The sequence below is a fragment of the Canis lupus genome, chromosome 9 (genome assembly GCF_003254725.2).
Source record: "Canis lupus dingo isolate Sandy chromosome 9, ASM325472v2, whole genome shotgun sequence".
NCBI lineage: Eukaryota > Metazoa > Chordata > Mammalia > Carnivora > Canidae > Canis > Canis lupus.
Window position 1 is genome coordinate 38,075,863 of NC_064251.1, and position 408,445 is coordinate 38,484,307.

Sequence of the window (408,445 nt, forward strand, 5' to 3'; positions counted from 1 at the left end):
CGCTCCAGCTTGGGTCCGACCGAACCCCCTACGTCCCCGTCCTCCAGACCTGCGTGTGTGAAGGCCGCAGGCACCCCCAGGAGCCCGGCTCCGAGCTCCTTTCCAGGCTGGGCGCTACTCCCCAAGGCCCCGTTGGCGCCCGGTGAGCGCTCGGCCTGGCAGGAGGGCAGCGGCCGTGGTTGGCGGCGTGTCCTCCGCCTCCCCCTGCCCGGCTTCGTGGGCCTCTTGGGCCTCGTGGGCCTCGTGGGCAGGGGCGGCGGCGGCGGCTCCCACAGCAGTGAGCCCTCGCCCGGCTCGGCTTGGCTCGGGGCTTCTGCTCTCCCGCGGGGAGTCTGCAGGGCCCGGCCCCGGAGAAGCCTCTTCCAACCCCAGGTGTGTCCAGAACATCTAGACCAGTGCTGTCCGATAGAACTTTCTGGGACGATGGGGCTATCTGTGCTATTTGCACGCCCTAGTCACTAGCCGCGTGTGGCTCGCGCGCTCGCAGTGCGGCTAATGCTTCTGTACGGGAAAGCTCAGGCCTAGACGAGCGTCTCCCAACCGTTGGCCCGCCCGGCAGGTATGTGAGCAGAAGGGCCTGCCTGAGACTTCGGGCTGGCGGCGCTGCGACCTGGGCTACGAAGGACGGGTGGCTTCCTGCCTGGGTGCCCAGGGTGGCCGAGGGGCGCCCCTCCTCCTGAGGGGTCAGGCTCCAACAGACCCCCCGCCGCCTTCGACTTAGTCTCGGGTTTGACTCTTGTGCCCTTAACGGCGGGGCGCACCGCACTTGGTTTTAAGAGCTGAATGCAAGGCGACTACGGATCACTTTAAGTGTGATAACTCCGAGTTCACATTGTTTGAGGAGATAAGCAGGAAGGAGCAGGTGCTTTTGAATTTACTTATCAGCGCTTTAGCAGGCTCCTGGCCGGCCTCCCCCCGCCCGGGCACTGTGATGTTCTCGGAGGATCTGGGGAAGGAAGGCTTCCTGCGGCTCCAGCCACCGTGTCCTGTGCTGACCCCGCTGGTGAGGTCAGGCCTTTGTTCCTGGCGGGGGTAGGGGGGTGGGGGGGTGGCCGTGGCCCAGGTGTGTGTGGGTTGGTGGGAGGGGAGCTCCTGGCTGCCCCCTGGGGACCAGGCTGTGACCCTGACCAGCGCCTCAAGCCTTTGGAGCCCTGTGGAGGGGGTGCATTTTAAAGTCACATCCAGGGATCCCTGGGTGGCGCAGCGGTTTGGCGCCTGCCTTTGGCCCAGGGCGCGATCCTGGAGACCCGGGATCGAATCCCACGTCGGGCTCCCGGTGCATGGAGCCTGCTTCTCCCTCTGCCTGTGTCTCTGCCTCTCTCTCTCTCTGTGACTATCATAAATAAATAAAAATTTAAAAAAAATAAAAATAAAAAAAAAATAAAGTCACATCCTGCTCTTCCTGAAGGAGGGAAAGAGGGGCCAAAAGGCAGCCCTAGTTCTCCATTATATAATTAAATGGAGATTTTCCTTCCTGAAGGAGCAAAAAGAGGCCAAGGACAGCCTAATTGAAACCTCTGGATTGCTTCTCCTGGAGCGGCTCGCTCACCCCCTCTGGCTGGCAGGGCGCCCTGGCCAGCGGGTCCCGGTGCCCCCTGCCTGCCCCCACCAGGGGGGATGGTCTGTTTGGCCTGGGAGCCTCCCCTTGGTTTCCCGTTAGGAGAGGCCCCGGGGAGCCCACGCCGACGGAGCTGGCCCCTCCTGGTGGGTCTGCCGCTCCCGGTGTCAGTGGCACAGGGTCCCGCCGCGACACAGCTCGGGGCCGTCGCCAGTGCGCGCCTCTCTCCAGCCAGGCCGGCTCTTCCCAAGTCGTTCGTTTCCAGATCAGTGATGGTAAATAGTGATGTTTTATTAATTGCAGATATGGCTGCTAATTAGAACCCAGGCGTGTGCTCTCTCTACCTGTTTATACACTTGCTCCAGAGTGGAAGGACTTTCTCATTTCTCCTTCCCTACTCCCCCCCCCCACCACCCCCAGATGAGAATTTCAACTTTAAGACAAACAACTTCATTTACAAGTGTGTCTCTAATTAGCTGCAGAATTAGGAAAGCTGAGTTTTCCCCCATAGATCGGCTAAACCCTCGAGGGAGACTAGTGGAATAGAGAGAATCGCATTTCCAATTATTTTGTTGAATTGCTAATTTAGTTATTGTGCCTGGTGTAATTGTGATGGGTATTGGGTGTGCAATTCAATTTGTTTTAAATATTTGTGGGAAGGCTGATCAGTAATGGAGCTGACCTATTTTGTGGCCCAAATTGAGAAAAAAAAAAAGACTAAAACACAACAGCCACAAAGATATAGTTTGTTTCCATTTTTATTTTGATCTCTCTCATCCCTCTTAAGACCATTGATGCAACAAAAGGATTAAATTAAAAGATGACAGCACTTTGATCTTCTCCCTTTGAAAGCTTAACTGTCCTTGGTAGTTTAATATGCAGATATTTTAGGGTAGAGTTTTAGATGCTTTGCTGGAGTTGAGGACTTTCCGCCTCCCGTAGCCGCACGTCGCACGTGCGTGTGCCCAGCCGCGGTTTGGGTGTGTGACTTTTGAGTAGTGAGGAAAGTAGTAGAGGTGGTGCCTGCAGCAAACAGGGCAGAGCCGCCCCGGCTCCGGGCAGAAGCCCGCTGCGGAGCCGCGTGGTGAGGAAGCTGGGGCAGGATCCCCAGCCGGGCGGCACTTGCCCAGTGCTCCAGTCCAGGTGCAGCTCCTTGCTGGCCAGGCCGCATCCTGCTTCGTCAGGGTCCTCCCACCACTCAGCCAGCGCCTGACCCTGACCCGAGGGAGCGAGGCAGCCTCTGTGGCGTCATACTGCCCACGGGCCTGCCGAGTAAGTCACTGCGGTCCGGGCCTGGAGCAGGGCTGTGGCTTGTTGGCAAGAACACATAGGGCTCCGCGGGGACCCGAGGCCGCAAAAACCCTGCAGGACCCCCAAACCGTGCCCCGTTACTGTGAAATGTGTGGGCAAGTACCGGACATAGTTACGGTCAAGGTTGCTAGCCGGCGGCAAAGCTCACCCCTGGCGGCGGGCTTTCTTGGGCACAGGCTAGGGTTTGGTTGGCCTAGACCAGACGGTGGCATTCCAGAGTAGATTTTGAGGAATGGGTCATAGAAGCATCAGGTATAAGGACTTGGATCCTAAAAGGATCGTTTTGTGACTCAATTAACTTAGAAAAGTGCTAGGGCCAATTTCTGTGCTGAGCTGCCAAATAGAAGCTTAGACTTCAAGATTCGTCTGTGGGAGCTCACGGGGCCTGCAGAAGGTGCTCCAGACACAGGTGGTCTCGCTTCTCTGGTCACAAGATATGGAGGAGCTGGGTCCTGTGGGAGGACAGGCAGGAAGCCGGCACTCGGTCCCGCAATGCCATGACTACAGATGAACACAACCTGGGGTGTCTGGGAGGATCCATTGCTCCTCATCCCTGCTAATACTTGCTATTGTCTGTCTGAGGATTCTAGCCATTCTAGAAAGCAATGGACTCTTGTGGCTTTAATTTATATTTCCCTAATGACTGACTAATGATGTGGGACAGCTATCATGTGTTTATTAGCCACTCATAGATCTACCTTCCTTGGTGAAATGTCTATTCAAATCTTTTGCTCATTTTTATTGTTTTTTGAAGACACATATTTTATTTTATTTTTAAATTATTTATTTATTTATTCATAGAGACACACAGAGAGAGAGACAAAGACACAGGCAGAGGGAGAAGCAGGCTCCATGCAGGGAGCCTGACGTGGGACTCGATCCCCAGTCTCCGGGATCACGCCCTGGGCTGGAGGTGGTGCTAAACCCGCTGAGCCACCAGGGCTGCCCCTGAAGACATATATTTTAGAAAGAGAGTGTGGGAACAGGGGAGGGGGCGGGAAGGGGGGTAGAGGGACAAGCAGACTCCTGACGGCAAGGCTCAATCTCACAACCCTGAGATCATGACCTGAGCTGAAATCAAGAGTCAGGTGTTTAAGCAACTGAGCCACCCAGGTGCTCCTCTTTTGCTCATTTTTAATTGAGTTGCTTGTCTTATTGTAGTATAAGAATTCTTTATATATTCTAAATACAAATCCTTTATCAGATAAAAGACTTGCAAAATATTTTCTCCCAGAATCATTTTGCTAGTGTTTTTATTTCTTAATGCTGTCTTTTGAGTCACAAATGTTTTTAATTTTGATGGTGTAATTTATCAATTTTTTTCTCTTATGGGTTGTATTTTTGGGGTCATATCTATGAAATCTTTGCCCAACCCAAGGTCACAAAAATTTTCTCTGTTCTCTTTCAGAAGTTTTATATAGACATTTAGGTCTATAATCCACCCTGAGTTAGTTTTTGCCTATGGTGTGAGGGCCTAAAAATACAATTTTGTGAATGCATTTCCACTTGTCCCAGTACCATTGGTTGAACAAGACTATTTCTCCCCCATTGAATTGCCTTGATTCCTTTGTCAAAAATCATTGGACCACAAATGAGAGGATTTATTTCTAGACTCTTGATTTTGTTCCATTCTATTTGCCTGTTTTAATACAGGTGGAAGTTTTGAAAATGGATGGTTTAAGTCTGCCAAATCAAAATTGTTTTGGCTATTCTCGGTCCTTTACAATTCCATATAAATTTCAGTATAAATTTGTTAGTGTCTATAAAAATGCTTAATGGGATTTTGATAGGGATTACGTTGACTCCATAGATCAAGTTAGGGAGAATTGCGATCTTAATAACATTGAGTCTTCCAATCCGTGAACATGGAATGTCTCTTCATTTATTTATTTTCAATTTCTCTTAGCAGTGTTTTATAATTTTCAGTGTACAAATCCTGTACTTCTTTTGTTAAATTTCTTCATTAGTATTCTACCATTATTGATGCTATTGTCAATGCATATTTCTATAGTTTCATTTTTGGATCCCTTCTTGCTGGTATACAGAAAGACAGTTGGTTTGTGTGTGTGTGCGTGTGTGTGTGTATTGATCTTGTACCCTGTGACTTTACTGAATACGTTTATTCTAGTTTCTAAAAACCCATTCTTCACATAGGATCATACCGTCTGTGAATACATAATTTTAATTCTGGGACACTTGGGTGGCTCAGTGGTTGAGCATCTGCCTTTGGCTCAGGGCATGGTCCTGGGGTCCTAGGATCAAGTCCCGCGTTGGGCTTCCTGCAGGGAGCCCGCTTCTCCCTCTGCCTATGTCTCTGCCTCCCTCTTTCTGTGTCTCTCATGAATAAATGAAAAATCTTTTTTAAAAAGTTTTAATTCTTTCTTTTCAATCTACAAGCCTATAATATTTATTTATTTAGCAATTATTGCACTGGCTAGAACCTCCAGTATGATGCTCAATAGAATGGCGAGTCAACATTCTTGCTTTGTTTTTTATTTTAGGAGGGAAAAGTAGTCAATCTTTCACCATTAAGTATGATGTTAGTTTGGATTTTTTTTTATAGATGCCCTTTATCAGGTTGAGGAAATTCCTTTCTTTTCATAATTTGTTGAGAATTTTTATTTAGAATGGCTGTTGAATTTTAAAAATGTTTTTCTGCACCTATTGAGACGACCAGGTGGCTTTTGTTCTTTATTCTATTAGGGTATGTTCCATTAATTGATTTGGATGTTAAACTAACTTGGCACTCCTGGGACAAATCCCACTTGGCTATGATGTATAATTTTTTTTGTACTATGATGCTGGATTTGGTGTGCCAATATTTGCTAAGGATTTTTGCATCCATGTTCATGAGGGATATTGGTGCACAGTTTTCCTTTCTTGTGATGTCTTTGTTTGCTTTGGTGTCAGAATAATACTGGCTTCAGAGAATTAGAAAATGTTTTCTGTTTTCTGAAAGAGTTTGTGTAAGATTGTTATTTCTTCTTTTAGATATTTGATAATAGGGCAGCCCGGGTGGCTCAGCGGTTTAGTGCCGCCTTGGGTCCAGGGCCTGATCCTGGAGACCCGGGATCGAGTCCCACGTCAGGTTCCCTGCACGGAGCCTGCCCTGCCTCTCTCTCTCTCTGTTTCTCTCTCTCTCTGTGTGTCTCTCATGAATGAATAAATAAAATCTTTAAAAAAATTAGATATTTGATAATAAAATTCATCAGTGAAGCCTTCCAGGACTGGGCTTTTCCTTGTGGGAAGATTTTTATTTTTTATTTATTAACCTGATTTCTTCACTTGTTATAGGTCTATTAAGATTTTCTATTTCTTCTCCAGTCAGTTTTTGTAAATGATGTCTTTCTAGGCATTTATTAATTTTATTTAAGTTGTCTTGCTGGTATAAAGTTGTTTATAATATTCCTTTATAATTATTTTAATTTCAGAAAGGTTCCTAGCAAAACCTCTTTCATTCTTGATTTTGGAAATTTGTGTCTTCTCCTTGTTTGTCAATTTTGTTGATATTTTCAAATAACTGACTTTTGGTTTTATTAATTTTTATTTATTGCTTTTTAATTTTCTGTTTCATTAGTTACCAGTCTCATCTTTATTTTTTACTCCAATCTGCTTGCTTTGGGTTTAGTTTGTCCTTTATTCCCCTAGTTTTTTAGGATGAAAGTTTAAGTTATTGATTAAAACCTGTTACTATTGACTTACCTATTTTTTCTTTCATTTACTTCTGTCACTTTTTAAGATAAATAATCATGATTCTTTATTCAAATTTATAAGTATTTATTGTGGCCTCACAGTGTATATCTCCTGATTTCTCCTCTAAGTTCACTCTCCGTAATGTTCATTATGTCCAGGATGCTGGCCTCTAGGTGCTGCAACCCTCCTGGTTTGACCAGGACATTTCCATGGCTTAAAAATTTTTTTTAAATTTTAATTGGAGTAGAGTGGACATATATTAAATTAGTTTCAGGTGTACACACAGCGATTCAGTAATTATATACATTATTAAATGCTTACCATAATAAGTGTATTACAACATTATTGTCTATATTCCCTATGCTATTATGCTCTTTATCCTCACGACTTATTTTTTAAATGGAAGTTTGTACCTCTTAATCCTTATCACCCATTTTACCCACCCCTCCACCCACCCCCCCACTTCTGTCAAATTTTGCTTTACATATTCGCTTGCTGTTTTTTTTTTTAATTTTTTTAATTTATTATTTATGATAGTCACACACACAGAGAGAGAGAGAGAGAGAGAGAGAGGCAGAGACACAGGCAGAGGGAGAGGCAGGCTCCATGCACCGGGAGCCCTACGTGGGATTCGATCCCGGGTCTCCAGGATCGCGCCCTGGGCCAAAGGCAGGCGCCAAACCGCTGGCGCCACCCAGGGATCCCTTGGTTGCTGTTTTTAAGTGTGTATACATTAATAATTATTTATTTGGGGGGAAGAGAGAGAGAGTGGGGGAGAGGCAGAGGGAGAGGGAGAATCTCAAATAGACTCCCCTCTGAGTGCAGAGCTGGACATGAGGCTTGATCTCATGACCCTGAGATTACAATCTAAGCTGAAATTAAGAGTTGGATGCCTGAGTGAGCCACCCAGGTGCCTCAATTTATGTGTTTGAATCTAAAGTTTGTTTCTTATAGACCATACAGAATTGGATTTTGTTTTTTATCTAGTCTGGCAGTCTCTGCCTTTTGATGAGTTAGTCCTTCCAAATCCAAGTAATTAAAGGTAAGGATTTTGTCCGTTTGTTCCTTGTTTACTGCCTTCTTTTGTGTTAGGAAGCCATTTTAATTCCATTGTTATTGTTTTTACCATGTATTCTTTTTAAAAAATTATGGTAAAGTTACATAAAATTTATATCTTAACTATTTAAACTATTTTAAAATGTGCATTTCAGTAGTGTTAAGAATATCCTGGATTGCCTGGCTGCTCAGTCAGGAGTGCATGCAACTTTTGATCTTGGGGTCATGAGTTCAAGACCAACATTTGGCTAACTTAAAAAAAGAGGAATAGTCCCACTGTTGTGCAACAGATCACCAAAACTTTTTCATCAGCAAGGTTCATCCATGTTGTAGCATGCATCAAGATCCATGTAATAGGTTTTCTGTATAATACTCCATTGTATGTATGTATTGCATTTTGTTTATCCATTCATCAGTCAGTGGACATTTGGGTTGATTCCATATATTGACCAATGTGAATAATGCTGCTATGAATATAAATGTGCAATATCTCTTAAAGACTTTTAATTTTTAAAATCTTTTTTAAAAGATTTTATTTAGGGCAGCCCCTGTGGCCCAGCAGTTTAGCGCCGCCTTCAGCCCAGGGCGTTTATTCATGAGAGACACACAGAGAGAGAGAGAGAGGCTGAGACACAGGCAGAGGGAGAAGCAGGCTCCATGCAGGGAGCCTAATGTGGGACTAGATCTCAGGACCCTGGGATCTGGGATCATGACCTGAGCCGAAGGTAGACGCTCAACTACTGAGCCACCCAGGTGTCCCTCTTCAAGACTTTTATTTATTTATTTATTTAATTTATTTATAAATAAGATTTATTTATTTTATTTAAAGATTTTATTTATTTATGAAAGACACAGAGAGAGGCAGACACATAGGCAGAGAAAGAAGCAGCCTCCATGCAGGGAGCCCGATGTGGGACTCGATCCCAAGACTCTGGCATCATGCCCTGAGCCAAAGGCAGACGCTCAACTGGTGAGCCATTTAGGCATCCCTCTTCAAGACTTTTAATTCTTTTGAATATATACCTAGATTTGAAATTGTTGGATCATATGGTAATTCTATTTTTAATTTTTTTGAGGGACTGCCATACTGTTTTCCATAGTGGCTGCACCTTTTACAATTTCGCCAACAGTGTACAAGGATTCTAATTTCTCCACATCCTCACCAATATTGCTTTCTATTTTGTTTGTCTGTTTTTTGTTTTTAATTTTTTTTTAAATTTATTTATGATAGTCACACACAGACAGAGAGAGAGAGAGGTAGAGACACAGGCAGAGGGAGAAGCAGGCTCCATGCACCGGGAGCCCGATGTGGGGCTCGATCCCGGGTCTCCAGGATCGCGCCCTGGGCCAAAGGCAGGCACTAAACCGCTGCGCCACCCAGGGATCCCTGTTTTTTGTTTTGATAGAAGCTATCCTAATGATTGTGAGGTGATATCTCATTGTGGTTTGCTTTGTATTTCTCTAATCATTAGTGATGTTGAGCATCTTATTTTTTTTTTTTAGAGATTTTATTTATTTATTCATGAGACACACACACAGAGAGAGAGAGAGAGAGAGAGAGAGAGAGAGAGAGAGGGCAGACACAGGCAGAGGGAGAAGCAGGCTCCATGCAAGGAGCCCGATATGGGACTCAATCCTGGGACTCTAGGATCACGCCCTGGGCCAAAGGCAGGTGCTAAACCGCTAAGCCACCCAGGGATCTCCATTAGGGATTTTATTAAACGTGAGGTAAATGTATTTCAAAATTCTAAATAAGCTTTGTCCTAAGATTCTACATAAATGAATTCTATACCTATGGTCTACATTGTATTCATCAAATTCTGTTACATGCTAGGTCTATAAAATATATTCAATTCTTTGCATTTAAAACTTCATCAGAATAACTTTATATTTCTCTACTGGTCTTTATGAATACTTTAATATTCATTTCCATTGTGTAAATGAAAAGCCAGCTTATCATTTGGTTATATGCAAGATTCATAAAATTTTATTGCTGAAATAACATCATTTCTAAATTCCCTTCCTCAATGCACTGTTAGCTTCTGTTGAAGAACTGACATTCTCTCACAAGACTTTATTTTTTATGTAATCTCTACACCCAGTGTGAGCTTAAACTCACAACCCTGAGATGAAGAGTCACATGTTCCATCAGCTGAGCCAACCAGGTGCCCCTCATCTTTGTTTTAAGGATGGTTTTGCTGGATATAGGATTCTTGCTTGACAGTTCCTTTTTTTTTTTCTTCTACTACTTTGAATATATCAGCCCACTGCCTTCTGGCTTTCGTCGCTGTTGTCATTTGGCTTTTGTTTTGTTGTTCCTCTATATGTGATGAGTTTTAGATCCTTTCAAGATTTTCTCTTTATATTTCAATGGGTTGGCTATAATAGATCTACATATAGCTCTCTTTGTGTTTATTCTCCTTGGGAATTATTGAGCTTCTTGGATCTACAGATTGTTGTCCATCATATTTGGGAAATTTTTAGCCATTATATCTTCAAATGTTTTTTTCTGCCCCCTTTTCTCTCTTCTCTGCTTCTGGCATTCTCACCACACGTAAATTACCTGATGTCTCCTGGGTCTCTGAGGCTCTGTCTTTCACATTGGATGATTTCTATTGCCCTATCTTCAAATTTATTTATTTTTAAAGATTTTATTTATTTATTCATTAGAGACACACACACAGAGAAGTAGAGACACAGGCAGAGGGAGAAGCAGGCTCCATGGAGGCAGCCCAATCTGGGACTCGATCCTGGTATTCCAGGATCACTGTCCTGCGCCAAAGGTGGGTGCTAAACCGCTGAGCTACCCAGGCGACCCCTATCTTCAAATTTACAGAGTCTTCCTTCTGCCTTCTTGAATCTACTGTTTAGTCCCACTAGCTAATTCTCCTTTTGTTGCTGTAATTTTCAACTTTAGATTTTTAAAAATTGTGGTAAATATACGTAACATAAACTTTACCATTTTAACAGTTTTTAAGTGTACAGTTTAGTGGCATTAAGTATATTCACATTGTTATGCAACCAGCCCCGCTATCCATCTCCAGAATTTTTTGTTATCCCAAACTGAAACCCTGTACCCATAAAAGGATAACTCCCCATTTTCTCCTCCTTTCAGCCTCTGGTAAGCACTATTCTACTTTGTCTCTGTGAATTTGATAATTCTAGTTATTTTATATAAGTGGAATTATACAATATTTCATGTTTTGTGTTTGGAATAATGTGTCATTTAGCATAAATGTCTTCAAGGTTTTATTTCTATTATAGCATATATCAGAATTTTACTCAAAATTTACTTTAACAAAAAAAAAAACACCAAAATTTACTTTAACAATTTCTATAATAGCCAATTTAAAGTCTTTTTTCTGCTAGGTTCAACATCCGGACTTACACAGAAACAGTTTCTATTGTCTATTTTTTGTTTCTTCTGAACTGAAGATAGATTATGCTTTCCTATTTGAATGTCTCGTAGTTTTTTCTTGAAAATTATACATTTTTTATAATATAGCAACTACGGATTCTGATTTTTCTCCCCAAAGGCTTTTTTTTTTTTTTTGGCTTTAATAACTTGACTAAATCTGTGCATTCTGTTTCCTATGTGGTATGAAGATGCTGATGTCTCTGTTCAGTTTTTCTTTTTAAAAATTCTTATTTTGGGGGCACCTGAATGATTCAGTTGGTTAAGTGTCTGACTTTGGCTCAGGTCATGATCTCAGTGTCCTGGGATGGAGCCCCACAGTGCACCCCCTGCTCAGTGGGGAGTCTGCTTGTTCTCCCTCTATCACTCCCCCTGCTTGTTTTTGTCTCTTAAAGTCTGAAAAATTCTTGTTTTTATTTTTTTTAATATTTTGTTTATTTGTGAGAGACAGAGATGCAGAGGCATAGGCAGAGAGAGCCCACTGGGGCAATTGTTCCCAGGACCCCAGGATCATGTACTGAGCTGAAGGCAGATGCTCAACCATTGAGCCACCCAGGTGTTATTTTTTTAAATTTATTTTTAAGTAAGCTTTATATACCCCATGTGGGGCTCAAACTCATGACCCTGAGATCAAAAGTTACAAGCTCCTCTGACTGACTGAGCTGGTCAAGTGCCCTACTTGTTCTTACTTTTAACCCTAGCTTCATAGGTATTACTCTTGTGACTAATGGTCAACCAAAGGTTTGGGCAGATGTTGTACTCAAAGACCTTGTGCTGCTAAGGCTTCACCTTCTATTGATTGCGTGCGCACGCATGTGTGTATGTGTGTGCGTAAGCATATTAAAAATTTTGACAGATTTTTAGTCTGCTCTGGCTTTTCCTTTCTGATGGACCCTCTTGCATCTCTCCTACACCTGTGTGTAAGCTCACAGCCAATTAGCGATGTGTGGATAGAGTGGACCTTCTCTGGTCTTTCCTTCATGAAAAGCTTATAAGGCCTCCTATTGCTGTCTTATTTCTAATGTCTGTTAAATTTTTGTCTGGGCTGCTGGATTGTTGTTTCCCACTGAGATTAATGCTGTTACTGAAAATACCACTGGACACTGGATATGGAATATTTTCACCCAGACTTTAGCTTCATCCATGATCCTATATTAGAATCTTTCTAGAAGAGATCTTAGGAATTTTCACATTCAGCCTTTCCTTATGCACTCTAGGGAAACCAAGACTCCAGAAGCCCCTTGAGCTGCTCAAGGCCCCACTGTAAGCACAGCCAGACTTAGAGCTCAGCCTCTCTGTCTTAGTCCATTTAGGCTGCTATAACAAAATACCACAAACTGGTTAGCTTATAAACAAAATAAATCTATTTTATTTTTATTTTAAATATTTGAGAGAGCAAGAGCAAGCAGGGGCAGGAGCAGAGGAAGTGGGACAAGCAGACTCTCTGCTGATGTGGAGCCCAACTCTGGGCTCAATCCCACGAACCTGAAATCATGACCAAAATCAAGAGTTGGTCGCTCAACTGACTGAGCCACACAGGCACTCCAACAGAGATTTGTTTCTAACAGTTCTGGAGGCTGGAAGCCCAAGATTAGGGTTAGATGAAGGCTCTTTTCTAGATCATAGGCTTCTTGTTATATCCTCACACGGCAGAAGGCAGAATGGATCTCTCTGGATCCTCTTTTATATTCATGAGGACTCTGTTCTCATGACTTAAACACCTTCCAAAGGCCCCAGATACTAATACCATCACCTGTGGTGGGTTAGGATTTCAACATAAATTTGGGGGAGGATATAAACATTCATACCATAGCATTCTGTTTCTAGCTCCCCAAATTCACATCCTTATTACATTTAAAATACAGTCTTTCCATCCCAACAGCCCCAAAAGCTTCGACTCATTCCAGCATCAATTTAAAAGTCTAAAAATCAGTCTCATCTAAATAGCATCTAAGTCAGATATATGTGAGACTCAAGATATTCATCCTGAGGTAAATTCCGGTCCAGCTATGAACCTGTTAAATCAAACAATTTATGTACTTCCAAAATACAGGGTGGGAAGGCACAGGATAGACATTTCTATTCCAAAAGAAACGGGACGATGGGCCCCAAGCTAGTCCAAAACCCAACAAGGCAAACATTAAATCTTACGGCTGAGAATCCTCTTTAACTTGACGCTCTGCCACCTTCTAGATACATTTAATGGGGGTCTTGTCTTTTAGTCACACTGGACCCCCTGGGGTATGCCAGCCCCCATGGCTTTGCTGGACTGCAGTCCACATAGCAGCTCTCCTGGGCTGGAATAAAATGTTAGCAGCACTACCATGGAGTGTTTGGGGGGCCCACCCCCATGGCTCTGCTGGGCAAGGATCTGGCATCCACAGCTTTAGGTGGGTCTTCATATCTGGCCTATTAAAACCCAGGCAATGTGGTCTCTCCCCCACACCTGCCTCTTGAAACTGAAGAAGCTCTCATGATCTCTGAATTGCCTTTGGGGTGCCTTTTTTTTTTTTTTAAGTAGGCTCTATGCTCAGTGTAGGGCTTGAACTCATGACCCCTAGATCAAGAGTCACATGCTCTACCAACTGAGCCAGGCAGGTGCCCCAACCTTCTCCCTTGTCTTAAAGAAAAGAGCATATTAGAAGCTGATTAGTTTGAGATGCTGGGATGGCTCAGTTGTTGAACCAGGATGGCTCAGTGGTTGAGCGTCTGCCTTTGGCTCAGCATGTAATCCCAGGTCTGAGGATTGAGTCCCACATAGGGCTCCCCACGAGGAGCCTGCTTTTCCCTCTGCCTATGTCTCTGCCTCTCTGTGTTTCTCATGAATAAATAAGTCTTTAAAATAAATAAGTAAAATCTTAAAAAAAAAAAGCAGCTGAATAGTTCTATGATCATCTTGTAAAGTCTAACAAGTCCAACAACCTTCCTTCTTTCATTCTAATGTCCTTCCCCTGAAGTCCACATACTATGCTAATCTCCATATCAGAGGGTCACTTGGCTGTACCCTTGTGTTTTCTTCAAAACATGCTTCCACATTTTTTTTGCAATATGGATAGATGGAGAATTTTTCAAACTTTACATTTCTACTTCCCTTTTAACAATTCTGTCCTTAAGTCATCTCTCTTCTCCCATTTTACTATAAAATTCAGAAGTAGATAAGCTGCACCTTCAATACTTTGCTTAGAAACAGCTTCGAGGGGCAACCTGGGTGGCTCAGCGGTTTAGCACCACCTTCTGCCCAGAGCATGATCCTGGAGGCCCAGGATCTAGTCCCATGTTGGGTTCCCTGCATGGAGCCTGCTTTTCCCTCTGCCTGTGTCTCTCCCTCTCTCTCTCCTCTCTGTACATTCTCATGAATAAATAAATAAAATCTTAAAAAAAAACAAAACAGCTTCGACCAAATATCCAGTTCTACTGCTCACAAGTTCTACCTCCCACAAAGCACTGGAACATGAACACAATTCAGCCAAGTTCTTTTCCACTTTTTAACAAGGATCACCTTTTCTTTGAGTTTCCGATAACACGTTCCTCATTTCTGTTGGAAACCACATCAGAATGACCCTTTAGCATCCATATTTCTATCAACATTCAGTTTGCCATCACTTACGGGTTCTCTAAGAAGATGGAGGCTTCCTCTACAGCTCTCTTCCTCTTCTGAGCCCTCACCCAAATCACATTTCAAGATCTGTTCATGGCAATGTAGGCTTTTTCTTGCACAGATCTCCAAACTCTTCCAAAGTCACTTCGACATTTTTAGGTTTGTTACAGCTCCTCACTCCTGGTATTATTATTATTATTTTAAAAATTCAGCTTTATTGAGGCATAATTGACATCCAAAATTGTAAGATATTTAAAGTGTATATTGTGGTGATTTGCTACATAGGTACATTGTGAAAGGGTTCCCTTCATTTAGTTGATTAACACATCCATCACCTCACTATTTTGTGTGTGTTGAGAACCCAAGTTCTACCATCTTAACACATCTTAATTATACAATGTAGCATTATCACCTGTATTTACCATGTTGTACACTAGATCCTCAGATCTTATTCATCTTATAGCTGAACTTTTCCCTACTGCTCCCTACACCCCACTCCCCACCCCAAGCCACTGGCAGTCATTTTTTGTCTCTATTTGTATGAGTTTGAGGTTTTGTTTTAATTCCACATACAAGTGATACCATATGGTGTTTGTCTGTTTGGCTTATCTCACATAGTATAATGTCCTTAAAGTCCATCATATTGTCACAAATGGCAGGGTTCCCTTCTTTCTCAGGGCTGAATAATATTCCACTGTGTGTGTGTGTGTGTGTGTGTGTGTGTGTGTGTTTATCTGTGTCTCACATCTTCATTATCCATTCATCTGCTAATAGACACTTAGCTTGTTTTCCATATGGTGGCTATTGTCAATAATTCTGTGAGAAATGTGGGAGCACAGATATCAATATTCTGTTTTCATTTCCCTTTGACATATACCTAGAAGTGAGACTGCTGAATCACATGGTAGTTCTATTTAAAAATTTTTCAGGAACCTGCATAGTCTTTTCCATAGAGCCTGTACCAATTTACATTTACACCAACAGTATCAAAGTGTCCCTTTTTTCACGTTCTCTCCAACACTTATCTCTTATCTTTGATATTAGCCATTCTGACTGGTATGAGGTGATATCTTGTTGTGGTTTTGATTTGCATTTCCCTGATGATGAATGAGGAACACCTTTTCATGTACTTGTTGGCCATTTGTTGGTCATCTTTGGAAAAATACCTACTCAGTTCCTGTCTTTTTAAAATCAGATTATTTTGCTAGTGAGTTGCTATGAGTTCTTTATATATTTAGGATATTAACCCTTTATCAGATAAATGATTTGCAAATTTTCTCCCATAGGTTGCCTTTTCATTTATTCTGTTGATGGTTTTCTTTGCTGTGAAGTTTTTAAATTTGATGTAGTCCCACTTGCTTTTGTTGCCTTTGCTTTTGGTGTAAAATTAAAAAAATCATTGTCTAAGACTGATGTTAAGGGGTTTAGCCCCTATGTTTTCTTCTGGGAGTTTATGGCTTCAGGTTTTGCACTCATTTCTAAACTATTTTGAATTGATTTTTTTTTTTTTTGTATGGTATAAGAGAAGGGTCTGGTTTCATTCTTTTTTTTGCATGTGTGGCTGTCCAGTTTTCCCAACACCAATTATTGGAGAGGGCTATCGTTTCCCCCGTGTATATTCTGGGCTTCTTTGTTGTAAACTAATTGACCTTATATGCATGGGGTTATTTCTGAACTCTCTATTCTGTTCTATTGATCTATGTCTGTTTTTATGCCAGTACCAAAATGTTTTGATGACTATAGTTTTGTAATCAAGAGGTGTGATGCTTCTAGCTTTGTTCTTCTTTTTCAATATTACACTGGCTATCTGGGGTCTTTTGTGGTTCCATTCAAATTTTAGAATTATTTGTTCTAGTTCGTTGTAGAATGCCATTTTGGTAAAATATTTTGATAGGAATTGCACTGAATCTGTAGATTGCTTTGGGTAATAATTCTTCCAGTCCATAATCATGGAATGTCTTTCCATTTGTATCTTCTTCAATTTCTTTCATCAATGAGTTTTCAGTGTATAGATCTTTCATCTCCTTGGTAAAATTTATTCCTAGATAATTCTTTTGATTCACTCACAAATGGGATTTTCTTAATTTCTCTAGAAGTTTGTTAGTAGTATGTAGAAATGCAACTGATTTTTGTATATTGATTTTGTATCCTACAACTTTACTGAACTTATTATTCTAACAATTTTTTTGAGTCTTTAGGGTTTTCTATATCTGTCTCATATCATCTTGCAAATAAAGTTTTACTTCTTCCTTTCCAATTTAGATGCATTTTCTTTTTTGCCTCATTGCTCTGGCTAGGACTTCCAGTACTAAGTTGAATAGAAGTGGCAAGAAAGGGCACCTTATCTTTTTTCTGATCTTAGAAGAAAAGCTTTTAGGTTTACACTATTGAGTCTGGCGTTCGCGGTGGGCTTGTCATAGAAATCCTTTATTATGTTGAGGCACATTCCCTGTATATCCAGCTGCTTCCACATTTTTAGGTTTGTTATAGCAGCACCATCATGGTCCATTTTTTTTGTCTTAGTCCATTTGGACTGCCACAACAAGATGGAAGTCTGAGATTAGAATGCCAGCATGGTCAGGTGAGGGCTCTCTCCTGGGGTCTATGACTTCATGTTGTATCCTCACATGATGGAAAAGGGAAGGGATCTATCTGGATCCTCTTATAAGACACTAATCCTACTCATGAAGGCTTCATCCTTATGACTTCAGCACCACCCAAAGGTCCCATCTTCTAATATATCACTGGTGGAGGCTAGGATTTCAACACATCAATTTTGGGGGACATTCAGACCATAGCAGTCCTCAGTGACACTTTTGCATTGTGTCCATGTAACTCAGTGTCTGGAGACAATCCCTAGATCTCTGCTCCGTTAAGGGGGATAGTTCTCTGAATGCTTTTAAGAGGAAGATACTCTAGAGTGAGGACAGGTCCCATATCTTGTGAGCATGAGGAAGGGGCAGAGCATGGAGAACCCTAACATATATTGATAATTTGCTACTAATGTCCATCGCTTTGTGTTAACTAACTTACAGTAATTAAAACAAACAAAACAAACAAACACTCTTGAGTTGTTATTTATCCATATGCCACAGATTGAGGAGGCAGGAACTTTTCCAAAGAACAGGGATGAGGGACCAGATATTTGAACCCAGCTGGGCTTATTCCAAAGTCTGCTCTTTTCGGTGACTATAAAAATACCCACCTGTGTTAGCATGGACAAGAATGCTTGCTTAGCTTTTTCCTAGGTCAGGGCCTGGATGTCTTAATCCTTTCTGTCTCCTCTCACCCCCAATCCTTCCTGCTCACTCCAGACCAGTTATAGATCAGAATGTTTGCGGTTAGGCCCATTATTCAGCCATCTCTGAGTTCCAATTTACTTCCTCTCATTATGGTACCCAATGGGCCAAGCCCACTGGGTGGTTTCAGATCCTCAGAGCTGAGACACCACTATCATCTCCCACCCCATCCTGTCACCCTGCAACCTCAGAGAATCTTATTTTTGAAGACTTTGCCCCCTCAAACATTGCATTTATGAAGATATCCTGTTCCCATTATTTATTATCATGAACTGCCCACTGGAACTTCTGGCCAGCCATATTATCTGGGTTGGCAAAACTCATCAGAAAGACAATGGCATGGTGACCCTTAGCTGCCTGCCTGAGACACATGTGGGATTTCTGGAGTACTGAAAATAGCTGACAGTGGCTTATTCTTTCTATGCCTCCTGGAATGGCCTGGGCTCACTATCCTAGGTACCCTCCAGCTCACTGACATACACATGGAGCTGGGCTTGAAGCTAGACTTCTCGGCACCCAACATGGTGGTCTTTTCACTCAGGTTGCTTTCTAAACTTTTGCACCCAGTCTTCCCATATCCCCAAACCACCAAGAGTTTCCCACTCTCCAGAACAGATCTACTTTGTTGGCCTAGTACTTACAGGGATCCATGATCTGTCATAACCTGCCTGCATTTTTCAGATTATCATCGTCGATCCTCCCCCAAAGCACTGCTGTGTTTCTCTGTGATGTTCCTAGTGTCCCTGAGAACTTTGCAAGTGTTGGTGCCCGGACTTGAGACACCTTGCCTTCCTTTCCCATCTGGAAACCACTCTCTGCCAGAAGACTTTGGCCCTTAATTGTCTGTACCACTCATGCAGCCCTTACCACTTTCTGCCTCACTGTATGGGCTCAGCTTTTGGCCTTCCAGTGCTCAGCCAAGGAGCCAGCACTGAGTTAATCTCCCAGCTCAGTTCCTCTCTAGGCTTTCACCATGCCTGGCATGCTGAAGGAGCACAGGAAGGGTCCTCCCTGTGATGGTAATTAAGCACTTGTATTTATCACTGCATCCTTGTTTTTCAGTTGGGGAAATGTAGGTAGGCCTGGGAATCCCTGCTGTTCTAGCTTTTCTTATTATCCCAGTGGAGGTTTTAAATTTTCTTTTATTACAAAGGCCAATGAAAGAAATATCACTCCCCAACATAAGAAAGGACTGTATGTCTCAGAAAGTTCCTGGGGGTGGGGGGGTGGGGCAGGAGCAGAATATTTTTCCCATCCCAGGACCACCAACAGGTGTGGGCTGAGGGCAGGGGCTGCTTAAAATTTGCATCTTGGGGTCTGCTTCTCCTTTGCCTGCTTAGGGAGGAGGGAAAGCCTAAGGCCTCTCTGCCACCAGGACTCCCTACCCATGGAGTGTGGTAGCTGGCAGCAAAGAATAATTTTTCCCCTGGATCTGCCACCTTATCACTCTAAGAACATCTACCTTTGGGTGATTCAAATGGACATATATTTACAATATATCATATGTACATATAAAATATATTTAAAATAAAACATTTTAATTAGCAATAATTGCACCTCGGATAAACCTCATTGGATACGATACTGCCACTGCGCAAAGCTAAAATAAAACATTTAGAAAAAAACACTCTTTGCTAAACATCCCAGAAAGACAGAACCAACATACCAAGTTTAAATATCGTCAAAGGCTAGTGCTTCCCTTCCCTGCTGTCTTGTGGTTTCTACCTTTCTTTGCAAATGTTTAGGGACTGGTGTTTGTTCTTGCTTCAACCACAGGGATTTACAGAGAGAAACTGAGGCAGAGGGTTGCAGGCACACAAGCATGAGCTTCCTGCCCTTATTGCCTTTTTGTGCCCAAAATTAGCATTCAAAAATCTATTAAGCAGCTATATTATTGAGAATACACAACCTTTCCATAAAACTGGCCTGAGGTAAGCTCTGAAAATGGTTCACTATTCACTCGACCCAGAAAATCCCACAAACTCATGCAAACTAAGAGGTTCAAATCTTCACTTCCTATTAAGAACACCCCTGAAATTGCCCAGACCATCAAGGTTATGTGTATCTGAAAAGCATCCAAGTCTCTCAAAGATTACACTTTGCAGAAGCAATGCATGCATGCTGTTCTGTTACTATAATGTTCAGCTTTCAGCAGCGGGACAGGGGCTCACCCTACCATTGCTGAAAGCGCCCCTGCTCAAAGTGGAACACAAATGTGGCCGGGCATGGGTTGAAATGACAAACAGTGACTCTTCTACAAATGTGGAGGTTTATTTCAACAAAATGTGAAACGAATACATTTGACTGATGCTCCTTGCTCATCAGGGTATGTGTCCATCGAATTCTCAAAGAGACAAGTGAAGGCTGCTTTGTGAACGAAGTGAATATGGCAATCTCAGCTCAAGCAAGTCTTGGTCAATACATCATTTATACTCCTCCTAGCTCAGTAACCTTGCATATGTAATGGGCTGGGGGAATATTAGATTGCTCAATTTCTATGGCTCTTCCTGGCTTCTCTGTATGAAAACCCCGTCTGGGGGCAGACCTACACTGAGGTGCTCTGGGGATGGGGGTTGGGAGGCAGGGTGGTAGGTAGGCATGACAGACTTCCAGAGAGGAACCGTATTCACTTAATGTGTCATAGTTTGGTGAAGAGGGAAAAAGTAAAACAAGTGTGACCCACCCTGCCTCTGAAGAAATGCCAGGGTGAGCACAGGGGTTTGTGCCACCTACAGGTATGTGGAATTTTGCTAATTACAGAAAAGAATAATCTGGTCCAAGACTAATCCAATATTTACTTAAGCTGATACCAGCAGTAGTGGATGCTTCTCTCTGGACTGAACATTGTTCCCCACCTTTTCCTGCCCTCAGCTCCAAGCTCCAGCAGGCAGGCAGTGGAATCTCCAGCCACACAGTGCCCATTTGCATGAGCCAGTCCCAAAGAAGGGGGTAGAGCTTGTTCTTGTGCGTGTACTATAGCGTTAAGGCTCAAAACTGTAGCTTGTACAAAAGTATTCATACCACTCTACTAAAATGTCTTAGTGATTGATTTCTTCCTTGGTCATCAGAGACAAATGCAATTAGCTGCACTGTGAAAACCGGATGCTACACCAGCCCTGATCACCTGCCACTCCTGCTTGAGGAACACCAATGGGGGGAGTCCAGAAACTCTTTCCTTGAATAAACAGGTTGTTGAAAAGAAACTCTCTCCACCACTGGTGAGGAGGCCCCAGCCGCTGGCCGAGGAGGGACCAGTGAGCCTGGAAGACAACAGCACCACGATGGAGTTGTAGATAATCTTAAGGTCATGTGGATTCTGTGTTCCCCGGAAGCCTGCTCACATCGGGGAAGACCAGTTTCTGTGCTGAGAGGTCACACCAGGGTTCCTTTCAGCAGCTGTGGGGAGACCAGCTGTATCTGCTGCTTGTGGACATTCCAGGAAGAGACAAGACCTGGAGGGAAGAGGGATGTCCACTGCTAGGAGAGTTGCTCTGGAAATAGAGCTGAGTGACTCTGGAGGCACTAGTAACCTTTTAGAACTATCAAAGCTCCAGGCTTAATAGTAAGTAATAACTTTCCAAGTTCTAAAAAAGAGAGATTATCTGGCCCACTTTCCCTATGGCATGAGTTATTACTTCCCATCAGTGACACAAAGGGCCAGGCCCCCCACCCCCACTCCTCTTCTGCCCTAGCTTGGGCTACTGCACTGCCTATGTGGCTACCAGCAAGTGCAACAGCTGGTTGAGCAGTGATATGCAAGGTAGTGATAGTTCAACCATCTTTCCATTTGTTCTAAGAGAATCAAGCCCACAGTCAAGGCCCCTAAATCAACAATGTGACTTGGTCTATCTTCTTTCTTTGCTTCTTAAGTCACAGTTTTGCCCTCATCTTTGAGTTCTCATGTAGCTTGCAGATTTCATACTCCATGAAGAAACAAGTACCTTGGTGTGATTAAACCAGGAACTAGTCCTCTCTCGTACCTAGTGCATACCAGGCTGAACATGGAGGTAAAAAAGACAATGGACTTGAGGCTTTTTCCCTGCCCCAGCCCTCCTCTGCTGCCTCTGGCTGCAGGCTCATGGAGCCGGGGCTAAGGGAGGGCTTCTGACTGCCCGACAACACTTCACATTTCCCTGGGCTGGGACCAAGGAGCTGTCAGGACAGGAGCAGCAGCCCTGCTTTTATGTAGTGAGACCTCACGGTACAGGCTTGTACCCTTCATTGCCTTCGTGAGTCATTGCAGGAAAGGAGGGCTGTAGTCACAGACAAAATAATAAATACTGAACAGGATGGGTGTGACCAGTAGGGGCTTTGTGACCCTATATCCCATTATGTCATGCATAACTGAAAACGTTCGAGGGGGAAGCAAAATGCCATTTGGATGCCAGTGCTGGGTCTTCTGTGCCTTCTCATTAGAGTGGTTTCAGCTGTAAGAGGCAGCTCTAGCCCTTTTCTCCAGAGGCAGGGATGGGCAGGAAGCTCTTTCTACGTTGAAGGGGAGTCCATCGTGGAGAGGATCCGTACGACTTCTGCTCGCTGAGTGGGTGAGATATGCTGAGTCATATGGACGATGGAGTCCATGGCAACCTCGGGATTGGCCTGTACCAAGCTGGAGAGGAAGATTGGGGATGGTGAAGAAGAGAGAAGCAGAAGTGTCTAGATGGGGAGCGAGGAAGTTAAGAACTACCTGATAACATGCTAATAGAATCCACTGCAGATATATCAGGCACCACCTCACCTAATTTGTTTTCCTATATGAAAAAAGTCCCCAGCAGCAAGGCAGGTACAAAAAGGACCTGACACGTTTTTGCTACGTCAAAAGGTAAGGAATTACTTAAAAAACCCTAAAAAACCAAAAACCTGAACCAAAAAACCCCCCCAAACCAATAGGGACATGTCAGAGAGTGGAACCAGCACAAAGGTGCTTCCACTGGCTAAATCTGGGACATTTTGGGCATTAAAGTTAAGTGTAATAATGAATTGCAAATTATTTTAAAAAATATAAATTCATTATTGGCGTAGGCTAATGAACATGTACATGAATGGGGGGAGAGAGAAGACTGCTCACGGAGACTGGAGTGAGGACTGTGGAGGACAGAGAGTTGGGAAGTTCTCCTTTTTGCAACCTTGCCATAAAAACTGGATCAGACACGGGTCAGCCAGGAATGCCTGAAAATCCTGATGAGGAACAGGACATCTCCATGGCCTTAAAGTGTCTCCCCACAGATTGCCTATTAGGTGCAATGGGGAAAATCAGTAATCATACAGTGGAGAAATCGAGTAACATCTTGGCCAGGTTATTCTAACATCAGTAGGAGCAAAGGACAGGTCTCCAGATGTGGTACCCTGTGAAGGCTACTTCATGTATGTAATATTCCAGTGGAGAATGTAGCTGCCATGGAATCAGCTTTTCTCACAGTCTGAAGATCTGCACTTGTAGCTAATAGTTGGGCACAATGAACTAAGCCTTCATCTAGGGGAGATTACTAAGTGCCCTAGAGCCCAGCAACTGAGAAAGAATTGTGTTTCAGGGCTCTATTTTTACTGGAGGGTTCATTACAGCAGTCTCCAACAGAAAAAACCCACAAAGACTGTAAGGCATCATCTCACGATTTGTTCTTAAATCTTAGCTCCTTCCAAAGAAGTGAGCCCAATTTCTCCTACGCAAGTTCCCCAATGCGGGTCTCACCTGCGGATCTGCTTGAGGACATAGTCTCTGCTGATATATTTGATGTTTTCCTCGATTACTGAGCGAACACCATCTTCCTCGGTCAGCTGTTTCTCCAGCCACTCCACCAGGTCCTTGTTATTGTCCCAAACGTAGGCCTGTAAACAACAACTCCTGGTCAAACACCGGGGCTAGGCTGGACACTCTGTTCACTTTCTGGAAAATTCACTCCAACAGCTGGCTCAGTAAAAAAGAGTTGTTCAAGTTTTTCCACTATTGTTGGCATTGTAAAGAGGAAAGAGGCCTCAGGACAGGAGCTGTCCTCATTCTCTCTTTTCTTCTTTTGGTACAAGATGCATCTTTGAAGCATTCGCTTGGGCCCCTGGAGGCATCAGGGCTCACACCTGACTCAAGTCCTCTCATTCTAGGTTTTTACCTATTCCACTAAGGCTGAGAGAATGTAATCACCTGATGGACCTGAGAGAGTTAAAAGCCCAAATTGTTTAATCAAGTTCTGATTGTGGGGAGCCTGCCTGGTTCAGTCAGTAGAGTGACTCTTAATCTTGCAGTTTTGAGTTCGAGCCCCACGTGGGTATAGACTTTACTTAAAAAATAAAAATTAACATGTATTTAAAAAAAAATAAAAATGAAGGGGCGCCTGGGTGGCTCAGTCATTTGAGCATCCGACTCTTGATTTTGGCTCAGGTCATGATCTCAGGGTTGTGAGATCGAGCCCTGTGTCCAGTTCCATGCTCAGTACAGAGCCTGCTTGAGATTCTCTCTCCCTCTTCCTCTTCCCAACTTGTGCATATGCTCTCTCACTCTCTAAATACGTACATAAAATCTTTAAAAAAAAGGGAGGGGGGGATCCCTGGGTGGCTCAGCAGTTTAGCACCTGCCTCTGGCCCAGGGCGTCATCTTGGAGTCCCGGGATCAAGTCCCACATCAGGCTCCCTGCATGGAGCCTGCTTCTCCCTCTGCCTGTGTCTCTGCCTCTCTCTGTGTCTCTCATGAAAAATAAATAAAATCTCTTAAAAAATAAATAAATAAAAAAATGAAATGTGTTTTTTCTGAGGAAGTGAGACACAATTTTAAAAATGTAAGTCTCTAGCCCCCGCCAGGCTGGCAGATGAGTTGCCTGGTTGTGGAAGTCTCTTTCAATGAGGCCTGGGGGGACTGATGTGTGGGAAGTCTTGCTGCTAGGGGAGAGCCAACAGGTCAGAAATCGACCCCCCATTTTACCTTCTGAGAATATTCTAAAGGTGCAAGGCGTCTGTAACCCTGAAAGTCTCGACAAACCACCTTGTGCCTTTTTTTCGAGATCATTTAGCCGAGTATTTCCTAGGTAGTTGACTACATAATAATTCAGGAGTGTGTTAGAACCTAATAGCCTTCTCCTTGCTCTCTTCTCCTCTCATTTTCTTTACAAATCATTTAGGAATCGTTTTGTTAATGGTTTCCGGAAAACCAAGTACCACCATTAGGGCTCATTCATATTTATGTCATTTTGTTTGGGTAATTAAACACAAAGCTCGTCATTTAAAGGTGCGCTATCCTTCTCTGTTATCACTAACGAAGTCAAAGTCAGAATGACAATGAGTTTGGAGCTGTAATTTAATAGGTGGGTGCATTAGGGACTCTCAGAAGCTTTGAGGCTTGAGCTGTGGCTCAGGAATCCTGCATACCAGCAAGGCGTCAGTGCCACAATTTTAACTTCAGGACCCACAAGGCACAGAGGGAAGGTCTTCTTCACACCCTTCAAGGGCAGCACTCAGTCAGAAACTAAGCACTGTGTGGTTTTCTAACTTTCTATTTCATGCCTTCATAAAGAATGGTTTTTCACAGACTCTTGCTTCATCTCTAACTTAGCTGGTGAGTTAGCTATGACTGGTTATTTATTACATCACGTGACTGACTTCCACATTTCTAAAAGTTCTTAAGGAGTCCTTCACAGTTAAAGGATTAAGGAGCCCAGGATTAAGGGTCAGCAGTGTGCCCTTTCTAGTTCTTTCTCTGGCCCCCAACATGCCTGCTCTGTTTGGAATAATAGACACAAAGATCAGCTCTCCTGGCCAGGGTGGGATGGCCAAGCTGGCGTAGGCCCAAGCAAGACTTCCCACCTCTCAGTGCCTCGTCAATCTCTACTGACAAAGAGGAGGGATGGTGATGTTGCCCCTACAATGCAGTGGTCTTCACTCCAGCATCCTAGCACCAGTGTACCCTGCATATGGACTGGATATACTGGGATTCTTACCCGCTGCCACCTGAACTCAGACATTTCCATCTCTATCATTGGCAATTTAGACTTCTCTAAGGCTTGAGAACTTATGCACATGCCCCTACTTATGCAGATTTTGGGGGCTGGAAAAAATAAAACGGTGAATGCTTCTTGGGTTTCAGAATGGAAAAAAAAAAAAAAAAACAACACAACTAGATTTATCCAAGAATCACAAAGCCTTTAGTTTAGGAGAATATTTAATACTCTTATTAATCATTTTTAATCCGTTTGCTTTTAATTAAGAAACAGCATGATGCTTTCCTATCAACATATGCCAGGGAGCAGATTAATTGTGGCTTAAGATAACTCTCCTTGATTGGTGTAATGTATTAGCTAACGAGATGCCTGCTTCTAACGATGCTCAGACAGTATGCTGGAAAGCCAGCTACCCTCTAGAGGAAACTCTTCTGTCTTCCCCTCCCACAGCCATAGAATATGCTAGGTGTTTAAATTAAACATTAAAAAAGTTCCTAGATAGGATTAAAGCAACGCATTCCAAGTTTTGGAGTTGTTGCTCTAAAGTCTCCTCTTTGAAAACATGGGCCCCATGTATGGAAGATTTGCTGTTCGCTCAAAATATGACAACTGGATGACAACCACCAAACCTTAGTAAAGTTTTCATCACGGCAGAGTATACAAAGGCGAAGGGGTTGCAAATCCCAGTCAATAGCATTTGTAGCAAGAATAAACAAATGTAAGCATCCACAGTGCCACAGGTTTTTCCAAATGGGTCTGGGAGGGTTTGATGTACTGTTGTGGCCTAACTGCTTTTAACTAGGAAGAGCAAGGCTCCCTTGTATGGAGGGAGGGAGGCTACTCCTTGTTTGCCCTCCTAGAACAGAGATGGAGGACTCATCATTCCAGGCATCCAGAAAGATGGGCCAACCCTATTCATAGAAAGAAAGCCATTATCATTTCCTCCCTTAAAATTATGAAAATGTGGCTAATTATTCCTAGTGTTCCAAGTGTGGATTTTAGAAGCAAGTGTGAAATGCTGGGCTGCTCATTTCTTGACAGGCCTGGGCTCATAAGTCACCTGCCTCACACTCATGACAATCAGAACATTCTAATACCAATAAAGTATTAATAATTAAACATCACAACACTGGCCTTAAAATAAATGTTCAGCAGATACTTTATCTTTCTCTGCATCAGTGGATAAGTATCTCAGGCACTATGCAGTCTCGCTAATTGTATGTACTAATTAGTCTATCGCACAAAATCTAAATGACCTGTTTAGAAAGTTTCCTTTCTAAGTATTGGATAGCTGTTAAGTCCTCCTTATTCACTGTACAGGAGGACCAGAGAGTGACCAGGGCACAGTCTGATGGATGTGCGTCCTGATTTCCATGCCCTATAGATAGCCTACCTTGTGAGCTATCTGGAGACACCTCTAGCAATGTGATTTTTTCTGAAGCTTAGGAGTAAAACAGCAAACAGCCATGTGGGCTGGGGTGGCCTGTGGACCCCATCTCCTCACAGCTACTCCAGTCTCAGCCCCAGGCTGACCCAGGGCCAAAAAATATTTTCCAGGTTCTGCCTTCCCTGGCTGCAAATCAGAAGTTTGGTGCATGAGACTTGTCCAGGGGTAGTTTGAGGCCAGGCTCTGGGGACAGGGGAACTTGACCCTACGAGTGGCACTTTGTCCTCTGTCATCCTCACAAGGGCCTCCACTGATCAACCATCACATTTAGAAATCCAGAGTAAGAGTGACTGGGTAGTGAATGATCAGGATAATAAGAATGCGTTACGGCACCCTAGATTGTGGATAAGTTAGAGCAGGCCTAATGAAAAGACAGTACTGAGAAGCTACTGTGCTCATGGCTTCTGCTACGATCATGAAGTTACACATCTGTAGCTCTTAGTTTATGTTATTGTTTTACCCTCTGACACAGGTTGTGCTGAGAGAAAAGGAGCAAAAAAGGGCCTCTTTTGTGTGTCTATGGAGTGCCAAGCACTGTGCTCCATACCTTATTTCTCATGTCATTTGAAACTCATTGAACCCTGTAAAAGAAACATCATCTCTGTTTTACACAGGAAGGGGCAGAGGCTTAAATAAATATCATGTCCAACTCAGCAAGGTTGAGATGCCAAAAATTTATGAGATTCCAAAGACCACGTTCTGCTCACGGGTTCTAATCTCAGTTTCTACTACTGGAGCTTGGGGGGTTGGGGGAGGTGGGGGGTGGAGAGGATCAGTCTTTGAAAAACCACATACCTCAGACTATGGATCTAAGAATTGAGAGAGAGAACCTACCCGCACAACAGCCGCACACCATATTCCTATGACCCAATTTAAACCTAAGTTCTTGGTATTATTTTCAGGGAGCTGCAGTAATGCTTTTCTTCTCTTGCAGTGAAGCCCTGAACCATAAACCTTACTACTTCCTACAATAGGACTGTCCCAGTGGGTTCCAACAGAGTCCTGTGACTCCTGGGAACAGGTTCCTCTCTGGGAAACAAAAGAATTTGCCCTGCTAAGTTACATAACATCACAGTGTCTTCAAATTTTCTGCCCCCAAATCTCTTTCTTCAGGATTATGATTAAAAAAACAAATTCGCTGGGACAAAAGAACACACAGCATGGCTGATGCCTATCACTAAAGCCCTTTCCCTGCCAGTAGCCACCGTGAGGATCAGAGGGTCTCCTCCTGGTGCAAAGCCAAGGTCTGGACTTGGTCGGTGTCTACACTTGAGACACAGTGCACATTATCTATCACTGTTTGAAGAACCAAAAATGGGGGGCAGCCGACATTTTTAAGGTTTTAAGCCATTCCCAAACATGGAGCTGATTCTATGTCAGCCCTTCAGAGGCAGCACAGATGGCTTTTGCACAGTGCAACACTTTTCTCTCAAGGGCGCTACAGATTTTATCACCCACCCCACACTAAACTAGGTCCTACTGAGCCTACAGAATATGGAAGGAGGCTTCAAAACCACATCATAGCATCACTGCCCTTCCTTTGTCTCCTCAGCTGTCCTCCTGGACTAAAGAGCTCAAGAAAATGTGGTCTTTTGTAAACAGGAGGGAGGGGGTAGCCTTAGTTATTAGGTACAGTTGGGCCCAGTGCCTCAGGCAGCCTCCTGACTTCCTGGGGCTGCGGTTGTCTCCTGCACTTGATTTACAGCTGGACTCTGTGTACCTACATCTCTACGAGATGGCCAGGACCTGCTCTCTAGATGCACCATCCCCTGGATATAGGATGCTAAGGGACAACTGAAGGGCCCTCCCCCCACCACCTCACTTCATGCTTGGAAGGAAGCGATTCCTTCTCACCCCTGTGCTTACGGAGGCCGTGCACGTCCATTACTGACTAATGTGGTAGGCAGGGGGTGCAGGCCTCTCCTGGCCACACACACACACACACACACACACACACACACACACACTCCATTTACCTAGCCAGCAACTCTTAACTGGAGAACAACCTCTTATTTTACACTTGCGTGACTTTCAATGCCAACTTCCACTAGAAGCTGCCAGTAGCCACTGACAAAATTGTCTCACTCAATTATGATGCCACAGACTGACCTTAACCTGAACCAGATGTCGCATAAGGCTGCGCTCGCCCACTGCACATCTGAAATATTTATCTAAAGAAGCTTTTCAGTCGTAAAGAAATGGGTAGGCTTAACACATAAAGGTGAATCTTAGAAGCACCCAGATTCACTGGCTTTAACAATGATGGTGAATCCTCGGAGTTCCTTCCTGAGAACAGTCAGCAGAGACGTCAAGCAACACTTTGCAGGAAGAAGCTGAAGGGCCTGCGCTCCCTCAAGAGTATGCTAACCCAGTAGGCACCAAATATTCTGATCAAAATATCAGGAAAAGACACTTTCAGCATATACTACCAATATTCTGATAAAATGTATATATGATATATATGATTTACTTTTAACCCATGTAAGAACCACCAATAAGGGTCAATTATTTTTCTTAGTAAAAGTAAATAGAGAAATAAAAGTTCCAACTCTTTCTTCTCACCCTCTCATGGACTGTCTTGTGCAGCCCACAATTTCAGGACCAAGTGCTGGTATCTGGTCAACTTGGGCTCAGACCTATCCCTTCCCAGCCCTGGGGCAAGAGTAGCAGGGAGGCACTAGTCCAAGCCCTGTGTCCTCTCCATGAGATCAGCCCAAGAAGATGTGGGATTCATAGTTCCCCGCAGGCAGGGTACACATTTCTTTTCAGCTCAGATTTGAAATCAGAAGACCTTTAATTGAAGCCTTAGCATCTCTTGCCTACATAACCATCACCCCCAATTAGGCTTCTTGCTCCTGACCCCTGCAGTTCTATCCCCCACCCAGTCTTCTGAGCGATTTTCCGACAACACAAATCAGAACATGTCATTCTGCTGCTTTGAATACCTCAATGGCTTCCCACAGACATCAGTCCAAACCCTCAACACATATGCTATGGCCTGACATGATCCCAATCTCTGAGCCATCCTGAAATATCTCCAGTGCTTTGGATGAATGATACTGTTGCTATCAGGCCTTGAAACATGCCATTCCTTCTTTCTGGAACATTCCTCCTATCTTCTGGCCACCTTCACCCCCATCCCAATCTTTTCTTCTGGTTTATTCCTACTTTGTTTTCAGGTCTGCTGAGATACCATTGCTAGAAGTCCTTGACTCTCCTCCTCCTTCCCACAGAGTGGCTCAGGTGTCCTTCTCTATGCTCCATGATGTCCTGGGTTTGCTATGTTTAGTATCAGCCATACTGCTGTACGTGACCTCACAGCCAATCTATCTCCCCCTTGAGATGGTGGGCTCTGTGTGGATAGGAATAGCATCTGCCTCTTTCACTTTTGGGGCTTAATGCAGTATCTGGTATACAGTAAGTCTTCAAAAAGGTCTACTGAATGATAGAACGAGCAGCAAAAAAATGTCCTACGACCTCTTCTAACAAGCCATTGAGACGTGTTCCTGTGTGGGAAGGGGACAAGGCATAGGCCTGTATGCTTCCCTTCCACTTCTGCCTTTAGAGACCTGGGGATTCTTTTTTTTTTTTTTTTTTTTTTTTTTTAATTTTATTTATTTATGATAGTCACATAGAGAGAGAGAGAGAGAGAGAGAGAGGCAGAGACATAGGCAGAGGGAGAAGCAGGCTCCATGCACCGGGAGCCTGACGTGGGACTCGATCCGGGGTTTCCAGGATCGCGCCCTGGGCCAAAGGCAGGCGCCAAACTGCTGCGCCACCCAGGGATCCCAAGACCTGGGGATTCTTAGGTGGGGGTGAGGGGCAGAGTATGAAGGTTCTTCTGGGGGCATCCACCTACCTTCACAGTTCCTTCCACTTCTACAAACCAGCGCCGTAGCATGGCCTGGATCTGGCCATCGGTCAGCTCTGGGTTGGCATTGTGGATTTTCTTTTTGACCAGGTCCTCCAGCAGGAGACGCCTCAGCCGCCAATAGAAAAAGGTACGGGATGTTTTCCAATCCAGGATGTCCTACATATAGACAAGAATAGGCTCAGTCATCTCAGCCCGATCCCTGCTCAGAGCCCAGTGCAGAGAGAACTCCACGGCACAAAAACGTACTCTCTCACAAGCCCCTCAGAGACTGGCCGTGACTCTAGCACTTGCCACTGTCTCCCCATTTTGGAGCTGTGGCCCCCTGTCCAGAGCACCGGGCATAGCAATGGGCCTTGTGAATGTTAAGTCCATGTGTGGCTGCAGTGTTCTGTGGAGGAGTCTGTGTGGAATTGCTTTGGAGCAGAATGGCTCTAACAACTTGCATGCAGACTCTATGTGAACTGGCTGCTGATGGAACTTGACACTGGAGTAATCCACAGCCTGAGGACCACCTAGGCAGCTGTCCCCAGGGGAGGTGCACCAGACTCAGTTTCCCACCAGTAAAATGGAGAAAGCCTTCAGAGGGGTCCATGATAATATAAACCATAAACTGCTTTGGTGATAATGGATACACAAAAAAGGGATAAGTCTCTCCAAAAAAATTGAAAACAGTTTGATCTGCACATGCTGTTTTAATCCAACCTTAACAACTTCCTGCTCGTGAGCCTCTGTGCATGAGACATACACTTGCTTGCTCGCTTGCAGGTCTCTGACAAGTCAGGAGAAGTGGCAACCACTGTACTTACATTAATAACACCCTTCTCCTGCATCCGGCCTGGTGTGTCGTGCAAGTCAGCAAACTGCACGGCTACCTGATGGTAAATGGGAATTAGGAATTCCTCCCGCTCCTTCAACTTGTTCTCCAGCTCCTTCCGCTCAGCTGCGCTGAGCTCTGGGGTGCCTGCAATTAAATAAACCTGCCCGTCACACTCTGTGGTGACCAGGAATCTCTCTGCACAGAAGCAGCTACAATTATGAAAGCTCAAAAACACCACCCTCCGTGTCCTGGCTTTCCATTGTCTTCACCACCTCTTTGCTGAGTAACAAAACTCTGGAAGATGCCAGACTGGCCCTTATCTGGCCACGGGGAGCCCACATGTCCTCCTTTCCCCGTGGAGGTCACAGCGGTAATAGCAGCTATGGGAGTCCCTCTGCCCAAGTCTTTCTCTGAGTGGGAACAAACCACCACCCGGGGGCCTGTGTCTCTCATCGCCTCCCTGACAGCCAGGCCCCTTCCTGAGGGACACCATGCCTGTGCCTGGCTGACCAACATTAGAGCAGCTGAACTATTCTGCATGTGGGACATGGTAGGGGAGTGGACCCTAAGCCTCCAGGCCTGCACCAGCAGCCCCTTCTTCTCCCATGTCCACATAAATCACATGCCCAAGGACTCCTAGGGCTGCAAGCCGTTATACTCCACGGTGTCTAATCTCAGGTTTGAAAACTCTTAACCTGAAATTAGTAGAATACACTCTAATTAGAGCCAGATCTGTGTGTCTCATGCCACCTCAGCAGATTGGGTTAGCCAGCTTCCTAGTCTACACGTGGGCTGCTACTGCCAGAACCAACCCCTGACCAGGGTGACAAAGTGAAAGAAGAGGGGAAAAGAGAAAGGCAATCCACAAATCCCATTTGGATCACTGACCCTATAAGCACACAGCACCCTCACCCAACAGATTCCTGTAAGGAATCTGGAATTCCTTCTAACAGGGAAGACCCCCCCCCACACACACCCACCTTTCAATCAGTGCTGTCCCAGTAGAAGTGCTGCTATGTTGTGCTTTTCTTCCTAATTACTCTCAGAGTGGGACTTGTAATCAATACTGAAAATTTAGCTGCCTGCCTAGTAAAGAGGAGTGAGTCTAGCTGAAGGAGCAATAGGTGACAGCCCCTGGTGTTGGGGACAACCTGAAGTGCTTTGTCACCAAAGCTGACAAATAAATACATGACCACGGGTGATGGGTTGCAGAAGAGAAAGGTCTATTTCAAGCATGTCTGTCTGGGAACAGGCCTTGCTTTTTATGCCACTTATGAATCATATGCCATAAACAGCCTTGGGCTGCAGAGTGGGCTGTAAGTATTATAGATAAACACATGTTAATAGAACAGGGACGTAGCCATAGTACCCAGTTTCATTTTTATGGGGTTTTTTAGATGCCCACCCCCACCTCTTTTTTTTAAAGCCTATCACTACTTGAAAACTGTGAGGAAGAGAGCTGACAGCTTTCTCTTCTTGGGCTCTCACACAGAGGGCAATCACCGACCTATCACACTGGGGCCCAACACCTCAGCAGCCTTCTTTCCACACTAGACAGAGAGTAGGACTATGAAGGCCCATCCATTCTGGGGTGGATCTGCCCAAAGAATTGATGGGAGGAGAGCCAACCAGTTTCTTGTGAGATGAGACTGTCTCAATTGTAACCCCTGGACAGGAAAGCAAACATTTTTCCTTTTCTAGTAAAGAGGAACCAAGACTCCTTAGAGAAACAGTTGGCTCCAGGGCTGGGGCAAGGAATAAACAAGATGAGCCTGGAACATAGTGTCACAAAAAGCAAGAAAGCACTCAAGTGACTGAGACATATTAAAAGGCCACAGGAGCCAGCTTGAATATGCTCCCACTGGCCACATCTGGGACAGTCTGAGCATCAAACTGATCAAAAATAGGATGGTGATATTAATTACCAGAATATTTATGGAATGAAATAACCTGTGGTCCACTCTAATATAAATAATTAAATGGGGGAAGGGGGTAGGGAAAATTCTCTCTTCCAGTAGAATAATTAATAGACATAGAAGGAACAGTGGGATTAGAAAATCATCATTTTACCACCGTCACAGCAATTGATTCTGTCAAGAATTATCAATGGGTACTAAACTAGTAGGTGAGAGTTTGAGGAGGAACAGAATATTTATATTGTCTCAAAGTATCTCCTCACAATTATCAGCAAACAAAACCTTAAATAAGTAATCAAAATTACTGTCACCAAGAATAGGGCAAACTGACATGTGCCTGTTGATTCCTGATCATAAACAACACTTTAGCAATATCCTTGCCAAAAATGTGTTATCTGAATTTAACCATGGGGAAATATAAACCAAACCCAGATTGAGGACCATGCTACAAAAAGGGGCCTGTGGCACCTGGCTGGCTCAATTGGTGGACCATGTGACTCTTGAGTTTGAGCCCCATGCTGGGTGTGGAGAGTACTTAAAAAGCTTAGCCCCCTCCCTCACCAAAAAAGTGGCCTGTATTCTTCAAAAGAAAACCTCAAGATGATGATAGACTAAATAACTGAAAATAGACTGCAGTCTGTGGTCTAGGGTTAAGTTTCAGATCTGAACAACAACAAAAAAGTCTGTAAAGAACATTATTGGGACAATTGGTAAACTCTTGATATGAATCATGAATCAGATAGTAGTATTGTGTCAATGTTATAGTTCCTGATATAGATAAATGTCTTGGATTATATAAGAGAAAGTGTGTGTTCTTAGAAACACACACTAAATATTATGGATAAAGGAGCATAATGTCTATAAATTACTGTTGGATGGTTCACAAAATATGTGTGTGTTTAGAAAGTGGGTGAGCATGTGCATGTACATGAGCATACAGAAATGATAAAGCAAATGAGACAAGATGTTAGCAATGGGTAAATCTGAGAAAAAGGCGTCAGATGTCCTTTGTACTATTCTAGAAACTGTTCTGTGAAATCAAATCAAATAGAAAGTTAAAAAATAAGCCAAGCTAAAAAAAATGTTTTTCCTGGCTCCCTGAAGCCTAAAATCAGAAGTCAAAGTTAATATTTATGGGGTGCAGGGAGCTATTCTAAGTGCTTTCTATGAACTCAATCCTTACAACCTTGAAGTTGGTATTCTTACTATCCTCATCTTACAGATAAGCAAACTGAGGCACTGAGAATTTATGTAATTCATCAAGGTCATAAAACAAGGGAGGGGCAGAGCCAAATTTCAGGTACAGCAGCATGGCCTTCTAAGATTGGGGTACTCTATTATCTTGGTTCTTCTTGCTTACTTGGGGCAGAGGACAAATAAGTGCTTCAGTAGCAGAATCTCGTACATTTTAGAAAAGGCTAACTGACAATGGCAGGCTCCGGGCTGATAGAACTGAAGTTCCATCTTAGTCTCATTCCATAATGAGACAACCAGTCTCATTCCATAACCAAGACAATGTCTCCAATAATTCCTGCTCTGTAGGTCAGCCACGGTTTTCTAGGCATGACTAAGATTTTTATTTTTAAAACTTTGTCCTAATATTTTTGTGAACACAGATCATCATATTTACAATTACATTTAAAGTATCTGTTGAGATTATCTCCTGAATCAGGCATGTTTGTTCAATGGTTTCTTTTTATTTTTTTTTATTTTTTTATTTTTTATTTATGATAGGCACACAGTGAGAGAGAGAGAGAGAGGCAGAGACACAGGCAGAGGGAGAAGCAGGCTCCATGCACTGGGAGCCGACGTGGGATTCGATCCCGGGTCTCCAGGATCACGCCCTGGGCCAAAGGCAGGCGCTAAACTGCTGCGCCACCCAGAGATCCCCAATGGTTTCTTTATATCCCAAATCCCTAATACAGAGTGTGGCCCAGAGCATTACTCACTAAATATTCATCCTCCAACTTTCTTTACAGTCCACTCACCCCGCCTTTACATTGATTAGAACACAGTGTCACGTGGATTTGGTTGCACTGTTTCAGAATACCCAAAGTGAAGTTTTTTTTTTTTTTAAGTTTTATTTATTTATTCATAAGAGACACAGAGAGAGAGAGGCAGAGACACAGGCAGAGGGAGAAGCAGGGAGCCTGATGTGGGACTCGATCCCAAGACTCCAGGACCACACCCTGGGCTGAAGGCTAAACCGCTGAGCCACCTGGGCTGCCCTCAAAGTGAAGTTTTTATATGAGCCCACACATGGATCCATGGTTGCCAAGGTGAAACAAAAATGTTTACTTCACTCCGTGAGTGGGCAGTCATCTCTACACCATCCAAGCAAGCAGTAACTCTAGACTCATTCATTATAGGGATCTAAGAACTTGTCCTTTTGATACTGTTGAGGAGTGTTTAAAAGTTCATATAGGGTAGCCTGGTGGCTCAGGCATTTAGCACTGCCTTCAGCCCAGGGTGTGATCCTGGAGACTCGGGATCGAGTCCCACGTCAGGCTCCCTGCATGGAGCCTGCTTTTCCCTCTGCCTGTGTCTCTGCCTCTCTCTCTCTCTCTGTGTACGTCTCTCATAAATGAATAAAAAAAAACTTAAAAAAAAAGTTCATGTAGATGGCTTCTGGGACATGGGACCTGAAAGGCACTGAACCTATATCTCCACATCACTTGTCCGCCTTCCCTATTTTCCCTTCTTCAGTCTAAGGCTGCCCATGACTTATAAATTATGCACACTTCTCACTAAGGGCAGAGTTCTTGGTATCTTCCATGAGTCATTTGACTGTATGTTTTCTCCTTAAACAGTAAGTCTGAGCTTGAGAGAGCACATTGTTCACTTTTTTGTGTTGTAGAAATAGGCTGGGACTGTAAGTTCAGAGCCACATTCAGGCACAGCAATGTTCAGGCCGGAGACTGGTTGTACAATGGGACTACAGTCTTACATTACTCCTGTACTCGCCGGCAAGTATAGTCCTGAGCACCCTGAGCATCTGCTTTCCACTGCTGGAACTTGGCCACTCATGCTCCAATCCCAGGGTCCCTGAAACCAGCTGGGCAGGCTTCAGACTTAAGGGTAGCTTCTTGTGTTATTGTAAGATCAAGAACTAACACAATAGCAGGTAAAAATCACAGCCCTGCCAGGGACAGGGGATGGCAGGACCATGGATATGGATGAATAGGAAGTTCCAGACCTTTAGAACATCATTCCTCTGGGTAAACAACCAACACTGTGCTTGTATATAACTGTATGTGTTACACACATGTGCATACCTGTACCATATACAACACAAACCATTTACTGAGCACTTACTATGTGCCAGGAACTACACTTAATGCTTTCAGGATCGCAGAGCTTGTAAAATCACCATGCACAATTCAGACCTAGGTTTGGTCAGCTGTTAATACTACAGACCTTTGTGTGACTGAGAGCTTTCCGAGTTGCTTCACATATGTCATCTCTAATCCTTCTAACAACCCAACCTTACAGACAGGGCATCTATTTTACAAATGAGAAAACCAAGGTGCTGAAATGTAAAGTTACTTGCCCACTGGCATCCAGCTGTGAAGTAGCAAAGTCAGGATTTACACTTGGGTCTGGCTATCTCCAAAGCCTGTGTTCTTCCACACAAAATGGCACAAACAGTGGCCAAGCAGGTATCCTGGCAGTGGCCACAGCAGGTCGGTCGGCTGGAGAGTTTAGTTCATTGCGTTAGGAAAGCAGTGAAGAACAGAGCTCAGCACTGGGTGCAGAGGAGGACCTCTGGGCTTAGGAGTACAGCGTCCTGGAAACAGGGTCTTAGCTTTACCAAGTTGGAGAGGCAGAGAAAGCTGGCTCCTGGACTAACAGAGGTCTTTCCTACCCAATCAAGCTATTCTAGAGCTTTAAAAGAGTAACCAAAAAATAAACACCTGTAATGCTCTAGCCCTCCTGAGACTAGGAAGATCACAGAACCCAAAGGTTGCCTTGCTTGATTCCTTTCTTCATGCTTCTGATCACAGTTCAAAACCTACCTCTAAAAGTATCAAAGCAAGGAAAATACACAAGCAGAGGATGTGTGTATTTTAAAATGCACATGAGAAAGTCAAGGATTTGTGTGCTTTAAGTGAGGGGAGAAAAGGTTTGCTAAATTTTATTTTCGAAAAAAAAAAAAAAAAAGGCTGCTCTTAAGCTAGTTAGACCCTTGTGTAGCACACCGAGGGCCCCTCTCTCCTTGTAGAGCAAAGCAGCCAGCCCTGGTAATGATTTAGGGGAGATTAACAAATATGTCAATGTCTATTTTCTGCTTAATTTAAAAGCGGCGTCTATAAAGATTTTTGACTTCTGAACCCTGTTCTCCTGAAAGAAAGAAGGTAAGAATGAGGAGGGGGATAAAGAGTGATTATCCTATCATTGATCGTTTGTCAGGAGCATTTCTTATTCACTGGACTATTGTAAAAAGCTAAGCTCTCGATCAATCCTGTAAGCTCCCTGTACAATTAAATATCTTGGAATGGTTTTCTTTCTTTTCTAGCCAGATTGCAGGGCCTCAGGGTTTTTAGGAAAGCAAGTCGTTGTGTGTGTGTGTGTGTGTGAGTGTGTTTAAGAATATGCTACAGGGAGGAAAGTCATTCTTTCTAGAATTCTACTTTAGGAAAAGGCTGAAAAGGAGAAGAAAGGTAGATTACTCCTATCTTTTCCTTCCCAAAATAAAAAGTCCTTATGAGTTTCTAAAAATCCAACCTTATAGTTAAAAAAATATTTTAATGTAAAGAGCTAAATCCAGAAGAGGCAGTACTACCATTCTGATCAAGTAAGAAGAGGTAACGTTACTGTGATGCTGTTATAGGCTAGAATTGTTGAAGTACTTTCCATCTCCTCTAGTCCTTACGAACATCCTAAAAGATGGCTACCTCACAGATGAAGACACTGAGGCACAAAAAAAGTGAAGTAACTTACCTAAGGCCGCAAAGCTAGGAAACCATGGAGTTGGGGTTTGGGCTCAGATAGTCTGGTTTCAGAGCCCATATTCTTCTTAAATTCTTCTTCTTTTTATTTATAAAATTTCCCCCAGAAGGGTTGCATGGTTCCTGGAAGTACTGCCAATGAGTGCAGTGGATGGGGCAAGCTCCTATCCTATCCATCTCCTAATTCCCAAAATCCATTTAACATACTGTCCTCGGATAGAGGACATATCAGATATTAAACTGATAAGAACAGATGTATACTTGATCTTAGCCAAGAAGCTGAGAAGCAATACAGGGCCAATGCCCTTTAAATGAAACAAGTTAAATTGACCCACAAGTGTCCACAGGGCAGCAGTCTGTCAGGTGTTCCTAGGGCCAGGACATAATAAAAAGCCACATCTCTCCTCCATGGGGTCAAAACTAGAGAGAAGCTTCCAAGGAGAGAGCTGATTTCTGCAGCAGGAGGTGTTTTTTACCCAGCCATGACACTGAAGGAGGGCAGGAGGAGGGAAGCCTCACCCTATGGCCAAACAGATCACATCCTATGGTGTAGGATTTGGGGGGAGGGGGGGACCTTCAAAGCTTAGAATAAAAATCAGACTGGTAGGTTGAAAATTCTCTGCTTAGTCAAAGGTACTAGGTGACTTTGCAGAAATCTCTTTTCTGTGCTCAGTTTCTCGTTTATGTAACAACAATCCTAAGCTAGCAAAGAGGAAAAATGTTTTATAAAGGAATGTGATATTAAAGGGTTTTCTATTTTTTTAGTTATACTAAGGAGCCTATGTAAATTTAAACCCAATTTCAACTTTTATGGGCCCTTCTTCCTTCTCTTAAGAAAGCAATTTGCTTTGATTGGTTAAATACTTATGAAGCTAAGGAAAAGGACAAGACCACCCTCCTCACTCAGCTCCAGAAAAATCTCAGATATAAGAACACACAGCCGTACTTCAACCTTGAGACTGAAAAATCAGCATTAAAAAGACTGGAATCTTATTAAGATTCAGAAGTATAAACATAAGTAGCTGTTTAAAGATCTGTGTAATCACATTTTCGATGTTGAAAGAAATTTCTCTCTAAAGATAGTAAGATAGGGTGAAAAAAAACCCTTGCAAAATGATTTCTGTATCCATCACAGGTGTGCCTTTCTTTACACAAAAGCATTCTGGAAAAACTGTGTAAATCAGATCCTGTTTTAAATGCCTTAAGGGAGCTATTTAGAAGGAACCCTGCAGTGAATCCTTTGGTAAAGCAAATAATCCTTTTGTAATGGGAATAATTTCTCCCAATGTATCTAGTTTTTTTAAAATCCTATTTTCATATATCTGCTTTTCTTCAAAGGGGGCCACACCTCCCAGAGGTTTCCAAATAGGAATAAAAGAATCTGCTACTCTCCCCACAGCCCTGTGCCCCCACGCAAACGTCCACACGAGAGAGTCAGGAAGTTGCACACAATTCTCTTAATTCTCATGGCAGTTAGGTCTCAAAGTCTTTACTATTTTATTTTTCTTAGTTGCTCCCCTGAGTCTAGTGGGTAGAGGGATGGGGTCAGCTGGGACCAGGTGGGGAGCAGGATCTCTCAGACATATTCTGATGACAGCCCACAGGCGGCAGAAGTTTAGCCGCCTAAATGCCAAATGCCAGCCACGACTCTGTCTGACAGAACTGTGAATCACTGCTTTCTGGGATGAGGCAAGCCCAGGTGCTTTTATAAATACAATCAAATTAATGGAACAGACCAAAACAACCCCTTCTTCCCAGAAAATGCTGTCACTACTGCACCAAAGTGCATCAAACCAAAGAATTTCTGAATCCGTGTGATGAGGTGGGTTATAAGCTGCTGCTAATTCAGGCAAGAGACACCATTTCATAATCTCTCCTCAGAGTCCAGTGCTTGGATGGCCATAGTGCCAAGTGAGGACACTTCATGTGTATAAGAGGTGACAGAGCAAGAGGCCACTTCCCATGCATTAGTATCAGAACTTCTTTCCCTTTCGACTTCCCAGGTAAGGATGCAAGCTTTCTGACTCAAGCAACTCTAGCTCTTTTCAACTTACAAGATCCTGAAGATGGACACAAGTGTTGGAAAAGCAAACACAACTCAGATACTCTGATCACTTCTGCCAGAAAACCAGTTTAACCCCTGAATCTCCTTGACCCAAGAAAGTATCCTTTTCCTGTCATCTGGCTGCTAAAGAGAAGGCTTGGGAGGAAGGCATTCCCGAAGATGCTTACAGACCCATTTATCCTCATCTGAAGCCACAATACTCCCTCTGTACCTGGGATGCCCTGGACAGAGGGTGTGCTGGGTGGAAGGGCCAGGCCTGGGCTCGTTGCACTGCTCAGCCAGGGCTGCCTCTGCTGGTGTCAGACAATCATTCTCAGGATATGCTCCACGTGGGCACAACTGAGATGCTGCATGGCAGGCTGCCCAGTTGTCTGGGAATGGGGCCACGTTCAGAACATGTGTCTGGAGCAGGATAAAGTTTCACTAAGAGGCTCCTCTGCCTAAAGGCTATTTGTGTTAAGGGAGAGGGATGGAAGGGAACTTATGATTGTTTCACACTTGGACTGGACAGCTCTCTCTCTCTCTCTCTCAATTGATTTGTCATTTCCCTCTGAGCACAAGAGAAGGGTAAAGATCCAGGAGAAAAATCTCAGGGTCCGGCGTCAAGAAACCAGGCTAGGAAGGCCATCCTACCCCACAGCCACTCCCTGCTCCTGGCTCTCTGAGGAGGTAGAAGGATGTCAGGGATATATGAAGAGGCCATGGAGGGCTGGGGCTCTACTTCCAGAGGAGAAATTTAACTCCTAAGGCAACTAGCCTGGTAGGATGTTACCTGTCCTACACGCACACTACCAAGCTTTCCTGAGAATCCCAGCAGTGTAAGACTATGGTATTTGGGCTTATATCACATTTCTCTCTCTCTTTACCTCTATCAGGAATCAATGTATGTACTATTTTCATGCTTTATGATAATCACAGAACTAGTAATTCACCTTCTTCCAAAACTATATAAAATGACAAAAGCTGTTTCTTAAAAATAAGAACTCTGAGATGATGCTATCTGTTCAGAAATTAAATATTACTAAATATCCTAAGAGAATAAATAGTAATTATGTTTTTGAACACAGCCAGTCAGTTGTGCATTGGTTTGTCTAAGTGATGTGACAGCATGCTCCCTAGTGCAGAGGCCAATCTGGGAAAAGATTGGGAATATAAGATAACATCCGCTCCTACAGACTTTCTCTTAAATCGTATTTTTCTCAGTGGAATTGGCTTTAGATAACAAAGGGAAAGAATTCATGTTTAATTTTGATCAGGCTCAGTATTGAACTGAGGTAAAATCTGGGGAAATCCTGAAAGAAGTAGAACAGAGGGAACTACAATTCCATTCTGGTCTCTGATGTACACTATTTTGTGTCTTGGATGATTTAAGTCTTCTTGTGGCCTTAATCTCTCAATCTGGAAAATGAGGTCATTTTTACCCACTTTGTGAAAAAGCATTTTGGCAGTCTTTGGTTCTACGCAATGACTGAGAAAGGAACCAAAAGCCAAAGCAAATCCAAAAAGAGCTGAGTTCATAGCATGTCCTGTTACACCCCTGCTGGCCTGTGACCACACAAATACATCTGGTATGTATGATATCCCTGAAAAACCACAATTGCCGGAAGGACAAGACGGCTTCTTCTGTTTCTTTTGTATTTCTTTTCCTACATCGCTTGTTCCAAAAGTATGCCAGAGAGATACTAAATGTGGCTGGCTGCTTCTTCTAATGATTAATGTGGAAAGGAAATAACGCCAATCCACATGTTTGAACAAAATTTTGTAGATTCAAAGTGAATACAAATTCATCTGATCTTCATAGTGGCTCTGTGGGGGCATCATCCCCACTTTCTAGATGAAGAAGCTAATGTTTGGAGGAGTTAAACAATTTACCTGTACACAACCTAACTGAAAGTTGTACATGATTATTTTTATTCTAGATCCACTCTCATGTTCCTGACCTGCTCTGGGCCAGAGCCTGCTTCACATTTAGCAGACAAAGGATTCTTTCTCTAGTGCCATTTTGGTCAAGGTTAAATAAATATGGTTTTCTTCAATGCAGGAGAGGAAATGGATAATGAGATGATTTGTAACAAATGATTAAATGGCCATCACTTGAGAATCTCCTCCCTCTCTCCTTCCTGTATTTCAAAAGTTAAAAGGTGCTGGGTGAAGGTGGGAGCGATATCACTTTCCTTCAAGAGAAAGTAGCTTTGGCCCCACACCCCTCACCATCCAGTTGTTCTGCAAACAGTTGTCAGAGAGGATCCCTCTTTCTACCACCCAGTTACTCTGAAGGGATGATAACAGCCATTGGGGGGTTAAAAAGAGGCAGTGAACCCCCAGTTAATGAGTAGGAATTCAGCAGGCAGTGTAAGATAAATGGAGCTCTCTCTGCTTCTGCTAGAGTCAGCATGAACTGCGGCCCTGCGGCTTGTTTGTGGCAAATGGAGTGCGCGAAATATCAAAGGGCAGTGATCCAGAAGAAGACCGACTTTGACAAATTTTAAATTGGCCAGAAAGAAAACCAGCAAAAAAGAGGAAAAAAAAAAAAAAAAAAAGAAAGAAAAAATGAAAAAGAAAAAAAGAGAGAAAATTATGCAATTCACTGTATCCTGCAATTGCGGCACTGCTGCCTTTGTACAGAATTAGTGGTAAAAACAGCGACGGTTGCCTGATGCTGGGAACAATTATGAGCCATCTAAGTGAGATGCTTATCAGTGGCTGAAGCTTTTAGAGCTCTCTCTCTATACAGTTGTGAGTAACTTGCTCTTGAGCTGCAGTTACTTTAATTAAAGTGTATAGGGTTGGTCAAAAGTAATTATCCTGTTTGGAAAAGAAAGAGAAAAACACCATCTCAACAATTCTGGGTGGCAATAGATTTTAGAAACAGCTTTGCCAATTCTTGTTGTATGTGTGCACTTCCCATAAAAGGATCAGGCCGAGATGGGTTAGAGTTATTGGTGGTTGTTACCTAATGGCAAACAATGAGACGCATACAGGGTTTATTAGAACCCCAGTCACTATGTTTGGCAAGCCACCTGGCCCAGGGCTCCAAACTGCCAGGATGTGCAGTCCCCAGAGTGCAGGCACGCTCAGAAGTTTTTGTGTCTCTAAGATATGTTTTTTTTTTTTTAATTTACTCATGAGAGACAGAGAGAGAGAGAGAAAGAGGGAAAGAGAGAGGCAGAGACACAGGCAGAGGGAGAGGCAGGCTCCATGCAGGGAGCCCGACGTGGGCCTTGATCCTGGTCCCCAGAACCAGGCCCTGGGCCAAAGGCGGTGCTAAACCGCTGAGCCACCTGGGCTGCCCAGTTTTTGCATCTCTAGATGGTGAGCATATAAAGAATCCACAAATGGTACTTTATTATTAAGTTATGATTTGAAACATAAATGAACTAGCATCTCTTTTTTTTAATTTTTATTTATTTATGATAGACAGAAAGAGAGAGAGAGAGAGAGAGAGAGAGAGAGAGGCAGAGACACAGGCAGAGGGAGAAGCAGGCTCCATGCTGGGAACCCGACGTGGGACTCGATCCCGGGACCCCAGGATCGCACCCCGGGTCAAAGGCAGGCGCCAAACCGCTGAGCCACCCGGGGATCCCTTTTTTTTTTTTAAATTTTTATTTATTTATGATAGACATAGAGAGAGAGGCATCTCTTTTTATGGCTTCCATTCACTGAGTTTCACTACCTTTAAAGACAATCACTCTGTTCCTTTAGAAAACCAAACCAAACCAAACCAACAAATAAAAAGAACCTCAAGCAATTATCTTCACTTAACATAGCAAGGGGCTCAATGGGAGATATGGGCAGAAAAAAACAGTGTTTTAAAAGAATCTGAAACTCATTCAGTCTCTGGACTCAACACAGGGCTCCCATGTTTAAGTTCTATGTGTAAACGCCTTCCAAAAGCTCCAAAAACAAATAAGCAACAGAGTAGTGGCTGAAAGCATCATATGCAAATGTTCCCAGAGCTACTGCTGCCACGGCCTCTGTGTGGAAGCACACAGTGCACAATCTTTACTTCTGTTTCTCTAGCTCAGGATGGCCCCAGAACACCACCTGAGTAGGTCTCCTGCTTCTCTGTTCCTTGACACTCCCATATCTCTCAGAAACGAGGCAGGCTTGTCCAAAGAGAGACAGAAACAGGACATTTAAGCCTAGAATATTCTCTGCCTGGTTAGCCTGCCCCCCAACAGCAACTTCTAACTAATCATTCTTTACAAGGATATCCATGAGCCCAGAAAGATGGGCTATGTGAATTAGAAGAAAATGCCAGAAGAAAACTTGGGTGACTTTTGCCTTCTTTAGGTCCCACTTTCCCTCCTATTGTAGAAACTATTTCTTTCTACCAGGGCTCTTACCATAGAGAGGACAGTAAATAAAGATTATCATGAATTTGATCAAATGCTTCAGTGCCTCCTCCCCTGGCCTATGAATGCACTCATTACAAATCAGCTGAATGGCTCATTGATTTGCCAGGAGGACAAGCAGACATACCCAATCGCTCAGCCAAGCGAATGTAGACTGGGTCCACCCGACGCATGGTTTTCACCAGATCCTTTCTGCGGAATTTGATTTCTACTGTCCCTTCTGGCTCCAGAACTGATCCCCTGGATCAGAGAGAAACAAAAGAGAAATAAGAGGCACTTTAAAGGAAGGAGACAACAGAATAAGGCCAGTTACAATTTACAGACCAGGAAATAGCTTCATTATGATTCTGGCCACCCATGGCTCACAGAAGTAACCCCAGGAAGGGAAGCAGGCCTCAGAAAGTGTCTAAGTGGGGTGTGAGAAAAGAAGGGCAAAAAGTAATTAAAATAATTCTCATTACCACACCAGTCTACTTCCACCTCAAAAGAGGAATACAGATTCCACTATCTAGGGCCAATAAGGGTGTAATCATTTTTTTCCAGGAAGAAAAAAGATGATGTAGGCACTGGAGCAGGGGACAACCTCCAGCACTTAAGCTGTACAATGAGGAGTCAATGCTGATTGGTCCCACACATAGCTGTCAATCTGCTGGTAGGACTCTGACACACTAGGCCAGGCCAAGCAGGAGAGAAAACATGCTGCCTATTGCTATGGAGAGGTCTCAGGGTTTTTTCAAGTTTCTAGTACATACTAATGATGTTCTATTATCAGGAACTTTATCCTAGAAAACTTAAAAAACCACCTTTTACATTAAAAAAAAATTATAGCTTATACTTACTATATACATGGCTCTGTCCTAAGTATTTACATATAAAGCTTCATAGCAACCCTATACCCATTCTCCTTTCCCTATAAGGGAAGGAACTATGATTCCCCCATCTTACAGATGAGGAAACTAAGGTCCAGGGCATTAAGAGACTTGTCCAAGCCTAACAAGTGACAAAGGTGCATCTGAAACCAAATGGTCTTGTTCCATAGTCTGCAGAGGAATTGTCTGTGAACTAGTATCAGATTGAGGGCTAGATTTGGATTTAAAAATAGTAAGTCCCTCAGGATAGACTACTAGCCTAGTGATTTTGCACTAAAACTACTGGACTCTCTCCAAGTAGCTGCTGAAGTAGGAGTCTAACATTTTGGGGAGAGAGAAAAACAGATACTCTAATAAAATGATCTGAGGCAGGGACTGGCAGGGAAAATGTCAAGGAAATACAACGTGAAATTTACCTATTTTGGAAAGGGTTGAAAACAGATCATGAAAGGAAGCTGGATGTGGTCTGTTTTATTTAAGTATTTTCAAGGACCACCTCTTAACAAAAGCCTGGGACTTTCTCTTGCAGTTCTCTGGGTGCTATAAGCACTGTGTTCCCCAAACCTCCTAGAATGCTAGAGTGAGCAGCTTTGGTTTGGGTGCCGTGGTGCCCCTGAGTGATGAACAGCTGGCTCCACAGGGAGAGTACAATGGCTACAGGTTCCTCGTCAGTCAGTGGCAGAGCTGAGCCAGAACTCCAGACCAAGAATTTAGTCCTTTCACTCCAACTCGCCTTGAGCTCCCTCTGTCACATATCTAACAAAGAGACACTGAACAGGCCTCTGTACACAACAAACAGGAGAGAATCTCTCCAAGTCTCTCCTGGTGCCTGGAATAGGGGACTTCTTGGTAAAAGAATCTGGGGTGGGGGATCAGACTGGGAAAGCCTGACTCCTGACTGCTTTCCTTCTCATCCAGACTGACACTATTTAGAAAATTTCTTTTTCTGACCTTGGAGCCCTCTGGGAATAGACGGATGCCAATAAAGTTCTCTTGGTTATAATGTTCTCCAGGAGGAAACCAACAATAGCTAGAGGATCCCTAGAGACAGCAAAGGGAAATAAAGAAGGAATCCTACCTGCTTTCTCGGTCAGCGTACATCTCCATATGCCGGGGGTTGATGGTGGGGTCAATCACAACCCAGGAGCCACCCCGGAGCTCAGCCTGAGGAGGAATGTATACCAGCACAGGCTGGGAGCACTCCCGTAAGCTATCCACAATATAGGCACCAAACTTCAGCACTTGGTCATACATATCTGTGGAGAATGAGAAATTAGAAACCATGAAACAGAGCTTCCAAATATTGTTCGCATCATGGCTCACACATACACAGAAAGTAATACTGATATGGCAAACTGGGCCTCCATGAGGAGGCAGCTCATACCAGAGGTGACAGACCTGGGGGTTCAGCCACTCTGAGTCCAGTTTAGCTACCCTGAAGACGGAAAGGATGGGTATTTCTACCTGTATTCTATTCAAGACTCCAGAGGAACCTCAGAAGTACAACAGAAGTGCACTCTCTTTCACAAGACACAGTGTGCAAGCCCTATGGATTGCCTATCCATTTTACAGCCTTTCTGAATTGCTGGATTTGGGTTTCATCATATTAATTCATATTTGCTCTACAAATGCTCTACAAATACAAGTGTTTTTCATGTCAATATGTGTTCTCTCTCACTACATTAAGTTTTTTTTTTAATATTTTATTTATTCATGAGAGACACAGAGAGATAGAGGGGCAGAGACACAAGCAGAGGGGGAAGCAGGCTCGACGCAGGGAGCCCCATGTGGGACTTGATCCCAGGACTCCAGGATCATGCCCTGAGCTGAAGGCAGACGCTTAACCGCTGAGCCACCCAGGTGTCCCAACATTAAGTTTTCTGAAGGAAGAAACTATTCAAGCTCTTTTCAAGTCTTCTCATGATACTTAGAATATGATAAACTCTCAAAATGGGCAGCTAATGGAAATGGAGCCTTCAAAAACTATGTCTTTCCTCCTTGTAGCCCCAGCATCTTGTCCAGTGCCTCGAACATAGTTAGTGCTCAATAAACGTCTGCTGATGAGTGGATGAGAACATACACACTTTGGAAAGAACATCACAAGAAAGAAAAACAAATTAACAGTTGCATTTTTATCAGGGCATCCATGAGAGAAAAAACTTAAAATGCATATGTATTTATTGGAAATATCACACAGCCATATAAACAGAAGAGCTACCTCTTCATTTTGCTGAAGAGCACACTTTGTAATCCCCCCAAGGCCAGGAGCATGCTGAAGAAAAGGGACCCTGGTGCATAAATAAAGCCAATCCTTGGAAAGTAGGATCAGTTATTATTTATTTCCCAACAACTTATGGACTTCTTCCCATTTCCTAGCTTCCTGAAGTCTACACATGGGTAAAGTTTTAGGTTTATGATTCCAGATGTTTAATGAGCACTTCAGTGGAACCACAATGGATCCTTTCTAAACACCAAATAACAGGTTCAACTGAGTTCAAACTTTCCTATCAAAGCAATGATCTCAATTTGGAATAAATCAATTCTGGAAATCCAAGGCAAAGAAACATTTTTCAGAAAGTTAAGAGCAAACCCAAATAGAAATTGCTTTCATTGTAGTTACTGGCAAATTAAACTGCCACCTTCTCCAAAGTAAAAATGGCTCTCTCTATACACACCATCAGTGAGCACAGTTCACTGCAAAGTATATGCCTCTCTCCATTGCTGGACCTCACTGCTCTGTGACAACTTCAAAAACTCCAAAAATTCAGAAGTTGCTCCTGGAAAAACTCTCTATTCTATGAGGAATGTGTATGGTCACATATTCTGCATATATGATCAGAGCAAAGACATTTATTCCTTTGGGAGGAAAGCAAAGACAAAAAAAATTTACTGCTAATTACACAACTGCTGTATGAAGAGCAGGGAATAAAGGACTTTAAGCGCTTTACGCTAATTCTGTAGTTATGAAAATAATTGCTCAGTTCAAATTATTTTAACTAAATTAATTCTTTAGTGGATATTTCAACTAGTGCTACATAATAAAATAATTGTGTAATTAGCAGTACATTTTTCAGTGCTGCCAAGAGTACAGTTTCAGTCTCAGAACAAGTCATGAAAAGGAGTGGCCCTCAGTATCATCTGGAGAGAAGAAATGGAAGGTGGATTAAAGGAAAGAGCAAAACAACAGAGAATAGCACACAAAGTCATCCTATGTGAAAGAGTAAAAAAAATAAGTTAGAGGTAAATGAAGACAGTTTTCCAGATTCTTCCCTCACTTGTTTGTTATTTTATATCTATATCAAAATCTGTCTGTACCCCCTTTTTAGTAACAGACCCAGCCCCTAGGAAGAAAGGAAGGACCTTATTTAAGATGTATGCCCACTTATTTAAGTTTTAGAAACTCAAGTTTGTAGTATATGCAGTTTGTTTGCAATGAGGCTGAATGTTTGAGTAATTTTTTGCTTTTGTGAAATGAACTTTAAGCTCTCTCTTTCGTCACAGGCTACTTTACTGTGTACCAGGGAGCATGATCTCACATACACACACATATGAATCATTTAAATCATCAGAAAACCATGTTCTTACATCTAAGTTGTAGGGGAGTAAACTGAGGTTTAGTTAAATATGTGAATAAATGGCAGAGGTAAAATGTGAATCCAGATCTTCTGGGCTCTGAAGTCCACTTTCTGTGACATCGTTCTTACTGGGAGAAAAGAGCATGAAGCCGAAGAAACCTGCTTTCTAGCATCTGATACAATGGCTGAGTAAAATAAAAACCAGAAAAGAGACTGGAATAAATGACTGAATATTTGTAAATTTTGCCTGGGTATGTTCAGAAAAATCAGAAATTGCACTGATGACACACTACCAGCTATGTGAAGGACTTGGACCTGGCTGCCACGCAGTTATCTTCAGGCCCCATGACTGGGAGTAGCAAAGGGGTATCAGGCTTCATTAAAGCTGACAAGCTTGGGACTCACAACAATGCATCCATCTAACCTGGAACACCAACAGACCCACAATCCAACCATCAAAACACTGAAAAAGGCAACGAAAGCTATTAAAATATAAAGGGACACACACAAAAAAACTACATAAACAACATGCTCATGGCTGTATCACAGCAGCCCCAAACCACACATTCTGAAAGGCAGGTTGAAGCACTTGGCAACGGTCTGACAAAAATTTGTCTGAAATTCCTTCATATTTGAGACAGAACAAAAGCACGGCCAAGAGTAGCAGGGAAGAGTATATTCCCAAGGGTTTAAGGCTAGAAATCAGTCTAGGACTTTTTAAAGCTATGCATATGCTGACTGTCAATTCTCAGGCCATGAGAAAAGCAACCGAGAATGGAAAATACTGATAGGTTCTTCAGTGGAGAGGCGGGGGCCTGGCACTTTCTAAGCACTCTGAGCAAAGCACATCTACATATGCTTATACGGCCTTTCCAGCGTGTTCTCAGCATCCAGGCACCAACCCTGCCTAGGGCCTTCATTGTTACACAATATAGATAAACCGTGGCAGCCACATGTACCAAACAAGGGGGCAGAGTAGTAGAGTGCTTCCACAGTGCCCCATTCTCTTGAAACTGGGACAGATCTTACTGGCTTGGGCTGAGATTATCTGTTAGAGGCTGAAGGTAAACATCAGACATACACAAGCTGCATATACATAATGTCTCTCATCAGTTCATTATGGCTGGCTGACAATATTTCGACATCCAAGTACTCAGAGACTTTAATATAGACTTTCATTCCAGTTAAAGTTTTCAATAAATGTTTTTTTATTGTTATTTATAACCTGTCCCAGGAAAAAATAATAAGTATAACATGAAAAGCCAACTGAGAGTGACCCTGTAGCACCAGCAGTGAGGCAGCTTAATATCACTGGGATTTGCATCCTATCAAGCTATTCATGCTGAGGCTGGGACCCTGGTGCTAATTTCTAGTAAATTTCACGCTTGATGTCTCCCTGTTGTGGGTCATTGCCGGTTCGTCTAAATAAACTGCTTCCAAATGGCTCTTCCATCTAAATATTCAGCCAGTTTTTATAATTTAATTTTGCATTATGCTGAATAGCCTTCCGGCCAGATAGAACTCATTGGAAAAAAAGCACCAATACCATCTTGACATACTTTTATTTATTTATTTATTTATTTATATTTTTTACTGCTCGAATTAGACCTCCTAGGCTGACTAGTAAAGAGTTTTTTTTTTTTTTCTCTCCACTAATGTCAATTTTCAGCATAGCAAGAGCTGTCTCTAATCTTTTCCTACTCATTACACACAATTTTGGAGTCATTTTACCCACAGTGCAGTCGGCTCCTGGCTGTGTGTTTGTGTGCACTGAGGGATGGCATAATTGTTTATTTTCCCTCCCTGCATAATCCCCAGCCAGTATTGATACCAAAACTGCAAACATCTCCCCAAGGGATATGGAATGACTCTCAGCTTAGGTCCCTTTACATGAGATAATATGTAGAAAACATCCTGACCTGTATGTAAATATGAAAGGCGATGTTCTTCCCCCTCCGATGTTCACACTGATCTCTATCTTCCCCAAAGCTTATTTATCTTAAGTGATGTGTGAATGCAATGCAGCAGCACCAAAATTTAGAAGGCAGAACTGGCCCTGGTCTCTTTCAAGCCAGTAACTCATTTTTGACCAGGGGCAGGGAAGAAGGGGGATGAGGGAAATTATTGTTTAATGGGTACAGATTTTATGTCAGGGATGATGAAAAGGTTTGGGGTATATTTAGTGCTGATGGTTACATAACACTGTGACTATATTTAATGCCACTGAATTACACACTTACAGATGGTTAAAATGATAAATATTAGGTTATGTATATTTTGCTGCAATAAAAAAAATATATATATAACTCCTTTCTGAGCTCTTGAAGATTCTTGTCACAATAACCAAGGACAACTTCAAAGCAGAGGGCAGGCAGGTGGCTAATAACTTTCTTAGGAATCTATAGTCTATTCTAGGGATGTTCTAGTGGAGCTGCTTGGTCGTAGGCTCTATAAACTCAGGCAACTGAGCTACAGGAAGTCAGGCAGATCTGCGCTCCTCTCCCAGTTCTGTCATTTTTAAGCTAAATGATCTTGGGAAATTTACTTAACTGAAGTCTCAATTTATATAAAACGCCGATAAATAATATAGCCTACCCCTCAGAAGTGCTTGTTATGATGATTATGTAAGATAATGCATGTAAAGTGGTTAGCATGGTTTCTGGTGAAAGGAGCTCAACAAATCTTAATTGTTGTTGTTCTTATTGTTACATGGCTAGAAGCCAATCTGGGCCTGAGCCAGAACATACAGCAGAGTTGAAGCTTTTCCTACAAGTAGCAAATTTCTGAACTCTCAACTCCTCAGGACAAAAGAGCCAGGCTGACTTACTCCTAAGTAATGTCAGCAAGAGTGAATTCTCAATGGCCTCTGGGAAGAGGTAACTAAAGAGTACTGGCATTGCATTTTCTAAGTCTTAATGTAACTCTTACGGCCAAGAAATCTGGGATCAAGAGAGATTGGATGCTAAATAAACCTTATATATATGAATGAAAGGGCTTTCAGGCTCCTCCTCTGGAAAAAAACACTTCAGTACAGTATCTAATCTTTTGAACACCATAGTATTTTGTTCGTACTTTATACCTTATGGCTTTATCATTCTGTCCAAGACATTCTTCTTGACTCCTTGAGGCAATGTCTGTTTCTGACTCAGTTTTGTTTTCTTGGAAGTAGCTAGCAGAGTTCCTTGAACGTAGGAACTCAATAAAAGTGTGCAGGATTGACTCAACCTATACTTTGAACATCTCACAGCATTTCCACTGATTTATTCTCTTTGTCATAAAATAATTCACCTGAGAGTCTATAAAAGTATACAAACATTAATTTGCATGTATAGTCCAAGTCTCCCTCAAGAAAAGTGCAAAATATGGAGTTCTCCAGCAAATATGGGCAAAAGGAAACTTCACAACTTTAAAAAAAATAAAAGAAAAACCACTCTGGTCTTCTATATTTTGCCAGAGAAGCCTGGCTGTTCAGGGCTTTTCCTAGCCAGGTTAAGGGACAGTTGTTGGCACAAGGCTCTAATCTCTCTTTGCACATAGCTGATAATCTATAAAAGGGTAACTTTCTCAGCCTTTTCTTCCTTTAGATTGAGAGATGCTCATGCCCGAAGCCATTTGTGGGTTTATTCTTTCACATTTTATATGTCCCTATCACTCTCCTCCAGCATTGCCAACTCTCCTCCAGCATTGCCAACTCCTCTCCTCTAGCATTGCTAACTCCTTTCTCCTTCCATTCCCCTAACTCATTCTACTACTTCAGAATCCGGAGTTCTCCCCCACTGAATGAAACTGACGTTCACCAGCATACCCACCCTCCTGGTAAGTAGTCTCTGGCCTCAGCATGGCCATGAATCTCTCTGGCCATTGGAGAGAGAACCTTGCTGCTATAAGAGGTAGGACAAGTTTCCTTTGGCTCTCCTGGGTGGCTCCACATAGGGAGGATTCTCAGTAGATGGTGATACTAGCTGCCTACATCACTAAGTGATTCCCATAGCACAGAACAGAGCCTGTGTAATAATGGGTCTGATATGCTGAAGCCACAGGCCCAGGGCTATTGTTGGATATTAATAAAATTAATAATTTTATTACCACAAAGAACAGCTTCTGGTATAGAATTTGTTCGTTTTCTTCTGGTGAAGGCTAATTTCAGTATCTACCTTGGTTGTGACAGAGCGTTAGAGCACAGCATCAATAAAGAATATGCCCAGAACAGTATTACAGAGCCTAGCACAATCACATTTCCCCACGATCATCAGAACAGTCTATCATTCACCTGTGAAAGCTAAATCCACAAAAACAGCCCATCTAGATCACACTAGTAGACTGACCTGTAATTTTATACAGAATTTTAAAACACAGAATATTTTCCCACTCAAGCTGCAACTAAGAAGATATATTTCAGAGGAAATATAATCCCCAAGAAGCCTAGGGTTGATGGGCTGTCAGGACACCCATTGGCTCTGCCCAGTATAAACCCTCCCTCCCTGTGCTGTAAAGTTCCGGGGAATCAGTTATGCCCCTCCAGCCCAGAGCCCGGCCAATCACCTTTCATCCCACCAGAGAAGCCTCTCCAGTTGGCAAAGACCATCAGAGGCAGTCCTTCACGGTTGAAGTCCTTGATAGCCTGATAGGTCTTAAACGCAGAGTCTGGGAACCAAACCTGGCCAGCCTGCTGGATTATCTATTGGGGAAAGTCAAAAAGGAAGACACAATGAACAACAGAGTTTGAAGGGGAATTTCTGTAAGGTGAACAAGGTCTTATTTGTCTATTTTAAAAATTCAACCAAACCAAACAAACAAAAACTGTTGTTCATCAAGAGGATCATCTTTGAAGTAAAAAAGAAGAAAGGGCCCTGGATCTTTGACTCTGTTAAATACTCCTTAAAAAGATTTAAGTCCTGACTATATCACCACTCCTCAGTCAGAAGGGGGATATCTTAACTGCTTTAATTTTTAAAAAATTTTTATTTATTTATGATAGTCACAGAGAGAGAGAGAGAGAGGCAGAGACACAGGCAGAGGGAGAAGCAGGCTCCATGCACCTGGGAGCCCGATGTGGGATTCGATCCCGGGTCTCCAGGATCGCGCCCTGGGCCAAAGGCAGGCGCCAAACCGCTGTGCCACCCAGGGATCCCTCTTAACTGCTTTAGAAGCAGAATGCAGTCTTGGGAATCCTCATTCTAGGCTTCCTCAAGGCAACTTTAAGTCGCTCAACTACACTAGTCCTCAAAACAAGCCAACTGTAGTCTCCAGTCCTCTCATCTTTGTGCTTTGTACAAGCTTTCTCTGTACCATGGTTGGTCAATAGACATGTGACACGGCTGAGTACCCTCTTCTGGCCTCTCCCACACTCATTTTCTGAATCTTGTCAGGATGTGAAAATATAACCCACCCTTGAAAAAGAAAAGATGAGTGGTGGTGTTCACATTTGCCATTTGCAGCCTTCTTAAATCTAGTAATAGCTCATTCATGTGTGTGTTCAGAGAATCTGGGACAGCTGCCTTTCTGTAAGACCATCTCCCCAATGAATACAGACTGTTTTCTAACATCAACAAGACCAATGTAAAGGCCTATGTAATTTTTCAGGTAGAATTTAGCTTGTAGTCCATTTACAATCATCTTAAAAGTGAGCACATGACAGTCTGAAATTATTCAATGTTGCTGACTACCATTCCCTCCAAAATTGGTGGTTTGTAATGTTCCCAATGTATCTATAGGCTCTGCAGAAGGGAAACCCAGCTCCAAGCACAGGAGCTCAGGGTACTCGAGGTTTACCTACCTTGGCTTCAGAATCCAGGTTTGCAGGATCGGCTGGGATACTTAGTTCCACTGTTCGGGTTTCTACAGCAACTACTCCCACAGGTATTCCTCCTAGCCTGATAAAAAATGAGCCAAATAAGAACTCAATGTATGAAAACAGTATAGCTAGTTATTTCTTTTCTAGCCTCATATCAAAAGATTGAGGGGAGGGGTGCGAATTGGAAATTGCAAATACAGAGAACAGGGTTGGAAATCTGACTCTTATAGAGGTAGAATAGGAAACTCTGGAGTTGATAAATTTTTGTAAACACAGGGGGAGACTACCCTTAGAATCATTCCTGTTCTCCACCACATGATAAATGCAAACCAAGGGTTGTACTTGGGGAGCCTCAGTAGTTAGACTCAATAGTCTAGATGTGTGTGTGTGCGCACATTTGCATGCATGCACACACATTTCTCTGTGGATGCCAAATGAAATTTCTCAGCTTAATCTAGAGCATCTCTTTGGTGAAGACAGGAAGGTCTGAAGGGTAGGAGGTGCCTGAAATTACACTGGGCATGTGAATGGGGAATATGCAGCTGTGTTAAGGAGATGATGAAAAATATGTGCCAAGGATTCTGAGGTGGTTAAGCAAGCCCTTAACTTTCTCTTTCACTGGAAAATAGCAGTGGGTACAGGGATAACTTGCAGTAGTTACTCTTGGTGAAATAGGTGATCTATATGGAAAGCATGCATTTAATCTCCAATATATGTTAAGTTAAAAAACTCTTCAGGAGCTCAAAGCCTTTGTATCTGTGCTGCATAATACTCTCCCAACTTGGTCTTCAGAAAGATTTCCTTGTAAAAATCAGGAAGAAAGAGAGAGTGAGGGAAAGGAGGGTAGTGGCAGTGGCTGCAGGTACAGGGTGAGTCCTTACTCTGGAAAATGTAATTCAGTCTTCACTTTCTCAGTTGCATTCCTTGGGGCCAAGGCTGAGATGGGTTATAGTCTCTTGTTCCCCACAGCATCTCCATAACAAACTTTTCCATGAAGGATGGTCTTTGGTTGTTACACTGGCTACTGGAAATGGATTCTTGTCATCACAAGAGGCCTGACAGGGGCCTGAGTGGGGACCACCCACCCCCTTGTCACTTGCCTGCACTGAATCAGAATCAAAAGCCCTCTAGATAACCAGACAATGAGCAGGAGGTACACAGGAGGGTTTAGAAATATTTCTGTTCACAATGATTAACAATCCAACTGGAAACTTGTAATTGCAAAAGCCACCCTAAATCGGTAACTTATAACTTATATATTAGGGCCCATGTGACCTAATAAAGAACATCTTTATCCGAGTATTACAGTTATTTATTGAACTTGAAAACAGCTCAGAACAACTTCTGTTTTCTATTATACTTCATATAAATTTTATCAGGCTAGCACATGAAGATGCTACATCTTGTTTTATAGTGTGTCCCTGGACAAGGTGCCATGGAATAATAAAAGACAATTTACAGCCAATAGCACACATATTCCAAACATACATACCAAAGATGAGTTTTGGCAGCACTTACAGTAACAATCCCAGAAGAATACATTTATATTTATTTCTTGAAATGCCATTGCTTTTGAAAGAAGCTAGCTCCATTTGTGTTTTATATACTTGTGAGCGTGTGTATGTGTTTGGAGTAAGAAGCCCAGAACTCATCAGATGGAAAGAAAGGAAGAAGTAGAGTGAGTGTTGCAATAAACAATGGCAGAGCTAACTAAAGCCAAGCTTGACTGATTTTGCTCACAGAATAATCCCTTTTCTTCCAATCATAAGTGTAAAGCATTATTTTGTTTCCTGTGGGAGGATCTTAAAGACCTTAACAAAGGTTTCGCTTTCCTGGGCTTAAAATCTGTCATGTTTTTTACAGACAGGAAAACTGAAGCAGAGTTGGTAACAGACAAATTTTCAAAAAAGTTGGTCTGAGTATGATGTGAGGACCCTCAATAACAAACTGATAATCCTGGGTAGGAGGGCTCTCTCTCTCTAGTGCATCTCCCACATTCCCCTCCCCAGTAGGCACAAAGAATAGTTCTCACTGGGACCCAGAAGTCTGTGGTGAGGCAGAAGACCTGAGATGCAAGAGAAAACGGGAGCTAGCCCCTGTGAGTTTCAGTCTCAGCTGACTCCAGGCGTGACTCATATTCAGAGTCACAGTGGAAGATCCTGTCTGTTGGATTTGCCATCTGATGGCTCCTTGTCATTGGCAGCATGAGACGTGCTGACCTGCTGTACCGAGAGAACCACAAAGCCTAGAATTATTTTCAAAGCTAGAATCTAAATCTCAACCCAATGTGGCATGTTTGAGAATCTTGAGCAGGTGCCACTTTTCACCAAGATAAGGAAAACTGATTGCCCCCAAGAGGAAGGTGAGCTCCAGATGTGGGTCCCTAGGGCAGCATGTCTCTGCAGTGTGGAACAAGATTAAGATCAGCCTTGGCAGGTGCTCGTTATACAAAGCGCTACAGATTATTTCGTGCAGAGCTTGCTGTTGAGTGAAGCACTTCTTAGAGTGGGTATTAAAATTTAATAGAAACTTCAATTTCCTATTTGAAAAATATAGGTAGCCCTGCAAATCTATTCCAGTTTATTTTACTCATTCCTGTTTCAGGTAAACTTTTTTCTTTGCAATTCAAATCTGATGATAAGCCAATATCGTGCATTTGTTATACTTAAATAATCTTGATGCTAGGAAGGAACTTCTTCTAAGTTACATAGATCTTTTGGGTTACATGGCAAGGTAGATGAGTCTGATTCATTTGTCACCTACTTCAGAAAGAAGTCGGTCTTTGGAGAAGGGAAAAGTCACTGGTGGGATATGGCTATTGTATTCGGGCTTTTCAGCCCTCAAAGAGCTTTTCTTTCAGTATTGTATAAAGGAAATGTCAAAACCAGACTTCAGATTAAACGTATCGTTGGAGTGACACAGTAAATGACTACTGGGAACCAGGGCTCCAGTTATGCTGCCTTGGGCATGACTATAATCCAATACTCTTAGAAAGTTTAGACAGGGAGTATTATTGGTAAAAACCTCTACAGCCATGGCCCTTTCCTTTCTTGTTTTTAGTTGGAGGAAGAAGAGCTTCCAAGACAAAAGAGCTCTTACCTGGCTCTGCCAACCACCACAGTTTGTGCCCAGGGTTGCATGATCTCTGAGAAAGAGCCATAGTCAAAAAATCCACTCAGCCACTGACCTTTCTGAGCTATAGAAGGGAAAGGAAGAGAACAAAAAGAGAATAAAGACCATCAATACACTGAAAATGCACTGGAACTGGCAAATTTAAGGTTGGATTTGGGGGACTGTTTTGGGGAGTTTGTTGTTGTTTTTAACCGTATTATAATAGATGCACGCATTAGGAAACTGAATGCTCATATGCCTTCAGACATCATCTCCTATTTCATTTGCTAGTCTGCATAAAAAGAACCATTTATCAACAAAAGCATCATTTATTGTTAAACGATGGGGTTCAGCTAGCAGAGAGTTTGCATGCTTTTAAATAAATAACTTGGCTTTTTTCAAAACACTACAAACATTTGTCAAAAGGCAGCCAACTCATTAAAGTGTTTTCAAAATGTCTATTTCTATTTTAAAACTTAGCTTACAATTTTGTTTGATTCCACTGACTTTTTTTTAATGGAAAGCTGAAGACAGCCAATGATAAGTATTAATGATCAGATGAGGACCCAAATTTGGGGAAAAGAAAAGGGACTTGGCTTCTCTGCTAGAAAAGCAACAAGATACATCCACTTCACTTAGAGCTGAAGAAGTATAATCTTTCTACAAGAAAGGGCTATACCCATATACTCAACACATAGCAAAAATATAATGGTTAAGATGCACATACTTAATGTCATTAACCTCCCCTGCACACAGAATTTCCTTCACTGGCAAGACATGTAACTTTCGACATCTTAGGTTAAGAAAAAAACTTTTGTTCCACAGGTATCCGTGTTTGACCAAGGCCCCATAAAAGCTTCTGCAAATAACTGTTTCCTAGCTTGCCCCTCAGCTCGCAGTTTCTCAGTGATCCTTCTAATTTGAACATGGCCCTCCGCCCCCTAAAAACCCAAGTCCAAAACCAATTAAAAGTAGAGATCCGAGCAAGCTAACCTCTGCTGACTTAAAGAGGATGGAGAGTGTTTTATCAAGACTAAATTTGTAATTACTGTGTTCTACATTCCTTGCCTCTATGGCCCCAGTGTAAAATGTGATCATCCATTTCAAAATTATCTCTCTATCGTGAGCCCAAAGCCGATCGTTTAGATTCTGGTCTCGTGTTGGGCGTCAGTTTGAAGAATATCACAGCACTATCTCCTCTAATAAATGACTTTAACTTTTCACCTAGAAGATATCTGCTTTAACTTATCACAGGGAATCATCTGCTTTCTTTAACGCTTCCACTAAATTAAAATCTGAAGTCACTCGATTTGGGAGCGAGTGTTAGCTGCACATAGACAGCAGGATGAATTACTAGGGAGTCGATGAAAAAATATTACCCAAAAAACAGAAAACTTAGTTTATCACAAATTTCATTTTATTCTGTGGATCTCATTAATAATGGCCAGGATAATGCCCACCTACATACACACACATCTGTTCATCCCATGAAAGAGAGTTCAAATTTTGATGAAGGTTCTAAATCAAACTTCTAAGTGCTTCAGGATACTGAAATTTTAACTTCATACGCGAGGATCATTTTAGGATTCTTACTTCAATAACAATGGTTTGGAACAACAAAGTTCATCAAAATGTAAAGATTTTCTTCTTTAAATACTGCCTTGTATGTTGATCAGGGGCAAGGGGCTCATCGGTAGGCTAAGGCTGGTGTAGGTGAACTTCACCCTCCTACCCCCCAGAAAGCAGATTGTATTCAGTTTAGATGTAGGACTCAGAAATCAGCTAAGATGCACACACCGCTCCCCCACCCCACCCTCCCCTACATGATTCCCAGGAGAAGACTCATGGAGTCTTGTTCTGAATTCTCCCAGAAAAGTCCTAGATTTTAAGGCTGACAGGTATCTTAGGTTCACAGTTCTTATCAAAATCATGGCATACAAATGAGAGGTAGGGAGATTACTATGGTGATTTTTCTGGCTATGTAAGAAAAACTAGTTTTATTAAGAGCAACAAGAAAAGGCATTGAAGACAACAGGTAAAATTTTAAATTAAAATTCCTCTGGTGATTTTTCTATATTATCTATACTTGGTCTGCAGATTAAGCCCCAATTCCTAAGTAATAGCTGTGTGACCTTGCACAAATCACTTAACTTCTCTGAGCTTGTAAAGTGGTAATCTCTTTTTATCTCTGAGAAGTAGTAGCCCAAATAAGATAATGTATATGGAAGTGCTATGCAGTCCCACCTAGCTCAGAGTGGGTACCTATGAATGTTTAAGTCTTCCTTATGCAGACCTCTTTTTTCTTTCAACAAAATCACAGTAACTCTTAAATTTAATGAATTATCTTCTGCAGTCTATTCTTCTTTTAGATACAGCTTTCTCTGAAATAGTTGCAATAAACATGCAAAAAAGAACAAACACTTTCTCAACCTGAAAAAAAAAAACGGATTCAAAATGGAGCAGGGGAAAAAAAAATGGAGCAGGGGGATTTGGGGCTTCACAAAAGAACTACCTGATAAGTAAGGTTTGTTAAAACAGTCTAATGTACCGACAAGCAAAAATATACATTTACATTCATCTTACCTGGAGCCATCACTTTTTTTTTGTTTTGTTTTTGTTTAAAAGATAGATAAAATCAGCCATAAGACAGAGCGATATATTAGATAAGCATGGAGGGAGAGGGTGTGTTCTCATTGTATAATCTTTATAAAATTAACAGTTCTGGACAATCTCTATGTGAATAATGACTTTACAAAGTAATCTTATGTTAATAACTAGAGCAAGTACCAGTACTTTTGTCAATATCGTAAGAAAAGAAGGGTATATGGAGAGTAGATGCTCGGAAATAGCTTGCCAAGAAGAGTGTAGTAATGTTCTATGCTGAAGGGTCAAATAATTTTTCTAAAGCTGATCTGATTAGTCTCTGTTTACAGAGAGACTAGACAGTCAAAGGTTCTATGATTTTATTGCTTAGATTTACCCATTTTAAAGTCTTTGAGCCAATTAAGTAACAAGGGCTTTAAAAACAATTAACAGAAGAAATGTATTAGTGACTGCCCTGCTTGTGCCTCAGTGACTGACTTGTACACCTAATTTCATTTGGTTCTCATCTGTTCTTGAAGGAATTTCCACCTTGATCTTCAGAGAGCTGTTTTAAAAATTTGTCTCATTTCAAGAGCTACTTTAGTAGCTCTGTTTTGTCATATACTGTTGTGCAAGAATTGGTTAGTGATTTAATTTTTTTTAATTTTATTTATTTATGATAGGCACACAGTGAGAGAGAGAGAGAGAGACGCAGAGACATAGGCAGAGGGAGAAGCAGGCTCCATGCACCGGGAGCCCGACGTGGGATTCGATCCCGGGTCTCCAGGATCGCGCCCTGGGCCAAAGGCAGGCGCTCAACTGCTGTGCCACCCAGGGATCCCCTTGGTTAGTGATTAAAAGGAAGACTGACAGCCTGAGGGCCAGGGTACCAAAGGACCCTCAAATATATACCTACTTGGGTGAGGGCGGCCTGCTAGCATCCATCGAGGATCGTATGGGGCCTTCGTGGGAACAAACTCGATGATTCTATCTATAGGATCCTTGGAGTTCAGGAGAGGAACTAAACTGCGCACATTCTGAAAGGTATACGGGAAGAAAGCACAGCAATCAGAGAACAGCAGGACCAGAGTCCCAACTCAGCCACGATCATTACAAAGACAACAGGGACCAAATACAGAATCATATCCATCTGTCCCAGTCATCAGCTACAGGCATCACAACTATATGCCAAGCCCTGAGAACAGGTCTCAAGTCTCACGTAGGAGCCTGGCAAAAAGTGGTACATTCTGACTCCTGATTTCAGTGTACCCATGCTTTATGGGAAGCTTCCCAGGGGGTTAAGGGGAGTGGAAGAGGTGGATTGCTATTACAAAGGAGAAAACCCAGAGTGATCTGAGCCCAGATAAGCCATGAAGGCTTCTGTGTTTGGGAAAACATCAGAAAGGGGTCTAACAAATGATATCCAAAGGCATTTTTCAAGGCATTTTAAAGGTAGAAGCCTTTCCTGTAGATGGCTGTAGGAAAGAGAAACCACTACCTTTCAGTGGAATATTTCATAAAATAGTTTCTCCACCATAAAGAGGAGATCTCAAACACAGAGGCTGTGTGAGTTGTGGGAAGGCCAGGTTCTGTGGGCTGTGTCTGCTGGGTGGGAAAGGCTCACCTTAGGCATGTAGGATAGCCAGTGCAGGACAGTGAAAACCCCTTCAAAGTCATCACAAACAATGCTGTGGGTCACCCCATTGTTGTGCATGATCTGGATGCCCCCGAGCTGGTTATTGGAGGTGTATACTTCCCGCCCAAGGACCTAGAGAAACAAGCAAGAGAAGACATTCATCTGGATGGAAATAAAGGCAACATCTATTTTGTGATTCTCACTAAAATGGGTTCTTTTCTCCACAAGACACAGATTCCAGCCTCTGAGTTGTTCTGAAGGACTCTCTGGACCTCTGTCTTCAAAAGAAAGCTTAGAAAATCAAAGAGGCTTTTGAACAATCATAGATACCGTTACAATTTAAAAACCAGCAAGCAAAAAAAAAAAAAAAAAAAAAAAAAAAAAAAAATAAAAACCAGCAAGCCTCTCCCTCTCTCTCCTAGCTGCCACAGACAGGTGTTAGCATACTTCAACTCTGCTAGAACTATGGTGGGGGTGCGAGGGTGAGGTTGAGACCCGGAAGTACAGGCAACCCCAGCGTCTGCAGGCCAGCAGGGTTACTGCATAGATACACAAAGAGGTAACATGCCGGTCTTCTGACAATCTTTAATGACAAGTCTCACTTAAAGAAAAGCTGTGAGGTTTGGGTCCCTGAATTTTTTTAAAGGATTACTTTTCCCCTTACAATTGATTTTTAAAGCCCCACACACAAGCCCTAAGGCTGGCAAAATCCTGAAGCAACTCATGATACATACATGAACCCTTGAGCCTAAAGTCGTCTTTGTGTGCGGAGTGGAGGGCAGTGATTTATACCCAAGCCTGTCTCTCCTCTGTCCTTCTCTGCCAAGGTTCCAGAGAATACAGAGCACCTCTATCCCTGGTGTGTCCCTGGAGGAGTTTAACCCATGTGAGGTTGAAAAGCACCTGTGTTTGGAAACCACAGTTTCCTTTAAAGAAGAAGAAAAAATAGGAAGAAAGAATATTCGTGGGCTTGGAAATTGTAGGGTTTCTTTTTCCCTAGAAGACCGGTTAATAATTTCTTTCAGGGAGGGACATTTTCTGACCCAGCAATGGAAGCCAGGCAGCCTGATCACTGACTACTGCACACTGCTGAGTGTGTAGTAATTGCCCGTCATCTAGGGTAGCCCTGGAGAGCTCTAAACAGTTGTAGAGCACTTATTGTGTTTTACCTTTTCTTTTCCCTCTCCCCTCCTCCTCCAGAAAATAATCACAACACAAATTTTCTTCCTTAGTAACTTTTATTCATTTTCAGTCTCTGGGATGAATCTAATAAATAGAAAGCCAGCAAATTCTTCTTGCATGTTCCCATTTTGCTCCTTCTTGTTAGGAGCTCTCCATGCTGGGCCAGCCCCCCCACATCAGGTCCCTGCAAAGGATGAGGACATTGGTGACCAAAGTAATCACCTCCGTATGACCCAACTGGCCTCCATTCCACTTAACTTCAGCTGGAAGGGACGAAGAGACTCTTCTGAAAAGGATATGGAAAGAAAAACTGCTTCCCTTGGTAAGGAAGTCCAGAGAACCAGTCTTTGCAGACAGCCCTGAGCTGAGAGACATGCTGGCAACTCCTCTGAAGGAGCCCCAGGAAGAGGGGAGACTGTATGTGACCACTGGGCTCCCCCTCCTCCTCTCACAGTGTGTCTTTAATCTCAGCCCAGGCACTGTGGCTCCTTTCTCATTCTCCTGCTGTCTCTTTCCATTTGCCCTCTCTCTGACTGATACACTGATCTCTCGGTCACTCAGCTTTCTGCTCCACTGAGTCCATATTACTAATAACACCTCCGCCACGGCCAGTTTACCTCATGAAGGCAGGAGCACATCATTACAAAATAAACTCATAACTTTGACATTCTAGCAAATACATGCCGTTTGTTATCTTGATGGCTTTAGTCTTTCTAACAGGCAGAGGGCATTACATACCTGTTTCATTTATATCTTTAAATGTGTGCACACATGTAGAGTCACACATGCATCAGGAAACAAAACAGAACAAAAAACCAACCCAAAACAAATATCCAAAGCAGTCAGTTGATGGGGGACCCTGGTGGAAGCAAAAATCCTGTCACTCAGGGAGGCCATGCTCCGATCTGGCTCTGGTTTTATGGACGTCATAAACCCGATGGCCCACAACTGGTCCTTCTGGGACAGACCGCCTCTCTGCCAGAAGTCATTCAGTATGATCAGCAGTATTTTTAATTATTAAAATAAAATTGGAAAGGGGGAAATGAAATAAAAAGGAGACACTGCACTGACCCTGAATATCTGATATTCACAATCTATGTCAGGAGCCAAGAACTCTTGCTGCCTAGAAGAGAGCTGGCACCATTTCCTACTCAGAAAGACAGCTTTCTTTCCTATGAAACACTATTTCTAGTACTTGATAATGTCCACCTGCTTAGAACCTCACGCCCCTCCAAAATTAGTAGCGGACTGAAGAAGGACCAATCTTGGCAAAAGGGAACAAAGCAGACCAAGAACTGCTCAGCTGTCCACACACATCTTCCTGACACATCCTTGTCCCTCATTTCAAAAGGGAAGAGAGGGCAGCCCAGGTGGCTCAGCGGTTTAGCACTGCTTTCAGCCCAGGGTACGATCCTGGAGATCCGGGATCGAGTTCCACGTCGGGCCCCCTGCGTGGAACCTGCTTCTTCCTCTGCCTGTGTCTCTGCCTCTCTCTCTCAATCTCTGTCTCTCATGAATAAATAAATAATCTTTAAAAAAAAAAAGGGAAGGGAATCCAGGACTGGGACTACTCTCAGAGGCTCTGCCACTTGCCCATTCCACCCCATATTCCTATAAATTAATGGGAGACAAACTTGGAGCAAGAGTTTAATCACCTAGCATGTCATCCCTTTATAAGCAAAACTCAGCTTTTGACACTTTGGCATTGTTCTGAAAAGGCAGTATTTGTACACTGGATTCAGAAAGAAACCTAACCAGGGCTTACTGCAACCAAGGACACTATCAGACTAAAGAAATGTTTGTCATGTGAGAAAATTCATTTGCTTTGGGAATTAAAGGAAAAATTATAGGCTAGACTAACAGGGTATCCAAATGGCTGTGACTGGCCTTAGGGGGTGGGTGTGGGGAGGAAAGGACACACAGAAATAAAACCTGCTTCACTAATCACAAACAAATGCTAACAATCATAGCTACTTTACAATCGGTGAAGAGAGAGCAGTACCCTCCAGTTCATCTTCAATGACCGTATGTTTGGAGCATGCACCAGTAGAATGAGGGCGCACACAACAGCTCCTGATTTATAGGGGTCGTTGCTGACTCAAGTGGTTTTAATGATTTTAGAATACTTCACAACAAAAGCTGCAACCAAAGAAGCAGAATCTGAGCTAGGACGAAATCCATTCTGCCTAACTCTGAAATGATCATGCTGAAATGATCAGCATCTAGAAAGGCAAAGAAAAAAGCCCACCTAGACAGTACCACTGCTTTATTCTTTCGTGTTGCCCTACCAACTTTTCACAGAAAAATTTGGGGTAAACAACCTTCACTAACATAGTATTTTCATAAAGTAGGTGAGCTTTATTCATGTTTTTTCAACTCCAACATACGCATTTTGGTGCCAGTTGAGTTCCTAGCCATTTTCCATGTTCCCAAATTACTTTTCTCACATGGTCTACTGTGTGATGCAAACATTTAATTTAGCTTCCCAACAAGCATCAATAACCATATTTAAACACAGAGGCCATTCAAACAGAGGTAGCTCCTGAGGCCCCGCAGGCTTAGGTGGAAAAGCAGTACTATAAGATATTACGAACAGACACCACCTCAGGGTCCTCTGCTGAAGAGTGCCCACACCACAGAACTGAACAAGGGCTGTCTCTGCCAGGAAGGAGGATCTTCATCCACTTAATATAAACTTAAGCCTCATCCAGCACTTCATTCATTGCAGCTGGCAGACCAAAGCAGGAAGGGTACCACATAAAAGCCAGTGATTAGCAGACACACAATTGTTAAAGGCTCCACTGAAGATGCTACACAGCCTTTAGAAATTTTGAGATACATAAAGTACAAATGAATGTAGTCATACATACATGCTAAGGCCTCTGCTGCTGTTGTGGCTTATCTAGAGACACCGCAGACAGCTCAGGTTTACCGCAGCTGACAGGCAATGAAAACAGTCTAATATACCGCCTGCTCTCTCCCTTAAATCCCTTTTTGGAGATCAAGATAAACACGTTCTTCCTTTCCCCAGTGCTCCAGACGTTTGACTGAAGTGGCAGAGCATTGTGAGGTTTTGTGCAAATGAAATCACTATGTAATACCAAATGAGTATAGTATTTACTTGTCAGGATATTTGTCAGCATAGGCATTGAGATTTCTGAGTTTCATAGATGCAACTTAGCTCAATTTTTTAAAAAACTGCCTTTGTCCTGAGTATACACATTATGTCGGGGGTCTTTAGACTTATAGGCAAATATTTGCAATCATGTGCTGAAGATGTGAAAAATAATGATGCATATCGATGGAATAAAAAATGAAATCTACTGCTGCTTTCCCCCCCTTTAGCCAATCTTTCCCCCTAAACAATTCTTGAGTCAGGGTAATTTTCTATTTAAAGAAGCTGGAAGTATAAAATTCCTCTTGCGTCTAAGAATTTAGGCTACATGAACGGAGTCCCTCCTGCCATCCTCCCTCTCATTAGGATATTTCCATTCTCAAGAGGATTTGAAGAGAGGTTTTGTACATTTCCCAAGCAATCATCATTAGTGGACGTCGTTCATGATTCTAGATTAAAGTCACTCTGGATCTGTTAGGTTATTGATAAAGGTTTGGCTAAGGCAGAAAGAGACAGACATGAAAAAAAATTAAGTGAGGGAAGGAAAAAGGCAGTAAGATAGGGACAAAAGAAATGAAGAATGAGAGGGAGGAAAAGGGAGTGGGGGAGAAAAGAGGAAGGGAAAAAAAATGCAATAGCTCATCTACTCAGGCTGCTAACACCCTCCTCCCTGACCTGAGAGGACTACATTTTTAAAACCTGACAAGTAATTCAATCTCCAATTAACAATTTTAAGTGGTGCAGCACATATTACTGTGTAAATGTTTCTCCAGGAATATATCCAAGGGTGAATGGAATTAAATCTCTAGGGAGACAGAACTGGTGCCTATGCAACCAAGAATATTTGGAGGTTCCCAAAACATAGCCTCTTGATACACAGACTCAGGTTTACAACTTCCCCTCGCCTCTTCATTGCCACTTGTCACTGGCAAACTGGAATGCTGGTTGGTAGCTGGTAGTCTAGGATTAGGGGTAGAGAAAGGACACAGTGACCTACTGCTGACACAGGACGGGAAAGTTTCTGACCTGAGCCACACTTAGATTCAAGACCATCCACTGCAAGCCCCAAAACCTCTCTCCACACCACAGTATTAGAAAATGATCAGGTCTGTTGATGGGTAAATTGGGAGCACAGGGATTGGGCATCCAGCATTGGGAGAAGATACTTAACCAAGGAGAGACTCAGATACAAGGCACAAAAATACTGCAAGACATCTGCTTACTAAGGGGTGGGGCAAACAGAGGAATGAGTTAGATGGCAGACTGATGACAAGGATTTGAGGGTGGACCGGGCAAGGGACAGAAACGCATTTCTAATGCAATGGGGGTAGAGAAGAGCCACAGGACAGTTTACTTGTCAAATGTCTGAGAAAAGGCATAAGCTTCCAGAGTGAAAACTGCCAAAAAGGAATCACTTACCTCAGGGATCCGACAACTGCTCATTTAGCTACAGATTTGAATGTACTGACAATGAATTGCTTCCAAATATGGAAATTAAAAAAAAAATCTAGTTTACTGAGGTATAATTTACATATAGCAAATCATTCATTTTTAGGTTCAGAATTCTATGAATTGTGACAAATATATATAAGTCATAAAACCATCATCCAAATCACCCCGAAGGTTTCTCTCTAGGAGGGAGAATCAGGATGGTGGAGCAGGAAGATCCTGAGCTCACTTCCCATGAACAAACCAGAACCACAACTACATATAGAAAAACTATCTCTGAAAATGAACTAAAGACTAGCAGAAAATATTTTACACAACTCAGAACATGAAGAAAAAGCCACATCAAGATGGGTATGCAAGGCAAGATGTGGTCTAGTCAGGACCCATACCCCTGGCATGGTGACCCACGAGTGGGAGGATTATCATAACTGTAGAGGCTCTCCTTAAGGAATGAGGGGTCCAGACCCTACACTGGGCTCCCTAGCTCAGGCAACCTGCACCAGGAAGTAGAGCCCCCATAACACCTGGCTTTGATTTTTTTTTAAAGATTTTATTTATTTACTCATGAGAGACACACACAGAGAGAGAGAGAGAGAGGCAGAGACACAGGGAGAGGGAGAAGCAGGCTCCATGCAGGGAGCCTGATACGGGACTCAATCCCAGGACTTCAGAATCATGCCCTGGGCAGAAGGCAGGCACTTAACCGCTGAGCCACCCAGGGATCCCCAACATCTGGCTTTGAAAACAAGTAGGGCTGATGTCCAGAAGGGCAGCAGGAAAATGAGACTGTACTTAAAGGGTACATACAATTTTACTCCCTCCAAATCCCAGTACAAAAGCAGTAGTTTGAAAAGTATGGGGTTACACATGAAGGAGATTCACTGAGTAATTTTAGGACATGTGCTAGAGGGACAGAGATCTGTTGGAACATTCTCCAGGGAAGAAAGTGTCAGCAGGCATCATTTTCTCTACCTCCTACCCCTACCTAGTTGGCCTGGTGGTGTAAGAGACAGTTTTGACACTCTCCATCTCCTGTGCTAGCACTACTTACCACATTCCCAGTGTCCCCTTTAATCCCCACACCCAGGGGGTAGCCTCTGCCAACAACAGTGCTCCTCTCTTCCAATGCTCCTTGCCTTGAGGGGCCAGCTGCACACACTAACTGTGGCCCAGCCTCAACAGGAAGGTGCGTGTAGCCCATGCATCCATATATGAGGATACCCCAGAGGGGTACTTAGATTGAATGAACAGGTGGTTTTGTGCTACTGACCCCACAGGACACTCTCTCTATAAAGACATTTCTTTAAGACCAGGAAATAGAAGTCATCTACCTAATACACAAAAATAAACACAGAGAGTTAAGTAAAATGAGGAGAGAAGAGATTAAGTGAAACAAATGAAAGAATAAGACAAAAATCTGAGGAAAAGAATGAAATGAAAAGGAAATAAGCAATCTACTAATAAAGAGTGCAAAATAATGATCATAAAGAAGCTCACTAAACTCATGAAAAGAATGGAAGAACACAATAAGAACATTAAGAGAGAACATAAAAAAGAACAAATCAGAAGAATATAAAAACTGAAATGAAAAATACACCAGAGAGAATCAATAGCAGATTAGATAATGCAGAAGAATGGATCAGCAATGTGGAAGATAAGAGTAATGGAACCCATACAACGAGAACAGCAAAAAGAAAAAAAGAATGAAAAAATAAGGATAGTTAAAGGGACTTCTGGGACCATGTCAAGTATACCAACATTTGCATTATAGCAGTCACAGAAGGAGAGGAGAAAAGGAAAGGAACAGAAAACCTATTTGAAGAAATAATGGCTGAAAACTTCCCTAAGCTGGGGAAGGAAGCAGACATCCAAGTCCAGGAAACACAAACATTCCTAAATAAGATGAACCCAAAGAGACCCACACCAAGATATTTTATGATCACAGTGTCAATAAAGAGGGAATCTTAAGGAAAGCAAGAGAAAAACTTATTATGTACCAGGGAACCCTCATAAGACTATGAGCTGATTTTTTAGCATAAACTTTACAGGTCAGAAGTGAATGGCATGATATATTCAAAGTGCTGAAAGTCAAGACCTTAAAACTAAGAATAGTCCACCTAGCAAGGTTATCACTCAGAATAGGAGAGATAAGGGGTTTCTCAGACAAGCAAAAGCTAAAGGAGTTCATCATCACCAAGCAGGCCTTAATAAGAAATATTAAAGGGACTTCTTTAAATGAAAAAGAAACGGGCATAACTAGAAATAAGAAAATTATGAAAGAAAAAAATCTAACTGGTAAGGGTAAACATATAGTAAAGGTGGTGGATACATAGTATGAAGGTTAAAAGACAAAAGTAGTAAAAATCATCTAGATCTATAATAATTATCAAAAGATACACAAAATAGTAAGATGTAAAATATGACATGAATTGGGGAATCTCTGGGTGGCTCAGTGGTTTGGCGCCTGCCTTCGGCCCAGGGCGTGAGCGTGATCTGGAGTGATCCTGGAGTCCTGGGATTGAGTCCCGCATTGGGCTCCCTGCGTGGAGTCTGCTTCTCCCTCTCCCTGTGTCTCTGCCTCTCTCTCTCTCTCTCTCTCTCTCTCTGTGTCTCTCATGAATAGATAAATAAAATCTTAAAAATATATATGACACAAAAAATATAAAATGTAGGTAGTGCAGTAAAAATGTAACGCTTTTAGAACCTGCTTGAACTTAAGCAAACATCAACTTAAAATAGGCTCTTTATACACAGGATGTCATATATGAACCTCATAGTGACCACAAACCGAATACCTATTATAGACTTTCTTTTCTTTTTTTTTTTTAAGATTATTTATTTATTTATTCATGAGAGACACAGCGAGAGGCAGAGACACAGGCAGAGGGAGAAGCAGGCTCCATGCAGGGAGCCCGACGCGGGACTCAATCCCGGGACTCGATCATCAGGTCCTGGGTTGAAGGCAGGCGCTAAACCGCTGAGCCACCTGGGCTGCCCCCGAACGCCTATAATAGATACACAGAAAATAAAGAGGAAAGGATACAAATATAACACTAAAGAAAGTTACCAAATAACAAAGGAAGAGAGTAAGAGAAGAAAGTAACAGAGAAGAACTACAAAACATCCAGAAAACAATCCACAAAATGGCAGTAAGTACATATCTATCAATAATTACTTTAAACATAAATGGACTAAATGCTCCAATCAAAAGACATAGGCTGGATGAATGGATAAAGACAAGACTACCTATATGCTGCTTAAAAGAGACTCTCTTCAGGTCTAAAGATATACAGACTGAAAGTGAAGAGATGGAAAAAAGATATTACATGCAAATGGAAATAAAAGAAATCTGGGGTAGCAAGAAAAACTTTAAAACAAAGACTGTAACACGACACAAGGCATTATATAATGATAAAGAGATCAATCCAACAAGAGAATATAGTGGTATCAAATATCTACACACTCAACATCGGGGCACCTAAATACGTAAAATAAATAGTAACCAATATAAAGGGAGAAAATGACAGTAATATAATAATACAATAATAGCAGGGGACTTCAATACTCCACTTATATCAATGGGCAGATAACCCAGACAAAAAATCAACAAAGAAACAGTGGCTGTGGGCAGCCCCCGTGGCGCAGCAGTTTAGCACCGCCTTCAGCCCGGGGTGTGATCCTGGAGACCCCAGATCGAGTCCCACGTCAGGCTCCCTGCGTGGAGCCTGCTTCTCCCTCTGCCTGTGTCTCTGCCTCCCTCTCTCTCTCTCCCTCTGTGTCTCTATGAATAAATAAATAAAATCTTAAAAAAAAAAAAAAAAGAAACAGTGGCTTTGAATGACATATTACACCAGATGGACCTAATAGATGTGTGTGTATATGTGTGTGTATGTGTGTGTATGTATAAATAACATTCCATCCAAAAACAGAATACACATTCATTCAAATGCACATGGAACATCTTCCATGACAGATCATATGTTAGGCCACAAAACAAGTCTCAATAAATTTAAGAAGACTGAAATCACATCAGGTATCTTTTCTGACTACAATGGTACAAACTAGAAATCAATTACAAGAAAAACTGGAAAAAACACAAACATGTGGAAGATGAACATGCTCATTACTAAACAACCAATGGATCACTAAAGAAATCAAAGAGGAAATAAAAAAATACTTTGAGACAACTGAAAATAGAAATGAAAATCTAACATTCAAAAATCTACAAGACAGGGCAGCCTGGGTGGCTCAGTAGTTTAGCGCCGCCTTCAGCCCAGAGCATGATCCTGGAGACCCAGGATCGAGTCCCACGTCGGGCTCCCTGTATGGAGTCTGCTTCTCCCTCTGCCTGTGTTTCTGCCTCTCTCTCTCTGTGTATCTCATGAATAAATAAATAAAATCTTAAAAAAAAAAAATCTACAAGACATACAGCAAAAGTAGTTCTAAGGTGGGATGTTCATAGCAATACAGGCCTACTTCAGTAAACAACAACAACAAAAAATCACATAAACAACCTAATCTTAAACCTAATAGAACTAGAAAAAAGGCAAACAAAGTCCAAGGTTAGTGGAAAGAAGGAAATAGTAAAGATTAGAGTGGAAATAAAATGAAACAGACTAAAAAGACAATAGAAACGATCAATGAAACTAAGAGCTGATTCTTAGAAAAGATAAATAAAATTCATAAACCTTTAGCCAGACTCATCAAGAAAAGAAGGGAGAGGGCCCAAATAAAATCAGAAATGAAAGCGAAGTTACAACCAATACCATAGAAATATAAAGGATCATAACAGACTACTATGAACAATTATATGCTAAAAAATGGGACAGCCTAGACAAAAATGCATAAATTCCTAAAACATACAATCCTTCAAAACTGAATCAGGAAGAAATAGAAAATCTGAACAGACCAAATACTATTAATGAAATTGAATCAGTAAACAAAAAAACTCACAACAGAAGTCCAAGACCAGATGGTTTTACAGGTGAATTCTACTAAACATTTCAAAAAAGTTAATACCTATCCTCGAACTATTCCAAAAAAATTGAAAGGAATGCTTCTGAACTCATTCTATGAGGTCAGCATTACCCTGACAACGAAACCACAAAAACAAAACAAAAAAACAAGCCAATATCCCTGATGAACAAAAAATGCAAAAATCCTCAAGAAAAAGATTAGCAAACTGAATTCAACAATAAATTAAAAGGGTAATACACCATGATCATGTGGGATTTATTCCAATGATGCAGGGATGGTTTAATATCTGCAAATGAATCAATGGGATACTCCACATTAACAAGGAGAAGTATAAAAATCATATGATCATCCCAATAAATGCAGAAAAGCATTTAATAAAAGTCAATGTCTATTTATTTGAAAAACTCAACAAAATGGGTATAGAGAGAACATACTTCAACATAATAAAAGGCATAGACAAAACCACAGCTAACATCATAAAAGCTGAAAGTTTTTCTTCCAAGATCAGGAAGAAAATAAAGTTGCTCACTGTCACCACTTTTACTCAACATAGTATTGGAAGTCCTAGCCACAGCAATCAGACAAAAAAAAGAAAAGAAAAGAAAAGAAAAAAAGAAAAGAAAAGAAAAAAAAGAAAAGAAAAGAAAAGAAAAGAAAAGAAAAGAAAAGAAAAGAAAAGAAAAGAAAAGAAAAGAAAAGAAAAGAAAAGGGATCCAAACTAGGAAAGAAGTAAATACCTACTTACTGTCATAATTTGCAGATAACATGATACTATATATAGAAAACCCCAAGACTCCACCAAAAAACTATTAGAACAGGTGCCCTGGGTGACTCAGTTGGTTAAGTGATCCCAAAGTCCCAGGATCAAGCCCACATTGTGCTCCCTGCTCATTGAGCGGTGTGATTCTCCCTGTACGTCTGCCCTCCTCCAACTCCTTCTCGCGCTCTTGCTTTCTCTCTCTCAAATAAATAAATAAAATCTTCAAAAAAAAAAAAACCTATTAGAATAAATGAATTCAGTAAAGTTCCAGGATACAAAATTAATATACGTAAATCTGTTTTATTTCTATATACTAATAATGAACTAGCAGAAAAAGGAATTAAGAAAACACTCCCATTTATAATTGCAACAACAAAAAGAATAAAATGCCTAGAATTAAATTTAACCAAGGAGGTGAAAGACCTGTACTCTGAAAACTGTAAACACTGACAAAAGAAACTGGATACACAAATAAATAGGCAGATATCTCATACTCATAATAAATAACATTCCATCATGGATTGCAAGAATTAATATTGTTAAAATGTCCATATTACCTAAAGAAATCTAGAGTCAATGCAATACCCATCAAAGTACTCTATCAAAATGGGATTTTTTCACAGAACTAGAACACATAATCCTAAAATTTCTATGAAGCCACAAACACCCAAATAGTCAAAGCAATCTTGAGAAAGAAGATCAAAGCTAGGGGTATTATGCTCCCTGATTTCAAACTATATTACAAAGCTGTATGTAATCAAAAGGTTATGGTGTTGGCACAGAATTAGACACATAAATCAATGGAATAGAATACAGCATTCAGAAATAATCCATGCTTAATATGACCAATTAATTTTCAACAAAGGAGGCAAAAATGTACAATAAGGAAATGATAGTTTTAAAAAATAGTTTTGGAAAAAATGGAAAACTACATGCAAAAAAATAAAGCTAGACTATTTTCTTACACCACATACAAAAGTATACTCAAAGTGGCTTATAGACTTAAATGTAAGACTAGAAAGCATAGAACCCCTAGAAAAAAATACGGGCAGTAAGTTTTTTGACATCAGTCTTTTTTTTTTTTTAATTTTTATTTATTTATGATAGTCACAGAGAGAGAGAGAGAGGCGCAGAGACACAGGCAGAGGGAGAAGCAGGCTCCATGCACCGGGAGCCCGATGTGGGATTCGATCCCGGATCTCCAGGATCGCGCCCTGGGCCAAAGGCAGGCGCCAAACCGCTGCGCCACCCAGGGATCCCATGACATCAGTCTTAACAATATTTTTTTGAGTTGGTCTTCTCAGGCAAGGGCAATAAAAGCAAAAATAAACCAATTGGACTTCATCAAACTAAAAAGGTTTTGCAAAGTGAAGCAAACCATCAACGTGAAAAGGCAACCCAATAAATGGGAGACATTTGCAAATGATATATCCAATAAGGGGTTAATATCCAAAATATATAAAGAATGCACACAACTCAGTATCAAAGAAAATGAACCAAATTAAAAAAAAGACACAGGACCTGAATAGACAGTTCTCCAAAGATGACATACAGATGGCCAAGAGGCAAATGAAAAGATTCTTAACATTCTTAACATCACTAATCATCAGGGAAATGTAAACTAAATCCACAATAAGATATAACCTCACATCTGTCAGAATGGTTAGCATAAAAAAAAAAAAAAAAAAAACAACGAAAAAACACACCAAGAAATAACAAGTGTTGCACAAGGATGAGGAGAAAAGGGAACCTTCATGCACTGATAGTGGGAATGCAAAATGGGAGCAGCCACTGTGGAAAACAGTATGGAGGTTCCTCAAAAAATTAAAAATAGAATTAACATATGACCCAGCAATTCCATTTCTGGGTATTTAACAAACAAAATGAAAATACTAATTCAAAAAGATACATGCACTTTTATGTTCATTGCAGCATTATTTACAATAGCCACAGATGGAAGCAACCTACATTTCCACCAATAGATGAATAGATAGGGGCACCTGGTGGCTCAGTCAGTTAAGCATCTGCCTTCGGCTGAGGTCATGATCCGGGGGTCCTGGGAAAGAGCCCTGCATTGGGCTCCCCGCTCAGTAGGGAGCCTGCTTCTCCCTCTCCCTCTGTCCCTCTTTGGCACTCATGCTCACTCTCTGATAAATCAATTAAAAAATCTTAAAAAAAAAAAAAAGATGGATAATGAAGATGTGTGAGGGGTGTGTTTGTGTGTATGCATATAATGGAATATTCCTTAGCCATAAAAAAAATCTTGCCATTTGTGATAACAAGGACATGATGGAAGGACCTAGACGGTATGCTAACTAAAATAAATCAGAGAAAGACAAACACTGTATGGCTTTATTTATATGTAGAATCTAAAAAAACAAATGAACAAACAAAACAGACTCAGAAAACAGAATGATGGCTGCCAGAGGGAGTGTGTGTGGGGAGGGGTTGGACAAAATAGGGGAAGGAGATTAAAAGGTACAAACTTCTAGTTACAAAATAAGTCATGGGAACGGAAGGTACAATAGAGGGAATATAGTTAACAATACCCTAACAACTTTGTATAATACTGATGGTAGCTAGTTGTATGGTGATGATCACTCCATAATGTACCCAACTGTTGAAGTACTTACATTGTATACCTGAAGCCACCATAATATTGTATGCCAACTACACCTGAATTAAAAAAATAACAATTTTGCCTTTCTTAGGACATTATATAAATGGAGTCATATACTACATAGTGCTTGGGAGTCGTTTCTTTGTTAGTGCACCTGAGATTCATTTATGCCACTGTAGGTGTCATATATTCCTTTTCACTGCAGTGTAGTATTCCATTTTATGGAAGTATCACAATTTGTTCTTCTGTTTGCTTCTTGGTAGACTTTTGGGTAATTGGGTAGTTTCCAGCTTGGGGAAATTATGAATAAAACTGATATAGACATTTGTGGACACGTTTTTGTGTGGAAGTATATTTCATTTCTCCCAGGAATAGGATTACTAGGTTGTATGGTAAGTGTTTATTTTTTTAAAAAAGGTTTTTTTTAAATTGAAGTACAATTAACATACAATGTTATACTAGCTTCAAATATACAATATAGGGGTTCAGCAATTTTATATATAACTTAGTGCTCATCTAGATAAGTGTACTTTTAAATCTTCTTCACTTAATTTCACCCAACACCCCCCTCTATCTTCCTTTGGCAAACCACTATTTTGTTCTCGGTATTCAGAGTCTGGTTTTTGTTTTTCCTTTGCTCATTTGCTTTTTTAAAAATTCCACATGAGTGAAATCATGTGATATTTTTCTTTCTCTGACTGGCTTATTCACTTAGCATTATACCTTCTAGGTCCATCCATGTTGTAGCAAATGGCAAGATCTCATTCTTGTTTATGGCTGGAGTAAACTTTTTCAAAATGGCTGTACCATTTCACATTCCCACCAGTATATACAAGAGTTCCAGTTGTTCTGCATTCTCACCAATACTTAGTATTGTCAGATAAAAATTTTCCTTATTAAATTTTTATTTTAGTGGTGCCTAATTGTGGTTTTAAATTTGCATTAAGCATCCTTTCATGTGCTTGATTATCATCTTCATATCTTTTCTGCTGAAATGTCTATTCAAATTTCTTAAGAAAATTAAACCCATTTTTTAATTTTTAAAAAAGATTTATTTATTTGAAAGAGAGAAAGAGTGACTGTAGTGGAGGGAGGGGCAGAGGGAGAGAGAGATTCTCAAGCAGACTCCCCACTGAGCAGTGGAGCCCAACTGGGGCTCAACCCAGGACCCTGAGATCATGACCTGAGTCCAAATCAAGAATAGGATGCTTGACTGCCTGAGCCACCCAGATTCCCCAAATTAAACCCATTTTTTAAATGACTGTGTTGTTTTCCTATAATTGAATTGTGAGAATTCTTCAGATGTTTTCAAAAGATGGAAAAGTTTTTGGTGGTTTTCTGATGAGGATCTGAGGCATGAGGTTGGTGGAAAGGCAGAGGGTTGTGTGACTGCCTCAGCCCACCAGTGGTTAGGCAAAGAGTTCAGTGCTTGCTGGGGGCCTGGCTTCTTGTGGAGTAGCACCAACTGTTCATCTCGGCAGCCTTTTTGGTTGTGTTTTCTTTTCTTTTCTTTTTTTTTTTAAAGATTTACTTATTTATTTATTTATTTATTTATTTATTCATTCATTCATTCATTCATTCATTCATGATAGACAGAGAGAGAGAGAGAGAGAGAGAGGGGGGCAGAGACACAGGAGGAGGAAGAAGCAGGCTCCATGCTGGGAGCCCGACGTGGGACTTGATCCCGAGACTCCAGGATCGTGCCCTGGGCTAAAGGCAGGAGCTAAACCGCTAAGCCACCCAGGGATCCCCTTGGTTGTGTTTTCTTATTTACATCTGGTGGGCAGCGAGTTTATTTTTATCTTTAGAACACATGACAAGACTGTTACTGTCTTTCAAGTCTAAATTTGAAGCTCCATGAAAGCAGAAATCAGCCTTGTATACCCACAGCATAAGAATGGAACTTTACACATAACTGGCATGCAACAAATGCATGTGAACTGCCATAATTCTTAGTGCTCTGTAAAAACTCAGCTTTGATTTATATTTTTAGCAAGTTGAAATACTATAAGCAAAAAATCTTCCATATTAGTGTTATAATGTGTAGCAGCTTTCTCAAACAAAATGAGTGATTCAATTTTCCCATCCTTTTTAGTATTCCCCAGTGCAGACACTGGGTTTTTCTTTCAAAATTCTTTACCTGAGCCTGAATTAAGCTAGTAACTCTACCTAATATAAAGTCATATTATATTAGGGTTGCTCTACTGAGCTGCATAAACCTGCTTTATCTGTTGAGAAAAGGCATATTTTATCAATGGGTCAGATAGAAAATGAAGAAACTCAAAACTTGATTATATGTTCCAATGGTCTTCACTTCTCATATTCGCATCTTATGCTGTTAGTGAAATTTGGGTGGGTTCTTTTCCTTAATTACACTGATGTCTCAATTTCTTTTATGTGCACGTTATTTTGAAAGACTTCACTTCCAGACACTGACACGTTATTAAAATTAAGAACCAGAATCAGCCAGAAAAACTTGAAGCTTGGGCATGGTAATCTGTAGTTCAATCTAAACAGCTCTTAAAGCTTCTCCTTTCATAATTCAACACTCCTGTGTACATTAGCTGATTAGATGTGTGAAGATGGCCACTCTAAGAGGGGACATAGCTAGATTTAGATCCAGCATAGGGGACATCCCCTAGAATGATGAACAGCCAAGGAGCCAGTTTCTAAATAGCCTCGTTTCCTGCGTCTTTATCATATTCACAGAGCAGTCTGTGCACAGCCAGAGCCCAGGTCTGTCTTTCTGCTAGGAAAGACTGGAGTCCTTGCATTCCTAATCTACCAACGTGTGCAGTTCTTGCACTTTTAATTTATGAGTGTTTGGGGGGGAACTCTCTGACTTGGGAACATATTGGCTCGGTCTAATGCTTGGAGATTATTAAACTTGGAGCTATGCTCCACTATCAAGTCTACAGATCTTTTATTTAGAAGATATGGTGCTCTAAATGCACAAAGAGCTCCCTGTCACCTTCACATTAAAGCCCCTAGTGCCTGGTAAATGGAATTATATAGCTGTCATCTCCTTTCCCCAAAGTTTTAAGAGTACAATGGGCTCATTTTTTCACACTCCATCCCAGCTTCAGAACTAAGAGACCTACTTTGTATTGATTTAAGGTCTCAGAAATAAATAAACCTGCTTCACCGCTGTGATTCACAACAAATTCATGATACACTATTGCATGATATATTTCAAGCTCTTGCTCTGGCTCTCTTTTTCCTCTGGTGAGTGATGGGGGAGGTGGGAGGTAGTAGGGAGCTGCAAAGCTGACAGCCTGATGGTTATTGGAGATGGCTGCTGACTGCAAATCCAAGAACCGACACTGTTGGAAGAGTATGGCTTTTTTTTTTTTTTTTTAACTGGGGGGCAGGGGTGAGAAGCTAATTTACTTGGGTTTCAGGCTGGGGCTGGGGAGAAGAAAGGTTAAGGGGAGAAGGGTAAGTGGAATAGCAAAGCTTCCAGTGAACACTAATTTGCAAAGACAGAGCTATGAACATTTAGAGAGAGAGGAAGGAAGGAAGGAAGGAAGGAAGGAAGGAAGGAAGGAAGGAAGGAAGGAAGGAAGGAAGGAAGGAAGGAAGGAAGGATGGATAGGTGGATAAAGAAAATCCAGCATAAGAAGGTGTAACATGTGACTGGAAAATGAAGAAGCTGAACTGTTCTGCCTAAGGGATCATGCTCAGAGCCCTAAGAGGACACTTAGTTTGAGACCAGGGACAATATTTTGTTAGAGGCAAAAGTACAGAGACCCTGCATGCCATGTGAGATAGAGGCATTTCTTCACTCCAGTGCTCAGGAAGCAGCACAATCCTAGAGGCTGAAATAGACATTCCGGAAATAGGACAGAGAGGACATAGGTACACATATTCCAAGTGAGCCAGAGACTGCTCACTGAGATGAGAGGGAAATAAATTCTAGCACTTTAGATTAGTTGTGTGCCCTTACGAGTTTTAGAGTACCTCAGTCTATATCACCTTTACTGATTCCTGAAGTACGTACTACCTAACTTTGGCAATGAGTTTTAACTGTTATCTAAATACACAGCACCCAAGAAAACATCCTCCAACCGTGTATAGGGTCAACAAAGTTGGGGTGGGGGAAGCAGGAGATAATCAGGCCCTTAAAGCCTTGCATGATACTATGCAGCAGACCCCCCAACCTTCTACAGAATACATCCAAGTGGTGTAAATTTTAGCTATTTCTCTTGTAATTTCTACTTTTCATAGTTTCGGCTGGCAAGGATGGCATTTAGGAATCCAGTTTCCTTCCTATCTTTGGATAGCATTTCCATCTTTACTACTTTTGTTTTTTTTTTTTTTTACTACTTTTGTTCTTAAGACAAGGCCAGACTCTGAAAGCAAAGTACATGGGGAAGATTTTGGTTCCATTCAATTCCACATAGGTTACACCATAACACTGGGAGTTGCTTTGTTAATTATGAACACTTTAAAAGAGGAATTGGTCTGTGTGTGCAAAGGAACAGACTGTAGCTAAATGTAAGAAAAAACTTCATGTAAATGAAAGGGATCGGCTCATAAAGTACTGAGTTCCCTGTTAGTTGGATTTTTCAAGCATAACTGAATAAATATTTGGCAGTAGTGTTATAGGGGAAATTCAAACAATAGTTGGGTGGTTGGACTTTTGAGATCTTCTGCTCCCAATCATTATAATTCTATGGCCGCTTGCTGTCATCAATAGTAACACCATTACCACTGCCACTACCGCATGGCATTTACTTTTCTGTAATATGGATAAGAAATGTGATGAACAAATTTTTCAATAAGTATGCTTTACAACTCCCATTCCTAATCTTGTTGTGTAATAATTTTACATATCACTAATATGTAATTTCTCTAGTAGATAACACCCTAATATGTAGCAACTACTTTGGATCCTACCCACCCTCATTGCCAATCTATCCTCTCCCTGCTCCAGCCTAACATGGTTCCCTAGCTACAAATTAATATACATCTATACAGTATAACAGAGTACTAGAAATTAAAGTAAATTTAAGATTAAGAGATCTTCTGGTCTTCACCTTAAGGTGGGAAATGTATTTCATAAAGAGGAAACTGAGGCCCAAATAGATGAAGGCCCAAAGTTACTTATCTAGTAAATGGCAGGGAGGGGAATAATCAAAAGTTTTTGTTTGTTTTTTAAATCTCAAGGTTTTGTAACTTCAAGAAGTTTGAATAAATTTTAAGAGGCTGTCGAACATGGTTAATTCCTGAGTCTATATATAATGCCCCAGGCAGGGCCTCAAAGCTTTCACTTCAACTAGAAGTTCAGTATTGATACTTATTTGAAGTTCTCCCAAGTCACTAGTCTCTCAGCCACCATACCCACAACAGGGCTCTCATAGTCAAAGGCAATGTCTCTCATGGAGCTCTGAAGGGAAATTCGACCTGCAAGATCTCCAAACCAGAGAGCTGGGGATCAGGCTGAGGGCAGATCACAATGACTCACTAATTGGGAGTCAAACATACCTGGTACAGTTTTCTACCAAACCTAAGAAACATTAAACGAAATTCAAAACCACCCCAAAACGGGGTCAGGTTTGCCCACATTTTGTGTGTGTGTGTTGTAGAGGTATGGGGTAATAGGGCTCAAAAACCAAGGAGATGTGCCCATTGCAATCCTTTCTGAGAAAACTCATTCATAATGCTAAAGTGAGGCTTACTCAGAAAGGAAGCTCAAATACCCTCTTTAAAAGGAGAGTGATCCCATCTGGAGCTTCGGAGTACAGGGACTGTCTATTGTGAAAATAGGTAGTTAGGGACTTTTAAAAATGCAAATTGCTGGTCTGATCCTTAGAGTGATTATGGGCTATTGTATCAACAAGTCCTTGGGGACTCCTGTAGACAGATGACTGACACGTATACTACCCTATCAGGACTGAACATGGCGCCTCTGACGTTAATGGCTTTCCAAAGTGCAGTGATTGTTTTTAGATAACATCTATTGGGAAAGTCAATACGTGAATGTACTGCCGTGGCAAGGACTGACATCTAACATTTTCTTAAAGGAATTTTTGCCTTCGAAGGATCAGAAAATATAGAGAATGTTGTATGTGTATTTCCCTTCCAGGGCCTGGATTATGAGTTGCAATGAGAACAGGACCCTATGTTCATGTTGGGGAACACTACAACAATGTCAGTGATTTACCTATATTAACTCATTTAATCCTAACAAGACCTGGTAAATAGGTACTATTATTATCCTCATTTAACAGTTAATACAGCTGTGACCCAGAAAAGTTAAGAAAATTGCCCAAGATCACACAACTAGTAGATGGTAGAGCCAGGAATTAAACCCAGGTAGTTCGGCTCTAGCATATATGCTTTTCACCATTCCAGCTCTTTAAGTTTTGTGAAAGTTACAATGCTGACTCACAGTGAGAACGAAATAATCCCTCCCTTTTATAAAAAAAATTTCATTTATCATTGTTTTATGTAATCTCTACACCCAATGTTGGGCTTGAACTCATGACCCCAAGACCAACAGTCAAATGCTCTACTGACTGAGCCAGCCAGGCACCCCTCTCTCCTTCCTTTCTTGAGCCTCCATGACTCTCACATTGTGTCACAGAGTCATGGGTGAATATAGAGAATGAATAGTAGAGGTCCCTGGTCCTATAAGCTGGTGGGAGGAACTCTGATACTGTATATAACAAAGGGAGCAACAACTTCACATTTCATATTGTACAGATTCAGAAAAAGATGTTTGGAAACTGAGATTCAGGGAAGGACTTGTATCAAGTCTCAAAAGCAAGATTAGAATTAAGGGCCCTACAGGCCTAACATATATAGCCTTGGCCACACCATCATATAATCTCTTTTTCCCTGGCAGATTTGGTAGAAACAGGGGCCTGATCTCGGTAAAGGAGATGAGATTATGGGATTCTTTTTTTCCCCTTAAAGCAAAAGCTTTATTTTTTTTTCTTTTTAAAAATATTTTATTTTAATTAATTAATTAATTGATTAATTAGACACACAGAGGCAGAGACATGGGCAGAGAAAGAAGCAGACTCCACTCAGGGAGCCAGATGTGGGACTCGATCCTGGGGCTCCAGAATCACACCCTGGGCCAAAGGCAGGCACGCTCAACCGCTGAACCACCCAGGCATCCCAAAGCAGAAGCTTTAAAATGTCACATATCACCAGGTCTAGGGTATAGACTGAGAACTAGCAGCTCTAGTTTACATCAGTGTTCCCTTAGGTCCTTTGAGCCTACCCACCACCTTACAACATGTGAAGGATACTATGTAGAAACAGAGGAATGGTGGTGTAGTGAAAGTAAATCTGAAAATTCCTGGACATATTCAGTAGCACCCTGACTTAGTTGAGATCTGTACAAACTATCCCAGCCTCCTAAAAGGGCCCATTTTACCAGTTCCCCAAGCACACAGGTTGCTGTCTTTGCCAGGCTAGCATGACACCCATCAAGCAGGGTAGTTTGTCACATCCATCAAGTCTGCCTTACTACTCTACTCAGTGAGGTATTCTGAGCCATCTGCCATCAGGAGCCTATGGTTTGTAGAGCTAAGAACCTATGTTCTTCTACCTTGGATGACATGAAATAGCAGACCCTTGGAAGCTTCTCTTATTTATGTCATCATAGGTGACATTTGCACAAAAAGGAAAATGACCACTTCTCTTCTCAGGCCTTATGGACACTAAGACCATCTCAAAAGAAACTTGGGGACATGGAAATTCACATTCTCACGCTGATTTAATCTCTGTCAATGGAACCAAGTCACTTTACCTCAGCTTTAATCTTCCCATCTGTAAACTAGCCCTGATGCCACTAGCTCACCCCAGAGGGTAGCAAGGAGCTGCACCGATGTGCTTGATTTTAAGTTTCAAATAAAGTCCTCTAGATTGCTTCTATAATCACCATCCCACTGCCTTTAGCTCAAATGGCAAACGTGCTTCTGCAGCATTTAGGAAAACCAGATACTGTATTTCTCCTCAACTTGGTAATATTCTGAATGTTTTACAAATAACTACAGGCAACAGAGAGCAAGATAGACAAGAAAAGAAATTATACAAATACTGAGATAACAAGGGCAAAGGGATAAAAAAACAAATGCAGGAAGCACTTTCTGATTTTGGAACAAAAGACACAGTAAGCAAAGGACGGTGTCCATGAATAAAATGGTAAAAGTACAGTAGAACCACTGAAAGTAAAAAACAGGAAACCACCAGAATATTTATATTTTATTTGCAGGCTACTACTGTTGGCTACAAAAAGAAATCCTTTAAAAAGTAAAGAATGTTCAGAAGCAAAAGGTAGGAAGGTCTAAACTAATTAAAAACAGGTCAGCTAATGACAGGCAACATCACTGGTGCACTGAGACAGAGTAGGGCCATAAAAGCCTGACGCATACATGCAATGCATTAAGTTGAGAATGTGTGTCTCTCCAGCTTCATATCTATTAAAGGAACAAACAATTTACATGTTGCTGTATTATAGGAGTGTGATATGTGGTGTGTCAACCCTTTCTCCTCAAATTGAACCATGTTAAGTCAAATCAGTGATGGGGTTTGGGGGGGGAAGGGAGGGGAGGAGAAAAGCAGGGAGAAAGAAAGTTTCAAAAAAATCTCTGCCTCAGCAAAAGTTTTCATTAAAATTTTAGACAAATGATCCCTGTGTCCTTCTCCCTTGCTGCCTGGGGCTCCATGCTATTTCTATGCAAATAACAACCTCGTGGTTTATATCTTATTATTTCCACCGGAGCTGCAGCGACATGACCTGAGACGTGTAAGAGGTGGGGGGGTGGGGGGAGAGTTGGAGAGGAAAGAGAAAGAGAGAGGGAGAAAGGGAGAGAGAGATGGAGTGGATGTTCACTCAAGTGTGAAAAAATATTGTCAGGAGTGAGCGTCAAGAACAAAAAAAAAATTGCAGGGATAACGTGTTTATTTCAGTACCCCCACCCCCAACCCCCTCCTCCCCACCCTGCAAACCGGCACCTTTTAAAATTCATTGGGCATCAGGCGATCATGCACAATCCATCTGCTTTCACTTTATCATTTGCATTTCATGCCTCCTGGCTTTTGATGTGCTGATACTTTGATGCAGTCAGGAGACGCGCATTATCATTATTTCAATTTTCAAAAGGGTCAACGGGATCGGCACTTGCACACACAGATTTCTTTTTTCCTACAACCTCTGCACATCCCCTCCCTTCCTATTCTTCACCCCAATGTTTAACATAAAGGATGAAGACTCAAAAAGGTGGGGGTCAAATGTTTACAGTCTAAAAGCTTACATATACCACATACATTTCCACTTTGTACAGGTACACACATACTCGAGCAAAATGGTCAAGGCTTAAGGAGGCTCTACAGTGTTTTCAGACACACAAAGACTTCCTCACACATGGATACTCAGGGAAGCACAGAGAAAGAAAGAGAGGGATCTATCTAGAAGCAAGATACAGACACAAAGAGACAGACCAGGACTCACACAGGAAGAGACACACACTCAAAGTGACTTGCACACACCCATAAGAGACAGAGATTTCTACAGAAAGGCAAACAGATGTTGAAAGACACCAATATACACAAAGACAGAACATGCAAAAGGAATGAGTCGGAGGAAGTGATATAAACATGCAGCTTCCGTATATGTAATGTCTTTTTTCATACTGGATAGGCAAAGGGGCAGACAGGACATTCTGAATGAATTTGCATGAAATCAGGTGTCTTCCAAGAACATGTCTGTATACTTAAGAGGCACTGACATGAAGATAGTGAAGCAGGCTGAGCCAGATTAGGTAACCTCTATAACTTGATCACTCCCTTCAGCTACAAATGATCACGTCCGTTTGGAAATGAGCATTGTTCGGTAAGTTACAGCTGCAGCTTCCCTAGCCTTTTCCGCTCCAACTACACTTTTCCTTCAACGAACAGCCCTGTAGGCTAGGAAGAGGGGGAACATAATAAATCTGATCAGAACAATTCAACCAGATTTTCAGAAAAAAATCCCTAATGCTTTCTTTATGGCACAAATTAAATTCAACTAGGAAGTTTTTAGGCAAATGACAAAAACCAACCAAACAAAACTCCCTAGCAGCAGCAGCAGCATCTTTGCTTTTTGTATTTTTCTCTGTGTATAACATATTATTAGGGACAAAAAAAAAATGTGATGAAATAAATTTCAGAAATTAGCTCTTTGTCCAGGTATGGGTATATGGGAATACAGGCGTCTTCTTTAAATTCCACCCTTATAGATCATCGTATCTACGATTCTTTTCAACATTTGTGAGTATCTCGTCTTAAGAAGGTATCCAAAAGAGCAACTTAAAAAAAAAAAGAAAAAGACTCAGCAGTTTCCCCTACTGCAGTAGTCTCCTGCAATAGTGGCAGTTCACAACGTTGATTTCTAGGTTACTTTCCTTTTTTTTTTCCTAGCTTACTTTCCAAAAGGGGAGTGGGGTACCCAAGTTTGCCATTGTTAACATTGCTCTGCCTTTTCTTTTTTTTTTTTTTTAATCTTTTTTTTTTTTTCTTATTCATGATAGGCACACAGTGAGAGAGAGAGAGAGAGGCAGAGACACAGGCAGAGGGAGAAGCAGGCTCCATGCACCGGGAGCCCGACGTGGGATTCGATCCCGGATCTCCAGGATCGCACCCTGGGCCAAAGGCAGGCGCCAAACCGCTGCGCCACCCAGGGATCCCCTGCTCTGCCTTTTCTTGGAGGGAAGAGCAAACCCAGAGAAGGAGACAGACCCTATATGAATGTAGAGAGCAAACTGATCATATCAAAGGATTCTCCTCATTTCTGATATCTCCAAAAGCTAACTGGACCAATGGATGTATCAACTTTTAAAACATAAGATAATAGGATACTTAATTCCTATCCTTCCACTGGAAAGTCAAGGCTTGTTAAAGTTTGTGCAAGTCTAGCAAACCCAGTATCCAATACAATTCAGCATGCATATAACTCAAATCACCAAGTCATGTACGGGAGAAGAAAAGGAAACTAGAGCTGTAATGATGACCAACACTTTGTGCCAGATGCTAGGTATTTTCACTTATGTTTTCTCATTTGATCTCCACCATATCATTTAAGCATGTGAATTATTATATTCCCCTTTGACAGACAAAGAAAGCGGAGTAGCTGAGCGGTTACATGAGTTGCACAAGGTCTGCCAGCCAGTTCCAAATTATTACATATTCTTGGCTCTGGAGAGAAAATAATTTTCTTATGTCTGCAGAGAAGTCAGAACAACATTGTCTTGTATATCCAGGTATTCTTAGATAGTTTTCACTCTTACAAGCAGTGACCTCAGCAATCATTTTTTTTCCCCTTTGGAAAAGCCCCTATGAGCTTGGATTGAAAAGGCACAAGAATTTCTTTCTTTTCTTCTTTTTTCTCTTCTTTTCTTTTCTTTTCTTTTTTTTCTTTTCTTTTCTTTTCTTTTTTCTTTTCTTTTCTTTTCTTTCTTTCCTTCTTTCTTTCTTTGTTTCTTTCTTTTCTTTCACTTGTTCCTTTCTTCCTTCTTCCTTCCTCTCTCCCTCCCTCTTTCTTTCTTTAAAGATTTATTTATTTGAGAGAAAGGGGGGTAAGCATGGCGGGGAGGGGGAGAGGGAGACAGAATCCTCAAGCAGACTCCCCGCTGAGTGCAAAGCTCTATGCAGGGCCTGATCCTATGACCCTGAGATCATGACCTGAGCGGAAATTAAGAGTCAAACATCCAATAGACTGAGCCACCCAGATGTCTCACACAAGAATTTCTTTTGAAGGGATGACAAATTTGTCATACTCTTGCCCAGCAATCTATCCATCTACCTCTCTACTCAATATTTACCAATTACTTCCTCTATGTACAAGGGACCACTGTTAAGTGTCCTTTTTAAGGGGTGCATTCACAAATTTCTCAGAACATTAAAGCTTCATTTTGTCAACACGTTCAAGAATATGTTTCAGAGATAGCTCCGCATCTGGGAATAGATCTCTTCACTTACTCATGGATGCAAGAAAGGGAGGGAGGGCAGAAAAAAAGCATTCAATTCTTTTTCTAGCAAGATGCAGAATGTAAACTCTTTGGAGCAAGAGTTCTATATGGTTTGTTTGTGAACTTATCTGTAGGGCCTGGAGTAGTGCCTGGCACATAGTAGATACTCAAAATATTTGTTGACTATGATAAATGAATGAATAGAATAGGTAAGTAAGGCAGTGGGTAGGAAAGATGGAGGGAGAGGGAAATTGACAGACTGAGGGAAGCATGGCCTGAATGGCTTCTTCTCAATCAGGATCTTGAATTGAGAATTCAGTCATCTTCAAACAGCTTCACTCACTTCTCCCAGACCCTAAAAACTTACTTTGTTGAGGGCTCCAGCTCCAGTCAAAATTAAATGAGAATTTTCAACCTGGATGGTTCTCTGTCCCAGCCGGACAAGGTAAGCTCCAATCCCAATGGCCCGGCATGTAACCTTCAAAGACAATGAGAGAGAGACAGAGACAGAGAGAAAAGAGTAAATTCTACATGCCACATAGTTATGTCCCACCCAAGCTGTCAGAACTAAGGCAGAGATATACAGAATCCACATTAACAGAAAAAAGTACTACTTTTTATGAAGTTTGCTTGATTAATAACATTAAGCCCCACAATTCCCTGGTCAAAGAAAAGCAGGTACAGAATTCGCTGAATGATTAAAGTATTAAACACTTAAAGGTTCATAGGGTCTTTACATCTCAAACTTTTGCTTGTTTCACAGATGCTCGGCATCTATCTACACTACAGATAAGAATAAGGAAAGTAGGGGATCCCTGGGTGGCGCAGCGGTTTGGCGCCTGCCTTTGGCCCAGGGCGCGATCCTGGAGACCCGGGATCGAATCCCACGTCGGGCTCCTGGTGCATGGAGCCTGCTTCTCCCTCTGCCTGTGTCTCTGCCTCTCTCTCTCTCTCTGTGACTATCATAAATAAATAAATAAAATTAAAAAAAAAAAAAAAAAAAAGAATAAGGAAAGTAGTAAAAAAAATAAATTGAAGCTGTTACAACTCTGTTAGAATGTTTAGAGAAATAAAAAACTAAAGGCAAAAAGGTGCTAGATGTATCTGGGAAATTCAATTATTTACATTATCATGCACAGTTAAAGTCAAATTGTACATATATAATCTTTAAGTAATGTTCTTATTTGTGACTGAATAGCAGAGATGCGACAGACACAACTCCTAATCACAAAGTCAGTTCTTCAAAAATGTCATATTCTCTTAATATTTACCAGGCTGATGGTGATGATCTCATCATAGGCCAATGAGGATTCTCCAGCGATCATTCCAGAGCCTCGAAGGTTCTCTGCTCCAAGTCCCTCTTCCTTCCCAATAATATCAGTTATCTTGTACCTATTGGATACAGCCATGCCCAATTATAAAGGTTAAACACAAGAATAACAATCCATTAAAATAATAATCACCATTAAAAGGCTGCTAAAAGCCTCCTGAAAGCTTATTTAAAGCCAGGGCTCTATACTATTCTTATACTTTTCATTCATATATCTTTCCTCCTTAGCTTGGTGCCTATATTTTCTGGAAGCAATACAGTATAGCAGAAAGAGCAAAATCTAAAATTAAGTAGACAAGTTTAAATCCCTGCTCTGACACATGTAGCCATGCAACTCTGGAGATAATAGTAACTTTTATAAAATGGAGACAATGTCTACCTCTAAGGGTTGACATGAGAGTTAAAGTAACAAAGAGAGGGCTTGACACATAGCTGGTGCTCCGATTTTAGATGCCCTCTCTTACTTTCCAGAGCAAGTTTCTTAAAGGCAGGGTCATTGTAGATCTCTCTATAATCAGTAATAGCCATTAAATCAACAATTTTAGATAAATGTTACAAAGGAAAAGAAAAATTCAGAGGCAGAGTGAGAATGCTCAGCCCAATTTCTCAAGTCAAAAAATCCTTTCTCTTTCCAAGACAGGGATGAAGGACATAATCAAAACAGTGTACTCCCATTCCTGCTCTTTTGTAAATATCAAGTGCATACATGGAGGGGTCCTGGCTCTAGTCTTCTGGAAAGGTAGGTGGAATGTGTGTGGAAGTGAAATGCGGGCCAAGTTGTCCAGAAAGCATCCTGCAGATCCAGTGGGAGCCACTCATCTGTCTTCTTGGCAAGGGATTAAGAGTGATAGCTGATAATGGGAAGTGGGAGATGGGGAATGCAACTAGTAAAAGAAAGGAAAAATACAAAGTTGGAAGTAGAGATGGGCATATATTATTTACTGTTCTGTGTGTACCCAAAAAGCTTGGCGCTGGGCATAGTTTTATAAATTGAAATAATAAATAAATATCCCATAGTGGCTCTTAAACTACTTTTTGCCCTCATATTTCTCTGTTCCCTTCTTTCCTTACTTCTAACCTTCCACCAATTCCTTCCTTTTGCCCTTGGCCTTGGTCTCTGGCTTTGCATCTTTGCTTCCCAGATTCCCTGGCCTTTCTATTTTTAGCGTCTCCCAGGAATTCTCCAATTCTTCCTTTTACTCTGTATTTAGGCTCTAAATTCTAGAGTTATGTTGCAGGTAAAGCTAACCTCCCTTAAAGGGTTAATGAGCAACAATAGTAGGAGGGGGGTGTTAATGTATCCCTTCTGGAAGGCTCACAAGCCATATAGTCACAAACACTCATGAGTCCAGTCAGCCCTCCCTGCAAAGCAGATCTTTTCCCTCCTAAGGATTACATATTGCTTCACAGGTATTCATTACTTGGTAAGTGGCATCTTCTCTCTTTGTGTTACATGAAAAAGAATACAAATTTCTCATTTTCTGCTCTATGATCTGAGTCTTCTACCATTAAAACTATCATTCTTTAAAGTAGTACTAAATTTTAATGTTATTTGCAATAAAAATCTTTGTATACTGTAATACAATTAACAAAACACATTCATAAATAAATATAATTTTTGGCCCTCACAACAATCCAGTGTGATAGGTAATGTCCTCTCCATTATTACAGATAATAGTGGTCAGGATTTTTGACTGCTTACTATGTACTCAGTGCTATGCTAAGGGCTTTACATATATTAATTTTCCTGATATTCATCTTATAGACAAGGAAACTATAACCGAGAGAAGAAAAATGACTTGCTTTAACAAAAGCAGTATGCAGAATCAATGGCTTAACATTTCAGTAATAAAGAGTTAAAAAACATAATGGGGAAGGGAAATCTCATTCAGAATAGCAAGATAAGGTACAAAATATTTAGCAAAAAACATTTAAAAAATGGCAAAATCCCATTATACCCGCATTGTGCACCATAGTGTCTTGAGTGTCACAGTGAACTGCCAGGGGCACTGCAGGATATTTTAAATATTTGAGAGAAACACTATGATATGTAAAATCTGTTGGAGTCCATGTAAACTACTAGGTTTAGGTAGTTCATAATTAAACATTAAATAATGCTACATTCCTTTTGACAATGTCTTATATCTTTGCAAAGCTGGGTTTTCAGTTGCTGTAGAAAAAAACCAAGTTCTGCACAAAAGTCAATGCAGAACAAGAAACAAGGGTGGCTATATCCAAGCTGAATCTAAGTCTTGAGATCTTGTATAGATGCAGATGTCTCATTAGTAACTAATTGTAATTATTTAAAAATGAAAAAAGCCTTTCTATTTATATGTATTATACTTCCCAAATAATTATTGCTAGAATATAAATACCTATGAAGTTGTAGAAGTCTGACTATTTAATAAACAGAAATATTGGGTATATCTTTTAGCCCAAAGGTGCTGTGAAAACATTACTGAGACAGCAAGGGTGTTATGAACCACGGAAGACTGGGAACTTCTGGCATAAGCTATATGAGGAAAACTACAAAACTTTGAAAGATACACTTGGATAAATGGAAAAAAATATTACATGTTTTTTGTTGGGAAGAGTTAATATTATGAAGATATGAGCTCTTCCTAAATTAATTTATAAACTTAATGTAATTTGAATCAAAATCATTACAGAAAGTTTTGGCAATTAAAAAAAATGAGTCTAACATAAAAAGATAAAAGTAGCTAATAAAACATGAGGAAAAAAATTAAGAATGTGGGGAAATTTGCCCCATTAGAATAGTTAAAATAATGTGGCATTAGCTCAAGAACAGACAGCACAAAAAAACAATACAAAGCCTAGTAATGGAGTTGAAATTATTATAAAAGTGAGGAAAGTATGTATTATTTAATAAATGGTATTGGAATAGTTGATTAACATTCTAGAAAATACTTGCAGACAGACTATAAAAATGTTCAACCTTACTAGTACTCAAAAGTACCAGTTAAAATAATTGCTGTTTTTATCTTATTTTATTAATTGACAATCAATATTGGCAAGGGTAGAGAAAAATTAAAGGGGAAGAACATACTATCATATATTGCTGGTGGGAGTACAGATCTTGGTAGGACAATTTGAAACTATCAAAAATATATTTAAAATAGACATATTTTTGGCTAGTAATTCCACTTTTAGAAATTAGCCCAAAGGGAAGAGAGAGATATTTCTAGAAGTTTTTATAAGAAAACATTTTGGGGGGCAGCCCCGGTGGCACAGTGGTTTAGCGCCGCTTGCAGCCCAGGGCATGATCCTGGAGACCCCAGATTGAGTCCCACGTCGGGCTTCCTGCATGGAGCCTGCTTCTCCCTCTGCCTGTGTCTCTGCCTGTCTCTCTCTCTCTCTCTGAATGAATAAATAAATAAATCTTAAAAAAAAAAAAAATTAGGGCAGCCCCAGTGGCCCAGCAGTTTAACACCACCTTTAGCCCAGGGGTATGATCCTGGAGACCAAGGATCCAGTCCCACACATCAGGCTCCCTGCATGGAGCCTGCTTTTCCCTCTGCCTGTGACTCTGCTTCTCTCTCTCTGCGTTTATTTATGAATAAATAAATAAATAAATAAAATCTTTAAAACAAAAAAAAAACCCAAAACAAAACATCTAGACCAGGGATATAGCAGTAAATAGTGGGAATTGTCTGAATGTTCACAAAAGATACATTTATTATGATAAAATACTATGAAGCCATTAAATATCATATTCTCAAATGATATTTTAAGGATATACAAAAATCCCCCCAAAATAGTTTTTAGTGAAAAGAATAAATTACAGAAGAGTTTTCCTGTACATTCTGATTATGTAGAAAGAAGGTATACATATACAGAAAAAGCATGAATATAATATACACATCAATAATTGTAATCTCTCGGGGCACTGGGGTGGCTCAGTTGGTTAAGAGTCTGACTCTTGATTTTGGCTCAGGTTATGATCTCAGTGTTGTGAGATCGAGCCCCATTTGGGGCTCTGCACTCAGCAGGGAATCTGCTGGAGATTCTCTCTCTCCCTCTCCTTCTGCCCCTCCCTCTCTTCCTCTTGCACACTCTTTTTCTAAAACAATAAACAAATAAATCTGAAAAAATAGTTATCTCTTCACAGGATTGTAGCTGATTTTTATTTCTTCTTCATAATTATTTACATATTCCAACTTTTCTAAAGTGAATAAATATTATAAACATAATTTAAAAACCTCAATCAAAAAATAAGGTCTTACAGTTAATTAGTGTAGGGCTATAATACAAAACTTTAGATTTCCAGATTATGTAACAAGCAATCTTCATTGCTCTTCAAGGTCATTTCAGCAAGACAGTTGAGGGAGAAATGATCATATTCTCCTTTAATTCATGGCCAAATTATTCTGCTACTTACATACCTACCTGGATTCTCCTTCGTCCTCTACATGTTCACAATGGACAGAGTTGAGAGCACTGACTCTCTTATAATCCTGAGGGGTCAGATATAAATATTTGTATCCCTGTGAAGCACAAATAGTTTTTAACTCATTATTTGCCATCACCACATAGACAGAAGACACAGCAGGACATGCATAACACAGCTTGTTGTACAGCTAGCTTTAAATTGCCACATCACTTCTGAGAGTTACTGTCTCACAGAATACCAGCATAGACAATTCTTTGAAAGATGGAAGCGCTTATTTCTCCAGTCACTGACTGTCCTTGAAACAAGGTATCTTGTAGCTACAACTGCAAGTATATTCCATCTATTTCATTTTCATCGAGGTTAACGGGTCATTTTCTGATCTTTTGTGACACCTCTATTAAAGATATCAACACAAAATTTAAGAACTGTAGATTACTATTCTTTACTTTCTCAAATCCTTAGTACCATCACAATATAAATGGGGAAGAGATAATTGAGAAGATCATGAAACTGGCAATATTAAAATCAGAAGTCTATGCAGTGATAATCATCAGTGAACATTGAATTTATGCCTTTTGCTGTTTTCAATAAACAACTTGTATTTCCTATTTACATTTTAAAAACTATACATTTTTGTAATTATTTATTTTTACACATACATACACACACTCACAAAACAGGGTTATAGGTAGGATACATGTGTTTAACTAAAGTGAATTAGTCACACAGCCAAAAAAAAAAAAAAAAAAAAAAAAAAGTAAGCAGAGGAAGACGTTTTAAGTACTGGGAAAAATTATGCCAGTGCTTAACTCAATCGATTTGGCCCACAGTGAGCACAACATGGAAGAGATATGAATCTGCCACTGAGTTTGTGTGACTTATGACAAGAACCTTGTGGCACTGAGGGTCATTAGTATGTCAGTCACCACCTATCTACTGAGTGCCTCTATGTGCAAGATACTGTTTTAGGCACTGAAAAACCAGGAATGAACAAAATGGACAAAACTTCCTGGCCTTATGGAACTTATGTTCTTGTGAGAGTGACAGAAAAATATACAAATAAGTAAAACATACAATATTAATGAGAATGATGTTTATGGGGAAAAAAAAAGAATTGAGAAAGGAGACAGAGGATTGCAAAAGCTGAACTTGTAGAAAGAAAAGCCCAGGGAAGGCTCACTGAAAGTGGCATTTGAGTGAGGCCTTGAAGAACAGAGGAAACAAAACATGAGGACATTGGGGCAAGGCATTATAGGCAGAAGGAATTGTAGGTGCAGAAGTGTGGAGGCATGAGTGAGCCTCACGAAGTTCCAGAAAGAGTAAGCAGGCCAATGGAGCCAGCATGGAGTGAGACTGTCTGCAGCAAGAAATGAAGGCAGGGTAGTATTGGAAGGCCAAGCTATGTAGGGCCTTGGGTTAAAATTCATGAACATAAAACTGTCCATATTTTTTAAAGTAAGCTCTATTATACCTAATGTGGGGCTTGAACACACGACCCCGCGATCAAGAGTCGCATGCTCCACTGACTGAGCCAGCCAGATGCCTCAAAACTAGCCATTTTAAAATGGCAGCGGTTTAGTGCCGCCTGCAGCCCAGGGCGTGATCCTGGAGACCCTGGATCAGGTCCCACGTCAGGCTCTCTGCATGGTGCCTGCTTCTGTCTCTGCATCTCTATGAATAAATAAATAAAATCTTAAAAAAAAATAAATAAAACGAATGATTTAGTAGTTTTTAGTATATTCTGATGTGCAACCATCACCACTCTCTTATTCAAGGGCATTTCCATCACCTCAAAAAGAAACACAGTTACTAACAATTTCCATACACTTTTAATATGAATCCTATTGAAGTATCATTTACATGCAATAAAATCCATTCTTTTAAGTACCATAGTGTGGTGAGTTCTGATGAATGTAGATACTTGTGAAACTACCATCAAAATCAAAATATGGAATATTTCCATCATCCTTTGAAGCACTCTTACACTTAAAAGATGTCTCAGCGAAGGAAACTGAGAAGGGGCAGTTAGGAAGATAAAAAGGAGACTCTGAGGCCCTAGAAGCCAAGAGAAGAAGTATTTCAAGGATGAAGGAATGACCAACTGTATCAGATGCTGCTGAGACATCAAATAACTCAGATGAAGGCTGAAATTCACAACAGAATTTCACAGGATGGAACCCATGGTGACTCTGACAAAAGCAGGTACAATGTGCTGGTGAGGATGCAAACCTAACTGAAGTGGGTTCCAGAGGAATGGGAGGAGAGTATATGGATATAGCAAGAAGAGACAATGCTTCTAAGAAGCTTTGCTATCAGTAAGAGTAGTGATTGGAGGGCTAAGTATTTGTGAGCTAGCAGGGTAGATCTGGTAGAGGGAAAAAACGATTCAAGAAGGATAGGGTGAAGTATGTAAGAGGAGAGTGATTAGCCTTAGACTGGAGCAGAAACTGTTCATCCAAAGAACAGGGAGATGGCAGAGAATAAAGGCACAGATGTAGATATGTGGGAGCTTATGGATGTTTTCTTCTTGTTCCTTCCATTTCCTCAGTGAATTGGGATCAATGTCATCAGCTTAGAGGGAGGATGGGGCAAGAGGGTTTTAGAAGTTTAAGGAGAGAGGAGAAGATGTGAAATGGTCATTCAGGAGGTTCATAAATGAATTTAAAGTAAGACCACTCAATCACACTGGATATTTTTCTCTTACCAGTGTTCAGGTATACAGGTTCACATATGTGAGTAGATAGATGGAGAACACTGGATTTAAACAAGGTTTCTGTAAAGAGACAGAGTAAGCAGAATGAGAAGAGAAGCAAAAGAGTTGAAGGTGTAGGAAAGGTGGTAATTATAATATGATTATAATGATTAACCTATGATTGACCACAGAATATAAGCTGAAGTTATAAGGAAGGAGGGGACAGAAGAAAGGTGGTAGCACCAATAGTTGCAGGCTCTGGTGGGTTTAAAGGATTGTTGGACTTAGTGTACACTACGGAGAATGAGCTGTAAAGATAGGATGGAGGGGTGGCAAAGAAAAGGATTGCTGAAATTAAGATCATGGGGAAGAAGAGGCTGAGCTGGGGTAGAAGACAGAAGTCATGGATCTAAGAGGCTGGATTATGCAATGGATCATCTATGTAGATATAGAAGTCACCGGGAATTATAATAGAACTAGTTGTAACGGAGAGAGTGACCATGTGCCAGCAACTAAAACACACAAAGAATGAGAAGGACTGACCAAAGAGTTAGGAACCACTATAACAAGTGGTGGTGTGGTAGTCTGATGATATGAGATTCTAAGATGGGCATTTTCAGAGAGAAGGGGCAGGGGGGGATCTGGAAGTAGTAATGAGAGACAAAGAAGACACTCTCCAGGTTCAGTGGGACAAGGAAAAGAGAGAAGAGGGAGATCAGTCACTCTTTAAGAGGGCTACAGTGAAAGCCATGTCTTTAGAGGACAGGAAGATTTCAAATAAAGAACAATCAGAGAAGAAGCTGAGGATAGGAGGGCTTTTGCAAATGACTGACTAAGTCCTGGAAGCCATAGTGGAATAATTTAAAAAGAGAGATTTCTGGCTTAGCATGTCTCATGCTGAATGCATATCTATTTCCTCTAGTGTTCAAACCAAAAAACAGCAGTCTATTTCAAAGCTGGAAGGAAAAACCAGGTGAATATATTGAGAGACCATTTGTCTCCAATGTGATTACAGCTCACTGTAAGTGCTGACTTTTGAACTGAAACCTCTACCTCTCCCCCACCTCTTTGTATGTGTAAACACATACACGTACACACACACACACACACACACACACACACACAACCATATACTGTCTTGAAGTTTTATCTGCTTAGTCTGTACCTTGTAAGGATCCTCAGGATCTACCCAGGCTACATGAAACATATGACGAATTTCCTCTGCCAGTCCAATTCTTGCTCCACTGTTGGCTGCTACAAAGATGCGTGGGATACCCTCTGCCCTGGCAAGCTCAGAAGCTCTGAGAAACAGCAAATCCTCCTGGGGCCCAAAGGACCCAATTCGGTATGTGATGTCATTGCCAATAACAATGATATCTCGGCCTTCTGGGTATTCAGGACTTTTAAGGGTCATTTTCCACGCTACCATGCCAATCTGCAAAGGCATAGAGAAACAAATAGAAGCTTCTTACATGCAAAATTTTTTTCAGGTTCCTTGAAGGTATCAGGCTATATCATAAACACATCCTTCATATAAAGGTATGTACCGTTGAAGATCCAAGTTTCCTGTGGAAAACTAGAACATTCTAGCATACTTCTCTAAGTTATGGTGAGAACAGCTAGTTTACTATGTATTTCACAGTTATTTCAATTCCTTCTTTGGATCTACATAAAGAAGATGGAGAAACCAAAGTCTAAATGCACTTAAGAGACATGTGGAAGAATGTCATGGTGCAGGGAATTAAATTCAAAACTTCCTAACTTACTAGCCTATCTACTAAGACACTAGGTCCATCTTCTGTGAGATTTTTTCTGAGAAACTTCTTACACTTGTGAGGAGAACAGAAAGAGAATCACCTCTCAGGAACTATACACCACTTTTGTGATCCTGGGTCCTTTTACTGTTTTCTAGCATTTGACAGAAATAAGAGCAGCATTCATTACCAGCTTGCTTTAGGTATCTTCCATTTCTGCGAGGATTCACTAGAGCTCAACATTGCATCTTTGTGAGCATCTCCTGCCACTTTCCCCCAGCACCAGAAAACCAAAGTACACAAGGAACAATATATGTAAATCTCTACTACTCTCTCTGTTCAGTACCATCTGATCAGCCACACAAATAAATGATATTGACTTGAAAGGCAGGGGTGACATGTTTCTTCCCAAACCCTCCCAGCTCTCTCTTCTTTTAATCCCTTTCTATATGAGCATCTAGTCAATCCTTCTACTTGTTTATTTGCTAGTTCCATTTCTTTTCTATTCACTCACACCTCAGTTACAGCTGCAGTTTTTCATGCCTGCCTGTCTGTTTCCCTATATCCAGATAAGTAATGTTTTCCATTCTTTTTTTTTTTTTTTTTCCCATTTCTTTCTGTCTCCCCCTACACATTCCTACCCCCTCTCTACTTGCTCCCAAACACAAAGCCTACCAGATGAGCATTCCTGGTCCTGCCTAATGGAGCCCAGACACATCTGCAGCCTTGGTCCCTCATCCCCAGGCTGCTGCATATCACCTCATTGGGGAGCCGGCCATCAAGAAGGGCCATTAACAGATGTAAATAGCAGCATCCCTGGAAAGCCACATGCATCACCCAGACTCAACCGGGCCAGTGATCATAAGCTCTGAGTACACATTCCTCAATCCAATTGCACATCCACTGTAATCAGGCTGGTTGAAGCTTTCCACACAGCTATTTGTGATTCTCAGCATTAAGAAATATATATATATGAAACACCCACAGATAAATATAAGCTATTTAATATATCATATCATTGGCCAAATACAAATCAAAATAGATATAATATACAGAAAAAAATCCAATCACCTTCTGAGATAAGGTATTACTCTATCTGCTCATTAAAGATACAGAAAGGAAGGAGAAACAAATCATTCAAAATATAGCACAGAGAAACTGCAAATATCGAGATAACTTTGGTCATGGTTTTTAAGAAGCTGGCTAATATAATGCCTGTGTGGGAAGAAATATTTTACACCTGCCTTCTCATGTGGCCCTCTAACCTAACATCTCTTTTGTTTTTCAGGAAGGAAAAGCTATTTCCTCTAAATGCATTTGTAGTTAGGAAGATTGGGTTTTACACCAAATTTTATGATATATTAACCTTAGCCACCTAGGCTAGAAGTAGCTTAGAAACAAGCCTTGAAGAATCTACTTCAGCATTTGCATGCTAATGCAAACATTGTGTCTGTGTGGCACTGGGCAGGCAAATAATACTCTTATCTTTTGTTATTACCTGGGGACTCTAACTGTGTCACTTGGGCAGTCAGTTTAGCAATTGGCTAGGTCATTATGCTTGCAATATTGACTTCTAATTAGGTGTCAAGACAGGAGCACCAAGAACACACTACTCTTTATCAATGTCTTTCCAAAGTGTGTTCCTCATCGACCATCTCCCTCCTCCTTTAAAAAGTACCATTTCAGAATGGAGAGTGCTATCCCAGTCTTTGTATAGTGAGATTCCCTACAAGATGAGATTAAATTTTGAGTAAGCATAATGGATAAACATCCAAGAAAGCATCTATTGCTCAACTTATACCAAAATTTAGATTTTATTGCTAACTAAACAATAGGTCACATAATGGAGAAGATGGGATTTGGAGTCAAACTAACTTGGATCCATACCTAAGCTCTATCACTTACTACGTGACCTTGGAAAAATAACTTTAGTGAGCTTCAGTGTCCCCACATACAAAACTAACAACATCTATTGGTTTGATGAATCAACTATTTGATACTATTATATTAACTTTAATATACAACATTTGCCCCTTTCTCTCATCTCAATCTATTCAAATCCTACCCATTCCAAAAAGTTTCATTCAAATTCCATTTCCTCAGTAAAGCTTTGCCTAAAGTGACCTCTTTCTTCTCTGATCTCCTATGAAGACCTTCATGTAGAGAATTCATCTGATAATTAATCATTTATTGCCTAGGACTGTTTTTAGCTTGCCGGCCTGAGCCATTATATCATCTCCTCCAGTGCCTAGCAGGATCCCTCCACATAATATGGGAGTAATAAATATTTGCTGGTTCCATAGTCATTTCATTTTTTCAATGATTCTTGGAAAATAGTCAATACCAAGGGCTTAGAACCCTATGACTTATCTCTAGGGATCACAGAATAATAGTCCTAAACATCATTCAACTATTTCATTTTATTTTTAAAGATCTTATTTATTTGAGAGAGTGAGAGAGAGCACAAGCTCTGAGGGGCAGAGGGAGAGGGATAAGCAGATTCTTCGGAGAGCAGGGATCAGGGTCAGGACCTGAGCCAAAGGCAGACACTTAACCAACTGAGCTATATCCAAGTGCTCAACTATTTTATTTTTTAAAAAATAACAAGAATAAAAAACAAAAACAAAAACAAAAAAATAACAAAAAAATAACAAGAATAATAACTATCATTAATTGAAAATCTATCACATGCTGTACAATATTAAATATGAACAAATACTGATAGTAGTTAAGAGATTAGTCTGGGGAGTATCAGCCTACCTCGGTCCAAATCTCAGCTTTATTCTAACTGTATAATCTTGGACCAATTACTTAACTTCATATAGTCTCAGTTTTTCCAATTATAAAAAGTTTTCAAATTATTATTGACTTAGAAGCAGCTGTTATGGGATCCCTGGGTGGCGCAGCGGTTTAGCGCCTGCCTTTGGCCCAGGGCGCGATCCTGAAGATTCGGGATCGAATCCCACATCAGGCTCCCGGTGCATGGAGCCTGCTTCTCCCTCTGCCTGTGTCTCTGCCTCTCTCTCTCTCACTGTGTGCCTATCATAAGTAAATAAAAATTAAAAAAAAAAAAAAAGAAGCAGCTGTTATTATTGGCACGAAAAAACTAAGGTATAGAAGAATTAAGTAACTTGTCCTTATATAAGTTAATAGGTTTATTTTTTAAAATACGGTTCACATAATTTCCCTTATTAGAGACATTAAGGAAGCATATTCCAGACTAGTGCCACTTCAGTTAGTGGAAACAACATGGAAAGATGAACATCAATTATAACACAAACATAAATGTCATTGACATCTAAATGCAATGTGGTATTTTGGAAGGACATTTGTAGAAAAACTGGCAAAATCCAAAACAAAGTATGTATTTTACTTATTAGTATCATACCAATGTTAGTTCTAAGTTTTGATAATTATACCATAGTTATACAAGATGTCAACATTAGAAAAATCAAAGGGTTCATTTAGATATATTTCAACACACCTCTTTCGGTAGACAAGATTATTTGAGCAACAAGAATAATTTAAGAAGTTAACATTAGGTACATGGGAACTCTGTACTATCTTTGTAACTTTTCTGTAAATCTAAAATACTTTAAGATAAACAGTTAAAATATAAATGTCATGATAAAAACTTTTCCTCTTTTGGAGAGAAGTAAATTGGCTAATAAGGTCATCATTAGTGTTCTGTACAGCCTTATAAAATGACGGTTATGAAAACTATTAATAGCATATTAAAATACCTATGATGTAATACTAAGTTTGAGAAGTGGTATAACAAACTATAGAAGTGATCCCTGAAAATATAGTCTTGAAGTGGTATAACAAACTTGTCTATTTACCGTAATAACTATGAGAAGCAAAATAGTGTGGTTGTTAAGGACAGAGACTCAGAAGCCAGCTTGGAGAATGTGAATCTAATAGAATCTGACTCCGACAGAATAGAGATTCAGTCAGTTTTCTAGCCACGTAAGTAAGTTACTGACCTCTATGTGTCTCTCCTTCCTCATCAGTAAAATAGGTAATAACCTCTTCTATAAAGTTTGTTTTGAGGATTAAATCCATGGTGAGCCTTAGAATAGTACCTGGCATGTAATAAGTACACAGTAGGTGTTACAACACTGTATTTATAGGTGTGTTGTGTGTGTGAGAGAGACATAATTTAAAAAATAGGAATATGAGATATTTTTAGAATGATGAGATTTCTATTTTCTAAAATTTCCTTAATGTGTTTATAAAATTATCAACACAATATAAGCTTAAAAAGGAACTAAGAGGGAGCCCTGGGTGGCGCAGCGGTTTGGAGCCTGCCTTTGGCCCAGGGCGCGATCCTGGAGACCTGGGATCGAATCCCACGTCAGGCTCCCGGTGCATGGAGCCTGCTTCTCCCTCTGCCTGTGTCTCTGCCTCTCTCTCTCTCTCTCTGTGTGACTATTATAAATAAATTAAAAAAATTAAAAAAAAAAAAAGGAACTAAGAAAAGACTACAAATTGCTCTTCACTGAGTGACAAGTATGTGAAAGCTTATATTATTGTCTCTACTTAAGCATACATTTGAGCATTTCTATGCTTAAAAATTTTTTTTGGGCTGCCCGGATGCCTCAGTGGTTGAGCATCTGCCTTCGGCTCAGGGCGTCTCCCGGTCCAGGATCAAGCCCCGCACTGGGCTCCACACAGGCAGCCTGCTTCTCCCTCTGCCTATGTCTCTGCCTCTCTCTCTGTATCTCTCATGAATAAATGGATGGAATCTTTGGGGAAAAAAATTTTTTTAAGAGAAAAGTATCTCATGAACCTAAGGATTTCTCCTACTTTACAAAAGCTGAATCTACATTTTAGTCCTACTGCAACAGATCATATTTACATAAAGTTAGGAGAGAGAGAAACACATGAAAATTAAAAATCAAGACTCATCTTGAAGGGGGAAGAATATCAAGAACTGCCTTAGTTGGTTGGGGCTATCATTTCATTTTTAAAAAAGAAATGTTCTGCAATGATGTAGTAGAATGTAAACATATATATATATAGGTTTATACAATATTAATATCTCCACCTGAGAAGTAACTGCTTCAGTGTTTTTCTGGTCTGATGGTTAAATACATATTTATACTTTTAAAGTCAATATTTGTACAATAGACAAGAACAGTGCCTATCAGCTAAATACATATTTAGGACCATACCACATGTATTACAAACATGTACTAAAATCGAAAGCTTATATTTATACAGAGCCTTTCATCTTGAAGGGGGCTAAAGAGCTTTACAAACATATGTACATAAAAGGACGTTCCCACTGATAGGCAAGCAAGGTATCAATTCACCCACTTCCCTATTTCTTCCAGCAGCCCCAGATAGGAACACATGGTGTCAACAGATGCAGGTCTGTAACAGCTGCAAAGACATGTAACACAATAATCCACCTTGTGATGCACAGTCATTGGAAGAGGGCTTGCAACTTCAGAATAGCAACTGCTCTCTTCCCCTGCAGAAGTACCACGGCCATTTCCAGCTTTGTGTTTTTAAATTATTCTCTACCAAACTCAACTAATCACTTGACAAAATTGAATTTGATACTGGAAATGGTTTCTGAATGCAAAATACTTTCTGTCTGATGATGAGAAGTAGGTTGAAAAATGCTTTCCCCTGCCCTTGTTAGATTTGGGGAGGTGGGGAAGGGTCACAACATTCAGGAGAGATGGTTCAAAATATGCTATCTAAGAATAGCTTTGTCTCAGAGGATTGGGTCATTACTTCAGAAGACAGTCATATTTTCCCCCCATTTAATTAGGACACTGTAAATTTTTCAAATTACTTTATATAGATGGGTCTATCTATATTATACATACAATGGAGACGTTATATTGAAAATTCTGCAATCCTATAAAAGCATACACAAATTATGACAATGTGGTTAGGAATGTGACATTCCTGATTTCACCTAAGTCCAAATTGCCTAGTACATAAATAATAACCAAAGGAAATTCTGTCACTAAATCCCCTTGTTCCAGCTTCTCTCTACCTCCATTGCTTTGATGCAGTTGAAGCCTAGTGAAAATGACACTCCAGGACTGAGGGCAACAGCCTGAGAGGGTCTACCCGAGTGGCTGGCTTTACGGCCTAAGGAGGTTCAGAGTCAGGCTCTGTGGCCCTGGCACTGCACAAGCTTCTTTCCTGACCACTAACTTAGCAGGTGGTTCTGGCCACTTCCTGCCAATTTTGTTTTTGTTAATACAGCCATAAATTATTTAAAAATATGTAATTGCAGATGATTTTTGATAATAGGATGTTCTGATTAGCAGGTTTCTTAGGTTTATGGTTATCAACCTTAACTAATTAAAATGAAAAAAGGGAAGAGGATCAACAGAGTTAGTGTGAATAAGCAAAGGATGGGTAGAAATAAATATATGCCTTATGTAAGTTCTAAGGAAGAAAATATTTCTTTGGCCACAGTCTGATTCTGGAATAAACATACGCAAGTGAGGGAGGAGGGAAGGAGGAGGAGAAACCAAGCAGAAGAGAACAGTCTTATTTAACTGTTTTTATGTGGGTAAAATGATTTGTGCCACAGTATTTCCATAAGAAGTGGGACCATTATTTTCCTGTAGAAACACATTTGGTTTGAAAAGTATCACTGGACAGGATGTGAAAATCAAACCGAATGAATTATTCACAACCCCCGATCAGAGGTGATCATTATTTCTGATGCTCCAAACAGTGATTAGGATTCTGCCCTGAGATGTCATTTTCTCGCTGAGTAACACCACCGACACAGAAAGGCATTATCTATCTATCCATACATGTATTTTTTCTCCTGGGAGGACCTTGGTTTAATGTTACTATAACAGATACTAAAAACATGACAATATTAACATTTATACTGATAGTGCCCATAAATGCCATTAGCCTGACACAAAGTGTCAACACTAATCATGACCCAAAATTAACACCAAAATTGACATCAAAATTAATTGTACTATCAATGTGAAATGAATGTGCAACTGCACAGATACACACATGTGCACACACATGCACACTTTCCAAAGCTGCTGTTACTACAAAATAAAATACTAATATTAAGCTCAACCAATAAATTTGAAGGGAAAGCTAAGGGGCAAAACAGGACAGGATTATGTTTTTAAGAATGTAAGAAGCATCCATCAACTGTGGCAATGCTGTGGGAAGCAGTTAAAAAATATCTTTGCCATGGTTGCCTTTCTTATATCTCCTCACTTTGAGTTTGGCTGTAATATTTTTCTATATGTACTTAAATATAGGTTAGACTGTGGCTGCTATGGTAAAGCTTTATTTTCCATGCTAAAAGTTGAAATTTTCTGGCAAAGCCTCCCATAGCTATTGTTTTTCTACTGCTAATGCCAGGAAGAAGACCATCTTGCAAGGCCCTGGAGCAGCAATACAAAGAATTCTAGAGCATTAGAGCTGAAATGGACTTCAGCATTATCTGCATCATGAAGATAAGAAAATCAAGACTTAGTGAGAAGGAATCTGAACTTGAGTTCCTTTAGATACATAATAAAGTGTTACTTCCCCCCTTTTGTTTTTAAAGATTTATTTATTTGAGAGAGAGATAGACCAAGCGGGAGGGGCAGAGGCAGAGGAAAGAGAATCCCAAGCAGATTCTGTGCTGAACACAAGAGCTCGACGTGGGGCTCGATCACACGATCCTGAGATTGTAAACTGAGCTGAAACCAAGAGTCAGACACTTAACTGACTGTGCCATGCCGGCATCCCAACCTCTGTCTGCCTTTTGTATCTTTATGTAATAGAAGTCTTCACTTGTAGTTAGATATTATAAAAAAATAATTACAATATTAACTCATGTTAGACTCTCATGAAAAAAACACACTTGACAGAATAGAAAATACTATATAGGTGTTAAAATGTGCCTTTTTAAACCACAAGGCAATATGATATTTGAAATAATTTGTGCCATTCAGAAAAACCATGCTGAAAAAAATGTCAATGCCTTTCCATATTGTATTATCTGCTGGATATCATATTCCACTGCCTAGTGTTGTATGATCACATAAAAGAGCTGAAAACAATTTTCTTAACAGCTGAAAAACTCTCTTTTTCATGCTTGGATAATTCAAAAATGGCTGAACAAACTTACCTCAACCTTTCCAAAAAGCGATAAAAGGGTAAGAAACACAACATTTTTAGAGCAAAAAATTTTCATCCTAGAGGTAATTTCTTCAAAATGTTACTGAAGATTAGAAATAATAATTTTGAACAGGGAAATGATCTCTCCCCGCAATATTTATAAACGTGAAACCACAGTAATCTTATGCATACGCACACAATGCTTTTAGTAAACATGCCAATTTAAAAAAAAAAAAACATGCAACAGAGCACATACAAGCCAGTGGTATTTGAGAGATGGGGCACAGGAGTAACTGGATGATATGGAAATTAACCAAGTTGGCCTACTACAGTTCAAGAAACCTTGCCCATTAATCATACAAACGAATGTTGAACTCTGATGCTCCACGCTACACCTCATCCTCTAGTGTCATCTGTTGCTGTCCTGATGTTCATTATTGCCTTTAGTTGGAGCTGTAAAGTTTCTTGACACAGGGTACTATATCACATCTTTTTTCAGTAAAATCTTAAAACTTAAGGTGTATAAAAATGCTGGCAAGTACATTCTTTTGTTTAAAGGCTATCTGTAGGACTAACTTTTGAGGTGGACTAAGGAGCATTCCACAAGCTCTGGTTTAGTCAGCCAATGGATGCTTTAGGATTTTCAGTCCATCAAGCTCACTGGGCCTCTGTTTGCTAATAATGAAACGAATCCAATGAACTAATCCATCTGTTGAAAAATCTCCAGTACCAACAGTACCCACTCAGAAGGAATTCTGAGAAAAGTATATGCAAAGTAAATAGGTGACGGGGATTAAGGAGGACACTTGTAGCGAGCACTGAGTGATATAAGTGATGAACACTGAATTCTACACCTGAAAATATTACACTCTATATTAACTGGAATTTAAATAAAAATATGAAGAAAAAAAAAAAGCAAAGTATACGCATCCCAAAAGAACAGTGTTAGAAATTCATTAGAAGTAATTCCATGGCAGGAAGACCTATCTTTCAAAATTAGCCTCAAAATTTTTCTAACGAGGGGCTCAACTCTGGTTGTAAGGATCATTTTAGACAGACCTGTAACCAAACATGTGCACTTAGAGGATAAAATGGTAATTTTAGATAAAACTATCTTAACCACATATTTCATAACCTGTCTTTTTCTATACTTGAAATTCCTATCTTATAAAGCCTAAAAGGATTCAAGACTGGGGTTTTTTTGGGGGGAAGCCCTTGATGAAAAATAATACAAGCACAAATTATGAATGTTTATATGTAATCAGTGGTGTGTGATACTTTTCTGCTGAAGATCTCAAAGCACTTATAAACATTTCCCCATCTTCAGGGATAGATTGGTGGCAAGGACCATTAGTCTCTTTTTATAACTTGGACAATCAGTGCACAGACCATGGTCCTGTTTTTCAGATCTGCCTTCTTCAGATCTATTTCAAAGCTCACCTTTAGCATACTGCAATACAAATATGCCTCTTTTCCAACACATATCTAAAAGATTGACACAGACTCAATTTCTACACCCAGCATGAAAAGATAAACTGATTTCAAAATAATAAAACAAAAACACGGTAAAATACATCCAAATTAGCTTCACATTGATGGAGCTATTCTGAGGTTAAATTGAGTAAAACAATATACAAAAGTCTAATGTTAAACTAGAAAAATATCTGGGTTCCATATGCATGAGAAATGGACTCAAGCCCACAAACATATACACTCTTCTCCAGTCTGAGTTTCAAAGCATAATAGGTTCCTCTAGAATTTTCCAGGGTAACCCAAACAATTCCTTTGAGAGCCAGGAAAATGTCAACCAAGTGAATTCAGACAGAAGGTTATGGTGTTTTTTTTTCTAAAGTAAGAGGTCCTTTAGGTTAAGAGGTCCAGTCTAAGAACTGTCAAAATGATCTACTAATTAATTTCTTCCAATCTTTTAGGCTTCTATAAGCTTACCAACCTCCTTTTTCCTACTAACTCCTACAATTTTTTTTTTTTTTGGTGTTATACTCAAAATTTAAGATTTCAAAGAATTATAAAAACGTAAAAGTGAGGATCAGTGTCAAAATGATAAGATCTATTTAAGCTAGCCAGTAGATGCAGGGGTATTTGTCATATCACTCTCCATATTTTTCTGTAAGTTTGAAATATTTTATAGTAAGAAAATTACAGACACATACACCTTGGTGAAATTGAACATCAACACATTGCCAACAATTAACTATGGGCAAGGCTGAGCAGTTCTAGAACTGAATTCCTAATTCCCACCATCCCTACCTTTTCACCCCAGGTGCATAAAAAATACCAGTCATGATGGCAACCAGTCTTTAAATTTTAATCCACTCTTTTTTCCTCCTCAGTCATCCCTTTCCTAAAAAAATGTTTCCTGTAAAAATGTGTAGAGCAATGATATAGTAAGGTTCACCAGATCTCCACCTAGAGTTAAAAGTGCAACTGCATACTGGAGGAACACAAGGCAAAGCCTACCATGCCACCTGAAAAAAAGGGGTTAGGATACAACTGGATCTGCCTCACCAAACAGGGCAATTCCAGAAGCTTGTCTAAATGCCAAGGTGTTGAGAAGGAAAAACCATGACACCTAGTGCCCATCTGAAGAAATGAAGCCTTGCAGTGATTACAATTCTTAAGCGTGATAGTGTGTGTCAAGGTGATCATCACATTGCATTGAATTTGGAATATGCTTATCTCCCAGAAAAACTTGAAGGAAAAAAATGTAATACCACGTAAGAATTCCAGTCCTTCATATTGATCCTTTTTGGAATTATATACCCTATATCTAATAATTATAGCTGCTTCTAATCGGAGAAATCTCATTTCAGTTTCTCATTATGACGGGAGAGATGAGGGGAAGGATCTGTGTTGTTAAAAAGCCCACGTGCTGAAATAGTAAGGAAAATAGGGTCCTACTTTCCACACCAAAAGTGCTATAAAAATTGCCTATCATAGCTTTCATCACTGCCCAATTTAGAGATTTATGACCTAGTTCACAGAGCAGTTAAAGGAAATATAATAAAGAATGCGAATAACATTTCAGAACAACAATAAAAAAAAAAGTGATCTCAAGAAGGCTAGTGTTTTCTTTGTCCTACACCAGGAAAGTTAAGCTGTTCTCTGTCAAGTCCGTAACCACCCTTGGCTTGATCTTAGCCTGAGCCTTTTAATAACAGGATTTAGCGTGAAAAGCAGCTGCAGTGGATTGTGAACTGTTACTCAAGATGTTCCCACCTGCAATTACAGCTTCCACCAAATGATCAAAACAGGTTAGCAAACGGGCAGGAAAATGAAAACAATTCCTCCAAAATTGAGAAGCAGTAAAAGTAGAAGTGTTGGTTAGCTGCATTTCCTTTGTATACAGGCTCAACGGCACACATTCATCTAGCTATGTATTTACATACGGTGCCCATCACTGTAGCATCATAGCAGCTAGAATTGAAACAAGTTTAGTCTATGTTGCAATCACATTTTCCACAATTTTCATCTTTACTTGAAACTATTAAAAAAAAAAACCCTAGACAACTCATCTTTGGAGCAATTTGCAAGTAACATAGTTCACAGATTTGATCTACATCTCTTTTATTCCTACTCTAAATTCATACTAAATGCAATGCCATTCAAACCTGACAATGAGAAAAATGTGTTCTATACTTCCATCATGAATAAGGTGGCATTTCTTCAGTTACATCTTTCTTGATGGGGAAGGGACAACTTGGAAAACAGAGAGGAGAAAGTGGCTAACACCACATTAGAAAATCTCTCTCCTGCTTTTAACACGGGTACAATATTAAAAATGCAGGTCACATCTTGGCTGAAACAGCCAATATTCTTTCTCAAATGGCAAACAAGTTATCTAAAACTAAATGGAACTGAATTGTTCTAAGTCCTGGTCCCATCACCATTTTACCTATTTACTGTCCTGGAAAAAAAAAAAAAAAAACAGGGAAGAAAGCTTGGCCACTCATACAGCCGATGGTCTGATAAGTACAGGTTTTCTGCCTTTGATTATGGGGGAAAGCATCTCGATTCATGGGGAAACTCTACAGGAAGCTCTTGTTTTACCTTTAGTCCTTATATCCATGTGCTAACTTTTAAACCCTGAAACTATAATCCTTCAAGGTAATGCAGTATCACCCACAATGATGACCTAGTAGAGCCGTCACCTTTGGAGAACACCACATTATGATGATATAACGTCCATGTAGCATCAGTGCATTTACATTGAGCCTTGACTCTCAGAATATTAACAGGTCAATTTTTTACTCCTTTTTTTAATAAAACTATGTCTCAAGGCTCTGTTCAGATGCCCATTCTCTTTGGGACAGGACAGATTTGCTCCAAATCTCATCAGCATGAGCTCTTTTCTTTCCCTTCACATCACTCTTGGGGTAAATACGTAGAGTGCCAGGCTCATGACAAACTTGTCTCTTTGGCCAAAGAAAATTAAACTGCAACAGCTGAAAGTCAACTTGCTCTGATAAAACTAGGCTCAGCATGAGGAAATACATCCCACTGACACCTTGTCATCTCTTAGGCACAGCTGTCCCTCAGAGTTCTGACTGCTGAAACCCCATCTTTATATTGGTCAGTTTCTCAGTGGACATGCACCATTGTATGCTCAAGTTATTGGTAACGGAGTTTGATACTAATACCCCAACCTCATTCCTGTTGTGCAATGCCCTATAATCTAGCTACAGCCACAGACTGACTTTACCAGCTATCCCAGGCATTAGTCACTAACTGCTCACAAAAGAACATCAGTCTCACTCCTCCCGAGCTCCAAGATTCAGAAATAGCAAGCTAACAACTCAGCCTCAATCCTAGTCAATCATTTGAAGAAAAGGAAAATAGAACAAAGAAAATAGGCAACTGAGGGAAAAGAGTAGAACATTCAGAAGAAAGTGAAAACTGACAAAAAGCAAAAATAAATAAATAAATGCATACATACATACAATTAGATTTCTCGATTTCAAGATTATTAAAGTACTGGGCAAAAGGAAACATATGGTCCTTATACTGACTCTATTGCTCAAAATTGTAGTACTCTCCACGGCTGTTAAAGATATATCCCTTTTCTACCCAGGTCTGCTGGGTCTTAAAAGGGTTAAAAAAAACCTTTAATTTTTTTTTTTATTCTTTTGTGTGTGTGTGTGTGTGTATGTGTGTGTGTGTGGTCTTTGGGTACAGAGTCCCGTATAATAAGACTATTTGTATTCATACTGGCAGAGTAAACACTACATGTTCATGCCCAGGCAGCTCTGTGCTTGTAATTTCAGCAAGAACAGAGCTCTGTCCCTCTGGGATTTCACTATTCCCCCAGTCTCTGTTCGCTCAAACACAGAATGAGAGCAGAGAGAAAGCAGAAGAGAAAGATCATGGCAAGAGGTTTCACACAGCAATGCTGCTAGCTTTCACGTGGCCAAATATCTCAGTTTTTTGTTTTAATTACATTAGTTAAAACTGTTTTTCTCCATGTTCACAGGGGTGCCTTCCATTCCTAAGGACTACACTGTTGAATGAGTCAGAATTTAAGTCTAGCACAATGAAGCTTTTCTTTGCTATTGGGGGGCTCATTATGTAGATGCTACACAGCGGCACAAACCTATGCTTCAACTTGGTGTGTTAACAAGTATATATCTATTCTTGTCAAAATTCTATACATCTTTCCTCCTTCACCTCTTGCCTTTGCTATTTGTTGAGGCGTTAGAAGAACTCCTACAGTCTGACACTCCCCATCTGGTCCAATGCTTGCATCCATCTTAATACCAATTCATCTACTTTTGGCATCCACTGGTGTACTTACTGAAACAGCACACACCTTGTATACATAGTAACATTTTTTGAAAAGACATTGCACGAAATGAAAGATACCACATATTATCTCCAAAGGTCTACCCAGCCCATTTATGGAGAATACCTAGATAAAGATTACTCTTTCTAAAGAATGAGATTTATCTAGGGTTGAAATAAAAATCTTTTTATTATTTTTATTTTGTTTTTAACTGTACATTGAAAGCAGTTAAAATCAGGAAGAGAAGGACTCAGGGTATGGGGCAGAATATGACTTTATATCATTATGAGAGAGGATTCCAATACCAGAAAATGCATCCTTAGATTATCAGAAATGGGCTACTGCTACTTTCTTTTATGTTTAAATCCCTGGTTCTGATTGAGTCCCTTAAGAATATATTTTACCATGATAATAACAACACCAGATCAAATTACCTGAGCACAGAAAACATGCCAAAAAAGGTATACTGGTATGTAAATATCCAAATAAGATAAAAAAAAAGAAAGCAAAACAACATTTTAACTTTTTATATAGAAAAATCTCAAAATTTCAAGCATATACAAGAATAGAGAAAATGGTCTTTTCCAATAGATAAATCATTTAACTTTAAATAACAACCCATGGCGAATCTTGTTTTATCTATAGTCCCACACTCACCCCTCCATAACTCTGAAGCAAATCCTAGACACTGGATCATTTCACCTGTAACTATTTTAAAGAGATATGTCCAAAAGTAAAAATCATTCCTTTTTAGAAAGCAAAACTGTAATACCATTTCAAAAAGTAGAATGTCATTATCATACCAAAAAATTAATAGTTTCTTGATATCTAGTCCATGTTCTCTCCTTAAAGACCTCTACCAGCAAGACTACTATGCTGCCTATGTAGCATCTAAATTAATGCTTTTTAATGACCACTTCCATGGAAAGCTGCTACTAGTAGTCAGAGATAAGAGGGGGAAGGGGACTCAGCTACTTGCCTCATTTCCTCCTGGAAGCCTGTTCATGTGGACCAGCTGACCTTGATCATCCAACACGAGCTCCGTATATGTCAGCATGTCGGAAGGCAGGGGGGGTGATGGAAGAAATGCTTGAGTGGACATAGACTCCCAGAGTTTGATCAGAGACTAGCGGAGGAGAGAAGTTTGACTCATCAGTGACAATCAGAGAATTCAACATACACAAAAATAAATATTAAGTTTCAGTCCATCTGTTTTTGATCTTTCCAAGTGCTCTGCTGAACATCAAAAGCATCAGGCCAAATCCTACAGCTCTCATTCTCAGTTAAAATAGATTTGTAATTATTTTTCACATAATGTTTTTCACATGTCAAAAGCAGGCACTTTTCCAACAAAGTCACTACTGATTCTGAATCAGCCCTAGAGCATTAACAAACACAACACACCTAACAAACAGACCTGACCAGACCCCAGGAAAATTAAGATAAAATATTAAATAAGTAGATTAATCCTTCTTTAAAAAAAGGAAGAAAAATCGTAGAAGAATAGAAAAATAATCAAGAAAAATGATATGACACTCAACTAATACAAAGAAAATCCACAAAGGCAAGTATAGTTTCTACTAGAGGTTCAGGGGAAGCATCATCCTCTTTCTAATGCCTTTTCAGATCTATAGGTCCCCATTCAGGAATTAGCTCATGAGGGGTGTAGGACTATTTGTAAATATGCCAGATCAATTCTGCTCAAATTTGAGAAGACAGACAGACATGCCAATCCACTTAAAAACCACCATGATCTCCACTTCCAACTCCGTATGATCAAAACAAATGCCTCATGAAGTGGGAACTAGTTGTTTCTTTGCTTGTCTCAAGCAACATTTAAAGGTAATATGATGCATTCCAATCACAATGTTTTCATCTATTCTTTTTTGTTTGTTTGTTTATATCTATTCTTTAGGGAAAATTAAATAGAATGACATTTCTATTTATAGTTCTGGCATTGGGGAACAGAACCAATACTCGACTTGTAAGGTTAACAATGCTGGTAACACTAAATGAAGATAATTATGTTTTTAGAGACAGAACTTGTAAACAAATGACTACCTAAAGGAAATCTCTTGAATTTATAAATAATACAGGAATTACAGATGAACTATTTACCAAGGCCACATACATATATTATTTTATTAAAATTCAAATGTGGTAATAATGGTAGTACTGACTAGGAGACTTGGAAAAATCCTATATTCATAGATTTTTTTTGAAAGGACAAATTCAGTATTCTTTTGATACTTTATCTGTTGCATTTTCTGTTGCAGATGTACTTTTCTTACCTTCCACTGATGGAAGAAAAATCTGCAGCATAGAGATGATTCACCATACAGATCAAAGGAATTTATTTCATATAAAGAACGAGAATCATAATGTCGTATTTTTTCACACTAGTTTTTATTCAGCCATTATATATCTCCCACAAAAGAACTGATACTTTAAACCTGCGTCATGAACTAGAGTTCATCCATTGGTTGGTATTGATTGGTATTGATTCTATCCTAGTATTGGATTGATTGGTATTGATTCTATCCATAGTATTGGATTGATTGGTATTGATTCTATCCATAGTAACCTAGGCTATCAGCTCAAGACCTGGGTTATCTTGGAAAATAGGAAAAAAAGAACTAGAGTTTCAAATGTCTTTTTTAACAGCCAAAATTTGATTATAGGTTTAGGAGATACATAACTCCTCACACAGGTCATTATAAACTACCATCACAGGCATGCTGTCTCAGTTTACTTTCTAGTCAATAGAGGCTTCTATCCTCACCATTCCTCCTGTTAATTCATAAAGAACTACCCAATATTGGAGTTGGCAGTCCAAATCCCGAATGAGAGAGAAATGAGAGGAGTGTTAAGATATTTCCTGCCCTTTGCGAGTGCCCCCACTCCAGGCTAAATTGCCTCTGGAAATTCAGGAAAAACCCTGTCTCTTTGGAACATATCAGAGCCCTCCAGTTAGCCACCTTTACCTGCCGAAACATCTCTGGTATATCATATATGTATGTTGTCCCCAAGGATTGTGCCTGGAATCTCTTTGATTGAAGCAGGTCTTTGGTGACGTATGGAGTGTTGATTAACATTCCATGCAATGGTCCCTGTTTGTCTCCATATGCCTGAAACATGATCTGCAGGAGAAAGAGAAAGGTATGGGGAGTTAAGAGATAGAGAATAGGGACCCCTGGGTGGTTCAGTGGTTGAGCGTCTGCCTTTGGCTCAGGATGTGTTCCGGGATCAAGTCCCACATCGGGCTCCCTGCAGGAAGCCTGCTTCTCCTTCTGCCTATGTCTCTGCCTCTCTCTCTCTCTCTCTCTCTGTTTCTCATGAATAAATAAATAAAATCTTTTAAAAAGAGAGAAAGAGAATATAAAATCAGCTGCCTAGAGGGGCTTTTTTCATGAGTGCTATTTCTTGAAACATATTTTTGGTGGGTTGGGTAGCTAAGACATGCCTTTACACACTGGGTAGTGTTCTCACCTCTCTACAGATTAACGAACTCCAAAAAATGGTATGTGACCAATGACACACCACGGGCTGCTCTCACTTTTGGATTAGTCAAAATTAACAAGAAAGTACAGTATAAATTTCACATCTCAGAGACACACTAACAATGCTTGCCTTCTGAAGTGACTTGAATTCCATATTCTCGAAATGAAGTAGGTCAACTAACAAATCTGAGCAGTCCTCACATTTAAGTTGAGGAACAGCTATGCACTAAGGAGAATTCTGCTCTTTCGCCAACAACAGACAGCCAGGTCAAGGTTCTGCACTTCAGTCTAACTGATTAGAAGGTGCTCCATAAGTGTTATTAGCCACACAAAGGCTTCAAAGATTTTTGCCAGAAGTGGATTTCATCCTTCCATCTAGCTAATCAGTTCTTGTTAGCTCGTAAGACATAGCCCATAGTAAAATCAATGTGTTATTATATATATTTATATACTGTAGATACATATATTTATCTCCTCCAGTATGTTACAACTAGTAAATAGGTCCTAAAATACCTATACTGTCACATAATGAAATCACCACACCAGTTTTTAATCACTTTAACTCAAATATTTCTAGAAGAGTACCTCATACTCCATATAGAGAGTTTTATTTGCTTATGAATATTTATAAGGGACGCCATTACTTCAATTCAGTTAATATTTATTGAGTGCCCAGAGGCTGTATGACACTAAACTAGGCACCTTATGCATGAATACATAAAATATAGATTCCCAACACAGTGAATACAAATGTGGGAAATAAGGGTATGTGTGAATACCCACTTATCTATTCTGGTCTGAAATAGATAAGCTTAGGTCTACCACTAAGGATTAGATTTGTGAATCTGATATATAGGCCTAACAACAGAATTAAGTGCTTTTCCAAACCCTGGACACCATTTAGCTAAGTAAATCCTTAGCCCCCTACATCAGAGGAACAAGTATGTTCTGACTTTTGTCCCGTCAAATCCTATACTGGGCAAAAATTGTCTTGGGCTGCTTAAAACCCCACAGAATGGAGTTTCTAGTCCACATGATTAATGGTGAAAGTCACTGGGTAGGAGGTAGAATTAGCAATGTCTTAGGTAGAAATGGTAATGTTTTAAAAGATTCAAAGTGTTAAATGAGGTCTGGGTGTTAGAATGGGAAAACTGGACTCAGAGGAGATAAACTGAATCAAAACAAGAAAAAGCAGATTCTTGGGACTACATTTCTTGTCTATTAGGAAAGACAAGAGTTGTGGGTACAGAGTTTACAACTCACTTTTGCCATGGTGGAAGGCAGGCAGGCTGGTCATTAGTTAAGCAATGTAACTATGTGGACTAAGAAAGATTGGAGAAAGCCCTCTAGATAGTCTCACTGCTTCTGGGAATTTAAAATGGTATGACTGCTTTGGCAAACAGTTTAGAAGTTTCTTATAAAGTTAAACATACACTTACTATTACCCAGTAATTAATTTACCCAAGAGAAATGAAAACATATTTACATAAAAACTTGTAAATGAATGTTCATATGGTAGCTTTATTTATAATAACCCAAACTGGAAAATAAAACTTCAAATGTCCATCAATAGGTGAATGAATATAAAAATTTTGGTACATCCAGGGGCGCCTGGGTGGCTTAATAGGTTAAGTGTCTGACTCTTGGTTTTGGCTCAGGTCATGATCTCACAGTTGTGGGAATGACCCCCACAATGGGTTCTATGCTCAGTGTGGAGTCAGCTTCAGATTCTCTCTCCCTCTCAAATAAATAAAGTCTTTAAAAATTTTGTAAAATTTATTTTTTACAAATTCATGAAAACATGTATATATTTTATATATCATACACCTTTTACCAGGGGCCATCAAAAGGGCTTCTCTCAGAAAACAAACTTTGATCCTATATAGTCTGTTCCATTAGAACCTTGTACCTATTTTATGATAGCACAAATAATAATCATACTATAGAGAAACTAATTATCCATTGTCTTCCCCCCCTCGATGTAAATTTCTCAAGAATAGAGATTACTTTTTATCTTGGAATCCAAAGTCCCTGACACACTCTAGGTGGTCAATCATGTTACATCAACGAATAAATGAATGACTGATACACAGGGTTCTCCATTATTTTAAATTTACATAATGATTCACTAGAACAAAGACAGGGAAAAAATAAATTGGCAGTAAGCATCACGGAGACATTAAGAGCACCAGAGCAGAGTTGAAGGTCTGTTCCTTTTGCTGGTTCTCGCGGGCTCCTGGGTTTACATTCAGCAGTAGCTGCTGAACTCTCTCAACTGAAGAGCCTGAGGGAGACCTCTTCCTTCCAGGCTTCCTAAATATGCAGGACCCAAGGTAACAGGGTTTTTCCCTTAGGCAAAAGGTAACTCATTCATTCTTTCAGATCCTTATTGAGTGCTTATTTTGTGCCAGGCATAGTACTAAATCCTGACTGAAGGCATCTGAGCCTTTCATGCCCCTGTGTCAGCACTAGCCAGAATGAGAGAAATCTAAGAGCTTTCTAATAAATGAAAGGGGAAAAAAGTGTTATGAAGAACAAACATATTTATCAAAAACATTAAAATCTCAAGTGGCCATCTTATTTTTCACAAGAATAGACCTGCCTTGAAGCCATTGTAGAAGTTAATTAAAAATATCCCTGCCCATTGGAAAGCTTTGACTGAAAATGTCTTTAAGGTTGTCCTGAAAAACATCAAATGCAGCAAATATTATTATATACTCTTTCCCTTGCTCACCCCTTTGTACTCTTGTGCTCACTCACTCTCTCTGTTTTAACTGGTCACTTCTCATTGGATAGATTTCTCTGGCCATCTAACTGGGAATCAAAGCACAAAATGAAAGGTCACTCTGACAACTATCCAAACTCAGGTTTTTATAATTCATGTTTAAAATACACAAAAATGTCTTCTCTTGCCTCTGTTTCTGGATTTAAAAGGACATAGACAAAAACAAGAGACATATAATCTCTTTCTGGTACCCCATGCATAGAAGAAACTAAAACCTTTGAGTACACATACTGGAGCAAGGTCATCTTTTAACCAGAAGAAATGCACTTCCCAACTTGAGGCCAAAAACCTAAAATAATATCCTGGTTCTTAAGAATATGTGAGCCATAGCAAACGAACCTAAATCCAGTATCACAGCAAATGGCATAAATATTTAGAAATGAAGGTGGTAATACAGATTAAAAGGAATTCTCTGTTAGGATAGAATCAATCTACTGAATGACTCATCTTCCCTTTTCACATTCTTGATTTTTCTACCTGAAAAGGGGATTCAAGTTTACTACTTTGCTCTTTTATAGACATATAATACTCTGAGCTCTTTGAAGGAAAAATAATGTGTGTAAATGCAATAACATAGGGGTAAATATGACAGTCACTGCTTGACATAGCTAAACCTATCAAATTACACTGAAATTTTCCTTCTTTAAGATCAAAGTTGGTGATACTTCAAAATTCTCTTTTCTTTACTTGCCAATGAGTAGACTGTCTAGCTGAAAACAGGAAGGAGTACAGGTAAGACCAGATCAGATAGTTCAGGTAGTTCAAGAGCCCTCCAAAAAAGAACTCTAAATTGCAGAGTTACCTCTGGAGTCAGGTTCACTTGGCATCTCTCAGGGTTCATCAGCATGCCACAAAATATTGAGGGTTTCATAACATTCGCAATTAAGAACACAGACACATCTTACAAGGCAAATGAAGTTTTTCAAATTCATGTGACCATTTAAGCTGATCGAGGATAACTCAATGGGACTTGTGAGTTTGGGTCTTCCATAACAAGGACAAGTAGCTCATCTTTAGGACCAAATCAAAATGCTGAAGAGCCTGCTTGACTACTGTACCTGTGCTGTCCTGGAGTCAGTCACTTCCTTATACAAGCTGATGTCCAAGTAATAGCCAGACTCGTTTGTCAGGAAGAGGCGGATGGGAATTGCTTTTCCAGTTGGTGTCAGGCGAATGTTGATTTTCAGTTCTGCCTGGAGGACACGTAATTTCCACAGCCGACTTCCATAGCGCATTACCATGCTCCGCACAGATTCCTCAATCTGTCACAGACACATCACCAAGCACAAAACTTAAAACACCTTGTAACTAGAACCTGTTTCAGGTCTGCTCATCTTTGGGAAAGATGGAATGGAAAAAGGTGTTGGTTTCTGGAGATGTGCTACATGTATTCCTTATAAAAAGTAAGATAATTTCTCTCCCACCCTACTCTTGCTTAGGACAAGTCAGAGACAATTTCATGCCAGCATGGCATTGGAGTGGGATTCTCTGCCTCACAACACCCAAATCTATGCGACTCCCTATTCCTTTCCCAATTATATTCATATTCTATATCAAAGATCTGCAGTATCTAAAATTACAAGCCATGGGATTTAAGAGAAAGCCCCAAATAAGAATAAAATCTCTAGTTAAATAGCTATTAAGAAGCATTTATATGCATGGTAACTATGTTTCATTGCACTTACAGGACCTTAAATCATCATAGCAATTACCACCATGAGCTTTTTCCTATACAATTTTATTAAACTTTATAATATATGCCTCTTGGTAAATCGCACAAATTAAAGAGAGGCAATCTGTAGGTAGTGCTAGGATGTTCTCTCTAAACAGAGCTCTGAAGCTTGGTCATTGCCAAGTCCAACTGGGATTTAAGTACATGGGGTGGATGTTCCTTAGCTTCTCTCAGGCTTATACCAGGGCAGATTAGTGCTCCTAGTTTTTGGTTTAAGCAAGTTATTTTAACCAGATAGCCTTAGATGGGATTTCTCCTTATTCAGATTCTAAAGTGAAATTTTGTTTTCTCAGTATGGCAGTAGGCAGCTAGGACATAACTACTCAAAATTAATGTTTTTTTTTATAAGATGTAGAAATTATCTAATTCCTTAAAGCTTTCTTGTGAAATGATATTTTTAGTATCTTTAATGTTCCCATTTTTACAAAACCTTCCCAGAGTGTGGTCAAGATTAAAATCACTGGGATCCCTGGGTGGCGCAGCGGTTTGGCGCCTGCCTTTGGCCCAGGGTGCGATCCTGGAGACACGGGATCGAATCCCACATCAGGCTCACGGTGCATGGAGCCTGCTTCTCCCTCTGCCTGTCTCTGCCTCTCTCTCTCTCTCTCTCTCTCTGTGACTATCATAAATAAATAAAAATTAAAAAAAAAAGATTAAAATCACTGCTTTCCTAAAATAAATAAGTAAATATAAATAAATAAAAATTTAATGTTTTCTTAAATGAATTAGCTTTCTAAAATGCGTTCTCAACTTAGAAAATATCAAAAGTATCTACCACCCTTCTCTTATGGTTCTTCAGAAGTATGTGTGACCCTTGTAGTCTATTTTCATACCACAGAATCTTGGATTAGGATGGATTTCAAGGAGTTGACTTCTGTAGTCCCACACTTGCTTGTTAACTAAGAGGTATCTATCTATCTTTTTCTCAGAGGAATAAAAGTCAACAATCTCTACATACAGAAAACTGACAGCTCTCTAGACTGGAAAGACATAGTGGGGGTGTATGAGTATTTAGAATGGAAACAGACAGGCAGATATTAAACAAACTCAGAGAAATGATGTCAAATCTAAAAACATACACGGTTATATTGTGTCCTGGCCAGGTTTTCAGTCTTCCAGACTAATCAGTCCCAGGATGCTTAGGGGAAACTTTAATTAAACTAGATGATGAGACTTGATACTCAGTGAGTTGTCCTTGGTTTTCCTGACAGACTAAAGAAACCTAGCAGTAGTTTTGGAGTCTTGAAGAAAAAAAGTAGAAAATGATTTTTCAGGTCTTAGAAATTAAGTTCAAAAAAGCAAAAGTCCAAAGTCCATGCCTATAACTGATCTTGGGAAAGGGGAATACTGGTTCTCCTCAGGAAATTCCACAATAACATGGCAGAGAAGGGTTAGAGGGAGGGACACCTGGGTGGCTCAGTGGTTGAGCATCTGCCTTTGGCTCAGGGTATGATCCCAGAGTCTCAGGATCAAGTCCCACATCGGGCTCCCAGCATGGAACCTGTTTCTCCCTCTGCCTGTGTCTCTACCTTTCTCTCTGTCTCTCATGAAAAAATAAATATTAAAAAATAAAAAAGGTTAGAGGGAATACAAACAGAGTAGCCTGTCTTTATTATACCTGGGATAAAAGGTCAAGTATAGAAGCACCCTGTTTTCCTTCCTTCAATTATATGGAATGCATTTTTAGAATAAAGCCTCAGGATAGAAAACATACATAACACATGTGAAAATTCCTTATCAAACAAATACTCTCCCTGTGGAAAAATAATGAAGAGAAACAGGTTAGACACTTTGGGAAGGTGCATAGTCTCCTTAGCGACATTTAGAGCAAAGCAGCAGCAATTTTACACAAATGCCCAAGAAGAGCAAGTTTTTCCGGATGAGAACTTCTAGGGAATTATAAAAAACAGGACCACTATGATTACAAATATCATTGAGCAGGTACTGATGAAATAACAGAAAGAAATTTTATGTTTTTGTACCAACAAGATAATATCATACCGCCTTTGTTTTGATGTCTGCTCTCAATGGCTATATCATATTTCTGACACCCTCCTGGAAACTGTGTCTCACAAGCATTCTGTAAACTTCAAACATCAAGGGCTCAACTAGCTGGCTGAGAGTACCGGTCTCCAGGTCCAAGTAAGAATAAATAAATATGGATGAATCTCTTTGCTTCTGTGTGGTAATGCTGGAAGAGACACTAAAGAGGAAATACCTTTGATGGGTCCATGATGACCGTGGGCACAAAGTTGAGGAAGATGTGGTTACAGTCAGTGCGAACGTTTGTATTGTTAAAAGCAACTTCCAACTCATCCATGGCTTCTAGAAGCAGCCTCTCCCCTTCATTTTGTAGGTATTCAAAAGAAGCTTCCTATGTAAGAAGAAAATCATCATCAACATTAGTGTGTTTTAGAGGAGTCAGTGAAGAACTGGCTATTATAATAACTTTAATAGTAATATGTCAAGAATTGTAAGGCACCTGCTGATGTTAGCTTTCTCCCTTGGGTCAGCTCAATGACAATAGCTGGCAGGGGCAAGGGTCAAATAAAGACCTCCCAGCCTTCCTCCTGCCTCCTAGAGCAAGCCATTTCCTTCCAATAGGTGGAGATGATGGGCATCCCTGGAGCTATTATCTCCAACAGGATTACATTTCACATATGGCAAACAGAGCAATTTAGAAAGTAAATCTGTTTAGGAGTAAAAGTTATAGAAAGGGTATAGCTGTGGGATGCAGTAGATAACACACCAGGAAGTGCCTTGCTATACACAGAAACTACCCTACCTCTAGATGGGCTTATAAGGCCATCTCTAACTTTTCTCTTTGTCTTCTATTGTCACCTAACACTCCCTGTGATTTTTCTGTTAAGATGCTTTTCCTTTTCCCAAGTGAGTGCTTTCATGCTTCCACCACCAAGAAAAAAAAATTTTTTTAAAGCTCTTTACAATATGGAGTATTATTTATTTTTAGAAATTTTACTTATTTATTTATTTATTTGAAAGAAAAAGTGAGCAACTGAGAAAGAGAAGGAACAGAGAGAGAGGGAGAAGCAGACTCCCTGCTGAGCAGGGAGCCTGACTCAGGGCTCAATTCCAGGACTCTGGGATCATGACCTCAACTGAAGGCAGACGCTTAACTGACTGAGCCACCAGGTGCCCCTGGAATATTTATTTCAGTGAGAGAAAGGACTCTTGGACTTCTGTTGGTTACTAGAGAACAGAATGAATGAAAATAAGAGCACTGATTCAAAAAATGAAAACCTGATTTTGAGCAGTGTCTGTTTCTCTGTCCCTTCCCTCAGGGATAACTTCCCACCAAAGTATAGTACCCACCTTGGTGACCAGATCAGAATGTCTGATGATTGCACGAACAAAGAACCTGTAGTCTGTCACTTCTGTGCCCACCTCCACCTTGGCTGCCCCAAGATACAGATGCATTTTATGATTAGCACATGGAATGGCAGTAAGGTCAAAATTTCTCATCCGGTTCAGCTCTAACTGGAAAGCGAGGGCAGGTTCCAGGTGACGATAGATACGATCCTCCTCAAACTAAGCACAAAAGTAGAGAATGAGAAGTAGTTATAAAATTGTATTATGAACTTATATGTAAAAGAGATGCTTAAAAATAGAAATATAAGTGATGATGTGCAAATAATCAACAAAAATGAGCTACATACAAGGATAATGCTAGAGCTTACATAAGATTATGGACTAACATACCTATTTATTTCCCAAGCTTTCATCATTTATGTTTTTACAAGTGGAGATGCTCTCCATTAAAAACAAGCAAACAAAAACACCAATTCCCTCAGAACTCCCACTGCATTACTGTCTATACAATTCATTTTTGATAATTAACTACACACTGCTTCATATTAATATCTATTTCACATACCAGTGTTTTGGGTTTATCCAACTAAAATGTTTACAGGCAGGGCCTGGTTTTATACTCTTATTTCTGGCACAATTCAAATGACATAGTAAAATACTCAACATGTTAACATCATATAATTTTTTTTAAATAAAAATATTTCACTTTGGAATATTCTATATCTCCACAGATATAGAATTATTATCTTTTTTAAAGCTGTATTTACATTTATTGCATATTTTGCTGAAATAAAATTGTTTCTTTGGAGTACATGTTAATTGAGTGAATGAAGAGGGAAAGGCAAAGCTGGTAACAGGAAGTAACCAACATGGTCTGAAATTCTGTATTTTAAAATTGAAAAGCAAATGCACATCAACAAGACTTAGGTGTAAATATCTGTGGATGACAGGAATACTACTACTAAGTATAGTAGTTCTTTAATATCAGATCATTAGGGCCATCCTAAAGCATAGGGAGGATTGTAAAAGCCATTACAGCTAAACACATTTCCTGGTTTCTGAAACCAAATTCTTTCAGAAAGGAATCTTCTTTAGTTTCAAGACACATATAAGGCAAAAACAAACAAACAAACAAAAAAAACAAAAAAGGCACAAGTTTAGGTAGAGAAAGAAGAACTGAAAGAGGGTACCTGGCAAAGATAAGCTACTCTTGGGTTTTAAAGAAAAAAATGAAGATTTAAAAAAAAAAAAAAAGAGTGGGACACAATCAGTACTTACCTTATCCCTTGCTCGGAAGGTGAAAAATTTAGGAAATTCTCTCTGTATTAAAGAACGGGGAAATGTGTCAGTCTTTCATAGATATGGCTCTTTGGGGATAAACATATAGTGAGTATAGAAACAGTCACACATGTAGAAGGCAGTTCCTAGAAAACATGCTCCTTACCTAAGCTTAGCTTAGGGAATATGAATGATCCTCGGGGTTAACTACCACTTTGACTCCACTTCCAAATTTGAAATCACCACACTATTTAACCCTAACTTCAACAGCACCCTCTCCTAGGGAGAAAAATTAGTATTTTTTCATCTCTCAAGTGAAAAAAAAAAAAAAAAAAAACAACTTCCTAGGTGTTGCTTTTGGCTCAACCTGGCAAACAAAACCAATACACCCTTATGCTGCAGCATTGCAACAGTAGTTACTGGACTGATTTCCCAAGTTTCTCCTTAAGAAACTCTTAAAATGTAAACTAGCCAGATAGCACAGGATCCCCAATCCATGTTTTTTCCACATTCACTCTCAAGTCAATAATTCCAAGAGTTTAAACAATAACATTTCAAGACAAAGTGTAAGATGTTACTTTGGTCACCACCACTCTATGTATAGGGAGAGAATGGGATGGAACTAGTGAACTTGAAGTCATTAGGTCTTACTGCTCTTTTGCAGGGCATTATAAAACAAAGCAACCAATTTCCTAGAACCTTATTAATTAACAAAGATGAATTCAATTAGCAGAGTCCATTAGTTTCTGAAATTTAACTTATTAACACCAAATACCTCTGTTTCTCGGATGGGAGGCTCCACTGGCAGTGTTGGAATCAAGTCATTACTATTTGCCTCTATAGGAGGTTTCATTAGGTATCTTCTTCATTATGAGTGCAATATAATCAAACACTTATTGGTACAAGGCAGAGAGACCAGGACTAGCTAGCTGCCTAAATATCCTTCAATGAGCTTTAGGAAGCATGAAGGAAACATAAACTGAAAGCCTTCTAGGTGGCAGATTCTCTCATGTGCTGTCCCATCAAATGCTCTGAACAACTTCATAGAAACATATGATGACCCATTTTACAGCTGAGGATATCCTGGGCATATCTGGGGCCAAGTGATACGCCCAGGATAATAGAACCAGAACGTGAACGTGAGTCTTTCTGATGCCAGAGCCCACACCTTTTCATTTCTACCACTCTCTGTCAAATGTAGGGCACTACCTTTCTACTCTTATCATAACCCAAATTCCCTATTTAGATGGCTTCTCTTTGATGAGGTAAAAAAACAGAAATTAAGGCTTTAAAGGAAAAAAAAACAAATAAAGCAAAATTCATGCTGAAAACTTGTTCTTGAATTTCCTGAGAACTTCTTGAATACTTTCCACAGGTATTTACACTTCATTCCTTAACTAAAGCTTACACAGTTAATAAATCTTTTTACATTTCCTTGGCATTTTAACTGTAAAACTGCATTTAACAGGCTTCTTGGAGCTTGTTTAGCAAGCCCAGGAAATCCCCTGTCTAGCTTGGGTCTTTAAAAGCCCTCTGAAAGTGGGTTTTATACAGCACTGATCTTTTACTGATGATGTTTTGTTCTAAATAATTCCCCTGAATCATAGTGAAGAACTTGAGGATGACTTCAAGGTTAAGCAGGAAGATGTTCAGCGAGTTGTCAGTTAGATTTCATGCTCATGGCTTTATATAGCCTAGTTTTGGTTTATTCTTGAGAGGTATGGCTTTCAGAGCATTAGCTAAAAAAGCAACACAGGTCAAAAAGGAAAGGTAATAAAATCCTTCCATGAAATTTTCTGAAAGAAGTGTCAAAGAAAGTGATAAAGTCTTTTAAGCAAACAGCTTATTCTGCCAGAACTATTAATTAAAATATTTATGCAGTATACCATTTATTCAAGTGTGAAAATACACAAAATCAAAACCATGTTTTTTCTTCAAAAACATTACAATAATAACCAAAAAAAAATGCTGTCTTTACCACTCAGCCAATTAAGAAAATTTGTAGTAACTGAAAGACATGGGAAGCAAACAATCTGAATGGAATTAGCTTTGACAAATAATGAAAGAGACTGACTAATTCTTGGCAGAGATGGGCAAAGATGACCAAAATCAAATGACTGCTTTCATTAAGTTTAAGGAAAAGTCTTATGATATAAGCAAACTTTTTTTTTTTTAAGTTTTGAGCAAATTTTTTTGTTCCATGGTGAGGTCCTCCTGAATGTGAAGCATTCAGAACAAGAGATGACCAGAAGTTCTGTAGGATGAGAAAACCAGGATTACTGAGCGATTCTTGGAAAGCTATATAAGTTCTGAAGACTTTTGTAGCAAGTCACCTCTTTCTGTGCTTAAAACAATCACAGAAACACAGGACATACAGAGAAGAAACACAGAAGTCTGGTCCTACAGTTGTAGGAAACTCCTTCACCCTACCTCATCCTGAGACTTGCAATTTTTCCACTAACAGCGTTCATGCTTATTCTATCACTAATGTAATTGCTTTCCAGGCATTCTACCAGTGTTATGGGCAAATATCATAATTGAATGTACACAAAGAAAAACCCTCTTAGTGTTCTGGTACCAAAAACCAAAAGAATGCAACATTTCTCAGGAAGAAATTATACCCCTGCTGTGTTCTAATCAGCCAACCATCATCAAGACAATCAAAATAATTTGCCTAAATTAGCCAATCAAGACACCCTGCAAATCAGAGAATGTGAAAACCTGCAACAGAAAACATCATAGCTGATTATGATACTAATAATCGTGTTAAAAACCTAATGAGATGAAGAAATTGGAAACTTGCTGGTGCAATTCTCTTTTACCTCAACATGCTGAGAACTAATTATATAGACTGTAATTAAAACAAAACCCAAACCAAACCTTTTGAAAAACTAAGAGTTGATCCACTAGCAAACAAAACTACCAATTTTTTCCAGCTTTACTGAGATATAACTGACATACCAATTTTATTTAAAGAAATGAACTACTAACCATGATAACTATTTTTGATAGTGGGTTCTTCCTTCAAGCGCAAATAATCCAAAACATTTTAAAGTGGGAATCGCTCCTATAAAACTGGTAAAACAACAACTATCTCCCAGGTGATTTATAGCAAAAATTTTAAGATCTCATAAAATCTTACAAGCAAGAAGCAAAAGGAAACTTAGATGCAAAACTGATTTTAGAATCCTGTCACCGTGCTTGGACCTAATGCTTTTGTTTAGGTTGCAAAGGATCAGAAGAAATCCTGAAAATTCGCATTTTAGTATCTTTAACAAAACTTCACTGAAAAAAACATGGAAAGCTTCAAAAAGCATGATACTTACATCCCAATCAAACAGCATCTTCTGCTGTACTTTCTGGAATTCTAGATCTGAAATGTGAGTAATACTTACAAAGAGACTTAAGTACTACATAAGACTGGAGAGCTTATTCAGATGCAGAAACTCGAAAAACTTGTTCTTTTGCTTTCAAAGCTTCAATTTTTTTTTCATATGAAGGAGATATTTACAAGGATGGGTTTGTTTCTCCTCAAACTTTGTTTAAATATCAATGTTAAGCAGTTATTCAAGTCCTGTCTGGGGCACCTGATTTAATTAGATGGCCATGGAAACAGCCTAGAGACCAAGCCTCCTTACTCCTGGTGAATACCACCAGCCAGTGCAAAAGAACAGGCTCCGTATTTTAAGAGAGTCTCTTAAGAGACTAAGGCAGCAGCAGACATTCCAGTGCTCAGCTCTCTGGGGACTGTGGTAATTAGAGACGAGGAAGTTTTAGAAATGCTTACAGCCTTCACTGGCATCTGAATAAGCACCTAACAATACAGACACTCTCTAGGAATCTTTCTTGTCTGGACCTCATGTGCCTGGTTTTGGTTTGGAAGCAGCCAGAGGACCATGAACAGCACAGCAGCCTCATTCCATACCAGCCAATGTTGTTCTTGAACAGACTTGGTAACCTTCCTCCTCTCCTTGCCCCCTCATATGCTCAGTCTCTCCTCTATTCAATAATATAGGGATTTCACCGTGTAGAACAGGGCAGGCTGCATACATCACAGTGGATTACCAAGAAGCCAGAGAGATCAAGGGATTCATCTCTAACACTCCCAGAAAGCTTCCTCTTTTTCACACTACACTAACTATGGGGCAAGCACACATCAGATGACATGACAGAGGCTAAGCATCCTTCATGAATGGCAAGCTACCACCAGCAGAGGAACTCACAGCAGTACCATGTGAGTGAGCCCTGGATTTGTACAACTCCTGCCAAGGCTTGCTGGCTATTGTAGATCCTGAATGGAGCTCAGTAATAGTTGCCCTTACCCCCTACATAACCAATAATCATTTCTAAGGAGCCTAACATAAAAACACCCCAACTCCTCTGCCATTCAATTCTTTGGAAAAACTCCAGTCCACACCTAAACCTTAAATGTTCTCTCTGTCCTAAAGCAACCTATCCTACATTAATGACAGATCACTTGGTAATTTAACTGATTTCCCATTCGATGCCATTATAAATAGGAACCGGACAATGATTCTGGGGAAGCTCAGCTGCTGGGCTCATTTCCTAGCAGATTTTGCCTATGCATGTCCCTATTTAACCTATTGGATAGCAAAGAAAAAGAAAAAAAGAATGCTTTAAGGCTATAGATACATGCTAGGACATGACATATATTCGAAAGTAAGAATGTATGAAAGAAAAATAACACCCATGAGATTTAACTGCTTTGGCTCTTTAAAAGTTTTAGTGAAAAAAAAAGTTTTAGTGAAGGGTTTTAATTTATCACAGAATACTTATTATAGGAAACCAGTTACTCTGCTATAGACATGAAGACTCAATCTGAACTATTAGGGAAAAGGAAAATAATTTTATAATTTCACTATTATTTCCCAGAATATTACTCCACAGTTAGTGAGAAATGAAATATCACATTAAGACTTAAGAACCTAGCCCAATACTCTTCCCAGACCCAGGTCTGGGCTCAGGCATATCTACCTTAGTTCTGATCAGCATTTACCAGCCATACTATTTATTCATGGGCTCCCATATTCTATTCCAAGTATCAACTTCATATTCTAAGCTCCTGATTTTTCCTCCTAAAGCTCCAGGGTTCTCTTTAAGCTCCTTATACTTCACTGCTTCCAGATTCCTATCTAAAGTTATTGACTGAAGGAGAAAAAATGAGTGGGAAATATCAGAAAGGGAGACAGAACATGAAAGACTCCTAACTCTGGGAAACAAACTAGGGGTGGTGGAAGGGGAGGTGAGGTGGAAGGGGGGTGGGGGAGACTGTGTGACGGGCACTGCAGTGGGCACTTGACGGGATGAGCACTGGGTATTATTCTCTATGTTGGCAAATTGAACACCAATAAAAAATAAATTTATAAAAAAATTTTTAAAAAAATAAATAAAAATAAAGTTATTGATTGATGTATATCTGCACTCCGCTAGATTTCCTGACATCAATAACACAGGGGAGTTGTGTAGTCCACATTTCCTAAAACATTTCAGAAAACCTTAGCTCTTTAGTTTGCAGGGTAGTCTGTCTTGTTTCTCTATAGACTAGACCAACAAGGTCAACTGTGAGAAGGAAAACAAAATGTGAAACAAAGAGGGATAAAAGCAATCACACATAGGTCCTTGAATTTAGAAAGTCCTTTCCAAAATCCCAAATGCCACCTTCATTATTGCGAATGAGCAGTATTTGAAAACTAACTTAATTATCTTAATTGTTAAAGCAAAGCAAAACAAAACAAAATTCTTATCAGGAAAATTAAGACTTCCAAACTAATATCTTCTGGAATCTTACTTACATTAAGATCAATTTTTAAAGAAATATGTTGATTATAATCAGTCATTTTAGAAAATGATATCCTGGGACACCTGAGTGGCTTAGTTGGTTAAGCGTCTGCCTTTGGCTCAGGTCATGATTTTCAGGTCCTGGAATTGAGCCCCCAATGGGGCTTTCTGCTCAGTGGGAGTCTGCTTTTCTCTCTCCCTCTGTGCTTTCTCTCACATAAATAAATAAAATCTTAAAAAAGAAAAAGAAAATGACAGATTGCAAACTGGATTTTTGACCTTATGGCTACCCTCCTAGTAGGTATGATCATGAATATACCATAGTTTAGATGTCAGGCTATTAACTTAGTTCTCTTTTCATAAATATTAACAGTTAATTCACTTAAATGGGAGAACAACCAACTTAAAGCTTAATTTTAATCTCATAAATATTAACAGTTAGTTCACTTAAATGGGAGAACAAGCAACTTAAAGCTTAATTTTACTTATTTCCTGTTCCTAGAATTAACATAAAACAGAAACATCAACTTGGGTTCTGTTAAAATATTTTAATAATAAATGATTTTTCAGAATTGAGAATTCTCCATAATAGAATTTGAATCCAACTTTGGTAGAAGCCAAGACCCCAAAGTACAATCTGGCAGTTTTCTGTGTGTGCTTTTTTTTTTTTTTTTTAAAGAATTACTTATTTGGGGCGGGGGAGAGAGTGTGCAAGCACAGAGGGGAGGGACAGAGGGAGACAGAAACCCAGACAGACTCTGTGCTGAATGCGGAGCTTGACAGGGGCCTCGATCATCTCATGACTCTGAGATCATCACCTGTGCCCAAACCAAGTCGGATACTCAATCAACTACACCACCCAGGTGACCATCAACCAGCAGTTCTTAATTACTGAGTCCCTATATTCACTATGTACACAGAAGAAATTACTAGTTAGTTCCTGCTTCATCCTTAGTCATTTGGATAAATGCATTCATAACTACTTCTCAGAGTGATACTGAGATTTCATTACAGGGTTAAAGAATACCACCACCACCTTGAACACTTATAAAAGTGGATTCTAACACTTTCTAAAAGAAGAAGAAACAATTATCAATTCAGCCTTTTCAAATAACTCACATATATTCTATATATTTAAATAATCAGTGGCAAACAGATAAAACAATAAGTAATTTTTCATTGTGATTCCTTTTACTTACATGAAATCTCTGATCCACCTCATAGTTGACCTGTTTCCTGAAATCCTTTTAAATGAAGGACAAAAAAGAAGGAAAAACAGAAGCTGGCAATCAGTAATAAAATTTAAAACGAATTAAGTAAAAGGCAATCAATTAAATTAATGGGCTTTTTTCTTGATTAAATTTATAGAAAAAGTTCTTCATCTGCACAGATTCTATAAGAATATGATTATAATTTCATATTTTATTTTTTAAAGTTCTAGGAGCAATGTAAGACACAATGGAGAGGTATCATTCACATGCCAGTACCTTTTGTGCAACCAGGAAAGTAAGGCGCCGTATCCCATGCTCAACCAGGGTAGCTTTCTATGAATAAACATGTAAAACAGAAGATAGGTGAGATCTCCATTCATCCTAAATTTTGCCCCATTTGGTCTTCCTAAAGCTCTGACTAAGGCAAGCACCCATTCTAGATATCTACATCTTGCTTGAGTACCTTCAACTTGCAAATAAGACTCAACCTGGCTCCGATGGAATAGGTTTCATAGATTGATCTGGACAAAACTGAAGGAGAACTTTGTGGAGAAGGATCACATAAGGTCACCTAAATTCTCTCAAGGTGGACACAACTTCTGCTTATATATATATATAAAAAAAAATCACAATGGCTGGCCTGTATACAACTGTGAAATACAATACTGATATAGAAGCTAAATGTCATCAGATAGAGGGAAAAGAAGAAATTTCCATAAAACCAAAAATTCAAGTCCTACACTGTTATTTACAGATATTACCTATCATCGGATACTGCATTCCTAGAATTCAACATAGTAAGTCCTGATCTTTTTTTCAGTTCTTCTAAAACATTCCCCACCCCTCCAATTTACTTGAAAGCATTTTTAAAAAAGATTCTCTTTAAAAATTGGTAAAAGCAATGTTTAACAGGCTTTTAAACTTAGTGGTTATTTACATCTCCACTTGGTACAGGCAAGCAGTATATCACAAGTCAACAGAAACCATCAGTTTCAAGACAGACCCTGACAGGAGTCTTGGGCCTTCGGATCTAAGCCTTCCTCTATACTATACTGCTCACTTATCTCGGAAGTAGAGACAAAGAAGCAGGTTAATAAATTAAGTAAGAGACATGCTTTTAAACGTTCCTAACAAAGAGTAATAGCAAAGGCTACGTAGCAACAAACAGAAAGGCAATTCCACCATTTGAATTGCCTGAGAGAATATACGAACACAGATAGAAAAAAATATGTATGCTTTCACAACCTACATTCACTTTAGTTTGATCACATTCCTTGTTATAACTTGAACCAAGAGCTAGGTTCATAAGTCAATTCTTAAGTTTCATGATACTATACATTTTTTAAATCCAAATTAGCTTCTCCCTACAAACAAGAACATTCCCCAGCCATTTTCCTCCTACTTCTCCATTTCTACTATGGCCCTGCTTAGCAATAAAATTAACAGCATAAACAAAAGATAACTGGAAAAATTAATTTTCGAGTAATAAATCCCTAGGCCAAACATGAATAAATTTTGGCTTAATAACATTTAAAAATGATCTGTACTGAATCATAACCATTAGTGTAAATAACCAAGTATTGATACTCAATAAGAAAAAACTATTTTAAAAGAACAGAGTGGAGTGGGGGTTGCGGTGGTTATCAGTCTTTCAGCATGCCAAGAAACAGAAATGTTTTTTTCCCCCAACACTGACAAAGAATTCCACTACAGGCAAGTCCTTCAAAGACAAGCATCAATAGCTGTGTTCTGGCAAGGGAAGAAAATAACTTTAATAATGCCATGATTTAAAATCAAAATTGTTATTGCTTTTAAAATTCCACAAGTGGCTGACAATAACAGCAGAGCAACAGGATTCTGATTACATTGTAATAATGCGGGTCTCACAGCAAGTCCACAGCTATTACCCAGCGATTAGGCGTCAGCACCTGGAGAAACTCCATTTACACTGACTGCTTCAATCTCCTCCACAAGTCATTTACAAATATATGATCCTAATTTCTATGAGAGAAAAAAAGACATGCTGGGACTAGAAGATTATTTGGACAATTTGGATCAACCTATTTGATAGTTTAATGTGTGCTTAAAAAAAAAAACTTTTTCTAAACTGCTAGAAGCATGATCACGAAATGAAAAACAAAACTAGTTTTGACTTTAAGTTTTTTTTTAATTGCTTTTCCTTCCTTTTCATGTTTTGTTTTGTCTTGTTTTCAAAACAAGGAGGTGAAAATGCCAAATATTCCTAGATAAGCACAGTACCTGATGCAGTTAATGGCTTCTCTAGGCTTAGAATGTCAGCACAGTGTACCCTTAGCCTTCCAAAAAGTCACAGGCAAAGATGCTGGATTTCTCTGTGCCTCAGTTTATAAGTTCAGTAAAGAAAAAGGCAATTTCCTATTGCCAGTTAATGTTACAAATACATGTAGTGAAAATAAAGAAACTGCTTCTTTAAATCTATGTGTGATGATATAGAAGACTTGGATCTGAAGGTAATAAAAAGGCTAAAGTTGAGGTCAGAAAAATCAAATATAGACAATTAGCGCCTCAAAACTTGAGAAGAAATGGTCATAGATTATTTCATCAAGCAGCAAGTCAGCAGCCACACACAACACTAGGTCTCTTCCAACTGAGGTTACCTTGGTCGCTGGTCTCAGGTTAATTTTAGGCGGTCACTAGTTCAAGGCAAGAAGAAAGGTAAATTTCTCTTTTAAAGAAAAATTCTCAGACATGTTCCATACCTTCACTTCTTTGGAAGTACCTTTTCCTCATGTTGGCCACTATGATCTCACAGTCAGTTTATGTGATGTGAGAGTATAATAGATTAAATGTGAAGACTCACGTAAAGCACAAAGTGACCATCTTTTCCTGAAAACCTACCATTAGCATAATGTGAATGCTTATCGCACTAATTATTTATACTGTGAAATAAAATTTTTGGGATCCCTGGGTGGCGCAGCGGTTTAGCGCCTGCCTTTGGCTCAGGGCGCGATCCTGGACACCCAGGATCGAATCCCACGTTGGGCTCCCGGTGCATGGAGCCTGCTTCTCCCTCTGCCTATGCTCTCTGCCTCTCTCTCTCTCTCTCTCTCTCTCTGACTATCATAAATAAATAAAAATTAAAAAAAAATAAAAAATTTAAAAACATCTACTGCGTGCTTTCTTCATAACAAGCACTATGAGCTAGGTGTTTTCCACTCAAAGAAAACACTTGGGTCCTGTCATTAAGGGCAGCTGAAAAGAGGTGCTTTGGCTTCTATCATGTCACGATAAAATAGAACTGCAGATTATTATTTGAGCATGCCTACCCATTCCTTCCAACTATACTATAAGCATCTTCAGGGCCAAGAATGCGGCCCCAATTATTTACTAAAGCACCTAGGTTTATGCCCCCTAGGGCTGGCATTACAAGCCTTAAATTCCAGTTTTTGTTATATCATCTACTATGGGTGAGCAAGGGGCCTTAATCTAGCTGAACTTGAACTTTTCCCCATGTGTACAACAGAGTAATTCCTGATTAATCCAGTCCCATGGGATTGTGATAAGTATAAATGAATTTACATAGGAGTTCTTTATAAATAGTGTTATCACTGCTAAAAATGTATGCTGACCAATCAAAAATGCAAGGAAGAAAAATACATTTTACTGAGGTCTACTCAAAGAAGTCCTCATGAAAGAGATAAAATTTGAGAGAGCTCTTAAAACAAGCAGGAGGAAAGAGGAAGGAAGAAGGGAGGAAGGAAAAGAGAGAGAGAGAGAGAGAAATTGGATAGAAGTTAGGATGAGTGAGTATGTAGAAAACCTTCCAGGTAAGTCCACAGAAGAGATGAAATAAACAAAGGAAAATGAGACAAAGACTTAGGAGCAGCAAAGGCTGGACTGTGAGCCTTTGTTAATGGGATAATATTAGGGAATCCCTGGGTGGCTCAGCAGTTTAGCGCCTGCCTTCAGCCCAGGGTATGATCCTGGAGATCCGGGACTGAGTCCCGCATTGGGCTCTCGGCATGGAGCCTGCTTCTCCCTCTGCCTCTCTCTCTCTCTCTGTCTCTCATGAATAAATAAATAAAATCTTTTTTTTAAAAAAGGGATAATATTAAATATCAAGTTACAGACATATCTTGAAGCTGAGAGAACCATTGCTGAGCAGAATAATTTGGTGAGGGGGCATTTTGGACATTTAACTTTGTGGAGGTGAGCAGAACAAAACCTGGGGGTTGAGGGGAGAGCAAGGGGAATATAGGTGGATCACAAGTAAACCTGTTGCTGTGCCTCGCATGAGAAGCAAGAGTTTACACTAGAAAGACTGCAGTCCAGAATTAAAAACTAAGAAAAAGAAATAGACACTGCAAAGAAAAACCTCACAGACACTGGTGACTGACCAAATAGAAATAAACAAGTATAGATTGTAGGAAGAGAGGCAGATTAATGGAACTGCCAGGAAAGGAAGAAGTCAATGGTTGCTGAATGACCAAGGGTAAAGGGTTTGGTTATTTGTTTTGGGGGAGAGATTTGGTTATTTGTGAGGGGAGTCATATAGAAGTGAAGGAAAAAGATGGAAATTTAGGTTTAAACTATGACATTTGATGTCAACACAAGATATCCAAAGAACACAAAAATGGAAAGGAGGATGGAAGTATAAATGATATTTTCAAGGGAGTGGGGCACCAGGGGAAGGACATAGAAGGAAACTTGGGGGAATCTGGGTCTAGACATGTGGAGTAAAGTCACCAAAAGCTAATACTCAGCAGGTGAATGGAAGTTCAAGACAGAACTCTGGGAAAGATTTAGGAACACAACTTACTTTCCTTAAAACATTTTGAGTATTTGAGGTCTATATTTCCTGATATAAGACATTCATTATGTACAGGCACAATTACATAAAGCACATAGCCATTATCGGCCTTATAAGCAGCAACTAATGAAAAGGTGGATAGGCTATACTACCTGTTTCCACCCAACAGAGGACTTACATTTTGTTGGGTAAACTCTCTGAACATAGCTGCCAGTCTGTCATCCTCAATATCACAGTCAGTCTTGATAGCCACATTCAGAATGTGAATTGGTTCATCCCTGGGGACCTGTAACTCAAGAACATATGACAAACAAATTTAGGAGGCTGGCTAATACAGAGGCAGAGAGAAGTTACAGTACTTGGTAGAATACCTGAAAAAGAGATACACCCCACAGGATATTCTGGTTCACCACTAGTATATTTACACTAAATTGAAACCACTGCCCAGCATCCATAAGAGATTAAATTAAGTAAAACACCTAACTTTTCACAGATAAGGCAGTAAAGGCATTAGCTAGAGGTGGCTTCAAATCTTTACTTGACATGAACTACAAGACCACTGTATCCTCAAGTATTTCACCAATAAAATGGGAATGAAAACATTTGCCACATTTCCTCACGGAATGGGAAGCAAAATGAGTGAAAGAAGCCACCTGAACATATCCCCACATAATATATTTCCTAACCATTTACCATACGATGGAATATCAAACCATGGGAAATAACCTCATAGGGAAAAAACAGAATCATCTGTTACTGAGAAATGAAAAGAAGGTATTTAATAGAAGAAAAGTTTTAGCTCCCTGCATAGAGCCTGCTTCTCCCTCTGCCTGTGTGTCTCTGCCTCTCTGTCTATCGTGAATAAATAAAATCTTTTAAAAAAAAAGAAAAGAAAAGAAAAAGAAAAGTTTTAAACAAAAGGCCTATTTTTTCCCGCTATCTAAAGTTCACAATTCCCTGAATATTATAATAGCATTCTGCAAATGTACAAGCCATCACTAAGAATTACAGCAACCACAGCTCAAGTCTTTAAAACAACATTCAGGGTCATCTGGGTGGCTCAGTTGGTTAAGCATCTGCCTTTATATCAGGTCGCAACCCCAGGGTCATTGGGTTCCCTGCTCAGCAGAACGCTTGCTTCTCCCTCTCCTTCTACTGCTTCCCCTGCTTGTGCTCTCTGCTCTCTCTATATCAAATAAATAGAATCTTAAAAAACAAACAAACACAACATTCAGAGACTCAGAGGCAGCTGCAATGGGTGTAGCTGAGCCCATTTGGTATTCTCACTATGGATTCCAAGATTAATACAGTTTTTTTAGGTTAGAATTTATATTCCATCTGCTCCCAAAAATATTTTGATGAGGCTTATAAAACTAAATAATATAAAGTAGGATAAAAAGATGAGTTTTTCTCTATAATGTTCCAAAGTCAGAGAGAGAGCATACACTACAAATCCTGTGTCTAAATAACAAAGCAGTTTCTCAAAGGAGACACTATACCTTGTCTTCATCGTATAGAGATGTGTGACCTGCCTCAGGGAATGTAGGGCTTTGCGGTGGAGAATCACAGAAGCAGCCCATCACTTCATCAAAGATCCTGAAAAATACCAGAGAAACACCCACCATGAAAATCCAAGTGGCAGAAAACCTGAGTGGCAGGAAACTAACGCTGCCATTGCCAGCCCAGTCCCAATGGACTTCTTGCCAGCCCAAGAAGAATCTATCCTGCTGTGTTCAATAGTCAACTGAAGAGAATCACCAGTGGCTAGAGGTGACATGCAAAATTTCACCAAGTGGCAGAAATTAGGAGGATGGATTGTTTAAACTTTAATAAACCATATATATTTTTTCTTTGTAAAAAAGAATGATCTACAGTTTTGTTTTTTTTTTTTTTCGTATGTAAGCTATGAGCACTGATGTCATCATCAGTCTTAAAGTAACAGAAAGAGCCTGGGACTAGAGCAGTGACAGACCAATGTAATTACCCCTCCCCCTAGGGTAACACATCAGTATACATCAAGAGATAGATGCTGAATGCATTTAATCAAAAGATGTATTGTCTCTGGTGGGGCTCACTCTGGTGTTGTGTTTAATTTCTCCTGACATTTCACTCATCACAGAGCAGACGCTTCTTCTGTTAGCTCCTAAGGAAAAGATGTTTTTTGTTTGTTTCTTTTTTCTGGCCAGGCTCCTATAACAAGTAGAGGCTCCTAGAGTCTGAATCAGAGGTAGGAAAGAAAGAACATATACTTCTCCAAGGACATATACAGCAAAGGCTGGATCTCCTTAGCTGGCTCATGGCTATCCGGGGGCCTTTACTCATTTGGCAGAAATCAGAGACCCCAAAACAGAGATGCCTGTGACTCCCCTCACACAGACACAGTTCCACAGTATCTTACCTGACAAAATCTTCGAAAGTCCGAAAAGAGACCATTCCGCCCATCCGTTGACATGGTGGAGTGAATGAGTTGTCCAAAAGCACATCGCTGACACTAGCTACATGAGTCATGCCATAGTGGTTGAGGTTGGAGGAGAAGGACATTCTAAATTGTAATTCAATCAAGTGCATTAGACAAGGAAGGTAGGAACAGGACTAGGAGAGTAACAATAGAGGAAAGAAACAGGAGAAAACTCTGAAGTAGGGTCAGGTTGCAGAGCAGATTTGGTTTTTTTACCCAGCATGGATAAAACTGTCTTGATGGATTTATATTAACCCTTTCATCTGAATTTGCCCCACACCAACTATTTTTAGCACCCCCAAATTTCTCCAAATAAAATCTAAGGATAGTCAAGAACTATGTGGCTGTTTAAATACATGTCTAATGAATGGATAGCACATAGGGGTTAAAAACCATCCTGCTCTTCACCTTCCCTAAAACATTCCCTCTTATAAAAGGAAGGAAGCAAGTCAAATGGGTTGTAACTAAGCAACACTTAATCTATTATAATTCCTAGAGAAAAATGCCTTAAGTATTCACAGATATATGTGTGTACAACAACTAAGTTATTTGGAATGGCTTAGTAAGTCATCATAGAAAACCTTATTTATCATACAGAAACAAGTCACAGTCTAGAAAAGGAACTTTATTGAGGTATTTATTCCTTCCTTGACAGGGCAGTTATAAGGAATATAGCTCCTCCCTTTTTGCAAAAGAGACATTTTTCAACTCAAAATTGCAAAATTTCCTTTTTTATATTTAAATACTTCTATATCAAAGGAAACATATCTTCACTGAACGCTCTTAATAAATCCCAGCAAGATGCAAAAGGGCAGAGCATGGGTCTCAAAGTATGTGTAAGCATGACAAACAGGTGCTAAATGGAGATGCTCGAAGAGAACTGAGATATAAGGAGTCTGTACATTCCTTGATGCACCTCAGCAGTATGTACTACTAAGCCATACTGGGAAGTATTTCCAAATGCCCAGTCCATCAGGACAGCCTGTTAGGAAGGACCAAGTAAAGGACACCTTCAGGACTTGCCTGACAGGTTACCAGCATACTGATCTGAAGCAAGTTCAGAGCAAAGCAGTGGCACCTGAACTTTGGGGGAGCTGCTCAAAATCTCCCTGAAGTGCACCACCTGCAGTGCTGCAAGGGGGAAGAGAGGCAGCAATGCAGATCTCTGACCTGGGTACAGACTGCACTCTATTCAAAGTGTAATTATAAAAGGCAATGGAATTTTTTAGGGGATGGGAGTGCTGCTCACACAGACTATAGAGACTGGCACTCCAAATTTTTATTCCTCTGGCAAATGAGGACTATGAAAAAGGCACTTCATCTTCTGACAGTAGTAGAGAATAGAAAGGAAGAGTGGGAGAGGAAACCATTGATACCATGAATGAAACAAACAAATGAAACACACATCAAGCAAGTCTTACACATGGTGCTCACTAGAAACTGGGATTCAGAGTTATATGAACTCAGAAATGCTATCATCCTCTTTTCTAGGATCACCAAATATATGTATTAAAGGAGCAAGTTTGTGAGGCATTATATCTTTTCTACCTGCCTGACATTAGACAGGAAAGATACAAGGGTTCCAGACTTAAAGGGAACTCCCTCTGAATATGCTATTTGTGGCAGGCATAGGGTTAAGTATTTTTTTCACTCAACTGAACCCCAGGGAAAGGGCCACTATTCAGTTTCCCCCTCTCCTATGCTCAAGAGCCAGGAGGTAGCTGCCCTGGCAGGCAGGAATGAATCAAGCCCACTCTCTAAGGGTAGACACAAAGACCAAACCAAAGCACTTCCTTCTTCTCTCCCCATCCAAATTGGACTCTAAAAGCTACAATAGGTTTTGATTCCTTAATATTGAAAGGGGGAGGAACAAAATAAACCTAAGCCCATAAATATTTCAGTGTATAATTGATCATCTACAAAGAGCTTGCCACCAACATTACTACTTTGGCATTTTGTAGATTCAATTCCAATCAGAACGGCTATCCTCTCAAACTTGCATTGTGTTGCCTTGCTTGGCTCAGAAGCAGAAGGAACTCAAAATACCAAAATATCACGTGTTATATTGGCCTGGAAACTTCTTCACAGGGCTACACACATCAAAACTTAGATATAATTTTCTAATGTTAATCTTATGAGTCTGAAATAAAATTTGACTTTCACATCTTTGTAACGCTTTAGAGAAGTAGCTAACAAACTGATAAAACATGAGATCAGCTATTCCTGTGTTTGCATTCTTCTAAAAGGAGAAGCAAACTTGAGAAACTAAAAATTGAAAACAATTGTGAATAATTTGCCAGGGTAGGAGTAACCTTAAAGGCTTCAGCCCTCCACCCCACCCCCACCAGAAGCCCCAAACTAGACAGAGAATGTAGTGAAAGAAGATGTTTACAGCAAAGGTGAACATCAGGCGGACAACTTCCCTAATGTATACAGCTAGATGAGGGGAGCTTCTCCATGCTGAGGCTTTTCAAGTGTTGCTTTTTGAAAAGCTGAAGAAAAGCTGAAGACATGTTTTTCAAAGAAAGAATAATTTAGTATGTCCAAAGGGGAGCTCAGGACTCCCTAGCAAAAGACAGCATATTACTTTTCAAAGGTAGTGTTATTTTTTCCCCGATTTCACTATTCTAAGATACAAAAAAGGTGCTTTTAATTGGAAAAGAAACTAAACATACGGTACCTGTTTAGCGTGGGGATGTTCCCTCTGTAATTAAACAACCACAGTTAGTTACTGGTAGGTTAGTGAAAGCCATAATAAAAGAATTGTCAGAGCAGATACAGACTGGTCATGAGGTGCTCCAGTCTGGCAGCTCTGGCATTCAGCAGACATAATTAAGTGCTCATTACCCTTCAACCCCCAGGGTGCCTCCAAAGAGGCAACCTCCTGACCTACCTCACCACAGCAACTGTTGACAGAAAGGGCTGAAATGTATTTACCATGGATTTTAAAAAAATACTTCTATTACAAAAAATAATGCAGAATAGTGATAAAACACAGGCTCATGAAAATTAATTTAAGTTATATGGATATGTTGTATTATCTTAAGCTTCAACATGAAATGTCATTCTTGACAAGATTCTTACAGAATTTTCTTTCTTGTTCCTATTTTACTGAAAATTTAGTAAGGAATTCCAGAGAAGTTGATTCCATAGCCCCTCCTACCTTAACTGCTTTTCTAGGATATGAGGTGAACTCACAGTCTCAAAAGTAGCCCAGAATCTAGATTCCTAGCTATCTCTTCTAAGCTTTTTAACCAGGCTCTTCCTCCCACAGACCAGGGAGATAGTGAGAGATGGTGGTGGTGTTGGAAACGAGGGTACTCCACACTATGGGAGCTTAAAAAAAACAAACCAAAAACACACCTGAAAATAATGTAGGAATGTAATGATAAATGATTCTACAACTAGAGTGACTGTTAAAATAAGCAATTTATACATTTTAAATTAAATGATCTTAGAGTCATAATGACTTTTTAAGGTTGTTGTAAACTCAAAAACTCTAGGTCTCTCATAACTAAAATCATACCTAAATTTGGCTAGTCTTAGGATTTCCTGACCAAAAATGTGCCAAAATCATGAAAGAAAGATTAGGCAAGAATGGAAACTGCAAGGCAAGTCTCCTGCATTCTCTTTGGTCTTTGCCACCAATGCTTTTTTTCCCCTCCTTAATTTGGCGTAAGTCATTTTCTCAACTGAAAAAAAAAATTCTTATTTTCAATGTTAAAAGGGCAAAGTTATACTTACCACTCACAATTTAGGAGCAATCTAAGGGCATTGATTGGTTGATATCTTAACCTTCTAACACTCTTTTATCAGCATTTAATCATTGTTGGGGTTTTCTGGCACACACAGGACTTAATGGGCAGAACATAGTGGGTGGTGCTGATGATATGTGGGAAGGAGGAGAGAGGGAGGAAAATGATGCACTTTTCATGGCAGTGAAAGGAGCAGAATAGACTGAGCTGGCCATATAAATAAAAAGCTGTGACATATCACTGCACACAAACTGTATACCTTGTGTGATTTGTGAGTAGCAATGCTCTTTGCATCAAACCTGTATCACAGAGCAAATTCATAAGGCAGCAAGAACAACCTGAGTGCAAAAACCTGCACTTTTGCTGTTTGGATTCTTTGAGCCTCTCATTCAGGGAAATGGGTTTCATTTTATAAGAGCTCCTTAGCTATAATGCACGGTGGCCATCCTCAACAAACAAAAGGTATGCACAGGTTCTAGGGCAGAAGCAGTTGTAACTAAGCAGAAAACTAACAGGAAACGCTAATGAGACTATAGGAAAGTCTTCTTTTGAGATATCAAGGATTCTAAAGAAAGAAGACAACTAAAAAAAAAAAAAAAAAAAAAAAAAAAAAAAAAAAGAAAGAAGACAACTGCACAGTCTACCATGAACCTCAGTTCAGAGAGAAGAATCCTACAATCACAGCAGTCTCAGGCTCCAACCATTCACAGGTTTCTGGAATTTGGAAACCAGTATAATCTCTCAAACTGCTAACCAGTTTTTTAAACTAGTAAAGTGGTACCACTGTTCTGTAGCTGCACTATAATCCTTCGGGAGTCTTCACAGGATGAGGGCCAAGTTTGCAGCAGAAAGGGCCTGGATTGAGAAGAATGTCCCCAACAAAAAGCTGGCCCTTCCTCATTAGCAATTGTCAAACCTCTCCTAGGGAGCCCCCTGCTGCTGTATTATAGGAACCTGCACCATCTACACAGAACGGGGTAAGAAGAGTAACTCCCAACATCTCCAGTGTTCAACAGAATGGCCCCAAATCATTCATAGAAGATTTAAGTTTAGATGCGGCTTATCCTCTTGGGCAGAATAAGAATCTGTGTGGCTGCACAGGAGATGAGCAGGGAAAGAAGGATCAACTCTATCACCAGGTAAATACTTAACAATGTCCATAATGATCATTTGTATATTCTGTTGCCCTACACAGGGTTGATCAATTTAAGAATATGACCAGTGTGGGATACTGCACACTACTGTGACACACTAGAGGCCTAGATCCATGGTCTGCACAAAGATGAACAACCAAGGAAGAGATTGTAAGGAGCCATATATGCCATTTATAGAGCTTTTAATAAAATACAATCTACTACATTTCACTACATACTCATCATGCAAAAATAGTCAAACTCTCCATCTCTGAAAAGGCAGTCAACTGCATTTTTGAATACATAAGTGGGATATAAATTCACTTTTCGGTAGACATTTGTCATTAAAACTACTGGAAGCACTTATCATAATGAATCTTTATTCACGGGGTTTTGATAAATACTGGAATCATTTTCCTCCCAGCACATTTGCTCCATTTTGCAGATATGATAACTGAGAAAATAAAGGGAATAAAATTTTCCAAGGATGCTGCTCAACACAGTGTCATAAGCCAGATTCTAGACTTAGCATTTTCTCATCTCTGTTCCTGAGGCTAGCATTCCACATCAATATAGACTAAATTTAAAGAAGGACAAGAGAAATCCTTTGAACTCTGAGGTTCTTGGCATTAAGTCACCTCTGATTTTATTGATCTGCCTGCACAGAATGGCTGGAGAGCCTGCTTCAATATGAATGCAAAGTCAGAGTTGCTGCCTGCTAGCTGAACCCTCTTTATTTAAGGAACACTGACTTCTCTGGCAGTCACAAGTTCTCTCAGCCTTTTACCATCCCTTCCAGCTGAATTTCATTTTGCTCGATTCTAGCTGGCCCTACATAAATCTTTTATCATAAAAACGCTCCCGATTCTTTCGCCTTCTAACTTAAAAAAAAAAAAAAAGACCCTATATGAAAATGATGGGGATGCATGCAAACAAGCAGTGGTTACATCAAGCTGTGACTGAAAGGCAGTATAGGGCAAATCTTTTGAAATAAGACAGCAAAGCAGAATCAGAAGAGGTCGGCTGAATAACCTACTAGCAGTCGCTAACAGCACTGCCGTAAGAGAAAGAGCAATTTGGCTGGCTGTGACCAGTGGTGGTCTCCTTGTGTGACTATATTTCTGCAGGAGAATCCAAATCAAGAGCTGTAAAATACATGTGAACCATGTATTTCTATTGGCATCTCCCCCACCACCTCCTTGCAGTTCAGATGCCCTGATTCCACTATAGAGCTTTCATTTACAATAAAATGATCATTGCTTCATTCATTTGCTGCTCCTTCAAAGCCCCTTCTTTGCTCTGCTGGAAGGTTTTGCTCTTTTTGAAACAAGTATGCCAACAGAGCTACAGCATATTACTGTTGCCTGCTGTATAATTAGCTACAAACCCACAGCACAAAACTACAGGGATTTACAGGTGCCCTGGATTCTGCTTTTCCTTTCCCCTGGAATCAGCTAGTCTTCTTTGACAAGAAGGGACCTTGGGCTACCCTAATGATATATTGAGAGTTTTAAACCCGGCTCTCCAATCTTACAAGTCTAGAGTGCCAAAATAACACAGCAGAGACTAGAAGCTGAGCCATGGATACAGGAAAGCACTTTGGTAAGCACTTAAACCTGCTGAGAATCTTCTCTTCTGCCAGATGCTTGCATCTGATCAACAGACTACCCTGAATGAAGGAAGCAAGCACTGTAGGATTTTATTTATTTATAACTCTTTATGGCCTGCTAACTACAGCCAAATGCTCCCACTGCTAAAAAATGCTACAAGTTGGATGACTTTTGAGTATCTCAGTAGTATCCAAAGAAGGCTCTAATCTCTGGGTATCAGATTATCAGAATTCTCGGGATCCCTGGGTGGCGCAGCGGTTTGGCACCTGCCTTTGGCCCAGGGCGCGATCCTGGAGACCCGGGATCGAATCCCACGTCAGGCTCCTGGTGCATGGAGCCTGCTTCTTCCTCTGCCTATGTCTCTGCCTCTCTCTCTCTCTCTCTCTGTGACTATCATAAATAAATAAAAACAAACAAACAAACAAAAAAAGAATTCTCAAGAATGGCTGCAGGATGCTCATTAGTCACATGGAGGTTTTCTGATTTCTCAACTTCCTCAAAACCTTCTTCATAAGAAGGTCCAGAGGCCACTTACTGGCAGCTAAACATTGAAGGTGCCAAGCAGCCTAAACGCAGTCATGACCAAAATATGTGCTATCAGGGGAGAACACAGCCAACCTCTTCTGGATGTGAGACATGTGCAACAGAAAGTGCCTGAATCAAAACATTTTAACACAGAAGGCCAAGGTCACATGGAGCTAACAGCAGGGAAGATGTAACACAACTTGACTTAACTGAAGCATGGATTTCCATCTAAGAAATAGGTGGAAATAAACACCAATAGGTCCTCACCCATTATATATGTATAGAAACATACAACAAAGTGTACTTCTACCTCCTGCATCAATTGTGATGCTTCTAATTTGAATCACAGATTAAAAAATTAAAAAAACTATGTTCACTAATGTGTATTACTTATGAAAATCATTTGCAGTTTTAAATTTCACACTCCCAGATTACTCTAAGATACATAGTCACAGAGTTCATGGGATAATACTTTACATTCTATGAATATAGCTATATTTAAAAGATCAGATACATAAACTGACTAAAGAACTTACTTGCTTTCAGATTATTCTGAGTTACTTAATGTGCCCAAAGCAGAGTGATATCCTACATGTCAAATGATTCCATGAGTTGTCAAAATAAAGGCATTCAGAACAAAGCTTTAGTGTAACAAGATTTTCCATTACCAACACCAAAGAGTGATCAACTATAGTTTGGAATGAGAAAAAAGACAAACACACATACCCCTAGGGCTCTAAACCCTGAGCCTCACTGGCTGAAAGAAGAGAAAAAGGAATGCTAAATGATAGAGTCTGGGCTCAAGGATCAATCCATGCAAAATACTGGTTGAATTCACTAAAGACCTGGGCTGATGGAATCTTAGACAAGAGAAGTAAATCCTGAAAGTCTGAATAATAAGAAAATGTTCTTTCAGTGCATACCAGCTGTTCTAACTAGTCCTACACTAAGAAAATGACTTAAAAAACTAAAACTCACTCGCTACTTGAAAAACAATTGCTAACTGATTACAAGGCACCTTTAAAAAAAAACAAAACATATAAGGGGCACCTGGCTGACTCAGTGAAGCATGCAACTTTTTTTTTAACTTTATTTATTCATGAGGAACACAGAGAGAGAGGCAGAGACACAGGCAGAGGGAGAAACAGGCTCCCTGAGGGAAGCCCGATGTGGCACTCTATCCCAGGACCCTGTGATCATGACCTAAGCCAAAGGCAGATGCTCAACTACTGAGCCACCCGGGGTACCCTGAGCATGCAATTCTCAATTTCAGGGTCATGAGTTCGAGCCCCATGTTAGGTGTAGAGATTACTTAAAATCTTTAAACAACAAAAAAATCCTCTCCTGTCAAAATTCTCATGCAATAGGAAATAGTCTTTAAACCTCAGAAGAAACACAAACACACACATACATGCAACACATATATAGGTTTCCTATTATGCTTAAGTCAGAAATTTTTCTGCAGTTCTGTTCAAGTGAAGGGAATTTAAGAAGAAAAGGGTATATCTACACCAGGAGCTTCCCTAAGTGAAGCTCTAATAACTGGATCCTCTGAAGACCTGGAGATGTCAAATAAGTTGTAACTACAGCTTCCAGAAAAAATTTCCAAGTCTTAGGTACAAGATCAAGAAGATAACATAACTTGCCCTGACTGAAGTCTACCTAGCAGAAAGAATGATACAAAAAGTCATAGGGATTATAGAAAGAAACTGTTCAGTCATCTTTTTTTTGTTTTAAATATTGAGAGGAGTATCAGAAAAAACCCCACTGCCCAATTATATTGAAACATACAGTAAGTAAATGTTTAAAAGTTTCAGTCAAGCAAAATGAGTAAGCCCTAGAGAGCTATCATACAACATTAAACCTAAAGTCAACAATAACATACTGTGACACTTAAACATTTGTTAAGAGGGTAGATCTCATGTTAAGTGTTCTTTCCACAATAAGTTTTTTTTAACAATTTTTTTAAAAGTATTTATTTTTTTGAGAGACAATGAGCAAGAGAGACCACAAGTCAGAGGAGCAGGAGAGGGAGGAGCAGATTCTCCGCTGAACAGGAAGCCAGATATAGGGCTCAATCCCAGGAGCCCAGAATCATGACCTGAGCCAAAGGCAGTCAGCAAACCGACTGAACTACCCAGGCACCCCTCTATGATAAATAAGTATTGAAAGTATCGGAAAATACGTCATATTTTCAAATATGTCAAGCAATACAAAATCCCATGATAAATTTAAACAAAAATAAAAAGGCATCAAACATGTTGGCCACACATTAACTGCCCAAGTGTGCCCCCCAAAATGGTGTCTTCTCCCTTCTTAGAGGCTGCTCTCTACTTATTTACAATGGAATTGGCTTGTGTTTTGCTTACTTCTCTAAAAATCAAAACCCATCCCAATGGGACACGTATCTAAGGCATTTTTCAGAAAAAATACTCTGCTGTCGTCAGTTTGCAGAGAGCCATGTTCGTCCCAACCCACAAGAGCTAAATTACTAGTCAAAAATAAACTGGAGGAATGGAATTCCACCAGGTGATTCCATACACAATAAGAGACTGTAGTCTTGCTTTGGTAACACTTAGAAAGATACTCACTTCTAAGGATTGCTGGACAAAGTTAGTCTACTTCAAACAAATGCCTAGCTAGGAATGTGAAAACCAAGCAACAGGAAAGAAAATGCAAAAAATTGGTTTAAGAATGTATCTGGGGATCCCTGGGTGGCGCAGCGGTTTGGTGCCTGCCTTTGGCCCAGGGCGCGATCCTGGAGACCCGGGATTGAATCCCACATCGGGCTCCCGGTGCATGGAGCCTGCTTCTCACTCTGCCTGTGTCTCTGCGCCTCTCTCTCTCTCTGTGACTATCATAAATAAATAAAAATTAAAAAAAAAAAAAAAAAAAGAATGTATCTGCTTTCTCCCCCAAGTATTTTTGGTTTGTTAACCCCAACTGGGAAAAATACTGTAAAATTTTGTTTTACATTGATAAGTAAAATATGTATATTCATATGCTTGCCCTCTGTTCTGAGTAATTTTTAATGATTAAATTTGGTAGTAGAATACCTATAGTTTCAGGTGTGGAGAATTCCTGTAGCTACTAAGAAACATAAGAGGTTTTTTGTTTTGTTTTGTTTTTTTAAATCCATCCCAGGGGCACTACCATTAACATAAAATAAAGAGGGCTCAATGTGATTGTCCTAATTAATTTTTGGTCTAGAGTTGAAATGTCTGTGTGGCTGGGAAGTGCTTGAAATATGACTAATCTGTATTGAGACATATTATAAGTAAAAATACACTCTAAATTTCAAAGACTGAGTATGAAAAATGAAAAAATATCATTAATAATTTATTTTATTACATATTGAAATGATATTTTGGATATGATGGGTTAAAGAAAATGGTGTTAAACGTAATTTTATCTGTTTCTTATTATCCTTTTAAACGTGGCCAACAAAAACTAGAATTTAACATATGTGGCATGTGTTGTATTTCTATTGGACAGCTCCGGTCTAGCGGTAGTGATCTTTACTATTCAGGTGCTCATCAGAATTTTCAAAAAGCGATCCTCTGGAGTTTGATTCAAAATAAATCAGAATCCTGGTATTCGGTAGTTTAAAAATATTTCCTAAATAATTCTGAAAATAATTAATCTAGAGGTTAGTGGACATAATTGTGTCCTTGAGCCTTGTGAGATTGGGAATGGAACAGACAGATCATCTCCTGTGACTTACTTCTGTAGAATAAAAACCAATATGTTCATTGCCTACTTCTTCAAAACAGTAATAGGAAAGAATACTACTACTAGAGGTAAGAAAAAGTTGGAACTTGCCTCAAAACTAGCTAAAATTAAGAGACCCTCGGGTGCCTAAGTGGCTCAATTGGTTGAGCATCTGCCTTTTGGTTTTGGCTGAGGTCATGATCTCAGGGTTGTGGGATCAAGTCCCACATCGGGGTCTACACTGAATGCGGGGTCTTGCTTGAGATCCTCTATCACTCTGCCCCTCCCCCCAGCTTGTGCACACTCTTTCTCTAAAATAAAAATAAATAAAATCTATAAAATTTAGAGACCTTAGAATTCTTTTATAAGGTAAATAGACCTACTGTAAAGAATTTGACAGGCCTTTGTCCCTGGTTCCTTGGAGAGAGATTCTAAATCCCTACAATTTCTCAAAAGAAACAGAAGTATCTTCATTATTCATGAGCCCCTTGATTATATCCGAGTTTATGCTAAGAGATGAGATAACTCAGGACAAGGGTTGCTCTCTAGGAAGACCAACCATGTGATTAGAGGGTTGGTGGCTCTGAGCCAGCTGGACCTCTGGGGAGGGGAGAGGGATCAGAGATTGAGTTGAATGTAATTTGTGATTCGATCGTCCCACTGTAATGAAACCATGATAAAAACTCTGGACACTGAAGCTAAATAGAACTTTGTAGCTGGTGAACATACTGATAGCTACAAGGAGGAGTACCTGATTCCAAAGGAAATAACAGGAAAGCTCTGTGTTCTGGACCTACCCAGACTTTACTCCGTGTGTCTCTTCATTTGGCTAGTTCTGATATGTGCCCTTTATAATAAACTGTGTTCATAGGTATAGTGTTTTCTGATTTTGTAAGTTGTTCTAGTGAATTACTAAACTGGATGAGGTCATAGGAACCCCCAAATTTTTAGCCAGTTGGTCAGAAGTGCAGGTGACCTGGGAACCCCACTCGTGGGCCTACCTGAAATCGGGACAGGTTTTTGAAGAACTGAGCCCTTAATTTGTGTTATCTAACTCAAGGTGGTTACTGTCAGAATTGAATCACAGTATACCAGTTGGTGTCAGAATAAGGTCATAACTTCAAATTGTAACAAGAACATTTGTAAGAAAATATAAAATTTTATAAAACTAAATTGAAGTAGCAAATCTATAATTTAGCAAAAAACTTATACTCTATAATGGAATATTTCATTTGGTGATTAAATCTGATAACACATTTTACATTCCTAAACTAACAAAAAGACTTTAGATCTAAAAAGGCATTAAAGCAATTTTAACATTTTTCTGGTTTTTACAAAGGCTGTTTTACCTTTCCTCCTTTACTTGTCCTTATCTCATCCTTGCATCTCTACTACTAGTACCACTGCTACCATTACTAACAATAATCTAGCAGTTTATATTTTATATACACACAACCACGGAAGACTGGAGAGAGAAAATAGGATCATAGTTCTGTTCAAATCTTGTCTTTATCCCTAGGGATGTGTATACCTCAGCTGTTGGGAGGGACAAGTAGCCAAATTTCGAAGCCGTATCAGGAATAACCAAGATTCACATCCTTGAGATGGAAAGGAGAATAAGATTTCTCAACAAACAGTTAAGAACCGTTTCTCTCATTTTTCAGTCGGCTTTCCTTCACCAAACTGGATATGTATCCTCAAATAAAAAAGTAGGACAGGGAAAGCAATTCAGAAAGACAAGGGGAACGATGAGGAGGGAAGGAAATCAGAAGCAGCTCTGCAGCCTGACTACAAATCACTGCCCACAGGGAAGAGGTAGTAGAAAGCAGGAAGAAAAGGAGAATGTCCTGAGAATCACAAAGAGCATTAAGTATAGCATGTAGTTCTCTACAATTATTCAAGGAATGCAGGAAAAGAAAGAAGACCGAGTGCTGAGCCCATGTGTGCCGTGAGTACTTCGCCGCTCGCTGAAGGACAACCATTCGTTTCTTGAAAATGAGATTCTGAAATCCGTGGAGGCAAAAATGTACCGAGAGATGCTTGCTAAATCAAGGATATATGCTTTTCTCTGCCAGCCATAAGGTATTTTTGAGGTAGAGATGTGAAAGGATCTTCTGAGACAAAGAAGAGAAGTACTTCTTCTGAAGATGCCTCTGCTCATCTGCTGACCTCTGCTGGATCAACAGTGGCATCCAGTGGCCAAAAGTCTCAGCACAGACTTCTTTGTCTCTAGGAAAGATTTCTATTGCTTTGGGTGAAGTAGCAATTCAGAACAAAACCATTTCTGTTGTCTATAACTAAGGATCCCCAAAGACACAGTACTTTGTAATACGAAGTGAAGAACCAAAGGCCATAAAGAAGAAATGGAGGTGGGGGGCAGCTTAAGATTGGCTATGGTATTTATATTTCCTATGGTATTACTAAAAAGAATGAAAATACAGGAGGTGAGGAATATATGTGTGTGGGATTCCTGTTTTCACTGCCTCAGAATACTTTAAAAAATAAATCAGTATTCAAGATAAAGTATTTTCATCTTAAAACCAAAGCAATACTAAAACAAACTGCTGTATATATATTTTATTTCTTAAAGGGCCTGGGATGGGAAAAATAATGGTATTAGCATGGCTTAATTATATAGTTTAGGTGAATTTCAGTTTGCTTCTGAGGTGTGATTTTTTAAAAACCAATTTAAGTTTCAACTAATCTATAGCAAATATATAGAAAAGCATTCCATCCAAGTTCTCTTCTTTTTTAGGTAGGCTGCAATGTGGGGCTTGAACTCACAACCCCAAAATCAAGAGTCAGATGCTTAACTGAACAAGCTAGCCAGGTACCCCACCCCCACCAAGATATTTTCGTGTTCCAACTGTTTGACTTACACTGGCTAAAAAAGTGATTTTCTGGCAAAGTCTCGGCAAATAAAATGCCAGTAAATTCTGACTTAAAGAAAAGAACTATGTTTCCTCAATGACATAATATAAGCAAACATGAAAATGCTGGAGTAATCCTCAAAAATTTTTTTTTAAGATTTTGTTTTTTATTTGACAGGGAAAGAGAGTGAGCGAGCGCACAAGTAGGCAGAGAGGCAGACAGAGGGAGAAGGAGAAGTAGGTTCTCCACTAAGCAGAGACCCTGACCCAGGACTCGATCCCAGAACCCCAGGATCATGACCTGAGCCAAAGGCATCTGCTCAACTGAGTCACCTAGACGCCCCTCAAATTTCTATCTTAATTAGACTATACTTCATTTCTCCAGGTCAAAGACTAAAAAAAAAGGTGGGTACCAAAAGGCTCTACTCTCATGATTTAAATTTGTTCATTTTCTGCTCTATGTTTCTAGCCAAAACCAAAAATGCATGTAACTGTCATACATTACACCCCTTAGCTCTCCTGATACATCCCTAGCCAACTCAGATGCATGCCCCAGCTCAAACTCACCTATTTGGATGAGATGTGGGTAGCATGAATTGGAATTCCACCACACAGGTGTTGTCCTTAAGTTGGCGATGTTGTACGCTGTTAAGTTCATAGGCAATATAAGCCCTTCGAACATAAACCTGGTTAAAAAGTAATCCTCAGTAAATACACTTCAAGAACAGAAACAAAGACATGCTTAGCCCAGGAAAGAGTGCTGAGAAGAGGTATGCAATATGGAAGAAGATTCTGAACATAAATAATAAGTTGCTTTAATTAATAAAGTTGCAATCTTAAAACAAGGCCCATGACTATAAATGGAAATAAAACTATCCTGCCTCTGGCTGGGCCATAAACCTTTCACACTAACCCATACTCAGAAGAATGTTTGATCATTAGTAAAAGCAAGGATAAAAGCAACTATTAACTCATTGTGCGCGATAATTTCAACAGCAGATAAAAGCAAGCAGTGAGGAAAATGAGAGGTACTGATTGTGAGCCACCTGAGTGAAGGCAAACAACAGAAATAATTGTTGTACAGCTCAACTCTTTTATTATCTTGTACCTTTGTTTTCCCAAATTATTTTAGATTTATATCCCCCAAACCTAGGCAAGAGCAGTAAGGCATAATTTGACATCTCACACAAACTAGCTTGACTCAGGAGTTAAAAGAAACAGCAACAGGCTCCATCTCAGCAAAAACCATCAGTTTGGCCTTGTGCACTTCACAGCCAATTTGCCATGCACATAAAATGCTACACGGGATTCTACCATCATGTGAGGTATACAAGGAGATTTCTCATTAAATGACATGAAAGCACTCTAAGACATTTAGACTATTTTTAAAATTTGGTATTTACTGAGTAGGATACATTACACTCTATCCACAGAATACAAATAAAAAGTAAGCCAAAGGAGCTTGCCACAGATTGTAGTGATGGCGTGTTACACAAAATCATCTAAAAACATTCCTTTCCCTTTTCTCCATCTTCAAAAAACATCTAGTCAGCAATTTTACAGCAGTATTCAGGGCCTGCAATTTTTGTGCTTAATGAGGTAGAGTGCTGTGGTGGAAACAGAAAAGTCTTTGAGTCAGATTGACTTGGGTTCAAATGCAAACTCTTCTGCTTATTATCTACGTAAATGTGGATAAGCCACAAACTGAGTCTCACTTTCTTTTCACTTCATCAAGTAATGGTAGGGTTAAATGAGAAAAAGAGTAATGCACCTAAAACACAGTTCATTAAATGTTATTACTTTCTTTCTCATGACAAAATATTTCATAAGAGCTGCTTGAAAATTCAGAATATAACTAAAATCCATTTTATTTGGCCCAAGTCACAAAATGGTACATGTTCTGGTCAGCCATATATTTTTTCACTTATTATTTTATAGGAATCCTAATTTATTATGAAATGAGAGTATTCAAATACCTGGAAAGTAGAGACTATTGAAAAATGCTGGCAGCTATTTTCCTGTGATTGGAGCCCAGAAGTGGTGATTAGTTCAGCTGAAACACTTGAGTAAAGCAAGTGTTTGTTTCAGAGGAAGACTCTAAAGCACCAAAGAAAAGGACTTAAGGCCAAAGAAAAAGGTCTGATACAATAAGCAAATGGACAAAAGAAATCAGCTAGAAAACAAGAAAAAAGGTCACATCATGTAACTATGGAAACTTACCTCCAGAGCTGCCATCCTCACTACCTGGTTGCTGTGATAGAAGAAGTTTGGTAGGACATCAAAAATAGATGTTTCAGACAAGATGAGTTTCTGAAAGGTAGAGAGACAAGCTTAAACCATTATATCCAAAATAGAACCATTTCAGTGGATAATATGCAGCATTATGAAGCTCTTAAAATAACCCCCCCCCAAAAAAAAAATAACCCAAGAATTCTGTCTACAAATGACCTATATGAACTTAACCTTCTTTGTGCCCAACTTCCTTAACTACAAAATGATGAAGATACTCATACCTAGCTTCATGGGTCTGTTGTGAACATTAGGAAGAATTAATATATGTAAGTTCTTAAAAATAATGCAGTAACAATGTATTATATGCTAATATTAAGTGCTAATGACCATAATTAATATCCTTCCTGACATGCATCTATACTCAACCTCTCAAATATTGTCTCAATCCTCCACTATGGTAAAACCACAGATTTGGACGCCAGTTGAAATCCTCTATTTCAACTATGAACCAAATAAACAAAAACATCTTTTCCCCTTCTCTAGGTTCCCCACAAGGAAATATGACAGAAAGCCTAGAGATTCCCTTGGCTAGACAGAACAATATTACTCTCATTTACAGGTGGAAAAACAGAATGTCATTCCTGAAAAAATGACGTTGTCAAAACAGTAATAACAATGTCTTTCCAATTAATAGTAAAATTAGCCAATATTCTTCTATAAAATTGGCTCTGTATAAAGCTTAATACTAAATATCATAATAAAATGAAACTTAAGTGACTTTAGTAGTTTTGTCTCTAGAAGACTAACAACTACCTATTTACACATCTGATTCTATTCAACCAGTGCAACCACTTAATTCTAGCCTAGAACACTTTCTAGACAAAAAGCACAAGAGGTAAAGACTTCAACAGGACACTTCTATCAAGGCAGGCCTATTCAATTTTTAAGCTCAACCACAATTCTAACAGCATTTTTATGAGAAAAATATTATAAGTATAAATCATTTTATAAAATCAAGGCATGAAACTTCACTACAGAGAAAATTAAAATAGATTGATTAAATCATGCTTGGGAATAAAGGAGACAAGAGTGCAGAGTGGTAGAAAAGAACTATATGTATACCTGCAGGTTCTCAATGCAAAACTGATGTCCATACATGTCAATAGCTGAAAGGAAGATAGACTCTACTTGGTTATGGCGAAGCTCATATGATGGCAAATGGGAGGCAATAAGAACCTAGAGTGAGAGCAAAATAAGAGGCATAAGTTCCTGAGGGAGTGATTATTCTAGCCTCCTATTAGGCAGCTCTGATACAAAAGCAATAAATATAAATCTGTAAGTGCAGGCATCAAAGATAAAACAGAGACCAAGTAAAACAACTTCTAGGTCCTGTAACATAAAGCCAATGCCACCAAATACTGCATCTCAGTTGACTCTCACCATGATTTGCGTTGTGGGCAATTTCCCATGGGGGGTGGGGGGGGAAGGAGAGAAAACAGCTTCAATCAAGTTCCCTCAGTGCATGTGATTTACCATTGCAAAGCTGCTGGTCCTGGGGACTGCATGACTAGCTGTTAATTGGGAATCAAGTCTGGCAGGCAGCAGCTGTGGGGAAGGTGGAGGCAATAGAGCCAAGGCTTTTGCGCAACTCTGAAGTAGAAAGGACCAGGAAAAGCTGCTCTGACAGCCCCAGGTATTTGGTATCATGGAGAAGGTGTCGGAATATAACGCCAATGCACGTGAGGAGCCATGTCACAAACACACAGGGACACGGTGGGACCTGAATAGTCTCAGCAGGTCACTGAGAGGTTCAATAATTTTGAGTAGTTCAGTGACATGGATACAATTGTGGAGAAAGCAGAAGGTCACTGAACAGCTTCAAATGCTGCTTCCTTGTCAATGCCCCTGCACTGAAACACAAAGGGAGCACCACTTCTTGGCTTCCCTGCTGAAACCTTTTGGAATGGAAATGAAGACTACAGGGTGAAACTAACCCGGACTTCTCTAGGGATGTTCTGATTGCTAGCACCTCGGATTCACTGCATTATCTTTCTGCTTTCCCCACTTGATTTTTTTCCTGCACACTTAAGTTTACACCTACTTCTAAGGTTCCCTTTGGGAAGTGAAAAATATTGAGTTTATTGCCATCCCTTAGCTTCCTTTCCTCCATATGACTCTAGTTTACTATCACAAGGCTATTTGGAATTGTAGGGAATGGTAACAGAATTTTAAGGGAGGAAAAGACTTCTATTATTTTAAAGATACTCAACATTAATGTTTTCCTTTCTCTTTAAAAAACACACCACATAAAAAAAAAAAAAAAAAAAAAAAACACCACATGAGGAGCTCCCTGGGTGGCTCAGCGGTGCCTGCCTTCAGTCCAGGATGTGATCCTGGGGTCCCTGGATCGAGTCCCACATTGGGCTCCCTGCATGGAGCCTGCTTCTCCCTCTGCCTGTGTCTCTGCCTCTCTCTCTCTCATGAATAAATAAATAAAATCTTAAAAAAAACACATCAATGAAAACATCTGTTCTGAGGGCAATGAGAAGACATACATAGAAAATCGCACGATCTTTTTGTCAGGCAATCAAGTAAAAGTTCACTGTTTCTAAAGACCACTGAATCTATGAAAACCATTTCTCGCCTCAAGACAACCAACACATGTCCTTACCTGGCGTGCTCGAAGTGCTACTTTGGCATTGGTGGTCTTACTGAGTTGAGTTAGCTCTGTGAGAATATTCAGCAGCTCATCAGTGAGAGTAGGGTCCCTACCGCACAACTGATCCTAATTGTTAGGGTGAAAAAACATATACACATCCACGTTAAAAAGAACTGTAGCTAGAACTTTGAAATATGTTTACCAAAGTAAACATAGCTGGATACAATGAGAGAATGCAAACTTATTTTTTTTAATCCCAAACAATGCGGTATAGAAAATCCCAGAGAAAACCATTCCTAAGGAGAAACCCAAATCCCTCAGTCATTCGTATTCAAAATTCCTAGTGAATTTCTTTACAGATCAACATTACACTTTTAACACGCAGAAGAAATCATCTGAGACCATTAAAAGGGTCAGGGTAAAAAAAATCACAGATTAGGCCTAAGAATTTTAAGAGGCGTTAAATAATATGAGGACTAAAAGCTTTCCTGTTCCCTCTCCCACTTTTGGAAAGAAGGCAGAATAAGGCAAAAGGAACCACTCCTGGTGGTTTTCATTCCACATGCCAAATGTTCAGCATCCCAGGAGGGTACAAAACAGAAACATAAGAACAAATTATTCATTTAAAAACACACACTAAACAAACACACCATCTCATATGCTGACAATTCTATACCCGAAATCATTTATCCTCTTGCTGCACCAGGAATCATTCCACAGTAACTAAACATGGTGAATCCTAAAATGGATTAGAGAGAAAAACCAAGCTCCTATTATCCAGCCCATGGGCTTATTCAATTGGGTCCTTCCTCTCCTAAAAGTTACAATTTGTTAAGAAAAAAACCTATATCATATTTTGAGAAAAATGTTTCTTCTCAGTGGAATATTAGTTTAGTCCCTAAATTAATAGATTATCCATGTAATTTTCATCTAGGCTGAAAAAACTGCAGGTGTAGTTTTTATAAATATCTGTTCTTTTTTGAAATTTACAGTTATTTATAGAAGTTCTTAATACCATACCACATAAAATATACACGGCATAGGCATAGTTTCCTCTGCTTGCAGTTTGAAATAATTGCCTTTTTATTGTAGCAAATTTTTATTCTCCCTCTACTACCACTAGGATATGAAAGATGACCAGATCCCCCAAGGCTTCCTGTTGTTGTTGCCTTTTAATTTTCTTCCTACCTTAATTATCAGCCTTTTTCCTAAAGAAAGGATCTCCATTCCATACTTACCTTCCTTATCTCAGGGATGTTCTTTATAGTCTTATCACAACAGTATAAATAGAAGCTTGAGGCTTTCAGCTTTTAGGGTAGACATGCATGTCCCAAAACACCTTTTCTACAAACCCTACTACCTTCCACATCAAAGAATAAACTTTGGAGTTTTGGAGTACTCTGCACCACCATGCTGAGAAGAAGGTTTCTCAAACATTTTTCTTCTCTTTAAAAGATTTGATTTATTTATTTGAGAGAGAGAGAGTGTGTACAAGCTCTCACACACGCCCAGCAATAGCAGAAGCAAGAGGGAAGGCAAGGGAGAATCTCAAGCAGACTCCCCAGTGAGCAATGAGTGATGAGATCATAAACTGAGCCAAAACCAAGAGTTGGACGCTCAACCGATTGGGCCACCCAGGTGCCCCTTCTCAAACATTTTAAAGCAGGAAATACTTTCTGGTTCCCAATTCACCAATCAGAGGTCTGCTCCAAATGTCCAGAGTCATAAAACACATAATGGGATTTATAGCTAAGGAAGTGCAAGTATTATTTTCACCTGTTGAACACAGGAAATTCTCTGATCTGAGTGGGAAAATTCACCTGTTTAGTGCAGGGAATTCAATTATCTGAGAGGGGAGGAGAGAAGCAGCTGATAGGTTGACTATATATCCAGGGTTCATTGAGCATGGAGTCATAGACCAGAGGGCCTCTTCACCTCTCCTAGGGCATGAAAAAAAAAGGAGAGAGAAAATGCAACTAAGTTGCATCTGTTATGGAGAGCTAATAAGGAGCAAAAGAGAATTTCAAAGGAACATATAAAATTACCATAGACAAAACCACTGGAAGACAGAAGAACAGACAAGTAACAGTGGATAGGGAAACCAAGACAAGTTTTTCCTACCAAATCCCTCTTTTCCCAATGTTCCTAATAGAGAAAAATATTCCTTTCCGAGGTACTTACTCTATTCATCAGACTGATCCTCTGAAAGATTTAAAAACCTAACGGTGTCCTAAATAATAAAATTCAGCTACTCTACAAACAGCCAGACCCAAGTCTCAAGATCTAACAACAAAAGCCAACACAACAAAACAAAAGCACTGGCTACCTACTTGTATCAGACAAAACAGCCTTGTTAAGGAATGTTTTCCCTTGAAAGGAAATCCAGGTTTACCTTTTGATATTAAACTAAAATACATACATAAAAAAATAGAGCTATTCTCTTGCCTATAGATGACATTCTAATAACACACAAAACCATTTAAAAAAAAAACTTTTTTTTTTTGTTTTGTCTTTCCACTATAAGAGAAAAGGAAAACGAGGGGTAGGGAAAAAGAAACAGTATCTGAAAGAAAAGTGAACTATGGAGATTAAAAAAAAATAATAACTGGGAAGTAATTATTCGCTCACAATCAACAACTGACAGTCTTCCAGGGCTCCTTGTGATAAAGTACAGAAACCAGAGCTTTCTGGAATGTGAAGCATCAAATACAGTTATCAATAAACCACTACCTCCATTAGTCTATCCTGATTTGGATTTTTCATTCAAATATTATTTTCTCCATCATCATTATAAGTACTTAGAAAAAGATTGGCGGGCAGCCCAGGTGGCTCAGCGGTTTAGCGCCACCTTCAGCCCGGAGTGTGATCCTGGAGATCTCGGATCGTCCCATGTCGGGCTCCCTACGAGGAGCCGGCTTCTCCCTCTGCCTGTGTCTCTGCCTCTCTCTCTGTGTGTGTCTTTCATGAACAAATAAATAAAATCTTAAAAAAAAAAGAAAAGAAAAGAAAAGAAAAAGAAAAAGAAAAAGATTGGCAATAGAAAATCACATATAGAGTAACCTTCTCAACCCTCTCTTGATCTTGACTTGAACAATGTTCAGGTCCTAAAATAAACCAAAATAAACCACCAAGGACAAATGACCATTCTATTCACCAGAACCAACTATGTGAAGATACAAACATCCAGAAGGAAGTTTATGGCCCTCTAGCCTACAGACAAGCTTCCTTTGGGAAGTCCAACATTACCTTCTAATTCTGGTCAACATTTTGTAACAACGACATTAAATGGTGACTATGTCAGATGTGTTTCCTTAATATAAAGAGGTTCTTTTAATGAGCCTACCTGCTGAATGTGGGATTACAGGTTACCTGCATAAATTTGTAGGCCAAAGTAAACATAATTATTCAGTAATGGTTAAGGTTGGTATCACACACTTATTTATGATATTTATTCTTAACCTGGATGGTGGCTAACTGCAGGGAATATTTCAGATTTGCAGAAATATAACAAACATGCTTAAGTGTCAAAACCATAGCCAAAGTTATGCAGATGACTGCCAGAAGAGCCCAGTATAATCCAACTTGATCTTGGCATCCTAAGATTTGAAGGCAATTCAAAACAGAATGTGACTAATGTGTAATGCTCTCAAGACATTAACTACTGTTCAGCTGGATGAGACACTAATCCCCAAATCAGCAATGGACTGGTAGCTTCTTGCAAGTCACAGCTGGACTTTTTGATATTCCAAGGACGTCATGGGACAGGTTAGTAAGACATTATTAATATCACCCTTATTCAGTAAAGTTGGGTTCACTGAGAAAGATGACTCCTTTATTTATACATTGGACAAAATTATTTGTAGTCATGTTAAGTGGAAGAAGGAAAGGCTCCCCATCTAAATCAAATCAGAGGCTCATGGGCATGACATTATTCCTAAGGAATATGCTTTATATCATGTTCATGTGGATGATACCAGAAATAACATGTAAGTGGCAGGAAGACTACTCAGCACAAAGGTAGCTCTACTAGATACAATAACTTGTGATCTAGATAGTTACAAGGATGCTGATAATTTTTATTGGTGCCAAACTGCTTAATTTGGCTAAACAATTCCTTTTTTTTTTTTTTAAGATTTTCTTTATTTATTCATGAAAGAGACACAGAGTGAGAGAGAGAGAGGCACAGACACAGGCAGAGGGAGAAGCAGGCTCCATGCAGGGAGCCCGATGTGGGACTCGATCCTGGCTTTCCAGGATCACACCCTGGGCCGAAGGCAGGCGCCAAACCGCTGAGCCACCCGGGTTGCCCTAAACAATTCCTTAAATAAGGGAGCCTGAGCGGTTCAGTTGGTTAAGCGTCCAATTTTTGATTTTCAGCTCAGGTAATGATCTCAGGGTTGTGACATCAAGCCCCGCTCATGCTCTTTCTCTTAAGAAGAAGAAAGGAATCTCCTAAGTATCTCTAAGTAAACATATACAATGTTCTAGCTTTTTCCTATGAAATTAAATTTAAGAAATAAAAAGAACTTTCAAAAAGTAAATTTGGTCTTCCAGACTTTGGTTTCAATCGAGGTACCATGTTCCTCCAAATGGAGGAAACCTGATAGGACTTTCACGTTTTATTTAATATTCTGCTTTCCAGATAGGGTGAAAGATTAGAACATATTTTCTCAAGAGTCCATACGGCAAGTTACTATGAGGCAAGTTAGGCTGATATGTGGAGGGGATGAGGGCTTCCTTGGAGCAGCCCACATCTTGTAACACTGATTCATAGAAGCCTGATTGTCTTGATCCCTCCTTCTAAGTTCAAAAGCCCCAGAAATCATCATCTAGCTCAGCAAAGCACATCATCAACAATCCTACTTCTAGAAAGCAAAGACTGAAATGCCAGGCACATAACCATCAATCAGGAAGCCAAGGTAAGCAAAGAAAGGGGAAGTGGGAAAGAACACAGAAGTTGGAGAATTCAAATACTACCATGTCCAGGTGATATCTGTAAAAGACCATCAGACCTGTCCAGGTGATATCTGTAAAAGACCATCAGACCTATGGAAAGAGTGATTCAAACCAGTAAAATGGCTTTTACTAGCCACCAACATTAATGCAAATGTGGGGTGGGGTAATGGTGGTGAAACCTAACCATTAACAGAAGGAAAGAGGAAACCCACATCTGGTATTCAGTAATATCAGATCAGTAGGGAGCACCTCTTGAGCTCTCATCCCTGCTGCATAGGACATGGCTAGCTGGTCCTCAGCTCAAGCATATCAATTAACTTCTTGATTTCCAAATCTCTAGGATTAGGTAAATGCAGCTGATATTTCAAAAGAAATTCAATGATATGAAAGCCTACAAATCCTACTTTGTTTACTGAGGTGTTTTGTTTTGTTTTGTTTTTAAGGAAAATGTGAAATGCCAAAATAAAGGCCAAATCCATCTTTCTGGTTCACATCTTCAACCTTTTCTTCTTCCTCTTCCTCCTCCCCTTCCCTCTCTCCTCCCCATCCACCCTATTCATCCAAACCCAAACACTAACAACAGCTCTTTTCTCCAAAGAGCTCAGCCTGTTGGAAAGAAAGTTTGGGCACTATCCATGCAGGTAAGAAGTAATCAGGATGACAAGGTGGGGAAAAAAGAACAGCAGCAAGTCAGAGTCCCATTGGCTTCTGCCTGTCCTGACTGGCAAAAGCAGAAAGCAAAGCCTCAAACCAGTTCTCTGACAGGGCCCAACGCCTCTGCAGCACCCCCCGTGTAATTACACACTTGAGTGACTGGACTCTGAAGAAAATTGAAGGCCTGAGCTCCGAACAGCTGCCATTTTCTCTCTCCATCACACCAGCGTGATTACTTGAGAAATGAACAGCCCCGGCTCAAAGCTACTCCAGAATTCTCAGAGGAAATATGGCTCCGTGTTCCAATAATGAGATTCTTAAGGCAAGCGTTACTTACAATCACTCCGCAAAAGGAGCGAGCCGAGCCCCTATATCTTACAAATTAGAATTTAAGAAACCCAGCGACAGTCTTGGACGATCATTACTCTTCTGCTGCTCCAAGGATTCTGGGCTTTGGTCTATTTTTAGTGCAGAAAACTGTTAAGTCCTTAAAAAGGTAATCATAATAAAATGAAAACTCACCATCATTACCTCCCTAAAAAGGCAAATACACCCCATTTTAGGTCCAAACTGAGATTCTTCCGCTCCCTCATTACCCTTTTCTGCCAAAAAGTCCTATCCAAATGAGAATTGGCAATCCTTGTATTGAAATTAAAAACAAAAAAACAAAAAACACAACTGGTCAGATTTCTTGTTTTTCTTGACTGAGGAAAAAAAATATCAGCAAATTGCCATAGATAATAGCACTTCTTTGCCAAAACCTGTCACTTGCGGAAGTTGAAATATTATATACTGCTGATATATATTTTTTTCCTTTCAAATGCATCTTCTGATTTCCCCATCTAGGGTAGCAAAGGTAAATGAACTCTTCCTGTAATTACATATTTTTAAAAGTGGTTATTCTAAACAAATGTCATATCCTTGAGAGTTAACCAGCTACACAGATACAAAGCTGTGGCGCTGCTATTAACCAGAAGCATGAGCTAGATAGTTTCCCTTTATTCTGAACTATGAAATAAAAAACAGCAGTGATGATTTATGTTTTTTTTCCCCTCCAAGAAGAAATGATGGAATTAAGGTACCAAGAGTGCCAATTCCACAAAGGGACAAGAGAAGAATCTAGGAGTAAAAAGATACCTCAGTCCCCAAAAAAGACCAACAGGCCACAGCCAGTCAGCTATTCACGGGGTGGGGGACTCTAAGAATAATTCTATTGTTCTCCAATTCCTAGAACTAACTCAACCGGAAGAATCTAGGGATGAAGGACTTAAAATCATCTTTAAAAATCTGTAAGTCCACAGAACTTCTACCCACAGTCAAATGTGAATTAATTCTAATCACATTTACTAGTCTCACCTCTATTTCCCACTGTCTAATTCTCATATTATGAGGTTATGGGGACAAAAGCATGTATCCACTACCAGTACAAGAATTTGAGCTGAGAGTTTCCACATAAGTAAAAGAGAAAGAGACCAAAGAAGATGCAGAATAAATTTAAATTTCTTTGGTGGAGATCATCCCTGGGTGGCTCAGCAGTTTAGCACCTGCCTTCAACCTAGGGCGTGGTCCTGGAGTCCCGAGATCGAGTCCCGCATCGGGCTCCCTGCATGGAGCCTGCTTCTCCCTCTGCCTGTCTCTCTCTCTCTCTCTCTGTCTCTCATGAATAAATAAATAAGGGGATCCCTGGGTGGCTCAGTGGTTTAGCACCCGCCTTTGCCCAGGGTGTGATCCTGGGGACCCAGGACCGAGTTCCACATCGGGCCCCCTGCATGGAGCCTGCTTCTCCCTCTGCCTGTGTCTTTGCCCTCTCTCTCTCTCTCTCTCTCTCTCTGTGTCTCTCATGAATAAATAAATAAAATCTTTTTTAAAAAATTAAATTTCTTTGGTGGAAAGGGCAGTACTTTTCTCACGTTGCTTTTTGTTCTTAAGTTTTGGGACATGCCATTGCTGATATTCATGGAATAAACAAGAGTTATTATGACAAAGTACACTGGCTAGATAAGACTAAATTTTAAAACTACTGTCATGAGTGACAGCAGGACTGGGGAAGCACAAGGCATCTCTAAGCAGAGTCAAGGGGTCTGAGTTCCTGTGCATGGCTGCACACACAATAGCCAGAATAATCCTTTCCTGACTGGAGCAAGTTCCTTCAGGTCAAGGACAGAGGTAGATGTCAGAAACTGGTCACCTATAACCCAAGCACCACTCACCCCCAAATTACAAAAGACAAGGAACTTTTCCTCTGACCAGAACCTCAGAAGGAGAAATGCTTCCTTCTTATCATCAACCATCCTTACAAGTTCTGGAAAATTATACTCACAATAAGCATTGTGACCAGAAGATTCTTCTTGGTGACTTGAGCATGAGAGAAGATATAGTTCAGTACAGTGTTCATATCACTCTTGTTCTCTTCTCGAAGGGCAAACACACATTTGTCATAGTGACCTGCAAGCAGCAAAATGAACTGGTCTTCATCCACGGACAAACGTTCAGTTGCATGCTATTTGCTTGTTCTTTTTAATGTCTATGATTCACCTGATAAGCAGTGAGAGGAAACATCTTAAGAATTTTCTTGGATGGTTTTGTACAGAATTGGCAGTGAGGTTTAGTAAAAGAAACGCTAGACTAAGAGTCAAGCAATCTGGTCTAAGGCCTGGGCTCAAAGCCTAGCTCTGTTACCAATTTCCTATGGGCTTCTTGGCAAATTGTTTTACCTCTCTGAGCCTCATTTTCATCCCTCCCCCAAAAAAGGGTGGAGGGAAAGTATGTCTTAGAGACTGGGAGGTTGGTGATAATTCCAACCTCTCACTCTTACTCTAAACTCTCTCATTTAGCTTCCTGGAATGATTTCCTTAGCAGAGAGGGTTCTGTTGCTTAAAAAGAAATGCCAATAAATAAATAATAAATAATAATAAATAATAATAAATAATAAATAAATAAATAAATAAAATAAAAGAAATGTCAATACCATTAAACTCGATGATCTTTAAAGTCTGTCCCAGCTTGAGATTCTGTTTCATGTCTGACTCACTGAAAATGTTTCACCCTAACTCTGAGAACAGTTTTAACTCAAAAATAAAACCATACAAACTTATCAATATCTACAAGAGGCTACTATCTCTGAAATCAACATTTTGCCCTATAGATCCATGAAACAGCTAAGCAATGCCTAGGCTTCCAAATCCAAACTAAGGCACAGATCAAGGAGATCCTTGCATTAAGTCAAAATATCTGTAGGAAAAGTACAGTTATGCATATTTTCACTGACCCTTCATAAGGCCACCAGGGGCAGGTTAGTTCTGGCAAGGAAAGCTATGCTTTGCGACAGAAGCATAAGCTACAGGTTTACTGTACTCATATCTACCATGGGATATAATATTCAGTTCTTTAGAAAACAGCTTACCAGAGAATTAAATTTCCAAGGAAAGGAGAATTAGTGTTTGAATAGTCTCAAAGTCAGAATTTTATGAAATCATGAAAATATTAAAGGATTATCACCTCAGTTCAGATTCTATATTAAATTACAAACTAGAACAGTTTGACTGGATTACCATGGATACCTAGACTACTGAGTACATTCAATCAGGGTAACTCAGCTCTGTTTTAAATATTGGAGATTGACATAAGATTTTTTTTTTTTTCAAAATGAAACTAAATACATTTGAATAACAGTGGGCTACAATATTTAAGAGCTGACAATTTCATACAAGACCCATTTAGAACAAAACAGAAGGTGTCTGGAAAGTGGTTGTTTATAAAAATTCATACTTTTCCAACCAAGACTTAGCTTTGAAGATACAATAGAAATACATCGAGAACCAGGAGAAATAAAAAGACTATTTATCCAGAAACAGCAGAGACAATAAGCAGAAAGAAAGCAATGATACCAACTGTTCTCTTTTTAAAAACTTTATTGTGAAATATACATACAGAAGAATAATAATAATTATCTTTGAGGGATCCTCTGTGCTTCCCTTAAAAACAGCTACTAAGCTGAAATTTATGTTACTTGTTCTTTTGCTTTTCTTTACATTTATCCCATTTATCTCTTAACAAAATTCATCTTTTAGTTCATATATACAACTTGGTTCATCTACTTTCACTGTTGTATAGTAATTCATTTTAGGAATATACTAGAATTCAATTATCTATTCCACTTGTGTATATTCGAATTGTTTCTGGTCTTTTTTGCTATTATGAACAATGCTATCATGAATAGGCCTGTGTACGTCTCCTTATATGTAATAGTTTCTCTAGAGTCTATTATCTAAGAATAAAATTGCTAGGTTGAAGAGTATTTAAAAAGTTTATTAGGTCGGGATCCCTAGGTGGCGCAGCGGTTTGGCGCCTGCCTTCAGCCTAGGGCGCGATCCTGGAGACCCGGGATCGAATCCCACATCGGGCTCCCAGTGCATGGAGCCTGCTTCTCCCTCTGCCTGTGTCTCTGCCTCTCTCTCTCTCTCTCTCTCTGTGACTATCATAAATAAATAAAAATAAAAAATAAATAAATAAATAAAAATAAAAAGTTTATTAGGTCTGACAAACGTTTCCAAAGTGGTTTGCACTTTGGAAACTTGCACTGTCACTTACAAAAGCAGTGTTAGATGATCTGACTTTTTAATTTTGCCAAACTCATTTATGCTCCTCACATTTTTCTAATTACTAATGAGCTTGAATATCTTTTCACAAATGTGTGGATCATTTGTATTTTCCCTTTTGTGAATTATCTTTTGCCAATTTTTCTATGAGGCTGTCTTTTACTTATTTACTAATATCCTTTGTTAGGTGCAGGCTTTATAAGTACCTTCTCCTACTTTATGGCTTATATTTTCAGTCTCTTTTCTTCTTTTCATGAATAGAAGCTCTTAAGTGGGATCAACTTAATCAAGCTTTTCCTGTATAGCTTGTACTTTGTCTTCTATGACAAAATCTTCCCTACCTTGAGGTCATAAAGCTATTCTCCTACAAATTTAGTAGTTTTGCCTTTTTAAAACATGTTTAAGTCTTTAATTCACTAGGAATTGATCTCTGTTTATATGGTTTAAGGTAGGGATCCAATTTCTTTCTTTGGCTTTGCAAATAAATAAAAGCCATTGTAGTAGTATCATTTACTGAAGTCTATCCTTTCCTCATGATCTATAATGCCTGCTGTGTTACAATGTAAATTTTAATTTATACATGGGATCAGTTTCTAGGCTATGTTCCATTAGTCTATTAATCTGTCCTTACACTAATATCACAATCTCTTCATTAATACGGCTTTATATTGAACCTTGATATTTGATTGAACAAATCCCTCCACCTTGTATTTCTTTAAAAGTATCCTGGTTATTTTTTTTTTAAGATTTTATTTATTTATTCATAGACACACAGAGAAAGGCAGAGACACAGGCAGAGGGAGAGGGAGAAGCAGGCTCCATGCAGGGAGCCCGACGTGGGACTCAATCCCAGGTCTCCAGGATCACACCCCAGGCTGCAGGCGGCGCCAAACCGCTGTGCCACCGGGGCTGCCCAAATATCCTGGTTATTGTCAGACTTTTTTTTCATGTAAATTTTAGAATTAGCTTTACAAATTCCATGGATATTTCCTAGCAGGATTTTTACTGGGACATGAATGACTCTATAGATGAATCCAGGAAGAATCAATACTTTGCAAGTATATACTCCAATCTAAGACTACGATATTTAGAACTTTATTTACTTTTTAATTTTCTTCAAAAGAGGCTTGCATATTTTTTGTTAAGACTTATTCCTTAGTATTCCATATTTTGGGTTGCTATTTTCAATGGCCTATTTTTCTAAACTGCTTTTCTAAACAATTATTGTACTATAAAGATAAACAGAATTCAAACATATATTGGATTCTGTATAATGGCTTTTGCATTCAACAACCGTGTTAGACTTTAATTCTAATAACAAACATAGAGATTTTTTTAGGTTTTCCAGGTACACATCATATCTAACAGTGGCATATTTATTTCCTTATTCCTTTCCAGTCCTCATACCTTTTAATTCTTTTTTATCTTACTGCACCAGCTAAGACATCCAGTATGATGCTAAATAGAAGCAATGAGAGCAGGTGCCCTTGTCTTATTCCTACCTTAAAGGGAATGCTCTTAACAATGCTTTCAATTTTACCATTATGCATGAAGTATCCTATAGATTTTTTTTCCTATAGATTTTTTTTTGTGGGAGATCTTTACATGTTTAAAGAAGTTCCACTGTATTCTTCATTTACCAAGAGTTTATTTATCATGAATGAATATTAAATTTTGTCAAATGTTTTTCCCCCATATCTTTAGATGACCATGGTTCTTCCTCTTTGAATCTAGATGATAAATTACCTTAGTTGGTTTTTCCACTATTAATCAAATTTGCATTAGTGGGATAAAGACAATTTGGCTGTGATGTATTATTTTATACATTGCTGAATTGTTTGATAATTTTTACTTCAGTATTTTTGCTGGTTATGAGTGGCTGCCATCCTTTAAAAGATGCAAAAGAAAGCAAAACATGTAAGAAAATATGAAGTAGTATTTCAAATTCTTTGATGTTTCACTGCCACCTTGTGGCAAGAAGCAATATCAGCAGTATGTAGCTTTTAAAATCCTAGCTAGAGGTGTTACACATTTAGAGACTTCATACATCATTTAATGAAGCTCTTCAGAGAAAGCCAGGGATAAATTCCACCTAAATGATACACCGAAAAGTACTGGAAAATCTGAGCCTTTTTCAGATGGCTGTGGTTCAATCCGTGGATTAGCTGCCAAGAGGCAAGCTCTTCAGATAGTCTTTCAATTTCAGCCTGGTCATGACTCAACCAACTCTCACTAAAACCAAGGTCAAGAAGATATCAACAGGGAATACCATGCTAGAAAAATTATCTCACTTCTGTCCCAGAAGCACACTGGATTCACCATCTCATCAAGCTGTGTTTTGTTGTTCTTTCTTTAGCATTAGTAGGATATAGAGGTTTAGTTTTAAAGGAACTGGTGAGAGAAGGGAGAGTTTGTTCATGGCAGGAGTTAGTGAGAAGAAGAACTGACTCAGGTACTACACAGTCCTACAGGGAACCTTTCTCAGAAACAGAATCCTCAGGAAGAGGCTTACCATTCTGGAACTGTGTCTCTACTCGCAGGTACTGCCGCAGCAGATCCATCACCACAGCCTTCATGTGGCCTCGGATGCCACTTCGGTATCTAGGCAAGCAGAAAAAGTCTCTACTGAGAAACCGGACAGGCTAACACTATTAAGTAACAGTCTATTTAAATAATAAGCCCAGAGCCCAACTTTACTTTCTAGATTTTCTACTGAACTGCTTTCCCTCAGAATTTTAGGGCAGGGCAGGGGCCAGCCTAAAACCAACTAACTGGATCAACTTAAATTATAAGCTTAAGGAATCTGCCTACAGACAAGATTTTTTTTTTTTTAAATTAAAAGAGAGAGGAAAAAAGGAGGACAAAACAAACCCAAAACCACTTGATAGTCCTACCTAACAGTACCCTGGTTCAGTTCCCACTGCCAAATAGAAATGATCACTATACTCCTGAAATGGCTAAGGGATATCTGAAAAATTTATGTGCATCTCAAAGTTGAAAATGTTCTGTGAATGTTCCTTCAGTCCAATAGTTGGCTCCTTATGTTAAGAAGAATGAATGCCATACTCAGGCCTGTGCCAGAAGAAAAATTAGGAGTTTCATCAAAATTGTAAGGAAAAAGAAAGCAATGAAATTTCTGTGCCTTAATAATCGACAGAAAGATGTAGAATAGAAAGAAGTCATCAAAAATATTTTAGCTTACAATTCTAAGATATTTAGAAGATATAAGGTATTTTCTAAGATACAAGTGTTTTCTAATTCCTCTGGTCAAACCTGAGGTAAATCTCTTGGTGACTACTTAGAAGAAAAGAATCTTTCTTCCAAAGTTACACATAACTACCTCTGTACCAGCTGGACAATGCTCTGAGTGTTCATGAAAAAGACTTCCCGCTCAGATTTCCGGTTCAACGTAGCTGCATGGCTATCTAGGATGTTGGCAATCTAAAGAAGAAGAAAGAAAAAAATGAGACCCAAAAGTATTACCCTGTGCTGCACCACTAGTATTCTAGTATACTTATAACATGGTAACTTTCATCTTTAACATGTTGGAAGCAGTTGGAAGTTACTGTGCATAGTTTAGAGGCTTGTGTTAAACAAGTAAGCAACTTTTATTTCTTTTCACCCTTTCCCAAATGAACTCATGAATGTATCACAAAAGCTACCATCCTACCAGGGACCCTTGACAAGCAGGATATGCTTATGGTCAAGGTCCAAACTTTACTCTCTACCTGCCTAGCTCAACTCCCTACATGTAAATTAGCTTCACAGGCAAAGGGTAAGCATGCTCCTGGGGTAGTAAAGAAGTCGTTGCTAATAAAACTGCAAATATCCCCCTACTTTAAATTCACAAAATTCCTCTAATTAGGGCACAGGCCCAAGAATAAACCTCTATGAGGTACATGGCCAATAGGTTTTCCTCATAACTACAAAAACTTTACATTTCACATATAGTATTACTTCTGTTTTGGGGCTTATATTCTGAGACACTTATAAAGGGTACAATGCTCAAGACTGTGAAAGCACAACATCCAGATAGAAGATCCAAACAGGAAGGAATCCTACAACATAAACTTCAGAATTGGTAGCTAGTCGAGAATGCCAGTGTCGCTCTATAAATACCTGCTGGCTGGGAAACTGACAGAGGACTGATGTGATATTGCTGGCATACTGGGCCATTTCCTTCTTGATAGACTTCTCAACATTGGGGGGAATACGGCCAGAGACACTGGTCATGATATCTTGTAATTCTAGGAGAGGTAACGAGGGGTCTCTGAGGGTCTTCATCAACCGCTCTACCCAGTCTTTTACCTGAGAAAATAAAATAAGATCCAGACAAAATTAACACAATCCCCCAAATGAAGTGATATATCTGAATTCAGTACCATACAGTATTTACTGTGATACTGTAATATAGGCATCTAATACTGCCCTTATTCTCTAGTTGTAAATCCCACTTAAATGTGAGTCAGTAACACAGGTAAGAACCACGGATTTAAAGACTTCAAATCCCATAAATAAAGGGGAGTTTCGGGCCAAACAGCTTTCTTTCCCTCCCTCTAAAGAAATCCTTATGTGACTTTTAAACTATCTTGGAGGGCAGCCCGGGTGGCTCAGTGGTTTAGCGCTGCCTTCAGCCCAGGGCATGATCCTGGAGACCTGGGATCGAGTCCCACACATCAGGGCTCCCTGCATGGAGCCTGCTTCTCCCTCTGCCTGTGTCTCTGCCCCTCTCTCTCTCTATCTCTGTCTGTCTCTCATGAATAAATGAAATCTTTAAAAGAAATAAATAAAATAAACTATCTTGGAGAACAGGTACCCACCCTATCTGTACATCCTTTCCCCAAGAGAAGAGATTCATACCCTGCTGCTAAAAAAAGGATCTGGAAGGCAGTATCCATTCATTACGTTGACCAGATTATCCAGGACATAGTGGAACACTCGATGGAGCTTCTCGCCTCTGAGTGCAGTGCTCTGGATCCGTGGCAGACTACCTGTGTGAAGCTCAGCCTGTCAACCCCAATGAGAGATCAAGTCATCCACTACCTTCTATTCAGGTGACACACACACCACTGCAACTTAGATTCATCATTCAAAACCAAGACATCTCTTTCATTCCCAGCTACAAGGAGAGAAGTCAGTGGAGGAAGCATCATGAGGAAATCACAGAATCTTACTATCATAGTAATTCTTACCAAGTCTAGTTCCAGAACACTATAGGCACAAATACAAGGAATGAGATCAAGGGGAAGAAACTTAAGAAAAAAACGGCAAACTAACCATTGGAATCATCTGACCCTCCAGACTGCTCCTGCCATGTAATCAGCTCTTGGAGAGCAATATTTAAAAGTACCTTCCTACTCACCTGTTGGACCTTGCTGGGGTTGTCCAACTGCATTTTGGCTATTACACAGCCAGGGTCAAGAGCTGCTCCAGGCCGTTTGACATAATGGATACAGCCAGACTCTGCAGCTGTTAAGGTCATTACCATCTTCATCACCTATAATGAAAAATCAAATTAGAGTTTACCTTTTCTTTACACGGATGAATGATTTTAAAAGGCTAGTTTTTTTCCCCTCAACATCTAAGTCACACTATCTCTAATTCAATCCAGAAAGATGTAAAACCTAAAACCTCCAAGAAAGTACAAGGAAGGCAATTAGAAAATCTCTCAGGATCCAGCTTTAGGGATGACAGCCACTGACATTTCCTGTTTCTAATGTTTAAACTAATTTTTCCATAGTTTGTGTTTTACTTTTTAATGCTTAGAACTGACGAACAATTTAGCCTGCAGATCTAGGTGCTCGGCCTAGGCACCTAAGATTCCCACACCAAAACCTGAGGGTCAGTTTTTACTCCTCTTTCTCCTTTATCCACCAATTACCAAGCCCAGCCAAGTAGCTCTTCTAAACCTCTTTCAGAAATCTTCCTCTCTTGTCATCTCTTTCATTTAGGCCCTCATCATATCTGGCCTAGGGTCTTGAAACACCTCCAAAAGAATTCCCTACACGCTCTACATTGCCAATGAGGTCACTAAATACAATCATTCTAGAGCCCAAATCTCATTGTATCACTCTTCTGTACAAAATCCTTCAGTGACTCCTCACTGCCTCCAGGACAGTTTCAGTATCTTAGTACGTCTTGTGAGGTGCTTCATGATCTGAGGTTCTGATTACTTATTTAGCATCTTTGTTGGCCAATTCCCATTAACTCTTAGTCTGTTCTCAAACAATACGAATATGTGCTTGCAGCTCCTGAAATATACTATACTCTCCTTCTTCTGTGCCTTTGTACACGCTGTTCTTCTCTTTAAACATTCACCCTGCCCTTCTTCCCCCAGGTATATTACTATCTATCTTCCAAAAGTAAGATCAAAGTCCTCTCTCTCTCAAGAGCCCTACCCTACTGTCCACATCCACCAGCTGCACTCCAATCTGAGTTAGGTGGCCCCCTGCACTCTGCACTTAGCTCTCTCAGGAGTCATATTTCATCACTTGTCCACCTATCCTATTTGTTTCCTAAAGGACCATCAGTAAAGAACTTAGCATGATTCCTGGCATGCAGTAAGCGCTGTTGCCAGTATCTGTCTTTGGAGGAAGAGTTACTCACCTGTCAAAGAAAAACTTTAAGCTTTTTGTTTTTAAAACTGTACTCATAAACCAATAAAAGCAATTAATGCTAATGCTCTTCACTTTCTACCTTCTATTTCTTTTCTATTACTCTTCAGTCCTATTCCATCTCAGCAGACACTTTTCCTACTTTCCCTCCCATGCCCCAAGAGCCCCGTCACCACCCTGACCTCAATTTCAGCATAGCACTGGCCAGCAAACACATGGCCTCCATCCTCCACAATGTACTGGATTAACTTCCCAGCAGAAGGTGAGCGTAACACTGAAGGGTCATTTTCCTTCTCAAACACACAGGTCTTATTGCCAATTGTGATACGATATCTAGGAGAGAAGTAGGAATATGTAAGCCAATAAAGTACCTTGGGTTGTAAAATAGAATGGTAAAATGATGTCAATCATAAACAAAACAAAAACACAACACACACTCCCCTTGTCAAAACTGGAAACTTTGTTCTATATACACACAAACACACAGAACACTCACTCCACCTTTGTTGACAATGCAAATAACCAAGACTTCCTTCAGTAAGAGTCGGATTAAATAAATTATAGTACATCTATACAGTGGAATACTGTATGATCATTAAAAAAGAATAGACATCTCTACTTAAAAAAACAAACATGAAAATGATGATGATATAATACCTAACATTACCTGAACCCTTACTATGTCCCAAGCAATGTTCTAAGCACTTTATACGTGTTAATTAGTTTCACTGTCACAATAACACTGAATGGCATGATCTATGTTAAAGAAAAAGTACAGAACAGTATCTAAAGGTTTTTATTTGTGAATGTATTCACAAGAAAAACACAGTATGTACATATCTATAAATAGTATTTATATATAAAACTTCTGTAAAAACAAACTGTTAAGAGTGGTTGCTTAAAAAGAGGGAACTTATTTTTCATTGTGGCAGAGAGACAATGTTTTTAACTGTAAACATTTGTGCTCTTGAGATTTTTAAGTACATGTACTATTCTTATTACTTAAAAAATACCCTTTTAGGGTATTTTATGACCTTAAAACAGCCCAAGAACTAGCGACTGATGAAAGATGGACACAATGACCAGCAAGTGGACCTCACAAAGCTCCCTTACCTATCCACTTCTTCCTTCATGTATGTGGTGTAACTGCTGCCATCATAGGACAGGAGTAACCCTCCATCACTGAGCCGATGCACATCTACTTCTACGCATGAACCATTCATGATCACCACATAGGAGTTGGGGGACTGCCGAGTCACCTGCAGAGAATGAAAACCAGAAGGGACAAGTCAGTGTGTCCCTTCCAGGTGCAGCCCTAGAAAAAGTTTCAGTACCTCAAAGATATAGGTAAGAAAGATCTCTCAAAGAAGGTGCTCTTCGCATCAATGTCTTGTGGGCATGGCTCAGTCCTACTGCAAGCTAACAGAGTGACTTTAAATCTTCTCCCTAGTCTGGTTATTCTTCAATGTGACATAGAAGAACACTAAAACATTTTCACAGAATCGTCAAATACTGCTTCAGGCAATATTAATTTCACTAATACCCTGCCCTGTAGTAAAACAAACATTTCCTTCATCTCTTGACCTGAAGAAAGCATGCTAACAAAGAAAGACAAAAAAGTAAGGTGTAGTCTTCAGTGGGTTCGGCATACCTTAAGTACATATTTGACTCCCCCATAGATAAGTTCAACATCTACTGTATTCAGAAGTGTATGAGCAGGAAGGACTTGACCCCTGAAAGAACAACAATGTGAGTCACATTAACTTCTAGAAAGTTCCAGAAGTTTATAAGGAAATCTCAAAGGTTTTATATAGCTTTATATAGCCATATGTATATATATATATATATATATAGTGCTTCCTGGAATATCAAGACTGGAAATAACCTAAAGGATCATCAGTAAAGAACTGATACATGAATTATGAAAAAGCCCCAGAATGAAATATTATACAGTCATTAAAAAGAAAGGCGAAGATTTTTATGTATGTGTTTTTTACTTATTGATAATCTTTATACCCAACATGACGCTTGAAGTCACAAACGCAAGATCAAGAGTTGCATGCTCTACCAACTGGGCCAGCCAGTCACCCTGAAAGATGAAGGCTTTTATGTACTAATATGAACTACTCTCCAAAATGTACTGTTAAGTGAAAAAAGCAAGCAAAATTGTAAACAGTTTCAGAGTATGCTAGCAACTGTGTTTTTTAAAAACTAAGGAGTGGGAAGAAATAAATATTATGTGTACATGCTTATATAAACTTACAATATGTCTTGATGGGTACTGAAGAAACTGGCAACATGGGTTGACTATAGGAAAAAAAAATTAGGTGGTCAAAAAATAGAGGTAAAAGGAAATTTTTCACTACTGTTCTGGGCCTTGTGAACTTTGAACCATGTGAATATATTACTTGTTATTAGAAATAGATAAAATTAAAACTTGAATACCTGGGTGGCTCAGTGGTTGTGTGTCTGCCTTTGGCTCAGGTCGTGATCCTGGGGTCCTGGGATTGAGTCTAGCATCAGGCTCCCTGTGGGGAGCCTGCTTCTCCCTCTGCCTATGTTTCTGCCTCTCTGCGTGTCTCTCATGAATAAATAAATAAAACCTTTAAAAATTAATTAGTTAATTAAATTAAAACCAAAAAAAAAAGAGAGAAATGCCCCTGTAAAATCAACCCTCAAATACTGCTATCAGCTGGGACTTCATTTGGGGTAGTCAAAGAAAAAAAAAAGACACTAGGCCATGGCTGAATTCAGGTGAAAAGGAAGGACATTGCCAAGGACGGAAACAATATCAAGACAGACTTTTGACAAGAGAAAGAGGGAATGATGAGGCAAGTGAGGCAAGATGTTAAAAACTGGTGAATCTGGGCATAGAATAAATAGAAGTTGTTTGTACTATTCATGCCACTCTTCTTTCTTTCTTTATTTTTTAAGATTTTATTTATTTATTCATGATAGACACAGAGAGAGAGGCAGAGACACAGGCAGAGGGAGAAGCAGGCTCCACGCAGGGAGCCCGAGGTGGAACTCGATCTTGGGACTCCAGGATCATGCCCTGGGCCGAAGGCAGGCACCAAACCGCTGAGCCACCCAGGGATCCCGTCACTCTTCTTTAAATCAAATTATTTCCAAATATAAATTTTATGAATAAATTTAAAAATAACTAACATTTAAAAGATGGAGGGGAAGCTTGCATAGGAGATTACGCATGACACAGTTGTACACTACTAGGGAAGTCATTTAATTAGGTTAGAGACTGCATGTTGAGGGACAGATGTAAATAAAACTGGACTGGTAAAAAGGGGCCAAAGTATACAGGGAGTTGAAAGTCACTCTGGGTGATTAAGACTTAACACACAAGGGTAATGTGAGCTGCTGATGGTTTTAGTGCAGGAAAGCAACACAATGAAAGATATTTATCTTGAACAACTGTAATCTCAGTTCAATTTTTTAAATTTTGTTTCTTCCTTTCAGACACCTTAAAAGAAAGCTGATATAAGTCTAACAGCACAGAAGGAAATAAAGTGCCTGTGATTAAAGTGCTTTAAAATGATTAGCCCCTTGGACCGTTCCTCCAGGGACTCAAAGGCAAGGCTTAGTCTCCTGAACCAGAGTTAGAAATTAGTTTAGCCCCATAAAGTCTGATCCTCTACTTGCAAGACTCATGAGGTCATCTTGAATATCAGCCTCAATTATGAATTTCTGAAAGGTGTTGCAGGTAATATATGAAATATCCAGGGTTTGATGCTAGAGAGAAACACCAGATATTCATCACCAGGGTGGGTTTAGAGAGATTTTATGCTTGTACAGGAGAGAATGCTTACTTTAGCTGCAACTGTTTTTAAAAAACAACCCTTTCTGGGGCACCTGGGTGGCTCAGTCAGTTGAACATCCAACTCTTGGTTTTGGCTCAGGTCATGATCTCAGGGTCATGAGATCGAGCTCCATAGTGGGCTGGCTGTGCTCAGCGGGGAGTCTGCTTAAGATTCTCTCCCTCTCTCTCTGTTCCCCCTGCTTGCTATTTCTCTCTCTAAAATAAATAAGTAAATCTTAAAAACAAAAACAAAAACAAAAAACCTCCCATTATCTTTTCTCTCCCCTGCCTCCACAGTGACTGAATAACAAGTAGCACTCACAAGCTGCCAGGAATAGAGAGAAAAATAAATGGATCTTTGAACCAGTACTACTGGTTAGCTTGCCTAAAGAAACAAAGCTTACCTTTCTAAAGAATGAAGGAAGTTAGAGATGCTATTCCGTAGGCTCACATCTGCCACATGGAGAGCCCCACAAACAACTCCCAACATGGTGTCAGGTCGCTCTGCCTGAAAGAAAAAGAGGACAGATCAAAAGCATGGTCACTTGGCACCATGGCTCCTCAATTTAAATCAGGTCCAAATTTCCTCTGAAGAAACAGCTAGCACTGAGAACCTCCATCCTTACTGCTCAGCTCATAGATAAAAACACATTTACTTTTAGAATTTGAATAGAGGTAAGGGTGCCTGGGTGGTGCAATTGGTTAAAGTGTCCAAATCTCAGTTTCAGCTCAGGTTGTGATCTCAGGGTCACAAGATCAAGCCCTACACTGGGCTCCGTGCTCAGCGTAGAGTCTGCTTGAGATTCTCTCTCCCTCTCTCTGCCTCTCCCACTTGTGTTCTCTCTCTCTCCAATGAATGAATAAATGTTTAAAAGAAAAAAAAAAGAATCTGAATAGAGATGAAAGATACCTTTCTCTCTATTCTCCCTAAGATTTCCACTGAAACAATCAAAGAGGAACTCAAAAACAAGATTTTGTTGTAAGAAATTATCTACTGATAATCTCAAAGAAAAATGGTATATAATCAAACTTTGGACCTCTGGATAATTTAGATGAATCTGATGATTTTTATACAAAATCTTTTAAGAAAAGCCCAGTGATTCAGGAATAAGGGGGAACTACTGATTTAAATGAGACCCCTCTCGGGACGCCTGGGTGGCTCAGCGGTTGAGCATCTGCCTTCAGCTCAGGGCGGGATACCAACATTCCGGATCAAGTCCCGCATCGGGCTTCTTACATGAAGCCTGCTTCTCCCTCTGCCCATATCTCTGCCTCTGTGTGTGTGTGTCTCTCATGAATAAATAAATAAAATCTTTTAAAATAAAACAAAAGATGAAATTAATAAATGAGACCCCTCTCATCAGCACCTGGTAGACAGAGTTGGTAACTCTGAAGCTGACTTAACATCGAATGGGGACAAAAGTATTTCAATCCCTAGATGCCTCTCTTCAAATACACTCCAGAAAGTAATACTAGAACCCATAAAATGACCAGGTAAACACGGGCACAAGAACTCTATGGTACTAAAATTACACAGACTCCTAGGTTTTTCCCAGTAGATCAAGCATCAGTTACAGTAGAATCAAATACATTTTGTCTAGTGACATGGACTGGTCACACCACAAGCCCATAAAAACCCAATCCCAAAGCTGTTTGCAAGTGGGGAGATATGCACCTGTACTTTCTCTGCTATCAGTCTGTCCAGCCAGCCGGTGTCAATTCTATTCAACTGAAAGCTTTCAGTCTCCAACAATTTGATGAGGTATTCAACTGTGGTTCGAAAGTCACCCCGAATAGACAGCTCCTTCAAAGCCACCACCATGTTTCTGGGAGAGGAAGAGAAGCAGATCTGTTTCAGCAGTGAACAGTCTCATGTTTTTCAATCATTTTAAAAACTGTTTTAATCCTTTGGAGTCTTAGGACTGAAGGAAGAGCCAGCTCTCCAAACAAGTGATGGTGCACACACAGGTGTGCTCATCCATGTGCGCTCCAGACAAGAGAATCTGGAGGTCAGTATACTTAGGAGCTCTTACTGATAGTACCATATACGAGCATCAGCAAGTCACAGATATTTCGTTATGTGGAGTCCGGGACAAATTATGCGCGAACCACTCCCAGTTTTCACATACCAGGTTTCCATCATTCCTGGCTAACTAGGATTAGGACGTAATTTTCCCCTCCTTACACTTTATTTTATTAAAGCATATTTTACAAGTAATAAAATATATTTAAGTATACTGTTTGATACATTGTGACAAGTGTTAATGCCTTAATTAGGCTCCCATTCAATGAAGCAACTGGCTTGGTACAGTCAGGTACCCTACACGTGAGAGTATTTTTTTTAAGATGCATTTTAGACATCTTTGGAAGGAACTGCTCATTATTTTTATTATTTCCCAATTAAGTGTAAAATCTAATATTAACAAAATTTCAAATACTATAATTTTTTTCCTGTGTATTTCTGCCCAGTGTCTATCTTGCACAGGGCAGGTCCTTACTTCCACAAATATTTAATTAGACACCTCACAGACTTAAGACACATACTAGACTCATAAGGGAGACATAACAGAGATATAATAACCACTTTCAAAATACACAGCAGAATATCATAAATGTGAGTAGTGATAGAAGCAAAGTGCTGGAGTAGTTTTAGGAAGGTAGGAAATCCACCTCCCGATGGGTTCATGAAGAATGTGGAATCTGACATGGGATAAAGTCTAGGTAGGATTATGACCGTGACAGGAATATCATTCTAATGACACAGGCATTCCCTCAGCCTAGAGCATTATTCTGTTTCCCACCTCCACTCCCCTTTCCATACCCTCCTGGCCTGGCTTATTCATATATGCTTCTCAGCTGCTAGTCTAGATGTCACTTTCTCATGGGAAACCTTCCCTGAGCCTCTCTAGACTGAGTCAGCAGACTCAGCTATGAGTTCCTGTAACACATTTATATAACCCCACTATCACAGACAGCACTTGCTATATGGATTTTCTTCACTTATAGTCCATTAAGACAGACTCTATTTGGTCCTCATTATATTGCCATTACCAACAGATATTTAAAAAAATCTGATGAGTGTAGCAAAAGAAAGAATAGATAGAGGAAACAGTGAGGACAAAGGGAAAGACGGACAAAACCATGGGTTGTGTTCAGGGACATTATGATTGAAGCAGAGGATATGAGGACAGGAACCAGTGGCAGAGCCATTTATGAACAAATATTGACTAAGCACATACTATGTTGGGGGAATACAGCAGCAACAAGGCAGACATGCTCCTGTTCTTGTATTATATCTGGATTATCATCTATGGGAAATAATGTTGAAAATGGGGATTGAGGTTATTCTGGAGGACAAGAATGTGGACACCAAGCTAAAGAACATAGATCTAATGTTATACAGAAAGAAAAAACAAACTGAGTTGAAGAATGAATTTCTGGCATGCTGTCAAGAAGCAAGCTTATTGAGACACCTGGGTGGCTCAGCAGTTGAGTGCATGCCTTCAGCTCAGGTCGTGATCCCAGGGTCCTGGAATCAAGTCCTACATCAGGCTCCCACATTCCTGCTTCTCCCTCTGCCTGTGTCTCTGCCTCTCTCTCTGTGTATCTCATGAATAAATAAATAAAATCTTAAAAAAAAAAAGTAAGCTTATTATGGAGACCATGTATTTTTTTTAAAGATTTTTATTCATGAGAGAGAGAATGCACACTCACCTGTGTGCAAGCATGAGGGGCAGGGAAGATCAGAGGGAGAGAGAGAGTGAAGGGGAAAGAATCTTAAGCAGACTCCCCACTGAGTGCAGTGCCTGATATGGGACTCGATTTCACTACCCTGAGATCATGACCTGAGCAGAAACCAAGTCGGACATTCAACCAACTAAGCCACCCAGGAGCCCGAGACCATATTTTTAATATCCTAAAAGTTAGCCTAGTTAGCTTTACACTATAGAGGAACGTACAGATCAGGTAAGGACGTAAGGAACAAGGCTTCTGAACCAGATTATAGGACATGGCCTATAGAAAATACTCAGTGGTCTCCCTAGTCAGGACTGGACACCTAAATACCAACAGAGGCCCCTCTGGGAATGTAAATGAGTGAGGCAGAATGAGTGGGGACTGGATGAATGAGAGAGTTCATGTTTCCTCTAAAAGCAGCAGCCACACAAAGCTTCAGTTAACTTTTGCCAAGTAGAATACAAAACCAGTATATTGTCATTATCATTCCACTTTTAAGGAAAGCAGAAATCCATATATCTATTTCAGTCTCCCAATTTTTAAAAAATTAACACTCTGCAAGACAATCAAAACACATCTTGGCTGTGACTAGCTGGAAAGCCACAGATTTGCATGCTCTAATGTAAACTTTCTCTTCCTTTGCTTTGGCAAAGCAGGATATGGCTGCAAAAGAAAAGGGCAACTTTATAGCAGATAGTTTTTCTGGTAGCATTGCTTTAATTCTGAAAAACTTTACTTATAGTTTTGAATAAATGGGAAGAATAGTAGAGGACAAAATAGAGAAAAATTAGGAGTTCCATACTACTAAATACATTATTAAAAAACCAACATTATAAATAAATAGCTGTTGAAAACACAGGCTCTGTGTACAGTTCAAAGGTCAAAGAAATGGTTATAAATGCCTGATAAGAGAAAATAAACAATTAAAAAGTAGGAAGTACTAGTTCAATTTTTTTTTTTTTACTAATTCAATTTTTGATAAATATTCTAAAATATCTTTAGTGTAAAATTACCGGGATCCCTGGGTGGCGCAGCGGTTTGGCGCCTGCCTTTGGCCCAGGGCACGATCCTGGAGACCCGGGATCGAATCCCATATCAGGCTCCCGGTGCATGGAGCCTGCTTCTCCCTCTGCCTGTGTCTCTGCCTCTCTCTCTCTCTGTGACTATCATAAGTAAATAAATAAAAAATAAAATAAATAAATAAAAAATAAATAAATAAAATTACCTCCTAGAGCCTTACTTTTCGGGCAAACGAAACTGCTTTTAATATTTTATATTTAATTAATAAGATAAATAATAAAATAAAAATTAATGATCAATGCTTATGTTTAATAGAATATTAAGACATGATACAGCAGTTATATGTGTACAAGCTGTGTGTATATTTCATAGCACATTGAAGACTCTTATGTAAACAATGTGGACAGTTCTTATGTAAACAATGTGGACAGTTCCCTTATGTCATGTTTTTTCATGTAACAATCAGTTTAACTTTATTATTTTAAATGGCTGTAGGACATTTACAGCCAAACCTTTATTCTGATGACAAATAGCAGATCTTATGTATGATTTTATATGGTGCCCAGCTCTTCATCAAGAATCTATCTCCTCGATGGGAACTCAAGTGCACATTGACAGTAGGCTCAACAAAGCTGATTGGCCCAAAGGAATAAGGAATGTTCCATACCATATCTGTGTGTGGTTGTCCAAAAGACATTGGATGAAGATTCACCAAATGAGCTCCATATATTTTAACCTATGTATTTGTCACAACTTTCAAAAATCTACAATTAATGTGGATAAGAACTAGCCACTGATTGTCAAATAAAGGATATAAAACTGCAAAAAAAAAAAAAAAAAAAAAAAAAAGAATCTATCTCCTCCCCAAAACAGTACTGTTTCTATGGAAAAATGTGATTTCTTTAAAGCAATCCATTTTATACATTTATCAAAAATACTTGGAAGTAAAAATACTTGAAAAGATTCAGAACAAACAAAAAATCATCTGCCAAACACTGCATAATTTAACACAACATGAATGCAAGTACAATTGAAGATATATTTCTTCCAAAACATTGTCCCTATCAGTACTTTTGTAGCAGAGAAATGATTCCCATTCTCAAGCTCATGCTTTCACTGAAGAGTAACACAAAATTTTTTTAATGCAATCAAATGTTATTATACTCACGAAATTGCTTCCTCTCTGTTTTCTCCCCAGGAGAAGCAATGACCAAACTGAGAATCAGCAAATTCATGAAGGCCCCCTGCAGCAGCAACACTGAAATAACCCCAAACATTCTTATTGCTACGGAAATTCAGTTCCTGAACTGTTCCTGAGCTGGGCTTAAAACCCTGTTGGGAAAGAAAAAAAAAAGAAAAAAACCTGTTAGAGAATAAAGAATATGAGAAACCATAATTATATTTCCTAGGAAGAGAACATTTATATATCCATTGTTTAGGCTGTGTATTTATCACATATGAAAGCAGAAATGATGCACAAAAATCAGAAAGGCTCAAGAGCCAACATTCAGTGCTACAGATTCAATGAGGACTCTATAATGACTAAAGTTGAATTAAATGGCCAACAGAGCAATGATCACTTTTTGTCTGCTCTGAGGAGACTTCTATAAATTTCCCTCTCCAGAAGAAGTCCCAAGATATTTCAGAAGTAGGCCTTCAGATACCATGTTAATATTAAAGTTCACAAGAAAAAAAAAAGTGTAAACCTTTTGTGATGGGTTACCTCATCTGGATTTTCACTAGTGATCCGAGCGGCAATAACATGGCCCCTTGGGCAAGGAACGTGAGCAGAATTTTCAAAATCAATGGGAGCATCACCCCAGGGAGATACCCCATACATCATACGAATATCCTTGATTCTGTACAGAGGGATCCCCATGGCAATCTAAAAGGAAAAACATCACTTATTTTTCATGGGTACCTTCCTTAAAATGTGGAGGCTATCAAATTACCTACAAGACTTTTCATTTTAGTAGCACCACCTAAAACATTCTATTTCTACTATAGCCTATATTCTACAATAATTGAGTAAGTAACCCTAAGTTATAGTTCTATTGACATTTCTCCATTAAGGGAGCAGAATTAAAATATATAAGGGAGGAGTCAGTGTAAATGGCTATTCAAGAAGAAGTCCAGACAGCTAAAAAGTCCTATGACTTAATTAGAGAGAGGAACCTCTATTATTTCATAATTATTCCCACAAACCATGAAGAAAGTAAATAAATTTTTTGTATTCAATGGAACCCAGAAAGAGCTCCCAATGTGGGCAAAGAACATGTTAGATACAAATAATATCAAACCTCATTATTAGCCATCACTGCCTCCCATAACATTTGTTTCCTGGGTGAAATGGAGAAAATAAGATTGATAACTAGCACTTTAAACATTACAACAATAAACATGTGCTGCCACAGTCTTGCCAGGAAAAACTTTGACCACCATTCTGATGTGGAATTGCTTCAATTCAGGACACAAGTAAAAAGGAGTAGACGACAGTTACAAAGTTGTGAGGTATTTTACAAATGAATTATTGTTTTTTTAAAGATTTATTCATGAAAGACACAGAGAGAAAGGCAGAGACATAGACAGAGGAAGAAGCAGGCTCCTCGCAGGGAGCTTAATGTGGGCCTTGATCCCTGGACCTGGGATCATGCCTGGAGCCAAAGGCAGATGCTCAACCACTGAGCTACCCAGGCGTCCCTACAATTGAATTAGTTGAATAACGTGTATTATTTTAAAATTTTCTTTCTAAGATATGATAGTTGCTATCATACGTGTCTGGTTAAAAAAATATGATAGTATTACTAGATTTGTACCACATCAGGAAAAGCAACCTACACATCATGACCCATACAGCACGAGATGAACATTAGATGAGACTCAGATAGGAGGAGGAGTTTTCTCTTATCAGATACTGGTTAAACCCGTTTCTCAGGCATCTCAGGACATTTGGAACTTCTGCAGGCAACTCTCTTAGCCAAGATCAGGGTAACTCACCTGGAGTTGTGCTGCAGGGAGGTTGACATCAGCCACCATCTCTGTACAAGGGTGTTCCACCTGTAGCCGAGGGTTCAGTTCCAGAAAGTAGAAGCTTCCATCCTGGCTGTAGAGGTATTCCACAGTCCCAGCACTCACATAACCAACCATTTTGGCAAGTTTCACAGCACACTCGAAGAAAGATAAATCAACATAAGTATCCCACCCTGACCAGCTGATGGACCACTATAGTTTCTCCCTCTCTCCCAACACAAGTATCCACCATTTATAAGAGCCACTGAAGGCTTTTAGACACCTGAGAGTAAATTTCACCTTCCCTGATTATTACACAAGGCCCCTAAGACATGGACAGCCAACTCAATCCAGATCTAGGGGAAAACTGTTTCTCACTTGGGATCACAAGCAACCTTACCCTCTCAGGTATAAGTGTATGCAGGCAAAAAAACACGCTGTGGCAGACTACTCAGCATGCCCCAGTTTTAGTATTCCTAGTAATCTTCATAGAAACATGGCTATCCAACTATAGACTAGATTTTCTAACCTCTCATATAGCTAGTGACTCAGTTTTGACATATGTAATGTCAGCATTACTGAATAATATGCATAAGCCCTGAATCAGGTTTTGGAAAGGAAACTACTTATCCTCTATTCCTAGATTTTCCCCTTCTGTGCCCTGCAACACAGTCACAATAGTTCAAACCAGTTTCTACCATGCAGATGAGAACATACTAGAATGGTAGAACAAAACAGAAAGAACCTGAATTGCCAGATGGCCTCAAAAAGCAGAACTGTCCTATCAACCCTGGAGAGCTAACCTCAGATTATCATGGGAAGGAAAGATAAACTTCTATCTCATCTGAGGTCATTTTATTTTTTGGATCGCTTTATTAAACCGCTTACCCTGTATATTCATTAATACAGAAATTATAAAATTCAAGTAGGATGCTATTATTTTAAAAACTTAAAAATGGGATGCTAGCTTAGCAACAGTGTAGTGAGTAGCAAGGAAACAAATACTTCAAACTGAAAAGGTTGTAACCTCATTGTTTGGCATAACAAATCATTTAGGGGCACCTGGGTGGCTTAGTTGGTTAAGTGTCTGCCTTTGGCTCATGTCATGATCCCAGAGTCCTGAGATCAAGCCCCTCATCGGGCTTCCTACTCAGTGGGGAGTTTGCTTCTCCTTCTCCCTCTGCCCCTCCCCCTGCTCATGCTCTCTCTCTCTCCCTCACTCATCTTCTCTCTCTCTCAAATAAATAAATAAAATCGTTAAAACACACACACACACACACACACACACACACACACACACACACATATTTGGTAAACTGTCTTCCACAATAACTTGGAAGGCAGATGATACACCAAGTAAGCCCTAAGAAAAAGTTAGAAAAAGTAAGAACGTGAAAAAAAAACTGCTTTTATACCCCAAAACCAGATTAGATTCTTACTCTGAAGCAACTCAGTATCAAAGATCCACGAATAGAAGAAAGCCTATTGTATTTAGAAATCTTGGAGTATGATTACTCCTACCTGAAGCAGACTAGAAGCAAACAGTCTAGAAGCTTAATTAAGTTTTGAAGGAATTGTATTTCTAAATATACCACAAACCTGGCCTTTGAAAAGCCTGTGATTGATAACTAGAGTAATATATGTGGTCCCATTCTTGCACCAGCTCTGCCAAAGAAGACATAGTCTCCAAGGCCCAATCACAAAGAAAATTCAATGAGGAAGAACTTCACAGGGAACAAAGCCAGGTACTTCAGGGATGGTGGGCAAGGGATTAAGGGATTACTGCCAGAGAGCAGAATCAGAGGCAGTCAGAGGGCAAACTGAAATGATCACACTTCCTGCCTAGAAGGATCTGGTAACTGCTACAGACCAATTATCATCACTTATTTTTTCATTCTTCTTTTTTTCCAAATGGGAGTTATCGTGTTCGTATTCCACCACTGTATATTGGGTATATGATGGAGGGAGGATTGACCAGGGGTAGATACCTTGTATTTTAGGCCACTGGCTCATGGAAAGCCACATGAACATTTAATGCAAAGAACTGTATGTTATCTAAAGATCCTGGAGTCTGAGCTGACTGTAGTAATTGGATGGGACTTTGGGCTGTCTCCTTTGGGGAAAGACTAAGTATATTAGTGAAAAAGTAAGAGTAAGAAAAAGGGTATGAAAGGATTATGGGTAGCTAGAGGAGCAGATTGAGGCAGATTATTAAATGCCCTCCAATGATTTTTCTGTGTGTCATTCATCTAGTAATAGCATTTCCTGAATTTCAGCTGAGTATATGGCCACCCAGTTAGTGACTATAATTCCTAACATCCCTTATAACTAGGTGTGATTGTGTAACTAAATTCTGCCCAACAGAACATGAACAGAAGTAATGTGGGTAACTTCTGGATCACATTTTTATATGCTTGCCCTCCTAGTCCTTTCTCTCCCCCTCCCACAGGCTACAATATGAACCTAATCTTATGAGAAAGCTTTAATCATGAGATAATAACACCCTAGGGCAAGGGTTGGAAAACATTTTCATTAAAGGACCAGATAGTAATTATTTTCAGCTCTGTGGCCTATATAGTTTTGCCACAACATGCAACAACATTATTGCAGTGATTAAGCAGCCAAATCAAACATAAATAAATTAGCATGGCTGTGACCCAATAACTTTTTATTTACAAAGAAAGTTAATAGGTTGGATTTGGCTAACAAGCTGTAGTTGGCTGACTTCTTTCCTAGTGAATGGCACAGCAATAAGCCTGGGTCTCTGGTACCAGTTCATCTCTCAATGACTGTGAGAATGAGAAAGAGAACTTATACCTTATTTAAGCCACTGTATTTTGGAGGCCTCTTTATTATAAAAGTTAAAGAATGATTCTTAATAAATTCACGCAATGTAGGAATTAAACTTCCAACACAGATGATCATGTATTTAGCTTGTTTGAAATTCAGAAGAGATGGGAAATAGATTTCCATTAAGATGAAGACTCAGTCACTATTCCAGAAAAGACCATGTTGAGACCCCTAAACTACAACTGTTTCCACAGGACCCTGCATGACTGTTAAAGATCCATTTCTACACAAAAATATAGAACATATAAACTTGAAAGATGCTTAGTGGACCTTTTAAGAGAATGGATTTGAATAAATACATTTGAAGACTCAAAGATAATCAACTAGAAAATGGAACTACCTGCTTATTATGAGCTTGTTTCAAAAAAAAAAAAAAAAAAAAAAAATCAGGGGCACCTGGATGGCTCAGTTGGTTAAGCATACAACTCCTGGGCAGCCCTGGTGGCTCAGCGGTTTAGCGCCACCTTCAGCCCAGGGCATGATCCTGGAGACCTAGGATCGAGTCCCACGTGGGGCTCCCTGCATGGAGCCTGCTTCTCCCTCTGCCTGTGTCTCTGCCTCTCTCTCTCTTTCTGTCTCTCATGAATAAATAAATAAAATCTTTAAAAAAAAAAAAAAAGCATACAATCCTGGTTTCAGCTCAGGTCATGATCTCACGGTCATGGGATAAAGCCCCATATTGGGATCTGTGCTCTGCGCTAAGTCTGCTTAAGATTCTCTCCCTCTGCCTGTCCCCACACTTGTGCATGTGCACACTCTAATAAATGAAATCTAAAAAAAATTAAACAGTAAGATTAAAAATCCCCAAACATTTCTTTTCTTTAGCCCTAGTCAAAATAGTACACTAATTTTTTTCAAAAGTGTTAACTAGGGGCGCCTGGGTGGCTCAGTTGGTTAAGCATCTGCCTTCCACTCAGGTCATGATCCTGGGGTCCTGGGAACAAGACCCACATTGGACTCCCTGCTCCTGCTGGGAGGCTACTTCTCCTACTGTCTGCTGCTCCCTCTGCTTTTGTGTTCTCACTCACTCACTGTCAAATAAAATATTTAAAAAAAAAAAAGCATTAACTAATTGAGAGCCTGAAATGCGTAGAGGGAGAACAGTAGAATTATTTTTCCTTTAGGAAAGGGATATAATCTTATCAATTATCTAGAACCACTGCCTGAAATTCTGCTATTCTCAAACTGGCAGATGAATTGAATGAGTAGTAGTCCTGTGTAAGAAAACAAATATTATAGCTTTTCATATACACACCTGTTCCATATGTTCAAATACTGCTGGAGTAGCAATAGCAGCAGGTGCTTCCTCAATAATCTTCTGATGCCTGCGCTGTACAGAGCAGTCACGACCAAAGAGAGAGATAGCATTGCCATATTGATCTGCTAAGATCTGTACCTCCAGATGACGAGATTGTTTGGCTAGTCTCATCACAAATATAGGAGATCCAGGGACTTCAGCTTGAACCTATATTAAAAGGAAATAAAACAAATTCTTAAGTGGTAAGCATTTTCTCTAACCTGTTAAGTTGCTTCGATTTCAACAGGCAGATGCCTAGAAGTGTCAGGGACCATGTGAATTAGTAGCAATACAGAAATGAATAAAAGATAGCTCATGCCCTCATCTATTTTTAAGATACTACATTCTTAGTTATATAACCAATATTACTTAGTGACTTCCAGTATTACAAAAGTGAAAAACAAAATAGTTTGAAAAGACACACACAAACAAATCCCACAAAAGGGTAAAATACTGCCATCAACTGCAGATAGCCAAATGTACAACTTGCTCCAGACTAGCTGCTTTCCTGGTTCACACTGCATCATGGATGGTGTTGTAGTCAAAGGATGTGGATCTTCAGTTTTGAGGCACACTACCACTGGAGATAGAGTTTTACACTGGCAGTTATTTTCTTACAGCACTTTTAAAAGTAATCCAATGTTTTCTGGCTTCCACTGCTTCTACTGAGATGTCAGCTATCATATTGTTACTCCTTTGAAAGTAGTCTTTTTACAGCCACTTTGAGATTTTCTTTCTTTTTTTAGGGGGGTGAGGTAGCAGTTATTCTGATAATCTTAGATGTAGTTTTCTCTGTATTTGTCCTATGGGGCTCATAGTATTTTTTTAAATCTGTGTTTCTATCTTTTGTAAGTTCAGGATAATTCTTAACCATTATCTCTTCAAATACTGTTTATGCTCCATGATTTCTTCAAATATTGCTTCTGTTCCATTCTCTCTCTCCTCTGAGATTCAAAAGTGCATGATGTTAGATAATTTCACTGTATCCCATAGGTCTTTTCTGCTGGTAGGTAGCAATCTCCCCAAGACTCGGTGGGTTGCTCAGGACATCTACCATCTTAATTCCTCATGAACTATCCTCATTTGGGCAGTTCTTCCTCTGGTCTTGCCTGGGGTCACTTGTGTGCATATCATCATCTGGTAGTTCAACTGGGGCTAAATGGTCTCATCAAATGTCTGGTGATTTGTGTTGACTTTTGGCTTGTAGGTCCAGGGAGCCCTGACTCAAACAGTTCATCTCTATAGCTTGTGGACTCTCATCCTCCAATGGGCTAGATCAGGTTTCTTCAATGCAGTGCTCCAAGAGGGTGAAGGCAGAAGCTGCAAGACTTCACAAGCTCTAGAATTTACACGACACCACTTTTGCCACATTCTAATGGTTTAAGCAATCCACAGGGCCAGCTAAGACTCGGGTTGGGAAAAGAGATGCCACCTCTTGATCAGAGGAAAGGCAATCACACTACAAAAGGATATACATACAAGGATGGGAGGAGTTATTGCGGCCATCTCTGCAAACAATTTACTATGGTCCACCCTCTGGCCACAATAATTCATATACTTCCCACATGCAAAATAGACTCACCCCCTCCCAAGACCCCCAAAGTCATCCAGTCAAGGCATAGGCTTGACGTCCATTTTCTCATGAATCGTGTCCAGATGCAAATGAGACACCTTGGGTGCAGCTCCTCAGGTGCAGTTTTTCTTGATCCAACAATCTGGGAACTAAAAAGACATGTTATGTGCCCCAACACCCCCAACATTTAATGATGAAAAGGGGAAAGGATGACTGTAAAAGATAATCCTGTTCAAAGAAGAGAGGATGGGAAGTACACAGCAGTCACTGCTCCATAGCAATTCTGAAATCCAGATGGGTGAATCTCAGATACCATGACTCTAGCGGCAGGGAAATTTTTTTAGGGTCTTGTTCAGCTCCTGGGGAGTGATTTTCCTAATCCATGACTCTCCTCTGCATTAAGCTCTGCGATCTGGGCTCTTGGCTCTGTTCTTTCTATTAGAAATGACTGATGTTTATAGCTGAATAGCTTTCTCAGTCTGCTTCCTGTTTATAGAAAGTTGAAGACGCAGGAGCCTCTTTGAAGTTTGAACTACCTCTGTTCCTTCTGGACCCTTTGGTGTAGTCCTAAGTATAAGTTTCTTGAAAATATTGTAGGTTTCCTATGAATCACACTGGGGGATTTAATCCTTGTCCCAAAAGAAACATCTGTAACTTTTCTGCACAGATGTATCTATACTTTGGGTACATCAGGCTGCTGGTGGGACAACACCTTTAAGTGTTCTCTGAAGCTCTTTCCTATTAACCGAGAGGGTAATCTACCAGGTATAGTGTCTTAAATATTTCTGAGACCTTAAAGGCTCTCATAGGTATTCTTGACTTAGCTGTTACCCTGAGGTCAATTTTTACTTTGAGGATCTTTCTGCTAGGTAGAGACTGGGAATGAGAAAAAGTTATATTTTCAAACTTAACAAGTTTGAGACACCTTGATTAGCTCACCTCTCTCTTACAGTTCCCTAGCATAAGTAACCAGAAGGATTTAACAGATGCTTTCAATACTTTGTCTAGACATTTCCTTAACTAGGCCCATGACTTCTTTAAATACATTCTCTATCTTCAAAGTTAACTCAGGCAATTGTTCCATCATTACAGAACACATATTGATCTTTTATTCAGACTACTAACAATTCCCTCATTGCCTATCCAGCCTCCACTAACAATTTATTCAACATTCCTCCAGCCTTCATTAACAATCTCATCATTTTTTTTCAGCCTCCACCTATAAGCTAGTCTTAAAGCCATGTCACATATTTTACTTTTTTGTTATAACAGCATCATACCTTTGGGTATCAATTTCTGTGGCAGTTACCCATTGATGCCTAACAATCCACCAAAAATTTATTTACTTAGGACACCGACTATTTTATTTTATTCGCTTACAGCAATTTGAGCAGGGCACAGTTGGGTAGTTCTTCTGATCTTGCCCAGGAGCTACTCATGCAGTTGTAGTCATCTGCCAGTTTGACTGGGGTTGGATGGTCTAGTAGGGTCTCATTTGCACATCTCAAATGTGGTGCTGTCAACATGTAGGTCTAGGAAGTCTCAGCTAGGACAACTCATCTCTACTTCATGTGGCCTCTCTTTCTCCAAAAGGCTAGACTGGTTTCTTTACTTGTCAGTTGGGCAAGGGCAGAAATTACAAGACCACTTGGGGTTTAGACTTGAACTTACACACCATTTCTGCTACATTCTCTTGTTTAAAACAAAGTCACAAGGCTAGCCAAAATTCAAAGAATGGGAAAAAAGACAGTCTTTCTTGATGAGAAGAGAGGCAAAAATCATAGGGGTCTGTATAGAAAGATGGGAGAAGTTATCATGGTCATCTTTGCAAATAACCTCTTACATGCTCTTTTCTGTATTTTTCATCCTTTTGTCTCTTCACACTTCAGTCTGAATTTTCTTTTGAGCTATGTTCCAGTCACTAATTCTCTCTTCAACTGTATCTAATATGCTATTAAACTCCATTGACTTCTTAGTTTTATTTGTATTTTCAGTTCTAGAATTTGTTTCTTCTTCACAGGTTCCAGTTTCCTGACAAAATTCTCAATTTTGTCTTTAATTTCCTTGAATACATTAAGTAGTTACTTTAAAATCCTTGTCTGATAGATCCATTATCTAAACTCTGCAGATCTGTTTAAAACTGACTTCTATTTTTCTTGATTTTCAGTCACGTAATTTGGTATACCCGTTTACTTTGAAATCGCTATTTGATACTGCATTTGAAAAATAAATAGAAGTAATTTGAGGTTCTAGATATTATTATATTTGCATTTCTTTCTAGTGGCTAGCAACACCAGCAATACTTGAGCCCTTTCCCTGAATCAAAGGTTGATTATTTTGAAGCTGAGATTTAGTCCCTGTGAGAGTTGGTCTGTTTCTAGTTTTTTACTCTTAGGTGTAGTTCCTTCAAGATCCCAATCTAAAATGTGGGAAGTTTTAGGAACTTCCCTCCTTACCAAATCTTAAAGGTTAAGTTTAGCCTTTTAGTCTTATAAGACTGTTGAAAACTAATCAGCTTTTCAACTGCTCCTTTTCTTTCTTTTTTTTTTTTTTTTTTTAAGATTTTATTTATTTATTAGAGGCACAGAGAGAGAGAGAGGCAGAGACACAGGCAGAGGGAGAATCAGGCTCCACGCAGGAAGCCTGACGTGGGACTCGATCCCGGGTCTCCAGGATCATGCCCTGGGCCGAAGGTGGTGCTAAACTGCTACGCCACGGGGGCTGCCCAACTGCTCCTTTTCAAATCAGAAGATATCTCTATGGAAAAAGTGGCCTCAAATGCCACTTCTTTGGGTTTCCTTCTTCTCCTATACCTTAGCGCCATTATAATTCTTTACTGTCTTGAAAGGTCTCTAATGCCTTAAAATAGTTTAAAAATTTTTTTAAATTAAAAAAAAAAAAAAAAACTTTCCCAGATTTTCTAGCTTGTTCTCAAAGGGAGGATTGGTTTGTTATTTAGTTAATCATTATTGGAACTTGAGGACTTTCACAGAAAACTTCCTAATCTTAGTGATCTAGATTCTTCAACTATTTGAGTCACAGTATAAGTAGTCTTGAAATATCTAAAGGAATTACATTTTTAAAAATTTAACAAGCTTTTTCTTTTGCTTCTAAAAGCAAAGGAGCTTTTCTTTGACCCCATGAGGCATTGATTTACCTATGAAATTAGGTAAACTACAAAAGGAATGCAAAGAAAAAGAAGGTTAATATTTGAATTCTAACATTCAAAATAGGATAATGCAGCAAAACAATACCTTTATCACCTTTTTCAGTTTGCCGTTAATGGTTAAAAAAAGAGGGTAGGGATGCCTGGATGGCTCAGTGGTTTGAGCATCTGCCTTTGGCCCAGGGCGTGATCCTGGAGTCCCAGGATCGAGTCCCACATTGGGCTCCGTGCACAGAGCCTGCTTCTCCCTCTGCCTCTGTCTCTGCCTCTCTCTCTCTGTCTCTCATGAATAAATGAATAAAATCTTTAAAAAAAAAAAAAAGAGGGTAAACAGAAGTTGGCTAGAGATACCAGTAAAAGACAGTACAAAGTAAAAAATGCTGGAAAAAATTAAAACAGTGGAAAACTAGGAAAGTGAAAGGCCAGAATATGTCCCAATTTTCCTTTTTTCTGATTCCTCTTTTTCTCGTAGGAGAAAAAAAGTGAGTCAAGTCTGTGAGGGTAGCTCTAGGGCAGGGAAGAAGAACCTTTTGTCTCTCAAAGACAGTATTTTTTTTGGCCTCCACAACTAACTTGCAATATGGCCATACCACTCAGCTTTAAATCAGAGGCTTAGAGAGGGATTTGAGTTTTAGCTTTCCAAGCCACCCTCAGTTATAGAATGTAGATCTGCCATAGGGTTCCCATGCCAGGCAGGGTGTGGTGGCCATGCAGCACAGACCAGTGTATAAACTGCTGAGTTGACCAAGTAGATGGTACACATAGCAGAAACTCAGGAGCCCGCAGCCAATAAGAACTTAAAGTGAGGTAAAGTCAATCAAAGAGCCCAAGTCTGGCCAAGCCAAGACCATCCAAATCAGGAGGTAACCACATCCTTTATTACAGTGCCAGCAGAAGAAGAACACAAAAATTAGAAGGGCATTTTGACTCTTCCCTATCACTATAAAGTCCTATGAACCACATGTACCATATAGGGAAGAGCTCTCTGAGAAAATGAGCACTTTTATATACAAGAGAATATTGTTTGAGTTACCTTATCAAATAAAACCTTAAACTGAACTAGACATTTCTAATAAGCAGATAGGAAGTAGAGAGAAACACCAGAGTGCTTACAGACAAAATTAAAAATTAAATATTTTCTGAGCATCCAAATTATAATTCATTATTATTATCTTTTATTCTACCATGGTATAATTGACATACAACATCATATTAGTTTTTGGTATACAACATAATAGTTTGTATATATAGTGTGAGTTAAATCATGTATCTCTGATATACATGTAAATTCAAACAAACAAAAACAAGTTGTATTCTACCTGTCTGAAGAGGTTAGGGAAATCATCTGCATTGTTGACTTTTCTGATTCCTTTCCCTCCTCCTCCTTCTGAGGCCTTGATCATTACTGGATATCCAACTTCCTCCGCTGCCTTCAATAACAAAGAGAAAAATGGAAATAAGAGTAGTATTTACAGGGAAGGAGAAAACTGGCATCTTCTTCAAGAATGCTGTCATTGAGGGCACCTGGGTGGCTCAGTCAGTTAAGTGACATACTCTTGATTTCAGCTCAGGTCATGATCTGGAGCTCTGTGTTGGGCTCCGTGCTTAGCACAGAGTCTGCCTGGGATTCTCTCTCTTCCTCTTCTTCCGTCCCTCCTCCTGCTTGCATTCTCAATATCTCTCTCCAAATACTGTCATTGGTAGGTCCAAAAGTAGTAAAATAGAAAGGTCTTAAAGACATACTATTAGGTGGGGAAAAAAAAAGTAGTAACTATCTGTAGCATTAGGTTGAACCAAAAGAAAGTGCCTTTTTTTGTAGGTTTAAAAAAAAATTGTTGAATATTGGCATTTTCATATGGTTCAATATAAGACAATCCTATATAGGTCAAAAACAAAATAAAACTATATGTTTATGGGGCACCTGGGTGGCTCAGTCAGTTAAGCATCCGACTCTCAATTTCAGCTCAGGTCATGATCTTAGGGTCATGGGATCTAGCCCCCATGTCAGGCTCTGAGCTGAGTGTGGGATCTGCTTGTCCCTCTCCCTCTACTCCTCCCCTCACTTGTATTCACTGTCTGTCTCTCAAATAAATAAAATACTTTAAAAAATCCTTTATATATGATTATGTATGCATTCATACACCCACATATGAGGGTGTAAAAAAATGTCTAGAATATATACCAGTGGTGATTTATAAAAGGAAGATAGGTAGAATAATTTCCATTTATTCCTGTATAATTAAAATTTCTTATAGCATATAGGTATTCATGTATTACCTCTAATTTTTATTTTTAAAAAAGGTATAAGTAGTTCACTTAATAAAATGTTGATGGTCCCAGTACAGCTTCTGACAATATATATAAGTTTCAACAAATCAGAACTCTAATGTATCCAGAAATTATTTTCTCACTCAAAGCTTTGTAAAAGATAAAAATAACAAGATATCAAAATATTAATAAAATACTCAGGAAACTAATGTTCAGCACATACGTGGTTTTTCTATTTATGGTATTTGATAATAATCAAGTAACAATCCTAAAATTTTCTGAAAATTAATTATATATTTGTTAAGTAGGGAGCTAGTTAAATCAGGATATGTCCCTCTATTAAAATATTATGCAATTATTAAAAGGAATGAGGTGGCTTTTACATGTAATGATACAGAAGATGTCCAGATTGTATTGTTCTGGCAAAAAATAAAGTGGGGAAAAGTTAACCAAAATTTAGAACTAAGTCATTCCTTTGTCAAAACATTCCAGTGACTTATGGTTTCCCTTATAATAATATCTAAAAATGTACCAACAGAAAGAAGAGCATTTCAAATATTGAATTAGTCGATTCAGCACAGTTCCATCTCTACTCATATCTATGCCTGTACACAGAGTTAGCTTGATGAAATAGTGTTATCAAAGAAAGTGTTATCACTGCATGATAAGTATCAAAGAATCAGCCACAATGTGAAAAAGACTAAAATATATATATATATATGGTAGCCTACATGATGTCAGTAAGAAGGTAGCACTTTTAAAAAGATATGAAGGCTGTAGGCATAGGTCATCCATTTAGAATATTTTAGAAGAATTTTAATGTCATGAGAAAAATGCTTATACATAATACTAGGAAAAGAAATGGGGATTACTAAACTATATATATCATAAAAACCTAATTTTATACTTATAAATAATTAAAAATTATAAGAATAATAACTATAAATATGGGAATCTATTAATAAAGATGATCACTACTATAATAATATGTCCTATGAATCAAAAGAAGCTAAAAGAAGATGTACAAATTTGTTATGAGTATGTATCTATCTCTGGATGGTGGGTTTATGGGTGGATTTATTATCATCTCTTTTCTGGCCTCCAAATTTTTTACCAGAAACTTTTATGTTTAAAATTATGACCAGGGGGCAGCCCGGGTAGCTCAGCAGTTTAGCGCCACCTTCAGCCCAGAACCTGATCCTGGAGACCTGGGATTGAGTTCCACGTCAGGCTCCCTGCATGGAGCCTGCTTCTCCCTCTGCCTGTGTCTCTGCCTCTCTTTGTGTGTGTGTCTTTCATGAATAAATAAATAAAATATTTAAAAAAATAATAAAAAAATAAAATAAAATTGCGACCAGGAAAAAAAGGAATTTCAGTTGATAAGCAAAATAGCTAGTTCCTTACACAAAGGACTTCTACTCTTTTGCAAATTACAGCGAGTATAGCATACACAGTTCCATTAGAAATATTAATAATTCTTATTAAGGAGATTAGGAGAGTTTAACTTGAAACGCAAACAAAAGAGCAAAATTAGTTGAGCTTTCACTGTTCCTCTTGAATTTATAACATATAAAGTCAAACATGAGTAGTGTGTTTTCCTAAAATAGTCTCTTTCACCATCTACTTGGAAGTATAATTGATACTTCTAACTATTTAAAAAGTGAAAGAGAACAAACTGGAGAGAACTATAAGAAAGAAGAGGCAATGTTGGAGAAAGATCTCCTTTTGCTTGGGTTTCTGTTTCTACAAGGAAGGACAGTAATTAGACACTTTTGGCCTCTCTTGGCTCCCTCCCTCACCCCTTCCTCAAGGGAAAAAGAATGAATTGTGTGATTGGTCAGTTTGGAAGGAGGAACTGAGCATGCATAGCTCAGCGTCTTCCCCTTTGGGATCAGCCCACTGCACAGAACATATGCTGTTTGTCAGCTCTCAGCAGTACAAGAAGTTGAATGGTAAAAGCTCTGTCTTTGTGGAGGAAAGTGTGGTTATGCAGCACCACCAGTACCCAATGAGTAAGCATGTTTAACTTGGTCTTTCAGTTTACAAATCTGATTGTTGCTACACACTGAAGCCATTTTCACCAACATCTCTATTCATAAGAAAGCTGACATTTATCTATCTGCCTGGCTTCTTGGTTCTGAATTCAAGCCTGGGAAAATGTGTGTTGTTTGTTGCTCTGTCCTCCACCCCAATCACCACACACATAGACACACACACACACACACACACACACACACACACACACTAACAAGTGGTAGAAAGGAGAATCAATAAATACTTCCTTAAAGCTCTGATTTAGCCACCTAAAAAATGTTCTGTCCAGGTGAAGAGCTTGCTTCAAAACAAATTTAAGTTATTTTTGTTAAATCTAGGTCACTTCCTTACTCTATAAACTGTATCCCTGGGTAGCCCAGGTGGCTCAGCGGTTTAGCGCCATCTTCAGCCCAGGGCCTGATCCTGGAAACCCGGGATCGAGTCCCATGTCAGGCTCCCTGCATGGAGCCTGCTTCTCCCTCTCTGTTCTCTGTCTCTGCCATTCTCTCTCTCTCTCTCTCTGTGTCTCTCATAAATAAATAAATTTTTTTTAAAAGTAAATAAATAAATAAACTATTTCTCCTGCTCTTACAATCCCAATGCCATCATGGGTGTATATCATCAAGCAGCCTTCAAATTACTTTGTGACTCTAATTGGCCAGTTGAAAGACATCGCTCCCTAGAGTTAGTAACCTACCTTTAGCCCATCATCCACATCCTTCACATAACCTTTTTCGTATAATTCCTGGGGAACATTTAAGATACGTTTGGAAAAATCATTTTCATGCCAGTCCACCCGAAGACCTGCAATAGATAACAGTGACTTAAAAGCTGCTATAAAGGCTTCTGCTGTCAATTTTCTGTTATTCCTTCTTTAAAATGCTCTCATATTTATCTAAAACTAAGGTAGATATGAGAAAGAAGGATGCCATAAAAGCCTCATCAGTCCTTGGGGTTAATGGTATTTAGCTCTAGCCGGGACCTGGCAACTCGGGTTCTGACCCTGGAAGAAGCCAGGAGAGCTAATAGGGAGCAAACTTACAAAAATGCAAGGACATACAAGACAAAAAAAAAAAAAAAAGCAGGTCAGACTTTTCACAGCAACTCAGCAGGCAAAATACCTTCGATCTGTGTGTTCAGGCCTGCTCCAGGGCCAGAGGTCTGGGAAATAATTCAATCTTTACGAGCCCTTGGAAATGGAAATGGCGGTTTTATTGGCCTCAGCAGAGTCATGATTCCATGCTCCCTGAATGTCCCTGTACTCAGCCACAAGGGGAATGCTATAGCCTCTCCATTCAAACAAGAACAAATTCAACCTTTTATTTTAAACTGTTTGACCCAGCAGGTCTGGAGAGGATATGGCAATTCCCCTGGAGAGCCAGAGTAACAAGAGTTCAAATCTGTTCAGCCTTAAGACAATGGTCGTTCCCACTTAAAAGAGGTTTTAGAGTATGTCTGCTCCCTGTGCTGGAGTATTAAAAAAGGCAAGTTCATATTGTTATCAGCTACAGTGATTTACATGGCACTCTTTAAGGGATTTGTCAAGTATAAATCATTTTAAGAAAAATTTTATTCTTCTGTATGCCTGTAAGAAAGGTTGATTATTGCCCTCCTTTTCTGCATCAAGGGCAAATGAGAGGTGGAATAATACTAAAGAGACAAAGCATATCATCAATAGATGGTGGACTGACATTAAGAAAATACGCAGGCAAACATTTGAATAAGTGGGTTTTAGATTTTACTTAGTGACCCAGGTCACCTGCCAGGCAGGTTCACAGGCCTAATTCTGCCTAAGTCCATATCTGATGGAGATTCTAGTCTACCCAGAGCAGATCCCAATCTGTAGAACCATATGAGTTTTCTTGGAATTTCTCCAAAATCAAATTAAGTCCCTAGATCACTTAAATTACAGTTTAGCACCTGTGCACCTGGTACAAGTGCTATATTTTATATTCTAAGACATGATAAAAATCACAGGTGTATTAATTAAGCTAGGTAATACCATAAATCAACCTCAATTCTATTTCTTATCACATATCTGTCTACATTTTAAATAACCTGAAGACCTCAGCCACAATCCCAAATATCCTACTGAGCTTTTCTGTACTTCAAAATACAAACAGGAAATACTTTCTTACCACTGCCACTCCAGGGAAGAGTTGGGATACCTGCAGTTTGAGCCACTATAGAAGATGCAATCTTATCCCCCAAAGCCCACATGGCCTGGCTTGGAGGGCCTAAAAACAAGAAAAGAACCATGACTGTAACATCGTGGCCTCATTTCTGTCAAGCAAATTTTTGTCTTCTATATAATTATTATTATTTTTATTTTTTTTTATTCATAGAGACACAAAGAGAGAGACTGAGAGAGAGGCAGAGACACAGGCAGAGGGAGAAGCAGGCTCCATGCAGAGAGCCTGACGTGGGACTCGATCCAGGGTCTCCAGGATCATGCCCTGGGCTGCAGGCGGCGCTAAACCCCTGAGCCACCGGGGCTGCCCTATATAATTATTTTTGTATTTGTCTTGTCTCCCGTACATCACATATCATGGAGATCATGAACTTGATTAGGGAGATTATTACATTATGACTCATCTTTGTACCCATGAGAGAACCTAATGTAGTGAGCTTTTAGCACACAGTGAGAATTCAGTATGTATACGAAATTAAATTCCTGACAAATCTAATTTTATCGTCGTTTATGATCCAACTTGACCAGATTATCAAAATCTTTTTTTTTTTTAACCAATCCTAAAATAAGGACTAAGAAGTTAGGGGTTCAGGTCTGAAATACTGCCCTCCTTGGTCTTAGGGGAATCCAAAAGGAAGATTTATCTTTAATAGGGTTTACAAAATAAAATCATCATTGTGGAAGGGCTCTGAGATAGAAACACGTGGAGCCATATACTCTTGATTTCTTTAAGAGAGCAGAAAAGTCAGAAGAAACAGCTCTCACAACCCATATGCTTAAACATGAAGGTGCTGATTCATATTTAAGGGCACAGTGCTAGGGTATCCTAATACTCAATTATCTCTGCTATATAATAAGAGGTCCTTTCTCCACATATTTTCTTAAGATTAATGGCAAAGTTTTAAAAGGCCAGTGTTTTAGAAATCAGAGCCTTCTCCATATCTCATGGGACAGAAAATACAATCAAGATGAAGAAAGATAATTAGAGATGTAAGAAATGAGGAAGAGAAAAAAGAAGAGATATGAAGAGGGCTACTCTGAGAGTTGCTAATTGATGAAAAATAAGAGCCCAGTGCATGTCAAAAAAAGAAAAGCATATAGAATGGAATACAGGCAAAACTGACAGAACCAGAATGACAGGAAGAGTATGTCAGAAAGGCTTACCCATGAAGGCGATGCCATTTTTCAAAAGAAGTTCTGGGAGCTTGGGATTCTCAGAAGCATGACCCCAGCCAGCCCACACTGCCTATAAGGAAAGATAATATGATTTGTTCTTAAAATTCATACTAAAAAAACCATGATAAACTATATTACTCTCTACCAAAACTGTACTCCATGAGGTATAATAGCTCCACAGGAACCTAATATTTAATCCAAGTTCTATGCTTGATTCTTGGCAAACTTTTTACAGAATAAGAATAAGCAGTCCATTGTGGCAAAACTTTTGAAGAGTTCAAAACCAAGTTGAAGTTGATATTAAGATCTAGCTAGTCTTGCTGCTATTTAGGAAATTTAATTCATAACTGTTCCACTAGACTCTATAGAGCTCTTTCCAGAAATATTGGTTTTCTTTCACAGATCCAATTACTTTGGCCACTCACTTCCATATTTATATCTAGTAGTTATACTGCCATATAAATCTCTAGTTTTTTTTTCTCTCTGGGCTTAAGTACATTTATCCTAAATTTCCTAACACAATAATAGGGAAGAAATAATCTACTTCTTCACTACCATATTCTGAGCCAAGAATACTCCACCAGAAAAAGGAGTTTTTAATTACTTGAGACAGTTTGAAGGTGAAATGGATAGCATAAATAATCTCTTAAGATCCTTACAAATCTTGCTTATATTATGTTTACTTTTGACTCATTCATTTTTTTTCCATCTTTCTTCTTCCCATCTGTTATATACCACCTAAGAAAAGCTTTTATCAACTTTCAACAAAGATGATTTATATAAAATTTAAAGTTCTTCTCTGAAAAAAAAATAAAGTTCTTCTCTGGATAGCCCCTTGCATCTAACAGTCAAATGCCTAAATTTGGTTTGAAAGGACACATTGGCATCTCTTACTTGTACGGGAATCCTTTTAGCAATATCAAGAATTAATTCCACGTTCGCATAGTTGTTGTTATTTGGTCCTCCTGGCACTGGCACATAGTGATCCGCCATCTTAATGTATTCTGAAAATGTAAGCAAATTAGTAGAGAACACCGGCTTTATTTTCAGAAATATAACAGCAGAGCAAAACTTTGTAAAGGTAAGATATCACAGGTAATGACAGGACAAATTGCATTAACTTCTAGGGTAACTTCTAGGACCATTTAGTTAGAAGCTCTGACTGTTAAATCACAGGCACTAACATGTGCTAATCTCATATTTAGGAAGTTCTTATACCAAAACAACAGTTCTCAAACATTTCACTACGTAACCGGTTAGAAGTGTCTTTAAGATCTCTATATCAAGGATGACCTATCACTTAGAGACCCCTGTATAATCATTCTATTCAATAAGAAGTTTTAGTCCTGACACCCTTTATCTTTAACTTGTACTGTACTCTAAGGAAGGCCTTTTCCTGGTGTAGAGCTGGGACAAACCTGGAAAAGAGGTAGAGCCTGAAGGGTTTGCAGACTGGCTGAACAGGAAAGGTTAGTTACAGGCATCTACCAAGTGATTGTAAAGAGCTTATCTGGAATGTTGGAGATAGTAGGCATTTGAAAGGCACTTTTAAAAGATAACTTCTTTCCCTCCTTACATTTTTTTTGCTCAGTATTCCCTGATGTCTCTCTCTTCCTATTCTGGCAGCAACTGTAGTAGAGCAGCAGCTACAAAGTGCAGTTAACTATACTAAGTAGTTTATATATGTTATTTAATACTCAAAAATCCTATATGTAATAGGTATTAATGGTACCTAGTTTACAAGAAATCAGCTTGGAGCAGTCAAATAACTTGCTCAAGGTCCATCTCCACCGTATTTATTAATAATGTTTCTTCTATCTTGTTCTTAATTTTTAAAGGTTTCATGTTCTTCTAAAAAAAATTCCAAAGTAAGATACAAAGGCCTATAGTTTGTTCAAAAGAAAAATAGGTTTATTGTTCTCTTTGACAATAAAAGGGAAACCATATTAATAATAATAATAATAAAAATTAGGTACTATATCAGGATGTAATAATACTATTTTCTTAACAGCTGAAATCACTCAATGTCTCACTACTCAAAGATAATCAGTTCGTGCTTTGATATACTAGAAAACATAAATTGTTAGCCAATCTAACAATATACTGTGGGATCTTCCCATATATGACAAAGAGATATATTTAACATATATTTAATACACTTCATATTTCAATGGATGTCTACTATTCCATAATGTCACAACTGTCCATAATTCATTTAACCACCAACTCTCTGATGGACATATAGGTCATTAATAATTTGGAAAATATTAAAATAATGTGATGAATATCCTTATACCACTGTCTAGTTATACCTACAGGATATATTCCTAGAAGTAAAACTACTAGGTCAAAAGGTATCCACATTAGACTCTCCTTAGCAACATGGGTGACAAATTGTACTCTCACCTATATAAGATATATCTTTTTTTTTTTAAGATTTTATTTATTCATTCATGAGAGACACGGAGACAGAGAGAGAGGCAGAGACACAGGCAGAGGGAGAAGCAGGCTCTGTGCAGGGAGCCCGATGTGGGACTCGATCCTGGGTCTCCAGGATCACACCCCGGGCTGAAGGCGGCGCTAAACCACTAAGCCACAGGGGCTGCCCAAGATATATCATTCTTTTAAATTTTACCAGTCTTCTAAACTAAAAAATCCCAATCGACTATTATTTTGGTTTGCATTTGATTGCCATTAGTATCAAATTTCTTCTCATATGTTGATTGTTCTTGTTTCATTCTATTATTAACTACCTAATTCATGTTCTTTGTTCATTTTCTATGGAAGGGTATCATTTTCTCCATTATAGGTAGACACTATTTGCTGTGAATGTTTTTTCAGATGTTTTGTCTTTAACTTTTCTTTCTTTTTTTAAGTGCTATACAAAAATTTTTATGTAGTCAAATCCATCTAACTTTTCTGCCATGGTTTTTAGTCTTTTCTGAATTTCTGTAGCCCTGGGTAAAGAAAAGGTACCTTAATTGCTGACCTATATCATACACGTACAAAGATACTGCTGTCACTAACCAACAACATTTCAGAGTTCTATGCCAATCAGTCTTCTATTACGTAGATAATAAAGAGAAACCCTGGTCAGTAGAAGAAGAAAGCATAACTTATTCACACAGCTTGGATTTCTCCATCGTCTCCTGGTTCCCATAGATTCCATAATTATCACCAGAGATGCTATTTTAGAGAATGCTGACAGATGAACAAAACTCCCCTCAAAAAAGAACCCTTGGTTCTTTACCATGGATTGCACTAATCATCCACTTTTCCAACTTTCCCAATAATGACCATAACATAAAAATATGCAACTGGGTTGATTATTACCACTTTCAATTAACCTGTCATGTTTGCCTTCTCTTCTCCAGGTCTCAGAGGATGAAGCCCTCTTCTCCTCATGTTAATAACCAATTCTTCCTTCTAAAGCTCCTTCTTCATAACCTTTTTTTTTTGTTTTTGTTTTTAATTTTTTTATTTTTTTTCTTTTCATAACCTTTTAAATTGCAAAAGTAATTTGTGTTTTTCCCTGGATTCCTGTGATGACTGTACAATGGCACAAGTTGACTAAAACTCATAGAACTGGGTACTTTTTATGGCACGTAAATTATATTCAGTAAAGGTCCTAAAATAATTAACATAATAGAAAGGTAGGAAAAAGGAAAAAATCATCCAAAATACTAATTCTTTAATTCAATACCACTAGTATTATAATCCTTTCTAGAGTTCTATTTTTCAAATAACTTTTAAAGAAATTGGAAAATTGCATAACTCTTTGTAAAAAAGTTGGAAAAAGCAAAAAAAGAAACACCCCAAAATATCACCCCCAAAGATAACTACTATTGCTGTTGGCATATGTCATTACACCTTTGTTTTTTCTGACTATATGCAATGTATTTTTTCCCTATTATTCTATCACCATAATAACTTCCTTGTACCTAACTTTTTTCTTTGAAATAGTGACAGACAGACACATCATCTATTCCCATGATCCCAGTTTCTAGGTATTCATCCCTTAAGGAACTCCCCTCTCCCTGGGTGTAAACAGGATCTATGACTTGCTTCTAGCCAAAAAAATATGTCAAGGATCAGGAGCTGTCACTTTCATGATAACATTACAAAGAAAATAACTGATCTTACTAGAAAACTTTCCTTTGCTGGCTTTGAGGTAGCAGACAGTCATTCTGGGATGGCCCACATGACAAGGAGTCAAGAATAGTCTTCAGCCAATAACTAGCTAAACATTCAAAAAAAAAAAAAAAACAAAACAAAAAAAAAACTAGCTAAACATTCAGGCCCTCAGTCTGACAGTTCATAGAAAACTGAAAGCTGCCAACAACCACCTGAGTTGGAAAGTAGGTCCATCCCAAGTCAAGCCTCAGATGAGACTGCAGACCCAGCCGACAAGTGACTGCAGTCTTGTGATAACCTGAAGCAGAAGGCCCAGCTAAGCCAGAGGACCTACAGAAATTGTGAGCTAATGTCTGTTGTTTTAAGCTGCCAAGTTTATGGTAATATTGTTACACAAAAAGAAAGAAAGAATGTAGTAATTTATTAGAATTCATTTCAGACCAATAAATGTTATTCCACAAAATATTTTTTAATGTCTGCATGGTATTTCACAGAATTGGTGTTGCACATTTTACTTAACCAATCCGCTTCTGTTGGACATTTAAGTTACTCCCAGTTTCTCATTATTTTAAATAATGCTGCAATAAATATATATCCTTGCATGAATACATTTGCCCCATTACTAATTTTTTTTCCTCAGAATAAATACCAGGAAATACTTATTTTTGTCCACTTGTACTCAGGCCTGCATCCCCTTCCACTTCCTTCGAGTCCTTGTGCACTTCCACCCTTTCCCTCTTGGCTCCTTCCTCTCAAACTATAAACATTCCCAAGTCTCTTTCACTCTGAAAAATAAAAATCCTCCCTGACCCTGAATTCCTCTTCAGTTACTACCTTTCCTTCTTCCCTTCTCATTCAAAATTCTTTAAAAAAAACGTGTCTATGGGATGCCTGGATGGCTCAGTGGTTGAGCATCTGCCTTTGGCTCAGGTGATCATCAGTCCCCCATTGGGTTCCCTGTGAAGAGCCTCCTTCTCCTGCTTCTCTCTCTCTGCCTATGTCTCTGCCTCTCTTTGTGTCTCTCATGAATAAATAAAATCTTTAAAAATAAAATAAAAAACTCATCTACATTGACGATCCCCATGTCACTTTCCATTCATTCCTTAACATTCTCTATCAGCCTCCATTCTCAAATTGTTTCACTGAAACTATTCTTGGAAATACTACCAATGATTTCCTAATTACTGCATAGGTTCTATCCCTACTTTATTGGACTGCTAACACATTTGACCCTTCCTGATTGAAATTCTCTTTTTTCTCTCTTCTGTTTTTTTCTCTCTCTAGTCATCTCTTCACAGCACTGTTTAAGGACCTATCCTCCTAAGTCTATCCCTAAAATTTTACTTTTATAAAATTTCATCCTTAGCCCTCTTCTTTTCATTCTTTGTTCTTTTGGGGAGGTAGTGTTAATTACTATATGTTGGGGCAGCCCGGGTGGCTCAGCGGTTTAGCGCTGCCTGCAGCCCAGGCCGTGATCCTGGAGTCCCAGGATCGAGTCCCATGTCAGGCTCCCTGCATGGAGCCTGCTTCTCCCTCTGCCTGTGTCTCTGCCTCTTTCTCTGTGTCTCTCATGAATGAATAAATAAAATCTTTAAAAAATAAGCAAAAACAAATTACTATATGTTTGCTGATAATGTAGACTCTTTTTTCTCTGGCTCTCATTATTTCCAAGCTCTGGAAGGATATATCCAACTTTTTACAGGACTTATAATATCTGCTTAGTATATGTGCTGCCGAAGCAAGCACATAATATCTGCTTATACCAGAAGTACTCCAAATCTAATCTATCTCCCCCCAAAAAACCTCACTCTTCTGGCTACATTATTATTTTGCCCTTGTTGATGATACTGGCATCTGCCTAGTCAACTAAATTAGAAACCTAATAATAATCATTAACTCTTCTTTCTATCACCAAATCTTGCCAATTTTATCTCCTAAACACCTAAAACATCCCTTTCTTCTCTCTTCTCAGTTTCATGTTCTGTAGTATTGCCTTCCACAAATAGATCTTCCAGATGCTATTTGAATTGTCCATCTGCTTGTTTCAAAAAAGAAAAAAAAGTACCTTTAAGAGATATACACTGAATATTTACAGATGAAATAATATAGCTAGGATCTGCTTCAGAAATTATGTGTGGAAGGGGGAGGAGGTGAAAGTATAGATGAAATAAGATTGGCCATGAGTTGATAATTGTTGATGCTGGATGACAGGTAAATGGGAAGAGATTCATTATCCTCTTCTACTTTTGAATTGTTAAAAACAACAAATAATCCATTTAAAATGCCAATTATTTAATGACCAACACTTAGACACATACACATCCCTAATAAACTAAAGTCTATGCTCCTGAGAATGAAAATCAAGGCCTTCCTTGAGAAATATTAGATCACATCCTGTACTTTGACAAGTACACCTATAGTTTCCAGCAAACTATTACTACATGCCTTCATACATTTGCAAATACTGTTCTTTCTGCTTGGAACATCCTGCTAATTAAGACCTGCTCATTCTTGACTAGGCATAGCTTCTTTCAGAGAGCATTCTTTCAACCCTGCTACCAAGAGGTAAGATGCCTCAGCTCTGTTCTCACAATATCCTGTGCATATTCCTATTATAGCCCTTACCCTTACCTCATTGTATTGAAATTATTTGTTTCCTAGAGCAAGATCCTATTTTATTCAATTATGGTTCTCCATCTTCACTGAATAAATAAATTAATAGGAGTACCAGGTGGAAATAGATGGGGAAAAAAAAGTCATGCAAGGTAGTTTATATTTATTACAGAAAATTTCATCTTCATAACTATCCAGGGAATTAGATACTATGATCTTCCTTTTACCGATACAAAAATTGTGGCTCAGAGATGTTAAAGGGTCAAACTAAATGATTTCACATAATAACATACACTTTCCAATAAAATGGTACCTTATCTGTTTCAAATAACATAATAATCCGTACTCCTTAGGAATAGTTTTTAACATCACTGTTTCAACAGAGAGAGAATATATACAGACTAAAATAGGTTTAAAAAGAGCTCTTTAAAGAGCTAATGTAATCTGTGGGTACACTACCTTAAAGATTATACTTTAGTGATAAAAAGTATGGAGAGAAAGGACTAACCATATTCTCTCAGCTATACTAATAGTTTTTATCTACAACTCTCAGATGGAGGGCCATGTAGCTTAGCTTGTAAGGGAAACCGCATTTCCTTCCAAATCTTTCCATTTACACATTAAAGTATGTGGCTTAGCAAATACTGGAAAGGCATACACCTGGAAACCTCAATCAATAATGGTTAAATTTCTACTTATTTTTACTTACAACACAGGAGACTGTGTTGAGGTTAAATATAGTACAATCACGGGGGATCTCCGGGTGGCTCAGTGGTTTGGCGCCTGCCTTCGGCCCAGGGCGTGTTCCTGGAGTCCTGGGATCAAGTCCCACATCGGGCTCCCTGCGTGGAGCCTGCTTCTCCCTCTGCCTGTGTCTCTGCCTCTCTCTTTCTGTTGTCTCTCATGAATAAATAAATAAAATCTTTTAAAAAAAAAAAATATATATATAGTACAATCACTTGTATAAGTCTATTACTGACACTATTTTAAAGAGAAACCCTTGGGTTTGGGAATCCCCCTAAGTTAACATTCTCCTACTTAGAGACTTTGCTATCACAATGCTTTATGCTTATGAGTGATGTTTTTAGTGTTAATCACTCACCTGCATTGGCTTTCAGGTCTTCAGGTGTTACCATAACAACAAATCGGATTGCACGTTCATTTCGAAACATCTCATAAGACCATCGACGGATAGACCGCATGCATTTCACTGCTGCAATGCCATTGTTGGCAATAAGAACCTGGGAGAATGGTGGGATGGGAATTGGAGAGAAAAGTAGAAAAGGCAGGCAATGACAAAGGAAAAGAAATGAGATCATTTCTGTAGATCCATCTTTCTCTGAAAAGCCAGATTTTCAATTAGAAATTTGCATTGCTAGTCTAGGCTTCCACAGGATCAAGGGATATTTTAAAATATTAGCTAAGCAAATACTTCAATATGTGCCAACTAAAACTTACTGCTTTTAACTTAATTTCTGAAAGAGGAAAAAAAATCACAATTTTTCAAATCTTGTGAATTTGTGAATTATTCTACCATACCTGTTACTAGGGGAACAGAAGACTAACTTCAGAGGGATGATGTATTATTAAGGAATGGGGACAACTAAACAGTGTAATGTCAAACACTATTCTCTGCTGTAGTAAAACAAGGCAGAGTCCTGAACATGTGTAAGAATGCTGGCACCAACCACTATCTCTCTCAAAATGCTGAACCCTAAATGCCTTAGAATTGTAGAAGCTGCCCTACAAAGAATGGTCACAAAAAAAGAGTAGAAGAATCTAGGATCCTGAGACATCTCTGTAAACAAACCTCTCTTGACCTGTCTTGCAGTCATGGTCCCAGGATAACAGAGGCTAGGAGATATACAATATGTCTTTATTGGAGGATTAACAGAAGGACACCCCTGGAGCAATACTCTTAGGAGTAGGAATATAGGTCCCCATGCTTTATTCTTTGAATCATTGTGAACTCTTCCAGCCAAGTTGTCCTTTCGGCTCTGACATGGTTTATATAAAAGGGGCACAGGGATCCCTGGGTGGCGCAGCGGTTTGGAGCCTGCCTTTGGCCCAGGGCGCGATCCTGGAGACCCGGGATCGAATCCCACATCGGGCTCCCGGTGCATGGAGCCTGCTTCTCCCTCTGCCTATGTCTCTGCCTCTCTCTCTCTCTCTCTCTGTGACTATCATAAATAAATAAAAATTTAAAAAAATTAAAAAAAAAGGGGGGGGCACAGAATTACTCTAACATTTCAAAATATTTGTAATCTCTTTAGGTATTTCATATGGTGTATTCCCTCTAAGCATCTTCAATACATGCTGGAAGCCATTAAATAGCAGTGTATCAAACTACAAGCCTTCTGCTCTGCAACTCCCTCCACTCCCTTAGCTCTCGATCCAAGGCAGTGACATATCTCCTCACCACTATCTCACAAACTGATCAACCTACACCCTCTTAGATTGGTGCAACCTAATGCCATAAACCACAGGACCTTTTAAAAAGAACTTTTTGACCACCACTTCATCTTTTTAATTAACTCGGCCTAAATTATCAGTGGTAAATACATAGAAAATGGTGACATTCACAGGACACTATGAAGGAAGAGAGGTGAATTCTGCAGGAAGAGGCAGTCTCTGAAAATCTAAATGTAAGTTGTGAGCAAATCTAGACAACAAGTCTAGGCATCAAATCTCATGAGCTTCTGAAAAAAAAAATTCAGCAAGTTATAACTTACCTTCTCAATCACTTTATTTCCCCCAAAACGAGTAACAAATTCTGCTGGAGAAGCTACAGTGAAATCTCGCTGAGAGTCTATTTTCTTTCGGTCTCGACCTTGCTTCACTAGATGCAAGCCAGACATGCTGGACCTGTAAAAATAGAGAAATCATGAAAGCCTATAGGTAGGAATTTCTCACAACATCTATCTACCCTGGAGATCTGCTCTTCTCTACCACCCTTACAACAGCCCTTCCAACTGCACCCTCGTGAAGACTGCATGCTGACAAATCACATACTTTTTGAATAAAAGAAGGGGAAAAAAAAAAGATCTTTGCTTGTGGAAATTTAAGAAAAAATACTAAGTGTTCTTGAATAAAAGATAATATTAAGGCTTACCAACAGATGCCATCACAAAGAGATAGGCAAAGGACTGGAGGAAATGAGATGGCCAAGATAACAGAGACTGGGAATGCTAAGCAAATAGCAAGGCTGTTACTGGATCATGATTCTGGCACATGGATGACCTTCACCTTTGTATCTCTGGCCTCCATTTTTTCTTATGAAATGACAGTTTTAACTGCCTACTAAGCATTTTATTTGTGTATTTCATAGGCATTTCAAAATCAATAACTCCAAAACCAAAAACTTTACAAGGCGGCATAATATGTCATATTTCATCAATTATAAGATGTTCCTCCTTTAAAAAAAAAAAAACTTTAAAAAATATTTGAAATTGGGGTACCTAGGTGGCTCAGTTGGCTAAATGTCTGCCTTTGGTTCAAGTCATGATCCTGGGGCCCTGAGATCGAGTCCCATATCAGGCTTCCCGCAGGGAGCCTGCTTCTTCCTCTGCCTATGTCTCTGCCTCTGTGTGTCTCTCATGAATCAATAAATAAAATCTTAAAGAAAAGAAGTAAAACTCCTCAGCTAGAGTAACACTGATACCAAAACCAGACAAATAGGGCAGCCCAGGCGGCTCAGTGGTTTAGCACTGCCTTTGGCCCAGGGCATGATCCTGGAGACCTGGAATCGAGTCCCATGTCAGGCTCCCTACATGGAGCCTGCTTCTCCCTCTGCCTGTGTCTCTGCCTCTCCCTCTCCCTTTGACTCTCATGAATAAATAAAATCTAAAAAAAAAAAAAAAAAAAAAAAAAAGGCAGACAAATATGTCACACAATAGGGAAAATCTAGGTCCGCTTTCTTTGTGACTACTAATGCAAAACTCTTAAATAAAATATTCTAAATAGTAGGGTATTGGTGCCAGGATGGGCAAAATATTAAGGAAAAAAAAAGTTATTCCATGACCAAGGTGAATTTGTCCTAGGTATGCAAGGATGGTTTATTAGAAAACCCATAAATGGGGCACCTGGGTGGCTCAGTCACTTAAGCGTCTGCCCTTGGCTCAGGTCATGATTTCAGGGTCTGAGATTGAGCCCAACATCAGGCTCCCTGATCAGTGGGGAGTCTGCTTCTCCCTCTCCTCTGCCCCCACCCCTGCTCATGTTCTCTCTCTCTCTCTCTCTAATAAATAAAAATACATAATGTGGGACACCTGGGTGGCTCATTGGTTGAGTGTCTGCCTTTGACTCAGGGTGTGATCCTGGAGCCCAGGGATGGAGTCCCACATCAGTCTCCCTGCATGGAGCCTTCTTCTCCCTCTGCCTGTGTCTCTGCCTCTCTCTCTGTGTCTCTCTCATGAATAAATAAAATCTTAAAAAAAAAAAAAAACCCACAATGTAAAACTCTGTTAGACTTCTCAGCTAGTGCAATAAAATGAAAAAAAAAAAAATAGTAAGTTAGAGGCATTAGGATTACAAAGGAGGAAGTTAAACTGTCATAATTTGTGAGTGATATAATTGTTTACATAGAAAACACAAAAGATTCTGCATTATTAGAAATAATAGGAGACCTCAATCAAGTACCCAGAATTAATATACAAGAAGTCCACAAATATCAATATAAAGAAAACTATGTACAGATTATAAATTTAAAAACATATAAAGTTAAAACAACTAAAATTATATACATTTTTGGGAGACACATATAGATAAAATAAAACTACATAAACAGAAAGATAAAAGAATATGATGAAAAAGTGATAAAGGAAAATAATTATCTGGGTGGGAGAAGGGCTGAGAACAAGAGAACACATGGTTAAATCCAGGTGATGGCCAGGGACCAATCTTTGTTTTCGGTGGTGGGTTTTCAAATTCTTTTTATACATTATTTTTTAAAATAATACAATAACTAACCAAATAAATAAATAATAGTAGGCCACAAATGGACCAATGAGTGTGCCAGGAAGGATTATGTTAGATGATTCTATACATCTAAATTTATTATTTTTTAAAATATTTTATTTATTTATTAGAGACAGAGAGAGAGAGAGGCAAAGACACAGGCAGAAGCAGGCTCCATGCAGGGAGCCCGACATGGAACTCGATCCCAGGTCTCCGGGATCACACTCTAGGCTGAAGGTGGTGCTAAACCACTGAGCCACCCGGGCTGCCCTATATATCTAAATTTAAACACAAACACACTCCTCCTCAGAAATCAGCTGTCAAGGAAAGGAAAGGAAAGAAAAGAAAAAGGGAAAAAGGGAAAAAGGGAAAAGGAAAGGGAAAGGGAAAGGAAAGGAAAGAAAAAAGAAATCAGCTGTCAGTTATTTAGAGAGGGAATGAAGGGATAGTAAGTTATAACTTAGAATCAATAAGGAGCTTGGGGCACCTGAGTGGCTCAGTTGGTTGAGCAATCAACTCTTGATTTCAGCTCAGGTCCTGAGATTGAGCTCTACATCAGGCTCTGTGCTCCGCAGGGAGTCTGCTTGAGATTCTCTCTTTCCCTGTGCCCCTCACTCCTCTAAAATACATAAATAAATCTATAAAAATCATTAAAAAAAAGAATCAATAAGGAACTACCAGATATAAGACAAGAAAGGAAGCAGAGTCTTTAATGATGAAATTAAAGTGGAAAAGGGATTGGCCATAAGATCTAATCAATGGTTTAGAGTGTTCTGAGGATCATTTATAATCAAAGCAGGGAGAAAAATCTATCTTACTTTTAATGATGATATCCTTCACATATCATATTCTGCAGTAAGGTACCATGCTGAAAACAAGGGGATCAAGTATAAAGATAGAATAGATCTCAGTATCTTTACCTCTCATCTATCTTTTCTCAAGAAGCTATTAGAGAATGTTATCCTCCAAAAGGATGAAGTAAAACAAGACAAAGGAAAAGAAGAGATGTAAGAAACAGAAGAGCCATTAAAGAAAAGAGAAGGGGATTCCCTATGACAGTTTAAATCAGAGAATGAACTGCTTCAGGAAGGATGTCCCCATGGAAACAGTAGACAGATCACCTTATATTCACCCACAGAAAACCAAAACTCGGTGTAATATGTATACGTATGTTTTGCTGATAAATGTGTGTGTATGTATATGTATGTTATATAGATATATAAAGTAAAACAATGTTATATATGTATGTTTATATATATATATATATCAAATGCTCTTTACTTATTCGACACTTAATGGAAGTTCTGCATGATTTTCCCCCAGAGTAGAAGAGGTCAAATGAAAAGGAAAGGATAATTGTTCTAAAAACAAATTTTGTCAACTCGGTGTTTATTGCTTATTTTCTATTTCCACAAAGGTCCAGTTTAATTTTCAGGTAATATTGTTTGGAATAAAAATTCTAGATTGCAAAAACAAGGAAATAAAAAAAGAAAATGGAGGCCTTGCTGACTGCTATTGAGGCCATCATTCAGCTCTTTCATGATAATCCTCTGATGGTGAGGCACAGACCTGCAGGAGGCTTGAAGAACGCCAAGAAGGCCTGACTCACTTCCTCCTCAGCCTCAAGTTCTACAGGCAGGAAGAAGATCCCAGGGTGAGAGAGTCTGGCCCCCTCAACAACCCCAGTCAGGCTGCCCACTATGACATTCAAGGGCAATGGTGGCAGGTACCTTCCCTGGCCCCAGAGACACATTTTAAAAAAGTTTTCTCCAAACTGCCTTCCACAGGGAGGTATCAATTCTTTTCATACTACACAGAATTGATATCTTCCTTTGCAGTAGGTGAAGAGACTTCACTCGAAAAATCAGCCCCAGTCAGTGAGCAAGTCTGACGTAGACTGAGTGAGATCCCTGAACGTGAGAACAGGACAGCAAGGTCTGTGCAGGGGTGTTAATTTTCAAGATAGCTACAACATCAACTATGTGCTTGGGTATCTTTGATTCAAATTCTGATTGTAAAAGAAAGGTTTAGAAATCCAGGAGCAATTATGAGAGTTTTTATTCCTTTCCTTCAAAATAAGTTTCTTAAAGATACAAAAAAAAAAAAAAAAAAAAAAAAAATCATCGAATCAAATTCCTCCTAAGTTCCAGGGCTTAGCTGTCAATACCTTACTGTTTTTTAAAGGTATATATTGCCCAAAGATGGCATACTAAAACTTACCTTTGAAGCATGTAATATCTCATCTCCTTAACTTCCTCTGCAGAACCCTCCATACCAAGATGGCAAAGGAATGGAAGATCTTTTTTCTTCTGGCTTCAGTCTTCTAAACACAAGCTGCAGTCTGTCCCCCTGTTGCAGGTGCTTAAAACCCAGGAGGACAAGAGATACCGTGCCTTCTGCCTACTTCTTGGCCCTGCTTCAGTCAGACTGGAGTATTCCTGATGGCTTCAAACTACAGTCTTTTTGTCTACTCCGTCCCCCATTTCCCTATTATCCCACCTTTCTTCCTTTTTGTATTTTCTCCCTCAATTGGGTTCACAAACAGAACTGGCTGATTTCCCCAGAGGACTAAGAGGTGAGGGGGAGAAATATAAAAGCTTGTATAACTAGAAGACCGATCTTAGCTCTGCATTACCCGCAGCAAACGTGTTTCAACAACAGTCACTTTCTTCTGACAGTCACCAGAGAAAAGCTCCATAGTCTCTCCTGGCTGCCAGGAGCACATGACAGGGAGGGCCTCAGGCAAAAAGAAGACAACTTTATAAGGACAACTAAGTCAAGAGAATAATGGGGTCATGAAATCCAGAGGGTAAGGAAAGCACACAGCCTAAGCAGGTAATTTCTGAGATCCAATCAAAACAAATAATACTGATTATCAGCCTGCGAGAAGAGAAAAAAGCAGGTCAAGTGGTAAAGAAAGCAAGTAGAAAGGACAGGACATGCCACTACTAAGGAACTTTTAATAAAGTGGGAGCCACAGTTCTAATTTTCAAGCCAAAGTAGTGATACATGAATGCAAAAACCTTTTTTAAAGCAACAATATCTGAGATTTTATTCTCCCAAATTTGAGAGTAAGAATGGAGCTGGGACAAACAGGATATAGAAAAGACGTGGATAAAATACATGAAAGGAAAAGGGGGGCCCAAACATTTTAGACATAAGAGGTCTAACCTAGATTAAGCAGGAAAGGAAAAACTCCGCCTAGAAAGGCTAGTGGGACATGTATATTGCTACAAAAGCAAATCTGCCAGCGACAGACAGATCTCTTAAATTAACAGTAGCTGAGTCAAAGTCCCACTTTAGCTTTTAATAAAATTGATGTTAATGCTATTGCTCCCTTGTAATGGGAAAAACTCCAACACAGAATCACAACTTCCTATGATAAGCCCTCAGAAGAATATAATTCTCTAAAGTCACTTGGTAACCTGATTCACGCACCACAGAAAAATTCTTTCCCACCAAAATGCTAGATAGAAATAGTTAATAATTTGATACCAACTATGCTAAGAACCTATTAATCTTCCAGAAAAACCCTCCCAAACAGAAGTATACAAATAAGCTGGAGCAGAGATAGAAATAAATGATCACATAGAAGAGATGATTGGGGCACCTGGGTGGCTCAGTTGGTTAAGTGTCTGCCTTCAGCTCAGGTCATGATCGCAGGATCTCCTGGGATCAAGCCCCACGTAGGGCTCCCTGCTGACAGAGAGCCTGCTTCTCCCTCTCCTCCCTACTCATGCTCTCTCTTGCTATCTCTCTCTCAAATAAATAAATAAAATCTTTAAAAAAGAGAGAGAGAGAAAGAAAGAAAAGACATGGTTAAGGCAAAGAAGCCCTGATACTAGGGAAATTCAAACAACTCAACCTGAAAAGATTCAATCAGGCCACTCAACATGACCACCATAAAAGAAAATATACGTCCTGGGCTGTTTTCTGGTCTGTACCACTTCACATCATTCCTTACATGCTATGCCAATGTCCGATAAAGTCAGTCTAGTTTACTTTTTCCTTTGAAGAAACAAGCTGATGCAGAGGAGCCGTCCTTATCTTTACGACTCTTCAGAATAATACGTCTCAAAAATAGAGCACTGAGGTCTTTGTTCAAAACAATTACAGTGACCACAGATGTATAACCAGTTTGATTTTACAGGCATCTCTAAGTGTCTCCAGATGTAGGCAGTTTCCAAAAGAGAATCACTCTCTGCCTTTGTTATATAAGGTCAACATCCAAAAACCATTTAAAGCCTGAGCATAGAATAAAGCAGGCTATTTTACATTTGATTGTATCAGAAAAACATTAAAAAGGTACACTGAATAATCGAGTTTGTGCTTCCTTTCACCAGGAGGATCTTCCTAAAACAACCAAACACTAACACAGCACACCCAGATCTAAAAACAAAGCTTGAATTTCTAATCTTTTATGGATGCTGCTCACAATCCTTCTGTAATATTAGAACACAAGAAATAAAAAGCCACATTCATTCCTCCAAATTAAGCATCCTCATTTTAATCTACCATGAATAGAGTGTCCAAAGTAGACACGTACCTGGCACAAAATCCAACTAGAAGCCCACAGTGATCCCAGCATTGTAACATGCCAAGCACCAAGGATGACGTAGCAGTTTATCCAGAAGACAGTGATGCATGAGCTGGCTGGATTGCAGCACAGTCTGAGTGATACTGCAGAACACACCGCGAGAGACCGTTTTACATTCGGGCTTTCCCAAGCAGAGAAATCTTGGATCAATGATAGTCCTCTTTTGAAAATCAACTTGCCGTATATAAAAAGGTTTAGTTATGGACTCTAAATTCTGTTCTTCTGATCTATATGCCTATCCTTGCAACATGCCACAGTGCCTTGAAAACTTTGGCTTTAGAGTAAGTTTGGAAATCAGGTAGTACAAGTCTTCCAACTTTGCTCTATTAGGTCCTCTGGGTTCTCATATAAATTTTAGGATCACCTTGTCAAACTCTAGAAAGGAAAAAAAAAACCAACAACCCTACTGGGACTTTGATATGGATTATGAGTTTACAGATCAATTTAGGAAAAAGAGCCGTCTTGACAATACTGACTTTTCCAATCCCTGAACATGGACTGTCTCTCCATTTATTTTTGTCTTTAGTTTCTCTCAGCAATGTTTTATATTATTTATTTATTTATTTGAAAGAGAGAGAGAGAGCATGAGCAGGAGGGGCAGAGGGAGAAGAGAGGCTCTCAAGTAGACTCCATGCTGAGCACCGAGCCTGATGTGGGGCTCTATCTTACAACCCCTGAGATCATGACCCAAGCCAAAATCAAGAGTCAGACACTTAACTGACTGAGCCACCCAAGTGCTCCTGTTTTATAATTTTTAATACTCAATTTTTACACTTATTTTGTTAAATGCATTCCTAAGTATTTTATTCTTTTTGATGCCATTATGAATGAAATTATTTTAATTTTGTTTTTTGCTCATTTATTGCTAACTAGTTTATACAAATACAATTGATTTTTGTATATAGCCTGTGATCTTGCTAAACTCATTTTGAAATTTAACAACTTTATTGATATAATTCAGTTTTTGTATATAGCCTGTGATCTTGCTAAACTCATTTTGAAATTTAACAACTTTATTGAGATATAATTCACACAGCATATATTTCAACCATTTAAAGTAGTAATTCAACGGTTTTTAATATTTTCAGTTATGAACCGTTATCACAAAATAAAATAGAACATTTCATTCTCCCAAAAAGAAACCTCAAAGCAAGCAAGTAACAGTCACTCCATATTTCCCCCAACCCCTCACTATTCTAGGCTGACTAATCTACTTTCTGTCCTTAGAGATTCTGATTATTTCACACAAATGGAATGATATAATACATGGTCTTTTGTGACTGGCTTTTTTCACTTAGCATAATGCTTTTAGTGCTGTAGCAAGTATTCGTACTTAATTTCTTTTGATGGACAATTAATTTTCCATTGTATGGATATATCACATTCTGTTTATCCATTGATCAGTTGATGGATACCGGATTGCTTCCACTTTGTGGCATTAAGAATAATATTGCTGAGGACATCCATGCACATGTGCTTTCATGGGGAGTTGCAGGATCATACGGTAAATACTTAGTTTTATAAGAAATTTCCAGGGGTGCCTGGCTGGTTCAGCTGATAATAGAGCATGTAACTTGCAATCTCAGGGTTATTAAGTTCAAGTCCCAAGTTGGGTGTAGAGATTACTTTAAAAAAAAAAATCTTTAAAAAAAATTTTTTCCAAATTATATTCCAGAGCGGTTGTTTCATTTTACATTTCCACCAACTATGTACAAATGATCCCATTTCTCCATACTCTTGCAAACATTTGACGTCGTCAACTATTTTTTATTTTAACCAACCTGATAGGTGTGTAGTAATTAATATCTCATTGTTATTTAATTTGCACTTTTCTAAGAGCTAATGACATTAAACATCTTTTCATGTTCTTATTTGCTATCTGTATATCCTCTTTGATGACATTTGTCTCTTTGTAATTTCTTTCTCCTTACTAAGGACTTTATTGATTCCCTGTTGTCATACTTTAAAAAAAATTCTTTAAACATGTTTTCCTTTGTTTGTTAGGTTTTGTTTTTTTTTTTTTTTTAGGATTTTATTTATTTATTCATGAGAGACACAGAGAGAGAGGCAGAGACAGGCAGAGGGAGAAGCAGGCTCCCTACAGGAAGCCCGATACAGGACTCAACCCCAGGACCCTGGGACCCCGGGATCATGCCGAGCCAAAGGCAGACAGACGCTCAACTGCTGAGCCACCCAGGTGTCCCTCCTTTGGTTCTTTAACACATTCACAATAGCTGTTTTTAAGATTTTGTCTGCTAAATCCAGCATCTAGGGAAACTTGGAGACAGTTTCTATGGACTTATTTTCCTAAATATGGGTCACATTACGTTACCTCTTTTCATGTCTCATGATTTTGTTGAAGACTCAATGTATTAAATAATTTATTGTAGCATGTCATGTCAAGATTCAGCTTTCTTTCACCTATGAAGGTTGTTTTGTTACTATTATTTCCTCTCTATGTCCCTTACTTCCTTGGCTTTAATAGTTTGCCTGGGCTAAATTTGTGAAATCTGTCTACCCCTAAGTGTTAAGCCACGATGTCTCAGTTAATTTTCTTTTTATTGCTTGTTTTTATGTTGAAACCTGTCTTCTAGGGTTTAGCTTAGATGTCTCCCAGTGATTAAGCAGGGGTTATGTTTAAATACCTGAAGCCAGTATGGCTTCTATACTCTGTTCATGTGTCTGTGTGTGGGGTAGGATGGCACATTCACAGTTCGGGACATTTCAAGTCTGCTCTGGATTTACTTCCTATCAGGCCTTGTCATGTCTACTCTGCATGCACGCAACCTCAGCCAGCAATATGCTGTTCCAACTACAAACACACCTCAATCTAGTAGAACCATTGGCCCACCGACCAAGCCAATGCCAAGATAATAATTTCCACTGACAAGAGCAATGGTCGTGGGTGTCATCTACTACCCAAAGTGAGTAAGCTCCCTTCAACCTCAGCATCAAAACTGGCAATCTGATGGATGGTTTACCTCCATTGGCAAAATCTCCACACCAACCCAGGCTGAGGGGAGGGAATGGGAACAGGCCTAGGGAAGAACACCACAAACTCCTACTGTTCTTACTGAAATTTAGCAGTTTTTTAAACAATCTTTTCTCAGATTGCTGTATGCCTTTTGGTTGATTTCAAGGGTGCTGAAATGGTTTTGTCAAGACTTACTGTTGCTTTTTGGGTTATGAATTTATTGACCCTTACTCAGCTATAGTTGGAAATCCTGTTTTACTTACTTTTTGAGATATAACTTCATATAATAAAGAGCAAAAATATTAAGCATACACTCAATCTTACATATGTATATAACCACATAACCAACCACTCCATTAAGACACAGAATATTTCCAGAGTCTCTGAAGGCTCCCTTGCATTCCTTTTCCAGTCAACACTATTCTTTTTCTTTTTTTTTTTAAGATTTTTATTTATTCATGAGAGACATAGAGACAGAAAGAGAGAGAGAGAGGGGCAGAGACACAGGCAGAGGGAGAAGCAGGCTCCATGCAGGGAGCCCGACATCGGACTCAATCCTGGGTCTCCAGGATCAGGCCCTGGGCTGAAAGCAGCTCTAAACCACTGAGCCATCCGGGCTGCCCAGTAAACACTATTCTTAATTCATTACTACAAATCAGTTTTACCTATTCTTGAACTTCATAAATATAATGCCATTCTGAATGTATTTCATCACTACATTGTGTGACTATTTCATAAATCATCTACTGATGGATATTTGAGTTGTTTGTGACTCTTGACCACATTCATCCTTGTATTTGGTTTTTGGTGAACAAATGCTTTCATTTCTTTTGAGTAAATACCCAGGAGTAGACTTGCTTGTTGACAGAGTATGTGTATGTTTAACTTTAAAAGATACTACCAGATAGTCTTCTAAAGTAGTTGGGCCAATTTACACTCCCACCAGCAATGTAGGAGTTCCATGAACCCCACATCCTTGTGAATGCTTAATACTGTGAGTCCTTAATTTTTTCTTTTTCTTTTTTTTTTTTTTTTATTTATGATAGTCATACAGAGAGAGAGAGAGAGAGGCAGAGACATAGGCAGAGGGAGAAGCAGGCTCCATGCACCGGGAGCCTGACGTGGGATTCGATCCTGGGTCTCCAGGATCGCGCCCTGGGCCAAAGGCAGGCGCCAAACCGCTGCGCCACCCAGGGATCCCTGTGAGTCCTTTAATAATAAGCTTTTTAATTGGAGTGGTATTTAATTCATTGGAATTTTAAGTCACAAATCCCCGATGACCAAGAATATTGAACACTGTTAATAAGTTTACTTTATATTTGGATATCTTCTTTTGTAAAGTTCAAGTCTTTTCCCCATATTTCTAATGGGTTGAAATGTCTTTATAAGACACTGAAACATCAAGGAAACTAACAACAAGACAAAAAAGCAACCTACTGAATGGGAGAAGATATTGCAAATGATGTATTTGGTGAGGGTTAATAGCCACAATATATTAAGAACCCATACAAGGGATGCCTGGGTGGCTCAGCAGTTGAGCAGCTGGCCCAGGGCATGATCCCGGGGTCCAGGATCGAGTCCCACATCGGGCTCCTTGCAGGGAGTCTGCTTCTCCCTCGGCCTGTGTCTCTGTCTCTCTTTCTCTGTGTCTCTCATGAATAAATAAATAAAATCTCTTAAAAAAAAAAAATACAACTCAATACCAAAAAACCCCAAGATCCAATTAAAAAATGGGAAGAGGATGTGAATAGACATTTTTCCAAAGACATCCAGATGGCCAACAGACAAATGAAAAGACTCTCAACATCACTAATCATCCAGGAAATGCAAATCAAAAAACCACAATGAGATTATCACCTGACATCTGTTAGAATGGCTTTTATTAAAAAGACAAGAAATAATAAATGTTGACAAGGATGCAGAGAAAAGGGAGCCCTTGTGCACTATTGGGAGGTATGGAAAATGGAAAAAAAATATGGAGGCTTCTCAAAATACTAAAAATAGATTTTAAAAAAATTTTTAATTAAAAATAGATCTACCATACCATCAGCAATTCCACCTCCGGTATTTCCCTCAAGAAAACAAAAACACTAATTTGGTAAGACATACACACTCCTATGTTCATTGCAGCATTATTTACAGTAAGATAAGGAAACCTTAAGTATCCATCAATACATGAATGTAAAGAAGATGTGGCATACATAGACAATGGATATTACTCAGCTAAAAAACAGAATGAAATCTTGCCAATTGCAATGACATGGACAGACCTAGCAGGTATCATGGTAAGTAAAATAAGAGAAACCACAAATATCTTATGATTTCACTATATGTGGAATCTAAGAAACAAAACAAACAAAACAGAAACAAACTCATAAATGCAGAAAACAAACTGGTGGTTGCCAGAGGCGAAGAGAGTGGGGGGAAAGGGCAAAATAAGTGCAAGGGGATTAAGAAGTACAAACTTACAGTTACAAAATAAATAAGTCACATGGATGTATTGGGAATATAGTCAATAATCTATAATTACTTTGTATGATGATAGATGGTAACTAGACTTGTGATCATGTATATAAACACTGAATCACTATGTTGCACATGTGAAACTAATATAATATTGTATGCCAACTGTATTTCCATTAAAAAGAAGACACTGAAATATCTTTTTCTTATTGATTTATAAGATTCTGGTAGCAAGATATTTTATTCCTTTCTTACCAAATGACAGAACAAGTAGGGGGAAGAAAGGTCAAAGATACTGAGGAACAACACAACTGAAAAACTCAACCTACGTATATAGAATTCTGTAACCAATAACTGCAAAACACACATCCTTTGCAAATGCTATGAAACTTTATTAAAACTGACCATATAGCTGGTTCAGTCAGTGTAGCATGTGACAGAGAGTCATGAATTCAAGCCTCATGTTGAGCATAGAGCTTACTTAAAAACAAATATAAATAAATACAACAGAAATTGATTTTTAAAAAAATTTGACCATACCCATTTGATCCCGGGACTCTGGGATCACGCCCTGGACCAAAGGTAGCATTAAACCGCTGAGCCACCCAGGCTGCCCTAAATAAATAAAATCTTAAAAAAAAAAAAAAAAAAAATCATCACATCATGGGGTGCCTGGGTGGCTCAAGTCAGTTAAGCATTTGCCTTTGGCTCAGGTCATGATTCAGGGTCCTGGGATTGAGCTCTGAGTCACACTCTTTGCTCAGGGGAAGCCTGCTTCTCCCTCTCCCCCTGGCACTCTTCCAGCTTGTGCTTTCTCTCTCTCTCAAGTGAGTAAAATTATAAAGGAAGGAAGGAAGGAAGGAAGGAAGGAAGGAAGGAAGGAAGGAAGGAAGGAAGGAGGGAAGGGAAAAAGAAAAAAGAAAAAGAAAGAAAAAAGAAAAAGAAAAAAAAGAAAAGAAAAAAGAAAAAGCAAAAGAAACAAGAAAAAGAAAAAACGAAAAATGAAAAAGAAAAAGAAAAGAAGACAAGAGAGAAAGAAAGAAATCAGGAAGGAAGGAAGACGAAGGAGGACGGAGGAAGGAAGGAAGAAAAAACGAGCGAAAACAGTAACCCAGTATCAGCAATGATGAAGAGGAAACTCACTACAAATCCTAAAACGTTAAAAAGAAATGAGTATGTTATTATAAAGTTTACGTCAATAAATTTGAAAATTGATTCAAATGATAAATCCTTTGAAAAATAATTTTCTATTCCACCCAACAAGAAACAGAAAATCCAAATAATCCTAAATCTACTAAAAAGATTGAATATATATGCATAATTTAAGATACTATTACTTTTTGTGACTGCCCCTAGCCAATCTTTATATTTCTCCCATGTATTCAACAAGTATCTATTGAGTGCCTACTATGTGCTATAGAAAGTGCTGGGTATGCAACTGCAAACAAAACATGTATGATCTCTGCCCTCACATTGGTTACAGTGTAATAGATACAAGCAATCAAATAAATATGCTAAAGAAAATATTAAAATTGCAGTAAGTCCTTTGAAAGAAAAACAAAAAGATTATGAATAATAATAGCAGGCCTCTCTGAGGAAGTGAGATTTAATCTGAAACCTTTAAAAAAAAAAAAAAGGCCTCAAGTACTTACTGAGAGAGTAAACGAGAATCCAGGCAGAAGGACAAGCATGTGTGGTCCTCAGGGAGGAAAGACAAGCACACTACAGGAATTGAAAGGCCAGATGACTGAAGCACTGTCAACACATGGAAGCTGACAGAAGTCAGTTCATTCAGGACCCCCATAATCCAGTTAAGAATTTAGTATCTTGGGGATCCCTGGGTGGCGCAGCGGTTTGGCGCCTGCCTTTGGCCCAGGGCGCGATCCTGGAGACCCGGGATCGAATCCCACGTCGGGCTCCCGGTGCATGGAGCCTGCTTCTCCCTCTGCCTGTGTCTCTGCCTCTCTCTCTCTATCTGTGTGTGACTATCATAAATAAATAAAAATTAAAAAAAAAAAAAAAAAAAAAAAGAATTTAGTATCTTATGCTAAGTGCCACAACAGAAAATCAGGAGACAGAGAATAAAGTGACCATTCTAGTAGTAGCCCAAACAAGAGTTGATAGGCTAAAACTTAACTAAGGTGATGGCAACTGAATGTATTGAAATATTGGAGACAGAAATCAATAGAACTGAAGCACAATTCCCCAGGCTTATGACTTAAGCAGAGTGACCCAAGGCAATATTTTTAAGTAAGATGTAGAAGATTATAGAATGATCGAATTTATTGAAGATAAGAGAGATATCTAGAGTTCAGGTCCAGGGACGCGCCTGGCTGGCTCAGTCAGTAGAGCATACAATTCTTGATCTCAGCGTCATGAGTTCAAGCCCTACATTGGGTGTATAGCTTCCTTTAAAAGAAAACAGTTTAGATCTATTCACATTCAAGTGAAGACTTCACATAAATAGCTGAATGTAACAATTCAGCTCAGATGACAGATATGGGATGGATATCACAAACAATGGCAGTCACTGGCATATACACAATAGCAAAGGGATGAGATTATTATAGGAAGACAATGTATACCAAGTAAAAGAAAAAGAAGGTCCAAGGCCAAGCAGGACTAATTGTTGGAAATAACATGAAAAAGGAAGAGCTTGCAAAGATTAGAGAGTACCAGGGACATAGGAGGAAAGATATATATTTTTTAAGATTTTATTTATTCATGAGAGACACAAAGAGAAGGCAGAAACATAGGCAGGGAGAAGCAGGCTTCTCGCAGGGAGCCCAATGTGGGACTTGATTCTGGAACTCCATGGTTCATGCCCTAAGCTGAAGGCAGACGCTCAACCGCTGAGCCACCCAGGTGTCCCAGGAGGAAAGATTTTTAAAAAGCATGATTTTCAGGAGAAAAGAGAAGGGTGTGCTTCAAGGAAAAAGTAATCACCTGTACAGAGCTACCAAGAGGCCTGAAAGGATGAGAGCTAAGAAGCACCCACTGAATTCAGTAATACAATAGTCACTGGTGATTTTTCATGTAAGCAGTTTCAAGAGCAGAGTACACAATAGTGCAGCTTGAAAAAGGAATGGGAGACGACCAAGTAGGAGCTCTTCTGAAAATCTTGACCATGACATGGGGCAGACAATTAGGGTAGTAATCCAAAAGGAGTGTGGCTATCAAAGAAAGATTTTATAAAAACAGGAGTCATTAGAGCATGCCTGAATGCCAATGGGAATGACTTAGTAGAAAAAGGGATTTTAAAATATAAAGAGGGTCCAAGTCCCTGCTCTGCTGTGTCGGGTACACTTGGACCCAAGCTCGAGCTTGTAAATAAACCCTCGTGTGTTTGCATTGGAAAAAAATAAATAAAATAAGAATAAGAATAAGAATAAGAATAAGAATAAGAATAAGAATAAGAATAAAAATAAAAATAAAAATAAAATAAAATAAATAAAATAAAATAAAATATAAAGAGGAGGAGGATGACCAAAGGAAGAAGTCCTTGTTACATGAAGGAAAAATAAGAATAATACAGATACAAGTAAATTTGAAATTAGGTGTTGGAAGGAAGAATTTCTGGTGTGATAGTTTCTATTTTCTCAATGAAATATGACGCAAAGTTACAAACTCAAAGTGTGTCTAGAAAACACTTAAGGGCGTCCTACAGCTTAAGGACAATGAAGAAAGAATGCAATTGCTGTTGTGAAAAATGCATGGCCAAATAACCAGAAGAGAAAAACAAAATAGAGGAAAGAATAAGAAAAGCTTCACAGCACACAGACTATATTCGAGAAGGATCCTTAAAAGTGATGACCTAAAAGGATGAGTGGAATTTCAATAGTCAGGGGAAGGGCATTCTAATAAGAAAACAGCAGAGAACGACAAGAGAAAAATCCTCCTATCCCCTCAAGTAGCTGCCCTATTTCCTTCCTTGCCGTCAACTTCTTAAAAGGGTACATAATGTCAACACTACTACTCCTCCACCATTTATTCCCTAACTTAATCTCTTGCCAATTTACTAAAGCTGTTCACCCCAAGATCCTTCTATGTATTAACTCTAGTGCTTTTTCTCAGTTTTTTTTTCTCTATTACAGTTCTATTCAACACTGTATGATGCATCTTCCCCCTTAAAATTATGTTTTCCTTGGTTTTCTTGGGTGCTCCTTCGATCTCATTGATCATTTCCTGTCTCCTTTTCTCCCCTCCTTCCATTTAAAGGTAGATTTATCCGTAAGATTTTCCCTTCTATGTTTATAGTCCCCTTCACAGTGATATAATGTACTTGCACAACTTTAATTTCAATGCAACAAACTTTTATTAAGCATATGCTATATGCCAGACACTATTCTAAACTCTGAGAAAGTTGTTCTCAGATCAGGTTTCATTATCAGATTCACCTGGAGAGTATTAGCATGTAGACTGCTGAGCTCCATGACTGTAAGTTAAGCAGTCTGGCACAGGGCTTACAAACGCTGTATTTTAAAGCTCCACAGATGATTCTGTCGCACAGCCATATCTAAATACTGTTTTCCACTTTATGTATGTCTTAGTATGACAGGCAAGATGCTTAATGATCTCAACTCTATCTTACCCGCCTCTTCTTCCATGATACTAAATACCCTGTCTCCCTTACATTCCAGTAATACTCCGTGACTCATAATTGCCCAAACATGCTAGTTGTCTCAGTTTGGTACCTTTGCATAGGTTGTCAACCCTACCATCACTAGTGTTCCTGCTATAAATATATTTATCTCTGTTGCTTGCCCGTTTTCTGTTCATTCCTTTGAAACTCAGTTCAAACAAATCTGAGACACTATTAACCGTTATAGATCTCAACAAGCCCACCATAATAATGATGAAAGCTCTTGTATTGGGAATGTTAAGAACCTGACATAATATTTGGCTAGACAATATTATATCCTATTGGTAAAAAGGACCCATTGAAATAATGCTGAGATGATGAGTTTACCTTTCAGAAAGATTCCAATGGCCATATGGAGCTATACTCACAGGGAAAAGAGATTGGAGTAGAACTAAAATACTCTTGCCATAACCCAAACGTAATAAAAGCAAGAACAATGGCAGTGGCAATGCAAAGAAGGGAATGGATTCAAGAATTACTGGGGTAGGGGAACCTGGGTGGTTCAATCGGTTAAGCATCTACCTTTGGCTCAGGTCACGATCCCAAAGTCCTGGGATCAAACCCCATATTGGGCTCCCTGCTTGGCGGGAGTTTGCTTCTCCCTCTCCCTCTGCCTCTGCCCCTCCTTCCTACTTGTTCTTTCCCACTCTCAAATAAATAAAATCTTAAAAAAAAAAAAAGCATACCTAATTAGGTGTGAGGGGTGGAGGAAAGGGGAATCTCACATAATAACCAGATTTCTGACTTGGGAGACCAGAGAAATTAATTAAGGCAGTACTATTAATTAAGGTAGATCACAAGACAGGATGCAGCCTAAGAGAAGAGGGCTACAGCCTGGAAGCTTTGCAGAAAATCAACAATTAAGGGGCATCTGAAAAAAGCCAAGCCTATTCAAGCACCTGAGAAGGAAGGGTCAGAGGGAGAATTGAGAGACACTTAATAAAACATGAGTAGTTTCAAGAATGAGTGAAATGTCAACACTGTCAAATTCTGCCCATGAGGAGGTCACTGGTGAGTTTTCTATGTGTAGTTTCAAAGAAGTGGTAGAAGCAGAAGACAACCACAATAGGGTAAGAAGGAAATGGAACTACCAGGTGACAGTAGCAGACTGAGCATTCATGTATTACTGTTCTCTGCCAAATATCACACAAAAATGACAATAAAAAAAAGAGGCATAAAGATGTAAGAACAAAGAAAATCAAAGAGAAGTCCCTAACAGGTAACACTTGTCAAAAAATTACAGAAAACAAAAAAAATTAAAATTAAAAAAAATAATAATAAAAAAAAAATTACAGAAAACAGAAAATGGATGGTCAAGAAGTAACTGCCTCAGAGACCAAAGAGCCTATTGTAGGGAAAGCCACTTAGAAACAAGCATGTGGGCAGCCCAGGTGGCTCAGTGGTTTAGCGCCGCCTTCTGCCTGGGGTGTAATCCTGGAGACCCAGGATCGAGTTCCACATTGGGCACCCTGCGTGGAGCCTGCTTCTCCCTCTGCCTGTGTCTCCGCCTCTCTCTCTCTCTGAATAAATAAGTAAACAAAATCGTAAAAAAAAAAAAAGGAAAGAAACAAGCATGATTCCATTCTAACACTATGGACAAACTCAGGAATTAAAATCGTCCAGTAGATCTCTCTTAGAAAGGGTGGAGACACAGCTGAAAACCAAATAAAATCTGTAGTTTACCTAAAAGTATTATATCCATGTTAACTACTTCATTTTAATAAATACAGGTTTGCTAGATAAAATACGGGATGCTCATTTAATTTTTGCATTTCAGGGAAACAATTTTTTATGGAAGTAGGTCTAATGCAGTATTTGTAGTATTTAATTTTTTATACAAATAATTATTTGTTGTTTATCTGAAATTCAAAATTAACTGGGCAATCAAAATTAACTTTTTATTTGCTATATCTGACAACTCCAGATAAATGTACTATGGTTATGGAAAATATTAATAGGGGAAGGTGAGTGAAGGATACACAGGAACTCTGTACTGTCTTTTTAACTCTTCTGTAAATTTAAAATGATTTCAAAATAAAAAGCTAAAAAAGATGCTTATAAAGATTGTTAATGACGTGAGAAAAAGCTGTTATATGAAAAAAAGCATATAACAGAGCTGTCTATTCATTAGGATATCGCTTATTATGTTTTTCTTAGAAATCACCCAAATTACTACTCCTAAGAGCTTCTTGTGTGTCTATCCCAATTATTTTATTTTTGTAAGATTTTATTTATTTATTCATGAGAGACACACAGATCGAGAGAGGCAGAGACACGGGCAGAGGGAGAAGCAGGCTCCATGCAGGGAGCCCAATGTGGGACTCAATCCGGGACTCCAGGATCACGCCCTGGGCTAAAGGCAGGCGCTTCACCGCTGAGCCATGCAGGCATCCTTTTATGTATGTGTTTTTTAATGAAATGTATCCTTATGGGGTAAAAATCACCAAAAAGAAACATCAGAATTTTTTTTAAAAGATTTTATTTATTCATGAGAGACACACAGAGAGAGGCAGAGACATAGGCAGAGGGAGAAGCAGGATTCCCTGCTGGGAGACTGATGCAGAACTAGATTCCAGGACCCCGGGATCACGATCTGAGCCAAAGGCAGACGCTCAACCATGAGCCACCCGGGTGCCTCAAAACATCAAATATTAATAGCAATTATTGCTAGACAATCATATTCTGAATTGTTTCTATTTCTTCGTGCTTTTTGTATTTCAAACTTTTCTAGAATAAGCATATATCTAATAATTTTAAGTTTTAAGTAGTAAATGTAAACTTCATTTGCAACTTTATGTTCACAGGAAGAAAGGAGGAGGAAAATGTATGCATTGCACTAGAGGAATAAAAATAATAAACATTGTCAAATGGCTGTCCTAAGCCCTACTTACCATATTCATAATTTCATTTCTATAATTAGCTAAGTTTATAGAAAAACTCTGGAGATTATAATACACAGACTGCTCCTATTTTCTGAATGGAAAGAGTGGGTGGGAAATAGAGCGAACTACTGCCTTCAGAGAGTACCAAGTTACCAATCTCATAATGACCTTCTCTGTCTACTCACTTCTGAGGCACCATGGCAACCGGAACCTCAGAATATCAAGGAAGGAGCATTGAGAGTAAAGGGTTTGGAAAGCTGCTGGGGGAAGGGAGAAAGCTCAGGGAAGCTGAATGAGAAATGTGAAGAAAGCCAAAACATAAGAACATTCTCACAGGCCCATCTACAAGCAAAGCCATAATATAAACCCAAAACTAGAGCCAGTTTCCTTATTTCCCATGTTAAAGCTTGGAGACAGATGAGAAATTTCCAGCCCCCTCAATAATGGTTATTCTCAACATCCGAATTATAATATTGATAGTATATGTGTACTGTAATTAAAGCCTTTCAGGGTGCCTCAGTTAAGTGTCTGCCTTCTGCTCGCTCAAGTCATGATCCCAGGGTCCTGGGATACAGTCCCCGGTTGGGCTCCCTGATCAATGGAGAGCCTGCTTCTGCTTCTCCCTCTCCCTCTGCCTCTGCCTGCTGCTCCTCCTGCTTGTGTGCTTTTTGTCAAATAAATAAATATAATCTTTTAAAAAATAAAATCCTTTCAAATCTAAAGTTGCAAGTTTTAAATCCTAATATGCAAAAGACTTAAAAAGGTTTTTCCAGTCAAAAAATTTTACTTCCCAAGAGAACTCCTCCATAATAAATAATATCATGTTACATAGTATGGCACATTTTACTGTGCCAAAAGCTTTTGCAGGTAAGTATTTAACTTCACCTCCATTAGATTTTAAATTTTTTTAAAAGATTTTATTTATTTATTTTTTCATAGAGACACACACACAGAGAGAGAGAGAGGCAGAGACACAGGCAGAGAGAGAAGCAGGCTCCATGCAGGAAGCCTGACATGGGACTTGATCCCGGGTCCCCGGGATCATACCCGGGGCTGCAGGTGGAGCCAAACCACTGCGCCACCGGGGCTGCCCTCATTATTAGATTTAAACAAAATCACTTCATACTCAGGAGTTTAAAGTGACAGACTAAAAAGAGAGTTTTTTTCCAGGTCAAATAAAAACATACACAGGATCGTGCCCTGGGCTGAAGGCGGTGCTAAACCGCTGAGCCACCTGGGCTGCCCTCTAATGCTTTATTAAAGAAGCGTTAAAAAAAACCCTGAAAACAGGGCAGCCTGGTGGCTCAGCGGTTTAGCGCCGCCTTCAGCCCAGGGTGTGATCCTGGAGACCCTAAATCGAGTCCCACATGTCAGGCTCCCTGCATGGAGCTTGCTTCTCCCTCTGTCTGTGGCTTTACCTCTCTCTCTCTCTCTCTCTCTGTCTCTCTCATGAATAAATAAATAAATAATCTTTAAAAAAGAAAACCCTGAAAACAAAATATAAGAAGGCAAAAATAAAGCCTTGTATATCCCCCAACCAGAGATTACTCCTGTTAATACCACTGTATAGTCTTCTGGATCCTTATCTATGTGTGTGTGTGTGTGTGTGTGTGTGTGTGTGTAGATATATATATATATATATATACATGCATTTCTTTCCACTGAACTGAGATCATCCTGTATACATGGTTTCATAATCTGTGTTTTTTTGTCAAGTATTCCCACTTTCTTTCTTTCTTTTTCTTTTCTTTTTTTTTAATTCATCAGAGACACAGAGAGAGAGGGGCAGAGACACAGGGAGAGGGAGAAGCAGGCTCCATGCAGAGAACCCGACATGGGTGGCTCAGTCGGTTAAACATCTGCTTTCAGCTCAGGTCATGATCCCAGGGTCCTGGGATTGAACCCGGAGTCTGGTTTCCTGCTCAGCAGGGATCCTGCTTCTGCCTCTCCCCCCTGCTTATGTTTTTTTCTCTCTCTCAAATAAATAAATAAAATCTTAAAAAAAAAAAAAAAAGGAAAATAAGATAGGATGTAGTAGCAATAGATCAGCTTTACCTCACTATCTTTGTCCCCTAAATTTCCAAAATTCCCTCTTGACCCAATGGGAACAAAAGCTGAAAGCCACTCACAGATCCTCTCAGAACTTCACCTCATTGCTATTTCTCCTAGATGAAGGTCCGTACAGCTCTATGATATGTATTTTAAGTGCCAGTATAATTAAATGAGTAGTGTTCTATTCAGTTTCAGGTATACAATACAGTGATTCAATAACTCTATTAATTATGCAGTGCTCGTCACAGTTAAGTGTACTCTTCTCTTAATTCCCTTCACCTATTTCATCAATCCCCCCATCCATCTCCTTCTTTGTGTTTTTTTTAAAGTATATGACCAGGGGGTGCCTGGCTAGGCTCAGATAGTTAAGCATCCAACTGTTGATCTCAGCTCAGGTCTTGATCTCGAGGTCATAAGTCCATGTTGAACATGAAGCCTACTTCTAGGATCATCTAGGAGATGATCCCCAACTCAGTATATTACCCGTATTTCATAACTGGTATCATTGGACAAACTTTACAGATTATTTCTTTTTTTTTTTTTCAGATTATTTCTAATTACAAAATAGCTTTAAAACTCAATACTTAGATTTTTCTGAAGTCAATAACACTTCATAGGCAATCGCATATATGGATTGTAAATTTTCTGAAATGTTGATACAGTACTTTTCTTTCTAGACCAGAAAAAAGATAGTAATGTAACTCACCTCAAGGAGCCTTTCCTGAGTGAACTTAATCTCTTCCTCCTACCAAAGAAGCAACTGCTATCTTTAACCCATCTATAGAGCATCATATGATGGATTTATGTATACAAAAATAACAGGAATTACAGATTGTTCTCAAATGAAATCATCATTAACATCCTTGCTAAGTATAAAATGTTGGCTATTTGATACTTTAGCCATTTATTTTAAGAAGCTTAAGGGAAAACTGAGATAGGGTTTCAAATACTATAACATGAATTATAGGATAAAGAAGGTTTAAAGATATCACACTACCCTAAGAGAGACCCAACTATGAGGCTCACCTGTTTCCAACTGGATTTCAAACAGAATTCAGTATACTAGTTGACAAAACTGATTACAGTCTTTGTTTGGTTGATAGCATGATTATGGAGTGATCTGGATTTACCCTGCATTGTAAATATTCAGAACAATCTGACTTCAAGTGGCATCCCACAAGGAACAGATGTCATTATTCATGCAACCAGATAGCTCTATTATATCCTACAAAATCATGCTTAAGTTCTCAAAATGAAGATGCCTATAGTCTTCAATGGTCTTTCTTCTCAAATATTCAATTAAATATTAATAATGAGGTTCAGAAATCTATCAGCCTAGCTGACATATCAATCCCTTGCTGATCTTATCTAAAAGTAAAAAGTAAATGGGCACCTGGGTGGCTCAGTGGTTGAGCGTCTGCCTTTGGCTTAGGTCATGATCCCGAGATTCTGGGATCAAGCTCTGCATCAGGCTCACCGAGGTAGCCTGCTTCTCCTTCTGCTTGTGTCTCTGCCTCTCTCTCTGTGTGTCTCTCATGAATAAATAAATAAAATCCTTAAATTAATTAATAGCAAGCCAAAGCACAGGTGTCTACAATGAGGCTTATATAGTTCCACAATACTTTTTTTAGGATATTATTTTCAAATGTTTGGGTTGTAAAGCTTAGATTGATTTTATTTTTAAGTTATCTCTACACCCAACATGGGGCTTGAACTCACAACTCCAAGCTCAAGAGTTGCATGCTCCACTGACTGAGCCAGGCAGATACCCCTCGGACATAAAGCGATGCTCCTTCAGTGATGCTCTAGAAAATTTGTGATACAAGTCATCTCCATCTCTGGAACAGTCTATTTTCTATTCCTGCCTACCCATCATGACCATTAGGCTTTTCATTTAGTATAAAAAAACCAAGCCCTAAACTTGAGAGGCCCACTCTCATTCTATACCATGGCAGTCACATTACTTGGTTTTAGATGACCTTTAGTAATCACCTCTTAGAAATGCAGCTGCCCCTTTAATCTATATTGCCTATAAAAGATTAGATCGTTCATTCAGGAAGCTAATCCTAAATTCACCTAGTCTCTAACTCTGGGCTCAAAGAGTGAAAAAAGGGTTTCTGAACCACTATCTTCATTTTCATAGATGAAGAAAATGAGTCCAAAGAGGTAATTTTTATGAATTCTGTGGTCACATTATCTAATTGGTGGCAGGTGCAAGAACAAAGTTCTCTCTAATATCAAGCAAATTTGACTCAATTTAAATTAACCCCAAGGATACCATATCCACAAAAGACTTAGAAATGGATCAATGGAAAACATGTGTTCTATTTTGAAACATTAAATAGCTAAGAAGCAAGTGGGAACTCCTCAGACTGCTGATCACACTTCAATCCATGGCTCTTCCACAAGCTATGGGCATGAGTTTTCCAACAGAAGCGCTTGCAAAAATATTCTCAGGCACTCATACCACTGACCACACAGTCTTTGCAATAAGAGCCATCGATTTTGGGAATAACTTGGCAACTACAAGCTGCCTTGCAAATCACTGGCTAGTTTCCTATAATGGTGTTTATATCATCATTGCTAAACTTGCAATTTCCTAATCCAACAAATGGACAGTCTGTTTCACACAGTCTCAAATTGGACAAATTTCTCAAGGTGCTGCTGTGTGGCTTTAAGAATTTAGATTTAACCCGGTCTTTCCCAACAGGAGCATTACAACAGTTTGAGGACAATTCTTGGCTATGTGAGATTATCTAGTACATTGAAGAAGGTTTAGAATCATTGGTCCTCTGTCCCTTAAATGCAAGTGTACAGTAGTAGTCCTCCCTTATCTGTGGTCTCATGTTCCAAGGTTTCCATTACCCACAGTCAACAGCCATCTGGAAGCAGATGATCCTTCTCCTAACACATCATGAGAAGGTCAATAGTAGCCTAAAGCTATGTCACAATGCCTACATCATTCACCTCACTTCATCTCATCATGTAGGCATTTTATCCTCACATCATCACAAGGGTGAGTTTGGTATATGATTTTTGAGAGAGAAAACTACATTCACATAACTTTTATTATAACATATTATTATAACTATTCTATTTTATTATTAGTTATTACTGTTAATACTTTACCATGCCTAATTTATAAATTTAAAAAAAATTTTAAGATTTTATTTATTTATGAAAGACACAGAGAGAGAGGCAGAGACATAGACAGAGAGAGAAGCAGGCTCCCTTCCAGGAGACTGATGCGGGATTTGATCCTGGAATCCTGCGATCACGCTGTGAGCCGAAGGCAAATGCTTAACTGCTGAGCCACCATGGCATCCCTATAAATTAAACTTTAACATAGGTTATGTATGTATAGGAAAAAACATAGTATATAGAGGTTCGGTACTATCTGCAGTTTCAGGCATCCACTGAGGGTCCTGGAATATATCCCCTCTAGTCCCACCAGTCACCACCCCCACACATTTACAAATGACCTTGAAGGGTTAAGATATCACCACCAGTATTAGCCTTCAGGTCAACCATTAAGTGAGCTATAAAGTTCTAAAAAATGTTTATATAAAGACTTGACCCCTTTTATCTGCCACAAAATACTGCCCTCTATTCCTCTTTTTAAAAGCCCAGAGATTAGATAAAATCCTTTGTTCATTGATTTCTGAAAACCAACTTTGTCTGAACTAGCTATATAATTAAGACACTTATTGTCAGGGAAGTAGAGTAGGAAAGTTACTGAAATGGAATCAGGGCACTTGATTCTGAATTCCAGTCTTCCAGCTATTCACCCTTAGGCAAGTTATTTCCCCTCTTTAGGCTTCAGTTCTCTCATCTACTTAAATAAAAGGCATTAGACTACATTATCTCTCTGGTTCACTGCAGGTCTAGGAATTTGTGACATAAAACATAATTAACTGGCTTAACTCTTTTCTTTTGACCTCTACATAGCTAAATGGGGGTGACCATCAACACTTACTACCCTATGTTTCAGAAGCAAGAACCCCAAAGTCCCAGGAGAGTCACATTTAGCCAGACGCAGAATGGGATTTTACTATACAGTCTACATCTTGAGTATATAAAAAGGAGCTTAATTAATGATCCATTAATAATAGAAGTACCAAGATAATAACAGCAATAGCCACTCTAACTAATGTTTATCTCTGCTAGACCTATCATCTCAAACCTGGCTGTACATTAGAATCACACGGATAGTTTAAAAGAAAAATGCCCCAGCTCCAAACCAAGCCAATTATCAAATGAATCAGAATCTCTGAAGATGAGTCTCATTTCTTAAGGCTCCATCAAGTGATTCTGATGTACAGTGAAAACCAAAAACCACTAATCCACACCCTGTAATCCAAGAAATGCGGAGCAAATGACCAAAGGTTAGTATATCACATACTAGTCGTATAATCAAACATCAATAAATAAGAATAATCTAGTGTTGCTATTTACTGACATTCTAGATTACATATAAAGAATTCTATTTCTAGAGAAAAAGGAGAGGTCTATAACAACCTTTTATTCCTGCCACAGGTTGTTATTGAGGACTGACACTGCCAGAAATAGATTATACCTTTCTGACATAGTAAAGCAGTTCAAAGAAAGATTACTATAAATTTGCGCAACCCTGCAAAAGTCTTATCAATCATTAAGATAGTTACAACATGAAAGTAATACAGAAAACAAAATTCCTCAACCTAATTCTCACTGACTAGATGTCACTAAGAGACCTAGTATGTAGAAAGAACAGGACAAAGTTGAGAGGAATATTTAGGAAAAGATACTTTGAAAACTACACTTCATGCCAAATATATCATTTCTCATTTATTCACCAAAGTTTCAAGTCCAGTGATGCAGGAAAAAGTGGAACAATCTTTTTTTTTTTTTTTTAAGATTTTATTTATTTATTCATGAGAGACAGAGAGAGAGAGAGAGAGAGAGAGAGAGAGAGAGAGAGAGGCAGAGACACAGGCAGAGGGAGAAGCAGGCTCCATGCAGGGAGCCTGATGTGGGACTGGATCCAGGGTCTCCAGGATCACACCCTGGGCTGCAGGCGGCGCTAAACCGCTGTGCCACTGGGGCTGCCCAAAGTGGAACAATCTTGGCTAAAATTATTTTTGCTCTTTCCAGAACAAAATCAATGAAACCAATAGGTCATGTTAAATAAGTAAAACATTAAATTTCTGTCTTACCTCATGTGTAAGGCCAAGCCGTCCTGTAGGCTGGAGATCCCCAAGTCAGAAAGTGTATCTGAGCCAACAGAAGCTGGTGATAGAGAGCCCTCCTTCTCCTCCAGGAGATCCAGCTTCACCAGGTTGCTAATTTCATCCTCTGAGTTATCTTCAGACACAGAACCAATTATGAATCGGGAGTGCTGGTTCAGCTCCAGAGGTTTGGCCAAGGGGGATGGTTCATCCATTATTCTTTCAAAATGAGCTCTCAAAGCTATGAAGAAAATAGTGAGAAAACCAGATTATGGATAATAATCTGTATCAGAGGATAGTCACAGATTACACCTAATATACTACAGCTGGCATGTGGAAGCAACATAGTTTGACAACTAGTTTCTTTGATTATTCTATTTCAGGGCCTCCGTTTTCTACAAGGGAAGAAAATCTAGATCATGATAACTATGCCTAAAAAATTAAATTAGCTCCCTCTTCCTCAAAGAAATCTCCTTCAAAAAACTATAAGCCATTCCCAATCTCTATCAATTTGATAACGTCCAAGAGATAATTATGAATAATGGAGAAATCTTTGCAGTAGGTGAAAGCTGCTCATAATATTGTTACTTCAGTTGTCAGTACTGAGGAGAATGAGAGAAAAGATTTGGGGAGCATTGTGGTCATTTCAAACAAGGTATTTAGAGTAAAGTGCATAACTATCACCTCCTTCCAACACTATACTGTGAGAGGCTCTGAATTTTACATAAGTTATTTTTGTATAAGTATATACACATAAAATATATGGACTGTGATACCTTAATACACACACACACACACACACACACACACAGTCTGCTTTAAAGTAAACTCCAGATGGGTATTTTTTTTTAAGATTCTATTTATTTATTCTTGAGAGAGACAGAGAGAGGCAGAGACACAGGCAGCGGGAGAAGCAGGCTCTATGCAGGGAGCCTGATGTGGGTCTTGATCCCAGGTCTCCAGGATCATGCCCTGGGCTGAAGGCGACGCTAAACCACTGAGCCATCCAGGCTGCCCCAGATGGGTATTTTTTAATTAGAAAAAGAAATCTTTACTTGTCCTCATGAGTTTTTTCAATTACAATTGTTAAAAAATTCACCCCAAAATGTCTACTTTTGGCTCTAATGTGCTGACATTGATAGGGAGAAAATGAATCTATCAAATTCAAAATCTATAATTAAAATAAGGGAGAGGGGGATCCCTGGGTGGCGCAGCGGTTTGGTGCCTGCCTTTGGCCCAGGGCGCGATCCTGGAGACCCGGGATCAAGTCCCACGTCGGGCTCCCGGTGCATGGAGCCTGCTTCTCCCTCTGCCTATGTCTCTGCCTCTCTCTCTCTCTCTGTGACTATCATAAATAAATAAAAATTAAAAAAAAAATAAGGGAGAGGTCATCTCAATTAAGTGTAAGTTCTGTAGGTATAGGGCCTTATTAGTCAGAATTAAATATTTCCAACTACTATCAAACTAATTAACAAAGACCAGAACATAGTTCAAAGCCCACAATAACAATAAAAACCAAGGCTAAAAGAAACAATATTTATTCTGTCATTCAAAAAAATCCTATAAAAAAACTTTCAGAACTACATATCAACTCAGAATTGAACTGCTTGCAGCCTAACAATTTTAATTTGGAAAGGAATATTCCCAATCTTGATTTTGAGGTGCTCTAAGAGATGGTATATCAATAGGTAAAAAAAATTTATTGATAAATTATGTTGTAGACTACTTTGAAGTGTAAGAGTAGGTAGAGAGCAATATTCTTTGGCATAAGATAACAAAACATCAAGATTTTAAAATGTTTGGAAATCATCATTAAACATGTTAAAATGACATGTGCACCATTATTCTTGTGTGATTTGTGAATCAGAGCTTACTCATTTACAAAGACAAAATAAAATAGTATTTGTAAACGATATATCAGTGGTTCTCAAAAAGTGTAGTTTCAGAGCAGCAGCAGCAGCAGCAGCAGCAACAGCAGCACTGGGGTACCTTTTAAAAGATTCTTGGGCCCTACCACAGAGCAATTAACTGTATCAGAATCTACAGGTTGGGGCCCAGTAATGTATATTTTAACAAGTCCTAAAATTTGAAAACCATTCTGCTAGAAGAATAAAACTAACAAATTGCCAGGAATGCTAAAAAAAAAAAAGTTACTTGTAGATATTTCCTAAGAGTGAGTTAGAGATTACTTAAGTTAACTTATTTTAAAAACTAGAATCAGGGGATCCCTGGGTGGCGCAGCGGTTTGGCGCCTGCCTTTGACCCAGGGCGCGATCCTGGAGACCCGGGATCGAATCCCACGTCAGGCTCCCGGTGCATGGAGCCTGCTTCTCCCTCTGCCTGTGTCTCTGCCTCTCTCTCTCTCTCTCTCTCTATCATAAATAAATAAAAATTAAAAAAAAAAAAAAAAACTAGAATCAGGAGATACCTAGATGGCTCAGTTGGTTAAGTGTCTGTCTTTGGCTAAGGTCATGATCCCAGTGTCCTCAGATAAAGATCCGCATTGGGCTACCTGCTTAGTGCTCCCCCCTGCTTGTACTCTCTAGCTCTCTCTCTCTCTCGCTCGCTCGCTCTCAAATAAATAAATAAAATCTTTAAGGAAAAAAAAAAAACTAGAATCATATAAATAGCATGCAACAGGAAAAAACTGACATCTAAATTTACTATACACGTCTCCCTTGGAATATTAGATTTCTTTAAAATGATTTTTAAATGTCTCCAAATTTTATTAAGATAGTTACTTCCAGAAATCTAAAAGAAAACCAAATCATTTAAAAAGAAAAAAAGCAGGGATCCCTGAGTGGCCCAGTGGTCTAGCACCTGCCTTCGGCCCAGGGTGTGATCCTGAAGTCCCGATGCAAGTCCCACATTGGGCTCCCTGCATGGAGCCTGCTTCTCCCTCTGCCTGTGTCTCTTCCTCTCTCTCTGTGTCTCTCATGAATAAATAAATAAAATCCTTAAAAAAGAAATTTAAAAAAAAGAAAGAAAAAAAGGAAGAAAGGAAAAAGTGAGAAAAGGAGAAAGTAAGGGAAGGAAGGAAAGTTCTAACAGATTGACCCCTTTGAAGAACATCAAAAGATACAGCAACAAAAAAGACTACTTCATATTTTAGAGCAGTAAATAATCAAGTTTTAAAAAATAATGAGACCCTCTCCCCCTGCAAAATTCCAAATTCCATCTCAACACAGAAAACACAGGCTGCCTTCTTCACAGGAGAAATAAATAAGGCACTCGGGGGCATGTTCTAGTTTATAGTCTGACCAAAATTAAATGACTACACAAAAAAATAAAATTCATGAGAAAAGAGCCCTTCTCTGATTCCATGGGAGAAGGAAAAGAAATGGATCAATAAATGAGAGGCTTCTTAAGGTCAACTTCAAATTCTTCTTTCCTGGCTAAGAAGAACATGAAGGCAGCCTCCCCTGAAGTGTTGCAAAGATTGGAAGCAGCTCAGTTGTCAGCAGTTAAAGAGCCTATCTACCAACCAGCAATTCTACTGAATGGCATCCCCAGGCACAAGCCCACAAACCACCAGAAAAGAGAGGTCATGTATGGAAAATCACTGAGTAGCTGTCCAGAAATTCTAGAAGCTACTTTTCAGCCTGTCCCATTTCCATTGATTCTAGTCCTGTATTAAAGAGAAGGAGGGGGTAGGGGCTGGAATACTATCATTGTCAGACCATCCACTTCAGGTTATCCCCTATATCTGCCTGTGTTCTTTTGTAAAAGGCAACTTTTACCATAAAAGTCTATGGTTTAATATTTTAGCACATGAACATAAAATTTTCATCATACTGTAAACATAAAAGAACATTATTTGTAACTGACCTCTTATAATTCTCACTGTCTGAGCAGATATCCACCTCCAAAAAGAACTAAAGAGAGAAAGAGAGATTTGAAGCATTTTTTTTACGAAATCCAATTTTAGCAATTTCTGTTTTGCTCAGCAAAATACGAAATTATAATACTCAAAGTATCAATTTTCTTTTTTTCAAAAGTATCAATTTTCTTATCAAATTTATTATTTAACTTGAAGCATAAGGTTCAGCTGTTTATTATTTGTTCTAATCTATAAATCAAAAGCATTACACATTCAAAGATTTTATTTCTCATCAGAGTATTAAATAATCCAAGCTTACCATTTCACAAGGTGCCTTTTCCAACTTTATACTTCAGTGAACATATTCCAACCCTATGATATCCAGCATTTCATCAAAAAAGCAGTGGGGAGAAGAGAACCACTAGAACCCCTACAATTCAGTTAGACTCCGATTATATCTCCAAATGGTTATACCCACACACAAGGCTGGAAGCCAGGAAGGGGACAGATTTTGCATTAAATTAAGTCCCTAAAACTCTAAGGGATCAAGGAGTCTCTCATTGTTTTCCAAATCCTAGGTTTCCTTCCATGCTCAACAATTTATATGTATGTAGGGTAAAAATTCTCAACTTTGATTATGTATAACAATCACCTATGGAGAGGGATCCCTGGGTGGCTCAGCGGTTTAGCTCCTGCCTTTGCCCCGGGGCATGATCCTGGAGTCCCGGGATCAAGTCCCATGTCCTTGCAGGGAGCCTGCTTCTCCCTCTGCCTGTGTCTCTGCCTCTCTCTCTGTGTCTCTCATGAATAAATAAAATCTTAAAAAAAAAAAAAAAAAAAAAAAAAACCCACAATCACCTATGGAGCTATTTATTTATTTAAATTAAAAAAAATTTTAGTATACCTGACACACAATATTATTATTAGTTTCAGGACTATGGAGCTTTTTTAGGGGGTCGGGTGGGTGGGAATCAGGCAGTTTTTATTTATGATGGCAACTAGAAGACTCCACTCAGGAGCATGGGCGAGATAAGGACTGAGCCCATGCCTTCTGCTTCTCCTCGTAATTCCTGGGGGGCAAATTCCTTTTTTTTTTTTTTTTTAAGATTTTATTTATCTATTCACGAAAGACACAGAGAGAGAGAGAGGCAGAGACACAGGCAGAGGGAGAAGCAGGCTCCATAGGAAGCCCAATGTAGGACTCAATCCTGGGACTCTGGGATCACACCCTGAGCCAAAGGCAGATGCCCAACCGCTGAGCCACCCAGGTATCCCCTGGGGGCAAATTCCTGCTGCAGTTTCTTCCACAAGCCTTTATTCATTTCCTTAAACTCTTCCAAAGTAGCTATAGACAGGCCAGTAAAGCTCATGTCTCTGAGGTGAGGGTACTTGTGTTTGTAATGGTTTGACCCGGGATCAAGTCCCACTTCAGGCTCCCTACATGGAGCCTGCTTCTCCCTCTGCCTCTGTCTCTTTCTGTCTCTCATGAATATAAATAAAATCTTAAAAAAAAAAAAAATGGCAATAGGGTGGCTCAAAGTGGAGGCCAGCCACCCCTGGCATTTCCTTAAGCTATGTGAGGAATAGCCAGTGGAGGAGACCAAATGGGATGCAAGTAGCACAGGCCTTTCTGGAGGGAGAACACAGACTGCCAAGCCTGAGGCCTATGATCAAATGCAGGGATCACGCCCTGGGCCGAAGGCAGCGCTAAACCGCTGAGCCACCCAGGATGCCCCCTATTGTCATTTTTTAAAACATGTATGTCTAAATCCCCAGATCTACTGAATCAGAATCACAGCTGGAGACCCAGAGATCTGAATATCAAGTTTCACTGTTGGCTGACACTGACAAATATCCAGGGTGGAGAAAAAATCCAGAACTTCTAAGAGAAGACCTCAAATAACAAATGACAGGATTGGGGCAGTGCTGCGGAAGCTGGATTTACCCAATTATGTAGTCTAAACTAGCATTATTCCCTACAATTGTGGTAGGGAAGAGGCTGTGAGAAGAGGAAGAAAAGGGAAGTGGTTTGAATCAGTTGCAACCAAAGGTGCCGTGGAGGTGGAGTCAAAACCTAGGACTCAAGATCAAATTCTGACTCTGCCAAATATTGGCAGTGCAAACATGAACAAGTCACTTAACATCTCTGAGCCTCGTCATCTGCAAAAATAAAAGGGTCATATATTACCTCGGGGGATTGCTGTGAAGACTGACAACAAATGAAAAGTATTCTGTAAGCTATATACTAGACCACTGTTTATGGGTTACCACCATGAAGAATACTACGAAATAAATTTAGAGAGTTACAACCAACAATTTAAAAATGAAGGGGCGGGCAGCCCAGGTGGCTCAGCGGTTTTGCGCCACCTTCAGCCCAGGGCATGATCCTGGAGACCTGGGATCGAGTCCCACGTCAGGCTCCCTGCATGGAGCCTGCTTCTCCCTCTGCCTGTGTCTCTGCCTCTCTCTCTCTCTCTCTGTGTCTCTCATGAATAAATAAATAAAATCTTTAAAAACAAAAACAATAAATAAATTAATTAATTAAAATAAAATAAAATAAAATAAAATAAAATAAAATAAAATAAAATAAAATAAAAATGAAGTGGTGCCTGGCTGGTACAGTCAGTAGAGCATTCCACTCTTGATGTTGGGGTCATGAGTTTAAGCCCCACCTTGAGCATAGCTTATTAAAAAAAAAAAAAAAAGTCATTAAAAATGAAATAGAACAGAAAATGTTAAGAGTATACCACACTTCATGAGAATGAATACTGTTCTGTGAATTTTTGTACCAGTTAAACATACTTCAAAAAAGTCTTGAGTCACAATTAATCCTGTCTTGCCTCCTCCACTTTATACTCTCACTAGAGAGCAACACAGTAATTTAATATATAAACCAACGGTTCTTAAACTTCCTTAGGTCAAGACACTATTAGGAATCTGATAAAGGGGCAGCCCGGATGGCTCAACGGTTTATGCCGCCTTCAGCCCAGGGCCTGATCCTGGAGACCTGGGATTGAGTCCCACGTCAGGCTCCCTGCGTGGAGCCTGCTTCTCCCTCTGCCTGTGTCTCTGCCTCTCTCGATCTGTGTGTCTCTCATGAATAAGTAAATAAAATCTTTAAAAAGAAAAAAGGAATCTTATAAAAGCTATGGACTTTCTTGACAAAAATTCACCTTCACCCAAAATTCTGCTCACATACAAGTTTAGGACTCCCAAAGCCTTGCCAGGAATCAGGTTAAGATCCTCTTCTCTAAAAAGAAAAAAAACAATGCAAGTGACTTCTGAGGAAGGCTCATATTGTTGCTCTCTTACCAACTCCAAAAGAAGGCCTCCCCCCAGATAGAGTGGTAGTATATTGTTTATCCAAAGAAAAATCTTCTTCTGGACGCCTGGGTGGCTCAGCGGTTGAGCATCTGCCTTTGGCTCAGGGAGGGATCCCATGGTCCCGGGATTGAATACCCCATCGGGCTCCCTGCATAGAGCCTGCTTCTCCCTCTGTCTCTTGTCTCTGCCTCTCTGTGTGCATGTTTCTCATGAATAAATAAATATGAATAAATAAATAAAATCTTTAAAAATATTTCTTCATTAGACCAAATTGTTGGCATTGTCAAATTCTCTCCTATTAAAAAAAAGTGTTAAAATGTTCTTGAACTTTTATTTGGAAACCCTTCAAAATATTTGCAGAAGGCTCCCAAACTATACTCTATGTGCCTGAAAATGGGATAAAGCTAGTTATAGCTAATTCACTTATTTAAAAGTCAGCCTTGGGCAGCCCTGGTGGCCTAGCGGTTTAGCGCCGCCTTCGCCTGAGACATGATCCTGGAGACCCAGGATCAAGTCCCACGTCAGGCTCCCTGCATGGAGCCTGCTTCTCCCTCTGCCTGTGTCTCTGCCTCTCCCTCTCTCTCTCTGTGTCTGTCATGAATAAACAAAATCTTTTAAAAAATAAAAAATAAAAAAATAAAAGTCAGTCTGCATTTCACCCAGGGATATTTCTCTAAAACAGAACAGATTTTACCAAACTTACTTAGGATGTTTCCCTTGAACTCAAGTGACAGTATTTCCCAAGTGATTCTAATGAAGAAGCAGCAATTCGTTTTCTTAGTCACTGATAAAAGTAACCACACATCGTTGCCTTTTAAGTGATAGTAACTTCATTTAAATTTCTTCAAAAGAAATCATCAATTATGACTTTTTCATTTTTGTCATTTTACTGACGAACTTTTAAATGGATTTTAGTATTAATTTAGTATCCATGAGAGAGTTAGGTTTTTTTTTTGTTGTTGTTTTTTAATTTTTTAAAAAACAAGTACTTGTGTCCCAAATAGTGAGATGGAATAAAAATGATTTGGTCCCTGGCTAAGATGCTATAGATACATAAAGAAACATAAATTTATAGTAGTATAATAATTGCTAGATGTAGAAACACAAAAAAGAAAAGTACTTTATCCAGACTTGGAGGTAGTACTGGTGAGGAAAGGGATCAAGGAGTTCCCGGAGTGAGAAGACATTAACAATGAAAAACCAGGGATCCCTGGATGGCGCAGCGGTTTGGCGCCTGCCTTTGGCCCAGGGCGCGATCCTGGAGACCCGGGATCGAATCCCACGTCGGGCTCCCGGTGCATGGAGCCTGCTTCTCCCTCTGCCTGTGTCTCTGCCTCTCTCTCTCTCTGTGACTATCACAAATAAATAAATAAATACCTTAAAAAAAAAAAAAAATTTAACAATGAAAAACCAGTATATAAACAAGGACCAAGAGCAAGAAGCATTCCATGTAGAAGAAGCCACAGAGTAAACACTCAGGCTATAGAATACAATGATTTATGAGAAATATGAGACCTGAATGGCTTCAAGAGTTTGAGGTAATTTCCTTCAAGACCCAGCTGGAGACTTGTTATGTTGTTTTTGTTTTTGTTTTGTAAAACAAGACTATACTTCTTTAGGGTACAGTAGTCAGAAAACATAACATTGCGTAATTGTCTATTCTATTCCTCATTTCTCAGTCCAGGGATATAGAATATTTTTCAAGGATAAAGCTGGTGAAAGCTTCTGCATCTTCCAAGAAATATTTAAAGAAGCCTTGCCAGGGACACCTGGGTGGCTCGGTGGTTAGGTGTCTACCTTTGGCTCACGGCGTGATCCTGGAGTTCAGGGATCGAGCCCCACATCGGGCTCCCTGCATGGAGTCTGCTTCTCCCTCTGCCTGTGTCTCTGCCTCTCTCTCTGTGTCTCTCATCAATCAATAAATAAAATCTTTAAAAATATAAATAAAGAAGCCTTGCCAAACTTCTGGATAAAGACAATGGGTTGAACACATATCTATTTTTTTATTAAAAGATTTTATTTAGGGGATTCCTGAGTGGCTCAGCAGTTTGGCGCCTGCCTTCGGCCCAGGGCGTGATCCTGGAGTCCCGGGATCGAGTCCCGCATCGGGCTCCCTGTGAGGAGCCTGCTTCTCCCTCTGCCCGTGTCTCTGCCTGTGTGTGTGTGTGTGTGTGTGTGTGTGTGTCTCATGAATAAATAAACAAAATCTAATAAATAAAATAAATAAATATTGATTTTATCTATTGGGATGCCTGGGTGGCCCAGTGGTTGAGCGCCTGCCTTTCTGGTGTCTCATGAATGAATGAGTGAATGAATGAATAAATAAATAAATAAAATCTTTTTAAAAAAATTTATATATTTATTCATGAGAAACAGAGAGAGAGAGGCAGAGACATAGGCAGAGGGAGAAGCAGGCTCCCTGCAGGAAGCCTCACGCGGGACTTGATCCCAGGACCTCGGGATCCCGACCTGAGCCAAAGGCAGGCGCTCAACCACTGAGCCACCCAGGTGCTCTGAACACATATCCATTTTGCTTCTGCCTAAAATCCTACTGAAAAAACAAAAGTAAAGGAATTTTTTTTAAAGATATAACCCACAAAAGACCCTCATCTCCCCCACCCCCACAAAAGAAAGTCAGGGGAGACAACAGCAAGGTAATTTTCTTAGAAAGCAGGTAGAAACATGATAAACGACTACCCAAATCTGGGAAACCGAATCATAAGCCATCTGTGGTAAACTCAGAATCAATATACTTTATACCAAAGAATCTTCAAAATGTTCAGAACATGGAAGTGAATGATGGAGATAAAGAGGATCTGGTTGAAATTCTATTTCAGAGGCTTCAGATCCTTGATTTTCTTCCCAACTAGTTAACCCAGGTGCCTGCTGCTCTAATGTCCTGATAAAAGACTGGAGATTTATTCTCTGGAGAGGGTTAAACATGAGGTTTCTAGACTGGGGGATACCAGAAACAGTAAAGAGGATAATACCATGTTGAAAATGGAAAAATTAAGTAAGCATATTGAGTAATAGCTCCCAGCCTTCTTTCCCCAATTTTCACCAACCAGGAGAGAAATTAGAAGATCCTTCTTTGCAGAATCTAACTAGACCAAGGGAAAAAACTTCAAATGGTAACACTGGAGTTTGCTAACTAAGATGCCCCACCAGATCACCCTAACTTCTTTGTAGGTCAACCAGCCTCATTCATATTCTCATAACCTTGAATTAGCTTTTCAATTGCCCCCTGTTAAAATTAAGGAGACAATTAAAAGTTACTAGATGTCTGAGTAAAACCTCCAACATGAAAGAAAGGGAAAAAATGCAACTAGATAAAGAGATTACATGGAAACAGAAAATGTTAAAAATCGGGGGGTGGTAGGGCAGGTGACATGACTTTATATGTAGAAATGTTTTTTGCAGAAACAGAAAAGCCTGTCCTAAAATTCATATGGAATCCCAAGGACCCCCAGATAGCCAGAGAAATCTTGAAAAGAACATAACTGGAAGACTCATGCTTCCTGATTTTAAAACTTACCACAAAGCTGCAGTATTGGTATAAAGACAGATATACAGAACAGGGAAACAGAACAGAGAGCCCAAAAAGAATGGGATCTTGCCATTTGCAATAACAGGATGAACCTCGAGGGTATAACACTAAGTAAAATAAAGTCAGAGAAAGACAAATACCATATGATTCCATTCATATGCAGAATTTAAGAAACATAGCAAATGAATTTTAAAAAGAGACAAATAGGGGCTCCTGGATAGCTCAGTCAGTTGAGCATCTGACTCTTAGTTTCAGCTCAGGTCCTGAAATCAAGCCCACATAAGGCTCTGGGCTTGGCACAGAGTCCTCTCGATGATTCTCTCCCTCTACTCTTCCCCCCACTCATGCTTGCTTGTTCATAACTCTAAAAATAAATGAATAAATCTTTTTTTAATAAGAGACAAATAATAAAACAGATTCTCAACCACAGACAACAAGCTGGTGGTTGTCAGAGGGGAGGTGGGAGGGTGTAAGAATGAAGTAGGTTGAAGGGGATTAAGAGTACACTTGTGATGAGCACTAAGTAATGCTTAGAATTGAATTATATACCTAAACTAATATAACATTTTATGTTAATTATACTTCAATTAAAAAAACAGAGCCCAGAAATAAACCCTCTTGTATATGGTCAAATGATATTTGACAAGGGTGCTAAGACCACTTAATGAAGAAAGGACAGCTTTTTCAAAAAATGGTGCTAGGAAAACGGGATCTCCACATACAAAGTTGGACTCTTCCCTAACACCACATTAAAAAGTTAACTAAAAATGCGTCAAGTCTTTAAGTATAAAACCTAAACTAATAAAACTCTTAGAAGAAACATAGGACAAAAGGTTTGTAACATTGGATTTGGAAAATTTTTTCTTGGATATGACACCAAGAGCTACCTTAACAATAGAAAAAATAGACAAATTGGACTTCTTGAAAATTAAGAAAACTGCACTTCAAAAGACCCTATCAATAGAGTAAAAATGCAACCCAAAGAATGGGAGAAAATACTTGCAAATCATGTATCTGTTAAGAGATTAATATCCAGGGCAGCCCTGGTGGCGCAGCGGTTTAGTGCCGCCTGCAGCCCTGGGTGTGATCCTGGAGACCCAGGATCGAGTCCCACATCGGGCTTCCTGCATGGAGCCTGCTTCTCCCTCTGCCTGTGTCTCTGCCTCTCTCACACTCTCTCTGAATGAATAAATAAATAAATCTTTAAAAAAAAAAAAAAAGAGATTAATATCCAGAATACATAAAAAACTGTTAAAACTCAATAAGAACCAACCCAATTCAAAAATGGGCAAGGATGGGACGCCTGGGTGGTTCAGCAGTGAAGCGTCTGCCTTTGGCCCAGGACCTGATCCTGGAGTCCCAGGATCAAGTCCCACGTCGGGCTCTCTGCACAGAGCCTGCTTCTCCCTCTGCCTGTGTCTCTGCCTCTTTCTGTGTCTCTCATTAATAAATAAACAAAAATCTTTAAAAAAAAAATGGGCAAAGGACTTAAAATGAAATTTCTCCGGGACACCTGGGTGGCTTAGTGATTGAGCATCTGCCTTTGGCTCAGGGCATGATCCCAGAGTCCTGGGATCGAGTCCCACTTCGGGCTTCCTGCATGGAGCCTGCTTCTCCCTCTGCCTATGTCTCTGCCCCATCCCCCAAAAAAATTTCTCCAAAGAAGATGTATGAGTGGCTAATAAGCAGATCAATATACTCAACATCACTAATCATTAGGGAGATGCAAATCAAAATAATAAGATACCAACCCATACCAACCAGGATGGCTACATCAAAACAAAAACAAAAACAAAAACAGAAAACAAAAACAAAACAGAAAACAAGCGTTGGCATGGATGTGGAGAAACTGGAACCCTTGGGCACTATCAGTGGGAATGTAACCTGGTATAGCCCCTGAAGAAAAGAGTAATGGTGGTTCCTTAAAAAATTAAAAATAGAATTACCATATAATCCAACTATTCCACTTTTGGATATATACCCAAAAAAAATGAATACAGGCTCTCAAAGATATATTTTTACATCCATGTTCTTAGCAGCATTATTCACAATAGCTTATACATGGGAAAAGCTCAGTGGGATGACGGATGAATGGATAAGCAAAATGTGGCATACGCATACAGCTAAATGTTATTCAGCCTTAAAAAAGGAAGGAAATTCTGCAATATGCTCCAATATGAATGAACCTTGAGGACATTATGCTACGTGAAATAAGTCAGTGACAAAAAAGACAAATGCTATATGATTCTACTTACATGAGGTACTTAGTCAAATCATATAAACCAGAAGTACAATGGTGTTTGGCAGGGGTTATGGGGAGCTGAGAATGGAGAACCATTGTTTAGTAGGTATAGAAGTTCAGTTTCACAAGATGAAAAAAGTTTTGGGGATGGGTGGTACTAATGGGTATGCATGGTTATAAATGTACTTAATATTGAACTGTATGCCTTTAAATGGTCAAGATGGTATATTTTATATGTATTTTACCACAAGAAAAATGGAAAAAAAAATACCTCACAGATTACATATTAATTACTATAAAAGGGGATACTTATATACTACTATATTAAAGGGGGATACTTACAATGGTGATCACCTTAAGTGTTTAAATATCACCATTACTAGGACAAACTAACATTAGTTGCCCCCTGACGTGATGCAGTTAAAAAACAGAGTCAAGGGATCCCTGGGTGGCTCAGCGGTTTAGCTCCTGCCTTCGGCCCAGGATGTGATCTTGGGAGTCCCAGGATTGAGTCCCACATGGGGCTCCCCGCATGGAGCCTGCTTCTCCCTCTGCCTGTGTCTCTGCCTCTCTCTATCTCTCATGAATAAATAAATAAAATATTAAAAAAAAAAACAGTCAAACACTCATCTTCTATAGTAAGACATCAATAACAAATGCCTAAAAATGAATAATCGAGAGGTAGTAAGATAATGTTATGTAGAGACAAAAGGATATAGTAATATGTCAGCTAAAATTAATGAAAGGGGGAAGGAGTGACGGAATGCTGTTTTATTGTAATACACTTTGTAAAACAATAGGACTTTTTAAACTATGTGCATGTATAACTTTGATGAAAATAAAAAAGTAAAAAGTTCATCCTATGTTAAGACAGGAAAGGTGGGGCAGCCCCGGTGGCGCAGTGGTTTAGTGCCGCCTGCAGCCCAGGGCATGATCCTGGAGACCCTGGATCGAGTCCCATGTCAGGCTCTCTGCGTGGAGTCTGCTTCTCCCTCTGCCTGTATTTCTGCCTCTCTGTGTGTGTGTGTGTGTGTCTCTATGAATAAATAAATAAAATCTTTAAAAAAAAAAAAAAAGAGGAAAGGTGAAGAATGGTGTGTAAAGTATGCATAATTTATATTAAATAATCAGCAGAGGGGAGACAGAAGAGATGAGCATGTTTGTACATGAATAAAATATCTGATAATTACTAAGAAATTAACAACTTTATATTTAAATCAGTATGTCAGATAATGATTAAGAAATTAAGAACACTTGCCTCTGGTGACAACTGAGTGGCTACAAGACAAGGTTGGAAGGAGACTGTCTTTGTGTTTAAAATTTTGAACTATGTGAATGTATCAGCAACTAAGGATTTTAAATAAGTTTAATACAATACTTTAGGGCAGCCTGGGTGGCTCAGCAGTTTGGCGCCTGCCTTTGGCCCAGGGCGTGATCCTGGAGACCCGGTATCAAGTCCCACGTCGGGCTCTCTGCACAGAGCCTGCTTCTCCCTCTGCCTGTGTCTCTGCCTCTTTCTGTGTCCCTCATTAATAAATAAATAAAAATCTTTAAAAAAAAAAATAAGATAAAACTTTACTAAAGTCTATACCACTCTGATATCTTATTTCATAACTGCCTGAGCATTTAAGTAGACAAGAGATATGTCATTCACTTATTTATTAGTATGTGTTACTGTATAGTTAACTATGAGTTACCTCCTCAAAGAAGCTGAGAAAAGTTATTATTTCTTCTGATTGTTTTAGATCTACCACCTCCAATACACACCCAATACTGCACAATGCTGTGTAAACACTAGGCCTTTGCAGGCTGAGTGTTCTGTAGGAATTCAAATGAACATTGGGAGTTACAAAACTAGGAGACACAGCCACATGTTTATTTCAAATATTATACCCTAGACATTTGGAGGCCTCCAGGTAAAAAGTAATTTTGTGAATTCAAAAAGCTCTGGGGTTATGAATCAATTTATCCTCATAATCTTATTTCACAGAACAGCATTCAGAAAAAGGGGGAGCCATAATTGAAGTATGTCAGCAGCCTTCCAGAGTCTCAAAGAACAATTTCTTTCTTGAAGAAATATTGCTAGGGTGCTTTATTTTTGCCCCCCTCTCCCCCAAGCCTCCTGGGTGTATTAAGGCATGGCACTTTACGTTACCTGGCAAAGACGGAGAAATTTACAGGTTAAAACAGATTTCTAATTCTTTTGGGATTACATCATCTTCTTTTTCTCCAATTTATTTATTTATTTATTTATTTATTTATTTATTTATTTATTTATCTGAGAGAGAGAGAGAGAGAGAACATGCGCAAGCATAGTGGAGAGCAGCAGAGGGAGAGGGAACAGCAGACCCCTTGCTGAGCAGGGAGTCCAACACAGGGCTACATCCCAAAACTATGAGATCATGACTGAGCCGAAGGCAGACACTTAACTGAAGGGGCCATCCAGGCACCCAGGAATTACAGCATCTTATTTGGTTTTAGGGAAATAGTTTTAAGTTGAAAAAAATGAATAACTCTGAAAAATTAGTTGCCCTGTGATTTATTAGGTCAGATGATGAACTGCCTATAATTGGGGAGTTTTCAACAGGAGTATCAGATAAAATATTGTCATAATGAGTGGAAAACTGGACTAGAAAATTCCTAAGGTAGGTGTGCCTGGATGGCTCGGTTGGTTAAGCATCTAACTCTTGATCTCAGCTCAAGTCTCAGGGTAATGAGTTCAATCCCCATGTTGGCCTCCATACGGGGCATGGAGCATACTTAATTTTAAATATTTTTATTTATTTATTCATGAGAGACAGAGAGAAAGCGTGAGAGAGAGGCAGAGGGAGAAGCAGGCTCCATACAGGGAGCCCGACATGAGACTTGATCCTGGGACTCTAGGATCAGGCCTGAGCCAAAGGCAGGCACTAAACCGCTGACCCACCCAGGCATCCCTGAAGCATACTTTAAAAAAAAAAAAAAATCTAAGGTACATCCTAACAGTTATACACTCTATTAAGTTCTTAGACTTTATGAGATGGAATCAAAGGGAAATTATATGGTTTATTTTGTCAGGGCCACAAGTATCACTAAAAGCACAAAATATAAACAACTCAGTGTCAATTTACATGACTAAGGACAGATTTGAAAGCTGTCTACAAAAACAGAAAGTAATTTTTAGGAACTTCATTAGCAAGTGTACACTCTATTTCTATCATAGGAGATAATCAAATATTTGTAAATGAAACCTTGTATTTTCCTGAAAACAGTTCTCCAAAACTAAGTCTGCTTTTCAAATTTAACTTCATGAATTCACTCAGAATTTTCAAACTTACATATTATCATTTAAAGGTGAAAATTGGGGATCCCTGGGTGGCTCAGCGGTTTAGCGCCTGCCTTTGGCCCAGGGTGCGATGCTGGAGTCCCGGGATCGAGTCCCATGTCGGACTCCCAGCATGGAGCCTGCTTCTCCCTCTGCCTGTGTCTCTGCCTCTTTCTCTATGTCTATCATAAATAAATAAACAAATCTTTAAAAATAAATAAATAAATAAATAAAATAAAAGGTGAAAATTATGTATACAAGTTATTCTGTCTGGGATGTAATTTATAACCAGTACTGCCAGGCAATTTCAATTCCTAATGTCATATGGTGGTAAACACTACTTTGGTTCCTTCTATAAAGAAGGGTGAGATTGGCAGGCTGAAAGGATGGAATGATCCTAAGTCCCAAATAATATCATTGGGAGGCAAAATCAACTGGGACCACAAACCTTTGGGTGAGGCACTTAACATCTTGTTGCTGAAGGCACCTTTCCCTTTCTTCCTTAAACATCCGGAGATTAGATGGCTTTATGGTAGCTTTAATAACAAATTGATAAGAGAACTGTATCCTCAGAGTATATATAATCTAAGACTGATTGGTTGAACTCATAAGAACTTATGTACTATCAGTCAGATCCATATCCCTTGTGTTCAGGCAATGTCCTTATGAAACTATTTGTCATAGTTTCTTACCTATTCAATATCATTTTCATATAGTCTATTAAATTGAAGTAGTGAATACTAAATTATAGAATTAATGGAACAAAAAACTAGTTAAGCAATAATCTGTTAAAGTGTAAGATTAATGTAGACTTCCTTTAAAAATGTTAGTCACCTCAATAGGTACAGAAATTTTTTTAAAGATTTATTTATTTGGGCGCCTGGGTGGTTCAGCCGCAAGCATCTGCCTTTAGCTTAAGTCATAATCCCAGGGTCCTAGGATGGAGCCCTATTATGGGGATCTCTGCTCAGCAGGAAGTGGGCTTCTCCCCTTCCCTCTGGATGCCATTCCCCCTGCTTACACTCTCACTCCCTTACTGTCAAATAAATAAATAAAATCTAAAAAATAAAAATATATTTGCATTTAAAAAAAATTTATTTAAGAGAGAAAGAGAAAGAGAGAGAGAGCGCGCACACACAAGGGCAGGAACGAGGGAAGGAGCAGAGAAAATCCTCAAGCGGGGAGTCCCCACTGAACATGGAGCCTGAAATAGGGCTTAATCCCAGAACCCTGAGATCATGACCTGAGCTGAAATCAAGAGTCAGATACTTAACCTGAGCCACTCAGGTGCCCCAGTATAGAAATTTTTTTTAAGAGTTTGGAAAGGTACTTGATGCATAGTTACTATCATTCTTAACCTTTAAGATTGTGTTAGATTTTTTTTCTAAATTGTTAAAAAGACTCTTCCAATTAGAAATACTAAATTCCAGGGGCGCCTGGGTGGCTCAGTCCATTAAGCGTCAGACTCTTGATCTCACCTCAGGTCTGGATCTCAGAGTCATGAGTTCAAGCCCCATGTTGCGGTCCACACTCAGTAGGGAATCTGTTTGGGATTCTCCCTCTTCCTCTGACCCCACACCCCCACCTCCATGCATGTGTTTTTTTCTCTCTCACTCAAATAAATAAATAAAATATTTTTAAAAATAATCAATGTCTAATTCTAATAATTTTTATTTTACTTCTTTCTTCAATGAAGACTATTAGAATATTAACTATCAGGGATGCCTGGGTGGCTCAGCGGTTGAGCATCTGCCCTTGGCTCAGGGCATGATCCCAGAGTCCCAGGATCAAGTCCCACATCGGGTTCCCTGCATGGAGCTTGCTTCTCCCTCTGCCTATATCACTGTGTCTCTTATGAATAAATAAGTAAAATCTTAAAAAAAAAAAAGAATATTAGCTATCAAAGAAAAATTTTTTTCAAGAAAGAAAAACACTAGCCCCAGACCTGTTAAACCAGTCTGTGTGACAGGTTAAAAAAATTTTCCTAGTCATTGATTGAAAAGGAAAAAGAATGTTACATAGTGATCTACACCTGAACCTGTTCACAGCATTTAAGAGAGGTATCAGATCACAGAGTTCTGCAGCTGGCTTTCACAATGCCAGTTCTTTGACATAACTTAGTCAATTATCTGAACTGTAAATTCATTAATACAAATGTCACCATTTCCCCACTTTCCCTACGATTTTAAAACAACTAAATCTTATGTTTGATGTATTTCTGCTATGTCTGCACTGGTAATTCAAAACAAAACTTTTGGGATGCCTGGATGGCTCCGGCCGTGGAACATGTGACTCTTGGTCTCCAGGTTGTGGGTTCAAATTCCACAGTGGATGTAGAGATTACTGAAAAAAAAAACATTTAAAAACAAAACTTCTGCAACACAAGTAAACAGAGGCAAATTTGTAAATTAATACTATGCCTTTGATAACTTTCATAGGATGCTTCACTATGTTTGTTAATTACTCTTGGATTCACAATAGTCCTCCTGTAATTAGAAAAGAGGAAACTGAGACAAGAAGTTGGAAGAGACTTGCTACTTTGTAGCAAGTAGGCACCCACCTAAACACTGCAGATGCTGTCCTACTCTATTGGTCTACAATACTTTTTTTTTTTTTTTTTAACAATACTTTCCTTAAAAGTGCCTGTCAGCACAGATATATAATAGAAGCAAGCATGCTTCTCAATCTGCACTCTGCACTTTGGGTTGAAAAAAAAAAAAAAAAAGAATGAAAAGAGATTCAAGGGGACAAACATTTGAGACTGAAGACCAAGTCATTAGGTTTATTCCACACACTGGGAAATTACAGAAACACTGCTTAAATAGATAAAATCAGGGTGTCCTCAGGTCTTTTGATTTCCATCTTAAACTTCAAACAAAAAACATCTGAAGTTAAAGTATTTCCCCAACCTGAGTAGTTATATTTTTATATGCTTCTATAAAACCCACAAGGCCTACAGAAGTCCCCGATAATGACAGCTGATTCCAAGTGTCCACTAGTGTTTACTTCTCCGTCTTCAAACCCAAAATAATGCTGGCATTGACCCAGGCAGAACCTTTACGCACATTTCCCCTTGAAATCACTAGCTTCACATCCACTTTCCTACGTTCTATCTCCAATAGCTTCCCTTGATCAGTATAGCAAACGGCAAGGAGAGTAAAAACAGACATGTACATTTACTACGTCCCTCACAGAAAATATAATAAAATCCAGAGGCAGGAACTGGCAAGGGACAACTCGCCTGGCCCTGGCTCCCACAACACAAAGACACAGCAAGAGCAACAGAAGCCAGGGCGCTTGCACCCCACACCTCACTCCGCGAGGGGAAGACGACTTTCAATGCAGCTGGACCTAATCCTCAACATCCCTCGCCCACGTGGGTCTTCTCCCTCTCCCGGGCGCCGGGTCGGACCGGAGAGAGGTCTGGAAGGAATCAGCCCAAGCCGAGGCTAGGGAGAGGGATGGTGGCGAGCTCCAGGCAGACACTCCAGCCCCTCCTTGGAGGCCCTGGGCTGTACGACTCCCAGTTCCGGGGTCTGAACTCCCAGCTCCCACCCCGAGACCCCAGTCCCCTCCGCTATCCCAGGAGGGGGAACTCAAGGGCCCAGGACTGCAGAGCGGACTGGGCTGCCCCGCACGGGTCCGGACGGGAGTGAGCCCGGGCCGCGTGCGGGCGGAAGATGGGAGGCGCCCCCCCACCCCGCTGCCGCTGCCCTCCCCGGGCCCCAGCCTCTCCAGATCCCGGATCATAGGCTCTGGGGCGGCCCTCACCTCACCTCAGGGCGGAGGCGTCCGGGGTCCGGCGGCGCCGGGAAGCCCCCGAGCAGAGGCGGTTCTAGGCGGGAGGAGACGCCGGCAGCTCCGGCGATGGCTGACAGGCGCGCAGCACCAGGCCGGCCGGGCACACGGGGGAGGGGCGGGGCCTCACGGGAGGCGGCCCCGGCCCCGCCCCCGCCCCGCCCCGCCCCTGCCTCCCACCTCAGCGAGCGAGCTCCATGAGGTGACTACGTCGGGGTTACTCCGGGACGTTCACCTCCGACCCCGCTCGCGGCTGCGGCGCAGTCTGGCCGGCCTCGAGGAGAGGCGCGGGCCCCGGGGCCGGCCGACAGCCAATGAGAGGGCGGCACGGGGCGGGGCGACGTGAGGCGATGCGGATGGTCCGAGCGCCGCTCTGCCATTCGGGGCCCAGCGGCGAGAGGGCGGGCGGGACCCGGGCGGTCGCGGCGCCCCCGGCTCGGCCTTCGCCGCCCCCTCTGCCGGGGGCGGGGACGGAGCCAGCCGGCCTTTTCCCCCACCTCGCGGAGAGGGAGATGAGGGAAATGGCCCCACATGCACCTCCCAGGAGAGAGAGAGGCGCCCGGGCTGCAGAAAGTGAGGGGCCGGCGGGCTTGCAGCACAGGAAGGGAGTCCAGAACCAAAGAGGACTGACCCGTGTAGGCCTCGAGGGACCCTATCGTTTTTATTCCTATCCCCCTGAAGAGATAGATATTGCATCCTTAAACGCCAAGAATCACACAGGCTGGTTTCCAAGTTAGTACAGGCTAACTAACTCCTGCTCCGGAACAACACAACCAGCCCCTTGGCTTGCTCAGCAGCCGCAAAGCACCCTACCCCAAAGGGTTCTGAGGTGCAGGATCCTGGAGCATTGAGGGAAAGCCTCAATAAAGGAAAATCAGTAAGAAGGGATGGACAACAGTCCTTTCTACCTTAAGCAGAGAAAATAGATGGCAGTCCTTTCCTGATTTCTCGGATTGACACATGCCTCCCAAACTCCATTGTGGTTACACCACGTCAATGAACAGAAGCCAACCAATTTCTCTAGCTTTGCCAGTTACTTCACAGCAAGACATTCACGGTGGCTGTTGAAAAGTAATATTAACACGAAAGAGTCCCAGTATATAATACAATTATCGGCTGGAAAAGAAAGAAAATTGGAGAAAAATGCACTTCAGAAATATGGGGTGAGTTTAACCCCTTACAAGAATTTAATGAAACACCCAGAATAATTTCCTGATCTTTGCACTGTCTTGTTCTAAAGGTCCGGAGAGGTATGGTAAATGATTTGGTGGGAAGAAGTTCTATGTCAGAAGGCAAAAATGGTAGAAATACACACCTGAGGTCAGAAGTTCTTGGGCAGAAGCTAAGGCAGAAAGATAGGAAGACTGGTCAACAAGAACAATATTCACCTAGGACTCCTCATAATACCACTAGGTGGTGGCTTCTCCAAGAGTTTACCAACCTACTTAAGTAGGGACTGGAAACAGAAATTTGGAATAACTGTGTCATTGGATGCGTCTGTCAATGAACAGAAATAGGAAAAGTTAGAACTTTAAAGATAATTGGGCATATTGCTGGAGGGGAAGGTGGGTGCTCCAGTGGGTGGAGGATGGGCTAAATGGTGCTCCAGTGGGTGGAGAATAGGCTAATGGGTGATGGGTATTAAGGAGGGCACTTAGTGTGATGAGCACTGGGTGCTACTTAACAGTGATGAATTAGTAAATTCTACTCCTGATTCCTATATTACACTATATATTAACTAGAGTTTAAACAAAAACTTGATACAAAAAAAAATTTTAATAAAAATTTTTTAAAGATAATTGAGCATAACTTCCTGGTTTAACAAAATGTTTGACTTGGCTGACTGGGGGGTGGGGGAGAGCTCCAGTTAAAGGGAAGCTTTGCCTCTTCCTAATAGTGCTTTTATGCTGGCATGAAGGAAATGACTTTGGAAAGAACTACAAATCTTGAGGCTGCCTCTTACTTTTCATAAATGTTTCCTATTTCTTATTAGGTAATAGGAACTTGGCCCCCAAGATTCTTAGTGATGTTGCTGTTTATCAGCCTTAGGAACACTGCAAAACCAGGAGGTTACTATCAGGAACTGTCCTTATGTGAAACTTTAGCAAGCCCTTATCCTGCTTTTGTCCTCACTGAATATTTGAGGTAATTGAGCTCCGAGGAGAACCAGACAAGGAAAGGCCTGATGAAAGAACTACAGTGGAAGAAAACAAAGGATGAGTTTGAATATCCCAAGACCACTTACATAAGGTCCAGTTATTATCAAACGTTAAGATGAATGGGTAGACAACTATGTCTTTAAAACAGTACATCTACAATTTCAACAGCTCCTCGGTGTTGTGCTATTTGGTGCATGCCACAACCTGCCCATCTCTAGTATAAACTCTTCAGAGCTCTTCCCTGAGTTCTTGCTACACAAGCCAATAGATCTGTAGCAGCGGAGGAAGAGAGCCAAAGGGTGGAGAAAACTTACTATACAAGACTAACAGGTGGAAGAGAAGAGAGTGAATGGAGTGGCACACTTCTAGAAGCTGAAACTAGATGGCTAGAAGGGGCTAAATTGTGTTCCAAAATTCATATGTTGAAATGCTAACCCCCACTGCCTCAAAATGTGAGGGTATTTGAGGAGGAAATTAAAATTTTATTTTTTTAAGATTTTATTTATTTTTTCATGAGAGACAGAGAGAGAGAGGGGTTGAGAGAGAGGCAGAGATACAGGCAGAGGAGAAGCAGGCTCCATGCAGGGAGCCTGACATGGGACATGATCCCGGGACTCCAGGATCATGCCCTGGGCTGAAGCCAGGCACTAAACTGCTGAGCCACCCAGGGATCCCCAGAAATTAAAATTTTAAGTGGGGTGATTAATACAGGCCCTAATTCCAAATGACTTGCATCCTTATAAGAAGAGGAGATTAGGACACAAAGAGGGAAGACCATCTGTGAATCACAATTGATGAAGCACTTACCAGGATTGTGGCTCTTATGCTGGAGAAGATGGCCATTTACAAGCCAAAGAGAGAAGCCTCAGAAGAGACCAACCCTGCAGACACCTTGATCTCGGACTTAGAGCCTCCAGAACTGTGAAGAAATAAATATCTGTTGTTTAAGCCATGCAGTTTGTGGTACTTTATTATGGCAGCCCTAGAAAATGAATACAAGTTACCAAATATCAAATGGCTTCCGGGTTTTTCAGGAAGGTTAAAATGAAGGTATCAGGGATTTATCCTGAGCATTCCAGCTACTTTCCAGCCTTAAAAATGGTTTCTCACCCTACTGTGAGGAAAGTTAAGAAGACTCCAAGCAGTCTCTGTAAGGTGATTACAATCTAGTTAGGAAGACAAAACTAAACACCAATACAGTGTCTATGTCTTGCTCCTGATGATAGCCATGTGGATTTTACAAAAGCCATATATAGGAGAGGATACATTCTCAAAAATGTGTAAGCCCTGGGGCACCTGGGTGGCTCAATGGTTGTGTCTGCCTCCAGCTCAGGTTGTGAACCTGGGGTCCTGGAATCGAGTCCCACATCAGGCTCCTGGTGGGGAGCCTGCTTTTCCCTCTGCCTATGTCTGTCTGTCTCTCTGTCTCTCATGAATAAATAAAATCTTAAAAAAAAATAAAATAAAAATTTTTAAAAAATGAGTAAGCCTTGAAATACATAAACAGCATGTGTGTCAACGTCCAAGCCATTTTGGCACTTTATTGTCAGTTCTATTTTAGTGTAGGATAGTGTTTCTCAATGTCCACTCACCACCTGAAACAGAATCACTAGGTGCTTGGGACACCTGGGTGGCTCAGCAGTTGAGCGTCTGCCTTCGGCTCAGAATATGTTCCGGGAGTCCCAGGATCGAGTCCCACATTGGGCTCCCTGCATGGAGGCTGCTTCTCCTCCCTCTGCCTGTGTCTCTGCCTCTCTCTGTATCTCTCATGAATAAATAAATATTAAAAAAATAAAAAAAGAATCACTAGGTGCTTGTCAAAAATTCAGATTCCCAGCCCTACTGCAGACTTTCTAAAGTAGTAATTATTCACCCTAAAGCTTGAGAACGGTAATTTAGGGCTGATCATTATTGTTCCCTCTCAGTTAAACAGCAATGCCTCAAATACTTCCACTTCTAAGACATGAAAATCTCAGGTCAGACCAGAGTTAAACCAAGGGAGGAAAGAAAGTACCTTAATAGGGAACAGAATGGTGAACACCCCCTGTCCTGGTGGTTGGCCATGGTTCCAAACTCCTTAAGTAGCAAGGTCAGTGATCAACCTTTACAATAGAAGACAGAGGAACCCCTGGGATGTTATTTCCCACTGGCCTCCAGCAGATAACATATACTCTAACCTGCCTTCTAGCTCTTGCCATGCCTATTCTGACCTTTGCTGATGCTAGCAAACTCATCCTTCTTCCCTTTTATTTTCTGAATCTTTCTAGTCCTTGGAAGTCCTATTTTCTCTACGAAGATCTCTTTTACTTCTCCAGCTCCCACTGATTTCTCTCTCCTCTGAATTCTTGCACCAGTCTGGTCACCACTACATTGTTCAGCATTTATTGGGCTATAATTTTTTTTGTGTATGTAGGTTTTAGCTCTCCAAATGAATTTTAATAATCTTAAAGGCAGAGAGCATTTTCTTACAGTTTGGTACTCCCCTCTGTAGCTCTTATAGTAGGCTTAGGTATAGATATTAGTAAGTGTTTCACTGACTGAAATGAAGATTAGCTCTGTACCTGAGAGGCCACTCTGTTCCTGATGTCTGCTTATCCGTCTTCATGTCACCTCTGAGAGGCAAAGACGCCAGTAGGATACTTGGCTGCTTTATAGATGGACAGACTTCATCAAGAAAGTCAGTGCCTTGACCAGAATTTTGTGGCTCCAGTCGTGAGATAAGGGAAAAAGACATAAAGGCCTTATCTGAACACTATGCTTCTTTGCTCTGGTCAGCCATTCAGGTTTGTCCAGAGTTAAGTGCCTGAGGGAACTTCACACCATAAGGTCAGAAAATGTCCTCAGGGAGGGCACTTCATAAGTCTGTTCCTGATGATGAAAGGTAGGATTACACAATGAAGGACATAGTTCATAGTGGAGACTTACCATGATGTTTTCACATGGATACTTGGGTTTTCACAAGGCATTTCAGTTCTTCCTCCCTCCTTGTTATTCAATCCTGAACACCTAGTCCCCATCCATATTTGGTAGTTACCTAATCTTAGCCACTTCTTCCACAATACCTCCATATCTTTTTTTTCACATCCCTCAGAACTATACAGCTAGAGAAAGTTTAAAGGGTCCTTTTAAGCTAAAGGCAGGAAAATGGACAAGATGACTCATTTAGGTCTTGCTCAATGCTGGGATTTTGACATTTTGTATTGATCAGCTTTATTTTTCTCATCTCTCTCCTGCAAACCAATGAAAATGCTTCCCATGAATTTACTTTCTACTCCTGTCCTCACCTTCTCTTCAGACTTTTCCAGTGTCCCCATTACTCCTCACATATCAGACTCAGTGTTTTCCTGCTACATGTTTAAGTCTCCACCTATCTACTCTAAATACCCTTACTCTCCATTGTATTATTCTAGATGCAACACAATAAATAAAAAAATACAACACTAGTAACTTTTATCAAGCCTCCAGTTTCAAGGGAAAATGAGCTATCACTCAACTTCCTTTTGTTCCTTCCTTCCTTCAGTCTTAAACTTTTACTATATCATAACTTGGACAGAAGACCTCACAATATTCCTGTCCTTTTTACTCTGACCTCTGGTCAACACATCAGACCAACAGGTAGAAAGCCAAGTCCCCAACACAAGCCTTGTTCATCAGTGGACCTGCTGTCTTCCAATGTGCCAAATTTTTTTAATTAAAATGGAAAAGAAGAGAGAAGGATAAGGGAAACCAAAAATGAATGAAAATAAAATGTAGTTTTTTTTTTAAGATTTTATTTATTTATTTGAGAGAGAAAGAGAGAGAGACGTAGTGAGAAAGAGCATGAGCAGGGGATAAAAGGAGAAGCAGGCTCCCTGTTGAGCAGGGAGCCCAATGTGGGGCTTGATTCCAGGACCCTGGGATCATGACCTGAGCTAAAGGCAGACACTTAACCAACTGAGCCACCCAGGCACCCCTAAAATGTAGTTTAAATCAATGAATGGGGGGCATCTTGGGACTCGGTTGAGTAGCTGACTCTTAATTTCTTGCTCAGGTCATGATTTCAGAGTTCTGATATGGAGCCCCATTGGTGGAGAGTCAACTTGGGATTCTCCCTCTCCCTCTGCCCCTGCCCACCCTCTAAAATAAAGAAATAAATTTAAAAAAAAAATCAAGCAATCAATCAATGAGATGGCTATAATAAATTGAAGAGCATAGTTTTGGGGGTCAATATAGGCAAGCAAGAGTGAGAAGAACTGATTCTTAGAACTGGTAATCTAAGCCAAAAATACCTCAAGAGCAGCAGGGATTTGTTCTATATTGTAAAGAGCCTGAGCTCTTTATCAGATAGATCAGGTTTTATTTATTTTTTTTTAAAGATTTTTTATTTATTCATTCAGAGAGAGCAAAGAGAGAGGCAAAGACACAGGCAGAGGGAGAAGCAAGCAGGCTCCATGCAGGAAGCCCGACATGGGACTTGACCCCGGGTCTCCAGGATCACACCCCGGGCTGCAGGCGGCGCCAAACTGCTGCGCCACCAGGGCTGCCCTAGATCAGGTTTTAAATCTTGACTGTCACTAATTAGTTCTGTGACCTTGAACAAATAGACCCCCTTTACTGAGCCTCAGTTTCCTTGTCTATAAAACTGAGGTATAATAGCTACCTTATAATGTTGTGTTTTGGATGAAATATTATAAACAAAATGTGAAGTTTCTAACACAGAGCTTGGACTATAACAAGCACACTGAAAATACCACTTCCCCTCTCCCTTCTGTGCCCCCTTCTATCTCCTACAGTGCTCAGTACAAGAACAAAATATCCTATGGATGCTCATTTCATTGAGGAATGATTTTTTTTTTAAGATTTTATTTATTTATTCATGAGAGACACAGAGAGGCAGAGACACAGGCAGAAGGAGAAGCAGGCTCCCGACGAGAGCCTGATGTGATACTCGATCCCAGGACCCCAAGATCATAACCTGAGCCAAAGGCAGATTCTCAACCACTGAGCCACCCAGGTGCCAAAATGATTATGTTATTCAATTCACCACCCCACTCACCGGAGACCAATAGTCCCAGGATAACTGAGCATATGATTAGAGACCTAGAGAGAATTTGAATCCTTTACCCTTATTTAGATGGAGCAAGTAAACAGGCGAAGTGACTGTGACCCAGGCTTCTAAAAAAAGCTGAAGGGTTGGTGCTCTGAGCCCTGTTCAGCCCCATGCTCGTACCACACTGAAAAGGCTCTTTGGCCTCTTTGGCAAGGATATAGGACAACAGGAACTTTCATATACTGCAGATGGAAGTGTAAATGGGGACATCCTCTTAGAAAAGAGTTTGGCATTAGTTAGTAAAGCTCTGTCTACCCTATAATCCAATTTCCATTTCTGAATTTATACTCTGGAGAAACTTTCATATGTGCCATATGTTCATTATGGCCCCAAACTGTAAACAGTCCTATGTGTCTCAGCAGTAGAATGGATACATAATTGTGAGGCATGCTGAAGGGGAGGTGGGTGGAGGGGTGGAGTAACTGAGTGATGGGCATTAAGGAGAGCACATGATGTGATGAGCACTGGGTGTTCTACTGTATGTTGGCAAATTGGATTTAAATAAAGAAAAAAATTATGAGACATTCGTACAATGGAGTATTAGAAAACAATGAGAATGAAAAAAAATATTGCTACATGAAATACAGATGAGTTTTACAAATTGTTGAGCAAAAAAAAATCCAGACAAAAGGTATGTTTCCTGTTACATAAAGTTCAAAAAAATAGGCAAAACTCATCTATGGCAGTACAAGTTTGGATAATGGTTACTCCTGATGGTAGGTAGTGACTGGGAGGGGTCAGAGAGAGAGGTATATCCATTTTCTGTTATATATAACAAACAGTTTACTTTGAAATACAAAAAAAGTGATTCTATTTATTTTGCCAGTAGGCAAAATTTAAAAAGTCTATTTTAAATGATACATATACAGATAATTCACTATTTTTAGAAAGCATGGGTAAATAATGATTGGGAGGAGGGAAAGAAGTGTGATCAGAAGATAAACAGCTTCTGTGACAATGGTGATGTCCAATTTCTTCATTAGGGTGATGACTACATAGTGTGCGCATTATTATTACTATTATTATTATTAAAACTGTACTTATATTCTATATACTCTTCTATATGTATGATACATTCCACAATAAAAGAATTTAAATGAGTGGATCCCTGGGTGGCTCAGCGGTTTGGCGCCTGCCTTCGGCCCAGGGCGTGATCCTGGAGACCCAGGATTGAGTCCCACGTCGGGCTCCCTGCATGGAGCCTGCTTCTCCCTCTGCCTGTGTCTCTGCCTCTCTCTCTCTCTCTCTATCATGAATAAATAATAAAATAAAATGTTTAAAAAAAAAGAATTTAAATGAAACCAACCAACAAGCATGTACCTTTAAAAGAAAGGAGAGCAAAGCATGGCATTAAGATAATTTTAGAACTGTAAGAGGCCTTCAAAATGATCTTGTCTAACCATTTCAAGAAACTGAAATAGAGGCCAGAGAACTTCAGTGATTTACTCAAGGTGATTCAGTCAATTACAGAGCCTAATCTAGAACCTAGGTAAACCTCCTCGCTTCTTGTCAAGTGCTCCTCCCACAGACCCACCTTGATTGATCCATCCAGTCCTAGTCTCCAATTATCTTCCAGAGTCACATTTTTCATCTGCACACATCAGAAAATTCACCTATGTTATAGCTTTTTTTTTTTCCTCCTAAATTAGAAACCTTTGCTGCGGGTAAAGGAGATCAGGAGGAAAAAAAAGGAGATCAAGAGAAATAATCCTTTCCTCTACAAGTACTCCAAACACTTCAAAAACCAGTCATTAATTAATTAATTAATAATTTAATAATTTAAAAAATTAATAAATAAATACCCCAAACAAACAAACAAAAACAGTCAAAATATCTAGTAGTACAGAAAGAGACCCAGATATTTTGCCTTGTTAATGCAGCTCTCTTGCTTCTCTGTATCCCACAACGTAGCTACACAAATATGCAGGGTGATTTTGGGGGTTTTGAGACACAAAGGAAAAGGGAAGGGCCTGAAAATTGATAAAACTCTTCCAATTTATCTTTGTTGAAGCATTTAGGAAGAGTGAGTTCTGCCACCTTGTGACATAGAATGACAATAGTGAGCCCTAGATCCTTTCCTACCCCTGCCCCAAGGGGGCAGCACTGTAAGGTAGCATCAGCATCCAGGAAGGAACTAATCTACAGAATATTTCAAATAGATTGGGAGTGGGGGTGGGAGGGTTTGTCTGATATCCTAAGGGAGCAGAGAATCATGTAATCATGTTAAGAAAGGGGATCCCTGGGTGGCTCAGCGGTTTAGCACCTGCCTTTGGCCCGGGGCGGAATCCTGGAGTCCCGGGATCGAGTCCCGCGTCGGGCTCCCAGCATGGAGCCTGTTTCTCCCTCCTCCTGTGTCTCTGCCTCTCTCTCTCTCTCTCTATCATAAATAAATAAATAAATCTTAAAAAAAAAACTGATTAATCATGTTAAGAAAATAGTAAGCAAAACTCATGACACTCAGGGAAAGTAACGGAGCCCTTAATTCTGCCCTACCCACCTACCCAGCTAAGAGAATCAGGCAATTGCAGCAGGGAAAAAGAGGATAAGACAGTGTTGCTCTGGGTCAATAAAGATCTGAGGCACTTGTGTTCCCTCCACTCAGTGGCCTTGCTTCTCTGTTTCTTTCCATAGCAAAACATCTTGAAAAAGTTATATACACTTTTTCACCTCCAATTCCCTCTCAGACATTTCTTGCTTCCACCACTCTGCTGGAACTGCTCACAAAATCCACGGATACTGTCTTTATTATACACAACTTCTCCACATTTGACCAACTGATTCCTTCATTGAAAGACTCTTTATTGGCTTCTATGCCATCCCCTCTCCTGTTTTTTTTTTTTAACTCTGATGTCACCACCTCAGAGAAGCCTGTCCCTACCACATGAATGTAACCTCTGCCAGTAGCCCTTCACCTCATCACCTGCTTGCTGCTTCACAACTATCATAGCCTCAATTATCTTGTATTTGCATTCGTGTATTATCATTACCCCTCTGCACTATTTTATTTTCAACTGTATTAATTGTCTGCTTCCCATCATTTTATGTGAACAAAGACTTGATCTGGCTCACTGACACAGTAGGCCTACATTACTATTGAATGAAAGTGTAAATGGCACTGTGGCTGAATTCTCAGCACTTCTTCCACATTTCAGGCAACACACTGTTCCATTCCGTTTCCCCATTAAGATTTTCCTTGAGGGACGCTTGGGTGGCTCAGCGGTTGAGCGTCTGCCTTTGGCTCAGGACATGATCCTGGGATCAGGGATCGGGATCAAGTTCCCTATCGGGCTCCTTACGAGGAGCCTGCTTCTCCCTCTGCCTAGGTCTCTGCCTCTGTGTGTCTTTGATGAATAAATAAATAAAATCTTAAAAAACAGAAAAAAAGATTTTCCTTGAATTCAATTTAGCCAGATTTCAACCTGAATTAAAATGCCAGGAAACAGGGTATTATCTAAATTATGATTTGACTCGGATCTCATCAGCTCCCTCATGGAAAATCCCTTGACTCGAGCTCCTTTCACATCATTAGTAGTGTCAGGCCCCAAGACCTTCTTATGCATAGCCAAATCTATGTTGGCTCCAATGAAATAAATTTACAGTAAACAGAAACACTGCAGAGGCTCTGTACTTCAGCAGATGTGTGGAGATCTTTATTTCTGCTGTATGATCTAGCCTAGCTATGCTATCACAAACTCTACAGAGTATTACACTAGATGTAAACTCTTTGCTAAAAGATACAATTTTAGAAAATCTTCAACAACATGTATCTGTCTAGGAAAATCTTCCCAAACTACAGACAGTACCACTGATCTAGTGCAATAGTCATGGCAATGTGGTCTACCTATTCAGGGGTGTGAAAATGTGCAAAACTAGATAGATTTGTCTGTGCTGTGAGTTTATGTGTACAACTGTGAATGAATTCTAGAGATTATTTGGTAGGAATTCTCCAGTTAGAGAAGAGAAAATGGAGATTCAGAGAAGCCAAGCAATTTTCTCAAGGCGACAGAGTTAATAATAGGACTTATCCTAAATTCAAGTCTATCAATTCCTAGTCCAGCACTCTCTTCAGTGTAGTCAACTCATTCAGTACTCGTTTCCTGCTCTATTCTTGAAATCACTTTCCAAATAGAAATCTCTACATCTCTTTATGTCAGTGTATAAATCTATATGCCTGCGTCAGTAAGCATGCATGTGAATGTCTACGTGTCCATCTGCAAGTATTTGTAAGGCTTATCACTAGGTGTTTTGTCCCTTCTTCTAGGGAAACTTCTAGGTAATTACAGTTCCTTGTGTCGGCACGAGCTATGAAGTCGGAAAAAGACTTTTTGAGTCAATCATTAACCAGCACATTTGGTCCTCTCTCCAATCAGCTCTATTCCTGGGTCTTCAGGAAATGGGGCAAAATAGTTAGGGTAGTAGCAGAGTCTCCCAGGGTCAAACTTGGTTCCAGAGCAGTGAAAGCACCTAGCAAAAAGACTAAGGGGCTGTGACAGATTAACAGCATGTGCTTCAGCTAACATGGACACCATCTTGGTTTTCAGCCTAATCATTATGTCCTATGATGTCAGCAAGAAAGGTAAGAACTTCTGTAGTCTAATATCCTAGAAAACCCAAAGAGAGACTTAGAATGTGTTTGGGGATCTATTCCACCAGATTGAGATAAAGCCAATCAGTACTCAGTAAGTGATGTTTTACAGTCATCCCACGTATTCTCTTGCTTCTAGGCAGGACTGTAACTTATTTCAACTCAGCTATTCCATGATGAGAAGTCTTTAGAGAATGCGATGTATTCTTCTGTCTTGTTCACGTAAATAACATTGAAAGTACTCTCATTATTAGATGACTTTCTTCACTACATGGTTTCATTATTATCAACATCTAAGACTCCCAAATTCATAACCCTCATGAGACATTGTCTTCTATTTTTAAGGTGGGCTGGAATGGCACCATTTGCTGCTCTCTGATAATTGTTTTTTAAAACACAGTTTTTCAAAGTGTCCAAACATTTCATCTCTAAAATTAGCTAATTAAAGTTAAGGCCAAAGAGCTCAAGGGGCAGCAGTAAGACATTTAACAGATGAGTACAACACCTTGTGAGTTATGTGCCAAAAAGCATAAATAAACTATGAGCTGTGGTTCCATGGAAACTTGAAGAGATATCTTGTTCAGGGTTACATTTAATAAATTTTCAAAAGTTTTAATATAACAAGTCAGATAAAATAAGAAGGGATAATAAGCAGCGTTTGAAAGAATGGACTGGTTAGTCTTTTCATTAACTTATTAATTTCACTTAACTCTATTTCACCTTTTTTCCCCTAAGTGTAATGGATTGGTACTCAGTTTTCTTCATGCTAGGTTAACTCCCATTTTAAAATCTTTTTAAAGATGCCTGGGTGGGGGATCCCTGGGTGGCGCAGCGGTTTGGCGCCTGCCTTTGGCCCAGGGCGCGATCCTGGAGACCCGGGATCGAGTCCCACATCAGGCTCCCGGTGCATGGAGCCTGCTTCTCCCTCTGCCTGTGTCTCTGCCTCTCTCTCTCTCTGTGACTATCATAAATAAATAAAAATTAAAAAATTTAAAAAAAAAAAAAAAGATGCCTGGGTGGCTCAGCGGTTGAGAGTCTGCCTTCAGCTCAGGGTATGATACCGGTCTGGGTGTCGAGTCCCACATTGGGCTCCCTGTGAGGAGCCTGCTTCTCCCTCTGCCTACGTCTCTGCCTCTCTCTGTGTGTCTCATGAATAAATAAATAAAATCTTCTAAAAAAATATTTTCTTGACATTGTTTGATCTCTCCAATTGCCAGCTATATGAGAAGGCACTGCATTCTTTTGTATTCCCCTTTCCAATACCTGGAATTCTAAACAGTACCCAATAAATTGTAAATCTTGACCTTTTTTCTCCTTTTGTTTCCAGAACTCAGAGATAGCAACTGCCATGTGGAACAGCTGCCCAGGCTCTTCCCAAAGGATGTGAGAAGAATCAGGGATGTGCTCATGCAAGGTACGGAATGAGCCCTTCTTGAAAAATCACCTTACCATTCTAGAAAATCTTTACCTTTAAAAGATGCCTATCTCCCCCATTCCTAGCACAGATCTCAAATATCCTATTTTAAAGATATGTATCCCCTCAAGGGGCTTTCTGGAAACCAATTTTTAAATTAACAGTTATTACCTAAGGCATTTCTATATAAATCAAACTGCTGAGGGTGAAGAAATAGGAAGCAGTGCTCAACCCTCTCTGAAATGGAGAAAACAATCTATGAGCATTTCTCTGGGCTGAAATTACTGCAGTCACTGATCTTCATGAGACCCACAGCAGGAAGAAGGAAAGGCAGGGCTTGTATATTTAGGACCATAAACACATGTTGAGGAAGAAGTGAAATAAAAAAGAGAAGAAAATGGGACGCCTGGGTGGCTCAGCGGTTCAGCGTCTGCCTTCAGCTCAGGGCATGATCCTGGAGTCCCAGGATTGAGTCCCACGTCGGGCTCCTTGCATGGAGCCTGCTTCTCCCTCTGTCTGTGTCTCTGCCTCTCTCTCTGTGTCTCTCATGAATAGATAAATTAAATCTTTAATAAACAAAAAAGAGGAAGAAAGTACAGAGAAGGAGTTCTAACAGGGGTCATGATGGAAGTTGTTTAGTTGTATATGGTAATCTTAATTCAGATTAAGAACCAGCTTCATTGTTCTGTCTGGCTTTTTTCCTTTCAGAGGCTCAGGCAGAAGCCAAAAGGTCCACATTCATTCAAAACCAGACTGTGGCTACCCTGCAGTGCCTTGGCTCTAGGAGTAAAGTCAAAGTGAACCTTGTGTATTCAGAGAAAAGGTCAAAGACCAAGCATACTCTGAAGAACCTGAGAATCACTGCTGCTCCCTCCAGAAACAGCACTGACTCCCCAAATTGTCACTTAACCCCCACATCCAAGTTTCAGACTGGATTCCTTCTAACAGGCAAAGGTAAGACTGGAAAATGAGATGGAGGTAGGCACTGACTTTTAGTTGATATCCTTGAAGCCAGAGGGAGCTTAGTAATAGCTAAAGCCTCAAGGAAATGGATTATTCTCTCCTTGGGCAGATCTGTGTCTTCTCTGGAAATCATTTTTTTAGTTTCTATGGGCCCCTCTAACCCTGACATGCTGTGATTTTCATGTAATTTCCATTTCTGATGGGTCTTCTTTTATTTGAATTTTACTTATTTTGAATGCAGACAGTAAAATATTTAAACAGCACAGATTTAGAGTGAAAAGTCAGTCTCCCTCCTACTCCAATCTCTCAGTCCTCCAGAGTTCTCTAGGGAACCACTATTACCAACTTATTGCATTTTCTTCCTACTCTAAGCTTATATGGATGTGTAGAGCTTAATTTTTTTCCAGATTTTAGTTATGTGTGTGTGAGAGAGACAGCGCACACACAAGCAAGGGGAGGAGCAGGCAGAGGGAGAGGGAGAAGCAGGCTCCCCTATGTGGGGCTTGATTCCAGAACCCTGGGATCATGACCTAAACAAAGGAAGATGCTTAACCAACTGAGCCACTCAGGCACCCGGAGATGCCATAAATACTGTTTTGTACCTTGCTGCTTTTTTCCCCCATTTAACAATGTATATTTTAGGTTGTTGCATATCAATATATATAAAGTTGTCTTGTTCAAAAATTGTACAGTATTCCTTCATATGGCTGTACTATAATTTTATTTCCTGAAATAATCTCTAAGTCCTACATGGGGTTCGAGCTCACAACCTCAAGATCAAGAGTCATATGCTCTACCCCCTGAGCCAGCAAGATACCCATATTATAATTTATTCCACTAGTTCCCTATTGATGGATATTTTTGTTTCTAATCTTTTGTAAACACAAACAATATTGCAAGCAATGACCCTGTACATTCCTCTCTGTGTACCTGCAATTTATCAATCTGATAAATTCCAAGAAGCATCTTGCAGGTTTGCTGCATCAAAAGTTTGATAGCTACTGCTACATTACCTCCATCCCAGTGATTCCATTTTGCACTTCCACCCACACTGTGAGATGCCTGTTCCCCCTAAGCTGTTGGGCAATGGTTCTTGACATCAGCCTTAACTTTGTCTGCTTTGCCCTCCTTTCCTTCCTCTACCCATTCTTTCTGTCAAGGAGTTTTTTATTTTGGCAGTTTCTCTTTACATACAGGCAATCCCTTAGATGCTACTGCTGCACTACTGGAAATATAAAACTTGACACTTTGAGAAACTGAGGGTTCCCAATCAGAATAATGAGAAAAAAACTTTAAAAACTACAGTCTATTTAGAGGACTAGAGATTGGGAAATAAGTGGATAGATTATTGGGATATGGCCTACGTAAGTATACATCCTTTCATGATATGAATGTTTTCACTCCTTTTATTGTACTTTCTAAAGTTCATATGGTAAAAATTTGTGTGGGGAAAAAAAAAACCTCTTACTAAAATCTGAAAAAATTTTGATAGCATTTGGATGTTTTTGGTAATATTGAGTATTAATGTAAAGTAATTCAACCAGATTGTTTTCCTCCTAACATGTGACACACACACTCGCCTTGAATCATCCCCTTTGAAGCACCAATGGCAAGTGTCAATAATAGTGGACTGAGTCATTCTGGAGTCTAGAGCACTCTGTGCAGGGTGGATTTTTCTTGGATAGAGTGCATTGTAGGATTCTGGGATATTAGGGACGGACACTAGTTCTTAGAAATTTGGGACAAGGAAAACTAGGAGATTAAGAGGGCACAGGCATGCCAGAAATCAACCTAATTCAAAAATTTGCCCTGGGCATGTTTCTTCCTCCTTCCTTCATGACATGGCAGTTGGTTCCTAAATGCAGAATTTAAGCTAATACCCAGTACTACTTGAGTTGTGCAAAGAGCTTAAACGGATGTTTGTGGGCTAGTTTGCAGACCTAATCAACATTCATGATACATTTCTATGGAATAATGATGAATTCCAAACAACCAACTTATGCATGGACTTTTGAAATACCACCCCATTTATAAGTTTGAAACTGAGCATTCTGAATTTAAACTTACATTGAATACCAGGATGTGAGAAACACTAAGGTAGAAATAAAAATTAAATAAATGGTCAAATGTACAAAGTCATAAAAGAGACGCCCTCTGGGATGCCTGGGTGGCTCAGTGGTTGAGCGTCTGCTTTTGGCTTAGGGCATGATCCTGGAGTCCTGAGATCGAGTCCTGCATTAGGCTCTGCACAAGAAGCCTGATTCTCCCTCTGCCTATGTCTCTACCTCTCTCTCTCTCTCTCTTACGCATAAAAAAATAAAATCTTTTAAAAAAAGAGATGCCCTCTGAAATTACCACCCTACAGTTGACATCAGTCTGCACAAAAGGATGTCCCAGAAACAATCAGAAGAGAGTTTATGAAAATGTTCCCAGAGCTAAGTAGGAATTTGAAACTGGAAGAAAGATAATGTACTACAACACAGTCATCAGAAGATGTGGGTCATCATGGAATGTAGAAAAATGTCAGATGGAGACTATTTGTTACTGTTTATGGAATTGGGCCAATGAAAAGATCTTCTACTATAAATATCCTGAAATTTCTTTCTGGTGGACAATGATAACTCATTAGGTCTTTTTCACTTCTGGTATCATTTACACCATCCAATTCCTATTGCTCATATTCTATATTAATCTAGAATTTCTAATTAGATTTCAAAAGAACCTATATATTTATTTATTTTAAATATTTTATTTATTTATTCACAAGAGACACAGAGAGAGAGAGAGGCAGAGGGAGAAGCAGGCTCCCTGTGGGGAGCCTGATGTGGGACTCGATCCTGGGACTCTGGGATCATGCCCTGAGCCCAAGGGATGTTCAACCACTGAGCCACTCAGGCATCCCAAAAGAACTTATATGTTTAGAACTGGGTACCTAGGGATCCCTGGGTGGCACGGCGGTTTGGCGCCTGCCTTTGGCCCAGGGCGCGATCCTGGAGACCCGGGATCGAATCCCACGTCGGGCTCCCGGTGCATGGAGCCTGCTTCTCCCTCTGCCTATGTCTCCGCCTCTCTCTCTCTCTCTCTCTCTCTCTGTGACTATCATAAATAAATAAAAATTAAAAAAAAAAAAAAACTGGGTACCTAGAAGAGAAAAATCCTACCTGATCCATTTGACAGATACATGCTCCTATATAGGTTTTTTAAAATGTCATTTTAGCATATAGATAAGGTTCCTTGGAATTTGATTAGTGTGAACTGATTCCTAAGGACTGTTTACCCCAGGTGAAACTGGAGTATAGAAGGGATAACATCAAACAAGTGTTTATTCTAATATTTATCATCTCTGACAAGTTACCTAATTTCTCTAATGCTCAGTTCCTACAGCTACAAATGAGATTTGACTAGATAATTTCATTCCAGATATGTAAAAGGAGGTTTAGATCTAAAGCACAAACTCAACAGCAATATGTAAGGCCTCTCAAATAAGCTCTTTTGACCTGCTAGTATTATTACAGAATAATCGACAAGGGAGATTTCCATTTAAATATAATGTACTCAATGTTCTTTATTTGAAATAAATTATTTCGTAATAAAGCAAAGCATCATCTGCTAAGTTATCCATTTCATAGATTTGGAGTTTGTATATCTCCTGAAAGGGGGGTTATTCTTGCTCAAATATCTTTAGCCAAAGAAAAAATAATATTGCGATTCCATCATCACTGGGAATGGAGTGCTTGTATTTACAGATGTGCTCCACCTTAATGCTCAGTTACCTAGCAGATGAGACCTAAACAAGCTGACAACATAGATGGACATTAATTTCAAAGCTTAGGCAGAACTGAAAATACACTGACAGATGAAGCCTATTAAGGAAACTTTGAAACAGTGGCTCCCAGGAGGTGGGAAGACATGCCACATTGAAATACCATTATCCCCGTGGCTAGAGGGCACAGTTCTACTAGAGGATGATGAGGTTCTTCCTTCTCTTTCAATCATAATATCACTTGGTGTGCAGTGTTTTCATACCTGCTTCCTCATTTTTATTTGTTTCTGATCTTTCCATTACCCCCGTGAAATAGGTAGACCAAGAATTACTTTGTTAGAATCATCTTACAGGTAAGGAAACCAAAACACAGAACCTATGTGACTTCTCCAAAGTGAGAGATGTTTATCTTCCGTCTCATCTGTCTCAGAAACACATACGTTATCACTTCAGAGAACTGATTGGCACCATCCTGGAAATATTTCATATAATACCCTTGTTTTTCCTCTTGAACCTTCTGGCTCTCTGTCTCTGCCTGTCTTTGCCAAAACCGTCTTCCTGATTAAACTGAAAGCAGGGACTTTTCCTTCCTCTGTAATTTTATGCAGTGCCTGGTCCTGTGGCCATTGGCCTCTGAAGTCAAGATCATTTTCACATGGACTTAATAAAGACTTGGGAAAGTAATTTAGAAAAGTCAAATAAGACTTACAGACCTTACTTAATTTAATAAGCAATGATAAGAGACCATTAGAAACAAAATAGGAACCAGTGTCCGAATTGGATTAGGTCAATTCTGGAGCCAAGTGAAGTTAGTTAGTTAGCCTGAATCCAATTGTATCTCAACACTTCCATAGCTGGTTTGAGTCACCATCATCTTTCATTAGGATTTCTGCAATAGCTTCCTAACATGTTTCTCTATTTTGACCCTTGCCCTCCCTGCAGTCTATTTCTAATACAGCAATCCAGTGATCCTTTCAAAACAAAGCCATCCATCACTCCTCTGCTCAAAACCTTGGATTGAATCCCCATTTCAATCAGAACAAAAAAGCCAAAGTCCTTACACTAGCCTACAAGGCTCCTAATATAGGCCCTTTTTTTTTTTTTTTTTTTAGAACTTTCCTCATCTCCTACTACCCTGTGCTCACTCCATTCCAGTCTCACTGGCCTCCTTGCTTTTCCTTTAAAACAATAACATGTCAGACACATTCACTCTGCCTCAGGGCATTTACTCTCACTGCCCCTTCTGCCTAGATCACTGCTTTCCCAGGTGTGTGCTTAACTAATTCCTCACCTCCTTCAAGCCTTGGCTCACTTCTCGTTTTCTCAAGGACACCAGCTTGTATTGCAGGTTGCCCAGCCACTGCCCATTTACACCCCCAGACTCTGTTCTCTACCCTTGCTCTGCTTTTAGTTTTGTTTTGTTTTGGTTTTTTTAGTAGCACTTACCCCCTTCTAACTAGATAATTGACTGCATAGAAATAAGGGTTTTGTCAGGTAAAATAAAGGCAGGATGAAGTTTTCACAGTTTTTTTCATTGTTTCTTTCTTGTTTTTTAGCTTTTTTACCAGGGATCTCCCAATGTAAGGTCTATGCAGTGAGGAAGGCTGCATCAGAGACTTTTCCCACCACCACCACCTCCATAACTCCTGGGGAAAAAGGAGGTGAGAAAACTACAAGTACTGATGATTTTTCTAGCACTTAGAAACAAGGTACAAAAGAAGTAGGAGTGAGACAAAAACAGCAAGAAAAAGAAACACTTTTAGCCCAACCATTAGTTTGGGTTTTCTAGGATTTTCTGGGAGGTTGAGAAATTACATGAATTTTACATCAGAGAATCACTCCATTTCTTATGGGGAAAAAAAAAAAAAACAGCTTCTCTAGAGAAGGGCCCAGAATTTTGTAGTTTGACACTGTTAATACTATTTTATCTCCACACAAGGGAACTTGTAGCCAGTTTTGGGGCCAGCCATTGCATGCACAGGTGGACAACATTTAAACACTAAGCATCATTACACTGAAGACAACTACTAAGTGCGTGTTTTCATCTGCACTGTTTTAAGGAAATGGCTCTCCCTAAATTGGCCAGGACTCAAATTCTGTAATATTCCAGTTTAGGTCACATCTCAGTTCCAATGGGAGAAGCAACTATAAGATTAGTAATAACAAGAAGCATATGAGCCATTTGTCCCCAGTTTTGCCTTTTGACCCAAAAGAAATGCTAGTTCACTGTTGTTCCTCCTACTCCCCACTAGCGAAGGTGATTTTCTGATCCCATACAGTGTGTCTGAGCACAAAAGGAGACATCTTGAGAGGCTGCTGGTGAAAGAAAAGTTCAGAACTCCTCACGTAACCCCTGCTTCCTGAAAGCAAAGCAAGAATCATTCCTGTTTGATCATGGCAAATCCCAAATCCCAGGGAAGGTGATGCATTAAGAAGAGGCTACAAAGGAAGTTAGAGCAGAGCCCATGATGGCCATCCCACTCCTGACTCAGTCTGAATTGGAAATTCAGCCTATTGCCTCTGCATCAGACTGTGCCCCTATTAGTCTGGGAAGCTAAAAGAACTTCAGGTTAGAGGATCAATCTCTTCCTCTCTCAAGTTCTCTCTTTTCCCTCTTCTACTCCTCTCCTTTTAGACACAGATGAGAACCTAAAGAAGAGGCAGAAATGGAGCATTGTGGTCAAATTTCTGATTGCTGTCACCCTGTTGCTCAGTGGAGTCACCATCATAGTGTTTGTCATTTTTGAAGTCCCATGCCTTGTAAGTTGGTTGGTGTACTGGGTCCCTGGACTTGATCTATAAAGACTTTCTCCTGGTGGGGCCTCAGTGGCTCAGTCGGTTAAGCATCTGACTCTTTTTTTTTTTTTTTTTTTAATTTATTTTATTTATTTATGATAGGCACACAGTGAGAGAGAGAGGCAGAGACATAGGCAGAGGGAGAAGCAGGCTCCATGCACCGGGAGCCTGACGTGGGATTCGATCCCGGGTCTCCAGGATCACGCCCTGGGCCAAAGGCAGGCGCTAAACCGCTGCGCCACCCAGGGATCCCAGCATCTGACTCTTGATCTCAGCTTAGGTCTTGATCTCAGGGTCATGAGTTCAAACCCCACATTAGGCTCCATGTTGGGTATGGAGCCTACTTTAATAAAATGTTTGACAGAGATTTTTTAAAAAGATTTTATTTGAGACAGAGAAAGAGCATGAGAGAGAGTATGAATGGGGTAGGGGGCTGGGACAGAGGGAGAGGGAGAAGTGGCCTCCTCGCCGAGCAGGAAGCCTGATGTGAGGCTTGATCCCAGGACCCAGGACCTGAGCCAAAGGCAGATGTTGGCTCCCCCAAATGTTTGTAAACACTTTCTTCTGTTCCAGAGGCAGGCTCACATTATAAAAAAAGCATAGACTTTGGAGTTTGGTTAGAACTGCCTCTCACAAGCTGAGTAGCCTTGAGAAAGTTGCTTCACTTCTCCAACATCAGTTGGCTCATCTGTAAAATGGGACTAATGATATTTACCTCTCATGGTGTTTAGGAAAGTTAATTAAGATCCTGTGTGAAAAGCACCCGGCACATAGGAGGTGCTTGCTAAATGCAAGCTCCTTCCTTCTGCTGTACTTGGGCATTTTCTAGGGAGGATAGATCCAATGAGAGATGGTTTTCTTTAAAAAAGATGATTTTCTTTAAATGGCCTGACAGGAGGTTTGGAAGGAAACCAAATGCATACCAGCCACCTGAAATTAATACCAGTCACTTTTTCTGTTCAGAGCTAATGCCGGGGAGCCAGAGTGCTATGCCAATGCCAGCAGTTGTGGAGAAGGCAAAGGAAGGAAGGCCAGCAACCTGGGGCTGCTGAATCCCAGCTTGAGTCTCAGCCCAAGAAGGCAAGTGGTCTCTGTATGGTTTATGTCATTTGCTTGGAGAAAATGAGGTTAATATAGAAGTGCTGGGAGACAGGGAGTTGCTTCAGTTGTAAAGTAAATGTTGGTGTTTCTTTTATGTGTCAGGAAATAGGTAGGTATTTGTAGTACTGTTGTATTTTCCTAACATCAGCCCAGCCATAACATAATACGCTATCTATTGAAAATATATTATTTCTAAGACCCAGATACAATCAATCAGAATGTCTAGAGTGAGGCCAGGAATTTTTTTTTTTAAGATTTTATTTATGTATTCATGAGAGTAACAGAGAAAGGCAGAGCACATGCAGAGGGAGAAGCAGGCTCCATACAGGGAGCCCGATGCGGGACTTGATCCCGGGACTCCAAGATCATGCCCTGGGCCGAAGGCAGGCACTAAACTGCTGAGCCACCCAGGGATCCCCTTGGAATCTTATTCTTAAGATTTTTAACAAATTCCCTAAGTAGAGGTGGATTTACTGTGAAATTAATGAAGCTTAAACTTCAAGATCCATGGGACTTGTATAAAGCTTGTATCTAATTTTGTATTTTTAAAATTTGTGTTCTTTTTCTAAAAAAAGGATACCACCAAATTTAAGAGTTCAGAACCCACAGTATATGTATCCATTCCTGCCTCTAGGTAACTCTTATATTCAACAAAGTTTAGGAATCCCTGCACTGAAAAGTTCGAATACATGGCAAAGTAGCTTCTTTCCTCCTGGCTTGGGCTTCCTGACAGCATCATAAAGCTCATACTGTCTTTTGGTGTCTAAAACTATTTCAGCATGGCTGTTTTAAATCCAGTTTCCCGGGATCCCTGGGTGGCGCAGCGGTTTGGCGCCTGCCTTTGGCCCAGGGCGCGATCCTGGAGACCCGGGATCGAATCCCATATCGGGCTCCCAGTGCATGGAGCCTGCTTCTCCCTCTGCCTGTGTCTCTGCCTCTCTCTCTCTCTCTGTGTGACCATCATAAATAAAGAAAAAATTTAAAAAATAAAAAAATAAAATAAATAAATAAATAAATCCAGTTTCCCCATCAGAACTGGACTCAGCCTTTTTTTTTTTTTTTAAAGATTTTATTTATTTATTCATGAGAGACACAGAGAGAGAGAGATGCAGAGACACAGGCAGACAGAGAAGCAGACCCCATGCAGGAAGCCTCTTGTGGGACTCGATCCCGGAACTCCAGGATCATGCTCTGGGCCAAAGGCAGGCGCTCAACTGCTGAGCCACCCAGGCATCCCAAAATAAAAATAAAATTAAAAAGGAATCCACTTTTGTAGAATTATAGCATTGAGAATGGGTCTCAAAGATTATCTAGTCTAGAATGGTATACATGTCACTACTCTATGTTGGCTGCACATATCAATAATCAAGCACAGTGCACTAGAAGCTGAAAAAGTTTTGGACATCTAACACAGCATAGCGATTATAGTCAACAATACTGTATTATATACTTCAAAAGTGTTAAGAGACTAGATCTTAAATATTCTTGCCATAAAAAGAACTGATAATTATTATGACAAGACATGTTAGGGTGGTAATCATATTACAATATTTAAACGTATGCAGTTGGGCATCTGGGTGGCTCAGTTGGTTAAGTGTCTGCCTTTGGCTCAGATCATATCTCAGGGTCCTGGGATGGAGAACCTGCATCAGGCTCCCTGCTCAGTAGGGAGTCCACTTATCCCTCTGCCTGCCCGCCACTCATGCTCTCTCACTCTCTCAAATAAAACTTAAAAAACATATATATGCAGTAACATACTCAAACTTACACAATGTTATACGTAATTATATCTTAATCTTTAAAGCTGAAACACAGCTTTCTATCCAGCCATGGCACCAGAGCATTTCTTATCACAGTGCTTCAGGTACCCAATGCCAACTTAGTTGTCATCTCTGGTTTAGGTTAGTATTTTCTATAATCCAGTTTCTGCTAATATTGGATATGAGCTCATGTAAAGTAGCACTATTTAATAATAGGATGTATGTTTAGTTATTTACTCCAATCTGCATTATCATTTCTACTGAACACTAGAAGTAGGCCTGAAGGGGAATAAATAGTCCAGAGTTAGAGGTAACCATATAGTACCAACACTGATTGCACTCCTCCCATCAACAAAATAAGCTATTAAATGGTAAAGGTATTAACAAGGAAAAAAAAAAAAAGCAATTTTATAGACATTATCTCATCTGAGCCTCACAAAAACTGTGGGAGGTAGCTAGAGCAGGTATCCACATGTTATTGATACTTAAACTAAAGCTCAGAGAGGTTGTGTGACATACAGCTGGTAGAAATAGAATCGAAATCCAAGTCTCTTATTCTTACGCTGAAATTTTACTGAAAGCCTTATATGCACCAAATTCACTACCTTTAAGAGGGTCACAGTCTTAAAAAAAAAAAAAAAAAAAGAGGGTCACAGTCTATGTTCACAATAGTGAACACAGAAAATCAGATGGGGGACATGGAATCCGTTATACTGAGAGGAGAATGGGATTAGTAAAAAATATTTGGACCACAGAGACTCAGATCTCTCTTTTCAAACAGCGAGATTGTGTGGGTCTGACTCGAGAAAATGAAGTAGAATCCCTGTGCATCTGGGATCCAAAGTAGCTGCATACCCAGAGCCTCTTCCACTCAGGGCAAACAGGTCAAGCAAGGGGTGGATGGGCCCCTATAATGGGTTATAGGCTCCAACCAATTGTAGGTTCTCATGCATAAATAACTGCACCTTGCTGATACTTTCTCAGTGTAAATACAATAACTTTTCCTAGAATTACTGGGTAACAAAGAGGCAAAATGATGTGTACTTGGAATTAAATGCGGTCTTATACTAAACCATCTCTTTGTTGGTACATGAAGGAACGCCCATTTGCATCCTTTATCGCTCATTTCTTTTCAATCCCTAGATTGGACAAGATGCTCCCAACTCATCAAACCCAAAAAAAGCTGCAGGGATCACTATCATCCACGACACATACTTCTGAAAAGCTCTTTTCTGCTTCACACATTGAATGAAGTTACTGCACTGTCTTCTCCCTATTATTAACCAATACTGGCAAGTTCTTGCAAATTCACTCATATCTTCAGCAGAGACATTACAATCAAATTGTAATGCCAGGTCAACAAAGGGAGAGCCTGGGCTTAGCAGTCAGATTTACCCTCATACCATTACTACTGTCTTAACCACAAGTCTCTGAGATTCATTTCGTACATCCACAAAAAAAGGGTATCTTTTCATCCCATCAAATGAGAACAAAAAGTATTCCCTCTGAGCACAATGGACCTATGGCTCTCTTTGACAGAAGTTTTAAACATGGCCTCCAAGTGGCAAAGTAGCCACTAGTATGGCACAGTTTACCAACTCCTCTATTATCCTCACAGCTCATTGCATGCTCACTGGGTCAACTGGTTTAGGGGGGGGGGTTTCTGTTTTCCCAGGCTGATGTTCATAGGGTTTTATAATTTAGCCTCTGCTGTATATGGAGCTAGCTACACACTGGTGAGGGGAACGTGACCCTAAGCATTCCAGAAGTCTTCTTCTAAGTCATCCCCAAGGGGCTTAGGGACTGCATACAAATAGGACACACATGAGGTTTCCTGATAATCCACAACTTTTCATGTGGGCCTGACACTATATCCTAAACCATAATGCTGAGCTGTGTACATTTTGAACAAGGATTCCAGAGAAAAATGATTATGATCTTTCTTACAAAGGCACAGCTTTCAATCAAGTCTGACCTGACCAGTAAGTCTGGTGAGGAAGCAGAAATAGCTGATGTTAAAGGGAAAAGGCTAAAAAAAGGGAATGGCAGGAGGGATACAACTGCTGTCCTGCTTCTATTATAAGAATCTTGAAATCCTTCCATTTCATTTTGGCAAAATGTACCTGTTACTAAGTAATTCTATTTTCTTTCTTCTCTGGTAAAAACCACATACAAATTGTATCCTTCTCTTTCACTTCAGGCACTGTCCAAAAAAGTGATTCTCAAAACTATACCAACAGAGGAAAATATCTCACCTCAAGCCCTGATTTATTATTCAAGCTGATCCTGGAAGAGATGGAACAGATAACAAAGCATGGAAGAGATAGTTTTGAAAATACAGTAGGTGGAGAGGACAGACCACTGGGGCTGCCATTTGGATAAACGATTATTATTTGCACCCCACACTGATTCACAACATCACCTCCAGTTTATCCTGCCATCTGTGACTCAGTCTAACCACAAGACGGGAGGGCGGGGAGAAGCTTGCTTCTTCCCAAGACCACTAGGGAGGATGATTAAAAATATTCTATAGTTAGGAGTTCTTAATCTAGGACTGATGCTCACATTCATCCCCACCCTTCCCCGCCTCACCCACCACAGCATGTTCTTTAATCCAGAAACATGAGGTTCCCCAGGAGACCAAAGCTGTGGCAAAGTTTACATTTCTTAAATCTTCTGCAAGAGTGTAATTTGGGTAACATTTGTACTGACTATAAAAATTCACTGACGGAATCAGAATTGTTTATTTTGTTTCGTGGACTTGTTTCCTCTGACAAAGCAAGGCTCCTCTGAGAATTTTCTGACTCCCTAATTAGTTAACAGTTTTGAATTCCATATTCTCATACCAGTAGGGATCTTTGAAAACTGAGAGATGAGAGATAGCAGAAGAGAAGGGAGAACTCTCACGTGGACTTTGGGATGTGAACTTAAGTCTGCAGATCCCTTCACAGCAAGGCACAATTCTCCCTGTCACTCAGTTATAGTCTCAACTTGATAAAATACTGTTTCTAAGGAGTGCCAATTATTCTTCTGGGAAATGACAAGCCAGCGAGATTTTTATTGCAAATCCATTCTCATTAAGTTACCATACTTTATGTCTTTGATTATTAAAGTATATTCTCACTATAACAATTTTTAGGAAATGCTGGAAGGTACAAAGAGTAAGTGAAAACACAAGAAAGAAATTATACCTAATCCTCCCTCCCAGAGATAACCATTGAATAAATAAAATCTTTTATTTATTTATTTTAATATTTATTTTAATATTTATTTATTTTAATATTTATTTATTTACTCATGAGAGACACACAGAGAGGCAGAGAGCTAGGCAGAGGGAGAAGCAGGCTCCATGCAGGGAGCCTAATGAGGGACTTGATCCCTGGACCCCAGGATCATGCCCTGAGCCAAAGGTACACGCTCAATCACTGAGCCACCCAGGCGTCCCATAAATAAAACTTTAAAAAAAAAAAAAAAAGTAACCTCTACACCCAACATAGGGCTCAAATTCATGATCCCAAGATCAAGAGTCACATGTTCTAATGACTGAGCCAGCCAGGCACCTTACTTGGCACAAGTATTAAGTTGTGTTTTTTTCTTTTTTTTTTTTTTTTTAATTTTTATTTATTTGTAATCGTCACAGAGAGAGAGAGAGAATGAGGCAGAGACACAGGCAGAGGGAGAAGCAGGCTCCATGCACCGGAAGCCCGACGTGGGATTTGATCCCGGGTCTCCAGGATCGCGCCCTGGGCCAAAGGCAGGCGCCAAACCACTGCGCCACCCAGGGATCCCTAAGTTGTGTTTTTTTTCAAGTCTTACAGTTGAGAAGACTGGAAGTCACTCTACCTTTTGAAGGACTTGAGTCATCCCAAAACTTTCTGATAGGCCCAAAGATTAAGGTGGGTAATTGCTTAGGACAGAAAAGGCACATTCCCAGAAACGTCTAATTTAAACTTTTAAAGATATTGCTGAATCACATTAATAATTGCAATTGTGTTAAAAGCATAACTTTCTTCAATATAAAGACTTAAAATATACAACAATTTTATATCTTTATGTTGCCATTTCTTCATTTTTAACCCGTGATTCATTTACACACCTGTGATCTCAAAAATCAAAGTGACCTCTGAACCTCTGAAAGGCCTAAGCAGGCGATTAGCCTCTCTCCTTTTCTGGGTTACTAATCAGAGAGAGACTTACGGATGGTTCTATCCTAATCATTCTCTACCCCCATCCTTCTTATTTTATTGTATCTTTGAGCAGTGTTCAACAGATTCTGACCCAAAGCACTTTTCCTATGTTTACACCCAGAAATAGTCCTTTTCCAAAGAAGAGTTGTTATATGTACTTATGAGTAGAAGCTAGGAACCCTTCTTTTTTCTTTACCTTGGACCAGTTTACAGTCTTACAGCCCCTCCTCCCCTCACTCTCAGATCCTCCATTTCTGTATCTACACTTCCCCTCCACTCTCAGAAAGGATTCTATTTCTGGAGTTCACCCATGCTGCTCCATGTTGCTATTTATCTTTTACTGTATACTACCTAGTTCTTATGCTTGAAGCCTGTAGTTGCTGTGTTAATTTGAATTTATCTGTATTACTCTGAATCAAAGCACCATATGCATAGCAAATACTCAAAAGATATGTTGATAATGTCACTCCACTAAATGGATAGCTGAGGGTAGCATAACTGACTTCCTAGAAGAAAATGAAGTAATCTTTATTTTAAATTAAAGCTGCTATTGGTTACCAGGTAAATGCAAACCAAAGAGAGACCATCCTGGAATTGTTGCTAATACTTGAATTCATCTCTCTGGACTTATATTTTTTTGTCATATTTCTTTATCCTTTCATCTTTCTCTTCCTGTTCCTTATTCTAACACTTTCCTTTTTCCTTCTTTTCCTTTTACATATTCAGTGACGTGACTTACAAGTCATCTAATAACAGAAATTTCCCTTAACTGGAATTCCTAGAGAACTTGGATCCATGTCAATAGTTAGATTTCAGGTCCCCAAAGCCTTTTTTCTAACTAACCTCCACTCATCTGGTAGAGTGTAGCAACAGGTAGATCTTGGGCTGAAATATACGTTTACCAGAATCTTGTGAATTTGCGCCACCCAGTGGCCAAAGTCACTAACTTCATCCTCTGAAAAAAGTGGGCACAAAAAAAGTAAAATAAGCAAATGTAAACAAATGTGAGGTCCATATGTATTATTGCTCCAAAGGGAAAAAATTCATAACCACAAAATTATGGCCTACTTTAAGTCTCTTTTCTAAGATTTAAAGTAGGATAGAGAAGGATATGTTCAGAGGTATAGTGTCAGTGTCACGGTCTCCACAGAATAAGATGATATCCCAAAGACTCTCCAAGGATTTATTCAGGTCACTACTGCTCTCTAACGTACTGGAAAAGAAGAATAAACAGTGCAGACTATACTATAAAATCCTTATTGCCCTCTAGAAGAAATAAATATTCAATAGAAGAAATACTTCTCAATCTGAAGCCTTATAAACTATACATATAATAATACCAGAAAGCAGTTTATTTCTTTAACAAAGAATTTTCTTAGCAGGTGCCTGGGTGGCTCGGTCAGGTAAGCATACAACTCTTGATCTCAGCTCAGGTTTGTTTTTTAAAGATTTTATTTATTTATTTATTTGAGAGAAGGGGGCAGAGAGCACAGAGGGAGAGAAGCAGACTCCTCACAGAGCAGAGAGCCCGATGCAGGAATTGATCCTAGAACCCCAAGATCATGACCTGAGCCAAAGGCAGATGCTTAACCAACTGAGCCACCCAGGCACCCTCAGCTCAGGTCTTGATCTCAGGGTTCTAAGTTCAAGCCTTGCATTGGGGTCCACACTGAGCATGGAGACTAGTTAAAAAAAATATTAAAATGAATTTTTTAAAGACATGTCTATGTCTAGGACATGTGACAAGGAATAGAATTCATGGGTTGTAGGATACATATATCTTCAACTTTGCTAGATCGCATATGGTTCTCTAAAGTGGCTGTACCAAATACGTTCCCACCAGCAGTAAAGTACTATTCCACTATCTCCCTAACTTAAAAATCTCAGACTTTAAAATTTTTGCCAATCTTACTGCTATGAAGTAGTGTGTCATTGTTGTCCTTCTGTATATTTTCCTGCTTCATAGTGAGATTGAGTATCCTTCCATATATTTGCACTCAGGTTTTCTCTTGCTTGCTTATATCCTCCCCCCCCTCCTTTTTAAAAGATTTTTAATTTATTTACTCATGAGAGACAGAGAGAGAGAAAGGGGCAGAGACATAGGCAGAGGGAGAAACAGGTTCCATGCAGGGAGCCCGATGTGGGACTCAATCCTGGGACCCCAGGATCACACTCCGAACCAAGGGCAGACACTCAACCACTGAGCCACCCAGGTGTCCCACCTTCCCCCTTTTGGGTTGTTATTTTTTTTTTCTAAGATTTTATTTTTAAGTAATCTACTCCCAACATGGGGCTCAAACTCACAACCTCAAGATCAAGAGTTCCATGCTCTACTGACTAAGCCAGCCAGGAGCCCCCATTAGTCTTCTTTTACAGTTACAGAAGTCTGTATTCTTGACTATATTCTTGGACACTAATCCTTTGTCTGTGAAACATGTTACAATCAAAAGTGTATTTCTAAGATATTATTCCCCAACGTGCAGTTTTATACATTAAAAAAAAAAAATCATCAGGCTCTGAAGCTCCAGGAATCCTATTTAGCTCCAAGAATTGGTTTTGACTTTGCCTTCTATAGCTGCATTTAAAAAGCTGTTTGAGGGCAGCCCGGGTGGTTCAGCAGTTTAGTGCTACCTTCAGCCCACGGCCTGATCCTGGAGACCTGGGATCGAGTCCCATGTCAGGCTCCTTGCATGTAGCTTGTTTCTCCCTCTGCCTGTGTCTCTGCCTCTCTCTCTGTCTCTCACAAATAAATAAAATCTTTTAAAAAATAAATAAAAAGCTGTTTGACACATCTAAAACTGCCACAAAACTGAACATATTTCTTAGAAGGATTTCAAGGACTGCCATCTTGAAGGACTCTGCTTTGCCAACACATACATGACAAGGTAAGAGTTGGGTCATCAGATTGTTCCAACCCTATTCAATTCTTTATGGCAGGAAAAGGAAAAAAAGCAGGTCTCATAAAGCTACTAAAATCTGTCATTGTCGTATTCTGAAATTAAACCAGCTAAGTAATGCACAGGTTCAATTTGAATGATTTACTTAGATATTTTTTCCCTAGGCATTTATAATGACTCCACAGTGTTGAAAAGATTTGCAACATGCAGGGATAGCTAAACTCCTAGGCCTATTTTCCACTAAAAAGCACAGAACTCTTGCAGGGTAAGCCACAAAGTACCTTTGCCCAACATTTTTATTTATCTAAGCACAGAGAAGATGAACTCTGGCAGAACAGACAGTTCATGTGCCAGAGCAACATCGCAACAGGGGAGTGTGGCCTCCTTTTCTCTCTGCTGTGATGTCACTGTTTACCCTTTCAGCTCCCTCCTCCATATGGAGCTAGGAAATAATCTGATTCCCATACCTACACTTTCAATGAAATCTTTTCACTTCTACCTACTCACTCTTCCTGTGTATTAGGTTTAAACCTTTGTCCTCTAACTGTAGATAGAAATAATATGTAACATTTCATGCACATCTATTATGTAAGAACAAAAGCTTTGTCTTCTGCTAAAGTAACATTAGGAAAACAGGTTAAGGAGCATATCACTGGTCTAAACTACCACAAGAGCCTCTATCTCCCCATAGTTGCTCTTTTGTCTCTCTTTAGTCTGCACACAGTTCTCCACACTGTAGCCAAGAATGAGTTTTCAACATGCAAATTTGATCCTGTTACTCTTCTGCTGAAAACCATTCAGTGACTTCCCACTGTGTCAGGATAAAGCCCTAAATCCTTAACAAGACTGCTAAGGCCCTGAATAGTCTAGCCTGTCTCCTTCACCAGTCTCATCTCCCTTCACTGTGCTGCTTCAGCCTCAGTGGACCAGCTTCCTTCTTTCTTGCCTCAGAGCCTATGCTGTTCTCCATGCCTCCAATGCCATTTCCATTCCCTTACTCCTCCTTCCCGTTCCTTTACCACTCTTTGCCTATTTAACTCATACTTCAGATCCTGGCTCAACAGCCACCTCTTTCGCAGAGTCCTCCCTGACCTCCCAAACTCCACCAGGTTTACCGTGTAAATTTCCTCCATGCTGGGGCACCTGGGGCTGTCGGTTAAGCGGTTAAGCAACCACCTTTGGCTTGGGTTACAACCCCAGGGTCCTGGGATAGAGCCCCATGTTGAGCTCCCTGCTCAGTGGGGAGGCTCCTTCTCCCTCTCCTTCTGCTTGCTGCTCCTCCTGCTTGTTCTCTCTCTCTGTAAAATAAATAAATAAAATCTTTAAAAAAATAAAAATAAAAAAATATAAAGAAATAAAAAAATAAAATAAAATAAAATAAAATCTTAAAAAAATTTTTTTTGTTTTACTTTCCTCCATGGAATTCATCTGTTTGCAATTGTTCTCCTGCAGCATTTGATAGATGCCTCTCTCATAGATGTGAGCTACACGGAGAACAGGGACCATGCCTATTTTACTTACATTGTGTCCCTAGTTCTAGAGCTGTGTCTGACATGTGTAGGGACTGTGTAAATAACTGCCCTTAATGAATGATGAGACAAATGGGGGCTGAGTTGGTTCCCTTCCCAGACTCTCTTTCCTTCAAGGTTCCAAGATCTTGGAAATTTATAAACCATCTTCTCTGTGTCCTCCCTTCTTTTACCATGAGTCACCAGCCTGGCCCCCATCTCACTTAACCCTCTGAAGGAACTACAATTACTAGAGAAAACGGAGGATCAGACATTTGCCTAAGGTCCCAGAGCTAGTAAGGAACAGAGCTAGGATTCCAATGCAAAATGACCTCAAAATCTCTGCACTCTTCACCACTACATATAAGCCCTGCCAATATATCTTCCATTGATATTTCTCTTGACTAAGTGTTCCTTATCTACTTGTTTTTATTAGGAGGATTAGCCCTTTTTGATATGAGTTACAAACATTTTTCTATTTTGTCATTTATGTTTGACATTGCTTAAGGTGTTATTTTGTTTGGCAGGCTTAGGTCATGATCCTGGGGTCCTGGGATCAAGCCCCATATCAGGCTCCTTGCTCAGTGAAGATTCTGCTTCTTCCTCTCCCTCTGCCTACCACTCAGCCTGCTTGTGCTCGCTCTATGTCAAATAATAAAATCTTAAATTTTTTTTTCCTTCCCTGTGCCAAGATTCTAAAGGAATTTCCTCATATTTTCTGTTTCCAGTTTTTATATTTTTATTTAAACATTTCATCCATTTGGAGTTTATCCTGGTGTGAGGTACAGATTGACATTTTTTCTCAAATTGTTATCCAGTTGTCCACACCATTTATTGAGTAGCTCACCTTTACTATAGACTAAGTTCCTATATATATTCTGGTTTACTTCTATACTTTTTTTAACCTTTATCTTTGACTTCTCTGTAGTATTTGGCACTGTTTTCTCTGTAGTATTTGGCACTGTTGATTAATTCATTTTCTTGGATGTACTTTCAGTGCTATCTTGCTGTTGAATGGTAAATAAACATGTACTCAGGGAACTAGCAAATCAGGGGCAGCAAAATAATAATGAAGAAGATATAATTGCATAGGAAAAATAAGAACTTTGCTCTTACACATCCTTTATAGCTTGTAATATTTTTATCTTAAAAATTAAAAAAATTTTTTTTAGATTTTACTCATTTATTTGAGAGAGAGAGAGGGAGGAGGAATAGAGCAGGAGGAAGAGGGACAAGCAGACTCCATGCTCAGAGTGGAGCCCCACACAAGGCTCAATCCCACGACTCAGAGATCATGATCTGAGCTGAAACCAAGAGTCGGAATCTTAACCAACTGAGCCATCCAAGCACCCCTAAAAAAAATTTTTTTAAATAAACTCTACGCCCAATGTGGGGCTCCAACTTATGACCCTGAGATCAAGAATCACATGCTCAGGGATCCCTGGGTGGCGCAGCGGTTTGGCGCCTGCCTTTGGCCCAGGGCGCGATCCTGGAGACCCAGGATCGAATCCCATGTCGGGCTCCCGGTGCATGGAGCCTGCTTCTCCCTCTGCCTGTGTCTCTGCCTCTTTCTCTCTCTCTCTGTGTGACTATCATAAATAAATAAAAATTAAAAAAAATAAAATAAAAAAGAATCACATGCTCAAAAAAAAAAAAGAAAAAGAAAAAGAATCACATGCTCTACTGAGTCAGCCAGCCCAGGGCTTCAAAATCTCCACCAGTTTGTGCTAACTCCCTAATCTGTGTATCTGATCTAGACCTCTCCCCTTTAGTTTTTGAATCTGCCTAGTGAAGGTTACCTGTACATCCTATAGACACTTCAAACTCAACATATCCAGAACCAAACCTGCCCCTTTCCCTTCAGGTCTGCCCTTTGCCTGATGGTCCCTCTCTTGGTGAGCAGTGCTATAATCCATCTAGTCAACCACACTGTACATCTGAAAATCATCTTTAATTCTACCACTTATCACTTTTATCCCCCTAATTAATTGCTTCTTAAACACCTTAAATCCATTTCTTCTTCCTCATCCCCATTCCAATGGTTCTAGTTCAAGCTCTCATTTCTCACTTGAATTGCTAAAACCCCTGACCCTTCATTTTGCTACTTTTCAGTCCCTATCAGTGCCAGAGAGATTTAGGTCTAAAATCCAGACAAGTGATAACACTGCTCCCCAACTCAAAATGCTTCCCAGGCTCTCCATGGTCTCTGAGTAAAATGTAAAACCTGCTATGGTCTGACCTCTATCTACCCATATAGCATCATGTACAGCAACCCCCCTTTCTTGTTCTCTGTACTCCACTCATATAGACCAAATTGGGCACAAATTTGAATAATTTGTTCCTTCTGCTTGGAATTTCCTTTCCACTCTTCTCCAAGACTTAACTCATCACTTCCTAGAGACTTAGATCTTTTTTTTTTTTTAAGATTTAATTTTATTTATTCATAGAGACAGAGAGAGGGGCAGAGACACAGGCAGAGGGAGAAGCAGGCACCACAGAGAGCCTGACATGGGACTCGATCCCGGGTCTCCAGGATCACGCCCTGGGCTGCAGGCGGCGCTAAACCGCTGCGCCACCGGGGCTGCCCGAGACTTAGATCTTAATTATTCTTGGAGCCCTTAGTGTACCTAGCACATCTCTGTTATAACACATATGTCTTGTATTGTGATTATTTTCGTGCCTATTTGTCTCCCCAACTGGACAGTGAGCATCTTTTTGAGAGCAGAGACTATTTTATTAATCTTTGAACCTCTAGTACTTTGCACAGTCCTTGGCCTAAAGCAAGGCTAAATAATATTTACAGAGTAAAGGAATGAACACATAAGAATGTTCTAGAAGTTTCAAACAAAAAGATATGTCTATAGCTTGATTTATAGAAGACTAGTAGGTTGTCTGTCAGAAGGCTTCTCAGGCTGTTTTACAGGCTTAGAAACCCAAATTTTCGACACATAGATAATGTTCCCATTATTTAGGAGCATATTCACACTAACCAAGCTTATCTGTAAATTTATCAATTTATTAATTACAACTAGTAATTGTCATATATACAAAAATACTGTTCTCTGTTTAACTAGCATATCCTGAACCTGAAGGGTAAGCCTGTATGGGAGCTGCATTATTCATGCATAATTGTTTGCACTCTTAATGGAAGAAAATAAAATTGTATTCTTGAGGGGCAAAAAAGATCTTACTCTCTTTATATATAAAGTGCAGGTAGGGATGCCTGGGCGGCTCAGCGGTTGAGCATCTGCCTTTGGCTCAGGGCATGATCCCGGGGTCATGATCAGTTTAACTCCCAGACTGATTCTTTCTTAAAGAATCAGAATTAGGGGGATCCCTGGGTGGCTCAGTGGTTTAGTGCCTGCCTTTGGACCAGAGTGTGATCTTGGAGTCTCGGGATGGAGCCTGCTTCTCCCTCTGCCTGTGTCTCTGCCTGCCTCTCTCTCTCTCTCTCTCTCTCTCTCATGAATAAATAAAATATTTTTAAAAACTAAAGTACAGGTAGATACATAATATGTAAACAGATATCTATCTAGCATATCTGTAGTATTAAAACTTCACGAGGGGAAGCAATTAGAAAAAAAAAATGTCTAAAAGCCTCTTCAGGGATGACAGTAATGATAAAAAGCTTGAAAAACACTAGTTTAACTCCCAGACTTCTCTAGGTGGCTCAGCGGTTTAGCACCTGCCTTCGGCCCAGGGTGTGATCCTGGAGTCCCGGGATGGAGTCCCGCATTGGGCTCCCTGCATGGAGCCTGCTTCTCCCTCTGCCTGTGTCTCTGCCTCTCTCTCTCTCTCTCTCTCTCTCTCTGTCTCTCATGAATAAATAAATAAAAACTTTAAAAAATCAGAATTAAAAGAGTTAATTCTAAAATTCAAATATTTGATGGCATTAGGCTGACATGGTGTCTCTACAATATCATAGCCTATAACAGGGCAATTACACATGAAAGTCATTGGCCAAGGCTCCTTTCCTTGAATGGGCACTCAGAAAGCTTCCATAGACTTTAACTCTTCCATTACTAACTAAAGCCTCCCTCCTTCAGATGACTCATTCTCCCTTTGGATTACATATTTGGCATTTCTCAGGAGCCAATACACTTCCTAAAAAATCTTTACATATCTTCGTTGGGATCCATTACTTTCTGAGGTTGTATAAAATAGTGATTACAAGCTGTAGATAAAAGTTTGAATCTCTACTATGCTGCTTGTTTACACTGAGCATTTGTTTCTGCATCAGTAAAATGGCAGTAACAACACCTCCCTTAATGGGTTTTTAAGGACTAAAATGAGAAAATATATATAGAAAGCCTTAAGCAATAGCTATTTTTAGTACCAAAATTGGGATGAGAACCCTGCTGTGTTATTTTGAAAGTATGCTTGTGTGTGTGTGCATGATTAAACAGTAAAGAGGGAAAATGGTTGTCCTTGGCATAAAGATTCTAGAAAATTAATAAAGTGAGCGGACAAATACTGAAAAATGTGTTTTGCTATGTAAAGATAACCAATTACAGTCATTTATGGAAACGGTACTTAACATTTAAGACCTAATTATCATGCAGCACAATAACAATTACATATATCATTAAATATGCATCAGATTAACCTTGTAAGTTTTATTTGACTGTAATAGTAAAGTACTCATTCTGTACTCTAAGGAACAGTCTTATAGTTAATTGCTCACAATGTATAAGTCTGTTCACTATTTACATTAAGTAAATGGGACATAGCTCCTAAATTCATCTGCACAATCCAGAGGTAAAGCTGGATTATCCATTTTTTTTTTTTTTATTTTAAGATTTTATTGATTCATGAGGGACACACAGAGAGAGAGGCAGAGACACAGGCAGAGGGAGAAGCAGGCTCCATGCAGGGAGCCCGACCTGGGACTTGATCCCAGGTCTCCAGGATCACACCCCGGGCTGAAGGTGGTGCTAAACCACTGAGCCACCTGGGCTGCCCCATGAATTATCCATTCTTGATTGCAACTATGCATCTGTTCTGTGACCTGTGAGATAAATAAAGTACATTCCCTTTAATTATGTATAGTAAGTTGCTAAAGAAGCAAGTAGCAAAAGAAATTCCATTTAATTGCTCAGTGTTCTGGAAACCTACCGGTTTCTAGTAGGTAGATATGATTCAAAAAACAAAAAAATTCTAATGTTGAGCGTTGGCCAACTCAGCCTTATACAACTTCTAAACAAGCCCAGGGTCACCCTATGGAGCACTTCTAGAATTAGAATTAGAATTTATTTGACTCCTACCATGAACTAGGTATTTTATATATATAGTCATATCCTTACAAAACTCTTATGAATTAGGTATTATAATTCTCATTTTTTGCAAGAAGAGAAAAAAGGCACAGAAAGATAATAACTTGCCTAAATACTTGATGGTAGTAAAAGGCAGTAGTTAAATTTTGTAGTTAAATTTTTCTGATAAACAGAAGTCACTCAACAATACATACCTAGTTCACCTACCTTTTTGGATTCTACCCAAAGCCTGATGACTCATGAGACAGATATTCTGCACTTTTCATAGATTAAAAAAAAAAAAAGTCAAGATGGTGAGCAAGAGGCAGAAGAGATGGGTGGCATTATTAAAATCCTGATATCTGCTAACTCTTCAGTTTTAAATAGTCAGAGGCAAGTTATTAGTTACATTTGGCCAGATCTGGTTTTCATTCTGGCTGTGCTATCTAGTACCTAAATGACTTTAGCCAAGTGGATTTACCTTTCTGAGTCTTATTTTTCCTTATCTGTAAAGCAGGGCCTTTAGCAAAAATGTTTTTTCCCCTCTTGTTCACCTCTGAGATCTTGAGGGCCCTCTTAGAGCAACTCAGATATGGCACCATGTGAAGAAATGGCTACAAAGACCTTACATTTCTGTAAATAAATTAGCAGGAGTGCTTCAACCTTTTCTCTGCGGACTCGTCATAGTTGGGGTGGATCAAGTTAAATAGTCTAGGAAACTTCTGGGAAAAAAAAGATTGATTCCTTAACTCCTTTGACTAGGGTGGCCACAAAGAGAGAAAGATAAGGAGGCAGGAAGAGGGAGGCAATGCTCCTGAATGTTAAGAGGCAGCAGCAGAGCCTGAGGAGGCTGGAACCAGACCTGAAGTGGGCTACTGGGGAGACTGCGCTTCTGTGAAAGCAACTTGGTAGATGTGAAATCAAAGAGCTGAGAACTAAGAGCTGTAGTTCTTGAGGCTCATGCCTATTGTGGGGTGAAACCCTCTCTACTGAGCATGTCACAGGAAGATTCTTTGCCTTGTAGAGCCCTTGTAATTGGCGAAGAGCTCTGCTCCAGGACCTACATCTCTCGATAACTTTATTAGGTATACCTCAGAGCTTAAAGGAGAGAAGTGGAACCCCACAAGAAAGCATAGATTTTTAGACTTTGTTTTTATCTATTTGTATACCAAACTACAAAGAACCACCTCAGAAGAAAAATGAGTATTAGATGAGATAAAGTTTATAAAGACTTTCAGCACTCAGGACAAGTAACTAGAAATGATAAAGAATGGGACACCTGGGTGGCTCTGTGGTTGAGCATGATCCCAAAGTCCCAGGATCAAGTTCCACATAGCACTCCCCGTGGGGAGCCTGCTTCTCCCTCTGCCTATGTCTCTGCCTCTCTCTGTGTCTCTCATGAATAAATAAATATTTTTTAAAAAAAGAAATGATAGAGAATGATTTTTTTTTTTTAAGATTTTATTTATCTATTCATGAGAGACAGAGAGAGAGAGAGGCACAGAGACACAGGCAGAGAGAGGGGCAGGGTCCATGCAGGGAGCCTGATGTAGGACTCAACCCTGGGTCTCCAGGATCACGCCCTGGGCCAAAGGCGGCACTAAACCGCTGAGCCACCAGAGCTGCCCGAGAATTATTTCCATAGAGAGAAGCTCAGAAATTACACTTTTGATTCTAAACACAGCAGCTTGGGATGCCTAGGTGACTTGTAGGTTAAGCTTCTTTCAGCTCAAGTCATGATCTTGGAGCCCAGAGACTGAGCCCCACTAGGGCTCTCTTTTTAGAGGGGAATCTACTTCTCCCTCTCTGAACCTTCCCCTGCTTGTGCACGCTCTCACTGTTGCTCACTCTCTACCCCTCTCAAATAAACAAAATCTTCAAAAAACAAAAAATCACAGCAGCTTAACAGTTGAAGAGAAGCTGTTGGAATATTCTTCACTCAGTCAATGGCAACTGCATTACAGACCCTGGCATTAGGATACAATTTTCCCTTCGGGTTTCAAGTTCAAAGGCCAACCTCCTCCATTAAGGATGGAAGGGCTTGGGGTACCTGGATGGTTCAGTCAGTTAGGCACCCCACTCTTAATATGGTTATGGTCTCAGGATGGAAGGGCTTGGGGTACCTGGATGGTTCAGTCAGTTAGGCACCCCACTCTTAATATGGTTATGGTCTCAGGTTATAGACATGTTCAGTGAGGGGAGAAAGAAGGCGCTCAGTCATCTCAAGTGAAATACAAAGTGCTCTGAAAGCATATTGAAGAGTTACTTAACCCTGAGTTTGGCAGGGTCAGGAAAGATGTTCCTAAGGAAGTGATGTCTAGGTTGAAGTGGAAGTGCCCTGGTAAAGGAAGCCTGGAAGTAACAGTGCGAGAAGGAAATAGAGGTATTTCTGGCTGGCTGGGGAATGAAGAATAAGCTGGTGTGGGGCTGACAGAGAAATATGAAGACACAAGGCCCTGAAGGGCCTTCTACAAAGGCTGACCATATAATTTATTGTACAAACTGAGATATTTTTCTTTTCTTTTTGTTTTTAGAGAGGAAGAGAGAGGTAGGGGAGAGGGGCAGAGGGAGAGCTAGAACCTTAAGCAGGTTGCACATCGAGCATGGAGCCCGACTCGGGGCTTGATCTCACAATCCTGAGATTGTGACCTGGGCTGAAATCAAGAGTCAGATGCTTAACCAACTGAGCCAAACTGAGACATTTCTGAGAATGAAATGAGACCATATTACTAATTATAAGGGACAACAGGAGTAAACCAGATTGTCCTGAGCAAATTGGGACTTATCACCCTACTCATAAGTCATGTTCAGGTGCCTGCACCTCTGTGAAAGCATAGATCTCTTCTCATTTTTCTTTGTATATTTTGCCTTAGTGACTTCATCTATACTTGCTTTACTTGTCCATCTCACAAATATTTGTCCAGGATGTGCTTAGGGGCACAGAAGTTACAAAGAAAAAACATAGTGTCTGGGGCTCCTGGGTGGCTCAGCCGTTGAGTGTCTGCCTTTGGCTCAGGGCGTGATCCTGGACTTGGGGTGGGTCCTGCATTGGGCTCCTTGCTAGGAGCCTGCTTCTCCCTCTGTCTGTATCTCTGCTTCTTTCTCACTGTGTCTATCATGAATAAACAAATAAAATCTAAAACAAACAAACACACAGTGTCTGTCCTCAAGCTTTGTCTAAACATGACATACATCCAAAGAAAAAATTTTAATACAGTTATACAACTTTAGTCCTGGCCTTTCCTCTGAGCTCTAAATTCATAGATATCATTTCCACTCAGACTGCAAAAGACAAATCCAAAATAGAACTTTTAATTTCTCCTCCAAATCTGTTCTTCCTACAGCTGATCTTACAAATGATGCCACTATCCACTATATTGTTGAAGGCAAACACCCAGAAAAGCACTGCCTTCATCAGTGTTATCTTTCCTCTCACTGTGCGTTTTAATTTCTCCACATCTTTCTTAAGCACAATGACTAAATTGGGGCTTAGAATTCTAATGAGGGCCTAACATCAACTGAAGCAGAAGTATGCTTGAGGCTCTTGAATGCTGTGTTTTTAAATGAATAGATCCCAGTATTAAGGAATTGTTTTCTTCCACAATAGTACAACATTAATGACTCATATTAAATTTGTTGACAATCATGACAACCAGATCTGGATATGTGCCCTAGCCAGTCTCAAAAAACTTCAGTGAAGGATCCCTGGGTGGCGCAGCCGTTTAGCGCCTGCCTTTGGCCCAGGGCGCGATCCTGGAGACCCAGGATCGAATCCCACGTCGGGCTCCCGGTGCGTGGAGCTTGCTTCTCCCTCTGCCTGTGTCTCTGCCTCTCTCTCTCTCTCTCTCTCTCTCTCTCTCTCTGTGACTATCATAAAAATAAAAAAATTAAAAAAAAAAAAAAACTTCAGTGAAGGTGAAAAAGACATGATGGTAAGTCCTCATGTGTCTGACCCTATCTCTTCTTTGTAGAGGTGATGGCAAAGGTGTAAAGATGTAGGTGAAACACCAATGCTGATAAACTGTTGTACGATGGCTGTGTAAAAGGACAATTAATGCTTTAAAGAATAACTTTAATGTTTCTACCATCTTACTCTCCACACAGCTGCCAGTGTGATCCTTTTAAAATAAATCTGATTACGTTCCCCACCACACACCGTGGAGTCTTATGAGCCATTTCTGCGAAGAAACTGCTCTAAAATACCTATAATACTCAACAAAACTAAAAGACAACCTACAGAATGGGAGAAGATATTTGCAAATGATATATCAGATAAAGGGCTAGTATCCAAGATCTATAAAGAACTTATTAAACTCAACAGCAAAGAAACAAACAATCCAATCATGAAATGGGCAAAACACATGAACAGAAATTTCACCAAAGAAGACATACACATGGCCAACAAGCACATGAGAAAATGCTCTGCATCACTGGCCATCAGGGAAATACAAATCAAAACCACAATGAGATACCACCTCACACCAGTGAGAATGGGGAAAATTAACAAGACAGGAAACAACTGTTGGAGAGGATGTGGAGAAAGGGGAACACTCTTGCACTGTTGGTGGCAATGTGAACTGGTGCAGCCACTCTGGAAAACTGTGTGGAGGTTCCTCAGAGAGTTAAAAATAGAACTGCCCTACGATCTAGCAATTGCACTGCTGGGGATTTACCCCAAAGACACAAATGCAGTGAAACACTGGAACACCTGCACCCCAATGTTTATAGCAGCAATGTCCACAATAGCCAAACTGTGGAAGGAGCCTCAGTGTCCATCAAAAGATGAATGGATAAAGAAGATGTGGTCTATGTATACAATGGAATATTATTCAGCCATTAGAAACGACATATACCCATCATTTGCTTCGACATGGATGGAACTGGAGGGTATTATGCTGAGTGAAATAAGTCAATCGGAGAAGGACAAACATCATACGGTCTCATCCATTTGGGGAATATAAAAAATAGTGAAAGGGAATAAAGGGGGAAAGGAGAGAAAATGAGTGAAAATTATCAGTGAGGGTGACAAAGCATGAGAGACTCCTAACTCTGGGAAACAAACAACTCTGGGGTAGTGGAAAGGGAGGTGGGTGGGGAGTTGGGGTGACTGGGTGACAGGCACTGAGGGTGGCATTTGACGGGATGAGCACTGGGTAATATGCTCTATGTTGGCAAATTGAACTCCAATTTATAAATAAATACATAAATAAAATAAAAATAAAGTAAAATAAAATACCTATAATACGAATCCACACTCCTTGGCAAAATGTTTTCCAAATTGTTAAACCCTAAATAGAAGTCTCCTTCTGTCAAAAAATAAAAAATCTGATTACTCCTTTGCTTCCAACTCTTCTGTGGTACTCTACCACATTCCCTCCCAAATCTAAAGTCCAACCATGGCTTATGACTTGATGCACGATCTGGTTTTTGCCTGTTTCCCAACTTATTTCTCTAATTTGCTATGCTGTAGCCACAGGGGTCTCCTTGCTTTTTCAACAGGCCAAGCAAGTCCCCATCTCAGGGCCATTGCAATTGCTGCTTCTCCTAGTTTCCCTCTGGAAATCCATGTGCTGCCACTCTTATTTAATGATTAGGTTTCTGCTTATGTGCTCTTTCAATTAAGTAAGCCTTCCCTGTCTACCTCATCTACTCAAGTCAGGCAGGCTGCTCAGTCCGCCCTATAACTCCTGGGGCCTCTGCCACAGGACCCCGGCTGGCATGCAGTGGACCATGCCCACATCACTCATCCCTTTATTCTGATTTATTTTTTTCCATAAAACTTGCCACATTACTGGGCATGATCTATTATTTAGTAATATGTATGTTGTTTCTTATCAATCTCCCCCCACTATTATATGAGGCAGAGACTGTTTTGTTCACCGCTGAGTTCTCAACACCTGGAAAAGTGTCCGCTCGTTAAATATTTGTTGGCTAAATGACTAAATAGATTTTCAGGATACATCGAATGTAAAACTACACTATATTGTATCTACTGACATGATACACAGGAAAATGTCTGGAAGAGTATACCAAAGTGTTAACTGTTTATTTAAAACGGTGAGAGCTGGCTTTCACGTTATTTTCACTTGTGTGAATGTTCTGATTATTTTTTAGCACAAATCTGTAGCATTCGTATACTGAAAGATGAATAAAGAGGCCACACCAGCAGAAAATGCAAATGAATTCAAAGCGAGGTTGGGCACATTTATGAAAGACTTCTAAACAGGTGTAACAGCATAATGGTGAAGATTATCACGGCTTGAATCCCCTCCCCAACACTTTCGTTTTTTTTTTTTTTCTTTTTCCCCAACACTTTCTAGCCGTGTGTTCCCAAGTTACTTATAAGCCAGTCTAAATGTCTTCACCTGGAAAATGGGGGTAATAATAGTGCCTGCCTCATAAGGTCGTTTTTGAAGATTACATGACACCAAGGATGTGACCTCCTTTGTACAATTTCTGGCATGCAAGAAATAAATACTCGACAAATGGCAGCTATTATAATAGTTAGTAGTAGTAATAAGAGACGTTGGGACGTACCTAACCCTCAAGATTGACATCAGAGTGGACCACCACATCCTGTCATCATCGCGCCTCAATCTGGGCCCCTGAAGCCCAAAGAGGGGATGATGGTTCTTTCCAAAGAGGAGAATTTCGACGTTCCAGAAGCATCTGAGTAAAACGTACCCTGTTTACCCTTACACCAGTCAGTCAGTCTGGTTAATCCACGAGCAGCACTGGCAAGACCCGCGTGGCCTCAGCTGCCTTCGCTGCAACAGGGGCGGCAGAGAGGGTTGGGGGTGGGAAAGTTAGAAACACAAAAGCAGGACAGAACCGGCCCGGCCCGCTCCACCTCACCGCACTCTGAAGCGGATCGAACGGCGCCACGCACCGGCAAGCCTCTGGCGACCGCCAACGCGCCTCACGCAAAACTGACTGCCGCCCGGACTCAGTCAGGCAGGCGGCTCACTCCGCCCCAGCACCCCCGGGCCTCTGCCACAGGACCGCGGCTGGCGCGCGGCGAGGCCGGGGCGCGGGCCGAGGGGGCGGCGGCGGCGGCGGCGGCGGCGGCGCCGCGAGGGCCGGGGAGGGGCGGCGGCGACGCGCTCGCGCCTGTGCCGCTCGGGAGCGAGCACGCACCCCGGGGGCGCGCGCGCGGGTGGCGGCTCCTCGGCGCGGAGGAGGGGACGCGGTGAGGTGAGGCACGAGGCGTTGCGGGCCGGGTGGCGGCGGTGCGCGAGCCCCTCTCGCGGCCGAGGGCGGGGTGGGCACGGCGAAGGGGCGGAGGGGGAGGGGAGGGGGCGGGCTGCGGGCCCTCGCGGCCCCAGGGGAAACGCGGCCTGCGGGCCCGCGGACGGGCTTGCGGCGCCGGGCCACGCCACGCCTGGGGGAGGGGGGCGCGGGCCCGGCCTGACCCGTGGGGCCCGCCCCTCGGCGTCCCCGGCTCGCCCCGCCCCCTGGGCGGCCCTGCGCTGCCCGGGCCTCGGGATTGCTGTGTCTGCAGGGGCGCGCCTAATTACGCCGGGAACAGCCGCCCTGTGTCTTGCACCTGACCGACGTTTACTTTTTCGAGTTTTCAAGTAGGCCTTGCAACACTGGGTAGTTCAGCTCCATTTTGGAGCTGAGGCCGACTGAGGCTCAGGAAAAATGACTTGCCCAAGATCATACAGCTTAAGGAACGAAGTGAGGAGCTCAGCCTCGTCTGCAAAACTACGGACCTTGCACCTGTCTGTCCCCTGCACCACAGCGAAGGCGGTTCTTCGCGGTGCCTCCCTTCCTCCTCCTAGTGACTTTGAATTTGGCAGATGTTAATTTGGAGCTACCACCCATCCTTTCATGGATATTAGTGTCAGAAATGTCTCTTGTGAGAAAGGAGAGGAAAAAAAGTTCTGCTTATTGCAATATTGTGCTTATGACATGAAGGATTTATACATCCATTACTTGACCGTTAGTATTAACCTCTGTTGAAGTGTCGCTGCTGTTTACTACCTTTAAGACATTGTGCAAGTACCTGTCTTTCAGAGCTTCATTTCCTTATTTGAAAAAGCAAAAAAAAAAAAAAAAAGCAGCATGTCGGAAGGTTGTGAGGATTTATTTATTTATTAATTATTATTTTTTGGTTGTGAGGATTTAGAGAGATAATCCGCATACAGTGAGTGGTTCCACAGTACCTGGCACATGAGTAAAGTTCACTTGGCCTTTTTTTTTTTTTTCTAAGATTTTATTTATTGATTGATGAGAGACACACACACACAGAGAGGGGGGGCAGGCTCCACGCAGGGAGCCCGACATGGGACTCGATCCAGGGTCTCCAGGGTCAGGCCCTGGGCAGAAGGCGGCGCTAAACCGCTGAGCCACCGGGGCTGCCCTTGGCCATTATTTTATTAACGAGTGCATAATACCCCTTGCTAAACCCATTTTTCTTCAAAGACTAACTTTTCCTAGGACTAGAGGACGGCATCCTATCCCAGCCCACTTAAAAAGACAAGTTCATTGACAGCAATGTTATCTGAATGGCATATAGACTTAATGGTGAATTATACTCCCAGCTCAGCACGCCAGATGAAAGAAGTCATTCCAGGAGAATTAAAGATGAATTAACCTTTTGTAAAATTAACATTTGTCCATTACATTTTATTTCTTGAGTTCTTTCTCTGGCATTTTGATACATATGGATATGTGCTGGACAGTAGTCCCTGCTTTCATTTAGTCTAGAAATGGGGAAAAAAATATGCATTCAGAAGTAATCTTCACAAAGTAGACTGTGATGCCAGAAAAGAGAAGCTGTGGGACTATAGAAGAAGGAGAGATGTTTTCTTGAGTTAGGGTGAAGTAGGATTTCATTTCTGCCTTTAAGAAAATACTTTGTATATTGTACAAACATTAAATATTTGTTCAGGGCAGCCTGGGTGGTTCAGCAGTTTAGCACCACCTTCAGCCCAGGGCCTGATCCTGGAGACTCGGGTTCATCTCCGGCATTGGGCTCCCTGCATGGTGCCTGCTTTGCTTCTCCCTCTACCTATGTCTCTATCTCTCATGAATAAATAAATAAAATCTTTAAAAAGAAAAAAAAGGGTAAATGAAAAAACTCTAAACAGTTGGGCCACCCTTGGGGGTGGGGATCTCAATAGCCAGAGCTCATGGACCAAATTCTTTGATTAGTGAATAACTGGGATCCAACTGCCTTCTGCCCTTGTATGTCTTACTCAAGACTGGGATTTTCATAAGAGATCTGGTTGCTTTAGCTGTGGGGGTGCGGTATACAGAATTGTGATTGGTAATCCCACCAGGACCATATGAAATGCGGGTGAGTCAGTTTCCCAAAGGAAAGAAGGGTTAAGGAGAGAAGTGATACTAGATAGAGAAAAACAGTAATTGTTTATTAGAGATATGTAGCCATTATGCAGGGCTTACTAGGGGCCAGGTACCACGGTACATTTTTATATGGATTTTGATATTTAATCCTCACAGTAACTCTAGGAGGTAGATACTATTTCTCATACCCGCTTTACAGAGGGAATACAGGCTTATAAAGACAAAATAATTGGGGAACCTTACTGGCTCAGTCAGAGGAGCGTGTGACTCTTGATTTCTCGGGGTCATGGGTTTGAGCCCCACATTGAATGCAGAGATTACTTAAATAAAACTCAAAATAGGGGCGCCTGAGTGACTAAGTCGGTTAAGTGTTTGACTCTTGATTTTGGTTCAGGTCATGATCTTGGGGTCATGGGATTGAGCCCTGCATCAGGCTCTGAGATTAGTGGGGAATCTGCTTGAGATTTTTCTCTCTCTCCCTCTGCCCCTCCATGTACTCTCTTTCTAAAATAAATCTTTTTTAAAAACCCTTAAAATTTAACAAAATAATTTGCTTAGCATTGCAAAGCTAGAATGTGGTAGAATTGAGTATGTTGCATTTTCTTCTCTATATCTTGTTCCTTTGAATTTTTTTTTTAAAGATTTTATTTATTTATTCATAGAGACACAGAGAGAGGCAGAGGCACAGGCAGAGGGAGAAGCAGGCTCCATGCAGGGAGCCTGATGTGGGACTTGATCCAGGGTCCCCAGGATCAAACCCCAGGCTGCAGGCGGTGCTAAATGACTGCGCCACCGGGGCTGCCCTCCTTTGAATTATTTCCTGATCTATGTGCTGTTTATGTTTGTTCATAGGGGATCATCAAGCTTTGATGTATGTGTTGGCCAGTTCTGACATCTCCTTAAGGGAGCGCTGCATTGAGGAAGATCAAACAAGACTGTTTGCAAATTAGGGAATGGACCGTTTGGGTTCCTTTAGCAGTAAGTATAGTGGGAACAAGCCCCAGGTGAATATTAGCAGCAAACTCAAGTGGAAGTTGATCAAAGAAGAAAAATAAGCACTTGGAAGTTAAAGCCCTGCAAATCTGATCCTAAAGGAATAACAGTATCAAATCAAAATAAAATTAACCAATACTTATTGATTGCTCACTAAACACATGACACAGACATATCATCCTAGGTCTTGTAAGAAAACTATGCTCAAACATAGTATGATTAACCTGCAGTTAGACTTAAGAAAGCAGTTGAATTTCTCTTTAGAACCAATAACATATTTTAGATGCCTTGATAAGAAATAATGTCAGTGTGGAATAAAAGACATGCTTCTCTCCCCCTTTCCTTTTAGGTGGAACTTGTGTTCTAAGAGTGAACCACAGTATAATAATAATGCAGGAAATTGTATGTGTATGAAATAAATTCAGGCAGCCATTGCTATGGAGAAAAAATATACTGCCTCTTCTTTGTTTATGATGAGAAGAGATTTGGCAGAAATAGAAATTCTATTGTTAGATGTTAGTAGTGCCCCAATGAGAAGAAACAGAAAGGCACTCTGGGGTATTGTTTCCTTTTCAGCAATTTCTTAAAGGACCTCTTATTTGCTCTCTTATCACACTCCCTATCTATATAAATTTAGGACGGAATGAAGTCTTCAAACACATCCAGTTCAAATCTCTCGTTTTACACATGGAGAAAACCTAAATGAATTTTCCTGATGCTGAAAGTGTAAACTGAAATCATTCTTGTTCGCTTTTTAAAATAATTTTTAAGGTTTTTATTTGGAGATAATTTCAAACTTACAAGAAAATTAAAAGAATAAGAGTAAGAACCAAGGGATCCCTATATACCGTTAATCTCTTACTCTATTTGTGTGTATTCTCTGTTTATCTATAAATATACGTATAAGTACCTCCATATGATATATATATATAATATGTACAGGCAGACATAGACACTGCATTTTTTTTCAGAATCATTTAAGGGTAAGGGACATATATCCTGGCCCTTTACCCTACACACTTTAGTGTTTATTTCCTAAGAATAGGGATATTTTATTTATTAATTTTTTTTTTTTTTTTTACTTATTCATGAGAGATACAGAGAGAGAGAGGCAGAGACACAGGCAGAGGGAGAAGCAGGCTCCATGCAAGGAGCCCGATGTGGGACTCGATCCTGGGTCTCCAGGATCACACCCTGGGCTGCAGGCGGCGCTAAACCGCTGCGCCACCAGGGCTGCCCGGGATATTTTATTATATAATTTCAGTAGAGTTATCAACTAGTAAATTTATTTTTTTTTATAATCTTAATTTTTTTTTTAATTTTTATTTATTTATGATAGTCACAGAGAGAGAGAGAGAGAGGCGCAGAGACACAGGCAGAGGGAGAAGCAGGCTCCATGCACCGGGAGCCCGACGTGGGATTCGATCCCAGGTCTCCAGGATCGCGCCCTGGGCCAAAGGCAGGCGCCAAACCGCTGCGCCACCCAGGGATCCCTCAACTAGTAAATTTAACATCAATTAGATATTTTTATCCAATCTATCATCTATAGTTCATTCAGTTTTGTAAGTTGAACAATGTCCTTTATGGTGTTTTTTTTTTCTTCTAATACAGAACACAGGGGTCAAGTCTTTTTTTTTTTTTAGGGGTCAAGTCTTATATTAAGTTGCTATGTATCTTTAGCCTCCTTTAAACTGAAACAGGGATCCCTGGGTGGCGCAGCAGTTTGGCGCCTGCCTTTGGCCCGGGGCGTGATCCTGGAGACCCAGGATCGAGTCCCACATCAGGCTCCCTGCATGAAGCCTGCTTCTCCCTCTGCCTATGTCTCTGCCCCCCTCTCTCTCTCTCTGTGACTATCATAAATAAATAAAAATTTTAAAAAAATAAAATAAATAAACTGAAACATTACCACAGCCTTTGTCTTTAGTGACATTGACACTTTTGAAGAAGACAGGCCCTTTCGCCCTCTCATTTTTAAAACAGAGGTTTCTCGTATTGGATTTGTTTGGTCTTGCTCTATACCTCACTGGTGATAATGGTTTTGAAAACCCAGTCATGGTGTCTGAGTTCTCCGTTGTATAATTTGTATTTTTCCCTTGCATGTAATAAATAACCCATAGGGAGACACTTTCAGGCCATAAGATATCCCACTCACCAAAATTTCTCCCTAGATTTAACATACATTATGATTTTTGCCTGATCCAATCTCTACCATCCTGCAAAATCATGTTTTTCCCCCAGTTCCAGCACTCTCCGCATCTGCTAGTTAGCACTTATGTTATGTATATATTATTATACAATTATATTGTTACGTGTAATATGTATATAATAATATTATATAATTTCTTGATTATATAATCAAGAGCCCTGTGTCCATTATTTAATTGATGTGTTTATTTATTGTAAGTGTGGACACACAAATTACTATTTTATCAAAGTTTATATTTCATTATCATACTTAATTATTTTGGCTTTCAGATTGTTCCAGTTTGACCTCTGTGAGTTCCTTCAATCTGGCTCCTACATCCTTAATCACACCCACCACTTTTTTGAGCGTCTCCTTACCTTTTGGCTACATGTTCCAGGTGCATCTTGCATCTTCTCTGCCCCAGCCCTGGAATCAACCACTTCTCTGAGGAACCCTGGTTCCTTTTAGAGAGGAGTGACATTAGAGATCAAGATCTGGTCATTGCTCATTACTACTAGCATATCTTTGCATCTTGGATCCTTGGCCCACAGAGCTATGAAATATATGTGCATATATGCCATATGCATATATACCAATACATACACTTTTAAGAAATCATGAGTTCACATTGATACCTCAAGTTCATCTTCAGAGGCTTTTTCCTTGTTTTCCCCCATTCTTTATTTGTGTGTCCTTTCCTCTGTGAGAACCTTGGCAGCCAACATCAGCACGTTTACTCATTTGCTCAGTCTTTTAATACCTCCAGAATTATGTCAGAGTTGCTTTTTACCTACCACTACATAAAACAGACCTCCTTCCACAAGTTCAAGATTTGATTGCATCACCCAAAACTGAAGGTATATTGTTAAATGTTCATAAGTTTAGATTTTGTTTTTCCTTTTTCAGTGTGGTTATAGTATTCTGAAATACTATCAGGTTCAGGGCACCTAGGTAGCTCAGCGGTTGAGCGTCTGCCTTTGGCTCAGGTCGTGATCCCAGGGTCCTGGGATCAAGTCCCACATCAGGCTCCTGGTGAGGAGCCTGCTTCTTTCTCTGCCTGTGTCTCTGCCTCTCTCTCTCTCTGTGTCTCTCATGAATAAATAAGTAAAATCTTATAAAAATTAAAAATCATAAAAGATACTATCAGGTTCATCTGTTCATACTGTTTTTAGTTTTCCCTTTTTATATTAATGCGATTTTTTTAAAATAAATTTGTAGAATATAAGTATACTTCCAAAAGTCAAAACAATAAAATATATATTTGGAGAATGATTACTCCTTCCTATGTTTCTTCCATTCCATTCCCCCTCTGCCAGCTCTTTGTAGGTATCCAACTTCATTGTTTCCTGGTTTAGCTGTCTTTTATTTCTTTTTGTGAAAATAAACAGACATGTTTGTTTGGGGTTTTTCCCAAACAAATGTGTACATTCTTACAGTTTGTTTGTTTTTTTTCATTTAATAGAATCTTCTGGATATACTATTTTAGTTTATAAAGATAGTTCTTTCTCTTTTTTTTATAGTTGCATAGGACTCCATTGTTTAGGTACTCCATTGTTTGTTAAACTACTATTCTTCAGTGCTTGGATATCGAGGTAGTAGTTTGTAATTCCAAATAATGTTCTAATGCATTCCCATCAGCAATATATGAGAATGCCTATTTTTCCACATTCTAAGAAAGTATTATCAGGCTTTTGAACTTTTGCTAGTCTGATGGGTGAGAAGTTCTCAGTATAGATTTCTGTTATGAGTGAAATTGAGTGTCTTTTCATATGTTTAAAAGGGCCATTTTTTGGTCTATCTCTTTTTCTTCTAATTATCTTTGTTTTACAATAGGATTTTTGTTCTTTTTTCCCCTCAGCTTTTAAAAGTTTTTATATAATGGGGACTTTAGCTCTTTGTCTGTAATATGTTTTCAATTTTTTTTAGCTTATTTGCCTTTTTATCTTGCTTATGGTGTTTTTTGCCAATAAATTTTTTTGTTTGTATTGTTTATGTAGTCAAGTTTATTAATTTTATTGCCTTTGGATTTTGAATGATGGTAAAAAAGCCTTTCCTTACTCTTAGGTTATAGAAAAGTTCTAGAATATCTTTGTGAAGGATAGTTTGACTATCAAAAACCCTCTGTGCTCAACAGTTCTAGTTCTAGAAAAATATATATTCTGAAGAACACAATAGCATTCTTCATAATAGTGAAAAATTGGAAACAATATAAGTGCTCACCAGTAGAGAACTGATTAGATAAGTTGTTTTCAACCTTAGGAGGCCCCATGTTTTCTTTTTATAATATTTTTAGAGCTCATTTACTCTTTGGAAATGAAATAACATAGGTAACATAACACATCTACATCCATGATGTCAAAGAAACAGAAATAATAATGGCTTAACCATAATACAAAGAATAAACAAAAGAAAATAATGAACTAACATAATTTATTTTAAAATAATATGTACCTCAATATGTTTAGACATGATTTCAGTAGAAGACATAATGACTTAAGTAGTCAGATGCTTGCACCCATATGTTGAATCACTGTGCCTCTTACAACTACAGAAGCACAGTGATTCATGTGTGTTGTATTGGTGACTCAGAAATCCCACAAGCCTGAATAACTCTTGGTAAAGTTCCGAACAAAACAAGATATAATCTCCTGTAGAAGTACATGCAGTTGCCTTCCTGGAAAATTAAGTACATATTAAGGCTGTCAAAAACATTTTGTATTATATGTAACATGGAATTAAGTTCTAGGTCATATAATTATGAACAGGTTTTTCATCATCTTGAATGTCTGATAGGACATTTCAAAGTTGTATAGGGCACAGGCCACTTCTTTGTTGTGTAGGAATGTCTTGAGCCTTGTAGAATATCTAGCATCCCTGCTCCTCACCTGTTAAATAGTGCTCTCTAGTCATTGTGACAACAAAGGAAGCATTTCCTCAGATTTCCAAAATGCCTTCCTAGTTGGGCAGTTCAAAACTATTAGGTTAGATGATTGTTACAGTGGAATAGTATTCATCTATTAAAGAGAACAAGGAAGATGTATGTACTGTCATGAAAGATGTTGACGGTATATTGTTAAGTGGGAAAAAGGCTACAAAACATCGCGTATAGTATCCCCCCCCCCCTTTTTTTTTTTAGGATTTTATTTATTTATTCACGAGAGACACAGGCAGAGACATAGGCAGAGGGAGAAGCAGGCTCCCTGTGGGGAGCCCAATGCAGGTCCCAATCCCAGGACCCCAGGATCATGCCCTGAGCCAAAGGTAGACATTCAAGCCCTGAGCCACCCAGGCGCCCCTATAGTATCACTTTTATTAAAATATATACACACCCATACACGGAAGAAAGGCTGGAAATCAAAATGTTAGTAGAGAATGACTTTGCTTTTCTTACATAAAAATTTTAAAACTATAAATTGGGTCAGTTTTATGAAATAATTACTTCTCGATGTGAAGGTTTAAAAACTCTTTGGCCAGTGACTGATTTTTTTTTTCCCCTGAGGAAAGAAAAATAAATAAGCTTATATCATTAAAAGGATGTGAATGGGTATCCCCGTGTGGCTCAGTGGTTTAGTGCCTGGCTTTGGCCCAAGGTGTGATCCTGGAGGCCCAGGATCGAGTCCCACATCAGGCTCCCTGCATGGAGCCTGCTTCACCCTCTGCCTGTGTCTCTGCCTCTCCCTCTCTGTGTCTCTCATGAATAAATCAATAAAATCTTTAAAAATTAATTAATTAAAAAAATAAAAGGATGTGAGAAAGAAGGTAATCTGGTAAAAATTATCATCTGGCACTTAATATAAAATAATTTTGTTCTTCCATGTCAAAATTTAAAATGGGAGAAGTGGGTTAGTTGCTGTTCTATGTTTTTATTTTGAGGCTACTGCCAAAAGGATTATGTTTCTCTCCCATTATTTTCCTCCAGGTCTTCATTTAGAAACAAATACAAAGAACAATAATCATCACTTGGAGGAGGGAAAGTGCCTTGAAGAGTGTTTCTTGGGCTTTAGAAAGGAAAATGCTATTACAGAATGTGAGAAATCCTGCCCCAGGCTAAGCAGATTAAATTCTTTCATCTACCTTCAAAGCCTGTGTTTTCTTAGACTCCTGCTGTTCCTCACAGAGAACAACTCTGCTAGGTTGCCCTGACTTTAAAGAGGCAGAGTTTGGGGCAACCAGGGACACACATATCGGCTTTTATACCACTTTAGAGAGTTTGGATTGTACTTTTTCTTTTTTCATTTTTAAGATTTTTATTTATTTATTTGAGAGAGCATAAGTGAGAGGGGTGGGGGAGTGGCAGGCTCCTTGCTGAGCAGGGAACCCTATGTGGGGCTCCATCCCAACACCCTGGGATCATGACCTGAGCTGAGGGTAGACACTTAACCGACTGAACCACCCTGGCACCCCTGGATTTTACTTCTTGCCTTAATATTTCAGTAATAGTACCATCATTGGAACTGGAAGAAGGTATGCTATGCTCTCTGCTTACTGTGAGAGAAAGGAAGAGAGCTTTCCAGGGTTTAAATCTCAACTCAGATATAAAGTGGTAGATCGTAAGATGTATATTTAAAGGAGTTTTTTCCCCCAACTTTTTATTATAAAAATTTGTAGACTTCCAGAAAAGTTGAAAGAACAGTACAGTTGGCCACTACCTACATTTAACAGTCATTAACATTTTGTCAGATTTGCTTTATCTAAAAATATATATGTGTTGTGTAAGTATGTGACATTTTCTCTCCTGGAAAAATAACTAGAAAGGAAAGCTTATATTTGTAAATCTCTCTGCAAGGGTTATATCTATTTAAATGATATTTATAGTAGTAGATATTACTATAGGAAGGAATAAAGCTGCCCTGAAAAAAAAAAAGAATGTAATTTTTGTATTTTCTTATTTAGAATGAGCTCATCTTATTTCCAAGACAAGCTTAGTCTTCTGCACAGCTCACCACCTGTGTAGTTGCTGATTTTCACCTTGAATTTTAGGTAATCATAACATGTTTTGAAGCTGATACATTTTTCTTTTTGTTCTAGATGATCCCTCTGATAAGCCACCTTGCCGAGGCTGCTCCTCCTACCTCATGGAGCCTTATATCAAGTGTGCTGAATGTGGGCCACCTCCTTTTTTCCTCTGCTTACAGGTAACTCATTAAGGAGAGGTTTGCCAATCCTGGCCTAGTTTTATGGATATAGTAAATTCAGAGATGACTGTCAAATACTCAAAAGGACCATATCTTATTAAATGTATTTCTCCTACTTTGTCTTCCATTACACATTTTATCAGTGAAAAGTTGGAGAACAGAGCAGATGGATGACAGACTGTTGAATATTCTACATCTCTATATCAACCTAATGCTCAACACTGTTTCTGCCAGTAGATTTCAAGTATTGGGCCTACAGGAAACAGAATTGAAGGATTATTCGTTTCTATAGCACCTATGATACTATTATTGAAGAGTGATCTTTGGGCAGGTGACAAACAAGGGAACAAATCATTCTGTGGATGATGGTAGTAATAATACTAATTACAAGTGCTTACTTTGTTGTCAGGCACTCTTTTGAGTAATTTATGTGAATTAGTCTTTAGTTCATCACTATAACCCTATGAAGTAGGTATGATTAGCATCCCCATTTTATAAAGGAAACTCGGGCAAAGAGAGTTTAAGTAGTTTGCTCAAGGTCACTCAGCAAATACCATATTTTATTGGATCCAAGATGCTGTTGATTATAAGAAGCATCCCAATTTTAGAAAGGATAAATGGCTATTTTTATTTTAGAAAAAATAAAATGGCTTCTTATTACAAGATGAATCCTCATTTTAGAGTTTTAAAATATGAAAAACTACATGTCTTAGAATTGCCTAAATACTTAAGTATAGAGCTATGATTCAAATTTACTGAGTCTGATTCGAGGGCTTATGCTCTCATCAAAAGAGGAGGTGTCCTAGGAAGAAGCCTTTTTTTCAGATTGTTTTCTCCTCTGTGAGGGCCACTGAAGATCTGTGATCAGGAATATAACCATCCTCTTGTGGCTGCAGACAAGATTAAATGAATTCTTAAAAACTCATCATAAGAGTAGAGCACCCCCAAACCATCTTTTATCCTATAAGAAAGCATTTCAAAAAGTAGCTTTTTGGTAACTTACTTTTCCTTTCTTTTGCAGTGTTTCACTCGAGGATTTGAGTATAAGAAACATCAAAGTGATCATACTTATGAGATAATGGTAATGGTGAAGTTGCAGGGAATTTCTGTTCCTTTGTCATGTATTGTACTGGGAATATCTATTTTTCTTCACCTCCAAGTATCTTCTTCCCTTTTCTTTCCTTCTCTTCTGAATTAGGTAATCATTTCTTAGTAAGTGTTTTAGGGTTTTATGGATCTATGAAGACAATTAAGTTCAAAAATCATTTTATATACTTAGATTTTTGTTTCAAACTTGGAAGGAATTTGAAAGTACTTATTGAGGGGCGCTTGGCTGGCTCAGTCAGTAGAGCATATGACTCGAGCTCAGTGTTGTGAATTTAAGCCCAGTTCTGAGGGTAGTTTACTTTTAAAAAATTGAGAGATTAAAAAAAGTGCTTATTGAGATTTACTGAAATAAGGATAAGAGGTACACTACATTACTGGTTCACTGATAAACGCATAGTAAATGTTGCTGTTTTGGTTAATGATATTATGTGGGCAGTGGTGAACTTTACTCTCTCCTCCTGCCTTGGGGAAATTAGTTACCCTCTGAGTTAAGTTATACAATGAACATTGAGGCGTGCCTGAGTGGCTCGGTCAGTTGAACAGCTGCCTTTGGCTCAGGTCATGATCTCAGTGTCCTGGGATTGAGCTCTGCATCAGGGTCCCTGCTCAGTGAGGAGTCTGCTTCTCCCTCTGCCTCTCCCCTCTACTTGTGCGTGTGCGCGCTCTCTCTCTCCCTCTCTCTCAAATAAATAAGTAAAATCTTTAAAAAGATTAAAAATAAAAAAAAAAATAAAAAATAAAATAAAAAAAAAATAAAAAGATTAAAAATGTGAACGATATATAATGTGAATGATCTATAAAGTGAATGATATATAAACTCACTTTGAAGAGACAGATTGGCTTATAGGCCAGAAGAGGACTTGACTAGAACTTGATTGATTGTACTGCCACCTCTAAAGAAAGAATGAAAAAAAAAAAAAAAAAAAAAAGAAAGAATGAGAGGCAGATGTTTGTGGTATCCCTTCCAAGCTCTAGCCAGAGGAATGGGTACTTTAATAAGCCAAAATGAATATCTGGTCTGCTTGGCAGATGTATATATCTTTGTCAAGATAGTTTTGTCAGTTATCAGAAAATAACAGTTATATTTGGCCTCCCATTCAGTTTTTCTCACAGGAAGGAATACTGGCTGGGCATCTTAGCAGTAATAATTTTACGTTGTAGATCAATCCATTTATACTTGTAGTAGTTTTCTATTGCTTCCATAACAAATTATTAAATGGCCTAAGGAAAAAAAATTTTTTTAATTAAAAAATTAAGTGGCCTAAGAACACAAATTTATCGTCTCACAATTATGTAGGTCAGAAGACCAGTAGGCTCACCCAGTTTGCTGCAGGTCCCATAAGGTCAAAATGAAGGTGTTTGCTAGCCTAGGCTGTTATCTAGAGGCCCTGGGAGAGTTTGCTTCCAGTTTGCTTCCATCTGCATTCCAGTTGGCAAAATTCACTGCCTTGAGGTTGTAGGACTGATGCTACTCTTCCCTTATTGGCTGTTGGCCAGGGCTTGTTTTGAGCCACTAGAGAGCTCCCTTTTTCCATATTTGAAGGTAGCAATGGCCAGGAGTTCTTGAGGGTGATTGATGAAAAATGCCTGGAGCCTCTCTGATCTCTCCTGCTTCCTCTGTGCTGAATCTCTCTAACTCTCCTGCCTCCCTCCTCCTTTTTTAAAGGACATCTTATTTATTTATTTAATCTCTACATCCAATATGGGGCTTGAACTCATCACCCCAGGATCAAGAGTTACATGTTTTTCCAACTGAGCTAGGCAGGCATCTCTTTCCTGCCTCCCTCTTCTACTTTTATTTATTTGTTTATTTATTTTTAAGATTTATTTATTTATTCAGTCAGAGCGAGAGAGAGGCAGAGACACAGGCAGAGGGAGAAGCAGGCTCCATGCAGGAAGCCCGATGTGGGACTCGATCCCGGGTCTCCAAGATCACACCCCAGGCTGCAGGCGGCACTAAACCGCTGCGCCACCAGGGCTGCACCCTCTTCTACTTTTAAAGGCTTGGGTCATTACATTGGGCCTACCCAAATTATCTAGGCTAAGGTCAGCTGATTAGTGCCTTAATCCCTTCAGCAGAGTTCCCTCAGAGCAATATCTATTTACTATTTGATAGAATAATGAGGGGACAGGAATCTTGGGGGAGAGGGGCACATCTTTGAAATTCTGCCTATCACAATGCCATAATGTATCTACGTCAGTCTCTGAAAAGTTTAGAAAGGGTAAATTAGCATCTCTGAGTCTGATTATTTGTGGGGTCCTATTTAAGATGGGTTTCTGAGGGGCGCTTGGGTGGCTCAGTTGGTTAAGCATCTGCCTTCGGCTCAGGTCATGACCTCGGGGTCTTGGGATTGAGCCCCACATCAGGCTCCCTGCTCAGTGGGGAGCCTGCTTCTCCCTCTTCCTCTGCCATTCCCCCCACATGTGCGCTCTGGCTCTTTTTATCTCACTGTCAAATAAATAAAAGAACTCTTTTTTTTTAAGATTTTATTTATTTATTCATAGACACAGAGAGAGAGGCAGAGACACAGGCAGAGGGAGAGGGAGACGCAGGCTTCATGCAGGGAGCCCGATGTGGGACTCAATCCTGGGTCTCCAGGATCACACCCCAGGCTGCAGGCGGTGCCAAACCGCTGTGCCACTGGGGCTGCCCAAAGAACTCTTTTTTTTAAAAAAAGAAAAAGATGAGGTCCTGAGCCTCTAATGCTGAGAGTCAGATCCTGGTCCATAAAAATGCTCATTTAATAAGAGTTCTTGGCAGCCAACTGACTAGCCTTCTCCTTCTTCTTTCTAGACACCTTCAGTCTTCTAAATAGTTTCTCCGCTAATTATAAGATTTGGAATAAAATTTTTTTAGGGGGTGCCTGGGTGGCTTAGTTGGTTAGGCATCTTCCTTCAGCTCAGGTCATGACCCAGGGCCCTAGGATCGAGTCCCTCGTCAAGCTCCTTGCTCAGCAGGGAGTCTGCTTCTCCCTCTGCCTCTGCCCCTGTTCCCTGCTCATGCTCACTCTCTTTCTCAAATCTAAAACAATATTTTTTATATTAGACTTTGTTTTTTTTGTTTTGTTTTTTTTTTTGAGCGGGGCGGGGGTGGGGTGGGAGGGGCGGGGGGGCCCCCGGCCCGCAGGGCTAGACTTTGTTTTGTAGAGTAATTATATGTTTGCAGCAAAATTGAATAGAAATTATGGAGATTTCCCATATATCTTCTGCCCCAAAGCGTGTATAATCTCTCCCATTAACAATATCTCCCATGAGAGTGGTACATTTGTTATAACTGATAAACCTACATTGACATGTCATTATCATCCAGAGTCCACTTTTTTTTTCTTCAAGATTTTATTTGTTTATTCATGAGAGACACACAGAGAGACAGAAACAGGCAGAGGGAGAAGCAGGCTCCCAGTAGGGAGCCCAGTACAGGACTTGAACCCAGGACCCCAGGATCACGACCTGAGCCAAAGGCAGATGCTCAACCACTGAGCCACCCAGGCGTTGCTCCAGAGTCCACATTTACATCAGAGTTCACTCTTGGTGTTGTACCACATTGGGCTTCTTGCTCATTGGGGAATCTACTTCTCCCTCTGCCATTCCCCCTGCTCCTTTTGCTCGCTCGCTCGCTCACTCTCTGAAATAAAATCTTTTTTTTTTTTTTTTTAATTTTTTATTTATTTATGATAGTCACAGAGAGAGAGAGAGAGAGAGAGAGGCAGAGACACAGGCAGAGGGAGAAGCAGGCTCCATGCACCAGGAGCCCAACGTGGGATTCGATCCTGGGTCTCCAGGATCACGCCCTAGGCCAAAGGCAGGCGCCAAACCGCTGCGCCACCCAGGGATCCCTGAAATAAAATCTTTAAAAAAAAATGCTGTTGGAGTACCTGGGTGGCTCAGTCGGTTAAGTGTCTACTTTTGGCTCAGGTCATGATCTCCAGGTCCTGGGATCTAGCCGTTCATCAGGCTCATTGCTTAGCAGGGAGTCTGCTTTTCCCTCCTCCTGCTCTGGTGCGCGCTCTCTCTCTCTCTCTCTCTCTGAAATAAATTTTAAAAATAAAATAAAATTTTAAAAAACTTATAAACTTCCATGTACAGGTTTTTGTGTGGACATAAGTTTTCAGCTCTTTTGGGTAAATAACAAGGAGTGCAACTGCTGGATCACAAGGTAGGAGTTGTTAGGTCTGCAAGAAACTGCCAAATTTGTCTTCCAAAGTGGCTGTACCATTTTGCATTCCCATTAGCAACAAGTGAGAGTTCCTATTGCTCTACACCTTCACCAGCATTCGATACCAGTATTTTTCATTTTGGCCATTCTAATAGGGATATAGTGGCAACTCTGTTTTAATTAACATTTTTTGATAAGATATGATGTGAAACATCTTTTCGTATGAATAATTCTTATTTCTCTTTTGTCAATTGCAAGATGAAGGAACAGTTGGGAAGATGTGGTCAAAGTATCTATGACTTTGAGTTCATTTCACCAGTGTATCAGATCTTGAGAAAACTGGTTTTTTCTTCCCAAATTCACACAAAAAGGCCTAGAACCAGAACACAAACTTTTTCATTTGAATTGCTTTCACAGTTCCTTACAGGATAATCCAGTATAGGCTGGGTAGATTGATGGTCATCCACTGTAGGAAAACTGAGCACGCACTCTCTAGCTTTTCTGGGCATCGTGCCTTCCACATAATGCTGAAGGCACTAAGTTTCACTCCAAGGCCAATTAAGTCTTCTGATTACATCATCCTTTTCTCACATATTCAACACCCATACAAACACATTTCAGAAATCTGTCCTTTACTTTGGGGAGTTTTTGGAGGTTACTAATAGTCCTTTTTTTCCTGCCAATCTTTTCTATTCCCAGATAAGGAAAAGAAGTCTCTTTCCTTCTGTAGGAATGATGACCAAATTTTGCCTTCTACACAATGAAGCCACTAAAAACTTTAGTTTTTTTGTTTTGGGGTTTTTTTGGTGGTTTTGGGGGGTTTTTTTCTTTTTTTTTTTTTTCTTTTTTGCATATGAAGCCACGGAAAACTTTAAATGGTTTTTAGTACTTTTGTCATCTCACAGTGCTGTATTTTTGGAAGTTACTCATGCTGTGGTGGGTGGTGCATTAATCAAGATTTCTGAGTTCTATGCCTATTTTTGTCTTATAATTCTTAGAACCTTGAACAAGTCAAAGCACCTCTTTCTGCCACACCCTTTATACCAGTGATCTTAAACTCTAGTGCCGAAGAATCATCTGGGAGCTTCTTAAAATTATAGATTTCCTAGGCCCTACTCTTAGAGGTTTTGGTTAGTAAGGCTGAGATTGGGTACAGGAATTGAATAACACTGATAGAACTTTAAGGGAAACTCCCTTGTGCCCATTTATTTTTTGATGTAGAAAGTCTTACCTCACAATAAAGTTGATGAAGACTAATTTCCTAAAGTACAGTTCTAGAAATAACATGGGCTCTTCAACTATGAGTTTTCATATTTATATGTATTTATGTTATTTGCCAGATTTATTAGTACGAATATAGACATAGACTGAATATATGATATAGACTTTTTTTTTTTTGGATTTCATGGTACCTCATGTGCTGGGCATGTTCATACTATGTGCTCAGATAAAAATATGTTGCTTATTAGCATTGTAATTTCATAAATCATGGAGTTTTTTTTGTCATCACAAAAGGTATAACAATTTCTAAATGCAATACCTTTGTAATTTGAGGACCTTTCATGTCACCTTTTAAAAATAACTTCTAGAACATTTCAAAAAACAAAATTTTGTGTATACACTAAAATAGAATGATGTTTCAGTTACCTGTTGCTACCTAATAGCTACTTCAAAATTTTGTGGCTTAAAATAACTATTTTATTGTCTCCCATAGTTTTGCAGGTCAGGAATTCAGATTGGCTGCAGTGAGGGTGATTTTTCAGTTCCACATGATGTGCTAAGGCTAGAAGTCCACAGTGCTTTTTTTCACACACTTCTGGTATCTCAGAATGGTTTGAATTGGTTGGGAGACAGCTGGAACTTTTTTTTTTTAATTGTTTTTTTTTTTTTTTTTTTTTTTTTTATTTATGATAGTCACAGAGAGAGAGAGAGAGGCAGAGACACAGGCAGAGGGAGAAGCAGGCTCCATGCACTGGGAGCCCAATGTGGGATTCGATCTCGGGTCTCCAGGATCGCGCCCTAGGCCGAAGGCAGGCGCCAAACCGCTGCGCCACCTAGGGATCCCAACAGCTGGAACTTTCTTTCTTTCTTTCTTCTTTCTTTCTTTCTTTCTTTATTTATTTATTTATTTATTTATTTATTTATTTAAAGATTTTTATTTATTCATGAGAGAGAGAGAGAGGCAGAGATACAGACAGAGGGAGAAGCAGGCTCTATGCAGGGAGCCTGATGCGGGACTTGATCCCAGGACCCCAGGATCACGCCCTGGGCCAAAGGCAGGCTCTAAACCACTGAGCCACCCAGGGATCCCTAACTTTTTTTTTCTTTTAAGATTTTATTTATTTGAGAGATAGTCTGAGAGCTGGAGGCAGAGGGAGAGAGTATCTAAAGCAGATTCTGAGCTGAGCTCCGAGCCCAATGTGAGACTTAATCTAATGACCCTGAGATGGTGACCTGAGCTAAAACCAGGAATTGGCCACTTAAACAACTTAGCCACCCAGGCACCCCCAGCTGGAACATTTTAACTGTCTGGTTCTTCTCCAGGTAGCCTTAGGGCCCCTCCATCTCCGTAAGGCTGTCCACATGGTCTGGAAGCAAGGAGGGTGTTTCTTTTCTTTTTCTTTCTTTTCTTTTCTTTTCTTCTTTTCTTTTCTTTTCTTTCTTTTCTTTTCTTTTTCCTTCCTTCCTTCCTTCCTTCCTTCCTTCCTTCCTTCCTTCCTTCCTTCCTTCCTTCCTTTCTTCTTCTTTTTATATATTTTTTTATTGGAGTTCTATATGGCAACATATAGCATAACACCCAGTGCTCATCCCATCAAGTGCCCGGCACCCAGTCACCCTAACCCCGCCCACCTCCCTTTCTACCACCCCTTGTTCATTTCCCAGAGTTAGGTGTCTTCTTGTTCTATCACCCTCACTGATATTTCCCACTCATTTTCTCTCCTTTCCCCTTTATTGTCTCTCATGTTCTGTCACCCTCACTGATATTTCCCACTCATTTTCTCTCCTTTCCCCTTTATTCCCTTTCACTATTTTTTATATTCCCCAAATGAATGAGACCATATAATGCATGTCCTTCTCCGATTGACTTACTTCACTCAGCATAATACCCAAGGAAGCAGTTGTACCACATTGGGCGAGTTCCCCAAATCACAAAAATGGAAGCTGCCAGGCCTTACTCAAGTCACGGGTCCAGTCCATATTAAATGGGAAGGGACTATACCAGATGTGAATTCTAGAAGTTAATGGGGCGGGGGGGGGCTATCATGTATCACGTATTTTACAGTGTAATAAATTCCCATATACTTGTTACTAGTTCTTTGTTGTTGTTGTTGTTGTTGTTTTAAGATTTTATTTCTTGGGGATCACTGGGTGGCTCAGCGGTTTGGTGCCTGGGTGGGGATTGAGTCTTACATCGGGCTCCTTGCATGGAGCCTGCTTCTCCCTCTGCCTATGTCTCTGTGTCTCTAATGAATAAATGAATAAAATTTATATTAAAAAAATAAATATTTTATTTCTTTATTCATGAGAGAGACAGAGAGAGAAAGGTAGAGACACAGGCAGAAGGAGAAGCAGGCTCCATGCAGGAGCATGATGTGGGACTCGATCCTGGATCTCCAGGATCACACCCTGGGTTGAAGGCGGTGCTAAACCGCTGAGCCACCCAGGATCCCCTACTTGTTACTAGTTCTTAAAATTATCAACTCATAGCCTATCTTGTTTAAATCCCCACTTCTCCAGATTATTTTGAAGCAAATCCCCCAGACATTATATCAATCATTTCATCTATAAATGTTTTACTAGATCTCTCTAAAATTTAAAAGTAATTCAAGTCACTTTTCATTATTCTCCAGTCATGTCATAAAAGCTCTTTAAAAATATCTCTACTCCCTTCTATACCTCTGAAAATAATTACTGTTCTGATTTTTATCACCATAGATCAGTTTTGTGTATTTTAGAATTGCATATAAGTGGATTCATAGTGTATGTACTCTTGTTTCTGGTTTCTTTCAGCATATTTTTGAGATTTATTCATGTTATGTATAATAGTTAATTCCTTTTTGTTACTGAATAATACTCTGTGGTATGAATAAGACACATTATCCTGTTGATGGACACTAGGGCTTTGCCTAGTTTTTGGCTATTATGAATAAAGCTGTTAAGAACATTCCTTTATAAGGCTTTCTGTGGATATACTTTTTTGTCCTCCTTGGATAAATATTTAGGAGTGGAATTGCTAGGTTATAGAATAAATGATTATACATATTTAACTTCTAAGAAACTGTCAAAAAGTTTCATAAGTGGTTATAGTATTTTAAATCTCTGCCAGCAATGAATGAAAGTTCCAGTTGTTCCACATGCTTGCAAACTTTTGATATTGTTGATTTCTTCATTATAGCTGTTCTAGTGGGTTTTCCGAGTGTGTAATGGTATCATAATTTTTTTAACTTTTACAATATGTTTTAGTTGGGATACAAATGAGGTCCATACATTTCAGTTGGTTGCTTTTTATGTGTGTTCTGTGGGTGTTCTCCTCTCCCTCTCCCCATTTCCTCATTCTTTCTTTTATTTCTTTTTTTTTTTTTTTAAGATTTTATTTTTTTATTTGACAGAGAGCACACAAGCAGAGGGAGAGGGAAAAGCAGGCTCCCTGATGAGCAGGACCCTGATATCAGGACCTGAGCTGAAGACAGACACTTAACCAATTGAGTCGCCCAGGTTCCCGCCCCTCCCAGCACTCGTTTTATATGAATTAAAAGAATTCTATAAAAAGAAATATCACCGTGATCACCTGAGGTAAAGTTTATACAGGAAAGGCAGGATATACACCTGATTATTTCCCTTTATTTACCAGTTTTGAAAATATGAGTTGATTCTCAGGCATCCTGTAGATATTTAGAAGATTTTATGTATTTCAGTCCTTTGCAGTTATTATCCTTGTTAATGCTTAAAATGTTCCATCTTTGGTTCATGGAAGCCTCTACAATTTGGCTTCTAAATCCTTTTGACATGACCCTTAAGGGCTTTGAGAGCCTCTGCTTTCCATTATGAGAAAATGTTTTAGTTTCATCTGGTACATTTTCTGACTCAAACTTAGAATCATGTCTTTCTTCAAAGAGCCCTGTTTTCTTTTGTGGGAAATAGTATTTAGTGGCTGCATACTGAGAATTAGAAGTGTTCATTGTTACTGGGTTGGTCATTGTTTCCAGATTTTTTTCATCAAACAGTGTTAGGAAATTATTCTTTTGAGACAAAATACATCATAAATTCATACTAAAACTTTCAACTCAAATATAAGACTATACAAAGTTTTTACATAGTCATAGATCTTATATCTATGTCTTTCTAAACCCCAAGCCAGAAATCCTACTGCCCAGTGATTCCTGCACAATTACTTGCTTTATTTCATAACATATCTGCATATAGTAACCTCAGAGTAACTATATCAGCACTCCTGAAAATAGTGTAAGATTTTTTTTTTGGTAGTTCTTTTTAGTTCTAAGGTGTATCCTACTAGAGATATATAATAAAATCTCTGTGTTTTAAAGTATGTGGAATACTTATGATTTCTATGATTATGCCTTAAAATTAATCCATAGATTTATTACATTTTGCTTTTGATTCTTAGGATTTTAAATTTAGTAGTTAATATACAATATTTGTACTTAAAGTCAGATCTACAGGGATGCCTGGATGGCTCAGCAGTTAAGCATCTGCCTTCGCCTCAGAGTGTGATCCCGGAGTCCGGGGATCAAGTCCCGCATCAGGCTCCCTGGAAGGAGCCTGCTTCTTCCTCTGCCTATGTCTGTGTGTCTCTCATAAATAAATAAATAAAATATTTAAAAAAAAGAAAAAGAAAAAGTCAGATCTACAAAACAAGGAATATTCAGAGAGGTTTAGCTTCTATCTCTGTCCTTTCCACTCTGTTTTCTCCCTCTCCTTCCCATAGGTAACCTTTTTTTTAAATATATGGTTTGTTCTTCCATTTAAAAAAATATAAACATACACTTGTTTGTATTGACTTCTTTCTTATCTAAGTGGGAACATAGCATAATATTTATATTTATCTTTGTGCTAAGTTTAAAAATATTGTGGTGCCTCGGTGGCTCAATCAGTTAAGCATCCGACTCTTAAATTTCAGGTTAAGTCATTATCTCAGGGTCGTGAGATCAAGCCCCATGTTGGGCTCCATGCTGGGCATGGAGTCTGCCTGAGATTCTCTCTCTTCCTCTCCCTCTGCCATTCCCTCTGCTTACTCTAAATACATACATACATACATACTTACTATTTAAAATAAAAATATATGTCTCTACATGAGTTACATGGCATTTATGAGTGATAAAGTTTACTGGAGACTTATAGTTAATGATGGAAATAGAGGTGGGAGAAATGGACAATTCTTATTAGAATGTACTTTAGATAACCGGTCAAAACCATGAGAGTGACAGTCATTTGAGTGTGAATTAGCATTACATCTCAGGTTGCTGGGTTCCATTTCTGTATCTGTTCTTAGGCAAAACTGTTTCCTCCTTAGACCTCAGATTTTCCTGTTCTTGACCCAAGCTGGACTGCTCAAGAAGAAATGGCCCTGTTAGAAGCTGTGATGGACTGTGGCTTTGGAAATTGGTAAGAGCTTGGCGTTAAGGGTAGTCCTGCCCTAGTAGGCTCAGAGAAGAAGGTGCTGCTGAAAGGAGCCTCTGAAAGAGGAATTTGGGAGCCATATGTTACTTTTCTGTTGTCCCATGACTTAGTGATAACTCCTCTTCCATGCCGCATGTTACTTTTCATGACTGAAATGCTTCACAGAATGTGGTATGTTTAGCTGTCCATGACTGGGCAGCTCTAAAAGGCTGCTTTGGATATATCAACACAGGGAAGGTTGGTTATTTCTTTTTGAAGACTGGGGGAGTTCAGACTTATTAGTTATTGCTTCTTTCTGATTTTAGGAATTTTTCTTGACTGTAGATACCCTCATCATTTAAGTGAGTCAAACTTTAGGTAGATGGTCATAGCTTACTTAAGACTGGAGTTTGGGGGCAGCCCCGGTGGCGCAGCGGTTTAGCGCCGCCTGCAGCCCAGGGCGTGATCCTGGAGACCCGGGATCGAGTCCCCTGTCAGGTTCTTTGCATGGTGCCTGCCTCTCTCTCTGCCTGTGTCTCTGCCTCTCTCTCTTTCTTTCTCTCACTCTGTGTCTCTATGAATAAATAAATAAAGTCTTTAAAAAAAAAAGGCTGGAGTTTAGGAGACCTCTTATGCACATTCCCTGTTTTTAGCTTGCAGATAAATCCAAGCCTGGCAGAACTGAACAGCACTTATTGCTGTTGCCCTAGGAAGCAATGCTATTTAATAATAGTATCACTTTCACTTTTACCTTTTGGGAATACTTTCACACTGATGATTTCATTTTGTATAATAGCAGGGTCAGGGGCATTTTTAAATAGTATTTTGCTCATGAAGAATCTGAAGCTTAGGGAGTTAAGATAATTTCTCATGATCCTATAGCTTATTAGTAAAGGATTCCTAACTAGATCCTCCCTATCCTGACCTTCCTAGTATAAGTAATCTGTCCTAATAATAATAGAATATACTGTGCTGCCTCCATTGTGAAGGGCCCTGAAGAAGGAAATTTGAGTTCAGTTCACATTTTGCTTATATTTATTCAGCATTTAGTAAGCATCATAAAATATTGTGTACTATGGGGAATACCAAAGAAGATAGAAAAAATGATCACTCATGAGCTTGCTAATCATTTTAGGCATAGTTTTTCATTTTTTGCTTGCCATTCTAATGTTCTACAATAGACTAATCCTCCCTGTTCCCCTCTTGCCCTGGTAAAAACCACAAAAAAAGACTTGTCTGTCTCAGCTGAGGGTAAGGCACTAAACTTGATGGTGAGGGTGGTAGAGCTAAAAATTATGACATGTATCTTGCACTTGAGAAGCTTTTAGTCTAGAAGGAAAAGATTAAGTACTAAAGAGACAGGTCAAGAGGGAACTTGGAGAACTTTTACCTCTACTTCTCTGTTATCTAGGTTTAGGAGTCCGAGGTCTGAGGTACAAATTCTGGCTTTTTGCAAACTTACGTGTTTTATTTTCTTAAGCAAGTTTCTTAATTTCTTTGGGTCGTTTTTTTTCATCTGTGGAGTTGAGGTAGTAAGTACTCAACACTACATGGATAATACTAGGATTAACTTAAAATATGTTGTGAGTGTTGCTTACTGCTTGGCCTATCAAAGGCACTCTAGTAAAGAAATGTTTGTTGATGTGAAATGTTTTGTAAACTATAAAATGCTTTGCAAATATAAAACTGTACTTATGTAGATTTTGAGTGTTCTGAAGTGGCTTATTATAGCAATTCCTTTCCTGAGGCTTAGCTTACACAGAAATTTACAAATTTTCTAGTCTTCTTTTCTTTTGGTGGGAAGGAACGCACTTTTCAGATATTGTTTCTATATATTGGAAGAGCAGAATTTGGCACATCAGATTACACCAATATCAGGCTTATATTTCTCTCATTGTTCAGCTGATATCTCCAGCTGCTTTAGAGGTATCAAATTCCAAACATTTATATAGGTGGGACTCAAAATACGGAAAGAACAAACCATGCTTTGAGCATTGTATATAAATAGTGAAAGCTCTCTTTTCTTCACAATCCTCTAGGCAGGATGTAGCCAATCAGATGTGCACCAAGACCAAGGAAGAGTGTGAGAAGCACTATATGAAGCATTTCATCAATAACCCTCTGTTTGCATCTACCCTGCTGAACCTGAAGCAAGCAGAGGAGGCAAAAACTGCTGACACAGCCATTCCATTTCAGTGTAAGTACCTCCGTCTGTTGGTAAGAGATACTTAGCTCATCCTTGGTCCCTGTTGCAGTAGCAGATAAACAGCAGTTTGGCAGCTAAAGAGCTTATGGAAGATGGGAGGAGTTGGCCTGGCAGTTACTGAGAGTCAGGGCTGTAATGGGAGTAGGAGGGGTCAGAGTTCTATGCCAGAAATCCCAGTTTCCAGAAATGGTGTGTAGTCCCACCCACTCTGAGGCTTATGAACATATCAGTTGACTTTAATGCTTCTGCAAATAAGATGTCCAAAATGAATCAACCTTCCATGCTTTGGATGGTTTACGACTATAGATATTAGTTCCCTAAGAGAGTCCGGTATTTGATTAATTTTTTTTTTTTTAAGATTTTATTTATTCATCAGAGACAGAGAGGGAGAGACATAGGCAGAGAGAGAAGCAGGCTCCCCTTAGGGAGCCCGATGTGGGACTTGATCCCCAAACCCCACGATCAGGCTCTGAGCTGAAAGCAGAGCTCAGCCACTGAGCCATCCAGGCTTCCCTTGATTCGTTATTATCAATCATTCCAGTGTTAAGTCCAAGAAGCAATTTGTTATTGTAGTTCACTTAGTTGTGTTAGTAATAGCGAACTTTTTTTTTTAATCTCATGTGACTAAATGGGTCTTCTAACAAAACGTAACTAAAACCATGATGAATTATAAATGGGCATCTTTGCTGAATGACTCCCAGAGCACAAATAATGAAATATGAATGTTTTCCTCACCACCACCACCTTCCCCTCCCACCCCTTTCATCAGACTCTGTAGAAGTTTCATAGCTGACTAACTCAAAGCCTGATGATACCTATTTGGAAAACACGTTGGATGTTAACATTTTGTTTTCAAATCTATTAGATCATTTGTTCCTCAGAGCAACCCAGTGAGATAGGCAGAGCAAGTGCTTTATATGTGAGGAAACAGACTCAGAAAGGTTAAATAATTTGTGCCTCATGGGACTAGACGCTATTAGAGCTGGGACCCAATTCCAGCTAACTTCCAAATCCTCTGGGGGTTTTTTTGCTTTTCAGTTGGGTGAGATTTGTAAATTGAAATTGCTCCTAAGGGGTAAGGGAGCTGAAGCAGATAGGGTAAATACTTATGTTCTGTAATATTGAAGAAAAGATCCTTGGTTTTCTCTTATGTTAAGAAAGCACAAATCAGGAGGAATTTCCCCATTTTATTTAGAGAATTCCCTAAGTCTTAGTTTCCTTTTTAAGAAGTCAATCTGTTTCCATAATACCTTATCTTTTTCACTCTTCCCTTTATAAAACGTTTTTAAATTTTACTTATTCTCTCAGACCCTGTTTTTTTCCAAAAAAAATTTTCAGTATGTAAATGAGGAGGACTATTACTCTGTCACTTTTTCATGCCAATATTTTATTAAGTAATAAGAACCTAACTTCTTCCAGCTACAGATGATCCTCCCCGACCTACCTTTGACTCCTTGCTTTCTCGGGACATGGCAGGATACATGCCAGCTCGAGCAGATTTCATTGAGGTAGGAGAAACTTCCTTTTGTTTCACATGAGGCTTATATTTCTTACCTATAGGTTTTATACCACGAAAAAGAGACTTTCGAAGCACTGTAATTTGTAGGGCCTTAGGCAGCCACATTTTCTTCCATTTGAGTACCTTTTCTCATTCATAACATTTTTGTATATAAAATGTAAAAGTTCTTCAGACCAAGAACCTATTTCTTGAGTTGCAGAGATGTTGGCTCTCACTTCAATAGATATGGGGTTTTTATAGTCTGGTTCTCATTCCACCTTTAGGGGGTTTCAAAGTTGTACAGTATCGGGGATTGGCAAACTTTTTTCCTTTAAGGACCAGATAGAAAATATTTTTTGTAGACCATAAATTCTCTGTTGCACCTAAACTTTGCCATTATTTTGCAAAAGCAGCATAAATAATATGTAAGCAAATGAACATGCCTGTGCTCCAATAAAACCTTATTTACAAAAACAGGCAGTAGGCTGAATTTGGTCCATAGGCTACAGTTTGCTGGCCCCTGTTCTGTATTCACAAGTATATAAAGAATGATGAATCTATATGAAAACTGTATGTTCCTTTTTCATCCATGGAATTAAAAGCCATGTGAAAGTAATTACAAGTCTCTTAATTTATCATCTGATCCATAATTACAACTTTCTTGGAGGCAATTTGAAAGTTTAGCAAACTACAAATAATTTTGTTAGCCACGGGGACGTCAGCATTTTGTTCATGGCAGCTGATATCATAGAGCTGCTTCTACAGCAGCTCTACAAATTATACTCATTGAGTAGAATATGAACAAATCTACTCATTGATCTATATAAGCAAAATCAAATAAATATCAAATAAATAGAGCCCTCAAAAGGTAGTAAAAAGGTAAACGAGTTAATGTAGACAATGTTCTTATCTAAATACTCAGTGGCCTAGTCAGAGTTAGATTTTTCAGTTTGGATTTTATGAACAGATTACTTTTAATTGTTAGAACACTAGGTTTGGCTTTATTTCTGGACTCATAACTTTCTCATATTTTTGCTGTCTCTACTGCCTGAAAGCCTCTCGAGATTTTTCCCATGGCTTCTTATTTCTTGTAGTAGTATACTGACCATGTACTCCATTCAGTACTTTTTAACAAATGTTTGTGTGTTTTCTCTTTACTTCTAAAGCATGACTACTGTGAAGGCATTACTCAAAGCTGATGAGTTTGGGGTGGGAATTTTTTTCCCCAAACAGGAGTTTGACAATTATGCAGAATGGGACTTGAGAGACATCGATTTTGTTGAAGATGACTCGGACATTTTACATGGTAACATTTTATTTCAGCACGTTTTTATTGTTTACAAAGTATGTGGTGACACTGTTGAGTATTAGGAATATAAGAATGAATAAAACATGTTCCCTGCTCCTATGGGACTCAAAACCTGGTAGGTAAGTTGCTGAATTTACCCTGTTGTGTTTTGACCACAGTGAAAAAGATCATTTGTTGTTTTATGTTTTTTTTTTTTTTTTTTTTTTTTTTTAAGATTTTTTATTTATCCGAGAGAGAATAAGGGGCGGGGGGGAGGAGGCAGAGGGAGAGGCAGGCTTCCCGAGGAGCAGGGAAACCAATGTGGGACTCTATCCCAGGACCCTGAGATCATGACCTGAGCTGAAGTCAGATGCTTAACTGACTAAGCCACCCAGGTGCCCTGAAAAAGATCATTTGTGATGAGGATGAGAATGTGGATCATGTAATGGTAGTTGGTATGCTGGTCTTGGACTATGTGATCTTTCTTTTGAACTACACTGAGGTAGTTCATTGAATGACCTTCACTGCTTCTGTAGAAAGAAGGGAATCAGTGTAAACACCTTGGGACTTCAGTACCAACTGATGATACTAGATGTTCTCTGGGATGCCTGTGTAGCTCAGTGGTTGAATGTCTGCCTTTGGCTCGGGGCATGAGCCTCAAGTCCCGTGATTGAGTGCCACATCAGGCTCCCTGCATGGAACCTGCTTCTCCTCTCTCTGCCTGTGTCTCTGCCTCTCTCTCTCTCTGCGTCTCTGGTGAATAAATAAATAAAATCTTAAAAAAAAAAAAAGATACTAGATATTCACTATAATCTGTTACTCCAAATTTCCCATAGCAGAAAAAAAGAATGGAAGTTCTTCAAGGGTTTTTAGACCAAGATTGGGAATTCCTTTTTTTCTCAGAACTATTGGATTTTTAGCACTTTTGAATTTTTATCTAAGATTTATGTCCATTCTAGTGTTATAATGTAAGTAGTTAATGCCAACAGGGCTCTTAAAGAAAGAGACTTTAATTAAATCTCTTTTTTCCTCCTCTTTCTACTTACATTGAACTACATATTTAAAATAATCCCCAATATTCTTCCATTTTAGTCCAGAATTGAATGTGATACAATGGGTGAATAATGCCTCCTTGGATTCTGTATTTCCCAAACAGTATCTTCATTGTTTATCTTAAATCTATATCCGAGGTGGGAAAGGCAAGTAGAGTCCTTGTTGAACTGTAAATCAAGTTTTCATATTGCATTAACTGGTTCACTGTCACTAGAAAGGGAACTTGATTCTTCTTTTCCACAGAAGAGCTATTTAGGTATTTGTTAACACCAGATCTGGGACCAAGAAAGAGTTCTCATAAAAATTTTACCTTCAGGATTTTCTATCTACATATTTCTTGAGCCATTTTCTTTGCAAAATTTCATTCCTCCCATTTTCTCCCACACAACTTTAAGGAAAGTGGAAGTGACGCAGATGGAACTAAAAGAGGAAAGCTTGACAGCAAACTGCTTGAGCATTCACTAGACACACTGTGTTTGTTCAGTCTTCCACATCAGTCTCTTCTTTTCAAGCCCAGTAACCCACGTGATGGCCTTTCTCCTCTCTGGAGGTGGTTCCTTGACTGCAGTGTACGGATGGATTGCCATTCAGTATTTGTCATACACACCAGCTTTGATTAAAATGGTTTTTTTTTTTTTTTAAATGGTATTGTTTCCTGACTCGTATCTTTCTTATTCAGAACGCAAAAAAAGTAGCTGTACATATATATATATATATATATCCCCCTTTTAGATACTGTTCAAAAGTGCGAACTTTTGAAAGTCAGAATTTTTCATGTCGATAAGGGCTCAACTATGTCAAACTTTGCTGAATCACTTCTTCTCCAAGATCTTTATTCTTTAGCCTCAGCATTATGGAGAAAACTGTGGTAATGGTTGGTATTTAATTTCACTCTTCATTCTTTATAGAAGCAAGGTTTACAGTTTCTTCTGGTATGTTTGTAGTCCTTTCTGTAAGTAGGAGCAATAAGAAAAAGAAAGAAGCTACTGATTAAAGATTTTTGTTTCCGTTAGCATTTCAAATCTGTAACATACTTTAGTTTGTATTCTTCCTACGATTTCTCCACCTTGTAAGTCACTTGATTCCAGTTATTTTGAACTAGAATCGAAGCATCAGTTACGGACTGTTCTAATATGCAGCTTTAACAGAATATAAATAATAAGCCCTGACTCCCTTTTTCCTCCCTGTCTTACTGGCAAACTATATGTTCAGATGGGTACTTTTTAAAAGATGTTAACATTTGAAAGCGGTTTAGCAGTGCTTGAGATCAAAGGGATGACTTGCTGGCGCCACAAGAGGATGCTTTGTTTATGGTCTAAAGTACTTATTTAGCTCCTCTAGCAGCCTGACCCACTGCCCAATGTGGCTGACCCACTGTCCAGTGTGGTGCATGTATGGCCCCTGAGCTGAGCACATTCTCCCAGATACTCAGTGAAGGGGAGAGACTGGGAGCCCACAGATAGGAAGAAATGAGAAAGACCTTTCTAAGCACACCTAGCACAGAGAGAGGGGCACATATTTTGTGCAAATTGGGACACTGATTGTACTTTAGCCCTGCTTCTGAGTCATTGGGTGATCTTGGGCAAGTCCCTGCAATCTTGCTTGCTGTTTTTTTGTGTCCACTGCCAGTAATGTCTCCAATGAAAGATGATACATAGTTGAGATTGCTGTTATTACCATTCCATTATACTCTTAATATTACTGGGAGTTGATAACATTCCTTTTATGTTCCCTCACTTATATAACTTCTGCAAGGAAACAAACTGGCTAGGTTCTGTCCCAGGGCTGATGTCATCAACCCCTTTTCCTCACCCAAAGACTTTTGCTATGATTCATGGAATTTGTCTAGTATGATGGGTTTGAATGGTCCATTATAGAGACCTGGGACACAATGGAGGGATAATTAATTGCATTCCAACCATACTAGAAGCTTTCAGAATGGGCCAGGAAAGGATACTGCCAGTGAAGCAATGCCTGAGGAAGAAAATAAGGAAGTTCTGGGATCCCTAGATGACACCACCATGTATTTTATTGAAATAAGCAGAAATTATTGGTTCAGAAAGAATGATGCAGAAGACTCAACTTGGCATTCTCTTGGGTCCTGGTATGTTTGGGACTTCGATGTAGATGCACAGTGTTGTTCCTTTTTCCTGTGGGCCATCTCTCCCTAGGGTGCTTTCATTTGGGAAAAACACATCTAGATTTGTAGAATCCCTTTTCCCAGAGTTTCACAGGTTCTAAAACCCTGAGTACAACATCTTCTAATCATTGCTGTCCTATTACCTAGGCAAGCGACAGGCATTATGAGCTCCTTCCTACATGTTGGGTCAGTGTTTTCAACACTTCATAGAGTTGCCCATTGGGGCCGTTTACTCTCCCTTTATTTGGAAAGCTAATTTCAGCAAAATTTCTTGGCCAGGCATGGATACTCCCCCACCCTCTTAGTTCTTTTCTTTTTTTTAACTTCTTTGGCTTATATTATCAGCCTTTAGATAATTTAATGGTTAGTAGATTAGAGGTCCAGCCTTGTCACTATGTATACCTAGCTACCTATTGGCAATGCCCTTCCCTTTATTTTTTATTTTTTATTTTTTTTTTTTGCCCTTCCCTTTAAAGGCATGTAGGGTGTTATACGTAAGACATTTTAGACATAAATGCTATTTAGTAATAATAGCTGTTACATATAGCCCTTTAATGTTTGCCAGGTACCATTCTGTGCCCTTCACACATGTGAGTTAATGTCATTTAATCTGCATAGAACTCTGTAAATTCAGCATTATTATTACCATCATCATCCTAATCTCCCATTTTATAGATGAGGAAACTGAAGAATGGAAATATCAAGTAGCTTGCCTAAGGTCATATAACCTGCTAGTGACAGCCATCTCCAGAGTCTATGTTCTTAATATTTATCAACAATATTTATCATCTTTACAACCTTGCGTTTTTATTGCTGTTTTTGTGTGTGTGTGTGTGTGTGTGTTTGTGAGATGTCATATTTGTTATCTTCCATAGCTTAACCACATTTTCCCATTTTACATTCAGGAAAGTGCACGAAGGACTTAAGTAACTATGGCTTCCTACTTGCTGACTTTAACCATTAGGTCACATAGTCTTCCTTCCTTCACAGAATTAATTGTGTACATCTTGATCAAAAGCTTTTGGGGGAAAATGACTTTTAAAAAGCTTTGCTTCTGGGGAATACCTGAGTCACAGGTTTGTGCTTATGTGGTTGCAATAGAGATTTTGATTGGCTTCCCTGCAGTTAAAGCCTCTGAGTTGGTTCTCTTGCCAAGCAAGCAGTAAGTGCCTTCTGTTAGGAAAACAGAGACATGTTGCCAGCTATTTTGAACAATGTTAGAAATACACTGCAGTGGGAAGGAACTGCCTCTGACTTCTGCCCACTTCTTGAAATATTTTAAGGCCAGTCGTTTAGAAACTTTGTTATCAGTCCCCAGTGTAATCACAGGGAGACAATTCTTCCCTTAAAGCTGGGATTTCAAGAGTGAATAGGTTATGGGTGGTTTTGGTTTGTCTTTAATGATCTCTGGTTCTTTGTTTGCCCGTTTTACTGGAACTTCCAGTCACTTTAAGTAAAATGTGAACCAGTGATTCTCATTCTTTCAGTGTCTGCCTTCTCATTTCTGTTCTGCCTGCTGTGGTCCTCCCTGGGTTATTCATGCAGTTAAGATTTTATAATCAGTTACTGCAATCTGAGTGCTTTATAAAGAAAAGAGACGGTTTCAAATATGCATTTTCCTCTGGGAGAATGCCAGTTCTCCCATTTGTTTCTGTGTGTGCCTTTCCTTCCCTTTGTTCTCTAAAGCCAGTTGCACAGTTCACTACTGAAATGATCAAGCAGTGAAACTAGTTGTCAGTATTTATAGATTTTTTTTTTTGTAGTCTCTTCAGGTTTTTTTTCTGTGTTAAGTCATTCCCACACAAATCTCCGCAAACAACCTGATAAGTTAATGTCTTAGAAGAATTACAGAAATGTGTTTTCAGAATTAGCAATAATTTCCACTGGTTCCTCAAGACATTTTTCCCCCGTTGAATTCCTCTTGTTATTGGGTAGGTAAATAAGATAAGACCCATAAAGAGCTTGGAACATCATAAGTACTCAGTGTGTGTTAGCTGTTTACGTAGCTTTTTTTTTTTCTTTCTGCCTTGAACTGTTGACTACCTAATTCTGTTTCTCATACAAAAAAAGGTCCATTAAAAAAAAAACAACAACAACAGAGTCCATTATAAAACTTGTGTTTGGTTAGAGATGCATCCTCTCCTCCCTATTCTCACCTGCCTGTTCCACCACAGGCAAATAAACTGCATCTCCACCAGCACAGCAGTCTAGAGCATATCATTCTATAGCCGTGTGTTAGAAAACAGTAGCCAGGTACGGGACTATTTCAAAATACCTGGGCTTTTATATGGAACAACCCTATAAATCGAGAAAGAGTTCACTTATAGAAAGAGTTCTACCTAAAAAATAAAAAAAGTTTGAAAACCGTTGCCTTAAATCTTTAATCTGATATTATTGAATTATTTTTAGTTGTGGGCAGTTGTGAGGAAAAATAAAGCAATGATGTTTAAATTTTTGAGCTTGTTAGAAACAAAAAAAATCCATAGTAGCTAATACTTTTTTCTTTATACTTAAAAAAAATAATGCATCCACTCTCCTCTTCAGATCATCCAGCTAGAATTTGTGTTATTTTTATCTCAGACTCAAGGTAGAATGGCGTAGATAAAGTATTCCTGGTCATTTCCCAGTGATTGAAGTTACATACATATACAGTGCATCTGCTCAGAGCCCCACGTTAGATTTTGATATCTTTTCCTTCTAATCTGAGACTATCCTGAGGGCAGGTAGCAGTGAGATGCACAGTAATGAATCAGGGTGGAGTATCCAGAATTTATTTCTATTATCTTGTCAGGGATACCATATTGACAGCACCTCAGAACTGTACATTAATCAACTTTTGTTGCTTTTATATAGTGAAAGAAATTGGTGACTGTAATGAACCACTGTATACTATTCTCTTACCTGGTTGGTTGCATTTTTTCCTACCTTAAAATCTAGTTTCAGGAAGCAAAAGTGTGAGTTTCAAACTGTTCATGGAAGTACCCTCAGGGACCACTACTGGCAAGGGTAGCTGGAGGTAGAATAGGGAGAGTAGTTCAGCTAAAGCTGATCTAACTTTTGCATTTCAAATAAGAACATATTTGAAAATAATGTTTAAAAGTTACTCTAGGAGATCATGCAAATCTGTGTTGACTCATTGCCCCTATGGGCTACACTTGAATTTGTATCTTACATCCTTCTGGTGAGCAGTGAGATTGTATTGCTTTTTTTTGTTTATCAGTATTACAGAGGCTCTAGGCTCTATTTTGGTTCAATGAAGCTCACTATCGTGGAAGAAGTGATTGTCACAACTAAATTCTTTGCTGCATGGCTGTTGTGTTAAGTTTTATTACCTAACATCTGAATAGTATATTTTAGTTTTTCAAAGGATGCATGTCAGGTTATTCTGTTGTGCTCTAGAGCCTCTTTCTTCTGTGAATAAATTTAGTAATTAAAACCCATCAAACTCTCAACTTACACAAAGCCTAAGGGGATAACAAGTTATTAAGATAGTTCCAGAATCTACTAAAATCACTAAATTTTAAGATTCCTTCAGAATCCATTGATTATAGTTAAGAAGAATGGTTTATGTAGCACAGTGCCAAATCAAGTAGTACTCATATTTTCTTCTAGAGCTATTAGTGGCTAGTCTATATTTCCTAATTTTAGAGGGTCTTCAGAGTATAAAAAGCCTGTGGGAGTTGTTTACTTCTGAGGTTTTTTTTTTTTTTTTGAGTTTTTTTTTTTTTTAAACACACATATCATTTTTAGTTAAGCCAGATTTAGCATATAGGACTATCACAGAGAAAGTAAACATGTTGGGCAATTTCAGTGTCTTTCCTACTCTAAGGCTCTAGAACCAGACTGTCTGGGTTTGGATCCCTGCTCTGTACTCAGCAGCTTTGCAACCTAGGGCATATTGTTTTACACACATGGTGTATAGGGTGTATGAAAGAATGGTAGGAAACAAGCCTAGGAAGATAGGGAGATTCAAGACATCAGGGATTTTATATAACATGTGAGGGTTTGAACTCCCGTAAATGGATAGGAAGCCACTGAAAAATTGTCAGCAGAGGAAATACACCATCAGATTATGCTTAAAAACATTACCCTGGTACCATTTGAATGGTTGAATTGGAATAAGGTAGGAATGGAGTTATTAAATGAGTACATGCCGTAATCTCAGTGAGACAAGATACCTGAGCTAAGGAATAGGATTAGGGACAAAGAGATGAATTTGAGACAGACTAAAGCATTCAATATAGGTAAGATTCACTGACTGACTGGATATGGAGGGAGGGGAGGGACAGGCAGGCTGATTTGTCTTAGCAGAGTTTTGGAAAAGAGGTAGAGTACAAGTTTGTAATTGAAGATCATGTGAGTAGAGATGTCCAGATAGGGTCTGGAGCTTCAAATAAATATCTGAATTTGAGATTATATTTCGATGGTACGTGGAACCATAGAAGTGGATAAGTTTCTAGGAATAAAGTGAAGGGTGATAAGAAAGATGAGCACAGAACCCTGAGGAACTCTGAAGCTGGAAAAATTGGCCAGGGAAAGAAAGAGAACCACAACTATTGTATTGATGAAACCTTTTGCTGTCTACTGACTCTTTTCTCCTAATTCCCTGTGTCTTTAATAGGAGACTAAAGCCAGGAAAGGACTGGGATGTGGGCAACAAAACAGAGCATAGCTTTGGGGTTGTTAGGCCATTTAGTAGAACTTTTCACTACTGAATGCAAAACTATCCCCTAAGTAGTTGTTGCTCCCCAACTGAAAAGTGCTGCTGTACCTTATTCACATCAATCTTCTTTTGTTATTGTCTCCTGAACCTAACTCCTGTGAGGTTATAACCCCAGTCAATATTTATTTTTATAACTACTCTAATAGATGCAATTTCTAACCCTGTATGACCAAAGTTCAGATTCCTGTTATACGAAACCTAGTAATATACATAACAAGGCATGGCCAAAAGAGGTGTTCGGTAGAAAGCAGAATTATTGTCTATAGGGTAATGCCATATAAATACATACCTAGAAAAAAAGAACTTCACTGTAATTTACTGACAAAGAAGTTTGATATCATAAGATATTTTGTTTCTAAGAGACAAATTGCCTAAGCCAGTGAGTGTGGAATAGTTAGCAATATGAGGTCAAAGTTTAGGACAGTTTGGGTAAAAGATTTATTTTTGTCTTGGCTTTATATCTATGTGTGTGTGTGTGTGTTCGTTTTTAGCTCTGAAGATGGCTGTAGTAGATATCTATCATTCCAGATTAAAGGAGAGACAAAGGCGAAAAAAGTAAGTATAGAAAACCATCCTGCCTTCTTTCAGCTATGGATTACTGACCACATATAACCCATAAGAACATTCTACTTGTAGCTTGTCTTGTGACCTCAAGAAAGACACTTATCTTCCTTGGTCCTTAATTTATCCCTGTCAAATGGGGATAATAATACTTTCCCTTGGGATGCCTGGGTGGCTCAGCGGTTTAGTGCCTGCCTTCAGCCCAGGGCGTGATCCTGGAGTCCCAGGATCGAGTCCCACATCAGGCTTCCTGCATGGAGCCTGCTTCTCCCTCTGCCTGTGTCTCTGCCTCTCTCTCTCTCTCTCTCTGTGTCTCTCATGAATAAATAAATAAAATCTTTTAAAAAAAAATTTCCTTTTTTTGGGTTTTTCTTACCCTTTTTTTTAAGATTTTTTTATTCATTTATTCATAGACACAGAGAGAGAGGCAGAGACAAAAAATAAATAAATTAATTAATTAATTAATTAAAAAAAAAAAAGAGAGGCAGAGACACAGGCAGAGGGAGAGGGAGAAGCAGGCTCCATGCAGAGAGCCCAATGCAGGACCCGATCCCAGGTCTCCAGGATCATACCCCAGGCTGCAGGCGGTGCCAAACCACTGCACCACCGGAGTTGCCTTTCTTACCCTTTCTTTTTTATTTTTATTTTATTTTTATTTTTATTTTTATTTTTATTTTTATTTTTATTTGTTTATGATAGTCACACACACACACACAGAGAGAGAGAGAGAGGCAGAGACATAGGCAGAGGGAGAAGCAGGCTCCATGCACCGGGAGCCCGACATGGGATTCGATCCCAGGTCTCCAGGATCGCACCCTGGGCCAAAGGCAGGTGCTAAACCGCTGCACCACCCAGGGATCCCTTTCTTATTACCCTTTCTTATGTTATGATGATCATTAAATAATATGGGTACACTAAGGAAAAAAGGAGTAAGATAAATTCAAGGTGTTATCAAATTGTTACGCTTTTTTTAATGCTCTCATTCTAATTACTCACTTTTTTTTTAATTTTTATTTATTTGTGATAGTCACACAGAGAGAGAGAGAGAGAGAGAGAGAGAGGCAGAGACATAGGCAGAGGGAGAAGCAGGCTCCATGCACCGGGAGTCCGACGTGGGATTCGATCCCGGGTCTCCAGGATCGCGCCCTGGGCCAAAGACAGGCGCTAAACCGCTGCGCCACCCAGGGATCCCCTAATTACTCACTTTTATGAGAAGTCTTGTCTAGAAGGATTTCAAAGAAATTTTACACAAGTTTCAGACACTCTCAGTTACTCCTCTTTGCAGCAGAACAAAAAACATACATTCAGCCTGAGAAATTATGGATCCCAGACCCCTGTTAGAGCGGAGCCTAATTATTATAGAGACTATTAACAGTTCAGGGAAGGGTATGCTGGGGGTATGAGAGAGAGAGAGAGAGAGAGAGAGTGTGTGTGTGTGTGTGTGTGTGTGTGTGTTCTCAGGGTGTTACTGGAAACACTGACATCACAACAAAAAAAGTGGAATAGGACTTGGGAGGCACTCTCGAGAGACCAAAATGTGACCTAAAGTAAAGCATGCTGAAAGTTAGCTTCTGACAAGTGTTGGAAAAGATTACCCAGCTGCCCCTGTGAGAAGCTTCATTACTAGTCATGAATACCTGTGGTATCCAAATCATAGGTTCCAGCCACAGCTCTGCCTGGTTTACTTAAATTCTGTTTTGCTTAAAACATACTTTGAGCTAGACAGTATCTTGGAACTCAGTGGTTGAGGTTGCTGTTAGATCTTATGTTGGGGCCCTCCCATTAAACCAGCACAGTACTTACTTCAAATAACTTCAAAGCATTATGTGAATGTAAACATGTATACTTGTAAATGTTGGATGTGATCACAGTGCCCTTTTATGGTTTAGCCATTTCTCTTAAATGACTGTTCTCAATTCCCTAAATCGAATAGATTAATTCTTATGACACGGACACTGATTCCCTTCTGTGTCATTCCAAGTTATAGACATGTTTTTCAATTTTTTAAAAAGATTTTATTTATTTATTCATGAGAGACACAGAGAGAGAGAGAGAGGCAGAGACACAGGCAGAGGGAGAAGCAGGCTCCAGGCAGGGAACCCGATACGGGACTTGATCTCGGGACCCCAGGATCATGCCCTGGGCCAAAGGCAGGTGCTAAACTGCTGAGCCACCCAGGGATCCCTTTGTTTTTCAATTTTTAAAAAATTTATTTTATTTACTTACTTGAGAGAGAGCATGAGCAGGGAGAGAGGGAGAGGGAGAAGCAGACTCTCCGCTGAGCTGGGAGCCTGATGTGGAGCTTGATCCCAGGACCTTGGGATCATGACCCAAACTGAAAACAGAGGCTTAACCGACTGAGCACCCAGGCACCCCCCCCCCCCCGTTTTTCAATTTTTTTGAGTGCTCACTTACCCATCCAGCACAGTTACTGGGAATCTACCATGTCCAAGGAAAGGAAAAATATATGCTGCTTGAAAGCCTAAAATTGTGTTAGCAGACTTTTTTTTTTTAATATTTTATTTATTTATTCATGAGAGACACAGAGTGAGGCAGAGGGAGAAGCAGGCTCCATGCAGGGAGCCTCACGTGGAACTTGATCCTAGGCGTGGGCTGAAGGCAGGCACTAAACTGTTGAGCCACCCAGGGATCCCTGTGTTAGCAGACTTACCACCCTTCAGAACTCTGTGGGGAGTGATAACTTTGAACCTGAGTATTCCACTTCATAGTGTTTCAGATGTCTAGTAAAAGCTGCATGTGGAAGACATTATTAGTTGTGAAACTAATTATAATAAACATTATTGTTGTTTTCATCCTAGAATTATAAGAGACCATGGATTAATCAACCTTAGAAAGTTTCAGTGTAAGTATTAGCTGCTTTATTTTAAAATTTCTTCCAACATTATTGAACAGTTTTGAACAAATCATTTGTGGCAGTAGTTCTTTTTTTTTTTTTAAGGTTTTATTTATTTATTCATGAGAGACACAGAGACAGAGACAGAGGCAGAGACAGAGGCAGAGGGAGAAGCAGGCTTCCTGTGGGGAGCCCGATGCAGGACCCGAAGCCAGGACCTCGGAATCACAACCCGAGCCAAAGGCAGACATTCAACCCCTGAGCCACCCTGTATCAGTAGTTCTTAATCCAAGTTGCATATTAGCATCTTGTATATAGTTTGTTTTTTTTTTTTTAAGTAATCGCCATACCCAAGGTGGGGCTCGACTCAGTACCCCAAGATCAGGAGTCATGTGCTCTACTGACTGAGCCAGTGAGGTGCTCCAGCGTATCATACAGGAAACTTTTAAAAATTCTGGAATAAATAAATAAATAAATAAATAAATAAATAAATAAATAAATAAGTAAGTAAGTAAGTAAGTAAGTAAGTAAGTAAATAAATAAATAAATAAATAAATAAATAAATAAATAAATTCTGATGCCTAGGTATCACCCAAGACTAATTAGGTCAGAATCTCTGAGGGTTAGTCCTAGAATATCTTTATTTTATTTTATTTTAAAGATTTTACTTATTTATTCATGAGAGACACAGGCGGGGGGTGGGCAGAGACACAAGCAGACAGAGAAGCAAGCTCCATGCAGGGAGCCTGACATGGGACTCAATCCTGGGTCTCCAGGATCACACCCCAGGCTGAAGGCGGCGCTAAACTGCTGAGCCACCCGGGGCTGAATATCTTTATTTTTAAGAAATCTTCAAGGCAATTATGTTACATAGTGAGAGCTCAAAACCATTAACATATGATCAACACTTGTATGATAATTCCTTTCTTAAAAAGTAGTATAGGAAAAAAAAAAAAAAAAGTAGTATAGGGATCCCTGGGTGGCGCAGCGGTTTAGCGCCTACCTTTGGCCCAGGACGCGATCCTGGAGACCCGGGATCGAATCCCACGTCAAGCTCCCGGTGCATGGAGCCTGCTTCTCCCTCTGCCTGTATCTCTGCCTCTCTCTCTCTCTCTCTCTCTCTCTCTCTCTGTGACTATCATAAATAAGTAAAAATTAAAAAAAAAAAAACATTTAAAAAAGTATAATTTAATTACAGCATAAATATTAATGGATCATTTTCTGGAACTGGGTAGGAACTATATGTTAAACATAACATAACCTTGATCATCAGGTTGTTAAAACATTTTTATTGAAAAGGCAACCTCTATTTTGCATAGTAGTGGACAAACAATTATAAGACATCTAGCATTGTCTGATGGTGATAGTAAAACTATAATGACTTCTAAGTGAATGCACACTTTGTTTGACCTTACTGTTTTAAGTATTGAAGATACCTAGGGCTGAGCAGAAAGTATCCCTGTACTTTTTCTTCTTCTACACTCTAGAGTTTGTTTAGCAAGTAAGAATGATGATCTTATAATAATTACAATATTTATATAAATGTTTATAATATTTCTAAGTCGTAATACTCTTTTTTTGTAAAAGTACCTAATGATTATTGTCCTTCGTATCCTAGTTGATAGAATCCAATAGAGTTTGGCACCCTGTGCCATTATAGGGTTCAGGTCAGCCAGTCATGGGTTAAGTGTTTTTTTAATATAGTTGTGATAAAAAAATAAGTATGTTACTTTTTTTTCACTTTCCATTTATACTTTTTCAAGTGATAGTGGTTTGAAGATGTCACTCTTAATAGTTAATATATAAATATATTGTATATTTATATATATGTAAGTATATAATTTGCTAAACTTATATTACTAGATATTTAGTATATTTTTAGTTTTTTGAATCTTTATAAATAATCCTATGATGAATTTGTGAATGAAGCTTTATATATATTTAGAATATTTTTTAAGGTAGATTCTTAAAAGTGGAGTTAATAGTTCAAAGAAGGTGATCATTAAAAACATTTGACATATGCTACCAGATTGGTTTCCAAAAGATGGTTCTATCAATTTATATTCCTTCTAGCATTTCCTTGCCTGTTTAACTTCATCCTCATTGAGAACTGTTGGCTTGCAAAAATAACTGAGGATCAGATTTCATTGCTCTTTCTATAGACAATCATTGGTCATATTCTGGTAGCTACAGTAGTGGGTTCCTGTGTCTGAATGCCTGGGCTTTCAATCAAAGATCAATAGGGTTTTGACCTTTACTCATTGTAGACCTTGATTTTCACATAAGTTCTATTCTCAGCTGGTAAAGAGAGATCAGTTTAGCCTGATTTTTTTCTTTTAAGATTTTATTTATTCATGAGAGACACAGAGGCAGAGACACAGGCAGAGGGAGAAGTAGGCTCCATGCAGGGAGCCTGACATGGGACTCGATCCCGAGTCTCCAGGATCACGCCCTGGGCTGAAGGTGGTGCTAAACTGCTGAGGCACCCAGGCTTCCCAGTTTAGCCTGATTATTAACTGTATTTTGTACGTATAGAGCTGAGAGGAGGCTCTGTTGCTTCGCAGTGTGGTTTCAGAGGTTTCAATTGCCATTATAGTGAGTGTATGTGACCTTAATATTGTAGGCAGAGGATTTTTTTTCCATCAAATTTAAAATTATTACTCCTAATTCTTCTGTACTATCCTTGTAGGGTGTTTTTTTGCTTTTGGTTGTGGGGGGTTTTTTGGTAGTGAAAATAATCAGTGGCTGCCCATGAAATCAGCACCTGAACTTTGTGGATAAGAATCTCTCTTTCAAGGGAAGAGATTCAGCTGAAAAAAGGACTTTATTTATTTATTTATTTATTAAAGATTGTTTTTATTTATTTCTGAGAATACACAGAGAGGAGAGAGAGAAGCAGAGACACAGGCAGAGGAAGAAGCAGGCACCATGCAAGGAGCCTGACATGGGACTCGATTCTGGGTCTCCAGGATCAGGCCCTGGGCCAAAGGCAGTGCTAAACTACTTGAGCCACCTGGGCTGCCCAAGAGGACTTAATTTAAATAACTATCATAATGGAAAGCATGTATCTATACTCTAGAAGTGAGCAGAACTAGCTTAGTTACTGATTAACTCACCTAATAAGTTTCAGCTTAGTTCATCTGAATGAAATGACCAAGTAGCAGTTCCTGGCTACTCCAACCTACCACTTATTGTTGGTAGGTTTTACTCCCCATCTTCTTTGCTGATAGTACTTTTTATTAGGAATGTGGTCATTAGGGCAGCCCAGGTGGCTCAGCAGTTTAGCGCCACCTTCAGTCCAGGGCCTAATCCTGGAGACCCAGGATCAAGTCCCACATTGGGCTCCCTGCATGGAGCCTGCTTCTCCGTCTGCCTGCCTCTCTCTCTCTCTTATGAATAAACAAATAAAATCTTAAAAAAAAGTGGGGTGGGGGGATGTGGTCATTAGTGATCCTCAGAGTTACTGACTGTGGCTACCCTGTATATATGACCATTTACTTGGATGATAGTTATGAAAATATAATTTCATTAGTAGTAAATTAAGTTGTGGTACTTAGAGGAAGGCAAAACGACCCTTATAGAGAGTGAAGAAATAAATGTCTCACTTGAGGATGTGTTGGTAAGGAGATTTCTAGTAGATATGGAAGAGATCACACATTTTTTATAGGCTAGTCTGCCTCTTCTAGATGGATTATTGTGTCTGCATTTCCCTTGTTTTCCTGCAGAGGTTAATACCAGAAATTTTGCCCAACATTGTTCCTAAAAATGCATGATCTACCTTTGTCTTTCCCATTACTACCAGCAGTCCCTGCCCCTGTACAAATTAAGAGACTGAGGTGTGGAGGTCACAGGCTGTTCAGTAATGCAGATGATCTTCAGTTCTCCAGGAATAACAATATCCCTATGTGATAGTCACTGTGATGCTGTTATCTTTATGATTAGTGTTTTGCATTGTTGGCTTTCCTGTTTGCTTCCTGTCATGGGTAAATTAGTCAGGTTAGGAATAGTGTCTGTCCTTCCATTTAATGAGAATGTAGAGATTTTTATTTTTTCTATGGCATGGTCGTGTTTTATTTTTTCTGTAGTAATGGAACGACGGTATCCCAAGGAAGTCCAAGACCTTTACGAAACAATGAGGCGATTTGCAAGGATAGTGGGGCCAGTGGAGCACGACAAGTTCATTGAAAGCCATGCACGTAGGTGCTTTTTAACCCTTGTGCAAATATTTGTGTTTGTGTGTGTTGATATAAATAGACAAAATGGTATGTTTTAGGTGAAGTTGTATAAATAAATAAATGGATATTTTTGTCTTCTCTTCCCCTTTATTACCTTGAACTAAATTTGGGACTTCAGGGGTGGAAGAGAAGGAGTTAAAAAGCCCAGTAGCTTTCCTTTTTCTCAGCTAAGCAGTAGTTTAGTAGTTTCTCCCCTCACTTTTTATTATGGAAGTTTTCAAATATATACAAAGGTAGAGATAATAGTGTAATGAACCCCCATGTAACTATCACCCAGCTCCGCAATTAATACATGACCAATCCACTTTCATTTTTATCACCCCCTCTTCTCTCACCCTCAACTGGATTATTTTGAAGCAAATCCCAGGCTTTGGGGCTTGAAATCAAGAGTCCATGCTCAACTGACTCAGCCAGCCAGGCACCCCAGTGCTTCTGCCATTTTTTTTTTTGCCTGTCTGAGAGAATTCATTTGATTTTTCACTATAAAAAATTAAAGTTTGTTAAGGCCATAAGGCTTACATTTTAAAATAATTTGGACTAAGTGGCTTAGTCTATACCTTTTCATCACAAGATTTGTGTATTTGACCCTCAAATTTAGTCCTGGGGAAAATGCTTTACCAGGGCTCTTGTCCTGTTCTCATCATGCAAATATTTCTTGCATGGCATTGTAGGCATTTATCTGAGCCAGGTCGGTTGTCCTCATCAAACACCCTGTTTGGTTGGCATTCTTTTTGTGATTTGTACTAGGTGACTGATCTTTTACTTCCTGCCCCAGTTTGTGCCATCCCTGGTTTATGTGTCACTCTAAAGAACTACACCCAATGGATTGTCCAGGCTCTTCCTTCATCCTCTGTTTCAAAGCACTCAAATTTGAATGTTCTATCACATAATAACCCAAGTAGTTGCAACCTGATCTGTGCACTCAGAGGAAGAAATCTTTGGTCTATGGAAAACAATGCTCTTTTGTTCCTATAGGAGAAAAGCTGTCAAGAAACTATCTAGGACTTGAGCACAGAGCTTTTGTCTTTTGCTTGCAAAAGGACCACATCAAGTAATAGCAGAGACAGGTTTTATAAAAGAATTTGGTTACGTGGATAAAACTGTTATTAGAGGATAAATAGAGCAGGGAAACTTAGTTGTTTAAGAAAATTATATTTGTTACTTCTGTAGCTAAATGAACTCAGCCAGTTTACTGTATGTTTTCTGGGAGACAATTCCAGCTGCTTTTTCCAGTTGGAGATGGCAGCGAAAAGATGGCTAGAGTAGATTTTTCTCAGTTCTTGAGTAAAATTTCTAATGAGATGTCACTAACATAATAGGATTCCTCACATGGAATTGCCCTGTCTTTTGTATAAGGCAGTATTACTGAAAATACTCAACAGCACCAGTGCTTACTGATGATGATTTTGTTTTTCCAATTTTTCTCCTTCATTCTTTTTGGGATAAACAGTGGAATTTGAACTCCGAAGGGAAATCAAGAGGCTCCAGGAATACAGGACAGCAGGCATCACCAATTTTTGTAGTAAGTGTGCTTATTAAGCTACACATTGTTTGGGGGGCAAGTCTCTTCTAAACACAAAGAGGAAGTCTCTGTTTGAAGTGATGTGGGTTTTTTTAAAACAAGCTTTCCCTTTTGGGAATGAGTGGTCTTTCCGGTAAAGACTCATCTGTTTAATTCTTATAAATTCCATTATATGGATCATCTCAGGTAAAATAAGAGTGATGACAAAAGAGAGGTGCTCCTTTAGATTTGAGAATCTGCTGTGCCCCCCCCAAAAAAAGGATTTTGTGTTCTAATTTTTAGTCTCAGTCTTTTAAAATTTTGTGATGCATGGTCTGATCATTTGTATTTTTTTTTTAAGATTTATTTATTTTTTTATTCAGAGAGAGAGAGAGAGGCAGAGACACAGGCAGAGGGAGAAGCAGGCTCCATGCAGGAAACCCGATGTGGGACTCAATCCCAGGTCTCCAGAATCACACCCCAGGCTGCAGGCGGTGGTAAACCGCTGTGCCACCGGGGCTGCCCTGATCATTTGTATTAACCAAGCTTCAAATGGCTCTATGTGCTTGCATCCCAGTTACTTGAGGTAGTAATAATTATTATATTAATAGCAGCTAACATCTAGATAGCAATTTATCATACACCAGGCCCAACACTTAGCATTTCCCCTGAATGTTATCATTTGATTCTCATAACAAACTTGAGATAGGCATTGTTATTTCTGTGTAATGAAGAAATTAAGGCTTGAAATGGCTAAAGAGATACTTGTAATAGAGCCAGGTCATAAAGGACAGCAGTGTATTAGAGTAGTTAAGAGCTTGAGGTCTAGACTTGGGCAGGTTGGGTTTGAATTCTGACTCTCCTATTTACCAGATTTGTAATTCTGTTCAAGTTGCAATTTTCCAAGTCTCTTAGAGTTAGTAAAACGATTAAGTTAGAGATAATGCATAAAAACAGCATAGTCCCTGGCAATGGGTAAATGCTCAATAAGTGGTGGTTTCTCTTGTTTTATTGGAAAGATATTTAGCATTCCCTCCTTCCTGTTGGTTGAAAGCTATCACCTACTACCCATGGGGAGTAGCCTTGTTGGGTGTAAATCAATCTAATGTAATGATTCTTTATTTTTAATGAAACCATTTCAAAATGAAATTTTACATAGAGCCCTAATCTATAAGTAAGATGAAAGTGGAACTACTTTGAAGTTTGATGGTTCAGGTCATACATAGAACGCAGAACCATCAGTACATGGTGGTGCCTTTGTTCTTCACAGTAACCCCTGAGGTATTTTCATTGTATCTTAGGACTTTATGTACCATGGTTTGAAACTCATTGGTGTGGTACTTTGGAATTTGTACACCTTTGTTAACGTGAAGATACCATGCAACCTTTGTTTAACAAGACACTCATACCAGGTTTTGATTACCTGATACTGGTTGTGTCTAGGAAAGAGGGGAAAGGAATAGTGCTAGTCAATGAGAACTTGTTTTTATTTTTATTTATTTATTTATTTATTTTTTATTTGTTTATTTATTTTAGAACTTGTTTTTATTTGTAATTTTAATTGTTTTTTTAAAGAAAAGGATATATGTATATAGATAGCACTTGTGTAACTTTTGAAAAACAAAAAAATAGACAGGAAGCAAATATGACAGTATTAAGAGTTAGTTACTTTTTGGGGGTAGAATCATGAGTGACTCTTAACTTTTTTGGTACTTTTCTGTTTTGGCGCTTTTGCTCCCAAATTTCTTAAAGCTAGAAAGAGAATAAAAATAATAATCAGGGATCCCTGGGTGGCGCAGCGGTTTGGCGCCTGCCTTTCGCCCAGGGCGCGATCCTGGAGACCCGGGATCGAATCCCACATCGGGCTCCCGGTGCATGGAGCCTGCTTCTCCCTCTGCCTGTGTCTCTGCCTCTCTCTCTCTCTGTGACTATCATAAATAAATTAAAAAATAATAATAATAATAATAATTTCTTGTCAAAAAAGGGATTTCAAACTAGGGGAAATCATGTTGCTCTTAAAAAAATAATTATGGGGGGCACCTGGTTGGCTCAGTTGGTTGAATATACAACTCTTGGTTTCAGCTAGGGTTGTGATCTCAGGGTCTTGAGATAGAGCCCTCTGTCTACCTTCCTCCCTCAGTGCAGGGTCTGCTTGAGTTTCTTTCTCCCTCCCTCTCTGGTCCTCCCCCTATCCTCAATCTTTCTTTCTCTCTCTCTTAAATAAATAAATGGGGGCACCTGGGTGGCTCAGTCAGTTAAGCATCAGACCCTTGATTTCTGCTCAGGTCATGATCTCATGGTTATGGGATCAAGCCTGGCATGGGGCTCTATGCTCAGTGTGGAGCCTGCTTGAGATTCTCTTACACTGCCCCTCCCCCTGTTCATGCTCTCTCTCTCGCTGTCTCTCAATAAATAAACCTTTAAAAAAATAAATAAAATCTTTTTGGGGGATCCCTGGGTGGCGCAGTGGTTTGGCGCCTGCCTTTGGCCCAGGGCACGATCCTGGAGACCCGGGATCGAATCCCACATCAGGCTCCCGGTGCATGGAGCCTGCTTCTCCCTCTGCCTGTGTCTCTGCCTCTCTCTCTCTCTGTGACTATCATAAATAAATAAAAATTAAAAAAAAAAAAAAAAATTAAAAAAAAAAAAAAATCTTTTTGGGCGCCTGGGTGGTTCGGTGGTTCTGCCTTTGGCTCAGGTCGTGACCCTGGAATCCTGGGATCGAGTCCTACATCAGGCTCCCTGCAGGGAGCCTGCTCCTTCCTCTGCCTATGTCTCTGCCTCTCTGTCTCTCATGAATAAATAAATAAAATCTTTTAAAAAACCAGAAAATCACCTATACCCACATGAGTGACCTGGAGAGTTAGTGCAAGTATCTGTAGCCACATTGCACAGCTGTACCCAGTGGTTGAAAGAGAAGAAGAATTGTCAATTCCATTGTGTGTGGTTTTTTTTTTTTTTTTTTTTAAGATTTTATTTATTTATTCATGAGAAACCCACAGAGAAAGAGAGATAGGCAGAGAGAGAAGCAGGCTTCATGTAAGGAGCCCGATGTGAGACTCAATCCCTGGGCGGAAGGCAGGTGCTCAACGGCTATGAGCCACCCAGGCATCCCAATTCCATTGTGTTTTATCTTTTTAAGGATTTATTTTAGAGAGAGTGAGAGCAATCGAGGGAGAGAGAGAGAATCTCAAGCAGACTCCCCATCGAGTGCAGAGTCCCACATGGGGCTCAATCCTGTGACCCTGTGATCTTAACTTGAGCCAAAACCAAGATTACCTGACTGTGCCACCCAGGTGCCAGGGAAGCAGTTTTACAAAGGAAACCCCAAAAAGGCGAATTGCTGGTCAGTTAGAAAGCCCTTCAGTTAGCTCTGCTGTGTTGTCATTGGCAGTCATGCTGTTATCTACACTCAGGTGCCAGAACCTATGACCACCTCAAGAAGACTCGAGAGGAGGAGCGCCTTAAACGCACCATGCTCTCTGAAGTTCTCCAGTACATCCAGGACAGCAGTGCTTGCCAGCAGTGGCTCCGCCGGCAAGCTGACCTGTGAGTAATTAGTACAGGGAGGATGAGCATCTTCTTAGATGCTTTGGCTTTTCCATGTAGTTTCAGACATTTCCATGGGTACCCTACCCACATGGCAGAGTAGTAATGATTGGATAACTAGAAAAACTCCAAATTCTAATTTTAGTAGTCTTATCTCAGAAACACTGTGGTACTGACAGTTTTGAGAAACATAGCTGGCCTTCTTTGCTAACTTTGATCCTCTTTTTAAAAATTAGTAAATTGAGGGATCCCTGGGTGGCGCAGCGGTTTGGCGCCTGCCTTTGGCCCAGGGCGCAATCCTGGAGACCCGGGATCGAATCCCATGTCGGGCTCCTGGTGCATGGAGCCTGCTTCTCCCTCTGCCTATGTCTCTGCCTCTCTCTCTCTCTCTCTCTCTGTGTGTGTGTGTGACTATCATAAATAAATAAAAATTTTAAAAAAAATTAGTAAATTGCAGGGTGCCTCAAGTTGACCATCTGCCTTTGGCTCAGATCATGATCTCTGGGTCCTGGGATTGAGCCCTGGGTTGGGCTCCCTGCTTAACAGGGAGTTTGCTTCTCCTCTCCCCCTGCTCTTCTTTGCTGCTTGTGCTCTCTCTCTCTTTCAAATAAATAAAGAAAATCTTTAAAAAAAAAATTAGTAAACTCCTCCCCCATGTTTCCTCTCTCCCCGCCATTATCTATTAGAACTATTTCAATTGGCAAATCATGTCCCTGTCCTTAGTCTCCATGGATGTTCCAGATTAAGAGCTCTTAACAAATCCAAGTGATTTCTTACACGCCATATTACAGATGACACTTCCTGGTTAGTATAGCGGGGTATCCTATAAAACAGTGCCATCTATCTCTGCATCCCTTTAAAGTAACCAACTGGATAAATGACACCCAGTCCCACATGGGCTTTTGGAAATGGCCTTCTTTGGTGTGACATAAGTTTTAAATTCCTCTTCTTTGTTTTAGTGATTCTGGCCTGAGCCCTTCTGTTCCGATGGCTTCGAATTCAGGTAATTATTTTTCAGGCTAGAGCAAGTCTTGATTATCACATTTTCAGTAGTTCCTTCCCCTTGTGGGAGCAGAGTGCTTAGGCAGAGCAGGTAAGTAAGTAAGTGTATCCCAGTATGTAAACCTCAGCAAGTTTTCAGAATCATCATGGCCAGATAGGGATTATCATCAGGGTTTGAGTTCAGAGACAGGGAAGAAAGAGCTCCAGAGAGGTGTTTTCTTTTTTACCAATGAGCAGTTTATTGTGGTTGTATTTACCACAGATTTTGAGATTTGTCTCACAGGATAAATTAAAGCCTTTGTATCCTAAGCAGAAAGACAAGGATTTCTTTATAAGTTAGAGACTTGAGGTATTTCTGTTATTATTACCTGTTTGGGTATGCCCTTATTTTGAAGTTAGTTTTCAGAGCCAGCTGAAGTCATATGTTATCTGGCAATCCTTGATGCTTGATAATCGATGAATGGTAATTTGAGGTGGTGTGAGTTATAGAGCTCTGATCCAAAATTGTTGTGTTTCTTTGCCAGTTATTATTCATCCCTGCTCCATATGCTAGATTAGCCACTTTCCCATATCAGAACATACAGACCACTCCCCTGTAGAGACTGGCCTAGTGAAAAAGGTGACCCACTTGCAGTTTTACCATTCTTTGGAAACTTGAAACAATAAACTTTGTGATCCCATTCAAAATCTCTCAGATTCAGCATCTAGACAGGGCTCAGAGAAGGCTACTTCTTTTTTTAAAAATGATTCCTTTGTTTCAGGTGGTTATTTCTTAATACTTAAAAGAGAAAAAGTCTTTTAGAGAGTGGTCAGGACAGCTAAATCCAAACTTTATTTTACGAGTTACTTACTTCTAACTCTGCACCCCGAGTCTAAATACAGAAATAGAATAACAAATATAGTAACAGTGATAACTAATAATGGTACTTGTGTTTTCTGAACCATCTCTACTCATTTATTCTTTGTGGCTTCCTCAGCAGGTGTTAGCCTTTCTCATCCCCTGTATTTAGGTTGAGGAGACCCCTTCCTTCTCCTCCTGTTCTCAGCTACTCCTCAGGCAGTGCAAAGTAGCAATCCTGGATCATTTGTTACAACCTAGCCTCTGGTAACTTTGGTGAGATACCAAATGATTTTAGTCTCCCTTTTTGAGCATTTAGAGGAAGGCCAGGCCTATTGGCTATGGAAAAGCCCTTATCCCTTTATTGATTCCACAGAGAAGCTGTTTTCTAGCAGAGCAGCCTGTAACAGTCCCTCCCTATTTCTCTCCACCCCCTGAAAGGCAACCCCCATGAAACTTGTTAAAAATGATTCTACATCTTCTTTTGCCTAACTCAGCCCACCTATCTCCCAACTAAACACTAACTCCAAATATACATTCAAAACCAAAGCAAAAAATTTTGTGCATCAAACTTCCCATCCTGGGCAGTGACCTCATGCTTAGGTTTCTTTCTCAGTATGTGAGTACACCTCAGCTTCTGGTTTGCCATATAATGGCTCATTGTTCCTCTGAGTGGATCTTTCAGGTAAACAGGCTACTTTGGAAGGAACAGATATTCCCTCACATAATAAATAAGAAGGGCCTTTTGCTGGCCTAACAGTCTGCCTTTGATCTGAAGGCAAATGGTATGTGGTTAATTACGGTGTTTGCCTCCTGCTCCTGGCAGAGTGGTGAGGGCTGGGAAGTGTCTCTCCTGTGGACTTGTTATTTCCATTCATCAGCTGTCAGGATTGGTAGCATATGACCTTTCTTCACTAGGTGACATCTGGGCTTTAGAATTTAGAATCTTACTGGGTCGGAAAGAGTAGCAACTGGGTTGCTAAGGTATATGTGATTGTGTATTTTAGCAGAGCAAAGGGCACATGAATTACCACTAGTAATTTCAGGTGAACATTGGGGTCCCCATGTTGCCAACTGGACTGAGGCCTGGGGTGATGGGTAGAGATTTCTTACAGCTGGGCGTGGTGACCATGTAACTAGCCTGGCTGCAGTAGACTGTTACTTCACAATTGTCACTCCTATGAAATACGTACCTTTTTCTGTGTCTGTAGGTAGACGAAGTGCACCACCCTTGAACCTCACTGGCCTTCCTGGCACAGAGAAGCTGAATGAAAAAGAAAAGGAGGTAAAAAAAAAAGGGGGGGGGGGCGGGGATCTAGAGGAGAGAGATTAGAATGATTAGTATATATAAATCTAAATAATGGCAGCTATCATTTATTGAGCATTACCATGTACCAGATACTTAGTACTAAGTGCTTCATGTGAATGAAATTGTAAATTTATAAACCTACAGTATCTCATATATGAAAATGGTCATTTCCTGTTAGAATGGTCACTTTGATAAGCTCTACATTATTCCAACAATATAACCATGACTTAAAAGATTTTTAGAATTGTCTCCATAGCATACATGTAAGTCATGAAGAAAGGACTTTATCATCACATATAGTCATATACTAATGTTGATTAAAAATGCCATGACCTACTTTTCTTTTCCACTAAAATCATCAGACTTATCTTCATACTACTTTTGGCTGCCTCAAAAGGGTCATCCTCAAGCATTAAAAAAAAAAAAAATGTGCATAGCTCTGAAGTCCATTCCAAAAGAGCAACCCTCTTCTGTTCTTCATGTGCTCCTTTTACGATTCCCAAGATCAATCTTCCCATCTGCCACTCCATATCATTAGTAGGTCAGATAGTAAGGGGAGTCATGGAGTAGGGGCTGTTTTAGTCTTTTATTTACTATTCCCCCAGGAAACAGTTGGGGAACTACTATTGCTGATGAAGGTCACGGGCCTTTCTGAGTCAAGTATTAAGTGGCCCAGAGTTTCAAGCAGTATTTATCCTTACCCACAAACAGTGACCTCACGCTGCTTATTGCTGTGGGGTGCCATGGCAGGTGGACTGGGATTGAGCCAGCTTTGTAGATTTTTAGCAGCTGAAGTAGCCTCTTCATGAGGTCTCTGTATCTCCTTCTCCTTCAAAGTAGGAAATGTAATCACAAAAGCAGTGACAGCTACTTTATGCTGATACTAAAAAATGTGATTCACACTTGGGAATCTGAGTATCTGCACCCCCGCCCCTACTATGCCCTGTGGCTCTTCCGTGACTGGCTATGTTGGAATGTGCTGGGCTGAGAGCTCTGTGGACCCAGGCTGCTGCTCAGGACACATACTTGTGCTCCTTGACAAACCCAGGTGAGCCAGCTGACACGTGCTAAAGTCCCTCCCAGCATCAGACTCTGGTTTTCTCTTCCTAAGTGTCTGTTGTCAGGGAATATTCTCTCCAAGGAAGAGACTAAATGGAATGTGGTCCAGCCACCCAGCAGCTCCTATAAATAGTTGGAGGTTGATGTCACTTTTTAAATTTTATTTTGGCTATACCTACTGGATTAAATTATGAGAATGACAGATGTTAATGTTTATTAAATTTGCCGTGTCTTGCAGCTCTGTCAGATGGTGAGGTTGGTCCCAGGAGCCTATTTAGAATACAAATCTGCTCTGTTGAACGAATGTAACAAGCAAGGAGGCTTAAGACTGGCACAGGCGAGAGCACTCATCAAGATAGATGTGAACAAAACCCGGAAAATCTATGATTTCCTCATCCGAGAAGGATACATCACTAAAGCCTAAGGCTCTGAGGGCTTGGGATCAGAAATCACAAGTTTGGAATGTGCTGGGCCAAACAACAGCATGGGCATTCTGGAGAATTTCATTTCTGAGCTGAATTCTTGTTGTAAAAAGAGGAAGGACAAAGGGAACCCTAAGTTGTATTAACATCTACTTTCTTCTCCACCCCACTTTAAAACACTTCTGTTGTTGGTGTTGTGCAGCAGTTATGTGCTAGATAAGCTATTATTAAATGTGAGTGGGCCTTTATTCTCAACACCTCTTGTAACTAAAACAAGAACCATAGTACCTCACATCAGAGTGTTGGTAGAAATAGAACTTGAACCAATCTTTAGTCCTGGGAGTCCGGCTCACATCTTTGTACTTGGGAGGCTGGTTTTCTCATTATATGTTTTGCCTTCAAACGTTACGGAAAGATCTAAAATAAAGAAAAGGGTTATAGAGCATGAGAAAGCTTTCTCTCTCCTTCTGGGGATTTTTTTAAACTGACAGCTTACGTTTATGAGCAAATGGGAGGAAAATCTCTCCCTGATGGTCTCATCCCAAATTATGTCTTTCCCTTTAATGTCTGGCTTTGTACTTTGCAGTCTGACTGTCGAATCTGCAGTAGATTTTTGAGGAGGTGGCACCGGATATAAAATGTCTCTGTTATTTTTAGAATTAATGGATTAAAATGTTTTGCTACTTAATTTGTGGGTGTGTCAAGTATTCTGGTAACTAAAGCACACTTAGGGTGTCGAATGCCCGCCTCATCATGCTGCGCTGTCTCTGCTAACGTGTGTCCTGGAGTCACCCTGTCCTTACCCTGGGTTTCCCAGAATACCAGGCCCCTGAGGATGGAGATGACACAACTAACCTCGGCTTTGCTTGGATTAAGACCTGAACCATAATCTCTTAATGGTAACAGGTTAGCCTGGAATAAAAGCTACTTTTAAAACAAAAGTAAAGCAGTTTCATATATGGGACTCACTAGATATGAGGGTGAGTAACCCCACCATGTCTGAAACTTGATCCTCAAACCATTCCACAATTAAACTAAATGCAAAGTCATGGTTATCCCGTTTCTGTTAGAAACAAAACTGTATATAGAAATAACTTCAAAATTGTATAAATTGCCTCCAGGAGCTGAGTGATTCTTTAATTCTTTCAACATTCAACATATCTAATTAAAATATTATAGGCTTTGTTGGAAGTATTTGTTCAAACTTTTTGCCTCATTTAAATATGCATGCTTAGGGGTGCCTGGGTGGCTCAGTGGTTGAGTGTCTGCCTTTGGCTCAGGGAGTGATCCTGGGGTTCAGGGATCAGGTCCCACATCCAGCTTCCTGCATGGAGCCTGCTTCTCCCTCTGCCTATGTCTGCCTCTGTCTCTCTGTGTGTCTCTCATGAATAAATAAATAAAATCTTAAATAAAAAGCAAGCAGGCTTATCTGGGGTTGCAAATGAAAAGGAAACTCTTAGGATCTGAGGGAATTAGAAGACTTCAATCTTGAAAAAGGGTGGCTTGTGGAAATGCCATCTTTTCTTTGCATTATCGTATCTCTTTGAAATTGTGCTCTGCCACCACCATCACCCCTACTTGATTATAAAGGGATTGCCTCTTGTTCCTGAAAGGTAGTTCCTGTTCTAAAAACTTGGGATAGGGGATCCCTGGGTGACTTAGCGGTTTAGTACCTGCCTTCAGCCAAGGGTGTGATCCTGGAGTCCCAGGATTGAGTTCCACATCGGGCTCCCTGCATGGAGCTTGCTTTTCCCTCTGCCCTGTTCTCTCTCTCTCTCTCTCTCTCTCTCTCTCCCTTACTCTATGAATAAATAAAATCTTAAAAAAAAAATTGGGGATAGATTAGACATCAGGGTTAGGTGGTGTCTGTTGTAGAGGCCTTAGTCTTGATGAAGGAAGGCTCCCTGGGAGAGGTGAGCTCTTGAGGCAATAGGATTGAGAGAGAGAGAAAGTGGCAGATGGAAGTAGACTATTGCAGACGTAGTAGGTGGAGGATGATGTGGAGGTAGCAGTGGGAGCGAGGAAAATGATGCCAAGAGGTTCAGTTGGCAAGGACACAAGGGGCAGCTGGGGTAGCTAGGAGTAGGAGGATAGGAAGACAGTGTGATAGAAACCTTGGAACCAGTCAAACTCTGAAAAAACTGATGGGAGTAGGGGGTGAGGATCTAGATTAGATGAGGAAAATGGCCTGGTTGAAAATACTGATTGAGAAATAAGCCTGTCATTTCAAATGACTATAGTTTAGAGAGTAGGATTATGACTGTGGTAAACCCAACTGTATAAAATTTATGACCTAGAATCCCTGGTAGGTCAGGCCATATTTTGGGTAAGGGCTACTCACCAGTCACTGATTTGCCATCTTTTTGTGCTTATAATAGAAAAGCACTTGCTGATATTTGATGTGGCTGACTTAAATACATTATTTCCTTCCCTGTTCATATCACAAAGGAAGGCCTTTCTTTTTACTAAAAATTCAGGGCTGGCAGGGCCTTAAAAGCATATTCCATCCTTCTTCCCCTTTGCTGCTAGACAAAGTTGGCTATAAACCAACTACACTAATCAAGGTCTCTCTTAGTCCATATCATTCCAAAGAGGGAGCACTTATTCAAACTGAGTGATATTAATAAAGACTTTACTGTTAGAAATTTTTATTGTAATTTAAATTTCAAGGTTTCTTCTGGAATTTTAGGCATGTCCTTCTCTGCCAGTAGTAGAAAATAGAGATCAAATTTATTTATTTATTTTTTTTTTTTTGAAGATTTTTTCTATTCATGAGAGACACAGGCAGAGACATAGGAAGAGGGAGGAGAAGCAGGCTCCATGCAAAGAGCTTGATGCGGGACTCGATCCTGGGACTCTGGGATCACTGCCTTTGGCCCTGAGCCAAAGGCAGATGCTCAACTGCTGAGGCACCCAGGCATCCCTAGAGATCAAATTTCTTTCCATGTCCTGACCCTTTGCATGCTCAAAGATCTAGACTGTTTTGTTTTGTTTTTAAGATTTTATTTTAGAGAGGAAGCATTGGAGTGGGTGGGGGGGGGAGGAGCAGAGGGAGATGGACAAGGCTGACTCCACGCTGAGCATAGAGCCTGAGGTGGGGCTCAATCCCAGGACCCTGAGATCATGACCTGAGCCGAAATCAAGAGTCACTTAACCAACTGAACCACCCAGGTGCCCCTAGACTGTCTCTCTTGAGACCAACTAACCCCATGGTTTATCTCCTTTTTGGGTTCCAGTTTTCATCCTTGTTTACAGGTCCCCAACTCCTCCCCTCCCTGCCCATTTAAATCTGAAATCAGCTAACTAACCAGTCCTTGCTGTGAGATAAGAACAAGCTTCCCAATTTTGAATCATGAAACCAGCTTGTGGTTAGCCAGAAAGGGGAGAAGACCAATGACATTCATCAACAACAAGAAAATTCCAGTTGATAAGTCACTCTAGCTTTAGGAAATATGTAGATAGGTAATAAAGAGAACTAAAATTTCCAGTGTAAAGAATCAGACCCAAGGGTGCCTGGATGGCTCAGTTGGTTAAGCATCTGCCTTCAGCTCAAGTCATGATTTCAGGGTCCTGGGATCAAGCCCTACAATGGGCTCCCTGCTCAGCAGGAAGTCTGCTTTTCCCTCTTCATCTGCCTCTCCCCCGGCTCATACTTTCTCTCGCTCACTCTCAAACTAAAAAAGAACCCCAAATTGTAAAGAAGCTTGACAAAACTGGTTTGTAACACTCTTCCACTTATCTCTGGGCAGGAGAATGGTAATGTGTTCTAAGTAGCACTATCAAGGATGTCCTTGTGGGTACCTCTTAGATATGAACTGTATTATTGTTAACACAAAAAGCCTTCCCACCGGGGCACCTGGGTGGCTTAGTCTGCCTCCTGCTCGGGTCATGATCCCAGGGTCTTGGGATCGAGCCCTGCATTGAGCTCCCTGCTCAGCAGGGGGCCTGCTTCTCCCCCTGCCTCTGCCTGCTGCTCCCCCTGCTTGTGCTTTCTCTCTGTCAAATAAATAATCTTTTAAAAGAAAAGAAAAAAAGTTCCCACAACTTACACGGACCTGTTTGTTTTCACTTGTTTGAATTTCTAAAAATTCAAGTTTGGTTCAGGAAGCACTGACTGATCTGGAAGTTTTGCTTTCCTTTCCAGTTTGCTTAGCCAGATGTGGTTAACTTCCATATGATCCACCAGGAAGGACCATCTGTGGTACAGCGGGACACTGCCATGGCTGTAGCCTCGTGTAGAAACTAAGAATTTCTTTTCAATCAGGCACAATAACCAGCTCTTCTGAGTGCAGTGTAAGTGAGAATTGAGGAGGATCTTTAATTGTAATCAGGGTCAGAGCAGCCTGGATAGGATAGTAATGGGCATGCTGACTTAGGCACTTATCTTGCAAGAACAGTAAGTGAGCATTTAGTATTTTGGAATCTAGGTAGCCTATCCATGAAGTATGTACCAGAACTTAGTTTGCTGCTTTTGAGGGGTTGGGGGCTGGGAAGTGGGGACAGGTGAATAATTTGAGAAGTCTGAAGTCTGGAAGCCCAGTTTCTTTTCTTTCTTCTTCTTCTTCTTTTTTTTTTCTTTTTTTTTTTTTGAAGATTTGGGGTGCCTGGGTGGCTCAGCGGTTAAGCGTCTGCCTTTGGCTCAGGTCATGATCCTGGAGTCCCAGAATCGAGTCCCACATCAGGCTCCCTGCATGGAGCCTGCTTCTGCCTGTGTCTCTACCTCTGTCTCTGTGTCTCTCATAAATAAATAAAATCTTTAAAATCTTAAAATCTTTTATTTATTCATGAGACACACAGAGAGACAGAGGGAGAAGCAGGCTCCATGCAGGGAGCCCGATGTGGGACTCGATTCTGGGACTCCAGGATCATGACCTGAGCCAAAGGCAGACGTTTAACTGCTGAGCCACCCAGGCGTCCCTGGAAGGCCAATTTCTAAATCTAATGGAGAGGAGTTCTTTTTCTGTTGAGTTTTGCCTACTGCATTGGCTTCTGTCAGTTGAGATGTGCCATGATAAGAGTATCAACTGCTCTTTGATTTGACTGACCAGGCCTCCAAGTCAAGAAACAGGGCAGCCCAGGTGGCTCAGCAGTTTAGTGCTGCCTTCAGCCCAGGACCTGATCCTGGAGACCTGGGATCGAGTCCCATGTCAGGCTCCCTGCATGGAGCCTGCTTCTCTCTCTGCCTCTCTCTCTCTCTCTCTTTCTCTCTCTCTCTCTCATGAATAAATAAAATCTTTAAAAAGTTATTTAAGGAAAGGGTGAATATCTTAAATCTGACATTAAAATTCCTTTGTCAGGATGAGTTTCTTTTTTTTTTATTGTGTACTGGATCCTCTTCCCAGTAAGGAGTAGGAATAATGAGGAAATTGAGACAAGAATCTAGAAAGTGACCATTAAAAGGTTTAAAACCCCAAACTGAGGTTTGAGGTTTGAGACCTACAAAAAAATTGATTTAATAGATGTACCTCCCTTTGTCTTTGCAAGCCCTATGGTTAACCTTTGCCAGCCCAGACCTGTTATATGTCTTTCAGTGCTGGATAATTAAGTCTGATGCACTTGTTTTCTACTTTGGAGCACAGGAGGTAGACTTCTGTGGCACCACACTAATTATTTGGTTGAATTAATCTCTCATTCTTAACCAAGCAACACTTTTTTTTCAGCTTGTGCTGGTTTCCCCTGAGGTCTCCTGTGGCAGAAAGCTTCCAGGTGGCTTGCTAATAATCCTGCCTTGGTCCAGCGTTATGTTGAACAGAAGTAGCATCTTAGGAAGTGTGGAAGGGAGAAGACCTCATAGTTGTTTTAAGAAACCAGCACTTTGTTAATCAAAGTAAAAATGCTGAAACGCTGTCATCACCCTTCTTCGGTGAACTGACAGCGAAGTGCCAACTCATGACACTTCTAATGCATTTCTCTTCTCCTTGGAGAGCTGTCTGCCAAGTATATATACTCTGTTTCTGAAATTATTTACAGTGTCCTAACCTCTTTTCTCCCATTAAACAATAGATAACTCCTGATTTGGATTTTTCCCTATTACCACCCTTCATTTAGGGAATTCCTTAAAAACAGAAAAATTTATTAAGAAAATAAAAATTAATGGAACCTGCACTGTGGAGCTTAAATTTAATGTTCCCAATCAGTGTTCCCTATGAGAAGACAGATCAAACTGGGGCTAAGTGTCTTAGGTTTTATTTCCATTTTCAATCTTAGGATGTTGTCTAAGATGTAGAGGGCAATTTCCAGGGTTATTCAATAGCTTTTTCCCAAAAAAAAATATTGAAAAGGAGTGAAAAACTCAGAAATGCCATAAAGACCCTAGCTCCCAGGTACCAGGGGCCTTAGCGATGAGTGGACTGATTAGAATTCTCTGTAGAGGAGGAGGGGGCAGCACGGTACCAATCCTGGCCCCATGGGAATATGCTGTCTCTTTGGAGAGGTAGAACATCTTTTCCATACAATATCTTGTATAGGAACCTCTTTTTTTAAGATATTTATTTTTGATTATTTATTTGAGAGAGAAGGAACATGAACGGGTGGTGGGGGAGAGGAGCAGAAGGAGAGAGAGAAGCAGAGTCCCCACTGAGCAGGGAGCCCAATGTGAGGTTTGATCCCAGGACCCTGAGACTATGACCTGAGCTGAAGGCAGACACTTAACTGTGCCACATAGGTGCCCCTAGGAGCCCCTTTTTAACCAAGGGCAAGCCGCAGCAGAAAAAGCCACTCCACTGGGGGGCAGGCGCCAGAGCCTTTATTTTTTCCCCTAGGGGGATAGCACTTTGATATATATATCTATACATATATATATTTGATATATATTATATATAAAGATTTTATGTATTCATTCATTCACAAGAGACACAGAGGGAGAGCGGCAGAGACACGGGCAGAGGGAGAAGCAGACTTCATGCAGGGAGCCCGATGCGGGACTTGATCCCTGGACCCCAGGATCACGCCCTGGGAGTGAGCGCAGGCACTCAACTGCTGAGCCACTCAGGCATCTCCACTTTGATGTATTTTTACCAAAGGGTATTTACCTAAGTTCTAGCTACAGATTCGTGACAGCAACGTCAGGCTTACCTGGCAGCCCTCCTCCCTCCACCCCACGAAAATCTTTGCCTTGTTTTGGGCATGCATGGTTTCAGATTTGGGACACCTGTCAGATCTAAGTCGGCATAGGTTTAACTTCATGATGCAAAGCAAAATGCTTTTGAGAGCAAAATCTCCCAGGAGTGCCTCCGCCCCCAGCAACTGCAGAAAAGAAGGCGTCTGTGGGAGAGAAGGGTGGCTATAGACGTCATTGCATCTTCCAGATCCCAGCTGTGACCTGGCTCAGAGTTTTACAGTTAAAAATAACCATGGCTTAGAGTTGGGGGAAAAAAGTAAACTGTTGGGTCTCCATGGAAACTAAGAGAGGAATAAAAAAGCAAGCCATGGATTTCCAGCAGATGTGGCAAGACGGGGTGGATATAGGCGCTGGAGCTTAGGGGCTCTCTCTGGTGAAAGGGGATACCCCTCATTAGCACCCAGGATGTAACCACACATTGCTCCAGGGTTTTAGGGACACACTTCGCAGTCAAGATATGTTTACAACAACAATGCGTACATCTTAGGTCTGGTGAATTATTTGAGGCATCCAACTTCCTGTAACAGATTGGCTACTATCTGACAGCAGAGAGCTGGTGAGCAACACAGTAGGTTTGATGTTGCCTTTTAACCAATTTGGGAACTTCTGCTATCCCCTTCCCCCATTCATTTACAAAGTCAGAGGCTTGACTGGACCTAAGTAGCAATTTATAACTAGAGGGGAAGTCTTCAGGCTCTTGAATTGACAGGGACATTTACTCCCCTTGAGTAAGTTTAGGTTTTTTATCTTTGATGTAGTAGATTGTGCAAAGTATTTTTTTAAGATTTTATTTATTCATGAGAGACAGAGAGAAGAGGCAGAGACACAGGCAGAGGGAGAAGCAGGCTCCATGCAGGGAGCCCCGCGTTGGACTCGAACCCAGGTCTCCAGGTAATCCTGGGCTGAAGGCGGCACTAAATCGCTGAGCCACCCGGGCTGCCCTGTACAAAATATTGTTAATTACCCAGGACATCCTTAAAAGTGTATCTCTTACAAATTCTGGTATTATTACGAACGGTGATTAACTCACTCTTGGGGGAGGAGGAATATCATATTTCTTCATTTACCCTTCCTTAAAGGTTTATTTTTTTAAGGTTTTATTTATTAGAGAGAGAGAGAGAGCAAGAGGAGCAGCAATGCAGAGGTTGATCCCAGAACTCTGGGATCATGACCTGAGCGGAAGGCAGATGCTAAACCGACTGAGCCACCTTAGCACCCCTAAAAGTTTCTTTAAAAAACATTTTTCAGGGATCCCTGGGTGGCACAGCCATCTGGCGCCTGCCTTTGGCCCAGGGCGCGATCCTGGAGACCCGGGATCGAGTTCCACGTCGGGCTCCCTGCATGGAGCCTGCTTCTCCCTCTGCCTGTGTCTCTGCCTCTCTCTCTCTCTCTGTGACTATCATAAATAAATAAAAATTTAAAAAAAAAAAAAAAAAACATTTTTCAGGCAGCCCCGGTGGCGCAGCGGTTTAGCACCGCCTGCAGCCTGAAGTGTGATCCTGGAGACCCTGGATTGAGACCCTGGATCGAGTCCCACGTCAGGCTTCCTGTATGGAGCCTGCTTCTCCTTCTGCCTGTGTCTCTGCCGCTCTGTCTCTGTTTCTATGAATAAACAAAATCTTTAAATAAAAAATAAAAAACATTTTTCCCCAAGAAATACATGAATATATTCTTGTAAAAAAATTTTTTTAAATCCCTTGGGGCACCTGGGTGGCTCAGTCAAACATCTCTCTTTTTTAAAAAAAATTTTATTTATTTATTCACGAGAGACACAGAGACACAGGCAGAGGGAGAAGCAGGCTCCCTGCAGGGAGCCCGATGTGGAACTCGATCCCGGGACCCCAGGATCACACCCTCGGCTGAAGGCAGATGCTCAACTGCTGAGCTGCCCAGGCATCCCAGCATCTGACTCTTGATTTCAGTTCAGGTCATGATCTTAGGGTTATAAGATGGAACCCCACAAGACCTGTGTCAAGCTCCATGCCCAGCAGGGAGTCTGCTGGAGATGCTCTCTCCTCCAGCTCCCTCTGTCCCTCTCCTGCTCATGCGTGCATGCTCTCTCTCAAATATTTTTTAAAAGTTTTAAAAATCCCTCTGTTTTCCTTTTTTTAATGATGTTTATATGCTTTTTTATTACCAGCCCCAGTGTATTAGAAAGACCTGAGTGTGAATGGAAGACGCAACTGTTCTTTCTAAGGGACTCATAAAGGTCTGATTAGTCTCATCTAAGTCATTGCCTTGTTTTGCTACTTAATAATAATGCAATCTTGGGCAAGTTTCTCAATCCCTCATGTCTGAAGTGTGGTTGATAATACCTACCTGACTGGGTGTGATAAAAATGAAATGGAATAACACACCTGGCACCTCCTTTCCTTTTCCTTCCCATTGAACCTTTGCTATTTTTGTTTAATGCCAGCCAGGTCTGAACAGTGCTTGATTTTCTTGTACCACACAATTCATACCATGCTGAAGTCTCACAAAGGGACAGTTAGATCTCAAAGACACAGAGCAAATGTTAAAACAGGTAGAGGTGCATTTTTCAAGGATGTTCTTTGGAATTCTTATAGTGCATCATTGTCGTCACAGCCCCAGGGTTGAAATAAGGGCAGAAACTTTCAGAGACAGATATTAACTGACCTAGTTATCATAGGTATGTTGTAATATTCCCTTTTATAATGCCTAGCTCAAGAAGCTTGAAGTCAGGTTATAAAACTGTATACACTAGAACTATAACCGTGTGAATAAAACTAAAAAAATCATGCATAGAAAAAAAGACAGGAGGGACTCCTGAGTGGCTTAGTCAGCTCAGGTCATGATCTGGGATTGAGCCCATATTGGGTTTCCTGCTCAACGGGGAGTCTGCTTTTCCTTTTCCCTTTTCTCTTCTCTCCAAATCCCACTTGTGGCCTTTCTCTTTCAAATAAATGAATAAAATCTTAAAAACAAAAAAAGGATGAGAAAAAAAATTGCTAATTGTTATTTTGGTAAAGCAGTTAAATTATGGGTGATTGGGGATCCCTGGGTGGCTCAGCGGTTTAGTGCCTGCCTTCCTTTGGCCCAGGGATCAAGTCCCACATTGGGCTCCCTGCATGGAGCCTACTTCTCCCTCTGCCTGTGTCTCTGCCTCTCTCTCTCTTTCTCTCTCTCTCATGAATAAATAAATAAAATCTTTAAGAAAAAATTATGGGTGATGCTTTCTCTCAGTAATGTGACATCCTTATTAATGGAAAAGTTAAAAAAAAAAAAGAAAAAGAAAAAGAAAGGGATCCCTGGGTGGTGCAGTGGTTTGGCGCCTGCCTTTGGCCCAGGGTGTGATCTTGGAGACCCGGGATCGAGTCCCATGTCGGGCTCCCGGTGCATGGAGCCTACTTCTCCCTCTGCCTGTGTCTCTGCCTCTCTCTCTCTCTCTCTCTGTGTGACTATCATAAATAAATAAAAAAATTTAAAAATGGAAAAGTAATATTTTATGAGAATTATGAAAACTGAAAATTGTTTAGACTATGTATAAAATATAATAAATAAAATATGATAAAATCAATCTTTATCATAGCCATATAAGATGCTATCTTACATCTTATAAAATAGCAGAAGCCTTAGCCAAATTTCTGTAGTAGATAAAATGTGTTTTGGGACTTCTGTCCTTCTAGTTCTTTTATCTTTTCCATATTTATAGAGTTTCCACTCAGATACCTGGTGTCCCCTATTCTTCTCCAACATGTCAAAGGACAATAAAGATTTACTTCTTTAGGGGATTTGCATCTTTACAGCTATCAATGGCATATACTATGAAATTAGGATCATTAACAAGCAGGTGTTCAAAACATCTGTGAGCGTGAGACCTGATGGCACCCTGAAATCAGACTTCTGTAGATCGGGGGAGTCCTGATCACAGCTGTTCCCAATACTGACAGATACATCAAAGCTGTTGCCAATTTGTTAACCAGAGGCAATGACAGGAATGGAAGATGCAACTGTTCTTTCTAAGGGACTCATAAAGGTCTGATTAGTCTCATCTAAGTCATTGCCCAAGCAATTAAGGAGAATATTTTTGGAAAAGCAGACTTCAGAAGCCAAGCAGATTAGAAGTTTCCACCCTCTACTTACTGCTCTCATTCTGCACAGAAGCTGCACTGCTCTATAAAGCACTGCTGATTTAGATGTAGTTGGGATCAACCACCCCTTCCCTGGGCATAGACAAGTTGTACTTTTGTAGCAGATGGCCTCTAAGATGTATCTACATCTAAAATAGTTGTTATAAAAATATCTATGCACAGTCTAGTAATGTGCTGTCTAGTAAGTAGTCACTAGCCTCATGTGGCTATTTAAATTTATTAAAATTAATTAAATAGCAGCCTAGCTGGCTCAGAGGTTGAGCGCTGCCTTTGACTCAGGGCGTGATCCCAGGTCCGTGATCTAGTCCCACATTGGGCTCCTGCAGGGAGCCTGCTTCTCCCTCTGCCTGTGTCTCTGCCTCTCTCTGTGTCTATCTTTCACGAATAAATAAATAATCTTAAAAATTTTTATTAAAATTAATTAAAATAAAAAATTTGGTGTCTCAGGTACAGTAGAGCTACATTTCATTTTTTTTAAGATTAAGATTTCATTTATTTATTAATGAGAGACACACAGAGAGAGTGAGAGCAACAGAGGGAGAAGCAGGCTCCATGCAGGGAGCCTGAGGCGGGACTCAATCCCGGGTCTCCAGGATCAGGCCCGAAGGCGGCGCTAAACCGCTGAGCCACCCAGGCTACCCCTAGAGCCACATTTCAAATGCTCAAACAGCACATGAGGCTAATGGCTACTGTGTGGGAAAGTGAAGATACAGAACATTTCACACCATCACACCAAGTTCTATTGGATAGTGCTCATCTAGAAGATAATAACCTTCAAGTTGCATTTTTGCAGAGGCATAGGTCAGCCCCAGGTAAGGTGTAAAGCACCTCCCTGCCCACAGGTATATTTGTAGTCACCAAATGGTTTTACTGACTTTAGCACTTCTTTCTACTTTCCTTAATCTCTAGATTTTTACACATACATCACACTCAACACAAACTTTGTTTTAGCTCTCCACCTTCCTTTACACTGATTATATGATTCTTTATGGTAGATTTAGTTCCTATAATCCATGAAAATGCCCAGCTCCTTGTTAACTAGAGCTATACTGGAAATCTGCCTTCTGTGTAACAAACAAGCTTGAATCTGAAGAGGGATGTATCTATTTGTGTTGCTGAGTCATTGAATGGACTGAAGCAAGGTCTGTGGGGGGAGAAACGAAACGGCATACAATCGTTTCTATTAGAGATTTTGCTATTTTGGTGTTCGCATGTCAAAATAAGTCACTAGATGAATTGATGGTGGAGCAATTTAGTGCCGGAGAGATGCCTTTCCCAGGCAAGATTTAAACTCCTAGTGTTTTTTTTTTTTTTAAATCAAATTCCGTTTTGTTCTTTTGGAGAAAGATTAATTTTGCCGAATTTTAAAGCTTCAACTCTTTTTTTATGAAGGCAAAAATAAATCTCTCCAGTCCACGCCTTTTTAGCTCTCCAAAGATTACCACTAAAATGCGTCCATGTTATATTTTTGTCTGGGAAAACAGAACTTTTAGACATTCCTGCACCCACGGGATGACTCTGAATCCCGTCAGATCAGGAAAAGCATGAAAAAGCCTCAAAGCCTTTTGGTCGAAGATGCCGGGGAGAAGTAAACCCAAAGCACGTCTTTTTCACTCCGCTCCTGAACCCCTCCCCCCAAACCTAGGACTCCCCGTTTGACTGTTCAGCAGTTCCGATACCAACGATTTACAACGGTGAGGAGCTGGGTCTGGTGAGTACGGGGCTGGGCGTGGTCAGGACTCCGAGGTGTGGGACTCGCTGCGGATCGGGCCTGGAGGAGCTCCTTCACACCTTCCCTCACCTGCCGGGGCAGGTGCTGCTGAAAAAGTCCGTTTGCATCTGCTCATGTTACAGATTGAGCCAACCTCAATTCAAAAAGACCCTCACAGTGACACAGCAAATAAGCCCTGGACGAGCCCATGAGTTCAGCCTGGGCTTCGGCCGCGCTACAGCTCTACCTGCAGGCACGGTTTGTGGATCTGGGGTTTTGAGACTCCGGGGGCACCTGCGGTGTGTGGTGGTGGGTTGGCGGTCTCGGGACCCGGCAGAAGGTGGCCGTATCTGTAGCAACTTTTGAGTCTCGGACAAAAACCGCCTCCCAGAGTTATTAGAAACTGCCTGTACCTGCCCAAGCACAATTCATCCGACAGTTGCCACGAGATTTATTTTCCCTTCACTCTCCGGTCCCGCTCCCAACTCCTGGGCTCTCTGGTGCTGGATACAAGGTGGGGGTGGGGTGAGAGGCGGTGATTAGTCACTTACTGCAGTCTTCACACTTTTAGGTTTGTATGGTTTCCTTGCCTTTAACCCTGTCGCATCCAGAAAGTACCCCAGTGCACCACCCCTGCACCCCCGCCCCAGCCCCGGTGTGCAGGTAGACGCCGAAGTGGCGACGAGCGGGGTCGCACGGTGCGAAACCCAGGAGGAGGCCCCAGGCGACGCCCGACCCGAGCGGCATCCGGGCGAGCGCGAGGCGGGGGGACGCGCCCCGCAGCCCCGCAGCCCCGCTCGGCGGCCGACGACGCAGTGCGCACGCGCGCCACCCGCCGCCCGCCGCCCCGCGCGTCCCCCGCCGGCTTCCCCCCGCCGCGCGCCTCTGCGCCCAGGCCCCGCCCCCGCCCCGGCGGGCCCCACCCCCCGCGGGAGAGGGCGGAGGGGCGGAGGAGCGGAGGGGCGCAGGGAGCCTGCGCGCGGCCCGCCCCGGGCGCGGGCGGAGGGGAGAAGGCGGGGCGCGCGCGGCGGGCAGCCCGCAGAAGGCAGGAGCCGCGCAGGAGGACGGAGCGCCAGCCGCCGCGGGGCCGAGCCGGTAGGGGGCCGCGGGCCCTGGCGGGGTCGGGGGCCGGGGGCCGGGGGGCGGGCGGGCGGGCGGGCTTGGCGCTGACGCGGCCCCGGGGAGCCGGCGGGACCCTCGTCTACTGGAAACTTTGTAGCGGCCCCCACACCTGCTCCGGGCGGTTCTCGCATCCTCTGGGCTGCCCGGAGGGGCGAGGCCCGGGGTCCTCCGCGGCGCCCCCTCCTCGCCGCCCCTGGGCGCGCGCCCCCCGGCTGCGGCCGACGCCCCAGCCCCGCGGACCCGCCCTCGGGCAGCAGCACCCTGTGGGCTCCCCGCCGCCCCCCTCCGTCCCCCTCCCCTCCGCTCCCCTCCCCCCCCCCCCGACCCTCTGCGCTCCAGCCGCGCCGTGGCCTCTCCACCTCCTCCCCCGCCGTCAGCGTCCAGCCGCTCCGAGCCACTCGAGCTGTCGGCGGCCCTTTGCATCTTCCGTAGGTTTCCGGTGCGTTGATGGAAGCAACTTGACTTTCAGCAATGCCAACTATTCAACTTGAGTGTTTCCCTGCGGTGGTAGATTGGGGTGCACAGTGCTAACGTGTCTTTTTATTTCTCCCGAGTACCTTCGCTTCCAAGCGAAGTTGGGTTGTTTGTGAGAGGAGTCGCCTGCCAGAGCTGCCTTAAGTAGATTGTATAACTATATTTTATTTAGGTGGATGTTGCTATTGGTACCAGCTAGTGTTATGGTAACTGGGCATCCCAGAGGCAAGGGAAGGAGGAGTGACTTACTCTTGCAGTTAAAAAAAAAACAAAACAAAAACCACAACTACCTTGTACTTTTCATCCAGAAGGACCTCGAGGCATTTGGCAAGTGTTAACTAGCTGTTCGTTGTAGTTTTATAGGAGAGGTACAGAGAGAGCATCACCGTCCTGTTTCACAGATGTAAAAACGGAGGCAAACAACCAAGTCCTCCGATTCTTTACTAATCTTAAAGGAATATGGACCAAGAAATGTAACCCTGAGTTTCCTGGAATTCCAGGAATTCCTAGTGCATAAGGCCACACAGAGGTAAAATGGAATGTTGGAACATCTTCCCTGAGATTGTACAAATGAGTTAAAAGTCAAAGAGGCTGCGGCCAGGTGTCAGCAGCTTCCTGCTTGAGACTCAGCTCTGTCACAAAGTTAAGTGATGCTGGACAAGTCACAGCTGCTCCCAGCATGTTTCCTATTGTTTAAAATGAAGGGAACAAAGGTGCTGTATTCTTTGCTAAGTTGTGTGAGTGTGTCTGGAAGCTCCACTCCCTTGAGCTGCGTTTGGTGATTGTTAGTTGTTGTGGACTCATAAAGGCTCCCATTCTTGGGCTCCCTTTAGAAATGCAGGGAACGAGGCACCCCCAGAATGAATAACTGCCTCTTCTTCACTAGGGACACCTGAGGATTCACGTCAGGGAGAGGCTGAGGCAGGGACCCTGACCTGGGCAGCGTGGGGGAGAGGTTTGTTGGGTGGAGGTAGGAAGGCGCCCTGCACAGGCAGCTTGACACATGGGCCCTATTCCTGCCTCCAGCTCTGACTCATCTTCTGACGCTTGGGGGAGGAGAGGTAGTTGCTTGATATTTTTGGCTTTCCCCCATAAAACAGGAGACGGTTTCCTTCATTCCAAGTGCTTTTAACGTCAGTGTCAAACGTGTCTATGCTGAGTTCTCATCTGAAATCTTTTATATTGGTAGAGTGAAGGTATGACTTCTATAATATTCCCTAATAGAATAGCATAAATGTGTATTCATATAAAAAATACTAGTCAGGTGTATAAATCCAGGAAATCCTTTAAAACTTTAGCATGAAAACCTTACCATTTTTAAATGATGGTCTTTTGGGAGGCATGTGTATTTGGTGAATTCCTTTGCATTTGGGATTTTAAGGCAAGGTAGTTTAGAAATACTTTTTCTCACTGTCACCAGAAATTCATGAATCATTCTCTGTGTAAAACTTAGAACTTTACAGATAAAGCTTTTTTTTTTTTTGTATCTTTCCCAAAAGTAATTGCTGTGTGTATTTTTATTGGTTTGTGTGTATCGTCTTAGACTTTCTAAGCATTTTTATGTGTCTGTTTATGCAAAGTGATTTTTTAGTTGAAATGAATTATAAAATTATCCAGTCCTGTATGTAGACATTTGCTTTCTGTCTAGACTGTGGTAGCACGGTTTAAAGTGCAGATGGTTGTAAAGGCTTATTACCTCTATAGCATGGTAGTATTTCTCAGGATGATGGGCAAATGACATCTTCTTAACAGCCTTCTGACCCTTCTTTTTTTTTTTTTTTAATTTAATTTTATTTTTTTTTGCTTCTGACCCTTCTTAAACAGCCTCAAAGCACTTAAATCATTAAGATCCTAGGCGTTACTCACAGTTGCAAATGAAAACTTTTCCATTAAAAAAAAATATCTAGGGCTGCTAATGTATTCATCTTTTCTTACAAGCAAGTATAAATGGGAGTGGAAGGCTGGGAGAGTTGCTAAAGGTTCATTTAAGTGAACATTTAAGGTTCACTGAGAGACAAAAGGAAGTGATAATGTGGGCACAGTTCAAATCAGTAGATTCAGGGGACACATGAGTTCAAACAGAATTCACATCAAGAGTTTGAGTTAGAGGACTTTTGCCATGCTAAAGGTCCAGTGCTGAATATTGGAGTAGAAGGCAAATAAGGTCCCTGAAAACTAATGAAACTGATAAACTAATGGTGACATTTAGAGAGGAAGTGTTCTTACCCCGCATTGGCCAGAATTGTAATGGTTCTGAATTTCTGGACATCAACATTTTATTTACTTAACCTTTTTATTGTGAGTTATAACACACACACACACAAAATATAAAACTGATAATTAATGTGTGTATGTTTTTAAGAACACACAGCTATAACCGTCAAGAAGGTTAAGAAGCACCTTCGTCCCATACTTTCCCAATGACAGCCTCTCTCCTCATGCCAGAGGTAACCTAGCTTCATTTTTGTGGGAATCACTTCCTTTCTTGTTGCTAATTTTTATCCCCTAAATATTAATATCTAAACAAGTTTCACGTTTCTTTTTTTTCTATTTTCATCTTTATGCAAATAGAATCAAAATAGATATTTTAATAGATACTTTTTTGTGGGAGTCAACATCATATACATGTGTTTGTATATATACGTGTGTATATAGGTATATACATACACTTTTTAAAATTTCTTGCAGTATGGTATTTTTTATTTAATTTTTTTTAATTTTTATTTATTTATAATAGTCACACAGAGAGAGAGAGAGGCAGAGACACAGGCAGAGGGAGAAGCAGGCTCCATGCACCTGGAGCCTGACGTGGGATTCGATCCCGGGTCTTCAGGATCACGCCCTGGGCCAAAGGCAGGCGCCAAACCGCTGCGCCACCTAGGGATCCCTTATTTAATTTTTAAAAAAGATTTATTTATTCATGAGAGAGACAGGCAGAGGGAGAAGGCAGGCTCCCTGCAGGGAGCCCAATGCAAGACTGGATTCCAGGACTAGAACCTGAGCCAAAGGCAGACACACTCAACCACTGTGCCACCCAGGTTCCCAGTGTGGTATTTTTTAAAGATTCATTCCTGTTGTTATCTGTGACTGTAATTAGTCCACTTTTGTATGAACATACCACAAGTTATTCATCATCTATTGATGGACATCTGGGTTGTTTCTGGTCTGGGGCAGTTATGAATAGGGGGGTTACAGGTGTGTTTATCTGCAGGTTTACTAGCTGATGCCTAATTTCCAAAGTGGTTGGTACCAATTTACATTCCTCTAGTGGTGTCAGCCTTGAATTTATAATCCACTGTATTTGTTGTTGAACCATAATATGTTTGGGTATCACAGTATGTTTGGATGACCACAGCGTGAATGAATGAATGTCACCTAGGTAGTCTGATGCCCAGTCCTTTGTGTACCAGTGTATTTATATATATTTATAAGCTTAATTGTATGGTTTGGACCAACATACCACCCAAAGGCCAGAGTTGGTTTTTCCACTGTATTTGACAAATACCCAATAAAATCCTTCCCTTTTAAAATTTTTAAATAAATGTGTTAGTTATAAGAAAATTTATGCAAGTGAATAATAAAAGTGTCTAGTTACCTGCAAGTCTTATTATTTTTTAGGATTTTTAAAAGATTTTTTTTTTTTTTTTTAAGTAATCTTTACATCCACCATTGGGCATGATGAACTCACAACCCCAACGTCAAGAGCTGAATGCTCTTCCGACTGAGCGAGCCAGGTGCCCCTTGCCTAAAAGTCTTTTAATGGTTTTGGGAGAATCCTACCTCTTGAGCTATCAGATGTCTTGACTTGGTGACTTGGGTTATGCTGGTGAATGCCTGTCTTATGCCCAACCCTGAATGTATAGTCTAGCAGTGCTGGCTTTAGTGTGTGATGTGTGCAGGAACCCAGGCCAACCCTTGTTAAAGAACCTCTGAGGAGCCTCCGAGAATGCTTGTGTACATGTGCATATCCTTTAACTGTGTACTGAGCACAGACTTCTTAAAGCACCGACAAAGCCCCGTCCTTCTTTGGCATTTCCAAAGGAACCAGAGCTTCTCTGCTATGGGAATAAAGTACTCTTTTACAATCTTCAAAATGTACTTTTTTCCAAATCTTCATTAGTATACCATGTAGAGGTAGTTAAAACTGGATTTGAAACAGAATTTCTGCTTTTGAGTACATAGTTGCCAGGTTGACTTTAATCGCTTATGTTTGGTGTTACTAGCTGGATTTAAATCTGGGTGTGTGTGGAGTGTGTGCCTCTTAGAGAGACAGGTGGGGGAGGGGAGAGAGGGAAGAGAAAGATTAGGGAGAGATGTGGATGTTATGTCAAGACAGGTATTTGTTGAATATCTACAGTATGTAGTATTTTCTAACAGTTTGCTTCCACAATTATGTAGGTTCATTTATTTATTTTTTTAAGATTTTATTTATTCATGAGAGACAGAGAGAGAGAGGCAGACAGAGACACAGGCAGAGGGAGAAGCAGGCTCCAGGCAGGGAGCCTGATGCGGGACTTGATCCTGGGACTCCAGGATCATGCCCTGAGCCCATGGCAGGCGCTAAACCGTTGAGCCACCCAGGGATCCCCAATTGTGTACGTTTAGAAAATACTTCAGTGCTATCCTTTTTCTTAGTTGGGGGAGTAAAGGAAGAATAGCCGAAAGAATGTGAGATTCTTTTTTTATTTATTCTGTAAGTCATCTTAGAAAATGGGTACGCTCTATTTTTTGGCTTTACATAGATAATGAGTACTTTTTTACTTACATATTAAAGTTTTTTTCAGATTCTCTAAAATAGTCATAATTTAAAAAAATATAAATTAAAAGGTTTTTTTTTTTTTTTTTTTTTTTAAGATTTTATTTATTCATGAGAGACACAGAGAGAAAGAGGCAGAGACACAGGCAGAGGGAGAAGCAGGCTCCATGCCGGGAGCCCGTTGCGGGACTTGATCATGGGACTTCATCCAGGGACTCCAGGATTACGCCCTGTGCCAAAGGCAGGCTGAGCCACCCAGGGATCCCCAAATTAAAAGTTTTAAAGAAAGGATAAAAAGGAGTGTCAAAGACCCAGTCTGAGTGACGGGGGAGGGGATGGGTGGGGCTATTCTTCCTTTACTCCCCCAATAGGTGGGTAGAAATCCTATTTGTATTCTTTGGTATCCCTCCAGGCAGGCAGTAGTTTATGGAAGAGCCCCATATTCCACTTGTTGCAGGGAAGGGGGCAGAGTGTGGGTACTGAGGTCATGGCCATACGGTCCACATGATGTCACGTACACCCACAGCCCTCCTGGCTCACCTTGCCACTTGCCATTCTTGCTCTTAGCACTGACCCAGTTTTAACTACCTCCACTATGGCACTGACAGTTGGGCCAGCTTTTTCCCTTGCCTTCTCAAAGTCTCAGAGGACAAAAGGTCCCTTTTGAAATTCACATGCCACTGTTGGTCTTAACTTCTGCCTTTGTTGCAGAATAGTTTCAGCATCAAAGGCCTGCGGAAGGCAGGTCTTCTTGATTCCTTAGGTCTTTGAGTTTGTGGGTACACAGGAGAACACTCTTCAGAAAGTGCGTGTTGCTTCTGTTGAACTAGTAAACATTTATGTGGTGGATAGAACATGTGAGACACCAGCCTTCCTGAGCTGGTGGAGACTAAGGTGAACTTGCTTGAAGTTTTGAGGAAGTACTGGTAGAAATAAAATCCAGGAGAGTACTGTCGGCATACAAGTTACATACAAATTTGACATAAAAATTTATAATTAAGAATTTCACTAATTTAGCTATTGTGCCACTGGTGTCCCTGCCAAGTTCTCTTACCAGATCAACTGTTAGCCTGGCTCCCATGTGAAGAGCAGGTGCAGGCCAGAGCCTGGAGGGGGGGTTTGTGTTGACAGCCATTTGTTGTAGTTAATTTTCTTCTATTCCAAATGTTTTTTATTTTTAGAAATTGCAATCATATACTAGGGCACCTGGGTGTCTTAGTTAATGTGTCCAAATCTGGATTTCAGCTCAGGTCGTGATCTCCAGGTTGGGAGATTGAGACCTTTGTTGGGCTCCGTGCTGAGTGTGGAGCCTGCTTGAGATTCTCTGTCCCTCTCCCTCCTTCTCTCCTCCTGCTCATCCTATCTCTAAAAAATAATAATAAATGAATAAAGGAAAGAAATTGTAATCATATAGATGTTCTGAAGCCATCATCCTATGGCAAAGGAATATTTTCAAAGGAATCCTAAGGACTCCTGCCTCAGAATCACATGAGCTGCTGGTTAGAATGCATATTCCTAGGCCCTACCTCAGTCCTAATAATCAGAATTTTTGGGGGTAAAAGCCTGATAATTTATATTTCTAGCAAGTATCTGCAAAAAAGAATTTAAAATAATATTAAGGGTGGCTCAGTCAGGTAAGTGACCAACTCCTGATTTCAGCTCAGGTCTTAATCTCAGAGTTGTGAGTTCGTGCCATAGGATGGATGGCTTCAGAACATAATTTCAACCAAGATGTTGAAAGGTCCAGATAGTAAATATTTTAGGCTTCCGGGCCATACACTTTCTGCAGCAACTACTTAACAGCAAGAAAGCAGCCATTGTGAATATATAACAAATGAATACAAATGTGTTACACTAACACTTCATTCATGAACACTATCATTGAAATTTCATAGTGTTTTTATATACCATGAGATTAAGTCGTGATTTAATTTTTAGCCATTCTGAGCTCATGGGCCATACAGAAATGTGTGGCAGGCTAGACATGGTCTGCCTGCCATGGTTTGCTAACCCCTGATTTGAACAAGAGTAGAATGAGGTTTGCATTCTCTCATAGCATGTGAATAACAGTAATATTTGTATAGATTATGCTAATATAGTAATATAGAAAGAATTGTAATAATATAAAGAATTATGTATATTGTCTTATTGTATTAGATTATTGTTTGGCAAAGACAAGGGAATAACTTCAGGATCCTCTGCCTTTGGACTTCAATTTAGTTAAAAACTTGATTCCTCCCTTTGTTGTGGGGAGGCCCACACACACCCAGTTGCCCCCTCCCAGTGCAGAAGAGCTGCTGCCCCTCAGCAGGGAGAGGGTGCAGAGCATCATCAGATTCTGAGAGACTTACCTGATTATCTTACTCTGCTCAGAAACTCTGGTGGATAATTAGATGCCTTTGATTTATAGAGAAAAATGGGATATTAATTTATCAATACTTTATAAATGAAGTTAATTTGCTCTGAAATCACCAAAAAGGGGTGCCTGGGTGCTCAGTGGTTGAGTGTCTGCCTTTGGCTCAGGTGTGATCCCGGGGTCCTGGGATTGAGTCCCACATCGGGCTCCCCACAGGGAGCCTGCATTTCCCTCTGCCTATGTCTGCCTCTCTCTGTGTGTCTCTCGTGAATAAGTAGATAAAAATCGTAAAAAAAAAAAATCACAAAAATGTGGAATGGGCCATGAGTATGATAAAGAAATGCTCATAGGGAGAAAGTTGAGGCTCACTGCTTGGGTTTTAAGGATGTTGATACATCCCGAAAGACATTAGAGTAAAATGATCAAAGGTTGTCAGCTAGTCACTGTTGAGCTCTGAGTCCTGTGAACTTTATTTTAATTTATAAATTCCTTTGTGTCTTCCTTAAAGTAATAATGAATTTGTAAGGACTGAGATCTTATTTATTAAAAAAAAAAAATCTGAAAAAAATCTGCACTTTCTGAGATTTCATAGTCTTGCTTCTCTCAAAGGGTGGTAGTGACTTTGATAGTTTTGAGGTACCTTTTTATTTATTTTGGATTTAGTGTGTGTGTGTGTGTGTGTGTGTGTGTGTAAGTACCCTGCATCTAAATGTTCTGACCTATGTAAATCAAAGTTCATTGCTTTAGCAAGATCTATGATTCTTCTTTAATTTTTACCATTTACTCCTTGAAATATTTAAAGTATTTATATAGGCTCTGGCACAAATTGGTTTCTAGTTATCACCGAACAAATTTAAATGTGATTGTGGGATTTTGCAAGCATTTCTTGGTTTAGATTTATCAAATTTTTCATACCTTAAGACCATCTCATCTCATACCACATAGCAGTATAGGATTTTTTTAGATTCATATCCACATTGTAGATACAGCATAATAATCATTTTTAGTATATGTGCTGCTGAAGCGGGCACGATACAGCATAATCAGACTGACCTTCTATTCCTTAATTTCTTTTCTTTGCAGTTTTTGGGGACATTTTGGTAGTCTTTAGATCAGTTGACCTGTCGTGATCAGATTGTATGATTTATCAACAAGTGGACAACTCACGGAAAGGGGGTTTTGGTTTCAGGGGGGCCACTACTTTCTATGTAGAGTCTGGGAAAGCCTCTTAACCTCCATATACTTCTGATTCCTCAGCTGGGAACCATGACAGCAGAACAATACTGATCCACATGAGGCTGAACATGTTCATGTAACTTCGACAAAACAGGCACTCGAGTTTTTTTTGTTGTTGTTTTTTCCTTTGGCAAGTCCAATGGGACATACTGAGGCAGATTGAGAGCGATGCTTCTCACACTTTACTGTATCTGTAGATCCCCTGGGGTCTAGATCACTGTGGATTCCCATTCCATCAGTCTGGGATGGGGCCTGAGATGATGCATTTCTGTAAAACTCCCAAGTTGACACTGCTGGGTCTTGGATCACCCTTGGAGTAGTGGAAGGTTAATAGAAAAGGGCTTATGTTTTCCATTTGGAATCGGAAAGGTCAGAAGGCTCTTGAATAGCAAGAATCGCAATGTGTTTTAAATGAACTGGAGAAGCAGCATGATGGAATCAATGAGATACCTCTCCAAGAAACAGACAAATCTTTTTAGCCCCATTGAATGTTCTGCTTGGCTTTGAGCCCGTGCCTTCTCTGAATTGCCAAGGCACCCCTCTGTTCACCACTCATTTGAGTCATGTACAGGTAGTTGATCTCTAGTTGTTACTCAACTGTTTTGTAGTGTAACCAGTGTCATATCTTTAGGATGATAAAAATCCTAGCACACGGTGATGGTTTATGTTACCTTTATACCCTGTTCTAGCTGTTGCTGCATAGCACACCATTCTGAAACTCGGTGGTATAAAAACAACCATTTTTATTTTGTGCACAGATTCCTGTAGGTCAGGAATTTGGACCTCGTGTAGTGGGGACAACTTGTCTTTGCTCCACAATGTCTGGGACCTGTGATGAGATAGTCAAAGACTACAGGGGACTCAACGACTGGGAACTAGAAACATTGATTTATCTTTACTCACATATTCATAGTTGATCCTGGCTATAAGCTGGGACCTCAGCTGGGCTGCTCTCTGGAACCTCTGTGTATGATCTCTCTGCATGGTAACTGCTGAGCTTCCTCATAGCATAGCAGCTGGGTTCTAAGAGCAAGTCCCATGACAGCAAGGTAGAAGTGTGTGAAATGTTTATCATCTAGCTTCAGAAATATTATTTCTGCTCTGCTCTGTCAGTTGAGTTGATCACATTGTAAGAAGGTCAAGTGGGATGGGAGATATTGTGGTCATCTGTGACAAAGATATTTTCCACAGTCCTCGCATTGCTTAGAATAGTGTTGAACACATGGCACAAACTCAGGAAATACTGTTGTGTGAATGAGTGACAAGTAATTTAAACACCTAGCTGGTTGAGGACCAAATTCAAAAATTGAGGTCCAGATACGAGCAGATTACCTCATGATCCCCAAATAAATATATGCTTTTACTTAACAGTCTCTTCTCAGTACTCTACTCATTCTATTTCCAACATGGGAATCTCTGAACTTATCACATGAAACTAAACTTGTAGTTCTGTGCATCTATATGTGTCACTGTATTGTCATACTTTTTCCCTGCTCTAATCAAGTGGACTGCCCGTGTCATTCTTTGGACTGTGGTAGTTAGAGTTTTAAATGATTATCCTTTGTTGGGTTCAGTTCATGGGATGGTGGTCCACATGAGGACGTTGAGACGATCAGTCAGATCACAGCTACTCAGGCAGTTGCTGTACAGCACATTCTGTGTGCTCTGCGTGTCACACTTGGGGAGTATCTGTGGCCAAATGAGAATGGTGACTGTCATTAGCTTTATGTGTATTATGTATATTTATCCTCATCCCAGGACATCATCTTTTTTTTTTTTAAAGAAGATTATGGATTTTTTTAAAGATTTTATTTATTCATGAAAGACACAGGCAAAGACACAGGCAGAGACACAGGCAGAGGGAGAAGCAGGCTCCATGCAGGGAGCCTGATGTGGGACTTGATCCCGGGACCCCAGGATCATGCCCTGGGCCAAAGGCAGGTGCTAAACCACTGAGCCACCCAGGGATCCCCAGGACATCTTCATATCAGTTTATGTGGTAGGAAATGCAAAAACAACCCCTCTTCCAAAAGTAAGATGTTGAGGTGTTTAGCCAAATTACTAAAGCTTTCCAGATGAGCAAGAACAGTTTGTATCTTTTAATACAAATATAACTCAACATTTGTTTGAATTTATTAAAAAATTTTTTGAAAGATTTTATATATTCATGAGAGACACAGAAAGAGAAGCAGAGACATAGGAGGGAGCAGGCTCCCTGTGGGAACCCGATGTGGGACTCGATCTCAGGACCCCGGGATCATAACCTGAGCCAAAGGCAGGATCTCAACCACTGAGCCACCCACGTGTCCTTGATTTTAGTCTTTTTTTTTTTTTAATATTTTATTTATTTACGAGAGACACAGAGAGGCAGAGACAAAGGTAGAGGGAGAAGCAGGCTCCACACGGGGATCCCGAAATGGGACTCGATCCCGGGTCTTGATTTTATTCTTAATGTTCTATCAGAGTTTTCCTTAAACGAAAGATTTCCACACTATGATTATTTATTTGTAAGAGTATTTTTTTCCCAATAGAACACATTTCTGATTGATTGATTTTTAAATTTTATGTATTTATTCATGAGAGACATAGAGAGAGAGAGAGGCAGAGACACAGGCAGAGGGAGAAGCAGGCTCCCCATAGGGAGCCCGACATGGGACTTGATCCCAGAACCCCGAGATCACACCCTGGGCCGAAGGCAGACACTCAACCACTGAGTCACTCAGACGTCTCCACATTGGTGATTTAATAATGAAAATTAATGAGAAAAATAGCATTTATTTATTTATGGCAATGTAGGCCAACATGCTTCTATTTTAAAAAGGGTAACTATCTAGTTCTTAAAAACCTTAAATATTTAATGTAAGGAGAAAATGTGATTATATAGTAGGCTTTCAGGTATAAAAAATAACAGTGTGGGCCTCCAGTATGCACTGGGTCCTTCTGAAATTTCTAAAGCTGAAAATAATTTAGTCAGATCATTTTACACAGTCATCTCTAGCACTTTATGGCCATTTTCTGCTTATTCAATGTGAGAAGAGAGAAAGTAGTAGATAGAATTTCAGTTTCTAACTGCTTATTCTAGTGGTTATTTGCTATGATTAAAAAAAAGAAGAAGAAGAAAAGAAAACTAGCCTCCGTGGCACTGGGATGGATGCTGACACTGGATAGCAATTCTGAGGCCGGCCCATGTGTGGATCCAACACTAACTCAAGCCTTGAGCCTGTGCCCTAGGAGTTCTGCATTGCAGGAACAGTCCGTTGTTACTAGCTTGTGCATTAAGATTACAGGCCACCTAGAAAGACACTAATCTGCATTTTTGCTTAGCATTTGAGTGCTTTGATGTTTATTATTCAGACAGACCAGCAAGATGTTTATTATAATTGTTAAAAAAAATAAATAAATAAAAAGTACCTCTCTGGGGTTGGTTTAGGGCGGCTTTTTTTTTTTTTTTTTTTTTTAAGATTTTATTTATTTATTCATGACAGAGAAGAGAGATTGAGAGAGAGAGAGGCAGAGGGAGAAGCAGGCTCCGTGCAGGGAGCCCGACGTGAGACTCGATCCCAGGTCTCCAGGATCACACTTCGGGCTGAAGGCAGCGCTAAACCGCTGGGCTGCCGGGGCTGCCCAGCTTCTCCTTTTTGTCTGACACTCCCCCACCCCCATTCTCCTGGCCAGGAAAGCTTTTTTTCCCCTCTAAGAAGTAAATGCAGCTGCCAGAGCAACTTGGAAGGACTGAGTTGACCACCATGGACAGCGACATTAACTTTCCTGGCTTCTCCCCTTGTCATCTCAGACAGATGTGCTGCAGTGGGAGTGGCATGTTCACTCAGAGAGTACCTTACTATCTTTGATCCCTCAAACCATGCCTCAACCTTTTACTCCGCTGATAGATATAGATACCCTTCTTCTGTTCTCCAGTACACGCTCACTAAGATGATTTGGACAAACCTGTGATGTAATACACATGTATTCTTTCATTCTTTATGATCAGAATCTCCTGATCTTGGCACTGAAGCACACTAGGGCTTCTTGTTGCGCCTGCTGTGGAACTGCCTCTTGCTGAGGTACCTCTGCTATCAGGGGAGCTTTCTGTGTCCTGAATGGTACACCAGTCTGTGGCAGTATTTCCCTGCTCTGGGCAACAGAAGAAACTGGAGTTGCTCAGCCCATCTGGGCTTTTCTGTAAGTGGCATTTAAACACATTGTTCTTTGCAAATCCAAGACCCCTTTCACACTCTGAAGGTGCTGGCTGGTGGTGGTGGAGTTCCGTAAGGCAGGTAACGAGAACACAGCCACTCCCCACATTCACACAGAAAGGCAGTGTGTGGGCTTGAGCTCGGAGCCCAGACACCTTGGGTCCTTTCCTGATTCTGTCACATATCTTCTCTAAGTGGGAATCCTCTCCCCTTTTCTGAACCTTATATATTCTGATTTGTGAAAGGGGTCAGGAGTATTTGTCAGAAGAGCATCGGTAATATATGTGCCCTCTTTGTGCTGTCTGGCAGAAGTTGTTTTTCTAAACCTTGGACCCAGCTTTGGCAATTTTATGCAGGTTTGTTGGCATGAGACTGACTAGCAGCAGCAGGGAGGGAGCATCATGTCTGTCTCACTTGGATTCTGCCCTGAGGACTCACAATCTGTTTTCTCTGCAGTACCAAGTACCTTATCACTGCCCAAACAAAGGAGAGTTAGCAGAGTAAGTTAGGCTTCCAGGCCATCCGTTATTTACCCTTGATGAAGACCCTTCTACAAAGACAAGTGAGTCTGGGACCCTTGCCTCGGGAAGACAAGTGGCTTCCCAAACAGCATGAGGATTTGGGAGACCACAGACTAAGTTTCTTTTAATTAGACAGGAACTAAATAACCTGGTTGCAAATTTGATTGGCCTCTTCCAGATTTTCCACATTCAGGAGGGAGTTAACACGGCCGTTTGAGAGCCTAATTTTGCGTTTATTACTACAGTGATTTTGCTTTTTAAATCACTAGGATTGTGCCAGGGAAAGACTTGGATGTGGCATGAGGCTGTGTTCTGTGGTAGGACAGGATGTTCTCATATAAAAATTCTGCCCATTTCTGGGATGCCCTAGTGGCTTAGTTGGTCAAGCGTCCACTTTCGGCTCAGGTCATGATCCCAGGGTCCGGGGATCAAGCCCCGCATTGGGCTCCCTCCTCAGCAGAGATCCTGCTTCTCCCTCTGCTACTCCCACTGCTTGTGCTCTCTCTCTGTCAAATAATCTTAAAGAAAACTTCTGCCCATTTCCATCTTACACATACATGTGCACACATTTCCTTATGTGACTACTTCCTATTCTTTTTCATGATATGATTTCACATATATGCTTCATGTATGGCCAGTATCCAATGTGGGTCCCCAGAGAAGGTTGTAACCTTGAGTGAGGCAGCACCCTTCACACAAGGGCAGAATCTGGGGAGGGACTTGTGATTTATCATTACCAGCACTCTGAGTGCCTCAGTCCAGAAGCGGGGAACCAGAGGCTCACTGCAGTATCGACTTCTACAGTGGCTCTCAAGATGTGTCCTCTGACTGGCAGCATCAACTAGGAAATGCCAGTTCTTGAGCCCTGCTCTGGAACTACTGAATCAGAAACTCTTGGGGTATGATTCAGAAATCTGTTTTAACAAGATTCTGATGCATGCTAAAGTTTAAGAACCACTTCATTATGAAGCTATAACTTTCGTTTATTTTTTTATTAAGGTGTAATTGACATATAACATGTTTCAGGTATATAACATAATGATTTGATATTTACATTAGCACAAAACGATCATCACAGTAAATCTAATAATATCTATCACTATACAGTTAAAATTGTTTTTGTAATGAGAACTTTTAAGATTTATTCTTAGCAACTTTCACATATGCAATATAGTAAAATTAACTGGTACATTACATCCCCATGACTGGCATCTTTGGCAGCTACCAGTCAGTTCTCTGTATCTGTGAGCTCGATTTCATTTTCTTTTCTTTCTTTCCTTTTTTCTTTTTTTAAGACTTTATTTGTTTATTCATGAGAGACACAGAGAGGCAGAGAGAGAATCAGGCTCCACGCAGGGAGCCCCATGTGAGACTTGATCCCAGGACTCCAGGATCATGCCCTGGGCCAAAGGCAGGCACTAAACTGCTGAGACACCCGGGGCGTCCCTCAATTTCCTTTTCTTTTTAGATTCCACATATAACTGATACAATATTTGTCTTTCTCTCTCTGACTTATTTTCACATAGCAAAATGCCTTCAAGATCTATTCATGTTATCTCAAACATAAGGTTTTCTTTATGGCTGAATATCCATTTTGTTTTTGTACAACATTTTCTTTATCTGTTCCATCCGTCAGTGGACCCTTAGGTGGTTTCTGTCCCTTGGCAATGAACATGAGGGTGCATGTATTTTTTCAAGTAAGTGTTTTCCTTTTCTTCAGATAAGTACCCAGAAGTGGACTGCTGGATCATATGGTAGGTTTTTTTTGTTTGGTTGTTTTTTTAAGTAATCTCGACCTTCAACATGGGGCTTGAACTCATGACCCTGAGATCAAAAGTCACATGCTCTACCATCTGAGCCAGGTGCCCCTAGTAGTTCTAGTATTCATTTCTTGAGGGAGCTCCATAGTATTTTTCATGGTGGCTGCACCAGTTTCCATTCCCCCTAACAGTGCACAAGGGTTCCTTTTTCTCCACATTCTTGCCAACATTTATTTCTTGTCTTTTTGTAACAGCCACTGTAACAGTTGTAAAGTGATATCTCATTGTGGTGTATGACATTGATTTACAGATGTTGAACCATTCTTGCATCCCTGGAACAAATCCCACTTGATTGTGATGTAGGATTCTTTTAACGTATTGTCGAATTCAGCTTGCTGTTATTTTGTTGAGGATTTTTGCTTGTAATTTTCTTGTGATGTCCTTGCCTGGTTTTGGTATCAACATAATACTGCCCTTGTAAAATGAATTTAGAAGTGTTCCCTCCTTTTGTATGTTTTGGAAGAGTTGGTGAAAGGTGGTATTACTTCTTTAACTGTTTGGTAGAATTCAGCAATGAAGCTGAGTGGTCCTGGACTTTTTTTTTGTTAGAAGGTTTTTGATTTCTGATTCAATCACCTTACTAGTTGTTGGTCTGTTCCTATTTTCTATATCTTCATGATTCATTCTTGGCAGGTTGTATGTTTCTAGGTGTTTGTTCATTTCTTTTAAGTTGTCAAATTTGTTGGTATATTATTGTTTATAGTAGTTTCTTATGATCCTTGGTATTTCTGTGGTATTGGTCATAACTTCTCTTCTTGCATTTTTTTTTAAGATTTTATTTATTCATGAGAGAGACAGAGAGGCAGAGACATAGGCAGAGGGAGAAGCAAGCTCCTCAAGGGGAGCGGGAGCCCAATGGAGGACTCGATCCTGAACCTGGGACTCAGGGCTGTGCCCTGAGCCAAAGGCAGATGCTCAACCACTGATCTACCCAGGCATCCCTAATTTCATTTGTTTTTACTTTGACCTTTATTTCCGTCCTTCTAACTTTGGGCTTCAGATGTTTTTCTTTTTCTAGTTCCTTGAGGTGTAAAGTTAGATCTTTTGGGAGCTTTCTTGATTCTTGATGTAGGCATTTATCACTATGAACTTCATTCTCAGAACTGCTTTTCCTGCATCCCTTAAGTTTTGGTATGCTATTTTTCCATTTTCATTTGTCTCAAGGTTGTTTTTGGTTTCTTTTATGACTCATTGTTCTGTAGCATGTTGTTTAATCTCCACATATTTGTTAATTTTCCAGTTTTCTTCTTGTAATTGATTTCTGGTTTCATACCACTATGGTTAGAAAAGATGTAAGACATCATTTCAATCTTCTTAAAAAAATTTTTTTTAAGATTTTATTATTTATTTATTTATTTATTTATTTATTTATGGATTTTATTTATTTATTCATGAGAGACACAGACAGAGAGGCAGAGACACAGGCAGAGGGAGAAGCAGGCTCCCCACAGAGCAGAGAGCCTAATGTGGAACTTGATCCCAGGATCCTGAGATCATGATCTGACCCAAAGGCAGACTCTTAACCAACTGAGCCACCTAGGTGCCCCTTTGATGACACATTTTACATCCTTTTATTTTATATGTTTTACTTTTATTTTTAATTTTTTTTAAAAGATTTTATTTATTCATGAGAGACAGAGAGAAAGAGAGATACATAGGCAGAGGGAGAAGCAGGCTCCATGCAGGGAGCCAGATGTGGGACTTGATCCCGGGACTCCAGGATCATGCCCTGAGCTGAAGGCAGATGCTCAACTGCAGGATCATGCCCTGAGCTGAAGGCAGACACTCAACTGCTGAGCCACCCAGGCATCCCGAGAATGATCTTTTTATTTGTTATAGTCTAAAGGGACCGCGGAAGAAAGGCAAGCCTTGCTGACCACAAGAGCTGGCAGTCAGTGGGTGTCTCCTGGGTGGCAGCCCCCAAAACCAGGGCACAGACACGTGTAGAAGCTCCTCTGGGAAGTACTGACATTCTGGAGAGGATTACAGTGGATGCTTACATCCGTATGTGTTTAATTAGAAGCCTGCCCCTCAGGCTGCATGCTATAACTATTTTTAAAACTTTTTTTAAATGTTAAATATGAACATGTCACGTGATCCAGCCCTTCCACTCCTAGGTATTTAAGAGAAAGGCCTATGTCCACACAGCTACCTATGAATGTTTATGTCATGTTACACATCAGCTTTACTTGTACTAGCCTCAAACTACAAACAACCCAGTTTCCATCAGTAAGTGAATAAACCATGATGTATCTATATCATGGAATACTACTCAGGAATGAAAAGAAATGAACTGTTGATATATGCATCAATATAGGTGAATGTCAAAGTAATTATGCTGCATGAAAGCTAGGCCCAACAAACAAAAAAAACTTATGATTCTATTATATAAAAGTCTAAGAAATGTAAAAATGACAGAAAACATAAATGTTTGCTTGGTAATGGGGCTCAAGGGTGAAGGAGAGATGAATTAAAGGAGCATGAGGAAATCTGGAGGGGGTGATGGATAGATTTATCATGTGGGGACATGGTATGTTGAGTGTATGCATAGCATTCAAAACTCATCAAGTTGTACACTTGGTCAAGTTGTGTATCTGTCAGTCATCCCTCAACAGGGCTTTAAAAAATATTTAAGTGTGATGGTTACTTGGGAGAAGTCGTGAGACAGGTAGGGGAGGAACACATTTTAACAAGGCTTATCAGTGCTCATCCTATTGTTACATAAATGAAACAATAAGAGGTCCAGTGGGGAAGAAAAAATACAATTTGAGATGGCTGCTGTCCAGGGCAGCAGCACCTCCTGCAGTTGGCATTTGTGAAGCTGTCGCCCTGCGTCTGGCTTAGTTGCTGTACCTGCTGTGGTGTCTGTTATGTGGCCACAGTCCCCCACACCACTGGCCTGACTGAGGTGTAAATGTATTATTATTATTTTTTTAGTTAATCTCTGCACCAAACATGGGGCTCGAACTCATGGCCCTGAGATCAGGAGTCACATGCAGTACTGACTGAGCCAGCCAGGCGCCCAGTAGACTGTGTTTGAGATCATGGCCTTCACCCTAGCTTGTTCTGCAGCTTTCCCAGGCCCAGTGAGCATTGCCATATTACATTTCCTTTCAAACATTTGTCTTTGTTGTGGTCAAAACCGTACTTATATTTGTTATACCATGCATTACATACATGTCATTAACAGAAGCTGGACTCAGGTTGGTATTTCTCACTGGCACATTCTTTAATTAGCATGATTTTCACTTCTAGATTTATTCCGGTCAAACCCAATTTAGCAATAAAACCAAGGAGGAATTCTTTTGAACTTCCTGATTGGCCACATTGTTGCCTCCTTGTCTTTCTGCAGATCTGATTTGTATCCACTGTGATCAGCACTCTCAACTAGGACTTTCCAGATCCTGACCAGGACTGCAGAGTGACCAGATTCCTCACAAGTGAGTTGGTTCCAGCACCTCCTTTGTCTGTGGAACTGAGGATGTCTTGTCCAACTGAAATCATTTCAGGTGCCCCCTATGGTATCTTGGGTGGAGATGAGCATACTTGCCAGCAGGCCCACATTATGAAGCAGTATGATGAAGTGATGTGTCCAAAATCTCAGGAAAGGAGTATTTTCTATTTCTTTTGTTTAAAAATTTTTTTATTTATTTGAGAGAGAGAGAGAGAGAGAGAGGCAGAGACACAGGCAGAGAGAAGCAGGCCTCCTGCAAGGAGCCCAATGTGAGACTTGATCCCAGATCCCAGGATCACACCTTGAGCCAAAGGCAGACACTAAACTGCTGAGCCACCCAGACGTCCCTATTTCTTTTGTTACTGGTGTACTAATATAGATATTATTATATATTATTACTGTACTAATGAGAGAATGTAGATCTTCGAATATTTAAATCCCCCAGTGGGATTCATCTTGAAACTGAGAATTGGCTGAGAATTTAATCGTACCCAGGTTGGGTTGGGTCAGTTAAAATGTTCATGAACTTACACTAATGTATTTTTAAATTTTATTTGAGAGAGAGAAGGAGGGAGCATGGTTGGAGGGGAGGGGCAGGGGAAAAGGAGGCTCTTGCTGAGCAGGGAGGCCCCCCCCCCATGTGGGGTTCAATCCAGGGATCATGACCTAAGCCAAAGACAGATGCTTAGCTGACTGAGCCACCCAGGTGCCCCTAATGTATATATATTTTTAATTAATCTCTGCACCAAATGTGGGGCTCGAACTCATGGCCCTGAGATCAAGAGTCATGTGCACTGGGATCCCTGGGTGGCGCAGCGGTTTGGTGCCTGCCTTTGGCCCAGGGCGTGATCCTGGAGACCCGGGATCGAATCCCACATCGGGCTCCCAGTGCATGGAGCCTGCTTCTCCCTCTGCCTGTGTCTCTGCCTCTCTCTCTCTCTCTCTGTGACTATCATAAATAAAAAAAAAAAAAAAAAAAAGAGTCATGTGCACTACTGACTGAGCCAGCTAGGCACCCAGTAGACTATTTTTGAGATCATGGCCTTCAATGTGCCTGATTATTCCCATAGAAATGCCACAGCATCTTACTATTTAGTGAGTTATTTTAGAGTCCTAAGAGTACGTATAGGGGGAGGGGTAGAGGGAAAATCTTAAGGAGGCTCCACACCCAGCAGAGTCCAAAGCAGAGCTCAATTTCACAATCCTGAGATCACGACCTGAGCCAGAATCAAGCATTAGATGCTTAACTGACTGAGCCACCCAGGCGTCCTTTAGCTATTTTTTTGAAATAACAAAGGGCTAAGGTGACCATATATCCTGGTTTTTCTGTAACAAGTTTAGGCAAATATAGTGTCATAGTTGTGTGAATAGGGAAAACGTGTCTGAAAGAAGGCTCTAGGAGTGATCAGGATTTCTGATTTCTTCGTAATTACCGAGGAGAACCACTCCCTGTTCAATAAGAGCAAGGCCCTGCAAGATTGTTGTTCAGGAACCAGTTGGGCACGTTTGAGTTTAGAATTATTTCTAAAATAGGATGACTGTTTCCATTTACTACCCCCTGCCCCGCACCCTTTTTTTTTTTTTTTAATTTTATTTATTTATGATAGTCACACAGAGAGAGAGAGAGAGAGAGAGGCAGAGACACAGGCAGAGGGAGATGCAGGCTCCATGCACCGGGAGCCTGACGCGGGACTCGATCCTGGGTCTCCAGGATCATGCCCTGGGCCAAAGGCAGGCACTAAACCGCTGCGCCACCCAGGGATCCCCCGCACCCTTTTTTTAATTGAATCACCGGAGAGCTGAGTTTTAACATTGATTTTGTATGTTGTCTTAGGTTACTTTTTTAACAGAAAATTATTTGTCTCCATCCTTGAAAGAACGTATTCTATTTTTTTTTTAATATTTTATTTATTCATAGAGACAGAGAGAGAGAAGCAGACACACAGGCAGAGGGAGAAGCGGGCTCCATTCAGGGAGCCCGACGTAGGATTCAATCCCGGGACTCCAGGATCAGGCCCTGGGCTGCAGGCGGCACTAAACCGCTGCGCCACCGGGGCTGCCCAGAACGTAATCTATTATAGAAAAGAACCATTTCTAATCCTTTCACCTTCCCATTCCACAAAACTACAGAAGGCTGTGGTGAATCAATAATCGATAGCATCAAAAGTACTGACAGATGCCTGTGTGTTTCAGGAAGGAGACGGTGATTTTGGATTCCTTGGTGGAGGAAAACAAAACCCTCTGGTCTTGCTTCCAATGATGCAAGTGTGATTGCTGGCATCTTCATGAGCTCCAGAGGTCACAGCACGCTTCCACGGACTCTCATGGCCCCTCGGATGATTTCTGAGGGAGACATAGGAGGCATCGCTCAAATCACCTCCTCTCTCTTCTTGGGCAGAGGCAGCGTGGCCTCTAACCGGCACCTCCTTCAGGCTCGTGGCATCACCTGCATTGTTAATGCTACCATTGAGATCCCCAATTTCAACTGGCCCCAGTTTGAATATGTTAAAGTGCCTCTGGCTGACATGCCTCATGCCCCCATCGGACTGTACTTTGACACGGTGGCTGACAAGATCCACAGTGTGAGCAGGAAGCATGGGGCCACCTTGGTGCACTGTGCCGCGGGGGTGAGCCGCTCAGCCACCCTCTGCATTGCTTACCTGATGAAATGCCACAGTGTGTGCCTGCTGGAAGCCTACAACTGGGTGAAGGCCCGCAGGCCTGTCATCAGGCCCAACGTCGGCTTCTGGAGGCAGCTGATAGACTACGAGCGCCAGCTCTTTGGGAAGTCGACGGTTAAAATGGTACAGACACCTTATGGCATAGTTCCAGACGTTTATGAGAAAGAATCCCGACACCTGATGCCTTACTGGGGGCTGTAATGCCACCACAGCCTGCATCAGCAGCCCCTTGAGCAGTACCAGCATCTGCTACACACCGTCTATTCCCCTCTTCACCTTCCTTTTCAAATGGTGGACTGTTGGTTCTCCCTGAAGTGTTTTTTACACTGGGTGTTCAAGTTTATTTTAAAAGATAGGGAGGGAGGGGAAGAATATAAGGGGAATGCATACATTGCTAGTAACATTTTTAAAACTAACATTTTGGAATAGTGTTTATGAAAATCTTTAACTGGCTTTTAATCATTTTTAACAATTTGAACAGTTTAATAAACTGTTTGGTTCTGCTGTATTCTGAATCCCAGGCCTTTAGGCATCATGGCAGGTGCGGGAGGAGCTCAGTGCAAAAATCACTTTGGGTCCTGATGAACCCTTTAGAGACCAGCTTTGCCCAAGGCTGCCGACCAAACGCTTAGGGAAGATTGATACCAGCTTCAGTCTCTACTGGATTAGCCCTACTCTTTCCTTTCCTATTATTTAGTGACTCTGTAAGTTAAAAAAAAAAACCTTTATTATCTAGTTGTTAAGTAATTATAATGAAATCTGCTGCAAATACCCTCTTGGAATCATTGTGCCCCAGGACTATATTAGCATTATTTTTAATAAATATATCTGCATAACGTATTAGAATTTTTACTAAGAATGTCAGGGTGTGTGTATGTGTGTGTGGATGCTGGAAGAAAGAGGCTTTCCAGTAACTGTTCAAATATGGTTCCTGGGACAACTATAAATGCTACTTAAAATAGACATCCCAGCTGAGTGATGTCAACGTTTCACATCCTTGCAGATGGGCAGCTGTTAATATCCTTCCCGATGCTGGGACAGTGGGACCCAGCAGAGAACGGATGCCCTGATCAAAGGTAGTGTTTTCAGGTGGCTCTTAGTAACCAGAATGCACCAAAAGCAGGCAGTGCTCCATTAAAGAAATTGGTTTTAATAAAAGCCATGCCTTTGCTTGACTCTTTCACACACAAAATTCCCTAAACCAAACCTCAATACATAATAAGCAAATAACAATGGCTTCCTTTGTTGAAATTTGAAAGTGTCTCCCGGTTCACTGCTCCTACTAAATATGACAACTCAAGTTAGCGCTTCCCTATTCCACACTCCTTACAAACTGCTGGGAGTCATCAGGTTGCCCTTGCTTTGTCACGATGCTGCTTTATTTTTTTTACTTCAGTTGCCAGGAAGGTTGCAGCTTGCTTATTCATGGAATAATTTTCTAGATTTTTGGCCTATTTTGGCAAGAAGCCATAAATATAATGCCAGTGGCTACAACATGTTTATATAAATTATATTTTCTGGATCTTACCTGGTCTGTGGCAACGGTCTCCATCCAAATTCTACCTTGTTTCATACCATTTACTTTTATAAACATGCACCATTTAAATAGGAACATTAAAATGAAGTTAATAGTTTTTTTTTTTTTTTTGAAGTTAATAGTTTCTATGGGAACTCAGAGGCACCCATAAATGCTACAGGAGCACATGATGATCAAAAATCAATCAAAAGAACAAAACAATACATGATGGTGGAGGCTACGGCTTCTCCAGTATGAAAGGCAAACTGCAAGTCTTGTAGTCTTTGGATAAGAGTCCAGAAATAACCACTGTACTACAGTAAGAGAAACTTCATGACAGATGTTCTTGGTAAAAAAAACTTCCTGCAGAAATCTTGGCTGACACCACTACTGGGATATAAGTAAGCATTCTTAGTACTTAAGAAGCCTAACACCTTTCTAATCTAAATGCCAGAGTTTATTAGCTGGTCACAAAGGAAGGTGTGTGACCTAGAAAGTGTTAGGGGAATTTCTGTAGTGATCCCCAGGGCAGAGTAAGCATTGCAGATTTCTGTAAAGGTCCTATAATCTTTCCAAAGCTTGAGATTACGTGTCATTAAGTAAAAATAGAAGGCTTCTTTAAAGAAAAAACATGTACATGTGTACAAAACAGTCAATTTAAAATATGCAACCTATATAGTGTACTACCTCGTAGCCACAGGGGGAAATAAAGCATGGAGAGTAGCACACTCTGTGCCTCTTCTACCTCAAGCGCGTCCAGACAAAAATTACTCACAGCCATCGAATGTTTAAAAGCAAAATACAATACCGAAAGAGAAAAGTGCTTACTAATCACCACTCAGGCAGTGAGGTCGAAGCCGCCTGCACAATTGACAGGAAATAAGTAACCTTGGTTACTGTTTCCAAGGACACCGGACTCTTGGCTAATAAGAGCCGAGGTGAAGCTGAATGCAACATCAAGCTATTCGAATAAACTTGCATACATCAAGAAAACGCAGTATTATTCCCACACTCTTGGTGGTATGTGAGTGAACACTGCCACTACTCAACAGATATTAAAAGGAGGGGATATTTTTCATAGCCAGGGCTTTCTGTTGACGTCTGCTGTATTCTGCACCTCCCATGGAGTGACTAAGCCTCTCATACTTGTACTTGGGAAGGCCAGCAGCAGTTAGACTTACATTCTGGAATCTGGGAATGGAACCATTCTATAGTTAGCAGGTGAGCATACTTTTTAAAATGTCACTGACCCACGCCAGTGCGACAGAACAATAGTTCATACGGCATTTCCAAAAACTGCCTCCACATTGTAAATTCAAACCAGGAGACCTCACTGCAAGCAAAGGTAGCTCCTGTTACCTTGGTCTCTTGGGGAATTTACAAGATGGATGGGGAGCCTGCTGGAATCCTGGTGCCACGATGCACCAGGTGCTGCTCAGGCGGCAGCGGCACAGAGGGCTCAGGGAAGCCTGAGCAAGTGGCCCTGCTTGTGTTGTTACTAACACCCTGTGAGCCCAGAGCCGGGGGGGGGGGGGGGGGGGGGGGACGACGACGACGACGACGACGACAAAGGGTAATCATGCAGACATTGGTGTTGGCTGCAGATGAATCGGGAGCAAAAGAGGCAGATTCATCTCACTTCTCTGCACTCGGGGCACAGCAAGGTAAAGCAGAGCCTCATCAAGAGCTGTTTAGTGAAAACATTCTATTCCTTTCTTGGAGAAGATGGAGGCTAAAAGGTGTAAGATGGAACAGAATAGAATCCCTTCAAGTTTTGTCCTGAGAAGGGAAAATAATTAGTTATGTAAAGCAGCAATTTTATAGACAAAACTAATTTGTTCAGTTTATAAATAAAAACAAACTCTAGGTCAGAGAGCCTAAGTCCTACCACATGAAACACAAGACTCAAAATCTTCATAAAGCACAGGATTTACAATTCAGAGAAATGTAGGCCCCAGGTTGCCTGATTCTTCCCAGGACTTCATGGTCCTTAACCTTGGCTTTTGTTTTTCCTCCTGGTTTTATTCATTCAGTTTAAGTGGCAAAGAAAATTCCCTATACCAGATAGTGAGCATGAACCTTTTCCTTCTAGAATTCCATCTATTTTAGAGCAGTTTTCTGCCACTGCTTCTAAGCCACGTACCTCTACTGTAAATGTCCATCTCACTATGTGCCTAAGGAGGCCGGAAACTCCAGCTTCTAACCTGAACTTTCAGGTCTCTTGCATCAGATACCGTGGACTCGGGCAGCACTGGCCCCTCCACCATCATTCTTGGAGATCTGGACAAAGGCCACTGCCAAGCGGTTTCAATCGGCTGCCTTTCCAAATCTTGTCTGAACAAAAGTACCATGTTCCCAGTTTTCCATGGAGGCTCCTAAGGGGAAGGCTGTTCATCCTGACACACAAGGGTTTGGGCCTCTGTCAAGATGAACACTCCATCCACTGCAAAGGGCCCAGGCATGTTTTGAGGAAAAAGCCTTCTGAAGTGGATAGTATTAGAAATGAACCAAGGGTGAATTGATTCAGTTGTGCAGCTCCAGTTGGTAAATCTATCCTCACCTACCTGCCCTTGTCCCATGGAGAGGAGTAGAAGTTTCCCTATAAAAAGAATGTCCAGTTAATCACAATTTCCTATTTTTATTCATTTCTGACATCGACACAATAAATGTGGGTAAGTGCCCTCTACTTCACAGGACAACAGTGTTCTAGAAACAAGTAAGCACTGGCTCACAGCATGCTTGCCGATTCCAGTCCTACAACAGCACTTTATTTTTCTTCCAGCATCGACTCTTCACAGTTTCACTACTGCAGCAGCAAGTCATTCCTCAGATAAAATCGAGATCCGTATTTTCAAACATCTTAAGAGAACTAAGAGATAAGTTAGCAAACTTCTGGTGCCGCATGCATTCTGGGCAAGGCAACTTCACCTCCAACCCCCGAGACTGGCAGCAGGACCCCGGGGACAAAGGTCGTCTGTAGGGATGGCTGGGGACTCAGCAGTGGCTCTCTCCCTGCTCTGGGCTTGGGGAATCTTCGTGAAGCTTCACGGAGGTAAACAGGGCAGTCCCTGCATTCTGTCTACTGGTCCCTGTCAGCTCACGGGGTGTGATGGGAAAAACCACAACCCAGTGGGTACTTCATAGAGGAACTTCTCAGAGCAGGTCAGGCAGGATGAGGCCGGGAGGTTTGGGTTCAACACAGTTGATCCAGAAGTTGGCACAGCTGGCGTGATACTGGTGTCCCCCATAGGCCAGCTTGAAGCTGTCTGTTTCAGAGTTGAATGCCTGCCAGAAATAAGCAGATATGTGGGACACATCAGTCTGCTTCTGCACCACAGAGCTGGTCAGCAACCGGCACGTGCAACTCTCCGGGTCACAGAGGCTGAGGCCACACTGGCGCACACACAGAAGCTGAACAGGTAGCTACAAGAATTCAAGGGAGAAGGTCTTTTGATGCTAATTAAAGGTATAAAAAAAAATCCTTACCATTAAACCCAGTTTCGCAAAAGAAGGCCAAATCTTTCATAGAAAAGGCAGAAAAAAAAAAAAAAAAAGGGCTGACAGAAGCTGGGTGGGGGTGGGGCTGGGTGGGGGAGAGAAGGTTGGCTGGGGGGTGTTCATCACACGGGGAACTAAAATAGCCAAGGGCCCTGGATGATTTTTAACCCTCACTGTGCCGGAGGAAGCCCTCCCCTAAGGCTGGCATTTAACTACACGTGCAATCCCTTACATTGCTGTGACTGCTTACATTCCTCTCATGGAAAAAAACAAAACATTAAAAACTCTCGGGGACTAATGCCACTGGGACCTAATAACTGAATCAACATAATTTAAAAATCCAAATAGGTACAGGGTTTATAAAAATAAAGCTATTAGGCACAGAAGAATGATTTCCAGACGACTCATGCTTATAGGTATGTCCCACACAGCCGGTCCTAACCTCAAGTCCTTGGGGGATGTTCTAAAGCACTACAAGTAAACAAACAAAACTCTAATATTTGTTTTTGTCTGATAACTGCCGAATTGTGATGCTCTTTGATATCATTCTCTGTCACAACTTCCAGTCTTCCAGAAGTTGCTCAATATGTTACCTTGTTCATCACAGAGAAAAATGCCTGCAACACCAGAAGCCAATTATGAGCTACAAGCGTGCAAACAAGACACAAGCAGACCCACACAGACGCACTAGTTGGTTAAATCAAACATTATGGGAACAGACATGACTCAGTAAAGGATTCACGATCAGAACACTTCAGGATGGCAGTGGATTTGCTTTCCACACTCAAAACTGAGATGGAGATGCTAAGATAATGTGTAACTGGTTCATACTTTTTTAGGATGTTCTTCTGCAGGCTTCTCTTCTTTCTGAAATAACGTTGAAACCATAAGGTCAACAAAATTCCCACAACAGGGCCTCATGCCTCCAAACAAAGCCTTAGAGGTTTGACCTCCTCTCTTTACCACCCCAGTGTGCACAGGGCGCTGTGGGCACAGCGCACACAGCATTCTGTCGGGAAGGGAAGAACTGCCCCCATTCACCCAATGACTCCCCCCACTGCCCTTTCATAAGAATCTAAGTGCTTTTGTGGTCAGATTCCAGGGCTTCATAAAAATCCCCGCTGTGGTCGCAGACCTTCCAGTGAAGTGGGCTAGAAACGGTTGTTCCCAGAGGTCATGTGAGGAAAGCACCTTGCCATCTGCAGGGGGAAGGGAAGGCGTATCACTTACCCGGCTTCTGGAGTCCACGTTTAAAAGGCACACCCCACAGGCCAGTTCCTGAGCATTTTTAATCCCAGGCCGTAGCATACAGGAGGAAAAATCCAGTGAATTTTCATCGGGCTATGAGGACAAGACAAATGGGTAAGGCCTCAGCAATTCCAAATGCTGCTGTCTGCATTTCCCTATCACTCATCTCCAATAGGTCTAGCAGAAATTAAGTAAACTCTGATACCATCAATACAATTATTCAATTTCCCATTTACTGAGTCCCCACTGTGTTCTAGGTGTTAGGGATGGTCGCATGAGCAAAAAAGGTCCCTGTCCTGGAGAATGCACAGTCTAGGGTGGGGGCCAGGTGGGCATCAAGCAGCACAGTGCCACAAAAGCCATCCTAGGGCACATGGGGTCAGAGGCACTTACTCCAACCCAAGGGAAAAAGAGCCTGATGGCAGAGGAGGTTTCCTGGCACTCAGAAACAGCTTGGCTGAGGTTTCCATAGGGATATGCGAAGTGAAGGGGAAGGGAAAGGTGAGGTAAGAGAGGGTATGGTATTTGTTCTTTGAAGATCAAGCAGCACAGGCAGAGGCCTCTAAGCAAATCGGCTATGGGAAGAAATCTAAGGGGTGGGAGCCAAGCTTATGAAAGGAGGTAGAAGATGGAATTGTAGCATGAAGGCCTTGAAGGAATAGAAGAGACCTTATCTTGGGAAGCCACTGAGGGTTCTAACGGGACGACAGGAGCAAGTCTGTATTCGGACAGTTCCCTCTGATGGCAGTGTAGGCAAAGAGCTGCAGATGGCAATCTCCAGGTATGGGCCTCAGTTACGACCTAAGTGATCCAGGAGACAGAGTGAAGAAAGTTCTAGGGAAGCAACAGTGGGGGACAGAGAGAAACGGTTGCCTGAAAAAGCTTGGGTGATGTGTGAGATGTGCAAGAAGGGGAGAGGCCTGTCTAGCCAACAGGATTCGCCATAATAAGGCATAGGACAGGAGACCCATGTTTAGGGCTGGGGATGAGAGCTCAGTTTGATATATGTAGAGTCGAAGCTACCTGTGGGATGGCCAAGTTCTGATGTTATATATGCAGGAAGATGGATACATAGCCTAGTGCTCAAGACTGTGAGATTCAGAAGTTATCAACTAGAGAGAATAAATCTCAATACAGCTATTTATCAGTCAAGCCCTTACTTGCTAGGCACCACACTAAGCTCTTCACATGTATTATCTAATTTCTTCCTAACAACAAATCTGTGAAATATGGAGTGTAGTCCAATGATTAACAGGACAGGTCCCAACTTTGGAAAGCTGTTAATTTCTTTTTTTTTTTAATAAAAAAATCCATTCATTCATTCATTCATTCATTGTAATATTTACACCCAACATGGAGCACGAATTCATGACCCCAAAATCAAGAGTCACATGCTCTACTGACTAAGTCAGCCAGGTGCCCCTGGAAAGCTCTTCACTACTTCTTTTTCTTCTTTTTTTAAGTCAGCTCTACGCTGCCCAGTGGGGCTTGAACTCACAACCCTGAGACCAAGATCTGAGCTGAAATCAAGAGTCAGTCTCTTGACTGATGGAGCCAACCAGGTACCCTGAAAATTCTTCATTTCTTAAAAGTTAAAATATGTATCTACTATATGATCTTATATGCATTTCTACACCTTGATATTTATCCAAGAGAAATGAAAACATGTTATCAAAAGTTTTGTACAAAAAGTGTTCATAGTAACTATTCACATTAGCCAAGCTGGAAATAGCATGTGTCTATAAATAAAAATTCACAGTATATCAATACAATGGAACAGTACTCACTGATAAAAGGGATCAAATTGATACACACAACAATGCAGATAAAATTTTAAAACATGCTAAGAAGCCAGACACAAGAACCTATATATACTATATAATTTTATATAAAGTTCTAGAACAACCATCTCTGTGGTGATAAAAGTCTATGGAAAATAGATCAGTGCTTATTTCTGGAATCAGACCATGGCAAAAAGGGAACTTTAAGAAGTGATGAAAACACTCCACATATTGATGGGGTGTGGGCTTACAAGGCTAAAGGGATTTGTCAAAACTGATTCAATTATATATTCAAGATCTGTGCATTTCACTATCTGTAAGTATAAAGCCAAAACAAAATGAGAAAAAAAAAAAAAAAAAGGGATCCCTGGGTGGCGCAGCGGTTTGGCGCCTGCCTTTGGCCCAGGGAACGATCCTGGAGACCCGGGATCGAATCCCACATCGGGCTCCCGGTGCATGGAGCCTGCTTCTCCCTCTGCCTGTGTCTCTGCCTCTCTCTCTCTCTCTCTCTCTGTGACTATCATAAATAAATAAATACAGAAATAAATAAAAAAGATTTCAGAAGAGTTGTGTTCTTTTTTAAGATTTTATTTTTAAGTAATTTCTACATCCAAATCCAATGTGAGGCTTGAACTTACAACCCTGAGATCAATAGTGGCACACTCTACTGACTGAGCCAGCCAAGAACCCCAGAAGAATTATATTCTTAATACGAAGAAGTTTTAGATATACGTAAACCAATTAATTTTGCTTTTATGTGCCCTAGAGCAGAGATTTCTCAAATTTGGCACCACTGGCATTTTAAGTTGGGTAATTCTATGTTGTGGGGCCTGCCCTCTGCATTGGAGGAAGTTAAACAGAATCTTTGGCCAATTTGGGGGCAAAATCACCCCCCACTCCACCATTAAGAATGGATTTGCCAAAGGAAAAAAATGCAAACATATGTACAAGTATTTATACACATACAAACACATATGTACATGAGCTTATTATAAATTTTTGTTGATATAATTTATAAATAATAAGATATACGGGCAGCCCGGGTGGCTCAGCGGTTTAGTGCCGCCTTTAGCCCAGGGCATGATCCTGGAGACCCAGGATGGAGTTCCACATTTGGCTCCCTGCATGGAGCCTGCTTCTCCCTCTGCCTATGTCTCTGCCTCTCTCTCTCTGTCTCTCATGATTAATAAATAAAACTTAAAAAAAAAAGATTTAATTGAGAGAGAATGTGTGTGTGCATGAAAGAGGAAGGGCAGAGGGAGAGGGAGAAGCAGACTTTTTGGTGAGCAGGGAGCCAAATGTAGTAGTCGATCCCAGGACCCCAGGATCATGACCTGAGCCAAAGGCAGACACCCAACCAACTGGGCCACCCAGGCACCCTTCTTCACCCCTTTCTAATCTGAAATCATAAATTGTGTATTAGTTCCACAAACCTTTCTTAAACTAATCTGAGCTGAATCCATTCAGATCACACTGAGGGAAGTGTGATCCATTCAGATCACACTAAGCATCAGTTCTCAAACAAAGAAAAGGGGAGGCAGATGTTTCAAATGTGCATGAGGACTCTGACCATGAAGTGAACCTACACAGCTTTAACCAAGCCAGACAATAATTTTTCTTTTCTAGTGCAACCATGGCCAACTCTGGTCAAATCTAGAAGCAGGTTGTACTACAATTTGTTTGCTGCCCAAGTCTGTCATCTATAAAATGGTTAACAATTTCATTTGTCCTATATACCTTCCTCAGTTGCTGCTGGGACCCTGAGAGATATATAAAAAGTCTGCTGAAAATGGGACGCCTGGGTGGCTCAGCAGTTGAGCTTCTGCCTCTGGCTCAGGGTGTGATCCTGGAGGCCCTGGGATCGAGTCCCACATCGGGCTCCCTGTGAGGAGCCTGCTTCTCTCTCTGCCTCTACTCTGTGTCTCTCATGAATAAATAGTCTTTAAAAAGTTTGCTGAATTGATCTAAATGATTAAAATTATTTACTTTGACAAAATCTAACAAGCTTTTCAAAGAAGTTAAAAAATAGTAGCACTACTAACATCTATGTTATAGATATTTATTATGTTACTGAACAAGGACTATTTTGAGGAATAATTAGAATCTGGGAAAACCCAACTTTGAAATCAATCCAATTAAGAAAAGCTCTTTAATATCAAAGACCTTTATCAAAGGCCTAAGGAAAGCAAATGAAAAGGTCATATTGTAATCTCCTGTGAAAATCGTAAAGCTTTTCATAAATTATCTTGTGGTCAAATTCATCTTTCACATGATAAAATTAACCTTTATAAATAGACAACTATGAGCAGGGGTGTTGTAGTACATGGCAACAGTGTAATAGTCCATGGCCCTAATTCTGTAAGAAGTTATGCCCTCTACAGGCCATTTTAAATGGAACATCATCTACATTAATTGGCCAATGTTTCATGCATTTAGTAAAGATTTTAAAAAGTAGTTATAGGTACAAATGACCTACATACAGTGAGTCCCAAAGTCAGACTGGGACATATTATCCTGAGTCTTATAGCTAACAATAAATAGCTCAAATGGTATCCAAGAAAATCAGTACTAAGGAAGAAAACTTTGGTAGTAATCAGTGTTCTTTACAAACATCCTCATTATAATTCTTCCGGACAAATGGTAAGATGGGCATTTCCTATTCCCTTAAATTATGCACAGTCATGTAACATGCACCATCAACAGACTGTGATCATGAGTCACATGTGTTACTTCTGGGAGGAAGCCTCAAGCTCCATGTGCCGTTAGACACGTTCCCTTGACCCTTCCATGGTGATCAGCCATTCTCCAAGTGGTGGAGGCTTTGCCAACCTAGATCCCTGAGTGATGAGGACCTGTTCCCAGGGATCCTCCAACTTGAGATGAACCTGCAGCTCTGTTGTTTTACATCATCAGTAAGACGCTGGGGGGAGTTATTTGCACAGCATAAACCCAGCTAGTTAGCCTAGACTAATACAAAAAATGATCTAGACAAAGTTCCACAAGCAATTCTAGACCTTGGGTTTGAGTTACAATGTAACCATCTTTCTTTCTTTCTTTCTTTTTCTCTTTCTTTTCTTCTTTCTTTCTTGTCTTTTCTTTCTTTTTCTTTCTTCCTTCCTTCCTCCCTTTCCTTCCTTCCTTCTTTCTTCTTCCTTTCTTTTCTTTCTCTCTCTTCTCTCTCCTTCCTCCTTCCCTCCCTCCCTCTCTCTCTCTCTCTCTTTCTTTCTTTTTCTTTCTTTCCACACACACACAGAGGCAGAGACACAGGTAGAGGGAGAAGCAGGCTCCATGCAGGGAGCCTGATGTGGACATGATCCCGGGACTCCAGGATCACACCCTGGGCTGAAGGCAGGAGCTAAACCACTGAGCCACCCAGGCATCCCACGATGTAACCATCTTGATTCTTGGTTGCAATGTTTCATCTAATTTTTCCTATTGCTGCCATAACAAAATAGCAACAATTTAGTTGTTTAAAACAACATAAATTTATTCTCCTACAGCTCTTGAGGTCAGAATTCTAAAGTCCACACTGACAACACAGCAGTCTTTCTGGAAATTTTAGGGGAGAATCTGTTCCTTTACCTTGTCTACTTTCTAGAGATCACCTGTATATTCCTTGAATCATCCTAGTTTTTTTTTTTTTAAGCTTTTATTTATTCATGAGAGATAGAGAGAGACAGAGAGAAAGAGAGGCAGAGACACAGACACAGGAGAAGCAGGCTCCATGCAGGGAGCCCGACGTGGGACTCGATCCTGGGTCTCCAGGAACGCCCTGGGCTTAAGGTAGCGCTAAACCGCTGAGCCACCAGGGCTGCCCTCATCCCAGCTTTTATCTTCAAAGCCAATAGCAGAGAATCTGCCAATCTTTCTCTTTGGTCTCATTGTTATATGGCTTTTTCTCACACTCACTCTTATGCCTGATAATCCAGGGCAAATTTCCCATTTAAAGATCCTTCACTTAACCTCTGTAAAGTCCCTCCTATCACATAAGGTAACAAATTCACAGGTTCCAGGGATTAGGGTATGGTCATCTTTGTGGAGGTGGGGGTGGCTCATTCCATCTATCTACCCTATCATCTTGTCAACTGAGGCTAGCCATGCAGAAACATAATGAAGATTCTCAGGGCACCTGGGTGGCTCAGTGGTTGAGTGTCTGCCTTTGGCTCAGGTTGTGATCCTGGGGTCAAGTCCTACACTGGGCTCCCCACAGGGAGCCTGCTTCTCTCTCTGCCTCTCCATGTCTTTCATGAATAAATAAAAAATCTTCTCTAAAACAATGTGCGTACTTGCACAAAAATGCTATCGTTATTAAAAATAAACTGATCTGATATACCACAGCAATAGGAAGTAAGTAGTCTGAAATTCACTGCTTATTTCCCATTGAAAGGAAGTACAAAAGAATTTGTACTATTCTTAGGATAAACAGTAGAATCCAAGCCCGTGTGATTTTCAACCGCCTAGAGGTTGAGACTAACAGTCCTATATCTCTTTTTGTAGATTTTATACAGCAGGAACGGATCTTCTTTGTTTTCCAGGGCTGAGTCTGTCTTTGTTCCAAACATTCATTGAGCTTCAACTCTTAGGTAACAATTCACTCATATCATTAAAATAGATGATTTTTACCTCTTGAGAAATAACCAGTTCCTTCAGTTTGTGCCCAGAGGAGCATATGCTTCTACCACAAGAGGGGGCTGTAGCCCATGCATGAAGGGCAGGCTGAAACTGCAGTAGAACTTCAGCTTCACTAAGCATCAGGGAGCCACAGCTGGAGTTCAGGGTTGTGTACTTTGCTTTCCTTACCCCACGCACCACTGCTGTGTGAGATACAGCACTAACATTCCAGGACTTTTTCACTGAAGAAAGGCAATGCAGCTGCTTTTTGATGGGAATAGTTTCGTGATATCTTCATGGAAGAAACAAGTCTTTATTTTAGCATCCTGGAAGCTGGGACCACACAGTGGACTTTTCAAACTCATGATCTCAAGGCTGGGAGATTGAGCCCCCTGTGGGGTTCCACACTCAAGGCAGAGTCTGCTTCCGACTCCTCCCTCTCCTTTTGTCCCCCTCCCACACTCATGCTCTCATACTTGCTGTATAAAATAAATTTTTCTAATTTTTGAAAAGATTTTATTTATGAGAGAGTGAAAGCACATGCACACAGTGGAGGAGGGAGAAAGAATATCGAGCAGACTCTCTGCACTCACAACCCTGAGATCATGACCTGAGTAGAAACCAAGAGTCAGATGCTTAATCCACTGCCCCACGCAGGCCCCCATAAACAAATCTTAAAAACAAAACAAGACAAAACTATGATGTGCATTTAAATCCCTGATTTGTCAGTTTCAGGCAAGGTTCATCTCTGAGCCTTAATTTCTTCAGCTGTAAAAATAGGATTATTTTACTGACCTTGAGGACTGTTACCAGGGTTAAATGAGAATAAATGTAAAGCATACAGCACAATGCTTGACAGGTTTTATTTTACACAATGCTAGGTGTAAAATAAACTACTCTATAATTGGAATCAAAGAGCCTGACTATGGCTATTTGGTTCATTAAGGAACTTTCAATTCTACCTAAAATGAAGCAATGGTATAGAGTCAAAAGTCTCCTATACAACCTCGGTCCTGTAATGATTTCTTTGCACTGAGCCTCCCATCCAGAGTCCCTGGAGTTTGCAGAGTTCTGTTCTAACGGAACTACATAGATGTTGGTTTGGGTTATTAACATTCACATTTTTTTTTTTTTTTTTTTTTTTTAGAGTAAAAGTTTCTCTGTGACAAGTCCTATCTTATACTTCCCTTGGAGAATATGTACTACTCTTCATGCAGTGGGCAATTCAAGTTAAGTTTTATAGACCAAAGACCTACAAGTTATCAAAAGGAAATGACATGGTATAATCAGGAATAATAACCAAGCAGAGGAGGATTATTTTTCTGTCTACAGCTTACTTGGTGAAAAAGGCACTTACAGCTGGAAATGCATGGATAATCACAGGAATGGGTACTCAGCAGTGCTCACGTACAATCTGCATGCATTTCTGCATTGTCTAGTTGCAGACTAATTGATTTCTATACTGTTTATCCCGTGTCTAAAAAAAATTGTCAGGTAACATCACTCATTAGACACAGATACTAGATGTGAAAGTTCTTCACTGGAGCTTGAAGGAGAAGGTATGAATGTCTGGCAACTCTTCCATTTCATCTCACTTGCTGCCACACTGAAGGGCTTAGAATCACCATATGTGAACAGGGCAACACTTCCAGGTTAGGGGGGTAACCAGACCCAACAGGCTTTCTTTGATATCACAAAAGCAAATTTTTTAAAAATATTTTATTTATTTATTCATGAGAGACACAGACACTCAACTGCTGAGCCACCCAGGGGCCCCACAAAAGCAAATTCTAGGGCAGCCCGGGTGACTCAGCAGTTTATATTTTTATATTTTTATTTTTATTTATTTATGATAGTTACACAGAGAGAGAGAGAGGCAGAGACACAGGCAGAGGGAGAAGCAGGCTCCATGTACCGGGAGCCTGACGTGGGATTCGATCCCGGGTCTCCAGGATCATGCCCTGGGCCAAAGGCAGGCGCCAAACCGCTGCGCCACCCAGGGATCCCTGCTTGAAGATTCTGTCCCTCTGCCCCTCCCTCCCTCAACTTGCACATGTGTGTGCTCTCTAAAATAAATAAATAAATCTTAAAACAAAAACAAACAAAAAGAGTTGCATGCTCTACCAACTGAACCAGAGAGGCACCTGCTATTGCTTCTTTAAAAAGGTCTGAACAAAATTAATCCTGGGTATAAAAAAAAAAAATCAGAATAGGGATTATAACCTCTGAGTGGGATGATGACAAAGAATTAGCATAAGGAAACCTTCTCGAATGATGGGATATCCTGTATCTTTATATGGGCATTGGTTATTTGGGGTGTGAATTTGTCAAAGCTTGTTCAATGGTTTAAGTAACACAATTTACTGAATGGTATAACAGATTTTTGTATTTTTCTAGAGGAAGGAGGGGCAGTCTAGAAGGCAAGCCTGTCTCATGAGCAACTGGGGGAGCTTGGAAGTCTGAGATGATATACAAGGATGAAAATGGCTTCAACCTCACCCAGTGACAGTAGCTACCTTAAGAAGTAAATACTTGGGATCCCTGGGTGGTGCAGAGGTTTGGCGCCTGCCTTTGGCCCAGGGCACGATCCTGGAGACCCGGGATCGAGTCCCACATTGGGCTCCCGGTGCATGGAGCCTGCTTCTCCCTCTGCCTGTGTCTCTACCTCTCTCTCTCTCTCTGTGACTATCATACATAAATTTTTAAAAATTAAAAAAAAAAAAAGTAAATACTTGATAGCTATCCAAGCCAGGATTCTCCTCAATTATCCTTTGCCCCAAATTGAAAAGGATTAACACATAGGAGCTTGGTTAATACACCTGGTCTTTCATGATAACTTTCCTTCAAAGAGCTCATGACAAAGAAAGATGCTTTGCTATTGCAGCCATCTTTTTCTACCAGCACCAGAAGAGAAGAGATGGGTAGGTGATTTGAAGGTTGTTTTTCTTTAAAGATTTTAATTATTTATTTAGAGAGCATACCTGCAAGCTAGAGGGGGGAATGGAGAGAGAGAATCTTAAGCAGGCTCCATGCCCAGCACAGAGCCCAACACAGGGCTTGATCTCATGATCCAGAGATCATGACCAGAGCTGAAACCGAGTCGACCCTCAAATGAC

General features: G+C 40.2%; 5 protein-coding genes, 2 long non-coding RNA genes and 2 other non-coding genes across 43 annotated transcripts in view; 5 read left to right on the forward strand and 4 right to left on the reverse strand.

Annotated features, from left to right (window-relative positions):
- Nucleotides 1-19,393: 19,393 nt before the first annotated feature.
- Nucleotides 19,394-19,532, reverse strand: LOC112655711 (U4 spliceosomal RNA). Its single transcript, XR_003133845.1, has one exon. It is a non-coding gene; the product is annotated as a U4 spliceosomal RNA (small nuclear RNA).
- A 648-nt stretch (nt 19,533-20,180) lies between these two features.
- Nucleotides 20,181-304,402, reverse strand: ACACA (acetyl-CoA carboxylase alpha). Of its 18 annotated transcripts, XM_049114185.1 has the most exons (60): nt 303,910-304,114; nt 302,609-302,678; nt 297,601-297,651; nt 291,728-291,910; nt 262,865-262,976; nt 243,692-243,738; nt 239,852-240,104; nt 212,823-212,955; nt 211,193-211,331; nt 204,238-204,347; nt 203,332-203,413; nt 202,115-202,213; nt 200,674-200,780; nt 196,994-197,104; nt 190,894-191,103; nt 186,777-186,947; nt 185,503-185,664; nt 184,948-185,111; nt 180,700-180,850; nt 179,429-179,532; nt 176,862-176,943; nt 176,324-176,469; nt 175,393-175,543; nt 173,959-174,093; nt 173,457-173,603; nt 172,716-172,904; nt 171,937-172,037; nt 171,109-171,197; nt 166,319-166,443; nt 158,401-158,514; nt 156,852-156,965; nt 155,718-155,807; nt 154,065-154,183; nt 142,574-142,597; nt 139,834-139,977; nt 138,935-139,031; nt 137,614-137,721; nt 132,923-132,979; nt 132,635-132,679; nt 125,637-125,678; nt 124,362-124,577; nt 123,247-123,402; nt 120,355-120,558; nt 115,996-116,151; nt 113,991-114,137; nt 98,508-98,777; nt 94,647-94,744; nt 90,181-90,301; nt 89,277-89,387; nt 62,832-62,975; nt 62,124-62,244; nt 58,613-58,709; nt 55,496-55,592; nt 54,262-54,397; nt 47,223-47,400; nt 45,403-45,515; nt 31,980-32,134; nt 31,159-31,329; nt 23,620-23,756; nt 20,181-22,539 (listed from the first exon to the last, which is right to left on the reverse strand). In XM_049114185.1, the coding sequence occupies exons 7-60, from the start codon at nt 240,076-240,078 to the stop codon at nt 22,416-22,418; spliced, it is 7,041 nt and encodes a 2,346-aa protein (XP_048970142.1). In that variant the 5' UTR covers nt 240,079-240,104; nt 243,692-243,738; nt 262,865-262,976; nt 291,728-291,910; nt 297,601-297,651; nt 302,609-302,678; nt 303,910-304,114; the 3' UTR covers nt 20,181-22,415. The 18 variants fall into 18 exon arrangements, with proteins under 18 accessions (XP_048970142.1, XP_048970146.1, XP_048970143.1 ...); XM_049114189.1 differs by lacking the exon at nt 297,601-297,651 and having other exon boundaries at nt 304,057-304,191; XM_049114186.1 differs by lacking the exon at nt 297,601-297,651.
- Nucleotides 38,963-39,146, reverse strand: LOC112655702 (U2 spliceosomal RNA). The gene has a single exon (XR_003133841.1). It is a non-coding gene; the product is annotated as a U2 spliceosomal RNA (small nuclear RNA).
- LOC112655085 (uncharacterized) lies at nt 54,328-62,125 on the forward strand. The gene is made up of 3 exons (XR_003133538.3): nt 54,328-54,462; nt 58,574-58,791; nt 61,891-62,125. It is a non-coding gene; the product is annotated as an uncharacterized LOC112655085 (long non-coding RNA).
- C9H17orf78 (chromosome 9 C17orf78 homolog) lies at nt 237,535-285,491 on the forward strand. Of its 2 annotated transcripts, XR_007413020.1 has the most exons (7): nt 237,535-237,672; nt 273,059-273,145; nt 273,854-274,099; nt 279,428-279,532; nt 280,507-280,631; nt 281,631-281,747; nt 284,672-285,487. XR_007413020.1 is itself a non-coding variant. In XM_049114197.1 (5 exons), the coding sequence occupies exons 1-4, from the start codon at nt 271,665-271,667 to the stop codon at nt 281,717-281,719; spliced, it is 480 nt and encodes a 159-aa protein (XP_048970154.1). In that variant the 5' UTR covers nt 271,614-271,664; the 3' UTR covers nt 281,720-281,747; nt 284,672-285,491. The 2 variants fall into 2 exon arrangements, 1 of the variants encoding a protein (XP_048970154.1); XM_049114197.1 differs by lacking the exons at nt 237,535-237,672; nt 279,428-279,532; nt 280,507-280,631 and adding an exon at nt 271,614-271,722 and having other exon boundaries at nt 284,672-285,491.
- A 73-nt stretch (nt 304,403-304,475) lies between the features above and the next one.
- TADA2A (transcriptional adaptor 2A) lies at nt 304,476-357,804 on the forward strand. Of its 5 annotated transcripts, XM_025439786.3 has the most exons (16): nt 304,482-304,566; nt 307,537-307,662; nt 314,891-314,997; nt 316,019-316,078; nt 326,793-326,884; nt 328,918-329,075; nt 330,504-330,592; nt 331,816-331,888; nt 340,278-340,341; nt 343,167-343,210; nt 347,287-347,397; nt 348,887-348,958; nt 352,354-352,486; nt 353,446-353,489; nt 355,538-355,611; nt 356,933-357,804. In XM_025439786.3, exons 2-16 carry the CDS (start codon nt 307,638-307,640, stop codon nt 357,116-357,118), a joined length of 1,332 nt encoding a protein of 443 aa, XP_025295571.1. In that variant the 5' UTR covers nt 304,482-304,566; nt 307,537-307,637; the 3' UTR covers nt 357,119-357,804. The 5 variants fall into 5 exon arrangements, with proteins under 5 accessions (XP_025295572.1, XP_025295571.1, XP_025295574.1 ...); XM_025439787.3 differs by lacking the exon at nt 307,537-307,662 and having other exon boundaries at nt 304,476-304,566; XM_025439790.3 differs by lacking the exons at nt 304,482-304,566; nt 307,537-307,662 and adding an exon at nt 324,871-325,054 and having other exon boundaries at nt 314,952-314,997.
- Nucleotides 357,805-369,550: 11,746 nt separating this feature from the next.
- Nucleotides 369,551-393,513, forward strand: DUSP14 (dual specificity phosphatase 14). 4 transcript variants are annotated; one of them, XM_025440155.3, is made up of 3 exons: nt 369,551-370,042; nt 389,893-389,980; nt 392,188-393,513. In XM_025440155.3, exon 3 carries the CDS (start codon nt 392,280-392,282, stop codon nt 392,874-392,876), a length of 597 nt encoding a protein of 198 aa, XP_025295940.1. In that variant the 5' UTR covers nt 369,551-370,042; nt 389,893-389,980; nt 392,188-392,279; the 3' UTR covers nt 392,877-393,513. The 4 variants fall into 4 exon arrangements, with proteins under 4 accessions (XP_025295940.1, XP_025295939.1, XP_048970156.1 ...); XM_025440154.3 differs by having other exon boundaries at nt 369,554-370,059; XM_049114199.1 differs by lacking the exon at nt 369,551-370,042 and adding an exon at nt 370,092-370,317.
- A 3,296-nt stretch (nt 393,514-396,809) lies between these two features.
- Nucleotides 396,810-408,445, reverse strand: part of SYNRG (synergin gamma) — an 84,771-nt gene continuing 73,135 nt past the window's right edge. For 7 of the 10 annotated variants that reach the window (XM_035720585.2, XM_049114200.1, XM_049114204.1 and 4 more), the window contains 3 exons: nt 398,920-399,030; nt 398,521-398,556; nt 396,810-397,476 (listed from right to left, as the gene is read on the reverse strand). In XM_035720585.2, the coding sequence (XP_035576478.1) occupies nt 397,345-397,476; nt 398,521-398,556; nt 398,920-399,030 (279 nt within the window). In that variant the 3' untranslated portion in view covers nt 396,810-397,344. The remainder of the gene's footprint in view (nt 397,477-398,520; nt 398,557-398,919; nt 399,031-408,445) is intronic. The other 3 variants (XM_049114201.1, XM_035720584.2, XM_035720589.2) reach the window with 1 other exon arrangement.
- Nucleotides 397,476-407,137, forward strand: LOC118355676 (uncharacterized). Its single transcript, XR_004818603.2, has 5 exons — nt 397,476-397,610; nt 398,785-399,051; nt 400,401-400,499; nt 405,216-405,301; nt 406,477-407,137. It is a non-coding gene; the product is annotated as an uncharacterized LOC118355676 (long non-coding RNA).

Bases quoted from the DNA above. Each gene is read 5' to 3' on its own strand.
- TADA2A (XM_025439786.3), top strand. From the start codon at position 307,638: ATGGACCGTTTGGGTTCCTTTAGCA. The intron at 329,076-330,503 runs GTAAGTACCTCC...AACTTCTTCCAG, and splicing joins CACAGCCATTCCATTTCAGT to CTACAGATGATCCTCCCCGA. The intron at 352,487-353,445 runs GTGAGTAATTAG...TCTTTGTTTTAG, and splicing joins CTCCGCCGGCAAGCTGACCT to TGATTCTGGCCTGAGCCCTT.
- DUSP14 (XM_025440155.3), top strand. From the start codon at position 392,280: ATGAGCTCCAGAGGTCACAGCACGCTTCCACGGACTCTCATGGCCCCT.
- ACACA (XM_025439931.3), bottom strand. From the start codon at position 303,947: ATGTGGTGGTCCACTCTGATGTCAATCTTGAGGGTTAG. The intron at 240,105-243,691 runs GTCAGTTACAAA...TTTTCTTCATAG, and splicing joins GACAGTGAGAATTATAAGAG to CTTTGAGAGCTCATTTTGAA. The intron at 58,710-62,123 runs GTAGGTATATAT...TCCCTTCTATAG, and splicing joins AGCAGGCCGCCCTCACCCAA to CTCAGAAAGGTCAGTGGCTG.
- C9H17orf78 (XM_049114197.1), top strand. From the start codon at position 271,665: ATGGACACCATCTTGGTTTTCAGCCTAATCATTATGTCCTATGATGTC. The intron at 271,723-273,058 runs GTAAGAACTTCT...TTTTGTTTCCAG, and splicing joins CTATGATGTCAGCAAGAAAG to AACTCAGAGATAGCAACTGC. The intron at 273,146-273,853 runs GTACGGAATGAG...TTTTCCTTTCAG, and splicing joins CAGGGATGTGCTCATGCAAG to AGGCTCAGGCAGAAGCCAAA.